The sequence below is a fragment of the Mercenaria mercenaria genome, chromosome 8 (genome assembly GCF_021730395.1).
Source record: "Mercenaria mercenaria strain notata chromosome 8, MADL_Memer_1, whole genome shotgun sequence".
In the NCBI taxonomy this organism is placed as follows: domain Eukaryota; kingdom Metazoa; phylum Mollusca; class Bivalvia; order Venerida; family Veneridae; genus Mercenaria; species Mercenaria mercenaria.
In genome coordinates this window covers 73,695,224-74,194,208 of record NC_069368.1, presented here as the reverse complement: position 1 = coordinate 74,194,208, position 498,985 = coordinate 73,695,224, and the positions used below count along the sequence as shown (strand labels likewise).

The window sequence follows — 498,985 nt, the reverse complement described above, 5'->3', positions numbered from 1 at the left end:
AAGAGGTCATTAAACGTGTTTATATTTTTAGCTAAATTGGTCCCTATCCCCATTTGTAACAAAATAGCAGGAGACCTTACGATATTATTACATATCGAGTTTGATAAAAATCCATTACATTTTAGTGGTTAATGCGAAGAAAGGCATATCTACTTTTAGCTATAGTGGTCCCTAATAGGGCCCAAGTTCCTATATAAATAAATTTGGAAGAGGATCTTAAGCTGTTCATGAGACGCTGTATAAAGGCATTTCTAGTTTTAGCTCTAGCAGCCCCTAAAAGGGGTCAAATGTCCCAGCTGAACAAAGTTGGCTGCGGGCCTAATAAAGATGCTACAAATCAAGTTTGATTAGAATACATGAGAAAAAATCAAAGGATTTTTTTATTTATTATTTTTATTCATTTCTAAAATAGGCCAACTGATCCGCTTTAACAAATGCATATTCGCTATTCATGAATCTTTGGACAATGACGTCACACCTATTAAAAAGTGAAGGTCAAGCAAAACATACAATAGTAATTATTTCAATATTTCTGTTTCACTAGCAAAGTTTGATCGTAGTCATATCACATAACTGTATGCAGCTTACCTTCATTTCAGTGTAATGAGATTCAGTCATTTTATAGCATATACATAATAAAACAGATTTCAACTGAGTTCAATATTTGCATACCATACTAAAGAAAAATATTCATATATAATAAATCAGTTAAATAATTTATAACAAATATATCAAAGCAAACAAGTACTCATTTTAATATGCAAACTGAATAAGTCACAAAAGCAAGAAACCTTTTCATATACAGACGACAATTGTAACAAGGAAAATCTTTTAAAAAGCACTTCTCTGCATAAAAGACCCTTATCACACCCTTATTCATGTGATACGCAGACCGTATTCAGCTCTTTCTTTAAATTGATATATGTTGGTATTTGAACAGGTTTTCATCATATTTATTAAACTTATCATTTTGAGATATATCAATATTCTTGCTAAATATACTGAGCCAAAGTTAGCTTTAAAACTGTGAACAGCGTCGTTTAGGATAAACGTTTTGTCTACATTTCACTCGGCGTAGCACAATCAACAAAAGTGAAAGAAATTGACACTCTCGTCCAATCAGGTAGAGTGTTGCATAAATCTTCCATTTTGATAAATTATCTATAATACGTTATCAAGTAGTTTGATTTGCAAACTGAAGTCACGTGGCATAGGTAACGAATTCGTTCTTAGACGGCGTTCGCCGAAAAATCGTCCTAATATATACAGTGAATTGAAAGACATGAATAAATCTTTTGTATTATGAACAAATTAATTCTTAGTGGCATAAACAGTATAATGAATAGAGATTAAGATAAGATAAAATTATGTACAAGCGGTGAAAGAATAAATGTTATTTGTAATCCGCGCACTAAAACCCTAAAAGCTCTTTTGTGAAGCGTTGGATTACAGTTAGGAAATAATATTGTTATTATGTCACATATGTAATAACAGATATAGACTAAAGTAAACATAATAACACATGATATAAAAATGCGAACATTGCAAGGCTGTTACACTTATTGATAAGACATGAAGGGAGATAAAAATGAATAAGAAAGGGAAAAAACGAAATCAAATAAGAAAGAAGAAAAATATTTTTTTTGACAAAATTGTCATATGAATTATACATAACTAATTAGATAAGAAGAGAATAAAAATGAAAGCAGTGCCACTAAGTAAAGTAAGTTAAAAACACATCAAGAGAAGATTTGTAGTGAATAATGACTATATATCTTTATAAATGTATATAAGAATGTTTTTCGTGTTACAATGTCTGAGAACAGTTTACCCCTATGAATGATATTGTGGATGATGGTGGTCAGAGAAATGGAATGCACAAATCAGGAAATAAGGATACGAACGACCATAACAGCACCATTCCCCTGAGGCTATCTTACCCCTATTGCCAATACTTATATAAGCATTAAAAATGCCACCAGAAGTCACATTTTCCTCAGATATTGACATCAGCACATCTTAAGACAAACGTAATAAGTTTAACAATGTTTATCATTTTAATGCCAAGCCATTGACGTATATAACATAAATATAGTTTTATGTAAATTGATGTTTGTTTTCATGCTCCCACGCAATTAATGATAAGTTACGTAGGAAGTTTGTTATTAAGCTCCGCAATTATGGAGGAGCGGTGTAATAATATGCGCCACCACCTGTAGCGTGGTTACCGTGGTAATTCTAAACGAACGTCATGGTGAGTGCATTGCTATGTTGCAATAAACTTGTTCTCGTGTATGCTGCTAGAATCTGATGTGCGCACATAATTATGAAGGAACGTGGTTACGTCAATATTAGGCATGTATTGTATTGTAGGGTAATTTCCGCCTCTTGGATAGGCGCACCCACTGGAGAGGTATTTTTCTTTATATGAACTGTGCTCACTAAGTGCTATTATTTACAAATGCACACTACGTGTATGTACACAAGTGTCTGACATGTGCAGACTAGAAGAAGAGACAGATATTCAGATACAAGGGAATCCGGGCACCAGATCCTAGCTCTTTGAATAGACCCCTTAGTTCTTTAACGTGCCCGGTGTATAGCACCGATACACGCAAGGATTGCCTGGGTTTCTGACCAGTACACCTCTTGTTGGGTGGGAAACACTGAAAAGCGTTTCTGAAATTTCCCTAGGCCTCTGGATTCGAAAGCCGGCGTGCAAACCACTTAGCTAGTCCGTCCACCCATGAACACGCTAAATAGCTGGTCTTTATTATATATAAAATTGACAAATATCCAATTGCTGCAACACACATCAGGACCCATTTTAAATGTCTATATTTTACATTTTCTTGAAGAATATTTGCAGTGCTAAAAAAAAAATCAAAAGAAAAGTGAGGGTCATGTTTGACGCAAGAAAAACATTTTCAGTCAAACACCTAAACTGCAAAATCAGCTAAAAATGAGACCCCAAATTGTAATGGTGGTGTATGACCTAAGATTCGATAGCTTTCAATTCGTCATGAAAATGCTTCTTAACTATCAACCATAGATCTGTCAGGTGATTTAAGCAAAACATTGCAAAGAGAATTAGCAAAAAAAAAAAACAACACACACACACACACACACACACACACACACACAACAGAACTATTTGAACGCGCCATTTTCCTGTTTAGTGTCTGTATTTCACAATATCTAATGGATATTTCACGAGACAGAATTGTGTACATTTTGTATAAATACAGTCACCTTCCTATGTGTTAGTAAAGTACCAAATGTAGGGTTGTAGGAAATAGGGTACCTGTTGGTACTGTGTACCTTGTGGTGCGAAGCATGAAAGAACGCAAGAGTTTATTCGAAATTTTGGAAATAAGTTAGTTTTATTTAACATTAGAGAACAAATTTTAAAGCTAGAAAATAGACTTTGTTTATTTATCAAAAGAATCTGAGTGAAGTACAATTAAATTGCGGACTAAGCAACATAACAGCAGTAATACAGCTTACTTAAAACTTTAAAAGAATTCACACAATCCAATAGAAATATAATAGATAATAAAAGGCATGCAGTATTAAAACACAAATAAGAGCAATACTATCAAACAACTAAAATCTGTACACAAACCTAATTCTAAAGAACTAACTAAAGCGTAAGACATTTTATGACAACAAAGCAAAAATCAGTAAGCGGTTGTAAGATGCAAACTAAAAAAAACATGAGAAAACTTCTATGACTACTTCTTGTAGTCTACTGACAGGTAAGGTAGGCATATTTACCCAGTAAAGAAGGGTCTCGTAGTCTGACCCAAAATTATTTAAAAAATATACTTAAGTTTTTCTAAAGTTTATTTGAGTTCTCTTTGCTACAAAAATGCCATTCTACAGGACAATAATTGAAGTTTGGTCTTATAAAACATTTGTAGATAAATAACTTGTTATTTGCTTAATCTGTATCAGAAAATTAACTTACTGCTTTAATACAAATGTTGGTTACATGCTGATTAAAATTTAACGGGTCTATATCTCAAGAAGTTTAACATGACCATCACATTTAATATCTATACCAGCTACTGAAAAATAATAAATATTTTCCAAAACTTGTCAGCGAACTGTTGCTATAAATAGAAACTACTAATCTTACGCCAACATTAAATCGCCCCTATTGGATTTGACCTTTTGTTGCAATGGCAACATGAAGGAAAGATTCTCCCTGGAACTGGTTGTAAGATTTCAGAGTAATTTCATCAAAATGATTATTGTCCTGCGACACAGTCAAAATGTCAAAAATGAGTTCACCGGAATGATCCTCTGATAAGTACTCTGAAAGAAATTTGTTCCTAAAAAAGACATAGAGCATGTTTCTACAAGACTTCATCAGAATATTAGAATTTATTTGGACCCTGCCTTTTGGCAGGAGCACTAAAGTAACAATCACTCTGTCCATATCTGGACACCATGTTTGGATTTTGACTTTAACAAATCTTCACAAAATGACAGAGGATAGTACAAGAAAGTGCAGTGTGTAAGAATAACCCTGCTTACTTTTCGAATTATTTCTCTTTATTAGTTTGAGATGAATTTGGTTCAGGGAGAGCTATTGGTATAAGAGGATTTATACATCGTCCTATGTATGTTTTCCTTTGTCAACATTTTTACTCGCCCTCTTCGTCTCTGAAACTACCGGGCAGAAGTATACCAAACTTTGTCTGTAGCTCCAAGGCATGGACCTCTGTCAAGTTGAATGATTTTGCTTGGCCTCAGCTAAAAACAGAAAACATTTAACAACTGTTTTTCATGGACGAGTTGGATATTCGCGAAAATTGGTCTATAACATCCCTGTTTTATCCATTCTCAACTTTATTCAAATGATTTGCATTGGCTCCTTTGAGCAAGTACTGGGACTAAAAATATAAAAAAGTATTTAAATGCCTTCTACTCATGAACCACTTAATTGATCTTCTCTGAACTAAGATTAAGGACCTGTCTCATTTTCATCCAAATGGTTATGATTGGTCAATTTTAAGAGCTACGATGAGAAAAATTTCAAGATGGAGATTCACCAAATTCAGCCTGTAGCACCCTTGCAAGAACGTCTCATATGTTGTGTAAGTGGTTCTACTTTGCCCCTTTTAAGAGCCACCAGAACTAATTGGATCTTCACCAATGGTCTGTTCACAGCATCACTGTATATGATCCTGTCTCAACTTTGTTCAAATGGTAATGCTTGATCTCTTAGGAACATAATCAGTCTGCTCACTGGGATCAAGGTCAAAGACGATGTTACTAAAAATAGAAAATTGTTTCTGTCAATAAAGGAAGCTTACATGATTTCAGTTGTATTCTGAATTGTTTTGGTCAAGGACAAGTCCATTGTTACTAAAACAGAAAAATGTTTCTCACAATTACTTCTTTTAAGTATGAGGAAAGTATACCAAACCTGGGAAAAAATTATCTTTTGAAGAGACCAATGTTTTTATGTCATTTTGGGTAGCTTGGGTCAGGGTCATTGCTACTAAACATAGACAAAAGGACTTTGATCAATGATCAATGATTTAGTTAGGACTAAATGTGGTGTTGGAGACAAAAATTAAGTTCCATTTTAAGTTACTTTGGTCAAGGTCTAGGACAACACTACTGAAAAATAGAACAAAATATTTTGGCTAGTTGCTTCATTTCCAAATGAGACATAAAACTTTTCACTTAACTTGTTAGTTAGGTTTCATGCACAGAGACCGAGGTTCATTTACTTTTTGGATTGGCATGGGTGAAGGTTATTGTTACACATGTTCATGAAATATTAAATGTGTTTTACTCAATACACTTTATTAGGAATGAGGTACATCTTGATAAAATATGTTTGTCATTTCAGCTAGGATTGAGACAGTAGACCACACTGACGCCATACATTTTGAAAATATAGATGTTATTATAGACAGAATCTACTTTTTCAGGGATTAAACGTATGATGAGGGATGACAGAAATAGAAAAACCAGCAAGCAACATCTTATAAACTGTTGGCTTAACTTTGGAATAATTTCACAGAAATGTCTTTGCTAGACCCTCTCAAACTTTCTTGATTTGTCAAAAACATTGCTGCGGAGGGCAGGTCTAGTTTTCCCTGTGTTGCTGTATGGAAATCTTTTAAACTATTCTCTGAATCTGCAAGAAGGCATTGTCTGTCCGTCCGTCGGCATTTTCCGTTTCCGGACTCTGGACTCTTAAGTCACGTAGTATAATAGATATGGCTTTTAAACTTTAAACAATGACTTAGTAACATTAGAGGCAGATCCTTTAGTTTTTTGGTCTGTACCTTAAAGGTTAAGGTCACAGGGACCTGTATTAATTTTTTTCGTTTCCGGGCTCTAATTTAGAAAATATAACAGGTACAGCTTTCAAACTTTACTTGGTAACTCAGCGCCACTTGAAAAGGGTCCCGTCTGTGTTTTTGGATCAATATGTAATGGTTTTCGGACTTAATTATACCCAATGATTGAATGAATAAATACAATCAGAGAAAGATCCCGATCGATTTTGGGGTCAATGTAAAAGGGTCTGATTAGATCTCTGGTACTTTTTTCTGTTTCTGGGCTCAAAGTCAGAAAGATTAAAAAGTTATGGCTTTAAGTACCACTGTTGATTTTGGGGTGAGTGGCTCATCGAAGTCAGGTCACGGATAATCCCGTCCCAATTGTTTTTACCTTCAGTTTAGTTTAGTACATCTTACCCACAGCCTGCATAAACCCATTGCAGAAAATCCTTCCTCCTCTCGTATACCCGACTTTCGATTACTTTTTATACACCCGTCAGAAAGACGGGACGTATTATGGGAACGCCCTTGGCGGGCGATTGGGTGGGTTGGCGGGCTGCTTCCTCCAACTTTGTCCGGAGCATTTCTTTTTCATGCATAAAGGGATTTTGATGTAACTTGGCACAAATGTCTACCATTATGAGACGGAGGGTAATGCGCAAAAACCATGTCCCTAGTCTAAGGTCAAGGTCACACTAAGAGGTCAAAGCTCAAATAAAAGAATGAAATTTTCTTATATGGCCTTTTAGTGGGTTGATGAATGTTTCTACCTAATACCTATCATACTATGAAGTTTGAGAATTGTAGGCTAAAGCGTTCAGTTCAATTCAATTCAATGACCCTATTGTTTAAGGTGTCAGTATATTAAAGGTCAAGGTCACAGTGTTCTCGAAACTGAATATAGCGAGGCCAAAGTTTAAGGTCACGGTAACCCGGGGATTGAAAATGGTTTCTGAACGCTCTAGCCTCAAATTCATAGTATGATTGCCTGTTTTAGTAGATGACAGTTTTCAAGGTCACAGTGACCTCAAGACTTATACTCTTCTCAAATGTATAAAGTATATAAGGTATTTTATTCTATCTTCGTGAACCATGCCCAGATTGTTAGCCCCTATGAAATCTCGGACGAGCTCGATACTCGGTCATCAGGGATTATTAATTAGGTCGCTTAATTGGCGAAGTCACTGAGGTCTAAATCGAAACTTGGGGTAATAAAATAGGTCAGTGCACCAACTCGTGATAAACCTTATATCAACATGAACACTAGTTAGATTGTGCGTCGTTAAGTTTAAAACTTGGTCATCTTTGTTAAAGAACACGATCACTTGTCCTCCGCCTCAGATTCAAATGTCAGTTACTTGTGGAGTACTGTTACAGGATTCAGGATTACTGATTATGATAACTGCCACTGTTACATAACTGGTAAAAAATGGTGAGAAACTCGGGCAATGAAGTAATTCAATTTAATTATTTCGTTGACAAAATATTTCGCGTTTTGAGCAAAATGTTATTTCGCAGATAGATCTACTTTAATTAGTCAATACAAAAGTCTGTTTATAACTATTGTCGACCGTGAAAACATCCAATCCTTGGCTGGTCTTCCTACAGGAAACAGATCCTGTAGAAATTTGCTTTCAATGACAACATAGAAAAGCATCAACCATTCATTGTTATCAGCTGAATTTCAAAATAATTTCACAGAAAGGATCGCAATGATTGAGCACTGAATACCATAAAAATATCGTCTGCTTTTGATGAATCGAGTTACATTTCTAACCTTTTTTAGTAAACGAACATCATCTTGACAAACAACTTATCTGTCCAGTTCTGTCCCGTAGAGTTGGATACTTAAAATACTCTAAAGAAGTTGTCCCCCTTCAAAAAAGAATGCCATAATGTAAACAATTGTCAAAAACGATGTTTTACATAGTTATGTTAAGTTTAAACACTGGTACGTTGTTGCACATGCATCAGAACGAAGACACGTAGCAGCTTTTTAAAAATGGTGAGTTTTTAAAGGCGCTGAACTGTCCAGAAGTGTGGCCCCTTCATGCAGTCCCTTTCCGGAATTCAATATAAATGTTTTATATGCTGTTAAATGTTCAAGTAAAACAATGCATTCTTTCTATGATTTGATGATGTTCGAACTTTTTTCTCCAAAACATGGACCTAACTCTTAATGATCAATTGACGTATAGAGAATATTACTGAGCTAGTTTAGCGGAGAACATCAGTCCTTTGAATTTTTAATATGTAGATCTACTACTGGAAAAGGGGAAAATCTAATCTTTGATAAAAATATAGACTCGACTATACAATAACTAACAATTTTATTGCAATAACCATACAATAAATTACAATAAATTATAGGTATGTACAAGCACAGGAATATTACATATATAGTTGGGTAATATATACAAATATGATTGAGCACTTTTACTGTATACATTTTACATTTATATTGCTTCAGAAAACCTAGAGATACTTGAAAAGCACACCTCAAGTAAGGCTATATTCTGTTGACATTCAATGCTGTGTAGGTGATTAATGATACTGACAGAAATAATAGAAATACATATATATATATACACGTAAATGAATCATTTAGAACATTTCACTACATTTTCTGTTACATACATGGCACAACATTCTGAATACAACATTGTTTCTTTTTTAAATGCAGTAGCAAAGGCAATTCGCAATCTGGCGCCTATTTTGTGTGCAGTAACCAAAAGCGATTTCAATTGGGGGTGCACTCGACTCCCCCATAAACACATTTTTATAGCCCAAATTTGGAAACACAAGTCATAGTATAAAACAAAACATGGCTAACTTCCCTCGTAAAACACTGAATCAGTAGTATTTATAATTGCTGAAGTGAAGGGAACGGACAAAAGTCAAATCAAAATCTTTTGGGGTTTTGCAAATATACAACTTTAAAGGAAGATTTTCAAATGTACGTCAGATTTCACCATTTGAGATATACATGCCATTTTTCCAATGGGTTATATTCCCGCACTCCTCTAGAAATTGCGACCCCACCAAAAATTCTAAATATTCCTTGTGGTACTGATTCCACAATGGGACGATAGAAGAAAATTTATAAGGATGATATGTAGATACAGCTGATTTAATATCGAAAGGTCAAACGTTATAAATCATGTTGATGGCCATTCCCGGAAGTCAAGCACCCGGGGCCTGTCTCACGAAGTCCACTTAGGACAAAGTTATAACTTAGGATCGAGTAAGGTGTTTCACGAACAGCGTTTTTTACTATTCGGTTATTTTTGGAATCTGGGTAGCACAAAATAAAATAGATTTGTCCTACAATTGAATAAATGACACCTTTTTCAATTTAATGACAAATCTATCTTATTTTTGTTCGGCTCAGATTCTAAGAATAGCCGAAAAGTAAAAATGAGACTGCATTCTGAAAAGTGACCAGACTTTGAACCAAGGGAAGATAAAAATATAAATTAAATTAAAAAAAATATATCATAGTACAGAATATTTAAACTTATTGTTGCAGTCGTATACAAATTTGTAGTTTTTGTACTACAAGGCATTTTACTTATTCATACACTAATGTACACAAATGTACATGTGCAGAATAAAAGGTCATTTATGTACACGTGTATATGAAACAAAACAATCTACTTCGTGCAAAGTGTTATGCATGTATGCAAACATATCATGGTACAAATATGTTCAGAACAATATCATCAAAACAACAAAAATCAGTGACAAGACGGCATGATATATGTTACGACACAGCACAGCCCCTTCGTCTAAACAAGGTTTGAGATCTACTTCAAACTCATCAATAAACATAGTATAAAAGCTACCAAATTTTGACACCTCACTAATCGATTTTCTGTTAAATCATGTTAATAATTTTCAAATGAAACATTTTTCTCATTAAAAGGTAAGAAAACAATTTAAACTCCGTCATATGGCACAATATCACAACATGCAACGACTACATATAAGTATTTTATTTGTAGTCCAGCACGAATTACCTCCCGTGACAGGCAGTTTTATATTTTAGACATAAGTTGTATCACTGCTTGAGTCTGCTTAGCTGATATTTGAAAGGCTTCTAATCGCAGACAAAACCGTTTGCCTCAAATTAGGATTTTTGATTTTTCTCCTTTTAAAACGTCTGAGTAAACAAAATTTAAAAGCATAGTACACAAGCCCTTCTAAATAATGGCAACCTCGGTTTCATTGAGTCTGATCACGAGAGGTAATGAAATGTGTTACACCCATGAATCATGCCCCCTAACATCGACTTTATTGGAATTATATTACATTTGACGAACATTGAATGAACTTCATGATTTCAACGGACAGGAAATTATACCATATAGTACGTAGCCGCCACATGGCACTGTATAATTACATACTGTTGTTCAGGTTAATTCAGTTTATACACAAAAGTAAGTCATCTCGAAACAGTGAAAGAATACTTCTCTGACAAACGACTGTGTATTTAAATGATAACATATCTTTTGCTTAGAAAGTGGAAGTCCTTACAATTTGAATTTCAATTTTAAGTAACATATTTTTATTTATTTTTATTTTCTACTCAATTTATTACTAACGAAAAGTCTTGCTGTGCTGAAAAGTTATCGCCACGCAAAACACATGTAAAACAAACACTTTTATGATATGTAAAGTACTTCAGTTACACAGAAAACTATATAATACATATGTATTTGAAAGCGTAGTGTTTTCATTATTGTTACATAAATACAAGAGTTGTTTCCCTTTTCATTTTACGCCATTTGCAATACGCAGACAACATTTTATCCGATACAGACTAAATCAGCGTGTAAGTACAAAATGACGAACAGAGACAACTCGCTTGAAATTTTGTTAAAATCTTATGTTTTTGAATAGAATATCAATTTTCTTCTGATACATAGTAAAAATATACTATTTTTATTTTCTTTGAATTGGAAAGCATGATACTGTGCAAACATAATTATAAATAATAATACATATTATAAAACATAAAAACTGAAGAAACCTTTCTAATCAGTAGGAGTACAGTGTTTTAAGGCTATAGATACTTCGCGAAGTAAAAGTCCCATATGTTACTCCAATTTGGAGTAGCAATATCCATTTATATTGTTGTAAATACGGATAATGTAATACATGTATTGATGAAACTAAAGATATACTACTACCATGTAGTACCAGAGATCAGTCAATTCACCTGGTATTTACCAATAGTATGCCACTAGTTAAAAAGAACAATGAACTAACTGTATGGTGAAGAACTTGGAAATAAATCAATTCATTTAATTTTCATTTTTAAAGGTAAATACTGAAGATTTTGGCTTTTATATATGCTGTGTTATATGGTGTGCTTAACATCTAAATTTCAGCTCAAGTCGTGGATCCGAATTTATTTCATTAGACTTAAAAAAATTCTAATGTCATACAATATCCTTGCATTTGACAACTTTTTCACGGTTAAATAAATACTTCTAACAAAAAAAAAACAACTTTAATTGGGGATAACATATTTGTCAATGGCTTGCTAGTTAGTACTATTTGCAAATGGAGCCACATGGAAAAATAAATATGAAATTTCAGAAAAGCATAAGCAACATGCTTAGAAACAATCAAATAATGACTTCAGTATTACACTCTGTCCTCAATAAATACCGTAAGTTTTTATTGAAAATTTTAAGTAATTTAACACTAATCATGAATGGCTGTTGTAGTACATAACGGGTAAGATAAGTAAAAGTGTACTGTTTCCGTTGCCTTTATGATGTTAACTCAATGTTCATATCGTCTTAAAATACCATTCGGGCTGTATAACAATAATGTACTCAATAATTTACAAAGCTATTACACAAAATATATGTTTCTACCGAAAACCAGTTAAAGACACTGAATGCTCAAGCGCTTTTCGGCGTAACGACGCTATACTTGTTCCACGCCACGCGTCACCTATATCCGGAATTCCACATGACGTCATCTGTGAATTCGGGATCGAGGTAGGCGGCGAAGGGGTTGCAGATGTCTGCGGGGAAAGTCCATAATTTGTGTTATACACTGAGGGCGAGCCATTTGTCATTGAAATATTGTTGGCTAAAGATGCGGCAGCATTCATGTGATCAAAACCTGACATCTGGCCCGGAAAAGCCTGAGATATTCCTGAAGACGAAGAAAAAGCATTCAATGTGTTATTTCAAGCTTATGATTGATTGACAGTTCGGGAAATATTCAAAGTATAAAGGTTTCTGTAGGCAGTTTTTAGAGTTACTGGATACTACTAACAAACACGATTTGTGTAAGATCACACTGTTTGTAAAAGAAGAACCTATTCTAAGAAATGCTGTTCAAAGTTTGTAATAACTCATGTTCGAGATTTTATTGTTTGATTTATATATCGTATGTTTATCACGTGTCACTCATCCTTATTATATTGTTGTTTACCTTATTTCGTACTTATATGATAATGTATTAAGTACATGTAGGAAATAAATATATGTTCTGTTCTGTTCTTACATAGTCAGAAATATGTTGGAAACTGATGATAATTATTTTTCAAATCATTGTCTGATTTTTAAACTTTCTCACCATATTACAAAAACTGCCTTGAAAATTTCAGAAAAATGTTAGAACGCTGAAACAGGAAAATACAAGAAAAGGATTAGTAAGATATAGTGAATAGATATAAAGGAAATGTGAACAAAGATAAAGGTAACGAAAATAAAATAGAGTAAAACAAAACAAATGAGATCAGTTAAATGAAATTTAAAAATATTATAGTATTACATACTGAAAAGCATCCATCCTATAAGTAAATCATAGACATAAAAAATGAGTTTCGAGTTTAAAAAGTGAGTTTCGAGTTGTGAAAATAAGTTTCTTTTGAAAAAGAATAAAGTTAGTTTCGAGTTATAAAATAGAGTTTCCAGCTGAATAAAGAAAATGCTAGTTTCGGATTTAAAGGTGAGTTTCAAGTTGAGAAAGTTTATTTCGAGTTTAAAAATAAAACCTTAGTTTCTTGTTAAAAAAAAACCTTTTGATTTGCGCATGTTTTTATTCTAATCACGTTTATGTTTTTGCTTCCCTTTTTTGTTTACTAGTCACAGATAGCACTGAATCTAATACGAGAATGGTACAGCGAGGAAGGTCGTTTATTTTCTATGTCTTACAGTATATCTTGCCTGTGCTGCCTATTGTCAGTATGTTCGTCTATTCGTCATAGTCTCGAAACCCACTTTTTTCCAGTCAAAACTCAATTTTATAACTCGAAACAATTTGACACTACATTAACTTTAAATTCACGTTTTCAAAACTCACTCTTCAACTCGAAACTTTCTGTGACAACTAGAAACGTACTTTTTATCTTCTTTTATTCATATTAAAGAAATTCATTTAGTTTCATTTAATTAAGACACCAAGCGAAAAAAATCTTACTATACTTTCTAATAATTATCCAGGGTAAAAGCATCATTGCATTTAACTTGGGACTACCGATGGTCATAACTATAATTATCGTTTCTATATATAGATGTATATGTTGCTTTATAGCAAGGCAGTCTTGTGCGAACATTTCATTGATTCTGGACCTGTACAAAGATTTTTTTTTGCCTTCTACTTGAAAAGATGCAGGGCCATGAGCTTGGAGGATTTTGTCTATACTTATTATCTTTCTTTTACGCGTTTTTCTTTTTTAGACATCGATTTCCAATTCTTGTTGGTTTTGTTTCGATAAATATTTCCTTACTATATCTACAGAAAATTACGTTACACCTTCACGAAAGGTCTAGCATGTAATTATCCGGTGTCAAAATGCAATGACATAATTGTGTTTATTTTTCATAAATAATGTCATCTGACAATAAACGAAATTATGAAAAGTACTCGACATCGTCTTACCGACAGAGATATATCTCTCACTTGCTCAACTCGAAATTTGCTTTTTTAACTCGAAACTCACTGATTACTAACAGTGAAGCTTAGGACCGGCAAATAAATTAAAAATATTTGTTCATTTTATTTATGAGAAAAACATGTTAGTATCAAAGTGAAGTTGGAAGGATTCTAGCTATCAAAAGCATACATAAAATATTCATTTTTCTGTGAGACTTACCTTGCCTCGGCAAAGTGGAGAAGGCGAGATGATTTGCGTTGATAGGTGGTCCCATCTGGGATGACCATCTTGTGTCGCTAGGATACAGGGAGCACAGAGGGTCATTCATAGCGCCGAAAGGTGAAAGCCCCGCCGTGGGCATCAGTGCCCCTGGGGTACGGAATACATTGGTGGTCTTCTTCCTTTTCTTCCATTTAGCTCGTCTGTTTTGAAACCACACCTGTTTTTTATAATTAATCGTTGATAAATTATAGTCTCAGATAAGTGCTCTCTTAATTCTAACATATTGTATCAAGCTGACCGGTATATTTCTGCATTGTGTTTCGTTATACTCAACCAAAACACGACATATTTATCATGAAGTAAACGTATATACAAAGATTGTAAATTGCTTTTAAATCTAAATGATCAAGACCTTTTTTTCCTCGGATAATTTTGATGAATGGCGTTATGCTTATTACTTATTCTGAAGTTAGGATTCCTTTTACGAGGCATTTACAATATTTCTTACATATTTTTCCCAAATTATAAACTTGGGATAGAGTATCATGTAGGGCTGGCCTTATACACGTCCATAATTAGGAAACGTATAATCTGCAACAGACCTAGACGGTGCATCTTCCCCCAAAAATATTTCGTGACTAGTTAGAACCAACTCTCGAGAGAACCGACCCGTTGATCTCTAATATTGGCAGAAATTGACAGCTAATTTCTTAAAGACGAAACTTGGTTCCCGGTGGAATTTGCGTATTTAGTAGCGTATTCGTGACAGAGACCATTATCCAGGAAACTAGAGGATAGTGAGGCAGCGGGACTTCATTCAGTAGACGTAGATTGATTTACTCGAGTTTTCTTTCTAAATATTACAAAAGTAACATACTCTTCATAAGGTTACACTATATATATGCAAGTTAGATTCAGCGAATTTTGGTTCAATTTGTCCCTTTTTGTCTATTTATATTTATTTTATCATTATCATCACCCACACCATCATCATCGTCATCATCATCATCGTGATAATCACACTCGTTATCATTATTATTATCAAGTTAGTGATAATAATACAAAAAAATAATTATCTTTTTTTTTTAATAATCATAATTATAATATTGTTTACTACCGTTTATATGAATCGGCTTATTTGATGATAAACATACCGTATTAAAACTTCAAAGTATTCGCTTGTACTCATTTTCAAGTCTAGATTATAATTTTCATTTTGAAAATCCTAAAACAATGAGAATACCGCGCCTTTAATACCATTTATTAAAGATGAAAACCCTGACAGAGTCGTATGAATTAATTTCTATCTTCTTTTTTTTTTTTTGTCAAAAAAATGTTAACTCATCATTTAATTTTAAACTGTCATAATTTATTTTTATAGTTCTTTGGTTACATTTAACTGTAAAAGGGAAGAAATGACGCCCCTAGGAAAATAAGGATGGTATTCAAATCAATAGTGCGAAATGTTTATTAAGCTATCAATAACAGTGTAAATATATACATACTGGCAAGGTTTGACTTAAAAATGAGAGTAAACAATTTAATGGGAATTTATTTAATCTATTTTATAAGACCACGCGTATTAGATAAACGAACTTGGATTAACAAGTTGCAGTGGATGCTGTTCGCTGCAACGTTACAATATCAGTTTGGCGCTTCCTAAATATTTGATCTTTATTAACCAATATTTGGAGAATTTCTGGAACAAATCCCGAGGGGATATTATTGTTAAATTACCGCCGATCAGCTTTCCTCCCGAAATGCACGACGTTTTAAGCACTCAAGTGAAGACGAATTGACGACTAGCACGTGCGACAGATACACCAGTACATCGTTAGAAAGGCCGTTTTGAATTACTTGAAGATTAGAAAAATACTTCCCTGTTCCCTCTTAAAAAAGCGTATATTGTTTTCGCGGTTTACTCGACCATTCAAAAGTACACAGTCTCGCATTCTATCATTTTATACAACTCGTTTTTCTCTCTATTTTTTTTTCATTTCTAAACCATAAACGTTGCCAACCTAACTGTCTGATTTTGGTTTAAACAATATTTGTTGACATGGTTGCAATTATTACTATTATTACAAATATCAACATAGAGGATCGAGTAGGAAGGTATTAAAGCTTTTTTAAAAAGAAACTCTCTTCTTATAGGCTTTAATCGGTAACATAATAAATAATTCTTCGTACATGTTCTGCTTGCAGTTTCTTCGTACAAATGTATATCCATATGGTATGAGACATAAAATTGCCACACTGTAGAAAAAGACTACATTTTTTGGCTGTAAACTTTTTCTAATCAGCGTCGCTTTTTATATGAACAAGGGCTCATTTTCTAAACTGAATTTTATTCTGTTTATGGTGCTATCACTTAGCCGTCCATTGCATTTATGTGCAGTCCTGGTTACTTATTTACGTGTATACATGCGTGTATGCTACACGTTTAATATAAGGAAAAGTTTAGAACTCCCCGAACTCACAGTTTTACACAGCAACAATTAACAAGTAGCAAAACAAACGTGAGCAAATGCCAAACAACGTGATGCGCAAAAACCGAGAAGCATGCGCGAGAACTAAGAAAGGTAGGCCGAGAAGATAGGAATAAGTCATACAGACTGTTCAAACAGGCTCATCGAAAATTTCCAAATGTTCAGAAGCCGGGAGCTTTTATAAACAAGGAAAATGAATATTTGAAAGAAGTAGACGATTTATGGTAATATGCAAAGACGACCCTAGCACAAAGAAAGTCAAAAGATAGAGACTATAAAGTCTGTTGACATCGAAAACGCATACACTTGTTAACCATCTGAAAAACTCTGATGGTTCGACAATGACTTTAAATGCAACAATTAGGTAGTGTTTTTTTTTTTTTTTTTTTTTTTTTTTTTTTTTTTTTAAACATTTAAACATTAAAAAAGATGCACATCTACGAACATAGTAACAAACTGGTGTCAAGCCGAGAAACGTCAAGCTTGATGAAGAAGTATCACATGGTCAAATAACAAAGGAACATTTAATATTAGCCAAAAATGTTTTCTGTGAACTTTTTTGAAATGCTGTTCTCTCTTATGTCATGTGTATTATATAAATGCTACATACCAAACAACTGTAAAAGGCGTCTAACTAATTATTCGCAACTAGATTTTTCGAGTGGTTGGGTAACCACCATATTTACGCGTACACATACAAACGCACACCTTTATTCTTGCAAGTATATTTTGAAATGTAAGTGAACGCAAGGTAGACATCCAACCTAAATAGTAAAGCAGGTGATAAAACCAAGAGTAAACGTGCCTTTTCTTTTTTTTTTTTTTTTATTTGGATAGGTTTTTTTTTAAAATGTGCATGTGCATTGAATGGGAGCGGTTGAAAGAGAACTAATGTACAAGCAAGTAGCTCGATTGCCGAACATGATAAAGTATATAAATGCATGTTCATTCTTTCATTTGGAGAGCAATGCCTACGAAGTATGAGAGTGGTGATATTTCACGGAAACAGAAAAAAAAGTAAATGCTAGTTTCTGTTCTATAGAATAAATAACACAAGAACGAGCCGCTGTGTTTATTGAACTGTAAGAAATGGTTTTCTTTACGAGATGGGTATAACTGCTCATACCAACGGCTTAATTATTCTCGGTTTATTGCGCTGTTATTTTTGTTCTATACCAATATTTTTCTATCAGATTATTTTTTATTCTTAACATTTGCGGTCAACATAGATTTGTACTTTTTTATTTTTTTATGTATGTGCATAATGGGCGTGTAAATACACACTTTTAATGGAAGATGGGAGTTAAAAGTGAAGTTTTTTTCCATTCATAATACCGTTTAATGAAATCTATAATGGCAGTTTTTTGTACTGACATGGGAAACGTTATGATATAGGTCTTCGTAGAGATCGTGAGGTAAGGGTCACTTTAAGTAAATGAGAAATAGTTCTGTGTAGTATCTGAATAAGGCAAATGTTTTTCTTGATAGTAACATCTGTAAAGGATGAGTTAGTAGACCAAACTTGGTACATATGTAGCTTGCATATATTATATCTTGAGTGTTTTAACAAGGTCAGGTGGTTGTCACTTTCCTTTTTTTCCGTACATACCCATCGGTACGATAGATTGCAACCAAATTTGGTATACAGGCAACATGTTTGTAGACGAGGTCATTTGCATTTGAGGGCTGTATGGGTCAAGATAACGTCACTTAAAATAGGATGATGGTATTAATGTACTGTTTGTTTCTGGAGTAAAACTGTACCAGACTTGGTATAGAAACCAAGGTTCGACTGTATCTTAGGCGAATTTGATCAATTAATGTCAGTTAGGCACTTTAACAATAGAAGGTAAATGTTTCAGTTAAATAACTACAGTTGGACTGTGAAGTACGTTACAGTACGTTGTCTCTCAGTGACTCTTTCGAATTAATATTTAAATTATGACTGGTTGCGGGTCTTGTATCATGTAAGGAAACTGTCATGGAAACTGGTGTTGTATTTTTTTTTTTTTTTTTTTTTGGTAATGTTGTTTATTGAAGATCATGTAAAACCATTTAAACAGTCATGTTAGATAATACTAGTTTCCTTGATTTTTGAAATGTATACTTTTTACAAGTTATATTACACTGCCATCTGAAAGCGAATATTTCATGTTTTAATTGTTTTAATTGTTCCTCTGTTTTATAATATTAAGTATCTCATATTTCTTTTAGAAATGTGTTCATAAATATTTTATGAATATGGATGTAAATTTGAAATGTTTTTGTGAATATTTTATGTATATGTATGTAAATATACTATGTCGTGAAAAAAAGAATAGTTAAATATAATATTGTATTGTATTGTACTGTAACATTCCAGCTTTTATTTCTTTTGCTAAATTGCATACACTGTTTTGTCGTACTGGTATATTCAAAGGCATGAATTAAACTTTTTCCGCATTTCATCAATGTTACTACACAATAGTTTAGTCAAGATATCTTAACTTTAAAAAGTGACATTTCTTCAAGTTTCACAAACTTTATTCTCAACAATGATTGTATATTTAATATTAAACTATATACAAACACCGAAGTGTAGGAAACTCACACAACCAGAGCAGGTTTAGTTTGACTTTTTTTTATTATTAAAGACCGACATTTCGGCTTCTACAGAGCCTTCTTCAGTATTAAAGTATATCCGGTATCTTTCACTGCTCCTTGATAATTAACTTTAAATTGTGCTTTGCCACTTGATATGTTTTTAGAAAGAAAAACACGAGATGAATATTATATACTAGAGCAGATATAAAACATATAATAGATTTTTCAGAAACACTAATCATCCGTTACAGCAAAAAAATATTTCCAATTTTTATAATCATTCGTTTATTTGCTCTTTCAATTTTTCAAATTAACCTTTCTGTCAATAATGTGGAAAATTAGCTATGTTTGTACTGAAATTAATTTTCTTTTACACCACTTATCCGGATTCGCTCTGACACGTGAACGTACCCATGAGATTCGCTCTCGACCCGCATCGTATGAAATCCGAAACTTCAGCAGGAAACACGCAACGGTGTTCAGCATTTACTACAAACAAATGTAGCCACGTTCAGCGAAAACGCGAGCCTAGATTCCCGGAGTGCTGAGATAATGGAAAAACGGTGGCAAAAGTTAATATTTTCATTATAAAGGCATGAAAACCAAATCGACCGCGCTTCGGAGTTGTATGGTAATAATCTGTATGTTAATTAATATTGTCTCCAGGGGTTGGTATACTCTCACCTTGTTCTTATAACTTCAACAATGTCTGGTGCCTTTAATGCGATTTTCATTTTCTTCATGGAACAATATTATGTACAGATTAAACGATAAATAGTTGCTTTTTAACATGTACGTTGCCTAAATCGTAGGTTACATAAAAAAATTCTCATCTCATGTTTAAATTGCTCGAGGAGTAAGAGAACAGATTGAAATTCTGCGAAAGTCTTCAGCCGCATTTAACATATACACTATACACATATGTAGGTAGTTGACCGATATAGCAGAACCGTGTTCGAGCAAAGAAGTAAAAAAATATAGCTCTTTGGTTCGGGCCACTTCTTGAAAGTTAAAATAAAAATTAACAAACGTTTGACATTTTAAATTTTTAAAAAGCGTAAAAAAACAAAGAGGTATACTAGCGAATTAATATAAGCATATTTACACGGCTTTATAAACGACTTAAATAACAGCGACTGATTTATTTTTAAAACGGTCATTTAGGCCAACTCAACCTGGGTGCATCTGAGTTTAGCTTGTATGTTGAAAGTTTCATATTTAAAGAAATATTTGAAAGGCTATATTTTATTTCCTTCATCAAGTATTGAAAGCGGCGAGATAAAAGGATTTAATGGCACAAAAGAAAATTGTGTAACTAAGCACATGTAAATAAACCTGACCTAGACGTCTTATTTAACAGTATTGACCGCTCCCTCCAAATCGAAACCCTTACCGGAACTTCATCAAACAACTTTAAAAGAGCCGTCAAAACAAAGGTCATCCGAGTTTCAACAATTCTTCTAGGGCATTTTGGTCCGTGATGACCATGGATATTTTGCGATACTATTAAATTAATATATTCCATGAGTTTTTCGTGTATTTTTTCTCTGTGTTGAAATACCCGCAAATAAAATTCATAAACTGTTCTTAGTGTAATTGAAAGTGGTGACTTGAGCTTTTTAATTCAGAATGTTGGATGACTAATTTTGTTATCACAGAATTCTTTTATGATAGCTGAAAACGATATACGCGTTCAATTGCAGAACATGTGATAATGTTTTATGGAAAGTCATCTTGCCGTAAACGAGTTTTACATCCCTATTGCTGAACCACACTGCTAGGCCACATACTTTCAAGTTTTTATGTACCATCCAGAGTTATTACACATATTTTATTACACAAATTTCAGTAGTCTTTCTGCGTAGTCCTTCCATCTTGGTCCGTTTAAATAGTCTTGATACAACACTAAAATTTGTTTCCATGGTACATCTTTAATCATACCATCTATCTTATGTGACAAGTTCTTGTTCCTATGGTATTCTTTTATTTGTAATACTTTTTGAAACCGCATACAATGAACTAGCACTGTATCTAATTATTTGCAACATCATAACTTGAATAAATATCTAGCTGTAGAAATGATTTCATTACTATAACTATAACTATTGCCGCCCAGACTGCGGCTTTCTGTAGAAGTGGGCATGAGATCAGTAAACTATTATCAGTGTTTAAAAGAAATAATATCTGGAAAAGACACAGTCTGATATGTGATTTATACGAATCAAATACTGTAAGAGACAACTGTCGGTCGGCATTAATATTCTGCCACATTGAACGTACACACGCACTGAACCCCTATCCATATACACTCAATGCGTGTGTACATCCAATAGGCGGACATTAATGTTTGCGGACAACTATCTTTTCAAATGATATAGATTAAACACATTTTTTTTAATGAAAAGTGAATTCAGTTTGATATTTTTTACTGTATTTTGTACTTCCTTTTAACTGTTAGCTAGAATATCTTTGCTCATCAAAGTCTCTCCGATCACGGATCTCATCTCATCATAACACCATTTTTTTTAAAGTGTGCAGTAGATCTAGTACCTTTCTTCATTTTCAGGTTTTTAAAAATTTCATTTTATGTAAGTTTTTATACGTAAGATTAGCAAGGATATATTCAGTTTTTTTATATTGTTATTATTGTTGTTTTAATAGAATTGCTCGTATATGTCTTTAAGTAGATGGGCAATGTACTTATATCTATCGATCTCTATTCGTGTAAATAGAATATGTAAAATGTGTACATTAATGAGACTTAGATAAAGATTATAATACATGACAACGAAAACTGTCGTTAAAAGGGTCTTAATATCGACAAAGGTTACTGTGGAAACTAGTCTGCTGAAGAAACAAAAGACAACCGGTTCTTTAAAAGTAGCTAATAAATATGTCAATATACGCACAAAATACGCCAAAACAACGGTTCTTTAAGAAAACTGTGAACGTGTTGTCAACCGTCTTCCCATCTTGTGAAATATTGACCGTTCGTCAATACCTTCAACACAATCATTGTACAAATTGCAATTTATAGACATTTTATTGTCAGTTTGTACATTGTATCACAGTTTTAGGTGCAGAAGAAATCTGACAGATACATAAACAAATATGTGCGGTCTAAAACACGTGATAAAATGCAGCTGTATTCAAATATAATTTGCTAAGACATTTAGAATACACATATATTTAAACTTTAAAAAAATAAGACTAAAATTGCATGAATATATCACTGAATGTAACGAAAATCGAGTGAAAACAGCCTCTATATGAAGAAATACGACTATATCATGCGTTATGAAAATGTATAATAAAAAAAGTTTGATTATCCAAAAAATACATCTGATTTTTCCCTGCCTAGAAACTAAATATGGGCGTGTCAGTATAATTCTATTACATTAATTCTCTGTATAAAGTTATGGAGAAAAATAAATAAATTCAGAACTGACTGGGAAGCGTTTTAATTTTCTAAATTGATAACATTTCTAAATCGTGAAAACTGGCTACTTTTCAGCAGCCGTGCTGAGATTGTCAAAGTAAATACAGCTGCTTTATGAAAAATGTGAAACTATACAAAGTTATCGGAAGTGTTCAATAATCAAAATTATATCATCATTTTAAGAACTTTGTACGAACATACATTTTAGGACATACACGTTAAACAATTTTTGGTTAAATTCAGTATGATTTTGTACCACACTTTCTGTTGAAAAAGCGGCATTGTGGTTGTTTTCATTTAGAAATAAATCTTAGGAATACGTTCCGTTCTGTTCCCTTCTCGTTAGTTATGCTTAATATTGAAAATGATATATAAAGTACCATTCAGTTTTATCAATTTTATTGTCTGTGTACATGAGAAGAGTACTCAGTTTAAAGCGACAATATGATACATGTACAAAAGCCGCTTTAATCATCTATTAATGGGCACAAATTGATCCGTGAAATTAGAAAATATACCAAATATATTTGAAATTAATAGGATATATATCATTACATGTTGAATGACTGTAGCTGTTTCATGCGAATATTTAATTATGTACACAGGGAGACACTGATAAAGAAAGAAATACCTTATTACAGAAAAATGAAATAAGTTATAACAGGAAAATTGTTACATATGATAGAGTGACTTCGTGTTAAGGTATCTACGATGGTCCGTTTATGTTAAATGTACATTCTCACGTTAGCAATATATATAAACCACCAATAAATAAACATGCATTATTTATTCTTAAAATTAAATTTTTAATACAGACTTTTGTGGAGCGGGCTGTTCACTGATGTGTTTGAATAACTCGCGGCCCAGTCCATTACTGCGAATGATTTTTGTAAATATTCTCATTGGAATCATATTTTTTGTTGTAGCATTCACAATGAAATAGTATCAAAGACACTCGACACTTATTTTGAACCCAACAATATAAAATACATAACCGTGATATTAGCCATGTACTAAAGTGCGCACATAAATCTTCTGCTTTTTATATAAACATTTAAATAAAGCAGAATTCTATATGTAACATTGAACATAAGAGGTTCTGGTTCCTAAATTTGTAAAACATAACTCATTCTTTTTATTGACAACTTCATATTTGACTAGGTAAATAAAAAAGAAGTTTCTCAAAAACAATTGTAGAATAACATGTAAATGGATTTAGTCCAGAACATTCGCAGATCCGCCATTTATCCGATACCACAGAAAGTCTTCTATAAGAATATAATTGTAAATGTTGATATGAATTTATGTACTTCTTCTAAAAAACACAAATTGTCAACCAAATATTTCTCTTTTTTTTTTTTCATTCAGATATTTCACTCGAACAGCTCAATTGGAGGAACGTTGTTTCCAATGGAAAGCTGCCGGAGGTTTGCCTTCAATGATCTATACTGAAAGCATTTGCTCCAAATGGTTTTGATAACCTATACCTTGAAAATAGTAACACCTGATTTATATTCAATGTTGAATTCATATAAAGATTACATCCTTAGTTTATACTAATTTATTTTAGCTTGGCTGTGATGAAAGCTTGCAGCTAATTTGAATCACTCTGAGTCTACTTCCTGGGAAAAAAACAACAGTATTTGTGTCATATGAGAGTGTATGGTCGTTACCCTGGTGGAGCATGAGCCCACGACTGGCCGGCACCTTAACCACTAGACCACCGCTCCCATTTTCGCCAATTTTTGCTGCTCATAACGACAATGAATTAACATTTCGGAAATTAAAACAACTGATTCCTCTCAATTATATACGCCGGCTATTAAATCTCTTCACAAACCCGGCGATAATGTCAAAAACATAATTTTTACTAGTGGTGAAATATAGAGTAACAATATTTGATGTTACCTAATTACATGTCTTAAAAATAAATACCTAAATTTTGCATTATTATTTTCATAATTGATACTAAATATAATATCGGTCCTAAAAATTTCATAAGGCGAGTTACCGTATATTAAAGAATCTTGCTTTGACAACTGAAACAACACAAATAGTCTAGTTTAATTAACTGGAATAATTTGAAAACTGTCAGAATGTGAATAAAGGAGAAATACGTGTCTATGTATATTGATTCTTTCATCAATCCATTTTTCATTTGCACGCTATAAAACTATTCTTTTCTTTCCATTATCACTGAGATTTTTTCAATGTTCTATAATTAAGTATCATAAAGTTAAAAGTAAATTTACAACAAAACCATCATTATTTAGATTCAGTCAAAAACTTGTGCTGTTGTTGTTTTTTTTTCTGGAGTGACTGATGAAAACAAATAAACATGAAAATAAAAAGAATATAAATAAAACCATATTAGGAGTGAAACATTTCATATGTACATATTTCATATGGATTTCACATTTCATTGTTTATTAACAATTATGTACTAGTTAAGTAAAATAGATCTTCATATTTGAGCTGTTTCATTAAATAATCTGTTCTAGAATACAAATAGTGTGTATAATATTTGCGCTGCGGTCCGTCGAGTGCCCAGTGTGAATCAAACAATTTAGTTCTTTAAAAATGGTCCTACCTGGACGCGAGATTCTGTAAGTCCGATCCTAAGAGCTAGCTCCTCTCGCATAAATATATCCGGATAGTGCGTCTTAGCAAAGCTCCTCTCCAACTCGTTCAATTGCGCCGGTGTAAACCGTGTTCGATGCCTTTTCTGTTTTGACGGTTTGTCGTCGCCGCCGGGATCTGAAGACACGTGATCATGATGGTACATATCGCCGTCGTCATTTGTTTCTGGGCTAAGATGTCCGCCTGAAATTTTTACAGAGTTAACCCGTTGCGCTGCGCAGTAACCGGAAGTGCAAAAATAAAATGGCTGACTGGCATGTATACAGTACTTATACTTTTTAATGCTGTAAAACTTAACACTGTCTTTATAACATGAAGATTACTATCATATTTAAAAAGCTGAAATAACATACGTTAAATATGATTCTTTGATTTCAAAGTTTAGATGGTAATGAAGGAAATATTCTAAAAATGAATATGTTTTGAATTTAAAAAGAAAAATTGTTTCAACAAAATTATAACATACACAAAACAAACACTTTTCTAACCAAAAAAAGTAGAATAATTTTCGAAACCACTAGGCACCTCAATATATCCGGATATCTATGTGTTCCCTTCTTCCGGTTTCGGAAAGATCGATAATTATTTTTTCTTTTTCTCTTTATTTTTTATTTTATTTTCATATTTTGTTGTATCTATACTTCGGCGAAATTACAGATTTCTTTCAACAAATATCAATTCTCATTCAGTATAATTTATGGTGTAATAAAACTAAGTTATTTTTTCAAACTAAACTATAAACAATTAAGTGGTTGTACACATCAACACGAGTATCAATATTTTGTATCTTTAAAAACTTTTTGTTGATTTTAAGGAAGAAATGTAGTTCATGGACTTAACATTAAAAGCTGTTATTATGCCGTGATAACTACGATAAGTAAAGTTAATACTGTCGAAACAAAAGCTCGACTTCTCATATAATTTTCAGAAGGAAACATTCTATCAAAAGTCTGTGATATTCCGGATATTTTTGCCAAATGTTGCATTGTGCGTGCCTTAATGATTGATACCAAAAATAAAAACATCTTATTTTCTTTTTATTTTCATATAAGGAGAAAGTGCATTATCGTATTTAAAAGGTTGCGTTTGGTGCAATTTAATTATATACACAATACATACGTATCTGTCACGCAAAACTTGCAACATAAAAGATACATAACTCCCAAAATGAAATACAATAGACTTTTAAGAAAATTCGAAACGCATATTAACCACGAAAAGGTCCGCCAAAATCACAGAATACTTTTTAAAATATACAAATTCTGCCGTTACTTTGTTAAAGGTTTTGAATAAATAGTTTGGAAAATGCGGGGTTTTTTTTCACTTCTTTTTTTTTTCAAGCTCTTTTTCCAAATGCCTTAATATCGCTATCAGTGAGAAAACCAAATGTAGAGTTTTATTCAAGTTCGTTATTCACTTCAATTATGCTAAATGTCACAAACGGTTCTCTTTGCCGAACTATGAAGTGGTTTTAAGTTTATGTTACTGGGTAAAAATGCCGAAGATAATAAATCCTGGATATGTTCTACTTTGATTATGAAGCAGCTGCCGACATAATAATTCATCATAGCATCTGTTTCTTTTTTTCTAGGAAAAAAGTACATTTATCTCAACTCAATAAGTTTACATATCCATTTCATTTAAAAATCAAATTATCGCAAGTAATAAATCCGCAAAATATTTGACATTTTCACAGACTCCGTAACACCATATCTCTGGCTCTATATAAATTGGCACCGGAGGTCTCAGCGAATAGCGATAAATAGGAATAATGTGTTTTTCTAGCGGCTCATTTACCGACTAATAAATGTGATTACTTATAGTAAATTTGTCATATTTCTGAAATGAAATTCATACCTGCAGAAGTAGTTCCGTGACTAAGTTGGTCCGGCATATCCAATGTATTAGAAACATGTGGCGCATCCATAATAAGCTGTCGTTTTTAACTAGATGAAATTTGTCTCTATAGAAATATCTCCACTCTTGTTCAATTTATATTAACAGAAATAATCCTTAAAAGGGAAGATTCAGGGAGACATTGATGCTGCGATTCTGGAGGCAGGGCGCGTGCGATACCGTTGTGTGATTGGCTGATCGATATTTGATGTCATGAATATTTATTGACTTATCGCTGAGCAGCGTAGTGATGGTTCGTTTATAGCGGCTATCGGTACGGCGATGCATTATTGACACGTCTGTTTGTCCATGGTAATTGATCCTTTGTTGCATTCGCCATTGCTTCCATATAACTTTCACAACTTTGGACCTTTAGATCTGTTCCCTCAATAAACATTTTCACTCTTTCCATCAAAAACTAAGACTACGTTGTGCAAATAGAGGAAACCGATCAATTGAAACCCAATGGAACAGTAGAAAAGCCTACCAAGTCGTTTGTTAGCATTTCTCATGATATATATGTAACATATTTTCAAAAGACCGAGAATTAAAATATTAGCATATTTGATTATGTTTCGTTGTGGTCGAATCGATACTAATTTACTTTATTTGCAAGTTTTGTGAAAGTTTTAAACAGTACATAGGATTTGTGTTCTTAATACAGATCATTTCGTGAAATTGATCAAATATTTGTGCAAAATTACAACGCCGCTTAATTGACTGATAATAGAACTTAACATATAGGAAATTAGAACTAAATATATTGATATTATATATACAAACAACGAAAACGTTATGTTTTGAAATGATACATTTCAAACATAATTCAAGAGGTTCTTTGTGGTATTTGTTATTTTCTGGCATAATTAAAGAAAATCTAAATGTATTCGATTAGTGTTTGTGAATAATAAAGTAACAAAACAGTATGACAGTAAAAAAACAGATTGCGTAATCCATTTTTTATTTAATGCCTGCTGCGGGACCCATCCATCGGAAAAAAACTAGCTCACAGCAAGACAGTTTTCGGTATCCAACGTTTAATACACTTATTTTAATAGTTAATTAACAATTAATCTAGGGTATTTTTTTATTTTATTTTATTTTTTTTTTTTTGTATTTTGTTATATATTCTTTAATTCCCAATAGGCACGGTACACTTACAAGAAACGCATAAATAACATGCGTTTCTTAACATTTTTTTTTTTGTATAATACATTCAGTTTGATGTTTGATTTATTTTCTATATTTACTATAAATGACCAGATGGCCGAAAAAGAGAAAGATAAGTGAGCAGAAGCAGAGAAGAGTGGAAAAGTGAAAAAGAATATTCTTTCATATAAATATGTCATTTTATCGTTTAAATACCAGAACTATTAGTCATTGAGAGCCATATTTTTCTGGGCAATGCTAACAGTATGCTAAACAGACGTTCTCAAAAACATATTCTAATGTTTTTAATTTTCATTTGACTAGCGTTGACTAGAGGGCGGTCAATTTTTTTTTATTTGGGCTTGTAAATAAAATCAGCATTGAAAAAATGATCAGCTTTAAGCTTTGAGTGCTGTTTTGGTATTTTGTCCTTGATTTTCATTTTCAACGACGATAATTCTACACCGTTTCAAAGACCTGTCACGACTGTCGTATATTATTGCCGTTCCAGTCGGGGTCATAGATTCATTTTTAACTAAACAGCAACTAAAGTTAATGAAACAAACGACTTTTTTTGTTCTTTGATGAAAGATCAAATCTCATTTCGAGGGCTTAGAGCGAAACTGGTCTATCTGCTTCTATTTCTATATACAGATAGACCAGTTTCGCTCTAAGCCCTCGATTTGTCGTGTCAGTATACATATCGGATTTCGATCTTCCTTCGAAACAACCTATCTCTCAAGTATGCCCAAATATCCGAATATACGCCAAAATGACTATATTTTCTCTACTGTACCAATGAATGTGGTAATCCGATATAATTATAATATTGCGTATTAATATCAGTCCTAAATGAATATTTATCGTAAACCTAAAAATCACAAAATACATGAAATAATGTTAAAAGAAAATTATTAGAAACTAATGTATATAGAAATTGTAATACATTGGCCAACATCTTATTAACTGTATCATTTGTACTAACTTGGCAAGATATGAAACAGTGTATGAAAGACGTTTTGCCACAAGCTTAAGGAGGCAGTAAACAGTTTTCTGAGCTTCCCGGCCTAGAGTCGCCTACCTAACTTTCAAAACCTCACACAAAAGTCTGTAACCACACACCTGAAATAAAGATATTGCAACATTAACATCACTGTATGTCTATCGTTACAAACCATCTGCAATACATCTCTAATATCTAGTTTTCTGTTTACAAGACCTGAATTTTGTGCTCTCCCGGTCGCGGAAACTGATGACGAAAAAAGCTAAATTTGCCAATTTTTCAATCGCTGCAGAAAATTGCCTGAAAATGATAGCCCCAATTGCTACACTGTTCCATACTCCAGTAACACTGTAAAATCTGAAAATAAGCTGAAATATATGGGCCATCCGTACCGTTTTTTCACTATTCCACTTTTTCTGAGGCCCCTGCTAAAATGACAACCCCACTTTAAGCCAGCTCAGAGGAAGCATGTATACGCTCCTGCAAGTCATTACGTCATACTATCAAGATCAAGGCTACTCAACTGATTTTCTTTAAATAAGTGAAACTCAATTCTAGCCGCTGAAACTTCAATTCTAGCAATTATTATTATTTACAAGTTCAAATATGCACTTCATTCCGTAAATTCCCTCTTATTTGTAAATTTCACCCCGGCCAATTCGACACTAACAGCTGAAAACTGTTTACTGCCTCCTTAACATAGACAGAAAATATGTTTTAAAGTCAAAGTATTTGTTGGTATATTTTGGCTGCCCTGCACAGACTAAAGTTTTGACTACAAAATTACAGATAAATGAAGATGTATAAAATATAGGTTTAGACACATAGGCATATTGTTATGACCATACCAGAGAGAAAACAACATAAATAGAGAAAAATACACGAGTGTCTTTTCATTTTGAAATTATTAAACAAGTTGAATAAGATAATAAAATACGGGTCTCTACAGGGCACTTTGTCATTTTCATTCAACGAGTTTACGAGAAGAATGAAGAATTTTGATCGATGTGGCGCAATTCTCTACAACCCTTTATACAACAACCCCTACAGATTTCATAAGTCTAAGCAAACCATGCATATTTGCCAATTTCATTTAATTGTGATGAATTAGGACCTGTACATAGTGCTAACTACAACATTCTGTAGTACATTACATGAAATTTCACAACTGCTATACATATCTTTTAAGAGTTAGGCCCATGTTTCGGAGAAAAAAGTTTGAACATCACCAAATCATAGAAAAAAAAGCATTGTTTTACATGAAAATTAAACAGCGTATACAACATGTATATCATCTACAAAACTACCTATCTTGAAGTATGGCTCGAAAATTTGGGGGTTTCACAAAGCTGCGGATATCGAGCCTGTACAAATGATGTTTTTAAAACAAGTATTGAATGTTAGACAGCAAACTGTAAATGCAACAGTTTATGGGGAATTAGGTAGATTTCCCCTTTATGTCTATAGGAAAATTAGAATTCTAAAATATTGGCAAAGATTAAAGAAAAATCCAGAGTCCATGATGTATAGAGTTTTTAATATGACTGATGCAAATGGTAATATTTTAAATAAATGGTCATTAGAAGTTAAACAATTATTATATAATCTTGGTTTTGCCTATATATGGAACGATGTAAATATTACAAATGTGCAGTTGCAACAGATAATACAAAGAGCTAAAGATCAGTATATTCTAATGTGGTACAATGATGTTTATAACATGATAAAATTAGATACGTATTGTATGTTTAAAGAAGAATTTTCTGAAAAGAAATATATTAATTGTATAAGCAATGTGAATTATCGTACAGCTTTAAGTAGATTAGATGTTCTGCACATAATTTGTTAATAGAAGAAGGCAGATATCGTAATATTGATAGAGAAATCCGAAAGTGTACACAGTGTCACATGAATGTCATCGAGAACGAATACCATTTCTTGCTTATATGTCCACTGTACAGGGACTTGAGACTTAAATATTTGCCAAGATATTATTGTGCTTGGCCAAATATTCAAAAATTTAAAAATATAATGAAAAATAGTCAAAAAAGTGTGCTTAACAAATTAGCTAAATTCATTTATTTGGCTAATTTAAAACGTGATAATGTAAGATTAAACGCCGATGACGAAACTCGGTAATAATACAAATAAACATGTTAATGTATATATAACAGTTAAGTAAAGATATAATTGTATTGTAGTTAGAATAGCAAGAGAATAAGATAAGATAAGATAAGAAATTTGTTAATTAACGTGACCTGTGTGAACATATAAACGTAATAACATACAATATTTAACAATTAAACACACCCGGCCCAATGGGCCTATAAGTCACCAATCAATGTAACACAAAGAACATGTGTAATGTCACATGAAATGAGCATTTTTCTGAAACTTTAAAGAGAGATAATCAATAATTTAAATATCACTCCTACTACAACATAGTAATAACAAGCACTTATCACCGTATCATGAATGTAAATGCAAATACACAGAAATACATATAAATATACTGAAAAGTAAGTAAATCTTCTACTCATAGTATTTGGTTTTCATTTATCTGGTGTTATATATTGCTTTTCTCCTCCTTAAGTAGCTTTTAACAATAACTTTTGCAATTTTACGAGGATAATTGTTTACGAGATGTACCAGTTTATCACTATCACTCGATACGGTAAAGTTATAACTGTTAAGTTGGTCACTGAACATATCAGTTCGTATATCCCTATAGAATGTATACAGTTAATAAGAAAATGACATTCGTCTTCAATGCAACGTGAATATATATATACAGATCAATGTGTAAATGAGATTTTGTAATATAATCTTGTATGTAGTTGATTGTATAATTGCTAACTCATACCTTCTCATACTTTTCTCATACTATTTGTTTAACTATACCGCCATACACAATATATATACGTAATGGCGAACATGTATATATGTTTATGCCTAATAAACTATTAACTATTATTGTCAATTTACTCATATATGTATTGAATTCTGGAAAGGGACTGCATGAATGGGGCCACACTTCTGCACAGTTCAGCGCCCTTAAAAGCTCACCATTTTTTAAAAAAAACTGTTACATGTCTTCGTTTTGATGCATTTGCAATAATGTACCAGTGTTTAAACTTAACATAAGTAGGTAAAACATCGTTTTTGACAATTGTTTACATTATTTCTTTACAAATGGCATTCTTTTTCAAAGGGTGACATGACAACTCCTTTAGATTATTCTAGGTATCCAATTCTATGGGACAGAACAGTAAAACATGTATTGGACAGATAAATTGTTTGTCAAGGTGTTGTTCGTTTACTAATAATTACTGTTGTTTTGTGATATACTGCTAAACCTTAAGTATTCAGTAAAATATTACAAGTTTCAAAAACAACAACACCACCAACAACAAAAAACAAAAACAAAAACAATGGCCTTTATCATTGTGTCCCATAATCACACTGCTACGTTACTTTTGATAAACAGTATATATAATTCTGAAATAAACTGCTAAACCGCTACTTTTTGATGTTGAATACCCCAACTGGTCAGTTTTATTGATTTACCGCGTATTTGATAAATCACTCAAGCGTATACATAACCAGATAGTGCAAAAATGGTATTTTGCACGTGGCGCACGGGCAAACCAATTTTTTGTCTAAAATTTGAGATGAAATTGTTCTGAATTAATTTTCTGAAAGAGAAAACAACTAATAATCTGCGTAAGGTATCTCCCACAGAGATACCTCCAAAAAAACAACATAAACTCCGATGAGAAGCCGTTGCCGAGCAGTAATTCGGACCAAAGAGCTACTTCTTTGTTCGGACATACCCACTACAAAGGTTTTGTTCACTTGTTTTTGACGGTTTTGTTTTGTGAAAACGAAAATCATATGTTACGTCATTTGTGATCAATCTTACACTGGTTTCTGTTAAGTTTATGAAAACGAAATTTAGATAACTGTTTCTGAGTGTTTAGTTGGTATTTATACCAAATTTCAAATAGATCCAATAGAAGATCTTTGAGAAATCGTTGAAAACGTCAGGTTGCGGTTTAGCAGTTTGGGTATGATAATGCATTATCAATAATTAAAAAAAAACACATCCGAGAACTGTAAAATGTGCATGAATGTTTAAGTTCTAATTAATGTTATGATAGGTGATTTCTCAAAAAAAAGAATATCTCTGAAACTCAAAGGTGGGAAATGAAATTAATCTGTGACATTTGGACAAGTTTTAAATTTAATATATACATTTTAGATAAATTAAGGTGTCAAATCGGGTCATTTAAACTTTGTGTTCTTTACTTAATACTAATTTTAAGATTTTTAAAACTAGAAATTTGTCATCGTGTTTTTGTGAAGTTAAGTTTTTTTCTAAAGGGTGGTAACGACATTCAACTGAAAGAAAATGAAAGTGTAAAAGCAAATATAGGAGGATGAAATAGATGTATCACTGTCTACATCCTGCGAAAAGCGCAATTCAGTAAGTCTAGAATTGGATATATAGTTATTGTATCCACCCTCATCTGCGCTGCTATTATATTTGGCCGATCGTATATGTACGAAATTACAGGCAGAGGGCGTATAAGGCAAATTTCTACCATCCTTTTAATAAGAAATTCTACAAAAACGGCATTTCCAGATTAAAATGTACAAAAGTGTTTACATTAATAACAAACGAGTTTTATTGCTAAAAGGAAATGTATGCGAGCACCTGTCTCTTTGACAGTTGAAATACCACCATCGAACATATTTATGGACTTTTTCTGCGACGAAATCCTACAACAGCGCGGCGTTGAAACCAGTGTGACAAATGCATAATCAACAATCAAAGCACTGAGAGTACTGATGGGTCGGGGCAATTCAGCTGTATTTATAACATAGTAGAATAATGTCCAGGGTTCATACAGAAATCTGGGAACTGAATTCAAGGACTTTCCAAGGACAAACTGGCATTTTCAAGGACCTGTACCGCGCTCCATTTTGAGACTGTTACAGTTTTTCTTTGGTGTTGTTACTTTGAAACACATTTATCAAACTATTTAAACCATGAATATTAGACCTTCCTGGTCATATTGAATTTAAAATTAATCAAATAGAGATCTAGATCTATATGTAGCAGAAAAAAAGTTTTGTGCATGTGTTTTGTGTCCAAAGCTAGGACATGAATTTAACACCCTATAAATCTTTATCACTAAATTTTATGGTCAAAAGAACAATCGATTTGTCATTCATTCACATATGTATAAGTATCGGGTGTCCTAAGTAGCTCAGGTGGTAGAGCGTTGGCGTTATACTTTACGAACCTTTTCTACTATAACTTTCGGTTTATCTCAACGGTTTGGTAATCCACGGCATTCAAGCCAGAGTTTCAGCTCAAAAACTGAATGCTCATTTATATCATTTGAGCGAAACTTCGCCCTTGGAATACGGTTTCCGTCAAGTTTTTATTGGGAATAGTTTCTCAGAAGCCATCGTGTTTGTTATGTATATCAAGCGGTATACATAACATAATATATTGATGACGTCACTGGCGACTGCATTCTAAAAATAGCCGTTAATATAAAAATAGCCGTAAATATTCCTGATGATATTCATGCGCTTTGTTATAGCTGCACTCATTTTTGTTATTTGCCGTTTTGCACTAAAAGTGTAGTGGATTTTCATTACCGTCTATAATTCCATTGAGTCGGAGCAAAGCCCCGACCCAAAAACTTGAAACGCGCCTTTGTATGCATAAAGATGAAACGCCTTATCGAACGCACACACACAAATAAGAACAGACTTTGATTTGTTCGATACCTTGCTCTTCCAACTAAAAATTACTAACATTTGAATAAGAGTAACGTGTAAGGATGTTTCATACCTGTAATGCTAAAGAACCGGACTGGATGTTGTACCTTGTAACATCCTCCAACTAAAATTACTAACAGTCTTCCGGTGGAGATGGTCATACGGGTTTTCGGTGGCGACTATACAATAAATCTAAATACAAACAAAATCATACGTACATACATCGCTTAACTTTTATGCTAACTTACGTATCTATTCTCCATGATACACCTTTTTAGATTTTTTTCGAAAGATGGATGAATCAGGATGTCATTATTTTATGCTGATTCGTCCGTCCGCCAGCTGTTAACATTTCAGTCTAGCAGAGACAACTTCCAATTTTTTATTTGTTTGTTTTGGGTTTAACGCCGTTTTTCAACGGTATTTCAGTTATGTAACAGCGGGCAGTTAACATAACCAGTTTTCCTGCATTCTGTACCAGTACAAACCTGTTCTCCGCAAGTAACTGCCAACTTTCCCACATGGATCACAGGTGGAGGACGAATGATTGCAGACACAGTCTTCTATCAACCATCACGGATAACATGCGCCTCGCGATCGAACCCCGCGATCCGTAGATCTGCGCTCTCCCTATTGAGCTAAGCGGGCGGGCTCCCAAATTTTTAACTGTTCGAAAATAACTGACTACTAATGATGCCCTTATGGTTGATATATAAAATCCGAACTGCTGTAAAACAAGAGATAAACTGCGATACTACAATTAAAAACAGAATGTTTGGAGCTTGTGTGCTCAAAACATAAACGAACAACACTTCTCCCACCGTGTCTAATTAGTGCTTTAATGGTAGTAACTCTGTACATTAAATCTAGTCCTTCATAAACATTATGGTAAGAAACTAATTACATTTTCTTCCTATTCACTACGGAATGGGGCAATTAAAATCGCAGAATGCAGGAAGGTCGTTCTGTGGCATCGTACTCTCATTATATAGAAATACATAGATTGATATCTGACCCAAATCTTATTACACCTTCAATAAATCATCACAAAAATCGTTTGAAAACTACCCTGAAGTTGTCAGTAAGTTAACACTGCATCCTACGACAAGTAACGCTTCTTTCCCGTTATATTAAGCGACTCCGGATCGGTGTACATCTCAGGAGTAAAAGACACATTGTAACTCGTGTGGCTGCATAATTTCGTGAAAAGTAACTTTTTACCAGGAATGAAAAAAACAACAACATATATGGTAAAATGCAATAAATTATCAAAAGACGTATGTAGCTTTAAAATAAATATTTCACCTATCAGGATCATTTCATGAACTTGCTGTTAATCAAAAAAGTGGATAAAATGTAAAGAAACTAAAGACATTCGTCATATTTTTTTTTATAAGTTGAACTGATTTCTCTTTTTATCCGACTTATTAAATTTATACCAGACACGCATCCATTAACGCTTAATTAACGAAATAACAACCTTGAGTGTCGTAGCTACATCATACAGTATTTTCATAATTGCAGAATCTTTGAAGCAGTAAGTGAAAAATAGGCCGAAAGATTGTATTTTATAAGGTCCTGGATACAGTTGGCGTTACATTAACTTGAACGTACCTGTATACTAGTAGTTGCTATAATACGAAATAAAGAGAGGAAAATGATGATAATATTTCAAGTGTTTTATTTGCATGAAATACGAATAAAAAAGGTATGGTTGATGCTTAAAGTAAAAGAATATCTTTGTTGTTAGGGGACAGAAGATAAACTTATGATGTGACATTTAAAAGTTTTAATAGGTATTTGTTTGACACATTATATCAGTTGGACTGCATGGTCTTGAATATGTCACTAAATTGGTTTGCTCCTCGTCACTGAATTTTTATAAGGTTTTCATTCTGTTCTTGGAAATAATTAAATGAATCTTGTTTAAACGGTCACAAAGACTTTGACAATGTTTGCATACTGATACTGATGATAAACCCGGACAGACGATAAAGTCGACCACCTTGGAATTATTTGATTGCAATCGTTTATCTATATAATAGAACACACCATCTAACAGCAACCACTTACAACACCAACTGGTGTAAACAAAAACAAAATCGATAAATATTCTGTATAAATAAATGACTTACATTTATCTGTTTAAAAATATTTATCCAAAATTACTGAGGAAGAGGGTGTTTTTTTACGCATGCTCACTGTCAACACATAAAGGCCTGACATTTGGTCACTTTTTATTATTTGATCTGGAATGACTGCTGCAGCATTTCTGGGAAAGTTTCAACATAATACTATAAAGAAAATTTTGTAAATAACAAAGTGATCGAATTTATCATCAGTCAACGTTCGTACAGTCCCCATTTTACATACCCCTTTCAGGGCCTCTCATGTGAGTTTGCTTACTAGATAAAAATTTGAATTATGTAAAGTTTTCAGCAAATGTTGAGCTTTATTTTGCTAACAAGAATTGATAACAATTTGCAGAAATAAAAAAAGATACAAATAAAAAAGACCTCATTTTCTGTCCGGGTTTATCATCAGTACTAGTATGTATAAAATTATTGAAAACCACTTGTATTCAACTTGAAGCGTTTCTATCTGACATGAGATGTTTGTTTAGTTTTGTTACATTTTACGTCACACAGACCCTGTAATAAGTCATAATATTATGGTGATTTTCCACGGACGAGGAAGACCTCAGGTCTAAACCCCAAGCGAGTGTTCAGTCCCTTAGCGGTGAAGGGCAAGTGAACTTAACCACTCGGCTGCGGAGGTATGACTTCACATTTGACCAACATAAGAGTTTCTTCCTTCACATCTTCCAAATGCACTCAAAGACTTACAATATTGGAGATTCTTCTTCCCGAAATTTACAGTCTTGACTCAACTCTGCGATGGTAGCCAAACGATTCATAGTCGTTTATCACCTCTTCTATTTTTTGACCACACGTAATTGTAAAATACGTGTTTGGAAAAAAAGAAATAAATTCTTATCTTTACATTTCTTTATGAACACACATATATTAAACAGTGTAAAATGTTACGAAAGACTCAGAATATGAACAAACCTTCCCCTCCCACCGCGGACAAAAATCTTGCTCAAAGAAATCTTTTTTTTTTTTTTCAAATACAAAATGTATATCCAATTTTGTCTTAACAGTTTAATTTTTGTTGATCTTTTTAAATTTTACAGTTTTTGTTTAATAAAATCAAAAGGGGATTCTCCTGCATTGTTCGAACTGTGCTGGAGTGATTTTGTCCAAAGTCTAGTTACGATTTGCATAATGAAAATATACGAGAAGTACAGCAAGATTCTTTTAGAATATTTATAGTAATGATTTAATTACTTATCAATTCTTGGTATGTGCATCGGTTAGTGTGCTATGGAAAAACTGGGAGAAATTTAAAGAAACAATTGCAGAAATAGAGGATTTGAAGTTGTTTTTTTCGAGCATATACAGACAATATAACTTGCTTTATGTTCGAATAGTGGCACGGTAAAGGTGGAATGGTGTAGCGTGGCATAATGGGAGAAAAGTGCTAAGCGGAAGGCAAAATATTGAGTCTGTCGTGTATTTTCGCAGTTACAGTCGTTACAGCGGTTTGTTTTGCCCATACGACATGCAGAACATTCAGACATGAAATTTTGAAGCTGAGGGTTGTGTCTTCAGTTATGAGAACTCCATGCAGGAAAAGATGTCTTTCAGAAACGGACATTCACGGTCCGGAAAGCCTTGTTAAAAGGAGAGGGCTTATCATGATGGGAAACTCGGAAAGGGGAGGGACAAGTCAATTCGATAAACGTCTCTAATACTTAAAACGACGCCAACGTCAACGTTATTTTTCACGAAAGACTTTAGTGTCAGCTATTTCAAAATTATGTAATGGCTTTATTTCGTCAAACATGTGATAAAACGATGTATTCCCCCACTTACTCAATAAATGCAAAATGTACCCCAAAGGGGAAGATGAAATGTTTTTATGCAATTAAAAGAATTTGTGATACATTTCAAAGTTGTGAAATGGGAGATAATAAATTCATTATAAAGAGACTCTCATGTGATTTTCTCTATATTCTCTTTATTTCTAGAGCATGAACGTTGCCATCCTAAAGCTCTGATTTTGGAAACTCTCTTCCTATACATAATGTGATTTCAAACGGTAACAAAATAAATAAATTCATCGTACATGTTCTGCTTGCAGTTTCTTCGTTTATCCATATGGTATGAGACATAAAATTGTCACACTGTAGAAAAAGACTAAAATTTTTTGGATGTAACTTTTTTTCTATCAGTATTGCTTTTTATTTGACCAAGGGCTCATTTTCTGAATTGACTTTTATTCTGTTTGTGGTGCGTCCATTGCATATGTCTGCAGTCCTGGAGATCTACATATCTTGTTACTTATTCACGAGTATACGTGCGGTTTTGCTATATGTTAAACATCAGGAAAGGCTTTGACCATTCGAACTCACAGTTTTGCACAGCAACAATTAACGAGTACATATTTAACAGCAAAACAAACGTGAGCACATGCCAAATGACGTGCTGCGCAAAAACTGAGAAGCACGTGCGAGAACTAAGGATAAGCTATGAGAAAGATAGGCCGAGAAGATAGGAATGTACAAACAGGCTCATCGAAAATGTCCAAATGTTCAGAAGGAAGCTTTTATAAACAAGGAAAATGAATATTTGAAAGAAGTAGACGATTTATGCAAAGACGATCCTGGCACCTTTTAGAACCGAATCAGTCGACAAAGAAAGTCAAAAGACAAAGACTATCTAGTTTGTTGACTTTAAACTTGTTTACCATCTGAAATCACAAAAACATTAAAATATTTTACGGTATTTACACTTTGATGGTTTCGACAATTGCTTTTAAATACAATTATGTAGATTTTTTTATAACATTAAAGAAGATGCATAAATGTTGACAAACACAGTAACACACTGATGTCAAGCAGCAACAATTTGACTACAGCCGAGAAACGTCAAGCTGGATAAAGAAGTTTCACATGGTAAAATAACAAAAAAAACATTAAATATAAGCCAAAATGTTTCCTATGAACTTTTTTTGCAATGCTGCTCTCTCTTATATAATGTATATTGTATAAATGCTACGTACAGCACAACTGTAAAAGGCTTGGCCGTAACTACCCAACTAATTAATCGCAGCATATGACAATATTAGTGTAAAAATCACCCAAATCTTTCGAATGGCTGGGTCACCAACATACGTACAAAAATATATACATACACCCATACGCAGTCCTTTATTCTTGCAGGTATATTTTGAAATGTAAGTGAACGCAAGGTAAACATCTGACCTAAATGGTAAACACAAATAAACGTGCCAAATAAAGAAAGTCTCAACAGTCGCTATGAACTGAAGATCTTTTAAGCCAATGGATACTTCTCGACCTTTTTTCTTTTTATTTTTTTGATGTTTCTTTTGTTTAAATGTGCATATGCATATGCATTGACGGGGAGAGATTGAAAGAGAACTAATGGGAAATAGAGCTATTACAAGCAAGTATCATGTCGAACATGATAATGTATATAAATGCATGTCATTCTTTCATTTGAAGAAATAATGAAATATACGAGAAGTACTACAAGTTTTTTTAGAATGTTTATAGCAATAATTTCATTACTTGCCAATTCTTCGTATGTGCACCGGTTTGTGCGCTTTGGAAAAACTAGGAGAAATTTAGAAACAATTGCAAAAATAGAGGTTTAAAGTTGCGTTTTTCGAGCATATACAGACAATATAACTTGCATTATGTTCGAAACCATCTTGAACTGAGAATAGTGGTACGGTAAATGTGGAACTGAGCGAATCTGCGGTGTAGCGTGGATTTGCTAAGCGGAAGGCAACATATTGAGTCTGTCGTGTATTTTCGCAATTAAAGTCGTTACAATGGTTTCTTTTGCTCATACGACATACAGAACGTTCAGACATTAAATTTTGAAGCTGAGGATAATATGTCGTCAGATATGAGAATTCCATGTAGGAAAATATGTCTTTCAGAAACGGACAATCATGGTCCGGAAAGCCTTATGAAAAAAGGAGAGAGCTGATCATGATGGAAAACTTTGAAAGAGGAGGAACAAGTGAGGCTACATCCTCTGTTGAATGTGATATAAATCTCAAAATGACAGTTCTCCTTTATCAGTAGATTGCAATTTTCAGAAATATTTATGTGTCTCCGCAAAATGAATCAAATATAAATAATTAAAACGCAGAAAATAGTGTAAGAAAAACAGGAACCAAGAAGCCGAGAACACTGTGACTAGAGCTGAGGTTCATTGTGATTCTAACTTAAAGAAAATGACTGAGGGCATACATCCTATTTTTGAAACTCCAGCTGAGGATGGACCGATAGAAGAAAAAAGGTGAATCAGGAAAGAGACTGTCGGATAATAACACATAGGAAGTTACTAAGATTATAGACAAACGTGTGAGTACAGAGTCCTGTTAGTTAATGAAGGAGATCGACGAGAAACTTTGTTTATTGAGAACAGATCTGACATTTACAACTCGATAAAATGAAGAAGCCGAATTAAGATGTGAAACTAAATATGTCCATATACTGTAAATGAAAATATTTTTAGATTAAAAGCTCTAAAACATGATCTCAAAGTATAAAACGTGACAATTGGATCGATTCAAAGATTGTCAGAAACCTGGTCTTGACATTGTGACTTGTAAATAAAAGGATGCTTATATTGCACAATGATCAATATCACGAAAATGGGCGAAATTCAGGATTCGACGATGAATGAGGAGAGAACAGACCACACCATATATCTGATAAAAATGGTGCATATAGAAATAGAAGTAATTGTCAATCTGACGTCCATGAACATTCACAGAAAAGTCAAGAAATAAGAACATGGCACATTTACATACTCAAGAAGAGACATGCGCCCGCTTAGCTCAGTAGGGAGAGATCACGGAATCGGGTGTTCGATACACAGGCGAGGCATATGTTCTCCGTGACGATTTGATAAAAGACATTGTGTTTGAAACCATTCGTCCTCTACCTCTCACTCATGTGGGGAAGTTGGCACTTAGTTTTGGGGGAAAGGTTTGTACCGATACAGAATCCAGGAACACTGGTTACGTTAATTGCCCGCCGTTACATGACTGAAATACTGTTGAAAAACAGCGTTAATGCAAAAACAAACAAGACAGGAAAACTATTTTATGACTAGAAGAAGTGTATAATTGACACTACAGGTTTTTGAAATGTTCGAGTCAAGTCAAGTAAAATTTATTTAAAGTCGGGTATCACAACAATATAACATATGCTCTGCAGAGCTTTTAAACCGACTAGTAAACAACATGCAAGACATGATAACAATAGCAAAGCATAGCACATTAAGCATATTAAGATATGTAATGCATGTTAAGATAAAAATAGTAATAATTTTCGTGAACATGTTATCGATCAATGAAATCGTGATATTAGTGCATTTCAGAAAGCCTACTAGAATAAACTATAGAATATTTGTTTATATTTTATGCAATTAGTTATAGATATAAACATGGTGTTATATTCAAGCAATGGTATCAAAATATCAATTGTAATGAATTGTGTACTTCGAATGTCATAACGTCTAAACAAAGTGTTGTTGATAAGGTAAAGAAAATTGCAATTGAAGAATTTGTTAAAGACTGGAAAACTAAAATAAACCCAGATGTTGGAAGTAAAAATGTAAAAGTAAACTGAAAACTTTTTTTGTTGAAATTGATATTAATGTTGAAGAATATTGTAACTAGAGGACAAACGTAAATTCCTTCCGTGGTTAAAAGCTAAAAATAAATACCTCATGGTAAAACAATGACAAATAAAACATGGGGAGATATATATATATATATATATATATATATATATATATATATATATATATATATATATATATATATATATATATATATATATATTGCACTACTTGTAAATAATATGCAACCTCACGAAAAGAACGTAAGGACAAACAAAAATAGTTCCTTTTACTTCCCAATACCATTATGTAGCTTCTCAAAACGCGACATGTTTCACATTCAAAGGGTATGTGATATAATTGGTACGTTACTTTTACGCCGCTGATATGAAGTCATTTCATTAACTTAAAATAGTTTATTATACATAATAATTCCATAATTACAAAAACATTTTAGAACGATCTTTCACAAGAAAAAAATTGAAACCTCCTGCGAAAATAAAAAAAAACTAACAAAACGAATGATTTTTAAAGTAGTACAAATAAATTAAGCAAACAACCGAACAATATAAAGCTCTTGTTTGTAAACAAGGATATATATCTCAAAGTCATGAACATTAATTAATTTTCTGAAAATAAAAACATCTTTATAATAGAAAAATTATTATAACAAAAATTGTAATATATTGATTCCTTTCACATGTAATGGAAAATGAGTTGCCTGTCTTAATTTATTGCCCTGTGTACACAAATATAAGAATGGAATTCTTCAACAAAGATGAAAGTCTTTGTCAGAGATTTTCTCTACTGGCAAATATAGCAAAGCTGAGATTTCTTTTCACAAATGAGAAACTTATAAAAACATTTGTCAAAACCTGCTATGATGTTTTACAATTTTATACAACAAGTAAGAATGTAAATATAGTAGTGTTTAGGCCTAATCATTTCACTCTTAAACTAAAGATATTATATATTTCATTTTGTCATAAAATCAATCTTGGTGTTTATATGTGGAAACGCGGCTTCTCAGAATTGGAGGAGCTATATTTTCAAAATACTATCATGCCTGAAACTCAATAATTTCACTGTTTGAAGGTAGCTTAAGTTGACCTTTTAATGTAGAATTGGCCGCGGCGGCAGCACTACCTTTGTTACCAGGCATGTTGAAAGACACAGCTTCAGGAATAGTTTCTATAGTATCAATATTTTTACAATCGGCAATTCAGACAATGACTCATCAAACAAAACAATATTTGTTTCATTTAAAATTTGACGTACAGATGCATGTTCATCAATGTCCGACTGAACCACTTGAAGAACCACTTGTTTTGAACACTTTACTGAGCGTAATATATTCATCCCCACTGCTACTTCCCTTTTTACGCTTTTTCACTTTTTTCTTTTTTGATGAACTCATTATTAACTACATAACATATTCCAATGAAAATTTTGTTCGTAAACAACATGTATTCCATAATATTCACAAAAAACATAGGAGCAATGAAAATGTGCGTCCACACCCAACCACGTGACCCATTAATTTAAAGTATTGCCATCTTTTTAGCAATGTGTATAGTATATTTTAAAACGAAGCTTATGATTTTATGTAAACTAACTGTAAATAGATGAGACTTAAACAAACAAATAAATTAATAAATACATTGCAAGCTAATATGGGAAAAATCCTGAAATAAAGAACTGTCTACGTTGTCTTATATTCCATTGTGCACGCTTGTCAGAAAAGATAGGACATACAGACACACTGATACATAGATAGGCCATATGAATCAACATACAAAATCCGCAAGATCAGGCCCATACCAATATTTCATCTATAAGTAATAGTTATTGTTCGAGGAATAGGTCTGCATTGTGTTTATAGACCTGTGAGGGATTTGTGAACCGAGCGAACGAGGTTTTCAAATCTCCTCACAGGTCTATAAACACAATGCAGACCTATTCCGAGAATGATAACTGACTTACCTACATGCTTCTTTCTTTTACATATGGTCCAGTTTGGTTTCGGATTTGAAGAACGTTTGTAACGTGTATGTATGATAAAAACAAATAGTTCGAAGAAAGAACAAGACAATATATGTCACAATTTATTTGATACTATTAATATAACAAAATGCCCAACTTGCTACGAACCTGTAAATATATTTGTCAGCAATTAGGACATGACATTTTGCATTGCATGAAAAATCCGTGCATATTTGGGAAATAGTCTCTCTCTCTCTCTCTGTGAGATAATCAATGCGTGTCTAATCAATAAGTCAGAATTCTATGACGCGAATGGTATTTTATGGGTTTTTTTCATTTTTTTTTTTCATTTTTTTTAAAGTTTATTTAACTCTTTAATTTGATTTTACTTTGCCGTATAAAAAGTATTGATATAGATTTATCATTACATTATCACATGAAATGCGTATCATAATATACCCTGATTTGGCACAATGCAATGTGCTAAAAACTGCGCGGACACCATCGAGAAGATATAAATGGCTAGTTCTGTGGATGGTACTGGTATTGATGTGGATCCCGCGGGTCAGCTAGTTGATGACACCCAAATTAATAGTGGTATTCCAGAGTTGGACAATCAAATCACTGTTGCAGAAACATATAAAGTTTTATTGGATGCCAAATCTGGGAAAGCACCAGGCTTTGACAACATACCAGTAGATGTTTTAAAAAATGATGCTGCTTTAATAGCGCTCACAAACTTATCTAACTACTGTTTTAATGCAGGCATTATGCCATCTGCTTGGTCTAAAGGGGTAATAACACCCATACCAAAATCATCAACTGCTGATCCCCGGGATCCTTTTCAGTACAGAGGTTCAACACTTGCTTCGTCTATGTATAAGCTATATTGTAGCATAATTAGCAATAGAATAAGTAATTTGTGTAAATAAAATGATATTCTTCATGATGAGCAAAATGGTTTTATTAAGGGTAGAAGTACTATTGACCATGTTCATAGCTTAACTAGCATAATAGAAACAAGAAAACTAAAGAAACTTAATACATTTGTATGCTTTGTAGATTTTCGTAAAGCTTATGACTCTGTCAACAGAACAACATTATTGGATAAAATAAAAGAATTTGGTATGGGTGGCAGGTTTTATAATGCAATATTATCTTTATATAGGAATGTGGAATGTTGTGTAAGGGTAAATGGGTTTGAATCACGTTGGTTCAAAGTTGGTACTGGTTTAAAACAACGATGCCCACTGTCACCAATTTTGTTTAATCTCTACATCAATGATCTGATAACTGCCATAAAGGACCTGGATATAGGTATTGAAATTGGTAATGAAAAAATTAGTATCTTGTTGTATGCTGATGATGTTGCTCTGCTGAATCTCCAGAAGACTTGCAAAATATGTTGGACACGGTGAATATTTGGTGTAATAATAATAATATGTTGGTTAACTGTGACAAATCAAATGTTGTACATTTTAGACCAAATAAGAAAGCTGTAACAAATTTTGTATTTAAAATGGGAACAGATAGTTTAAAGGTAGTTTCTAAGTATACATATCTAGGTGTATTGCTCAGTGAGTTTTTGGATTATGCAGAAATGGCCAAGACAGCAGCTTTATCTGCCAATGTTGCAGAACGCATATGTGGGTAAATAACATAGCAATGTCATTTAGCAGCATGCATGCCCTGGCGGAGATTCCCTTCCATAAAAGCTGTTAGTATCAGGCATCAGATGCAATTTCTTCAGACTGTGGAACTTCGTCAACCCTTAGTCTGTTACGATAATTGTTTTACTTTATGCCTATCATAAGATTTTAAACACCCTTAGTTAACCTACCTTAGACGAAGCTGAGTGCAAGTGTTTTATCATTTTACCATGACTCTTACTGTTACTTCTTTTGGAAGTTAAACAAACGATATCAAAAAGTTCCTTCTAACAATATTTCTAGAATATCATTTAATACTCTTTAGACAAAACAGCGGTGGTAGTTTATATATAGCTGACATTTATTTTAATTCCCAGGAACTGACGTAACGTCAGAACTTTTGTAATGACTTGTGAACAGTGACCAGCAGATTCTAAATACCACTAGGTCCACTTTTGCAACTTGTTTATATTGCAAAAATGGATATTTTGATAGATCATTTTTGCTCTTTCGAGAGCGGACTTTAAATGTGGGTTTGTCGTATGCAATGATTTTTCAGTTATATCGGCTAAATTTTGATTTAACGTGTAAACTCATCAATTTTTTCTCACGATTTTCAAGCGGTTATACATTTGACATTTGATGTAGTTCCAAAAATATGAGGTTAAACTCCATTGACCGGAAGATGTAAGCCTATGGTGCTAATCTGTACTATACCAGCGACCTCTCAACATTCTGGGATTCTAGAAAAGAAAACCTTGTTCTTGATAAACTCTTTCACAAAGACTATGTATGTTTTGTATTATGGAAATGATAGGAAGTGAAATGCATTTCTTGTCTCAGTGACTGTAATGAGTATCTAAACTTATACGAGGGTCGTTCACAAAGTATGAAGACTAATGTTATAACTTCAACACTAGCTAATAAAAGCGTCTTAAATTTGTATCACTTTGAAAAGTGATGTATCTGCTACAGATGTAACAAAGCTGAAAATGTTACCTTGCATAATATTTGTTTTGTTGTAATTTGTTTAAATAAGGCGTACGCATAGCGACGCCTTCATAACGTCAACTTTGTTTACGTTATTTTTTGTAATCAGTTCTATATCATTTCTGTCTTTAACGCTGAAATATTGTCCAATTGTCCATCGAAGTATGAATTCACAAGATGAAACATGTGTCGCGCCTCGGTTCTAATATAGTTATATATATATATATATTAATTGATTTCATTGTATTTGTTTTGCACTTTTTGAGTATTGAGTAAATTAAAAGCTAAGTGTATTGTTTTCAATATTTAAACACTTTCATGTTTATGTAAATATTATCACATCCGGTACAGTAATAATAATAATAATAATAATAATAATAATAAAAACATCTTTTTTTATAGAAGGTAGCACATGTAGATATAGACCAGTACAATGTACAAATGAGACATCTTAATTTTACTTGTGGCGTTCTGAAAAACAACATTCAAAATTATTCTTGTAGCTCTACCTTGAATTTAAGTTTGTATATTTGTATTTACCTACCGACTTCTTTGTTCCGATGAAGTCTATAAACTATGGAAGGGAATCTCCGCCAGGGCATGCATGCTGCTAAATGACATTGCTATGTTATTTACCCACATATGCGTTCTGCAACATTGCAGCTGCATTTTAGGGAATTTCCGCCAGGACATGCCTTGTGTTATTCGTTTTAAACTAAATGCAATATCCATGCGTCTTTGTGTTACCTTCCATCCGTTAGTGGCACATACCTTGCATCTTTCGTCACTTCATGTATGTAAAACGCATATTCTTGCGTGTAAATGGCAAATGCATCCGTTCTATGGCATATTAAAATGTTTATGTGAACAAGTTCTAAGTGTTTTGTACGTTTTACTTTCTGAAATTGATTAAATCGTTCCTCCATTATATAAAACTAACACATGCATGTTAACATTTAGTTGTTGCCCGTTTTTTTTTGTTTTTTGTTTTTTGATATATAGGTCCCTGTTGTAGACCTTTTCTATGTAGGTCCCTACTTTAAATTCATGGATTCTTAGAATTGCAATGACTGAAATTTATGCAAGGCGAAAACAGTGCTAAGCAAGCACTAAGCAGCACGAAGTTAATCAAATGCGACTTTAACATTTGTAATATGAAATTCGTAGAAAACTGGGAACCAGAATTTCCGGCAGTTTCCGTAAAATCAGTGAACCATGAACGGTGTTTTAGTAAAACAGTACTCATAATATCCAGCTGTCCAGGGACGTAATTTCCTCCGAAAACAACACAAGTATACACGGGTAAGTTTAGACTCTCTCACCGTTTAACCCAAGGAAACTACCGAACACGTGAATTTGCTGTCGAGAGTGGTCTCCCGTGTATACTAATTTGCGCTAAATTTTTTGCTTTTTTGTTGGTTCCCTGTAATGTAGTAATGCACTACCGTGCTTAAATTTTTGTTATACTGCAAGTTTAAATATTTATTAAAGCCATGTGTTTTAGTATATTATTTTTGCCGGAAAACTGTAATATAAACAAGAACCAAGTGGTTGCAAGCATCACTAATCTTAAATCCAAAAAGTAGTAACAATCAAGTTATGAAAATTTCGGAATATTCACAAGTCACAACGTTGTTAATAGCTCGTTATATTCAGTAGCAACAACGTCAAATACGCGTAAGAAAACATAGAAAACAGTTAGTAATAGCATGAGTGTACATTTCAATATTGCAGTAAGCAAACAAAAAGGTTGAACGCACTTGTCAATTACATGCAAGAATAATCGATATTCATGAAAGGACTGTTTTCTTAGCACTAAGAAGCATTAAAGATGAATTTCTTGTAAGGCAAATGTAAGAAACTAAAATGCAGTTGCAATGTTGCAGAACGCATATGTAAGTAAAGTCATTTAGCAGCATGCATGTCCTGGCGGAGATTCCCTTCCATATTAACGTACAATGACCTTTATTTGATGTGGTCATTTCTTTTAAAGTCTGAATGTCAGTGTCGTCACTAGACACGTGCATCTAGAAATGTCATTCATGCATTTTTTCATGAGACATACGAAATATATATGAAGATTCTGATCTTTGACATTAAAATGTTATTACTAGGCCTACAATGTGTTCAACAGTGTATATTTTTGAAACGAAAAAACTTTTTCCCGGAATATTTGTAGTTATATCTAGATCTACTCTTTTATTCTGATGGTAGCTGCATAAATTGTTTTTCATATTAATGATATTATTATTTTTCATAAAATTTTATTCATAGCTTTCATGGCTTCCTAATGGTACGAGGAAGACATTATCGAGAATAAAGCTCGCTTATGACACGAGGAAAGATATATCTGTTTATAACCATTTTCATGTCAGCAAGAAATTTATGAAAATTCCTCAGAAATTGCTTTCTGATATTTTCCCTACCCATACGAAAAGCTATAAATCATTGGAAACATAAAGGCCTATTGGAAATAATTCCTTAAATAATAGATGTAAATTAGAGCGCCTTCTGATTTCGCTCTCAGTAAGAACTCGGTACGAGAGCGCCTCAGTAGCGGATATTTCCTAAATAAATTCGCGATCATTGCCGAGCTTATATCAATATCGCATCCATAACAGTCATTTCAAAGGGAACTTTGCTACCGGAGCGGATATTAGAAGGGTCGCCAGAGCTTTACCCCATGCCTGCTATAGAAATAATGAGCAAAATTAAATATTGAAGAGGCTTTCATTCCGCGTATTAGAAAACGGCATGGTGTCCGTGAAATGAAATTGTCTCCACGAGCAAGGAGTTTTTGTTAAGATGTTTTACTAGAGGACATTTTTGTTGTAGCTCATCCTTACAAATTCTATAACATCTACCGGGAATCTATCGTGCAAAATTTAAGAAAACTGGAGTCGTTTTATTTTTGGAATGCACAAGAACTAGACAGATACTTAGTGATTTAATACAACGCATTGCAGAAAATTTCCGTTGTAAATTGAATAATTTGTCTTGTAAACCTGATACAAAATTTTTTCATTGGATGGATGACAGTTGTAAATTGTTGTGGAGTTTTCTGAATTAGTTTCACAATACGTAATTTCAAATGTGCACGACAAAATGCCGGTATATTAAACATAGAAAAAGATCATGATTAATGTACAAGTTGTTATAATACAAGAAGTTTCCACAGTAACGATAAAATAATGTGAAACATGAAAAATGAGCATAGTTTTCGAATAAATCAGTTCAAAAATCAGAGGCTCATAACACTTGTTTTTTTTTAATATGGTGCACGTAAGACATATATGTTATAGAAATAATGTGATTATCATTAACTCAATTAATTCTATGTGGTTAAAAGAGCGCAAATTTGGAATAAGTACGAATAAAAAGATTTTCACAAGTTTTATCAAAATTTGCGATAATTTATGTCAACTTCACTGTATTCTCTTTTATTTCGTAGCGAAATTTTAATTGATATTCTCATGTAAATACATTCATGGGACAGGGTGTGGGAAAAGAGGGTGACAAAGAACATACATTATATACAAAATTAATGAAATTACTTAATCTATAGGTACTTCAAATTTCTGCTTTGTCAAACGCTGCACTCATGCTCAGTATATAAAGTTTTAAGGTAACAAACGTATTTGACTTGATTCATAAGAAGATCAATAAGTGATTTATAACCTATTTATAGTTTAACAAGTAAAACTGCAGGTAAATAGTAACCACCCACATATTTGTCAAGTAAATGATCTACTTAATTAACGAGTGTTCAATATGCGCGCTTTTATGTTAAAACAGATAAAGAAGCTGACCAAGTATAAAATATGTATATTTTCATGGTTAGAAAAGCAACACATTCAACCTTGCTCATGAATTTATTTGTCAGTGTCATAAAGGCTGGTAATAAAAATTATGGATTCAGTAATACTTTTTTCTATGTAAATTAATTAATCAGATAAACTTAAACTAATATTTTGTAATCATCACAAAAAACGATATAACAGCCACATTATAACCAAAAGCATTATGACCCGCGTGTTCAATTTCTAATTATTTGAACACTATGGAATTTAAATCTTAATACAAGAATTTCAAAATGTGTACACTGTACACTGTACACTGTTTTTATTACAATATCTAATTTAGACAGTTGTACCCGCGGAAATAAGTGACAATGTGGGGTGCATAGTGTTTTGACTTTTGAAGGTTAACCGTTCATTTAAGAGTATTAAAATGTGGTAAATAAGCTCGGATATAACTTTACTTTTTTAAGCTGGTTACCAAATATTTTTCATAGAATATAGTTACTGTGTAATAGAAATAGTATCGTTGTTGTTGAGTTTGAATCAGGTCACATTCCAATAACGACATACAGCAACAGCAACTATAGGTACCCAATCCCTCGCTCGTATGGTATTAAAACTGAATCTGCCGACACAACGACATATACCAACAAAGCTATGAACTCTTACACCGCTTTCTTTTACTAAAAATTTTTCAAGCAAAAATTTGGAAAATTGCCAAGTTCATCAGCTAAACACTGCACGACAGAATAAACGAACGCACGTTTAGGAAATTGTGCAAATGAATTTGGAAAAAAAACTTTTCTATTTCTGATGAGGCTATGTTCTTCTTTGGTGGATCCTATCAACACACACGGGCGGTTGTGCTTCCATAGAACAAGGTGACAATGGTCACGAGTGTGACGCTTTTCGTGCTTAGGCTGGAGTCTTGTTTCACGGCGGAACTGCAATTTAAACTGTCCAAATTGAGCTAAAAGCTTCTACATTGTAAATAGGTAAAGTGTGGAACCTTTTGCTTGATCATTTTTTTAATATAGATTTGGCCTAGTATTCTATGTTCCGCCAAAATAAAAAAGCGTTTCTAGTCATACATCTAAGCAGATTATTTGCCTATCTTTAAAATAGAAAAATCCGTTTCACGCTTTAAAGTTTATGTAAGCAACCTATGGTATATGTAGAATCCTAAAATGACAAGTGCAGAAGCTCGCTATATTAGACCCTACAAGGGCTTAAAACTGATCTTTCGGACACACTGAAGTAACTGAACCAATTAACTACTACATCTGTAATACAACTTTGTTGTCTTGGAGTTCTTAATTTTATTTATTGTAACAGATCTTAAATAGCGCATCTGTTGCAAAGAAGCAGAGGTCATTTAACATATACGTATGTTTGTGATGTGTTCAAATATAAACTAAATGCCTGTTATACTTTGTAATGCAAAATAAACAGATAAACGAGATATTTAAACAAGTTATACAATGAGCACCGTCTATATTCATTTGAAAGCAAGTAAACATTAAAATTTTGGTCTAAAAATACAAGCGTACAAAACTGAGTAATAAACGCTAGTTGCTGCATTTGTCTGCTTTGGTTTGGCGATTATCAACTCAGTTTATCGTTATAAACTCCCTCTTTTTCTTACATCCTGGTACAGATTACATGAAAACGGTAAATGGTTCTCTCTGTCAAAGAAAATGCTGTTATATTTGTACTGATAATTTGACACACTATGTACTGATTGTTTTATTTAATTAAAACATAACAATGATAACAACCAAACGTAAATTCACTGAAACGTGAAAGTCACAATAATGCAGCAAGGTAACCCTAAAATAAAAAAATTACAAAATGAGTGCAACTTGTTGTTCTAAAATATTACACGGAAGGATTACAGCTATTGACAATAATTAAATTGTTGGTACTTTTTCCTTGGCCTATCCAAAGCCTTTGACCTGACGATGAGGCATTGCGTGACTTTAGAGGCACAATCTCAATCCACAAAAGAATAAATGTAAAACTAATGAGTATTTGATCTATATTCATTTTCACTTATAATTTGATAAACACTTTGTTCGCTTGCACGAGTAAAAGCAATTAAACAAAGTGTGTATCTATGCTAACTTTGATAATCAGCTGTTCTGTCTTTCATCTTTAGAGTTACAGCCTTTTGAATATACGAACCGTGCTTTCTCTATAACTCGAGTACTACTGTCTTTGACTTCTTCCATATACAGAAGATGTATTTAACCTGTCAAAAGAAAAGGAGGAGCTTAAAATTCTACAATGTTAGGGCGTGACAAACGTTGTTAAATTATACATCGATGTTATTATAATTTAATATAACGTGGACCGCTCGTATTCCGAATGCCAAGGACACTGGAAAAAAGTGTTTATCTAAGCCATTTTAATTTTAAAAAAGCAATAAGGTGCAGTTAGGGTTAGCAAGTAAAATGAATGAAATACCGCTGTCTGATCACAGATAAAGTTAAATGAATTTATATTTATAACGATTGATTTAAACATATTTTATTCCTTCCTTTTTATGACAACATATACAATGTACATATACAGAACATATACAAAACATTCTAAGAAAGGTAAAAGGGATGGAACACAAGTTCATCTAACATTAGTAATTCGGTCCGCCCCTGAAGTTAAATTTAAAGGTCCAATACTAAGGAAAGTGAACTTTTTAATTTCTTTTAAAAAGCACAGAAACTATTTCATTTTATTGGAAAATGAAAGTTGGTATGTAGAAATTCGAAATAAATCGCAGTATATGTACAATTATTTTTCTATGAAGTATGAAGAAAGTTAAAAAGACCTGGGGGTCATTCTGTCGATTCATTGAAATTTCAACATTATACACATACATTTCTTTGAGTTCCAAAGACCTTCTGTAAATTTTGACCTGCCAGTCTTCATTATTTAGTGTCTTGCAGAAGTCTATGCACTGGCTATGAAAAAAACTGCCAACTCACTTTCGCTCGGTAATGGACCTTTAAAGGAAAAAGTTATTTTATTGACTGCATTGTGTTTCTTATGAAAAAAATGACAAAATGTATTTGGAAGAGTACGAAGCTAAGCGAAATGAATAACAAAAATGTTGGAGAAGAAGTAGAAATGACTTAACTGTAGAAATTAAGAGAAAGCGAGATAGATGGAAATATAGGAAGAGGGAGAGTCGTAAGTCCTGGGTCATAACTAAGTGATGTACAATTGCGTTAAGCTAATAATTTGGCAGCAATCAGATATCTTAACGAAAACGAATGGTATGTTTGATATATGTTTGTACTTCTAAAAATATTATTTTCTTCTTCTCACCAAACAAAAGAGTACGCGTATTCGTGTGGCGATTAAAGAAACATAAATAAAGGGTTAGCTTTAATTGTAAGGCTGTACCAAACCTTCGCAAAATAAAGGGATGAAGTCCATTTACACATAAAAGTAATCATGTATTTCAAAAAGAAAATGTACAACAAAAACTGCACCAAAGTTCAACGGTATTTAATTCTGGTTTTTATCCGCGTCCCTGAACAAAATATGTGCTTTCGCTCTAGCTCATTTAATTAACTGGGTATTTTAACAACTCAATAACCCTGTTTATAGCAAGCAGCTATTTCCTTTCATTGAACTGTAATTCCAGTAATTTGATGGGGTTTAGACAGACAGCATGACTTGGAAAACAAAATACCAGGAAGAAAGAACAAGGTATCATTTAAACATGGCGGCTATCGCACGTGCGTACTTTATTAAAAGCAATGGATGGGGTATTACTACTTTCTATATAGGAGTTAATTGAAAGCGGGGTCGTATTAAACACGGAGAGTCGACGCCGCGAACTTCTTTTTCCGTTTCGTTATGACGTCTCACGAACGAGAAACAATTAATAAATTTTTATTGAACCGTTGTTTTCCGGTTAGAAGATTAGGATAATGCGGTCTAATGCACATTGTAGGAAACAACGAGTAGATTGTGACGGATGACGGAGAGGATTTTTCATTAGCCGTTAAATGTAGTCTTCATCAGGTTTTATTGATAGCATTTAGAGCAATTTACAGAATAATATTGTAACATTACCACCGGTTATTTCTCATTAGGTACAGAGCGACAGAGTCTATTTACTGCTTAGGTGACTTTGAAATCGCCGCTAATGGCTTAACAAATTGACATTCATCATTCGAATTTCACTACAAATGGACTAATAAGATGAAAGAAGATTTCTGTAATGAATTTGATCGTAGCTTATCTGATTTTTAAATCTAGTGCTATGATATCAAAGCTATTCGATAAATGTATATAAATAAGAATTATTTACACTGTTATCAATGTTTGCAGCTACAAGTACACTCGACAGTCAAGGATAATTTAATAGTTCACTCAACTGAAGATTCGAATCAAGCTGGGGACACAGTCTTATCGCCTCTTACCCTACCGCATGTGTTTTAGTGGTGTGATTTAAATAAGACTGAACTCAAAGCTTAGGACTTAGACTTAGGATTCTTTATGAAACGCAACCCTGAGCTTTAAGTTCAGTCTTAAAATTAAACCACGCCATTTGTCAAAACTGAGCTAAGAATCAGCCATTTCAGACTGGACTCCAATTTAACCTTTATAACCTCGGCCCCATTCCTCTAACCTTTATAACCTCTGTCCCGTTCCTCTAACGTTTATAACCTCCGTCCCGTTCCAGTCTGATGTTTATAACCTCGAGGGTCCCGTTCCTCTAACCTTTATAACTTCTATCCCGTTCATCTGATGTTTATAACCTCCGTCCCGTTCCTCTAACGTTTTATAACCTCCGTCCCGTTCCTCTAACGTTTATAACCTCCGTCCCGTTCCTCTAACGTTCATAACCTCCGTCCCGTTCCTCTAATGTTTATAACCTTCGGTCCCGTTCCTCTAACCTCGGTCCCGTTCCTCTAGCGTTTATAACCTCGAGGGTCCCGTTCCTCTAACGTTTATAACCTCGGTCCCGTTCCTCTATAAGCTATATAAACTCAGTCCTTATGCAGTAACTGTCAATTTAAAGAAAAAAAAAACAGCTTTTAGTAGTAGTTCACATTTATGATATGAAATGTGAGTTTTATTCTAAACCTAATGCATATGAATATGAATTTTTGGGTTTTGCATACCTTTCAGAAATAACAATGTAAACATCTGTCTTACTGGAATTATAAGGAATTTAGTTGTGTTTTTACCATACATTGATACATAATAATAATTTATAATATTTCATATTTTACTGACTCTAAACACTGCCCATCTGTTAAACGTATGTATTTATATTGTCCCGGCGTTTCAAAATGTCCCGATCAGTACTAACAAAGATATGTATTGGTGCTGATTGCATGAAAGGTCAGTCGAAGAGAAAATTGGTGATTTTATCATGTTCTTAAATATAGTTTTGGTTTAGAAAACGACACGCAAAGACGACATGAATCATTGTTTATCAAAATGTAGAGAACTGATAGAGAAGTGTGAGATACTACGAATATTTTAACATTTACAAGCTAGGCTTGAATTAAATATTTCTTAATGAAGCTCTCATTCATGTATAATGTAATAAAACATACATATATTTTTTGTTTACAGATATGCACACTAAGGTTACTACATGTGATGTAAATAAATGAATAAATTATTTCCTAACATTACAAAATTGTATAATCTACATCATTTCTTTCCTGTCAATAATCTTTCTCAAGCTTGAGGATGTTAGTCCTAGTTTAAAAATGTCAGTTCAAAAAAGTATGGACATGTTCCAAATAACAAAATTTGATTTTTTCGTCCTCTTCAAATTCAAGTCATATCAGTGTTGATAAATGTTGTAAAAGTTGTACAGGACTGTCGCAGACATTTAATGTTAGATTCAAGAATGTAGTACATAGCATTTCCATTTGCTGTACTATTTGACTTAAAGAAGTGTCGCATTGTCTGTCCGTCTTCAGCATATTCGATACAGAATAAGGGGAATACGAAATTTTGCATTCTTGTATCTGTCTGTGGTCCGTTATGGTTGTGTATCGAATGAATGGCAAATAGAGAAAATTGTCTAGTGTTTAGCTACCGTATTGCTCGGCAAACTTCTATTAGAGGGGAACGTCCTCGGTTTAAATGTATGTCCAGTTTATTCGAAATTAAGAAGCCCCTGGATACGTTAGGAATAAATAAAACTCACAAAGTAATTGAATTCTTATAGATTGTGAAATATGTAAAAGAGGATTATACCATAATGTACATACGTTACTAACGTTAAATTGGGTTTTAATTAAAATGAGTTGTAATAATGACATAGAACTTGAACCCACGTGTGTTACTTGTACTTGTCTCTATTTTTATTAACCAAGAACGTTGGCAAAAGTGAATTATTCAAAGATACATAGCTTGTGTATTATAAAAAGATTTTTTTTCAAGAATTCAAATATTCACGGTTTGTTTGTGAGCTGATTTAAATATCCTCCTTTTAACATGAGTTTGATGTAAAATGTATCACTGAAAAATGACCTAGGACGAGCAACCCTGCTTTAAATGTTTGAGAAACATGTAGAATTACTTAATATGTTCATTCAATAACGTCTTCGGCGCTTTTAGAATTACATGTATTACTCATTTCGAAATTTTCAACACATGTTGTAAAGACTTCATTTTTAACTCCGACGATGTGAATTGTTCGCTTCCAAGATTTCATATAATCAGCCATAAACAATTACGAATGAATATTCAGATTAACTATGTTAGGACTTAGAAGAGCAGAACCAGTAATAAAATATCCTAACGAAAATAGTTTTGCACTTTGTCAAAATAAAGGCTTCCGTGTTATTAAACAGATTCTGAGGGAAAGCTAGGAGGTGACAAATAGGCGAATTTCTGACAGAATAAAGGAATAAATCTCCCAACTAGCAGATATGTCAACTGTTTTCCAAAGTCGGCGTAAGCCGCTTGTGCGTAAACTGTATTTGATTGGAAGCGAACGTGTGTAATTGAGTATAATAAATCTAATCTCTGCAGATCTCCGTACAAATTGACTGTTTTGTCTGAAATTGTTTGTGAAGTGACACATTAAAACACATTCTTATAATACGAAGCATAACTCTTAACAAAGAACATCACATGTACTATAGACTTTGTAGTACAGAAATGGCGAAATATCGCTTTAAATACTTTAGTAATGTAAGAAAATGTTATATTTGTAAATATTTCATGCTCCCCTAAGGGTGAGCGTATAGTTGCCAGTCCATCCTCTGTCCGTTACTCCGTCTGTCCGTTACGTATTGTCCGGGATAAAGCTCCTTAAAGTACTGGAGCGATCTAAATGAAGCTTGAGAAATAGATAGATACCAAAGACAGGATGTGAAGACTTCAAGAACCGTAACTCTATCTTGAATAATTTTCAAATGATCTCCCTTTTTGTACTTGTGTTTTTCCTAAAAAAAATACTGAAAACTTGAAATGTAGATTAATACAAATGAAAGGGCGTGCAGAGTTAAAAAAAACCCAACTTTATCTTGATATTAGTCCGTGTAAAAACCCATGAACAAAAAGTGGGGTAAAATGAAAGTATTTTGTTTTTTATGCTCTATACTTCCCATTTAGCAGTATATATTTAAGCAATAATATATCTCATCCAGTGATTTGTCGTTGAATAAATCATTGTTTGGAGTTCAGATGCGAAGGAATTATATCACGAGGGCGCAGCCCTCGTAATATAATAATACGCATCTGAACGACAAACCATGATTTATTCAAGAGCAAATCACTAAATGAGATATATTATTTCGATTCTAACACGTTACCAAGGATTTTTAAGTACATCCTTGACGACATTCACTAAAAATTTGCCCGTTTTCAATCGGTTTCTTTTCCAGCGCGTAATAGTTGATTAAGACTAAAATATCGTAATATAAAATGTTCCAAATGTTTAAAGCTTTTGTTCGTCTTTCGCTCATAAAATAAGTTTATATATGCAATATGAAATACAATTTAGTAATAAAAAAACTTAGTGACACTGACCAACGAATATATACGATTCTAACACGATCCGATTCATTTTCCTATTAAACAAAGAAGGCAGAAAACAGTGAATTATTATACAACAATTCACTGTTCTGACGTCACAATTATTACGTCATGGCGTCAAACGGCATAGCGGCGCGCTGGAAAAGAAACCGATTGAAAACGGGCAAATTTTTAGTGAATGTCGTCAAGGATGTACTTAAAAATCTTTGGTAACGTGTTAGAATCGAAATAATATATCTCATTTAGTGATTTGCTCTTGAATAAATCATGGTTTGTCGTTCAGATGCGTATTATTATATTACGAGGGCTGCGCCCTCGTGATATAATTCCTTCGCATCTGAACTCCAAACAATGATTTATTCAACGACAAATCACTGGATGAGATATATTATTTCTTAATCAACTATTATGAAAATAGGAATATTAGTCCGTATACTTTGAAAGCTTTTTTTAAAGAATATGTGTTTGTGTATTCAAGTTACTATGTAATCAAGAAGGTATTTCTCAGATATATAATTCATATATTGTCTCATACTCAAATGTCAATGTATGTTATTATATTGTATTGTTGAAATGAAAAAATAAACGGGTTGTTCCACGTTTGTGAAACAATTCCAAAAAGAAAAGTTTTTACGGTAGAGACAAATTTGAGGATAATACCATTTTCTTCGGTACCAGGCTTCAGGAGAACCTTGATGCCTGGCATAGGGAGAACTTCCGTGTCAGGCTTAGGCAGAGAACTTCAATGACCTGACCTAGGAGGGAGAGCTTCATAAAATTCCTCTTTAACCATTATTTTTCTTTAGCGTGTCTTTAGGCCTACAACCTCTCAGCCAAAAATAATGTAGACTACAGATTTTCACAAATATTTGTAGGTATTACACAGTATTATGCCGTTTTGGAATATGAACGTGGCATGTGAACAATATAAGAAAGATAAATATTAATTCTATATACAATTACAATTTGACATTTTTCTTTATGCTCTGTTTTGGACGAATAGACCGCTGTGGGCTGTATTCCCATTTTTCATTTTTGTAAATATAAAATTGTATTCCATGTCTTCAGCCAATATGTAAGTTAATTAATATCAAAACAACTGAAACAACATACGTATATAGGCCTATTTTTTGTGTCGTGACGTCTAAGCCATGGCGATTTGTATGAACAGTCACACGTTAGTTAGCAGGCTAAATCAATACTTAAGACTCGATGACTTACCTGTTTTAAATATTGCAAAATGCAAAAATGGTTCTTATGAGTGATTTTCTTTTGTATTATTTTTGTCAATTTTGATATTCTTGTTTCTGTTATTAAAACACGCTTATGCTAAAATGACGTTTTGGGCGATGACGTCAATGTTTTTGTTGCGACCAAGAAAGAGCGCTAATAAATTTTATATTCTGTTGATTTAAACATATTTTATTCCTTCCTTTTTATGACAACATATACAATGTACATATACAGAACATATACAAAACATTCTAGGAAAGGTAAAAGGGTTGGACCACAAGTTCATCTAACATTAGTAATTCGGTCCGTCCCCGAATGTATAGATATATATTTATCATTCTGTTTCAGATGTAGGGCATATTACAATCGAAATAATGTACAGCAAAATCGTGCTTTACTTAAATTAATAGTCGCAAAATCGGTTAAACTTCGTCAGAATTCATTCGGGCTTACGCCATCGTGAAATTATTCCACGGATTTTCGAGTATTAATAACGTTAAAACACGATGTTGCTATAGCCTACATTATTTCTTACGTACAGAGATAGATCTATAATGACAAGTGCGATTGTTACTGTATATGAATCAGTAGTTTCTTTTTTTTGCGTTGGTATGAATGTGCAGTCACTTGAAATCTCTCGTAAAAACCGTGAAGCTAAATCTATTCCAGTTGTCCCAAGACAAGTATAACAGTTACTTCTAAGATGAAATATACTGAATGAAATTTTATCTCAATGGTACATAATTATAACGTCAATTTATTATACGAATATTTTAATATACAAACGACTTTAGTTTTGAGTTATTGATAAAGCTGCCACAAAATGATGGGTCTGGTCCTCAGTTTTGCAAATTACTTGTCATCATGCATATACAGAGTCACTCAGTTTTTCCACTGTATGTGTAATTAATACACGCGTAACACGGGATGGACTTTGCCTTTCCATTCAGTAACACAAATGCCACTTTTGAAAAGTTGTTTTCGTTGTTATAGCTACCAAGCGGCATTGAACGGCTTCTTTCATCTGATTGAATCAGAAGCATAATTTTGATATATAGAATATAACTCGTTCATAAAACTTTTAAAACAAGGGTAAGGAAGTAAAACACATGCTAGTTGCAATATTTACGGAACTGGTGTTTAATTACTAGTCTCCAGTTTTTCTCCAAAAACGAATAAACGACAGCGGTGTTTTCGTCCCGAGACAAAACGAAAAGCCATTAACGGCACCAAATTGACTGCGGCTCTCCGAAATTATTTCATAAATATTCCAAAATGACGCTACTAGTCAAAGCATAGCTTGTCCCATGGCGTGCAGAGTTCCCCTTTCCTACTCTCTTGTAGCAAACTGATCGAGGCATTTGTCATATCTTTAAGAGACTGGTGATTTTTTATCGTCCTTCCCCGCTTCTCCATCTATCATTAAGATGACAGCAACGCCGTATCGGAAAACGCTTGAAAACTTAAATGGCATGTAACATCGGATTGCCTCCCTTGAGGGCATTTGGCAGATGATTTGTGCCAAGAATAATAAAAACGTTACGTAAAGAAGCAATGAGGGTCAGCGTGTAAACTCCCCATGATATTGATAGAGTAATCGGAGAAGATAAGCTGGGCTAATTCATCAAATAAAAACAAGGAATTTTTTTTCAGACTTCCGATGTTTTAATTGATGTTTTCCGTAACAGGGTCGTTGAGATTAATTAGTGTGTCGTAGAAATACACGGGAATACTGTGGTGATGATTGAGGAAGATGATCAAAGTGCTGATTCCGATGATGAAGAAACACATACAATCATCATCATCGAAACCACCAACACCAACAGTTGGTTAAAACATCCGCCAATTTCATCCAATTTCTTTTTAATGAAAAGACATGGATCTATTTCTTTAGTACCTTAAACATGTTAAACGTTAATTGAAGTACATCTTTAAAATTAAGCACAAGATTAGACAATCATAGAGAATTTTCAAATTAATCGAAGCCATCATTATAGCACCATGTCTCATTTCTAAAAAAAGTCCCAAAAGTTATACGTATTTGTTTTAAATTTCGTAATGAAATTAGATTTCGTTTTTGAACAAAACGAAGTCATAAATCACATAACAACATTGTTCTGTCAAGCACACTTCTCTCCACATTTACCGTGAAAATCTTCACATACTGTACGCCATCGCTATTTTGCCAATATCTTACAAATTACTGAAAGTATGTTTTTTTTTCAAATCAACCATACAGTAAGATATATTGTTTATAACATATCCAAATTTCAAAAATCCAAATCACGCAAAAATATATCTGCATTTTTTTCCACATCCCATTAGAGGTACAGATTTGTTTTTGCGTATTTTTTTTTTTCGTTTTCTCCCCTCATATTTTTAATTTGTGAATTTCTAATTTTAGTGTTTTTATGACTTTACAAAAATGGGTGGAGGTAGTAAAATTAGTTTGTACGGTGGTGTAGATAATTTGTACGGTGGTGTAGTTAGTTTTTATTGAAATTTTTATATGTCATCAACGTGCTTGTCCGAGCTTCAATGATGAATTTCCACTAATGTTTTAAGATATTTGCAAAATATATGGCGAGTTAGTTTTTGTTCAGCATATATACTTACATAATCTGATGTAGAATGTATGTCTGACATTGGAAAATAGAAAAGTGAAATCCCACCAATACGCCAACGCTCAATCTATAAATTCTTTTAAAGTTTACAATAGTTTCTCGATTTTCCGAAAAAATATTTAGACCATCATGAAGTAGAATACATGTACCACAAAAACGAGCCTTTTGAGTAAATAAATGTCATTTGTTTGTTTTGCGACATTTAAAAAATTGCTCGAGGTATGAAATTAAACTTGCATAATTCGATTTTATTGTAATTGTGGCGTTATTAACATTTTTTTTTCTTCTAAACTATGTTTCAAATCGAGTGTTTTAATATAGGTTAAAAGAAGCGTTGCTAAGACTTGTCTCAATTAAGGTAACCACGAGAGTGGGAGAGTTTTACAGACTGCTGGATGAAGAGCTGTACAAAAATGTTTCTCTTGCAACATGAACTTGTCGAACTATCAAAAGCGAATAAACAAAACTTTATCTCTTACTGTACTGAAAATAAAGCCGCACCTAAATCAGGTCTACATATTGGTAGTTCTGATACACCCCAGTGACGTTAACTACTAGACTAGTTGTTGGGATGTGCTCAATTCAATTCTGTAAATATCATTAAGCATTTGTACAAAAATCGGCGGTGTGAACAGAAACCGAAATGCATTAGTTTTTCCCAGTTCCAAAATAGCAACAGCGGTTTTGCAAAGATCTTTAAAATTTGCAGCTGATGACGAAACGGACAATGCTTAAAGGAGTGAACAGAAGGTATTCAGAACACAAATAGTTTCATTAATGATCGAACGACTACAGTCACATTTTAATTGTTTCCCCGTGTTGTTTCTTTCAGGGTAAATAAAGGCTGTTATTTTACCAGTTTCGCAACAACCACGTCTACTGGATTGAATATTCAGCATCTTTCCAAGTCTCGACACACCAGATAAACACATCCTTTGTAATTTTAGCTTGAACTTTTGTGACAGATGGTCAAATGAATCAGGTTAATATTCTCCATACGTTTCATGAAAAAAATGTCTTGTACATTCCTGCTGTCTCAAGATCCACATCTTGTCATATTTTACCCATTTGGTGCCATAGCAACCACATATTTTGAAAGAGCAATGTGTTCAGATTTTCTGGCTGAAAAAAAAATCACTCTCTTCCAAATTTTAAAAGTAAACTCCTAACAGTTCTTCACAAAACAATGTGGTCAGAAAGTTCCTAAATTCTTTGCAAAAAAAATACAGAAAAATTAGTAACAAAGATCAAGAAACATTCAAGCCTTGTAAATAAACAGGTGTCTGCTTCATAATATTATGCTGTGGTTTTTAATGTTACATTTACTACTAGAAATACTGCAAAATTTTGACCAAAATGCCACTACTGCAAAGGGTATGGGTTGTCTTCCCAAAATACTGAGAAAAAACTGCTGGAGGAGACTGGTCTGGGTAGCTTCTCATTACCTTTTTTTTTCATTCTGAACAGATAAAGTTGTTCAACTGCAGCCAGTCCAAATGAAACAAGACACAGACAATATTGTTTTTTATATGCGAGGTTTTATTTTTTTTCAATGAAAAATGAACATGGTAATTTACTCAAGTATCAGATTCAACCTTTGACTACTTTCAATTTTCCAAACTAGTTTTTTTATACACATGCTCCAATTCATATTCTCAAGTGAGCCAAAAACATATGTGTTTAATATATTGTAAGAGATTATTAGTCAAAAAAAAAAAATCTGAAAAATGACCAGCGATGTGCAAGGCAGTTATCATGAAAACCCATACTAATCAAAGATATAACCGCATGGAACATTACTTTCATATACATCATTTGCATATTATATCTTTTTAGCAATTTGTTTAAAACAGTCATTAGGAACTTTAAAAAGGATTGGACACGGACTATAAGAATGTTGAAAATTGCACTTTTGTTTAGTACTAAGCACAAAGAAGAAAATTCTTTATTATACCAAAAACTGCATTGTTTAAATATTACAGATGGGAAAAAAGAACACATAAAAATTTGGACAGACAATTTACAAACAAGACGCCATGCACCAATCTGAAATATAGTAACAATTCATTTTAATGGACGAATTACAAAACAGACTTATATTGCATATCTATGACTGTACAGTACTTTGTTGAACTACCTACCAAACACAGACCTACTTGAAGGCTACTTCTTACATATTCATTTGAGCCGCGCCATGAGAAAACCAACATAGTGGCTTTGCGACCAGCATGGATCCAGACCAGCCTGCGCATCCGCGCAGTCTGGTCAGGCTCCTTGCTGTTCGCTAACAGTTTCTCCAATTCCAATAGGCTTTAAAAGCGAACAGCATGGATCCTGACCAGACTGCGCGGATGCGCAGGCTGTTCTGGATCCATGCTGGTCACATACCCACTATGTTGGTTTTCTCATGGCACTGCTTACATATTCATTGATCCAGCTACCTGTTTGTAAAAACTGAGGAAATTTTCTCACAGCTTTCTTACACTACTGATCTTGTACATGTACGATACATGGAAAATACTTGCATAACAGTTAAGTCTTACTTGCATGACACTCACAAATACTGCGCAATTATTTAGATTTCATGACTTTGTCAAAGCTGACAATTTCGCCTGGCTTTTACATGTTGCAGAAGGAGAAGCATTTTTTGTTTTTGTGCCTTGAGGACTGATAAAACCATGCAATCCTTCAGAGTAAGTCCACCACAAATAATAATGATATAGTATACACTTTGTCCTTATTTTTTGCTATTCACCAGTCTATAGTTCAAAATGTCAAAACTCCACGAAAATAAAGAGAAAAATTCAGACCTCAGGCAACAGTTTCGGCTGTTGTCCAGCAAGCCTGCAATAATTGTTTTATGACACCAGGAATAAATTTTCTTTCTGTTTTCTTCAAGTTTTGAATTTAGCCAAGTACAAACTATGGACTGGGGATTTATATAAGGTGTCATTTAACAGTACAGATTATTCCAGGTACTAGAAACTGAATGTTGACCAGCGGCGTTAATGTCTAAAATGGGAGAAGCTGCCGGAATGCCATCTTATTTGGAATCTTAAACATTACGACTTCTAGCTAATTGTACTGTTAACTAAAATCATGACACTGGCATGAACAGGGTTTCAAACATATATACATACGTTGTTTTTGACTTTTAAAAGCCTGTATGGCCCTATTATCGGCTCTTCCAAGCTGTTTGTCACAAGTTAAGTTACACAACTAGGACCTAGGCAAAGTTCCATTAATAGATGCAGATCCACATTGATCTTGTCCTTTTTGCACGGTGAGTCACAATATGTGTTCGAAATGTGCAAAATTCACTTTTTTTTTTCAGCATACATACTTCATACTCTTCTTTTTCTATCTATTAGATTTATTTTTGTAGACTCATTCAACTTAGTCCTTAAAGAAAACTGTGACTAATGCTTTTCAATCTAATTAAAAAGAATAATTATGAATTTATATACACAGTAATACAATAAACAAGAGGTTTTTATAGATAAAAATTTGTAGCAATTCAACAGGTTCAGTAATAGAACATGATTTATCTCCCCTTATTAATGTTTACATACAGTATTTAATCATAATTGAGCCGTGCCATGACAAAACCAACATAGTGGGTTTGCGACCAGCATGGATCCAGACCAGCCTGCGCATCCACGCAGTCTGGTCAGGATCCATGCTGTTCGCTAACAGTTTCTCCAATTCCAATAGGCTTTAAAAGCGAACAGCATGGAGCCTGACCAGACTGCGCGGATGCGCAGGCTGGTCTGGATCCATGCTGGTCGCACACCCACTATGTTGGTTTTCTCATGGCACGGCTCAATTATGTTACTCAGTGTTCTACTCTGTTTGTTACTCACCAAGGTGTATACTCTATGAAAGGATAGGTAACTGTTCAGAAGGACTTGACTGCTGTCGGCCAATTATGCCAGAAATATATAAATAATTTAAATAAACAGACACATTTAAATAACAGCATTTTTACAGGTTTTGAGGTATAATCCATTAACTCTACATAAGTTAGTTAGTCTAGCTGTCAGAGAAATTACCAAGTTAGTTAAATTCCTATTGCAGGTAAAAAAAAAATAATTCAGAAGTTATGCAGTCTGGTTTCTTGTCTCAATCAGCTACAATGAGCCACAATGAAAGTAACTGTTATTTTTATCACTTCTCCATTCTTGGATGTACATTGCATGTGAAAATCAATAATACAGTCCAACATACACAACAGTTATCAAGCATTTCTGCAACCTAGCCAGAAAATGTTTGTAACTGTAAAACAGTTGGCTAAGGTATGATATTCAAAACTGCACAACCAAACTTACTCCCTGTCCCCTTCTCACCTTCACAATACAATTACAATCTTATCTATTATCAAACCTTCTGTTATGATGTCAATAAGCGCTTGTGCCAAATTGCTTGTATTATGCCAATTGTTCATATGAGATAAATACGCTTGAAAAGCTCATACTTTCCAGATTTATATAATGTAATAATGTATACACAATGAAACAGTTTCCATAGAAACGGATGCTATATAAAGTCTTCATCGTAATACGCGTCATCATAGTCCCCGCGGCCAGCAGCAGCTATATCGTTGAAATCTGAATCCCGTTCCGTTTTCACAATGCCTTTTGATTTTTTCTTTTTCTTCTTTTCCTGTTCCTGTAATAATAAAATTTTGTTTTGTAGTAAACTCATCATAAATACAATGTTCTTAAAATAATCAAAGGGCAACAACTCTGCTACACCACTTAACTGAGTCAGCATAAAATTTTGTTGCTTGATGAAAACAGTTTTATCATGGAATTGGGAATTTGTGCATTTAAACAGTAACATAAAGGCTATTTTTTTGTTCCTTTCTATCTTATTTCGTGGACTGATGTAATCACAAAATCCATCAAAATGAATCGTGCAGAGGTTCGAATTATTCCTGATAACAGGAACTGTCCATATGACAGCAGTAACTTTCATTACAGTCAGGCTAGACTTACCAAACCAACTAATTCATTTTATTATAAATTATTACAAATTAAAATCAATCAAGAGTTATCTAACTTCATTATGTTAGTAGGTTTAATGATTTGAAAGCCTTGTGTTAAGTTTCAATTCAATACATGCTAAGGTTACTTTGGTATTACCTTGCATTTTAAACTTTACATGTGACACTGCTGCCATCGCAGGCAGAGTGATATAATAATACGCATCTGAGCAAAAACAAAGAATTTAATCAAGAGCAAATCACTAAATGAGATATATTATTTCAATTCTAACACGTTACCAAGGATTTAAAAGTACATCCTTGACGACATCTATTAAATATCTGCATGTTTTCTGTTAGTTTCTTTCCAAGCACGCCGCTATGCCATTTGACGCTATGATGTAATAATTGTGACGTCAGAAAAATGAAATGTTGTTTAATAACACACAGTTTTCAGCCTTCTTTGTTTAATAGGAAAATGGAACGGATAGTTAGAATTAATTACACAACATATCAATGAATTGTGCTTACCTTTTGTATTCTCTGTTTTTCATGGAAAAAAGAGCTTGTACTTGCACTGATCCTTTTCAAATCATCTATATTTACTGCAAAGAAAACAGTATGAAAGTTAGCTCTTTCTTTTCATGAGTACATGTTTTTCAGCATTATTATGACGATGGCTTTATCTTATGTTATCTGGATAAGTGATACTATGCAATGACTTCAGGTTTATTTTCTGTCAAGAACTACCTTTAGCAATCATCTATCTGTTACTGTCCCAATATAACTCGATTTTTTTCCTGCATGGAACAGTTTGTTTGTTTGTTTTGGGTTTAGCCCCATTTTTCAACATTATTTCAGTCATCTAACGGCACTGAGGCAGCTACCCTAACCCGAGTTCCTGGATTCTGTACCAGTACATACTTATTCTCCACAAGTAATTGCCAACTTCTCCATATAATTCAGAGGTGAAGGATAACAAGAGGGTCATGATGACCCTGAATCGCTCACTTGAGTAAAATGAGCCACGTTTCAAATGGCAAACTGATGCTAAAATATTAGAAAGTAGGTCAGTAGGTCACATTCATGGTCACTGAAGGTCAGTTTTAAGATCAGTATGCAAAACTGTACATGTCATCCAAATTTCAAGGCTGTATCTTAAAACAAGAGGACCATGATGGTCCTGAATCGCTCACCTCTTCCCACATGACCCAGTTTTGAGTATGAAGTTGTTTTTTCTATTATTTGACATAGTGACCTAGTTTTTGATCTCATGTGACCCAGTTTTGAACTTGACCTAGATATTATCAAGATAAAAATTCTGACCAATTTTCAAGAAGATCCATTGAAAAATATGGTCTCTAGAGAGGTCACAAGGTTTTTCTATTATTTGACCTATTGACCTAGTTTTCGAAAGGTACGTGACCCTGTTTTGAATTTTATCTAGATATCATCAAGGTGAACATTCTCACTAATTTTCATGAAGATCTCATGAAAAATATGGCCCCTAGAGAGGTCAAAAGATTTTTCTAATTTTAGACCTACTGACCTAGTTTTTGACAGCAGTTGACCCAGTTTCAAACTTGACCTAGATATCATCAAGATGAACATTCGGACCAACTTTCATACAGATCCCATGAAAAGTATGTCCTCTAGAGAGGTCACAAGGTTTTTTTATTATTTGACCTACTGACCTAGTTTTTTAAGGCACGTGACCCAGTTTCAAACTTGACCTAGATATCATCAAGGTGAACATTCTCACTAATTTTTATGGAGATCCATTCATAAGTATGGCCTCTAGAGAGGTCACAAGGTTTTTCTATTTTTAGACCTACTGACCTAGTTTTTGACCACATGTGACCCAGTTTCGAACTAGACCTAGGTATCATCAAGATGAACATTCTGACCAACTTTCATACAGATCCAATGAAAAATGTGGCCTTTAGAGAGGTCACAAGGTTTTTCTATTATTTGACCTACTGACCTAGTTTTTGATGGCACGTGACCCAGTTTCGAACTTGACCTAGATATCATCAAGATGAACGTTCTGACCAATTTTCATGAAGATCTTGTGAAATATATGGCCTCTAGAGAGGTCACAAGGTTTTTCTATTTTTAGACCTACTGACCTAGTTTTTGATGGCATGTGACCCAGTTTCGAACTTGACCTAGATGTCATCAAAGTGAACATTCTGACCAATTTTCATGAAGATCTTGTGAAATATATGGCCTCTAGAGAGGTCACAAGGTTTTTCTATTTTTAGACCTACTGACCTAGTTTTTGAAGGCACGTGACCCAGTTTCGAACTTGACCTAGATATCATCAAGATGAACATTCTGATCAACTTTTATAAAGATCCCATGAAAAATGTGACCTCTAGAGTGGTCACAAGCAAAAGTTTACGGACGGACGCACGCACGCACGCACGCACGCACGGACGGACGACGGACACCGCGCGATCACAAAAGCTCACCTTGTCACTTTGTGACAGGTGAGCTAAAAACAAGAAAGCAGGTCAGATGGTCAAGGTCACAGTAAGGTGACCCATAATCACTTGGGTACATCAGGTATATATAATTAAACAGTCTAGGCAGGGTTTCAGAAATCCCATGTCCGGAGCCCGGAGGCTACCAGAAAGTTCTGTTGGGCTACTAAATTTTTTCAGGGCGTGCCCGCCGGGCTACCTTGAAACTCCGTATGGAGTAGCCCGGAAATCAATAATTTAGTCTTCAAATATAATTTTGATAGTTGTCTATAATCCCATTGTTTATCAAGAGATACGCGCCCAAGGCTTTAATTATCTTACCACCTACTGTCACAATCAGCAAACTATAACCGTTTAATCGTACCCGCAGGCAAATTACAAAAACATGTGCACGAGTGATTTTAGACTGGTCCAATAACATTGAAGTCGGTGATCGGTTTTGTTTAAAACAATATGCAAACCAGTCTTATAATTACGTCATTTTAGCGCCACCTGCCAAAGTGTACTTTCGGTTTCGCCGACCTCAATATTTATCAAGCGATCAGAAAGAACAGATATTTGATTTTGAGGCAGTTTAGTGCTTACACTGACTGTTTATGCTTTTCAATTTAAATACTTGCCTAACATGCAAAAAAAAATCGACCATGATTTAGCAAAATATCAGAAAGTATACATTATTTTGGACAAACATAAATTCGAATAAGTGAATACACAGTGCCAAGAAACTGAGAGACGTTATATACGCGGTTCTAGTCCGTTTATTAAACTAACAGATGTATAGAATCGGACAGAATTATTAAGTCAACTTTAAATAATTTTGAGTTAAATACAATTCATACAGCTCTAAGGAATTTGCAGGTTTATAAAAATTGTTTTTGTATTGCCATGTTGCAATAACTATCTGGAGTACTCCTGATAATATTTCTCAGTTTAAATACATGTAGTTTTATTTTTTAAAATGAGATAAAGGAGTAATGATAATTGCTGTTTAAGACAACAAAATTGATAACAATGTGCGCATGGCTAAAATTATGAAACCTCTAATGATTTAATCATTCCATCGACTGTAGTATAGAAGCACATAGTAAATAAACCGAAATGGCCATCGCAAAAAAAAAACAAGGCAGTCTGAAAGACAGCTAAATCCCCCACCACTGCTATGGATAGTGAAAGGGTAAAACCTTTGATTTTAGCTGTGACCTTGACCTTGAACTGACACGGCTGACTCATGAATTTTGCACAACGTCTTGATGAGGTGATCATTTGACCAAAGTTTCATGAAAATCCTTCAAGGGGTTTAGGAGATACAGAGCTGAAACCTTTGACCTTCAGTTGTGACCTTGACCTTGAGTTGACATGGCTGTCTCATGAGTTCTTGATGAGGTGATCATTTGACCAAAGTTTGATGAAAATCCTCAAGGGGTTAAGGAGATACAGAGTGGACACCAAATGGAAGGCTCAAACCTTCGACCCTTAGTTGTGACCTTGACCTTGAGCTGGCATGGTTGACTCATAATTTCTGCACATCATCTTGATAAGGTAATCATTTGACCCAGGTTTTATAAAATTCCTTCAAGGGGTTTAGGAGATATAGAGTGGACACAAAATGGAAGGCTCAAACCTTTGACCTTCAGTTGTGACCTTGACCTTGAACTGACATGCATGACTCATAAGTTCTGCACATCGCCTTGATGAGGTGATCGTTTGACCCAAGTTTGATGAAAATCCTTCAAGGGGTTTAGGAGATATAGAGCGGACACAAAAATGGAAGGTTCAAACCTTTGACCCTAAGTTTTGACCTTGACCTTGAGCTGGCATGACTGACTCATGGGTTCTGCACATCGTCTTGATGAGGTGATCATTTGACCCAAGTTTTATAAAATTCCTTCAAGGGGTTTAAGAGATATAGAGCGGACAATAAATGGAAGGCTCAAACCTTTGACCTTGAGTTTTGACCTTGACCTTGAGCCGGCATGGCTGACTCATGGGTTCTGCACATCGTCTTGATGAGGTGATCATTTGACCCAAGTTTTATAAAATTCCTTCAAGGGGTTTAGGAGATATAGAGCGGACACAAAATTGCAGGCTCAAACCTTTGACCTCGAGTTGTGACCTTGACCTTGAACCGACAAGGCTGACTCATGGGTTCTGCACATTGTCTTGATGAGGTGATCATTTGACCCAAGTTTCATGAAAATCCTTCAAGGGGTTTAGGAGATATGGACTGGACACGAATTTGTTACGGACGGAAGGACGGACGTACGGAAGGACGGACGTACGGAAGGACGGACGGAATGACGGACGCAGACCATTCCTATAATCCCTCCGCCACGGCGGGGGATTAAATTAAATGTTCAGGCTACCAGATTAAAATTTTGGTAGCCCAATGGGCTACCAATAAATTTGCAGATTTCTGAAACTCTGGTCTAGGAAATATGATCTGATAATTTTCTAAGTATTTTTTCCCCAAGGTGGGGCCTCTTTTTACCCAAGGGGCATAATTTGAACAATCCTGTTAGAGGTCCACTAGGCAATGCTACATACCAAATATTAAAGACCTAGGCCTTGAACTTTCAGACAAGAAGATTTTTATTTTTTCCCTATAATATATATGTCTGTGTTAAACTTGGGACCCCCGGGCAGGGCCTCTTTTCACCCCAGGGTAATAATTTGAACAATTTTGGTAGGGGACCACAAGGCAATGCAGCACACCAAATATCAAAAGTCTAGGTCTTGCAGTTTCAGACAAGAAGATTTTTAAAGTTTTCTCCTATACAAGTCTATGTAAAACTTGGGACCCCCGGGGCGGGCCTCTTTTCACCCCCAGGGGCACAATTCGAATAATCTTCATAGAGGGCCACAAGGCAATGCTACATTCAAAATATCAAAAGCCTAGGTCTTGTAGTTTCAGACAAGAAGATTTTTAAAGTTTTTTTCCTATATAAGTCTATGTAAAACTTGAGGCCCCCCCCCCCCCCCAGGGCAGGGCCTCTTTTCAACCCAGCGTAATAATTTGAATAATTTTGGGACCACAAGGCAATGCTACATACCAAATATCAAAGGCTTAGGTCTTGTGGTTTGAGACAAGAAGATTTTTTAAGTTTTTTCCTGTATAAGTCTATGTAAAACTTGGGACCCCCGGGGTGGGGCCTCTTTTCATCCCAGGGGCACAATTTGAACAATCTCCATAGAGGACCATTAGATGATGTCACATGCCAAATATCAAGGCTCTATGCCTTGCAGTTTTGGACAAGAAGATTTTTTATGTTTTTCCTTTCGGTTGCCATGGCAAGCAGAGTTCTGCATGGAATGAAATTCATTGAACAACTTTGAAAGGGGACCACCCAAGGATCATTCCTGTGAAGTTTGGTGTATATTCTGCCAAGTGGTTTTCAAGAGGAAGATTTTTTTAGAAAATGTTCACAGACACACGACGGACATTGAGCAGTCACAAAACCTAACCTTAGCCTTTGGCTCAGGTGAGCTAAAAATGACTCCTGACACGATGTCTATTATCAAATCGTCACAGAGAACGTATGCTTCACCCGTGAATTGAACTCATGACCCCGCAATCTGTAAATTTATGCTCTCTCTATTGAGCTTAGTGAACAGAGTAAGAAATAACTATCTAAGGATGGATTACACCAAACCGGAAGTGACTACTCAGTGTTACATGTGAAGTAGTCCAAAATGTAGTTCCATGCTTTGGATGAAATCTGTTATAATGAGTGACATGAGGAGGTGACAGTTAAATATTTGTGGGGTTTTTTATTGCTTATTGTATTGAGAAAAGATCTAGACCATTTGCATAGTGAATTTCCTGGAATAAGTTTTATTCTTTGCAAAAAATGTCTACCTACGCATAATTGCTAAACGGCTGTTTTCATGGGGGCATTTTTAGAGGGTGATTTTTTTCAGAACAGATTATTTTTCTTATATACAACAAAACATGTCAACATTTTTCTATTTTTTATAAGAATACATGTCATACTAAATGACCATATATGGTTTTCATGTCATTGAAATGCTTTAAAGTGCTGAAAATGAGGTCTGAATATTTTATTGTTAAAATGAAATAAATAAGGAATTGAATTGATAGAGTGTAACCTACACAATTTTACACAGCAGGACTGCTGGACTGGTAACAAGCCAGAAACTTTTTAATTCTCTCTTTTTTGAAACCCACATTCAACATAAGAACTAGTCTTCAAGCAATTATAAACTGAATACCTCAAAATAACCTTAACAATCTTTGAACAAGCTGGCTGCTTTATATGTCTTATATATACATTGTATAGTGAATGCCTGTTTTGACTAAAACTTTCTCTATTACAAAGACTTTGTCAACAAATGTCTCTCCCTGGCAGTGAGAAGCCAATCCCTATTTATCACTTTCCCCAAGTTTTGGTAACCGAAGTGAATAGAATCTAGAACAAAAGTGGTAAATATAGACACCTGCTGCAGGAAGTTACTTTTGACTTTTAAAATATTCTACTTTTGAACAGACTAGTTGTTAATCTTCTCAATTTCAACTAATTCATGGCCATAACTCCATAGCAACAAAGACTTTTTCACCTGGTTACTAAGCTTGGCCAATAAACATTCTGACAAAGTTTGGTGAACATTGGATAAGAACTGCTTATGTTATCATGACACTGTCATTACAACAACTTTAAGGAATTCATGGTTTGTACCTCAATAGTGATTGGGAGTATCAAGCTGGTTATCAAACTTGTCTGAAATATTATGTCCATAAACATTGTGACCAAGGTTGGTGAAAATTGGATAAGAGCTACTCAAGTTCTAGAGGAAACCTTCAATTTTGCAATTTTTTTCATGTTTCCAGGGCCATTCCTCCAGAGATTCTCAGACAATCAAGCTGGTAATTGAATATGGCCAAGATACTAAGCACAAACATTATGACCAAGTTCTGCCAACAATGGATTAGAACTAACCAAGTGAGAGCAGACACTCAATTTTCACATTTTTCAGTAATTCAAGGGCCATTTCTTCAGGGCCTCTAGGACAATCCAGCTGGTTATCAAGCTTGGCCAATATATTATGTCCAAAAACATTGTAACCAAGTTTTGTGTACAGTGGATAAGAACTGCTCAAGTGGCAGAAAATTGGACTTCATGGACACTGATCATATAAAATATCCAATATATTTACTAAACATACTGCCAATATTCATGGTTTGCACAAACTTGCAAATTCAGTATATCTATGGTACTATTACCAAATGATAAACAAATACTTACTATCCATGATTAGGTCTTGCATTAACTTCTCTATAAATGTACCATAATGTTTTGAGCTCTGAAAAACAAATATTACATAAAATAACTGATCTTTTGTGCATACCCAGTGGGGAAAGAAAAAAAATCCCAGTAGTAGATGAACTTGTCCTTTTCCCTATGGAAAAGGACAAGCTACATGCCTGCATTGTTATGTCTAAATTTCGACATCTGCAACTGCATGTTTATATGCTATTTTATAACATCCAGTATTTTTTAAATTTTGTCGTGACAGGCAAGAATGATCTTACATGTCTGAATTTATCATGCAGATGACTTTCCTAACCCTCAGGACAGCACAGATAAAACCCCCTGGTATTGCAAGGTATTTTTTTCCCTGCTGTCACTCAGATTCCTATAACCTACACAGGCAGGCATGTAAGATTTTTACAATGCTACACAAAACTAGAAGATGCTTTTGTAGAAAAGCGTGTGTCTCCCCCAATGCATAGTCGTAATAGGCAAGAAGTCAATAGGGGACAGGAGCGAAAGTCAAAGGGACATTCAATTTGATGGTTGACTGCAATAGGGATCTTACTGTGGTGTAACAGGGTTAAGGTTCATGCTACTAAATATCAGCAGCAACAACAACTGTTCTCTATAATAACTACTATTTAATATTTACTATACGCTATGATAATATATTTAAATCATCAATGTCTATCTTTATAATTCATTAATATAGTCTCTAACATAAACTGTTATTTTGAATAATCTCTAATCTTTAACACATTGTTAATTGCCTCGGTCCTAACCTAACTTATTTTGTATTGACTATCGGCATACGTATCTACAACCGGACAATGCAAGATTGATGCTGAAGTTCTATCTCAAAATTAGCGGTATTTAAGGAAAACTGACCATCGGATGACTAAAATGTTTTCCTCGAAGAAAACGCGCAAAATGACCATTAGTAAATAAACATGTCAGGATTCCTATTTAGTCAGCTTGTCAAAACAATTAGTAACTGGACAAAACAACAATCTTTATGTGGCCAGAGGGTAGTTAACCTGGGTGAGATACATTGTATTATAACCTGTCAGTTTTTCATGTGACTACCATCTAAGCTATTTTCACTGACCGAAAAAATGGATGAATAATGCTTGACTATTTGGTATAATGAATTCTTAAAGTCATTATACCACATTATACTTGGCATGACCAATCATCCTACTAAGTTTCATCATTCTGGGCCTAGTGGTTCTCAAGTTATGAATTGGAAACAGATTTCCATGTTCAGGCCCCTGTGACCTTGATCTTTGATTGAGTGACCCCTAAATCAATAGGGGTCATCTACTCTCTGTGTCCAATCATCCTATGAAGTCTCAGCATCTTAGGTCAAGTGGTTTCAAGTTATTGATTGGAAATGGTTTTCCATGTTCAGGCCCCTGTGACCGTGACCTAAGCTCAAATGACCCAAAAAACGATAAAAGTAATCTATTCTGTAAGTCCTATCATCCTATGAAGTTTGAAGGTTCTGGGTCAAATGGTTTTCAAGTTATTGATCGGAAACTGTTTTCCATGTTCTGGTCCCTGTGCCCTTGACCTTTGATCTAGTAACCCCAAAAATGATAGGGGTCATCTACTTTGTAAGCCCTATCACCCTATGAAGTTTGAAGGTTCTAAATCAAATGGTTATCCAGTTATTGATCGAAATAAAGTGTGACAGACGGATGGCCACTGTGACCTTGCCCTTTGATGGAGTGGCCCAAAAAACAATAGGGGTCATCTACTCTGTAAGTTCTATCATCCTATGAAGTTTGAAGTTTCTTGGTCAAATAGTTCTCAAGTTAATGAACGGAAATGGATTTCCATATTCTGGAAACTGTGACCGTGACCTTTAATAGAGTGAGTCAAAAATTTATAGGGGTCATCTACTCTGCAAGTTCAATCATCCTATGAAGTTTCAACATTCTGGAAGTTATTGATTGGAAATAGTTTTTCATGTTCAGGCCCCTGTGACCTTGACCTTTGATAGATTAACCTCCAAAGCAATAGGAGTCGTCTACTCCATAAGCTCTGTTACCCTATGAAGTTTGAAGGTTCTAGGTCAAATGGTTCTCCAGTTATTGATTGGAAATGAAGTGTGACGGACAGACAGGGCAAAAACAATGGCTCCCCCAGAGTGGGGGAGGGTGGAGACAATATAAAATTCTTGTGGGAAAGGAACATATGCTTGTACAGTTAATATTTTTTCATGTTATTTATTAAAACTCTTTAAAATCTGAAATCTAAGAAAATAATATATCCCATACAGTGACTTGTCATTGAATAAAATCATTGTTTGGAGTTTAGATGCTAAGAAATTACATCATGAGGACACAGCCCTCGTGATATAATAATACGCATCTAAACTGCAAACAATGATTTTATTCAAGCGCAAATCACTGTTTATGATATATTATTTCAATTCTAACACGTTATCAAGGATTATTATGTGCGTCCTTGACGATATCAATAAAATATTTGCCTGTTTTCTGTTGATTTCCTTTCCAGCATGCAGCTATGCTGTCTAACGCTATTATGTAATAATTGTGATATCAGAAAAATGAATTGTTGAATATTCTAATATGCTTTTCTCTGTTAAAACACTCTAATGCTAGAATGACGTCACGTTAACATGCGGTGACGTCAATGTTTTTGTTGCGACCAAGAAAGAGCGCTACTATATTTTATCTACTGTTTTAGATTAAGGGCATATTAGAATCGAAATAATTTATACCAAAACCGTATTTTAACACTATTTATGCACTCGGGCAGTAATAAGTCGTACAAATAATTTCACTCAGGCTGCGCCCTCGTGAAATTATTACGCCCGACATATAACCGCCCATCATGCATAAATAAGTGTTAAAACACTCTTCTGCTATTAATTATTTCTTAAATAACACTGAGTTTTCAGCCTTCTTTGTTTAATAGGAAAACAAAATGGGTCATGATAGAATCCCTTTTTAAAGATGGTCGATCTATTTGAAACAGCATTTTTATATTCACTTCCTTTATATTCTCACACGGATTTATTTTAAGAACAACAAGGAATATCGTAGAGAGTAAGATCTGAATTTGTTTCTAATATTTAACAACTGACAAGTGATAAGTTTAAAGACTGATCTGTGCATATACAATTTCAATTCTACACTTTTGTTCTACACTTTCAGTTTTGCTATACTTACATTGAAACGGGAAATTTTTAATTTTAAGGCATCTCGAAATTTGTCAAATTCTTCTTCTGTGACAGGGAACATTGCATCTAAACCAGTGGCATCCACTCCTAGAATATAAATGTGCTAAATATTATAATGGTTATATAAGCTTGAGAACATTTTTCTCTTAAATATCTTGAAGACAATTGACATCATTTAATGTGTGTGTGTGTGTGTGTTCGCGTTTAACGTCTTTTTCAACAATTTTTCAGTCATATAAATGATGGTGTATACTTGTAGCAGAGAGCGCAATGCCCAACTTTATAGTGCCTCACTGGAATATCACACCATAGGCATGTGACATGATATCTCATCCTGTCACATTATACTAACACCGGGCTGACCAGTCCTAGCACTATCCTCTTAATTCTGAGCGCCAAGTGAGGAAACTAATACCATTTTTTTTACATTTTTGGTATGACGCGGCCAGGGATCGTACCCAAGATGAAGGGGCACTCTACCACTAGGCTACCAAGGCGGTTAACATAATTTATATAGAAAGAACAAAAAGTCCTAAAATTCTGACAAAGAGTTATTCTACATCGACTTTTAACAAGACAACAATCGGCATATCTTTTTCTTAAACATTGCTAGTTGAAAAGCTAAAATTTAACGGGTCTACTTCTTTTAGAAATTTGAATGAGTTTTTTAAAACACGTAATGTATTTGTTAAACAAGCTAGATTGTCAGCCTCAGAATGGTTAAAACTGCAACTTTGAAGGCAATTTAATTTTAGTGCATTTTATTCCTACAGCTAGACACAAGAAAAGCAATGTAGTAAATAATATCTGTATAAACATGTAGTAGGCTAGCAATGAAGGTAGCATTGTTGTTTTAGATGTAACTTTACCAGCAAATGTTCTAAGGAAAATGGCAAGATATTTCAAGAATATATATTATAAACGCCTTCATAATTCTGATCCAACATTAGAACTTATCATTTAAACTGTTCACCTTCAATATGGACAAGGGAATCTGTGTTCTGGGAGAGGGGTGGGGTGGAGGAAAGAGGGAGGGGGATGAATGAATGATACCAGAGGGACAGTATCAAGAAATTTGTTTTGTTTTTGTTGGGTTTAATGCCGTTTTTCAACAGTATAGCCACTGTGTGTCAAGTGGGTTGGGGAGAGGCAGAAAAGCAATATTACGGTAAAGACACAAAAACATAATATCACATAACTGAAAGCAAACAAACAAAAAAATGTGTCAATGTGGGTTATAATTTGGTAGAGGGTCACCCAAGGAACACTTGCGTGAAATTATTTCAAATTTGGGCAAGTAGTTTCTTTGGAGAAGATTCTTAAAAGTTTTTCTAATTGGATGGTATAGCAACCAGCTTTCAGCAATGATGACCTAGATTTTGAGGGATCTGAATGGGGACTATCTGTGAAGTATGGGTGAGTTTGGCTTGATGTTTAAGAACGAGATGTTCTTTAGAAAAATTAAGGCAGATGGGACTGGTGGATGACAGGCATCAAACCATCCTAAAAGCTCAAAATAAACATTTTGTGCTGAGGTGAGCTAAAAACCGTACCAAAAGCTTCCTTTGCTAGCTTTAGATCCGATTCTTCCTGGATTTTTTTCAGTCTCTCAGCCTCAGCTTGCTTTTCCTCTTTGGTCAATTCTCGGTTTTCTTCTTTCTGTGAAAACATAATTAAATCTATTGGAAACTGCAAATGAACGATGAGCAGTTACCTTGGCTTCTGACCACATGCTTTGTCCAGAAACAAAGTTAACTCTTATTGTGAACAATATTCTGGAGATGCTAAGGGATGAAATGCATTCACCCTGACTTATGACCTTTATTCAGAAAGGCTTAGTTATGAAAATACAAAGCTGCTGTCCCTAGTTACCATTTAAACAAACTGAAAAATGAGCAAAAATTCAGAAAATTTCATCAACTGAAATCTGTTCTGCTAAACCAAGTTATGAAACAAGTCTAAAACCTTCAGCATTTAATTGGTTGTTTTTGAGGAGAAACCTGAAATTGACCAACAGAAAGGCTTGAGTCTTAGACTAGTCCCCAAACTCAGTTTAATAGCCTTAGGCCCTTGTAGGCCATTGCCCAGTTATGCAGATTATTATTTTTAAGAAATCTTGAAGAATTTTACTGGAACTAAGAGCTTACACTTTAAAATACAAACAACAACATCTGGTAATGGTGAAACAAGCCAAAGATCTATGCTGCTACTCAACTTCATAGATAACTGCATAACACAAATTAGATGACCATTTTCATCTTTCTCTATTCTTAAAGCAGCAATTTACCTAAATTCCAATTTATAATAGGAGCCACACATTCTATAACCATGAAATTTGTTTATTTACTCACAACTATGTAGTGTTGCTGCAGTAGTAAAGACCCTATGTCAAAAGGTTAAAGAGATAATGCTAGCATTTAAAGTGCAATAATACATAGCTGTAGAAGTGACCAATAAGTTTCAAAAACTAGAATCTCAAAAATTCAAACAAGAGTGCCAGACTGTCCCAAAATACGCCCGTTGGATGAAAACTGTTTGACTTAGGGCGCAGACAAGGCTAAATCCGCAGTTTTTCGCGTAATTCAAGGGCCATAATCCAAGAGTGCCTGGGGCGATTTGAGTGGTTTTCGAACCTGGCCGAGATATTATGCCCACAAACACTGTCAGCAAGTTTGGTGAAGATTCGATGAAAACTGTTTGACTTAAAGAGCGGACATGCTTTGGACGCCGACCGCCCGCCCACCACGAGTGTTCACATAATACACCCCACTCTTCAGTGACGGCATATAAAAAGGATATATACAAGATTACTTATATAAAAATATGTTTCCTTTTTCTTTAAGACTTTCCTCCAGTTTCTCATTTTCTTATTTTAAGAATAACTTGATTAACAACTTACTTATCTTAGATTAGGCTAATCAGTAGTAATTCTAATATTTTTGTAATTATATCACTTGCCTTTAAAGATGTAATCTAATTTATCTAAAACTAGAGATTGTTTTTCAGAAAAAAAACGTATGTCTCCTAACACTCAACAAACATTTACCTGATAAAATGACACAAACTGAGGGTCACAACTCCAGCAATGATCAATTATATAAAGTTTGGTGTAATACTTGCTGATGGTGTTGAAGCAGTTGTGTCGACAAGGTAATCTACCACGAATCAAGGGTCGTAACTCCACTGAAAATCACTGAGCCTAAACATGCCAACAATATACACAATAAGGCATTGCACTGATTACTTCTGTAAGGTTTGACGAAAGTCTGCCCAATGATATAAGAGAAATGGGCCATAACTCGACAGAAAATCAAAGAATCAGATCATGTTGATAATATGCACTACAAGGCTTGGCAATGATAACTTTTGTAAGTGGTTTTAATACACCTGGTGGTGTTGGAAAAGTTATGTGAATAAACTTTGTGATATGCAGATTGACCCAGACGGACAGCACTATCTTAATGTGTCACCTCACAACATGAGGGAGACATAGATAAAATGACCATCAATCTAAAACTAGATTAGCAAAAATGGATGTTTCAGAGGCAATAACTAAGCCAAAAAGTAACTAGAGATGCATTTGAGAAAAGCGCATGTCTCCCACAACTGCCCCTCTGAAAAATGTTAGTTTCTCTAGATGTTTTAGACGAGTGGATCCAATTAGATGGTCTGGATGAGTGGATCCAATCAGTAATTCAAGGGCCATAAATCAAAAGTGCCTGGGCGGATTTGGCTAGTTATCGAACTTGGGTAAGGTCTTATGGCCAAACACATTTTGTTCAAGTTTGGTGAAGATTGGATGAGAAATGTTCGACTTAGAGAGCGGACAAGAGTAAACAGATGGATTTTTTCAGTAATTCAAGGGCCGTAACTCTAAAATGCCTGGACAGATTTGGCTAATTATCGAACTTGGCCGAGGTCTCATGGTCAAACATGCTTTGTTCAAGTTTGGTGAAGATCGGATGAGAAATGTTCGACTTAGAGTGCGGACAAGAGTAAAAAGTAAACCCGCAAATGACAACAATATGCAAAACTAGCTATGGCACTGAGCATCTAAACAAACTTTGGTTGAAATCTCAACAATAATTTTACAGGAGTATTTCGGCGTAACTTTTTTGACAGACAGAGACAGACGAACAAGACAAAATCAATGGACCTCCCTGCAAATGGCACTGATCTAATGATGGGCAGGATACTTTTCCTTTAGGCTGCCATAGCGTAAGTATCCAATATACAAGGATCCTCTTTGCTATTTCAGTAAAATTTCTAATTATTGCCATGCTGTTCAAAGTAACTGATGACTGGAGTATGTCATGGAGAAGGATGAAAGACACCTTTATCATTAATAATCCTGTGGGTAAGCTAAAATGTCATAATTAAAGTCTATACCAGTGTAACACTTTATGTCAAGTTGCTGTTCATCAAATTTTTTATATGTACTGTAAATAGTACCAACCTCAGCTTGCTCCTTAGCAATTCTAGCAGCTTCTTTCTCAGCTATTCTTTCTGCAAGGGGCTTCTTTTTCTTCCTTTGTACCGCTTTAACTCCAGTATCTTCTAAAAAATAATTACAGTTTTCTTTATTATTCAGACATCATAACCCATTCTCTTTTGTGTTCTTTACAAGTTCAGTTAAAACTGATGTTAAAATTCAGTAATCTTTTCATGTAATTACTATTTATTTAACAATGCTGTAATAAATTTAGACAAGTACCCATTCAAAAAACATATTATGAAAGTCCAATGTTTTCCAGATGGGCACATGTTCAAATATACTCGGAATATTACCGGTATTGTTAAAAAATCTTTGTATTCTATGCTTATTTTTCTCTGTAAAAGTGAAGAACAAAACAGATGTGCATAATTCAGTAAGTATTTAAGGTGATCAAAACAAATAATACTTGTGGTATACAGAAAGAACAGAATGTCAAGAATTTTCTGACATAGAAATTCATGAGGATATTTTTATAGGTCAAAGATTTTTATCTTTTGGATTACATTGGAATTAAAACAAGAGCTGTCCGTAAGACAGCGCGCTCCACTATTCGGGGATTTGACAGTAAAATGAATAGAGTGTGTGTGTGTGTGTGTGTGTGTTCGGGTTTAACGTCTTTTTCAACAATTTTTCAGTCATATAAACGACGGTGTCTACTTGTAGCAGTGAGCACAATGCCCAACTTTATAGTGCTGCCTCACTGGAATATCACGCCGTAGACACGTGGCATGATACCCCACCCAGTCACATTATACTGACACCGGGCTGACCAGTCCTAGCACTATCCCCTTAATGCTGAGCGCCAAGCGAGGAAGCTGCTAGTACCATTTTTTACGTCTTTGGTATGACGCGGCCGGGGATCGAACCCACGACCTCCCGCACTCAAAGCGGACGCTCTACCACTAGGCTACCGAGGCGGTTGTAAAATGAATAGAAGTCTCAATAAGAGACCTCTACTTTAAAAGGAAGATATACACCAAGGCGCATAATTCTGTCAAGAACACAAACTAGAGTTATAATGATTGTTAGTACACATGCAGATGTTTATGGTAAAGATATATTTTGAGTTTCAAGTCATTATCTTATATAGTACCAAAGTTATGTCCAGAAAACGAAGTTTGTTAAAAAATTTAAGTATGAAAGGGGCATAATTTTGTTAAAAAAAAAAATAAAAAAAAAAATAAGAGTTATGGGGATTGCTACCACACATGCAGACAGGGCCCTCTCTACATTTTGGGGGATTGGGGCCGGGGCCCTTGGAGGGGGGAATTTCGCGTCGTTTTCAAGGGAGGGGGGAATTCATTCTGGAGATATGAAATTAAGGTCAATTGAATATTACAGATATCAAACTAATGTGAATATATCTGAAGTATTGTACAGAACATAATCTATTAAAAACAGGCAACTTTTATTCTCTTTTATTAAATCAGTTATGTGATATCCAAGCGAGGTTCACATGTCGTCATTATCGGTAGCACTAGCAGTATCCACGGACATTGTCTCAGCAGCAGCCGGAGCAGGGCTTCCCTTCATCGTATCTACCTGATTGTGCATGTCTGGTCCTGATGAAACAGTGGTGTCTGTGACAGTAGTTTGTTTTTTTGAGAGCATGCTGCTTAAAAAGCAAATCTTTTTTGCGCATTTCGCCCCTGTTGCATCCGTGATCTTTTTACGGTATGATGTGCATTATGCGACATTTTATTTTCAAAGTTAAGTAACTTTGCATAAACGCATCCCGGGAACTGAAAAACGCGTGTATTATACGGATCAGTAAAACCAGGGGTTCCACTAGACCTGGAAACCCAAGAGTCCCAGGACCCCTGGGTCAAAATTTTGAAGGGTCCTTTTTCAAAATACAAGAGTCCTGCCCCAACACATCGATACAATTGACTATATTTTCTTATAAAGTAATACTAAGTAATTAATAGCTACTAAAACCAAGAACATGTTACATCATAATAACATAATAATAATTTCTGTTTCAGGTCATATAATCTGATATTGTAAATAAATTTTTATCAAAATTCATTTTAATTTGATGAGGTTTTTCTTCAATATTTTTGTTTGTTAGCAGAAAAGTGCTAAAACACTGTAAAAATGTATCCAAAAACGTACTATCCGGATACTGGTACACTTTTGGAATGTCCTCTGAAATGTTGTTTTTGCCAGTAAACTTGGTCCACTAAGGTAAACCAGAGATAGTTCCTCAAATAATGATGCTACTTTTCATTAAAAATTGCATTGTGTGTCAAGTTTTTTTAGTGAATTTTGGAAAAATTGCATATGTCATCGGGTGTAATTAGAATCGTAAACGGACATTCTAAACTTATTTTTACTTTCCAAATCCATTTAAATTTGTGGATTTTCTGGTTGATATAAAGGTACAATCATTAAACAATGACTTATTTAAAGTTTGCATGAAGAAATCTCGGTAATCAGCTGGTCGCTTAATTACGATAATTTAATAATTGGCGCTTTTTGACAGTATGCAGGCTCAATACGGGTACCGCTTTATCAATTAATGTTAACACTTCATTGATTCTCATTACCTATGTTCACTCGCCGTGACGTAACTTGCTGATAAAGAAAAATCAGCGTGGCATGTCCACATGATAAAGAGCGGGAATTTAGCAGAAGATCAAAGGCGGGAGGGCATGACCGCGTGTGTTTATTTTGAATACACGTGTTTATCGTGGATATAGTTTTACTGTAGAAAATGACTGATAAGAGAAGGAGTAAAACTTTATCAGGCTCATTAAGTTACGAGACGCTCCTAAGACTATCGGGTATCGATTTTTTGCTTGATTTTTTTTTCTTTCGAGGGGGAATTTTTCTATACTTCGGGGGAAAAAAGCATACTATTTCGAGGGGGGAACGGGGCCGAATTTCGGCCCCAAAAATCGGCAAACGAGGGCCCTGGCAGATGATGATGATAAAAATACAGTTTAAGTTTCAAGTATTTATCTTATATTGTGCTAAAGTTATATCCAGAAAGCGAAGATTGCAAAAAAAAACTTTAAGTAAAAAAGGGGCATAATCCTGTCAGAAGTACAATTAGAGTTATGGGGTTTGTAACCACACATGCAGATGATGATTTTAAAGAAATATTTTTAATTTCAAGTCTTTATCTTTTAAAGTACCAAAGATATATCTATAAACGAAGCTTTTGAAAAAATTTAACATTAAAATAATTCTAAGTATAACAACTTTGTGACCATGTCCTTGGGTATAATGGGCCCAGCCCCTGCACATACTTTGTTTGTATGCTGGACAATGTTTATGTGAACTTACAGTAAGATATAAGCAATAGTAACAAAGATATGACAGAAAAACAAAGGTTGCCGAAGAACTTTAACCTTAAAAATAACCTAAGTATAAGACTTTGGTGACCTTGACCTTGGGTATAATGGGCCCAGCCCCTGTACATATTTTGTTTGTATGCTGGACAATGTTTATGTAAGTTACAATAAGATATAAGCAATAGTAACAAAGATATGACAGAAAAACAAAGGTTGCCGAAAAACTTTAACCTTAAAAATAACCTAAGTATAACACCTTGGTGACCTTGACCTTGGGCATGATGGGCTCAGTCCCTACATATATTTTGCTTGTATACTGGACAATGTTTATGTGAAGTTACAGTAAGATATAAGCAATGGTAACAAAGATATGACAGAAAAACAAAGGTTGCTGAAAAACTTTAACCAAGAAAGGTCACGTCGATGCCAGGGCGAGTAGAATAGCCCCACTATTCTCCAAATAGTGGAGCTAAAAATAAAATGCAAATTAATCCAATATGGAATATACTGTATCTAATACGGAAATATATTGGATGGTCATACGGTACAAATGCAAATCACTGACAATATATCAAGACTCTCAAAGAAAAAAAAAATGGCAGACAGAAATAGTTTTGATTTATATTTCAACACTGGCCAAAACTTTTTGTACTTGTAAAATAGTGTTTTTTGTTTTTCTTGGGTTTTATATTGCAGGGCTTAAGCTAGGCTAAGATTTTAAGGAGGTCACTTCTCCTTCAGCTTAGATAAGGGAGAAGTGGAGAGATTTTAGGGAGAAGTGGAGAGATTTTAGGGAAACGTGGAAAGATTTTAGCGCCATGACACACAAGTCAACAAGAGGACCATGATGGTCCTGAATCGCTCACCTCTTCCCACATGATCCAGTTTTGAGTATGACGTCATTTTTTCTATTATTTAACATAGTGACCTAGTTTTTGAGCTCATGTGACCCAGTTTTGAACCTGACCTAGATATTATCAAGATAAAAATTCTGACCAATTTTCATGAAGATCCATTTAAAAATATGGGCTCTAGAGAGGTCACAAGGTTTTTCTATTATTTGACCTATTGACCTAGTTTTTTTAGGGAAGTGACCCAGTTTCAAACTTGACCTAGATATCGTCAAGGTGAACACTCTGACCAATTTTCATGAAGATCCATTCAAGGGTATGGCCTCTAGAGAGGTCACAAGGTTTTTCTATTTCAAGACCTACTGACCTAGTTTTTGATCGCAGTTGACCCAGTTTCAAACTTGACCTAGATATCATCAAGATAAACATTCAGACCACCTTTCATACAGATCCCATGAAAAATATGGCCTCTAGAGAGGTCACAACGTTTTTTCATTATTTGACCTACTGACCTACTTTCTGATGGCACGTGACCCACTTTCGAACTTGACAAGATGAACATTCTGACCAATTTTTATGGAGATCCATTCACAAGTATGGCCTCTAGAGAGGTCACAAGGTTTTTCTATTTTTAGACCTACTGACCTAGTTTTTGACCGCACATGACCCTGTTTCGAACTTGACCTAGATACAGGCCTCCTAGCAGGCCTGAACATAAATAAAGGTTTTTATAAAGGCTCCAATCTATGGAAATAAAGGCCTTTTAGTGTAAAATATTAAACAAGAGATCACAGAGTGATCTTGGCGCCCACCATTGAGCCATTTTTGATTGTTCCAAATTTCAAGACTAGCTCAAGGTCAAAATCAAGGTCAAATTTCATTTCAGTACACACCGCTGTGCATGTGGTCCATGCATGTGGTCCAAATTTGAAAGCTGTAGCTTGAGAAATGTGAAAGTAGGTCACAAGATCAATTTCAAGGTCAAAGTTCATTTCAGTAAACAAAACTATGCATGTGCTTCAGATTTGGAGGCTGCAGCTTGAGAAATGTGAAAGTAGGTACTAGATAAAAATCAACGTCAAATTTCAATTCAGAACACAAAAATATGTATGTGGTCCAAATTTGAAGGCTGTAGCTTGAGAAATGTGAAAGTAGGTCAATAGGTCAATCTCAAGATCAAAGTTCATTTCGGTACACAAAACTATGCATGTGGTCCAAATCTGAAGGCTGTAGATTGAGAAATGTGAAAGTAGGTCACTAGGTCAATGTCGAGGTCAAATTTCATTTCAGTACACAAAACTATGCATGTGGTCCAAATTTGATGGCTGTAGCTTGAGAAATGTGAAAGTAGGTCAACAGGTTAATGTCAAGGTCAAATTTCATTTCGGTACACAAAACTATGCATGTGGTCCAAATTTGAAGGCTGTAGCTTGAGAAATGTGAAAGTAGGTCACTAGGTCAATGTCAAGGTCCAAGATTTTTTCGGTACACAAAACTATACATGTGGTCCAAATTTGAAGGCTGTAGCTTGAAAAATGTGAAAGTAGGGTCAATAGGTCAATGTCGAGGTCAAATTTCATTTCGATACACAAAACTATGCATGTGGTCCAAATTTGAAGGCTGTAGCTTGAGAAATGTGAAAGTAGCTCACTAGGTCAAAATCAAGGTCAAATTTCATTTCAGTAAACAAAACTATGCATGTGCTTCAGATTTGGAGGCTGCAGCTTGAGAAATGTGAAAGTAGGTACTAGATAAAAATCAACGTCAAATTTCAATTCAGAACACAAAAATATGTATGTGGTCCAAATTTGAAGGCTGTAGCTTGAGAAATGTGAAAGTAGGTCAATAGGTCAATCTCAAGATCAAAGTTCATTTCGGTACACAAAACTATGCATGTGGTCCAAATCTGAAGGCTGTAGATTGAGAAATGTGAAAGTAGGTCACTAGGTCAATGTCGAGGTCAAATTTCATTTCAGTACACAAAACTATGCATGTGGTCCAAATTTGATGGCTGTAGCTTGAGAAATGTGAAAGTAGGTCAACAGGTTAATGTCAAGGTCAAATTTCATTTCGGTACACAAAACTATGCATGTGGTCCAAATTTGAAGGCTGTAGCTTGAGAAATGTGAAAGTAGGTCACTAGGTCAATGTCAAGGTCCAAGATTTTTTCGGTACACAAAACTATACATGTGGTCCAAATTTGAAGGCTGTAGCTTGAAAAATGTGAAAGTAGGGTCAATAGGTCAATGTCGAGGTCAAATTTCATTTCGATACACAAAACTATGCATGTGGTCCAAATTTGAAAGCTGTAGCTTGAGAAATGTGAAAGTAGGTCACAAGATCAATTTCAAGGTCAAAGTTCATTTCAGTAAACAAAACTATGCATGTGCTTCAGATTTGGAGGCTGCAGCTTGAGAAATGTGAAAGTAGGTACTAGATAAAAATCAACGTCAAATTTCAATTCAGAACACAAAAATATGTATGTGGTCCAAATTTGAAGGCTGTAGCTTGAGAAATGTGAAAGTAGGTCAATAGGTCAATCTCAAGATCAAAGTTCATTTCGGTACACAAAACTATGCATGTGGTCCAAATCTGAAGGCTGTAGATTGAGAAATGTGAAAGTAGGTCACTAGGTCAATGTCGAGGTCAAATTTCATTTCAGTACACAAAACTATGCATGTGGTCCAAATTTGATGGCTGTAGCTTGAGAAATGTGAAAGTAGGTCAACAGGTTAATGTCAAGGTCAAATTTCATTTCGGTACACAAAACTATGCATGTGGTCCAAATTTGAAAGCTGTAGCTTGAGAAATGTGAAAGTAGGTCACAAGATCAATTTCAAGGTCAAAGTTCATTTCAGTAAACAAAACTATGCATGTGCTTCAGATTTGGAGGCTGCAGCTTGAGAAATGTGAAAGTAGGTACTAGATAAAAATCAACGTCAAATTTCAATTCAGAACACAAAAATATGTATGTGGTCCAAATTTGAAGGCTGTAGCTTGAGAAATGTGAAAGTAGGTCAATAGGTCAATCTCAAGATCAAAGTTCATTTCGGTACACAAAACTATGCATGTGGTCCAAATCTGAAGGCTGTAGATTGAGAAATGTGAAAGTAGGTCACTAGGTCAATGTCGAGGTCAAATTTCATTTCAGTACACAAAACTATGCATGTGGTCCAAATTTGATGGCTGTAGCTTGAGAAATGTGAAAGTAGGTCAACAGGTTAATGTCAAGGTCAAATTTCATTTCGGTACACAAAACTATGCATGTGGTCCAAATTTGAAGGCTGTAGCTTGAGAAATGTGAAAGTAGGTCACTAGGTCAATGTCAAGGTCCAAGATTTTTTCGGTACACAAAACTATACATGTGGTCCAAATTTGAAGGCTGTAGCTTGAAAAATGTGAAAGTAGGGTCAATAGGTCAATGTCGAGGTCAAATTTCATTTCGATACACAAAACTATGCATGTGGTCCAAATTTGAAGGCTGTAGCTTGAGAAATGTGAAAATAGCTCACTAGGTCAAAATCAAGGTCAAATTTCATTTCAGAACACAAAACTACGCATGTGGTCCAAATTTGAAGCCTGTACCTTCAAAAATGTGGAAGTAGGTCACTAGGTCAATGTCAAGGTCAAAGTTTTTTCAGTACACAAAACTATGCATGTGGTCCAAATTTGAAGGCTGTAGCTTGAGAAACGTGAAAGTAGGTCACTAGGTCAATGTCAAGGTCAAAGTTTTTTTCGGTACACAAAACTATGCATGTGGTCCAAATTTGAAGGCTGTAGCTTGAGAAATGTGAAAGTAGGTCACTAGGTCAAGATCAAGGTCAAATTTCATTTCGGAACACAAAACTATGCATGTGGTCCAAATTTGAAGCCTGTACCTTCAAAAATGTGAAAGTAGGTCACTAGGTCAATGTCAAGGTTAAAGTTTTTTCCAATGCACAAAATTATGCATGTGGTCCAAATTTGAAGGCTGTAGCTACAGAAATGTGAAAGTAGGTCACTAGGTCAAGATCAAGGTCAACTCATGTCAATGTTCATCTCGCCACTCATTCAAAACTATACATGTGGTCCAAATTTGAATGCTGTAGGTTATTGACAAGATTTTAAAAGCTTTTCCCTATATATGTCTATATGAACCATATGACCCCCAGGGCGGGGCCATATTTGAACCTAGGGGGATGATTTGAACAAACTTGGTAGAGAACCAGGAGATGATGCTACATAACAAATATCAAAGCCCTAGGCTTTGCGGTTTGGACAAAAAGATTTTCAAAGTTTTTCCCTATATAAGTCTATGTAAACCATATGACCCCCAGGGCGGGGCCATATTTGACCCTAGGGGGATAATTTGAACAATCTAAGTAGAAGACCACTAGATGATGTCACATGCAAAATATTAAAGCCCTAGGCCCTGTGGTTTTGGACAAGAGGTTTTTCAAAGTTTTTCCCTATATAAGTATATATAAACCATGTGACCCCGGGGCGTGACCAAATTTGACCCAGGGATATAATTTGAATCATCTTGGTAGAGGACCACTAGATGATGCTTCATACCAAATATCAAAGCCCTAGGCTCTGTGGTTTTGGACAAGAAGATTTTCAAAATTTTTCCCAATATAAATCTATGTAAATTATAAACATAAACAAAGGGCCATAACCCACTCAAAAATTGTTAAACCAGTCTGATTTTCAGGGGGACACAACTAGGGTACCAATACAGCATTCTGACAAAGTTTGGTCAAAATCCCCCTGGTAGTTTCTGAGGAGATGCGATAACGAGAAATTGTTAACAGACGGACGGACGGACGGACCACGGATGCAGAGTGATTTTAATAGCCCACCATCTGATGATGGTGGGCTAAAAATAAAGAGTAAACTAGAAAATGCTTTTGTAAAAAAGCGCATGTCTCCCCCAATGCAAAGTCCTATAGGCAAGAAGTCAATAGGGGTCAGGAGTGAAAGTCAAAGAGACACTGATGGTTGGCTGCAATAGGGATCATCTACTTGGCATGTCCAGTCATCCCGCTAAATTTCAACACTCTTGGCCTAGTGGTTCTCAAGTCACTGTTCAGGCTCCTGTGACCTTGACCTTTGATCAAGTGACCTCAAAATATATAGGGGTCATCTACTCTGCATGTTCAATCACCCTATGAAGTTTCAACATTCTGGGTCAAGTGGTTCTCAAGTTACTGATCGGAAATGGTTATCAATGTTCAGGCCCCTGTGACCTTGACCTTTAACAGAGTGACCCCAAAAACAATAGGGGTCATTTACTCTGCATGACCAATCATCCTATGAAGTTTCAACATTCTGGGTCGAGAGGTTCTCAAGTTATTGATTGGAAATGGTTTTCCATGTTCAGGCCCCTGTGGCCTTGACCTTTAACAGAGTGACCCTAAAATTGTTAGTGGTCATCTACTCTGCATGACCAATCATCCTATGAAGTTTCATCATTCTGGGTCAAGTGGTTCTCAAGTTACTGACCGGAAATGGTTTTCAATGTTCGGGCCCCTGTGACCTTGACCTTTCACAGAGTGACCCCAAAATCGTTAGGGGTCATCTACTCTGCATGACCAATCATCCTTTTAAGTTTCAACATTCTGGGTCAAGTGGTTCTCAAGTTATTGACCGGAAATGGTTTTCAATGTTCAGGCCCCTGTGACCTTGACCTTTAATGGAGTGACCCCAAAATCGATAGGGGTCATCTACTTTGCATGTACAATCATCCTATGAAGTTTCAACATTCTGGGTCAAGTGGTTCTCTAGTTACTGATTGGAAATGGTTTTCCATGTTCAGGCCCCTGTGACCTTGACCTTTGATGGAGTGACCCCAAAATCAATAGGGGTCAATTACTCTTTATGACCAATCATCCTATGAAGTTTCAACATTCTGGATCAAGTGGTTCTCTAGTTATTGATTGGAAATGGTTTTCAATGTTCAGGCCCCTGTGACCTTGACCTTTGACGGAGTGACCCCAAAATCAATAGGGGTCATCTACTCTTCATGAACAATCATCCTATGAAGTTTCAACATTCGGGGTCAAGTGGTTCTCTAGCTATTGATTGGAAATGGTTTTCAATGTTCAGGCCCCTGTGACCTTGACCTTTGATGGAGTGACCCCAAAATCAATAGGGGTCATCTACTCTTCATGAACAATCATCCTATGAAGATTCAACATTCTGGGTCAAGTGGTTCTCTAGTTATTGATCCGAAATGGTTTTCAATGTTCAGGCCCCTGTGACCTTGACCTTTGACAGAGTGACCCCAAAAACAATAGGGGTCGTCTAGTCCAGCAGCCCTACAACCCTATGAAGTTTGAAGGTTCTAGGTCAAATGGTTCTCCAGTTATTGCTCGGAAATGAAGTGTGACGTACGGACGGACGGACAGACGGAAGGACGGACGGACAGGGCAAAAACAATATGTCTCCTGGGGGAGACATAATAAAGGCTATTTTGTCGGAATTCTCGTTGAAAACACATAATATATATAGGTATTTACTACATGTATGTGGTCTGGTGAACACAACAGCATTCTGAAAAACTCAAGATGAAAGATACACAAGCAGTATCCTAATAACAACACTTAACAAGAGCACCGCCTTGCGGGTGCTGACGCTCATCTGATTTTTTTGTGTAATAGAAATATTGTCCTACCCATGATTTTCTAAGTCTAAAAAGGGCCATCATTCTTGCAAAAAGCAGGATAGAGTTATGTTTCTTGATGTACAGTGTCCACTTATGATGGTGAAAAACTGTTGCAAGTTTTAAAGCAATAGCTTTGATAGTTTATGAGAAAAGTTGACTTAAACATAATACTCAACCAAGAAAATGATTTTCTAAGTCCAAAAGGGGCAATAATTATTGCAAAAAGCAGGATGGAGTTATGTTGCTTGCTGTACAGGGTCAGCTTATGATGGTGAACAAGTGTTGCAAGTTTCAAAGTAATAGCTTTGATAGTTTAAGAGAAAAAGTTGACCTAAACATAAAACTTAACCAAGAAATCTGATATTTTCTAAGTCCAAAAGGGGCCATAAATCTTGCAAAAAGCAGGACGGAGTTATGTTTCTTGCTATACAGGGTCAACTTATGATGGTGAACAAGTGTTGCAAGTTTTAAAGCAATAGCTTTGATAGTTTAGGATAAAAGCTGACCTAAACATAAAACTTAACCAAGAAAACTGATTTTCTAAGTCCAAAAGGGGCAATAAATCTTGCAAAAAGCAAGATGGAGTTATGTTTCTTGATGTACAGGGTCTGCTTATGATGGTGAACAAGTATTCCAAGTTTCAAAGCAATAGCTTTGATAGTTTAGGAGAAAAGTTGACCTAAACATAAAACTTAACAAGAAATCTGATATTTTCTAAGTACAAAAGGGGCCATAAATCTTGCAAAAAGCAAGATGGAGTTATGTTTCTTGCTATACAGGGTCAGCTTATGATGGTGAATAAGTATTACAAGTTTCAAAGCAATAGCTTTGATAGTTTAGGAGAAAAGCTGACCTAAACATAAAACTTAACCAGGCAACGCCGACGCAGACGCCGACGCCGACAACCGCTCAAGTGATGACAATAACTCATCATTTTTTTTCAAAAAATCAGATGAGCTAAAAAGGGGGGAAGAAATACAGTAGTATAACCATTACTTGCTTTAAACTGGCACGGCAAGCAGTCTGAACAAAAATATAGGTTTTGAGTGAAAATTACAGGCTATTTGGCCGTTTTAAAGTTTTTTTCAGAAGATTTAAAGGTTTTAAAGGTTTGCTCTGAAATTAAAGGTTTTGAAAGGTTTATAGATATCATCAAGATGAACAATCAGACCAACTTTCATGAAGATCCATTGAAAAATATGGCCTTTAGAGAGGTTACAAGGTTTTTCTATTATTTGACCTACTGGCCTAGTTTTTGATGGCGCATGGCCCACTTTCGAACTTGACCTAGATATCATCAAGATGAACATTCAGACCAACTTTCATACAGATCCCATGGAAAATATGGCCTCTAGAGAGGTCACAAGGTTTTTCTATTATTTGACCTACTGACCTAGTTTTTAAAGGCACGTGACCCACTTTCGAACTTGACTCAGATATCATCAAGGTGAACATTCTGACCAAATTTCATGAAGATTTCATGAAATATATGGCCTCTAGAGAGGTCACAAGGTTTTTCTATTTTTAGACTTAAACCTAGTTTTTGACCGCACGTGACCCAGTTTCGAACTTGACCTAGATATCATCAAGATGAACATTCAGACCAACTTTCATACAGATCCCATGAAAAATATGGCCTTTAGAGAGGTCACAAGGTTTTTCTATTATTTGACCTACTGACCTAGTTTTTGAAGGCACGTGACCCAGTTTCGAACTTGACTTAGATATCATCAAGGTGAACATTCTGACCACTTTTCATGAAGATCTTGTGAAACATATGGCCTCTAGAAAGGTCACAATGTTTTTCTATTTTTAGACCTACTGACCTAGTTTTTGACCGCACGTGACCCAGTTTCGAACTTGACCTAGATATCATCAAGGTGAACATTCTGACCAATTTTCATGAAAATCTTGTGTAATATATGGCCTCTAGAGAGGTCACAAGGTTTTTCTATTTTTAGACCTCCTGACCTAGTTTTTGACGGCACATGACCCAGTTTCGAACTTGACCTAGATATCATCAAGCTGAACATTCTGACCAATTTTCATAAAGATTTTGTGAAATATATGGCCTCTAGAGAGGTCACAAGGTTTTTCTATTTTTAGATCTACTGACCTAGTTTTTGACCACGTTTGACCCAGTTTCGAACTTGACCTAGATATCATCAAGGTGAACATTCTGACCAATTTTCAAGAAGATCCATTGAAAATTATGGCCTCTAGAGAGGTCACAAGGTTTTTCTATTTTTAGACCTACTGACCTAGTTTTTGACGGCACGTGACCCAGTTTCGAACTTGACCTAGACTTTACCAAGATGAACATTCTGACCCATTTTCATAAAGATCCCATGAAAAATGTGACCTCTAGAGATGTCACAAGGAAAAGTTTATGCATGCACGGACGCAGGACGACGGACACCGCGCGATCACAAAAGTCCACCTTGTCACTTTGTGACAGGTGAGCTAAAAAAGGACCTAAATATGCTTATAACTATTTTTTATTATTTCCTGTCTTTGTTTAAGTCTATTAATCTAAAGTAAATAACAAAATCACTGAAAATATCAGTGATTCTGTTTTCTTATCCTTGTAAATCTTTCTTATAGGTCATATGGCGACTTTCCAGCTATGAAGGTGGAGGAAGATTCTAGGTGCCCCTCCGTGCATTATTTCATCACAGGCGGGTGCCAGGGTAGAACCACCTGGATGGCTTCCTCACATGAAGAATTCAACTTCCCGAGTGAGGCCTGAACCTACATCGGTGAGGACAAGTGTTTCAAAGTCAGCAACATTAACCACTCAGCCATGGAGGCCCCAGTAAAATAGTAAGATTCTCTGTAATAATTTTTTTTTAATATATATTTTAACTGAAAATTTTCATTTACATTTGCAAATATGGCTTCATTGTTCACTGATTTTGAATGTTAAGATGTACAATTACACGAGTATTTTACCTGATTGTATCTTCCATACATCAGTACTTAGACTAATCAAAGCCTTGAAATGTCTGAAGGTTGCGGGTTTTTGGTTGATTTATTTTCTGTTTAAATGCCAGTCTATGAATATACATGAATGAGAAACAAATACAAATTTACTGTGCCTCATATCTAAGATGAACTCTGCCTGACCCAGCTTGTGATGTAACCATGGGCTGGAATACCTTATCATTGATTGATCTTATATAATCTAAGGGTCAGTGTGAGTGGATACAGGTTAAATAAGAACTGCTTGTTCATTGATAATTCATCCGCATTGTTCATGAATGGGACTATTTTGTGTAGCACATGAACATCCTTTGGATGTGATTCGGAATAAAATAAAGACGCTATGATTGTAAGAAATACACTTTAACTTTGGTAGAGGGATAAACCCGTAACCAAAAATAATGACAGCCCTATTAGAGACAGTCATGATTTACCTTCTGCCTTCTTCTCTTCATCATCTTCAGCATCCCAGCTGTCCTGCAAGACATAATATAATAGGGTTATATACCTCTCCATTTTACAATTAGAAGCTTACAATCTCCATTTTAAACTGCCCTCTACAAAACAATGACTAATCAAACATATAGCTTAAAATTACAGTCCCACTTCACAATCCAAACTAGACTCCTTGGAATTACAAGTGCTGTTTAATCTCTACTGACTTAGCACCTCATCATTCTAAGCCATTGCTACTGTATATAGTACAAGCTAGTCATACCCGAATTTGAGACATTTATAAATATACCAAACATGCATTTATTTGCATTTTTCACTATGTTTTATTCACTAAATAACAAGATTCAGTATCTTTGATACATCATTACTTACATAAATATACATTACTTTATCAAGGCACACTGCTGCTTATAGCGGTTATGTTATTAAGGAGGCTCTAATTTGGAAATAAAGTGGATTCAAAATCATTTGGATCCATTTGGGGTGGACACTAATCTGTCCAAAAAAATGTTACTTCAATATATTTTACCTAAGTTTAGATACATTTGTATCCCTTTAAATACTCAGCGAAAGATAAAACTTTAATGAATGGTCAAGAAGGAAAACAAGTTTATTCATTAAAATGCTTCAATTAGGTTGGACACTATATTTTATAACATTTTTAAAAAATTCTTTTAATTTCAGTAAAACACCCACCCATCAAATAAAATCAGAAATTCAACATTGTATTTTAGTGAAAAGCTATTCTTTCATATCGTGTAAATTTACCACTTTGAAACAAATTATCGCCTTTGTTTACAGCTTAACACCTTGAATTATTTCTTGTTTATATGTTTATCGACAGCGTGCATTAATATTGTATACTAACTGAAAATTCTGAAAATAAAGGAGGTGTTAATAGATGACACTCTTTCATATCTGTCCAAAAACCTGAAATATTTTTAATTTCCACGATAACCAGCAATAAGTCATGATTAACATGTTCTATAACCACCCTTTTAGTGCAAACATCTGTTTACATGTATTAATGGTATGTTAACTGTGACTCTGAATAAAAGTATTCAAAGAAAGTGCCTGGACAAGCTTAAAAATTACTTGTGGCCATGGCTGATAACTATGTGAAAAATTTGTGGTTTGACGCCAATGTCAAAAATCGAACTTGTCCTAATAGTTGGCAGAGTTATGTACTCCTGCCTACAGATAGACTAGCTACAGTTTATTTATATATTTGGGTTTTTACGGCGCTCCAACACAGTATAGGTTATATGGCGCCAAACAGGACTACAAATTTTGGTTCCACATCTCATTTACATCAAAATAAAAACATGAGGTATGGAATCAAAATTTGCATACCTGCTGGAATCACAGAGTTACTGCAAAACCAAGTGTTAAGACCCTATTAGTCGCCTCTTATGATCATGCAAGGGTAAGGCAGTGGTTCCAATTCTTTTCATACAGAGATCGTCCCAGAACAACATGGGGCAACTAGCTACAGGCAAGAGTACATAAATTATACTACTTGCCTACAGATAGACTATCTATAGGTCAGAGTACATAAATTATACTATTAGACTGTTTTAATAAACAACTGATAAAAGTTTCAAAGCCAAATGTCAAACAGTTTACACAAAATATGAACTGGTACAAAAAACTTAACCAAGATTTGTTAAGTGAAAAGGGGCCAGAATTCGACCAAAATCCTCGATGGAGTTATGTACTTTTGCCTAAAATTGGACAAGTTGATGGTACACAAGTGTTGAAAGTTTCAAAGCTTTATCTCAAAATGTTTTGTTAAAATGTGGACTGGTATGAAAAACTTAACCAAGGTGTGACGCCAAGGCCGCGGTGAGTAAGACAGCTCTACTTAGTCTTTGATTAGTCCAGCTAAAAAGAAAATACCTATTATCTTTGACCTCTAAGTGTGACCTTGACCTCGGAAACAAGGGCCTGGGTGTTGCATATGACACATCATCTCATTAAGGGGAATATTTTCACCAAGTGATTTTTAAATCCCTTGATAAATGGTAGAGTTATGGACTGGACATGAAACTGATGCTCTAAACCAGTGACCCCCAAGTGTGACCTTGATCTAGGAGCTATGGGTTTAGTTCTTGCACTTGCACATCAACTCATTATGGGGAACATTTATGCAAAGTAATTTCAAAGTCCCTTGATGAATGGCAGAATTATGGACCGGACAAGAAACAGATCATGTTAACATTTGACCTCTAAGGGTGACCTTGACCTTGGATCTAGGGGTCTGGGTCTGCACATATCATGTTGCCTCATGATGGGGAACATTAATGCCGACTAATACGTTGTATCAAAATTCCGTGATGAATAGCAGAGATATTGACCGGACAAGAAAGGTTTCTATTTTTAGCTCCAAGTGCCTCCATTAGAACAAATTTTGGAGAGGACCTTATAAGGATGCTATAAGTATGAGGAAGATCCACCAACCAGTTCATGAAAAGAATTGTTAGACGGTAGTTTCATGCTAAGCCCTTTCGGCCCCTTAATGTGGCCAAGTGCTCCCATCTAAACAAAACTGGGAGAGGACCATATAATTTTACAGACCAACTTTGATGAAGATCCATAGAGAGGTTCATGGAAGAAGTTGTTTAAATATATTTTCATGTTTAGCCCTTGTGGCCCTTAAAAGGGGCCAAGTGCCCCCATTTGAATAAAACTGGAAGAGGACATTATAACAATGCTACAGACCAAGCTTAATGAATATCCATCAAGCAGTTCATGTGAAGTTGTTTTAAGATTTTTTTTTCTATTTTTAGCTCTTGCGGCCCCTAAAAGAAAACCATTAGAAACTTGTCGGAGGTCTTTGCCAGATTGCTACAGCCCAAATTTGGTGCAATTCTGACCAGTAGTTTTAGAGAAGATGTTTAAGTAAAAAATGTTAATGCAGGACGAAGGACGACTGACAATGGATGATGGACACCACACCATCCACCTATACCAATAGATCAATCTGAACAAAGTTCAGGTGAGCTAAAAAAAAGTTATAAGAAATGCTTATCATCTCAAAACAAGAGTGCCAGAATGTCACAATATACGCCTGTCACAGCAAATTTCTTTACACTAGCACCTGTATTTGCAAATGGAATTTTAATTTCGTGGTAGTAATTATTGTAATTCTTTTGTTTTTCTAAATCCACATAAAAACTCCTTACCAGGTAGAGATACCTTAAAATACACCTAAAATTTGAAAGTAACATCTATGCTGTTCCAGAGAAAAGTGGTCTTGGTTTTTCCCTATTGTCAGTTATAAAAAAGTTACAATATAAGTTATTTATAGTAACAAATAAGGGATTTATTTTTTATTTTGTTGGGTTTAACGTCGCACCGACACAATTTTAGGTAAGTTAATCTTTAAAAAAAAAAAAAAAAAAAAAAAATCCCCCCCTCAAAAATTGTAAGTCCACACAAAAATCCTTACCAGGTAGAGATAGGTCAAAATACACCTCAGAATTGGATGTAACATGCATGTTGTACTACAGAAAAGTGGTCTCGGTTTTTCCCTATGACTAGTAATGAAAAAGTTACAATACAAGCTATTTATAGTAACAACAAAGGGAAGTGATTCTAAAGAAGGGACCTGCGCATGACACTTCGTCTCATGAATCATTTTTGATGGTGTACAATTGTGCCAAGTTACATCAAAATCCCTCCATGCATGAAGAAGAAATGCTTTGGACAAAGTCATTCTTGTATCTGACCTTTGGCCTCTAAGTGTGACCTTGACCTTAGACCTAGGGACCTGGTTCTTGTGCAAGACACTCCATCTCATGGTGGTGAACATTTGTGCCAAGTTATATCAAAATCCCTCCATGCATGAAGAAGAAATGCTACAGAAAAAGTTTTCATTCTTGTTTCCTTTGACCTCTGTGGCCTTGACCTTAGACCTAGGGACCTGGTTCTTGCGCAAGACACTCTGTCTCATGATGGTGAACAATTGTGCCAAGTTACATCAAAATCCCTCCATGCATGAAGAAGATATGCTCCAGACAAAGTCATTCTTGAATTTGACCTTTGATCTCTAAGTGTGACCTTGACCTTAGACCTAAGGACCTGGTTCATGCATATGACACTCCGTCTCATGATGATGAACAACTGTGCCAAATTTCATCAAAATCCCTCCATGCATGAAGAAGATATGCTCCGGACAAAGTCATTCTTGAATTTGACCTTTGATCTCTGTGACCTTGACCTTAGACCTAGGGACCTGGTTCTTGCGCATGACACTCTGTCTCATGATGGTGAACAATTGTGCAAAGTTTCATCAAAATCCCTCCATGCATGAAGAAGATATGCCCCAGACAGTCATTCTTGAATTTGACCTTTGACCTCAAAGTGTGACCTTGAACTTAGACCTAGGGACCTGGTTCTTGCGCACAAGACGGAGGTGAACAACTGTGCCAAGTTTCATCAAAATCCCTCCATGCATGAAGAAGATATGCTCCGGACAAAGTCTGTGGACGCCGCCTGCCCGCCCAAACGGAGTACCTGGAGAAATATGTTAGACACAAAATAATCATAAAAGGAATGACAAAATACTTTTGAAAAAGAAGCTTGATATCTTCTACAAAATAGAACATGAACAGACTCGAAGTACATGTGATATAGGACGAAATGTACTGTTTAATAAAATATAACCTGTCTTGAAAGTTTCTTCTACTTATCATGAATAGTTTGGTATATTGTATATGATAAACCAAGGTATATTTGGTGTAAAAAACTAAAACAAAAATTCACCTGAGGGGTGGTTTCAAAAGACTTGACATGAACCTTAAACCTATAGGCTGCAGGGATCAAATTTAACTTTTTTTTCCACTAGCAAATTTTTGCTAGTGCCATATTTTTCCATTAGCAAAATGATGGGTTCCGCTTGCAATTATTTAAAAGCTGTTTACGTGCTTAATTTATTAAGTTGTTTTGTTGTTGTTTGGTTTCATATAGAAGTTCACGGTCTGGACAGGCCGGAGACTTTCTAGTATTGAAAGTATGAAACGAACAAAAGTACTCAATGATTCATTGAACTTTTGGCTGGATGTTGAAGTTTTAAGTTTGGAAGTGGCTATTCTTACGGTCCCGTAGGAATAACCTCCCAGGTCACTGCCCCTAGTGTTGCTAGCATTATCGATCTCCGCGGGCTTTTTTGCACCAAGAAACATGTTATTTTCCTCTACGCAGAACTTTGCAAATTACAGACCAAATAAAAACAAATATTGCCTAGATGCTTACTTAGATATCCTATAATTACTTTTGTATAAAGCGACAAGCGTCTACAAGCAGTCACGAGATAATCGGAAAATAAACTGCCCCAAAGGAGTTTTTAAAGAGAAAAGGACAGTTTGAGCAAATTCCCCGATTTTCGAATGTGAAAATATTCGAGTGCCATGATTTTCTACTCTCATTTTTTTTCTTACTTGAATTTTGCAAGTTAGCGACCACTAAATTCGATCCCTGAGGCTGAGTATAGCATGTAAAGTGTCAGCAGCAATGAAAATTTCATTGGAAATTGCTTCCACTATTTTGGTCTTTCAAGTGTTTGATGCAAGTGGGGATATTGCCCATATATGAAACAAGAGCTGTCTGATGACAGCACGCTCGACTATTTGAAGAATTGATTTAAGAATGGGGTCAAAATATTTCCACGGATATTCAGACAAAAGAAATAAATAGATTAGACAAACAATGTTCCTGTATTACTAAGATTTCAATAAGTCTTGCACTAAATGGCAATATATGAGCCAATTTCAAAGTCCAAAAACGGCCATAATTCAGTCAAAATAGTTATGTACTCTTGCCTACAGATGGAAATCATAATGATAAACAAGTGTTCAAAGTTTAAAAGCCATATGTCAAATAGTTTTGACAAAACATGGATTTGCATGAAAACAGAACTAATTTCAAAGTCCAAAAAGGCCCATAATTCAGCCAAAATAGATGACAGAGTTATTTTCTCTTTCCTACAGATAGAGACTATTATACTAAACAAGTGATAAAAGTTTCAAAGCCATATGTCAAACACTTTACAAAAAATATAAACTGGTACGAAAAACTTAACCAAGATTTCTAAGTCAAAAGGGGCCATAATTCAGCCAAAATCCTTGATGGAGTTATGTACTCTTGCCTATAACTGGACATGGTGATGGTAAACAGGAGTTGAAAGTTTCAAAGCTTTATCTCAAAAGACTTTGTCAAAATATGAACTGGTACGAAATATTAACCAAGATTTCTAAGTCGAAAGGGGCGATAATTCAGCCAAAATCCTTGATGGAGTTATGTACTCTTGCCTATAACTGGCCATGATGATGGTAAACAAGTGTTGAAAGTTTAAAAGCTTTATCTCGAAAGACTTTGTCAAAATATGAACTGGTACGAAAAACTTCACCATGATTTCTAAGTCAAAAGGGGCCATAATTCAGCCAAAATGCTTGATGGAGTTATGTGCTCTTGCCTATAACTGGCCATGATGATGGTAAACAAGTGTTGAATCTTCAAAGCTTTATCTTAAAAGACTTTGTCAAAGTATGAACTGGTACGAAAAAGTTAACCATGATTTCTAAGTCAAAAGGGGACATAATTCAGCCAAAATCCTTGATGGAGTTACATGCTCTTGCCTATAACTGGCCATGATGATTGGTAAAGAAGTGTTGAAAGTTTCAAAGCTTTATCTCAAAATACTTTGTCAAAATGTGAACTGGTACGCAAAAACTTAACCAAGGTGTGACACCGACGCCGACACCGTTGTGAGTAGGATAGCTCTACTTATTCTTCGAATAGTCGAGCTAAAAAAGAAATCACTCAATATTCCCTAGGATTGCATCAGATTTGTTGGACTAGATCTAAAACATGTGCACATTTTAACATCTTCTATAAAACACACTTAGCCTCCATGTACCATCTCTCGACCCAGTTTTACACTATTTTGTGGTAATTATATAGGTTAAAAAATAATCAAATATAAGATATTGACATTGATTGGTAGACTGACCCTTTTCAAAGCTGTGTACTCTATTTTGGGATGTTCACTTCTACTACATGACGTAATACAGGTATGTACATGTAGGTAAGTTTGATCGTTAATCACATTCTACAAAGAACCAATTCTCGACCTTTCACAAGTCCAGTGATTTTTTTTGCCCTTTATGGAAAAGGTCCGGTACCAGATAAATTGGGAAAAATAGCAGGCTTTTTACTCAGATTGGGAATTTTCAGTTACTTAATAACATCATTTAGAATGCTTCTTCCTTTAATTCCATGTAAAAAGCATCAAACAAACTGTTTAAATGGTTAAATCATGGTGAAAGTCAATGTAACTAAGTTTTCCTTCTGCAATCATTAAATTTTTTTTATGATAATTGGGAAAAAAGATTGCATTTTTCAATTGGGAAAAGGTCCTTTTAGGGGTACTTTATAAAGAAGGGAAAAAATCGCTGCAAGTACTGCCTTTACGGTGTCATGACCCAAATCAGACAAATATTTCAGCAATAAAATTTTTTAAAATGCATTTATTTAAATAGTCCATAAGTTTATATATGTTGAGCGCAAATAACCAATCTGCGCTATTTACCAAACGCGCAGTGCATATAACAAATTTTTACGTTGGTTATATGCGCAACGATTTACCAATCGTTGCGCAGGATAAATTTAATCTGCGCGATTTACCAAATGCGCAGCGCAAATAACAAATGTAACTTTATATATCAGAAATTTGCATTTCGTGTTAGATAAATCATGCAGCTGGTCAATTTATTAATAAATATAGATGTCAAATGCTGAATATCTCGGTACTTAAATTATGTGTCATGAATTTGTTTCTTCATCAGTAAATTCACGGCAGTCGGTCACCAGGTTTCAATACCTCCAATCTTATACAAGATGCAATAAAACCCAAACATGCGTGAAGGTGTGATTTCCTCCAGCTTGCACACGTCGTCCCCTGGTATGTTTTAGGCTATTTTTAAAATTTTCTACTTCACCCGAGCACACACTTAGCAAAATCATGAAAATATCGTTTTTATTGTAATGAAATATCTTGAAATTTAACAATAATATTTTTTTTATCAACGGGAGCATATCTCTCAACATGTCTAAGATAAAAGATGAAACAAAAAAAGTCACAGAATTAAAAGAAAATTCTTACAGATCTTATCTATATTATTATTATTATTATTATTTTATAGTACAAAATCAATTGAATAAAGAGTAGGCCTAATTTTCATCAAAACGTAAACAAAATTTTATATTTTGTAGCTGCACAAGATATGCCTTCGGTGCCCTGCATTAAATGAAAATCTGGAAATTATTCTGATAACTTTAATATCTTTTATAAATCATATTTACTTTTACTTTGATTAATGATTACAGACTAAAACTATAGTTTTTTTACAAGTCTAAATGGATCTATAATGTTAAAACCTGTAACTTGCGTGGGAGGTCGGTCCTTCGCTAATAGCAAAGTTTGAAATTACACTGTATTTCAAATATATTTCATTCATAAAACATACTATTTATGTAACTTCCAAATGAATACTGTAAAAAATGAATAGAAAAAGAGTGATTTCTGTCATAACGAGAAGGAAATATTACATTTTTTATCTGCGCAAGATGTGTGTCTGCGCTAATAATAAATCTGGAAATTATTCTGATAACTTGAATATCTTTTATAAATCATATTAACTTTTACTTTGATTTACGGTTACAGACTAAAACTATAAGTGTTTTTTTACAAATCTAAATGGAGCTATAATGTTACACCTGTAACTTGCGTGGGAGGTCGGTCCTGCGCTAATAGCAAAGTTTGAAATTACACTGTATTTCAAATATATTTCAGTCATAAAACATACTATTTATGTAACTTTCAAATGAATACTGTAGAAAAATGAATAGAAAAAGAGTGATTTCTGTCATAACGAGAAGGCAATATTACATTTTTTATCTGCGCAAGATGTATGTCTGCGCTAATAATAAATCTGTAAATTACTCTGATAACTTGAATGTTTCTCATAAACTATGTTAACTTAAACTCTTATGATTACAGACTAAAACTGTAGCTTTTGCAAATCTGAATATAATGTTGGATGTCGGTCCTGCACTAGTTAATAGCAAATCCTGAATTGATACGGATATTTCAAAAAAAAAAAAAAAAAAAAAAAAACTTCATTTCTTAAACATACTCTTTATGTATCTCTAAAAATTAAAGATATGTTTAAAAGAAAATAAAAAGAAAAAAGTCATTTCTGTCGTAACGAGAACGAAAATTTTACATTTGTTATCTGCGCAGATGTTTGTCCTGCACTAATAGTTCATATGCAAATTACTCTGATTACTTGAAATCTCTGATAAACTATGCTAAACTTAAACTCTGTTGTATGCTTACAGACCAAAATTGTAACTTTTGCAAAGACGAATCTAATGTTAAATTTGCACCATGCGCGGGATGTCACTGCAAATCCTGAAATGACACCGATATTTCAAACATATTTCATTTTTAATACATACCATCTATGCAACGTTTCTACAAATAAAAAGTCTTAAGAGTGGGAATTAAATAAATACAAAACAATGATTTCTGTCATAACGAGAACGAAATATTACATTTGTTATCTGCGCATGATGCTTATCCTGCGCTATTACTTCGATCAAAGCAACAAAGGAAATGATAAAATTGGATATTTCTCAGACTGGTTTCTTTCTTAACTGAGTGATTAAATTAAATTGAGCCACGTCATGAAAAAAACCAACATAGCACGTTTGCAACCAGGATGGATCAGGACCAGCCTGTGCTTCCGCGCAGTCTGGTCAGATTCCATGTTGTTCGCTTTCAAAGCCTGATCAAACAGAATGGATCCTGACTAGACTGCGCGGATGTGCAGCCTGTTCTGGATCCATGCTGGTCGCAAACGCACTATGTTAGTTTTCTCATGACGTGGTTCAATTTAATTTAATCACTCAATTAAGAAAGAAACCAGTCTGAGAAATATCCAATTTTTAAAAGGAGAAGAATTCTATAAGACTTCTCTTTCATTCTTATCCTTTCCTGTTTTGTTTTATATATGACACTGATGTGCAGGCTGATCATGATCTACACCTGTAGCAAAGGCAGAATCAATCATGTCCAGTATGATAAGGATCAAACTAGCTATAAGCGCAGGACTGACATCCCGTGCAGGTTACAGATATATTATTATACGTTATATTCTGCTTTACAGAAACTATAATTTTAGTCTGGACTCGTAAAAGCAAAGTTAAAGCTATCGGAGTAATATCTGAATTTTCCATTAGTACAGGACACATATCTTGCGCAGATAAAAAAAGTAATATTTCGTACTATTCATGACAGAACTCACTCCTTTTTCTATTTATTTTCTACCATAAAAACAGTTTGTTTCTTCTCTTTTTTTTCTTAGAAAAAAATGACATGAATAGATTATAGAATGCTTTAGAAATGAAATTATATATTTGAAATTTCGGCATCATTTCAGGATTTGCTATTAGCGTAGGACCGATATCCCGCGCCTGTTACAGATGTAACAAGATATTCATTTTGGCAAAAGCTAGACTTTCAGCCCGTAAAACAATGGTAAAATTGACATGGTTAATGAAAGATATTCTAGTAAACAGAGTAATTTTCTAGGTTTTTTTTTATTAGAGCAGGACACACATTTTGCGCAGCTACCAAATATAAACTTTCGTTAACGTTCTGATCGAATTTACTCGTTATTTTATTTATTTTGCACTATAAAAGCATGAAAAAATAATATCAATTAGAATTGTAAGAAATGACATACATTTAGTATATTGTTGACATTTCAGGAATTGCAATTAGTGCAGGACCGTCATCCCGCGAGTTATGTAGAAGTAACTTTATATTCTAGCTACAATTTTAGTCTGTAATTGTAATAACAAAATTAAAGTTGACATAGCGTATGAAATTATCGGAGTAATATTAAAACTTTCTATTAGCGCAGGACATACGTCTTGCACAGATAAAACATGTAATTTTTTCATTCTCAGTATGAAGGAAATCACTTTTGTTTCTATCTATTTCTACTACATTTCTAAAAGGTACATAAATGATATGTTTTATAAATTAAATATATTTGAATTCAAGATTTGCTATTAGCGCAGACCCGACATCTCGCGCGGGTTACAGAATTAAAATTACATTTGTCTATAAAACAAAGTTAAATTAAGCATGGTTTATGAAAGATATTCAAGTAATCAGGATCATTTCCAGATTTTTTTTAGCGCAGGGCCAACATCCCGCGCAAGATACAGATGTAACAAAATATTCATTTGGCAAAAGCTACAATTTCAGCGTGTAATCACAACAAGAGCTGTCCGTAAGACAGCCAAGCTCGACTATTCGAAATATTGTCACAGAAGCAGGATATTATTACCCAAAATGTTAAATATCGAAAGAGTTTTAAGTTCCGAAACAGGACATAATTTGACCAAAATGCATATTAGAGATATGGGACTTGATGCTATCAACTAGTTTTATAACCCCGAAGAAACATGTTAAGTTTCAATTTAATATCTGCATTAGTTTTGGGGAAAGTAACTTGCATGTAAAACTTTAACCAGAATTTTCTAAGTCCAAAAGGGGTATAATTTGCTCAAAATACATGTTAAGAGTTATGGAACTTGACCTAGTGAGGTTGGTAATTGACCTAGAAAAAGAATAAATAAGTTTCAAATCTATATGCCTTTTAGTAATAGCTGTATGTACTTGCACGCAAAACTTTAACCAGAATTTTCTAAGTCTAAAAGGGGGCATAATTTGGCTAAAATACATGTCAGAGTTATGGGACTTGATTCTATCAACTAGTTTTATAACCCCGAAGACACATGTGAAGTTTCAATTTAATATCTGCATTAGTTTTGGAGATAGTAACTTGCATGTAAAACTTTAACCAGGATTTTCTAAGTCCAAAAGGGGGCATAATTTGGCTAAAATACATGTCAGAGTTATAGGACTTGACCCAGTGAGATAGGTAATTGATCTGAAAAAGAATAAATAAGTTTCAAATCTATATGCCTTTTAGTAATAGCTGTATGTACTTGCATGCAAAACTTGAACCAAAATTTTTTAAGTCCAAAAGGGGGCATAATTTGGCTAAAATGAAGGTCAGAGTTATGGGACTTGATTCTATCAACTAGATTTATAACCCCGAAGACACATGTGAAGTTTCAATTTGATATCTGCATTAGTTTTGGAGATAGTAACTTGCATGTTAAACTTTAACCAGGATTTTCTAAGTCTAAAAGGGGGCATAACTTGGCTAAAATACATGTCAGAGTTATAGGACTTGACCAGTGAGGTAGGTAATTGATCTAGAAAAAGAAAAAATAAGTTTCAAATCTATATGCCTTTTAGTAATAGCTGTATGTACTTGCCGCAAAACTTTATCCAAAATTTTCTAAGTCCAAAAGGGGGCATAATTTGGCTAAAATGAAGGTCAGAGTTATGGGACTTGGTGCTATCAACTAGTTTTATAACCCCGAAGACACGTGAAGTTTCAATTCAATATCTGTATTAGTTTTGGAGATAGTAACTTGCATGTAAAACTTTAACCAGAATTTTCGAAGTCCAAAAGGGGGCATAATTTGCTCAAAATACATGTTAGAGTTATGGAACTTGACCCAGTGAGGTTGGTAATTGACCTAGAAAAAGAATAAATAAGTTTCAAAGCTATATGCCTTTAAATGATAGCTGTATGTACTTGCATGCAAAAACTTAACCAAGGTGTGACGCCGACGCCAGGGTGAGTAGAATAGCTAGACTATTCTTTGAATAGTCGAGCTAAAAAAGGATAAAGTTAATATGGTTTATGAAAGATATCCAAGTTATCAGGATTATTTCCAGGTTTTTTATTAGCGCAGGGCAAACACATCTTGCGCAGATAACAAATGTAATATTTCGTTCTCGTTATGACGGAAATCACGCTTCTTTCTATTGTTTTTTCTACTCCGAAAACATTTTTTATGAAGTTACATAAATAGTATCTTTTAGAATTGAAATATGTTTGAAATATCGATATCAGTTCAGAATTTGCTATTAGCGCAGGAACAACATCCCGCGCAGGCTACGGATGAAACATTATATTCAGATTTTCAAAAGCTACAGTTTTTAGATTATAATCGAAAAACGAAGTAAAAGTTAAAATGGTTTATAAAAGATATTTAAGTTATTAGAGAAATTTTCAGGGTTCTATTAGCGCAGGACACACATCTTGCACACCTACAAAATGTAAAATTTTGTTCACATTTTGACGAAACTTATTAGTTACTCATTCTATCTATCTCACTATAAAACATTAAAAAATTATATAAGTATAAAAGATCTGTAAGAATCGTCTTTTAATTCTGCTTATTTTTGTTTTATTTTTAATATTGGCCAAGAGATATGCTCAATTTGGTAAAAAGAATAGCGCTTTTTCAATATGATGGGAAAAAAAAGCGATATGGTGAAATGTGGTAAGTGTGTGGCAATTCAGTCTTTTATGTAAGTCTCCTTTATGTTCTATATCCAGATAAAATGACTGCGTGTGATCGGATGAAGTAAAATACTTTAGTTATAAAAAGAAAGAGAGAACGATGTGGCTATCCGAAAGAAATAACACCTTCACGCATGTTTGAGTTTTATTGCATATTTTATCATACTGCAGATACTGAAACCAGGTGACCGACTCCCATGAATTTAATGATGTTGAAATAAATTTATGACACATTTTTAAAACCAAGATTTGCAATATCAGTCTGTAATTGTTAAACAATGTAAAAGTTAGCATGGTTTATGGCAGTTATGCATAATATCAGAGTAATTTCCAGATTTTCTATTAGCGCAGGACACATCTTGCGCAGCAACAAAAATTCGTTCACGTTCTGGCGAAAATTACTCTTTTGTACTACAAAACATTAAAAAATATCAATACGATCTGTAAGAAATAAGCAATGTATATTTGAAATATCGGTGTCATTTCAGGATTTGATATTAACGCTAGATCGACATCCCGCACCGGCTACGGAGTTTAAAAGTTAAAAAAAACATTAACAAAAAAAAAAATATTTGTGTTATTAAATATACTTTGGATATTTTGTATCATTTTAAACTTTTTTAACACCTATGCCAAATGACTCTTAATACCGTCGTCAACAGAAATTTATAGTCCATAAACTACCAGGGACGTGAGCATTTCATTGAAATTACCTCATAAATACCCACATATATTTAAAAAAAATGTTTTTCTTGTTCTTTACAAATTAAGCACAGGCAGTTCAAACCTTAACGGGTGCCTGATCACCGTCAGTTTTACAATTAAACAATTTTATGTAGGCCTACAAGTCTAACACTCTAATTTTATCGGGAGATATCATCCATATGTTAAAAGCGCAGACTCATTTACCAAATGTGCAAGAAAGTTACCCTGCGCATATAAGAAATATATAAGGTTGCCCGATTTACAAATCGTTGCGCAGATAACAAATTGGTTATTTTCACTGCGCGATTTACCAAATGCGTAACATATATAGTCTCATCAAAATGAGAAAATTTGTACACATGTATGTGTTAGATCTGACAGACGGGAAACATATCAAAACATAATTAGATTTTCTTGTAAATTTTATGAGGTCAGTGTACTTTGTCAGGTAGAAAAGGATATGAATAAAATATTCTATAAAACACTTACTAATACTTTGCTCAAAACTGGCAAAAAAACAATGAAAATGCCAAAAGATTAGTAAAGTACCTTTGCAAAGTGCGGTAATTCGATGACATATTGAAATCAATCGAGAGATGGTAGCGTTTGATAATTGGTACAAGGAGGCAAAGAGCTATAAAAATAAATAGATCGGCAACTTGAAAGGCATATAGAGCAAATCACGCCAACATCCCGTGACAACTGAATGAGATCTCGTTGTAAGCATCTGTTGATCACGATTGATCAAGTCGGCAAACGCTTTTAAATAAGGTTACTTTCGGATCGATTGTTTACAATGATAATGGTGCTTTTTTAATGTTATTAGTATTTTCTACACGGGGAAGGAATGAATTTATGATTGCAAGTCTAAGAAATCAACAGTTTTCGTTTGAAAAGAGGATTCGATTCGGTTTATTACGCGCCGGGCGTACCGCCAATTTTATACTTCAGTAAGCGTCTGTTGATTTGATCACGACTGATCAAGTCGGCAAACGCTTTGAAATAAGATAACGATCTTACACGAGATGACACGGGATTATCCCCAGTTGCCATTCTGTGTATTTTTAGTTCTTTGAAGGAGGCTACATTTTTACTTCTTGTGGATAATTTTAGTTTTTTTTTAATTTTTGGGTACATTCTGGTTTAGGTACAGTATCATGGTGCTATACCCTGTTTTCTTATATTCTCAGGGGCCTAAGGGGTTGTTTTATTCCCAGTAACAGATTAACCATTTCATAAACAGTATTTGGGTGTTGTTTTGTTGATTCGTCTTTCCCTGCTACCGTTCTTTTGTTCTTCTTTTGCTGATATTAATACCCTAGAATAAGACTTCAATGGCATACAATGTAAATCATTACAAAGAAAGAAAATAGTAATGGGATTCCATGTTCGTTTTTCTATAATTTGAGTCATACATCGTAATTAACAATGAAATCAGGTGGGTGGGGTACCTTCACATCGTCGCCTTCATCTTCTCCTTCCCATTTATCAGTCTTTCCAACAATTGGAGCAGCTGGCTCAAAGTCATCGGCATCTGAAAATATAATTAGAACATCAGTAACTAAGAGTAAAGAAAGAAACTTTCTCGATATAAACGAAAATATGTGAACCACATGACAGTACCCCATTCATCGGCAGACATTTTGGATTCAATTCTAGGTATTATACTGCTAAATGTTGTAAGAATTCGGCGACGGACCGCCGCCTTACTACGTCGCACTCAATCCCTATTATTAGTATTCATAATTTTAACATGTCCAAAACATTGTGGAATGATACTTACTTCACTTGGGTATTAATTATATTTTACTCGGACTTTATCATAGACTCCCTGTGTAAATCTCAAACTTTTAAAACTAAAAAAAGGTATACATTGAAACAATATTTCAATGAAACTTCAATTTTTGTTGTCTGTAGCATCATCTGGGACATGTGCAGTGAAAAATCTTAATTTGATTTCTAAAGTAGTGTGATATTTATTTCTAAAGTCACTATATGTTCATTGTAAATATACTTCGTTATACCCAAGTGGAAACTGGCAGGTACTCGAAAATGCTGCTCTCTGATTGGTCAATTAGAACCCCTAATATACTGTGATGTCATGATAAAGTTATGAATAACAAACAATCATGACACAGCTAGAGATTTTCGAAAGTAGAATGTTAGGATTGCAATCGCACATTCTTATCTCAAAGAAAATAATGTACCTGGCCAGAGATGCAACATTTGTTTATATTTACACTTTAATGCATAGTTACTGAGATGATTTGAATGTTGGAAATGTCTAGGGATACGGATCCTCATGCGTATTATGAGACTTTTTGCCAATATTTTCAGTATGAAAAAAAAAAAGAAAATGCTCATGAAATATTTGATGAAAAGAGGCTGTTAAAATATGAACATCTACATGATTAAGATATATGTACGCTAGTATCTTTGGACTTTGAAAAATGAGAGTCAAAAATCATAAATTAAAAAATAAAATGGGTTTATATATTTCACGCTACTTCATGTCTTGAATGAAGCTGCAGTACAAACTTTTCAAACAATTATTTTCAACGATGTTATTTGATGATATTTGTTAATGATCTTCTTTCTTCTTATCGTTCGCGACTACACTGTCAGACTAGCAGCCTCTATGAAATTTGTGGTTTGCCGCAGATCCCCAATGCCTCCATACAATTTCTGGTGAATTGAGGTATCTATCGGCCAAGTCGCAGCTCGCTCCTGCTCATGCCTTTTACATCTCTGAAGTATATGCTCCGCAGTCTGATCTTCTTCACCACATGGACAAGTTAGCGATGATGTCAGTCTGTATTTCTTGTACATGTGAGCATTGAGCTTGTTGTGCCCTGAGCGGAGCCTGACCATTATCACTTGTTCAGACCGATCAAGGAGATGAAAAGCATCTTCCTCCATCCTTGGTCTCGTTAGTGCCTTGATGATGGTGACTTTCTCCTTGTAACTCACAGGTTCTGTTGGTTGTTTTGACTGAGCTCCTAGCTTAGCCAGTTTGTCTGCCTCTTCATTGCCTGCAAGTTCACAATGGGATGGAATCCACTGAAGTGCTACTTTGCAGGTTATACTCAGGCTCTGCATTCTCCTGGCTAGCTGCGGAGCTTTATTGTTGATCAGAGCTTTCATGACAGACAGTGCATCTGTGAGAAAGACGACTGAGGAGCTTTCTTCTGCCGAGTCTTCAACCATTGAGACGGCATTCATGAGTGCTTCAGTCTCTGCCTTGTAATTGCTGCAGTGTTTTCCTGTGGCTGCATGTAGTGTTTCTCTCTTGCCAGATGGGTATTGAATGAAAACTCCTGCTCCTCCATCTTTGACGGCGCATGTGGCTGATCCGTCTGAATAGACATGAGTCCATGATTCCGGAGGATAGTCTTCATTGATCATAGCAAGTGTGAGGCTACTCCGAATGCCTTCATCCTCTTGCTTCCCGCGGTCAAGACGAGGAACAGCAAGTCTCACAGTCACTGAGGACAGATCATTCGCTAGTGGGTTTATAATGTCTTCACTACCTAGGGGAGTCGTTGGTATGCTCAGCTCAGTTTTGAACTCTCGGTTGAGTTTCTTTGCCTCATGTACGAAGTTAATGATATAAATTGATTGTATTTTGTAACAATCACGTACTGTTCTAAATTGACGGAAAATAACAAAAGATAAAGAAGGATTTGGATGAGTTAATTTTGAATATGTAAACTTTTTACAAAGTTTATTATCTTGGATGTTAGTTTATATACGCAGAAAAAAGTTTTATTTTTATTATGTATTCAAATTCGGAACATTTGTTGTGACAGGTTCTGGTTGTTCATTTCTTTATTGTTTGACACAGCTGTAACACCATTTAAGGTTATGTATCAAGAGTAAATTAACTGGATCAATAAAAACTATCATACAACTTCCTCACAAATTTCGGATAGAGAACAAATTATTTCATATTTACTCTCTATGGCCAAATTGTCACTGAGATCGAACTTGCAACATTTTCAACATGAATAAGATAAACTAACAGTGAAAGCAGTTTATTGCATGTTAATAATAGCATCAATACTATTAAAGCAAATGTTTCTGTAAATCCAGTCTGCCAAATTCTAGGACATGTTTGAAATGCAGTTACAGTTCTTAAACAGAACAAAAATATGTATAACATCATACAATCATCACACGTTCCACTGAGTTAAATAAACAACACATATCTCTCTCGATGTTTGTCCGAATTCTTTAACCATAAACGTGGCTGTTATTGGGTCATTCTGAAAATAGACACAGAGGCTGATTTGAGAATGTACTATTTCGACAGATAACGGCGATCAAGGTCGATAAAAAAATGTAATTTACATCCGACCATGTGCCAGAGTTCAGGAAAGTTTGAAAAAGAGTTATCTCCTTGCACAGGTAATGATATCAGAGGACATGCAAGATAGCAATATTACAATTACTTACAAAACGATGAAAATATTTATAACACTGTGTGTACTTTGATCTCGAGAGGAAAGAAATAAAACAAGAGGGCCAAGATGGCCCTAGGTCGCTCACCTAAGAAACACACCATAACAGTGTAAAACATGTTTGACCTAGTGATTTCATGGAAACAAATATTCTGACCAATTTTCATTAAGATTGGACCAAAAAATTGGTCTCTTGCGATAAAACAAGCATTTTCTTAGATATGACCTAGTTTTTGACCCTAGATGACCCATGTTCAACTTCGACCTAGATTTTATCAAGGCAATCATTCTGACCAAAATTCATGAAGATCAATTGAAAAATACAGCCTCTATCACATACACAAGTTTTTTCTTTGATTTGACCAAATGACCTTGTTTTTGACCTCAGAAGACCCATATTCAAATTCGACCTAGATTTCATTAAGGCAATCATCCTGACCAAATTTCATAAAAATCAATTGAAAAAAACAGTCTCTATCGCATACACAAGATTTTTCTTTAATTTGACCTAGTGACCTAGTTTTTGACCTCAGATAACCCATATTCAAACTCGACCTAGATTTCATCAAGGCAATCACTCTGACCAAATTTCATGAAGATCAATTGAAAACTACATCCTCTATTGCATACACAAGGTTTTTCTTCGATTTGACCTAGTGACCTAGTTTTTGATCCTAGATGACCCATTTTCGAACTCGAACTAGATTTTATCAAAGTAATCATTCTGACCAAAATTTCATGAAGATCAGTTGAAAAATACAGCCTCTATCGCATACACAAGGTTTTTCCTTGATTTGACCTAGTGTCCTAGTTTTTGACTCGAGATGACCCATTTTCAAAATCGGCCTAGATTTCATCAAGATAATCATTCTGACCAAAATTCATGAAGATCAATTGAAAAATACCGCCTCTACCGCATACACAAGGTTTTTCTTTGACTTGACCTAGTGACCTAGTTTTTGACCTGAGATGACCCATTTTCGAACTCGGCCTAGATTTCATCAAGGTAATCATTCTGACCAATATTCATGAAGATCAAATGAAAAATACAGCCTCTATCGCATACACAAGGTTTTTCTTTCATTTGACCTAGTGACCTAGTTTTTAACTGCAGATGACCCATTTTCGAACCCCGCCTAGATTTCATCAAGGCAATCATTCTGACTAATATTCATGAAGATCAATCGAAAAATACAGCCTCTATCGCATACACAAGGTTTTCTTTGATTTGACCTAGTGACCTAGTTTTTGACCTGAGATGACCCATTTTCGAACTCGGCCTAGATTTCATCAAGGTTATCATTCTGACCAATATTCATGAAGATCAATTGAAAAATACAGCCTCTATCGCATACACAAGGTTTTTCTTTGATTTGACCTAGTGACCTAGTTTTTGACCCGAGATGACCCATTTTCGAACTCGGCCTAGATTTCATCAAGGTTATCATTCTGACCAATATTCATGAAGATTAATTGAAAAATACAGCCTCTATCGCATACACAAGCTAAATGTTGACAGACGACAGACAGACAGACGACGGACGCCGGACATCGAGTGATCAGAAAAACTCACCTGAGCATTGCTCAGGTGAGCTAAAAACATACTGTTAAATAGAAGTTAATAAAATAGCAGTGACATCTCTATCTCTATTTTTCTTATATTCTTTTATTTTCTGAATTATACATGTTTTTACCGATCAAAACTACCTTCACTTCTGAAATTGCTAAATTACAATAATAATTAAACCGCAGAAGTGATATATTATTTAGATAAATATCATTCTTCTACTTTTTAAATTTCAGGTATATGCAATGAATATGAGAGGTTACATCGTGGTGTATGAGAAATGCCATATCTAGGAAAATGATTTTGAAATGATTGGTTGAATTGTTTTGAAATGAAATAAAGTGACATCTTGCAAAGTGTTTTTGAAAAGTATGGTGTATGGGAAATGCGATAACTAAAAAAAGTGAATTTGTTATCCATAAGCATAGTGCTTTCTACGGTGGCCAAGAGACTTTCAACCTAAAATAAATTACATTTTGGAAATACTGGAATAAGTGGAGTAATTATTTATATCTATCATATTGCACAGCACTGCACCAATCACAAGCTTATTTATTTTCTTTTTAGTGTGACGGTTCATGCGTAGTCAAGGTGTGGACGAACACGGGTTTTATATATATATATTTATTGTTTAAATTTTTAAATATTAGATGGTAGACCTTTAGAATAAAAAATCAATCAATAAGGGAAATAAAAAAACCAATAAACAAACAAAAATACAACGACAAAACACCACAAAAATCATCATAATCAACTACAACAAAACGAGGGCAAAAAACCCCAACAAAACAACAACAAACATTCTATCATAAAATTGCTGTTATTGTCCTTTTCGGGGCTGTTAACAGAGAGATTCTCGCGCTCACGTGCTGTTATAATACCTTTTTATATAATGCGCGTTCCTTGGCAAAGCGTAAACGTATTACGGCCCCAAAACGGATACTGGTACTGATGATAAACCCGGACAGATGATAAAGTCAAACACCTTGGAAATATTCGATTGCAATCGGTCATTTAAAAAATTGAACACACCATCTAATAGTTTCCACTTACAACACCAACTGGTGTAAACAAAAACAAAATTGGTAAATATTCTGTATAAATAAATGACTTACATAAATTTGTATAAAAAATATTTATCCAAAATTACTGGGGAAGAGGGTGTTTTTTGTGCATGCTCACTGTCGAAACATGAAGGCCTGTCATTTGTTAACTTTTCATTACTTGATCAGGAATGACTGTTGCAGCTTTTTGGGGCAAGTTTCAATATAATAATACCAAGAAAATTTTGTAAATGACAAAGGGTTCGAATTTATCATCAGTCAACGTTCATAAAGTCCCCTTTTTACATACCCCTTTCAGGCCCTCACTTCGTGTGAGTTTGCTTACTAAATATAAATTTGAATTATGTAAAGTTTTCAGCAAAGGTTAAGCTTTATTTTGATACCGACCATTGATTTCAATTTGCAGAAATAAAAAAGTTACAGGTAAAAAAACCTCATTTTCTGTTCGGGTTTATCATCAGTACCAGTAATTCAAAAGGAAATGACACTAACGTGTAAATACAGCGTAGCCTTAGACTAGACTTAACCGCACATTTCATGGAAAATTAATGACGTTGAGGGACAATGTATTCATTTAGGCAGTGGCTACGATTACGGTACCGTAATCCTAGCCTCCGGTTCTAGGATTACGGAAGTATTTAAGAGACATCAAAAATATGTTAGGACATGCATAAATGATGTTGTAAACTTCTTAGTTCACTTTATTAAAATAGCGATTTTTGATGCCTGCCTTATTATTCCGTGTTATCTATCCGCCATTTTGGGTTAGTATAATCTTAAACGCTATATTAATGGCGGCCCGCGGAAATATAAAAATATGAGGGTAAAAGTTAGGTTTAAAAAAAATATTCTATACTTTGATTTTTTTATTTTTAACCATATTGTATGTTATTAAAGACCATTTGTGTTGATTTGATGACAAAAATTGCAGGTATATATGAAACATAGATAATTCTATAATATTTTCGCGTGCCACCATTAAGATTATACTAACCCAAAACAGCGGATTGATAGCACGAAATAATAGTGAAATAAGTAATTTTACAACGTCATTTATGCATGTCCTAACATATATTTGATGCCTCTTAAATACTTCCGTAATCCTAGCCTATCCTCATAGGGTTGTCTAGGAATACGGAACTTCCGTAATACTAGAACCAGAGGCTAGGATAACGGTACCGTAATCGTAGCCACTGCCATTCATTTACCTGGTTTTTACGCGCTTTCTGCTAGAAATTATAGCGTTAGCGCATGTTCTTTTCGTGTTATAACATCCTCGGGTACCAACCAATCCCTCGGGATTCTGCAGATGTTATAACACGAAAAACATGTGTTATCCCTAAAAACAAACAAACAAACAAACCCCCCCCCCCCCCCCACACACAAAACATTTGGTGGATTACTACAATAGTATTACACATAGATTATTTATCTACTGATACGCCGTGTAATCTCGCGGGAACCAGCGGGATCTCGTAACAAATCCAAGATGGAAGACATCAAATGACATTTCCACAATTTTCTACCAGATAATCAATACTTCTGCTTTAACTAGAAATTTCTATTCTTGAATGATGAACAGGCATCAGGTTTTAACTGGTGCCTGTAATTATGGCGAGAAATGTCATGCAGTTGGCAGCGTAGAAGGCATTCATTTCACTGTAAGACATTTGACAGATATCTAAATAATAAACTTGGAATTCAGTAAAGTTACATCCTTGAGCATTTTCACAGGGGAATGTTATGTGATCTATGCTAACTTGATTTCAAATTAGTCCTTCTTCGGTTAGTATGCTTAGGTAGAAATACCTGTTTATATGGTACAGTAATTGTACTGGCAAGAACTTCAAATTACTGAAACATCTGAAAGTGAAACCACCCCTCAGTCTCAGAAATAGTCTGGCCAGGTTTGGTTTATTTTCACCCATTTTGTAACCAGAATACACACAAAAATTGTGACAAAGTTGATCATAATAGCTTTCCTCAGTGTACTATAGCAGACTCTGGAAAGTCGTCGGACAGAAGGACATGACCGGAAAATTTTGATGTGGCCAAATGTTTTTTAATCTAGATGCGGTCCGACTCATTTATCATACCCTGAGAACCGCAACATCATGGACAACACATCAAAATGGTGTCACTAACATATTATGCCGTGCAGAACCAGGGAAGAAATGTAAATTAATGCCCGACAATTGTAGTGAAAAGAAAAAGATGTACAAAAATAAGAGGGTTGACTGAAAAAGATGTACAAAAATAAGAGGGTTGACTGAACATTTAATGAGAAATGGACTAAAAATCGCACTTGGCTCATATATGATGGAGAAAAGCAACATATGCGGTGCACTGAAATTTTTTCGGTCCGACTTATTGCTTTTTGGTCTGGCAGATTTTTAGGCATTGATGGACCGAATGTCTGGCCATTTTTTCCAACTTTCCTGAAGTCTGCTAAAGTGAATTTATTTCATTAAATATCAGTAACTGTATATATGGCATACAGAAAGAATGAAAAGTTGTGGTCAATCACATTTAAACAACATTTAATGGCATTTTTAGCCCACCATCATCAGATGGTGGGCTATTAAAATCACTCTGCGTCCGTGGTCCGTCCGTCCGTCATTCCGTCCGTCCGATAACAATTTCTCGTTATCGCATCTCCTCAGAAACTACTGGGGGGATTTTGACCAAACTTTGTCAGAATGATGTATTGGTACCCTAGTTGTGTCCCCCTGAAAATCAGACTGGTTCAACAATTTATGATTGAGTTATGGCCCTTTGTTTATTTCTATAATTTATATAGATATATATAGGGAAAAACTTTGAAAACCTTCTTGTCCAAAACCACAGAGCCTAGGGCTTTGATATTTGGTGTGAAGCATCATCTAGTGGTCCTCTACCAAGATGATTCAAATTAAATCTCTAGGGTCAAATATGGCCCCGCCCTGGGGGTCACATGGTTTATATAGACTTATATAGGGAAAAACTTTGAATAACCTCTTGTCCAAAACCACAGGGCCTAGGGCTTTGATATTTTGTATGTGACATCATCTAGTGGTCTTCAACTAAGATTGTTCAAATTATACCCCTAGGGTCAAATATGGCCCCGCCCTGGGGGTCATATGGTTTACATAGACTTATATAAGGAAAATCTTCTTGTCCAAACCACAAAGCCTAGGGCTTTGATACTTGTAATGTAGCATCATCTAGTGGTTCTCTACCACGTTTGTTCAAATTATCCCCCTAGGGTCAAAAATGGCCCCGCCCCGGTGGTCACATGGTTCATATAGACTTAGATAGGGAAAAGCTTTTAAAATGTTCTTGTCAATAACTACAACATTCAAATTTGGACGACATGTATATTTTTGAGTGGCAAGATGAACCTTGACATGAGTTGACCTTGATTTTGACCTAGTGACCTACTTTCACATTTCTGTAGCTACAGCTTTCAAATTTGGACCACATGTATATTTTTGAGTGGCAAGATGAACCTTGACATGAGTTGACCTTGATTTTGACCTAGTGACCTACTTTCACATTTCTGTAGCTACAGCCTTCAAATTTGGACCACATGCACAGTTTTGTGCACTGGAAAAAACTTTGACCTTGATTTTGACCTAGTGACCGACTTTCACATTTTTGAAGGTACAGGCGTAAAATTTGAACCATATGCATAGTTCCGTGTTTCAAAATGAAATTTGACATTGATTTTGACCTAGTGACCTACTTTCACATTTCTCAAGCTACAGCCTTCAAATTTAGACCACATGCATAGTTTTATGTACCGAAAAAAACTTTGACCTTCACATTGACCTAGTGACCTACTTTCACATTTTTGATGGTACAGGCTTCAAATTTGGACCACATGCATAGTTTTGTATTCCAAAATAAAATTTGACCTTGATTTTGACCTAGTGACCTACTTTAACATTTCTCAAGCTACAGCCTTCAAATTTGGACCACATGCATAGTTTTGTGTACCGAAATGAACTTTGACCTTTACATTGACCTAGTGACCTACTCTCACATTTTTAAGGTACAGGGTTCAGATTTGAACCACATGCATAGTTTTGTATTCTGAAATAAAATTTGACCTTGATTTTGACCTAGTGACCTACTTTTACATTTCTCAAGCTATAGCCTTCAAATTTGGACCACATGCATAGTTTTGTGTATCGAAATGAACTTTGACCTTTACATTGACCTAGTGACCTATTTTCACATTTTTGAAGGTACAGGCTTCAAATTTGGACCACATGCATAGTTTTGTATTCCGTAATAGAATTTGATCTTGATTTTGACCTAGTCACCTACTTTTACATTTCTCAAGCTACAGCCTTCAGATTTGGACCACTTGCATAGTTTTGAGTACCGAAATGAACTTTGACCTTAAGATTGACCTGGTGACCTACTTTCACATTTCTGTAGCTACAGGCTTCAAATTTAGACCACATGCATAGGATTGTGTACCGAAACAAACTTTTACCTTGACATTGACCTAGTGACCTACTTTCACATTTCTCAAGCTACAGCTTTCGAATTTGGACCACATGCACAGTGTTGTGTATGGAAATGAAATTTGACCTTGAGCTAGTCAGTAAGTCTTGAAATTTGGAACACTCAAAAATGGCTAATTGGTGGGCGCCAAGATCACTCTGTGATCTCTTTTTTCAGGTGTATGCTGCTGGATGTAACATTGTTTGTTATTATTTCAGGTGTATGCTGCTGGGTGTGACATTGTTTGATTTTATGTCAGGTGTATGCTGCTGGGTGTGACATTGTTTGATATTACCTGAACTGAACTGAACAGATCTTTTATTTGATAAACACAGATTACAAAACATACATTTTGTAATAACATGTGAACAAATATACATATATATATACACATAGGTGGATACAGATCAACGTGGATGTGGGGATGGTGATCACACATTTTAAATCAACAGAAATGAATATCTATGTTAATTCAATTTAGAAGTCCTTTAGTAATACATAATTTTCTTAAGATATTAATGGGTCAGTGCACTTACTTTTCAGCTACTATTTATAATTTTTGTTACAGGTAGGCAAAAAGCGAACTTTCCTTGAAACAGATCAGATCAAAATAAATTTCAATTTGTTATTCCTCATCGTCATTAATCAACTAAAAAAAAAAACTTTTTGTTTCTTAAGACTATGTACAATATTTTAAATGAGATATGATCTTGGACTGAATAAGTAAATGAATAGTGAATGAAGTACTAGTGTTACATCATAACACTAGGCTACTACTAGAGGACAGCATAATATCTATAGCAAAAAGTAAATACAACAACAAAAAAAAAGAAATCAACAACAATAACAGCTGTGTTTCGTATTTCAAAATGTTAGTAACATACATTGTCAATTTACCGTATTTGCATAATATTGAGTAGCCCGCCTTTCTGATTGATTGACACATCACGTGACCAATTTCGCGGTTTCAGTTGACTGGCTACTCTGACCTAGAGTAACCCGTCAATGAATTTACAAACAAAATACGCGTGGCTCTGTTGGAATGAGGTTAATCCGGTTAATTGCAAGGTTAGTTAATACTTTTGCATAATAATATCTAATAATGAATGAGAGAATTTAATACTTCGAGAACAATAATTGTTAATTCACATTATATTTAGTCTATTTAACTGGGACTTCGCCGAATTATTGTAAATCATAATTATTATGTTTGATATGTCAAAATGGTGACGTATTTGTGTAAAGTATCTTGTACTTGCTAGAGTGGTCATTTACATTATATTTTATGTACAGTATTTTATACGTTTATGTAAAATGATTCATCTAAATGGATGTGACTCAAATGAAATACAATGTATTAATAATATTACATCCGCCACTTGTGTTTTTCATGGCCATATTTAACCAATTAAACATCATTATTTTACATATAAAGTAGAAGCTTACATGACAATAACAGTATAACGATTCTGTAAAAATATCAAGTCATAAATAAAATTTAGGTTCTTGAGAACCGGCGAATAATTTTTTTCACAAAAATACTCAATCTGGTCAGGAGCTGCGTGTCGGTAGTTGACAGTAGTTCTCTAAATTTAATAATATTTGGCCTACGGTAATATTTCAGTGGTATATATTTTTTTCTTTCTTCATTAAAGGACGGACATATCAGGAGATAATGCAGCTCATCACCCAGGTCATTCGAGGGGCAGAGCGGGCACCTTCTTTCGTTGTGTGGCACATGACTTTGCGACCATCTTCCAACCTCAATAGGGAACCTATGATTGCCAGTTCGGAAATGGAATAATGATAAGCGCTGGTTAGGTATTAGGATCTTGAGGTAGCTTTCCAGCATAATATTGTCCTTGAAGAGGCTATACATTTGACCTTTAGAGGAGGAGTCTAGATTTGACCTCCAGTTTTGTATGAACTGGTCAATGAGCGTCTGCCTTACAAGTTTATGAACGTTTACATTAAAATATGGCTGGTTTACCCATACATACGAATAACCGGTGGAATCCAGTATTGCTTTAATATGTTTTAACCATTTAAAATTTTGAGTTGACTGATACATGTTTTGATAGCAGAGAAAGGATATTTTTGATGCGTTTGGCGTAAGGGTTAGTTTACTCCAAAATTTGACCATACGTGACTTTATAATGATTTCTAAGGGGTAGCGACCAAGTTCGGCGTATAGCATATAACGTGGGGTACTTTTCCTAGATTTTGTTATTATCCTTAAAAAGTCACAGTGTACCTGTTCTATGATATCAAGATTTTCATAACCAAATACCTCGGAACCATATGTTAAGATGGGTAAGACAGTATTATCAAACAGCTTTAGCTGTAGGTCAATTGGGAGAGCTAGATTACTAATTTTTACCAGGAGCTGGTGCATTGCTTTTCTGGCTTGAGTAACTAAATGCTTTCTACATGAAAGGAAGCTACCTGAAGAAGAGAAATACACTCCAAGGTACTTGTAGGTTTTAACTGTTTCAATTAGTTGGCCGTGTATACTAAACGAATATTTATCTGGTCGATTTGTACCAAAAACTATAACCTTTGTTTTGGAGTAATTAATTTTCAACTTCCAAGTTTCACAGTAGGTATAAAAATCATCAAGGCAATTCTGAAAATTGACTTCACTATCTGAAAAAATAACCGTATCATCAGCATATAGTAACACTAACAATTTTAAATAGATTAAGGTATCTTGATTACTTATATTTAACTGAATACCATTATTGTTTGTCAAGAGGAACTGTTCTAAGTCATTTAAGTACATGGAAAATAAAATCGGTGACAAGTTTTCTCCTTGTCTAACACCCACACCCACTAGAAAAAAATGCAGAAGTTTCTCCATTGAGAGAAACACATGACTTTATGTCAGCATACATATTTTTAATAACAGTCAAAATTCTACCTTGTATTCCTAAATTAAAAATTTTGCTCCAGAGACCTGCCCGCCATATTGAGTCAAATGCTGCAGAAAAATCTATAAATGAGCAAAACACTTTCTTTTTTTCATTTCTTAATTTCTCAATCAAAAAATTTAAACTAAAAATATGATCAGTAGTGGAATAATTTGCCCTAAAACCGGCCTGATTCTCCTTAAGAAGGTTATTTTCACATAAAAATACATTTATCCGATCATTCAATATAGATGTAAATATTTTACCCAGACAACTTAATATGGTTATTGGTCTGTAATTAGCCGGATCTGTAAGGGAACCTTTGTTTTTGTAAATTGGTTTAATTGTACCTATTAACCAGGCTTCCGGTATCACCCCGTACTCGAGAATATAGTTAAAAAGTGACATATATAGCGGTGACATAACCTGTTTAGTACACTTAAGGTATTCATTTATAATATCATCCTGTTCTGAGGGCGCTTTTCCACTGTTCGAGTTGGAAATTGCCTTTTCAATTTCTTGCAGGGCGATTGGCCTATTTAGAGTATCGGTTGTATGTACATGGGGAACAGAATCATTATATTCTGGGTCAATGTTCTCATGGGATTCAGCATTAATATTTTTAAAGTATTCAAAAAAATCGGATAAAGTGGGGGTGACCTTGTTCTTTTTACTACCTAGGCTGTTTAGATAACGCCAATAATCTTTTGGCCTTTGCGAACTCATGGACCGTAACTTCCTCTCAGTATTGAATTTATGCTTATTTAACCAGGTGTTAATTGTTTGTTTATAGAAGCGACTTGCTCTATTTAACGCTAATCTATTTTGGTCAGTTTTGTGTAATTGATAATTTTTACGAGCGACATTATATAAGTTTCTTGCTTTTTTACATTGAGGCCCGAACCAGGGTTTAGAGTTAGTTTGACGTATATTATTAAAGTTTTTGATAGGTCTAGAGAAGGTAGTTTCGGCACAAGTAGAAAAGAGAAGGGCAATTTTGCTCGTTATGTCGTTAATATACAGGCTGTTGACTTGATCGGGTGGGTTATGAAGACAAGCTCTAATTTCATTAATCATTTGTGGGTCTAGGTTAGCTACGAATTCAGATTTTCTGTTATCTTTCCACCTAGGGGTACCTTTAGGTGCATTATTACCTGAAAGAATTTGTTCACTATCAGTATATGCAAAATTAATGGAAGCTGACAGCAGGCAGTGGCCATCTGAAAAAAGCGGATCCAACTCAATTACTTCAAAATTTTCAATTCGTCTTAAACAATTTACAGACGCCAGAGAATAGTCTATAACAGATAGGTTTCGAAATGTCAGTTTTCCTAAAAGCTTATCATCACCAAGTCTGCCATTAACAATAAATAGATTATTAAACTTACATAGCTCTAACAATTTTCGCCCATGGTTATTGACTTTAGTACATTGTGATTTTCTGACAACTGGTATGTTTAGGTGGGGTAACATATTAACAGAGTTAAGTGAACGTAAAGTATCATCATCCAGATTGAACTCTTTTGACAAAAAGTCATCAAATTCAGCGTAATCAGGTAAACTTGAGGTGTGCCCATTTGCATCACCTGTAATATACACATTTTCAAATTGGTTACATTTAACAGCTACATCATTTACAAATTGAAAATATTCATCTTCGTTGTAAAAACGAGACTGTTCAGGTGGGATGTACATCCCTCCGATAACAATAATTCTCTGATGACAGTCAACAATTTTTAGCCAATATATGTATTCACAATTTGATTCCAGTATAGAGTTGCTGTCAATTAGCGATTTATGGACAAAAAACCCAATGCCTCCTGACTTCCGCTTGAATTTATCACTTCTCGGTTTAGAGAAAAACGTATAGTCCGGTACATTAAGAACGTCGTATTTATCAACTTTGCTTTCAACCACACAAAATATAGAATACTGTTGAATTAGTGAAGTAAACTCTGGGATATTTAGTCGCGACTTAAGGCCACACACGTTTAAAGCTCCTACTGTTATTTGTTTATTATTACCATCATTTTTATGTAAATTTTTCATAATCGGTATAGATGGTGTTTCATTAACGTTTCTGTCCAAGCTACTTGTAGATAATTCAGATTCCGAACACACAGGTTGAGGAGAATGATCTTTACTGTTAGCATATGTAGGTTGTACGTTTATGACGTCATTTTTAATAGTTTTATTTATATTTTCAGGAACATGAATACAGCGAGTTGTTTTAGATGTACTAGGCAACAGGAAACATTTATCACACAGGAACACTATCCCCGGCTGCTCCTAGCACGAGGATACGTCTGGGGAGATTGGACAGCCAGTTGAGTGCGGGGTACCAGAATTACCTGCGGAGCCAGTGGTCTCAGGCCCCGTAGCGCTAGACATTTCCGGTTTCTGTGGCTCTGGGAGATGCTCCTGCAACGGGGCATGAACTGCCGTTAGATAACCGGGTGCGGAACTTGAAATGTCGGGATTCTTGATTTCCTCAGTTGCTTTTGGGGAGTTATGGTTGACAACGCGGGGCCGAGGTTGGAAGTCATTGTTCTCCTCTTCGTCGGATTGCTCGTCGATGATGATATCTTGTTCTTTTGGCAGATTCTTCATAACATGCCTCAATGTAGCATCAACGGTAAAGTCGTACCTCTCCTGGATACGCGCATGAACATTAGAGTTACGTGAGCCACGTAGGATTTCGTACCAGTTCGGGAACATGTCACGGACAACGTCACCGTTGACTTCCAAAGCGGCGGGAAATTTTATTCTAACATTTCTTGGACCATATTTGTCACGTGCTAACTTGTATTGGGGCCACAATTCCTTGCGAGCCTCACTGATTTCACGGGGATAGTCTCTGGAAATGCCATAGCTAGTGTTTTTTAGAAGTTTCGCATTTTCCATAATAATGTCAGTGTCACCGGCGTCACGGAAGGATACCAGAATCGATCTGTGACGGATTTTACCTCTGGCGCGCACCACATTACGTTTGCCAATGCGATACGCCTTTGTTATAAAGATATTTGCAGGATCCAAATTCAGTTGGTCTTTCAGAAAGTTTGTAATTATTGTATGACAATTATCAGCGTTAACAATCTCTGCATGACCACTAAATATCAAATTATTGTGGAGTAGTTTTGCTTCAGTGTCAATACTTTTGTATTCCAAAAGCCGAAGACGGGCCTCCGTAACATCACACCTAGCCGCTTGGAGATATGACGATTTATTAATGGCATCAAGTTTATAATTCATTGGACCAATATTCATCATCATGTCAAACATAATGTTCATTTTGTCATTCATGTTCATAGCAACAAAGTCTTGCTTAGACGGTACACCTGTTTGGTAAAGAGTACTACCTGTTGATGTTGTACTGCTCGATCTGCGAGATCTTTTTTTGGGGTTATCCATTGTTTCCTCCATAAGAGGTACAAATTTCCCTGTATATTTTGCCATGTTTATCCGTATTTCACTATAAACTATATTTCACTATATAATAAAGTCTTCATACGATCATAGGAAAGTCTTTTTAGTCACTAATTTACACAAAGGTTCACAAATTAGCGGGAGCGATAAAATCCACGTCCGCCATTGATCATATCCGGAAGTACCTCAGGTGTATGCTGCTGGATGTGACATTGTTGGCCGGCGGTCAAAACTGGTTAAAACCAGTCAATACTGGTCAACACCAGTCAATACTGGTCGATTCAATACTTTGGTCACTCTTGGGTGGTCAATACTAGTTAATTCAACACTTTTACATAATGCACATTAACAGATTAGAACAGACTGTAAGAGTAATGTAAAAATAATAAAGCAGTTTGAATAATATAGAATTTTGTTTAGTAAAAAGTATAGTGCGCAGGGTCAATGCTGGTCGATTCAGTTTTGGTCCTTGGCAGTGTGTCCTGGTCAGGCTCAGTTCTGGACAATATACTTAGACTGGTCAGTGGTCAATACTAGTTTATTCAATGCTATCTTCAATTTATCAATTATCTAATTCAATTTATCTTCTTATAGTAGCCTTTATTTTGAATTAATAAAAAAAAATATTACTATAAAATACACTCATGGAAATGGACAGTACTGGTCAATTCAAATTTAAGTCCTACACAGTATCCCTGATCCCTGATCAACACATATAGTGGTCAGTACTGGTCATTTGAATACTTTGATTGCATAACTCTTTTTTAGATAAAGCACCCTAATTAATACAGTGGGATTATTGATCATGACAGCTAATTAGTGACTAGATAGACAGGCCTGCAATATATAATCTTTTGTATATTGTAAGACAGGGTGTCAATTAGGCAGTGTGACAATTGCTATCAAAACACAATTAAACCACTTCCATAAAAGGGTTCAGTTGTTTACAGCAATTTTCATTGAATTATATTCCAGTAAAAATAATTAGATTTAACACTTGTGAATCAAACACTTAACTGCTACAATACTTTCTACAAATGAAATTCAGTTAAATTAGCAGTTTAATGACCAGTATCAACCAGTACTGACAAATGACCACTTTGACTAATTTGGGAGTATGGTTATGGTTGTTTTAACTAAATATAATGCATGCAAACACCTTCATCAAGTCCCAAATGCTCTTAATAGTCATTATTTAAATTGTTCATAAACTCTGCAAACTATCTTAACAGTCAGTATTGACTAAATAACCAGTATTGACCAATCAACCAGTATTGACCACTTCAGGGAGTATTGACTGGGGCGGTTTTAACCGCCCAACATTGTTGTTTGATAATATTTCAGGTATATGTTGCTGGATGTGACATTGTTTGATAATATTTCAGGTGCTGGATGTGACATTGTTTGATAATATTTCAGGTATATGTTCAGGGGTTCCATTTGACCCGGGACCCCGGGTCCGGACCCAGGAGATTTTCAAAAGGCACTCAAAGGACCCGGCATTATACTTGCCTGTGCGTCACTCGGGACTCGGTGCATTTTCCTTTGATAATCTTTTCTCTTATCATTTATTTCCTGCAATAAAACTGTGTCCACAATTAACTCGTGAATTCCAGATAAACACTCGTGCTCACTGAAACCACGCATACACTAATAATCATATGCGTGACATAAGCAGTAAGGTATGGAAGGCGGAGTTAAACTACCGTTGACAGGCGATAGCAAGGCGGGACTTGTGTAATAACAGCTTGTAAGCTATGTCAACACAGTGTTTGTGGATCAAAAGATGTGAAAAATCTATAATCTGTTTAATAAACAACATCCTTTAATGAAAGGAGGGGAGCAAATTTGCAACAATCTTATTTGATTAGGCAGTGAATTGGCGATAATTAGATTACTGAATAAAAAAAAATTGATAATTATAATCATTATTATATGTGCTTGATACGATTTTATGAGCGGATCGGTCGTAACCATATAGCAATTTTTTTATTGTTACCAAGTCTTAGTTTAGGGGGAAATGCTTTAATAAATAAGCAGAAATTGTAAGTTTTGAATGGCTTTGATGAAAGAAAATAATTTAAGAACAGGTATATTATCAATAATTTAAGTCTTAACTTACGTTTTCCATATTTGTCACCTGTATTCGTGACTGTGATTTTCGGATATATCTGTCTTTTCTAAAAGATTTTCTAGTTCAATCTTAATAATTAGTCATTGAAAAGTCTGCATTTAAGAAAATATGACAATTGTTAAAGCAGCAAATATTTTGAAGCATTTCTGATAATATAACTTGCAAATGCATCAAACCTCACCCACCATTCTTGTAATGGTTTATTACTTACAACTGAATAAGCCCTATGATTTTTATTATGAAATAAAATATTAATAACACAAAACCTTTAGGTTAAATTAGGTATTATTGTGTTACCAGCTGGGTATTAGTATATAATAACAGGGGTTCCACTAGACCTGAAAACCCAAGAGTCCCAGGACCTTTGGGTCCAAATTCTGAAGGGTCCTTTTCCAAGATAAGGAGTCCTGTCCCAACACGTCGATATAATTGACTATATTTTCTTATGTAGGCCTAATACGTAGATCTCTTAAGCTAATAAAGCAATAAAACTTAGATAATGTTACAACATATAAAATGTCTCTTTCAGGTTATATAATCTCATATTTTAAACCAATATTTATCAAAATTCATGTTGTCTTGATTAGGTTTTTCTTCAGTATTTCATTTAATAACAGAAAAGTGCTATAACACTCTGTAAAAATGCATCCAAAATGTACTATCCGGATACTGGTACACTTTTGGAATGTTGTCTGAAAGTGGTTTTTGCTTAGTTTACTTGGCCCACTAAGGTAAACCAGAGATAGTTCCTCAAATAATGATGGTACTTATCATTAAAAATTGAATTGAAATGCAGTTACATAATGTTGCTGGATGTGACATTGTTTGAAAATATTTCAGGTATAAGCTACTGAATGTGACATTGTTTGATAATATTTCAAGCGTATGCTGCTGGGTGTGACATTGTTTGATAATATTTCAGGTGTATGCTGCTGGATGTGATATTGTTTGATAATATTTCAAGCGTATGCTGCTGGGTGTGACATTGTTTGATATTGTCTCAGGTGTATGCTGCTGGATGTGACATTATTTGATATTATTGTCAAGCCCGCTTGCGGTTGTCCAAATGGCTGTTCGGTGTATGTGCGTGCCTGTATGCGTCTGTCCGGATTTGTTTCTCCGGACCATAACTTTGACATGCATGGAGCAATCTCGTTTATATTTGGCATGTATGTTAACCTCAGTGAGACAGAGTGTCATGTGCAAACTGCAGGTTCCTATCTCAAAGGTCAAGGTCACACTTGGAGGTCAAAGGTTAAATTCAATAATGACTGTCCAGTTCCTTTCTTCTTCATGCATGGAGGGATTTTGATGTAACTTGGCACAAATGTTCACAACCATGTGACGGAGTGTCATGCGCAAGAACCAGGACCCTAGGTCTAAGGTCAAGGTCACCTTTAGAGGTCAAAGGTCAGATACAAGAATGACTGTCCGGAGCATTTCTTTTTCATGCATGGAGGGATTTTGATGTAACTTGGCACAATTGTTCACCATCATGAGACGGTGTGTCATGTGCAAGAACCTCCAATTACTTCCCTTTGTTATTACTATAAATAGCTTATATTGTAACTTTTTTATTACTGATAGTAACCACTTTTCTGTAGTACAACATGCATGTTACATCCAATTTTGAGGTGTATTTTGACCTATCTCTACTGGTTAGGATTTTTGTGTGGACTTAGATTTTTTTTAAGATTTACTTCCCTTTCTTGTTACTATAAATAACTTATATTGTAACTTTTTGCAGTCATTTTTTATTTGGCATAAATGTTTGCCTCAATGAGACAGGGTGTCATGTGCAACTCCTAGTCCTTTTGACAGCTGGCGGGCTTGGCATGTTGCCCGTGGGCATCTAGTTTCAGGTGTATGCTGCCGGGTGTAATGATGTTTGCTAATATTTCAGGTGTATGCTACTGTGTGTGACATTGTTTGGTATTATTTCAGGTATATGCTACTGGGTGTGACATTGTTTGGTATTATTTCAGGTGTATGCTGCCGGGTGTAACATTGTTTGCTAATATTTCAGGTGTATGCTACTGGGTGTTACATTGTTTGGTATTATTTCAGGTGTATGCTACTAGGTGTGACATTGTTTGGTATTATTTCAGGTGTATGCTACTGGGTGTGACATTGTTTGGTATTATTTCAGATGTATGCTGCCGGGTGTAACATTGTTTGCTAATATTTCAGGTGTATGCTACTGGGTGTGACATTGTTTGGTATTATTTCAGGTGTATGCTGCTGGGTGTGACATTGTGATTTTAGCAAGTGACCTTCAGAGGGTACAGATAATTCCAGGGGTGACCCATGGTAATGTGAAGGTCAGTTGTATAGATGCTTCCACTGACTCTGGAAAGGTATGTACAAAACAACTATACAAATGTATATTATTAAAGGTGAAATTCTTTTCAGCCATACATACTGCATAACTGTTAACTGTTAGCCAGCTGGCAAAAAGTGATCTGCCTTTGGGACCAGTGCAGACCAACATCATCCTGCACCTCTGTGCACTGTCTGCTGTTCAATCAGTAAATTTTCAGTGAACACTTATTTGATGGACCAATCTATTTTAGAAATTTAGCAGGGTAAAGGTTAACCAGAAGGTGCTGGTGTGAGAAATAGAACTATTGTAGCTTGATTTTGTTGAAGGAGAAGCTTTAAATTTATTTGAATTATTCCTATAGTCGGTGGAGAAAGCTGTCTGTAGATACAGTGATTTCCTGTCTACCTTCAAAAATTCAAAACAAGTTCAAATTAACCTATCCGTCAAACGTTCTGGAAGTTTTGATACAGATGATGTTTTATAAGCAGTAACCAAACACAGGTAAGAAATGCTGTTCAGGAGCATACTGCTGCTGATTAAGAGATGGATAGAGAGTCAAAGAAGAGCTTGTTAAATAACAGTGGTCATGAATTACATTTCCCACTTGTGTCAATTCAGTTTAAAAAAATTTGGTATATCTCTCATCTAGCTTGTATAACCAATATGCTTTCAAACTACACAAAGGGAAGTGTGATGCTTTATTTTGCCCCAGAAGAAAACTTAAAAAAAAAAAATAAGTAGTAAGTATACAGTTTATTTTACATGGAAAGTTCTGACAGTTTATGTTTGCGCTGAAGTGGTGTTACATTGTGCAGCCTTTGATAGAGATGCATTACCTGTTCACCACTGTACTATCTTCTTGTAGATGTAGACTCTCATTCTTACATCTTTCAGATTGTAGCATCCTATTTACAGAAGGTGTATATATTTGAACCAGCGCCCCTTTTACACCATGATAGTACCCATGTAAGTAGATTTTTAAGTAGATTTATATGATTTGTTATTTCATTTTTTTCTCCATCTAATATGTTGAAGAAACAAGTCGGAGATAACCTTACTGGTAAAGACTCATAATGACTTTGTTTAGGATATGGTTGCTACATTAATTTCTTGTTTAATCGTAATTTCGATAGATGTGTAGTTGTTTATTCACATATTTGTCAAAGGTTTGAGTATGTGATTCAATCAGTAGAAAGTATGATTGAATCCATTATTTCTGATTGCCTCCCTTTATGTTCATATTAAATATTGACAGTAGTACTTTTCTATCCATGTACAGTTCACTTCATTTGCTTGAACTCGGATAATTCGAAAACGTCCCTTATCTTAAACTTATCATCAGGTCTGAGCAAAATCCCTACATAATTCATTTTGTGCAATGGCTTGAACTACCGATTACATGAACACATTTTGTTGGTTTGATTGAATTCAAGTCAAAGTTTGACTGTAGTTATATTTCCTCTATTGGACGGCTGATTTTTCAGTTTTTAAAATAAAATTAAAAGCCTTATGGAGCTTCTATATGTCATACAAGATAACATGTTCCTCTGCATTTGATAATTGATTATTTGCATCCTTAAGAAATGCTAAGTTTGAAAAAAAAAAAGAGAAACCCATGTTTGCACCTTTTACAGCCAGGCAGGCAGGCATAATAAAGTCATTATCTGCTTAGTTAATGTATTTTTCTGGTTACTACCGTAAACAAAGTTTATACGGAATATCTCTGTCTCTATTGACTTATTGATAGTTGCGTTAATGTACCTTGTATTCAAATTTGATCTTAAATGTACCACTATTACTATCTTGGTAAAGTTCAGTAATGAACTGCCGTGAAGTATCTGAAAGTTACAGCTGTAGACTTAGTCAAAATGTCAGGAAAATGAATGTCTGCTCACAATTTTACCAGGAATTATTAAATGTTGATCAGACATAACACAGAATGTGTTACACTGTTTTATGTGTGTGGTGTTGGGGGAAAGTGTGTTCAAGGCCAAAGTCATTATGACAACAAAGAAACATAAACTTCCATAATTTTCTTGAATCACTGACGTGACTTGTTCCTTTTGTAAAAATTGTTGTTAGATTTAATGCAACTTCTAAATGAAATTTTGAGTGACATTTTGAAATTATGTCTCCCACCACACAGTGGTGTGGGAGACATATTGATTTACTCCAGTCTGTCTGTGTGTGTGTCTGTCTGTCTGTCACAAAGCTTGATCTTCACCAAACTTCAACAAAAGGTGTCTGTCAATAAGTGCTCGGCCAAGTTCGATAACTAGCCAAATCGACCTAGGCACTTCGGAATTATGGCCCTTGAATTACCAAAAACACTCAGATTTCTTGCGCAGTATTGCCCCCAAACCGGAGCCTATACTACTAGTAGTATAGGCGTCCTTTTGGTGTCAAGAAAGCGCATGCACATGTGGATTAAGTAAACAGTATATAAAGACTGACTTACTATTTAGATGATTAGGCAGTTGTGGGAGACATGCGCTTTTCTCAAGAGCATCTCTAGTTCTTGTTTCATTTTAGAAATTGGATTATCACTGGTACCAGACTGCTGTGTTTGAGGCAGACTGTGTTGTACAGTGTCTCACATGGAATTTAGAAGGTAAGAGTTCTTTATTTTTCTCAGTTACTGAATGTTAGTCTAACATACTGCTTTTTTTGCCCCCAAAGGGATTCATATTAGTTTTCAACTGTCCGTCCGTTCATTAGTCACAACGTTAACTTTTTGCATGAAGGCACTTTACTCGCGAACCACTGCACCCAGGACCTTCAAACTTCACTTGCTGATAGTACTTATTGAGTACACGACGCCTACTGACTTTGGGGTCACCAGGTCAAAGGTCAAGGTCACATGGGCGAATGTTAACTTTTTGCATGAAGGCATTTTACTTGCGAATCACTGCACCCAGGACCTTCAAACTTCACATGTTAATAGTACTTATTGAGTACACGACCCCTATTGACTTTGTGATCACCAGGTCAAAGGTCAAGGCGCTGCGGGGGCATTTGTCACCATTAGTGACAGCTCTTGTTAAAATTGTGTTTTAGGTCATCATGGACCAATGTTTTTTCAATAGGACTACTTTAAAAGATATGGTCTTTGATGCTTTTCCAATAAAAGTTTTTATTCTATATCTCATATTTTCATTGGGATGTTAATGTGGCGTGAAACCAAACCTTTTAGTCCTGTTTGGGGTAGTATAACAAGTACTATGTTGGTGCAATGTTAGCCAAGTTTATATTAAATTAAGCTAAGCTGTTTCAATAGAACTATACTTGTGACAAATAAAAATGATAATATTTTCATACCTTTTGTATGACCGATAATCTCAAAAATGACCTTGAACCTGGTAAGGGGAAAATGTCACTATTCCTGTGTTGTACTGACTAAGGAATAGGCCAAAAACAGATATATAATAGTAAAAAAACTGTTAAACCTGTTTGAAGTTTATTAGATAGTAGAGCTTTAGATCTATATGGCTTTATGGAAAACTTTGAAAATCTTCTCTTCTTTAACTGCAGGCCAGTTTTCAAAGAATTTACCAGATATATTTCTTCTCGTACCTGTTTGAGCTGTGAAACTCTTGTGAGCGATGTATGTTCAGCATAGTCCTCTTGTTGATTTTACAGGAAGTAAACTGCTGACAGGTGGTGAAGTGATACAGCTGTGGTCTGTGTCACAAGATGTGCATGAGGACAGCCATCAAAAGAAGAGTGTCAAGTTTTCACTTGGACACGGTGAGCTAGGGCACGGACATGAAGAAACTGTTCAACCTGAACATGAAGTAGAAACTGTGTGGGAAAACATCTGGAAATGCAAGTAAGTCACATAAAAAGGAATAAAGAAAGAAATAATGTTAATACAAGATAAAGTTACAGTGACACTACTACCTAACTACAAAAATTTACAAAAAGAGACATATGTTTCAGTTTAGTTGTAAAAAAAAAGTTATTGTACATAAATTAAAGATAGCTGTAACATATTAATATTTTATACATTTCATCTTATTCATAACTGCTTTTTAACCCTAACCCTAACCTAAAGTTTCTATAATGAACTTGTCCATCTCTCAGTTTAACTGTTAAAAGGGGAGCTTACCAAAAAAGATACTGACTGAATGGCGAACAGTGCAGACCATGATCAGACTGCACAGATGTGCAGGCTGATCTTGGTCTGTACTGGCCGCAAAGGCAGAATCACCTGCTGCCAGCAGACTAAGGGTTAAGAGTACTACTTTGAAAGGTAAATTCTACACCTTAAAGTGCAGTCTTTAAATTGGTAAAAGTCAGTGTTCTATTTTTTGTAATAACTCATGATTATGCAGTCTTTTTGGTTATAAGGGATTTTCTGTGATAAATTGTCCAAACATGACTCCAAGTTTTTACTGATAATTTATTTGATTTTCAGACCAGCCACTCCAGTTCATCATTTACAGTTTTCACCAGATGGACTTTTGTTCGCCTCAGTAGGAACGGTAATGATGTACACGTGTCTAATTCATCTGTGAATGACCTCCTGTTTATGTTTAAAGCTGTGTTTACTTAAGCCCCCATCACACCAAACTAGTTCTCAAAACGTCCTAACCCATCCTAAAATATTATAAAATGAGCTGCGATCTGGCTAGGATGTTTGTACTTTGGCCGGAACATATCCATAGTGCGATCGTAGTTAGTTCATAAACAGTTCTCGATATGTCCATCACGTCTTTATACCGTCTAAAGTCCGTTTATAGTAAGTTCTGTTCGGAAAAAAATGCCCGTTCATCTCATGTGGATACCGTTTCTAGGCAGTCCAAGTCCGTCTGTAGTCAGATTATAGAAGTTCGTAACTAGTCCGACTTCGTTCCGAGTACGTCGAAATACGTCCTAACTAGTTGTTAACTCGACCAACTCGTTCACGGACGGTTTAACTGGTTCTGAGTACGCCCTTGTACGTTCAGAACGTAAATTGCAATCATGTTCTGGCACGACGGCTATTAAAAGCCATCACGTTTCGCCCAGTTCTCATTCTCGTTTGTCTCTTCAACCTCTCAAAACACAAAATTCCACAGCAATAGGCAAGTATCAAAGTGACTGTAAAGGAAAGTGAAGTTAAAACAGTAAAAGATCAATGTCTCACAGAAGCCGATACATAGTCTCCTCAGTCAGCCCCTGAACGTGAAAGTCGATAGGATTAGCGTCGGAATTTATTCCCTGCACCTTCTGACGACTCTGTCTCTAAGTCCGAAGATGAAGGTGGACAGTAAGAAACAAAAGAAAAAATCAGAGGCATAAACTTAGCTAAACCTTGTGCCTAAATCTTGAACCTGTACGGCAACGCCATGTATTTATACCCTAACTTCTATAATTGTACTGAGACGAGATCGACATTGTAGGAACTGTGAATAAACGCAATAAATGTTCTAAAAACGTGCAGAACGTACTGAGAACGTATTGCAAACTCTTAGAACTGTTAAGAAACGTATTGCAAACTTAGTATTTTATTTTGATCGTATTCAGACGGAATAACGACGCACTCAGGATGTAATGCGTTCGAGTTTAAACTTCCTGTGAACGGGTTAAATGAGCTACAAACGGATCCATCCGGTGTTCACACGTACTGAAATTGACAACCCGATCGCATTACGTCATACCACGTCTCTGGTACGATCGAAGAACGGCAGTTCAGTTCATCTCGTTTTAAGTACATTGTTAGTCCGTCTAATTGTAGGACGGAATGATCGAGAGAAATTTTTGAGTAGGCTCAAAGTTCTGGAGCACCGATCCCGTTCAACCCCATCCTGGCCAGTCCATAAATTCTTAGACAGACTGTAGAACGTCGCTACTACGTCTGTTCCGTTGCCACACAGTTTGAGCCCGTTCTGCTACATTTTTCAGAACGTACTGAAAACGAGCTTGGTGTGATGGGGGTGATGGTATATTACTAATATACCTCTGGAATATTTTGAAATAAATTTTACATCATTGCAATTTTCTAAGAGCAATAGCTTCACAAACAGAAAAGAAGTAAATGCTAAAAGATGGTTATTTCTATGAAAGTGATAAAATACAAAAGTACTTTTACCTTTTTGTAACAATAAACTGACTTTTCATAGGGCATTGTTGTCAGTCAAAATTTTTTAGTTTTGATTTAAAATATTCTATTGTGTATATGATCCAGTGACCAAATTCTCAGAAATAATGATATGTATATTTGGTGTGTTGGCTTGACACATGTTGTAAGCATGAATAATCTTAGGGTTACTGTTTGGACCACCTAGTCCGTTACAAGGCTTTTTGTGAATTGTGGCTTTATTTTGCAAGACTTAGATATAAGCGATACATCATTCTAAAATTCTCTGAGGTTGATTGTCAGAACTTTTTGAATTATGAATTTATTACTGACATCTTTGATTGAGAAAATTATCTTATATTCTAAAATGACCCATTTATTTTCTGATCAAACAAAGAAGACTGAAACTATCTTATTATGTGAACAAAATCACTGTTTGTATAACGCAGTTATTATGTCATAGTGTCAATTATAGCAGCATGCTGGAAAAGAAAACCAAAAAAACAGGCTAATATTTGGCGTATGTCATCAAGAATGTAGATAATAATCTTTATTTCATGTTAGAATTGAAATATCCCAGTGATATTGATTTTTGACGATGTGAGAAATAAACAGTTTACATAATGTAGCAATGGGAAAAACAAAACATCCTTCCTTTTAGATGACAAAGGAACACAAGATCATATACGTTTTTTTTCCGAGTCACATGTTAATATGTTCTGTTCAGATAAAAAGGGAACTCATACTAGAGCATGTTGTCATTCATATTCAATGTTTCCTGTTTAGGTGGTTTAAAGGGACTGACCCACACATTTTAGGCGTAAAATAATTTCTCTCAAAAATCAATAGTGGTACAAACTTATTATGTCTCCGCCATGGCTGAAATTTTTACAAAAATGAATATATAAAGTTTTTGACACTGGCCTTTTGCATATTTCTGACAGTCAGTATTGTTAAATATGATTTCCTACACATAATGACAGTAGTGTAACTTTCATATTGCATGAAAATAAACAGTAACAACCATGAACTGGAATTTCTTATTTTCTGTCATTTAGTTGTAAAGATCATTTACTATATAGCTTAAACAAAAACTTGTACTAAATTTTGATCCATAAATATTTTATGGTTGCATTGTACAAATGCAAATGATTGGGAGAGAGAAACAGGTAGAGAATAACACTGATTTTAATATTATGTTACCTTTAGTATGTTATCTGATTTATTTGAATTTCAGCATGACCGGTTAGTAAAGATCTGGTATGAAGACAGAAAAAGTAAGTCAAAGTTGAACGGTAATGTATAAGTTTTGAGAACCTTCCAACAACATTTTATGTAGTTTCTGCATTGCTGTTGATATAGAAAATTTCATTCTATTACTCGGTAGATAGGCAGGTAGTTGTAAAGTATTGCCCATTGCAAAAACAAATTAGCTGTAGACCTACAGTGGGATTATTTTAATAAAAGAATAATTTGATGAGAAACTTTTAAGCTGAGGTTGCATAACATAACATATATATTATGTACAAAGAATTTTTTGCTGTGTTGAAATGTCAAACAGATTATATCTTACTTGAACCCTTATTTTCAGTACAACTTCCTCTGTCTCATGCAGACAGTATTGTCAGTCCAAAATCAGAGAAGTTAAACTTCTCCTTCATTTACATCGCACATCCAAGAGCTGTTAATGGGTTGTCATGGAGAAAGACGAGCAAGTATATGCCAAGGTTAGTACCTTTTTGCAATATTTTACCTGTGTTTGATGGCTAGACACTCCGTAGAATGGAAGGGAACTATATAGCTGAGTGATGAAGGAAGCTGACTTCAAATCACTTGCCTCTCACATGTGCTTTTGTGTTAATGTGAGGAAGTCAAAGTAAATTAGCAACATTATGAACCCATGTGTTAATGTGAGGAAGTCTAGGTTGTGGTTCTATCCCCTTTCACTAATACTTAGAGGAGTAAATTAGCAACATTATGATCTGAACAGTCAGTGTGAATTAAGTGAGAACATAAAATCAAACCTCACTTCAAGATTACAAAACTTACATAGAGGTAAGTTACAGCTTAGATGTTTGTGAATTTCGCATACGGTTATAGAAACAATCAGGTATTGAAATTGAGACTTATCCCTAAACTTGGGCCTTCATGGCTAAATGGTTAAGGTTGCTTACTTCAAGGCCTATGCCTATCACCTCTTTGGGTTTAAAACCTTTCTTGAGGTGTAGAATTCTTTCATGTGAGGAAGCCATACAGTTGGCTTATGGAAGGTCAGTTGGTATGCCCAGTTGTCTGCCAGTGTATGTAATAGTGCTTAGAGGGAAACATAGGGTCTTAACCATTAAAAGTTTGACAGTGGCCATATGACGTACAATTTTGTAGATGTAATGTTAAACCCAACAGAAATAAATAACGAAACAAAAAATGATCCATTCAGTCAGCATTATGAATTTAAAGTCTTTTCTGATTACCAGGTACTATCTCTCCTGTCACTACATTGTTTTGTCAGTATAAAACTATAATATTTACTTTATTTGCAAACAGTAACAATAGTTTATGCTGTGGCAACACTTAGTAATAAGGAAATTTTAGTATTTTGTTTATTGATTGCACTGTTGTTGAGTGGAGATTTAGTGGATAAGATGTCAGTTTCTCAATTTGGGGGTCATAGGATTGAGCCTCCTTGTATGACATCAGCACTGGCTTGGGAAGTGAATACACTTTCAGTAAGCAACACTGAATTACAAAATTAGATTGAATTAGTGTGAACTAAAATAATGCTTTAAGTTTGTATGCAGTTTCTGGTATAGTCGCAGTTACAAACTGCTCATGACATAATATGTTAAGATATTTATGGTCTAAATATGTACTCAACATTTAAACTTTATACAATGGTCAGATTTCAGTTCAACACTAAAAGAAAGCTCATTCTTGAGGTCAGTCTAAATTGGTCACACTTGTTTACATACATCATGCCATCACACAAGATGCCTGCTTTTAACAGGACATTGCCAGTTTAAAGGATACATTGTGACACAGTGTTAGAATGTATTCTGTTTCAACAACAGTCATTACAGGATAGGTTTTTTTATAAAGATTTATAAGTGTATGCAACACTTGATCAGTTAAAACAATTCAAATGAACGAAAAACAAGTCTGTTAGAATAAGTCATAGAGCTGTGTTTGTTTGAGTATGAAATATCAAAGAAATGTAACATGTTTTCACTGATCATTTCAGAGGATCTGTTGCTAATATGTTGATAACATCGTGTAAAGATAATGTATGTCGTGTATGGTCAGAAACGATTCTTCCGGACGATGGGCTCGTTGACCTGGAACAGTTTGAGCCCAATTCTTCATTTGACCCCAAATTTCACATGCAGAGGCACAAAAAGAGGTTCATGCAGAGATTGAAAACTATCAGGTAGTTATACAAATGATAAATGTGAATTGATTGTAAACTGCACGAGTTAAAGATGAATAAGCGTATACAATTGTTTCATGTTGAAGCAACAAAATGTAATTTTAAAGATGTAAGCGTTTTTGATGGGCTTAAAGTGAAACTATTCTGTTAAGCTGTGAAAAGTGTTTGGTTTTCTGATAATGACTTGAGAGGAAAGTATTTCACTGACTGGATGATAATAAAATTTTTAACATTTTGATTTGATACTAGTATAAAGTATTGCGTACAAGCACTAGAGCAGTAAAAACCTCTTTCACTTTCTCACTGTAAGTTATAGTTTATGTGTTAACCTTTTATTAAAAATGGTTTAAACTAAGGTTTATACAGGATAAACATTGAAACCATTTAGTAGCTTATCAAGCATTTTTACGTGCAGTTCGCTTTATTCAAAAGAAAAATATGGGCAACAAATTTGTTAAAGTTCAGTGAAATTTATGTTTCATTTGAAAGAAAACCAAACAGTTTAGCATGGCCAATTTGATGGTGTAGTTTGATTAATTTATAATTTTGTAGAAAATGAAACAATACTTCAGCTTTCTGTGAATTGTAATAAAACTGCTAACACACATTCTAATTGCTGGAATGGACTTTTATAAGTCACTAGCCTGTATGTTTGTAATTGTTTTAATCATTTTTTGGGTCTTTTTTCGCTAAGGGCAAAAGGGGTCTAGGTCTGTGGAGTAGAATAGCACAGTATTTAGGCAAACAGGCATTAAAAGCTTGACAGAAAACTGCATGATTTTAAAGAAATTTTCTGAGGGTAAGAGGCTTGTAAACAGCTATTGCTAAAGAAGAATAACCCTGACATATGTTATCATTTCATTTTGCAATTTTTAAAATGCTTGTCTTGTATTAGAAAGAATAATTATTGGTTATTAGCTTTGTATCGGGAAACATGCATGAGTTTTTCAGTGGAAATAATGCGCGACTTTAGGAGCGCAATATTCTTCTGCTGAAGAACGAATGTTTTTGATGATTCGGTCATTTATGCTACTTTCACAGGAATGGCATTTGTGCTATACACAATATTCCGTACTTTGTAAACCATTTTGTAGGAGAAGGCTTTCAAGTTGATTCAATTTTTTTTCATATTTCTATGTTTTCAGTTCTATTAATACCCATTCTTGTTCATTTTATTTCACTAATTTGTTATGTGAGAATATAATCAGTGTTAACACAATGCTTTATTTTGTTACTGCACTCAGGATTCACATGCACCAATACGAGAGGTGAGACATTCATTCGTATGTCATGCACCATCTTATATACTGTTAACCTGACTGGGAAGAATTTACATATTTCACTAATAATATGTTAACATGGTAGATTTTGTTTGATATCATTCGGATTTGCAAGTTATCTAATGTAAAGGGGATTTTTCCACATTTCAAAACACAGTCTGAAAGAGATTTCTGAAACATAAACAGATTTTTAAAATTTTTTTTTGAAAGTTGAAATAATGTTTTAAGTGTGAAAACAGTGGTGGCCATTTTGTGCACTGTGATTTCATTGTTCTCCCTTTATATGGGCATTGCCAAATATGGTTAAAAACTGAATAAATGCAACATTAAATGGTATATTGATATACCATGGAAACCAAAGTCTACATGTTACAAACAAGTTTATCTGTAACGGAACAGGAATTTCCCATGCTCCGTTTGTCGTTCCCAGCCAGGTTGATAATTTTGAGCAGTCTGCTTTGTAAAATCAGACATGTACATAAAGTATTAAACAGAGAACAGCACTAAACTGCTGCTGCACATTTTATTTAATGCACACTCCAAATTTACTTTTTCCTATTTTACATTATCATGAAAAGTATGAATTGTGTATTAAAATTTTGTGAAGCAGTGGATACTGTCTGATTTTGCTGTTGAACAAAAACTGAATACTACAGTGTATTGTTTGCCCTTTCAGTATGTAGATTAGAGTTTATTCTGGCTGAACAATTCTTACTAGAATAGCTAGAATGCCAGTCTGTTTTTCAAGGCAATTTGCATGATTGTCATGAAATTTTGAATGAACTTCCCATCCACTGATATGTTTGACCTGACCTTGAACTTATAGTCTCAAGGTCTTTGCAATGTAGTCTGCCAGATCCATCCATTGTTTTCTGCCCTTGTCTTAAAAGTATTGTCATGGAGAACAAGAAATGTGAGGATTTTAGTTATGTTATTTCAATAATTTGCAAAAACAGAAATTCTATGCAGGAGATCTTGTTATTGTTTCATGCTGATGTGTTTACCATATAAAAATTACTAATTCTGGTCTCTCAGGACTGTACTCTTTATAAGGAATTAAGTTTAACTTTTGTATTGATTTTAGATTTAGCAAAGGCATAAGATAAGAACACTGAAAATTTGAAAAAAAATGTTCATTCATTATGTTTACTATAAAGACAGCAACTAAGATTCAAGACGTATTTAAACCTCTCAGCAAGTATTTCTAGCCAAGCACTGACAGTACTTTGATATAATAGCATGCCTCTGTTCAAACATGAATGTCTTCTTCTCTGATAATTACAGTTTCCAGTCTTTATATAATATTTTGTCTGTGTGTATATTTTGTTGTTGTACCTCCAGTGTAGAAGACCCATCCATTCATCAGTGACACTTCTTTATACTCCTGTCCTCCCACAGTTTCCATCCAGTTCAAGTAAATCTTGGTACACATCATCAACATAAAGTGAATATTTTGCTGACTATGTCCAGTTACTATTTTTTGAGTTATGCCCCATATTTTGCTCTTAACAGTATTACAAGTACATCTGTACTTTGTGTATCCAACTCCCATGATTCCATCCAGTTCAAATGAAACTTGGTATATGTTATTATCATGAACTGGACATGTGATTCTTTCAGAACTCTCATGTCTGATTATTATGCCCCCACTTTGCGTCCGGATTCATTCAGTCGTGTAGGAGTTATGGCCCCTGACTTAGTAAAAAATTGGTCATTTTAATGCTGTGTCGCGTGTAGCTTTTTAATGCTGTGTCGCGCGTAGCTCCAAAAGTATTTGACCTAGAGTCACCAAAGTTTACAGGAATGTTGGTCAGCATGTGCAGTTGTGCACCTGAGGTTTCACATCCGGATTCATTCAGTCATGTAGGAGTTATGGCCTCTGACTTAGTTAAAAATTGGTCATTTTAATGTTGTGTCACGCATAGCTCCAAAAGTATTTGACCTAGAGTCACAATGGACAGGTATCTAAAAATCTCAAGAAAGCATATATGTTACATGTACATTATATTTGGTTATTTTTTGCATTTTTTTAGCTCACTTGAGGTGAGCTTTTGTGATCGCCCTGTGTCTGTCGTCTGTCGTCATCAACAGTTTGACTGTTAACACTCTAGAGGTCACAATTTTGGCCCAATCTTAATGAAACTTGGTCAGAATATTACCCTCAATAAAATCTTGGACGAGTTCGATATTGGGTCATCTGGGATCAAAAACTAGGTCACCAGATCAAATCAAAGGAAAAGCTTGTTAACACTCTAGAGGTCACAATTTTGGCCCAATCTTCATGAAACTTGGTCAGAATGTGACCCTCAATAAAATCTTGGACGAGTTTGATATTGGGTCATCTGGGGTCAAAAACTAGGTCACCAGGTCAAATCAAAGGAAAAGCTTGTAAACACTGTAGAGGCCACATTTATGACTGTGTCTTCATGAAGTTTAGTCAGAATGTTAATCTTGATGATCTCAAGGTCCATTTTGAATCTGGGTCATGTAGGGTCAAAAACTAGGTCACCAGGTCAAATCAAAGGAAAAGCTTGTAAACATTGTAGAGGCCACATTTATGACTGTGTCTTCATGAAGTTTAGTCAGAATGTTAATCTTGATGATCTCAAGGTCCAGTTTGAATCTGGGTCATGTAGGGTCAAAAACTAGGTCACCAGGTCTAATCAAAGGAAAAGCTAGTTAACACTCTAGAGGCCACATTTTTGACCATACCTTAATGAAACTTGACCAGAATGGTAATCTTGATGATATATAGGTCAAGTTTAAATCTGGGTCAGATGGGATCAAAAACTAGGTCACTAGGTCAGATCAAAGGAAAAACTTGTTAACACTCTAGAGGCCACATTTATGATGTATCTTCATGAAACTTAGTCAGAATGTTAGTATTGATGATCTTTAGGTCAAGTTCGAATCTGGGTCTTATGGGGTCAGAAACAAGGTCACCGGGTCAAATCAAAGGAAAAGCTAGTTAACACTCTACAGGTCACAATTAGGGCCCAATCTTAATGAAACTTGGTCAGAATGTTACCCTCAATAAAATCTTGGACGAGTTCGATATTTGGTCATCTGGGATCAAAAACTAGGTCACCAGGTCAAATCAAAGGAAAAGCTTGCTAACACTGTAGATGCCACATTTATAACTGTGTCTTAATAAAACATGGTCAGAGTTTTAATCTTGATGATCTCAAAATCCAGTTTGAATCTAGGTCATGTAGGGTCAAAAACTAGGTCACCAGGTCAAATCAAAGAAAAAGCTAGTTAACACTCTAGAGGCCACATTTATGACCATATCTTAATGAAATTTGGTCAGATTTATGTTAATCTTGATGATTCCTAGGTCAGGTGAGCGATAAAAAAGCCTTCATGGCCCTCTTGTTTTAAATAGCAACATAATTGTTTTCCCAAAGTTGATCTGTGTCCTTTGTCATGTAGTGGGGGCATCTGTGTCCCATGGACACATTTCAAGTTTTTGTCAAATGTTGTGTCCCTTGTTTGAACTGAATGATATTGCAACTACATCTGTACCTTATGTATTACAACTGCATCTGTATTTTGTGTAGTTGGGGGAAGTGGGAGTTGGTAGTTTCATGTCAATTTTCTTTTCTTTTTCAAGAAGCATTTTCAGAGGACATGTGTCATACAATGTTGACATCATTCATGTCTGTATATAACATTATGTGATATATATGTAAAGAAATGTGGATTTCCTATTTCAGGTCTAGTTGGTTTTTCTTGAGTTATGTTAGTTAGTTTTGCCTTTGTTATGCATACAGAAAGCAATCAATTTGAAATTTTAGCAATGGAACAGCTGGGGCAACGGAACTGCCTCTTAAAGAGAGGTTAATGCAATGTCCTATGTACAGACAGATGTATATCAGGTATAGGAAAAATAGAACGCATGGTACAGAAATGAATTTTACAGTCTGTGAAATTGAGGTTTTTATCAATGCTTACCATTGAATTCTTTAACATAGTTATGTTCTTTGTAATGTCAAAGGATTGGTTAATTGTTTTTAGATATATGTTCAGTTGATTCAAAGTTATAGGGACTGTATTAATGTTTTGATAATTATTCAGTTTATTACAGTTTGTCATGATTGCTATTAAATTACAGTTCATCAAACAATTATGTCATTAAGTGATCGTACAAATGCAGATAGTATTAAGTTGCTGCGTTTGGGTAAATACATTATTCAATTTTAGTAAATTAGTTACTCAAATAGTTTTTACTAGTTGATTTGCAAGTATATGGTATTGAAAATATGAATATTTTGTTGCAAATTGAGCATGCCTAAAATCAAAGTAATGTAAATAATGCTAAATCATGTCATAGTTTTGTATCATTGCACTAAGTAGTTAACATTCAGTTTTAATGTGGTATAACCATGCTTAGAATGTACTTGATATATTCAATAAAGTAATTCGCTATTATAAATAAACAACAGATACTGTGTCTTAGATTCATAAATGAACTATTACTGCGTTTAGAAATTATATACTATAATGTATTTGTTAGGTCTTAAAAGTGTAAACAAATCATGTTATTTATATAACAAATACAAGTGAAAACCTTTTTGTTATTTAATTAAAAAAATTTGATATATATATCTTACACAATATACAATCTGTGCTTCATAATTAGTTTTATGTTAAAGGACATTGTATTTAATAAAATAAGTACCTGATTTTTAAAAAATTACCTTTACACACTTCAACTGTGGCTTTAATTAGGTAGTGGAAGTTATAAGCTTTGCCAAGATAGGATACTGTTATGTATGATTCATTTGAAAGTGTTTAACCAGGGACTGTTGAGCATTGTTAATTTCCCTATATATGGAACATTTTTTAGATTATTTTGATGTTTGATTCTTACAGCTGCAGCAGTATTATAAAACATTTTTTTCTTTGATCTTCAGCACTGATGAGAAGTACTGTAATGTAAAATCTGTAAGGTAATTTTGCAGAAATCCTCCCTCCCTCTGCTTTAATATCATACCTACCACTAGTACCAGTATAAGTTATCAGTATTTATTAAAGACATTACATATAAAAAGCAGAAGAAATAGTTTTGGTTTCCAGATAATAAATTGATGGTTTTGAAATAGAAGTGATCATCAGAACTTTTTAAAACTAAGGACAGTAAAGAAAAAGAAGTCTGTAAGGAATTTGAAGTCAGTTGAAACTCAAATGACAGAATGACCATTCAGTATAGTCACCCTGCACCTTCACTAGATGTCCACCAGGGATTTTGTGAAGTATCAGCGTTGAAGTTAAGTGTCACAGATGAAATTTTACTAGCATATTAATTAGTTGATTACTGAAGGTTTGTTTAGACCATCATTAATTTAGAGTGGAATAACAAGAAATTTTGTCTGTATTGCTTCTAACATACCCATAGTTTTCAGGTCTGCAAATTTAAGTGAGAGTTTCATAATGAAACTATTTAACATATTGCTGTAATATTCAACTGGCTTACAGAAGGTTGGTGGTTCTACCCAGGTGCCCGCTCGTGATGAAATGATGCACAGAGGGGCACCTGGGGTCTTCCTTACTCATCAAGCTGGAAAGTTACCATATGACCTATAATTGTGTTGGTGCGACGTTAAACCTAATAAAATAAATAAAAAAAAAAATGTATGCAGAATTCACAAGGGCTGCATTCTTTGTAGGTGTGTTAATGTAAAGATCATAATAAACATGTATAAAATGAGGTATATTTAGATATTATGCAGAATATTTTATCATGTAACACATAATTATGATAATATTATTTAATCACTTTAAGCCAGATTTGTATTAAAACTGCATGTTTGGAGTAATTATCCAGTAATATTACTGAAGATTATATATAAGTAAAGGTATGTAAGTCTGGACGTGGAAGAGAAAAGCAGCGATCATTATAATGCATTGAAATGTCTGTGAACCTTTGGCAGTGATTCAAACAGTTGTCTGCAGTGTAAACACCGGACTGTTTACAAGTGCACAGAAGTGAGAGTGAAATAATTATAGAGTGAAATAAATGTGGTTCATAGCCCATTTTACATGTGCAAATGTGTGAAAATTAATAAAGGTCTTTTTGTTAGAATCTTTAGATATTTTGTTATTTTTTTCATCTAGCACTTCTTCATAGATGTTTAAGTTTTTGTCTCTCCTGCCTGCTCATATAAAGAAAACACATTTTCTTCTCAAATCCATCTTCATGTATGTAAGGGATCATTTCTGAGTGGAACTACATTGCCAATTTATTAAAAAATGGTTATGAATTCTTACAGAAAAAAATAAAATCAGCTATCTGTCTTTGTTAACGTTTTGTTTTCATTTGCATCACCTCAGAAGTATCACTGGCTCTTTATTTCAATTGAACTCCAAAAAGGAGATGGAGCCAGAGTACACAGGTCCTGTAATGGTTACTTTGTATAGTAAGACTGTAAATAGATGTATTTTATTTTGTTTTAGACAGTTATTTTGTAAATTGTTTGTGCAAAAAGGTTAAACTATGTATACTAATTTTTTAGAAATATAGTGAACTTTATAAGCAATATTTTACTGATGAATTACAGACATGCCATTCATAAGAGGCGGAAACATACAAAATTAGGTCCAGAGATGGTAATGAGTATGCCAAGTTTGAGTAGCGTCAATAGTGCACATGACTTCCACAAGTTCCACATATACCAGAATGGAGTTGTTCCTGCTGTCCACTTCCATTTAGCAGCCAGTATTAACCCCGAGACAGGTAGGTTACAACTTCCACACATCCAAAATACTGTTACATAAAGTTGGAGTTATTTCTATAGTCAACTTCCATTTAGCAGCCAGTATTTACCCTGAGACAGGTAGGTTACAACTTCAACACATCCAAAATGCTGTTACATAAAGTTGGAGTTATTTCTATAGTCAACTTCCATTTAGCAGCCAGTATTAACCCAGAGACAGGTAGGTTACAACTTCCACACATCCAAATAATGTTACATAAAGTTGGAGGTATTTCTATAGTCAACTTCCATTTAGCAGCCAGTATTAACCCAGAGACAGGTAGGTTACAACTTCCACACATCCAAATAATGTTACATAAAGTTGGGGTTATTTCTATAGTCAACTTCCATTTAGCAGCCAGTATTAACCCAGAGACAGGTAGGTTACAACTTCCACACATCCAAAATAATGTTACATAAAGTTGGAGGTATTTCTATAGTTAACTTTCATTTAGCAGCCAGTATTAACCCAGAGACAGTTAGGTTACAACTTCCACACATCCAAAATAATGTTACATAAAGTTGGAGGTATTTCTATAGTTAACTTTCATTTAGCAGCCAGTATTAACCCAGAGACAGTTAGGTTACAACTTCCACACATCCAAAATAATGTTACATAAAGTTGGAGGTATTTCTATAGTCAACTTCCATTTAGCAGCCAGTATTAACCCAGAGACAGGTAGGTTACAACTTCCACACATCCAAAATAATGTTACATAAAGTTGGAGGTATTTCTATAGTTAACTTTCATTTAGCAGCCAGTATTAACCCAGAGACAGGTAGGTTACAACTTCCACACATCCAAAATAATGTTACATGAAGTTGGAGGTATTTCTATAGTTAACTTTCATTTAGCAGCCAGTATTAACCCAGAGACAGGTAGGTTACAACTTCCACACATCCAAAATAATGTTACATAAAGTTGGAGTTATTTCTATAGTCAACTTCCATTTAGCAGCCAGTATTAACCCAGAGACAGTTAGGTTACAACTTCCACACATCCAAAATAATGTTACATAAAGTTGGAGGTATTTCTATAGTAAACTTTCATTTAGCAGCCAGTATTAACCCTGAGACAGGTAGGTTACAACTTACACACATCCAAAATAATGTTACATAAAGTTGGAGTTATTTCTATAGTCAACTTCCATTTAGCAGCCAGTATTAACCCAGAGACAGTTAGGTTACAACTTCCACACATCCAAAATAATGTTACATAAAGTTGGAGTTATTTCTATAGTCAACTTCCATTTAGCAGCCAGTATTAACCCAGAGACAGGTAGGTTACAACTTCCACACATCCAAAATAATGTTACATAAAGTTCAAGTTATTTCTACACTTCCATTTATCAGCCAGTATTAATCTTGAGACAGGTATGGTACAACTTCCACACATGCAAAATAATGTGAACAGGTAATAAGAGGAGTTAAAACATCCATGCAAATAAGTTTTATTATGTTTATTCCCCAAAGTGCATCTAGCAATACAGCGTTCGACACAAACTTTTTTGCCAGGTATCCCAAAGGAATACCTGCTGGGAAATTTAGGAATCCCTGCTGAAAATTAGGAGTCCCTGATAACAAAATGTGGTTAGAACATGAAAAAACTAAAATCTAACAAGCACAACCGTTTACAGTACTACATGTATTTTATTTCCACTTTATTTCAACAACAATAGCTTGTATGACTTTTGCTGTAAAAGAATAATGTCATTTCTGTCCAAGTCCTCTTCCCCCTCATCTTCACTACCATCGCACTCCTCTGCGATTTGTTGTAGTTCGTCTAAATGTATGCCACCTAGTTCATTCCCCCTTATAACCCCCTTATTTGTAATCATTTTTTTGACATAAAAAAAAATTCCGAAAAGTCTCCCTTAAATAAAAAAAAAATTAAAAAAAAAAAAAAAATGTTCCGACCTACCTACCCTAATTTTTTGAGCATGTTACCAGATACAAAGATTTTTTAGGCCTTATTAATGCAACTCCAACAGACTTTATCTAAAACTAGTACATTGGTCATAACAGATTTTCTTAAACATTTCATATTTTAGTTGTTTTATTTTGCACATTGCCTAAAAGTGGGTGGGGTTTAGTGTTTGCATGCTTTTATTATCAGCAAATTCTTCTAAATAAGAGCTGCTTTGGCAACAGTGATCATATTTTTTTTCGTAAATGCAGACGTTTTATTGGCTTTTTATTTTAGTTTGTACTAGAAAAATCTTGTAAGAAATGATAAAAATGTTCGAAAATGTCGGTCTAGAAAACGAGTAACGAAAAACAAAAGTAACAGTTAAAGTTCTTGAAAAGATAACTGTTTTAACTTTTTTTTCTCATCATACCACGTATAATTTCTGCTTATTATGTCTCCCCCAGGAGACATATTGTTTTTGCCCTGTCCGTCCGTCCGTCCGTCCGTCCGTCCGTCCGTCCATCCGTCCGTCTGTCCGTCACACTTCATTTCCGAGCAATAACTGGAGAACCATTTGACCTAGAACCTTCAAACTTCATAGGGTTGTAGGGCTGCTGGAGTAGATGACCCCTAATGTTTTTGGGGTCACTCCATCAAAGGTCAAGGTCACAGGGGCCTGAACATTGAAAACCATTTCCAATCAATAACTAGAGAACCACTTGACCCAGAATGTTGAAACTTCATAGGATGATTGGTCACGAAGAGTAGATGACCCCTATTGATTTTGGGGTCACTCCGTCAAAGGTCAAGGTCACATGGGCCTGAACATTGAAAACCATTTCCGATCAATAACTAGAGAACCACTTGACCCAGAATGTTGAAACTTCATAGGATGATTGGTCATGAAGAGTAGATGACCCCTATTGATTTTGGGGTCACTCCGTCAAAGGTCAAGGTCACAGGGGCCTGGACATTGAAAGCCATTTCCAATCAATAACTAGAGAACCACCTGACCCAGAATGTTGAAACTTGATAGGATGATTGGTCATAAAGAGTAGATGACCCTTATTGATTATGGGATCACTCCGTCAAAGGTCAAGGTCACAGGGGCCTGAACATTGAAAACCATTTCTGATCAATAACTAGAGAACCACTTGACCCAGAATGTTGAAACTTCATAGGATGATTGTACATGCAAAGTAGATGACCCCTATCTATTTTGGGGTCACTCCATTAAAGGTCAAGGTCACAGTGGCCCGAACATTGAAAACCATTTCCGGTCAGTAACTTGAGAACCATTTGACCAAGAATGATGAAACTTCGTAGGATGATTTGTCATGCAGAGTAGATGAACCCTAACGATTTTAGGGTCACTCTGTGAAAGGTCAAGGCCACAGGGGCCTGAACATTGAAAACCATTTCCAATCAATAACTTGAGAACCTCGCGACCCAGAATGTTGAAACTTCATAGGATGATTGTTCATGCAGAGTAAATGACCCTTATTGTTTTTGGGGTCACTCCGTTAAAGGTCAAGGTCACAGGGGCCTGAACATTGATAACCAGTTCCGATCAATAACTTGAGAACCACTTGACCCATAATGTTGAAACTTCATAGGATGATTGAACATGCAGAGTAGATGACCCCTATTGATTTTGGGGTCAGTCTATTAAAGGTCAAGGTCACAGTGGCCTGTTCATGTAAAATCATTTTTTGGAAATAACTTGAGAACCACTTGACCTACAATGTTGAAACTTAACAGTATGATTGGGACATGCAGAGTACATGACCCCTATTTATTTTGAGGTCACTTGATCAAAGGTCAGGGTCACAGGAGCCTGAACAGTGACTTGAGAACCACTAGGCCACGAGTGTTGAAATTTAGCGGGATGACTGGACATGCCAAGTAGATGATCCCTATTGCAGCCAACATTCAGTGTCTCTTTGACTTTCGCTCCTGACCCCTATTGACTTCTTGCCTATAGGACTTTGCATTGGGGGAGACATGCGCTTTTTTACAAAAGCATTTTCTAGTTTAATTTGTTTTGCCCAAACAAAGCCTTGGCAATGATAATAAATTTATTATAGACCGTAACGGCCGACCGGCTCGTGTAATCGTATCGAGCACACAAAATAATGGTACAAACACGATAATCTAAGGCTTCATTGTTTATCAATTAACTTGTAAACATTGATCAATAAACACCTTCGATAATGACAAGGCATACTGTACTAAATACAAACCGCGAGATAAGCACGTGTCATTTGGCGCGTGGCGTGACTGACATCTGTCGATAGCTAATTAACATACGACGCTCCGCCTACTGCCATATTTCCGCTTGTGCCGGCGAACAGTATTGAAATTCACTGGGATTTTGATTGACAGGGGGCAGAACTATCGAACTTGGAACGCATCTAAGTAAATTTCCGCGAGTCAAGCCGACGCGCGTGCCGTAATTTATGCGGGTAAAATACGAGTTTTTCTCGATTTTCGCGGGTCAAAACCCGGGACCTCGGGTCAACTGAAGCAAAAGACCGATGTTTGAGCGAACAAGACTGGGGAATTTCATTTTTAGCTCATCTGATTTTTTGAAAAAAAATGATGAGTTATTGTCATCACTTGAGCGGTTGTCGGCGTCGGCGTCGGCGTCGGTGTCGGCGTCGGCGTCTGCGTCGGCGTTGCCTGGTTAAGTTTTATGTTTAGGTCAGCTTTTCTCCTAAACTATCAAAGCTATTGCTTTGAAACTTGGAATACTTGTTCACCATCATAAGCTGACCCTGTATAGCAAGAAACATAACTCCATCTTGCTTTTTGCAAGATTTATGGCCCCTTTTGTACTTAGAAAATATCAGATTTCTTGGTTAAGTTTTATGTTTAGGTCAACTTTTCTCCCAAACTGTCAAAGCTATTGCTTTGAAACTTGGAATACTTGTTCACCATCATAAGCTGACCCTGTACAGCAAGAAACATAACTCCATCTTGCTTTTTGCAAGATTTATTGCCCCTTTTGGACTTAGAAAATCAGTTTTCTTGGTTAAGTTTTATGTTTAGGTCAGCTTTTATCCTAAACTATCAAAGCTATTGCTTTAAAACTTGCAGCACTTGTTCACCATCATAAGTTGACCCTGTACAGCAAGAAACATAACTCCATCCTGCTTTTTGCAAGATTTATGGCCCCTTTTGGACTTAGAAAATATCAGATTTCTTGGTTAAGTTTTATGTTTAGGTCAACTTTTTCTCTTAAACTATCAAAGCTATTGCTTTGAAACTTGCAACACTTGTTCACCATCATAAGCTGACCCTGTACAGCAAGCAGCGTAACTCCATCCTGATTTTTGCAATAATTATTGCCCCTTTTGGACTTAGAAAATCATTTTCTTGGTTGAGTATTATGTTTAAGTCAACTTTTCTCATAAACTATCAAAGCTATTGCTTTAAAACTTTCAACAGTTTTTCACCATCATAAGTGGACACTGTACATCAAAAAACATAACTCTATCCTGCTTTTTGCAAGAATGATGGCCCTTTTTAGACTTAGAAAATCACGGGTAGGACAATATTTCTATCACACAAAAAAAATCAGATGAGCGTCAGCACCCGCAAGGCGGTGCTCTTGTTTTAGAATCATATTTTATCTGAAAATCAAGAGTCCCGATGGAACACCGAAATTGTGAACTTTAGGATCCCTTGCGGATTTTTGGTGTCCTCAGGATCCCGGGACACCGTTAGTGTCGAACGCTGCAATAATGTATTTAATATGGTAATTTATACCAGTGCTAGCCCTGGCTATTATAAATTAATAGCCACTTTTTTTTTCAGGGAAAAAATTAATAGACAAACATGGCATGCCCGTTATTCGCGTGTGCTTTCGCATTTCAATAAAAAACATAAAACAGAGTATTTATAACTATTTAATCCTTTTTTGTTCATGGACCGCTTAAGTCAAACACACTTTATTTTTCAATTATCATTATTCATGTTTATCATAGGCTTTGAATAATCAAACATTTATGAATCTTCAGTTCAGTCATAAAACAGTATGTATTTATTAAACAAACAGGAATAATGTTTTGTTGTTTTTGTTGTTTTTTTTCATTCGATCTTCTAGTGCAAATCTGAATATATACATTCATCATATCACTGAACATACCGTTGATACTCGTGTAAAATGCGCAGATTTATGACCCCCGGCACCAACCCTGAGTCGTGAATGCATAGTATTCACGGGTATAGACGATTTTCTAACTTCTAATTAAGTTCATTTGCGATTTTTGCCATTTCGGTAAAGGGAAACTACTCTCAGCGCTTACTGTCTACGCTGAAATCTAAGATTGCCGTTACATACCGTAAAAGAGCGAGTGTTTTTTTAGCTCACCTGTCACATAGTGACAAGGTGAGCTTTTGTGATCACCCTTCGTCCGTCGTCCGTCGTCAGTCTGTGCGTCCGTCCGTGCGTGCGTCAACAATTTCGTGTCTGCACAAGAGTGGTTTCATTTATGATTTTATTTTAACCAAACTTGCACACAACTTGTATCACCATAAGATCTCGGTTCCTTTCTTGAACTGGCCAGATCCCATTATGGGTTCCAGAGTTATGCCCCCTGAAAGGGCCAAAATTAGCTATTTTGACCTTGTCTGCACTATAGCAGCTTTATTTATAATTTGATTTTTACCAAACTGGAACACAACTTGTGTCACCATAAGATCTTGGTTCCTTTCTTGAATTGGCCAGATTCCAATATGGGTTCCAGAGTTATGGCCCCTGAAAGGGCCAGAATTAGCTATTTTGACCTTGTCTGCACAATAGCAGCTTCATTTATGATTTTATTTTAACCAGACTTGCACACAACTTGAATCACTATAAGATCTTGGTTCCTTTCTTGAACTGGCGAAATTCCATTATGGGTTCCAGAGTTATGGTCCCTGAAAGGGCCAGAATTAGCTATTTTGACCTTGTCTGCACAATACAATAGCAGCCTCATTTATCATTTTATTTTAACCAAACTTGCACACAACTTGTATCACTGTAAGATCTTGGTTCCTGTCTTGAACTGGCGAGATTCCATTTTGGGTTCCAGAGTGATGGCCCCTGAAAAGACCGGAATTAGCTATTTTGACCTTGTCTGCACAATAGCAGCTTCATTTATGATTTGAATTTAATCAAACTTGCACAAAACTTGTGTCACCATTAGGTCTTGGTTCTTTTGTCGAACCGGCCAGATCCCATAATGGGTTCGAGAGTTATGGCCCCTGAAAGGGCCAAAATTGGCTATTTTGACCTTGTCTGCACAATAGCAGCTTCATTTATGATTTGATTTTAACCAAACTTGCACACAACTTGTATCACCACAAGATCTTGCTTCCTTTCTTGAACTGGCCAGATTCAATCATGGGTTCCAGAATTATGGCCCCTTAAAGGTCCAAAATTGGCTATTTTGGTTTTTGTATCCATATAGAGACTTCATTTATGGTTTGATTTGATACAAACTTGCAAAATATCTTCAACAACAATAAATCATGAATTCCATGACAAATCAGATCCAATCGTAGGTTCCAGAGTTATTTTATATCTGATTACCTCCCCTGATTATAATCAAAATGGATTTATATCAGTAAGTACTTATAGGACTTATTTGAAATTTCATTATTGTCATTAGTTGGACAGAGCCAATCAGGGTAGATAACTATGGACTGATTTTATGTCAAATTACCTCCCTTTATTTCAAATTAAAATGGGTATATCTCCGTAACTAATGAAGATACTGATCGGAAATTTCATTTATGTCAACAGATTTATTTGGCAGATCCTTCTTTTGTTCACTTACAATAAATTTTTTTTTTGATTACTTCCCTTTTATGTTACTATAAATAGCTTATTTTTAGTAACTTTTTTATTATTGGCCGTAGGGAAAAATCGAGATCACTTTTCTGTGGTACAATATGGATGGTACCTCCAATTTTTAGGTGTATTTTGACGTATCTGTACTTTGTAAGAATTTTTTTTTCGGTTAAATTTCTTCCCTTTGTTGTTACTGTCCTTTGGACTTAGATATTTTTTCTGAGGACCTTCTTGTCCTCAAGTGCAATGATAACAGGTGAGCGATATAGGGCCATCATGGCCCTCTTGTTTAAATTTTAATTTCATATAACTTTAATATTATTTTGATGAAAGAGATATAAAAAATCATAGATATTATGATACTGATTAAAGATCGAGTGTTATCCCCAACCGAGATCAAACTGTGAACAACAAAACTAGCACAAGGTGTCAGGCTAATTGCCGTTAATTACTGGCCATTTAATAAACGGCAGACTGTGTTCAATTAAGTGTGTCAAAGTCACCGTTTAGAGGGGGTAATTATGCCTCTGGGCAAATACACTTCCTGCTACCGACCTCGCACATTTTTGTCCATAAAAACTATGTATGTTCCAGCTGTTTATTGACAGTTTTTTGCAATAACTTTTGTAGCATTTTTATTAATTAATCGCCATTTTCTATCGCCAAAAATTGCATTTTAATCGACTTTTGAATAAAATAATCGCCATTTGGCGATAATGTCGATTGGCGGTGCGAGCAGTTTATACGAAGTGTACTTCTTTAATATGGACTTTGACTTTCAAATGCCAAAACAAGCAACATAATTTTTACAATCTTGAGAAAGTAAGACCTTGGGAACATACTCATTATTTCAGATTCACTAAATTTCTACCCAGCTAAAATTATGTGCTTTACAGTCCAACAGTTTCGATCCAGTTGATATTAAACTTGGTACTTATCATCAACATAAAAAGGAAAAGGACATGAGCATATTGCGGGGATTTTCATGACTGATCATTTTTTGTCAACTTGCAACCCTGTTGTGGGCTTTATTTGTTGTTCTATCAAGCTTTTCAGGGGGCACGTGTCTTACAGTTTGGATGTTATTATTGTCTAAACCTGCTAATGAAACAAGATTTGACATTTTCCATCCTTGATAATATATCAAATATTTGATCTTCAGATATTCCATTACTACCTGTGGTGAGCCATAAAGGTGTGGAACACAATTTTCAACTACACTGGTTAAACAATAAGGAGCTACAGTTTACGATGGAGTCTGAGAAAATTTTGCAAGAGATGCACAAACACGGCATATACGAAGATCCGGAGAGTGATCCTCATACCCATATGGGAAGTCATACAGACTCAGACAGTGATGGTGATCATGAGGAACCAGATGAAAATGGTACTGTTCTAGAAAGTCTGGGTATTTTGTGGGAGGAGGGAGGTGGGGGAAGGGGAAGTGTTGTTTTTTTCAGTACTTTGAAGCTTAATATTCATAGATTAAATTAAATCCTAACTATCAAAATAAATTCCCAGGTATTTTGTCTTCTCTACTTTATTGCACCATGAAATAACCATTTTGAACAAAACTTTAAACTGTTATGTGAAGAAAATTTGATGATTTCACAGCTTTTTTGTTTTAAATTATCTCCGCCTATTTAGTTAATTCATTTGGAAGAAAATAATATTACTATTAAAGGAACATGTTCTTGGGAAGCCAGTCTGGTAAGTTGTGTAGGTGGAGCAAAAAAATTCCAGTCAGTAAGTAGTAGGTTTCAATACCAAGGCCTGTATTTATTAGTGTTTAAAGTCTAGCACTTTTGATAAAGTCTTAAGAATGGAAAGTATTCAAGTCAGGGCAGTGTATATGTTCTCCATGATAATTGACAGAAGAAAGTGACTATGTAACATAAGGTCATTTGTCCTTGTACATTGGTTTGGATTACGAGTGTTAGAGGTTTTTGCCGATAATGGTTGTTTATTTGGGTTTCGTGTTTGTTTATTTCATTAAGAAAAATATGATTTATCATTTAGTTCAAAAGCATGATAAGAAGAAATGAAGAGCAAAAGCAAAATTATTTCTGGTATCTCTTTTATATAATTTTTTCTGTCCTTCAGGTCTGCAGTTTTTAAGTTACTTCCATAACTACTAAAACATGCCACTGACAAAAAACCTTCTAAACTGAGCACCTCTCTAATTCAAACTTTTTCTTTGGTTGTATGACGGTTGATTTTAAGAAGTTCCACTGTTACAGTACTAGACATTTCAGTCATTATGTCTCCCACCACACAGTGGTGTGGGAGACATATTGATTTACTCCAGTCTGTGTGTGTGTGTGTGTGTGTGTGTGTGTCTGTGTGTCTCAAAGCTTGTCCACACTCTAAGTCGAACATTTCTCATCCGATTTTCACCAAACTTGAACAAAATGTGTTTGACCATAAGACCTCGGCCAGGTTCGATAACTAGCCAAATCGGTCGAGGCATCATGGAGTTATGGCCCTTGAATTACCAAAAATCGGTCTTTTTACTCTTGTCCGCACTCTAATTCGAATATTTCTCATCCAGTCTTCACCAAACTTAAACAAAATGTGTTTGACCATGAGACCTCGGCCAAGTTCGATAACTAGCCCAATGGGTCCAGGCATTTTGGAGTTACGGCCCTTGAATTATCGATAAAAATTGACCTTTTTACTCTTGTCCGCACTCTAAGTCGAACATTTCTCATCTGATCTTCACCAAACTTGAACAAAATGTGTTTGACCATGAGACCTCGGCCAAGTTCGATAACTAGCCAAATCGGTCCAGGCATTTTAGAGTTACGGCCCTTGAATTACCGAAAAATCCGTCTGTTTACTCTTGTCCGCTCTCTAAGTCGAACATTTCTCATCCGATCTTCACCAAACTTGAACAAAATGTGTTTGGCCATAAGACTTTACCCAAGTTCGATAACTAGCCAAATCCGCCCAGGCACTTTTGATTTATGGCCCTTGAATTACTGATTGGATCCACTCATCCAGACCATCTAATTGGATCCATTCGTCTAAAACATCTAGAGAAACTAACATTTTTCATAGGGGCAGTTGTGGGAGACATGCGCTTTTCTCAAAAGCATCTCTAGTTGTTTATCTGAAAATCACTTGGCTAGTTTTGAAGTTGTATTTGACTTGTGTTCCACTCTAATGCTTGAGGGTGATAATTTGTACTTGGATAATTTCAAAACTGTGCACAGATACATCCAGCAAGAGACCAATGTTACCTTTTTTGAGACTGGTCTCAGAATACAACATTGCCTTTTGTCAATTTTGACACTGCACTCAGAAATAACTAACCAAATCTCAAAATACAACATTGCCATTTGTCAATCTTGACACTGCACTCAGAAGTAACCAACCGCATCTCAAAATATAACATTGCCATTTGTCAATCTTGACACTGCACTCAGAAGTAACCAACCGCATCTCAAAATACAACATTGCCAGTTGTCAATCTTGACACTGCACTCAGAAGTAACCAACCACATCTCAAAATACAACATTGCCATTTGTCAATCTTGACACTGCACTCAGAAATAACCAACCACATCTCAAAATACAACATTGCCATTTGTCAATTTTGACACTGCACTCAGAAATAACTAACCACATCTCAAAATACAACATTGCCATTTGTCAATTTTGACACTGCACTCAGAAATAACCAACCACATCTCAAAATACAACATTGCCATTTGTCAATTTTGACACTGAACTCAGAAATAACCAGTCACATTCTGTAGTCTTGAGACTGGTCTCAGAATACAATGTTGCCATTTATGAATTTGACACTGAATCAGTTTCACTACCTTGGGCAGAGAAATGAAGGAATTTCTTCTTATAAAAAGTATGAAATAGAAATTATACCATTGCAAGTTTAAACTCAAGAACCAATCAAATAGTTTGTTACAAACAGAAGGTAGATTTAATGGTTTTGGTGTGTTCCAGGTGTTTGGCAGAAGAAGAGAAGAACTATGTTTAAAAACAGCAAAACTAAAGGATCCGGCAAAGATCTACATGGTTTAGGATACCATACAGGAACTAGCTCCAGTTTAGGATCAGATATGTCAGACCCCATGTCTAGCCCAGAGTCACATGTAAGTATAGAAGCTGTAACATTGATTTCTGTCTCTGTCTGTTTGCTACTAAAGCAGTGGATCCTGAAATAACTTTAAGAAACATAGGATACAATTTCATAATACTGGATACATAGATAAGACAATAGAGAGACTTTGCATATCTGTTACTATGTCACAAAATGTGGTTGATTAGCCAGAAGTAGTTAAATGTTAACCAAAATATGACAAAATGTGGGTCTGCAATAATGTTAAACATACACAAAGGTGGTATAGAGATAGAAGACGATAAGAAGAATATGCAGGTTCTATCATTTGGTTGCTGTGTTGCTATGGCAAAATATATTCTGTTTTATTACAAATGTGGTTCCTGTGGCAATGAATAATGACAGTAGTGGATCCTGCAAAAACTCGAGCACTTCCTTGATTCTAATAAAACATGATAGGTAAATAGATGAAAAGTATGCAGGTCTGTTTATTTTGTTTCCACATTGCTGTGGCAAAAAAAGAAAATACATATTTTATGAAAGATAGCCAAGGTTATACTGGGGAAGAAAGAATTTCTGTACATTTAATGTAGACTGATGACATTAGTCACTTTTACTTTCATGGTATTAACTACCGGTACTGTGAAATCATTAAGTTTTGCAGTGGACTAATTCTGTGGATTTTGTGGTTGCGTTACTCCACAAAACAAAATTCAGACAAATAGGCAATTCTCTTTTTATCTTATCTTAAAAATCTGAAATTCATGAATTCATGTCCCCCCAAAGTATATTTTTTTACAAAACCACAGAATTTAATGCCAATGAAATTTAGTGATTTTAGGCTGTAGATATTTTGGGATATGCTCCCATGATAAAGAGCTGATACCAAAAAATTCAAATTACGTCTGTTACATTTTGTTCTACTTTGTGATGAAAACTTGATAATGGAGTAACCTTAATTTTACAATGAATTGGCTTTCATGCTTCATTTTTCATGTGAAAAGACCCTTCCAGTTTTTGCTCTTTATCTGTTTGAATCATCAAGTATTTGTTAGCTCACCTGAGCACGAAGTGCTCAAAGGTGAGCTTTAGTGATCACCCTGTGTCCGTCGTCCGTCGTCCATCCGTCCGACGTCAACAATTTGACTGTTAACACTCTAGAGGTCACATTTTTGGCCCAATCTTAATGAAACTTGGTCAGAATGTTACCCTCAATAAAATCTTGGACGAGTTCGATATTGGGTCATCTGGGATTAAAAACTAGGTCACCAGGTCAAATCAAAGGAAAAGCTTGTTAACACTCTAGAAGTCACAATTTTGGCCCAATCTTTATGAAACTTGGTCAGAATGTTACCCTCAATAAAATCTTGGACGAGTTTGATATTGGGTCATCTGGGGTCAAAAACTAGGTCACTTGATCAAATCAAAGGAAAAGCTTGTTAACACTCTAGAGGTCACAATTTTGGCCCAATCTTAATGAAACTTGGTCAGAATGTTACTCTCAATAAAATCTTGGACGAGTTTGATATTGGGTCATCTAGGGTCAAAAACTAGGTCACCAGGTCAAATCAAAGGAAAAGCTTGTTAACACTCTAGAGGTCACATTTTTGGCCCGATCTTAATGAAACTTGGTCAGAATGTTTCCCTTAATAAAATCTTGGCTGTGTTAGATATTGGGTTATCTGGGGTCAAAAACTAGGTCACCAGGTCAAATCAAAGGAAAAGCTTGTTAACACTGTAGAGGCCGCATTTATGACTGTATCTTCATGAAACTTGGTCAGAATGTTAATATTGATGATCTTAAGGTCAAATTTGAATCTGGGTCATGTCGGGTCAAAAACTAGGTCACGGGGTCAAATCAAAGGAATAGCTAGTTAACACTTTAGAGGCCACATTTATGACCATATCTTAATGAAACTTGGTCAGAATGTTAATCTTGTTGATCTTTAGGTCAATAGGTCAGGTGAGCAATACAGGGCCTTCATGGCCCTCTTGTTCACAAGATGAAATTGAGATTTATAGCAAGTTGACTTCTAATGCTTTTGTAGCTTTTTTTGACAGGATATCTTTCAAATACTTTGTTTGAAAGATTAAAGATAAAGAAATGTATCAATATCTTTAAAACTTACTTATTTTGATCTCACATCACAAAGTGGGGAGACATATTGTTTTTGCCCTGTCAGTCAGGCCGTCTGTCACACTTCATTTCCAATCAATAACTTGAGAACGATTTGACAGAGAACCTTCAACGTCATAGGGTGGTAGGGCTTACGGAGTAGACGGCCCCTTTTGTTTTTTGGGTCACTCCATCAAAGGTCAAGGTCACAGGGGCCTGAACATGGAAAACCATTTCCGATCAATAATTTGAGAACCACTTGACCCAGCAGGGATCATACTACAAGGCGATTGGTGTCTCTTGGACTTTTGCTCCTGTCCCCTATTGACTTTATGCCTATTACTACTATACATTGGGGGAGACATGCGCTTTTCTACAAAAGCATCTTTTAGTTGACTACATTCTGTAACCCCATTTTAGCCCCAAGGAAACGCATATTTTTTTTTAGTCACTGTGGTGCAGTTAACATTCTCGGATGCAGTAGGAGCTTTTGTTTATGTTGAGTGAGTTTCATTTTTGGCAAATAATTTCTGAGAAAATGATAAAGGAAGAACGTGAAATTTTATCGAGCTACTGGTTCCAAGCCATTATAGTACAAACAGAGAACATATCTGGAACACCTTCCACTACCAGCAGGGGACATACATTGCTAGGCAATAGTCTTGCTTTGCATTGATTTTAGACACAGTTTTTACAAGTTTGCCTTTTTTTTTTTTTTACTATTTCATGGAATTCAGATAATTATTAAAGATAAAGGTTAAAAGAGGGAAGAACCTACTTGCAGATCAACTGAATGCAGATGTTACATTTACCACTCCCAAGCATTCAGACTTAGCTGATATATACTGGAAAGGGTGTCAGTTTATGTAATCACCCAGCACTAAACACTGACTGAGATATCAGTCCCATTCTTGAATTGAAATGAGTTTCCTAGCATTGTGATCCAACCTGCATACCTCTGTGCCACATACTTTACACTGATGCCCAAATGCGTGATTATGTGGGACAGAAGTTCAGTTCCAAATGCTGACAAATTGGTTAAGGTAGTTCTGTAAGAATTTTTCACATTATAGAATTTGATTAAACCCTGGTCTTTCAGAACTTCAGAATATACTTAGAAAAATAAGCAAATAAAACATGATTATTAGTGGGGGACTATTTTTTATGGATTTTAAGATTTCATTGATTCAAAAAATTACATTCCATCATATGTACAAAATACTAACTGATTTTGTCATCAGGATTTGAAAACCATGAATTCATTTCTCATGTCACAGCTGTTTTGACAGAAACTGCTTTATCTTAAGCCAAAGAAATGAAATTATTTCACAGCATTTCTTCTTGCCTAAAGTAGGATGTTACAGATTTTTAGCTCACCTATCACATAGTGACAAGGTGAGCTTTTGTGATCACCCTTCGTCCGTTGTCCGTCGTCAGTCCGTGCGTCAACAATTTCTTGTCTGCACGATAGTGGTTTCATTTATGATTTTATTTTAACCAAACTTGCACACAACTTGTATCACCATAAGAGCTTGGTTCCTTTCTTGAACTGGCCAGATCCCATTACAGGTTCCAGAGTTATGGCCCATGAAAGGGCCAAAATTAGCTATTTTGACCTTGTCTGCACAATAGCAGCTTTATTTATAATTTGATTTTTACCAAACTGGCACACAACTTGCATCACCATAAGATCTTGGTTTCTTTCTTGAACTGATCAGATTCCATTATGGGTTCCAGAGTTATGGCCTCTGAAAGGGCCAGAATTAGCTATTTTGACCTTGTCTGCACAATAGCAGTTTCATTTATGATTTTTTTTTAACCAAACTTGAACACAACTTGTATCACCATATGATCTTGGTTCCTTTCTTGAACTGGCCAGATTCCATTATGGGTTCCAGAGTGATGGCCCCTGAAAGGGCCAGAATTAGCTATTTTGACCTTGTCTGCACAATAGCAGCTTCATTTATGATTTGAATTTAATCAGACTTGCACAAAACTTGTGTCACCATAAGATCTCGGTTTCTTTCTTGAACCGGCCAGATCCCTTAATGGATTCCAGAGTTATGGCCCCTGAAAGGGCCAAAATTAGCTATTTGACCTTGTCTGCACAATAGCAGCTTCATCTATGATTTGATTTTAACCAAACTTGCACAAAACTTGTATCACTACAAGATCTTGGTTCCTTTCTTGAACTGGCCAGATTCCTTCATGGGTACCAGAGTTACGGCCCCTTAAAGGTCCAAAATTGGCTATTTTGGCTTTTGCAGCCATATAGAGACTTCATTTATGGTTTTATTTGATACAAACTTCCAAAATATCTTCAGCAACAATAAATCTTGGATTCTATGACAAATCGGATCCATTCGTAGGTTCCAGAGTTATTTTATATCTGATTACCTCCCCTGATTGTAATCAAAATGGATTTATATCAGTAAGTACTTATAGGACTTATTTGAAATTTCATTATTGTCATTAGTTGGACTGAGCCAATGAGGGTAGATAACTATGGACTGATTTATGTCAAATTACCTCCCTTTATTTCAAATTAAAATGGGTATATCTCCGTAACTAATGAAGATAATGATCTGAAATTTCATTTATGTCAACAGATTTATTTAGCAGATCCTTCTTTTGTTAACTTACAATCATTTTTTTTTTTTAATTAATTTCCTTTTACGTTACTATGAATAGCTTGTTTTCAGTAACTTTTTTATTATTGGCCGTAGGGAAAAACCGAGACCACTTTTCTGTGATACAACATGGATGGTACCTCCAATTTTTAGGTGTATTATGACATATCTGTACCATGTAAGAATCTTTTTTTCTTTTTGGTTTAATTTCTTCCTTTTGTTGTTCCTGTCCTTTGGACTTAGATATTTTTTCTGAGGACCTTCTTGTCCTCAAGTGCAGTGATAACAGGTGAGCGATATAGGGCCATCATGGCCCTCTTGTTTTGACTATCTTATGCAGTTCTCAAAATTTCCTTAGTAACCACAGTCTGTACTTCCTTGTTTTTACAGAGTTCCCTACTTGACAGTATAGACAGGAAAATAGAAGGTTTATTAAAGGACTGGCACACAAATGCAGATATGTTGTTTAGTATCCACCCTGTGGATGGTAGTTTTCTTGTGTGGTAAGTTCTAGACAGTTCTTCTGGTTAATTTGGCCATTGTTGTCAATTGTTGTACATCAGTTCCATGGTATAGTGAAAATTACATGTTCCAGAATTAGCTAAAGTATATAATATATTGCATCGGCCAAGGATGGACATTCATTACATGTTTGATGTCGCGGGTGTGAAATAAAGCCATTACATAATTTTGGTATTGCACTAGTGTAATAAAGCTTTGACGTTGACCTTGTTTTAAGTATAATAAGTATAAGAGACATTGGTCGAATTGGCTTGGTCCATAATACGTAAAGAAAGAAGTTATTTTAACATTTCATCAGGAAAAGCTAACAAGTGATAAAAAGATGATAAAAAGAATGCTACATTTGTGTCTTTCCGTAATGAATTTAGTAAACTCGAATAAAATCGATAAAATGCTCGGCAGAGCCTCGTGTTTTATTATTTTGTTCAACTTTTTCAATAAATTCAATATGAAAAGAGACCCTGACATGTAATATCCTCAAAAAATGTATAAAAAGAGCTCTTGTTTCTAAAAATTCACTGATGCAAGTTATGTTAATGTTGCGCTTGCATTGAATAATTGATTTAGTAGACTTATTTTATATCTTACAATAAGATGGTTAACTCATATGTTAAAATTAATGGTAATTACTATGTTGTCATTGGAACCTTTATGGGTACACTTTGTTTTTAATTGATATTGAGTGTAACTTTATGTTTCAGGCATATTGATTGGTTGGATGAGTATACACCATTCTCATTTCGGCAAGCCCAAATTAGCTTCTCGTCTCGGCTCCCACGAGCTTTCCCAATTCCTGACGCAAGATCAATGGAAAGTACTCCGCTTATGTACTGCAACTACAGCAAAATGGACATCAAGTCTGCCATGAAAATATCAGAGGGAGATAAAATTGACTTAAAATTTAAACAGTCGTCTGCTGCGACTGGGAAGTCATCTCCTGGTCAGAATGACAATATGTTGATTCCAAATGTGTTAATGATCTCAAAACATTCCAATGGCTCCCTAAACCAATGGCAAATCAGTTTTGCAGAAGAGTCGAAGTTTAAAACAGTAGTAAGTGTCGCACATGTATCGCGAGCATGTGGACACAGATTTAGGACAAATACCGCAACATGTCACCCAGCCCTTCCACTCTTAATTACAACCTCGCAACATAGCATTCCAAAATCAGCAGCTGATAACAGCAGTCTAGATATAGAGGATGACGACATTGATGAAAATGATGCAAGAAAAACGGGATTTGTTTACTGCAGTGAACTTATTCTCTGGAGAGTAGATCCTGTGGGACCGCTATCAAAGTCTGGTGGTATTGTAGAACTAGCAAAGATTAATTCAACAAAACGATCAGCTTTCTGCAATGTTGCTTGGGTTCCAACATTACTACCAAGGTTTGTCTTTCCTTCACTTTGATAAATGAAAATGTAATTTAGTTATGTAGAGCGGGGTCGGGCATTTCCGAACACTTAAGCGTGATTCTCCATAGTGATGAATGACAGAGGGTATTGCCGAACTAGGCAGTTATTTATAGCTCACCTTTATCTAACATACGGAAATATACTCCTTATTGTAACCGTTATATAACTATGAAAACATGTATTAAAGAAGGTGACCGCTCGTGTCTATTTCCGAACATGGAGTGTCAGCCGACCAGACTAACGGTCTATTTCCGAACATGAGTGTATTTTTTAAAAAAGGTGAAATTAGACAACAAAACGTTTTATTTTCAAAACATTGACAGCAATTAGCTAGATCTATTTTATTTTGACGTTTCATTTGATTATTTTTAGACTTAATTAGAACTAATGCGAACGATTTCATTCAATATTAAAGACCCCCAAACAGAAACAAAGCAGCGTCTTCCTCTTCCATTTAGTTAGCAGCAATTTGTGTTGTGCCAGTCAAGATTTCCTTTTCTGTTAAGAACGGTTTTAGGGCCTATTCTGTTAGTTCCTGGAGAAAGGTATTTTACTCAAATTATCAGTTTTAATATAATTGTTGTACATCTAGAGACATTAATTTATTTATTTTGCTTTAAATGAGTCAAGGTGCATATGCATGTGTGCGAGTCGGCGGGCTAATGCAGTAAAACAAGCAAGTGTGCAATACTTGCATTGATTGGTCACAAGTTACGTTTTTCCTATTTATGTTTGTACATAAAGCATGTTTTTCATCTTAACAGATCTTAACATACCTTGACCCTAGGCCGGATCAAGAAATATTTGATTGGGGTGGGGGGGGGGGGGGGGGGGGGGGGGAAGAGCAGAAGTTTAGAATGAAGGTGTCATTGGGGAGGTGCATAGCGCAAAGATGAAATAGGTCAGCCACTGTTGGGGAGGGGATGTCAAGGGGGTCTCCTAAGGATTATTATACGGATATGAAATGGAGGTCTCTTGTGCATTTTTGGTCTTAGGTTTGAGGTACTTGAGGGCATATTTCTGTCAGTTTAGGGGGTCAGGGGGTTCTCCCCTGCAAAGTTTTGAAATACAGGTGGCCTCTGGTGCATTTTCTGGTGTAAATTTTGAGGTTCTTGAGGGAGTAGGGTGGGGGAAGGGGTCAGGTATGAAATTGTTGCCTCTGGTGCGTGTTTGGGACTAAATTTTAAGGTACTGGAGGGTTATTCTTGTCATTTTAGGGGGCCAGGGGTTCACGCCCTTGAGGTTTTTTTTATAATACAGGTAATTGGAATGGCCGCCTCTGGTGCCTTTTTTATCTAAATTATGAGATACTGGAGAGGGTAACCACCTCATTATTGGGCATCAGGGAGCTCGAGATCTCTTTCCTAGAAATTCTGATGCAGGTGTGAAATGGTGGCCTCTGGTGCATTTTTTTGTTTAAAAATTAAAGGAGGGGATACCCCCTGGAGAGGGCTCTCCCCTGGAAAATTTAAAATGATGGCATCTGGTGCATTTTTGGGGGTCTAATTTTTGAGAAAATATTATTTCTTTGCCGAAATAAATGTGTGTAAGTTTGATGAGTATGGGTAACTTTTCAGCCAACTGGACATACATAGATCTATGTACTTTATAAGACAGTTAACATAACGTTCGGTCTAGTACTAAATACAATACAAACTGTGTTCGGAAAAAGGCGCTCTGTGAAAATTCATTAGTGTATTTCCGAACACACAAATTACGTCATTTAAAGTGGTCCATTGATCTCCAACAGCCGTGAAAACATAGTAAAATGTATACAAATGTGTTTATCTACTTATAAAAGCCACAAACAGAAATGCTTTAGACACAAAACCTTAACTCGTGATGTTCGCAACCTTATCGTTTTAAGTAATTTTTATTAACAGTGTCTGGTATACTTACTGGGTCGAAGTTTAAGCGTCACTGTAACGTGTGTGTAAAATCAATATGTAGAAACCGAGTGAGGCTTCCAATTTTAATTGTTTTGGCCGGTTTAGAACTTTGTGCAATGTCGCTGACAAAAGTTATGACATCATGTAAGAATGTTCGGCTCAGACACGCCAGTCGGAAATGCCTGACCCTGCTCTAACCATATTATACCAGTGTACATTGTTTCTGTTACTGCATCACAATAATTATAATTAAACGTAAAATAAATGATGCTGTCTTAGAAAGAAGCAGCATAATTTTACTTGAACCAATGTGATAAAGACCGGCATGTTCTAATCTCTGGCCTGGCCTGGCCCGGCCTGGCCTGGCCTGGCCTGGCCCGATGAGCCCAATTTTCGACTAAGCCGGGCCAGGCCAGGCCAGGCCATAGATTTCAATTTCGTAAAAGGTGAAAGTGATTTTTATAGCATCTTTAAAATCTGACTTTTGGAATAAGTTTGGATATTTCAGACATTATATAAATACATTTTGAACTCTCACTTTGTAAAATTATACACCTGGGAATAAGCCTGTAGCTAACATAACTATTCCGTCTAATTTAAAGGTGATGCCTGATTAATTGTTATGACTATTATCAGGGGATCTCCACCTCGATTGACTCTTGACTGGTGGCTTGGTTTTCCCCCAATATGAATAAGCTAACTAAGTTTATTATTTTGTCTATTGAGGATTATTTAGTATTGTCCGAAATTATTGAACTAGCACTCAAGAATATTCCATATGCTTCCATAAAAAAATCGGTGCCCAAACATAAATAAATATTTCTTTACTGCCAGGTTGTACATGCAGATAAAGTTGTGCTGACAAAATGTTCAGCTACCAATCTCGTGACTGTAAGTTCGAAACCGTGACCTGTTTGACCATTTTCATTATCATTTTTTTTTAATTTCCTCTGTAAACTAAATAGAATGCAGGAAAATTGTCACTTATCGTGATTTATTGTTCATTTATTGAAAGAAATACACAAGTATTTGACATTCTTCTACATACAAGTTATTACCATAAAATGTTGTAAGAATAAAACCAGTATCAATAAAATGACATTATATTGATTTAATGAAAACAATCTGAATTGAAATCGAACCCATGGTAACATGTGTGAAAGTCGCAGAACTTATCACTACGCCACTGTGTCATTGGTAAACTTTGCATGTTATTTTGGTCAATTTAGATATTTTCAGGTTACAAATATGGTGTAAAATAAAGAGTGGCACCTGTCAATACTAACGGACAACAACTTTCAATTTCTAAAATAATGCTACCTCCGTTCTAGAATCTGGGATAGTATGATGCGGGGAAGCGATATATAAATTTTGTAGTTTAGGTTATACATATACTGAATATTTTTGTAAGATTGTTTTTATATTGATCTAAGTATGTGGAAAAAAATCCTACAAAGTTTTGTGAAACAGGCTCAAAAGCATCTTTTAGCATTAAATATATCACTTAGAAATAACATAAACACAATGCACCATTATTTTTTTTGTGCAAGACAAATATCAATAATCTAAAATGCCAACACCCTGACAATGAGTTAGAGGTCCCACAATGAATATTATTTTTATTACTCTTCCATAAATTGAACATCAGCTTAACTAAACCAAACACATTAAAAGTTCAACTGAACAGTTAAAAGGTCAGCTAAGGATAGTAGGAACACAACCTGTAATTACAATTCCCAAAGAGATGCATGCAAATATTCAGTTATATTGCAGCAGGTAAACTTATCAATGAAATTAGCCCTTAGTTTTAAAACCAAGTGTTAAAGCTGACTTTAAATAATTTGATCACAGAAAAAAATGGGTGGTTATCATTTAGTTACACCATTTTCTTCAGTGCAAATCTGTATTTCAAATAAGATGAATGACGGCTAATTAATGATTCTCCAGGGGACTGTTTTCTCATTTTGTTTGACATGCAGCAAGTAAACAATGCAGGTTAATACTGCCTGCTATTGTAATTGTATATTTAGATTTCATGCCATTCATTTCTCTATGTACAATAAAATCTGGCCTGGCCTGGCCTGGCCTGGCCCGGCCCAGTCGAAAATTGGGCTCATCGGGCCAGGCCAGGCCAGGCCAGGCCGGGCCAGGCCAGGCCAGAGATTAGAACATGCCATAAAGACCTACATTGGAATATTAACTATGGTTTGGACATTAAGGTATGACCAGTATGTTAAGGTAATGCACCCATAATGAGACAGGCCTTTTTTTATGCTGATTTTAGGGCCGAAATTCGGCCCCATTCCCCAATCTAAAAAGTATACTTTTTTCCCCACCTTGGCCAAAAATTCCCCATGCAAAAAAAAGTGAAATTAGTTTTGATTTTCAGTCCTGATTTTAACAACTTTTCAGCAAATATATTCCTCCAAACAATGATTTCGCGACGTAAATTTCCCCTCCAAAAGGGACCTGGTACCCTTCCCCAAATTTACAAAAAAAAGGCTGTGAGAATCAGCAATTTTAATGGGATTTCATACTCTCTTATGTTATTTTGGCATTCTCTGGCTGAATGAAGCTCATAAGAGCAATGGTTTCTCTAACAACAAAAGAATATTGAAATAACGTAAGTTTATGGAAATTATGGAATGTCATTACTGTCCACTGCCTTAATCATTCACTTAATTTTGTAAAGTCATTGCACTTTTAATATTAATATGTTGTTAATATGGCCAGGACTAAGGTACATCAATACAGTTTCAGGATATGGATATTGGGGAAAAAAAATGAAATTATGAAGAATTCTGGTTTAAGAAAATGATAATGAAAAATGTGTCTGTTTGTATATTTTCCCATGTATAACTTGAAACTGTTTTACTGTGTATGATTTTCTCATAAGTCTTACATCTCTGAGATTTCCAGTGCAAAATAGGTTTTGTAAGCTTAGAGTTTTACTCTTAGTAAATATATCACTGTTTTATCTTCCAGTGTATATATTGATCAATATATTCTTCAATCATTGAAAGTTTTGACTATTTCCCAACAGCCCTATATTTTCTTAATTTCAGCACTATCCTTGGAGCATACAGCAACTCTCCGAGCACTTTGTTTGTAGCCTCAGACGGTGACTGTTTGAAACTGTACCAAGCAGTTATAGATGCTAGATCACTTCTTACTGAAGTTAACTCAAGAAAAGAGGTACATGTTTTACTGTCATATCAGTGAGGTAGGAAATTATTGTAAATATATATAGACGAAGCAGATACTGTTGATACATCTGTGTAAGATTCCATTTACACTTTGAAGGGTAGGTTTGAAACTTTATGCCCTTGACGGTGGGCATATTAAAATCGCACTGTCCGTGCATGCGTGAGTCAGTGCGTCCGTGCGTCTGGTAAATTCTTGTCCGGGCTGTAACTCTTCCATCCATAAAGGGATTTTGAAATAACTTGGCATAAATGTTCACCATAATGAGACGACGTGTCATGCGCAAGACCCAGACCCCTAGCTCCAAGGTCAAGGTCACACTTAGAGGTCAAAGGTTAACATGGTCTGTTTCTTGTCCGATCCATAACTCTGCTATTGATAAGGGATTTTGAAATTACTTGACATAAATGTTCCCTATAATGAGGTGAGGTGATGGCGTCCAAAAGCATGTCCACTCTCTAAGTCGAACAGTTTTCATCCGATCTTCACCAAACTGTGGGCATAATATCTCGGCCAAGTTCGATAACCACCCAAATCACCTCAGGCACTCTTGGATTATGGCCCTTGAATTACTCGAAAAACTGCCAGTTCAGCCTTGTCTGCTCTCTTAAGTCAAACAGTTTTCATCCAATCTTCACCAGACTTGTTGACAGGGTTTTTGGGCATAATATCTCGGCCAAGTTTGATAATCACCTAAATCACCACAGGCACTCTAAGCTTATGGCCCTTGAATTACTCGAAGAACTGCCAATTTAGCCTTGTCTGCCCTCTAAGTCGAACAGTTTTCATCCGATCTTCACCAAACTTGGTGACAATGTTTTTGGGAATAATGTCTCGGCCAAGTTAGATAACCACCCAAATCGCCTCAGGCACTCTTGGATTATCGCCCTTGAATTTACATAACTAAATATTTAGACAGGCATATTTTGTGACAGTCTGGCAGTCTTGTTGATCTTGTTTTACTAAGAAAAGTTGGATGAAGTTTTGCCAAGTTACGGCCTTTGTTTCACTTAGAAATTGTTGAATAACCAAGTCTGCTGTCTAAACGACCGCTCTTGTGTTAGTGGTAGTACAAATTTAAACTGTGTTTAGCTGTAAGCTTGTACTATTTACTGACAGTTAATACAAACAAACTTAATTTTGCGTTATTATACTGTATAACAAATGTTGATAACATTGCTCCAGTTCATTAAACAGTACTTTGCTATGCCACATGAATGTATCTTTCTGCTTAAACCTGGCTATTAACAGACTGCTCACAGAGCAAGATTTGTAAATTTCTTTCAACATATCAGTTTATGAAATTCTATAGCAGGATAAGTGATGCCTTTGTTTAAAGAAAAAGATTTTTTAATAAATTAGTGTATTCTGTTACAGTTTATGAGTTTCTGTAGCACAACAAGTTCAGGATACAGCTATGAGGTACAGGAACCCCCGTCAGAATTGTTCAATGTTGTCAGCGTCCAGTCCTCAGCACGTCCAGGCTGTATTATAGAACTTGATGCTTTCACTCATACTCAGCAGGTAGGTTTTAAAATGATAAACAGTACTATGAACTCGTTAATGAGTGGCAGACTTAATAGTTGAGTTAAAATCCTGAAATTATATTCCAGTAAACAAGTGATTTTCCTTTTTATTTTGTAGCCATGAATTTGTATCCAGGGAAATAGCCACTTACTAAGCTATAAATAAAATAAGTACAAACAACTTAGTTACAGTATTTTACTTATGTTATCACACTTTTTAGCTCACCTGTCACGAAGTGACAAGGTGAGCTTTTGTGATCGCCAAGCGTCTGTCGTCCATCCGTCTGTGTGCGTAAACTTTTCCTTGTGACCTCTCTAGAGGTCACAGTTTTCATGGGATGTTTATGAAAATGGGTCAGAATGTTCATCTTGGTAAATTCTAGGTCAAGTTCGAAACTGGGTCACGTGCTGTCGAAAACTAGGTCAGTAGGTCTAAAAATAGAAAAACCTTGTGACCTCTCTAGAGGCCATATTTTTCACGAGATCTTCATGAATATTGGTCAGAATGTTCACCTTGATGATATCTAGGTCAAGTTCGAAACTGGGTCACATGTGGTCAAAAACTAGGTCAGTAGGTCTAAAAATAGAAAAACCTTGTGACCTCTCTAGAGGCCATATTTCTCAATGGATCTTCATGACAATTGGTCAGCATGTTCACCTTGATGGTATCTAGGTCAAGTTCAAAACTGGGTCACGTGGGGTAAAGAACTAGGTCAGTAGATCTAAATATAGAAAAACCTTGTGACCTCTCTAGAGGCCTTTTCAATGGATCTTCATGAATATTGGTCAGAATGTTTACCTTGAAGGTATCTAGGTCAAGTTCGAAACTGGGCCACGTGGGGTTTAAAACTAGGTCAGTAGATCTAAAAATAGAAAAACCTTGGGACCTCTCTTGAGGCCATATTTTCCATGAGATCTTCATGAATATTGGTCAGAATGTTCACCTTGATGATATCTAGGTCAAGTTCGAAACTGGGTCACGTGGAGTCAAAAACTAGGTCAGTAGGTCTAAAAATAGAAAAACCTTGTGACCTCTCTAGAGGCCATATTTCTCAATGGATCTTCATGAAAGTTGGTCAGAATTTTTTATCTTGATGATATCTAGGTCACATGTGCTCAAAAACTAGTTCACTATGTCAAATAATAGAAATAACGACGTCATACTCAGTTCAACACTGGGTCATGTGGGGATAGGTGAGCGATTCAGGACCATCATGGTCCTCTTGTTATTCAATAGATGTGGCAATGTACACAACTACTGCACGTGTTTCAAGAGCCCCTTGTGACTGGAAAAAGCAGTATCAGGGGAGATAACAATATTGACCCAATAGTTGACTTGCGCAATACCGGCTCATTTGAGGAAAACTTCTTTCTTGTTGGGCTTGAGAAGTCGTTGGAAGGCTTGTCAACACTTCACATGTGGAAGATGACGATTTCTTCAGCGCAAGTCGGATCGGCTATATCTGACAGTAAGTCAGTTTTGACAGTGTTAAATAATTAACATCAGAATGTTCAAAAACTTTCTTCTCTATAACTTGATATCAAGTCTTTGTTCGTAATTCAGTTATGAGGTGTTAATTCAGCAGGACTGAGTATTGCCAGGAAAAACAACATTGTAATGTTATAATGCCTTATGGTCATATGTTAAGACAATATTTAGAAAATGCACAAAGAAATTTTTGGTTGTACAATCCCATGCAATATTTTAGTGTATACATATAGATGAGAGTATAATAAAGAGTAAAATCTTTCTCCATGTTTACCACCATTCATCAAATATCTTGTTACTTTATTGAAGTATTTCAAAAGTCAGGCCGCAATATTATTTTGCCTGGAAATGTACCACAAGAACCGGTATATCCCAGCATATACCCTAATCATTCAGTAAACTTTCAGCATAGTGGCAGAGTGGTAGGAATTGGAAGGTAATTGGTATGCACAATAAAGGTGTCTCATAAGCCAAATTGGCTGGCCCTTTCAATAGGGGTGACATTATAATAAACAATACCTTTACCGTTACAGAAAATCACAAGTTCTTATTGGCAACAGCAGAGACTCATGAGAAACAATATATTACAAAGATTGTCATTTTATAGTTCACTTAGCATTGTCTTCCATGCTCTTGTTTCAGATGACGAATTGGAACTGGTAAGAATAATCAACTTAGATAATGCTGATTTAGATGTTAAATTCAAAAGCTAACGAATAATTATTTTAAATTTTTCAAACAGATATTGGAGACAAGACATACATGATGGACTATACAATAGTCAGTGAGGACGGCTCAAATCCTCCTTCACGTAGCGGTACGCCGGAAATTCCAAACCCAAAACCTGCAACTGCTAAACTTCTTGTCTCCACTACAAAGGTATGCTGTATAGTATATTTGCAGTTAGCATAAGTCTTGATATTGTATAGTACAATACAAGGAATATCTGCATGGTTAGTGCTGTAGAGAGAGAACAAAACACTAATTTAGTTATAGTTAGTTTCTGCCTTGGTAAATGCTCTCTATAATGATTGGACAGAAGACAGTACACTTTCATGTTCCACTTCAATCTATTTGGGGATGTCAATTGTACTGAACAAGTTAGTTTACAGAATCTTGAATCCGGGTAGGCTAAGTTTGTACTAGGTTTAAGAGAGTTACAGATTTATAGCACTGTCAGTAGAACGAACAATTCAGGGCCAGTGCAGGTGATCAGCTTAAAGTTTCGTCTAGAGTTTAAGCCTCCGGTTTTAACTGCTTCCTTCATACTGGTAATTAGCGTTCAAATCAGTTTTCATATCCTTTTTTTGAAAGGTTTATATAGTAACAATGATTGCGCTGATTGGATAATTTGAAGATCATTATTATGGAGTTGATTTTGTGATGTTTTACAGGTAACATGTCAAAAATTACCTCTACCAGATGGGGTTGAGGTGAAATGTGCTAATGTATCGGCTGGTCATCTTAGCTCCGCCTCCATCTACCCAGCATGCCTTGCTCCATATCTTCTAGTCACAGCATGCTCTGATGGAAGCATCAAGTAAGTTACATGAATACTGGCCAGGAACCAGTAGTCAGACATGCTCTGATGGAAGCATCAAGTAACTTACATGAATACTGGCCGGGAACCAGTAGTCAGACATGCTCTGATGGAAGCATCAGGTAAGTTACATGTATACTGGCCGGGAACCAGTAGACAGCCATGCTCTGATGGAAGCATCAGGTAAGTTACATGAATACTGGCCGGGAACCAGTAGACAGACATGATCTGATGGAAGCATCAGGTAAGTTACATGAATACTGGCCGGGAACCAGTAGACAGACATGCTCTGATGGAAGCATCAAGTAAGTTACATGTATACTGGCCAGGAACCAGTAGTCAGACATGCTCTGATGGAAGCATCAAGTTAGTTACATGAATACTGGCTGGGAAACAGTAGACAGACAGATGCTCATGCGTTTACTTCATTATTTTCTGAGAAATTATTTGACATAGATGACCCTCATGCTGTGTAAACTTCAGCTTTTACTGCATCCAGATGTGTAATGGGGTAAAATAAAATATTGTTTTGCTTGAAGGCTTAAATGGGGAAATAAACAAGTATTTTTCCCCTCTTGATGACACAGTGACTGAACAAATACTTTGAAGACAGAATTGCTGTTATTTTGAGATCAAAACAAGTGACTAAAGTATTTCTGTGCATCTCTTTGTCTTAAATCTTTCCAACAATGTGTAATATAGATGACCTTATTATTAAAGGAAGCTTTGAAAGTAATGGAGGTCAAACCACTATAACCCAAATTACATTTTACATAAATGCTTGATAATTCAAATAGATAAAGAATGTTAACAGTGCAAAAATTGACAACCATTCATTTTATGAAATACTTTTAAATTTAAAGTAATCCTTGTCATCAGCAAAACTGGAATATACAGTTTAATTCTTTCTTCCCAACTTGGTACCTCAACAAGTTATATATTCTGTACTCCACAATGCTGTATCCACACCTCAATGAGACAAAATGTTGTTTTGTAAACACAGGTTAGGTATCATCATGAAACTTAAGTAAGACCAGTCTCATGAAAAATTGCTTTTTCATAAACACACACAAAAAACCTACAAATTTTCTTGATCAAACAGTTGTAGATTTTGGAAGAACAATACAGCTGTGTCTGTTTATAAATTTTGGTAGTACTATAGTATTACAGTATTACAGTGTAACTTCCGAAAACTGAACGACCTCCGGACCAGCCTAAAAGTTCAGTATTTGGACGTTTCCGGAATTCAGGAGTTTGGAAATTGGCAAAGCGGACAGGGTGCACTAGAGTTATCTTTTTAGCCCACCATCATCAGATGGTGGGCTATTAAAATCACTCTGCGTCCGTGGTCCGTCCGTCCGTCATTCCGTCCGTCCGTCCGTCCGTCCGTCCGTTAACAATTTCTCGTTATCGCATCTCCTCAGAAACTACTGGGGGAATTTTGACCAAACTTTGTCAGAATGATGTATTGGTACCCTAGTTGTGTCCCCCTGAAAATCAGACTGGTTCAACAATTTATGAGTGAGTTATGGTCCTTTGTTTATTTCTATAATTTAAATAGATTTATATAGGGAAAAACTTTGAAAACCTTCTTGTCCAAAACCACAGAGCCTAGGGCTTTGATATTTGGTATGAAGCATTATCTAGTGGTCCTCTACCAAGATGATTCATATTATTTCTCTGGGGTCAAATATGGCCCCGCCCTGGGGGTCACATGGTTTATATAGACTTATATAGGGAAAAACTTTGAAAAACCTCTTGTCCAAAACCACAGGGCCTAGGGCTTTGATATTTTGTATGTGACATCATCTAGTGGTCTTCAACTAAGATCGTTCAAATTATACCCCTAGGGTCAAATATGGCCCCACCCTGGGGGTCATATGCTTTACATAGACTTATATAGGGAAAAACTTTGAAAATCTTCTTGTCCAAACACAAAGCCTTGGGCTTTGATACTTGTAATGTAGCATCATCTAGTGGTTCTCTACCAAGTTTGTTCAAATTATCCCCCTAGGGTCAAATATGGCCCCGCCCCGTGGGTCACATGGTTCATATAGACTTATATAGGGAAAAGCTTTTAAAATCTTCTTGTCAATAACTACAACATTCAAATTTGGACCACATGTATATTTTTGAGTGGCAAGATGAACCTTGACCTGAGTTGACCTTGATTTTGACCTAGTGACCTACTTTCACATTTCTGTAGCTACAGCCTTCAAATTTGGACCACATGCATAGTTTTGTGCACTTGAAAAAACTTTGACCTTGATTTTGACCTAGTGACCTACTTTCACATTTTTGAAGGTACAGGTATCAAATTTGGACCATATGCATAGTTCCGTGTTTCAAAATGAAATTTGACATTGATTTTGACCTAGTGACCTACTTTCACATTTTTGAAGGTACAGTCTTCAAATTTGGACCACATGCATAGTTTTGTGTTCCGAAATTAAATTTGACCTTGATTTTGACCCAGTGACCTACTTTCTCATTTCTCAAGCTACAGCCTTCAAATTTGGACCACATGCATGGTTTTATGTACCGAAACAAACTTTGACCTTTACATTGACCTAGTGACCTACTTTCACATTTTTGAAGGTACAAGCTTCAGATTTGGACCACATGCATAGTTCTGTATTCTGAAATAAAACTTGACCTTGATTTTGACCTAGTGACCTACTTTCACATTTCTCAAGCTACAGCCTTCAAATTTGGACCACATGCATAGTTTTGTGTACCGAAATGAACTTTGACCTTAAGATTGACCTAGTGACCTACTTTCACATTTCTGTAGCTACAGGCCTCAAATTTAGACCACTTGCATAGGATTGTGTACCGAAACAAACTTTGACCTTGACATTGACCTAGTGACCTACTTTCACATTTTTGAAGGTACAGGCTTCAGATTTGGACCACATGCATAGATTTGTGTTCTCAAGTGAAGTTTGACCCTTGATTTTGACCTAGTGATCTACTTACACATTTCTCAAGCTAAGCCTTCAAATTCGGACCACTTGCGTAGTTTTGTGTACCGAATTAAACTTTGACCTTAAGATTGATCTAGTGACCTACTTTCACATTTCTCGAGCTACAGCTTTCGAATTTGGACCACATGCACAGTGTTGTGTACGGAAATGAAATTTGACCTTGAGCTAGTCAGTAAGTCTTGAAATTTGGAACACTCAAAAATGGCACTTGGTGGGCGCCAAGATCACTCTGTGATCTCTTGTCTTACACATAGGATGAAGAGATTATTATCCTTTATGATAACTGTACAAGTTTGTATAAAGTAATTAATTAATATATTAATGAATTTATTACAAACATTAAGGATAATTTAATATGTATAAAAAAAAATACATACATAAGAAATATCAAAACATACCTTTAATAATAGCATTTACTCAAATATTATCCACACAGTCCCGAGTTTGTCAATATTTAATTGATGTTTATAACGCATAGTTTACTCGATGTTACTAAATCAGATAAAACATCGATCTTTCTTTCATTAAAAAATATAGAAGGTTTTTTACACTTAAGCTATTTAATTCGTCAAGTTTTCATAAACTGAAAACAAATTAAAGTAATTGCCGATTACTTTACTTTTGCATCGAATGATCATTGTTATTATAATGCGTGTCAAAATAAACGCGTGCCGCTAATAAATACACAAAAGAACATGTTGACAACTTGCCATGGATGTTTTTGGATTTACAGGTGACAGTTTTAATCTGGCAAATATTTTGCTGTTCGGTTTTCGGAAGTCAATTAAAGTGCTAAAATATAAACGGTTCTACAAAAACCGTCCGGTTTTCAGAATTCAGAAGTTCCGGTTTTCAGAAGTTAAAAGTATATAGAAATAAGAACAAGAAAAACGAGACTTTAAGTTTTGTGTGGTTTTCAAAGGTTTCCGGTTTTCAGAAGGTCCGGTTTTCGGAAGTTACACTGTACTATTTTTGGGGAAAAAAAACAAACTATTTTTATTTTTAAAAGGACAATAAAATATTACTATGTCTGTTTATAGATTTTCCAAATTGCAGTACATTGTCATTATGTCTAATTATAGAATTTGAAGTGCAGCTAAGTACATTACCGAGGGCTCAGAGTGAAACTAGTCTATCTGCTTCTATTTCTGTATACACTTAGGCTAGTTTCGCTCTGAGCCCTCGAAAATTTTGTATTACTGTGTCTTATTTGGGAAATAGATTTTAGTTTTGCGTGCTTTGTTGGCAAATAAAACATGGTTTTGAGTTGAGATGCGTAGTAATCTTATCATGAAGACCTGAGTGATTAATTACAATGCATCTGAACGAAAAAACTAAAATCTATTTCTATTCTAATACGTTCAATTACTCCAGGAAGGGATACTAATCTGGAATCCTTTTTTAGGCTGAATAGCCAAAAGTAGGTAATTTTGCAAAACATGTTTTAATCGACAAGACAATACACGGTAAAATCCTTCTTTGTTTATATAAAAGAAAATCTTAAAAGTGTTAGAATATAAATTTTTGAAGTGCAGTACAATGTTACTGTTTTGGAAGTGCAGTACACTATGACTTTGTCTGTTTATAGATTTTGGAAGTGCAATACGAGTTCTGTGATAAGTGGTCTAGTCAGTATAGGTGGTGTTGGGTCAGCTAGTGTGTTATCCATGAAGAGTTTTGAGTTTGGTGTAGAGGAGGAGGATGGCGTCCGCAAACAGAGAAGAAAATCATGTGTGGTGAATGTTAACCAGGATATGACATACAACTGGGTTCCCTGGAGTCCAGTGTACAGGGAGGATAAGTCAAGTGATATACACATTCAAGGTAGTGTGTTTGTTTAATATCAGGTATAAGATAGAATATTGCTTTTGTTTTAAGTTGCTTAGACCATATATGCAGGTCTTATGAGGAGTGCATTTGGCAGTGTGTACTTTTAATATGCCTAGCGTAATCCATTTTGTGGATTGGAAAGTTCCATAAGGCGTTAAATTTTGTGTTAAAAAAGATGAAACAAATGTTCAAATAGATGTTTAGCATAATGAAATGGTTACAAAAGCACTACTTTCATTACTGCATATGAGCTTATTGAGTTAGAGCCATAAAGGGAGGTAACCAAAATCAGTGGGTTCAACTGAACTTTCTACTATGTTTATCTTTATTTAAACCTTTGACATTAAATAGAAAAAACAACTACCAAAAATAGGATTCAACAAGAAATTAATATGTTCTTGTCATGTACCATAGCATTATGAGCATTTAAGTTGAGAAGCTGAGCATAGAGTAACACTGTTGAATGGTCATTGTGTAGTGTTTGAGCCTTTTAAAGAAAATTATGCTGCTAACAGGATATACACTCAGAGATGTTGACAAAAGTTATGGGGTTATTATCAAATCTTATCTATGTAGATTTGGAAAGTAGAAAAATGAGATATTAGTAAACAAGTTGTTTTGCCTTGTATGTTTTCGAAGGACACTATGTATGTAGATTAAAACCCTAGGTTCATATCAGGGCTTCGGAAATTTGCCGGTTTGTCGGTTTTGGACCGATTTTTGACTTTTCAGACCGATTCCTGAAGTGAAAAAACGAAAAAAATCGGTCCCGTAAAAATGGAGAAAAGTATAAATTTCGGTCTGATATCTCAATACACGATCACCTGCCAAGTAGGAAATTGTTGGTCGCACCTTCAGATAATCAATAAACGTGTCAATCGGTCTGATTGTCACTTTGATAATCGGTCCATAATTAGCGCGTGACGCAATCAGTGCTCGCGCGGCACATCCTTTAATGTTTGCAGACAGCCGACTGCGGTGTATTAAACATTTTTGACTGGTTTCCTAACGTTTCTGACTGGATCCAAATCATTTCGACGGGGATGCACTTCTTTTATTTAGAATCCGACGGATGGTTTATTTCAAAAGGCTATGTTTGATCACGGTAACAAACAAATGGTCGCTGCATTTAATCAAAGAGCTATAATTGTACATTATAGGTCTTTTATTAATGAGACATCACACGGAAAACCGATAAAAATAATTTTTATAATTACTTGATTTGAAAAAATTACATGATTCATTTGTTGGGGCTCCAGCTGAAACAAATGCAGAAAATCGTCTTTGCAACCCGACTGTACAAAAAAGAAAAAAATGGACGGGCAACCACGAATGATAAAGAAAACCGGAGTGGCACTGTTTATCAAATCGGTCTTTTAAAAAACGTTTCAAAATGAAATTTTGTTTACATCAGAAGAGAACATATAACTTTATAAAATGTAGTTGCTTATCGAAGTACAACGTAAGTGAAATGAAATATCCGTGGCCAACCCGCGTGACGTTTTGGTACTATACATGCGGGAATTCGATCTCAGCGTTCAAATAACGTACACATTCGGTCCGCGGCAGAGTATTCTTTAAATACTGAGGCTGTTTAGCAGAGAACATGTGTCGTGTAACTCACTTTGACGCATTGTATTTTATAGAATTTCGTCAAAAAATGAGGAAACATCACAAAGTATCTGCCGTGTATACGGTATCGAAGTCACGTGCGTTGGCTTTTAGACTAGTTACGCACACGGTGTCAATGCCTCGTATTATCTCGGAAAAACATCGAAATTTAAACAAAGTAACGATCACACATAACACTGAATAACTGTCTTCATTGTATGGTAATGCGCGGTGACTGGTAACTCAGTTTTAATGCATGACATACTTATTTCTTTACCCTATCACGTTTTACAAAATATGTAATATTGGGAATGCGGTGGGTGGGGTAGCGCCGATGTCAGGATTTTCGTTTCGGACCGATTGAGTTTTCAAAATTTCCGGAGCCCTGGTTCATATACAGTTTGCACATGGTGTTAATTATAGCTGTTGTAAAAAATTGAAGATTTTATTTCAGGGAAGCCATTGACAGTGAGTTGTGCATACACAGGGAGAGTGGCAGTAGCTTACAGAAGTACTGGACATAAACACCATGGCACAGCACCTAACAGTCGCTTCTTCAACCTGTGTGTTGTGATATATGAGTGTGAATCAACTGGTATGTAATTTTTACAACCTATGTGAACTACCTAGCTGACTTGTTGAAGATTGTTTTATGCAGGAGTGATCCTTCAGTGTTAAAGCTGTTAAGGCACCATGTGACCTAAAATATATTTGTGTAGCGGTAAAACAAACTAAACAAAAATTCACCCTGTAAGTGCCACGCATAAGATTTAGCCTGCCAAGCATGAAATTAATACAGTGTACTGACTATAATATCACCAACACATACATCTTTCATTGTACACAGACAGTTCCTTTGATAAATAAGAAACATTTTGTTATCTGTTGGGTTTTTAAGGCAAGCATTACAAGTTAGATAAGGTGACACTCCACCTATCTTGCTCAAGGAAGGCCCCAGAGGCCCCTCAAAGGATTGATTATGGCATTGATAGGTACATAGCTAGAAGCCAATTGTTGAGCTGCCTTATATGAATGTATTTGATAGCAGAAAGACTCAAACCCACAGTGTTACAGTGATTCTGATGAAGAGGACACTGAAATAATGCCATATATCATTGAAGGTAGAGTCCCAATAAAAATGCTTAAGTATGCATTTTTAATTGAATTTTTCGATTAAGCAGTCAAAGTATAAGGTATAACACACAATTTATTGTCAGCTGTTGTTGATAGAGTGATTTGTGTTTATATCCCTAAGGTAGCCATCATTTAAGTACTATATTAAAGTCAGCATTCAATTGTAACATAAGGTAAGAACAACGTAGGTGTATATGACTAAGCTGAAATGTCAGTGGGTTCAATAGGGATTGATATATACTACTCTGAACTCCATGTAAATGTTACGGTTTAGCAAAAAAAATTTTAGGAGCGATTTAATATCACAAGTCAGTTATTGAATTGGTCATTTATAGAACTTGATAAGAGGAAGATATTTTGGTTAGCACAAAAGTGCACAGTAAATTTGATAGGGCATTGTAAGTCAGGCTTTAAGAACACTTGAACTGTGTGTATCCTTCATTTAACTACCCTTTATACTATACTCGCAAAATGTCATATTAAATGAAATTGAATTATAATTTTGGATATTTGAGAGGCATTGCTGTCTGCTCTAGAAGTTTGGAAAATATGACATACATCTTTGGACATGTACCCTTAGTACAGAGTGTATTGCTTACTCTTATTCATAATACCAGCCATGTATAATATAAAATATATAAAATATTGATGATGTCCAAAATGCCACTCATAAATCATACATGTTTTGCATCTTTTACAGTTACTGATCTGATAATTTTTGTTAATTTACAAATTTATGTATAAATACATAATTTTTAACTTTTGAACTGTTTGTTTAGGTGGTTCACAGTGGATAAAGGAAGACACAATAGAACTTCGTAACATTCGAATACCGGAGAGTCATGTCGAGGTTGACCTTGACCTTAGTCCAGATGCCAGTCTGTCACACAGTGACACAGAAAGTGTGAATCAGACACTTCCACTGGCCTCCAGCTTCATCAATATGTGTCGCACAAAGTCCGTGCCAAGCTTGAGTGCCCTGTATTGTGCCAGGAAAGAGCAGGACGACCATGAAGATAAGGTTAACCCTCTTATATCATCTGATAAATTTGCTATTTTGAAAAAATTGGAAATTTCTCTTTAATACCTAATTAGCTATGGTAGCATGATGAATTTGCTCGCTTGTAGCTCATCATGCAGAAAACCAAAAGAGCTATTGTTATACCCCTGGCTTCAGCATTGTATATGAACACCATTTTAACAATTCTATGCAAGCTCATATCTCAGTTAGTACTAACCACAGCTGAATGAATCGTTATTCATGTCTACTACATGATAATATCAAGTAAATGAATATCTTTCTGGATTTTATGTCTGTGAATGGTTAGAAAAAAAACATAACTTAGACTGTTCATTCTTTAAAAGAGAAGTAACATAAATTTATGCCTTTGCAGATTTTGAATATTTGATAGCTTCTCTTGTTCTTTAATTTTAGTTAGTATTTTTAACTGCTTAGCAACACAAATTCACATATTTGTGATATAATGTATTCTTTTCTTACAATAGTTTTTAGCTCACCTGTCACAAAGTGACAAGGTGAGCTTTTGTGATCGCGTGGCGTCCGTCGTCCGTGCGTGCGTAAACTTTTGCTTGTGACCACTCTAGAGGTCACATTTTTCATGGGATCTTTATGAAAGTTGGTCAGTATGTTTATCTTGATGATATCTAGGTCAAGTTCGAAACTGGGTCACGTGCGGTCAAAACTAGGTCAGTAGGTCTAAAAATAGAAAAACCTTGTGACCTCTCTAGAGGCCATATTTTCATGAGATCTTCATGAAAATTGATCAGAATGTTCACCTTGATGATATCTAGGTCAGCTTTGAAACTAGGTCACGTGCAGTCAAAAACTAGGTCAGTAGGTCTTAAAAGAGAAAAACCTTGTGACCTCTCTAGAGGCCATATTTTTCATGAGATCTTCCTGAAAATTGGTGAGAATGTTCACCTTGATGATATCTAGGTCAAGTTCAGAAGTGGGTCATGTGCCTTCAAAAACTAGGTCATTAGGTCAAATAATAGAAATACCTTGTGACCTCTCTAGAGGTCATATTTTTCAATGGATCTTCATGAAAATTGGTCAGAATTTTTTATCTTGATGATATCTAGGTCACATGTGCTCAAAAACTAGGTCACTGTGTCAAATAATAGAAATAACGACGTCATACTCAGTTCAACACTGGGTCATGTTGGGATAGGTGAGCGATTCAGAACCATCATGGTCCTCTTGTTTGTTTTGTTTTAGCTGGACATAATGAGACAGAAACATTTGGTGCAACTAGACTGGGTCTCTACAGAGGATGGTTCTCACATACTTACAGTCGGGGTCGGCTCTAAGATCATGATGTATGCTCAAGTCTCAAACGATATTGTACAGGAGTCTAAAAAGGACAACCTTGAAGATAAATCCAGTGTAGGTACAACTTCAATGAATGAACCAGGAGTAAAGATGAGCCTTTCAGATAGGAGTAGTGGACGGAGGGCAATGTTGCAGAAATCTAAATCAATGGTTGTGGATGATTACCAAGAGGTGTTGCAGTGGATGAAATTGCGTAGTATTGATTTAACAACTGCTGATGGATTACCTCCCTTGCCAATGCATATATCATGGGTTCGTGGTGGAATCTTAGTTGTTGGTATGGACAATGAAATGCATGTGTACTCCCAGTGGCGATGGTCGCAAGGAGCAGATGACACTGGCTTAGACACTGCAGATAGTTTTGATATTAGAAATTTCGAAGACAGAAACTTTTCAACAGTTGATCTACATAAAGAAGCAATGATACAGAGTAAGAAAAGTCTTCCATCTATAAGATCATCTCTCTCAGTGCCAAACTTTAAAAGATTTGCATCAAATGTGTTCAAGAAGGAGTCCATGAAAAGTAGTCCTAATATGCGCAAAAAGACCAGTAAAGGTAATTTAGAACGTAGTGAAAGTAGCATGAGTTTGACTGTCATTCACGAGTTTGGACTTTTTGAGGCAGCCCATCAGGCCAACCCTGTTCTGCCACAGTATCACCCTAAATCTTTGATGGAGTTGCTAAACTTCGGTAAAGTGAGACGTGTGAAAGCTATTCTAGCCCATCTGGTTCGCTGCATTGCTGGTCGTGAAGCCACAAATACGGCACAGGTCAATGAAATGAATGTAGATGATGCAAAGCTCTATAGACAAAGGACGGTGTCAATGTCGCAAAGCCCAGGTGAAACACCTGTATTAAATGGAGAAGTTACTCTGGACTATGTTGAGATTACGTCAATTCCACTACTACCTTTATATGCTCTCCTGGCTGCTGATAATGACTCCAGTCAGGCAACAGCAGACATTTCCACACATGCAGGTCATGTGAGTCCGAGTGACAAGTCAGATTACAAAGACCTCTTTCAGACAAATGTTTTTGATGAAGAAGAATTAGACACCAATGTTCTATCATCGTCTGTAGATGACAAGCCGCGTTTAATTCGATCATCTTCGTCAAGTGGGGTGACAGTCAATCCATACCATTTTAGCGCATCACAAGCTCAGTTGCTTGGAAAACACCTGACCCACATGCACCTGCCTGGACTGTCGGGCCAGGATCAGATGTACCTATTGGCACTGGCAGACACAGTGGCTCAAACTAAAACAGACTTTGCTGAGAGTTTTGAACCTTCAAGTAAGATTCTGATTTTTAACTGAACTATTTGAAAACTATGTAAAACTATTGCACTCACCCATACATCTGCAGCAGTGTCACTGTCTGGTTCAGTTTTGTATATAAGCTAGTATCTCAGTATACCTTAATGGAAATGGATGGACACTTGTACACTGTTACGATTTGACCTGCGATGCACAGGTTCCAGAATTCTGTGCATTTTTAGCTCACCTGAGCACAAAGTGCTTGGGGTGAACTATTGTTATCGCTCACCGTCCGGCGATTTTTGATGAAACTTAACATGGATGTTCCATGGATGGTCCTCTTTAAAAATTGTTCAAAGAATTGAATTCCATACTGAACTCTGGTTGCCATGGCAACCGAAAGGAAAAACTTTAAATATCTTCTTCTCAAAAACCAGGAGCCCTAGAGCTTAGATATTTGGTGTGAAGCATTACCTAGTGGACCTCTACCAAATTTGTTTAAATCATGACCCCGGGGTCAAAATTGACCCCGTCCCAGGGGTCACTTGATTTTACATAGAAAAATCTTAAAAAATCTTCTTCTCGAAAACGAGAAGCCCTAGACCTTAGATATTTGACATTTAGCATTGCCTAGTGGACCTCTACTAAAGTTGTTCAAATCATGACCCCGGGGTCAAAATTGACCCCGCCTTAGGGGTCACTTGATTTTACATATGAAAATCTTCAAAAAATTTCTAAAAATAAACCAGAAGGCCTAGAGCTTAGATATTTCACATGTAACATTGCCTAGTGGACCTCTACAAAATTTGTTCAAATCTTGCCCCCCGGGGTCAAAATTGACCCCGCCCCAGGGGTCACTTGATTTTACATAGGAAAATCTTCAAAAATCTTCTTCTCAAAAAGCAGAAGCCCTAAAGCTTAGATATTTGACATGTAGCATTGCCTAGTGGATTTCTACTAAAGTTGTTCAAATCATGACCCCGGAGTCAAAATTGACCCTGCACTGGGGGTCACTTGATTTTACATATGAACATCTTCAAAAATTTTCTTAAAATAAACCAGAAGGCCTAGAGCTTAGATATTTGACATGTAGCATTGCCTAGTGGACCTCTACAAAATTTATTCATATCATGACCCCTGGGGTCAAAATTGACCCAGCCCCAGGGGTAACTTTATTTTACATAGGAAAATCTTCAAAAATTTTTCTTAAAATAAACCAGAAGGCCTAGAGCTTAGATATTTCACATGTAGCATTGCCTAGTGGACCTCTACAAAATTTGTTCAAATCATGACCCCTGGGGTCAAAATTGACCCTGCCTTAGGGGTCACTTGATTTTACATAGAAAAATCTTCAAAAATTTTCTAAAAATAAACCAGAAGGCCTAGATCTTAGATATTTGATATGTGACATTGCCTAGTAGACTTCTACAAAATCTGTTCAAATCATGACCTCCAGGGTCAAATTGACCCTGCCCCATGGGGTTTGATTATACATAGAAAAATCTTCAAAATTTTCTAAAAAAAAAAAAGCAGAAGGTCTAGAGCTTAGATATTTGACACGTAGCATTGCCTAGTGGACCTCTACAAAAGTTGTTCATATCTTGACCACTAGGTCATTAGGTCAAATCAAAGAAAAACCTTTTGTATGCGATAGAGGCTATATTTTTCAATTGATCTTCATGAAATTCAGTCAGAATGATTGCCTTGATAAAATCTTAGTCAAGTTTGAATATGGGTCATCTTGGGTCAAAAATTTTGTCACTAGGTCAAATCAAAGAAAAACCTTGTGTATGCAATAGAGGCTGTATTTTTCAATTGATATAAAATTTGGTCAGAATGATTTCCTTGATGAAATCTAGGTCAAGTTTGAGTATGGGTCATCTGGGGTCAAAAACTAGGTCACTAGGTCAAATAAAAGAAATACTTGTGTTTGCTCCAATTTTAATGATACTTGGTCAGAATATTTTTTTCCATGCAATCACTAGGTCTATGTTTACACTGTTATGGTGTATTATGATGTTTTTCTCAGGTGAGTGACCTAGGGCCATCTTGGCCCTCTTGTTTGACATAGCAATTTTCTTCATGTAATCTGTTTTTCATTTAGCATCAGAAGAGAGGAAAAGTTCTATGGCTCAAAATTGCTGCCCTTATTGTACTTTTTTATGTCCATGTTTTTAGCTCACCTGAGCCAAAGGCTCATGGTGAGCTTTTGTGACTGCTCAATGTCCGTCTTGGGTCGTGCGTCGTGCGTCTGTCAACAATTTCTAAAAAAATTTTCTTCTTGAAAACCACTGAGCAGAATTACACCAAACTTTACAGGAGTGATCCTTGGATGGCCCCCTTTCAAAATTATTCAAAGAATTGAATTCCATGCAGAACTCTGGTTGCCATGGCAACCAAAAGGAAAATCTTTAAAAATCTTCTTGTCCTAAACAGCAAGGCGTAGAGCCTTGATATTTGGCGTGTGACATCATCTTATGGTCCTCTATGAAGATTGTTCAAATTATATCCCTGGGGTGAAAAGAGGCCCCTCCCCGGGGGTCACAAGTTTTACATAGCCTTATATAGGAAAAAACTTTAAAAATCTTCTTGTCTAAAACCACAAGACCTAGGCCTTTGATATTTGGTATGTAGCATAACCTTGTGGTCCTCTACCAAAATTGTTCAAATTATGTCCCTGGGGTGAAAAGAGGCCCAGCCCCAGGGGGTCACAAGTTTTACATAGACTTATATAGGAAAAACTTTAAAAATCTTTTTGCCTTAAACTGCAAGGCCTAGGCATTTGATATTTTGTATGTTGCATTGCCTTGTGATCCTCTACCAAAAGTGTTCAAATTATGCCCCTGGGGTGAAAAGAGGCCTTGCCCTGGGGGTCCCAAATGTAACATAGAATTATATAGGAGGAAAAAATCTTCTTGTCCGAAAGTTCAATGCCTAGGCCTTTGATATTTGGTATGTATGATTGTCTAGTGGATCTTGAACAAGATTGTTCAAATTATGTCCCTGGGGTGAAAAGAGGCCCTGCCCTGGGGGTCACTTTTTATATGAGTTATATAGGAATAAATACTTATCAGGTCATATTTCCTGACTGTTTAATTATAATTACCTGATGACCCCAAGCGATTAGGGGTCACTTGACCATGACCTTGACCTACTGACCTACTTTCTTTATTTTTAAGATACAGCCTTGAAATTTGGATGACATGTACAGTTTTGCACATCGATCTTAAAACTGACTTTCAGTGACCATGAATGTGACCTACTGACCTACTTTCTAATATTTTAGCATCAGTTTGCCATTTGAAATGTGGCTCATATTACTCAGGTGAGCGATTCAGGGTCATCATGACCCTCTTGTAATTATTTAGACTTTTTTTGTGACAAGGCTTTTGAGTAGTCTGGCGTTGCTGGCCTCCGGCTGCTCTTGTTTTTGTACCACCACTAAACCAGTGGTGGAACTTTTCTTTACGTATAAATTGTAAAACAAATGGGAATAATTTTCAATATCAGTATCATAAAGAGGATGATGGTGTTTGGTGTTAAAGTTTTCAAAATAATTTTTGTGTTTGTATAAGTTGTAGTTTTTAAAAATACAGTCTAACTTTGTTTGCTCAATCACCAGTCTAACTTTGTTTGCTCAATCACCAGTCTAACTTTGTTTGCTCAATCACTTGGACTGTGAAAATCTTTTGAGCCATCAGTGTTTTGTGCCAGCTGAATTTCGAGTAGTCTCAATCATTTAGCTAGGACTTACCATAGAAACAGCTATGGTTTTTAAGATGTGCTGTGTAATTTATTAAGGAAGATATGAAAACTATAAAATCTGATTCAAGATGAACAGGTTTATGCTTATTACAAACAATCACAAACACATTATTTATTCAAAATAAATATTTTTGTAAGATGTGTTGAAGTAGCACATACCAACCTGAAAATAATTCTGCCATGATTTATGCTTTTTTTAAATTGGAGGTAAACATTACATTAATACACAGTTGCATTTATCTGAATAAGTTGGTCATACATTTTTTAGAATTGTATACCATTTTATCTTTTGTCTGTGCTTTTAATAATCATATTTAGATAGTTTGTGTAACGGTTTTAAAAGATGTAACAATGTCAAGCATTATGATGTGCAAATATAAGTTTAGATTATAGCAAGTTGCCAATTGTCCAGTTGTAAGAAGTTTTCACCACTTTAACGTGCAAACTGTTTGTCAGTGATTGAGATTGAAGGAAATGGTGTCGTATACATGTACTTTATAATAATGCCGCACCATGAGAAAACCAACATAGTGCATTTGCGACCAGCATGGATCCAGACCAGCCTGCACATCCGTGCAGTCTGGTCAGGATCCATGCTGTTCGCTAACAGTTTCTCTAATTGTAATAGGCGTTGAAAGCAAACAGCATGGATCCTGACCAGACTTCGCGTATGCGCAGGCTGGTCTGGATGCATGCTGGTCGCAAATGCACTATGTTGGTTTTCTCATGGTGCGGCTCATATAGTTATCATGATCAGAGGTACAGTTCAAGGGTTCACCCTTTCAGTATTCAGGGATCTAATATGGTTGAAACAGATGTGTAGTGTAGAGATTTTACCCTGTCCCAACAGGAAGATCAAGCAAAGATGGGTTTTTAAGCAATCTTGAGTTTGTGCAAACAAAGTTGAACTGTAATCTTACCACGTTTAATTGAAAAAGTCGTATTGTTTTATTCAACTATCGGAAAGCATTGTTTTTTTGTTAAGAATAATTTTATATATCTTTTGTTTAAACCTTATAGTGACTGTTTGTTTTTAGGTTCCCTGCAACAGGATGGTACCCACACAGCAGACACTCTGGACGACTGTGGTCTGAGATTTTTGTTGGCAATGAGACACTACCATTATCTGATGAGGTCTTTACCTCCAGTACAGAGAGTGCAGCTACATAAACAAGGATTAAAGACTTTCAACTTAGTCTGGGCTTTCCATTCCGAGGCCACTGAGGTATGAAATACTTTCTCAAAGTCTCGTTAGTTTGAGGACTGGGACGATTACTCGGTTAATTTGATCCGATTCGATTACTAGGTGAAACCGGTTTCAATTTTGCAAAACCTCTAATGGCTCTCAAACAATAAACATCCTAAAATCCCAATAAAATGTATAGTACTACATCCTTGACAGCAACACGCCAGAATGTGTTTATCGATGGATAAACAGGTAGTATCATGGGGTGTATAGTGGCCCATTTTCGATCTTAATGACGTCACGAATCATACTTTATCTTTATACATTTCTTTGACCAGCACATAGACTCGCAGTATATTTTTGCTAAAACACATCAACATAATCAGTTGTCTCTGTTTTGCCTGTCGTGATATATTTAAAATAGAATACACCAAAATATGACTTATTAATTATCACACTGCTTGCAAACGATTAAGTCCGTAAGTTCCTAATGAAGTCAGCTCCCGAAAGTACCTTGATCGGTCGACAGGAAAGAAAACAACATTTTCAATATGGCGCCCAATTAACCGGTTAAATTTCATACAAACGATTAACTGGTATCAAAATTTTGAAATCATCCCAGCCCTAGTTAATAGCATGGAATTACCAGTGTTGATGGGGACAAGGATTTATCACTTGTGCATTTATCTAATTTTAGGTGCAGAAAACTGCTTACTTAGTATTAGGTGAATATTTCATCCTGTAAAAGGATATTTGGGAAAGGTTTTATATTTCTATCTCTCAGGTTTCAATGACATGCTCTAGGATAGTTATGTACAAAAGAGCTGATATAAATTGTTATACCCCCACCAAACTTGTTTGAGGGGGGTATATAGGAGGCAGTTTTGTCGCGTCCCATCCCGTCGCTTCCCGAAATCTATAATCTCAGTTATTACCAAATGGATTTGATTCAAACTTAAAATACATGTTCCACCTTATCACCCACATCATGTGACACAGGGTGCATAACTCTTGACACCAAGTTTTCATGAATTATGTCCCCTTTTACTTAGAATTTAAGGTTAATTTTGTTGTATTTTCACTATATCTCAGTTATTACTAAATGGATTTGATTCAGACTTAAAATAGATGTTCCACCTCATCACCCACATCATGTGCCCACATATTGTGACACAAGGTGCATAACTCTGACACCAAGTTTTCATGAATTATGTCCCCTTTTACTTAGAATTTAAGGTTAATTTTGTTGTATTTTCACTATATCTCAGTTATTATTAAATGGATTTGATTCAAACTTAAAATAGTTGTTCCACCTCATCACCCAGATGATGTGACATAAGGTGCTTAACTCTGACATAAATTTTTTATGAATTATGTCCCCTTTTACTTTAAATTTATCATTGATTTTGATGTATTTTCACTATATCTCAATTATTACAAAATGGATTTGATTCAAACTTAAAATAGATGTTCCACCTCATCAGCCACATCATGTGACACAAGGTTCATAACTCTGACACCAATTTTTCATGAATTATGCCCCTTTTTACTTAGAATTTATGGTTAATTTTGATGTATTTTCACTATATCTCAGTTATTACTGAATGGATTTGATCCAGACTTAAAATAGATGTTCCACCTCATCACCCACATCATGTGACACAAGGTGCATAACTCTGACACTAATTTTTCTTGAATTGTGTCCCCTTTTACCTAGAATTTAAGGCTAATTTTGATGTATTTTCACTATATCTCATTCTGATTGGCTTAGAGCCAAAGGGAAGTAACATTTTTTTAACTTTTGTACTGAGTTTCTTCCCCTTAAATTCCAGGAATTAGTCTATTTTTAGAAATCCTATTTTTAGATTTTCAGTATTTTAGGTATTTTTCTAACTTTTTTATTATAAGTCCTATGTAAAAAGTAAAAACATTTTTCTGTGGTAACATGGGTCGGTAAGACACTTTTTTGTATTCACTTTTAGTGTATCTCTAATATTAGAGATTTAATATATTTACTTGTATTACTATACTAGTATTATACTAGTATTACTTATATGTGGAAGCCCAGGATGAAGTACTCCAAAGTATTTTTAAGATTCCTTATGGTTGCCATTCTTCTGTGACAAGACCGTATGGTGGGGGTATGAGTCACTCCTGTGACAGTTCTAGTTGTTTTTAGAATCTTAGTTGATAATAACTTCAGCTAGGAGCGGTATACTATTTTACTTTCAGGATTGTTTAGTTCAGAGTAGAATGTGGAGGTTTTTAATTTATTTTTCAGTTTTTTAGTTGAGGAATGTCAGAATATCAATCCTTATTAATATAAATAGAAGTTGAATGTTCCATCCTAGAAAAAGGTTTGTGAGTGCATATGTCATATACTACAGGCTGTCAGTATTACTGTAGAATTATGGGGCGCCGTTTTACTATTTTATAGGCATTTTTTGTTCTTGATATCCAAAATTCGATTTCTTGATATCAGAAAATCATTTCTTGATATCAAAAAATCAGTCACATTTTCTGATATCAAGAAATCGATTTTCTGATATCAAAAATTCGATTTTTTGATATCAGGAATTCATTTTCTGATATCAAGAAATGCTGTCCATTTTCTGATATCAAAAAAATATAATTTTTTATATCAGGAAATGAATTTTTGATATCAAAAAAATCGTGTTATTTCTTGGTGTCAAGAAATCGAATTCTTGATATCAAAAAATGATTTTCTGATATCAAAAAATCAACTTCTTGATATCAAGAAATCAAGGCTATTTTTTTATATAAAAAATTCGGCACTTCCCGATCTAAATATAGATGGATTGAACAGGATCATATAGAATTGTATAATTTCCACTATGGAACGCCTAGACTGCCTTGACATGATGATTATTATTTCATCATGTGCATTTCCCAATATATTCAGTACAAATCATAATCTTTCTTGTAGATAAATCAGTTTGTTATGTACATTTACTAGTTTGTCCAGTACATTTCTTAGTTTGTGTTGTGCATTCACTAGTGTGTGCTGTACAATTGATAGTTCGTCATGTGCATTTTCCAGTATATTCGGTACAAATTATAATTTGTCTTGTAGATTAAACAATTTGTTATGTACATTTACTAGTTTGTCCGGTAAGTTTCTTAGTTTGTGTTGTGCATTCACTAGTTTGTGCTGTCCAACAGATAGTTCGTCATGTGCTTTTCTTAATATGTTCGGTATTAACCATAACTTGTTGTGTAGATAAAACAGTTTGTTATGTACATTAACTAGCTTGTCCGCTACATTTCTTAGTTTGTGTTGTACGTTTACTAGTTTGTGCTGTCCAATCAATAGTTCATTATGTGCTTTTCCCAATATTTTCGGTACAAATCATAACTTATCTTGTAGATAAAGCATTTTGTTATGTTTTAATAAACAGATGTGTATTAATTATCTTTTCAAAAGTTTCCGAAAATAGATAATTGTGGAAAAGAACTTATTTAACATAAGTAGTATATTTGTTGTATGTATGGGAATCCACTTGTAAAGACATAAATTGTAAGGGTACACGCTGAGTAATTTAACATGAAATCAGATATTTTTAAGCAATCAATTGGACAGCACAAACTTGCGAATGCACAACACAAATTAAGAAATGTACCGGACAAACTAGTAAATGTACATAACAAACTGTTTTATCTACATAACAAATTATGATTTGTACCAAACATATTGGGAAAAGCACATGACGAACTATTAATTGGACAGCACAAACTAATGTATGGACATCACAAACTAATAGATGTACCGGACAACCAGTAACTGTGCATAACAAACAGTTTTGTTTATCAAATATATTGGAAAATGCACACGACGAACTATTAATTGTACAGCACAAACTAGTGAATGCACAGCATAAACTAAGAAATGTACTGGACAAACTAGTAAATGTACATAACAAACTGCTTTATCTACAAGAAAGATTATGATTTGTACTGAAAATATTGGGAAATGCACATGATGAAATAATAATCATCATGTCAAGACAGTCTAGGCGTTCCATAGTGGGAATTATAAAATTCTATATGATCCTGTTCAATCCATCTATATTTAGATCGGGAACTAGTAAATGTACATAACAAACTGCTTTATCTACAATAAAGATTATGATTTGTACCGAATATATTGGAAAAAGCACATGACAAACTGATAATCATTATGTCAAGACAGTCTAGGCGTTCCATACCCCGGACTGAATTAATTAATTAGGGGTTATCCCTAATTGCATGTCTATTTTTAGCTCGACTATTCGAAGAATAAGTAGAGCTATCCTACTCACCACGGCGTCGGCGTCGGCGTTGGCGTCGGCGTCACACCCTGGTTAAGTTTTTCGTACCAGTCCACATTTTGACAAAGTCTTTTGAGATAAAGCTTTGAAACTTTCAACACTTGTTTACCATCACCATGTCCAGTTATAGGCAAGAGTATATAACTCTGTCAAGCATTTTGACTGAATTATGACCCCTTTTGACTTAGAAATCTTGGTTAAGTTTTTCGTACCAGTTCATATTTTGGCAAAGTCTTTTGAGATAAAGCTTTGAAACTTTCAACACTTGTTTACCATCACCAGGTCCAGTTGTAGGCAAGAGTACATAACTCCATCAAGCATTTTGGTTGAATTATTGCCCCTTTTTTACTTAGAAATCTTGGTTAAGTTTTTCGTACCAGTATACATTTTGACAAAGTCTTTTGAGATAAAGCTTTGAAACTTTCAACACTTGTTTACCATCACCAGGTCCAGTTGTAGGCAAGAGTACATAACTCCATCAAGCATTTTGGTTGAATTATTGCCCCTTTTTTACTTAGAAATCTTGGTTAAGTTTTTCGTACCAGTATACATTTTGACAAAGTCTTTTGAGATAAAGCTTTGAAACTTTCAACACTTGTTTACCATCACCATATCCAGTTGTAGGCAAGAGTACATAACTCCATCAATCATTTTGGCTGAATTATGGCCCCTTCTGACTTAGAAGTCTTGGTTTAGTTTTTCGTACCAGTTTATATTTTGTGTAAAGTGTTTGACATATGGCTTTGAAACTTTTATATCTTGTTCAGTATTATAGTCTCTATCAATAGGCAAGAGTACATAACTCTGTCATCTTTTTTGGCTGAATTATGGCCCTTTTTGAACTTGGAAATTGGTTTTTTTTTCGTACATGTTTTGTCAAGATTATTTGACATATGGCTTTTAAACTTTAAACACTTGTTTATCATTATGATTTCCATCTGCAGGCAAGAGTACATAACTCTTGACAACTATTTTGGCTGAATTATGGCCCTTTTTGGACTTTGACATTTTTGTCAAAATATTTGAACTGTGGCTTTGAAACTGTTAACACTAGTATATCAACATGATTTCCATCTGTAGGCAAGTGTACATAACTCTGTCAACTATTTTGACTGAATTATGACCCTTTTTGGACTTGGAAATTAGTTAAACTTTTCATACAAGTCTGTGTTTGCCTAACATATAACTTAATAACATATTTGCCATCATGGTCACACATTGCCACTTAGTGCAAGACTAATCGAAATCCACAAATACAGGGAAAAATTTTGTTTAATCCATTGTTTTCTTTTGTCTGAAAATCTATGGAAATATTTTGACCCCATTCTTCAATCAATTCTTCGAATAGTCGAGGGCGCTGTCATCCGACAGCTCTTGTTAGAATAGCGGGAAGTTTTGATGTCAAGAAATACTGGCCATTTTTTATATCAAGAAATCGATTTTTTGATATCCAGAAATCGAATTCTTGATATCAAAAAATAGTCCGTATTTCTAGATATCAATATTTCTTGAATTCGATTTCCTGATTCAAAAAATATAACTAGTTTTTTGATACCAAGAAATGATTTTCTGATATCAAGAAATCGAATTCCTGATATCAAGAAATTGATTTTTTGTTATCAAAAATTCATTTCCTGATATAAAAAATTCGATTTTTTTGATATCAAAAAATAGACAGCATATCAAGAAATTCATTTTTTGATATAAATAAATGATTTCTTGATATCAGAAATTCGATTTCTTGATATCAAGAATCATTTCTTGATATCAAAAAATGCCTAGAAAATAGTAAAACGGCGCCCCATATAGAATTCCGGTATATTAGGCTGATAATGTTAGTTACACTTATTTATATTAACAACTTCTACTGCCTCTGGAACTTTCGACACGTGGAACATATTGTGGTCCTGTTCTTTTAAGTTGGACACTCTCTAGCCTGTTTTAGCTCAAAAGGAAGCAGATATTTTGTAACAAATAACTCAACAAGGTTTAAAGCTCTACAGTCCTGTTTCAGTTGATAATCAAGAACTTTTGGGGTGTTTAATAGTTACATTGTTTGTTACGTAGTAGAAAATGTGTTAATAAGTTTTTAACAGTATGACCATTGAGGTGTCTATACATTGACGTCTTAGGTTGTACGATTCTGAATTCTGTTATATCTTTGACTTGGTCCTAGGTTATACAGTGCTATTTTATTATGCCCCCGAAGGGAGGCATATAGTTTTTGAACCGTCTGTCCGTCTGTCGGTCTGTCAGTCTGTCAGTCTGTCCGCAATTTTCGTGTCCGGTCCATATCTTTGTCATCGATGGATGGATTTTCAAATAACTTGGCATGAATGTGTACCACAGTAAGACGACGTGTCGCGCGCAAGACCCAGGCCCGTAGCTCAAAGGTCAAGGTTACACTTGGACATTAAAGGATAGTGCATTGATGGGCGTGTCCGGTCCATATCTTTGTCATCGATGGATGGATTTTCAAATAACTTGGCATGAATGTGTACCACAGTTAGACGACATGTCGCGCGCAAGACCCAGGTCGGTAGCTCAAAGGTCAAGGTCACACTTAGACATTAAAGGATAGTGCATTGATGGGCGTGTCCGGTCCATATCTTTGTCATCGATGGATAGATTTTCAAATAACTTGGCGTGAATTTGTACCACAGTAAGACGACGTGTCGTGCGCAAGACCCAGGTACGTAGCTCAAAGGTCAAGGTCACACTTAGACTTTAAAGGATAGTGCATTGATGGGCGTGTCCGGTCCATATCTTTGTCAACCATGGATGGATTTTCAAATAACTTGGCATGAATGTGTACCACAGTAAGACGACGTGTCGCGCGCAAGACCCAGCTCCGTAGGTCAAAGGTCCTAAACTCTAACATCGGCTATAACTACTCATTCAAAGTGCCATCGGGGGCATATGTCATCCTATGGAGACAGCTCTTGTTTTACCTGTGTTTTGGGACATGAAAAAGTAAATAATAATTTAACTGCTCCAAGACTTTAATTTCATACAAAAAGAAAAAATGTTTATTGGAGAAAAAATCCAAAATTTATGGACATTGATTTTACCTGATCTCGTCATTATATCCAATATATTGACTTTCCAACATCATTTAAAATGTGGGAAAATATCCAAATCCTACTGCACAGGGGCTATCAGTTTCATTTCAGTTCAGTCTAATATTACTCACCAGTCGGGTCTGCATTTGAAAACTTGTATAATCATTAGATATTGACTGCCCAAAATGAATTATAAGCTCCAGAAACATACAAACTTTATCTTCAGTTGGTTCATATTTATCATGTGAACTAAGTTAATTATTACTTGCATAAAATTTGTAGAAAAATGGCTGTTAGATATATGCAGATAGTGTTTAGCTCAGTGTATAGTTCTGCTTGATTTTCCCTATGCCATAAAAGAAAAGACAGTTGGGGAAAGAAAGGGAGATAGATCTTTCCAAAGATCTGCATTATATATGAATATGCAGACATACAGTCAAACATTGTTTGCTCAAAATAGAATAATTCGTACACCACCATTCGCTCAAACTCATTTTCAGGTCCTGGTTGAATATCTGTATAATGTATTTTTTTATGGCTTGAAGTACCGATAACTGGAACAAATTTTCCTTGTCCTATCAAGTTCGAGTGAACAAATTTGACATACTTTAAAACTTTCTTATTGTCTTGCAGGAGTTATTGTCCTTAATCCCAACTAGCCCTGGATCTGGATTGACCTGGGTTGATCTAAGAACATATGGTGCTGGTTGGTGGATCCAAAATATTAATGTCCTGAAAAGAACTACAGAAAAATTAGCAAAAGATGCTTTTCAAAAGAAAAAAGATCCGATGGATGCAGCTCTTTTTTACCTGGCAATGAAAAAGAAAAATGTCCTGTGGGGATTATTCAGGTATTGTTTATTGACAACATATTGCATTTGCGAACCAGCATGGATCCAGACCAGCCTGCGCATCCGGGCAGTCTAGTCAGGATCCATACTGTTTGCTTTCAAACCCTATTGCAATTATAGAAACTGTTAGTGAACAGTATGGATCCTGACCAGACTGCGCGGATGCACTGTGTCGGTTTTCTTATGTGCGCTCAATGTCTATGTTGGTTCAGTGATACTTGTATTCTTACAACATTAGGCAGTATACATTAAGTGTTACTGATACATTATTAGATGCAGGACTTTGATATTTTCCATAACCAATTCATTGGTGGAGAACAAATCATTTCTGATGTATCATCTATAGTGGTTGTGTTGTGAAGTATATTCATTATACAGGAACCATACATATGACTTGAACGTCTGATTAATACCAGTTCAAGGACTTAGGATTGGTACATTTGGTATTTTAAAAGTCTGCTTAAAGTGCTAAGTTGCTTTGTCATTACCTACAGTGCAGGTAACTAAAGTTGGTTGACATTTGACAGCCCTACTTCATGTGGCACGTTCATCACTTACTTGTGAAGAGACATTAGCTTGAGTACAACATTCAGAGATGCTGTGAATCAAAATGTTAACTTTTACATGATGAAGTTCATGTATACCTTTATTTGAAATATGATATAAGCAGGTAAAATGTATGCCAAGAAAAGCAACGTAGAAATGATAAGGATGTCAATATTTTTAGTCCCCTACCTTGGAAAACAGGAGGGAACTATAGGAATGCCCTCCATCTGTCAATCTGCAAATCTGCATCCTGCAATAACTCAAAAAGTATTCAAGCTATGTTCATAAAACTTGGTATGTGTATAGAGGGCAATATGTACATTATGCTTGTACATGACTTATGCTTGTAGGTCAAAGGTCAAGGTCACTATTGAAATGTCAAGTAAAAATTGTTCTGCTCCATAACTTCCATATGCATTGATGGATTATCTTGGTGCTACACACAAATTTTCCCCATGATGAGACAGTATGTCAACTCATGATCTATGCTTGTCGGTTAAAGGTCAGGGCCACTGTTCAAGGTCAAGTAAAAATTTGTTTCTGCTCCATCACTTTTTATTGCATTGAAGGTTTTTTTTTAGTACTACACAGAAATGTTCCCCATGATTAGTCTATGTGTCGGGCACATGATCAGTGGTTGTCGGTCAAAGGTCAAGGTCACTACTGAAGGTCAAGTAAAATTGATTTTTCACTGGTAGGGAACTTTTGTATTGTCACTGCAATACTCTGTCACTTGTTATCATAGCTAGGCATGAAAAACCTTCTATGGTAGAGTAGCATTGAGTTCAGATTCTCACCTCATCTCAACATCTCAGACTCATCTCACCATATGGGTTCAAAACTTAGCTTGGGATGGAATTGTTTTGTGTGAGGTGGCGGTCAAGCTGACCAGCATAATTTCAATTGACCGAAAGAAATATATAGTTGGAAATCTTTAATCTTCCTCTATCACTAAAACAAATATATAACCACCATTTTGTTGCTTTGACTTCAAACCAAACAAAAAGAAAGAACAAAAACAAAAATAAAACATATGAAATTCAAAGATCCAATGATCACAAATCTGTGTAGGTGCAAACAGATTTACTTTTTGTTTTACCTTCATTTGTTAAAGAAGGTTGGTGGTTCTACTTAGCTGCGTGCAATTACTGCTTGGAGTCATTCTTGAATGTTAAATCTGGAAAGCTATAATATGACCATAGTGGTCTGTGTGATACACATAGTTTATTACTTTTCAGATCAATTGACAATAAGAAGATGGCAGACTTCTTCAGGAATGATTTTAGTCAGGACCGATGGCGTAAGGCAGCATTAAAGAATGCGTTTGACTTGCTTGGGAAACAAAGGTTTGAACACGCAGCTGGATTTTTTCTGCTGGGAGGATCTCTAAGTGATGCCGTAGAGGTTCATATATTTGTTATATTATACATAAATGTAGTTTCAGATGATCAACTTGGTCCTATTTCTTTACTTTACCTTCATTTGATGCAGTTTCAATACTACCATTTTATGTCAAAATAGCCCTTCTAACCTAAAAAATAAAACTGATCAAATGAGTTTATTTTTTTCTTGTTAGCCTGAAATTTCATTTAATGTGTTATACCTTTTTATGCCCCCAAAGAGAGGCATATTAGTTTTCAACTGTCTGTCCGTCCGTTCGTTCGTTCGTTCGTCACAACATTAACTTTTTGCATGAAGGCACTTTACTCCAAACCACTGCACCCAGGACCTTCGAACTTCACGTGCTGATAGTACTTATTTAGTATACGACCCCTACTGACTTTGGGGTCACCCGGTTAAAGGTCAAGGTCACAGAGGCCAATGTTAACATTTTGCATGAAGGCACTTTACTGGCGAACCACTGCACCCAGGACCTTCAAACTTCACATTTTGATAGTACTTATCGACTACACGACCCCTTTTGACTTTGGGGTCACCAGATCAAAGGTCAAGGCGCTTCTGGGGTATTTGTCACCATTAGTGACAGCTCTTGTTAAACATGTATTGCCCTAGTACCAGTGCACAAATAGAATTTAAAACAGGGAAAAGATATTTCTAATATTTTGATAAAGTTTCAATAAATTCATAAATTAGTGTTAATAAAATATATTAGGTGCAATATATTCCTTTTTAGCATTTTTTTTTGCATTGAATTTCCTACTTATTTCTATACAAGGTCATACCTGGAAATTTCGCCCCTTTTTAGCTCACCTGTCACGAAGTGACAAGGTGAGCTTTTGTGATCGCACAGTGTCCGTCGTCCGTGCGTAAACTTTTCCTTGTGACATCTCTAGAGGTCACATTTTTCATGGGATCTTTATGAAAATGGATCAGAATGTTCATCTTGGTAAATTCTAAGTCAAGTTCGAAACTGGGTCACATGCCATCAAAACCAGGTCAGTAGGTCTAAAAATAGAAAAACCTTGTGACCTCTCTAGAGGCCATAATTTTCAATGGATCTTCATGAAAATTGGTCAGAATGTTCATCTTGATGATATCTAGGTCAAGTTCGAAACTGGGTCACGTGCCTTCAAAAACTAGGTCAGTAGGTCTAAAAATAGAAAAACCTTGTGACCTCTCTAGAGGCCATATATTTCACAAGATCTTCATGAAAGTTGGTCAGAACGTTCACCTTGATGATATCTAGGTCAAGTTCGAAACTGGTCACGTGCCATCAAAAACTAGGTCAGTAGGTCAGATAATAGAAAAACCTTGTGACCTCTCTAAAGGCCATATTTTTCATGGGATCTGTATGAAAGTTGGTCTGAATGTTCAATTTGATGATATCTAGGTCAAGTTCGAAACTGGGTCACGTGCGGTCAAAAACTAGGTCAGTAGGTCTAAAAATAGAAAAACCTTGTGACCTTTCTAAAGGCCATATATTTCACAAGATCTTCATGAAAATTGGTCAGAACATTCACCTTGATGATATCTAGATCAAGTTCGAAACTGGGTCACGTGCCATCAAAAACTAGGTCAGTAGGTCAAATAATAGAAAAACCTTGTGACCTCTCTAAAGGCCATATTTTTCATGGGATCTGTATGAAAGTTATTCTGAATGTTCATCTTGATGATATCTAAGTCAAGTTTGAAACTGGGTCATGTGCAGTCAAAAACTAGGTCAGTAGGTCTAAAAATAGAAAAACCTTGTGACCTCTCTAGAGGCCATATATTTCATGAAATCTTCATGAAAATTGGTCAGAATGTTCACCTTGATGATATCTAAGTCAAGTTCGAAAGTAGGTCACGTGCGGTCAAAAACTAGGTCAGTTGGTCAAATAATAGGAAAACCTTGTGACCTCTCTAGAGGCCATATTTTCCATGGGATCTGTATGAAAGTTGGTCTGAATGTTCATCTTGATGATATCTTGGTCACTTTTGAAAGTGGGTCACGTGCCATCAAAAACTAGGTCAGTAGGTCAAATAATAGAAAAACCTTGTGACCTCTCTGAAGACCATATTTTTCAATGGATCTTCATGAAAGTTGGTCTGAATGTTCATCTTGATGATATCTAGGTCAAGTTCGAAACAGGGTCATGTGCAGTCAAAAACTAGGTCAGTAGGTCTAAAAATAGAAAAACCTTGTGACCTCTCTAGAGGCCATACTTGTGAATGGATCTCCATAAAAATTGGTCAGAATGTTCATCTTGATGATATCTAGGTCAAGTTCGAAAGTGGGTCACGTGCCGTCAAAAAATATGTCAGTAGGTCAAATAATGAAAAGACGTTGTGACCACTCTAGAGGCCATATTTTTCATGGGATCTGTATGAAAGTTGGTCTGAATGTTTATCTTGATGATATCTAGGTCAAGTTTGAAACTGGGTCAACTGCAATCAAAAACTAGGTCAGTAGGTCTTGAAATAGAAAAACCTTGTGACCTCTATAGAGGCCATACCCTTGAATGGATCTTCATGAAAATTGGCCAGAATGTTCACCTTGATGATATCTAGGTCAGGTTTGAAACTGGGTCACATGCCTTAAAAAACTAGGTCAATAGGTCAAATAATAGAAAAACCTTGTGACCTCTCTAGAGACCATATTTTTCAATGGATCTTCATGAAAATTGGCCAGAATTTTTATCTTGATAATATCTAGGTCAAGTTCAAAACTGGGTCACATGAGCTCAAAAACTAGGTCACTATGTCAAATAATAGAAAGAACGACGTCATACTCAAAACTGGATCATGTGGGAAGAGGTGAGCGATTCAGGACCATCATGGTCCTCTTGTTTCTTGAGAGAGTAGGTAAGTCAGTGTAATATTTAGAACTTCTAGAAAATTGTTAAAATCCCACAATATTAGCCTGATTTGCTTCAAACTTTCACAGATGAACAAGCTTGATGTGCCGTTGACCGCAAAGGAAGTAACATGTGCTGTGACTATTTTTTACCTCAGTCATGTTGCTATATAGAATAAAGAGAAAATCTTGTGTGTCCAACTCTTCCCACACTATCAGTCTGATTTGCTTCAAACTTTCACAGATGAACAAGCTTTATGTGCAGATGGCTATAAAGGAAGGAACTAGTGCTGTGGCTATTTTTAACTTGAATATATGAAGTATGGAGAGCTATCCAACTCGACCCGGCATCGGCATTAGCGTCCTTCCGCGTCCGCACTTTGGTTAAAGCACTTCAGGCGTATATTGCTCTGCATGTTGATAATTTATTATCCCCCGCCGATGAAATCGGGAGGGGGGTATTGAAATGGCGTTGTCCGTCCGTCAGTCTGTCCGTCCGTCCGTCCGTCCGTCCGTCCGCAGCCATTTCTCAGTAACTACTTGGTAGAATTTCATGAAACTTGAAATAAACATGAACCAACATACTGCGATGATGCCCGTCAAGTTTTTTTTTTGATTGGTCAATTTCCCTCAGAGTTATTGCCCTTGATTTAATAAAAAATGTCCGTCTGCAGCTATTTCTCAGTAACTAACAGGTAGAATTTCATCAAATTTGAAGTAGACATGGACCAAGATACTGTGCTGATGCCCGTCAAGTTTTTTTTTTGATAGGTCAATTTCCGTCAGAGTTATTGCCCTTGATTTAATGAAAAATGTCCGTCTGCAGCCATTTCTCAGTAACTAGCAGGTAGAATTTCATCAAACTTGAAACAGACATGAACCAAGATACTGCGACGATGCCCTTCAAGGTTTTTTTCGATTGGTCAATTTTCCATATAGTTATTGCCCTTTAATTGTTTAAAAATCCACAGATCTGTACATAACAAACCAACCAATTGGAAGAATTTCATTAAACTTCTTTCATTCTTTTCCATGAACATTTATTATAAACATGTGATGTTGTGTACCTACACCTGGTCACCACCTTACCTTGGTCCCCCCCCCCCCCACCCTTTTTTTTTTTTTTTTTTTTTTTTTTTTTCATTTTTCATTTTCTATCAATATTTATAATCAACATGTAAACTGTTGTGTCCTCCCCCCCCCCCCCCCCCCCCCCAGCCCCACCCAAACAAACCATTCATTTTCTTTTAATTTGATTTTGACTAATGAAATTATTTGCTTCTTGGTAACATTCTTAACTTTTTGCTGGATATATTTTTTTGCCGTTCCTCAACTCTGACCCTTTCGGCGGGGGATTCCAATTCATCGAATTTGCTTGTTTTATTTGCTTTGCATTATCTTTATTTTACATATCAGGTGATTTTGGACAAGCTGCACGACATTCAGCTAGCACTTGTTGTATGTCGATTGTATGATGGAGAGGACATGATGAGTGACCCTGTCAAGAAGATTTTACAAACAAACATCCTGGGAAAGGAAGATGCCACACAAACAAACAATGTCAAGATGCACCCAGATCCTTTTCTAAGAAGCATGACTTACTGGCTGTTTAAAGACTACAGGTAAATCTCATAGCATTTTTGACCTATACTCAAAATAGAAAGAATGATTAAGTATGATTAATTTCAAACTTTTTGGGTAATCAATGTTACCAGATATTTTTACCCATTAAATAAAGAAGGGGGAATTTGGGTGATTAACTCACTTGAGCACAAAGGGTGAGCTTTCGGAATCATTCACCATCCATTGTCTAATGTCTGTCTGTCTGTCAGTTTGTCCACACTTTTCTTCAGATCACATCTCCTCTGTCACCAGTTGACAGAATTGCACAAAACATGGTCAGTAACATCCTGGCATGGTCCTCTGTCAGATTCATTCAGGTGTTCAGCTTTGCCCCTTTATGACCTAAAAATAGAAAAACCTTTGAATGACTTGATGGATCATCAAACTTGGTCTGTTGTATCATTGTAGGGTCCTCTCCTAAATTGTTCAAATGAGGGCACTTGGTCCCTTTTAGGGGCTGTAAGAGCTAAAAATAGAAATACGTTGAATGACGTCTTCACGTAAAGTGCTTGATGACTTGATCTATTGCATCATTATGAGGTCCTCACCTAATTTTATTCAAATAGTCATACATTGCCCCTTCTAGGGGCAGCTAGATACTTTTAAATGACCTCCTCATGAACCTGTTGATTAATACTCATCAAACTTGATCTATAGCATTGTAGCATTATTGTAAGGTCCGCTCCAACATTTTTCAACAGTGGACTTGCCAAAATCTGATAACCATGGCAACCAGCCAGTGTGATCACGTGAGTTGGTACAAACACTGCTATCTTGACCGCTCACTGAATTGCATTACATAGAGAAATATCAACACTGTGTATTGAAAATGGATCATAACTTTAATTCTTGGAAAGTAAAATATTTACAGGATTTTTTAAAAGACAGGGGAGTTATTACAGCAAATACCAGAAAACATGATTTGATCAAACTTCACACAGTAGACATACCCTTTGATTCATACTTTTGCCAGGTGAATGAACAAAAACTCAATACAGTGTTGAAAGAACAGGTTTCCAAGAACAAGTTGTAAATACATAACAGATAATGTAGGTCAGTGAATAAATAATCAGATAGCACTTGTGCGTTATCATCTTTGATTTGTTGCCATCTTATCAGTTGCACTAGACAGGTAAATAAACAATATCAATCCTTGACCAACCTGCCAAGCAGATTACAGAGTACAACTATTATTTTCAGTATCTGATTTAATAGTTATCGCAATTTCAATGGAATTATTCCATTTAGAATTTTAAAAATTTTAATATGTCTAATTGCCCGTTCAACACGAATTCTAACACTGGCTATCTTTCTTGATTTTTTTGTAGCATTTGCAGACAGGTTCTTACCATGCGAGAATGCTGGTATATTAAGAGTTGCCTTTTTAGGTAACAACATGTGCCTTATGTTAAATCCTCTGTCTGCCATTATATCATCGCAACCTTCTACTAAATCAACAAATTTACTTTTTTCAACAATGGACTGATCAGAAATAGAGCCACTGTATACTTCAGAAATGAATGTTATGGTACCAGTGGGCATAATACCAACAAGGAATTTGAAAGTATTTGAGTGCTTGTATGTTGACCATGTTATTCTTTGGGCTGTTGGACGGAAAGGTTTTTCTACAAATAGCTCAGTGCAGTCAATAATACATCGTGTATTTGAAAAATGCTTAAATGATCTTGGCAAATTTTCTTTCACCACTTGTTTTGAGGGCCATTTTATTAGTTGTCCTAAACACTTTGATAAGAAGTTACATGTTGTAAAGATCCTGCTAAATATGGCTTTCTGACACACCAAAAAGGTATGCCATATGAGTTTAACCAAAACCACGTTTGATTCGGACCAATGTTAATAAAAATTCCTCAAACAATGACAACAGTTTCCTTTTTCTCCCTTGTTTACGTAGTGGTGTCATCTTTCTTTTGCCACCCCATAACTTCATACTTTTTGCAGCAGGTTCAACCCACCAGAAAAGATCTAGTAGGCAAGATACTCTTGGTAATCCAACATTTGCTGTCAATTGTCATCACTTCATTTGTAAATGATTGTCTTTGTCCACTTTTAATGTTTTTAATGTTTTTATAGTTACACTTGCTCTACAGTTTTCGCACAAACGTTCTGCAGATCCATTTTGAGTATTTTGTGCTTCTACATATGTATTAGTAGAGTAACTTTCTTCCAAACATGTAGCCGTAAACATTGGTTCATTCACACTTGAAGATGATGGATATGAATCTTTACTTGTTTCCTCAGACAAGCATAATAATGTGTGTGCTGCTGACATTCTGCTGATCTTGGGATTAGGCAATACTTCTTCCCTTTTTGCTGGTCTTTTTCTAGGTTTTTTACTGTCATATGGGTCAGCTGTTAGCAGATCAGGAAACTGTTCTGTATGACCATGGCCTCCAACAAAGTGCTGAAAAATATATAGTCAAACTATTTCAGATATGACTGTTACTGACTAGCAGTAAAATATCAATAGAAATTCTACGTATTACTTCTTTGTCATATAGAGGATATTCCATGAGTGTCTTTTCATATTGAATTTATTAAACTCGTTGAATAAAATGATAAATGCGAGGCTCTGCCGAGCATTTTGTCAATTTTATTCAACAAGTTTAATAAAGTCAATATGGAAAGTCACAAATGTAATATTCTTTTTATCACATGTTACCCTTTTCTGTGGAAACATCAAAAATTCTACTTCCTTTTACTATATAAACAAGTCAGTTTGACCAATGTCTCCTATATTATAAACGATGTCGAAGTCAAAGCTTTATTACACTGGTGTATTATCATTTTTAGCTTGACTATTCATAGAATAGTAGAGCTATTGGACTCGCCCATGCGTCCGCGTCTACGTCGGCGTCCGCGTCCCGATTTGGTTAAGTTTTTGTATGTAAGCTGGTATCTCAGCAACCACTTGCGGGAATGGATTGAAACTTCACACACTTATTTACTGTGATAAACTGACTTACGTTGCACAAGTTCCATAACTCTATTTTGCTTTTTTATAAAATTATGCCCCTTTTTCGACTAGAATTTTTTGGTTAAGGTTTTGTATGTAAGCTGGTAAATTCTGGTTAAGATTTTGTATGTAAGCTGGTATCTCAGTACTCACTAATTGGAATGGCTTGAAACTTCACACACTTGTTCACTGTCATAATCTGACATGCACAAAGCAGGTCCCATAACTTTATTTTGCTTTTTTACAAAATTATGCCCCTTTTTCAAAATAGAAATTTTTGGTTAAGTTTTTGTTTGTAAGCTGGTATCTCAGTATCCACTAATGGGAAAGGATTGAAACTTCACACACTTGTTCACTGTCATGATATGACATGCTGTGCAAAGGGTCAATAACTCAACTTCGCATTTTACAAAATTATGCCCCTTTTTCAACTTGGGAGTTTTGGGTTGAATTCTAATATGAAAGCTGGTATCTCGGTACCCACTAATGGAATTGGATTGAAACTTCACACACTTGTCCACTGTCATGAGCTGATTAGCACTATGCAGGTTCCATAACCCTGTTTTGCTTTTTTACTAAATTATGCCCCTTTTTCGACTTTCGTATTCATTTAATCGACAAGGCTATTGAATAGTCAAGCGTTGCTGTCCTCCGACAGCTCTTGTTATTTAATGGCTTTATTACACTCCCGCGACGTCAGACATGTGATAAATATAACTATTCAACAAAATACAATGCCAAAGTATTTGATAACAAATTATACTACCTTTGAACATACATATTTGTTTTTGTCAATTTTCTCTATATTCAGTTGTTGGTGAGGCCGGCCACATTTTCTTATCCATTCCAAACACTTTGCCATTTCCTTGTTAGGCTTAGGAAAGGGTATGAAAAAAACATCTTTCTTGCGTTCATTGTGTTTATATCTAGTGTCAGAGTTACACTGCTCCCACTGACATCATTTTGTAACCATTTTCCTCAAAAATGTGCTTTTTATTATATTCATTCAATAATTAACCCACATGTGTTTACATTCACTCAACATAGTTTCTACAGGTAATAAATAATCCCACAGCAGTATTTGTACCAACCTCAGTCTGCTGGTCATGTCATTACCTCACTCTCAGAGATTTTAGCACAAGGCCTGTTGAGGGAGCTTGGCCACTTTTAAAGGCCACTAGAGGTAAAAATAGGAATATCTTTAAACAACTTCTTCTCATGAATATTTTGGCAGATGTTCATCAGACTTGAACCATATCATCCTTATAAGGTTCTTTCCAGAGTTTGTTCAAATAGGAGCACTTGGCTCTTTTCAGGGGCCACTGGGGCTAAATATAGAAATACCTTTTTAACAGCTTCTCTTGAACTGCTTGATGGAACTTCATCAGACTTGATCTGTAACATAATTGTAAGGTCCTCTCTTAAGTTTTTGCAAATGGGGTAGCGTGATCCCATTTAAGGGCCACTAGAGCCAAAAAAGATAATTCCTGTAAATAATTTCTCTACGTGAACTGTTTGATAGAACTTCATAGAATTTGATCTGTGGCGTCATTGTAGTTGGCTGCCTTATTTATTCAATTGGAGCATGTAGCCCCGTGTAGGAGACACTAAAGATAGAAATATTTTAAAAAACTTCTTCCCAAAAATGACTTGATGGATCTTCACCCAAGATCAGTAGCATTATCATAAGGGTCTCTCCAAAACATGTTCAAACTTTGGTACCAAACCCCCTTTTAGGGGAAACTAGAGCTATATATAGAGAAACCTTTAAACACCTTCTCATGAACCATTTGTAATGGTGTATTTTGAATTGTCTAAATGTGTGGAGGTGTTTTGTCCTATGCAAAACAAGAGAATAAGGTGAATATTTCATTCTATAAATGTATGTTAGGGAAAGGTTTCAGATTAATTTGTGCCATCCACGTTTGAATGACAGTCCCTAGGGTAGTTATATAAGAAGGAGCTGATATAAATAGTTGTTTCTCGGAATGGAGTCTTAGAATCATAGTTGAAAAAAACTTCAGCTAGAGAGTAATATTTAACTTTCAGGAGTGGATGGTTGAGAGGGGAATGTTTAGGTGCTTAACTTATTTGATATAAATAGAAGTTGAATGTTCCATCCTACAAAAAGGTTTTGGAGTGCATAATATGCTATATACTACAGGAATAGGTATTACTGTAGAATTCCAGAATATAAAACTGATAGATTAGTTCAGTAAAGCATCACTATAATGTTCTCTAATGGGGGCTCATGGCTCTTTTAGGGGCTGCTACATGTAAAAACAGTCACAGAGACCTTTCAAAACACCCTCAGCCTGTTGTCAGTGTGTGTTTTTTCCACTCATTTTAAAGTCCTAAGAAGCATATAGTGTTCGAAATGTTTTCATACTGAGTTATGTAATAAACTTCTACTGCCTCTGGAACCCGCCCGCTTAGCTCAGTAGGGAGAGTGTTGGTCTACAGATCGCGGGGTCCCAAGTTCACTTCCCGTGCAGGACATATGTTCTCCGTGGCGATTTGATAAAAGACATTGTGTCTAAAATCATTCGTCCTCCACGTCTGATAATTCATGTGGGGAAGTTGGTAGTTACTTGCCGAGAACAGGTTTGTACTGGTACAGGATCCAGGAACATTAGTTAGGTTAACTGCCTGCCATTACCTGACTGAAATACTGTTAAAAAACGGCATTAAACCCAAAACAAACAAACAAACTGCCTCTGGAACTTTGGACACCTTGAACATGTTGCGGTCCTCTTTTTAAGTTGGACACTGACTAGCCTGTTTTAGCTGTGTTCAGTATAGAGCCATCAATAGTTGAGTGTTGCTGTCTTCCAACTTTGATACTTGCACTTTGGCCTTCAGTATGAGGACTGAAGGTGACTCTTAAGTTATCCAGCGATTTCAGAAGATTACAAAACATTTTATGCACACTTAAACTTGTGGTACTGTTTTAGTTCTTTTTTTTTTGTGGTAATGGGGGGTGCATGATGACTGGATCATAATACTTACACCCTTGTCAAAATAAGGCTATTTTGTTTATATTTGTATATATTTTCTTACACAGATAACATATATTTTCTTTACTATTTATTTTCTTCTTTGAAATAAGTTATAAAGGAGAATGTTTCAAAATCAATTGAAAGAATTTACTTCATGGAAGGATTGCATGGATTTTTGTTTAACATTTCAGTCAAGAAATGCACCAGTTCATATCTCCAGGAAACCGCTGTTTGAAACTGAATGATTACATAGTATTTTAACTTCTTATTATTTTTCAGGAATGCTTTGCAGACCTTATTACAAAATGAGTCGGGAAAAGCTCTAAATGGCACTACAGACTCAGAAACATTTTCAATTTCCAATGTGTTCAATTTCTACAACTATCTCCGTACACATCCACTTCTTATCCGTCACAAAATCGCCACAGTAGCACCAGTTCTGAAGAATAAAAGTCTTATAAGTGGATTTACAAAGCAACAGAACATAGTTGGAAGTCCCGAAGATGAAGTTGCGACAGTTGTAGATAGAGTTACGCCAATGGAGAGAAGACTTTTCTTTGCAACAGCGCATTCTCATTACAAAAATGGAAATCCAATTTTAGCACTAGAAGTCCTGTCCAAACTGCCAGTTGTAACATTGTCAGAGGAAGAATATGACCTGGACACACTAGTATCGAAAAGCGGAAGTGATTTGTGTATAAATACAGGAAATCTGTCGGATGTTAGTGACTCTTCTCTCCAAAATGGTGGCGAGTCGGAAAAAATGAAAAATGGCAGTACAGCTGACTGGAGTAAACCACTGTCGACAACACAGAAGGCAGAAGAGTTTGATTGGAGTCAGCCAACATCAAGTAAAGTTAACACAACAGCTGATTCTCTAGATTGGAGTCAACCCCTCCCGCGATTTGAGGAGGAAGATGAACTGAAATTAGATTTTGGCTTGTCAGAAAGTGAAGAAAGCGATTCTGACGATACAAAAGATAAAACCTATGACAATAAACAAGATGCCGATGCTATTCCAAGCATTGTTGTAGGAGATGTTGACAGTGCAGAAACCCCAAGTACCCTTAAATGTCCAATTGAGCGAAAGAATCGGCAGCAAGAATTGGACATTTTTGCACAGCAGTACAAATTCATTGCATGCTTGAAAGTGATGATGGAGGAGATGCAGACATTAGCCACTGGATTTGAGGTGGACGGTGGTCAGTTGAGATACCAGGTAAATATAATTCAATAGTTATTACCTTTATTATTTAAATAAGAAGCTTACAGCCCTTTTGAGAAGAATTATTGCTCAGATCTTACTGTATTATATTCTGACAGAACTCCTTGACTTCTGGTGAAAGAGTGTTTCTTTTAATACTTAATAATGCAAACTGTTTGATCCACCAAATCTACAGTAGGACTTTTCGTGAATTGTAGCTTTATTTTGCCAGATCCAGTTATAAATTTTCTTTCATTCTTAAAGTCTCCAGGCCTTTAGCAGGATGTTTTTGAGCTTTCAAAATATATAATTAATTAATAATTTCATTTTATTTTCCAAAATTATATTTTTCCTTCAATAAAATGCTGGCCTTTTTAGCTCACCTGTCACATAGTGACAAGGTGAGCTTTTGTGATCACCCTTCGTCTGTCGTCCGTCGTCAGTACGTGCATGCGTCTGTCCGTGCGTCCATCCGTCAACAATTTCTTGTCTGCACGATAGTGGTTTCATTTATGATTTTATTTTAACCAAACTTGCATACAACTTGTATCACCATAAAATCACGGTTCCTTTCTTGAACTGGCCAGATCCCACTATGGGTCCCAGAGTTATGGCCCCTGAAATGGCCAAAATTAGCTATTTTGACCTTGTCTGCACAATAGCAGCTTTATTTATAATTTGATTTTTACCAAACTGGCACACAACTTGTATCACCATGAGATCTTGATTCCTTTCTTGAACTGGCCAGATTCCTTTATGGGTTCCAGAGTTATGGCCCCTGAAAGGGCCAGAATTAGCTATTTTGACCTTGTCTGCGCAATAGCAGCTTCATTTATGATTTTATTTTAACCAGACTTGCACACAACTTGTATCACCATAGATCTCGGTTCCTTTCTTGAACTGGCGAGATTCCTTTATGGGTTCCAGAGTGATGGCCCCTGAAAGGGCCAGAATTAGCTATTTTGACCTTGTCTGCACAATAGCAGCTTCATTTATGATTTGAATTTAATCAAACTTGCACAAAACTTGTGTCACCATAAGATCTCGGTTCCTTTCTTGAACCGGCCAGATCCCTTAATGGGTTCCAGAGTTATGGCCCCTGAAAGGGCCAAAATTAGCTATTTTGACCTTGTCTGCATAATAGCAGCTTCATTTATGATTTGATTTTAACCAAACTTGCACACAACTTGTATCACCACAAGATCTTGCTTCCTTTCTTCAACTGGCCAGATTCCATCATGGGTTTTAGAGTTATGGCCCCTTAAAGGTCCAAAATTGGCTATTTTGGCTTTTGCAGCCATATAGAGACTTCATTTATGGTTTGATTTGATACAAACTTCCAAAATATCTTCAACAACAATAAATTTTGGATTCCATGACAAATCAGATCCAATCATAGGTTCCAGAGTTATTTTATATCTGATTACCTCCCCTGATTGGAATCAAAATGGATTTATATCAGTAAGTACTTACAGGACTTATTTGAAATTTCATTATTGTTATTAGTTGGACTGAGGCAATCAGGGTAGATAACTATGGACTGATTTTATGTCAAATTACCTCCCTTTATTTCAAATTAAAATTGTTATATCTCCATAACTACTGAAGATACTGATCTGAAATTTCATTTATGTCAACAGATTTATTTGGCAGATCCTTCTTTTGTCCACTTACAATATTTTTAGCTCACCTGAGCAATGCTCAGGTGAGTTTTTCTGATCACTCAATGTCCGGTGTCTGTCTGTCGTCTGTCTGTCTGTCCGTCAACATTTTGCTTGTGTATGCGATAGAGGCTGTATTTTTCAACTGATCTTCATGAAGTTTGGTCAGAATGATTACCTTGATGAAATCTAGGCCGAGTTCAAAAATGGGTCATCTCGGGTCAAAAACTAGGTCACTAGGTCAAATCAAAGAAAAACCTTGTGTATGCGATAGAGGCTGTATTTTTCAATTGATCTTCATGAATATTGGTCAGAATGATTACCTTGATAAAATCTAAGCCGAGTTCGAAAATGGGTCATCTGGGCTCAAAAACTAGGTCACAAGGTCAAATCAAAGAAAAACCTTGTGTATGCGATAGAGGCTGTATTTTTCAATTATTCTTCATGAATATTGGTCAGAATGATAACCTTGATGAAATCTAGGCGGAGTTTGAAAATGGGTCATCTCGGGTCAAAAACTAGGTCACTAGATCAAATCAAAGAAAAACCTTGTGTATGCGCTAGAGGCTGTATTTTTATCCCCTGCCGATGAAATCGGGAGGGGGGTATTGAATTGGCGTTGTCCGTCCGTCCGCAGCCATTTCTCAGTAACTACTTGGTAGAATTTCATGAAACTTGAAATAAACATGAACCAACATACTGCGATGATGCCCGTCAAGTTATTTTTTTGATTGGTCAATTTCCCTCAGAGTTATTGCCCTTGATTTAATAAAAAAATGTCCGTCTGCAGCTATTTCTCAGTAACTAACAGGTAGAATTTCATCAAATTTGAAATAGACATGAACCAAGATACTGTGCTGATGCCAGTCAAGTTTTTTTTTTGATTGGTCAATTTCCGTCAGAGTTATTGCCCTTGATTTAATGAAAAATGTCCGTCTGCAGCCATTTCTCAGTAACTAGCAGGTAGAATTTCATCAAACTTGAAACAGACATGAACCAAGATACTGCGACAATGCCCTTCAAGGTTTTTTTCGATTGGTCAATTTTCCACATAGTTATTGCCCTTTAATTGTTTAAAAATCCACAGATCTGTACATAACAAACCAACCAATTGGAAGAATTTCATTAAACTTCTTTCATTCTTTTCCATGAACATTTATCATAAACATGTGATGTTGTGTACCTACACCTGGTCACCACTTACTTTGGTCCCCCCCCCCCACACACCATTTTTTTTTTTTTTTTTTTTTTTTTTTTTTTTTTTTTTTTTTTTTTCATTTTTCATTTTCTATCAATATTTATAATCAACATGTAAACTGTTGTATCCTCACCCCCCCCCCCCCCAGCCCCACCCAGACAAACCATTCATTTTCTTTTAATTTGATTTTGACTAATGAAATTATTTGCTTCTTGGTAACATTCTTAACTTCTTGCTGGATATATTTTTTTGCCGTTCCTCAACTCTGACCCTTTCGGCGGGGGATTCCAATTCATCGAATTTGCTTGTTCAATTGATCTTCATGAATATTGTTCAGAATAATTGGCTTGATGAAATCTAGGCCGAGTTCGAAAATGGGTCATCTCGGGTCAAAAACTAGGTCACTAAGCCAAATCAAAGAAAAACTTGTGTATGCGATAGAGGCGGTATTTTTTAGTTGATCTTCATGAATTTTGGTCAGAATGATTACCTTGATGAAATCTAAGCCGAGTTCGAAAATGGGTCATCTGGGGACAAAAACTAGGTCACTAGGTCAAATCAAAGAAAAACCTTGTGTATGCGATAGAGGCTGTATTTTTCAATTGATCTTCATGAATTTTGGTCAGAATGATTACCTTGATTAAATTTAATTCGAGTTCGAAAATGGGTCATCTGGGGTCAAAAACTAGGTCACTAGGTCAAATCAAAGAAAAACCTTGTGTATGCAATAGAGGCTGTATTTTTCAACTGATCTTCATGAAATTTAGCCAAAATGATTACCTTGATAAAATCTAGGCCGAGTTCAAAAATGGGTCATCTGGGGTCAGAAAACTAGGTCACTAGGTCAAATCGAAGAAAAACACTGTGTATGCAATAGAGGATGCATTTTTCAATTGATCTTCATGAAATTTGGTCAGAGTGATTGCCTTGATGAAATCTAGGTCGAGTTTGAATATGGGTTATCTAAGTCAAAAACTAGGTCACTAGGTCAAATTAAAGAAAAATCTTGTGTATGCGATAGAGACTGTTTTTTTCAATTGATTTTTATGAAATTTGGTCAGGATGATTGCCTTGATGAAATCTAGGTCGAGTTTGAATATGGGTCATCTGAGGTCAAAAACTAGGTCACTTGGTCAAATCAAAGAAAAAACTTGTGTATGTGATAGAGGCTGTATTTTTATCCCCTGCCGATGAAATCGGGAGGGGGGTATTGAAATGGCGTTGTCCGTCTGTCCGCAGCCATTTCTCAGTAACTACTTGGTAGAATTTCATGAAACTTGAAATAAACATGAACCAACATACTGCGATGATGCCCGTCAAGTTTTTTTTTGATTGGTCAATTTCCCTCAGAGTTATTGCCCTTGATTTAATAAAAAATGTCCGTCTGCTCATTTCTCAGTCAACTAACAGGTAAATTTCATCAAATTTGAAATAGACATGAACCAAGATACTGTGCTGATGCCAGTCAAGTTTTTTTTTTTGATAGGTTAATTTCCGTCAAGTTATTGCCCTTGATTAATGAAAAATGTCCGTCTGCAGCCATTTCTCAGTAACTAGCAGGTAGAATTTCATCAAACTTGAAAAGAATGAACCAAGATACTGCGACAATGCCTTCAAGGTTTTTTCGATTGGTCAATTTTCCACATAGTTATTGCCCTTTAATTGTTAAAATCCACAGATCTGTACTAACAAACCAACCAATTGGAAGATTTCATTAAACTTCTTTCATTCTTTTCCATGAACATTTATCATAAACCCATGTGATGTTGTGTACTACACTGGTCACCAAGTTACTTTGGTCCCCCCCCCCCCCCCCCCCCACACCATTTTATTTTTTTTTTTTTTTTTTCATTTTTCATTTCTATCAATATTTATAATCAACATTAAAACTGTTGTATCCTCACCCCCCCAGCCCCACCAGACAAACCATTCATTTTCTTTTAATTTGATTTTGACTAATGAAATTATTGCTTCTTGGTAACATTCTTAACTCTTGCTGATATATTTTTTTGCGTTCCTCTACTCTGACCCTTTCGGCGGGGATTCCAGTTCATCGAATTTGCTTGTTCAATTGATCTTCATGAATATTGTTCAGAATAATTGGCTTGATGAAATCTAGGCCGAGTTCGAAAATGGGTCATCTCGGGTCAAAAACTAGGTCACTAAGCCAAATCAAAGAAAAACCTTGTGTATGCGATATAGGCGGTATTTTTAGTTGATCTTCATGAATTTTGGTCAGAATGATTACCTTGATAGAAATCTAAGCCGAGTTCGAAAATGGGTCATCTGGGACAAAAACTAGGTCACTAGGTCAAATCAAAGAAAAACCTTGTGTATGCGATAGAGGCTGTATTTTTCAATTGATCTTCATGAATTTTGGTCAGAATGATTACCTTGATTAAATTTAATTCGAGTTCGAAAATGGGTCTATCTGGGGTCAAAAACTAGGTCACTAGGTCAAATCAAAGAAAAACCTTGTGTATGCAATAGAGGCTGTTTTTTTTCAATGATCTTCATGAAATTTAGCCAAAATGATTACCTGATAAAATCTAGGCCGAGTTCAAAATGGGTCATCTGGGTCAGAAAACTAGGTCACTAGGTCAAATCGAAGAAAAACATTGTGTATGCAATAGAGGATGCATTTTTCAATTGATCTTCATGAATTTGGTCAGAGTGATTGCCTTGATGAAATCTAGGTCGAGTTTGAATATGGGTTATCTGAGGTCAAAAACTAGGTCACTAGTCAATAAAGAAAAATCTTGTGTATGCGATAGAGACTGTTTTTTTCAATGATTTTATGAAATTTGGTCAGGATGATTGCCTGATGAAATCTAGGTCGAGTTTGAATATGGGTCATCTGAGGTCAAAAACTAGGTCACTTGGTCAAATCAAAGAAAAACTTGTGTAAGTGATAGAGCTGTATTTTCAATTGATCTTCATGAATTTTGGTCAGAATGATTGCCTTGATAAAATCTAGGTTGAGTTTGAACATGGGTCATCTAGGGTCAAAAACTAGGTCATATCTAAGAAAATGCTTGTTTTATCGCAAGAGACCAATTTTTTGGTCCAATCTTAATGAAAATTGGTCAGAATATTTTTTTCCATGAAATCACTAGGTCAAACATGTTTTACACTGTTATGGGGTGTTTCTTAGGTGAGCGACCTAGGGCCATCTTGGCCCTCTTGTTTTTTAATTACTTCCTTTTGACGTTACTATAAATAGCTTATTTTTAGTAACTTTTTTATTATTGGCCGTAGGGGAAACAAGAGACCAGTTTTCTGTGGTACAACATGGAATTTTTTTCTTTTTGGTTAAATTTCTTCCCATTGTTGTTCCTGTCTTTTGGACTTAGATATTTTTTCTGAGGACCTTCTTGTCCTCAAGTGCAAATATAACAGGTGAGCGATATAGGGCCATCATGGCCCTCTTGTTAGCTTTTCTGTTTTTTGAAAAAAATCTACGAGGTATTGTCATCACTTGATCGTTGGTGTCGGCATTGGTTAAAAATATTGTTTAGATCTACTTTTTCACAAAAACTGTAAGAGCTACAGCTTTGAAACTTAACACTCTTGTTTATCATCATTAGGTGACTGTAGGCCAAGAACCATAATTCTGATATACATTTTGTCTAAATTATGGCCCTTTTTGTAATTACAACCCTGGAGTTCTTCAGAATGATGCATGATATAAATGGTATCGGTTTTATGTAAAGAAAAATCAAGGAATAACAATAGTTCAAACAGTAAAAGTCACCGATTTGCATTATTTAAATGTACTATGTTAATTGAAAGAAAAATGGCCACTGCTTTAATATCAGCATATCTTCTCTTGCATTAACGACATGTGTTTTCATTTGACATAACTCCTGTTGTAGGTTTACATCTGGTTGGAGAGGGAAGTTGAAGCTTTACGGCTGCTCTGTAATTACGGTCATGAAGACGACCTCGCAGACGATGAACGGACTATTGTCAATGAAGGTTAGAGAGTTACATTTCTCCTTTAACCACAGATTGTAACAAAGGTGCCATGTTTTTGCATTGTGATAAAAACATTAAGATATGATCAGTGGGTAAATGTTAATGCCAGTTTTAAAAATTGCAATGCTATTTATATTGTGAAAGTACTGTTGCAACAATGTTAACCCTTATCCCGCTAAATGTCTATAATGAACTTGTCCATCTTTCAATTTGGACAGTACCACTAACTGTTAAAAGGGGTGCTTAGCAAAAAAGACACTGACTGAATGGCAAACAGTGCAGATCTTGATCAGACTGCACGGATATGTAAGCTGATCATGATCTACACTGGTCGCAAAGGCAGACTCTATCGTGTTCAGCATGATAAGGGTTAAGACATATTCAAATTCATTTACCTGGTAATTGTTGCAGTGAAAGTGCAACAGTTTTGAGCAAATTAATTAAAAAAATTGTAGGTAGTTAAATCTCAGATTGAGTCTGATGTCATTTAAAAGATCAGTTGTCTTGGAAATGGAACAAAACTAAGAAAAAAATTGAACTGATATATTTAACAGAAATTAAAAGTGTGTATAATAAACTTCAGCATATTTGCTTTTGTTGTTAAAAGTTCCTTGCTTTTGCTGTTATAAGATCCTAAGTTTAATTGTTATACAATCCTAGTTTTGCTGTTATATGATCCTAGATTTTGCTGTTTTGTTGTTGTACGATCCAAGGTTTTGCTGTTTTACAATATTAGGTTTTACTGTTATACAATCCTAGGTTTTGCTGTTATACAATCCAAGGTTTTGCTGTTTTACAATCCTAGGTTTTGCTGTTTTACAATCCTAGGTTTTGCTGTTATACAATTCTAGGTTTTGCTGTTATACAATCCTAGGTTTTGCTGTTATATAATCCAAGGTTTTGCTGTTTACAATCCTAGATTTTGCTGTTATACAATCCTAGGTTTTGATGTTATACAGTCCCAGGTTTTGCTGTTATACAATATTAGGTTTTGCTCTTATACAATCCTAGGTTTTGCTGTTATACAATCCAAGGTTTTGCTGTTTTACAATCCAAGGTTTTGCTGTTTTACAATCCTAGGTTTTGCTGTTATACAATCCTAGGTTTTGCTGTTTTACAATCCTAGGTTTTGCTGTTATACAATCCTAGGTTTTGCTGTTTTACAATTCTAGGTTTTGCTGTTACAGGATCATAGCTTTTGCTGTTCAAAATTCTTGGCTTTTGCTGTTATATATTCATAAATTTTGCTGTTATACAAGTCCTAGCTTTTACTTAACTAGGATCCTAGCTTTTTCTGTTATAGGATCCTAGCTTTTGCTATTTTAGGATCTTAGTTTTTGTTGTTACAAGATTCTAGTATTTGCTGTTACATAATTCTTGTATTTGGTGTTGTATGATCCTAGGTTTTGCTGTTATATAATTTTAGTTTTTGCTATTTTAAGATCCTAGTTATTGCTGTTATAAGATCGTAGTTTTTTGCTGTTATAGAATCATTGCTTTTTGCTGTTATAAGATCCTAGCTTTTGCAGTTGAAAATTATCATCTAGATGCTAATAATACTAATGGTTGAAGTTATATCATCACTAGAGTTCTTGTGTACACTTGTTTCCTTTAAATGTTTTGAAGTGAGCATGATTAAATGTATGATTATGTGTAACCTACACCCAAAGAAGAATTGAAAGTTTGTATTAAGCAAAAGTCGGTGAACCAAGTACATGTATAATATATATTTCTATATCACTAGGTGGCTATGAGAATGATGATCTAAGGAATGAGTCTCCGCAGCCGTTCGTCCGCAAAGGATCAGCACGATCAGACACTTCCCTGAACAAACCAACATTACACGAAGTCTTAATAGCAGAAAAGATGGACCTTGATGCCAAAATGGAAAGAATGGGTCAACGTAAGCAATGGTTGCGACAGAATTCACAGTTGTTACGCACTTTGGTAGCATACTGTGTACTTCAAGGTGCGGCTGGTGGCGGGATTGCATCAGTGCAGATGGAATTGTTACTGTTGTTGCAAGAACTTCAGCAGGAGAAACCACAGCAACAGCTGTTGTCACCGCTGCCATTCCCGACAACATTACCTTTGCTCTCGGCAGCTATAGCTAGTTCAAAAACTGTAACGGCAGATCCAATACAACATATACAATGTTTGTCTCAAGATCTGTTACATTCTGTGATAGAGTTCACGTCCCCTCCAGGTCTCGGCAGCCCGCTACACACTGTGTTAGTGATGAGGAATCTAAGTGTGGCCCTTGCCTCCTGTGTCTACCAGTGTCTGTGCGACAGTGATAGCTTTGTAGTGTCTCTCAGTGAAAACGTGGATGTAGGATTTGAGGGGTTTTATAATGGGTAACTATACATTAGCTGTTCTTGCAGGTTTTGATTTCATACAGCCGGCTGATGAGAACATCAGACTTTCTGTCCAGGTTTCAGGAATTTTATCCTGCTGGTTGGAATAGGGATTAAATGTTCCATATTGCAATATTTGATAACTGAATATGTTTTTAAAAAAAAACTTTCTTAAAGTGAAGTTTTCTTCATGAATCAAAAAAATTTTGTTCTTGTCTGACTGAAAATAAGAGATTCAGTTGAGTTAAATCACTGTTTTATATTACTTCAAATTAGTACCTAAAGTGGACAAGATAGGGAAACAGACGGCAGAAAAATTTGTCCGGGCTTGTTTCAAAAGTGGTGTAAATACGAAGCTGAATAACAGTTGATTAATCACAGTCACAAAGGGGATAAACATTTTTTTTTATGTTTTCAGTGCCAATTTTGTCTGTGATGCTAGTCATTTGATGTCTGGGGTAAGAAGGATGAGGTACAAGTCAATTACTTCAGCTGATGATATGGTCAATACCCAACCCTCTAAATGGCCAGGTAAATTACATAATAATGTAGGTGATAAATTTTGTTTGCTTTGGGTTTAGCGCTGTTTTTCAACAATATTTCAGCTATGCAACAACAGGAGATTTACCGAACAAGTTTTCTTGTCTGTACAAGAATTTACTTGTTCTCTACAAGTAACTGCCAACCTCTCCATTTGAATTAGAGGCAGAGAATGAAATGACATAAAAAAAAAGCTGATAAAATGTTCAAAATAACTTGCTATTTTATTTTGTACTTATTTTACAGTGAATAAAATTTGACTTGGATTGGCATGCTTGTACAGATGATGACTCTTGCAAGAATATTGTTTTCAGGTGTGACATCACTGCGTGTTCTGCTGGCTCGAGAGAAAGACGAGGATTCTCCCAAGTTGAATATTTTACTGACAGAGTGTCTGTTTGCCGTGTATGTCAGCCTTGTAATCAATGCACTCGCAACATACGACTGCTTCCTTCTGTATCGACTTACAGCACATCAGTTTGATACGAAGCTATGGTCTTCCTTGTTTGGGGGCGGAGTTAAGACAGTGATCAAACTAGGCAGCACATCTCCACGACTCGGAAGTAAGTTGACAGGATTTTTCTGTCCAGTTGAAACAAATTGTTGAGAAACAGATGTGTTCCTACAGACTTGTTCATGAAGAGCATTGCTGACCAGTGTGCATTGAAAAAGATATCTCAAACACACTTATCTCTAAATTTTGACTATCTCGAAGACATTTTCAAGTCCCGTCTCGGAAAAAAACAAACGCGCAAAATATCATTTTAAGTCGAATTAAAGCAAAATTCTTGATCCTTTGGAATATATACATATGAATGCAGGAAGATTTGCTATTGTATTGCTTCCTTTTGTAGAGTATGTTACATTTAACAAACAAATTTTATTTTCAATAGAAAAGTCAGATGACATGTACAACAAGAGATTACAGTTGAACAGGAAAATCATGGGGCAGCAGAGAACAGATAGCAGGAAAACTTTCAAGGAGAAATTTGTCCCTCCAGAGTTGAGCATGATCACATTTTTCATGACAAAACCTTTCGTGGATGCGAATTCGGACACAGAGTTTGGATATAACTCAGATGATTCCATGTCATCAGAGGAGGAACAGGATAGTGATGAAGATTATGAAGAGGAGTTGAACAGGCCAAGAACATTGTAATTCTCATTCATGTATTTTGTTTTCTTTTCACTTGTTAAAACTGTAAGTTAAAGTTGTATTTGAATTCTCTGTTTAAGAATCTGTCAAAGTAGCATTCTTTAATGGGCTGTTGATGTATGGTGGACAGAAAATTACATCAGATTGTCATAAAAATGTTATTTTTCACCATCTTTGTTGGCAGACATAGTTAAAACAATTTATTTCTTATATACATTAAATTGAATAGTATTTGTAGTGGTTTTATTTTCACTAAATAAATATTCATAATAATGCCACTCATGAATTTGAAATCTTCTTGAATAATGCCACTCATGAATTTGAAATCTTCTTGAATAATGCCACTCATGAATTAGAAATATTCATGAATAAGGTCACTCATGAATTTGAATATCCGAACTATTCATATATATACCACTCATGAATTTAAAATATTCATGAATATTAATTTGTGTAATGTCCTAAAACACATACGTCAAGTTCCACAAATTCTTAACACTGCAAATAAGACAGCTAACAATGAAATCCATGAATAAAGCCCAGGAGAAAATGACCCAGTCTACAGTAGATGATGGATTTAGCCAGCTGTTTACATTATTTTACCTTGACCTACATTTACCATGTTAGGATATAATTGTCTGGTACTTCCTATTGAATGAAATGACTTTTAATGATTTTTACCATCAAATAGATAGGATTCTTTCATTTTGATTGTCAGACTTTTGACAAGATGATTTTGTCATATATTATTTCCAGTTGTCTTTTTTTTTTTTTCAGAAATCTTCCAAATGTACAGCAGCATTCTGATCCCAGCTCCTACGCATGGTCTATAATTAGATACACAGCTGTGAAACTAATTTTGCACAATCTGTCTTCTTTCCTGCCACAAATTGGCATAGAACTTCAAGGTATATTGTAATTTAGATTTGTCTATGAAATTTCTGATCAGGTACCTTTTTTATCCCCCGCCGATGAAATCGGGAGGGGGGTATTGAAATGGCGTTGTCAGTCCGTCAGTCAATCCGTCCGTCCGTCCGTCCGCAGCCATTTCTCAGTAACTAACAGGTAGAATTTCATCAAATTTGAAATAGACATGAACCAAGATACTGCGCTGATGCCCGTCAAGTTTTTTTTTTGATAGGTCAATTTCCCTCAGAGTTATTGCCCTTGATTTAATGAAAAATGTCCGTCTGCAGCCATTTCTCAGTAACTAGCAGGTAGAATTTCATCAAACTTGAAATAGACATGAACCAAGATACTGCGACGATGCCCTTCAAGTTTTTTTTCGATTGGTCAATTTTCCATTTAGTTATTGCCCTTTAATTGTTTAAAAATCCACAGATCTGTACATAACAAACCAACCAATTGGAAGAATTTCATTAAACTTCTTCCATTCTTTTCCATGCACATTTATTATAAACATGTGATGTTTTGTACCTACACCTGGTCACCACCTTACATTGGTCACCCCCCTCCCCCTCAACCCCCCCATTTTTTTTTTTTTTTTTTTTTTTTCATTTTTCGTTTTCTACCAATATTTATAATCAACATGTTAACTGTTGTATCCTCACCCCCCCCCCCCCCACCCAAACAAACCATTCATTTTCTTTTAATTTGATTTGACTAATGAAATTATTTGCTTCTTGGTAACATTCTTAACTTTTTGCAGGATATATTTTTTTGCCGTTCCTCAACTCTGACCCTTTCGGCGGGGGATTCCAATTCATCGAATTTGCTTGTTTAAAGCTAATGTGAACTCATTTATATTCATGGGAGATTAATTATGTCTGCCACAACACAGTAGTGTGGGAGACATATTGATTTACTCCTGTCTGTGTGTGTGAGTCTGTCTGTCTGTCTGTCACAAATCTTGTCTGCACTCGAAGTCAAACATTTCTCATCCGATCTTCACAAAACTTGAACAAAATGTGTTTGCCAATAAGTCCTCGACCAAGTCTGATAAGTAGCCAAATTGGCACAGGCACGTCTGAATTATGGCCCTTGAATCACCGAAAATACTGATGCCAGTGATACAGGTCTTGGTGCATGGTTAACTCAGATACATAATGGAGAAGAAATGCCAATCTAGAAGATTAGGCAGTTGTGGGAGACACACACTTTTCTCAAAAGCAGCTCTAGTTTTTGTTGATTTCCTGGTTGTGTTCATATACAAAATTAAATCCCAAAGAACTAAGAAAATTATTGTTCATTCTGTCGTTAAAGTTTGAAATCCATGAAATTAGACCCCCACAAAATTGTCATATTGCCAAAACAAAATTTTATCCCAGCAAAAATGATTTTACAGAATTCACAATCTACAGTTAAAACAACTGAAAGAACTACATGTAATTACATGTAGTATAAATTTGCCTCTAATCTATCCTGCATTTTTATCTATGACAGAGTTACCTGTGTGTTCACCATTGCTTCATGCGTTATTGCGAACGTTAGAACAGTGGCAGGAAGTGTTGCTTGGGAAACTAGAATTGTTTGCCGCTGCCCCTGACAACTTCATTCCAGGTGTGGAAGTTGAGGTCATCCCTGGAGTTCCAAAAACAAAATACAGAGCACTGCTGAACAAAAGCAACAGCCCATTTATGTAAGTAGATACATAGAAGGTTGATTAAATAATAATTTCTGTATATTACTCAATATAACAAATGACTCATTTCTGGAAATTAGAAAAAAATAATTTAATCCTGTGAGTAAATTTGGTATTGAATCTAAACCACTTTTATCTCCTGTCAGCTAATTATGTGTTTATTTTTAGGATCATACTTGACATTATGTCTTGACATGTAACTTGATTTGTGCTACACCTTAACATGATTTTGGAGTAATAGCATAGTGTGCTACTTTATTATGCAATGCATCTTAACAAGTATTGTAACAAGTGTTTCTCGTGATACAGCTAGCATATAAGCTGATTTTCTATTACAGTGACAGTCCAGCCACTCTGCCAATAAAAAGGCTTTGGTTCCATTTGTTGCGTCAGGATAAGCTACGTGATATATTTGTACGCTATGTGTTCAAAAAACAGAAACTGCTAGATCAGAGTGAAAGAGAGGTTTGTAGTGCTATTTTATTTTTAGATCTTATTTAAAACAGGGACAGGTTTTTAAAAAAAAAATGTTGGAAGACAGAATGATAAAAACACTCAACTAAGAGAATACTAGTATTCATTTAAATAAGGGAAGTTCTGGGCTTGCAGTTGTTAACTGCTTAACCAGAAGACTGCAGGTTCAAGCCTGAGACAGTGGGCCCAAATCAAAGGGAAAGGGACCAAGAGCAAGAGCTGTAGAGACCACAGGTTTGAGTGGAGGAGATCATGTCTTTGAACATGGGTTTGAGTGAAAGATACTGGCTTTGAGTCAAATAGACAGCATATTTTTGTCCTGCTGAGGTGACCGCAGTATCCCCAGTGACACTAGTACTCCACCAAGTGAACCTCAGAGGGATTCAAGTAATCTTAAGGCTTTCTTCACAATTTACTTGCTAAAAGCTGGTGAAAAATCTCACCTTGATAACTTGACCAGTTCATAGATTGCAAGGTTGGTTCCTGGGTGTATTTTACTTGACAGTTGACCTAAGACATTACATTTAGTAATCTCTCTCTGCAGAATGTTGTTAGTGCCATTCTGAAATATCTTCGATATATATGTAATCAAAGTAGTTTCATTTGTGAATATCGACATAAAATTAATTTTAAAAGAAGTACTGCCATTGGAAAAACATCCCATATTTTTCAGCATTTGGAAACGTTTGAAATATACATCAAGATTTTTTCTGTAATCTAGTTTTGGAAATAAATTTTCTAAAATTTACAGGTACTTGATAGATCTTTTTCTTCTTCTTGTCGTTCGCGTCACATAGCGATATTGCATGGTGCTGTGGTTCGTTAAGAGAGTGCCAATGGCCCAGCACCTCTGTCTTCAACTCTCTAGGTTTCTTTCGGGGTTACCTCACCCTTAGTTCCGAGTTAAAACCCTATCCTGGGAACACAGGAGCTATTTGTCCCATAGCTGGGGGTCTGTTCATAGGCATCACGGCGTGTCCACACACCGGTGGGCCTGGCATGCCACATGTCTGGGGGCAGACCTCCTCTGAGTCCCCTGCAGTTCTGCCTTAGGCCGCAAGGTGCTCAATTACCGTGTGGCGCCAACTCGGAGGCACTGCAAAAGGGCTTGTCTGCAGAGAGGCTATGTACTGGCAGGGAAGACTTATGCACTTGGCTCCTTTTTCACCAGAAGGCTAGCCAGCGATGGAGGCTGAAAGCGGAAGGTGACAAGCACACAACACACAGCACACCACGCTTGACGCATCAGCAGACCAATTGCCACAGACTTGATAGTTCAAAATGGCTCTGATTTTTGCGGAAATGCATTCTGATTGCACCACAGACATTCTAGATAAATAAATATTTCCTTGGGGAGCATGCCTGTACCCCACTAGATTATTTGCATATACATTATAGAAGCCCATATATACCCCTAGTCTGTTTCATTTGAGGAGGTTGTTAACTTCTTGTGGAGAGGAAAAGTATGTTTGGTTCTAGTAAGAAATTTAGGAGCACTGCATTTTAGTTGATGCAGCTTCATAACTTCTTATAAATGGTGTTAAACCAAACTGAGTGAGACTTAACAAAGTCAAACTTGATCTGCATGTGGCATGCTTAGAGCAATCCATGCTAGTACAAAGTTATATCTTCCACAAGTTACAGAAAATTTAATTTATTTGAAAAATGATTTTTCTTTACAGGATTCCTCTATGGATGGACTTGACTCGCCAAAGGTTCCGGAGCCTTTCAAAATAATTCATAAAGAGCAAGATATCATAACAGCATTTGCTATTAACCAGGTAATTAATACTGTCAAACAGTCAAACATGTGCTACTGATCACCTCTATACACATACCACCTGTCTGTAAAGACCACTAGTCTCATTTCTGATTATAATATTTCTTCACTTTGGTATGAAACTATAGTAAGTCTGTATAAATTTTGGGGAGAGTTGGTGATTATCAGTTTTTATGCCCCAAAGGGAGGCATATAGTTTTTGAACCGTCTGTCTGTCTGTCGGTCTGTCCGCATTTTTCGTGTCCGGTCCATATCTTTGTCATCGATGGATGGATTTTCAAATAACTTGGCATGAATGTGTACCACAGTAAGACGATGTGTCGCGCGCAAGACCCAGGTCCGTAGCTCAAAGGTCAAGGTCACACTTAGGCATTAAGGGATAGTGCATTGATGGGCGTGTTCGGTCCATATCTTTGTCATCGATGGATGGATTTTCAAATAACTTGGCATGAATGTGTACCACAGTAAGACGACGTGTAGCGTGCAAGACTCAAGTCCGTACCTCAAAGGTCAAGGTCACACGTAGACATTAAGGGATAGTGCATTGATGGGCGTGTCCGGTCCATATCTTTGTCATCGATAGATGGATTTTCAAATAACTTGGCATGAATGTGTACCACAGTAAGACGACATGTTGCGCGCAAGACCCAGGTCCATAGCTCAAAGGTCAAGGTCACACTTAGACGTTAAAGGTCATTTTTCATGATAATGCATTGATGGGCGTGTCCGGTCCATATCTTTGTCATTCATGCATGGATTTTAAAATAACTACGCATGAATGTGTGGCACAGTAAGACGACGTGTCGCGCGCAAGACCCAGGTCCATAGGTCAAAGGTCCTAAACTCAAACATCGGCCATAACTATTCATTTAAAGTGCCATTGGAGGCATGTGTCATCCTATGGAGACAGCTCTTGTTTGATCTGTGAATAAAGACAGGCTCGAGATATTTTTGGGGTGGCAAAAAGCGTGGTCTTTATTGACAGGTTTCACTGTATAGTTGTTTGGCCGGTATAAATTATTTTCCCTGTTTTCATTACTTTTTTGGACTTTACTAGATTGGGGAGTTTAACATTTGAACAAGCTGGAAATTTCCTAAAATAAGTTTATCCATTTAGGGTGAAAAGTATGGAATCAAGTCAGAAAGAACTTTTGGCAGAAACTGGAATAGAGAATTAATTTATTCTGGCCTAACAGTGGTGTTACCAAATGATTCTTAACTGCTACTTCATGCTCATCAGTTTTCTTTAACTAGAAATATATATTGACATTCTCTACCTTGTCTAGGACGTTATTTTCAACTAACTTGAACCCAAATTGCTTTTGATACCTCTGTGTCTGATGTCAGCTGTTATGTATTGTTAACACTTTTACTGTTATTATGCTAAAGGTGACAATTTTTGGCCCAATCTTAATGAAACTTGGTCAGAATGTTTACCTCACTTAGGTCTTGGACAATTTCGAAAATGAGTCACATTTTCTTATCGATCTTAGTGATTCTTTGTAAGAATGGTGCCTTTCATAAAGCTAGGAATAAGGAATAGGTCAGGTGAGTGATTGCTTAAACAGGCTGGTGAATTTACAAAAAAATATCAGACAAGTACAGTTTTATAGTTTCCTGAGTGTGAAATGTAGACTTCAGTTTTCTTAACATGATATCACTGGAATTTCATTAACATCCTTAATCTCATTGAAATCGTTTTTCTTTAGATTGAAAATCTGCCTAACACACAGGTTTGTTTCTTTAGAATGAAAATCTGCTTAACACACAGGTTTGTTTTTTGTTGGAAAGAGATATGTAGCTATACAAAGTTTATGTACTCCAGATATGATGTATAATAATGTTGTATATAGAAACTGTTTACACACATGTATTCTTTGTAATCTGTTATTGGTAGTGGTCTGTGCTCATCTTTTTTAACATGTAAGTCTATAATGCACTCCATTGATCCATACTCTAGTAATAGGGGTTGCATATTATACAGACTTTCTGCGAGTTTGTCCCAATATTTTGGTGTGTTGAACACTTCATTCAGTATCAGAGTTTATATCATATGTAGATACACATTAAATTTTACGAAATTTGTTTTCTTTATAATAGGTTGAGTGACATTAGTACTAGACTTATCATTTTATAGAGAAAAAACATTAATGATTTAATTTGCCTTTAATTTCTTAGTGTGTGTTTGGGGTATGTTATTCAGTTTTTATAATAAGATAAATTTGGTGGATTTTTGAAATAAATAAATGATTTTCAAGCATGCCAGTGCAAAAGAAAGTGGTATCAGCTCACAATTTAAACAATATTTTCTTTGATATATGTGTTTCTATTCAACTGACAAGGTATATGTTTAAAGGGATGTTAATATATTTTGTAAAACTATTTGGTATGCCTATTTATTTATATATAACACATTAACTACATTTTCCTGCTATGAAATGCTATATCAACTAAATTGTGTAATAATTTTTAAAGGTGATAGTTTTTAATGAGGTGAGTTTTCTGTAACTAACATTTGGAAAACCATAACTGTTATATATTGGTATTCTGCATGGGGTTCTTCATACTATAGTTTCCTGTATCAGAATGACTTCTCTTTGGATCACTTAGAAGCTTTTATGTCAGCCCAGACTAGATTTGGGATTATGACCTTGAAGGTTTAATGTCAGCCTTGACTTAATTTTGAATTATCACCTTGAAGCTTTTATATTGCTGCAGACTAATTTTGGGCTTATCAGTTTGGAGGATGTCAGTCTGGACTAAATTTGGGATTGTTACCTTTAAACTTTTATGAAGGCCTGGATTAAATTTTGGATTATTACATTGAAGTTTTTATGTCAGACCGGACTAAATTGGGATAATTACATTGAAGCTTTTATGTCTGCCCAGACTAAATTGAGGATAATCACATTGAAGCTTTTTATGTCTGCCCAGACTAAATTGGGGATAATCACATTGAAGCTTTTTATGTCTGCCCAGACTAAATTGGGGATAATCACATTGAAGCTTTTATGTTGGCCAAGACTAAATTCAGATAATCACATTGAAGCTTTTATGTTGGCCCTGACTTAATTTTGAAATTATCACCTTGAATCTTTTATGTCAGACTGAAATTAGGAAAACCCTCATCCATGTACTGGCACATAAATATATAAACTGGGTAAAATGTTCTGAATTTGGGTCCAGCTTGTTCTTAGTAGAATTTTTATAAAACACTAAAATAAATTGTGTATTTGATGAACCAAATATTGATTTTGGTTGAAAATTTAATGACGGCTTTGGTAAAGTTTTACTTTTGATAAATTAGGGGTTTTTTTTATAGGGCTCCATAGCCTAATAATGAAGGTGTCTGATTTGAATCACTTTGGTGTATAGAAATCTTATGTGAAGAAGTTGTTCATCTGACAGTGTTTAAAAGATCTATGGTTCTGACATGTTGCCAGTCTGTGCCAGAAATAAATTCCAGATCACCTAGTGTTTTCTTCCATTATTGTAGCTGGAAAAAATGTGCCGGTGTGACTCAAAACCCAACAAAGAACCTCTGCATTATATTGATTTCATTATTTTTTGGCATCTACATTTAGAGACTAGTTTTGTTTACTTGGTCTCACTGCCTGCTGAAAATAATTATGAATTAAAGTCTATTCTTATAAGAGGAAAAGATAAATATATTGGTCTGGGTAGACACGAAATCTTTTATATCTGATCTTGCCTAACAATTTTGCTTGATTATGCAACTTCTTCCTTCTTTCCTTCTAATCCAATGTGACAATAATCTAAATGGTTTTCCATTTCTTTAATTTTATCTTGGTGGTATAAAGGGTTAATTCCAGTTTTGGACCAATAATTCCAATTCTGGACTTATTACTCAGACTGTCACCGAGATGATACATTAAATTGTTGTTTTTTTTATTGTAATGTAAATATATTGCTTAAGCTTTTTAATATTATGTCACAAAAGGGGATGAGTTTACATTGTTTTGTGGTTATTGTAAAGTAAATACATTTAACAACTTTTCTTACTTCACACCTGCTTTTTTGTTTTTATGTATGCCAGATTTTGACAGATTTGAAAGATAATTTTACATAATTCTTACAGATTTTTGTATTTTAATGAAACAAAACAATAACAGCCATCTGATGGGCTTACACAAAGTTATTAGGTATATGCATATATTATGGATGACGAACCCATGTGTTCCTCTATGTACAGTTTCAGACATGTGTTCCTCTATGCACAGTTTCAGACATGTGTTCCTCTATGTACAGTTTCAGATATGTGTTCCTTCATGCACAGTTTCAGACATGTGTTTCTCCATGCACAGTTTCAGACATGTGTTCCTCCATGCACAGTTTCAGACATGTGTTTCTCCATGCACAATTTCAGACATGTGTTTCTCCATGCACAGTTTCAGACATATGTTCCTCCATGCACAGTTTCAGACATGTGTTCCTCCATGCACAGTTTCAGACATATGTTCCTCCATGTACAGTTTCAGACATGTGTTCCTCCATGTACAGTTTCAGATATGTGTTCCTCCAAGCACAGTTTCAGACATGTGTTCCTCCATGTACAGTTTCAGACATATGTTCCTCCATGCACATTTTTAGACATGGTGTCTGAAACTGTGCATGGAGGAACACATGGGGTCGTCATCCATAATCAAAATCTGGTTGGTAGGTCAAAGGTTAAGGTCAAAAGTTGAGATCAGAAGGTCAGAACTGTCGACTGTAAACTTATATATGGTTAGTGGCTATGAATAGATGTGCAGAGCACAAGAATTTGCATGGCAGGTCAAATGTCAAGGTCACACCAAGGTAAAATCTATCCATCATATTTCATGCCCAGAGTATATCTAAATAATCATTCCAGGTACTAACTTTAAGCTAGAGATACAGGTAGGTGATAATGAGACATGTGAAGAGTGCATGAATCAGGATGGTAGAGATCACAGCAAGGTGAAGTCTGTCCATCATATTTTTTGTCTGTAACATACCTTAATAACCATTCAAATTATTGATTTCAAACTTGGCATACATGTAGGTGATGATGAAATGATATGCAAAGCATGTGAGCTGGGTCAAAGGTCAAGGTCACACATTTTAGTTCATTATGTCAACTCTATCCTTCATATTTCATGTCCAGAGCATAACTTAAAAGCCATTCAAGGTATTGACATCAGACTTAGCATAAAGGTATTGACATCAGACTTAACATAAAGGTATATGCCGATAAGACAGTGTGCATAGTAAATGAACTGGGTCAGTAGGTTAAACATTTTGGTTGAAAATTGATATCAAAGGTCAGATCTGTGTATTTTTGTGTCATGAGCACAACTTCCTTATGCTTTGAGGTATTGACCTGAAACTTGTAATATAAGTAGATGGAGATGAGACAATGTGCAAAGTGTAACAGTCCACATTACACATCCCCCACTTCCCTCCCCCGCCCCCGCCCCCACCCCCGCCCCCACCCCCACCATCACCATCACCAAAAGTCACTTCTAGTTACTTGTGATCATTAAATAGTTTGTTTTATTTTTATTGAAATATGTCAGTATCTGACAGAGATAACAAAAACAAAGTGTGGAGTTAAGAAAAGTTGTTGAGTATATGATATTTCTCAAAAGTGTTTTCAGTGGATTGAGACTTGACTGATGGTAAAATGAATAACTTCATTGTATGAATTTGACTACGGGGGCATTCTGGTTTTCATTTAAGATTGGGGAATGCTAAAATTGTTTGCTTGGCACTTGGAAACCACTTGAATTTAAGAAACTGTCTCTTGCAAACAGTAGTACTGACTATTGTTTCTGTTAATATTGCTCTGCAATTCTGTTGACTTCATATTTCATGTTTTCATATGAACCAGTATGCCTGAAATAAGAAAACCACAATGCTATCATTTTATTTTTACAACATCATTTTTATTACCTGAGTGTATTATATTTGAAGGAATAGTCTATAAACAGTTTATCAATAGTGATACACAGGTTAACGCATAACATTAACAGTTTTGTTTGTTTTTGTTTGTAATATCGCAGTGTGCTTTCCATGTTGTTATTTATATTTTTGTTGCATATATTCTGTCAGAAGTCCAAACATATTGGACCATAGGGTTAAAGATAGGGTCATGTCTTTACTATAAGCATGATTCCTTTATTTCATTTATATTCTGCTGTGAATGAGTCATGCTTCAATATTTGTTATAATATGTAGCCAACATGGAACTCAGAGAAAAAATATGGTGCTTTCAGAGAATACGTAAAGAGCTTATTTTTACTGGGGAAGTAGTTTACATCCCTTAGTTCATAGTAATAGGTAGTAGAAATATTTACATGGATTGTATATGAGATTTAAGATATGTGTTGGTAAAGGGTGTGTGAAATGCATGTCTCATTATAAGAATGATAAACGCCTTGGTAGCCTAGTGGTAGAGTGCCCGCATCAAATGTGTGAGGTATTGGGTTTGCTCCCTGGCTGTGTCATACCTAAGACGTAAAAAATGGTATCAGAAGCTTCCTTGCTTGGTGCTCAGCATTTAGAGCATAGTTCTAGGACTGGTCAGTCCAGTGTCAGTATAATGTGACTGGGTGGGGTACCGTGTCATGTGTCTCTACATTGTGATATTCCTGGGAGGTAGTACTATAAAGGTAGGCATTGTGCCCGCTTCTAAAAGCACACAGTCTTTTTAAAATGGCTAAAATGTTGTTGAAAAACTTGTTACACCTGAACAAATACACACTTTATAAGAATGGTTTACACAGTGACATTCTCAAGAAAATATCTTGTGTTTGTTTTGTTACTGTAACAGTAAAATTTGATATGAGACAGAAACCAGATTGTTGTCAGTAGGTCAAAGGGTGTTGAAATGGGAGTTACGTCAGTCAAAGTTGAAAGTTATGGTTATAAAACTGAGAACAGATTCTTGTCTGTAGGTCAAGGATATGATGGCTGTGGGATTGAAAACAGATTCTTGTCATAAGGTCAAAGGTCAAGGATATGATGGCTGTGGGATTGAAAACAGATTCTTGTCATAAGGTTAAAGGTCAAGGATATGATGGCTGTGTTCTTTTCATAAGGCCAAAGGTCAAGGATATGATGGCTGTGGGATTGAAAACATATTCTTGTTATAAGGTCAAAGGTCAAGGCTATGGTGACTGTGGGATTGCAAACAGATTCTTGTCCTAAGTTCAAAGGTCAAGGATATAATGGCTGTGGGATTGATAACAGATTCATGTCATAGGGTCAAAGGTCAATGATATGATGGTTGTTGGATATAAAACAGATTCTTGTAACAAGTTCAAAGGTCAACCACATGATAATTGTGAGACTGAAAACTGATTCTTGTCAGTAGCTCAAAGTTGAAAGATATGATGGATGTGAAACTGAAAACAGAATTTGTGTCAGTAGGTCAAAGAAAGGTTACATGATAATTAAGAGACTGAAAGTTGATTCTTGTTGACAGGTCTTGGGTCAGTGACATGAAAGCAACAAACAGATTCTTGTCAGTAGGTCAAGTCTATTTACATGATGGTTATGAGGCTGAAAACAGAATATCTGTTCTTTTCAGTAGATCAGAGTTTGAAGTCATGATGGTAATGGGACTGAAATTAGATTCTTTTCAAAGGTTAATGACTTACTGTAATGAAACTGAAAATAGAATGACAGTTAATGACTGAAAAGGATTTAGGTCAATAACTGGAGAACATTTGGGCCTACAGCTAGTAGAAAATTAAAAAGATTGGCAGTTATGTTCAGTTGTAAATATTTTGGATGATCTAGAGCTTAATTTCTATTGCAAGTATTTGCATGATGGACAGTAATCGACATTGTATTATTTTTTGCTTATAGTCAGGCATAAATATTTGGTGGTTTTAGTTTCTTTCTGTTGTTTCTGTGTTTTTTTAATACAAAGATATGAGAAAATTGTTAATATGATATAATTGTCAGACATACAAGATATTAATGTTGTTGTTGTTGTTTTTTCAAAGTAAGGGAATGTTGTTGTGTTGTTTGAGATATTGCATTAAACTCATAAACTGTTGCCATGATTACATGTAACATTTTGTTCACTAAATACTTTATTACTATGAGAAATGTCCTAGTTTCAGGGCAAAATGTGACTTGCTTGTATATAAGCCTGCAAAAAGGAAACATACTTCTACACTTCAAACCATTATTTCATTTACTTTGCTTGTTATTTTGTTTAAAGATTCAATGATGGAAAGGGAAAACCATTTTTGCATTTATTACAGGCCAATGCAAGTTGTTTAACGTTATCCACACAGAAGGAGTTGATAGAGCTTGACATACATAACCTGTTGAATCCACCGTCATGGCTCGATGATGAAAATGAGATGGACATAGAGTCATTTAACAAGTAAAATATTTCACTATTCTTTGCTTGACTTTCAGTCAATTGCAGCTTTGACTGTATGGTTTTTAGCTCGACTTTCCGAAGAAAAAGTAGAGCTATTGCACTTGCCCCGGCGTCACCGTTGCCATTGGTTAAAGTTTTTGATAAAGTCAAATATCTCTGTTACTATCAATACTTTTGACTTGAAACTTAAAATAATTATTAACTATCAAAGTCTTCACCAGGAGAAACAATCCCCATAACTCTGATTTGAATTTTGACAGAGTTATGCCCCTTTTTAACTTAGAATTTTTTGGTTAAAGTTTTATAAAGTTTTTACTGGCAAAACTCTAATTTAGACTCAAGCACTGAGAAAAGTCAAGTGTGCTGTCTTACAGACAGCTCTTGTTATTGTCTGTCTGTCCATCTGTTAAAATTTATTCTTTCATCTTTTAATCAAGACCAGTTTCAACAGTGACTTAATTGCAACTTGATTTTTCATTGTAGTGGGAGAGTAATAGATATATAAACCAGATGTCATGAGGTATGCTTCAGAGATAGGCATAATTATATGGACTGTTGACCATTATTCATCCTTAACATCTGATTTATATGGTCAGTTGGCAGTGACTTGTTGAGGAAACAGTTTGTACTGGCAGGAAATCAAGGAAAGTGTTAGACCTGCAGGCTGCTTTCCAATAAATGTTATTCAGTTGAAAAAAATACTGACACTTAAATATGGCAGTTGTAACTATCAATGTGCAATAGAAACAGTTAGTTAGAAAATAATTGAATTAAAAACTGACCTTAAATATTCCACTATTCTTATATAGATAAATATCCTTTTCTGTTTCACCTATAGACATCTGTCACTAAAATGTAATATTTCAGTCCATCCCCGGTTAACCCAACAGAAAATGTGGACTTCCTTGTGGTACAGACCCCAGCAGATACAACTTTACACGCTGGTAGTGGTTCAAACACCCCGCTGACCAACCATTCATCAGCAGCTTCAACTCCAAGTGTACACCTGGCTCCCGGCCAGATAGCTCTAGCACAGACTGGCAGAGGAACCACTGTGGTAAGTCTTTTAGGTATTTGTGGAAATGATAAAATATTGAATTTTGAAGCTTTTTTGTGATAAAGTATCTGATATATTCGTTTTTAACTCAACTTAGCCCCAAGTGCTCAATGTGAGCTAATGTGATCGCTATGTGTCTGATGTCATCAATAATTTGACTGTTAACACTCCAAAGGTCACACGTCTGGCCCAGTCCTTATGAAACTTGGTCAGAATATTGCCCTTAATAAAGTCTTATATGAAATCATTACTGGTTTATCTGAGATCCAAAGCAAGGTCACTAGAATAGCTTGTTAACACCGCGTCTTCGTAAAACATGGTCAAATTGTTTGTCTCTGTAAAATATAGGTCAAATTTGAAACTGATAGGTTACTTTGTCAAATCATAGAAAAACCTTGTTTACATTAGAGGCCATATTTTCTACTTAAATCTTTAGATACATAAATCTTTATCACAATGTATGTTTCTCCGAAGTCTAGGTCATTTTCAAAATTGGGTAACTGGATGTCAAAAATTAGTTCACTAGGTTAAAACTTTGTTAACAATGTAGAGGCCACATTTTCTTATTGATATTCATTAAACTTTGTCCGAATGTTTGTGTCTGTGAAATCTAGGTCAAGTTCAAAACTGGTTTACACAAGTCAGCTAGGTCAAATCATAGAAAAACCTTGTTTACACTCTAGAGGCCACATTTTCTGCTTGACCTTCATTAAACCTTGTCAGAATTTTTGTCTCTATGAAATCTAGGTTAAATTTAAGACTGGGTTACCTGTGGTCTTAAACTAGGTCACTAGGTCAAATAAAGAAAACGTCGTTAATAATCTAGAGGCCACGTCTTGTACTGAATCTGCATAAAACTGTCAGAATATTGTCTATGTGAAGTCTAGGTTAAGTTTGGAATTAGGTTATGAAGTCAAAAAATTGGTCACGTGTCAGATTTTAGAATACCTTGTCATCTCTTAAGAAAACACACTATTAAATTCTGTCAAGTTATTGAGATTTGTCTTAAAACATTGCTTCCAGGGGGCGGGCTAGTTTTCAGTGTACGGCTGTATGGAAAACTTCAAAACTCTTCTTAGAAACGGCTAGTTCAGTTTCAAAATAATTTCATAGCAATGTTCCTTCGGTGACCCTCTACCAAATTTGTTCAGTATAGTTGTGAATCTCGGGTGAGCAATCTAGGGCAATCGTGGCGTTCCTGTTTGTATTACAGTTGTCAATTAACCTAACATTGTTAACTGAATTTCTACATGTACTTGTTCTCAACAAGCATGACAAAATGAAGCATTTTCTCTGCAAATAAAATGCAGTCATAATGCTTGTCTTAATTCCTAACCAGAGCATGTGATGGTTAATTTGGGAAAGTGTGCTGGTTTGTCATACTTGTGGCAATGTGCAATCGTCTTGTTCTACTGTTGAAAATAAAAAAAAAAAGAGAACTGTGTGTGTAATTTTCTCTTTTAAATGCTAAATTAATGCACTGCTTCTTGTCACTTTTTCTGCTGCTTGGAATTGCTTGTAAATAGGGAAAAGGTTTTCATATTCATGGAGTTTCAAATCCGTTACACTCCTATCTGATAGTGGATAGGAGCCGACGCCTCGTGAAAACGGTAACCTGATCGAGAGATTGAGATTTTAATATTCATACATTTGTATGAACTCCTGTATCATAAATGTCTGTATGAAAATCAGTTCACAAACAAATGGCGTATGTATTTACTAATAGGAGTAAATATTCACAATCCTTAACTGCTCAAATAGATTTTACTAGTATATTTTTTTCTTCTGTAGAAAATGCAATCCTCCGAATTTTAAACTCAGTCACTCATTAAAATGTTTTATAAAATCTTGATCTCTCATTTGTTTGCATCTCTATCACATGTGTAGATATTGTGCACCTCCATAAGTCTAGTCTGTCTCTGTCATAAGTCTTTGCATTACTGTTGTAGATCTCCTTAGAGGACTGGCTTTTACAATACTATTGTTTAAACCTCTGGAACTATTTTCAGAACCATTTTCATACTTCCAGAGGGATGTATGTATTATGTGATGGCAATGGGTGATCTTTTTTTGTGTTGGATATCAATTTAAATACTGTTCAATATCTAAGACTTTGACCTATGACCCTAAAACATTACTCATTGGCAGTAAAAAAAAATGGTGTCCATTCAATAGTTTTTTGTATTAAAACTAAACTTAACTTATACAAAGTGTGTATCTTTATAAAATCTAGGCCAAGTTTGATAACCAGCCAGTTCGGACCAGTATCTCCAGAATTTTGGCCCATGAATCAGTCAAAATTGCTGAAACTGAAAGTGTTCGCTCAAGAACTAAAATAGTGTTTCTTAGATGTTAACCATACTTATATAGAAGATGTATTACTATAAAGTCTAGTCCAGGTTGATAACCAGCCAGTTCAGAGCAGTATCTCCAGAGTTACAGCCCTTGCATTGGTCAAAATTGCCAAAATTGACCGTGTTCGCTTGATAATTAGAGCTATTTTCTCAGAATTACACATTACTTATACAGAGTGTGAATCTCTATTAAATTTAGGTCAAGTTCGATAACCAGCCAGTTGGGATTAGTCCCTAGATTACTAAAAATTGCAAAAATTGACATGTCCAATTAATAACTTAAGCACTTATTATCCAGTGGTCCTCAAACTTAGACAGAATGTTTATGGTAATTATCTTGGCCAAGTTCGATAACCAGCTGCTTTGGAGTTATTGCCCTTGAATTAGTTTAAATTCAGAAGAAGAAAAATATTTTAAAAGTCAAAAGTAATTTGTTGCAAAGGGCTTATTTTGTGACAGTGGCACTCTGGTTTCATAACTGTGAATGCATTACATTATAAGACTTTTAATTTGTCACACATGCTTAGTTACTTTTAAACCCAATTATTTGCACGGAGTTTATTTATTTATTTTTTTTTTAAATATATAAAGATGTTTGTCGTTTGTCTTTAGTTAAGTGGATAATGATTAGAGTCTTCAAGTTTGATATTGTTGGATTCATGTGATTATGTGGTTAGTGTTGCCGACTTTGATTTGCTTGCCTGTCACTACTGTAAGGTTTGAAACTTGTCAGCCTGGGATGTATTTTTTGTGGGTAAGCTATCCAGCTTGCTTGTAGAAGGTCAGTAGTTCTACCACCATGTTTGCTAATACACGAAATAATGTCAGATGTAGACCCAGGTATCTTCCAGCAAAATTAAAGCCGGTAATGCACTTGTATGACGTTAATTGAATCAGAATGACTAAAAATTGTAAGCTGAGTTATTAATATACATGAACACCAACTAGATGGAGGGTGTTCTATCAGCTGTATTTAGTTTTAGTAAAATTAATATTGTCTGGAGGGAGTGTTGTTGTTATTGTTGTTGTTGTTGTTGTTATATGAGTGTCTAATTATGTTCAGTTCTTTAGACTGTTTATTGAATGTTACTTTATGTATACCAGTAATTGTTCAGTACGTGTTAGTGGAATTGTGTTCTGAATGATGCTTGTAATAAATATTTGTACAGCATGACTTTTGTAAATAACATCTCCACAACAATTCATAGTTAGTTTCTTCATTTACAGAAAATTGTTTAGTAAATTAGCATCTCCAGAGCAACAGTCTCTGTACGACAAGCATATTCTAAAGTTCCCGTAGGTGTTTGCTCCAGAAAGGTTACCCTCTGCTACTATTTTCCAGCTTAGTGTTTTGACTTGTGAATGTTATTGACATCATTATTATAAGATGTTGCTTGCAGTTTTAAATGTTCTTTGATTAACACATCCTGTTCAAACAGTACTGTTGGTAAATGATTTTGGATAGTAGATGATGAATAGAAACATCAAATGAAAAAGACATAGTTTTAGCTCACTTTAATACAAAGTGCTCAAGGTGAGCTATTGTGATCACCCTTTGTTCATAGTTGGTCATCCATCATTAAAAATTTTACTTTTAACAATATAGAGGTCACAATTGTGGACAAATTTCAATGAAACTTGGTCAGAATATCATAAGTCATCAATAAAATCTCAGACAAGTTTGATACTGGGTCATCTGGGTTATAAAACTAGGTCACTAGGTCAAATAATCAGGAAACCTTGTTGAAACTTTCAACGTGATTTTGATGAAACTCAATTAGAATGTGATTCTTTAAGCAGTCTAGGTCAAGTTGGAAACTGGGTTATCTGAGGTTATGGACTAGGTCACTCTGTCAAATACTTTGTTAACACTGTTGAGGCCATTTTTCTGGCCAGCTTACATTGACATGGTCAAAATATTTGTCTTTATAGAATCTGTGTTAATTAAGAAACTGGGTCATGTGTGAAAAAAAAGGTCACTAGGTTGTCATATAAAGTCCTTGCTAACACTGCAGAAGGCAAATTCTCCACATGATTCACATGAAACATGATGAAACAAAGATCTTACTGAAATCTAAGTCAAGTTGGATTCTGGGTAAGTTTATGTCATATCTGGGTCAAGTGAGCAATACAGGGCATTTATGGCCTGTTTTTTTTACTCTGAATTTAAGCTGAATAGATAACTTGAGAATCTGTATCCAGAGATCAATTTATATTCATTTTATCAAAATTCCTAAAAAGTTACATGATGATGAGTAGATCATTTAGGACTTCCTAACAGGTTGTGAACAAGTTACGTTAATGCTTTGAACAAAAAGATAGAAGTGATTTGGTTATGTGCCAATATTTTTTCCGCAAATTCAAGGCTCACAATATTTTTGTTGAACAAATGCTGCACAAAATGAAATAGGAAAACAATGTTATGAACATTACGCAATATTAATTTAATCATGATGTTAAGCCTTAAGCAGTATGTTGAATTTAAAACGTTGACTTTTAGATTAATACATTACAAACAATTATATATGAACTCTGGAATGATGATTTTTGACTACAGCTACAATGACCTGATCATAGTTTATTGTATGAAGTTTAACAATAAATGAATTGGTATTTTAGGTTTCAAGACGTCCCATATCTGGTGTACGCAGAATCAGCTCGCATCCTTCTTTACCCCATTGTAAGTATTAGATTTTATATTCTGATATGCTTGTCTCTGTTAAAACACGCTTACGCTAGAATGACGTCAAGTTAACGCGCGGTGACGTCAAAGTTTTTTTGCGACCAAAACAAGAGCGCTACTATACTTTATCTACTGTTTTAAATTAAAGGCATATTAGAATTGAAATAATTTATTGCAAAACCGTGTTTTAACACTATTTATGCACTTGGGTGGTAATATGTCTTACAAATAATCGCCCGATGTATTACCGCCCATTGTGCATAAATAGTGTTAAAGCACTCGTTTGCTATAAATTATTTCTTAATTTAACCCTTCCTTACCCCATTGTGCTGTATGGTGCTTTAAATCTGCAATACCAGTTGTTGGCGTTTTTTTAAGTGCTTTTAATTGATGGTGTCTTAATTTTGTGTAAAAATAGTTCTCCTTGCCCCATTGTAAGTAATAGTTCTTATACTGAACCATTCTTTACCTCATTGCAGGTAATTGTTCAAATATTGAATCTTGCCTTATCCCATTGTAAATAATAGTTTTTGTATTGAGTCTTTTCTTACCTATGCAAGGTTGGAGACAAGTATCAGAATGTGAATTTGCTATTAGCCAGTTTAAGACAGAGGTCAATAGCAGCCACTTAGATCCTTGAGATTGGTCTTCAAACCTTAGATTATCCCAGAAGTCTATGTTGTTTGGATAGAGGCTCTCTTAGAAATAATGCTTTCACTAACTGGAATGATAACATTTGGCTTCGAAGGGAATTAAAGGTTATTGATTTCTATCAGCATGATCTTGTCTTACTAAATAAAGGAGAACAGAAAAGAAATGAAATTTGCTTATATAGTAGAGTTTATGACTCATTTATCAGTACTCTATATTTTGTACCTTTCAAGAATGTAATGATTATAAAAGTGTGAACAATAATGCCAAACAGACAACGAAAGCTTATTAAGAAAAAAATCTAAAAGTAAGTATATTGTCAAAATAAAATTTCAGATTGTCATAATTTTTTCAGTATTCTCTATCTGCTTACATGCAGGCAATCCAATTTAATGCAATATTCTGTCTTAATTGTGTAATTTTTAAATCTTTACAGATTTGACAGGCAACTCAGATGGCTCTGTGAGGTTATGGGAATGGGGTCATTCCCAGCCCCTGGCTATGTTAAGAGCACCTGGGACATTTCCAAAAGTCACCAAAGTTCTCTTCAACTCTCATGGAAATAAGGTGAGTGTAACATTGTTATTCTATGGAAATCTGGTCATTCTTGACCCTTAGCCATATTTTCAATGTGAAATAAGTGTTACCCATTCCATTACTGTTGAATTGTTAATATTCATGAGAAACCAATTTTTTGGATTTCATGATTTCATAAATTCACAAAATCAAATGTTAATTTTTACAGTGTAGTGTGAGTGACAGTGAAGGTAACTTGTGTCTTTGGCAAGTAGGTCCTGGTATCAACTTCAACAAACCTATCATGGTAAGTGAACTTGACATTAATACAGTCCAACTTAATCAGCTTGAATTTGGATACAATTTTCATGGTTATATTTATTTGATGTGAAAACTAAATTTTGAATTGTATGCACTAATTAATAACATTAAGATTGACTTCTTTAGATATTTATAACATGTTTTGCTCTGGATTATGTTATTCAGATATATGCACAATGCCTGACATGGTTTTAAGCTGGTTTTGGTTCTTTAACATATTTTATGAAAGTACAGATCTTACATTAATTGTGTGTTTATGATTTTTAGATAAGCAGGTTTGTGTAATATAAAATGGAAATTGTTATTGCAGTTTTCATTTCTTTAATTTATATACCTAATATGATACAGTATATCTTCAGTGTTATATCTGTTTCTCTGGTAAGTTCAACCTTAGTATAAACACTTGGTTGGCTCAAACCCAAACTACTTATGACTCAAACAAATTACCTCTTGTCCTACAAGTTCCATTGAAAGAAGTTGGACTGTGCTATCTAAGATGATATTTTATAAGATTGATATGATCTACACCCAAATTCTCCGTTCTTTACATCCTACTTCTCACTGCAAGTATAATGCTTTAGAGACTATTTCTATAAATACTCAACAGCATTAGCGGGTTGAAGTTGTTATTAGCATGACTAAACCTATATTACATGTGGCCCCGACAGCCGATATAGACTTTGGAGTGCAAATGACCACGTGAGAAACATCACTGTTGTTTAATGAGAAATTATAATATACCTTAACACAATGAAGGTTACTCTGTTGCTCAAAACAGTTTATCATATAAAATATCGTTGTTAGCGTATTTTTCATTGAGGCAACACAGGGTAAAATGACATAAAAACTGATGTCACTCATCCATGGCCAGTCAATAAATGGTTATTGTGCCCATTTCCAGTTATAATGTCAGTTTCCGAATATTTGTCTTGGGTTACAGGATTTTGTATTATGCAGTTGTGTTACTATATATAGTAAGATATGTAATAACATGTTTTATGGACTATGTAAGTTCTTGTGAAATTATATACTAGAACTCTCCACTGCAACTCATTTTTCACTGGTTTACAGTAACTAATGAAAGTACTTCTAGATTTTGTAAAAAAATTATATTAATTTATAAATGTGCCATTTAAACGCAATAAAGCAAAAGTTTAATGTACATATTAATTTTGACTTTCAGAGTGTACAGTGTCACAATAAGACAACTAGCGACTTTGTGTTCGTTGGTTCATCAAGTTTAATTGCAACAGCGGGAAACTCGTCAGAAAGTAGGAATGTTTGTCTCTGGGATACTCTTCTACCTCCAAGGAGTGCATGTGTCCATGGTAACTAGAATGCTGGAAATCTATTTTTGTTCTTGTTTAACTTTTGTTACAAGATGTTCACTTAGTTAGAATGTAGAAGGTTGAGATTTCAGTATGTGGGAAGGTGCATGTAGAAATTGTCAACGCATAGTAATATGTTTCTTCTAAAAATTGTATGGAAGGCTGGTGTGCCATACATTTTGCTGCTTGCTAAATGACAAATAATGCAAAGTGCTATTTGCCAAATGCTTAATGTTAAAGATTGACTTTCAGACATAACTGTCAAATGATAAATGTTAATTTTCCAATAATTTACTCTTAGACTTGTCGTGTATTTGTATAAATTATCCGAACAAGAGAAAGGCGGGCTATGTATGTAGAGGGTATGTTGAAAATATTATTTCATTTGGTTCTTAGAGGCAATTTACCTACTACATCCAAACTCACAACCTGTGAAGGGACCAAACTTGGACCCTTCTAAATCTCTTTTTCTTCAATAATTTGTAGTGAAAGACATTTCTGAACTGGTAACTTACTCCTGTTTCATAGATTTAATATGCATTTATAAATCAAAAATATTCAAATGACAGAAATATGGAAATACCAGTAAATAAGGAACAGATATTGAAATGCTAACAGACATTCAAGCAGTATCACTTTGGCAGTTACATCAGTGCAAGAACTTGTATAACAAATATTGAAATATGAGCTGATTCCCCCCCCCCCCCTTTTTTTTGGCAGTTTTAATGTATCACCAACTTCTTTCTTTAAATAAAATATTGTTAGTTGTTGCATATTCCTCCTTAAATTCATAACAGTAGGGATTATGCCAATATTTATTGGATATGACTGTCAATTTTTTTTTATTATATCAGAAATCAGATATGTTTGTGAGGCTAGAGTTTACTATCTATAGATTGGAATGGTTGAGTGATGGAATGGCTAACTTGTGAGTCATGTAGCAAAAATTTATAACAATAATAACTCTGTCATGTGTATCTATCTTTAGAAGATGGACAGTCGGTGAATACAGTGGAACTCAGTTCACTTGAACTCAGATAATTCAGACGCTACCCTTTGCATGAACTCATTGTCATGTCCAGGCAAAACCCAAGTATAATGTATTATTTTCATTTGCTTGACCTACCAATGACTCGAACAAATTTTGTCGGTCCTGTTGATTTCAGTAGAATGAAGTTCAACTGTATTGTGAAAAAGAAATCACTCAAAAAAAATTTGATTTTATAGTCACAAAAGACTATCCTTTTTCAAGAGCAGGTTACAACAGTTTTCCATTCTACTCACAGTACTCGGCTAGAAAGGAGGAACCTACTTTGTACTTCTTGTTTGAGAAAAGAAATCATCCTAACAGATTTTCTGTATATTTTAGCATTTATGTGTCATGAACATGGAAGCCCAGCCTTGGTATATGCACCACATCATCAGTTGTTGATTAGTGGAGGTAGAAAAGGTGAAATCTGTATCCTTGTAACTATGTTAATGGACTTAATTCCAGTACATTTGTGAATGTCTTATAATATAAATGTATGGAAGATGGTAAGTAAAATTATACCTTTTGTGCTTTGGTATTTAGGAGTTTAAAGTGATCTTTCCTTATCAAAACATGGATAGAACTTTACACCTGTAAAATGATGGATTTTGAGAACTTACCGGTAACTTCCAAGTTATTTTTATACATATGATTGAATGTTAAATAGTTTATATTCAGAAAATACATAAAGGACTGAGACAAAAGATTTTAGCCTTAGAAATTCTAACTGTGAGTAATTGCCTTGTAAGAGGAGACTAAAAGATTTGTCAATATCATCAACTGTGGAAAACAAGTTTGAAGTTTTTATAAAAATTAAACAGTTTGCAATTTCCCTACCTTGTTTCCTTGACAACAGATTAGGTATATTTGATATTCGTCAACGTCAAATGAGACATACATTCCAAGCACATGAATCAATAATTCGTTGTCTAGCAATGGACCCTGAGGAGGAGTACTTTGTCACAGGATCAGCAGATGGAGATGTAAAGGTTAGCTTATAAAATAAAACTTCTGTTTATGGCACCTCTAACCTTTAGCCTGATGTCAGGAAGGGATTCTGCCTTTGTGACCAGTGCAGATTAAGATCAACCTGCACCTCTTGGTCTGCACTGTTGACTATTCAGTCAGTAAATTTTCAGTGAACACCCCCTTTGAATAATAAATGGTACTGCCCTAATTGAATGATAGACCAGTCGATTTTAAAAATTTAGCAGTGTAAATGTTAAAGAGCAAATAGTGTAATATCATTAAATGTCCCTGGTAAAAAATTTCAAGGTTTTTGCTAAAGTGGCTATACCATTAGCATATGAATTCTTGGATTTTAACTCTTGATGAAATGAATAGAAATTATACTGTCTTGTTTGTTACAATTCAACTATATGGATGGACTGAGCTGTAATATCCACAGAAATTGACCCCACATGAGTATTAATGATTTCACCATTACTTCCCCCAAAAAGGTGATACTTTTCCCCAAGTGTACCAGTTTCTATCACTTGCCTCTAAAGCAAGAATCTCGGTTCAACAAACAACTTGCAAATGTTGTACACAATTTGCACTGTATATCTTTAATTCAGCATGATTGAAACAAAAGTTGAAAGGCCTTCTGTCTCCCTGGATAAAGTATGTTCTAACACAAAATATAAACTTGTCTCGGAAGACCAGTCTCAAAGTTTCAGCATCAGGAAGTGTCTATGCACTGTTCTCAAATTTACCAGTTGTAAATGGGCATTCTGAAACTGGTCTCCAATCTCAATTTTGCAACCTTGGATCCTGTTGTCTCCAGATGAGGCAAAAAAATCATTTGTGATCCTTTTGGCAGTGGAATGATCAGCCTGTTGGATGAGTATTCACATTACCAGCAACACAGCTGCTCCCATCTTAAGATGAATCAGGAGGTGATATACTGTTCTCAGTCTGACTTGCCTGAAAATGTCTGCCTCTCAGAAATTTAATGAGAAAAATCTTGCAGATAATGAGGTAGTCAAGAGTATGGTTGATACATTGCCATTTTTCACCATAATGTTTGCCTTTTTCCAAATTTCTGGCTTTTCTACACACATTTTACATCAAACACAAATGTACTTAGCAAATCGTATGAAAAAAAATCTTGACTCAGGATCTTAGTCAGCATGTAAAGTCTAGAGGTTATTTCATTATCTAAAAGGAACAATCTATTAACAGGTTTGGGGACTTGACGTTCATCAATTGATTGTAGCATTCCAAGGTGAACATACGAGAAGTAATACGTTCTTCAGAAGTGTGGGATCGGCAACTGGCGTCACTCAAGTAGCTATAGGACCGAAACATCACTTGTTTTCCTGTGGTGTTGATGGATCGATGAAATTTCGAGCTCTGCCAGAAAGGGACACTATAGTTAGATACTGGAACAGTTAGAAATTCTTAGAAAAGGAAATTGAGGGCCAGATGTTAAACTGTTCTACCTGGGTAATACCTAGGTACTTGTGTTCACATAGAGTAGTTTTGCTTCAAATTTTTCAAATATAAATTGATATTGTACAGCAATAGCCACTGTGTGATATATGTGTTTTTATCAGATAAACTACTGATCTATTTATAGTGAAACTGTTTGTTAGACTACATGTATATGGTTATATCATGTTATTTTACATTTATTGAAAATATAAGATGGATATTAAAGATATAATACTGAGCTGTAGATATTGTACTTAGCAAAGATTAGTCATAGATAGTAGAACACATGTAACTAAACCTTCAAGCTTCCAGTAATGACAGATTGCTAAATTGTCTGGTGGTGCTGTTTAAACTTAATGTAGCACCACATGAGATTCCAGTCCGCAGCCTACATGCTAAGAAAGCCGTGTCCCTACATGGCTGTGGAGATATTTTAATAACATGTTGACTTGTAAGCTGTTATTTATCATGTTAAAAAAATTTGACCCAAGTCATCAAACCTGATAGGATTGTTATTCAGCATTTCAAGTTGTACACCTGGGGTTTTGTTTAGGATTTCTCTCAGTAAGACCAGAGATATGTTATTTGACTTAGTACAAAATATGCATGAAGGGCCTGAAAGTATTGCATATATTATATATTGGACTTTCATCATGGCCTGACAGTTTATTTTCACTAGATGTAAATTTAAGGGAAAATCTGTACTGGTACTGATGATAAACCCGGACAGAAATGAGTTTTTTTTACCTGTAACTTTTTTTATTTCTGCAACTTTTTATTAAAATAATGCTTAGCTCTTACTGAATAATTGACCTAATTATGTCTCCCCCAGGAGACATATTGTTTTTGCCTTGTCCGTCCGTCCGGACGTCCGTATGTCACACTTCATTTCCGAGCAATAACTGGAGAACCATTTGACCTAGAACCTTCAAACTTCATAGGGTTGTAGGGCTGCTGGAGTAGACGACCCCTATTGTTTTTGGGGTCACTCCGATCAATAACTAGAGAACCACTTGACCCAGAATGTTGAAACTTCATAGGATGATTGGTCATGAAGAGTAGATGACCCCTATTGATTTTAGGGTCACTCCGTCAAAGGTCAAGGTCACAGGGGCCTGAACATTGAAAACCATTTCCAATCAATAACTAGAGAACCACTTGACCCAGAACGTTGAAACTTCATAGGATGATTGATCATGAAGAGTAGATGACCCTTATTGATTTTGGGGTCACTCCTTCAAAGGTCAATGTCACAGGGGCCTGAACATTGAAAACCATTTCTGATCAATAACTAGAGAACCACTTGACCCAGAATGTTGAAACTTCATAGGATGATTGTACATGCAAAGTAGATGACCCCTGTCTATTTTGGGATCACTCCAATAAAGGTCAAGCTCACAGGAGCCTGAACATTGAAAACCATTTCCGGTCAGTAACTTGAGAACCACTTGACCCAGAATGTTGAAACTTAATAGGATGATTGGTCATAAAGAGTAGATGACCCCTAATGATTTTGGGGTCAATCTGTGAAAGGTCAAGGTCACAAGGGCCCGGACATTGAAAACCATTTCCGCTCAGTAACTTGAGAACCACTTTACCCAGAATGATGAAACTTCGTAGGATGATTGGTCATGCAGAGTAGATGAACCCTAACAATTTTAGGGTCACTCTGTTAAAGGTCAAGGCCACAGGGGCCTGAACATGGAAAACCATTTCCAATCAGTAACTTGAGAACCTCTCGACCCAGAATGTTGAAACTTCATAGGATGATTGTTCATGCAGAGTAAATGACCCTTATTGTTTTTGGGGTCACTCCATTAAAGGTCAAGGTCACAGGGGCCTGAACATTGATAACCAGTTCCGATCAATAACTTGAGAACCACTTGACCCAGAATGTTGAAACTTCATAGGATGATTGAACATGCAGAGTAGATGACCCCTATTGATTTTGGGGTCAGTCTATTAAAGGTCAAGGTCACAGTGGCCTGTTCATGTAAAATCATTTTTTGGAAATAACTTGAGAACCACTTGACCTACAATGTTGAAACGTAATAGGATGATTGGACATGCAGAGTAGATGACCCCTATTTATTTTGAGGTCACTTGATCAAAGGTCAAGGTCACAGGAGCCTGAACAGTGACTTGAGAACCACTAGGCCACGAGTGTTGAAATTTAGCGGGATGACTGGACATGCCAAGTAGATGATCCCTATCAGGGCTCCGGAAATTTGCCGGTTTGTCGGTTTTGGACCGATTTTTGACTTTTCAGACCGATTCCTGGAGTGAAAAAATCAAAAAAATCGGTCCCGTAAAAATGAATTTTTTTTATAAATTACGGTCTGAAATCTCAATACACGATGACCGGCCAAGCAGGAAACTGTTGGTCGCACCCTCAGATAATCAATAAACGTGTCAAACGGTCTGATTGTCACCTTGATAATCGGTCCGTAATTAGCGCGTGACGCAATCAGTGCTCGCGCGGCACATCCTTTAATGTTTGCAGACAGCCGACTGCAATGTATTAAACATTTTTGACTGGTTTCCAATTGTTTCTGACTGGATCCAAATGGTTTCGACTGGGATCCACTTCTTTTTAGAATCCGACGGATGTCTTTTTTCTCAAAAGGCTACATGTTTGATCACGGGTAAAAAACAAATGGTCACTGCATTTAATGAGACATCACACGGGAAACCGATATAAATAATTTTTATAATTACTTGATTTCTAAAAATTACATAATTCATTTGTTGGGACTCCAGTTGAAACAAGTACAGAAAATCGTCTTTGCAACCCGACTGTACATAAAAAAACAAGAGCACCGCCTTGCGGGTGCTGACGCTCATCTGATTTTTTTTTGTGTAATAGAAATATTGTCCTACCCATGATTTTCTAAGTCTAAAAAGGGGCATCATTCTTGCAAAAAGCAGGATAGAGTTATGTTTCTTGATGTTCAGTGTCCACATATGATGGTGAAAAACTGTTGCAAGTTTTAAAGCAATAGGTTTGATAGTTTATGAGAAAAGTGGACTTAAACATAATACTCAAGCAAGAAAATGATTTTCTAAGTCCAAAAGGGGCAATAATTATTGCAAAAAGCAGGATGGAGTTATGTTGCTTGCTGTACAGGGTCAGCTTATGATGGTGAACAAGTGTTGCAAGTTTCAAAGCAATAGCTTTGATAGTTTAAGACAAAAAGTTGACCTAAACATAAAACTTAACCAAGAAATCTGATATTTTCTAAGTCCAAAAGGGGCCAAAAATCTTGCAAAAAGCAGGATGGAGTTATGTTTCTTGCTGTACAGGGTCAACTTATGATGGTGAACAAGTGTTGCAAGTTTTAAAGCAATAGCTTTGACAGTTTAGGAGAAAAGCTGACCTAAACATAAAACTTAACCAAGAAATCTGATATTTTCTAAGTACAAAAGGGGCCATAAATCTTGCAAAAATCAAGATGGAGTTATGTTTCTTGCTATACAGGGTCAGCTTATGTCAGTTTAGGAGAAAAGCTGACCTAAACATAAAACTTAACCAGGCAACGCCGACGCAGACGCCGACGCAGACGCCGACGCCGACGCCGACAACCGCTCAAGTGATGACAATAACTCATCATTTTTTTTCAAAAAATCAGATGAGCTAATAAAAGAAAGAAAAAAAAAATGGACTGGCAAACACGAATGATAAAGAAAACGGGGTGGCGCTGTTTATCAAATCGGTCTTTTAAAAAATGTTTCAAAATGAAATTTTGTTTACATCAGAAGAGAATTTTATAGAATGTAGCTGCTTGTTGAAGTACAACGCCAGCGTAATGAAATATCTGTGGCCAACGCGCGTGACCTTATGGCACTATTCATAACTTTATCATGACATCACAGTACATTAGGGGTTCTAACTGACCAATCAGAGAGCTGCATTTTCAAGTACCTGCCAGTTTCCACTTGGGTATAACAAAGTATATTTACAATGAACATATAGTGACTTTAGAAACAAATATCACAGCATTTTAGAAATCAAATTAAGATTTTTCACTGCTCATGTCCCAGATGATGCTACAAACGACAAAACTTTGAAGTTTCATTGAAATATCATATCGATTTAATAGCTTTATTTTAGTTAAAAGTTTGAGATTTTACACAGGGAGTCTATGATAAAGTCCGAGTAAAATGTAATCAATACCCAAGTGAAATAAGTATCATTCCACAATGTTTTGGACATGTTAAAATTATGAATACATGCGGGAAGTTCGATCTCAGCCTTCGCATAACGTACCCATTCGGTCCGCGGCAGAGTATTCTTAAAATACTGAGTATGTTTGGCAGAGAATATGTGTCGAGTAAATCGCTCTGACGCATTGTATTTTATAAAATTCCGCCAAAGAATGAGGAAACATCATAAAGTGTCTGCCGTGTATACAGTACCGAACTCACGTGCGTTGGCTTTTAGACTAGTTAGGTACACGGTGTCAATGCCTCGGCAATTTTATCCTGCAAGTATTTTCTCGGAAAAACATCGAAATTTAAACAAAGTAACGTTCACACATAACACTGAATAACTGTCTTCATTGTATGGTAACTCGCGGTGACCGGTAAATCATTTTTAATGCATGACATGCTTATTTCTTTACTCTATCACATTTTACAAATATGTTATATATTGGTAACGCGGTGGGTGGGGTAGCGCCGACGTCATGATTTTCGTTTCGGACCGATTGAGTTCTCAAAATTTCCGGAGCCCTGATCCCTATTGCAGCCAACCATCAGTGTCTCTTTGACTTTCGCTCCTGACCCCTATTGACTTCTTGCCTATAGGACTTTGCATTGGGGGAGACATGCGCTATTTTACAAAAGCATTTTCTAGTTAAAAATCTAAATTTAGCAATGGCGTGCATGCGATATGAGGCCCTGAAAGGGGTATGCAAAATAGGCAGTTTTCCATGTTGACTAATGATAAATTCGACCACCTTGTTATTTGCAAAATATATGTTTATAGAAGCTTTCTCATATACAATATTGAACAGTTTAACTTTATATTAAAAGCAATGGATATTGATATTTATTTGATTGGTTATGTCAGTAGACAGTATACATGTATGCATGGTGTTGTCTGAGAAATCAACGTACAAAATGTGTCACTATTCTTTGTTATTATCCCCCCGCCAAAGGCGAAGGGGATATTAGAAATGCTCTCCGTCCGTCCGCAACAATCTTTGTCCGGAACATAACTCCAAAAGTACTGGAGGGATTTTCTTCAAACTTCATACACTGATAGAACACATTGGGAGGATGTACAGTGTGCAAGAACAATAACTCTACTTTGCTTATTTTTTGAGTTATTCCCCTTTATCTTATTTTCTTAAAAAAATTTGTCCGGAGCATAACTCCAAAAGTACTGGAGGGATTTTCTTCAAACTTCATACACTGATAGAACACATTGGGAGGAAGTGTAGTGTGCAAGAACAATAACTCTACCTTGCCTATTTTTTGAGTTATTCCCCTTTATCATATTTTCTTAAAAAATTTTGTCCGGAGCATATCTTCTTCGTGCTTGGAGGGATTTTGATATTATCTTGGCACAAATGTTCACCACCAACACCAGGCAGAGTGTCTTGCGCAAAAACCAGGTCCCTAGGTCTAAGGTCAAGGTCGCACTTAGAGGCCAAAGGTCAGATACAAGAATGACTTTGTCCGAAGCATTTCTTCTTCATGCATGGAGGGATTTTGATGTAACTTGGCACTATTATACACCATCATGAGACGAAGTGTCATGCGCAGTTCCCTTCTTTAGAATTACTTCCCTTTGTTGTTACTTCAAATAGCTTTTATTGTAACTTTTTCATTACTAGTCGTAGGGAAAAATCGAGACCACTTTTCTATAGTACAACATGCATGCTACATCCAATTTTGAGGTGTATTTTGACCAATCTCTACCTGGTAAAGGTTTTTGTGTGGACTTACAATTTTTTTTTTTTTCTTTTTTTTTTTTAAGATTAACTTCCCTTAGTTGTTACTATAAATAACTTATATTGTAACATTTTTATAATTGACCGTAGGGAAAAAACAAGACCACTTTTCTGTGGTACAACATAGATGTTACTTTCCAGTTTTAGGTGTATTTTAAAGTATCTACCTGGTAAGGAGTTTTTTTGTGGACTTAGAAAAACAAAAGACTTACAATGATTACTAAACAACCACAAAATTAAAATTCCATTTGCAAATACAGCTGCTAGAGTAAAGAAATTTGCTGTGACGGGCGTATATTGTGACATTCTGGCACTCTTGTTCCCTGTTAGCTTTCCATTCCTTCTTTTTACAGTAGCCATATAGAAAAACATCATAACTATACTGTTAATGAAAATTAATAAAATTTAGCAGTAAACCACCTCACCACTGACTTATTCTTTCTTCCACATCTTTAAAACCCCTGATGCGGACCACAACTAAAAGGTTCTTCAAAGCTTTCCCCAAAATTAATACTTTCAGACACTAACTTGCCAGGAACTTTAGCCTTCAATTATAATATGCCCGGCGGGGGGATTAGCCATGTCTAACATGGCTCTTGTTAAATTTACTTTCGGATTGAAATTTTAATTGAACGAGGGAGGTAACAACAATCAATTAAAAGTGACATATTGTGAATGATTTACCTCCCTTGGTTGAAGAAAAAATACCATACAACTTTTTCATACAGCCTTATTACATATTGGTTTATTAGCTATTTATGCTAAAATATTTTTGTTTGATATGTCACAGGGAAAACTCAAAAATATGTGGTAAAGGTTATAATTGTTTGTCTGCAAGTCCATCAGGAACATGTATGGAATGTGACACATGTGGGGCCTCCAGATGGTCACAGTGCGTATGCGCACTGTAACCATGCTTCTCCCCCGCCATTTTGGAAAAAACGTTTTGTAAACAGATTAATGTAAGCATGTTTTTGGTCCAAAGTATTTACCTGCATTGTTTCTGTTGACACTTGTTGGTGTTCTAAGCGGCTGCTATGCGACGGTGTATTTGATTTTATAAATCATCGATCGTAATAGAATAATTAGAGGATGGTCAAGTTTATCATCTGTTCGAATTTATCATCAGTACCAGTACTACTTGTATTCTTAGTTCTCTTACTGGTGTAAATAATTACACTTATATAAGATATGGAAATTTACTTTTCATACTTTGTTATGAAAGCTCAGCATAAAACTATTATAACACTACATGTTATTTAGGTTCAGTTATACTTAAGTGGTGACTTTGCTAATTCATTGGTATATTCTAGATAAATCTAGTGGTGACTTTTGCTACTGTAATTTAATTGGTACTTTGTAGCTATGATTTTCTACATTTATTTTAAATGCACAGTCCTTCAAGTTGTGTAGAAGCATGTTACAGCAGCCAACTATTTGACTAGTAATTGATTCATCACGAGTTTTTATTATGTGCTTACATTACCCATACAGAATTTATCAAGATACTTATATATGTACACAGATTTGAAATCCCGTCTTGTATTATGTGGATGAAATACCGAGTTAAAAGTGATGAATTATTTTTACTTTGATGTTGAGCATAAGCAATTATGTCTCCCCCCCCCCCCCCCCCCCCCCCTGGGGCAGACCTATTGTTTTTGCCCTGTATGTCACACTTCATTTCCGAGCAATAACTGGAGAACCATTTGACCTAGAACCTTCAAACTTCATAGGGTTGTAGGGCTGCTGGAGTAGACGACCCCTATTGTTTTTGGGGTCACTCCGTCAAAGGTCAAGGTCACAGGGGCCTGAACATTGAAATCCATTTCCAATCAATAACTAGAGAACCACTTGACCCAGAATGTTGAAACTTCATAGGATGATTGGTCATGAAGAGTAGATGACCCCTATTGATTTTGGGGTCACTCTGTCAAAGGTCAAGGTCACAGGGGCCTGAACATTGAAAACCATTTCCGATCAATAACTAGAGAACCACTTGACCAAGAATGTTGAAACTTCATAGGATGATTGGTCTTGAAGAGTAGATGACCCCTATTGATTTTGGGGTCACTCTGTCAAAGGTCAAGGTCACAGGGGCCTGAACATTGAAAACCATTTCCGATCAATAACTAGAGAACCACTTGACCCAGAATGTTGAAACTCCATAGGATGTTTGTACATGCAAAGTAGATGACCCCTATCGATTTTGGGGTCACTCCATTAAAGGTCAAGGTCACTGGGGCATGAACATTGAAAACCATTTCCGGTCAGTAACTTGAGAACCACTTGACCCAGAATGTTGAAACTCCATAGGATGACTGTACATGCAAAGTAGATGACCTCTATTGTTTTTGGGGTCACTCCGTCAAAGGTCAAGGTCACAGGGGCCTGAACATTGAAAACCATTTATGATCAATAACTAGAGAACCACTTGACCCAGAATGTTGAAACTTCATAGGATGATTGGTCATGAAGAGTAGATGACCCCTATTGATTTTGGGGTCACTCAATCAAAGGTCAAGGTCACAGGGGCTTGAACATTGATAACCATTTCCAATCAATAACTAGAGAACCACTTGACCCAGGACCCGTCAAAGGTCAAGGTCACAGGGGCCTGAACATTGAAAACCATTTATGATCAATAACTAGAGAACCACTTGACCCAGGATGTTGAAACTTCATAGGATGATTGGTCATGAAGAGTAGATGACCCCTATTGATTTTGGGGTCATTCTGTCAAAGGTCAAGGTCACAGGGGCCTGAACATTGAAAACCATTTCCGATCAATAACTAGAGAACCACTTGACCCAGAATGTTGAAACTCCATAGGATGATTGTACATGCAAAGTAGATGACCCCTATCGATTTTGGGGTCACTCCATTAAAGGTCAAGGTCACAGGGGCCTGAACATTGAAAACCATTTCCGGTCAGTAACTTGAGAACCACTTGACCTAGAATGTTGAAACTTAATAGGATGATTGATCATGCAGAGTAGATGACCCCTAACAATTTTGGGGTCACTCTGTTAAGGTCAACGTCACAGGGGCCCGAACATTGAAAACCATTTCCAGTCAGTAACTTGAGAACCACTTGACCCAGAATGATGAAACTTCATAGGATGATTGATCATGCAGAGTAGATGAACCCTAACGAATTTTAGGGTCACTCTGTTAAAGGTCAAGGTCACAGGGGCCCGAACATGGAAAACTATTTCCAATCAATAACTTAAAAACCTCTCAACCCAGAAGGTTGAAACTTCATAGGATGATTGTTCATGCAGAGTAAATGACCCCTACTGATTTTTGGGTCACTCTGTTAAAGGTCAAGGTCACAGGGGCCTGAACATTAATAACCAGTTCCGATAAATAACTTGAGAACCACTTGACCCAGAATGTTGAAACTTCATAGGATGATTGAACATGCAGAGTAGATGACCCCTATTGATTTTGGGGTCAGTCTATTAAAGGTCAAGGTCACAGTAGCCTGTTCATGTAAAATCATTTTTTGGAAATAACTTGAGATCCACTTGATCTACAGTGTTGAAACTTAATAGGATGATTGGACATGCAGAGTAGATGACCCCTATTTATTTTGAGGTCACTTGATCAAAGGTCAAGGTCACAGGAGCCTGAACAGTGACTTGAGAACCACTAGGCCAAAAGTGTTTAAATTTAGCAGGATGACTGGACATGCCAAGTAGATGATCCCTATTGCAGCCAGCCATCAGTGTCTCTTTGACTTCCGCTCCTGACCTCTATTGACTTCTTGCCTATAGGACTTTGCATTGGGGGAAACATGCGCTTTTTTTACAAAAGCATTTTCTAGTTTTCATTATTTTCTAACCTGGTCTGTGTATGTCAGGTTAGGAGAATACCCAGAAAAGTCTATAAAATGTCCTTTTTCAACTTTTCATTGATTTACACAGACATAGTAAGATATTTAGAGTAATAACTATAGCAGGATTTTATTCAGTAAAACAACTTCCTTCGTTTAATTGACTAAGTCATATTGATTGTGAATATACCGTGACTCTTTTTAACAACAAAATTTACCTGAGTATTCCCTTGGAATGCAAAAACAAAGAAAGTAGAAACCAGTTAGTAATTTATAGAGAATATTTCTTCAATAAGGAAAAAAAATAATTCTGCTTGACAATGTTAAGCTTTTCTTAGTATGTGCAGTACATCTAGAAATGCAATGTTTTTGCCATCAATTTTTTCATACTTTCCTTTATAATTTCCTTGTACATATATAATTGAATTATATGAAGGGTCAAAAATCACGTTTAAACAAGCACACAGTTAATAACATGTAAAACCACCATTTGCACTTACCAAGGCAAGGCATCGTTGGTTAAAAACATACTGACTGTAGACCCAGTGTTACGTTTCTAGATGTACTCAGTATATGTTATTGTAATTTGTAATGAGATTTTGACACTAAGATAAATGTGTTCATATTATCGCAGTCAAGAGGAATGAAGTTACCCTGAAAGTATGAATTTCGTACTTGTTTAAATGAATTATGTTCTGTGTAAAATGTATCTAAACATTCCATGGTAGTGCTATAAATCAAAGTTTCTTTATCATGATTATTTTATACCTGTACTGTGAAAAAAATGCCACTAAATCATTATTGTTTATATAAACTGAAAAATATCATTATGTATTTGGTAGAACAAAAACACCAAATCCTTGATAAAACATGTTTGTTTGAGAAAAAAAACCAGTTTTAATCTGTCTGATTTTTTGTTACTCGTTTATGTGCTATAGTGATTGTATATAATTATTATTGAAGATTTTGTCTACAAAACTGAGGATATTTATTGTTCATATTTTATCTATGAGCTACTGTAACTAGTTAATGATAGTCGTTTAAAACTGGATATTGGTAAAACTGTTGGCATAAACAGTAATGAGTGGTATATTTTGTAAGTTGGAAATTTCATTAAAACAGATATAAATGTTATATATATTTGTGTATTTAGAGCTAGTTATTTGCTTTTAAATGATATTGATATTAAATGCTTTTATTAAGTCATGTAACAGAAAATTGTATGTAAATTTTGTCAAAATATTGTATATTACTGTTAACCTATATTGTGATAATAAAAAATGTGGTTGTCATTTTATAAACTGATTATAAGGAGAAAGTTATTTATTGAACCATACTAGGTCTTGTAATCTGTTTTAGAAATAATCTTAAACTGTCATGTTTGTAAAATCCTGGGTCTACCATAGACAGATTAGGTGTGCTTAATACACTTATCGTATGTATCTATTTTAAAGTTTATTTATACCGGTTGTTGCCACTGGTTACTCCCTCAGATGAAAGCTAGTGAATCCAGTTCAAGAAGCTTGCTTGGTTCTGTCAAGCATTCCAGATGTGAAGTATCTATACATGACCTCCTGCCAATATTATTCAAATTGTTCCGACTGGTCAGGAAAAAAAAAAAAACATGACCATCATGGGGCATGATCGCATTCCTCTACATTTATATGTTGGAAACTTTAGAAACCTTGACAGGAATTTCTGGTCCAGTTTTAAAAGAAATCCATTCACAGATGTTTTTTGGGGTGATTCTAAGCAAAGACTGTTAAACTTATTCCTGTTCACTGAAAATGGGCTGCAAGAGGGCATTGTCACCTTTCCCTATATGTATATAATGGAAACTCTTAAAATCTTCTTGTCAGAAGTTGCTGGCCTAATTTTAAGATAATTTCTCATTGAATAATTTCTCATAAAAAATCCTTTTGTAACTCGACTCTTTTAACAAAATCTGAAAAGTATTCTGACTTGTCTGCAAAAGAGCAAGATATTTTCCCCTATATTTATATAGTTGAAACCATCAGAGCTGCATGCTCAATTTCAAGGTGATTACACAGGAATGTATTTGGGTGACCCTCTACCAGATTAGTTCAGATAATTTCAAAGTGCCAGAAACAGGTAGTTTCCCAATATGTATTTAGTGGGAAGTATTAAAAATCTTGTCAGAAATTGCTCGAATTATTTTGAAATAGTTTTACACAATTTTTTTTTTTTTTTTTTTTTTTTTTTGAGATTTGTCAAAAAAGGTGGCTGCTAGAGCTAAAAATAAAAAATCTCCCGAACGGCTAACTCTGCCAAGGGTGTTCGTAATATTCCAATTTGTCAAAAGATCTGGGCGACAAAGCTTAAAAATTTCACTGGAGTTAAAAAATTGAAAAAATTTCAGTTGCCTTCACCCGCTTTATCACTGGTCCGATTCTGAAATCATTTCATAGAAATGTTCTTTAGGTGATTTTATATGAAGATTATTGAATGCTATCTCGATTTGTCAAAAAAAAAAAATACGGCCGTTTGGGCCAGAATTTATTTTCGCTATATCAGTGCATGGAAAACTTTGACGATAATCTCTGAATCTGCAGACCAATTTTCAAAGTTCCCAGCTTAGATAAGCTTTCCTGAGACATATAGTCAGTGTAGCTATGTTTTTGCAATTATCTTATTTAACCAGACCTTGTACAGAAAGGACATTGTCATACTTTGTATTTTCAGAGGACACCTAATGTAATTATCCAGTTTGAATGTGTACTTATGTATACATCACTTGTTTCTGCAGTAAAACAAATGAGTTGAACTTGATAATTGAACAATGATGTATCAGTAGCAGAATTTTTTTGAAGCAATGCATTTTGATACAATGTTATCTTGCCTAGGCTTAAAACGAAAAATCTTAACAACCATATGAACACACGCAATTCCAATGGTCTACATCTAAGGTTCCCTACATTTAAGGTAGTTTGCACTTCGTCAAAATATTCTACAACAATTTGAAACTTTTGAGACATAAGTCAGTGTACTATTTTGCAATTACTATTTACAGACCTTGTACAAAGGACATTGTCATACTTTATTTCAGAGAACCTGTTATTCTGTATGTTTTGATACATCAACACCTGTCTTAAGGTACTCATGAATTGACCATCACATGCATTGAGACAGTACAAATAATGTATTTTGGATTCTGTATGTCTAATCGTACTAAAATGATATTATCTAGGTAGCGATGATTTTTCTGCACGTAAATGCAATTTATTGGATACTACTGTTATATTCTTGATGTTATTTAATGATATATATTCATGTTTTTGTATTGTTTTCGTTGTTGTTGCGCATTACACACATAAGTGTAAGTTTGACAGTAAATGTGTAATGTTAACACTGTTACACATAGTTTATGGTACCGACTAAATCATGGACAAGTAAGAATACAGCCTTGTAAATTTCAAAATTCTGAAAGGGGCATATGATGTAATACTGGTATGTAACTATAAATACAGATTATAGCTACTATAAGATTTGTCCTTGAAAAAATCAACAGTTTCTACTGAACATACATTGTCAAAGTGTTTTATCAGTTACTATCCTGGTTCTTTTTTTTTAGCAAATCTGATTTTTGAACAAAATCTATGAGGTAATCTGATTTTTGAACAAAATCTATGAGGTAATCTGATTTTTGAACAAAATCTGTGAGGTAATCTGATTTTTGAAAAAAAATCTTTGAGGTATTGTCATCATTTGATGGTTGGAATTGGTTATGATTTTGTTAATAGGTCCACTCTTTCTTGAATGTTATAAGAGCTATAGGTTTGAAACTTTGTACATTCATGTATCATCATTATATTAATAAGTAGGCCAAGAACCATAACTCTTACTTGCATTATGTCAGAATTACGGCTCTTTTTGTACTTAAAAAATTTGTATTTCTTGGTGAATGTTTTTGTTTAGGTCCGTTTTCTTGAATACTGTATTAAGAGCTATAGCTTTTAAATTGTACATCTATTTATTATCAGTGGGTTAGTATAAAAGCCAAGAACCATAACTCTTTTCTTGCATTTTGCTTAATGTCAATAAGCATGGAATGTTTGATGTTTATTATTCAATCAGTTTATTTGAGTACAGAATGTTTCTTTTAAAATGAACTGTCTACTGGAAGTAAACTAGAAAACAGCACATAAAAGAGTTCAAAAAACATATTAAGAATTTACACAAATTTGCAATTTTCTTGGCATGTTAATGCTCGTTGATACTAACAAAGTCTATTTACAAGATGCGTATCTCATTTTACCACACTTTTCTTGAGTTAATTTTTGTTTAATGTCCTTTGATCAAAATCTTGCATAGGCATTGACAAAGATGAATACTTCTCAATCGCAGTGGAAGAATGACAGCTGTGTATGGGAGATTGAACCTGGATATCCATGTCATGTGAACGTGGACTTGGTCCAAAATGAACAAAATATGAACCATTTCTACATTTGTATGTTGTACTGTGAAAAAATAACAGGATTGCTAAAAATGTAAAATTCAGTCATTTTTGTTGCTTAAGACTGTTTTGTTTGATCTTTTGTTTATTTCAACACTGCTTTGTTAAGTGGCACTGTTCTGTAACCCCCTCTCTTCCTTAGTTTCCAGACTTCCCCACTTTTTATGTAGGTCGCCAAAATTCTTTTAAACCCATATTCAGTTACTTGTGCAACCATAAGAAGTATATTGAGAGCTATGCTGTGATGGATCACTTTTTATATATCACGTTTATGAAGAATATGAACCTGTTATAATAGAATATTGCATTTTAGAAAAACTTTAACAAATTGTATTTAAAGACTGACAAAATTGTGTGAAAAAAAAAATTGTGGTTTGGTGCAAGAACTATTTCCGACACTAATATTTCTCACATTTGAAAATGTAAAAATAGGATGTTGTTGTTCACAGGGGTGTGAAGAATTTTTGAAAAGTTTGGTCCAACAGAGTTGTCGTCACCTTGGTGCAATATTTATAGGTTATTAGCTTTGTATTGGGAAATATGCACAAGTTCTGCAGCGGAAATATTGCGTAACTTTAGGAGCGTAATATTGTTCTGCTAAAGAATGAGTGCATATTTCCCTATGCAAAGATAATAACCTTTTTATTACAAACGTATCTACACGTATAAATGTATATAATGTTAATATAATGAATTTGTTAAAAAGCCTGAATAAAATTGATAATATTGAACTAAATAAAAGAATTAATGCAATGACACTAATTAAATACACCAGATATGAAATTCAGTCGTCACTGTATGGAAAAATATTGACGTTTCCGGTACCATTCAAACTTAACGGGAAATAGAAACAAGTATGTAATAAATGATAATATAAAGTTATTATGTAGGTTTTGATATAATTTTTACAGAATGTTACTATTTATGACAAACATTAGACGGATACCTCAATTATACCCCCCAAGTTTTGTCTGTTAATGCATATACATGTATATTTAACACAAGATAGACAAGTGTTAAGAATCAAGCGATTATGTTTGTACTGGTATTATATACCATCTTGCTTGAATGAAATTACAGTCAGCAACAGACTGATTACAAGTATTTAGATATTTAAAATATTTAAACAGCAATTATCAAGGGGAAATAATGAGTCTTATTAATTATGAAATTATCTGTTACATCATTCATTACCTGATCAGTCACAGACACAACTTAGTAATAAAAAAAATCAAAGCGCAAGTCCGAAAATTTTGCATAAACTTAACATAGTTTTGGTTTGGTTATATTTTTATCTTATGTGTGCGTATTTTATTTTGTTTTTTGCATTTCATGTTCAGCATTTTTGTAAAACTGGAACCTTATCTATTATAAAGTTGCTAGTTCACATATTGTTTGATTTTTTAATGATTTGCCATACGAGGTAATTTTGTATATTTAGGAATCCTGTGCATATATTGTTTTATTTATTCCATTAACAGATTGTTTAAATAATTATTATATTAAATGTGACACTTAATAAAAAAGACAAAAACTTTTATAGTGAACGTTGTTATCTTTTGTTACCATGCTTTTGTAAAATGGGAGGCATTTGAGAGAATTTATTCCTAATAGAGAAGCATCATATAAGCGTAATTAGGACCAGTATCATGTTTAAAAGGTTCTAGTCTATTGCTTAAAAGCAGTGCCAGGGTCAGGTATATAAAACCGAAGCTGGAGTTCTGTAAGCATGTTGGCACCCTATTAAATAAAATACTTCAGTGTATAAGTTCTCCCTTTGCCTGCTGCAGATGAAGTTAAATCATTGAAAAAAGGCAAAGGATTGCCAAAGACAATGGTATTCATCTGTTTAGACTCTCCTTGTGCGTAACTTGATAAATACTGTGCTTCATGTATCTAAATATGGTCATAAATACCTATGCCTCTAATAAGTCAGGCCAAAAAAGTAACAGTTGGAGATCCCTTGGCTATAAAGACTTGTTTATCAAAATGGCATAAATACTGTGAAATTAACATTCGTGGGGGACCGTTTTTAACCAGGTTTTGAGTTATTAGATTGGGGTATGTCATTGGTCGGGCAGGCAGGCGGATGGGCGGCAGCGTCAAACTGGTGTTTCCGGTCAATAACTTTTGTTTCGGTAAAGATATTTGAATAAAACTTGGTATGTATGTAGCTGATATCAAGACAAAGGCTGGGATTGATTTTGGGGTTTCTGGGGTCAAGGTCAAGGTCACTGTTACTTAAAATAGAAAAAGTGTTTCCGGTCAATAACTTAACTTAGGAATGAGCTATCATGATGAAACTTGGTGTATAGAAAACTTATATAAAAGTTGTAGCTTGGGATTGATTTTGGGGTTTCTGGGATCAAGGTCAAGGTCATTGTTACTAAAAATAGGGTTAGGTTAGGGTTAGGGTTGTGCTTTAAAGTGGTGCACTATGATTCAGTATACTTTTTTATTCTTATGAAGTGTTGAAAACCTGGTTTCGTGGCATTGCCGCGTTTCTTGTTTGTGGATTTCGTGGTTGAGTCAATCCACGAAATTTAACCCAAACAAAAGTAAAATTCCCATTCATTTTATGTTCAAAAGTTGAAATCCATGAATTCATATCCCCACGAAATTGCCATTTTGATCAAAACCACAAAATTTCATGATTTTACAGTATATAAATTTATCCAAAGCAAGAAAGTTTATTATCAAAAACCTATATACCTGTACTGACCTTGGCCTTTATAGATGGACACCAGACACCATACAACCTAAGTTTGTGATACCGAGAAATACTTCTCGGTAGTTAAAATGAAAAAAATTGTTACAAAACAGCAAGAAATGTAAACTGCCTTGCATGACTTACTTTGAATATATGTATGCAAGTCTGCACACATCAATATTTTGTGCGTTTAACTGGAGCTATTAATGAATGTTCAAATACATGTATAAGATTCATGTATCGCAGTTACATTATCAGTGAAAATACAAGAAACCCCGACTATGTTGCATCCACGTTTACCATTTTTTAGCCCACCATCATCAGATGGTGGGCTATTCAAATCACTCTGCGTCCGTGGTCCGTCGTCCTTCCGTCCGTCCTTCCGTTAACAATTTCTCGTTATCGCATCTCCTCAGAAACTACCAGGGGGATTTTGACCAAACTTTGTCAGAATGTATTGGTACCCTAGTTGTGTCCCCCTGAAAATCAGACTGGTTCAACAGTTGTTTAGTAAGTTATGGCCCTTTGTTTATTTCTATAATTTACATAGATTTATATAGGGAAAAACTTTGAAAATCTTCTTGTCCAAAACCACAGAGCCTAGGGCTTTGATATTTGGTATGAAGCATCATCTAGTGGTCCTCTACCAAGAAGATTCAAATTATTTCCCTGGGGTCTAATATGGCCCCACCCCAGGGGTCACATGGTTTATATAGACTTATATAGGGAAAAACTTTGAAAATCTTCTTGTCCAAACCACAAAGCCTAGGGCTTTGATATTTGTAATGTAGCATTGTCTAGTGGTTCTCTACCAAGCTTATTAAAATTATCCCCCTAGGGTCAAATATGGCCCAGCCCTGGGGGTCACATGTTTCATATAGACTTATATAGGGAAAAGCTTTTAAAAACTTGTCAATACCTACAACATTCAGATTTGGACCACATGTATGGTTTTGAGTGGCAAGATGAACCTTGGCATGAGTTGACCTTTATTTTGACCTAGTGACCTACTTTCACATTTGTGTAGCTACAGCCTTCAAATTTGGACCACATGCATAATTTTGTGCACTGAAATAAACTTTGACCTTGACATTGACCTAGTGACCTACTTTCACATTTTTGAAGGTATAGGCTTCAAATTTGGACCACATGCATAATTTCGTGTTCCGAAATGAAATTTGAGCTTGATTTTGACCCAGTGACCTACTTTCACATTTCTCAAGCTACAGCCTTCAAATCTGGACCACATGCATGGTTTTATGTACCAAAACAACTTTGACCTTTACATTGACCTAGTGACCTACTTTCACATTTTTGAAGGTACAGGCTTCAGATTTGTACCACATGCATAGTTTTGTATTCCTAAATAAGATTTGACCTTGATTTTGACCTAGTGACCTACTTTCACATTTCTCAAGCTATAGCCTTCAAATTTGGACCACTTGCATAGTTTTGTGTACCGAAATGAACTTTGACCTTAAGATTGACCTAGTGACCTACTTTCACATATCTGTAGCTACAGGCTTCAAATTTAGACCACATGAATAGGATTGTGTACCGAAACAAACTTTGACCTTGACATTGACCTGGTGACCTACTTTCACATTTTTGAAGGTACAGGCTTCAAATTTGGACCACATGCATAGATTTGTGTTCTGAAGTGAAAATTGACCTTGATTTTGACCTAGTGACCTACTTTCACATTTCTCAAGCTACAGCTTTAAAATTTGGACCGCTTGCATAGTTTTGTGTACCGAAATAAACTTTGACCTTAAGATTGACCTAGTGACCTACTTTCAAATTTCTCAAATTACAGTCTTCAAACTTGATGCACATGCATAGTTTTGTGTACAAAGAACTTTGTCCTTGAAATTGATCTAGTGACCTACTTTAGACCATTAGACATTTCTCAAACTACAGCTATCGAATTTAGACCACATGCACAGTGTTGTGTGCGGAAATGTGCTCGAATTTTTGCTAGACTGTTTTGAAAAAATTTAACCTTTAGGGAAGCAGTGGTCTAGTGGATAAGGTGTCGGCCTCTCAGTCCAGGGGTTGTGAGTTCAAGCCCCAATGGGGTCACGACCACTACTTCTCATATGACACCAGTACTGGTTTTTCCAGGAAGCAGACTAAGAGTGTTTCCAATAAGCTTGAAGCTTTCATCAAAATCCAGCTAGAACAAAATAGTATACTGTGTAATCATTAATATTCGTGGGGGATTAATTTTCATGGATTTCGTGGTTGAATCAATCCACAAAATTTAATCCCAACGAATAAGTAAAATTCCCATTCATTTCATATTCAAATTCACGAATTCGTATCCCCACGAAATTGACGTTTTGACAAAAACCACGAAATTAAATGATTCCACAGTAAACACCTCGCTCAAGTTTTCATAATGGGAGTTTATAGGAAAATCACAATTACGACAACATTTTTGCCAGTAGAATTTTTTCTTCAATGTAGATTTTGATGAAACTTCTGTCGTAATAAACATATGGCCTATAATATAGTGAAAAAAAAATGTATAGGTCCGTGTGCTTGTTTTTGAGATATTTGCCATATAAATGACGCAACACCATTACATCTGGTTTATCAAACATGCAGAAATACCTTAAACAACTTGTGAATTGTTTGACGTTATCCTTAATAATGGTGCTTTATGACCTATATTCAACTTAAAGATCAGGTGAGTGACTCGAGGGTCACTCTGACTCTTTTATTTTCAGAATTCATGGAGACAACTTTTTACATCAATCATTTCAACTTATTATAAAGGAAAACAAATGTCATTTTCATACTAGTTTTTAATATACAGTACAAATTATATTTAAACAGAAAGCAGACAATAATATAGTTATCCAGTTATTAAATCGTGAAAATAAATATAGATAAAGACATGCAAAAACAATGAGGAAACAAGAGCTGTCTCCATAGGATGACACATGCCCCCGATGGCACTTTGAATGAATAGTTATGGCCGATGTTAGAGTTTAGGATCTTTGACCTACGGAGCTGGGTCTTGCGCGCGACACGTCATCTTACTGTGCCACACATTCCTGCGTAGTTATTATAAAATCCATGCATGAATGACAAAGATATGGACTGGACATGCCCATCAATGCACTATCATGAAAAATGACCTTTAACGTCTAAGTGTGACCTTGACCTTTGAGCTATGGACCTGGGTCTTGCGTGCAACACGTCGTCTTACTGTGCTACACATTCAGCACAAGTTATTATGAAAATCCATCCATCTGAGACAAATAGTAATGTGACCGGACCACAGGCCCATCAATAGTGCACTATCCGTTTTAAATCTCCTTAAGTGGACCCCTTGCACCCTTTAGTAGGGCTGACGGACGACTTGGGTCTTGCGCATGACACGTCGTTATACTGTGGTACACATTCATGCCAAGTTATTTGAAAATCCATCCATTGATGACAAAGATATGGACCGGACACAAAAATGGCGGACAGACTGACAGACCGACAGACGGTTCAAAAACTATATGCCTCCCTTCGGGGGCATAAAAATATACGTCGTATTTTGTTATTTCATAATTCAAGATAAATAGTATTTTAAATCGTGATTATTGTTCTTCAAATTTTAAAATCAAAATATGTAAACCATTCAAAATGTAGCAAATTTCTCTTTCATCATGATCATTGCCATTTATACTTCAAACATATCACACATTTGTCTACTTACAGTGTAATACTATACAGTCTAACCCATTTCACTGAAAATAAGAAACCTGGATTTTTTTACAAAAATAAACGAGCTTAGCAAAACCTTACTTCAATAATTTCATTGAAAAAAAAAGCCCACATTCGGGTTTAAATAAGGTAAAAATTAACTCTGTCACAATGTCCTTTTTAACTTGCTTTCAAATAGTGATTACTAATATAATATGGAATCTTACTAGAATGTTCTACTAGGTCAATTTAGCAAGAACAAAATGACAATATAAGCTTAAAGTTTTAAAATGCAATGTACAGAAAAATACAGATATAAAGAATTATAAGATCCTTTTCAGGAAGAAACAGGAATATAGGAACCTTGCAAACTGGGTGACAGCTTACTATAATGTGAACACATCTTGCCAGTCACATAACAGATTTATGAAGACTCGCTCAGTTTTCTTTTAGAGTAACTTTAAAATCTTTTGTCAGATAATATGTAAACATAAGCAATATAGAAGATATTTTGTAGATGAAATGCTTTTTCAAAACTTAAAAACAATAATATATATTTCAAAAGTTGTGGTTTTTTACTAGTATTAGGTTTTAGAATAACAGTTGTATAGGTAAACATAGCATAAATATGTAATGCTCTCTTAAAACATAAATGGCTTTTTAGTGTTACTAGATATGACATTATGAATGCAGCCCTACATACCAGTCAGTTTATATATTTCCCGATCTTAAAGAGAATTCCTATAGTTTTTTTCCTTTCATAGAATTTTTTTTAATTCACATATATGATATGAAATTTTGTGCTGAAAACAATGAACAAATAAAAACAATAGGTCACCTGGCTCGTTTTTGTGAAAAATTGTTTTGAACACACCCACTGTTGCTGAAACTGCCAGTGATTTTTCAACATTTTCATAATTTTCTGCTTTTTTATAAATACCAACCAAAATATACATCAAGACAACACAATAAGGTTTTTTTCTTTTACAAATTTTATTATATACTTATTTAATATTATAGTCATATTTGTAATACTCTATCCTTACAATAATGGGTACAGATGAAAAAAAAATATTGTTTCATATTTACATTTGTGAACTTTTTTCAATGAAAAATACCCATAGTGAAGAATATTTTTTTAAATTTTGAAAAATCTCTTTCATAGAATTTTTTCCTGTTTTTCTTGTGTATAGATAATTGTATTGTGAACATAAAAATGGCTAAAAATGTATGGGTCACCAGGCTAAATTTTATGTTAAGACCGTTAGAATACAACACCTGTTAGGACGGAAAGTGGCGCGAACCTAGCCAAATTGATTACATGTATGTGTGCTAGAAGTTAAAAAAAGTCTTAAAAGTTCTTAATTCTTTCTATAATTGAATACTAAATAATCTGAAAGGTGATATTGTCTTATCAGTAGTAAGTCAATTATCTTACATTATATGAACAACACTGTCTTTGTACTAAAGTGCGATGTGAAAACACAACCACAAAAATAGCAAGATATCTGTCAGGCATGATACTTGTCAATACAACATAAACCAGTATTAACATTTGATTACTGATAAAATTTATCAAAAATGTTATTTCATTCAAGAAACCTCATATTTAAGATTGTCTGTAACATGTTTTAACAAATGTTGACTTAAGTTCAGTTTTCCATAGAAAGTGTCGGCTGCGCAGAAAGATGCGCATAAAAAACTATAGGAATTCCCTTTAAAGGGGAAATAATGCTTAACTGCAATTTGATTTCATATAAAAGCTATCATTAAGGCATTCAGAATGCTGAGAATCTTAAAAATCAGAAGATACTGGAAAAAAATTGCTGTAGTTTGAAATTTAAGAAAGTGTTTAACTATGGAAGAAGCCATTACAGTGTTCACAGTGCTGAGTTATTTACTTAGCCAGTACCCTCTAACTGGAAAAAATTCAATACTTTTTGGAGTTTAAAATCTTTCTAGAAAAGTAGATATATTATTTTACAAAGTCAAGGAAATACACCTAAAAAAATTAACATTTTGTTTTATGCTGTCATGGAAAACAAAACCACTTTGATCAAATATAGAATTAATAATTTTCTCAATTTCTAAGTTCACTATGAAAATTTGTTCCCTACCTTAAATGATTAAAGAAGACCCAGCAGGCAGAAGTTTACACTCAAATGTTGCCTTTCCCTTTAAATATTTTCTCCAAGTTTCAATACATTAAATTGTAGATTTATGTCAAATAAATATATGCTGTGTAATCATGCAAGGTGTAAGTTCTAACCTCCAGAAAAAGTAAACTGTAAGTTTCAGGCATTGAATAAGGAAGACGTTACTATATATCCATAAAAATTCTGACAACTGGTATTCTGAATAAGATCAATCAAGCACTATAATATCAACATCCATTGGTTGTTCTTTGACTTCAGATTCACTTTTTTCCTCAATTTTTCCTGCAGATTTAGGTTTCATCAATTCTGGTGAAGACAACATAGACTGAAGAACAGATTTTGTTCTCAATGCATTAGGTGTTTTTTTGCCCACACTTGTTTCAGGCGACACTTCTGACTGTTTCAGAGCATCGTCAAGCAATTTCATCCCCGATTTGTCAGATCCTTCCCCAGACGGCTTTGGGCTTCCACTAAGTTTAGTTGCAATGTTGTCAATACTCAACTTTGTACCAGGTGAAGGTTGGAAATTTGGGCTTGACAAGATTCCAATCAATTTTGGACTTCCACCATTTTTGTTCGATTTATTACCACCTGTTTTTCTAGCAGCTGGTGAAAACATATCCTTAATTCTTCTTTGATCAGCAGGTGCAGCCACTTTACCAGGGGTTAAAGTGCTGCTACCCTCTGGCTCTTTTTCTGTTACAGCTATAATTTCAGAGGTTTTACCGGTTTCTTTGATGACAGGCCCTAAAGCTTGAATCTGGGATGGGGACATTGGCTGTGCAAACTGCATGATGTTTGGGACTGCCCGACCAGTTGTTGATGCAGCACTAACGTCTTCAACCTTTGGAGTTGGAGCTTTATCTTGAGCCCAGGTTGGTTGTTTAATACACACATATTCCCAAGTGTTTGGTAACTTTATGTCTGTCATATCATACTGTTTCAGTATTTCATCTTTAACATACCAGCAAATTTTTTTATGATCAGATCTTTTCTCACGAACAGCAATTGAGGGTATCTTCATCTCTAACTGACGTTTAGAAATAGCAAACTCCTCCTGTCCCTCCATCTTACTTTCATTTAGTGATTTTGGTGTCTCTGTAACTTCAGGCTTCGGTGTTTCTGATTTTTCAGCCTTATCATCGACTTCCATACTAATGTCAAGTTTACTAGAATCTAATGTTGAGTTTGCTGGATCTTCTGTAGAAGCGGGGTTTGTCTTTTTCTTCCAGAACATTCTGAACTCCTTGATCAAGTTCTTTATTCCAACAGGGTTTCCATGGACAAGTCTGATAAGGTCCTGCATAGCTGGAAAAAATAAATAAAAACCTTTAAAGGTGTTTTCATCTCATTAGACATAAAGACTATAACATGTCCTACTTACTAGAAACACAGGTAAAAAGCAAGTAGCAAGCCTTTTCATGTCACAACAAATTCAAATTAAGTATGTCAAGAAACAATCTAGACCAGTCATTGGAAGTCAGAATTAGTCTACAAATTTATACTTCCTGTTATCACAACTGTAATAGTTTTGTATTTCCATCTTATCAAATGTCAACTCAAACTGCTAATCTTACCTTCTTCCGGGACAGATTTTCTCTGACTGTTCTTCCTTTCATCAGTTTTCTCAGACTTAGAGCTAGAACTGTCTACCTCACTGGACCGTGTTCCAGTAAAACTTGTTCCTATTGGTCCTTCACTTAGACAAACAGCCTACAATATAAATTTAATGAATGACCGCAATGAAATGCCTTTTCTTTTAAACTTCTGCATACAATATCCAGCTTTTTCCCCCCATAGAAACACTCCTCCCAAAACATAAACAAGGGAGCCATAGCAGCCTAAGTCGCTCACCTGAAACTGACTGTTTGACCATTAATGCAATTACGAGACACTGAATCACTTAATAAATACAACCTTGTTTAGTATACAAACACAACACAGGTCAAGTGCCAACATTAGGACAACTTTGAGCAAGGACCTTACCATGATGCTACAGACCAAATTTAATTAAGATCCGCTGAAAAAAGTCACTTAAGGATATTTCTATTTTTTGCTTTAGTGTGCCCTTAAAGGGGCCAGATGCCCCTCATTTGAGGAAATTTGAACAGAGACTTTATTTTCCATTTTAGATAAACAATTTTCAATCTTTATGAAGTCTTTGGAAAGTAAAAAGATATAATTGTTTTTCTTTTATATGATCTTTCATAAATACATTATATCATAGTAAATCATAAGAGTTAAATGCTAAAATTCTCTTTGAAGCAATGTCCTTCTTAAAATTGTGTATTTTAAAAGATATATCAGGATAGACAGATGTACAGACAATGATAAATATAACTATCTATGCAAAAAGCTTGAAGGGCATAATAAAACAAGAGCTGTCGGGAGGACAGCAACGCTGGCCTATTCAGCAGCCTTGTCAATTGAACAAGGCAGTCTGAAAGACAGCTAAATCCCCTGCCACTGCTATGGATAGTGAAAAGGTAAATCTTTGACCTTTATCTGTGACCTTGACCTTAAACTGACATGGCTGACTCATGAATTCTGCACAATGTCTTGATGAGGTGATCATTTGACCCAAGTTTCATGAAAATCCTTCAAGGGGTTTAGGAGATACAGAGCTGAAACCTTTGACCTTCAGTTGTGACCTTGACCTTGAGTTGACATGGCTGACTCATGAGTTCTTGATGAGGTGATCATTTGACCTAAGTTTGATGAAAATCCTTCAAGGGGTTAAGGAGATACAGAGTGGACACCAAAATGGAAGGCTCAAACCTTCGACTCTTAGTTGTGACCTTGACCTTGCATGGTTGACTCATAATTTCTGCACATCGTTCTGATGAGGTAATCATTTGACCCAAGTTTTATAAAATTCCTTCAAGGGGTTTAGGAGATATAGAGCGGACACGAAATGGAAGGCTCAAACCTTTGACCTTCAGTTGTGACCTTGACCTTGAGCTGACAAGGCTGACTTATAAGTTCTGCACATGCTTGATGAGGCGATCGTTTGACCCAAGTTTCATGAAAATCCTTCAAGGGTTTTGGAGAAGAGCGGTCACAAAATGGAAGGTTCAAACCTTTGGCCCTAAGTTGTGACCTTGACCTTGAGCCGGCATGCTGACTCATGAGTTCTGCACATCGTCTTGATGAGGTGATCATTTGACCCAAGTTTTATAAAATTCCTTCAAGGGTTTAAGAGATATAGAGCGGACACAAAATGGAAGGCTCAAACCTTTGACCTTGACCTTGAGCTGGCATGGCTGATTCATGGGTTCTGCACATTGTCTTGATGAGGTGATCATTTGACCCAAGTTTTATAAAATTCCTTCAAGGGGTTTAGGAGATATAGAGCGGACACAAATTGGAAGGCTCAAACCTTTGACCTTGAGTTTTGACTTTGACCTTGAGCCGACAAGCTGACTCATGGGTTCTGCACATCGTCTTGATGAGGTGATTATTTGACCCAAGTTTCATGAAAATCCTTCAAGGGGTTTAGGAGATATGGACCGGACACGATTTTGTTACGGACGGAAGGACGCAGACCATTCCTATAATCCCTCCGCCACTGCGGGGGATTAATAAACTTCAAAGGACGATCAAAAATGGAAACAACAAAAAACTAGAGTCGTTTTAGACAAAAGCGCATGTCTCCCCCACAACTGTCTAATCATCTGTATAGTAGTATATAAGTCAACCATGCACAAAGACCTCAACTGCCTAATCATCTGACATGATTAAATCTTGGGGACATAAAGGACCCATATACTATTATTCACATTAGTAGTATATGGATCCTATATGTGCCAAAGACCTGAGCGATTTTCAGTAATTCAAGGGCCATAATTCCAAAGTGCCTGGGCCAATTTGGCTAGTAACTGAACTTGGTCGAGGACTTACTGGCAAATAAATTTTGTTCAAGTTTGGTGAAGATCGGATGAGAAATGTTCGACTTAGAGTGCGGACAAGATTTGTGACAGAGGGACAGACAGACAGCAGTAAATCAATATGTCTCCCACCACACAGTGGTGTGGGAGACATAATTAACAAGAGGGTTAATACCAGTACCTTATATGTAAGTAATGTTTCCAATTGTTTAGCAGCAATAGTGGTGGTCTCGTCATTCTCCCAGGCACATCCAATAGCCAGCATCTTGAGAGGTTTTGCCTGACGCTTCAGTTCACTTTCCCATGCTGCCTGACGAACTTTCTGCAGATCTTGTTTACTTGCAGCATCAACCTACAGTATATGACAACACACTGAAATACCCTATCAACCCTATCTTAGCAATCTTAAAATATCTCCCATGTTTTTTTAAAATGTACGGTTTTGCAGCGAGTCTAATCAGTTCATACAGAGTTAACCGAACAAAATGACAGGACTTTTCGCCTTTTCTCAGGAAGTACTCAGGTGAGCTTTAAAAAATAGAACATTTCAATTACTGGATCACATCACTCTAAAACATTTTCTGTGATACAAACTCTTAAACATCTTACTTTATACCATGTTGATCATTGCAAAATCAGCACTTCCATTTTGAAGAAACTATTTTTTATCATCTTTCGTAACTGCATGGAGGTATTTCAAACTTAAAGGCTATTTCTAAGAATTTCCCAGACTTCCATGACAAAAGTGATACTTTTCAAATTCCATGATTTTTCTTTGTGAAAAACTTGTTTTCCATGCATTTTCCTGCTCTGCACGGCACATAGTCTGTACTTTTACTGAAGATACTTCACTAAAATGCATAAAAAAAATCTTCAACAACACTTTAGTACATTTCTGGGTTCATTTCTCATTCTTCAAAATAAGGCACTTTTACTCAATGCTGGAGGAGGTAATAAAATAAAGACCACCTAAAATGAATATTATGCTTTAGCTTCAAGTCCCAGACAACCACACTGCATAAAACAATACTTTACTAGGTCAAATATGATGACTTAGAGAAACATAAAAGTCAACATTAAGGTCACCTCAAAGCAATACTTAATACTTTCCACCCCATCAAAGAAATATCTGTGTTGTAACTGTTACCTGTTAGCATCAGTCCTTGCTGACCACACAACTATCCAACATCCGCTTAGACATTCATTACTTACACTCAACATCATTGTCCCCAACTCTCTCAATTCAAGAGATATCCAGTTGTTAATATCTAGATTCTCATCAACCCCTCTCCACTATCAATATTTTAAAGTTTACCTCATCATCTTCATCGACTCCCTCCCCATCAGAGAGATATCCGTGAGGTACCATCCAATCATCAGCATCTGCATCATCTTCCTCTACCTTTTCACCCTCTTCTTCTTCCTGTTTAATATTTGTATATAAACCATTCAGAACATGTTCACAGCTTGAAACATGAAAACTTACCCTTTGAAGATTTTACCTCACAGTTAATAATTCAACCCTACTTAACCCTTAGCTGGCTGGCGGCAAGTCATTTTTCCTTTCGACCAGTGCAGACCAAGATCAGCCTGCATGTCCATGCAGTCTGCTTATGGTCTGCACTGTTCGCTATTCAGTCAGTAAATTTTCAATGAACACCCCTTCAAATAATGATGGTATTGCCCAAATGAATGATGGACTAGCCCATTTTAGAAATTTAGCAGGGTAAAGGTTAAAGAGGTGTGTTAAAGGATTTTTTCTCAACAGATAAAATATATGACTGAAAAGATTCAGTATTTAAAGTTACCAAAAAAAAAATTCAGTTACTACAAAAATCAACACCCGGACATTAACAAAATTTTTACATTAATTACAGATGTTTCAGCCCTATGCCTTTTTCAAGCTATACATGTAAATCTGAGTTACAAAATATCAAAATGACAGAACATTAAATGGCCAGTTCATACATGTGATAAAAACGTATCATATTGTCAACAAATTTAAACAAAACTAGTAAAAAAAAACTCCAGCAAACCCTTTGAAGTTGTAATCAAAATGATGTCAACACTGTATGACATATAACCATAAACAAGAGCACCGCCTTGCGGGTGCAGACACTCATCTGATTTTTTTGTCTCTGTATAATAGAAATATTGACCTACCCATGATTTTCTATGTCCAAAAGAGGCCATGCAAAAAGCAATGCAGAGTTACAGTACGGTACTTGCTGTGCAGTGTCAGCTTTTAATGGTGAATAACTGCTCCAAGTTTAAAGTAATAGCTTTGACCGTAAAGGAGAAAAGTTGACCTTAACACAAAACTTTTACAGAAATCTGATATTTGTCAGCTTTCGATGGTGAAAAAGGTTGCAAGTTTTAAAGCAATAGCTTTGATAGTTTAGGAGAAAAGTTGACCTAAACATAAAACTTAACCAAGAAATCTGATTTTCTAAGTCCAAAAGGGGCCATAATTCTTGCAAAAAGCAGGATGGAGTAATGTTTCTTGCTGTACACAGTCAGCATTTAATGGTTAACAAGTGTTGCAAGTTTCAAAGCAATAGCTTTAATAGTTTAGGAGAAAAGCTGACCTAAACATAAAACTTAACCAGGCAACGCCGACGCCGATCAAGTAATGACAATAACTCATTTTTTTCTCAAAAAATCAGATGAGCTAAAAAATGTTTGTGACCTTGACCTTGAGACACCATGGCTGACTCATGGGTTCTGCACATCGTCTTGATGAGGTGATCACTTGATCCAAGTTTCATGATTATCCTTCAAGGGGTTTAGGAGATTCAGTGCAGACACAAAATGGAAGGCTCAAACCTTTGACCTAGAGTTGTGACCTTGACCTTGAGCCGACATGGCCGACTCATAGGTTCTGCACATTGTCTTGATGCGGTGATCATTTGGCCCAAGTTTCATGAAAATCCTTCAAGGGGTTTAGGAGATACAGAGCTGACACAAAATTTTATGGAAGGACAGAAGACGGAAGGACGGACTGAGACCATTCCTATAACCCCCTACCACTCATGGCGGGGGATTAAAAATGTACTCCCTTTTCTAGACAAAGGTTTGACTATAAAATATTGTTATAAAAGATAGTAACAGACCTCATCTGAGGAGACTGATTCCCCAGGTTCTTCTTCTTCCCATTCATCATCAGAGTCCACCTCGTAATCAAACAGATTCTGAAACACAAAGTGTACTGATACTCAAGAAAAATTTAACATATAAAATAAACAAGAGCTGTCTGTAAGACAGCCAGTGCTCGACTATTCGAATCGTTGTCCCAGAAGCAGGAATATTACTCTAAATGTTAAAATATCAATAGAGTTTCAATCCAGTATCTGCATTAGTTCTGGCGATAGTAACTTTCATGCAAAACTTTAACCAGAAGTTTTAAGTTCAAAAGGGTCATGATTTGGCCAAAATGCATGTCAGAGTTATGGGACTTGATGCAATCAACTGGTTTTATAACCCCGAAGATACATGTGAAGTTTCAATTTAATATCTGCATTTGTTTTGCAGATAGTAACTTGCACGCTAAACTTTAACCAGAATTTTCTAAGTCCAAAAGGAGGCATAGTATGCCCAAAATACATGTCAGAGTTATGGGACTTGACCCAGTGAGGTTGGTAATTGATCTAGAAAAAGAAAAAATAAGTTTCAAATCTATATGCCTTTAAGTAATAGCTATATTTACTTGCAAGCAAAACTTTAACCAGGATTTTCTAAGTCCAAAAGGGGGAATAATTTGGCCAAAATGCATGTCAGAGTTATGGGACTTGATGCTATAAACTAGTTTTATAACCCTTGGGTGGATTTGGCTAGTTATCGAACTTGGCTGTCTTATGGCCAAACGCATTCTGTTCAAGTTTAGTGAAGATCGGATGAGAAATGTTGGATTTAGAGAGCGGACAAGAGTAAAAAGGCGGATTTGTCGGTAATTCAAGGGCCGTAACTCCAAAATGCCTGGACCGATTTGGCTAGTTATCATCCCTGGCCAAGGTCTCATGGTCAAACACATTTTGTTCAAGTTTGCTGAAGATCGGATGAGAAATGTTCGACTTCGAGTGCGGCAAGAGTAAAACTGCCAATTTTTCGATAATTCAAGGGCCTTAACTCCAAAATGCCTGGACCGATTTGGCTAGTTATCAAACTTGGCCCAGGTCTCATGGTCAAACACATACTGTTCAAGTTTATTGATATTGGATGAGAAATGTTTGAATTAGAGTGCGGACAAGAGCAAAAAGGCCGATTTTTGGTAATTCAAGGGCCATAACTCCAAGACGCCTGGACCGATTTGGCTAGTTATCGAACTTGGCCGAGCACATTTTGTTCAAGTTTGGTGAGAAATGTTCGACTTAGAGTGCGGACAAGCTTTGTTACAGACACACACACAGACTGGAGTAAATCAATATGCCTCCCATACCACCGTGTGGTGGGAGACATAATTATAAGGAGAAATATGTGGTCTTTTCTTTTCTTTATTGTTCTATGTTATAACAAAATACTTTCAATTACCTCATCTTGTTTGAAGGGGTTTCTTCCTGTGAGGAGTTTGCTACGCTTCCTCCAAGTTCCATAGTATGGTGGTCTTGTGTTTTCATGGAAATACAGAAACTTCACATGGTGGGTAACTTTCTCAATTGTTTCTTTCTCATGAGACAGCAACTCCACATCATCATCTTCATCCAGTTCTCTGTAGTACATATATTTTCAAGCTATTACAATGTTGAATATCACTGGTAAAGTTTGATTACTTTGTGAAACCAATTAATTTCAACTTGGCAAGACTCAAAATTACTTCATTTGTTCCCGTAGTCCGTTTGTTTCGAACAGCTATGGTTAAGGCAAATTTCTAACAATACTGTCCAGTGTACATGTGTGAAATTGCTTACCTTGGCCAAGTTTTTGCAGAATGCCCAGGTGTAAAGGATGATGACTTTATTCTCTCCAAATACAAATGGTCACATTCCTGAAAAATATCATCTTTTCATTTTCATTTAGGAAATAAACAAGCAAATTTGATGAATTGGAATCCCCCGCCGAAAGGGTCAGAGTTGAGGAACAGCAAAAAAATATATCCAGCAAAAAGTTAAGAATGTTACCAAGAAGCAAATAATTTCATTAGTCAAAATCAAATTAAAAGAAAATGAATGGTTTGTTTGGGTGGGGCTGGGGGGGGGGGGGGGGGGGGGGGGGGGTGAGGATACAACAGTTTACATGTTGATTATACATATTGATAGAAAATGAAAAATGAAACAAAAAAAACAACAAAAAAATGGTGGGGGGGGGGGGGGGGGGGGACCAAGGTAAGGTGGTGACCAGGTGTAGGTACACAACATCACATGTTTATAATAAATGTTCATGGAAAAGAATGAAAGAAGTTTAATGAAATTCTTCCAATTGGTTGGTTTGTTATGTACAGATCTGTGGATTTTTAAACAATTAAAGGGCAATAACTATATGGAAAATTGACCAATCGAAAAAAACCTTGAAGGGCATCGTCGCAGTATCTTGGTTCATGTCTGTTTCAAGTTTGATGAAATTCTACCAGCTAGTTACTGAGAAATGGCTGCAGATGGACATTTTTCATTACATCAAGGGCAATAACTCTGACGGAAATTGACCTATCAAAAAAAAAAACTTGACGGGCATCAGCACAGTATCTTGGTTCATGTCTATTTCGAATTGATGAAATTCTACCTGTTAGTTACTGAGAAATAGCTGCAGACGGACATTTTTTATTAAATCAAGGGCAATAACTCTGAGGGAAATTGACCAATCAAAAAAAAAAACTTGACGGGCATCACCGCAGTATGTTGGTTCATGTTTATTTCAAGTTTCATGAAATTCTACCAAGTAGTTACTGAGAAATGGCTGCGGACGGACACAACGCCATTTCAATACCCCCCTCCCGATTTCATTGACGGGGGATAATAAATCTGACTTTTTATTATTACCTTTATGTTATTGTATCAAGTTTCCACTGTTCGAACTGCATCAATTTCTTGACATCTCATTTTCTTAAATGACCCAACGGCTCAAGCGTTTACTTTTTTTCCAGCCTTACAAAATATTCCTCATTTCATCATTCTTATTTTTGTAAATTACAGATACCAACGATAAAATCTTCAAGTTATTGGTATCTACATGCATGTTTTGTTGGTATGATTGTTATATTTCCATAGAATTTCAGTTGTATACAGTGGTCAGCCTTAATTTGGTATCTACATGTAACTTGAACTCTGCAAGTAACAACTTCTCCACACGAATCAATGACTTGGACATATTGTAAGACACTGATTGCCTGATGGCAGAATGCTGGACTATTAATATAATAAGCGTGGTTAGGGCCAACACAAATGAGCCATTGATGCTTCAGCAAGCTGTGTTTCAACGTGTATTATTATCTCTTGTCAATAAAATCTGCCATCATGTGAAAAACAATTGTAGCATCTAGATTAATGGTCATTTGTCTCCCAGAAGATTCAATCAAATGGATAGATGGCAAGTTCATTAAGGTGTGTTTAACAAACTGACAGTTACCTGTTTACCAAATTCTTCATCAAAACTGACTCTAGCTTCAGTAGACAGTGGGTTTCCTCTACGTTCTGGGGCCAACTTCATATTTAGTTTCAACTCAAAGGGCATGAACAATCCATTTTTCAACTCTTTTGGCTGCAATGAATGAACACTTTTTGTCTTACAATATATCTTAGACAGGTTTCTTTTCTTCAAGTAAATCCAGGCTACATTGAAATACCTTTTGTTCCAAGTTTACACTAATTTTCTCAATTATCTAAACATAACAAAACGCTGTGACATTTCTTTTGGTTACGTATATGTATGCAAACACACATGATTCTTGCAAAACATTCACAATGACACATATTTTTAAAGATATTTAATTTACATGTTTGATGTTAACTGTGCTCAATGACTTTTTTTCTGGAACTCCAACCAGTACCTGGTGGTAAATGACTGTAAAAAACAAGATCTAAACTTCCTTGCCAGCATACAATCCAGCAATATTCAGAGCTAGGAACCTACTCCGCTGGCAGCATTCTCATCATTCTAATTAACAACAAGAGCTGTCGGAGGACAGCAATGCTCGACTATTTAACAGCCTTGTCGCTTGAATGAATAAGAAAGTCGAAAAAGGGGCATAATTTAGTAAAAAAGTAAAATAGGGTTATGGAACCTGCATAGTGCTTATCAGCTCATGACAGTGGACAAGTGTATGAAGTTTCAATCCATTCCCATTAGTGGGTACTGAGATACCAGCTTACATATAAGAATTTAACCCAAAAACTCCTAAGTTGAAAAAGGGGCATAATTTTGTAAAATGCAAAGTTGAGTTATTGACCCTTTGCACTGCATGTCATATCATGACAGTGAACAAGTGTGTGAAGTTTCAATCCTTTCCCATTAGTGGATATTGAGATACCAGCTTACATACAAAAACTTAACCAAAAATTTCTATGTTGAAAAAGGGGCATAATTTTGTAAAAAAGCAAAATAAAGTTATGGGACCTGCTTTGTGCATGTCAGATCATGACAGTGAACAAGTGTGTGAAGTTTCAATCCATTCCCATTAGTGAGTACTGAGATACCAGCTTACATACAAAACCTTAACCAAAAATTTCTAAGTCAAAAAAGGGGCATAATTTTGTAAAAAAGCAAAACAGAGTTATGGAACCTGTGCAATGTAAGTCAGTTTATCACAGTGAATAAGTGTGTGTGAAGTTTCAATCCATTCCAACAAGTGGTTGCTGAGATACCAGCTTACATACAAAAACTTAACCAAATCGGGACGCGGACGCCGACGCATGGGCGAGTCCAATAGCTCTACTATTCTATGAATAGTCGAGCTAAAAATCAATTCCTGTTTACTTTACAAGTTTTTCGATGCCAGTAAGCCTTACACCTAAACACTACAATATATGTATTTAAAAATCAGTATTAAATAAACTTACTTTTGGAGGAGAAACAACTGGATCTTTCTTGATGAAAAAACCCTTGAACATTTCTTTCTTTTTTTCTTCCTTTCTTTGCTAAAATGGGAACAAAATGGCATAGGTCACACCTAGCATTGAAAATCAAGGTGATCGGTAACACCGAAACTACTGTAGCCACATGGAACTTTTCAGTCACAGAGGTTGTGTTAAGGAGAAATGTGGTCAGCAAGAGTTGTGATTCATTAACACTGCACTCCCTCTAACTGATCTCTATGAATATGTAAAGTATCAAATCAATTCCTTACATAGTATTCTTGTTATGCCCCATACAAGGATTTCAAAACAAGCGGGCCAAGATGGCCCTAGGTCGCTCACCTGAGAAACACATCATAACAGTGTAAACATGTTTGACCTAGTAATTTCATGGAAACAAATATTCTGGCCATTTTCATTAGGACTGGACCAAAAATGTGGTCTCTTGAGTTTAAACAAGTATTTTACTTGATATGACCTGGTGACCTAGTTTCTGATCCCAAATGACCCATATTCGGACTCTAACTAGATTTCACCAAGGCAATCATTCCGACCAAATTTCATGAAGATCAACTGAAAAGTACAGCCTCTATCTCATACACAAGGTTTTTCTTTTATTTGACCTAGTGACCTAGTTTTTGACCCCCAGATGACCCATATTCAAACTCAACCTAGATTTCATCATGGCAATCATTCTGACCAAATTTCATGAAGATCAATTGAAAAGTACAGCCTCTATCTCATACACAAGGATTTTCTTTGATCTGACCTAGTGACCTATTTTTTGATCCCAGATGACCCATATTCAAAACTGACCTAGATTTCACCAAGGCATTCATTCTGACTTAATTTCATGAAGATCAATTGAAAAATACAGCCTCTATCGCATACACAAGGTTTTTCTTTGATTTGACCTAGTGACCTAGTTTTTGACCCCAGATGACCCATATTTGAACTCAACCTAGATTTTATCAAGGCAATCCTTCTGACCAAATTTCATGAAGATCAATTGAAAAATACAGCCTCTATCTCATACACATTTTTTTCCTTTGATTTGACCTAGTGACCTAGTTTTTGACCCCCCAGATGACCCGTATTCAAATTTTGACCTACATTTCATCAAGGTTATCATTCTGACAAAATTTCATGAAGATCAATTGAAAAATACAGCCTCTATCGCATACACAAGGTTTTTCTTTGATTTGACCTAGTGACCTAGTTTTTGACCCCAGATGACCCATTTTCGAATTTCGCCTAGATTTTATCAAAGTAAACATTCTGACCAAACTTTATGAAGATTCGTTGAAAAATACAGCCTCTATCGCATACACAAGGTTTTTCTTTGATTTGAACTAGTGACCTAGTTTTTGACCCCAGATAACCCATTTTCAAACTTGGCCTAGATTTTATGAAGGTAATCATTCTGACTAAAATTTATGAAGATCACGTGAAAAATACGGTCTCTATCGCATACACAAGGTTTTTCTTTGATTTGATCTAGTGACCTAGTTTTTGATCCCAGATAACCCATTTTCGAACTATGCCTAGATTTCATCAAGGTGATCATTCTGACCAAATTTCATGAAGATCAGTTGAAAACTACAGCCTCTATCGCATACACAAGCTAAATGTTGACGGACGACAGACGCCGGACATCGAGCGATCACAATAACTCACCTGAGCAATGCTAAAAAGGGATGATTAAAAAATTGGACCACCTAAAGTTATGGTTCCTTGTCACTGCACTCCCTCTCTCTGACCTCTATCAATGTAAAATATCAAGTCAATACCTTACATAGTATTCAAGTTATGCTCTGGGCAAGGTTTTCAAAAATAGGGAAATATTTCAAAGATGGTATTTCCTAGAGTTATGATTCCTTGTCACTGCCCTTCCTCTCAATAAGCTCTGTCGTCGTATAAAGTAAGAACTTGGTACCTTCAGCAATTTAAATATAGATGTAAGAAAAACTGTCAGGGACCACATGAATTACTCAAGTGAACCCTGGTGCAAGAGCCAATAATGCTTAAGTAAGCAATGTTTCACTGTAAATACTATTATACATTAGTCTGTCAATACAGTTTTATATTGACTTTTACAAGAACTCCATATCTGGGACTGGTCTGTTATATAAATCAGTAAATATTTTTCGTTCAATGATGGCTTTCAAATACATAAAAAAGCAATCAATGATGAATACCTAGTAAAACTCCAGCTATTCATTTTCCTTTAGTCTTCAAAATATGAAAACAAATATATGAAACAAAGATAATGAGATATCAGGAAGACAAGCACTACAGATAGAGCGTGCTATTAAAATCTGTGCCAATAAAATAATCAAACTTTTAAAATTTCAATACCTTTTCTTCTTCTTCTTTTCGTTTTTCTTCTTCTTTTTGTTTCCTTTCTTCTTCCTTTTGTTTTCTCTCTTCTTCCTTTTTACGCTTCTCTTCCAATTTTGCCCTGAAAATTAGGTTATAATTTTACAGTCAGGATTAACCTAGCACCATCTTTTATACAAAATTAAATGTTTGCCTCCATCTCCTTTGAAGAGGTGCACTAAAATTTAAATGCCTATTCAAGGCAGGCTAAATTAATTATTTGAGTTGCCTAAGACCTGGACAACTGGAATTTTGGATTTTACTTGTCTATGGATAAGTGATAAATGAGCATCGTCTAATTTTTGACCGGAATTCTAACTAGAACTGTCACAGGAGTGACTCATACCCCCACCATACGGTCTTGTCACAGAAGAATGGCAACCATAAGGAATCTTAAAAATACTTTGGAGTACTTCATCCTGGGCTTCCACATATAAGTAATACTAGTATAATACTAGTATAGCAATACTAGTAAATATATTAAATCTCTAATATCAGAGATACACGAAAAGTGAATACAAAAAAGTGTCTTACCGACCCATGTTACCACAGAAAAATGTTTTTACTTTTTACATAGGACTTATAATAAAAAAAGTTAGAAAAATACCTAAAATATTAAAAATCTAAAAATAGGATTTCTAAAAATAGACTAATTCCTGGAATTTAAGGGGAAGAAACTAAGTACAAAAGTTAAAAAAAGGTTACTTCCCTTTGGCTCTAAGCCAATCAGAATGAGATATAGTGAAAATACATCAAAATTAACCTTAAATTCTAGGTAAAAGGGGACACAATTCATGAAAAATTGGTGTCAGAGTTATGCACCTTGTGTCACATGATGTGGGTGATGAGGTGGAACATCAATTTTAAGTTTGAATCAAATCCATTTTGTAATAATTGAGATATAGTGAAAATACAACAAAATTAACCTTAAATTCTAAGTAAAAGGGGACATAATTCATGAAAACTTGGTGTCAGAGTTATGCACCTTGTGTCACATGATGTGGGCACATGATGTGGGTGATGAGGTGGAACATCTATTTTAAGTTTGAATCAAATCCATTCAGTAGTAACTGTGATATAGTGAAAATACATCAAAATCAACCTTAAATTCTAAGTAAAAAGGGGCATAATTCATAAAAAAATGGTGTCAGAGTTATGAACCTTGTGTCACATGATGTGGGTGATGAGGTGGAACATCTATTTTAAGTTTGAATCAAATCCATTTAGTAATAACTGAGATATAGTGAAAATACAACAAAATTAACCTTAAATTCTAAGTAAAAGGGGACATAATTCATGAAAACTTGGTGTCAAGAGTTATGCACCTTGTGTCACATGATGTGGGTGATAAGGTAGAACATATATTTTAAGTTTGAATCAAATCCATTTGGTAATAACTGAGATAATAGATTTCGGGACGGGACGGACGGGACGTGACAAAACTGACTCCTATATACCCCCCTCAAACATGTTTGGTGGGGGTATAACAATTTTTTCCTGCACCCATAAACTGACTTTTATAATTTAGTCCTAATACAATATGTAGCACTAATACAATATGCAGCACTAAAACAATTTCCCTTATGTCGATTGTTTCAACCAGTTTTGTACACAATTTACACCCATCATATTGCCTGGTGACCCTCAGTGCATTTTTTCATCACAGATAGAACCAACAACCTTCCATAAGCCAGCTTGATGGCTTCCTCATAAGAAGAATTCAACACCCTGAGTGGGGCTCGAACCCACATCTGTGAGGGGCAAGTGGTTCAAAGTCAGCGGCCTTAACCACTCAGTCACAGAGGCCCTAAATCAATCCTTAAAATGTGACACAATTTTATATATATCAAACATTATATAAAACAAATCCTTACTCATTTTCTTTTTCCTTTTGTTTCTTTTCTTCTTCTTTCTGTTTCAGTTTCTCCAGCCGTTCCTTTTCTTTTTTCTCCTAATGAACAAATTTATCAATTTAGAAACTGTTTTTTTACGTTTTATAAATAAAAAAAACAAAAGGTCCACAAAGTGAGGCAATATACAATCAAAACAAGGGTAATGTGATGGTTGATGAGGGTTCATGATGTGGCAGTGACAGGATACGTAGGCACATGAAACTGGAAGTGCTTTTTTTGTAAGTGGGACAGTTATTGCACTCTGTACATGGTGTGATCAACACATATTTATATGCCAAGTTTCAACTTAGTATCTTGAATGGTTATTAAGTTATGCTCAGGACACAATTTGACAAAATACAACAGTTGGGCAGTCAGACAAACCTGCCATCACCTAATACACATGCGCCATCATGTCCGTTTTTCCCAAACGGGCATATCATCTTTTTGTTTTTCCTTCAAGATAATGCTTTAAAATGAAATCCAGTTTTTATGTGGCAAACCATAATGAGGGAATACAATAAAAGTGTAACATATTGATAACACATAATCTTATCAAATTTTGAAACATTAGAATATCTTCCACTTTCTCACAACATCTCACACAAATACCATAAATATTCTAACCTTTTCTTCTTGTTTTAATTTTTCTTTCTCTAATCTCTCTTTTTCTTTTAATTCTTCTTTCTGTCGCTTTTTCTCCTGCAGTTCTTTTTTCTTTTCCTCCCTCTCTTTCTCCTTCTGTAACTTCTGTTCCTCCTTCTGTCGTTCCTTTTTTTCCTTTATCTTCTGTCTCTGTAGTTCTCGTTCTTTTTTCGTACTCTCTGACAGCTGTAAGAGGGTTTCCATAAATATATATCTACAAAATCTATGAACTCTAAATTTTAGTTTCATTTTGTACGCTTTTTCTTTGGGATTTCAAGAACAAGACGGCCATGATGACTCTGGTTCGCTCACCTGAGTTATATGAGCTACATGTTTCAAATGTCAAACTGATGATAAAATATTAAGAAAGTCAGTAGGTCACATTCATGGTTAATGAAATTCAGTTTTACGGTTTGTGTGCAAAACTGTGTTTGTCATCAAAATTAAAGGCTGCATCTTAAAAAACAATAAAGTAGGTCAGCAGGTCAAGGCCACAGTCAAGTGACATCATATTACTTGGGGTAATCAGGTAATTATAATTTAACAGTCTTGGAAATAGGATCAGATGATTTTTTAAGTATTTTTTCCTATATAACACACATAATAACTAAGTGACCCCAGGGGGGGGGGCCTCTTTTAACCCCAGGGGCATAATATGAACAATTTTGGTAGAGGACTACTAGACAATGCATCATACCAAATATCAAAAGCCTAGGTCATATGGTTTCAGACAAGAAGATTTATAAAGCTTTTTCCTATACAAGTCTATATAAATCTTGGGACCCCCATGCTACATACCAAATATCAAAGCCCTAGGCCATGTGGTTTTGCACAAGAAGATTTTCAAAGTTTTCCCTATATAAACCATGTGACCCCCAGGGCGGGGCCATATTTGACCCTTGGGGGATAATTTGAACAATTTGGTAGAGGACCACTAGATGCTGCTACACACCAGATATCAAAGCCCTAGGCCCTGTGGTTTTGGACAAGGAAGATTTTTAAAGTTTTTCCTTTTGGTTGCCATGGCAACCAGAGTTCTGCATGGAATTCAATTCTTTGAATAATTTTGAAAGGGGGCCACCCAAGGATCATTCCTGTGAAGTTTGGTGTAATTCTGGCCAGTGGTTTTCAAGAAGATTTTTTATAGAAATTGTCGATGGACGACGCACATCAAGCGGTCACAATAGCTCACCTTGTCACTTCGTGACAGATGAGCTAAAAATATAGGTCTACATTTAGAACTATTACATCGCAAAATGGATTTTTTTACTGCCAAAGCCTTTCTTTCTTCACATTTACATACACAAATTCTTTGTATTTGGCATATGTGACATGTATAACAGCCTGAACCAGTTTCTAACTGATTTACTCAAAACATATAGTTTATTTGAGAAATACAATTATTGTGCAATGCCTCTGACAGATGAACAGAAGTTATTTGACCAAATCCTCAGCCCACTTTAAAGTGCTGAACAAGGTTAAGTTCTGACATGTATATATATTCAAACCAGATAAAAGCTTCAGCGTAAAGCAGCCAACTTCTTACCAACTGCAGCACTGCATCCCTGTCAAATATATGAACTCACCACAGACTTCCTCTTTTTGCCCGAGACTGGTGTATTGCTATCACTAGCTGAACCCTGTGACGGTGTACCAACTTGTGATGGGGTAGTTGCACTGCTTGCACTTGCACCGACAACAGGTGTCTGCACAAAAGAACATAAGAAAACTGTTGTTTTTTTTTTCAGTACCAGGGGAATGGTGGCAAGACCCTCAGAAGAGTAAAACTGTGTTATGATGACCAAAATAAGGGAAAACATAACAAGTCATGCATAGTTCTTTTCTTTTTTTAAATCTGTCATATCCAGGAGAACCACTGTCTTGTATGTTTAAGAGATGACTCAAAATCACAAAATTTTCTCTGAATGAAAAAGAATCCTAACCTAAATACTAAGACTCCCTTCTTTAAACATTATTTCATAATATTTACACTATCTTTCAAACATGAAACAACACCTTTTAAATGGCCTGCACTTGTTGCCTTAAGTAATGATTCTGGTCTAGTCATGTGATGGCAGGTATGTTTTTGAACACTTGTTTTTCATTTGGTGTGGTCATAGAGGTATAAATTACAGCCAGTTTTTGTTCAAATTTCATTGTTGGTGTTTGAGAATTATTAATCATTTTTAGCCACCAAACTGAATTTTTATAATCAGTTTGGTAAACTAACATAAAATTTAAGGAAATGCTTACTAGCTGGAATATCAATTTTTAATTGATTGAAGTATGCATATGATAACTAATTACTGCAAGGCTAGAATGGAAAAGCTGCATTGTCAGGATGCCCATTATTACTGTACACTTAGGTTCTTCCTTAACATGTATGGCTCATGCTCGGCAACTGCCTTATTTGGTGGAAATCCCTTATTGCAACCCTGATATTTTTTATATTGTCATTATTCATTTTTAATTTACCAGATTTTGGTACTTGGCAGAATCTTTATGATTCTGTATAATATAAATCAAAAATTTTAATTGGTTGACCTCACCTATCACAGACCAGTTTAAAGCCTGAACTATCAGAAACCAAATAAATTGCAGCTTGCCTGAACCAGGACTTGACAGATTGTTTGAAACCAGTCATCCTGCAGAATGAGCTACCAAACTTTTCTCTCGTCCTGCAGCAATTTGTAAATGTCCTGTAATTCACCTAGGAAAAATCATTCTTATCTGCAGCGTCTATTTTCAAGTCTGGTGAAAATGGTAAATACTGAAATCTTGTCACAGACTATTGGGCATTTAGCTAATGTGACCATAATGCAGTACCAAAATGGAACAGGAGGGATTTAGAGTTGCCAACCATAAATCAAGTTCCATGTTTGATTTGCTAACAGTGTCCGACAAATTTATAATCTTACTGGTAGCCCAGCATTTTTTTGTAGTTGCCGAAAAATTTAAACCCCGAAAAATATTAAATTTGCTCTATCCGAAACTGACTTACTGAGATGTGAGAATCAAAGGGGTCTGAAACAAGGTTTGGTTAAAAATTGAAAAACATCAAAATAAACCTGTGTGTTTGTTTCCAGTTCCGCAGACACATTCCTGTCATATTAGTCTGTTTTTTTGGAAAAGGGCCCCTGGTCAAATTTGGAATTTTTTCACATGGTGAATTGTCAAATTAATCACATTAGTTTAAAACTTTATTTTCAAGTTTTATGGTAAGCATTCAGATGCATTAAAAAATCTTGAGTATCCCGAGGTGAAATTTAGAGAATTTTTTTCCCCAAGTTGCTGGTTCTAGACAGACCTTGCAAAAAATAACTACTACTTTGTCATGTTCAAACTTTTGTTTACACTCAGTAAGTTTCCACGCCAATAACAACTTCATTTTCCGAACAGTAGAGCGACTGTGTGCATTGGAGAGGAAAAATCATTTAATTTTAAAGGTGTAAAAACTATCTGTCAACATGTTTTCGTTGCTTTATTCAATAAATGGTAATGTATTTATGTGTTTTGAGATGTTTTTACGTACAAAACATACATTTTTCTAGCAGAATCATGTATTTGATTTTTGTCGAGGTACAGACAGTCATGTCGCTAAAAATAGAAACGAGTTAGTTTTTCCAGTATTTTTTTGGATTTCATTAGCGAACAAAACAATCAAAATTGGATATATTAAAGTTGGGATTTATGGTCAGTTGTTGTTTATTGCAAGCTTTAATCGAGGAAATGACCAGATGTTGATTTTGTAAAATATACAATGACCGGGCTACTAAAGCTTTAAATTTATGGCTGCCCGGTGGGCTTACATCGAGATTTTTTTGGTAGCCCGACGAAAATTTCTGGTAGCCTGCGGGCTCCGGGCAATGGATTTGTCGGACACTGGCTAAGATGCTCCAGCTTTTTTGCAGCTCTGTTTTAATTGAATTCATTAGATTTCGGATAAAAATCATTCGAATAAAACTTCAAGTTTCACTTGCCTGAAGTGGATTTCTACTCATATTTATGAGAAGATGGGTTGATTTATTGAGCCCTGAGTAGGTTGAATGTCTTGGAAAAACTAACTTGTCCAGCTTTAAACCTGGTCTCTGTTGGCAACTGGGTTAGTATTATTTTATCTCTATGTATATATACTCAAAAAATCTCACCTTAAGTACTGACTCTGGTAGTTTTCCTCGAACAGGTGTTTTCAGAGCATCTTCACATACAGACGTATTGGCAATAAAAGAACAATCTGCATCATCAACCTCACTGCCAGACTTGTTCTCTTTGTCTTCATTTACTACATCTGCAGACTGGTCCATAATTTTAGCACCTACACCTTCTGTCTTATTTTCGTCAACTTCTTTATTTTCTTTTTCTGTTGACTCCAATTTACTATTTTGAAGTTGTTCCACTTTATCATTTGAATTTTCATCAGTCAGATCAATCCCTATACATTCATTTGTTGAACTTATTTCTTCCTGATCTTGTGTGTATGCTTTTGGTTTGAAGAATTTGTCAAGCGTGTTCAGTTTTCTATTCTGCAGGTGATCAGAGACAACATCTGCCTCAGAACTACTGCTGACTTCTGGTTCACCATCTGTAATCTGTGGTCTGACATTAGTGGGCGCACTCGACGTCTTCAGCTGTTTTGCACTGGGAGATTCGTTATCAGACAACTTCCGTTTCTTACTTCCTGGTGGGGTGTTTCCCTGTAATTTCTGTCCAGTATGTTCCAGTGGCTTGAATGGAAGACGACCTACAGAAAATGTTTAAGCAATAAGCATTAAGCTAAGTGATTACTTTTTTGTTTCTGTCATTCTTAGAAGTGTCTATGTCAAGCTCAGAAAGCCATTAACAACATAACACACTAAGAACTTCTAGCTGAACAAGGACTACAATTTTCATTATTGTGAGGCAAACAAAAGTTATATGTATGTACATATAATAAAATGACAAGCAGACACCAAGACAACCATTCCATAAATATGCCTGGTTACCAGGTATTTACATTCTTCCAAAATTTCCATCAAATCAAAGCATTTTGAAAAAGATCGTAAAATCTTTTTTCATCACTATTTTCAATCTGAAATTTTTTATACAAACCTTGTTTCATTTTCTTTGAAGGCGGACAGCTGTCTTCAGTTTCCATCATTTTCACTTCACCAACATCTGAAATATTTTAACACAAAGATGAGAAGTAATACTGATGTACTGGCAGATGACTGAAACTTACTCTTCTTGGAGCTGGGGTGGGGAGCTGGGGTTTAGCATCTTTTTCAAAAATAATTTCGGTGACATATAAACAACTGTGTCTACAAGTAGCAGTGAGCACAATGCCTACAATTATAGTGCTGCCACAACAGAATTAGAATATCACGCCGTAAACACAGGACATGATCTCCTAGTCAGTCACATTATATTACAGTCATCTAGATGGCCAATCTTAGTACTATCCTCTTAATGCTAAGCACCAAATGAGGAAGCTACTTGTACCATTTTACATCTCTTTGGTATTAATGTGACCCAGTAAGCAGAGCCAAAGTTGAGTGTGTTCTCTTTTAATTTAAAACTCAATCCAGGCCTTTATTTCATCATTTTGGGAATGCCACCATCACCAATGGAATTGGGAAAATGCTCTCGGAAAATTGTCATAATTGGGAAAATTTGCAAATTACCAAAATCTATGTAAAGATATTTTTTGTGTAAAATATTAATGGATTGCATTTCAGTACTTGTTCAACAGGATAACTGTTGTTTTAATAACCAAACAAGAAACGCGGCAATGCCACGAAACCAGGTTTTCAACACTTTTCATAAGAATAAACAAGAGTGCCAGAATGTCACAATATACGCCCGTCACAGCAAATTTCTTTACTCTAGCACCTGTATTTGCAGATGTAATTTTAATTTTGTGGTTGTTTAGTAATCACTGTAATTCTTTTGTTTTTCTAAGTCCACAAAAAAACTCCTTACCAGGTAGAGATACCTTAAAATTCACCTAAAATTAGAAAGTAACAACTATGTTGTACCACAGAAAAGTGGTCTTGGTTTTTCCCTACGGTCAATTATAAAAAAAGTTACAATATAAGTTATTTATAGTAACAACTAAGGGAAGTTAATCTTAAAAAAAAAAAAAAAAATACAAAAAAAATAATTTTAAGTCCACACAGAAATCCTTACCAGGTAGAGATTGGTCAAAATACACCTCAAAATTGGATGTAACATGCATGTTGTACTACAGAAAAGTGGTCTCGATTTTTCCCTACGTCTAGTAATGAAAAAGTTACAATATAAGCTATTTATAGTAACAACAAAGGGAAGTAATTCTAAAGAATGGAACTGCGCAAGACACTTCGTCTCATGATGGTGTATAATTGTGCCAAGTTACATCAAAATCCCTCTATGCATGAAGAAAATATGCTCCGGACAAACTTTTCATTCTTGTATCCTTTGACCTCTAAGTGTGACCTTGACCTTCGACCTAGGGACCTGGTTCTTGCGCATGACACTCCGTCTCATGATGGTGAACAATTGTGCCAACTTTCATCAAAATCCCTCCATGCATGTAGAAGATATGCTAACCCTAACCCTAACCTAACCCTAACCCTATTTTTAGTAACAATGACCTTGACCTTGATCCCAGAAACCCCAAAATCAATCCCAAGCTACAACTTTATATAAGTTTGCTATACACCAAGTTTCATCATGATAGCTCATTCCTAAGTTAAGTTATTGACCAGAAACCCTTTTTCTATTTTAAGTAACAGTGACCTTGACCTTGACCCCAGAAACCCCAAAATCAATCCCAGCCTTTGTCTTGATATAAGCTACATACATACCAAGTTTTATTCAAATATCTTTACTGAAACAAAAGTTATTGACCGGAAACCCTTTTTCTATTTTTAGTAACAGTGACCTTGACCTTGACCCCAGAAACCCCAAAATCAATCCCAGCCTTTGTCTTGATATAAGCTACATACATACCAAGTTTTATTCAAATATCTTTACCGAAACAAGTTATTGACCGGAAACCCTTTTTCTATTTTAAGTAACAGTGACCTTGACCTTGACCCCAGAAACCCCAAAATCAATCCCAGCCTTTGTCTTGATATAAGCTACATATGTACCAAGTTTTATTCAAATATCTTTACCGAAATAAAAGTTATTGACCGGAAACCCTTTTTCTATTTTAAGTAACAGTGACCTTGACCTTGACCCCAGAAACCCCAAAATCAATCCCAGCCTTTGTCTTGATATAAGCTACATACATACCAAGTTTTATTCAAATATCTTTACCGAAACAAAAGTTATTGACCGGAAACACCAGTTTGACGCCGCCGCCGCCGCCCGCCCGCCCGACCGACATCTACCCCAATCTAATAACTCAGGTTTTCGTTGAAAACCTGGTTAAATATAAATTCAACATAGCAAAACTATTTTAAAACAGCCAAAACCCTAAAAGGTAACACTCATTGGGGAATTTTAAATTCAGAATTTGGAAAAAAAACATACTTTTTTGCTTTGGGATTACCTCCTTTTACGGGAGGTTGATTTATAGGGGGAAAAAGCCCTGCAATTGCACAAGTAAAGACATTAGAAATAGACTGAATGTTCAGCATTTTTCTTCAGACCAGTTTGGGACCAAAGTTTGGCTCCAATCCCAATGGTAAATAGTATATTTTTTCCCCTAATATGAAAGGTGAAATTACCAAAGTTATACTTTTTTAACAAAGACCGTACCTATCACAGTGGTTGGGAAAGGAGGGCGTGATGCGCAATTTCGCATATTCAGTTTTAAAAACCCCAATGAAATTCCCATAAAATGCGCGAAAATCTCGGCAGAAGTTAAGAAGTCGCGAAAATTGGTAAAACATATACCACTAAATTGTGACCAAGTCAATGACGCATCATAGTGGTACTTTCCGGGGATACTTATGATATTTAAATTGCTTTCAGCTAAGATTCCATTTACAACTGGATGCAAGGATCCAATCAAAATGTTCATTAGAAAAATCTCTTTACGTCACAGTTAGCCACTGGTGGAGAATAATGTTACAACCATTTGGCTAATCAAACATCAAATATTGAGTATTTTTTTCCTCCAAAATAATCATTTTCGCCAAAATTCAACTAGCTTGCATCTGCAAAAAGATTACAAAAAGTGCATACCCTGATAGATTATCACAGAAATGTCATCGAATTCTAGTCCATATATCTATAATTTAAGACACTGACTAATTATTAATGACAATATGCCAGAAACGAGTTTTTAAACAAGAGCTGTCGGAGGACAGCAACGCTCGACTATTCAACAGCCTTGTCAATTGAATGAATACAAAAGTTGAAAAAGGGGCATAATTTTGTAAAATGCAAAGTAGAGGTATTGAACCTCTGTACTGCATGTCATATCATGACAGTGAACAAGTGTGTGAAGTTTCAATCCTTTCCAATTTGTGGATACTGAGATACCAGCTTACACACAAAAACTTAACAAAAAACTGCTAAGTCAAAGGGGCATAATTTTGTAAAAATGCCAAGTAGAGTTATGGGACCTTCACAGTGCATGTTAGATCATGACAGTGAACAGGTGTGTGAAGTTTCAAACCATTCCAATTAGTGGATACTGAGATATCAGATTACATACAAAAATTAAACCAAAAACTGCTAAGTCGAAAAAGGGGCATAATTTTGAAAAAAAAAAAGAGTAGAGTTATGGGACTTGCTTAGTGCATGTCAGATCATGACAGTGAACAAGTATGTGAAGTTTCAATCCATTCCCATTAGTAAGTACTGAAATACCAGCTTACATACAAAACATTAACCAAAAATTTCTAAGTCGAAAAAGGGGCATAATTCTATAAAAAAGCAAAATAGAGTTATGGAACCTGCGCAATGTAAGTCAGTTTGTCACAGTGAATAAGTGTGTGAAGTTTCAATCCATTCCCGCAAGTGGTTACTGAGATACCAGCTTACATACAAAACCTTAACCAAAATCGGGACGCGGACAAGTCCAATAGCTCACTATTCTATGAATAGTCGAGCTAAAAAACGAAAGTCTTAAGAGTTTTTTGACAACGGAAACTTCATGTTCTTGATTTCTCTTGATTTGCCGAGATGTCATGCAAAATGATTATGCATCGCACAGATGGGGAAGTACCTTTGAGACAGAAGGCTCTGCTTGAACAGAATGTCAATTTTCTTTGACCTTTTAGCATTTTTTTTTGTCTAAGACTTCGCGTTGTGTGACATTTTGAAGCCATCGACGAGATGCTCGAGACTATGAAAACAAAATGAATACGGAAAGCACCCACGTGATAGTACTCGGTACTGAAGAAAACGCGTCGCCGCACGGTATCAAATAAAACCCGGTGCCACACTGGACATCAATTTTCGCTTGACGTAATTTCCGGCGAGGGGGAAATTTTTTTTAAAAATGGAGGGAAAAAAACACTTCTCAGCTGGGGGGAATGGGGCCAAATTTCGCCGAATATGTTAGCCAAAAAAAAAAAAAAAAAAAAAAAAAAACCTTGGTAACAGAGATATTCGACTTTTCAAAAACTTTAACCAAAAAATTCTATGTTTGAAAGGGCATAACTCTGTCAAAATTCAAATCAGACCCAGTAAACACCTGACGTCGTACTGACATTGGTTAGACATTGGATTCTGGTCGCGACGTCGGCGACCTGAATCCAACGTCTAACCAACATCATATCCATGACGTCTAATACACGTCAGACTTAGACGTCTAGAGGATGTTGGAATTAGGTGTCCGTAAGACAGCCAAGCTCGACTATTCAAAATATTGTCCCAGAAGCAGGAAAATATTACCCAAAAAGGTTAAATATCAAAAGAGTTTTAAGTTCAAAAGGGGGAATAATTTGACCAAAATGCATATCAGTTATGGGACTTGCTGCTATCAACTAGATTTATAACCCCGAAGACACATGTTAAGTTTCAAATCAATATCTGCATTAGTTTTGGAGATAATAACTTGCATGTAAAACTTTAACCAAAATTTTCTAAGTCTAAAAGGGGGCATAGTTTGCTCAAAAAACATGTCAGAGTTATGGACTTGACCCAGTGAGGTCGGTAATTGATCTAGAAAAAGAAAAATAAGTTTCAAATCTATATGCCTTTTAGAAATAGCTGTATGTACTTTCACGTAAAACTTTAACCAGAATTTTCTAAGTCCAAAAGGGGACATAATTTGGCCAAAATGAAGGTCAGAGTTATGGGACTTGCTGCTGTCAACTAGTTTTATAACCCCGAAGACACATGTGAAGTTTCAAATCAATATCTGCATTAGTTTTGGAGATAATAACTTGCATGTAAAACTTTAACCAAAATTTTCTAAGTCTAAAAGGGGTCATAGTTTGCTCAAAAAACATGTCAGAGTTATGGGACTTGACCCAGTGAGGTCGGTAATTGATCTAGAAAAAGAAAAAATAAGTTTCAAATCTATATGCCTTTTAGAAATAGCTGTATGTACTTCCACGCAAAACTTTAACCAGAATTTTCTAAGTCCAAAAGGGGGCATAATTTGGCCAAAATGAAAGTCAGAGTTATGGGACTTGCTGCTGTCAACTAGTTTTATAACCCCGAAGACACGTGAAGTTTCAAATCAATATCTGCATTAGTTTTGGAGATAGTAACTTGCATGTAAAACTTTAACCAAAATTTTCTAAGTCCAAAAGGGGGCATAATTTGCTCAAAATACATGTCAGAGTTATGGGACTTGACCCAGAGAGGTTGGATATTGACCTAGAAAAAGAAAAAATAAGTTTCAAAGCTATATGCCTTTAACTGATGGCTGTATGTACTTGCATGCAAAAACTTAACCAAGGTGTGACGCCGATGCCGACGCCAGGGTGAGTAGAATAGCTAGACTATTCTTCGAATAGTCGAGCTAAAAAATGCATTCTATACACATGTATAAATTATTCTAAATTCACCTAAGGATTTTCTCTTCAACACAATCATGTTGTCTATTAGTTATACATTTGCGAGATAAGCCTGCATCGGTTTACAGTCTTCCTGTAATTTGATATCTGTTGGGATATTAAGATAGAGCACGTTTATAAATACTTTACACAAAGGGATCCGCAACGTGAGTAACAGATTTTGAATATTATACTTATTTTAATAGTTATACTCATAAATGTTCTGCATTTTTTCAAAGATTGATGCATTTTTGTTTGTTACTTTAAAACACAATTGCGTTTAACATCAAACTTTGTTACATTTTACGAAGTTATAGAAGATTTGTTATAGAATTTAAAATATAACATGTTTGTTTTGCTCATAGCAATTATGTTCTTTAGTAATAGCACCAGCATACTTGTAAGTTTTCGATTTTTATGAAATGATGAAACTGTCAAATTTTATACATTTCAGGTGGAAATTTCAGCGGAGTTGAAGAATCATGCAAAAATGATGAAACTTGAAAGTTTCAATTACTGGATTTTTTTTTGGACTTATTATATTAGACTTACGTCGCCATAATATGAAATAAAGATGATAAAACACATGTGTTGATTACTTGTTTGATTGCACATTACGTTGAAAATTTGGTCAAATTTTGGTTGAAAAGTGGTTAGATTTAGGTTGGAAAATGGTCGGATTGCGATGTCTAGCCAACGTCGGGATCCGACGTCTAAACGGTTTGCAAATCCAACCAAAAGACAATGTTAATCCGATGTCTATACGACATCAAATGTCTACTGGGGAGTTATGGGGTTTGTTTCTCCTGGCATATATGGCCCAAAAGCCATATCTATCTCCTCGTGTAGACTTTGATAGTTATATATTTACTAAATAACTATTTTAAGTTTCAAATCAAAAGCTTTGATTAATTTAATAACAGATATTTGACTATTACAGTGCTTTAGGGTATAGCAGATAGCTAACTAATTTTTCCCGCATTCCAATTCAAAGAAATGAAATTTAGTAGTTCTTTTCTACATATCAAACAGAAAACAGTCATTCTTTTCAAAACATTTAGCTTTTAATAGAAATTCATGTGTTTTTTCTCTCCATGCCATTGTTTACATATGTGCTGGTTTATGGTGTATAGGCTGGCTTTGGTCATTTTTTCCATTACTAGTTTAAAATCCACATCTAAACAAACTTCCCAAGATTTTTTTACTATAAATCAGAATAACAATGTATTAATAAATTCTCTTTTCAAAAACATTCAGCTTTTTAAATTTCTATCAAATACTTTTCATTCACTGATGTGTTTTACATACATACTGATCCTCTATACACTAAAGCACTGTATAAAAAACTTCAACCAACAGTGACACCAACGCCAGGGCGAGTGAAATAGCTCTTACTTTTTCTTTGAAAATTCGAGCTTAAATTAATTCAATATTTCCTAAGATAACATCAGAATAGTTTGTCTAAAGCAACTCAAAGAACTAAGAGCAATTTTTTTTAAGGCAGTGGCTACGATTACAGTACCGTAATCCTAGCCTCCGGTTCTAGGATTACGGAAGTTCCGTATTCCTAGACAACCCTATGAGGATAGGCTAGGATTACGGAAGTATTTAAGAGACATCAAAAATATGTTAGGGCATGCATCAATGATGTTGTAAACTTCTTATTTCACTTTATCAAAATAGTGATTTTTGATCCTGCCTTATTATAGGAGAGATCGCCGTGACGTCACGCGTTAACATCTGTTTATCTGGTGGTTGGCAAAACAAATGATTTTAACACCGTTTGCGTATTGAATCAGAATTTTTAATTTTTAATAACTTTTTTGCTCATTTATGGATTTTCAAAATTCAAAAAGATTTGAAATACTAACAATCTTCATATTTTTGTATCCAAATATCTTTTTTCAATGAATAACCTTTTTAAATGACATATAATTTTAAAAGCGGCGTAGTGATTTTCACAACCTTTAGAAAAACAGTGTAAGTTAAGCGTTCATAATTAATCCATTTTATTTCGAAATAACAATTAAAAGTAATCAATAAATTGCTTGTTTTATAACCTTTCCATTGATCAAAAAATTATTTATGTAATTTGTGTTTTAAGAAAGTTTAGACCGTTAGAAAAACATCACTGTTTACAAAAAACATGGACGGTCGGCTTCTGCCCACCCGATCACTGTCTTATCAGTTCTAAAAATAGAATTTGTATACAAACACGATCTCTCCTATTCCGTGTTATCTATCCACCATTTTGGGTTAGTATAATCTTAAACGCTATATTAATGGCGGCCCGCGGATATATTATAGAAATATGAGGGTAAAAGTTAGGTTTAAAAAATATTCTATACTTTGATTTTTTTTATTTATAACCATATTGTATGTTATTAAAGACCATTTGTGTTGATTTGATGACAAAAATTGCAGGTATATATGAAACATAGATAATTCTATAATATTTTCGCCTGTCACCATTAAGATTATATACTAACCCAAAACAGCGGATCGATAGCACGAAATAATAGTGAAATAAGTAATTTTACAACGTCATTTATGCATGTCCTAACATATATTTGCTGCCTCTTAAATACTTCCGTAATCCTAGCCTATCCTCATAGGGTTGTCTAGGAATAGGGAACTTCCGTAATCCTAGAACCAGAGGCTAGGATTACGGTACCGTAATCGTAGCCACTGCCTTTATTTAATCATTTCAGGACTGATTTTAACAGATAAATTATAGACTCCTTTAATAAAACACCATATTCGGTATACACATCCCTATAATGACTGTCTAGGGGTCCGGTAACCGTACCTCTAGACTCGGGTCACTCCAGCCTCTAGGTCTGTAGAGGTCCAGACACCGGACCCCTAGCCACTGCTAAAGCGACGGAATTTAAATGATTACTCATTCATTACTGTACATATTTAAGCACAAAAATACATTTTTCATTACAGTTTATGTACTACCTAATTTCATACTGGGAATACAGGCTGTGTTTGCCATAAATTACAACTTTCTTGATTAGGGAAGACAACAAAGGTTGAAACTGGCGCGCTGTGAGCTTTACTAATTTCCGTCTTCCCGTACGGACGGGAAACTTTGCTCGATTCATCGTACAAATCTTATTGATAGCTGAATCGGAAGCGTGTGATATAGACTCTTCCACGCGTTAGATACTACATATTAACTGTATTCGATAAGACAGATCAGTGAAACAGACTAGCGTGTGATACAGCTCATGAATTATCCCAGACAAAACATGAATGTCAAAAAGACGCCCACATACTTTTTTTCTCACTTTCTTAGTAAAACAATGTGTACTGTAAAGAGATCTTCTGGAAGCATAGCATGCAGCCAAGTAACAAAATAGCATGCAGTTTGTAGGTGGCGGTTTGATTAAGTCTGTTCATGAAAATGTAATGAAATGTGCAACACCACTCACGCCCCTAGGGAACTGGCTGAAGTAGAATTCTATTATAGTAAAATTAGTTGGACTCCGCGATCCATACAGAACCAGAAAATATAATACCACTGTGTCCAAAAAGGTACAAAGTTAAAGGTAAGCTTTATTTAATGTCGCATATAATCAACACACAACACTAGCTACAAAGCTAGTCAAACCTGACATAACCTTTGCTTAGTTTTGCCTCCTGGTAAAATCCTTTAAATAGGGAGTACCAAGCAAGGGAGCTACCAGTGCCATTTTCAGGTCTTGGTCTAACATGGACAGCGATCAAACTTCAGACACCCCATATTCAAAACGAACACTCTACAACTGTGTTACTGAGGTGTTACAAGATACAAGATACAAAATACAAGAAAATCTATTTAACGTCGGATAAAAACAACATACATATAACATTAGCTTAAAGCTATTTTCCGACAAACACAAGTAAATAATGCTCAACTTACGTAAAGCAGCTGTAAGAAGCCGCATTTATGTTAAAGCACAATTAAAGCAACATAAATAAAAACCTAGCTGACACTAAGAAAATAAGAATAAATCACAATTTACCACATACATATTAAATCACATTAAAACGCCTTAAAGCAACATAAAACATAGCTGGCACTAAGAAAAGAAGAAATCACATACATGTTAAAGCATCTTAAAACAACTTAAAACATAACTGACACTAAGAAAATACAAATACATTAGCATTACCAGCATACAACAGGCTATAACTTAGCTAAAAAGAGCACAAGGATTACACACACTGAAATAAAAATAAGTACGTTTAAAAGCACTGGTATTATTAAAAAAAAGCTTTTTTATGTTTATCAAAATTTAGGAATTTACTTAATCTTTGCAAGACATTTAGTTATTTTGCTGTCTTTTGGCATAAATTAGTAACCTGACTGTCACAATTTAAGAGGTAACTAAGATTAATTCCTAAAACTTTAACTTCATCTTCATATATAATCTCATTTTGGTCAATTATAAAAAAAAATATTATCTTATTTGTTTTGCTTCCTACACATATAGACTGAAAATTTTCTGTATTTGCTTGCATGTGGTTAATGTCAAACCAGTTTATGCACATTTCAGGCGGTTACACATAGTTGTATAGAGTAGATTGATGTACAAAATTAAAAGGGGCCTCCGTGGCCGAGTGGTTAAGGACCCTGACTTCGAATCACTTGCCCCTCACCGATGTAGATTCGAGCCTTACTCGGGGCGTTGAATTCTTCATGTGAGGAAGTCATTCAGCTGGCTTGCGGAAGGTCGGTGGTTCTACTCAGGTGCCTGCCCGTGATGAAATAATGCAAGGAGGGACACCTGGGGTCTTCCTCCACCATCAAAGCTGGAAAATCGCCATATGACATAAATTGTATTGGCGCGACGTTAAACCCTGTAAAAACAAAAACAAAAATGAAATAAAAATAAAAATGTCATTTATAAAAATATTAGAGATAAGGAGTCCTAAAATTGATCATTGGGACACACCTTTAATGATTTCTAACCAGTCACTTTTAACATTGTTAATCTTAACTCTTTGGCTTCTGTTTGTCAGGTAACTATCCACCAGTTTACATACCTTATCTGTAAGACCATAGGCTCTTAGCTTTAAACTGATTAGACTATGGGGCAGACAGTCAAAGGCCTTAGACAGATCCATTAGCACCGCACCCACATAACCCACATATTTATTCTCATCTGGAGCTTGTTTCCAGTCTTCAACCAGACAAAGAAGAGTAGTCTGACAGCCATAAGATGTTCGAAATGTTGCTAAGAAAGGTTCGAAAATGGAGCTGAAATGCTCATTTAGTTGATTACCTATTATTCTTTCATACAGTTTTGAAAGAGTGGGTAGGATGCTAGATTGGCTCCCGTCCCTATGTTTGTTCTGGCATATTTCTCATATATAAATTTTCTTCATTTACAGTGGAAGTAACTCCAGCAGGTTGTTTCTGTATTGACATTTTTATTGCCCCCCTGGCTCCAGACATGGTTTAGCCATCAGATAAAATGTGCTACGTAAAAGGCTTAAAATTTACTTATATAAGGTTTGCAGTATTTAAAAAAATAACAATGCAGCCAGGGAGCCAGGCTAGAAGGATGCTAACGGGTATGTAGTTTTTTTCAACAAAGGGGTAATCTTTTTTAAAAATAGGGGTCACTTGAGCTTGCTTTACTTTTGTTGGGAATTCTCCATCTAAATTGTGTTTGCATTAGTAGTAATGGGATAGGTAAGACTGGGACGTCCGGCCTTGATTATTATGTCTCCTCCACCACCCCCACTGGGGGAGACATATTGTTTTGGCCATGTCCGTCCGCCCGTCATACTTCATTTCCGATCAATAACTGAAGAACCATTTGACCTACAACCTTCAAACTTCATAGGGTGACAGAGCTCATGGAGTAGACGACCCCTATTGTTTTTGGGGTCACTACATCTAAGGTCAAAGAACATGGAAAACCATTTCAGACCAATAACTTGAGAACTTGACCCAGAATGTTGAAACTTCGTAGGATGACTGGACATGCAGAGTAGATTACCCCTATTGATTTTGGGGTCACTCTGTTAAAGGTCAAGGTCACAGAGGCCTGATCATGGAAAGCCATTTCCGATCAATAACTTGAGAATGATTGGACATGCTGAGTAGATGACCCCTATTGATTTTGGGGTCACTCTATATAAGGGCAAGGTCACAGGGGCCAGAACATGGAAATCAGTTTCTGATCAGTAACTTGAGAACCATTTGACCTAGAGAGTTCAAACTTCATTGGGCGATAGGACTTACATCGTAGATGCCCCCTATTGTTTTTGGGGTCATTCCATCAAGGTCAAGATCACAGGGACCATCCGTCCGTCACACTTTTCGAAAATAACTGCAGAACCATTTGACCTAGAACCTTCAAACTTCATTGGGTAATAGGGTTTTTCTTTGCTTCCAAAGGATCTTTTTACAGATTTTATTACAGAGTTGATGATCCCAATTATTTTTGGTTACTAAATCAAAGGTCAAGGTCACAGGGGCCTGAACATGGAAAACTGTTGCTGATCAATGACTTAAGAACCACTTGATCCAAAATGTTGAAACTTCATAGGATGATTGGACATGTAGAGTAGATGACCCGTTTTGATTTTTGGGTCACTTGATCAACAGTCAAGGGCACAGGGATCAGAATATGAGAAACGGTTTCCGATCAATAACTTGAGAACCGTTTGACCCAGAACCTTCAAACTTCATAGGATTATTGGAATTACAAAGTATATAACCCTTATCGTTTTTGGTGTCACTTGAGCAAAGGTCAAGGTCACAGGGACTTAAACATGGAAAACTCTTTCCCATCAACAACTTGACCCAGAATGCTGAAACTTCATTGGATGATTGGACATGCCGAGTAGATGATCCATATTGCAGCCAACCATCAGTGTCTCTTTGACTTTCGCTCCTGTCCCTTATTGACTTCTTGTCTATTACTACTATGCATTGGGGGAGACCACTGGCGCCAGACCAGAAAGAAAATGCCTCTGTACATGTTATACCCTACCCCTAGGTATTCTAAAAGAACCATGGTCATGAACGGGAAAATATACTAACCCGTTTCAATCCCGCATTTCATACCTAAAGCACGCAGTTCGGTAACTGTGTACTATGGATATCAAACAAGTGGTAATTAATCTTCAATTGTGTACCGGTCACATTTCTTCAATACTTCTTATCTTACAAAAACAACGCGTAGTTTATAGTTTTTTCAACGTTACACAAAAAACTTGCTTGACCTTCCCTGGTGAAGTTCCGTTCTAGATTACAAAACCAATCTGATTGGCTGTTGTGAAAATATATGTCAATCGTCATTTTACTACACGTGTTCGCTAATATGTCAAAATGCAGCATAAATGTGCAAAATGAATAAAATAAACAGAACAGATGTAGACCAATGTATGATTTCAAATTAAAAATCATATACAAGATGAATTTCTTTCATCATTTCGAGTTTTAGTGTAAAATTGTGATTTTTACTCTGTTTTTGTTTGTTTACGTTTCGCCTAACATGTGCACACTGCCGTGACCTCTAGACCGGATGTTCATTATGGAAGGTCACGCAAGTTTTTCTGTAACGTTGACGAAAGTATAAAATATGTTGATAATCTCAGCAATATGGAATATTGAGACAATGTGACTGGTGCACGTTGGAAGATAAATTATCACTTGTTCAATATACTTGGTACCCATTCACCGAACTGCGCGTTGAGAAATGTACGATTGAAACGGGTTAGTGTATTTTCCCGTTCATGACCATGGTTCTTATAGAATACATAGGGGTAAGGTATAACATGTATAGAGGCATTTTCTTTCTGTTCTGGTGCCAGTGGGGGAGACATGCGCTTTTCTAGAAAAGTATCTTCTAGCTTTTTGGATTTTTTTTTTTTGGGGGGGGGGGGGGGGGGGGGGGGGATACCATCAACTCTAGTGGCTTTTTTACAGTCTATTTTTTAATGCAGGTTGCAATGTCTTTCTCCGTAATCTTAGCAAAATTCAAATTATGTATATTTATGTTATCACTGATAGCTTTAATACTAGGATGATCCTTTTGTACAGAGGTACTGTTATTAATACCAATGTTTTTACAATGTTTACATAAAAGGAATTCATTTTGTCTGCAACTATGTTTTGATCAGATATAAGATTATTTTGTTCGTGATCTTTAAGAATAATTTGGCTATCGGATTTCATGACTGATGTTTTAGTAAAGGGAGATTATTTGATATTTGTCTTTGTTTTCTTTCTGATGTTGATAGAGTATATCAAGAGACTTTTTTACAGCCGCCACATGGCGCTCAAAGACTGCTGTTATGACAATTAATAGAATCTGCAAGAAGATAAATTCACCTTTTCTTTTGGAAGCAAGGAAACCAACCAAGCAAAATGATAGCAGACTCGGTTTGACTAAGTCTGTTCATGAGAGGGAATGAAATGTGCAACACCCCTCATGCCCCTAGCAACGGCTTTAAAAGCAGATATTATTATAGTTAAACTGAATAGATTCCATGACCCCATACAGGACCAGAAAATATAACACCGAGTCCAAGTACGGGGAGACACTTTTATAGCCACCACACGGAACTTAAAGACGGCTAGAGCGAATAAGTTCAAGTAGATATAAATATATTCATCTTTAATGTGTGCGTATATGTAATATGAAAGGTTTGTGGATTATCAACTAAAATTTAACCAACACGCGTTCATCTCAACAACGATAATCAACAACAAAGTATACTAATAAAATCTATAAAAAGATCCTTTGGAAGCATAGAATGCAACCAATCAAAATGATAGCAGACTCGGAAGCCTCCCCGTACATTCGGTCAAGGCTTTCATATTTCGATCTTCTCAGATCGTTCAGCACGACTTTTATGTTGTGTTATTGTACTGTTTAGTTTCACAGTTTGAACATTTCGGCCTGGGTGGTTCCAATCCACCCCCTGTATATGGTGCCTGCTTTTTAATTTTGTCTTTTGCCAGTTCCTGTGATATGCATGCTCCATAACCTGAGACCCCCTTTCTAAATTACAGTTTGTTTAGTTCTGCCCATTGTTTTCTCGTTTAGGGCACAAACCCATGTTTTTAACTAGTGAGTATACACCGCTAGTGTATCATTGAAAGTTCCATGTGCACCGCCGTATGAACACTTTTTCTATTTGATTGAGTCTGTTGATGAGAGGTAATGAAATGTGCAACACCTCTCATGCCCCCTAGCACCGGCTTAAGCGGAATTCTATTACATAGATACTGAATGGACTCCATGACTCCAAAGGACCAGAAAATATAACACTGAATCCAAGTACGAGAAGACCTTTTACAGCCGCCATATGTCACTTAAAAATTAGGGTAAATCAATAAGTATAATTACTGGAAATTTTGAGTACATAAATGTGAACAAGCTAGGTAACACATCGCAAACCAAGTCATTTGCTATCCCTTTGTTCAACATTCAAAAAATAGAAAAAATGGAAACTCTGCAGGTCGTCCAACACGATAAAAAAATTGCAGCCTCAGTTTGATTGAGCCTGTTCATAGATGGTAGTGGATATGCATCTACGCATCTACCGCCCACACATTCTAGCCCCGGGTTGAGAAGAACTCAACATTTGCACATGTTACGAGTACCAAAAACAATTTAGAGGCACAGACGTGTTCATACTGCGGTGTACATGGAATCTTCGATGATACACAGAGTGCAATTTCATGAAAATTGTTTTTACACGATAGTATCACTTCTAAAAGGGATGGTTGCATAGTTTTCATGAAACATGTAGGCTTTCTGATCAAATTTTCAAGGTCAATGAGGCCAATAATGTCAAGAAGTGGCTTCCCTTTAGTTTCACTAAGTAGGTCATAGTCCATGTGTTGTAGGGTATTGAATAGTCTGGCTACCGACTAGATATTCTTTTTTTTTTTTTAGAAAAAATAATTTTGTAATACAACAAAAGCAAACGTGGAAATACGCAGATTTCACAAAACAATATATACATCTCTCGTAGTTATTACTAAAAGAACAATTACAAATAAATAGCTTACCAGACACGTCTATGAATAGTTCACTTAAATATAAAGTAAGGTAACTTGTCCAAATGAACTTGTCACCGTTCATGTGCTTATATACATTCAGATTTTGGCATCTGCATTTCATGTTTCGGGCTTTCAGAGCAAAATCTTCACGCAATGAAAAATAGAGCTTTAAAAAACGAAGAAGACTTAGTTTATTTATTTGGGTTTTACGGCGCACCAACACAGTATAGGTTATATGGCGCCAAACAGGACTACAAATCTCATTTACATCGAAATAAATAAGAAGAGTTAAAACTAAAAGAAAAAATGTTGAAAGAAAAATCAAAAGATCACATCAGAATTACGTCACACTGCGAAAAACTTGAATCAAGAACCAAGGAACTTGAACTATCCTTGAAAACTTTAACTTCAAGAATTGAATTGCTTAAAAATAAGCCAACCAACAGCTCCAATTAAAATACAAGAACTCACCAACCAAGTGCGGCTGATAATCTTTCAATTTTAAATGCGGTCCATGAGAATGTAACAAATTTTATTCTTAAACAAGTAGATAAACAACTTGAAAACCTAGATGCTGATACAAATTCACCAAAAACAAATATAAGTGTAACTAAGGCTAATTACAGCAATATAGAGGCAGTGTCTCACACTACTAAAGAAAATGATGCATCAAAGACCAAAGATGTAAACTTTGTACAAATACCAAGAAACAAACTTTATGAATCGCTCTTGGGACAGAATCTCTATAGTGCCCTAGCCCAGACGTAGTAGGAGAACACTAAACATCAACAAGGTTCAACGCAAAGCGGTTGTGCAACAACAGATAAGCGTGTAAATCAACCAACAACTGTACATGTAAACCAGCATACAACAGTAAGATGTCCTAATCAACGTAGATCAGGAATGCAGTCACATCAAGCTACAGCTGGAAATGAAACCCGAAGTTAACAAATTCCGGTTACACACATAGTTCAATCTACAAATATGTCACGTAACACCAGGAGTGCTCCTCCTTCATTAAAGCACACACAAACTAGCGAAACGTCTTTTAATACCAAGTCTTTTTTAGGGATGTATTAGTCCCGTCACAACGGGACACTGTAACAGAAAAATCAGTAAAAAATGAAAAAAACAATAAATCTTGTCTCAATTAATTGTAAAAATATAGTTGCAAATTCGGTTGCCATAGTTGAACTTCTGAAATCTGCGGACATTATTTTTATACAGGAACATTGGCTGTTTCAATGTAAAATTCATAGGATTGGAGAAATGTTCAGTGGGGTAAATTTTGCTGCTACGGGTACAGACTTTTATCATCCCTTGCAACCATTACAACTTCCTCGGGTATATGGTGGTGTTGCTGCGATTTGGTAAAATGAACTTAACTCGCTTATAAAACCTCTTCCAGATGGTAACGAACGTATGCAATGTCTTGAAATAAATTTGTTAAATGGCGATAAACTTTTGTGCATATCTGTTTACTTACCTTCACGTGGAAAACTTGACTCTACGGAAGAGTTTTAGAGTGCATAGGCATTTTATCTGAAATATGTACAACATATAAGCAAAGGCATAGGATTATAATTGCAGGTGACTTAAATGAAAATATTTCACATAAAGTTACAGACAATTTATCCAAGAGATCACTATACTTGAAAAATTTTGTAGAGATTTTTGGATTTAAATATTCAAATAGTGGTAAAACTTTCATCTCCCCACTTGGGAACGATTGCACAGAAATAGACAATTTTCTTGTTCGTGCTAACGGTTTTGCATACACAGACAAAAAAGTACTGTCAAACTTTGCGCAAAATACTTCGGATCATCACCCAATTTTTATGTCGATTGAAGTACCAGTTTACGGTAAAGACAAGAGGAACTCAATGAAAACAAAAAAAGTTGCAAAACCAACCAGAATTCGATGGGATAAGATTGACACTAAAGTATATGAGAATGCTGTATCTGAATCTCTTCAAAATAAATGTGACCTGACAATTTCCGAAACCGCAAACTCTACTTGTGAAAAATTAATTGAAGTACTTAAATTTGCTGAGATAAAGTCACCCCAAAGCGTATAATTTGGAAATCACAACCAAAATTGAAGGTATGGAATGCAGAATTTTCAAGTAATAAGAGAAAAACAAGAGAATCTGTAAGAAAATGGGCAGCAGAAGGAAAACCTAATGACCCTTATCATCGGAAATATTGAAACTTCTAAGAAGTGCTATCAAAAGAGAACACGCACGAAGAGACTTGAATTACAGAATGAAGATCAAAAACACACTGTACTCTGATGAAAATATTGCACAAGGTTTCAAGCAACATTTTGAAAAATTAGCGCGGGAAAATGTCAACGACAAATTCGACTCCGCTTTTAATTCACAAGTGAAGTTTGAGGTAGATTGCATTCAGAACATTGTTAAAGACAATTAAACCTGCAACTCCAGTCACAAAAGAAGAATTGCCTGCAGCAATACGGAATATAAATAAAGGTAAATCCGCAGACATCAACGGATTAACAATAGAACATGTATTATATGCTGGATCAGATTTTAAATACAGTATACCAAGGTGCATAAACTGTATTTTTGATGAAGGAGAAATCCTAAGTTCATTGAGAATTGGATTATTGTCTCCAATATACAAAAATAAGGGCAGTGCAAACGGCTCTGCAAATTATCGTTGAATTACCATCCTGCCTGTTTTTGAAAAAAATTGTCGAATTTATCTTTAAAAAACGTATCATCTCAACAATTGATCATTCACAAAGTGTTTATCAGAGAGAATTCACCAAAAATACGTCTCCAGTGCATGCATCTTTGATTGTCGAAGAAGTAACCAGAGAGTGTAAAAATAAAAACATTCACTGTGACCTTGTAATTCTTGATGCTAAAGCGGCATTTGATGTCGTGAACCATGAACACTTATTACGTCGTCTTTTTCACATTGGTATTAACGACAGACATTGGTCATTAATCAAGTGTCTTCACACGGAATCAACTAGTGTTGTTAAATGGCAACATAAAAGGTCAGAACCTTTCCCCAGTATATCAAGGAGTGAAACAAGGAGGCGTAGCTAGCGCAGATTTTTATACGGTTTACGTGAACCCACTGTTAAAACGTTTAGAAGAAGCAGACATAGACGTGTTCATTGGTGACAGCAACTGTAGCTCTAGTGCGTGTGCAGATGACGTGACACATAACACTTACGATCACTCAGAGACACAAATGTTGATTAATATTGCTGAAGACTTTGCAAATTCAGAAAGGTACACTTTACATCCAAAAAAGACGGAAGTACTACAATTTTCGGGCAGAAGAACTACGAAGAATTCTGATACTCAACACCAGTTTGAACTATACAATAGTCTTATAACCAATGTACAAACAGCAACACATTTTGGAGCGAAAAGAAGCAATACGTTAACTCAAACCTCTGAAATCCAAATTGACCATAACGTTGAAAAGGCACGTAAAACAATATACAGTCTGATGGCCTCTGGATTACATGGAACAAATGATCTAGACCCAGAAACGTCACTTAATTTGTACAACAGTTATGTGTTTCCTATCTTAATTTATGGTCTAGAGATTGTTATTCCGAATAAAACAGTTATCCCGTTTAGAACGCTTTCAAAAAAAGCTGTTGAAACAAATATTGTCTTTGACAACAAATACTATAATAGTGATGCAGCAGTGTATATGCTGTCGGGTGTACTTCTAATTGAAGCCAACATTCACAAAAGAATTCTGACACCTTTTAATAATGTTTGTCTACAATCTGAACAATCGGTTGAAAAGAGACTCGCCAGGAGACAACTTTCGGTGAAATCCCTTGAAAGTAGCAGTTGGTTTATTCAAGCCAAGAAGATATTGATTAAATATTCACTACCAGAGGCGGATGAGATACTGGGGAGTATACAAAATCCAGGTGGAAATCAGCTAGTAAACATTAAAGTGAATCTTTACTGGGAATCTACAATTCTGGATGCAGCCGGTGTATGTAAAACATTAAAGTATCTGACCCACTGCTACCGACCAGGAAAACTCCTTCCATTGTTGCGTATTCCGGTGAAATCTAAAAGGTGTTTGAACAGAATTCCAATCAAATTGAAACTAGCGACATCGACTTACATTCTGCAATCAACACGTGTAGCATTCAACCAAAATGAAGTTGATCCGACATGTAAACTGTGTTTTGAAGATAGTGAAACAACAGAACGCTTTGTACTACAATGCTCCGTAATAAAATCACAGAGAGATGTATGCTTCCCTGAAATAAATCAAATATTAGAAAATACTTATAATATCAAGTTTGATAAATTATCAACAGACAGTAAGTTGCAAGTGCTAATAGACTGTACATTCCTCCTGGAGAATAAAGACCGATATTGTCATGATACTACATGTATTGAACAGTTTCAAGAATTAGAGTATTTGTGTAGAAGATATATCCACAACATTCAGTGTGTAAGATATAACTCATTGTTTGCCATTACCCAAAGAAAAGGCAGAAGGGTAATAATTAGATCATAAATACAAACTGTTGTGACGTTTACAGAAAAATTATAAAAACAAAGCGTACATAGTAATATTAATAATACGATTGTGTTGTACATAAATATTCACTGTGCGGTAGTGGATTATATATTAGTATTCACTGTGTGGTGGTGGATTCATTCGCACGATTCATTACGCCACTACGACGGTTCATCCAGACAGGAGGTATTGATCAGAAGATTACAGATTACATAGCTGACCAATCATAACGTAGTCTCTCGTACAAAATAAGTTTATATGCATGGGTGGACACATGGCTGGACACGATAAAACAAACACGAAACACAACACAATACAACGGATCACGGTGTACAGTTACGATACAACGTACTACAGAGTACTGATACGTTAACTGTAAGGGCATGTACATACGAATATGATAATTAAATCATTTTATGAATCAAAATGAACAGGTGAAACGTGACTTTGGTACATATATCTCCAATAAACCACGAAAGGTCTATTAAGTATTGTCGTTCCAGTAGGAGTATACATTTTTTTTTAAATTTTGTGAAACACTTATCAGATATACTTTCAAAACTTTCTGAAAATGGTGAGCCGGTGATGGGGACGTTCGGTGTTGCATTGTCCATTACCGTACACGAACAGACACAACTCAATCAAACCGAATCTGCTATTATTTTGCTTGGCTGCATTTTACCCTGTTTTCTCCTTCCTATTTTCGTGGATGGTTTGATTTATAATTGGATGGATGAATGGATGATAGATTAGATAGATCAGTTCTATCTATCTATCTATTTATACTGCCACCACCCACGTCCTCTTTCCGAGTATTACGTGCAGGTGCGCGTCTGTGCGAGAGATTAAAAGAAGAAATGTACAGGAGGGTAAAAGAAATACTAGTTAATGTATTTGCGAAGTGTTTTAAAAATCAAGACGACAGTGTTATTAAAAAGAGGAGTATAAACAGTTAAAAGAGATTAAAAACAGCATTCTTCACATTATATCGCGTGAGAACATTTGGTCACTCCATGTCTGAATTGTTCCAGGGTAGGGACCTGCACATCCTCGGCTGGAAGAGAGCTCCATAGAACTATAGTAGCTGGGAAGAAGGAGAATTTGTAATAATTACATGGTGTAATGATTTGCTTGTAAAACAAGGGGTGCATGTGTCTTGTGAAGCGGGTATGGGTATAACATAAGGGGGCATGGACACTGCAACCAGTCCAATTACAATGTTGTAGAACATTAATAGCTTGGCATCTGATCTTCTGTCTTCAAGCGAACGCCTACCCAGTTTATTTACCATTTGGGAGACACTGCTGTATGTGGGGTAATCGTTTGAAACCCATCGCGCGGCTCTGTGCTGAACCATTGTATTGTATTGTACAGGTAATTTCCGGGGAGGTATTTTTATATGAACTGTGCTCACTAAGTGCTATTATTTACAAGTGCACTCTACGTGCATATATACAGGTGTCTGACAGATGCAGACTAGTAGAAGAGACAGTTATTCAGATACAAGGGAATCCGGGTACCAGACCCTTGCTCTTTTTGAATAGACCCCTTGGTTCTTTAACGTGCCCAGTGTATGCACCGATACACGCAAGGATTGTCTGGGTTTCTGACCAGTACACCTCTAGTTGGGTGGGAAACACTGAAAAGCGTTTCAGAAAATTCCCGAGGCATCTGTCGGGGATCGAACCCCAGACCTCAGGATTGGAAAGCCAGTGTGCAAACCATTGAGCTAATCCGTCCACCCATTTCAATTTTATGGATGTTTTGTTTGATATATGGACTCCAAACAGAGCTGGAGTATTCAAGTTTGGGTCTGACTAGAGTTTTGTAAGCAAACTCTTTTACTTTTGGGTTTTTAGTGGGGGTGTTCCTTTTCAGGAAGTTACTAGTTTGACTTGATTTGGAGGTGACCTGATTAACATGTTTGTCCCAGTTAAGGTCTGAGGAGATATAGTGACTCCAAGATATTTTGCATCACTTCTTGTTTCAAGGATTTGGCCATGGAGTGAGTATTTGGACCTACATAGGTTTTTGACCTAGTGATATTAATCACTGTGCATTTTGATGGGTTAAACTCCATGTCCCATTTGCTCTCCCAGACCTGTAATCTGTTAAAGTCTTGTTGAAGGATACTTAATGATAAGAGTTTTTGATGTGATGTAAACAATAGTGTCGTCAGCAAATAACCGGACCTGTGAAGCTATATTTTCAGTCAGGTCATTTATATATAATAAGAAGAGAAGAGGGCCTAAAACAGAACCTTGCTAATGGGACTTCATTAGAAGTTTTCTCATCAACTAAGGCTGACTGGCGCCGGCCTATCAGGAAGGATTTGACCCATTACAAAGTGTTGCCCTAGACGCCATGTTGGTGAAGTTTAAAGAAAGGTTTCAGGTGGTTGACCTTATCGAACACTTTCGAGAAGTCTAACAGTACGTACTAAGTCTGTTTGGTGACCTTGGATTAGGTTTCTTGACAGATCTTCAACTAGTTCTATGAGCTGTGTTTCGCATGACCTTTTCCCCTAAAACCGTGCTGTAAGTCATAAAGAATATTGTTGACCTGTAAGTTCTGGACCTGGAAGTGCTTTATCCCCCTTTTTAAAAAGAGGAGTAAGGTTTGCTTTAGACCAGTCAGCTGGCATGGTACCAGTGTCAAGGGATTTTTAAATAACTTGGTAACTAGTGGGGCAATTTGGACACACAAATTTTAAGGACAATTGGTTTTAAACCACCAGAGCCACAAGCTTTGTCAGTTTTTAGGGTTGACAGTAATTTTTGGACACCTTTAACATCTTTTGACTTTTGACATTATTAGTTAGACAGATTACAGAGAGAGAGAGAGAGAGAGAGAGATTTATTACCAGTTACAGCTTTTAGCCAATTTTAGGTAATCAATGCTTTAAGATATAAAATTGCAATCAAGCACGTCATTTTAACTTCCGGCATATTGACAGTTGCACGATTTTGTGAAAATTGTTCTTGTATTGTTCGATGTCTGTGTCACAGAAAAAAATCTTGACTTATTGAAAAGCCAGCTGTGAGTATTCTTAGTTTTTTGAAATATATAGAGGTGATGGATAATTTGTTGGCCTTCTTTTCAAGCTAAGCTGAATTTACAGTAGCTGGGCTCGATTTTCGCTGACTCAGTGACTGCACTCGTTCATATCATTCTTTTACTGGCATGCAAACAGACATTCTGACATACATTTTAAATATTTGCTTGTTGTGTTATTTTTCATATGTCATCAAATGTAAAATAAAGCTATCCACTATAGACTAAATCCGGTCACACATTAAACCGGAATCCACCTAAAAACCGGAATACACCGGAATACACTTTGCATAACCGGAATACACCTGTATTTTTTAATTTAAAGGTATTTTTGAAGTGTTTTTGATATAATTCAATCATATTTATCATATATAATTAATATACGAAAGGAAAATAAAATACGTTCACGCAAAATAATTTTATACGAGATTGAAGTTCGGCGTCTGCGCCGGACATTTCCATAACCGAAATACACCCGTATTTCAATAATAAATGGTATTTTTGTAGGGGCTATTGCAGAAGACATTCGAGTATAATATAAAATAATTAGTTTACAAAAGGAAAATGAAATACTTTAACGCAAAACGATTTTATGCGAGATTGAAATCCGGCGAGCTTACGGAAATGTTGCACGCTTACGTCGCTCTGACTATAGATACCGGAATGTTGATTATGGAAATTAATAATAGTTTCTTCACATTTCATTTAAAAAATGAAAAAAAGAAATAACTTATGATAAAAAAATATCGAATTCAATTTATAAATGAATTAAAGACAAAATACGGTCATGACATAACCGCGCTGATCGGAAAGGGCTTACATGATCGGAAAGGGCTGTCATTGTTGATTATTTAAAATTATTAATTGTTCTTCATATTTCATTTAACAAATAAAAGAGAAAATAAATTAGGAATTATAAAATAGCAATTTTCGATTTAAATGAATATATACAAAATACGAGTGGCATAAACCGCGCTGATCGGAAAGGACATAACATGATCGGAAGGGGCATGTCACGTGTTTATTATTGGAAATTATTTAATTGTTTCTTCAGATTTCGTATAACAAATAAAAAAGAAAATAAATTCAGAAAACAGTATCAATATTCGATTTTTAAATGAATTATACACAAAACACATGTCAGCGCGTAAGCCGCGCTGATCGAAAGGACCGGCCATATGTTTATTATTGAACTAATTGAATTATTTCCTCAGAATTAATCTGATAATTTAACATGTTAAGAAGAAATATATTTTGAAAATCAGTTTTCAAAGAATTATATCAGTTTAATATATAAATACAAACGTTTACTGCGTTCATTGCCATAGCACAATTATAACATCCTTTAAATATATGCGGCGTAACAACCGTGTCACTGATTAGTCCGATAGAGTTTGATTGGATATCACACCTATTGATAATCAATTAATCAGTATATTTGAAAGCAACACAAGTGACATGTGACAAATAATGTCTAACGAGGGAAGTGCAATTAAATATGATAAACTTTTATTTAATTTCATTTAACTGTCGATATTATTGCAATTGAAAAATTGAAGAAAACAGGTACATTCAGTATAATTTTTAATTTTTGCACACGAAAAGCTTATACAGCCATATACATATACTTAAACGTATCAACACTTATTCAGTGTTTTACTAAAACAGCGATGAATGCAGATTTAATCATACATTGGCCTAATTTTTTTACGAGTTGACATTCCAGATATACCATAGAAGGCGCATTTATATATTAATGCATATTGCCCTCTGTATGATTTTCCAGGCGTGTAACGTAACTGTCACCAAATATTTTGTCTATGGTTAATATATCATATTATTGAATGAAGCATATTCCTCGACGACAGATTATTTTGACAACGAAAAGCCGTAAAAACATCTTTAACTTCTTTAAATATTTTGATTGATACTATAGCAATCAGTGTCCACTCAACATGCTCAACTTGTTGATTGACAGGTGACACTCGAATAACATGCCTGTTCGTATAAACAATTATATGGTACTTTTAACAGAATGATAACAATAAGATTAAAAGTATATTTCATATTGGTTATTATTAAAGTTCAGTAAATAAAGATGGAGGAATATCATATTAGCATAAAAGATATTTTGAAATAATTTGAACTAAAAAATTGAAACTTTAAAGAAATTTACCTACCTAAGTTGAAAGCTAACAAATTATGGCGATTGTGGTTCATCCAAGAGTGCGCAAATTTCCCGTGCGCTCAACAAATTTTCAACCTCGTATAAAACGTTTGCGCGTTTTAATTTGCTTTTATAAATTAATTATTCATTTAGATATGATTAATTCAGTCTAAACCCTAAAAATACGATTGATTTAAGAATACGGGTGTATATTACAGAATTTTAGGACATTGAAATTCATTCACGAATGCGCAATTTTCAGTGCGCACGCCGATTTCAATCGTGACAAGATGTAATGCGCAAAAGTATTTTATATCCTTTCGAAAATAATTACTATGATAAATATGTTTGAATTCAGTCATAAACCACTTCAAAATACCATTTGTTGAAGAAATACGGGTGTATTTCGGTTATGGTAATTCCAGAGCGGCGTCCAAATTTCAATCTCGTATAAATCGTTTTGTGTTAAGTATTTTATTTTCCTTTTGTAAACTTATTATTTATATTAAATACGAATGATTTCTGAAAAAAAAAAACACTACAAAATACCATTTACTAATAAAATACGGATGTATTTCGGTTATGGAAATTTCCAGCGCTGTCGCCGAATTTCAATCTCGTATAAAATCATTTTGCGTGAACGTATTTTATTTTCCTTTCGTATGTTAATTATATATGATAAATATGATTGAATTATATCAAAAACACTTCAAAAATACCTTTAAATTAAAAAATACAGGTGTATTCCGGTTATGCAAAGTGTATTCCGGTTTTTAGGTGGATTCCGGTTTAATGTGTGACCCACTAAATCAATGCATATGTAAATATCAGTGAATGAAAAGTATTTGATAGAAATTTAAAAAGCTGAATGTTTTTGAAAAGAGAATACATTATTATTCTGATATATAGTAAAGAAGTCTTGGAAAGTTTGTTAAGATGTGGATTTTAAACTAATAATGTAAAAAATGACCAAAGCTATCCTGTACACCCTAAATCAGCTCATATGTAAACAATGGCGTGGAGAGAAAAAACACATGAATTTCTATGAAAAGCTGACTGTTTTAAGAAGAATAGATGTTTTCTGTCTGATATACTAAAAAAAAAGGGGTCACACATTAAACCGGAATCCACCTAAAAACTGGAATACACCGGAATACACTTTCTATAACCGGAATACACCTGTATTTTTTTAATTAAAGGTATTTTTGAAGGTTTTTTGATATAATTCAATCATATATATCATAAATAATCAACATACCAAAGGAAAATACAATACGTTCACGCAAAACGATTTTATAAGAGATTGAAATTCGGCGACCGCGCGGGAAATTACCATAACCGAAATACACCCGTATTTCTTCAACAAATGCTATTTTTGAAGTGGTTTATGACGGAATTCAAAAATATGTATCATAAATAATTAATTTTCAAAATGAAATTAAAATACTTTTGCGCATTACGTTTTGTACATGATTGAAAATCGGCGACGGCACTGGAAATTTGCGTGTTCGTAAATGAATTTCCATGCCTTAAAATTCTCTAATGTACACCCGTATTTCTTAAATAAATCGTATTTTTAGGGTTTATGATAGAATTCAATCATATCTAAAATATATAATTAATTTACAAAAGGAAATTAAAATGCGCATTACGTTTTATACGAGGTTGCAAATTTGTTGAGCGCACGGGAAATTTGCGCACTCGTGGATGAACCACAATCGCCATAATTTTGTTAGATTTTAACTTAGGTTGGTAAATTTCTTTCAAGTTTCGATTTTTTTGGTTCAAATTATTTCAAAATAGTCTTTTTATGCTATAATATGATATTCCTTTATGAAATATAGTGTAACCATATGAGCTTCTTTAATTTGTTATTAAAAGCGAATGTGCATAAACAGACAGGTAAATGTGTCAAACGATAATAGCGGATATCCTACCTCTATGACCTATTTGCCCTCAAGGAATTTACATTATTGTTTAAGAAGAATATATTAAAAGTAAAGTGTGATGTCAAAAATATACATGTACAAAGATGCATTTAAAACCGCAACGACATCATATTGCTTTATTTAAAACCACATTTTTTATTTACGTTCACGAGGTCACGTAACCTATTATGCCACACTAACAGAAATCTGTTTGCCGAATATCGTTTTACTCCATTTATTTAAATTGCTGCCGCTTTTTCATTATTCAAGATTTTTTTATTCTGTTCTTTGTACTTTCTGGTCAAAAGTCTGAATTTTATGTCCATAGTATGTATCATTTATTTACTTTTAGAAAGAAATAAGTAATTAAGATCGCGCTGTTTGATGTTTTACAAATAATTATGTAAAAATTCGACCGTTTTTTATAGAATTTTCCCTACATTACTGTCGATATCTTATTAAAATCGTTAAAGAATTTAAATTGTATTACTTCTTAAGCGATGTTGACAACTTGAAGCGATAATATTAAAAAATGAATGCCCTACTCGCGTTTTTTTTTTTTGTACACGTGTGTTGATTAACAAAAGTAACGTCAAGCGATGTAAATTAGATATTACGATAGGTCGCACGTGCTCGTGGAATGGAAAATTACCGGCATGATGTTTTGTATCTTTACGATTTCCGGGTAAATTCCAGCCAATCCAAATAAAAAAAATATACTGAATGTACCTGTTTTTCTTCAATTTTTCAATTTGCAATTATAACGACAAGTATGAAATTAAATAAAAGCTTATCATATTTAACTGCACTTACCTTGTCAGACATTATTTGTCACATGTCGCATGTGTGTGCTTACAAATATACTGATTAATTGATATAATCAATAGGTGTGATAATCCAATCAAACTCAGGACTAATCAGAGGCACGTGTTTGTTACGCTGCATATATTCAAAGGTTATTAATTGTGCTTTGGAAATAAGCGCAGTAAACGTTTTTATATTTATATATTAAACATAATATAATTCTTTTGAAAACTGATTTTTCGTAATTTATTTTCTTCTTAGATTATCAAACTAAACATGAAGAAATAATTCAATTAGTTCCAAAAATAAACATACGGCCGGTTCTTTCCGATCAGCGCAGTTTATGCACTGACACGTGTTTTGTGTATAATTCATTTAAAAATTGAATATTGATATTTTTTCTTAATTAATTTTCTTTTTTATTTGTTAAACGAAATGCGAAATATGAAGAAATAATTAAATAATTTCCAATTATAAACATGTGACATGCCCTTTCTGATCATGTTATGTCCTTTCCGATCAGCGCGGTTTATGCCACTCGTATTTTGTCTATAATTCATTTAAAAATAAAAAATTGCTATTTTATCATTCATAGTTTATTTTCTTTTTTATTTGCTAAATGAAATATGAAGAAACAATTAAATAAGTTTCGATAATAAACATGTGACATGCCCTTTCCGATAATGTTAAGCCCTTTCCGATCCGCGCGGTTTATGTCGGGACCCGTGTTTTGTTTATGATTCATTTAAAATCGGATATTGATATTTTTTTATCCTAAATTATTTTCTTATTATTTGAAGAAACAATTAAGTAAATTTTAATAATCAACATTCCGATATCTAGTCGGATATAGCGACGTAAGCGTAAAACATTTCCGTAAGATCGTAAAGTTATAATCTCGTATACAGAATTAACTTTTAATAAACTTCTCTCAAATATTCATTCATATTTAATCTGATTGAACATGGTTCTACAACTTACAAAAAATGATAAAAAGTGTTTATTTAAGAGAATACTATTTATTTTTTTAAAAAGGACGAGTGCATTTATGTTACGGAAACTTCCCGTGCGCTCGCCAAATTCAAATCTCGTTTAAAATCGTTTTGCGTTAAAGTATTTTATTTTCCTTTTGTAAACTTATTATTTATATTATACACGAATGATTTCTGCAAAAAAACCTACAAAAATACCATTTATTAATAAAATACGGGTGTATTTCGGTTATGGAAATTTCCCGCGCGGTCGCCAAACTTCAATCTCGTATAAAATCATTTTGCGTAAACGTATTTTATTTTCCTTTCGTATGTTAATTATTTATGATATATATGATTGAATTATATCAAAAAACCTTCAAAAATACCTTTAACTTAAAAAATACAGGTGTATTCCGGTTATGGAAAGTGTATTCCGGTGTATTCCGGTTTTTAGGTGGATTCCGGTTTAATGTGTGACCGAAAAAAAAGTATTATTGTCATTTCTTCGAATTGGAATGCAGGAAAAATTAGTTAGCTATCCGCTATACCCTAAAGCACTGTATCAGCAACATTATTAGGACATTGAGTTATTGTTACTGTGTTATATAATAGGCATGTTTCATTGTCAAGTATTTCAGTATTGTAGTTGCACTTGTATCATGTAGATTAAAATGTATTAACCTTAAGAGTGTTATTCATATTGGGTCTCGAACCCTAACTTGGTTTATCCTGACAAGTAAATGACATAACAGCTAGGGGTCTGTTAACAAGACCCAGAGAATAGAGGTCTGGTAATTAGCAGGTCAGAGTCTGAGACTTCCTCTGGATTGAGAGACATTCTCTCGATCTAAACATTGTCTCTCGTTCAAAAGACAAAACTGTGTCTTTCGATCAAAAGACTCAAATTAGCTTAAGCAATGAAAATCAATGAAAGAGTAATTAAAACTCTCCTTTTAGAATGCGCAAATTTATTTCATATATAGAAAATTATCTTAATTTGTTTTATCAAATTGTCAAAATCAATATTATTTGGGAATTTTGTTTATAAGCATATGCCCTTTTCACGTTATTCCGAGCCCCTAAGCCGGTTTTTCAGTGCTGGTCAGTAGAAGATTTAAGTTTCAAAAGAGTTTTTGCTATAGTTTGGTACTCCAACATCTAAACTTATAAAATCCCCATGAAGAAAAATTCTAAGGATTTTTGTAAATGAATAATCTAGGCTTTCACATGATGACCCTAACCCTCTGAAACAGCCAAATTCTTTCTCGTTAAAACCGAGACTTGCAATCATTTGTACTAGCTCTGAAAAATTAAGGCTTTTTTGAAAAAGTTCTTTGTTAAAATTAAGAACAGATATATTATTGTGTTAGCGGACAAAAAAGTTTTAATTAAAATAAGTGCTTTCTGTTTTCTGTAAGAAAGTTATATATTACCCCAATGATTTTAGATAAGCAAATTTTGTGCCAAAATTTTCTGTTGTGTATATTTCTATTTTAATGCAAGTATTCTATTTTCTTTTTACTTTTGTTTATCTGTCATATGATTTTTTACAACATACATAAAATCTAGAAACAGGAAATAGCTGCAAGTGCAAATTTTCCAAAGGCTCAGATCAATGAGAAGGCTCGGAATTACGAGAAAGAGGCATAATAATGCTAAAGCAAACTTCTATGACAGTGTGTTTCTTGTAAAGTTTACTTGAAATAACAAGTTGTTTCAATGAATAAATAATGCGACTGTAATGGAATGATTGTTTTAATAATGATTTCATGTTTTTCAACACTTGAGCTAAATACAGTCTTTCGATAGAAAGACATTTTGTCTTTCAAACGAGAGACAGTGTTTAGATCTAGAGACTGTCTCACAATCCAGGGGAAGTCTCCGACCTGATTAATATATGCTTCTTACCTGGCAATTTGTTACGCTTGTTTTGAATAAGGCAGTGGCTAGGATTATGGCACCGTAATAAGAATGTGTCAAAACTGTTTTCACAGGTAATTACAGTCAACCCTGTGTTAAAGACCACCTCTGAACAGAGACCACCTGGCTCGAAAGACCACATGTGCTGTTTCCCATTTTAACATTTACAGTGTGTTTTAACCTGTGAATAAAGACCACCTCCCAATAAAAACCACATTTTGGCTCTCCGACGGATGGTCTTTATAGACAGGTTTGACTGTATCACCAATTCACAGTGCTACACTGAGATACAGTTACTATATAATATATAGGCGGTTCATTAGGTGTCAAAGTGGTACATACATAAAAGGTCGCATTGCCGTAATCCTAACCTCCGATTCTAGGATTACGAAAGTTCGGGACGCCGACGCACAGGCGAGTCCAATTGCCCTAGAATCGGAGTTTAGGATTACGGCAGTTCCGTAATCCTAGACAACCCTATTAGGATAGCTAGGATTACGGAAGTATTTAAGAGGCATCACATATATGTTAGGACATGCATGAAAAATTGCTAATTTAAGTGAAATAATTAAGTTTACAACATCATTTATGCATGTCCTAACATATATTTGATGCCTCTTAAATACTTCCTTAATCCTAGTCTATTCTCATAGGGTTGTCTAGGAATATGGACCTTTCGTAATCCTAGAATCGGAGCCTTTGAAAAAATCACGCATACAGAACAGATACGGGACATGTATACATGTATACCATTTGTGCATATAATAATAAAATACAATGCCTACAACTTTGTAAACTTCTAACATTTACATGTAACGTTTTTCAAAAACAATGCATACCTTCAACTTTAGGCTATGATGTCATGGAGATATAGGTGCACACCAAAATTTTTGCACTGTTGAATGTTAGTTTGGTTCATCCCAGTCCACTGTGATTGATATACGTTGCAGGATAACGAATGTGTCTAGTATTATAAAATGACTTATATACTGATGACTGATATATGAAAAAGAGTATGAACATGTGTAACTTTGGTCCCTCCACGTAAGTTGTTCTTTCTGATTACTTCTGGCTGCTGTAACTTAACTGACGTTGTTTTTTTATGCCCCTGGCATCTACTGATGCGGGAGGCATATGGTGATTGTCCTGTCCGTCCGTTCGTTCGTCCATCCATACAAGGTAAACCAAATCGGACCGTGTCGTCTAGCATCAATACCCCTTACTAGAATGACTTGATACTAATGCAGATGTAACCTGTGACCATTCCTCATCTTCAGACGTCACCTGACCTCAGTTTGACCTTGACCTTGAACTTGACCTCGTTTGGACTTAGGTTGCTTTGTATCGACAAGGATGCCACCGGGGGCATCAAGCATTTATTGAACGCAGCTCCTTGTTCCATTTTCTGATGGTTGTGTCCATTAATTTATGTCGTAACCCATTGGTTTACCTAACCAGTGTCAGACTGCAACATCCGAGCACTGACTCTTGTTAGAAACTGATGACGTCATGCAAAGTTTAAAGCCCATGATTATTTTTGAATATCAAGATCAACAAGGTTTCTCGGAAACGCCAAATTCGGCATCCCAGTATGCATAATTGATCCTAGTATGCGCGTGTTAAATGAAGCGTGGGTTCACCGGATGCAGTTTCTGCAGCTTGGACGCAAGTTATAACTCCATAATTAATTGTTTACAAACACCTGCAAATACACAAGGTTTGACATTTGATAAATCCAGAGAGCGATATTAGTTGTCGGAGTCACCAGCTTGTCATCGAAAGCCACATATTGTCAGTCAGCATTGCCTGTTTGCGCTACACCATGAGACAGGATGGCATGTTTATGATCTATGCAATTACATTTGATCATTTTTGTAGATGTTTTTTTAAAAAACAAGATTGAGTCATTTTAATTTTTTGGATCACATGCACTCTGCATGTGACCTGGACACCAACCCTCCCACAAGGCCCCTCTATTACCCTGGTACTAAAACTTTACAATCTCGTAAAATCTGTTGTTATACCATTATAGTTACACAAAATAATAAAGTTCTGTGAGAAAAGTATTATGGGATATGATTTTTCTTACAGAACATTCTTTTATATAACTATATAATGTAAACAATAGGTTTTACAAGATTTAGGAAAATGACATTATAATTTTGTTGTTCATAAATTGGTTGGATTAAACCCTTATGCTGTGAGTAACTTCAGTTCAAAATATTGATGAACTGAGAAAAGAACACACTCACTTTCTTTTCCATTTGATTCATGCAAAATTATTACACTATTTAGTTCTGTACCTTACAGATTCAGTCATGCCTAAAAAATTCAAGGGAGAGAATACAAAAGCTGCAGCTGCTAAGGAGAGACGGTCAGCTCAGCAGGCAGAGATTCAATCCAAGAAACAAAAGGAAATAGAAGATGCGTATTGGGAGGATAATGATAAACATGTTGCTAAGAAACAACAGCGCAAGGTTTGTCCATTCTTTGGCTGGTTTTGGTTATCTGTCGTGTGTGGGACATTATTATTTCGGGCATTGTTAACAGCCAGTCTTCTATAATCCAGAGTGCTTGCTAACACGGATCAGCGCTGCATGCGTAATTTTTATGCCCCAGCATCTACTGATGCGGGAGGCATATAGTGATTGTCCGTCCGTTCGAGGTTAACCAAATCGGACCGTGTCGTCTAGCATCAATACCCCTAACTAGAATGACTTGATACTAATGCAGATGTAACCTGTGACCATTCCTCATCTTCAGACGTCACCTGACCTCAGTTTGACCTTGACCTTGAACTTGACATCGTTTTGGACTTGGGTTGCTTTGTATCAACAAGGATGCCACCGGGGGCATCAAGCATTTATTGAACGCTGCTCCTTGTTTTTTGAGCAGTCTGCCTTAGTTCAGGCCCACCTTCTCATTGAAGTTTGCCTTGTACATGTAGTTGAGTAAATATGGTTAGAAGCAATGATTCAGTGCGCACGAACTGTCCTTCAACTTAAAGTTTAAGCAGAAACAATATTAGTAACTATATCAGCTGGCAGTGGTAAAAAGTACGGTTTCTTGTATATGTTTCACTAGATTTTTAGCTTGTCTGATTTAAAGGCAGATTTTTGAAAAAAATCTACGAGGTATTGTTGTCACTTGATTGTTGGTGTTGGTAAAAAATGTTGTTTAGGTCCACCTTTTCTCAAAAACCATAAGAGCTACAGCTTTGAAACTTTTCACACTTGTTTGTCATCATTAGGTGACTGTGTAGGCCCAAAACCATAACTCTGATATGCATTTTGTCAAAATTATGGCCCTTACATACTGACCAGGCCCCGTGTTCACAAAACATTTTCAGTCGCAGCTGAGTTTGATAATGAAACTTTATTTGTCATTTATATCTAAATAGCATGTTAAAAACTAAATTTTAAGTTAATAACTATTTTCAAGTGTCTATTAAGTATTGATGGTCAGTCTCAGTTGGAATTTAACCTTGAAATTTTAGAAAAATCGATATTAAAATTTCAAACTCAAGCTCAGCTGAGACTGAAAAATGTTTTGTGAACACAGGGCCAGGACTTGCAGATGAGCGATGGCACCCGTAGGCAGTGCTCTTGTTTACTTAAACACAACTTCCATTTTATTTCATGCATTAAAAAGGACTTCATACAAGTAGTAAAGTTATTGAGTAAAGTCATATCTTGTAGGAAGATAAAGAAAAGAAGAGACTGGAACTATTAGAACATAAAAAAGAGCTTGCAAAAATGGCAGAAGAAGAAATGGAAAGTATAAAGGCACCAAAACCTAAAGCAGCACAGAAATTATCACGTGCTCAAATTGCAGCACAGCAGGAGCAGTTGAGACAGGAAGCAGCAGCAGGTCAGTCAGTTCTTTCTCTTTTCATTTTACTTGATTATGCTAGAGGGGGTATATTGTTTTGCTCAATGTCAGTTTAGGTTTCTGAACAATGACCAGAGAGAATTCTTTTTCTCACAAAGGTCAAACTTCATAAGATGATTGCCATGGTCAGTAGATGACCTCTTTTGGTCAGTAAGTGAAATGTCAAGTTCACAGCAGCCTTGAACTTAAAAATGTAGTCCCATGAACCAAAAAATGCTTTGGCCAGTAGTCATCATACTTCATAGGATTATTGTCTGTGGTCAGATAACTGTCTGTGGTCAGTAGATGACACCTGTTATTTTTGGGTTTTGGTAGGTCGGAGGCCAAGGTCACAGAGATCTTGAGACTAAAAATGGTTTCTGCTTAATAACTAAAGAACGCTTTGGCCTATAATTGTCAGACTTCATAGTATGATACCCTGTGATTAGAAGATGGCCTCAGTTGTTTCTGGGGTCAGTAGGCCAAAAGTCAAGGTCACAATAACTTTGAGACTGAAAATGGTTCTGTTTAGTAAGTTTAATAACTTAAGAATGCTTTGTCCTTCAGTTATCATACTTCATAGGATCATTGACTGCAGTCAGTAGATGACATCACAGTGACCTCTTGATTGAAAACAGTTTCCACTCAATAACTTTACAATGCTTTGGCCTCGTTTGTCAAGTTTCATTAAATGATTGTCTGTGGTCTATAGATTTACCATTGTTGTTTTGGGATCAGTAGGTCAAAGGTCAAGGTCACAGTTACCTTGAGACTGAAAACAGTGTCTGCTCAGTAACTTAAGAATGCTTTGGCCTACATTTGTCAAGTTTCATTAAATGATTGTCTGTGGTTTATAGATTTACCATTGTTGTTTTGGGATCAGTAGGTCAAAGGTCAAGGTCACAGTTACCTTGAGACTGAAAATGGTTTCAGCTCAATAACTAAAGAAGGCTTCAGTCTACTGTAATCATACATCATAGGATGATTGCCTATTGACAGTAGATGACCCCTATTTTTTGGGGGTCAGTAGGTGAAAGGTCAAGCTCACAGTTACCTTGAGACTGAAAACAGTATCTGCTCAGTAACTAAAGAATGCTTTGGCTGCCTATAGCTGTCAAACTTCACTTGATAATTGCATATGGTCAGTAGATTACTCCTACTGTTTTAGGGTCAGTAGTTGAAAGGTCAGTGTCATAGTGACCTTGAGACTGAATAATATTTAAAGACAGCTTTGGCCTTCAGTCATCAAACTTTATAAGATGATTGTCTGTAGTCAGTAGATGACTGCTAATCCTTTGGAGGTCAGTATGTCAAAGGTCAAGGTCATAGTGACATCAACATTGAAAATGGTTTCAGCTCTTTAATCAAAGAACTTTTTGGCTGTCAATCTTTCTACCATGGTTGACTGTAAGCAGTAGATGATGCCTGATGTTTTTGAAGTTATTTGGTCAGCACACAAAATTACATGCACACCTACCTCTGACAGGGCATCAAGGAGGGCATATGTGTTTAACAAAGTACAAACAAGTACATTTTATGACTGGTATGAATTTCAGTAGGTTGCCACTGGCCAGTCTGTTGGAATTCTGAACTTAAAACTGAAGTTTTAGTTTTCACTGGAGTAGGAATATTTCACTGGCGTAATTCAAATACGAACATAGATATTATGAATATGTTTGTAGTTTAGTTCTTGTTTACTGTCTATAAGTTTTCAAAGCTGATGATGGTGGTTTAGTAATCATTGGTGATTAAACAGAACTTGAAGCATGTTCTGTCTTCCCATTTATTATAGCTGATGAAAAAGAAGCATCACAGTTACATCATGAGGTACCTCTAGAAGAAAATGTAAACAGACTAGAAGCTGAAGGACATGAAGCAAGATCTGTAGAAGATGCCATTGCTGTGTTAAGGTATACATGGTTTTAAGTAATTGTTTTGCAGCCCGCCCATGCTTGTTAAGCTGAAAGAATTTGGAAAATACAAAGTTTTATCCATTGGCAAGAAAATGTGTTGAGTCATTGGTATTTACATGTGGGGAATAATAAGTTGTTACTGACATGAACTGGTAAGTTTTAGTATAAATGTTGTTGAGAAGTAATAAGATAGCTCGTTGATCAGGCCAGGGATTTGAGTCTGAGTTTATCCTGCTTTTGGACTTGTGCCACAATTTTCCTGCATAGTTGGACCTACCTTAGCAGTCGCCTTTATTAGCTTACCTGAACTGAACCTTCAGAGTGAGCTGTTAGTATAGGTGGATGGTCTGGCATCCATCAGACTCATTAGCAATTTACATGAACATCTCAGGAACAACTGGCCAGAATTACACCAAACATGGCCTGTTTGACAAACATTTAACATCCTTACAAAGTCCTCCTTAAAATTTGAACAAATGAAGGCACTAGAGATAGAAAACCCTTTAAATGACTTCTTCCCTTGAACTGCTGGATCGATCTTCATCAAGCTTGGTCTGTAGCATCACTGTAAAGTCTCCTTCTAAGTCTATTCACATGGGGGTGCTTGGTCTGTTTTAGTGTCTACTAGGACTAAAAAAGAAAAACCATTAAAGAACTTCTCATGAACAGCTTGATGGATCTTCATCAGACTTTAATTGTAGCATAATAAGTTGTTCTCTGATATGTTCAAATGATGGCGCTTGGCTGTTAAACAGAAAACCTTTAAACAAATTCTTCCCTTGAACCTCTTGATAGATCTACATGAAATTTGGTCTGTACCATCATTGTAAGGTCATCTCTTAATATTTTTTGTTCAATGAATGCACCCAGCTCCTTTTTGTGGCTTCTAGAGCTAAAAATAGAAAAACAACAACATTTGAACGACTTCTTCGCATGAACCCCCCCCCCCCCCCCCCCCCCCCCATGGATCTTCATCAAACTTGGTACATAGCAACATAAGATGTTCTCTCAGATTTGTTCAAATGGGGTCACTTTGCCCCTTTTAGAGGCCTTTAGAGCTAAAAATAGAAAGAAACTTTAAACAACTTCATCTGATGAACTGCTTGATGAATCTTCATCAGACTTGGTCAGTAGCTTTTGGATAAAGTCCTCTGGTATATTTCTTCAAATATAGCATATGTCGTCTTTAAGGAGACACTTTAGTTAAAGATAGAAATATCTTAAAATGATTTTTATGCCCGCAAATGGGGAGGCATATAGTAGTCAGACTGCCCCTTTCTTGTTTGACCATTTCTGATTGATAAGTGAAGAATGCTAAGGCTTAACTTTATACTAATTAGAGGAACCCTGTTGTTTATGGGGTCAGGTGGTCAAAGCTCAAGGTCGCAGTGACCTTGAAGCTGAAAACGGTTTCCAATCAATAACTGAAGAATGCTTTAACTTACTGGCTTTGAACTTCATAGGATTGCGTGTGGTCAGTAGATGACCCCTAATGTTTTTGGGGTTAATAGATCAGAGGTCAAGGTCGCAGTGACCTTGAGACTGAAAGCAGTTTCCGATCAATAACTGAAGAACGCTTTGACCTACAGGCGTGAAACTTCATAAGATGATTAAATGTGGTCAGTAGATAATCCCTATTGTTTTTGGGGTCAGTTGGTCAAAGGAAAAGGATGATAGTGATCAGGAAAGGCCGTCGTGGGGAGGATCGATCTTCATTAAATTTTTTCCTTAACATCCTTGTCAGGACCTCACAGATTTGTTCAAATGGGGGCACTTGACCTGTTTCATGTTTTTCACTTATGAGAGTTGCACTTTGTGTTGGCATATCTCAAAAATTATTTGACCTAGTCATCAAACCCCACAGGATTGTTATTCAGCAGGAGATATTGTGCACCTGATGTTTTAATTGGGATTTCACTCAGCCACACAAGAGTTATGGCTCTTGACTTAGTCAAAATATGCATAGAAAGGGTCTAAAAGTTTGTGTCTCGTGTATCTCAAAAAGTATTTGACCTAGGATTATGAAACATAATAGGAATATTATTCAGCATGTGAAGTTGTGCATCTTTTTTTTTTTGTTAAGAGATTTCACTCAGCCAAACCATGGCCCATGACTTAGTAAAAAATATGCATAAAATGGGTATTAAGATTGTATCGCACATATCTTTTAACATTTAATCTAGGGTCATGAAATGTAATAAGAATATTATTCAGCATGTGAAGTTGTGCACCTTTGGTTTTGTTTGGGATTTTATTGGTCAGACCAAAGTTATGGCCCTTGTTTCTCAAAAAATATGTGGAAAATGCATACAAGTTTCTGTTGCATGTACCTCAAGAAGTTATTGATAAAGAGCCATAAAACATTAGAGGATTGTTAAATAGCATGTGAAGTTGTGAATCTGGTGTTCTGTTTGGGATTTCACTAAGCCAGACCAGAGTTATGGTCCTTGACTTAGTGAAAAATACACATTAAGTGCTTAAAAGTTGTGTTGCATATATCTTAAAAATAATATTTCATCAAGAGTCACGAAACAGTGTACATTGACTGGAAGTGGGTGCACCAGTGTCCTATGTCTAGTTGATACTAAATAGAGTTGTTACCATTCATGATTCAGGCATACGTTCAAGGTCTAATTGTTAATTTCATGTGAGTGACTGAGTGCCACAATGGCCCTCTAGTTAAGCGACATAGTGCCACAATGGCCATTTTGTTAAACAGCCTCTTGCCAGTGAGATAACTTCCCAAATTTACTTTTTGTTGTGTTTTCATCTTGCCTTAAGCAATCACCTGCCTTAAGCAGCCAGATTGTGTTGCTCTCTTTGCTGGCTACTACATTGTCCATGAATACAGGCTAAATTTGATACATTGTTACACATGAATTGAAATACTATTGAGAGACACTGAGCTTTATATGCGTAGTATAATTAAGAAATAATATGTTTTTAATATATTTGAACGCAACAAAGAGGTTAAATGCGGGATGAAATAATTCACACTAGTTACACTTTTGTGAAATTATCTTGCAGACAATGCCTGGCATATATCCTTTGCTGTGTAAACATATATTGAAGTAGGAAAGCACTATTTCTTGATGTATGTATGGTGCCAAATAGTAGGTCGACATATTTTTTAAGTAAGATTATAGCATAGTGAAGCAGTTACACATCTTGTGGAATAGTTAAGTAGTGTGTAGTCTAATGAATAATTTTGCACCCTAAACTAAACTTCTGATTCGAAGTGTGCCAATTAAATGTAATACTGTTCTTTTATATGGTTTTGATTGTGAAATGCCTTTAATATGAAATAGTTCTGGTAGATCAAATATGGTAGTATTTATGGCCCCTGTAATGCGCCAGAATGTGACGTGATGTCAGAAATGTCGTGTTTTAACGAAAAACATGTTGTTGTTTTTTTTTTATAGTAAAATGTTTCTTAATAACTAGTACATTATATTCATCTGGGACTAACTATCACGAATTTCTTGACAGTTGTGCTATTTGGATGGAAGCTTCATCTCTCAATGTATAGCTATCCAGGAAAACAATATCTCATTTTCCTAACAAATTGTTGTAAACAAGGTTTTAAAATAAAGACAAAAATATCCAAAGAATTTGCTTTGAAAAATTAAAAAGGAAAGGGGTAAAGAAAACTACCATATCCATTTGTTGCCAATGCAACTACATGTACTAGATTTTTGCCAAAATGGTTAAATATCATTCTGTACAGAGTAAATTAATTGTCAATTGTAATTTATTTTTCAGTGTTAAAGAAGCTGAACTGGAACGTCATCCTGAGAAAAGAATGAAAGCAGCTTATCAAAAATATGAAGAGGATAATCTGCCGCAATTAAAACAGGAAAATCCAAATATGAGACTATCACAATTAAAACAAATGTTGAAAAAAGACTGGATGAAATCTCCTGAAAATCCTATGAATCAAAGAATAGCTGAATATAATGAAAAACGATAGCATAGGTTCTGTGTCAATTTCTTACTTTGAAATATTAGCAGATACTGGGAGAAGATTGTAGAAACTAATTTCATATCAATTTCATGGACTGGTTCACTGATTTGAGATGTTTGTTCCCAACAGATAATTTCTTGAACAGTGTAGCGCATGCTTGAAATTATTTCATGTAAAGTGCAAGTGACTTTATTATGAAAGCTAAAATTGTTGACTAGAAACTGATATTCCTTTACAGGAAATTTAAAAGAATGATTTTAGGGAGAATGATACATGCAGCATGCACTGAATGGCTGAGATATACTTTGATAGTGTTAATCCTCCGTTTGTGTAAGACAATACAGCAGTGTAGTTATTAACACAAAGTTTGTTGCATTTTATTTTAACTTATTAAAGTCTTACAGAAATGTACAGTGTGTTGCATTTTATGCTTACTAACTGTAAAATGAAAAGGACAGCAAGTTGAGTCAAAATTACTAAATGGTGTAAAGAAAGTTCATTCTGGTCCAAGCAAACAGCTGTATTATTTTACTGAGAAGTAAAAGACATTAAGAAAGGCCCGTACTGTTTAATGACAAGAGGGCCATGAAGGCCCTGTATCGCTCACCTGACCTATTGACCTAAAGATCATCAAGATTAACATTCTGACCAAGTTTCATTAAGATATGGTCATAAATGTGGCCTCTAAAGTGTGAACTAGCTATTCCTTTGATTTGACCCCCTGACCTAGTTTTTGACCTGACATGACCCAGATTCGAACTTGACCTAAAGATCATCAAGTTTAACATTCTGACTAAGTTTCATGAAGATATAGTCATAAATGTGGCCTCTACAGTGTTAACAAGCTTTTCCTTTGATATGACCTAGTGACCTAGTTTTTGACCCCACCTGACCCAGATTTTAACTTGACCTAAAGATCATCAAGATTAACATTCTGACCAAGTTTCATTAAGATATGGTCATAAATGTGGCCTCTAAAATGTTAACTAGCTTTTCCTTTGATTTGACCTGGTGACCTAGTTCTTGACCCGACATGACCCAGATCTGAACTTGACCTAAAGATCATCAAGTTTAACATTCTGACTAAGTTTCATGAAGATACAGTCACAAATATGGCCTCTAGAGTGTTAACAAGCTTTTCCTTTGATTTGACCTGGTGACCTAGTTTTTGACCCCACTTAACCCAGATTTGAACTTGAGCTATAGATCATCAAGATTAACATTTTGACCAAGTTTCATTAAGATATGGTCATAAATGTGGCCTCTGCAGTGTAAACTAATTTTTCCTTTGATTTGACCTGGTGACCTAGTTTTTGATCCTACATGACCCAGATTCAAACTGAACCTTAAAGCCCCAACATCCGATCAGACTATCGGATGTAAATGAGCTATAAAGTAGGCAGTGCTTATCAGCTGAATCAGTGGAGGTTATCTATTTATAACTAAGATGTAAACACAAGCATGTTTTACCTTGAATTGTAGAGCCCAGTTTGAAATAGGGGTTTATATTGATGTTTAGGTTGTTTATGAAACAGCAAAATTTAACAATATAATTATTTTTAATGTTATCATTTTAACAGATTTTATTATCATTATTTCTTAAATCTTATGCACCATTCAAGCTCCCTGTAAACTAATTTGACCAGTTTATGAACCATTGCATAATATGGTTTTAATCTTTGACTTAGCAGCACCAATTAGTAATAAATAGCAAGTAAACATCTGGTATTACAGTACAGTATGGATAGATCTAGATAAGATCTGAGGCAGAAGCTGCAGTGTAACAGTAAATTTACAGTTTGTTTCTCAGTGTATATGTGTTCATAAATGGTAATCAGATGTTCTACAAAAGAAATGCAAAATATTGATAGTTTATAATATTTTTACTGGAAGTGATGCTAAATTATATACCATGTTATTGTTATTTTCTGATATAATGAATGTAGACTTCCACTACTAGTTATTGTTATTATCAAATAAAGAGGAAACAAGTTTATTTGGCCTAAATGGATAGCCCTTCCTTATCCTTGACCAAGTGAACCAGTTTTCTAAGGTTGAGTTTATTTCTTCAGAAGGGGCAATCAAACTAAAGAATAAAATGAACACACTAAAATTGCAGATTCATGTTTAGATTTCTGACAGAGAAACTTAATAAAACTTTAGTAGAATAATGTATAATGCACAAATTGCACTTCAGACCCTGTTTAATGTACAAAAAAATCTGTCTACGACAGGTAACATCCCCCTAACTTGGAATCCTTGAAGTATGTCCAGAAAAAAGGTGGCGGGTTGGCATTCTTTAGGCTTTCATTGTGAAATTAAAATGGAAAACCAGAAAAAAAATGTATATCAGTTTTGGTAACTGAGGAACAAAAATTAACAACTGAAGCACTATTTAATCATAATAACTTGGAATTTATTGAAAGACACCAATCAAGAGAGTTAGGTGAAAACAGTGGTGAATTAGCTCAAGGTCATCAAAAAAAATAGAGCAGACAACAGTGCACAAGGAATGTCCAGTTCTCAGGAAAATGATATGATGAATCGGATGATGATACCGATGATGAAGGAATGTGTAAGGAGTGTTTTTATCTGCCCTGTGTGACAACAAATGAACAAGCATGGCTGGGGAAGGGAAAAGCACCTCATGAAAAAAAATAGGGATTGCAAGAAAAATCCGCTCTAAATTTTTTTTGTCAAACCTGGATCGTCGTAATGCTTGGCGCAGTAAAAATAATTATTAAGCAAGGCAAAGGTTATGAAAAAAGACAATCTAAGTGTTGACATTGTAAGGGTACAACGTGAAATAATGCCAGACTGTGTTCTTGAACTTGTACGCTCACGATATCCAAACCCTGTAGGAGTACCATATACTGGACATTCCTGTACTAATACATGTATATGTAATAGTGTAAATAACTATAATATATTTTCATATTATTCACATCTGTACACATATATACTGCAAAATGAAAAGGATTATGTTCTTACTATAATATATCCTATAAAGAATAAATGCCTTGCAAAAATAATGTTACATCATAATGTACGTAATACAATATACTGGAATAATGTGAAGTGTATAAATGGAATTTTATGTCTTTTGACTAATCAGATGGATTTACAAAATTTGCTGTCTCTTAAAACTGGTAAGTTTTGCATGATTTGTGCTTGTGTTTACATTTTGCTCTATACCATGTGCTACTGTTTACAAACACAGATCACATGATCATTAATTATTCTAACTGTCAGTGCAATATTTTTTTACTCAAAGGCACCTTTTTTCCAATAAAATGTCATTTTATAACTCACAAAGGAATAAGAATAGGCTAAAGTATATGTGCAAATTTTAAAAAAATTTTTTTATTTCTGATTAAAGTTAAAATTCATAAAAAACCATCACTGAACTGAAAAATGTTCAAAATGTAAGGGAAACAACCCATCCGCCATTGCCTCCCTTTTATATTCCTGTTGGGGGTTTAAGATCATCAATATTAACATTCTGACCAAGTTTCATGAAGATACAGTCATAAATGCGGCCTCTACAGTGTTAACAAGCTTTTCCTTTGATTTGACCTGGTGACCTAGTTTTTGACCCCAGATGACCCAATATCGAACTTGTCCAATACTTTATTGAGGATAATACTCTGATCAAGTTTTATTAAGAGTGGGCCAAAATTGTGACCTCTAGAGTGTTAACAAGCTTTTCCTTTGATTTGACCTGGAGACCTAATTTTTGACCCCAGATTACCCAATATCGAACTCGTCCTAGATTTTATTAAGGGTAACATTCTGACCAAGTTTCATTAAGATTGGGCCAAAAATGTGACCTCTAGAATGTTAACAAGTTTTTCCTTTGATTTGACCTGGTGACCTAGTTTTTGACCCCAGATGACCCAATATCAAACTCGTCCAAGATTTTATTGAGGGTAACATTCTGACCATGTTTCATTAAGAATGGGCCAAAATTGTGACCTCTAGAGTGTTAACAAGCTTTTCCTTTGATTTGACCTGGTGTCCTAGTTTTTGATCCCAGATGACCCAATATCGAACTCGTCCAAGATTTTATTGAGGGTAACATTCTGACCAAGTTTCATTAAGATTGGGCCAAAAATGTGACCTCTAGAGTGTTAACAGTCAAATTATTGATGACAGATGGACGACGACGGACACAGGGCAATCACTAAAGCTCACCTTTGAACACTTCGTGCTCAGGTGAGCTAAAAAATGACCTATGATAATGTTTAGGGTTCTACTGCTTTGTAAATTAACATGAATGTATGGCATTCAGTGCAAAATTGCCCTTATTCAAATATTTCTTGAGGAAATGATATTTTTCTAAAAAATTCTATAGGTGTAGGCAACAAGCACCTATGTTGTGATATTTTTAGAACTTACTTGTTTCATTTTACATAATAGTAGTTGAAGCAGTATTGTATACTGTGAAATCATTTTTATTCGCGTAGGACGAATTTTCGCGTATTTCGCGCTAGAACCGATGCGCAAATATAAGACCGCGCTATTATTTTTAGCTCACCTGTCACAAAGTGACAAGGTGAGCTTTTGTGATCGCGCGGTGTCCGTCGTCCATCCGTGTGTCCGTAAACTTTTGCTTGTGACCACTCTAGAGGTCACATTTTTCATGGGATCTTTATGAAAGTTGGTCAGAATGTTCATCTTGATGATATCTAGGTCAAGTTCGAAACTGGGTCACGTGCCTTCAAAAACTAGGTCAGTAGGTCTAAAAATAGAAAAACCTTGTGACCTCTCTAGAGGCCATATATATCACAAGATCTTCATGAAAATTGGTCAGAATGTTCACCTTGATGATATCTAGGTCAAGTTCGAAACTGGGTCACGTGGGGTCAAAAACTAGGTCATTAGGTCTAAAAATAGTAAAACCTTGTGACCTCTCTAGAGGCCATATTTCTCAATGGATCTTCATGAAAGTTGTTCAGAATGTTCACCTCGATGATATCTAGGTCAAGTTCGAAACTGGGTCACGTGGGGTTAAAAACTAGGTCAGTAGATCTAAAAATAGAAAAACCTTGTGACCTCTCTAGAGGCCATATTTTTCATGAAATCTTCATATATATTGGTCAGAATGTTCACCTTGATGATATCTAGGTCAAGTTCGAAACTGGGTCACGTGGGGTCAAAAACTAGGTCAGTAGGTCTAAAAATAGAAAAACCTTGTGACCTCTCTAGAGGCCATATTTTTCATGAGATCTTCATGAATATTGGTCAGAATGTTCATCTTGATGATATCTAGGTCAAGTTTGAAACTGGGTCATGTGGGATTAAAAACTAGGTCAGTAGGTCTAAAAATAGAAAAACCTTGTGACCTCTCTAGAGGCCATATTTCTCTATGGATCTACATGAAAATTGGTCAGAATGTTCACCTTGATGATATCTAGGTCAAGTTCGAAACTGGGTCACGTGCGGTCAAAAACTAGGTCAGTAGGTCTAAAAATAGAAAAACCTTGTGACCTCTCTAGAGATCATATTTTTCAATGGATCTTCATGAAAATTGGTCAGAATGTATACCTTGATGATATCTAGGTTAATTTCGAAACTGGGTCACATGGGGTTAAAAACTAGGTCAGTAGATCTAAAAATAGAAAAACCTTGTGACCTCTCTAGAGGCCATATTTTTCATGAGATCTTCATGGATGTTGGTCAGAATGTTCACCTTGATGATATCTAGGTCAGGTTCGAAACTGGGTCACGTGGGGTCAAAAACTAGGTCAGTAGATCTAAAAATAGAAAAACCTTGTGACCTTACTAGAGGCCATATTTTTCATGAGATCTTCATGAATATTGGTCAGAATGTTCACCTTGATGATATCTAGGTCAGGTTCGAAACTGGGTCATGTGGGGTCAAATACTAGGTCAGTAGGTCAAAAAATAGAAAAACCTTGTGACCTCTCTAGAGGCCATATTTCTCAATGGATCTTCATGAAAATTGTTGAGAATGTTCAGTTTGATGATATCTAGGTCAGGTTCATAACTGGGTCATGTGCGGTCAAAAACTAGGTCAGTAGATCGAAAAATAGAAAAACCTTGTGACCTCTCTAGAGGCCATATTTTTTACAAGATCTTCATGAAAATTTGTGAGAATGTGCATCTTGATGATATCTAGGTCAAGTTTAAAAGTGGGTCACATGCCTTCAAAAACTAGGTCATTAGGTCAAATAATAGAAAAACCTTGTGACCTCTCTAGAGGCCATATTTTTCAATGGATTTTCATGAAAATTGGTCAGAATTTTTTATCTTGATGATATCTAGGTCACGTGCTCAAAAACTAGGTCACTATGTCAAATAATAGAAATAACGACGTCATACTCAGTTCAACACTGAGTCATGTGGGGATAGGTGAGCGATTCAGGACCATCATGGTCCTCTTGTTTAATTTATTTTTTCATATATAAATTGAAAATGCGCGAATTAAAGCCCGCGCGAAACAGTCTTTTTTCACGTTTGCGTGAAATTTCATGCCAGCGAATTTCAATGATTTCACAGTAAATAATAATGCAAGGTTGGACATAAAATGTTGGTGTTGGGACCTTTTAAAGTAGATATTTCAGGGTGCAAAAGAAACATCTCTCTGGCCTGAAAAGTAATCTGAACAAAGTTCAATAATGCAATTTCTTGTTACACACACATATATATATATATATATATATATATATATATATATATATATATATATTTTCTTCTTCATGGAGTGATAATCAATACAGAAAGTTGGCAATTGATGCTTCACTGAAACTTGAAACTTTGATGCACTGTGCCACTGGCACCAGACCAGAAATAAAATGCCATTGTATATACACGATACACCTACTCCTATGTAGTATGATAGCCATAGTTCTAACTGGGAAAAAATACTAGCCGATTTCAGTTGCGCATATCTAACCTAAAATGTGCAGTTCGATAAATGGGTACTATGCGCACTTAAGGAATGATAACTGATCTTCAATCATGCACCAATACTTTTTAGCTCAACTTTTCGAAGAAAAAGTAGAGCTATTGCACTCACTCCTGCATCAGTGTCGTCGTTGGTTAAAGTTTTTGATAAAGTCAAATATCTCTACACTAGGAGAAACAATCCCCATAACTCTGATTTTAATTTTGACAGAGTTATGCCCCGTTTTAACATAGATTTTTAGCTCGCCTGAGCCAAAGGCTCATGGTGAGCTTTAATGACTGCTCAATGTCCATCGTGCGACCTGCGTCGTGTGTCGTGTGTCCGTCAACATTTTCTAAAAAATCTTCTTGAAAACCAGTGGGCAGAATTATACCAAACTTCACTGGAATGATCCTTGGGTGGCCCCCTTTCAAAAATGTTCAACGAATTGAATTCCATGCAGAACTCTGGTTGCCATGGCAACCGAAAGGAAAAACTTAAAAAATCTTCTTATCCAAAACCACAGGGCCTAGGGCTTTGATATATGGTGTGTACTGTAGCATTATCTAGTGGTCAAATACGGCCCCGCCCCGGGGGTCACATGGTTTATATAGACTTATATAGGAAAAAAAGTTTAAAAATCTTCTTGTACAAAACCACATGGCCTAGGGCTTTGATATTTGGTATGTAGCATCATCTAGTGGTCCTCTACCAAGATTGTTCAAATTATTCCCCTAGAGTCAAATATGGCCCCTCCCCGGGGGTCCCAAGTTTTACATAGACATATAGGAAAAAAAGTTTAAAAATCTTCTTGTCTGAAACCACAACACTTAGACCTTAGATATTTTGTTAGTAGCATTGTTTTATGGTCCTCAACCAAAATTGTATAAATTGTACCCCTGGGGTGAAAAGAGGCCCTGCCCTGGGGGTCCAAAGTTTTATATAGACTTATATTGGAAAAAACTTTAAAAATCTTCTTGTCTGAAACCATACGACCTAGGCTTTTGATATTTGGTATGATGCATTGTCTAGTAGTCCTCTACCAAAATTGTTCAAATTATGCCCCTTGGGTTAAAAGAGGCCTCGCCCTGGGGTCACTTAGTTAATATGTGAGTTATATAGGAAAAATCATTTGATCCTATTTCCAAAACTGTTTAATTATAATTACCTGATGACCCTAAATAATATGATGTCACTTGACTTTGACCTTGCCCTACTGAACTACTTTCTTGTTTTTTAAGACACAGCCCTGAAATTTTGATGACATACACAGTTTTGCACACCAATCGTTAAACTGAATTTCATTGACCATGAATTTGACCTACTGACTTTCTTAATATTTTATCATCAGTTTGACATTTGAAACATGTAGCTCATATTACTCAGGTGAGCTCATTATGACCCTCTTGTTTTTGGTTAAAGTTTTATAAAGATTTTACTGGCAAAGCTCTAATTCAAGCACTGAGTAAAGTCAAGCATGCTGTGTTGCGGACTTTTTCTTCATGTACCTTACCACTGCAGTGACAGTCTGGGTGTATTTAAAGTTTTCAATAATGTTACAAATTTTTCTTGCAAAAATTTACCCCAGTAAACTTCCATTTTCAGTGACACAGTCATGAGCTCAATATTTTAGGTATATGATGCACTTATTGGTGTATTCAGGGTTGGTGTATCAGCATTTTAAGGAGAAAGTTTGTGGTAAATATCTTTTTATTCAAAAATCACTGCATTTGGCACTTGCAAATGTTAATTAATGTGTACCATGAAATGAGGTGGAAGGCTTGAAATGTGCGTCAAGCTAGAATTCTATTTTTTTACTTTTCGGAAATCTCCCTACTTCCAACATAAATATTTCTAGAACATAGTCATATTCTTTTGGTCCAAAGTTACTTAAAATATCAAGGGGCTAAGCTTAGAAATTTACAAATTGATAGATCCTCCATTTTTGTCGAGCCCGCTTGCCAAGGGTAGTCTCACAAGAAGTAAGTCTGAAAATGCCGAGAAAAATTCTTGTTTTTTTACATAGAAAATAGTTGCAGAGGCATTTAGTACTTTCTAATCTATTAAGTACTTTCTAATCTGAAAGACAGTTATATTGCTGCCACTGTTATGGATAGTGAAAGGGTTGATGGTATTGGGTGAAAAGCATCGACATTGTTAAATATATTTTATAGTCCATGTATGCCAACATAAATACCTAAGTTGTGACCTCGACCTTGAGCTGGCATTGGTGAATTTTGAGCTCTGCACATCCTCTTGATAAGGGGAACATTTCAGCAGTCATTAAAATCCTTCAAGGGGTTTAGGAGATACAGAGCGGACACAAAATCCAAGGATCAAACCTTTCACCTCAAGTTGAAACCTTGACCTTGAGCCAACATGGCTGACTCATGAGTTCTGCACATTATCTTGATGAGGTGATCATTTGACCAAAGTTTCATGAAAATCCTTCAAGGGGTTTTGGAAATACAGAGCGGGCATAAACCTTTGACCTAGAGATGACATGGCTGACTCATGAATTCTGCCCATCACCTTGATGAGGTGATCATTTGACCAAAACTTCATGAAAATCCTTCAAGGGGTTAAGGAGATTGAGAGCAGACACAAAATGGAAAGCTCAAACTTTTGACCTTGAGCCAAAATGGCTGACTCATAAGTTCTGTACATCATCTTGATGAGGTGATCATTTGACCAAAGTTTCATGAAAATCCTTCAAGGGGTTAAGTTATATGGAGCAGACACAATTGTTACGGATGAACAGAGGGACGGAGACCATTGCTATAACCCCACACCACTCATGGCGGGGGATTAAAAACCTGTGGACTGACATCAGCATTCTGCGAGGTCCCACTTTTTCAATAAGAGGGTCATGATGACCCTGGATCGCTCACCTGAGTAATATGAGCTACATGTTTCAGATGTCAAACTGATACTAAAGTATTTAGAAAGTAGGTCACATTTATGGTCACTGAAAGTCAGTTTTAAGATTGGTGTGCAAAATGTACATGTCATCAAAATTTCAAGACCGTATCTTAAAAAGCAAGGAAGTAGGTCAAATTCATGATCACTGAAATTCAGTTTTAAGATCAGTCTGCAAAACTGTACATGTCATCCAAATTTCAAGGCTGTATGTTAAAAAACTAGAAAGTAGGTCACATTCGTGGTCAATGAAAGTCAAGTTTTAAGATCGGTGTGCAAAACTGTACATGTCAACCAAATTTCAAGGCTGTATCTTAAAAAACAAAAAAGTAGGTTAGGAGGTCACATTCCACATGACCCAGATTCAAACTTGACCTAAAGATCATCAACATTCTGACCAAGTTTCATGAAGATAGTCATAAATGTTGCCTCTAGTGTTAACAAGCTTTTCCTTTGATTTGACCTGGTGACCTAGTTTTTGACCCTACCTGACCCAGATATGAACTTGACCTAAAGATCACCAAGATTAACATTCTAACCAAGTTTCATTAAAATATGGTCATAAATGTGGCCTAAAGAGTGTTAACTAGCTTTTCCTTTGATTTGACCTGGTGACCTAGTTTTTGAACCCACCTGACCAAGAATTGAAATTTACCTAATGATCATCAAGATTAACATTCTGACCAAGTTTCATTACGATATGGTCATAAATGTGGCCTCTAGAGTGTTAACAAGCTTTTCATTTGATTTGACCTGGTGACCTAGTTTCTGACCCTACATGACCCAGATTCAAACTTGACCTAAATATCATCAAGGTTAACATTCTGGAAGATATAGTCATAAATGTGGCCTCTAGAGTGTTAACAAGCTTTTCCTTTGATCTGACCTGTTGACCTAGTTTTTGACCCCAGATGACCCAATATCAAACTCTTCCAAGACTTTATGGAGGTTAACATTCCGACCAAGTTTCATTAAGATTGGGCCAAAATTGTGACCTCTAGAGTGTTAACAGTCAAATTGTTGACGACGTACACAGGGCGATCACAAAGCTCACCTTGTGCACTTCGTGCTCAGGTGAGCTAAAAACAGGCGTATAAAGATGTTATGGATACAGACCCTTTCAACAGTATTTCAGTTATGTAACAGCGGGCAGTTAACCTAACCAATGTTGCTGGCTTCTCTACCAGTGAAAACCTGTTTTTGTCCGCAAGTAACTGCCAACTTCCCCACATGAATCAGAGGTAGAGGACGAATGATTTCAGACACAATGTCTTTTATCAGATCGTCACGGAGAACATACAGGCTGCCCGAGGATCGAACTCACAACCCCGTGATCCGTAGATTGGCGCTCTCCCTACTGAGCTAAGCGGACGGGTCTCATTTCTATATGAATTATTTGAATAATGAGAGTATTAGGAGCGAAAATTTGTTCACTTCACTATGGAATGACTTCATTTCATCGGCATTTCAAGGACAAATGCCATCCTCCATAACTTAGTTGTGATGGATTAAGTTTCACTATGATAATTAAGCATTTTTGTTTATAAAAAAAGCCCTTGCAAAAAGTCGGACTGAACTTCCATTGGAAAAATTTATAACTTCTGTAAACATATTCCATAAAGATAAAACTTGAATAATTTCTAGGTTTTCCCTTAAATATTGATCATGCGACAGCTTATGATATACCAGTAGTTACAGTACCATAGTGCTGTGCAAATAAAACACAAACAAAACAGCTCTGAGGGATAGTTTTACTACATAAATCAACACGTGTATAATTTAAATAAATCTGAAGAGGCTTAACCTAGTACAATATCAAACCTGGAAATAATTCGAAAGAGAAAACAAAATATTTATGATTTTCTAACTGTGAATCGATTTCATTTTGTATTTAACCAATCTTGGTACTACCCTATAATTTGGAAAACTGTTCCAACAGGTAAAAGAAATGTTTCAGACATAAGGTCAAATATATGTCATTTACACCCTTATCTTGGGTGTGTAAATTTAATGAAATTCGTAGATTTCAGAGACACTTATTTCAGATATTTTGTTCCACTAGAAAAGGTACTTTCAAAATCAATTAGTCTCGCATATCTTGTACAACTGTTATCCATTCACAGTTAGGCTGATGTAGAAAATTATGCCAGAAAATACCCTTATACCATGAACTGTTATATTATAATATTTTAGTGAGGATACATGTTTTACAGAATTAGTAAAGAAAATGTTCTAGGGAGAAACAACACAGACTTAACACCCAATTGAGTGACTTAAGTTAACAACACTATTCCAGTTATTAATCTTTGGATAAATGAACACTCCTATTTAAATTAAACACTTGGTAAATAATTTATCATCAAACTACGAGTACGTGAGTGTGAAACTTGAGATAAAACTTGTACAAACTTGGTCCCTAGTTTCTGAGATACTCACATTTAGGTTAAAATACAGAAATTTGTGTCCAACCATTCTGATAAATAATTTCTTTCAAGGGTGAAAATGTTTATTAAGTTTGTTCATATAGGCTTATAAACAATTCCTTTAAACTCATAATCCACTGAAAAATTGTTAAATTCTGTGTGTTGCTGAAATTTATGAGAAATCTTAATGTGGGACAACTATGACAACACTGAAAATAAGACAGGTGAAAAACACCTTAAAATCCATTTGATGAACAAAGTGCATTTGACAGACTGATATTGTGACAAAAAGAAATGAACACAACTTGTTGAGTAATATCTCTGAGGAAAATTAAAAAGGTAATTGTCAAGACTTAGAAAACCTGGAATGGTAAAAGATACAGAAAATTTTGGCAAAATGACAGATACAGACAAGTTTTGACAAAATGACAGACACTTTTTATACCAAAACTAAGTTTTGTTTTTGCTAATATATAGTTTCTTAACACGATCATACACAACTCTGGTCAATTTAACTATGCATTTTTCTGGCAGGTTATTTTCTGCATGAATGCTGTACACCGAGGACAAATGACCTTCAAATCATCATAACAAGAGTTCCCTAGGATGGTGAAAGGTTCAAACTCACATCTTCCTGCAGTGGAGTTCTGGAAATCCATCTGTTATTTAAATATGCATAATCTGTGACAGTTCTTTTTTTATCAATTCTTAACAAAGGAAATAAAAAATGTCTGCCAATTTGTCTAAAAACTGAAATACACAGGACAAGGCACATATAATTATCACTGACTAATGTTTCTATAGTAACAGTTTAACATTCCTACAAAGTGCATGTTATGTAGTGTGGCTTCCTACACTGACTGGAAATGATTTCCAACAATATTCAGGATCCCAAGGTATCTACAAAAGCATAAGCAACGTGTAAGAGGTGTTCCTTCAACTGTTTTTCTTTGTTACTGTGTAGTGTACATTTTCATTTTCCTTCTGATGCTCTCTTTTGACAAATGTCATAAAAAAATCATTTTTTTCTGAGCAAGAACCTCAATAGCTACAGTGATATGTACGCTTACCTATTAATGCCCTTTTACTATTTATAATGTCAAGTACTTACACTTTCAGTCAATATGAATGGCGTAAATAAAAGAAGACCTTTTGAAAGCACAGAACGTAACCAAGCAAAATGAATAGCAGAATGCGTTTTATTGAGTCTGTTCATGATGGTAATTGAATCAAGCCATCATTCAGATAACGTACACAAACATGCTTCTTATAGAATAACTGCCTCAAATCTCTATAAACACACATACTAGTATTGCTTAAATCCCATTGCCAACATAAGACAGGTACTTACTATTAAGACTTGTGTTAAAGCTACTTTGGGGTAAAAAAGACCTCCAAATATGTTTTTGTAACAGTTATGTTTACTTCTCCTTTTATTTTCAGTTTTAGTTCATACAACACTAGACAGTTACAGCTGCCAGCTACCATTAAAAAAAAACGGTACGCCTACTCCCCATAATATATTACTTACAAAAAAGTATCTAAAAATCTTCTTTTTTTTTTTTTCAAAAACAGAAAGAAAGAAAATGCCCTTAGTACAAAAATCTTCCTACATTGCACTAAATGAACGATACTGAAAAAGTTCATAATAAAACATGCAGGGATAACATTGTATCCAAAAGGGTAAGACTAAGAACACTGTACATACGGACAATTTGGAGATCAGTTGAAACCAATCACGCATATACATGTATTCACAAACCCACTTTTTACAATCAAATTTAACACGTCACTGATTTAAAATGTCTTATACAGGCAAAAACACTAAATAGACTGAAAGTATTATACTTAACAAACTATTTCAATTAATCTTATTTAGTGAAATGTTTTTAAATAGAATAAATAAGCTAACTTTTAAACTATTGCCATAATGTATACATCGTAAAACTTTAGAAATGAGAATGTGGTTTCGAACAATTTCTATAGACTTCTTACTTAAGAATATGCATAGACATAAGAAATTTCACTCATACAAACACACAAAACTTTGAAAAGATATTAATAGACATAAATATTTGTTTATGGTAAAACTCATATATATATTCTAATAAATACAGGTGAATAAATACCGAACAAGCATGCATACATATTTTTACATCATGTGATGACAAAAATGACCCATGTCAAGCAAAATTTTTCATTTAGTAATAACACTATGAGCTCAGTCACCCAACAGTCGGCCATTTAAATTTAACGGGTGTAAACAATCTTCTATATCAAAACATTAATTAAGAAATGAAAATATTTTTTCAGACTACATGTGAAATGAATAGCAAAATATGATTTGCAAATCCATGAATTGCGCTACATGCTTAATTTATCAATTATATTCTGTCGCTCATTTCGCAACAACTCCGACAAAATAATTTCTTTTTCTTATTTTTACATTATATTTCTTTTCCATTTGCTAGTAAGAAGTTTTTTCCCCCCCCAATAAAATTGCACATATTTTGTTGCATTTAATGTTAGAACCTGCTTCCTGGTCATTCTGTTCACCAGAAGGAACAATTGCCCCTGGACAGTTCTCCCTGACTACATGCAAGTGTCATCAAAACAGTGACATGTTATCACCACATGGTGTTACCATTTTAACTTGACAAGAAAGTCCTTACCTACAGATGAACAGAAAACTGTCCCAAGTCACTTTAAATTTATTCACTGAATTTCAAAACTAAGTCAAGACAATTTTCCACCCAGCCAAGTTATGTGAATGAGACAATTTAAGTGGATAAGATAACTAAAGCGGAACAATGTCAGCCTAACTATCAGTGTGTCTTATTTTTTTTCAGTAAAAAATGCTTTCTCTGAGGACTCTTGGGTTCTTGTTTAAATTAGAAGATTTTTGTTAGTTAGGTTGTAAATAAGCATTCTTTAATTTACTAATGCCTGTTTAGTTTACATAAACTACCTTAAAAAGAAAATCTGGTAGTCTTCATGAACTTTACTTGATTAACAAAATGGGATAAGTCAAGTAGGAAAACATAGGACTGTAAAATATTGAGACATGAGAATCCATTCTAACTTCTGCCATATACTGCCTTCACTTTAAACATCAACTGACAAAATGAAATGTATCTACAGTAGCAATGCAGTGGCATTGACTTCAAAGCCACAAGTCAAAAACGCCCGAGAATTGTATGATCCCAATTTTTCTTTTCTAATATATTAGTGGACCCTTTTATGTTAAATAGAAGACCTCAAGAATTTGCAAGCAAAGCACTAAATCAAAACTTTCAAAAAGGGGAAAACATTTGAAACAATCATAATTTTTTCCAAATTAAAAAACTGGTAACATTCCAATCTTCTTTTTGTTAGTTTTCCAGTAGTAAGTTGATCCTAGTGAATCACCCTATTAAGCATCTTCAGGTGAAAATATTAAATGGAGTAGTATGAACAATTTTGAGCAATTAAAATTAACAGAAAGAAATGGAAGATAGATCTTTTACAATATGTTTATAACTTGGACATTACCAACAATAATAATCTCATAACTACTGATCAGTTAACTTAAATTGGCACAAAAAATCCATTATGTACAAGTTATACCAGAATATTGCCAGATGGACCTCTTAATAAATGCACCCATTTTACGGAGAATAACTCCTCCAATTTTTTACTATACCCACAACAAAACAAGAACACAACTTCTGTGTCATTTTAACAAAAATGATCAGTACATTGATCTCTCCTATACTCTAACAAATCTAAATAGGATGTTTCAAAGAAATTTCTAAAATCCCAAGGTCTTGCATTGAATACACTGATCTATCCCATACTCTAACAAAACTAAATAAGATGTTTCAAGAAATTTCTAATATCCCAAGGTCTTGCATTGAATACATTGATCTCTCCTATACTCTAAACAAAACTAAATAAGATTTAAAATCCCAAGGTCTTGCATTGAAAACTGCAAGACAAATTCTTTCCCTATATTTGCAAGAAAACCCTTATATCCATGTTATTTGAACTCAAGAAACGATCCCAAGATGATATTATCTATGATGATATTAAGAACTGAAACACTTGGAAGGAGGCACATACAACATCCACCTACAACAATTATAAAAGTTTATACTTCCTTCCAATAGTTTATTGGTATTAAATGTCAAAATAAATCAGATATTAAATATTGCTTTGAACAGAAATGTAGCATCTTCAGAACTAATCTTCCTTCGTGCTTCCAATGATACGCTGCCTGGCAACGTCTGCTGCAATCTCACCGGCCTCACTTGACATCACATCTGACACTGAAAAATAGTAAAATTTGAGACACTTCAAAAAAGCTGTAGATTTTAGTTATCAAAAGGAAACCCAATCACTACTGTATGATATGTAACGAGGAAATGAACACTTTGAATAAACACTGTCTCTTTAATTTGCAGGTTTAACTGTTAAAAGTCTTTGCCAAACTTATTCTGTGAACACTGCAAAATAGTAATGTTAAAAAATTCTTTTTAAAGACTTCATATAACAATATATTTTTGTAGTCTTTAAAAAACACTGTACCAATGTATGCAATCTACATTTTCAATGCAAATATTATTAAAGTATGCTTTATATTTTGCATTCTGTTTACATTCCTACATGCAGTGTTACATCTTTATGCAAGATTTTTCTACCTGTTAAAACTTAAATAGTTTGTGGAATAGCAAAAGCATTATCAGTGTGTTTAAGCATCACCTTGTGTCAAATTACTTGATCTTTAACTTTAACAGATTAAGAAATAAATGCCAAAATTATAATAAGAGGGCCAAGATGGCCCTAGGTCGCTCACCTAAGAAACACTCCATAACAGTGTAAAACATGTTTGACCTAGTCATTTCATGGAAACAAATATTCTGACCAATTTTCATTAAGACTGGACCAAAAAATTGGTCTCTTGCGATAAAACAAGCATTTTCTTAGATATGACCTAGTTTTTGACCCTAGATGACCCATGTTCAAACTCGACCTAGATTTTATCAAGGCAATCATTCTGACCAAAATTCATGAAGATCAACTGAAAAATACAGCCTCTATCACATACAGAAGTTTTTTCTTTGATTTGACCAAGTGACCTAGTTTTTGACCTCAGATGACCCATATTCAAATTCGACCTAGATTTCATTAAGGCAATCAACCTGACCAAATTTCATAAAAATCAATTGAAAAAAACAGTCTCTATCGCATACACAAGATTTTTCTTTAATTTGACCTAGTGACCTAGTTTTTGACCTCAGATAACCCATATTCAAAATCGACCTAGATTTCATCAAGGCAATCACTCTGACCAAATTTCATGAAGATCAATTGAAAAATACATCCTCTATTGCATACACAATGTTTTTCTTCGATTTGACCTTGTGACCTAGTTTTTGACCCCAGATGACCCATTTTCGAACTCGGCCTAGATTTTATCAAGGTAATCATTCTGGCTAAATTTCATGAAGATCAGTTGAAAAATACAGCCTCTACTGCATACACAAGGTTTTTCTTTGATTTGACCTAGTGACCTAGTTTTTGACCCCAGATGACCCATTTTCGAACTTGGTCTAAATTTCATCAAGGTAATCATTCTGACCAAAATTCATGAAGATCAATTGAAAAATACAGCCTCTATCGCATACACAAGGTTTTTACGTGATATGACCTAGTGACCTAGTTTTTGATCCCAGATGACCCATTTTCGAACTCAGCCTAGATTTTATCAAGGTTATCATTCTGACCAAAATTCATGAAGATCAATTGAAAAATACCGCCTCTATTGCATACACAAGGTTTTTCTTTGATTTGACCTAGTGACCTAGTTTTTGACCCGAGATGACCCATTTTCGAACTCTGCCTAAATTTCATCAAGGCAATCATTCTGACCAAAATTCATGAAGATCAATTGAACAAGAGGGCCAAGATGGCCCTAGGTCGCTCACCTAAGAAACACTCCATAACAGTGTAAAACATGTTTGACCTAGTCATTTCATGGAAACAAATATTCTGACCAATTTTCATTAAGATTGGACCAAAAAATTGGTCTCTTGCGATAAAACAAGCATTTTCTTAGATATGACGTAGTTTTTGACCCTAGATGACCCATGTTCAAACTCGACCTAGATTTTATCAAGGCAATCATTCTGACCAAAATTCATGAAGATCAACTGAAAAATACAGCCTCTATCACATACAGAAGTTTTTTCTTTGATTTGACCAAGTGACCTAGTTTTTGACCTCAGATGACCCATATTCAAATTCGACCTAGATTTCATTAAGGCAATCAACCTGACCGAATTTCATAAAAATCAATTGAAAAAAACAGTCTCTATCGCATACACAAGATTTTTCTTTAATTTGACCTAGTGACCTAGTTTTTGACCTCAGATAACCCATATTCAAAACAGACCTAGATTTTATCAACGCAATCACACTGACCAAATTTCATGAAGATCAATTGAAAAATACATCCTCTATTGCATACACAATGTTTTTCTTCGATTTGACCTAGTGACCTAGTTTTTGACCCAGAGACCCATTTTCGAACTCGGCCTAGATTTTATCAAGGTAATCATTCTGGCTAAATTTCATGAAGATCTTGAAAAAATAACGCCTTATTTGGATACACAAGTTATTTTCTTTGATTTGACTAGTAAAATCTTTTTTGACCCCAATAAGCCATTTTCGTTGGCTTAAAATTTTCATTTCAAGTGATCATTTGCCCCACAATTCATGATAATCAATTGAAAAATACAGCTCTATGCATACACAAGGTGTTACTTTTAACTGAAAAAGTCCTAGTGACCTAGTTTGAACAGAAGAACCCAGTTTCGAACTTATCGCTAGATTTCATCAAGGTAAATCATTTGCAAAAATTCATGAAGATCAATTTGAAAAAACTACGCCTCTACGCTAACAAAAGGTTTTTTTTTGTTTGCTCAGTGACCTATGCTTTTGACCTAGAGGACCGCTTTTTATAAAATCTGGCTTAGTTGTAATAAGCATTCTTATTACCAAAATTCATGAAGATCATATTAAAAAACGAGTCTTCATGACTTTAACTGGTTTTCAATTGGATTTGAACATAGGACTGTAGTTTTTGACCGAGATGGAACCCATTTTCGACCTATCGGCCTTAATTTCATCAAGTAATGATTCTGACCAATATGGCATGATAGAAGAAATGTAAAAACGCCTTCTATGCATACCAATTTCTTTCTTTTTGACCTTTTGAAATAGAGACCTCAGATTTTGAACGCCAATGACCATTTCGGAACTTGCATAAATTTTTCCAAAGTTAACTTACATTCCACCATTTCATGAGTTTATATTGTAAAATTACCGCTCTAATCCATACACAGTTTTCTGATATGGACCTAGATGAACTATTTTTGACCAGATGAAAATTTTCGAAATGGACTAGATTTATCAAAGTTATATTCTGGACCAATATTCATGAAGATTAAATAAAAATTAGCAGCTCAATCGCATACATAAGGTTTTCCTTTGATTGACCTATTGACCTCTTTTTTGACGCGAGAATGACCCCATTTTGACTCGCTACCACATCAATACAAGACAAATTCTAAGTGTCATTTAAAAAAACTACATGCCTCCTATCTCATACACAAGTCTAAATAGTTGTTCACAGACGAAACTTCGAAAGACCCAGGTCTGCGATCAGAATAAACCTCAACCTGAGCAATCTAGGTGATCTAAAAAAGCTTCTAATCCTCAAGGTTTTTCTTTGATTTGAATACACTGACCTATTTACCCGAACTGAACCCAATGTTTCGAACTCCCTAGTTTCATCAAGGCTCTCCTATTCTGAACAAACATGAATAAGAATTGAAAAATCAGTCTATCGAAACGCAAGTCTTTCTTTGATTTGTCAAAGGACCTATTTTTTGAACCAGAATGACCCAATTTTGAACTCACTGTAGATATAGAACAACACGTTAAGACACATATATCATAACAATTATAAAATATACCCCATCTATATAAAGCAAATAAATCAGATTTTTATTGATTTGAACCATGTACCTCAGTTTTTTCGGCTTCAATGAACGCTGTCCTGAACGTCGCCTGATATCATCAACGGCTCATTCTGACCAATCTATCATGAAAAATCAGTAAAAATAACACTCAAACGCTTAGATTAAGTTTCTTGATTGGAAAACCAATCACTAGTGTTGATGTAACCGAGAATGAACCATTTGAATCCGCCTAATTTGCAGGTTAATTTTCTGTTCCAATATTCATGAACATGATTAAATGAAAAAATCTTAAAGACTCATATACACAAGTTTTTTTGTATTTTGACACTAGTGACCAATTTTGCACTACATTATGCACCATTTTAAGTATGGCTAATTTCATTAGTTATCATTCTGACAATGTTATCATGCAAGATTATTTCTACAAAATAATGTTTATGAATACACAAGCTTAAATGTTTAAACATCACCCGTGTCATTACTTGAGCTTCAATTAACAATTTAGCATTGCTCAAATGAGTAAAAACAGTTTGTTGCATAGAATCTGAAGAATTTTAACTGAAATTTCATTTTTCTAACAATTCTACAATGTCAGCACATCAGACAAAAATTCTGTTTATCTAATAGTATATTCCATCAAAATAACTGGCGTAAGTGTTTGATTAATATTTAATTTGAATATTCAATGTTATCAAACATACCCTAAAAGTACTGTAGATACCCATGTACAATGAGCAGTTTTTTTACCCCTATCATTTTAGTAGTGCATTTCTGAATACTTCATTAATGAGCCGTGCCATGGGAAAACCAACATAGTGGGTTTGCGACCAGCATGGATCCAGACCAGCCTGCGCATCCGCGCAGTCTGGTCAGGCTCCATGCTGTTCGCTTTTAAAGCCTATTGGAATTGGAGAAACTGTTAGCGAACAGCATGGATCCTGACCAGACTGCGCGGATGCGCAGGCTGGTCTGGATCCATGCTGGTCGCACACCCACTATGTTGGTTTTCCCATGGCACAGCTCATTTGTGCAATGTTATCTATGGGCCAACAGGTGCAGTAATATAGTCACATAATTATGCAATACCACAACATGTGCATATTCATGATTCATGACAAGAACACCATTTGAAAACATGAGTAAGTCTGTGGGATATCAAAAATATATCAAGAAAGCAAGTCACCTTGACCTTGCACACAACATACCTTCTCATCATGCTCAACTTTTATACAGGTAATGGACTGCTTGCCCGTCAATAGCCAAAACTTTCTGCTTACGACTGGAGCGTTTTATTAAATGACATCAGAAACAAATTTCAATGTTTTCTCTCTCATTTTTTTAAATTTATTTTAGCCCTGAAAACCTGTGTTGAACCACTGACCAGTCAATAGCACACACAATTGACTTTTTACTTTATAGAAATGATCAGACAGCATTCAAAAATCTAAATTTTTTGTGGGGACCAGGTGTGGTGCGGCAGCACTCTGCCCCTGCCAGAAAAAATTTGTCATATACATATACAACTATGCTTCATGGTGATTTCATGTTTGAAGTTAAACTGAAATTGAAGAGTAGCACTAGTTCACTCCAGAAACATTTAATATGACTCTTGTCTATCCCACTAAAATTCTGGACCAAACAATATTTCTAACTTTTGAGTCTTTACCTGTATCACTGCACATAAAAAAGTAAATTGTATCATTCACATTTAATAGCAAGCCATCATTTACTCTGTCAATCACCCAAGATTTTGCTACAAACAACAAATTGTAAAAAACTTTCACAGTACTGATCATTGTTCAATAGTGACACTGGTATTGACATAATGTATTAATTTTTTGGTTCAATGTAATTTCTGGTTCAATTACTTAATCCATTTTAGTTTTATGACTGGAAGGAAATTGTTGTCAAACTGTAAAAACACATACTTTAAAGCACTTCACATTGCAGGTAAACTATTATAATACAATATTCTGAACTTTTCACCTCACCAACAAATTTCCAATTGTGTTTTGTCAGATGGAAATAGTGTATTCTATAATATTCACCATATGAACTAACCAGACCAGGTGAATTATTATTACAAAAGTGAAATATTGTCTATTGAACAGAAACAGTATTATCTGACAATATTTACCTACTTTATAGTTCATCTTCATATATTGCTAAAAAAAGTTAAATAATTCATACCAAAAATAATAAATGACAAAACAATAGAAACCATGACTAGGGTAATAAACACAATTACTGATAAACGTAAAATTTATTTTTGTTAATTTAAAAAGTTATTTGTGTTCCATCATTTTTCAATTCCACAAAATGTGCCAATCAAGTAAAAAACTAAATTTAGTTATAACCAACCCACACGTCTTTTTCCATACATGTGGATAAATTAAATTAAATTTAAAAATGTATGTTAGATCATTAACAAATACTCTCAAAAACGTATCCACACAATTGTGACAAATCATTTATTGACAATTCAAGACTTGAATAAAACTAAAATATGTAATACTATCCATTGAAAAATTTTGGGCTTTCTCTTTAAGATAAAATGATTGCTTAGATTTCTGAACTTGTCCACATTTTTAAGAGATATTATGAGCCTATTTGCCTTGATTCAATGGTCCATACTGAACTAAGAACTGAGCCATTAGTGTCTTTATACCAGCAAAGATGACTACGTTTCTAGTATAACAACAGAAAGCAGACGGTAAAGCTCAGAAATAGTTTCTCCAGTTTTAAATATAAACTCCAAATCTCACTATAAGGACAAGCCAATTAGAATCCATTAAATTCCCAACTCATTTTACCAAATATATTGACTGAGAATTCATGAACAAAACTCAATTGTGGGAAATGTAAACAGAGGTAAAGTTAACTTAAATCAAATTTCTATAGACTTTCTAAATGTAGAAATCTCATGTAACGCATCAATTGCAGATTTATATACTTTGACCTCATCATTTTTTTGAATTAAAAAAAACTGTCTTCATTTAGGCCTATCCCAAGTACCCAAAATAGAATCAGTAAAGACTTCATCAGCGAGTTTAAATTTTTAACGTTCAGTGAAAAAATAAATGTAAATTTTGAGCAAAATGACAGTTTCTACGAAGATGCCAGTAAAAAGTTAACTGTACAGAATTGTAAAGAGTAACCATCTGCCAAACAAATACCTTTGTCCATCCAAAATTGGAGAAAATCACAATCATTTGTCTCAGTAAAAATAAAAATCAAACAAAACAATAATATAAACTTTACACCACGGTGCTGCCATACAGGTAAATAGTGCACCTTTCTTTGAAAGTATTATTAGAAACAACACAGATACAACATTTACTAAAAATCTTCCATTTTAATCTAAACTCTATAAAATGTCACTATTTGACCTTGACTGCAAGGGTGGAACTAGAACTATAAGTTAATCTGAGTCAAAAGTGAAATGTCCTTTGTTGAAACATGGACTCACTTCCAAAAACAGATGCTTCACCATGTTTCCATTAGTATAATATACATTATACACAAAGGCACACTTAACATCTTAATCGAATATAAGTCCCAACCGCAGTTAGTTTTCATTTAATAAACTCTGGACATCTTTTAACTTGAATATACTTTCCAATAAATAGTGTTTATATTTTTAAATTTATTTCGTATTGTTGGGTTAACGTTGCATGACCAATTAAGTCAAATGGCATTCAGCTTGCTGGGAAGACAGGTAGCCCATCGCGTGCATTATTTCATCAGATCATGTTCTGAGTAGACACCTGACTCTAAAGTATTTCCTCACATGAAGATTCAAGCTGAGTGGGTTTGAATCAGATGATAAAAAGTGAATAAGTACAATTAAATTGCAGACCCAAAATTATTTAAACCTTTCAATCCAATTTGTGACAGAATTAAAAATAAAATACGTATTTACCTTTAAACCAGATCTATTTATAAGTATATTCATCAATTAAGAAAGTTTGCACAAGCTGATTTACAAGATTATCTTGTACATTTCATGAACAACTAAAACTGTAAAATTAACTTAACAGTTCCTTCGACCAGAACCTGCCAGGTTCAAAAAGTTATACTGTAACTAGGAATTGAAAGGAAAGATAATTTTCATTTTGTACTATTGAGTACCAAACTTGAAGGAAAAAAAACAATTTTGTCCATATAATAAAAATCAACAAGTACCATCTTTGAAAATTTCACACCACGGTGCTCATCATTCCCTAGGTAGCAAACGTGGATAACCCTTTAAAGATATTAGTTAGGGAAACATACCCTCAGAATACTACTGAAACATTATGAAACACAATTTTGAAAACTCCTTATTTTAAAATTTACAAACTTCTTAAGTCAATCGCTCGAACTGACTTATTTTTGATGTAATAGAATGCAAGTTAAAGGGAAAATAATTTGAGAGTTTAATCAGAGTTAAATTGTGTCACTGGTACTTTATGTATGTTTGGTTAATGGACATCCACACCAAAAACAGATGTACAAAATATTGACTGTAAAATAATTTATACACAAAAATCTAAAGTTAAAAGGTCATAATTTTGTAAAATTAAAACCAGAGTAGATTGTTTTCCATTGTAAGATGATGGTAATAGTCTTTAAGTTTCAGAAACTTTTACATAACGTATGGTTACAAAATTTAACAAAAATTCTAAGTATGGGTTAAATTCTGACACAATTATAGGTATGTGGGTATTGTTCCAAACTTGATTGTGGAATAAGTATTTTAGTTGCAAGTCAATATTTCATACAGAGATATTGCTTTGATAAACAACTTAACCATTCCGTAAACAGCATATGCTTCCTCCCAAAATTCAATCTGAGTTGGGGTGTTTCTGGACAGACTTCGATAGGAAATAGTGTATTTGTCAAGTCAATACGTTATAACCAATTCTGACTAATCAAAATTCTTTAACCAAGGCAACCCAATTAGTGAAGAAAGTTTAAAAATAAATACGAAGTATTCTGTTCCATTAACCTCAAGAAAATTCATTTAAGTCCACCTAATCAAATTTAAAATAAAACATGTCACACAAGCGATTTTACACATATTATAACTGTGTTTTACAGAAATATCTGAGAAATTAATCCGATTCGTTCTGACCAGAACATAATTTTCAATAGTTAGTTTAGCATTTAATATCTGTAAGATAATTCTCATTCCATACAACTATATATAGTACTGCCAAATGTAAGGTTATAAAAAATCAAGTTGATCTCTACAAAATACCAGTATACTTCCATTTATGAAGTTTGTCTGAGCCTATCGATTGCTATCATAATCTGCCCAAACAGACTGTGAACAACGTTGAAACACAAATTTGAGTATATCAGGCTCGTGGTAAAACAATACCAGCACAGTTATACCTAGAAACATTATGAAACCAGATAAAAAAAATCCCAGTGAAGAATTTAACATGAGAAACTGTAAACAGCCCGCATCCCACTGATGACTCTGTTGGTTGTCCAGTAAATAAAATTTCCAAGTTAAAAAGACATTTCAGTTCAAAATACAAATCTAAAATTACAAGTGTTATGTGATAGAACTTTGAAAAATATAAACTTTTTACAATTTCAAGGTCAAAAGCTTAATAGGTAACCGAGACTATTTCTATTCAAAATTTTAACAAAATTTTAATTTAAAATAAGGGCAATATCTGCAAAATTAAAATGCAAGTTACTAGGGATCGTCTATTATGCAAGACTGATGGATAATAATATTTTAAGTTTCAAGTCAAAAGGGTTGACAGTAAACTAGATTTGGACTTTATCAAAAATTTTAACAAAAAATTCTAAGTTAAAAAGGGGCACAATTCTGTCAAAATTCAATCAGAGTTGTGGGTATTGTTTCATAGGTGTAGATTTCGATGGTGAATAAGTATTTTAAGTTTCAAGTCAATAGCTTTGACAGTAACAGAGATATTTGACTTTATCAAAAACTTTAACCAAAAATTCTAAGTTAAAAAGGGCATAATTCTGTCAAAATTCAAATCAGAGTTATGGGGATTGTTTCTCCTGGTGCAGACTTTGATAGTAAATATCTATTTTAAGTTTCAAGTCAATAGCTTTGATAGTAACAGAGATACTGACTTTATCAAAAACTTTAACCAACGGCAACGCCGACGTCGGGGCGAGTGCAATAGCTCTACATTTTCTTCGAAAAGTCGAGCTAAAAAATAATATAGAGAAAATGTTTCTGTTTCATTGTAAGATCGAAATGTCTTTCCCAAGTCCACACCTGAAGCAATATTTTAACAAAACAGGTGTTCACCAGACATTTCCATACTTATAACAGGGTGTACAGAATCATCATGCAGTACAAAAATTAATACATTTGCGTTTCTGGACCAATTAACATAATTTTCAATAGGTTTAGAGTTAAATACAGGCATTTAATTATCCTGTAAGACATTCCTGGATTCCATACCAACTGAAGTAATATATAACTTCCCTAAATGAATCACAGGTGGATGACAAAAACTTCAGAGGTACTATCTTCTACAAAATAGCCCAAGTCTACATTCATGTTGCATGGGAAGTTAATTACATGACCTCTTCACTTGGGCTATCATAAGTCTGACCACAGAATACAGACTGTACAACTTGAAACAAAAAATTGAGTATGCAGTCAGGGTCTCCTTTTAAAACAGAATACAGCACAGTTCACTCACCTTTAGAAGCCAGTAGAATGGGATCCAGAACAAAAAGATATCAGTGAAGAATTCTAACAGTGAGAAGAAACTGTAAACAGCCCAGTACATCAACCACTGAGTGTCATCTTCTTTGTTTGTTGTCTCAATCGCCTTCACACTATATGGAAATACAAGGTTAACATGCACATTTTCAGAACTTCAAAATACAATCTAAAATTACAAGGTAAATATGATGGAATGAGAAATTTAAATAACATGGTATAGTACACATTTATTACTAAATGGCTTGCTGGTCAATAGCATAAACAAGGTTAGACCACTGACCTGCATGTCATTCAATAATTTTTAAAGCTCTATAAGTTTTTAAAATTTAAATATTAATAGCAACTACTGACTGCAACCATTATATAATTGCAACAGTACTACAGACCGGTCTATATCATAGCAAAGACTGGAATATGGAGTAATACATCTATACATTTGTAACTGTATACAATTACAGAATGGCTTGCAAGTCAATAATCAAAACTATTGCTTGAGGTCTGAAAGATCAAGGGCTTTTAATTTTGACTACTAACTGGCAACCCATTCAGTAGGTCACTGGTGTTTTATTACATGACATGATCATAAGAAATTAATTTTCATTTTATTTTTACTTATTAGCCCTGTACATGTGTTGAATATATATTGGTCACATACCACAAACTTTGGACCAGCAATTTATGTAAAGAGTAGTCAATAATATATTAAACTCAGGGTTCGAATTTAAGCTCGCATACTCGCGAAATGCGAGTGCAAATTTCAAACTGCGAGGTGAGATTTCAGACACCAGCATTTTTTTGCGAGTGAAAATTTTTGGCTGAATAATGTGCATTTCTAACGGTCGTCTCGATCTTACACTGTTCTTTATTTAACAACTTGCGGTCATTGCAGCGCATTGTCATTTGCAGGACGAATTTCGGAGCACTCTTTCATCTTTAGTCGTAAACGGAAGTTTACACTCGATACATGTCCCGTGCGCATGTCTTTTCAACTGCTGACAAGTACCTGCGCTAATTTTGATGATGTTTACCGCATCCGGTGGGTTTTTTGGTAATCTATAATAAGTTACTATTTACATAGCGCAGATACGATTGGCTTGACTCGTCACGTGGATGTTTGTGTTAATGTTGTAATAAAGTGACAAGTCGCGGAAAATGCAAGTTGTTTTTTCATTTAGCAAGTTAAAAAAAATACCACTTGCGAAAAAATGCAAGTAGAAGATCTGGCTAAATTCGAACCCTGAAACTTCCACTACAGAATCTGCAAGTCTGTTAAATATATCTGTGTTAAATATATCTGTCCCTCATAAGCAACTCTAATTGACCGGATAATGCTTACAATCTGTCAAAAGTTCATGATCAAATCACCAAATTTTTGACAACTATAATAAACACCAGAGCTGTCCATAAGACAGCATGCTCGACTTTTCTCAGTGCTTGAATGAGAATAAGAGCTTTGTCAGTAAAAACTTTATAAAACTTTAACCATAAAATTCTAAGTTAAAAAGGGGCATAACTCTTAACCAACGGCGATGCCAACGCCGAGGCGAGTGCAATAGCTCTACTTTTTCTTCGAAAAGTCGAGCTAAAATGATTTGAAAAACTTTATCATTAAAGTACTTACGAGGCATATGCTGGATACAAAAATCCTATGAAATTGCACAGAAACTGGGCTCCATATCCTATCATCAAATATAATGCACATATGGCTGCCAGACCTGGAAATTAGAAATCAATTGCAGCTGAAGCTTTATGGTTCTTTCTGGGATTTTGTAAAAGCTACTCTTGTCAAAAAAAAACCAAAACAAACCAGCCCTACTATTTTTATATTTTCTGATATAGCTTAACTTATTTGTTTTATACCTAACCAGTGTCAAACCACAAAATCTGTGCACTACACTGATGACATCGCCCAAAGTTCTAGGCACATGATGATGTTTTTTTAAATGCCAGGTACTTTTTATTAATTTAAAGGCATACGCTAGAATTCTGGGCAAATTTTTTCCCAATAGAATTTCTTCAAACTTTGGATAGTGAAGTGACAATCATCTAAGAAACAAAAATATGCAATTAAAAAATCATAGGTCACCGGTATTGAAAAAGAGTTACCTGCCCTTGAAAACGTCATTTTCCCCAAAAATAAGATAAAACAGACTTCCGGAAAGTCATCAGTCTGACAGACATGACTGGAAATTTTTTTATGTGGTCCGCTGTTTTTTAATCTTAATCTGGATGCAGTCCGACTGACCGGCATTTATCGTACCCCTAGAACCACAACATCTCGGACAACACATCAAAATGGTGCCACTAACATATCATGCTTGGACAGAACCGGGAAAAAAACGTAAATTAACGCCCGACAATTGTAGTGAAAAGAAAAACTTTAAGAAAATAAGAGGGGTTGACCGAACATTTAATGAGAAATGGACTAAAAATCGCACATGGCTCGTATAAGATGGAGAAAAGCAACTGCTGTGCACTGCATTTTTTAGGTCCTGCTTATTGTTTTTCGGTTTGGCAGATTTTTAGGCATTGCTGGACCGAATGTCCGGTCATTTTTTCCAACCTTCCTGAAGTCTAAATAAACTAAGTCATCCCGATATGCCAAATGAGTAACTGGCTACCACTTTGTTAAACTAATTGTACGCAAGTCGCGTTATCGTGATAATTTCTGCACAGGTCAGTATCTCTCCTCCACGTACAACACAGGAAGGACCTGTTCTGTGGTGAACCTTCTGCGATGATTCTGAGCGGCGATTTTAAATCACATGTGAACTATTAAAAAAAAAAAAAAAATATTGGGATCTGGAAAGAATATCTATTTTTTCCTTCCATTTAATTGATGTTTATGTGAATAAACAGCAAAACACGAGTTTGTCACTGTTTTAAGCAACGCATCCTAAAGTTAACATACATTTACATGGCTCCGCTTCATGTCAGGTGATTGATAATGATCAGCAGCACTGTCAGCTGTACTGAGTGTAATGGGCCTTATGGCGGACATGTAAATACAGCGAGGTAGCCAAATGAAACATAACAGTGTTAACGCTAAAAGTACTAATGTGTTTTACTGTTATGTTAATAACATAAAATGATTCAGTTATTTTGTTTTAAAATTTCATCGTTTTCACCTAAATCTATTTTCACCACAGAAAAGGTGTCTTTACTGGTTTTGACTTAAAGAACGGGATTCTGCCCTATCACAAAAATATCACAATCAGTTCTGACGTCAAATTATGCACCTGTCAATATTTTGCCCGCCCAGGGGAGCGGCGGGCATACACGGGACTTTAGACAGAAGACCATTCCCGACAGGCGGGAATTTGACAAACATTTGATGTACCAGCCAGGCTCTAGGATGGGATTTAGACAAAAAATGTTGTCCCTAGGGTGGGGATTTAGACAACAAAATTTTTTAAATGTCAAATTCCCCTGGGTCGGCCCGCCGCCCCCCTGGGCGGGCAAAATATTGACAGGTGCATTATTTGGACTAGCTACCACTTGGCTACCGAGGCGGTGAATAGTACAGATTTATGGCATGATTCCTTGTTAGGTTTCAATATGGGGTTTGTTTCAGTACAGAGATACATGCCAAAATATAAAACTGTCTGTCACTGCATCATCTGTCCTTGACTGGCTTGAGTGGTCATGCATTACGGCCATGATCAAGCTGATCAATGAACTGTGCAAAATGTACTTTTAAACAAATAGTGCAACAAAGCATCTAATTCATTAACAAATTAGATATCAATACAATCCACTGTAAGATCTAGCTTATTCGATCACCAAAATTCTGGTTTTAAAAAATAATCCTGATTTTTAACCGTGGTTGAAACTTCCGGTTCAAAAAATTAGCATATTTTACATTACAATAACATACCGAGAGCAATATAAAGTCTACGGACACCAGTTTTTGTTTCAATCTTTTCCAGGATATCTGTAATGGCATTTTTCTCGTGCAATTTGGCGTCAATCTTTTCTTTCCATCCTTGGACATTTTCTTTCACTGCGTTCGCCATCTTGACTTTCGAAAGTTTACTGGTACCTAGTCGATAAAGTTGAAAATCGCCAAAGCGTGAGAAAGAATATCACTTGGAAACCAGCTTAACCGGAAACACTACCGATATGCAATACACAGCTATAAATAGATTCTATTTTTGGCATCCAATTAAGTTTGAAAAGGTATATTTACATAGCGTAAATTAGTCATTCTGTACTTGGCTACATACCTCATTATGCGGTGTAGAAGTTGTAAAGACAAAATGGACTCTGCAACATAATTTACAATGTGATTAAGACGATGAGCACCACACCAAAAGTATCAACAAGTTCTTCTTCCAGTGGAAAAACAAGAGTGTATAAAATTGTTATTCTTGGAGAAGGAGGGGTTGGTAAAAGTGGTATGAGCTTTTGTATGTTTTATATCCGCATATTTCACATATTTGAAATATTAATTATAGTCTGTCATTTGATTGACATTATCTGTTGATATTAAATGCAAAATGATTGACAGCTAGTGCTAGATAATAATGATAACAATTAATTAAACCTTATAATTTATTCATGCAATCATTTTTTTTTTACAAATGCATACCAAGATACCTCATAGTCATAGTTTCAGTATGGAAATCAATTTACAGATTGCAAGAGGACATTTAATTCAGGAATAAATGTATTACGATCTATTTATGTTCCTGTTTAATTGAAATATATATCCCATTGGCAGTGGCTACGATTACGGTACCGTAATCCTAGCCTCCGGTTCTAGGATTACGGGAGTTCCGTATTCCTAGACTGCCCTATGAGAATAGGCTAGGATTACGGAAGTATTTAAGAGGCATCAAATTTATGTTAGGACATGCATAAATGACATTGTAAACTTACTCATTTCACTTAATTTCACTAAATATTTCGTGCTATCGATCGGCCGTTTTGGGTTAGTATATAGAATTATCTATGTTTCGTATATACCTGCATTTTTTTCATCAAGTCACCACAAATGGTCTTTAATAACATACAATATGGTTATAAATCATAAAATTCAAAGTATAGATTTTTTTTTAATCTAACTTTGACACTCATATTTCTAATATATTTCCGCGCGCCGCCATTAAGATTATACTAACCCAAAACGGCGGATAGAAAACACGAAATGATAAGGCAGGCATGAAAAGTTAAGTGAAATAAGTTAGTTTACAACATCATTTATGCGTGTCCTAACATATACTTTATGCCTCTTAAAATACTCCCGTAATCCTAGCCTATCCTCATAGGGTTGTCTAGGAATACGGAACTTCCGTAATCCTAGAACCGGAGGCTAGGATTACGGTACCGTAATCGTAGCCACTGCCTATCCCATTTGCAGTACCTATAATCAGGTCCCAGAAAAGTCACAAATTAGCTATATAGCTAAATCTAGCTATATATAGCTAGAAATAGCTATAAAACCAATAACAATTGTTCAAATTATGTGAATATCAAATATAAAATAGTTATTATCCCATTCAAGTGGTTTATGAGACAAAAGACAATCACAAAGAATGGAGATCTATGCAGTTTCAGTTTCAATACATGTTGCGAATTTCTGCGATTAGTCATTTATAAATTTGTCATATACACGATGATTATCACAAGTGAAAAATTCAGTGATGATTTATCGCAAAATACTGACGCAGTTATTGAAAATGTGACTACAAAGATCTTGGTTTTGTGTCATTGTCTTTCATCTTACAAACCTTTTGGACATGATTATGACCACTTTGCATCTTATTTTGACAAATTTTGCCTTATTGGTATTGGTTTTATAGCTACTTAATTCTAGCTATATATAGCTAGATTTAGCTATATAGCTAATTTGTGACTTTTCTGGGACCTGTTGATATAATATATAGTTGCCATCCCTGTAATGAGGAGGACAGCACCTGGATTATAACATGTCATAAACATATCCTATTAGTTGGACTTCTAATATATGCTTAATGGAGTAAATCAGAAGAATAATTGGCCCAGAAAGTATAATGTAAGCGTGTTAATTTTTTTTTGTATCACTTTTGATTGTAACCTATCTATTTCAGCATTGGTAATACAGTTTGTTAGTCATAGATTTACAGACTACCATGACCCAACAATAGGTAAGTTGTGCATTATGGCATCTGCATCACATAATTAATGTCTGATTGCTGTATATAATTATACAAGTTTTCATCATCAGAAAATGACCTCCCAGAGCAGGTCTCAGAACTGTCATGATTTACATTTTAATATTACAAAATAATGCCACTTTCAACAAAAATTTGTGAAAGTGTGTCAACAGAAACCAGCACCTGAATAAGGTAAGTCTACAGCAATGGAGATCTGACTTTCTTTTTGACAAAATTATAGTAATTATAATTATATACAGTATTGTACAAGGGATGGCCCTGAATTATGTTAACTATCATTAAAGACTCATAATGCCTTTGTTTCTTTTTAAATCCTATTTTCAATAATTGTTTTCAAAAATATTTGCCAAAGGTTTGAATATCAATTATTGTGGTAGAAAATATTATTTAATCTATTGTTTATGGCTGTGACTGTGTAAGTTCATGTGCAACATTGAATGTAATGCTTTTTTAACCATGTATATATGCATAACATCTAAATGGACAGCTGGTTTATGCATTTTAAACATAAAATTAAAAGCCTTATGTAATAGTTATAGTATGTATGAGAGTGTGTTACCAGGGTATATCAGAGCTAGGGGTACATCGAGGGTATTTTTCTCTGCACATATCGTCGAGGCCGGTAGGCCGAGACAGATATGTGCAGAGAAAAATACCGAGATGTACCCCTAGCTCTGATATATCCTGGTAACACACGAGCACTACATATTATAACTGTTTTATCGCATAGTTTATCATAAAAATTTATATATTATTTTCATTTAAATTTGTTTATTATTATTTTTACTATTTTGATTCCCTTTCTGCGCCTCGCTGACTGAAACACTAAAACTTCTGTTTTAGAAAATGTGTTCCCCAGATAAAAGTACCCAACAAATTTCTGCATTGGTTTTAAATCTTTGCATTTCATTGGCCAGACATATTGTAAAACTTGTTGTTTTGTTTGTAAAAAAAATCAAAGAAAAAGAAACATTTGAGAAATCTCAGAATTTCATATATTTCATGTATTTCTGAATTTGGCAGTAACTATCAAGTTTTTGAAATATTCTAGTTTATTTATTCTTTTACTTTATAAATGTAGACTGTGTTTGTGACAATTCTTTCTCTGTGAACTGTAAATTGGAGCTAAAATCATCTTTTCTTTGAAAGGAAAAGATTATACTCCCTTGATAGGACCTCAATAGAGAAAAAGTGTTCCGATATATATCGGAACAGTTTTACTGTGCTGATATATATCGGAACACTTTTTTTCTTATGAAACTCCATAGAGATTTCCGTGTTGATATATATCGCAACAGTTTTGTAAGATATCAGCACAGTTTTGTAGTAATAATGTGTGTTACTATGTATAACATGCTGCAAAGATCAAAGGAAAATTGCCGCACTATGCGATAAGGAACCTTCAAGGATATATCTTGAAAACAGGAAAAGATACAATTTGTATGATAATAATGCAATGTTTGATGGGAAAATCAGTATTTGAAGTATTTCCATATAGCGCAAAGCTGCATGAAAACAAAACTGAACAAAATCCTAGAAAGATGTTGGGAAGCTTTTCAGAAGAGAAAGAAAAGAAACTGACAATGTATAGTTTTAACTGTTCTGAAATTCAGATGACTAGAGCATTGTTACAATACAATACCAGTAAAAAGTGTAGTTGGACAGCAATGGTATATGTTTTGTTGGCAAGGAGCCAATAAATAACATGAAAGTATATTCTGTACAATTTTCAGTATGGCATATTGCTAAAAAAAAGATTTTTTAGATTTTGGCTGTCAAATTATTTAATATAAACTTCCATAGGGCTCTAAATTTTATTTAAAAGCAAACAACAGATGTCCAAATACTGTAAAATCATTTAATTTCATGGGCATGAAATTTCATGGTTTTGGTCAAAACGGCAATTTCGTGGGGCTATGAATTTGTGGATTTCAACTTTTGAACATAAAATGAATGGGAATTTTACTTGTTTTTTTGGATTAAATTTCGTAGATTGACTAAACCACGAAATCCACGAAAATTAGTCCCCCAAGAATATCAGTGATTTCACAGTAGATGTTATGCATAATTTCATGGTATGAACAGCACAACTTTTATTACTGAGCATGATGTTATAAAGTTAGAGCCATAAAGGGAGTTAATAAAATACATTCAGGATTAAATAAAACTTTTTATTTCCAAACATCTTGCAAATGATAAAGAAACAGTTATCTAAAATGGGATTTTTCAAGAAATTAATGTATTTTATGTTCATAACAAAGATTTGGCAGCCATGTAACAAGCAAAGGCATTATGAGTCTTGAGCTTTTGTATAACTTTCAAGTTCAGTGTGATTATTTCACAAGTTAAATGTACAACTGAAAGTGGTTGCCTTTTAGATAGGGTACAAAGGATAATTGCTAGTCTTAACAGGCATGTGTCTAGAAGACAAATTTCTAGATCTCTAGGAGAGCCACATGATTTATATCAGGAATTCAGACTGTGATTGTGTATTACAGAAGATGCATATCAGCAGCAAGCTCGTATTGATGGAGAACCAGCCCAGCTTGATATTCTGGACACGGCAGGACAGGTCAGTCTTATAAGTTTAAAGGATATTCTAATGGTTGATGAACCCCTTTGATGCCCCTCTGGGTATTATTGTAGGTAAGGTGAAGACATTTTTCTGAGTAGAACCACTGGTTTTGATTTAACTCATGAAAGTTCACTTTTGGCCAGGCTCAAACTCATAAAGATGAGTGGCAAATGAATCCAAGGCAGCAACTGTAACCTTTTACATGCAAATGCAGTGGCCCCTTGCTGAAGCCAATGGATGAAGACCTATACTATTTCTTAGAAAGTAATTAAGTTTATCACATGTTTGACGTCGCGGTAGTGAAATAAAGCCATAATTTATTACATAAAAATGATAATACTCTAGTGTAGTAAACCTATAACATCGACGTTGTTCAAATTGACTTGTTTATAATAGTTAAAGAAAGTAGAATATTGATGTTTCGACAGGAAAACCTGTACATTTGATCAAAAGAATATTACATTTTGTGACTTCCCACATTGAATTTTTAAAACTCGTTGAATAAAATTGATAATATGCTCGGCAGAGCCTCGCATTATAATACTTTATTCAGCTCGTTTAATAAATTCAATATGAAAAGACACTCATGTAATATCCTCTATGTATATTCTTATTCTGTAGATGATTGTATTGTGCTTTCTTTAACTGTATATATGAAATGATCTTTGCATACTTTTTGTGTCACAGCTGGAGTTCACCACAATGCGAGAGCAGTACATGAGGCATGGAGAGGGGTTTGTTGTCTGTTATTCAATAACAGACAGACGTAGCTTTGATGAGGTGCTAAATCATAAAAACCTGATAGATCGTGTCAGGTGCAAGGAAAATATTCCAATCATCATTACTGGCAATAAGTGTGACCTCGAACAGAAACGAAAGGTTAGTCTTATCATTAAATTTATGTCAGAAAACAAAGTTATAGAATCTGAGTACCACCTTTGGTTGAAGGAGTATATATAGGTCATAATAGGTCTATTTCCAAATCTCCATTTCTATGTAAATTGATATCTTTTCAACCACCTGCTTAATGGTGCCCATTTTACTTTTAATGCAGGCCTTGAATCCTAGTAATTAGTCATTATAATCAGCTGTAATCGATTACATTTGTTCAAGACTAAGTAATCACATGTAATCAGTTATTAAACATTTTTTGATTAATCAAAAATGTAATGGCTTACATTAGAAAGTCATGTGTAATCAGGACTACTTTCAGATTCTGATTGTGTTTTAATTACATTTCAGATATGTTGAACATTTTAATAGGCTGTCAATTTTGTGAAAACATATCGAAATGTAGTTTCTTGCCACAGAGGTCTTATTGAAAGGTGTCAGTAATTTGTTCATCAAGCTCCTTGTTCCTAACAGGGACTGGACTGTAATTGAATTTATACTCGAGTGTTAATCAATTTTGATAATTTGTTATATATTTTTTTTGTACCGAATACAGGTGAGCACAGAGGAAGGTGCTAGGTTAGCGGAACAGCTAGGTGCTCCTTTCTTCGAGACATCAGCAGTTTTACGCCAGTGCGTAGATGACACATTTCACGGTATTGTACGAGAAATAAGGAGAAAAGAGCATGAGGAGCTTTTGTCACTAGAAAAACTCGCCAAAAAAAGACTCCGAAAGAAAAGAATGCATGCATTCTTCAGCCGCTTTAATTTTTTCCGGCGAAGGTCAAACACTTCATAACAAACTGGAATAAGTTTCTCTGTCACAATATGAATGATTGGGTTATCACCTTGTTGTGAAACTGTTGTAACTGTATAAACAAAGTACTAGAGTACAATAATATAGTGTGGAGGCATCAGTACGTAAAATTATCTTTGATACACTGGTAGCAGCAGGCCCCAGGTTATACTAGAATGTATTATTTAGGATTGCAATGAAACAGGTGGTCCTTAGAGCAATGAAATGAAAGTAAACATAAGGTAAAAGTCTTTCAGGTCTTTTGATGCTAGCTTGCTTTGTTGCATTTCAAAGCTCATACAGAAAACTGTTTAAGTTCTGTAACATGTTATGTTTTCTTACACATATCAATTCATAGCCATGTTCTCTTCAGAATTTAATAACATGTTACGGCTTTAAAGTTAGTGATAGCTGTATGTTTTCGCAAGTTTATCAACAAGTTGGTTTGGAAAGCTATTTATAAAGTGGCTTATTCATCAAATGTACCAATATATTTTATAGAGGCACACTTAGACCTTCATATTTCTTAAGTGTGCTATGTAGATTGTCAAGACCCACTGTCATTAAAATTCTTACTTTGACTTTCAAATGCTTGAATTTTCTATTGAATCTTAACACAAAATGATAATTAAATGTTATATATATCAATATATTTTGCAAAATGGCAAAAATATCAAAAACAAATAACTGGCAAATTGTGTATTTTGCTCTTTTAATTATGTCAGATTTTTAGACCAATATTATTGATGTATGCATGCCCAAATTCCCAGTATAACATATGATACATAAGCATATTTTTTAGTTAAAAAAGCATCTTTCAATATTGTTGGAATCAAATATTTATACAGAATGTTTTATTTTCATGTTTATTTACAGAGCAATATGTAGAGATTTCTTAAATTGGTTGTTATATCCAGAGTGTATACAAGTGTTTTTCCTGGTGCAACTTTTTCTTTAATGTATTTCTTGAGAAATGGCCTCCAGTATTGGTTCTCTTGATTTACATAAAGAAATGAAAAAGTTTTTTTTAGATTGATTTACAGGTTGTTTAAGTATTCATGGACAGGTTGTTAGTTTAAATACCCACTGATGTTCTCCATTTAATTTTTTGTTAAGTTAAAATTACACTGTTGGAAGTAGATCCAACTTATGGAATTACAGAAATCCTCAAAATCAACAAACAGTACTGTTTAAACCAAAGTTCATAATTATGGAGTTGATAATGTTTGATGAACATTTGCTTTAGAAAAGTGCTCCTTTTTCAGTACTAGAAATCTGTTCTTGTAAAATTAATTTGATATTTATATATTATTTTGTACATAAACTTCTTAGACAAAATGTATTTTTATGTGATATTAAAGACCAGTATGAATTTTAGTCACTTAACAGCTCAGCTAAGCCTGAAGTTTAGGCAGAGCTTTCAGTATTGCCAGGTTCTCTGGTAATCAACGTATGTCAAATACTCATTTTTGTCGAGCCCGCTTGCGAAAGCGAAGACATTGTTGTCCAAATGGCTCTTCGTTTTATGTGCATGCACATGTCCATCCGGATTTGTTTGTCCGGACCATAACTTTGACATGCATGGAGCAATCTTGTTTATATTGGGCAAGAATGTTAACATCAGTGAGACGGAGTGTTCCTATCTCAAAGGTCAAGGTCACAGTTGGAGGTCAAAGGTCATGTCAGATCTTGTCCGGCCCCATGTGGTTCTGGGACGATCTGTGTATGAAAAGAATTGGAACCACTGCCTTACCCTTGCATGATCGTAAGAAGCGACTAATAGGGTCTTTACACTTAGTTTTGCAGAAACTCTTGTGATTCCAGCAGGTATGCAAATTTTGATTCCATACCTCATGTTTTTATTTCGATGTAAATGAGATGTGGAACCCAAATTTGTAGTCCTGTTTGGCGCCATATAACCTATACTGTGTTGGTGCGCCATAAAACCCAAATAAATAAGATCTTGTCCGGCCCATAACTTTAACATGCATAGAGGAATCTTGTTATTATATTTGGCATGAATATTTAACTCAGTGAGAGTCATGTGCAAACCCCAGGTTCTTATCTCAAAGGTCAAGTCCACAGTTATGGGTCAAAGGACGGGCTCGAAATGTTGCCCATGGGCATCTAGTTTATACAACTTACCTGCCACTGCTTGGTGGATTTTTACTGAACTTGGACAGTATCTTAACCTTTACCCTGTTAAATTTCTAAAATGGACTGGTCTATCATTCAACTTGGGCAGTATCATTTATTATTTGAAGGGATGTTCACTAAAAATGTACAGACAGAATAGCAATCAGTGCAAACCCTGATCAGCCTGCATGGACATGCAGGCTGATCTTGGTCTTCAATGGTCTCAAAGGCAAAATCGCTTGCCACCAGCAGGCTAAAGGTTAATTATGTTATGTCTTGAGTTAGTATAGGAATCACTGGAGCTGTCTTAGCTTTCTTGATATTTTTACTATAGGTTTTGTTTCTTCTGTTTGAAATGGGCCAGTTTATAATATAATTTACTTATTTATTTTACTGTTGTGTAATAATAAATATATATGTATTGAAAATTGGTGAATTGAAATCGATTGAAAAGGACATTTACACCCTTTTTATGTTAAAATGCTTAGATATTACCTTTCGTTAAACAAACATTAATAAAACTGGTAGTAATGTCTCACAATGAAAGGGTGTAGGAAAGATTTGGCCATTCTGGCCTTGTGTCGCCCTCCTGTGATCGATTTAATTTGTACTGGATATGGGAGATGGGGCTCTCTTGTGTACTTTGTCGAGATAATTTCCCATAAAAGTAAGTCTCTATGAGAAGCTGTTAAGTCAATTTTCATAAATAGAAATTTGATTGAGACATCAAAGGTTGCAAATGGCCGCCAATGCTTTAAAAAAATATTTTGCATTTCATTTTTAGCTCACCTGTCACATAGTGACAAGGTGAGCTTTTGTGATCACCCGTCGTCAGTCCGTCCGTCCGTGCCTCCGTCAACAATTTCTTGTCTGCACAATAGTGGTTTCATTTATGATTTTATTTTAACCAAACTTGCACACAACTTGTATCACCATAAGATCTCGGTTCCTTTCTTGAACTGGCCAGATCCCATTATGGGTTCCAGAGTTATGGCCCCTGAAATGGCAAAATTAGCTATTTTGACCTTGTCTGCACAATAGCAGCTTTATTTATGATTTGATTTTTACCAAACTGGCACACAACTTGTATCACCATAAGATCTTGGTTCCTTTCTTGAACTGGCCAGATTCCATTATGGGTTCCAGAGTTATGGCCCTTGAAAGGGCCAGAATTAGCTATTTTGACCTTGTCTGCACAATAGCAGCTTCATTTATGATTTGATTTTAACCAAACTTGCACACAACTTGTATCACAATAAGATCTTGGTTCCTAACTTGAACTGGCGAGATTCCTTTATGGGTTCCGGAGTTATGGCCCCTGAAAGGACCAAAATTAGCTATTTTGACCTTGTCTGCACAATAGCAGCTTCATTTATGATTTGAATTTAATCAAACTTACACAAAACTTGTGTCACCACAAGATCTTGATTTCTTAATGGAACCGGCCAGATTCCGTAATGGGTTCCAGAGTTATGGTCCCTGAAAGGGCCAAAATTAGCTATTTTGACCTTGTCTGCACAATAGCAGCTTCATTTATGACTCGATTTTAACCAAACTTGCACACAACTTGTATCACCACAAGATCTTGGTTCCGTTCTTGAACTGGCTAGATTTCATCATGGGTTCCAGAGTTATGGCCCCTTAAAGGTCCAAAATTGGCTATTTTGGCTTTTGCAGCCATATAGAGACTTCATTTATGGTTTTATTTGATACAAACTTCCAAAATAATTTCAACAACAATAATTCTTGGATTACATGACAAATCAGATCCAAGCGTAGGTTTAGAGTTATTTTATATCTGATTACCTCCCCTGATTGTAATCAAAATGGATTTATACCAGTAAGTACTTATAGGACTTATTTGAAATTTCATTATTGTCATTAGTTGGACTGAGCCAATCAGGGTAGATAACTATGGACTGATTTTATGTCAAATTACCTCCCTTTATTTCAAATTAAAATGGGTATATCTCCGTAACTAATGAAGATACTGATCTGAAATTTCATTTATGTCAACAGATTTATTTGGCAGATCCTTCTTTTATTCACTTACAATAATTTTTTTTTTAATTACTTTCCTTTTAAGTTACTATAAATAGCTTATATTTAGTAACTTTTTTATTATTGGCCTGAGGGAAAAACCGAGACCACTTTTCTGTGGTACAACATGGATGGCACCTCCAATTTTTAGGTGTATTTTGACATATCTGTACCTTGTAAGAATTTTTTTTTCTTTTTGGTTAAATTTCTTCCCTTTGTTGTTACTGTCCTTTGGACTTAAGATATTTTTTCTGAGGACCTTCTTGTCCTCAAGTGCAATGATAACAGGTGAGCGATATAGGGCCATCATGGCCCTCTTGTCTGTTTAAGTTGCTAGTAATCAATTACAAGTTACAATTAATAGTAAATATTCCAAGAACATACCTAGCTATGCCAGTACCCAGCCATGATATAAATTTAATTGTTGGACTTGACTAATCATTGAATTTCGATAAGTCTGTTAATATAATGTACAGCATTAATGCAGTTAATAGAACATACTTGTTTTAAGTTTCAACTGATTTTTACTACATAAACAAATCAGTATCAGTTAAAACGAAAAGACTTTCAAGGCAGCCTTCCATATGCTTTCTCACTTACTGTTGATGTGATGTGTTGATTTCTACAGTTTATTAATGCTTCAACATTGCACACAAATTGATTCTACCAGCATAATATGTTCATTGCCACTCTTTCGTATAGGGAAACCCGTAGAACTAGTATAATACTATCACTGTTTTCAGTAATTAAAACATATCACACTTGTCAAAAAGTATTAAAAGCTCCATTCAAAAAGAAAAAGGATATTAAATTTATAACTGATCAAATAAAACATAGGTATCAATTAACACTCCCTAAGTTGAATATATTCAATATTGTCTGCATAAAATTTGGCATTTGTCTTTCAAAGTTTGAACCGTAAATCAGCGGCCTTATTTATTGCAACTGGCTGAAATACCATGGTCACGGCTCAAGCTGCTATGCCACTGCAATATACACTGGCGTCTGCAATAACATGTTCACTTTACTTTTTACAGTAGATGTATATGGAACAATACCATTTATAAGGTTGTAGATAAACAGTTATATTATATATGAATCATTTTTGTGTGCTTTAAATGGTTGTCAATATTTTGATGTATTATTTATTAAATGTGCATTATTTATTTTCAGAATGAAGTTATTTTCATTTTATAAGTAGAATTATTTTAGTACTTTTTTAGATAGTTCCTTGATGAAATTTGCATGCTATGTTAAAATATTTTAATTTCAAGTCCAATACTGAAAAGGACCATGTTGAAGAAGATTTTTTTTTCAATTATGAGATTTTGTGTTATGGTACTGAATGTTGTTTGATGTTTCCACTATAAAAAACAGTAAATAAATACACAATACATTCCAGCTAAGATATACATAGCATATTTATCAAAACTGAGATCATGAATTTGAGAAACTTGGGTAAATTCTTCCTGATGGTCCTTTTTTATGTGTGGGCTCACAAGTTTTGTGCACCAAAAAACCTCTGGGGTTGATCTGTAACTACTCCATGTCTTGGTAAAGTTTTAGATTTCAAAATAAACTTTGTGCTTTTCATTACTGTACAGAACACAAGTACATGTATATATAATTGAACTGTCTTTTAGTATTTCATTCATCTTTGATTAACCTTTACCTAGAGATGGTACCGAAAATTTCAGATTGCATCTGATACTATTTTCTGTTGAAAACTAAACACCGGAGTACCTCAATTATATAATGGTTTAACTTTCATACTTCATTATTAATGCTGAAAGGCAATATTTAATCTGAAAAATTTGGTCCTACTTGGAAAAGTGAAGCCAGTGACAGATAACTCTTCTAGGACTATTTAGTTATGTGAACAAAGTACGCATAGATTCGGATGTGTTTCCCAAAAATATAGTTTACTTCAAGATCTATGAATAATCTTTTAAACGAAAAAGTTGAGCATTATCTTTCATTTTCGAACAAAATAACTCAAAGACAATTATTTTATTCAGTACTGCCGATAATTTACAGGTACTGTATGATCATAGGAAAGACATTATTCGTGAGAAAAAATATAAATAAAAAATATAAAGACTATAAGAATTTTACGACATCGAATCCTTCAACATTTTATAAAATTTGTTTGCCAAGAATAATCAAGGCCTCAAAATGTATGAGTTAAAACAGAGCGATATAAAAATGTATAATTTATCTGATGGTCACACCAAAACCATACCAAAAAATTGTACCAAAAGAAGTTATTTGACTTATTATGACACGCACCTTGTTTACAAATGTACCTAATTTTCATACTGACCGAGGCGTGCGGAATTGCATTTACCTTGCGGAATCTGCCGTTACAGAAACTTCTGTTAATATAATGTAGACGTTCTTTAGTATAAATAAAATGGTTGCGTTAGTTAAAAAGAAATGACAGTCACCTTTCTTTAGCTAACCCATCAAAATAACGAAGCCAGTTTCGCTGTCAAAAGTTCCCGTATTTACTGTACGGTGCTATGTTAAAATATTATTAGCATGAGATAAGCGATATGCGCTTCAGTTTTGCACCTGATTTGTTGTTGTCGTTGAATAAGTAGCCTTAGGTACCATCTCTACTTTACCCTGCTAAATTTCTAAAATGGACTGGTTCATGATTCAGTTTGGGCAGTACCACTTATTATTCAAAGGGATGTTCATTGAAACTTTACGGACTGAATAGCAAACAGTGCAGACCATGATCAACCGGCTGATCTTGATCTGCACTGGTCGCAAAGGCAAAACAACTTGCCGCCAGCAGGCTAAAGGTTAAATCATCTTGAAGAAAACTAATGAAGAAATAACCAAAATACAATAGATCAGTAGCATAATTTAGTGGGATTGTTGCCATAGCAAAATTCAGATGAGCTTTCTTCTGTTCACTTTTGTAACCTGAAAGTTCACTGGAAAATTTTCAGGTAAATTCTGTATATTTCAATAGAAGCTTTTTTTGCAGTTCTTATAATTTTCTAGTCTTTTTTTTTTTACTTTTTGATAATGTATTGATTTGTTAAGACATAATTATTTATATGTTTAGTGTACTGTTATTGTTACTTAGATAGAATAAAGCTCTTATAAAAATTGTTCGTGTTCTTTCCAAACATTTGTTTATATTTTTTATGGGGTTTCTTGTCACCCAGCTCGTAGAACATGAAATGCCCCCCTTGATGCATTCAGTAACTGCACAAGGAACAGAAATTTTTAGGTCATTATGACCTTGACCTTAGACCTACTGACCTCAAAATCAATAGGGGCCATCTGCTGGTCATGATCAACCTCCCTATTATGTTTAGTGATCCTAGGCCCAAGCATTCTCAACTTATTGTCTAGAAACGGTTTAACTGTTCTGGGTCACTGTGACCTTGACCTTTGACCTACTGATCTCAAAATCAGTAGGGGTCATCTGCTGGTCATGATCAACCTCCCTATTAAGTTTCGTGATCCTAGGCCCAAGCGTTTTAAGTTATCGTCTGGAAACCGTTTAACTGTTCCGTGTCATTATGCCCTTGACTTTGACCTACTGACCTCAAAATTAATAGGGGTCATCTGCCGGTCATGACCAACCTCCCTGTCAATTTTCATGATCCTCGAGCGTTCTTGAGTTATCAACCGGAAACTGATTGGTCTACATACGGACCGACTGACATCTGCAAAACAATATACCCCTCCTTTGAAGCGGGGGCGGAGATAAAAATCAAATTACACACTAGATATTTATTCAGACATGCTAGGTATCTGGGCGGAATCATCAGCCTTTCACAACCCAGCTAGATACGTTTACCTTTTGAAATAAGCTCCACTGCACAGCATTTACATGTGATTTGCTATCTGCTATCTCAACTTTTATCTACAGTCCAGTTTTCAGTTTTGTACTGTTGCAAAATTTTCAGGATGAGCTTTTAGGATCATTGAATGTTTGTCATTCATTTGTCGTATACAATTTCTTTAAAAAAAACATCTCCTAAACCGCAGAGCCAGTTTCAACCAAACTTAATAGGAATGTTGTTTTAATTGCTCCCTTTTACATTCCTTCAAAGTAACTTTGGTCATCTATACAGGCTACCATTGCAACCAAATTAAACTTTAAAACAAGAGGGCAGCCATGATGGCCATATACAATGCTCACCAGAGTTGATTTGGCCTACTGACCTAGTTTTTGACCCCACATGACCAAGGGTTGAACTTGGCCTAAAGATCATCAAGACAAACATTCTGACTAAATTTCATAAAGATTTGGTTTCAGCTGTGGCCTCTAGAGTTTTCACAAGCTTTTCCTTTGATTTGACCGGTGATCTAGTTTTTGACCCCACATGACCCAGATTCGAACTTGACCTAAGATTATCAAAACAAACATTCTGACTAATTCTCATGAGTTTCAAACTTAAATTGTGGTCTCTAGAGTCTTGAAAAGATTTTCCTTTGATTTGGCCTAGTGACCTAGTTTTTGACCCCAGATGACCCAGATTCAAACTTGACCTAGAAATGATTAAGAAATCATCAAAGCCAAACTTTCTGACTAAGTTTCATAAATATTGGGTCATATCTGTGGCCTCTAGAGTGTTCACAAGTGTTTCCTTTGATTTGACCAGGTGACCTAATTTTTAATCCAACATGACCCAGTTTCAAACTTGACTTAGAGATCATCAAGACTAACATTCTGACCAAGTTTCATAAAGATTGGGTCACAAATGTGGTCTCTAGAGTGTTCACAAGCTTTTCCATTGATCTGACCTACTGACCTAGTTTTTGACCCAACTTGACCCAGATTCAAACTTGACCTAGAGATCATCAAGACAAACGTTCTGACCAAGCTTCATAAAGATTGTCACAAATGTGGTCCCTAGAGTGTTCACTAGCTTTTCCTTTGATCTGATCTACTGACCTAGTTTTTGACCCCACATGACCCAGTTTCGAACTTGACCTAGAGATCATCAAGACTAACATTCCTACAAAGTTTTATAAAGATTGGGTCACAAATGTGGCCTCTAGAGTGTTCACAAGCTTTTCCTTTGATCTGACCTACTGACCTAGTTTTTGACCCCACAGGACCCAGTTTCGAACTTGACCTAGAGATCATCAAGACTAACAATCTGACCAAGTTTCATAAAGATTGGGTCACAAATGTCGCCTCTAGAGTGTTCACAAGGCAAATGTTGACTGACGACGGAAGCCGAAGGACGCCGGACAATGACTGGTCAAAATAGCTCACCTTGAGCACTTTGTGCTCTGGTGAGCTAAAAGTCTCAGAAACTGCTGGCGTAAAACTTGAATATTTATTTCAAAGAAATAATTGGGCGAACAAATTCATACAGATCATTCCATATTGTTAAACAAGAGGGCCAAGATGGCCCTAGGTCGCTCACCTGAGAAACACATCATAACAGTGTAAACATGTTTGACCTAGTGATTTCACGGAAACAAATATTCTGACCAATTTTCATTAAAGTTGGAGCAAAAATCTTGAGTGTAAACAAGTATTTTCTTTGATTTGAACTAGTGACCTAGTTTTTGACCCCAGATGACCCACATTTGAACCTGACCTAGATTTCATCAAGGCTATCATTCTGACCAAATTTTGTGAAGATCAATTTAAAAGTACAGCCGCTATCGCATACACAAGGTTTTTCTTTGATTTGACCTAGTGACCTAGTTTTTGACCCCAGATTACCCATATTCGAACTTGACCTAGATTTTATCAAGGCAACCATTCTGACTAAATTTTATGAAAATCCAGTGTAAAATGCAGCCCCTACTGCATACACAAGGTTTTTCCTTGATTTGGCCTAGTGGCCTAGTTTTTTACCCTAGATGACCCATTTTCAAACTTAACCTAGATTTCATCAAGGCTATCATTCTGACAAAAAAATTCATGAAGATCAGTTGAAAAATACAGCCTCTATTGCATACACAAGGTTTTTCTTTGATTTGAACTAGTGACCTAGTTTTTGACCCCAGATGACCCATATTTGACCTTGACCTAGATTTCATCAAGGCTATCATTCTGACCAAATTTTATGAATATCCAGTGTAAAATGCAGCCCCTATTGTGTACACAAGGTATTTCTTTAATTTGACCGGGTGACCTAGTTTTTGAACCAGATGACCCATATTCAAACTTGACCTAGATTTTATCCAGAAAAACATTCTGATCAAATTTCATGAAGATTCGGTGTAAAATGCAGTCCCTATTGCATACACAAGCTTTTTCTTTGACATGACCTAGTTTTTGACCCAAGATGATCCACATTCAAACTTGACCTAGATTTCATCCAGACAAACATTCTGATCAAATTTCATGAAGATTCGGTGTAAAATGCAGTCCCTATTGCATACACAAGCTTTTTCTTTGACATGACCTAGTTTTTGACCCAAGATGACCCATATTCAAATTTGACCTAGATTTTATCAAGGCAATCATTCTGACCAAAATTCATGAAAATCAATTGAAAAATACAGCTTTTATCGCATACACAAGGGTTTTCTTTGATTTGACCTAGTGACCTAGTTTTTGACCGCAGATGACCCATTTTCGAACTTTGTCTAGATTTCATCAAGGCAATCATTCTGACAAAATTTCATGAAGATCAGTTGAAAAATACAGCCTCCATTGCATACACAAAGTTTTTCTTTGATTTGACCTAGTGACCTAGTTTTTGACCCCAGATGACCCATTTTCGAACTTGGCTAAGATTTCATCAAGATAATCATTCAGACCAAAATTCATGACAATCAATTGAAAAATACAGCCTCTATCGCATACACAAGGTTTTTCTTTGATTTGACCTAGTGACCTAGTTTTTGACCCCAGATGACCCACTTTCGAACTTGACCTAAGTTTTATCACTGTAATTATTCTGACCAAAATTCATGACGATCAACTGAAAAATACGGCCTCTATGCCATACACAAGATTTTTCTTTGATTTGACCTAGTGACCTAGTTCTTGAACCCAGATGACCCATTTTTGAACTTGGTCTAGATTTCATAAAGGCAATCATTCTGACAAAATTTCATGAAGATCAGTTGAAAAATACAGCCTCTATTGCATACACAAGGTTTTTCTTTGATTTGACCTAGTGACCTAGTTTTTGATCCCAGATGACCCATTTTCGAACTTGGCTAAGATTTCATCGAGGTAATCATTCTGACCAAAATTCATGACAATCATTAGAACAAGAGGGCCAAGATGGCCCTAGGTCGCTCACCTAAGAAACACTCCATAACAGTGTAAAACATGTTTGACCTAGTGATTTCATGGAAACAAATATTCTGACCAATTTTCATTAAGATTGGACCAAAAAATTGGTCTCTTGCAATAAAACAAGCATTTTCTTAGATATGACCTAGTTTTTGACCCTAGATGACCCATGTTCAAACTCGACCTAGATTTATCAAGGCAATCATTCTGACCAAAATTCATGAAGATCAACTGAAAAATACAGCCTCTATCACATACAGAAGTTTTTTCTTTGATTTGACCAAGTGACCTAGTTTTTGACCTCAGATGACCCATATTCAAATTCGACCTAGATTTCATTAAGGCAATCAACCTGATCAAATTTCATAAATATCAACTGAAAAAAACAGTCTCTATCGCATACACAAGATTTTTCTTTAATTTGACCTAGTGACCTAGTTTTTGACCTCAGATAACCCATATTCAAAACCGACCTAGTTTTCATCAAGGCAATCACTCTGACCAAATTTCATGAATATCAATTGAAAAATACATCCTCTATTGCATACACAATGTTTTTCTTCGATTTGACCTAGTGACCTAGTTTTTGACCCCAGATGACCCATTTTCGAAATCAGCCTAGATTTTATCAAGGTAATCATTCTGGCTAAATTTCATGAAGATCAGTTGAAAAATACAGCCTCTATTGCATACACAAGGTTTTTCTTTGATTTGACCTAGTGACCTAGTTTTTGACCCCAGATGACCCATTTTCGAACTTGGTCTAAATTTCATCAAGGTAATCATTCTGACCAAAATTCATGAAGATCAATTGAAAAATACAGCCTCTATCGCATACACAAGGTTTTTACCTGATATGACCTAGTGACCTAGTTTTTGACCCCAGATGACCCATTTTCGAACTGGGCCTAGATTTCATCAAGGTAATCATTCTGACCAAAATTCATGAAGATCAATTGAAAAATACCTCCTCTATCGCATACACAAGGTTTTTCTTTGATTTGACCTAGTGACCTAGTTTTTGACCCGAGATGACCCATTTTCAAACTCGGCCTAGATTTCATCAAGGCAATCATTCTGACCAAAATTCATGAAGATCAATTGAAAAATACAGCCTCTATCGCATACACAAGGTTTTTCTTTGATTTGACCTAGTGACCTAGTTTTTGACCCGAGATGACCCATTTTCGAACTCGGCCTAGATTTCATCAAGGTTATCATTCTGACAAATATTCATGAAGAAGAATTGAAAAAAAAAGCCTCTATCGCATACACAAGTTTTTTCTTTGATTTGACCTAGTGACCTAGTTTTTGACCCGAGATGACCCATTTTCAAACTCGGCTTAGATTTCATCAAGGTTATCATTCTGACCAACATTCATGAAGATTAATTGAAAAATACCACCTCTATCGCATACACAAGGTTTTTCTTTGATTTGACCTAGTGACCTAGTTTTTGACCCGAGATGACCCATTTTCGAACTCGGCCTAGATTTCATCAAAGTTATCATTTTGAATAATATTCATGAAGATTAAATGAAAAATACAGCCTCTATCGCATACACAAGGTTTTTCTTTGATTTGACCTAGTGACCTAGTTTTTGACCTGAGATGACCCATTTTCGAACTCGGCCTAGATTTCATCAAGGTTATCATTCTGACCAATATTCATGAAGATTAATTGAAAAATACAGCCTCTATCGCATACACAAGCTAAATGTTGACAGACGACGGACGACAGACGACAGACGCCAGACGACAGACGACGGACGACGGATGCCGGACATCGAGCGATCAGAAAAACTCACCTGCATACAGATTTCATCAAGGTTATCATTCTGACAAATATTCATGAAGAAGAATTGAAAAAAAAAGCCTCTATCGCATACACAATGTTTTTCTTCGATTTGACCTAGTGACCTAGTTTTTGACCCCAGATGACCCATTTTCGAAATCAGCCTAGATTTTATCAAGGTAATCATTCTGGCTAAATTTCATGAAGATCAGTTGAAAAATACAGCCTCTATCGCATACACAAGGTTTTTCCTTGATTTGACCTAGTGACCTAGTTTTTGACCCCAGATGACCCACTTTCAAACTTGACCTAAATTTCATCAAGGTAATCATTCTGACCAAAATCCATGATGATCAATTGAAAAATACAGCCTCTATCCCATACACAAGGTTTTTCTTTGATTTGACCTAGTGACCTAGTTTTTGACCCCAGAAGACCCATTTTTCAACTTGGCCTAGATTTCATCAAGGCAATCATTCTGACAAAATTTCATGAAGATCAGTTGAAAAAAGTTTTTCCTTTTGGTTGCCATGGCAACCAGAGTTCTGTATGGAATTCAATTCTTTGAACACTTTTTAAAGAGGACCATTCAAGGAACATCCATGTGAAGTTTCGTCAAAATTGGCTTGTTGGTTTAGGAGGAGATGTTGTTTAAAGGAAAGTGTGGACGGAAGCCGGATGGTGAGTGATCACAATAGCTCACCCTGAGCCTTTGGCTCAGGTGAGCTAAAAAGGCAGCAAGAAGGCCCCGTTTCCACTATATGCTATATGGAAAACTGCTGGCCCCATTTCGATATAATTTCTCAGCAATGTTCCTTGGTTGACCCTCTACAAAGTTCCTTCAAATAATAATGGCCTCCAGCAGGTGGGGCTAGTTTCTCTATGTGATTATATGGAAAACTTTGAAAATCTCTAGTCATGTATGCTATACATTGACAGACTGTATGACCAGTCAACTGCTACTATTTATAGCGTATTTTTTGCTCTTGACAAGGCTTAGATCAACAATAACAAGAGGGTCATGATGACCCTGGATCGCTCACCTGAGTAACATGAGCTACATGTTTCAAATGTCAAACCGATGCTAAACTATTAACAAGAGGGCCATGATGGTCCTAAATCGCTCACCTGTTATCATTGCACTTGAGGACAAGAAGGTCCTCAGAAAAAATATCTAAGTCCAAAGGACAGGAACAACAAAGGTACAGATATGTCAAAATACACCTAAAAATTTGGAGGTACCATCCATGTTGTACCACAAATAAAAAATTGGTCTCGGTTTTTCCCTACGGCCAATAATAAAACAGTTACTAACTAGAGCTATCACTAAGGTGATGAATGTACCCCCCGCATGCACTGACACAGTACATTGCAATTTGACGCACACAAGATTGCATAATTATGTGGACTGTATGTATATAGACTGTATGTATACAGTATAGTAACAAAAAACAAAGTCCCATAACTATGCAGAATATTTATCTAAAAGAATGTAACATGCACCATGCACAACTAGGGTTGTTACTGATCACTTGTGTGAAGTTTCATTAAATTGTGTGCAAGGGTTTGGTAGATTAGGCACGCACAAGATTGCATATGCAGACTGTATGTACATAGTATGTTAACAAGAAACAAAGTCCCATAACTCTGCAATTTTTGTCGCTGAAAGAACCTAACATGCCCCATGCACAACTACTGTTGTTACTGATCACTTGTAGTTTCATTAAATTGTGTCAAGGGGATGAGGAGAGATGGTGCGCACAAGATTGTGTCTATGTATATAGTATAGTAACAAAAAAACAAAGTCCCATAACTCTGCAAATTTTTTTTCTGAAAGAACCTAACATGCCCCTTGCACAACTACTGTTGTTACTGATCACTTGTGTGAAGTTTCATTAAATTGTGTCAAGGGGATGAGGAGAGATGGTGCGCACAAGATTGTGTCTATGTATATACTATAGTAACAAAAAAACAAAGTCCCATAACTCTGCAAAATTTTTTTCTAAAAGAACTCACATGCCCCATGCACAACTACTGTTGGTACTGATCACTTGTGTGAAGTTTCATTAAATTCTGTCAAGGGGATAAGGAGAGATGGTGCGCACAAGATTGCGTCTACGGACAGACAGACAGACAGACAGACAACCTGAAACCAGTATACCCCCCCTTACAACTTTGTTGTCGGGGGGTACAAAAATAAGCTATTTATATCAACGTAAAAGGGAAGTATTAAATTAAAAAGAAAATTATTGTAAGTGATCAAAAGAAGGATCTGCCAAATAAATCTGTTGACATAAATGAAATTTCAGATCAGTATCTTCATGAGTTAAGGAGATATACCCATTTTAATTTGAAATAAAGGGAGGAAATTTGACATAAAATCAGTCCATAGTTATCTACCCTGATTGGCTCAGTCCAACTAATGACAATAATGAAATTTCAAATAAGTCCTATAAGTACTTACTAATATAAATCCATTTTGACTACAATGAGGGGAGGTAATCAGATATAAAATAACTCTGGAACGTAAGATTGGATCTAATTTGTCATGGAATCCAAGATTTATTGTTGTTGAAGATATTTTAGAAGTTTGTATCAAATAAAACCATAAATGAAGTCTCTATATGGCTGCAAAAGCCAAAATAGCCAATTTTGGACCTTTAAGGGGCCATTACTCTGTAACCAATAATGGAATCTGGCCAGTTCAAGAAAGGAATCAAGATCTTGTGGTGATACAAGTTTGGTTAAAATCAAATCATAAATGAAGTTGCTATTGTGCAGACAAGGTCAAAATAGCTAATTTTGGCCCTTTCAGGGGCCATAACTCTGGAACCCATTATGAGATCTGGCTGCTTCAACAAAGGAACTGAGATCTTACGGCAGCACAAGTTTTGTGCAAGTTTGATTGAATTCAAATCATAAATGAAGCTGCTATTGTGCAGACAAGGTCGAAATAGCTAATTCTGGCCCGTTCGGGGCCATAACTCTGGAATCCATAATGGAATCTAGCCATTTCAGGAAAGGAACCAAGATCTTATAGTGATACAAGTTGTGTGCAAGTTTGGTTAAAATCAAATCATAAATGAAGCTGCTATTGCGCAGACAATGTCAAAATAGCTAATTCTGGCCCTTTCAGGGGCCATAACTCTGGAACCCATAAAGGGATCTTGCCAGTTCAAGAAAGGAACCAAGATCTTATGGTGATACAAGTTGTGTGCAAGTTTGATTAAATTCAAATCATAAATGAAGCTGCTATTGTGCAGACAAGGTCAAAATAGCTAATTTTGGCCATTTCAGGGGCCATAACTCTGGAACCTATAACGGAATCTGGCCAGTTCAAGAAAGGAACCAAGATCTTATAGTGATACAAGTTGTGTGCAAGTTTGGTAAAAATCAAATCATAAATAAAGTTGCTATTGTGCAGACAAGGTCAAAATAGCTAATTTTGGCCCTTTCAGGGGCCATAACTCTGGAACCCATGATGGGATCTGGCCAGTTCAAGAAAGGAACCACGATCTTATGGTGATACAAGTTGTGTGCAAGTTTGGTTAAAATAAAATCATAAATGAAACCACTATCGTGCAGACAAGAAATTGTGGACAGACGACGGACGAAGGGCGATCACAAAAACTCACCCTGTCACTACCTGACAGGTGAGCTAAAAATCGAGCAAAAATCCAAAGTTTTGCGCAAATTGTTTTGTTTATGAACACCCTGTGAAAACTTTAATCATCTGGTTTTAAATTAACAGATGTGTCCTTTCGGAACACCTGTGTGAAGTTTCCGGGTTCTACGTTATTCCTGAAAAAGTATATTAGCCGTTAAATAGGCATGGTTGAGAAAAAAAGACTGTCGAAAACAGCTGCTGTATTTGAAATAGGCAGTCGTTGAAGTCAGCTGTCGGCTATCGAGAATACAGCTGTATAAAAGTAAAACAAAACTGTCTTGTAGACATGTTATATGCCCCATCTTCTTTATAGTATATTTTGTATCTGTTTAGTCTATCTGTGTTTTTGCGATTTCTTTCGTCTTTCATTTGTGTAAAATGTGTATACTTGCAGTCAGTAAACAGTTTGTATATACTTATGTATGTATTGTCCTTATTGCCATATCGAGTTATTCTGGTTGATTTTATTATCATTGTCCTTTTGGTTTAGGGTCTAAAAGTTGCTCTGTTCCTTTCGTCCATCCGTTCGCCAGCAGTGTCTTTTCTGGGCTCTGATTTTACATGCATGGACTGAGTTTTAAGCATTGATTTTTAAACTTGTGTTACCAGTGATACAAGTATTAGTGAGGCCCATTCATTAATGACCACCTCCAATGTCATTATAACAAAAAAATCTTTAACACAGAGCCATATATAAGTATTTTGTGTCAGACTGGCAATTTCTACATGCATAGGCAAAATTTCAAATATATTGTGTCGTATAGTAGAACTTTTATTTTCATGCGGTTTTATTTGATAGCTGACTGTGTATTGCAGGGTAATTTCACTTGTTTCAATATGCCATTTTCATTACTTTTTTCAATAAAAAATATTCTGGATGAAGTAGCTGGTTTACAGTTGCTAGGCAATGATATAATGGGTTTATTTCTTTTTTTCGCATAATACATGATTTATAATTTCAAAATCAATTCAATGTTATATTGGTTATGAATCATGCATGTACTAATGTACAATACCTAGCGTTGTACAAATTAACAGTGTAGGACAGAAAGAGCAATGTGTAAACTGCACAGAAGGGGGATAACTCTTGTGACATAAATTCTGGGATCCGGGATCGTAAACAAGCATAGAATAGTTCCGATCTACCTTGTTATATGTTGATTAAAGCTACATGTGGCTGCAATGTTAAGGAATAACTGATTAACAGTCATGTGAGATTTTGCAAAGTTCTGCTTATTTAGATTTGAAACAATCGTTTTCAATCGTTTGCCCCGAAACATCAACAACTTGCAAAGATTTAAACAGACTGTTTTAATCTAAATGACAAATAAAGTTTCATAATTAAACTCAGCTGAGACTGAAAACGTTTTGTAAATACAGGGCCAGATCATGATTTCAGGGTTCAACAATTACCAGACTATCTCTTCTTGTTAAATATCTTACTTCTATGGAATACCAGCCAATGAACTGATAAAATTTGTTCTTAAAACTAGGTAAAATATTTATTTATTTATTTATACTATGGATTGTTTGCATTGTTTGTATCTGGAATATTTCCAGCTAGGGCACATTTTATAATCATTATCTAGTAAATCACTACAAAATAACTGACAAAATCTGTTCTTCAAACAAGGTGATACAACAAGTTAATGGCTAGCGTTACTGTAACTTTATAGTTACATTGTCAAGAGTGTAACACATTTGTGATCTTCCAGCTTACAAGATTATTTGAATTACATTCAGTTGGTTCATATGTGACTGCCAAAGTCTAATACAAAAGACAAATCAAGTTTTATTTTTTAGTCTTGTTACAATGTATATAAACAGTCTTAAATGTTCACCAATCACAGCTATTTAAAATGTTCTCTTTCACTGTTTTGTAAACCACTTGAAATTCATCATTTACATAATAGTGTTGGTTTACATTTTCTCAAATAAGGCTTTGTTGTGACTTTTCATATGCAAATAAATTAATCTTAGGAGGTCAGTATTAAAGAATAAAAATTGTTTTCTGTTCTTGATAAGTGCTCTCTTTAATCTTTACCCTGCTGGCGCAAATGATTTTCCCTTTGCGACCAAGATCATGGTCTGCACTGTTTGCTATTCTCTCAGTAAATTTTCAATGAATACTCCTTTGAATAATAAGTGGTACTGCCCAGTCTGTATGATGGACCAGTCCATCTTAGAAATATAGCAGGGTAAATGTTAAAGGTAGGTAACAACTGGCTATCAAAACCAGATTTAATGTTTGAGTTATCCTCCTGTTCAAACAGGAAGGAAAACCCGTAACTAGGCATTACAAACATCCGTTCTGAAGAGGTTTATAAAAATCAATTTGCTTACTTCAAACCAAACAAAGGTATGTAATTTCACACATTTACAGATCATGATTTCAGGGTTCAACAATTACCAGACTATCTCTTCTTGTTAAATATCTTACTTCTATGGAATACCAGCCAATGAACTGATAAAATTTGTTCTTAAAACTAGGTAAAATATTTATTTATTTATTTATACTATGGATTGTTTGCATTGTTTGTATCTGGAATATTTCCAGCTAGGGCACATTTTATAATCATTATCTAGTAAATCACTACAAAATAACTGACAAAATCTGTTCTTCAAACAAGGTGATACAACAAGTTAATGGCTAGCGTTACTGTAACTTTATAGTTACATTGTCAAGAGTGTAACACATTTCGAGGGCTTAGAGCGAAACTGGTCTATCTGCTTCTATTTCTATATACAGATAGACCAGTTTCGCTCTAAGCCCTCGATTTGTGATCTTCCAGCTTACAAGATTATTTGAATTACATTCAGTTGGTTCATATGTGACTGCCAAAGTCTAATACAAAAGACAAATCAAGTTTTATTTTTTAGTCTTGTTACAATGTATATAAACAGTCTTAAATGTTCACCAATCACAGCTATTTAAAATGTTCTCTTTCACTGTTTTGTAAACCACTTGAAATTCATCATTTACATAATAGTGTTGGTTTACATTTTCTCAAATAAGGCTTTGTTGTGACTTTTCATATGCAAATAAATTAATCTTAGGAGGTCAGTATTAAAGAATAAAAACTGTTTTCTGTTCTTGATAAGTGCTCTCTTTAATCTTTACCCTGCTGGCGCAAATGATTTTCCCTTTGCGACCAAGATCATGGTCTGCACTGTTTGCTATTCTCTCAGTAAATTTTCAATGAATACTCCTTTGAATAATAAGTGGTACTGCCCAGTCTGTATGATGGACCAGTCCATCTTAGAAATATAGCAGGGTAAATGTTAAAGGTAGGTAACAACTGGCTATCAAAACCAGATTTAATGTTTGAGTTATCCTCCTGTTCAAACAGGAAGGAAAACCCGTAACTAGGCATTACAAACATCCGTTCTGAAGAGGTTTATAAAAATCAATTTGCTTACTTCAAACCAAAGAAAGGTATGTAATTTCACACATTTAAAGTTATATTCACCGTAAATTAGTTTACAATTTTATGGTTTCATTTAAAACAGTTACTTCACGGTGACTTGGACATGTATGAAGATTTCAAATACATTTTGTAAATGGAAATTTTATTTAGCAAAGTTTTTGAATAGGTACAACCACACACTATGCCAAGGTTAATTCCCAATCAATATCAAAGATTTCACCAAAGTTTTAAATACTGGTTATATTAAGGTGATGTCACTTTTTGAATTTCCGGTGAATAACAAAAAACCAAAGAATATTCAGTTCTTTCCAAAAACCGTTATATCATGATTCAACCAAATACTTTCCTTTATCTACCAGAAAGGAACAATTTTTATATCTTAATATTGAGATTTGGTACCTTTATAACAGACAATAAACTAAAACAATAGACATTCATATGTGACGTCGGTGAGCTCAACAAAGCAATTTCAAGCATAAATATTAAAGTGGAATGTAAAGTAAGTTACACATTACAATATCCGTCTAAGATACTTTCAAAAACAATGCATTTGCAGAATAAAGAGATAAAAATAATTTTGACAGCTCGTGAAAACTAATGACAAATTTTGACAGGTATATGATGACTCATGACCTAATTATTTTTTTTCTGTTATTTCTAACTTCCAGTTTGATTTTCATAAAATGGGTATTCTTTATTGTAGCTTACAACTCGTACCTTAAAACAATAAAAGAATATATTGTTACCTCACTGTTGTTTTGTCTATCCATCTCTCGTACGAATTCCTATTGTTTCAGTCATTTGTCAGTAATTAGAGCAACTCACAGTGTTGCAATCATACAAAACACATCCCTTATTTTCACATAGATATTGAGGATTTATCTAATGAGCACATGTATTGGAAACACAATTTCAATACCGACTGTGTATTGCAATAATGCTAAACTATCTCAGTCGTGACGTCTCCTTAAATGTGAACTGCTTGAAATTTTTATTATATGATCAATACTAAAATTTGGACAGATTTTGGTCAAAATGGCAATTTTATGGGAATGTAAATTCGTGGATTCAAACATTTGAACATAAAATGAAGCGGAATTTTACTTGTTTGTTGGGATTAAATTTCGTCGATTGAATCAACCACGAAATCCACGAAAATTAGTCCCCCACGAACATTAATAATTTCATAGTAATGGAAAGTGCAACACCTCTCATGTACCCGAGCAAGGGCTTAAGCAGAACTCTTCTACCCAAGACTTAGTATTGAATGGACTCCATGATTCCAAAGGAACAGAAAATATAACTGAATCAATAGGAAGAACAATACAACATATAAAGATCACATTTATCTACAAGACCAAAATGTTTATTTTTAGTCCACCTGAGCACCAAATTTTGTGCCCATCATCTGTCTCTTGTCCACATTTTTCATCTAAGAACATCTCCACACAAATGTTGGCAAACCACTATGAAACCTTTTCAAATTACTCTGGTTCATATACTAATGGCCCTTTCAAATAACACATGATAAAGTGATAAGAATCTGAGAGAGTGAAGTGCTGATTTTCCACATGAAGCCTTAACCCTTATCATACTGGACACGACTATTCACCATTCAGTTTCCTATCTTTTAGGTAAGTACTACTTAAAACAGTTAATGGTACTATCTGATTTGAAAGATGGACAAGTTCATTTACCCAGTAAGGGTTAAATCTACTTCAGATTCCAGATACAGCAGTAAGAGCCACTTTACCTGCATCTGCATACTTCTATGAATATTTTTTTTCTGTATTTCTTGGTCAATTACTGCTTTACTTTTTTCAGAATGTTTCAAGCACCAGTGTACATGGAGTCAGTGTCAGTAAAACTGTCAGAGGTTCTTTCTGATATAGGTGTAGATGAAAAGACTGTACTTAAGAGAAGAAGAGCAGCTTTACTGATTGAATCTATGGAAAAAATAATATCTGAACAACTGGATGACCAAGTTGTCTTATATAATGTTGGCAGTCAGTCAGAGGGCACGACAACAGTGGGTCTTAAATCAGACGGTGACCAAATAGCCTGTACCGATTTCTATAATGTGATACAAGATAGAAATGACAAGAAACAAGGTGTACACAATTTTCTGATGATCCAGGATGATACTGTATCACCTGGCTATTGTCTTCTTCTGAGAAATGATACTCTACTTCCTGCTGAGGCACGTAATAAATATTTTTTCAACAAATTTTTGTTAAAGAATGAATTCTTGTCTAAAGCTGGAGCTACTGTCTTACAGAGAGGAATAAGACACGGTCCAGCAAATACAATACAAGGAAAACCTGGGATGTGCGATAAGGACCATGTTTTTGCTTTTCACTCTAAATCATGGCCTCTACAAGCAAGACAGTGGTTAAACTGTCAAGGTGTAGGTCAGTGGCCTTCAGCTGAAATGAGAAGATACTGTGGCAGTACAGGGTTTTTCCTTGTTGGTGTTGGCAGCAAGGGCAGTAAACATGAGGAATTTGAATGGAGAATATCAACATCCCTAGCAGAAAGACACTTGATGTTCAGTCTCAATATAACACAGATTCAATGTTACGTCTTGATGAAGATAATACTGAAAACATTTATCAAGCCATACTTTGAAGACACCATTTCAAGTTACATGTGTAAAACAGTTATGTTTCACTGTATTGCAAATACACATTCTAACATCTGGAGAGAAAACAACATACTTGGGTGCCTATCATTGTGTTTATTTGTCCTACACAACTATATTCTGAATGAAAACTGTCCACACTTTTTCATACCTGAAAACAATTTGATGAAAGGGAAAATATCACACACGGATAAACCTTACATTCTACAAAAACTATGTCATGTTGTAACTGATAGATGTACAGCATTACTAGAGATTGAGTGTGATGATCTTGGTTCAAGGCTTCAGGCTAAAATGAATAATTCAAGCTCATTCAAACCAAGTGATTCTCTTTCAGGACATCTATTATTAGCACTTGCAAGAAACATTGATGGTAGGAAATATTTTCTCTCTACAATCAGGAACAATAATAAAGAAGCTGTACAAACACTGTGGACGTTTATTTTAAACTTAGCGGATATTTCTAATCAATGTGAAGAAGTTGACAAAACAGCCTGCCGTCTTTTTGCACAAATGCTTTGTACATTCCTTGGAACTGCCCTAGCATCCCGCAACATTCATTTGTACAGTAAAATATCAGCAGAAGCTGTTGCCTGGATCCGCCTTGGTTTGGACACAGATGTTTCATCTGGTAAACTGAAGCTAGCATCAATCTACTACTGTACAGGGGATACTTGGAAAACAGAAATGACACTTAAGAATATTGAAAGAAGCTATGACCTAAACACTGTTGAGCCTGTTTGTGGTTGCCATTATTACCAAACACTAGTTCCAAGAAAAGGATTTCTTGCAATATCTAATGATCATAATGAAGAAGCTATACAGCATATTACAGCATTCTGTGTTAAATTTCTGCCATATGAAACAGAATGTGTTCCACATGAACTACAGTATGAAATGTTTAAATCTATGACAGAGGATCTTGCCTTCAAACCCCCAGACGACTACACGATAAAATGGGCTGTGGTTGATTCTCTCCCATATCTCTACTTTCTACAATACAAGACCTACAAAAGTCTTGGGAGACAAGATGAAAAGAAAAAAGCACTGTCTAACCTTTTCAAGACTATTGACCAAGAACCAAATCTTGGACACAGGGAAACAGCCTTAAATTTACTAGGACAATGCATGGAACAAGAGAACCAGGCTACAGAAGCTTTGCGCTGTTATATAAGATCTTTAAACCTAAGGGAGAGAAACAATGTTGCAAAGATCCATATTTGTAGACTTTTATCAAGTTTTCTAAGTAACAAGTAAACAGCAAAGAGAAGCAGACTGGTTGCCAAATGATAGACACTAATTTGTATATTTTGGCAGTATTCTACTCGTCACAGTTCTGAACATCAGAACAAATTTCACCTTATACTTAGAAACAAGGCTTGTTTTTTAAAGGGGCTTAGAAAAAGGATACCTGATATTTGTCTTTTTGCATCATGACAGTAGATGAAATCAGCAACTGATTTTTTCATCATAAAAGTCGAGTGAAATCGGAAACAAGACCTCAAGTGCACAACTTCACATGCTGAGTAATATCTCTATAATGGCTTCATTATTCAAGGTCAAATACATTTTTTGAGATACCTGCTACACAAACTGTCTGCATTCTTTTTCCTGAGACATAGGCGATAACTCTGGTCTGACTTTAAGTGAAAAGCCAAACAAAACCCCATGTGCAATCTTTACATGCTGAAAAATGGTCCTATGATGGCCGAAAGTTTTTTTGAGATATGCCCAACACAAATCTAAACAGACTGACAGACAAATGGATAGATGTATGGACAGAAATACAGACCAAGGTTAATCTTTTTTTTTTTTCTTTTTTTGGATTTAACATGACACATGATAGGTCATATGGCAACTTTCCAGCTTTAATGGTGGAGAAAGAAAGACCCCAGGTGTCCCCCCATGCATTATTTCATCATAAGCGGACACCTGGGTAGAATTACATACCTTCCGTAAGCCAGCTGGAAGACTTCCTCACATGAAGAATTAGATATGACCATCCCTGCCTCCCAAAAATTTAAGTGGGACCAAAATATGATATTACCTCATATACCATGGTACCAGTGTAATCATACAGCTATTCATATAGTGGTTTCATGCAAATCTGAACTATTTTAATCAATCTACTGACTTGTAAAGTCAGTGCAACTGTGCTCAGTGGGAAACTAAGTGAATTGCTAATTCTTAAAATATGCCTGTGCTGGTTTCTTAACACTCATACTTGAATAGCTGCTTGTGGACTTGGAACTGTATTTATTTTTGAAATCTATTGGGTCCCTCAGAGCACAGTTGATTTTGCGTAATTATACACTGGAAACAGAATTCCACAGAAATTTGCATTATAAAAACTTAGCAATTATTATGACAAAATCTTCAGTAGTTTAAACATTTCTATTGGCTATGATCAACTTGATTATTTTCTGTTAAACTGCTTTAATAAAAGAGTGCTGATTTTATCTATGTGCTGAAGTTGCCAACCTGTAACTATTCTGCTATCTACTGGACAACATAAAAGCATTTCAATATGAAGGTGATCTTCTCTGGCCTTCCTTGGCTTTTTTTATATTTGTAGCTTAGACTTAAGCCAACTACAAAGGGTTGTGAAGTTTTGTACATTGTAAGATGTAATTTTGTTGTTAGTTCTACAGTGTAACTTGCTCTCATGCACGTTAAGTTTAATACAAATTTCACAAATAATTAGAAACAATTTTGAATTTCTTCATTAAAATGCTTGTAACCATTTTTCAAGGATATTTTCAACTATTTACATACAAAGGATTTCTGTCTTGACATTTGTTATAAAATTGTTCTTTTTATGTCCATTATTCTAAAAATCAGCGTAGCAGATGGATCAGTATGGGAATTTACACAGAATCTCATTTTTCATGACAAGGCCTAAGATTTTCTTTGCAAACTGAAATGTCAATTGCTATCTGATCTTTCCAAAAAAGAAAAAAAATGTTTGCAAAGACACTCATTCCATTTTAGCAGAAAAAAATGCATGTCTGTTTCATAATGTAAGATACACTGATGTCTAAATTTTAGCAGATGTTATTTTAGTTATGTCATAATTCTGTTTATTTATCAAAAAGGTGACCGGTGTCCTTACGGTAAACAAATGTAAACAAGAGGACCATGATGGTCCTGAATCACTCACCTCTTTCCACATGACCCAGTTTTGAGTATGACGTCGTTTTTTCTATTATTTGACATAGTGACCTAGTTTTTGAGCTCATGTGACCCAGTTTTGAACTTGACCTAGATATTATCAAAATAAAAATTCTGACCAATTTTCATGAAGATCCATTGAAAAATATGGTCTCTAGAGAGGTCACAAGGTTTTTCTATTATTTGACCTATTGACCTAGTTTTCGAAGGTATGTGACCCTGTTTTGAACTTTACCTAGATATCATCAAGGTGAACATTCTCACTAATTTTCATGAAGATCTCGTGAAAAATATGGCCTCTAGAGAGGTCACAAGGTTTTTCTATTTTTATACCTACTGGCCTAGTTTTTGACCGCATGTGACCCACTTTCGACACTGACCTAGATATCATCAAGGTGAACATTCTGATCAATTTTCATGAAGATCCATTGAAAAATATGGCCTCTAGAGAGGTCAAAAGATTTTTCTAATTTTAGACCTACTGACCTAGTTTTTGACCGCAGTTGACCCAGTTTCAAACTTGACCTAGATATCATCAAGATGAACATTCAGACCAACTTTCATACAGATCCCATGAAAAGTATGGCCTCTAGAGAGGTCACAAGGTTTTTTTATTATTTGACCTACTGACCTAGTTTTTTATGGCACGTGACCCAGTTTCAAACTTGACCTAGATATCATCAAGGTGAACATTCTGACCAATTTTCATGAAGATCCATTCAAGGGTATGGCCTCTAGAGAGGTCACAAGGTTTTTCCATTTCAAGACCTACTGACCTAGTTTTTGATCGCAATTGACCCAGTTTCAAACTTGACCTAGATATCATCAAGATAAACATTCAGACCAACTTTCATACAGATCCCATGAAAAATATGGCCTCTAGAGAGGTCACAATGTTTTTTCATTATTTGACCTACTGACCTACTTTTTGACGGCACATGACCCACTTTTGAACTTGACCTAGATATCATCAAGATGAACATTCTGACCAATTTTAATGCAGATCCATTCACAAGTATGGCCTCTAGAGAGGTCACAAGGTTTTTCTATTTTTAGTCCTACTGACCTAGTTTTTGACCGCACATGACCCTGTTTCAAACTTGACCTAGATATCATCAAGATGAACATTCAGACCAACTTTCATACAGATCCCATGAAAAATATGGCCTTTAGAGAGGTCACAAGGTTTTTCTATTATTTGACCTACTGACCTAGTTTTTGATGGAACGTGACCCACTTTCGAATTTGACCTTGATATTATCAAGATGAACATTCAGACCAACTTTCATACAGATCCCATGAAAAATATGGCCTCTAGAGAGGACACAAGGTTTTTCTATTATTTGACCTACTGACCTAGTTTTTGAGGGCACATGACCCACTTTCGAACTTGACCTAGATATCATCAAGATGAACATTCTGACCAATTTTCATGAAGATTTCTTGAAATATATGGCCTCTAGAGAGGTCACAAGGTTTTTCTATTTTTAGACCTACTGACCTAGTTTTTGAAGGCACGTGACCCAGTTTCGAACTTGACCTTGATATCATCAAGATGAACATTCTGACCAATTTTCATGAAGATCTTGTGAAATATATGGCCTCTAGAGAGGTCACAAGGTTTTTCTATTTTTAGACCTACTGACCTAGTTTTTGAGGGCACGTGACCCAGTTTCGAACTTGACCTAGATATCATCAAGATGAACATTCTTACCAATTTTCATAAAGATCCCACAGGCAAAAGTTTACGGATGCACGCGTTGACGACAGATGCAGCGAGATCACAAAAGCTCACCTTGTCACTTTGTGACAGGTGAGCTAAAAATGTAGGTCAGTAGGTCACATTCACGGTCACTGAACGTTAGTTCTAAGATTGGCGTGCAAAACTGTATATGTCATCCAAATTTCAGGCTGTATCTTAAACAAGAGGACCATGATGGTCCTGAATCGCTCACCTGTTCCCACATGACCCAGTTTTGAGTATGACGTCGTTTCTTCTATTATTTGACATAGTAACCTAGTTTTTGAGCTCATGTGACCCAGTTTTGAACTTGACCTAGATATCATCAAGATAAAAATTCTGACAATTTTCATGAAGATCCATTGAAAAATATGGCTTCTAGAGGTCACAAGGTTTTTCTATTATTTGACCTATTGACCTAGTTTTCGAAGGTACGTGACTCTGTTTTGAACTTGACCTAGATATCATCAAGGTGAACATTCTCACTAATTTTCATGCAGATCTCATGAAAAATATGGCCTCTAGAGAGGTCACAAGGTTTTTCTATTTTTATACCTACTGGCCTAGTTTTTGCGCATGTGACCCACTTTCGACACTGACCTAGATATCATCAAGGTGAACATTCTGATCAATTTACATGAACATCCACTGAAAAATATGGCCTCTAGAGAGGTCGAAAGATTTTTCTGATTTTAGACCTACTGACCTAGTTTTTGACTGCAGTTGACCCAGTTTCAAACTTGACCTAGTTATCATCAAGATGAACATTCAGACCAACTTTCATACAGATCCCATGAAAAGTATGGCTTCTAGAGAGGTCACAAGGTTTTTTTTATTATTTGACCTACTGACCTAGTTTTTGATGGCATGTGACCCAGTTTCAAACTTGACCTAGATATCCTCAAGGTGAACATTCTGACCAATTTTCATGAAGATCCATTCAAGGGTATGGCCTCATCCACTGAACAATATGGCCTCTAGAGGTCACAAGGTTTTTCTATTTTAAGACCTACTGACCTAGTTTTTGACCACAGTTGACCCAGTTTCAAACTTTACCTAGATAATATCAAGATGAACATTCAGACCAACTTTCATACAGATCCCATAAAAAATATGGCCTCTAGAGAGGTCACAACGTTTTTCTATTATTTGACCTACTTTTTGAAGGCACGTGACCCACTTTCGAACTTGACCTAGATATCATCAAGATGAACATTCTGATTTATTTTTAATGGAGATCCATTCACAAGTATGGCCTCTAGAGAGGTCACAAGGTTTTTCTATTTTTAGACCTACTGACCTAGTTTTTGACCGCACATGACCCAGTTTCGAACTTGACCTAGATATCATCAAGGTGAACATTCTGACCAATTTTCATAAAGACCCCATGAAAAATGTGACCTCTAGAGCGGTCACAAGCAAAAGTTTACGCACGGACGGACGCATGGACGACGGACGCTGCACGATCACAAAAGCTCACCTTGTCACTTTGTGACAGGTGAGCTAAAAACAAGAAAGTAGGTCAGTAGATCAAGGTCACAGTCAAACGACCCCTACTTTGGGTCATCAGGTAATTTTAAGTTAACAGTCTAGGAAATATGATCAGATAATTTTTTAATTATTTTTTCCTATATAACTCATATAATGAGTAACCCCACCAGGGGCATAATTTGAACAATCTTGGTAAAGGACCACTAGGCAATGCTACATACCAAATATCAAAGGCCTAGACCTTATACTTTCAGGCAAGAAGGTTTTTTAAAAAAATTCTATGTAGGACTATGTAAAACTTGGGACCCCCGGGGCAGGGCCTCTTTTCACCCAAGGGGCATATTTTGAACAATTTTGGTAGAGGACCACAAGGCAATGCTACTTACCAAATATCAAAGGCTTAGATATTGTGGTTTAAGACAAGAAGTTTAAATGTTTTTCCTATATAAGTCTATGTAAAATTTAGGACCCCCGGGGCGGGGCCTCTTTTCACCCCAGGGGCATAATTTGAACAATCTATATAGAGGACCATTAGATGATGTCATATGCTAAATATCAAGGCTCTATGCCTTGTGGTTTTGGACAAGATTTTCAAAATTTTCCCAATATAAGTCTATGTAAACCATGTGACCCCCAGGGCGGGGCCATATTTGACCCTAGGGGGATAATTTGAAGAGTCTTGGTAGAGGACCACTAGATGATGCTGCATACCAAATATCAAAGCCGTATGACCTGCAGTTTTGGACAAGAAGATTTTTTAAGTTTTTCCTTTCGGTTGCCATGGCAACCAGAGTTCTGGATGCAATTCAATTCTTTGAACAATTTTGAAAGGGGACCACCCAAGGATCATTCCTGTGAAGTTTGGTGTAATTCTGCCCAGTGGTTTTTAAGAAGAAGATTTTTTTAGAAATTGTTGACGGACGACGGACATCAAGCGGTCACAATAGCTCACATTGTCACTTCGTGACAGGTGAGCTAAAAATGGTTTAATAAAGAAGAAATCCTAGGTATCCAATTGTAACGGCTTACTGGTCTTTTTATTTTATTTAGAACTGAACTCTTTCGTTCACCTATTTTGGTGACCCTGATTTTCAGATCCCAGAATGAAGATCATGTGGTGACATCAGATGGTGGAGAAACTTGCAGGCACATGGGTAGAATCACTGAATTCCTTAAGCCAATTGGACAGCTTCCTCATATGGAAGAATTCCAATTCTATTGCTTGGTTTCAAGCCTACAGCAGTGGTGGGCAAGTGATTTACAGCCAGCTCCTTAAAGAGAGCCCACTTCATTATGTACAAAGAAAGAAAGGAAACGATACTGATAAAGTATATTCAAGTTATATTTTGCAAAAAAAATACAAAATTATATTACATTCATGATGAGACACTTGAAAATGAAATAAATATTTTGATGCCTTTTTCTTGAGTTTCTAGACAAAAATCTGAACACACATGTAATTAAGTCCAAGCTGTTCTGTAAAACAAAGAGAGTTTTAAGTCCATTGCCATGCTTTTAGCATACAAATACTTTTTTGGAAGAAAAAAGTTTCCATGTTTTTTGGTGTTTATTTTTTACTGTCATCAACTAATCCTTGTATTTCGCAAATAAAAAAAATTAAGCACATTTGTTCACTCTGAAATTTAAATAAGCACATCTATAATTTTGTTAGAAAGAAGAACACTATTGTATAAGTTATCTAACAGAGTTCTTTGATCAATCCTCTGGACCCATTGGCTGTGCTGGGGGTGCTGCTGCACCACCTCCCGCCGGGGCATTCAATGCTTCCATTTGCTTCTTGGTTCCAGATACAATATCATCAATACGTAACAGTAAAATTGCAGTCTGAAAAACAAAATACATTAAATATGAATGTTTCTTCCTTTTTTATTTTTATTCTACTATATATATAGTCTATACTACACTGCATAGCTGTGGCTTTTAAGTATCTTTTAGGAATTAATTTCTTAAGTAATTTATGTGCTTACCTCTATCACTACAATGTAATATATGTCTTTCAATTAAATTTTTAGGTTTGATACTCGGGTTTTAATCTGAAGAACTTAATTTTACTATGTCTTAATGATGCTTTTATTTACAGTTTGTTTGTTTGTATGTTATAGGATAATATGTTTATGTCGGATACAAGCTTCAAGCTTATGTTGTAACTTTTATATATAACCGACGTTAAATAAATATTATCTTATCTTATCTTATCTTTATCTTTGTCACTTTTAAATTGTAGATAAAATTGAAGTTTTGACCTCTAATAAATCATGGGTCACTCAACTACAGTAAGATGAAAATGGGAAATAACACTGACTTAACTTCAAGAATTTAACTTTGTATAAAGTGACATTTCAAGTCTGGCTAATAGTAAAAGTACAAAATTTACACACGTAATAGTCATATATCACAGCCAACATGGAAAAAAATCTATGAAACGCTGAAATAATGTTACTATTGCCTTGAATAAATACTACAGTGTAAAAAGTTTCTCAGTTAAACAATGACTTTGAGTGTAACATGCTATAGAACTCTTACCTCTATTGCAGTTTTATATGTCTGAGCTTTCACAGAGTATGGTTCCCATACACCATAATCCTTCATGTCCACAATGTTACCATTCTCTCCATTTACTCCCCAAGATACATTCTCTGGTTGAGCATGTTTAGCCTGAAAAATATACCAGTTTCTTCTGAATACTGCTTCTGATAGCGCTGGAGTTTTCTTGGACAAAAATCTGATGACCATATGGCCAGAGAACTGAGGTTTCTATGGATATAACATATTTTTACAAATCGCTCACCTGAGTAATATGAGCCACGTTTCAAATGGCAAACTGACGCTAAAATATTAGAAAGTAGGTCAGTAGGTCAGATCCATAGTCACTGAAAGACAGTTTTAAGATTGGGGCGCAAAACTGTACATGTCATCCAAATTTCAAGGCTGTATCTTGAAAAACAAGAAAATAGGTCAGTAGGTCAAGGTCACAGTCAAGTGATCCCTAATCGCTTGGGTCATCAGGTAATTATAATTAAACAGTCTAGGATATATGACCTGATAATTTTTGAAGTCATTTTCCTATATAACTCATAATTATAACAAGTGACCCCCAGGGCAGGGCCTCTTTTCACCCCTGGGGCATAATTTGAACAAACTTGTTAGAGATCAACCAGGCAATGTTACACACCAAATATCAAATGCCTAGGCCTTGAACTTTCAGATGAGAAGATCTTCAATTTTTTCCCTATATAAGTCTATGTTAAACTTTGTACCCCCAGGGCAGGGCCTCTTTTCACCCTAGAGACATAATTTGAACAAATTTGGTAGAGAAACACTAGGAAAGGTAACATACTTAATATCAAAAGCCTAGGCCTTGCAGTTTCAGGCAAGAAGATTTTTAAAGTTTTTTTCCTATATAAGTCTATGTAAAACAGGGCCTCTTTTCAACCCAGGGGCATAATTTGAAAAGTTTTGGTAGAGGACCACAAGACAATGCTACATACAAAATATCAAAGGTCTAGGTCATGTGGTTTTAGACAAGAAGATTTTTAAAGTTTTTTACTATATAAGTCTATGTAAAACTTGTGACCCCCAGGGCGGGGCCTCTTTTCACCCCAGGGGCACAATTTGAACAATTTTGATAGAGGACCATAAGATGATGTCACATGCCAAATATCAAGGCTCTACACCTTGCGGTTTTGGACAAGAAGATTTTTAAAGTTTTTCCTTTCGGTTGCAATGGCAACCAGAGTTCTCCATGGAACTGAATTCTTTGAACAATTTTGAAAGGGACCACCCAAGGATCCTTCCTGTGAAGTTTGGTGTAATTCTGCCTAGTGGTTTTCAAGAAGAAGATTTTTTTAGAAAATGTTGACGGATGGACGACGGACATTGAGCAGTCACAAAAGCTCAACATGAGCCTTTGGCTCAGGTGAGCTAACAAGAGCTGTCTGATGACAGCGCGCTCGACTATTCGAAGAATTGATTGAAGAATGGGGTCAAAATATTTCCACGGATATTCAGACAAAAGAAATAAATAGATTAGACAAACAATGTTCCTGTATTACTTTGATTTCGATAAGTCTTGCACTAAATGGCAATATATGAGCCAATTTCAAAGTCCAAAAAGGGCCATAATTCAGCCAAAATAGTTATGTACTCTTGCCTACAGATGGAAATCATAATGATAAACAAGTGTTCAAAGTTTAAAAGCCATATGTCAAATAGTTTTGACAAAACATGGACTTGTATGAAAACAGAACCAATTTCAAAGTTCAAAAAGGGCCATAATTCAGCCAAAATAGATTACAGAGTTATGTTCTCTTTCCTACAGATAGAGACTATTATACTAAACAAGTGATAAAAGTTTAAAAGCCATATGTCAAACACTTTACAAAAAATATGAACTGGTACGAAAAACTTAACCAAGATTTCTAAGTCAAAAGAGGCCATAATTCAGCCAAAATCTTTGATGGAGTTATGTACTCTTGCCTATAACTGAACATGGTGATGGTAAACAGGTGTTGAAAGTTTCAAAGCTTTATCTCAAAAGACTTTGTCAAAATATGAACTGGTACGAAATATTAACCCAGATTTCTAAGTCAAAAGGGGCCATAATTCAGCCAAAATCCTTGATGGAGTTATGTGCTCTTGCGTATAACTGGACATGGTGATGGTAAACAAGTGTTGAAAGTTTCAAAGCTTTATCTCAAAAGACTTTGTCTAAATATGAACTGGTACGAAAAACTTAACCAAGATTTCTAAGTCGAAAGGGGCCATAATTCAGCCAAAATCCCTGATGGAGTTACGTACTCTTGCCTATAACTGGCCATGGTGATGGTAAACAAGAGTTGAAAGTTTCAAAGCTTTATCTTAAAAGACTTTGTCTAAATATGAACTGGTACGAAAAACTTAACCAAGATTTCTAAGTCGAAAGGGGCCATAATTCAGCCAAAATCCCTGATGGAGTTATGTACTCTTGCCTATAACTGGCCATGGTGATGGCAAACAAGTGTTGAAAGTTTCAAAGCTTTATCTTAAAAGACTTTGTCAAAATATGAACTGGTACGAAAAACTTAACCATGATTTCTAAGTCAAAAGGGGCCATAATTCAGCCAAAATCCTTGATGGAGTTATATGCTCTTGCCTATAACTGGCCATGATGATGGTAAACAAGTGTTGAAAGTTTCAAAGCTTTATCTCAAAAGACTTTGTCAAAATGTGGACTGGTACGAAAAACTTAACCAAGGTGTGACGCCGACACCGACGCCGTGGTGAGTAGGATAGCTCTACTTATTCTTCGAATAGTCGAGCTAAAAATAGATGAAAATTTAATTGGTGAATCTGCACACACTGACAAACCAAGAAATTCATCTAAAATCCAAGCAAGTACAAAAGTATTACCAGCAAGACAATGAATAAATGATACCTGATATACCATAGTTGGGTAATTTTCCAGTCAGTTTTGTTTCACATCTTGACAGACAACCAACATATTCACATTAACAGGTTTGGTGCTTAGTAGATTTATGGACATGATATTGCTTTGTGAATATCTGACAAAAAAAAGAACTCACAATACCTTGAGAGCTTTCATGAAAAACGTATGACAGTTCACAGCTGATGTAAAACTAAACTGAACAAAACTGTTGTTTTCTTAAGTTTGCAAATTATCTGAACGAGTCAATGTCACTCACACTAACTGTACAAGTCAATGTCACCCTAGCTGTATATGTCATTGCCACTCACTGTAACTGTACCAGTCAATGTCACTCACTCAGGGATTAACTGTATGCGTCAATGTAACTCACCCTAACAATACAAGTCTATGTCACCCTAACTGTACCAATCAATGTCACTTACTCTAAGAGCCGTTAGTGTTCTAATGGTACTAGCTCCACAGTTCTGTATCAAGGTTCTTGGTATCACTTCCAGCGCACGAGCAACTGCACGGTACGGCCACTGGTGTACTCCAGTTATACTCTTTGCCTTTTCATTCAATTCCTGTAAATTTTGTTCTATGTGTAAGTTACAAGTTACAATAATGATATTACGAAATAAAAACAAAGACAGATAAACCCTAATCATTATTAGTAGGGTACAGATATTCCACATTTGTGAAGATTTCAAGTTGTGATTTTTTTTCCTTAGTATCTTGATACTTAAGTTCATTCTTTGCTACTTTTTTCCAACTTGATGTGAAATCAGTTAAATTGTATCTGAATAACTTTAAAGATCAGCTTCCAGGTCTTACAACTTTAAGCCATAACAAATCGAAGAGCATAGCTTTTCATGACTAAAAATCCCAACTGCCTGTCACAGCCTGTGGCAGGATTCAAACCCATGTCGCTCAGGTGCTAGTCTCATTCTCTAACCACTGAGCCAAGGAGTAGACTTCCTGACGCAGTAGTCAGAGACTGGCTTTAAACGTACAGGCTATGTGTAAGCAACTGTAACACAGGAAACAAGCACTAGTGTCATACAACCTGGAGAAAGTTGGATTTTAAGTTATGCTAACACAATTTATGTCTTATGACAACTTTTCCCAGCCTTTAATGGTGGAGGAAGACCCCAGGTGCAACTCCTGGCCTTGTTTCAGGCATGGACAGGAAGCTTGGAAGAACCACCAGCCTTACAACTGGGTGACATATAATCAAGACACCTGTTCTTTTAATTGTTCCGATTAACTGCCTCCTGTTTACTAGTAATATGATAACAAGATGGGCTGCTGATTTACATACTCCAGAATGATGTTTCATATATAGTTTACATTTCTTTACTGATTAACATATGAAATGAATAAATACTAGGCATAACCATCATTCTCATCCCATCCCTACATCTCTCTGAAACAACATTAAGGGAAAAACATATGAAACCATGTTCCAACCTGAGCAAGTGCCATCTCGGCTGCCCCGCCCCCAGGTACAAGGTAAGGGTCCTGCATGACATTCCTGGTTACGTTCATAGCATCTTGGAGATTCCTTTCCACTTCATTCAGAATGTCTTTACTAGCACCACGTAACAGTATGGTACAGGCTTTTGGATTTTTGCACTCTGTTAAGAATGTGAAGTACCTGGAAAAGTTGGTTTTTACTTCATCATTAGTAAAGTGCCAATTAAAAATACGTTTTCACATACTTTTTCAGGAACTGACAATATTTTTAAGGAGACCTTATTATCAAATGGGATATTTTATGTTTTTAAGGCACAAAATGCCTTTATTTCAAATGTGCTGAACATATCAGATATTTAGATCAAGAAATATAAACTACCACATTGAAAATTTGGGGTCTGATCTGAATTAGTCAGTTGTATATACTGTTATTTTTTTTGTTGCTTATTTTTCTATTAATTGGCCTTAATTTGCATAGTCCTTCTAAATTTGTGAGGAATACATCTGAAGACTGAAGGTGGTATAGAATACTTTAAGAAATTGTATCTTTTGTAGACATAAGCTCTTTTAATCAGTTTTGTTAAATATTGTTAAGGGATTGAGAATACCTTTCCAAAAACGTATTGCTGTATGTAACTTTTGTATTGCTTAATATACTCACTAAATATAACAAGAACTGTCGAAGGACAACACAAATGATTATTTGAAGCACTTCCCCCTAATAGTAGCTTATATAAAAAAGTTTAAGCAAAATTTCTACAGTGAAAAAAGATTAAAATTTTGTAAACTATGTAAGTCAGAGATATGTAACATGGCCAGAATGGTCTGTTCATGATGCCAAAGACTTACGAATAATTTTAAAGCAATCAAAACAATTGGTCATGAGATCCTGCTTATATGCAAACACTCTCTCCAAAATTTCTACGTGGAAAAGGGTAAAATTATGAAAAAAAAACAAGGCAGTCTGAAAGACAGCTAAATCCCCCACCACTGGTATGGATAGTGAAAGGGTAAACCTTTGACCTTGAGCTGTGACCTTAACCTTGAACTGACATGGCTGACCCATGAATTCTGCACAACGTCTAGATGAGGTGATCATTTGACCCAAGTTTCATGAAAATCCTAAAAGGGGTTTAGGAGATACAGAGTTCAAACCTTTGACCTTGAGTTGTGACCTTGACCTTGAGTTGACATGGCTGACTCATGAGTTCTTGATGAGGTGATCATTTGACCCAAGTTTAATGCAAATCCTTCAAGGGGTTTAGGAGATACAGAATGAACACAAAATGGAAGGCTCAAACCTTTGACTCTAAGTTGTGACCTTGAACTTGAGCTGACATGGCTGACTCATGAGTTCTGCACATTGTCTTGATGAGGTGATAATTTAATTCAAGTTTCATTATTATCCTTCAAGAGGTTTAAGAGATACTGAGCGGACACAAAATGGTAGCATCAAATTTTTGACCTTGAGTTGTGACCTTGACCTTGAAACGACATGGCTGACTCATGGGTTCTGCATATTGTCTTGATGAGGTGATCATTTGATTCAAGTTTCATGATTATCCTTCAAGGGGTTTGATAGATATAGAGCGGACACGAAATGGAAGGCTCAAACCTTTGACCTTGAGTTGTGACCTTGACCTTGAACCGACATGGCTTCTCATGGATTCTGCACATCGTCTTGATGAGGTGATCATTTGACCCAAGTTTCATGAAAACCCTTCGGACACAAAATGTTTAGGAAGGACAGAAAGGATGGACGGAGACCATTCCTATAACCCCCACCACTTGAGGCAGGGGATTAAAAAATGCAAGCAAGAGTTGCTAAACCTGCAATGTGATGTCATTTCATGATACTACAGATGAGAGTACAATTTGGTCAGTACTTAAAATATTTAAATCTAGTATAGGAAATATAAAATAATAATCAAAGGCCTGAAGGGCCTGAGTCGGCTAATGATTGATGTACTGACAGTATAGTCTACCAGTTTCAGTTTGTTTTTAGTTTTTTTCTTAAAATTTCATAACACAGCACAAAATTTACGCAAAATATTATATCCGGATACGATTACACTTTTCTCCAGTTTCAACAATATATTTTACAATTTGTGATGATACGAAGACATTTAGCAGCAATTGGCAGTATCTGACATTGAAGTTTACGGTTAAATTACCTCTTATTTAAATCTTTTCATAAAAAAGTTGTTTCGTTTCGTGAAAGCAGCCAAACATAGACGATCTACTTTCGATTTCAAAAACTACAAGAAAATACAATTTAATGTTTCGTCGATTTGTTTATTTCTCGAAAAATAAGAATTAAAATCATTTTTAATATCAGTAGTAACTAAACAAACCGGTAAGAGCTTCTTCTTCCGATAATTTATCCGTTTACTGACTGCAAAATTCAACCCACGCAAAGTTTATAGAAATCATACGATGCGTGTTTACGTTCAATGTGGGAGAATTAAGGCTGATCGGCTATGTTACCTAACGCATCCAGACGATTCAGATTTTGTTTTTAAAAAAAGCATTGTGTGCGTTTCTGTAATTTTATATACGTTTTTATACGCTTAGAAATTATTAGACATGCGTATTTGCATTATTTCTATACGTAATTTACGCTAATATGCATCTTATCTGGAGCCCTGTGGAACTATTTTTTGTCTCTCGCTGGATGTTACCCAAGCTTTGTAAGCCTGCGCAATTCTTAAAATGCACATTTATGCTTAATGAGTTACATTCGAGTATTGCACAATTACAAGTCATAAATATGACAGATTACATCGTATATTGGACATAGCAAAGGGAATTGACACAACTTAACTTCATTCATGCAGTGAACTGTTTGAAGTTTGAGAAATCTAATGGAACTACATCCCTTCACGTGTTATTCGGTCCATTTAGAGAATCGCTGAACAGCAAGGACTCGTCAAAAGGCTTTCAGCCTTTAGCCGACTCAAAAAATGAAACGAGAAAGCAGAAGTTGTACACTTACTCGTCTCCAATCTTCTTCACTTCAAACAGTCCACACTCAGTTCCTATATCCTCTTCCCTCAATTCATCTGTACGGTTTACGACTGTTGCCCCACACGCTCTGTATATATACAGTACAAAATGTTCACAGGTAGGCAGAAACAAGAGGGTCATCATCTCTCATGAGATGGTATAATAATGTAGATTTTTTTCTTGTTTTCAGTACGTTTTTATATAAAACTGGCATATCCAGCTTATGTTAGTCATATTTTCTGATGGCTAATTTTAGCTGTTCTTGTTGAGGATTGCTTTGGAATGATTTCTGTTAATTTATTCTGACCACTTTTGTTCCCAAAAAACTTTTTATTTTATTTCTGTAAAAGTCTCTAAGTATTGTATTTTATGAATGGGAAGGCAAAATGCTTTTACCGAGGAACATTTTCTCAAATTTGTTTTTTCTTTTTAAAATCCCCCAAAACTCTGACTTGGAACTAAGAACGTCCAGACTTCTCTAGTAGACTTTAAATTCTTAAAATAGCAAGCTTTGAAGGGTAAAAGGCAGAAATTTACATGTTCTATAATTGGAATTACCTTGCGATTCTGTTATTATCTGATTTCCTCACTCTTCGGATACATGTGATTCCAGCCCTAATGAGGTAATGCTGAGCAAGATCTGAAATTCCCTTCTCAGTGATAACAAGGTCTGGTTTTACTGCAATTACTTCACTACACATCTTCTCAATAAATTCTTCTTCCATCTTCAAAATCTTCCTGAAAATGTTAGCATTTAGGTTTTCAAGTTACACCAAGAGCAAGAACTTTACAAGATTTGATGGGGACGGTTTAAGATACATTTCTGTGTAGTATTACAGACATATGTATATCAAAGAACCTTCCACAAGCCAGCAGGAGGGCGTCTTCCTGCGACTTTTTTACTAACAAAATGTTGAGGAAAAAGTGACTCTTAATAAACAACTTGCCACATGTTGGCATAAAGATAATGAGAAATTATTACTCAAAACTGAATTCAATAACTATACAAAGTAAATTTTATTATCAATATACTAGTACTGTAATGTTGACACAAATTTTTTTAATTTAAATGTTTTTATTTAAAAGAGATGAGAATACTGCAAAGATAGTTAAATGTACTTGCTGCATGATGTACAAGTGCTAGACATAAAATATGACAATATAAGGTATACTCACGCAAAATCCTCTTCTTTTGAAATTTCTATATTTGTCTGTAAAAGAATATCGAATTTGCATCAAAAAACAGTAAGATTCAGCAAATACAAAAGTAATATATCAAAATTTTACACATGCATTTCATTCATTGGAAAGATAATAGAAACATGTAAAAACATTTGACAACTTGAAATGTGCTTAAAAAACAACATTAAATTTATTGGCATTATATGCACAACTTAAAAATATAAATATTGATTTATCTTGTGTATTTTCTCAGTACTTGCTGACATTTCTCCCCAACACATCATTAAGAGGTGCAAGACTATGAGCAGGATTATTGTTCCCTGTAAAATCCTTACAGAAAACATTAGCTCACACTAAAGACATCTTAGTCAAGTTAGTATAGATGCCTTTGAAAATATATTTAATCTTCTGCTATGCAGATGCACTAATTTATCTTTCTTCAAAACCAGCAAATGGCAGAGAGATGCTTACAAAAGATACCATTATTAATTCTCAAACAATGTTTATCCTTCTTCAATATCTACCCATACCATATACTAACCTGACTTTCTCCCTTTTTGTATTCTAGATTGCAGTCAAGAAGTAATATTCTAGGATTCTCTAAACGTCTGAAATATTGAAATACATCATTTCAATATTTACGATTATAAGAATGAAATCTGTACATTATTCGTGTATGTCTCAGATGTTAAAAAGCAACATAAACAACTTAAACCAACAATTTTTTCACCAAAGATTTTGTTTAAGGTTTTGGTAAGTGATGTTACTCTCATAGCTGCTCAAATATCAAATGTGTATTGCTTCTAACATACTGACATAAAATTATGTTTGGATCACAAAAAACAGATCTATTTGGGTATCGCTTTTTACAGTTAATGGCCCTTTTTACAGATAATGGCCCTAAATTGAAGATCGATCTCAAAGATCATGTCCATTGACAGAAGTTAGATGTGTGCTGCTTTTTACAAATTATTACCTTAAATAGAGAATGGACCTCAAAAATCAAATCCTTTTATAAAAGTTATAGATGTGTGCTGCTTTTAAAGATAATGGCCTGAACTGAGTACAGATCCCAAAGATTAAATCCATTTATAGAAGTTAAAGCGGTACTGCTTTTCAAAGATAATAGCCCTAAATGATATATCTCAAAGATAATATATTTACAGAAGTTAGATGTGTACTGCTTTTAACAGAAAATGACCTCAAATTGGGTATGGATCTCAAAAGTCAAATCCATTTATAAAGGTAAGATGTATATTGCTTTTTACAGATTACAGTCCCAAATTATAATCTCAAAGATCAAATTCATTTTAGAGATGCATACTGCTTCTAATAACCAATTCCCTCAAAGTATGGATCTGAAAGATTAAATCCATTTACTGAATCTGCTTTTAACAGATAATGACCTCAACTGAGTCTTAAAGACTGAAAAAGACTTACAAAACAAAACACCTACATTTATCAGTAAATCCTTATGAATACTTTAAATTTAAAGTTAGCTTGAAGAATCAAATCTGATAATTTCAAATTTTCTTTCTGAAAATGTTGAAAGGTGTTAGAAACAATCATTAGCAATAAACAATGTTTTGAATAAACAAAGCATGAATTACCAAAGCTCTTAAGCTAACTTAGAATATATAAGATAAAGTTGCAAGAAGCATGCTTTCTGTTAAAAATACCTTTTCATTTTAGGATGTACAACATCTTTGTTGATCATAACTCCTTTCAAAACCTCGGAATCATCTATAGTTCCTCCTGGGATCTGTAACAGCAATAGAATACATGTGTAATTTGTCTGGTGATGGAAGCTAACTTGTGATGAGCTGAACACTTTTTCCAGCAGTATGTCAGTTATGCAATTATAATCAGTTCACAGCAGTACGATTCTCTGTGATTTTGACATCTGCTGTATATGGTTGAATGGATTGAATTCATTTACTGCTTTAAATCTTTTACACAGTCATGTAAGTCTGAAAGTCAGGTTCTTGACAGACATTTCATAGCTGCAAAACATGTCTTTATTCCATACAAGAAAGCTTTGTTACAAGGGTATTATTTAGTTTGTCAAAAAGCCTGAAAATTTTAGTAAAATTTGGTCACTTAGGAATTAAATACTATACTTTACTTCTCCCTCTTTAAGTCGAAAACTGGACAAAACTGTGGCAAAAATCTTGTGGATAATACCAAAATCATCCTTTACCTGTATCTCAAGATCTTAGAATGAACTAATCCACCAATCCTTTCAGGAGTTATCACAGGTGCACAGACAGATACATGTACTAGCATGGTGACTAGGTCTAGCAACTGACTGGCTGATTATGACAACAATTTTTTTAAAACTGACAATTAACAAGACTGCATATTTTTATAGTTTTTTAACAAAAGACAAATATTTCCATGCATTTTAACCTTTTTTCAATATTTTCACGGAACTTGTGAATGTCACAAATACATGAATTTCTACATGCAACTTCACCTAAAATTTTGAACTTGAGATGCAAATACAAACACATCTAGTATTTATCTGCTCCACTAGTGTTTACCTTTTCAACTTTTGCATATCTCTTAATATCAATTTCCTTTCTTCCATTTTCTTCTAGGGCTACAGTTGTAGTGGCTTCCAGTGCAATCTTGCATGCCAAATCAGACCTGAAACAATATAGTTTAAATCTAATTCAATCATATCTCACCAATCATGCCAACACCAAACTCAGAATCCCCAAAACAATATGTCACTACCAAGTCAGGTGGCCTTTTAAACAGCATGGTGTTTTTACAGCCAAACATGTAATGTGGCTTGTAACTCTCACCCAACTACCCTTGTCATGAACTTTGCCATTGGAGGTACTTGTAATAAAACCTTAAACCTGAATGCAATTATGATGCTAACAGCAATTCCTTGGAAAGCTATCATTTGAATGGTCAAGATTAAAACTTAATAATAATCAGTTTCTGATGATTTACAGAAATACAGCAGATTGGAGGAAATATAAAGATTAAAAATATGTACCATTTATTGATGAATTTAGTCCCGACTGAGCTTTTTATTATTTTCATCATCTCATCTCTGCTACTGGTATCAACATGTGTGCTGAAAATTGACAATAGTTCCAATTATGTTCACTTTTAAAAATTCTTGAAACTAAATTATCTGCAATGTATGATGATAATCAGTTGGTGGGTAAAAGAAAACACAGATCTTGGTATATCAGAATACTGCACTTAGATATTCACTTCCAAATGAAAAAAAAAGATCTATCTACAGTACATTTTTCCTCAGCAATGTTTTAGAAGTTCAAACCTTTATAATAGAAGGTTCCCGATTAAAGATGTATGCGAGAGTTGCCATTGTGCATCTTTCAATACATTCACTTTCATGTGACTATGATGTGCTATGTTATAATGTATGATTTACTCAGTAAGTGGAAAGGTTTTATCAAACGAAATGGTGAACATATGTGACGCATCATGACATTTTGGGTCCAAATTCGGCGTTACGTCATTTGAGAAAACATCGATTAAAGTTACGTCACAAAAAATGGTGGACGTTACCACGTGTTCGCGGCAATTAATGCATAATTGTTTTCAATAATACTCTACCTTGCCACAAGAAATAAATGAAGTGACATAAACATTTCCGTGTTTGCAATTCCATTTCTTTAAAAAAATTAAATGATTGATAATTTATCGCCCTTTGAATCGACACGCCATTTGTAAACATCGAAGGTCGCTGAGAAAATGAAACTACCAGAAACAGTTATTTGATGATTTATTTCGATTGTATAAAGAATGACAGTTAACGAATCTCAAGGTAAGTAAGTATTTAAGCGGTATGTAGGGTTTAAAATATTATTTGAGTTCATATCGACTGTTTTGTCCGATATCTTTTCGAAAAATAGCCCGGATTTGACACTAATGACAGTTTGGAGGTAGCGCAATTCACATTTTATTTACAAGTGTCACTGTATTGTAGACTATATATTATTTACTAAATCTGCCATGAATTAAACTTTTTTTAATTGGTTTTGACTCTTATTCAGTAGAATCAGTATGCAAGACAATTAGATTCTATGCAAGAAGACTTTGTGACTCTGGTGCCAGACAAAAACACAACAGTCAGTCATAGTGTTTAGTTACATAATTAAAGCCCTGATCATTTTATATAGCCATGCCATGAAAGTGACTGATCAGGAACAGTTGAAACACATCTATTGTCAGCTTCAATTACTTATTTCTTACTTGTAATGTCAAATCAGTCCATACATAAAACTTCTACAAGGCATAAATATTGTTTTTACTTGGAATGAGACAGTTTTTTCCAAAGCTTTTCAATTTTTTGTTAAATTTGCATACTGTTCACTTGGCCATTATTTCTGGATTCCTCACCATTTTGTACTGTTCTTGGCATGTCACTGACAACCACTTTGTAAAATGAATTAGCTTTAGATACATTTTGTTTTGAAAGTCTTGCCAGGGATTCAAACCTATTACTCTTCTTATAGAAGTCTTTGTGCTCTATGTACTGAGCTAACTGCCCAGGGCATTTTTATCTTACATTTCAGCTTTTTTCAGCATTTTGTTTCATTTTACAGATCAACCACTGAAGATTGTTTGGCTTGATGCAATGACCTGAAACAGTTAAAGGATTTTCCAGGAAGGTCTATACCCCACAAGCTGGATTATTTGGGGGTTTGTAAATTTCTTCATACATTTTTACAGTTACTATACTGCTATTCTAAGAAAGATAGAGACATTAAAGTAACATAAACATAAATGATCTATTTTACTCATAACATTTTAAGAGAAAAGATTTTAATTATAGACCCATTCAACAAATATGTGTTAGTATAATAAGAAGTGAATAAGTAATGATATATAATAATTAAATATATCATGTATGTATGTTTACATTAAGTATGATTGCATGAATTGTATGTCTAGTCTGTCAGAATCTTAGCTAGCTTATGTATTCTTGAAAAGCTACTTTTTCTGCTTGAATACTGTAAGATTCTTGGATGAGTTTATACTTATCAATTCCCCTTAAGCTTAAAAAGATGCTTTACAGTCTTATATTCTGTAACCTTATAATAATCTTAAAATGAAGTTCTAATGTTGTTGACTTTTGTTTTGCAGTGATGAAAGAACTATGAATATGTGAATAGGAATGAAACAGAAGGAATTAATATGTTCTACTGATCATCCAGCTGAAATCATGCCTATGGAATAGAGTGCATGTCACAAATACTGATATGAGCAAATAACTCCATATTGCACAAATAAGGTCATGTTTCCTGCCCTCATGACCTGAAAAAGTTAAACATTCTAATTCAAATTACAAATGTGTTTCAAGAAAAAGTAAAACTTAGTCAACTGTGAGAAATATTGGGTAAAAGTATTTTATAAGTGTTTTGTTGCCATGACAGCTGTGAAGTGGTTTGAAAAGCACTATCTTAATTGTTCTAACAATACAGAATTTAACTTATGAATTTTCCAAAACTACATGCATGAAATACTAAGACATGTCTGTTGTATGAATCCTAATTGTTTCAAAACTACAACATGTGTGACATTTAAAGCACAACCTTTGGATGAAACATTTTTACAATCAAAACTGCCTTGCCATTGTGAGTATAGGAAAGATTTTCCCAGAAATGGCCATGACAGAAAACTTCCAATATAGCAGAAAATATTTGTTACTGGCTAAATATAATATATTTTATTTCAAGAATTAATCATGTAAATCCATGGTTATAATTGTGTTAAAAGATATTTTTACATGAACTTTGCAGAAATAGCTAATTTTTGTTGCAAAACATTGTGAGTTGCCATGGTAACACAAATTTGACTTAAATTTAGATTTGTTTGATTATGTAGACAGCATGTTTCTTGTTTATATTCTGCTAATCAGACTATGTTCTGCAAGAAAATATCTTTATGTGTAATCATTGCATCAACAAAACATGTCATAACACAAATCTGCCATAAAATGGCAGAGTTGTAATGCAGGTAGGCATATCAGGAAAATATGTAGTTCTCAATGTCAAGTTATATTACATGAAATATGTTTTTTTTTATAAATGATCATAATTGACCATTAGTGTTGTAAAACAAATGTATACTGAACAGATGCTAAATGAATGCTTTGATTCTTTCTGGAAAATTTGCAAAAATACTACTATTTTAAGAAAACAGTGCATTGTTGCCATGGTAACATTAATTTGACTTTTAAATTATTTTGGATATTATCATATGTAAACAACATCTTTCTTGTTTATATGTTATATTTGTTAAGCTGTATTATGTTAGTGAATATATTTTCATATGTAATGATTGCATCAGCAAAGCACTATGTTATCACACAAGTCTGCCTTAAAATGGCAAGAGTTGTAACTGAGAGAGTGTATCTGTAAAGTATGTATTTCTCAAACAATATTACATTTATTTGCATGGAATGATGTCTCTTACTTTTAAATAAGAAAACAGACAGCTTTTGGTGTAAATATATGGAAAAACACTTCAAATATTCAAATTATTACAAAGAAATTAACAAAAATGTTAGTATTTTTGTAAGAAAATACCACATTGTTGCCATGGTAATGTTAGCATTTTTGTAAGAATATACCACATCGTTGCCATGGTAATGATTCACTGATCAGTATATCTAAGTCTTCAGAAATTTTAGCAAACTCACAGTTGATAATAACAGTCTAATAATTATATCTTCTTGCCTGATTTTCTTTCTTACTGTTTAATAGATAAGGTGTCTATAACAATAAGTTTAATGTCCTACTTTTTGGGATGTTGTCTAAATTGATATCAAATAAAGTCTGTATTTTGTTCAAAAGAATGTCATAAAACAGTTGTCTGTAAACTGTTTGCACACTAGAAAAAGTTACTTGTGTATTTATTTCACATTCTATGTAATTTGTTGCTAGATTCATCAAGAGACTGTTAAAAAAGAGGCTAAACAACAGTGTTGCTATAGAAACGATTTTAGAGTATAAATATTTTTATACTACATGAAAGAAAGAGACAAAAAGAGATACATTCCATTAATTGCATGTTGCTTTTGTTATTTTATCATGTATTTTATCTTGATATTATTTAAATATGGAGTCATTATTAAGATATACTGCCTCAATTTTGATACAGTTAGACAAAAACATGGTGTCCGAAAAGTGGTAATATCTCCATGACAACGGCTGATTTTTGTTGTCAAATTGAAGATTTTTACTCAAGAATTGGTCAATCTGTCAGATTAGCCCAAAACCCCATTTTTGACCAAAATTGCATTTGGACCCAAAATCACATGCTCTGTCACATATAGCAAGTAGTAACCTGTAACCAGCATTTGAAATTGTTCAATACTGGAAATGACACTCTGAGAAGACAGAGGAAGTTTTCAATTATCTTCATTAAGTGTAAAAAAAACTCACACTGACAGAATATGTGATGAAATTTTTTCAGATGAAGGGAGGTTATTAAAATGTTACATGTGTCAGAAACAAGTGGTATGTATATTGATGTATATTTACGCATTTACCTTATCTTTTTCTTCAGTATTTCCAGAAGATCCTCAAGTGCCAGTCTAAATGCACTGATAATAACTGTTGGGTGCATCTGCTGTTCTAAGAATGGTTCAGCTACAGACAACATCTCCCCACCTGAAATTTATTTTCAAATACAATGCATCTTTCTAAACACGCCAAAGAAATTCAGTGGTACTGAGGTGCAGTGTTAAACTCCTAACCCCAAGACTATTGGTTCAAATCAAGCTCAACAACAAATAATTGTAAAATGTCTTAAGAGTAGAAATTACTAGAAATAAAGTTAGAAGAGTTGTTTGTTCACTTATGCCCCCATGATGGGTTCTCCCATACTCAGTCACATGATCACTATAACCTTGACCTTTGACTTACAAATCCCCAAAACAATAAGGGTCATCAACTTCATATGCCCAATCATGAATTAAAGTTTGAAGGTTCTGGGCTAAGTGGGTCTCAAGTTAGTGGACGGAAGCTGTTCGCCCTACCACAAGACGGACTGACCTACTGATTCAATTGACAGGTACGAAGAATTTTACCCCCGTTTCTTCAAGTGGGGGGGGGGCATAATTACCACCAACTTTCAGTCAGCCAGATGGACGGCTTCATCAAATATAAGAATTCTACTTCTCATTCAGGTTTCAAACCTACATCAGTGACCATACAGAAGCCCCTATTATGACTTAATAGTCTTTTATCTTACACATAGAGATATGCATTCTAAATTCTTACATATCAATGACTGCTTACTGAAGTGTAATCTTACCTAAGATAATGACAGATGTTGTTCCATCTCCCACTTCTTCATCCTGTGTTCGAGCTACCTCAATGAAAGACTTGGCCGCTGGATGCTGCACATTTATCTATGTTTAAAATATATACACACTATTAGCTTTTCTAAAATGAAGGGTAAAACTTTCATTCAATATCATGTCTAAATTAACTGATGTTCCACAAAAACTTTTTCTCATTGACACATGCCTTTATATAACGAAACAAAGTTCCTGAAATTTGTATTTCATACCTACATGTAGAAAGTAAAAGTTCAATTATATACTTAACTATACATTCTAATGGGTCAATTCATCAGACTGTACATCATCCAGTTCACATAATTATGCAATATTCTTAAGCACTATTTAAAACAAAATTTGTATTTAAAAAAAGTACACATTTCATGATTTGTATGTGTGTATGAGGCCAGTCACTCAATTAAGTAGATTTTTGCAAACTGACACAGCTATGGACCTAATGGAATTCAGTCTTTCTTAGTATCAAGATCTTGTCCAGTTATTGTGTTCTCATGTATAAACAATAACACACCTCTCTCAAAATTGCATTTCCATCGTTCGTCATGACAATTCCTCCCATAGGGTCCATTAACATCTTGAGCATGGACCTTGGGCCAAGACATGTTCGGATAACATCAGCTATAGCCTAAAAAGCAAAAATGCCTGATTTAATATTTATATATCCGAAATATATGTGATCAGTGTATGAAATTCAGATCTGAATCCACTAGCCTGTTCGGGCTACCAGATAGGGAATTTTCCAAGCCCGACACCAATTTCACTAGCCCGAACTTTAACACCTTAAAATACTTAAGTTTTGCACCATATGACATTTTGTTTTACAGACATCTCTATGCATGTTTGAAGGAATAAAAAAGATATACATGTTTGCTATGTTTTTGAAAAAAATTTAACTCTAAATACTCCAGTCCAGATCAGCATCGCCAGAGTCCAAAAGCACCAGACATGACACTCCTTGGCAATTCGGAAGATGTCAAAATGATTGCTGAATACACACACAAACGCTGCTAGCATAATTTAAGCTCCGCCTACTTCAGGTACTTGTGAGATTTTCGCAAAAAGTGTGAAAGCTAATCAAATTATCTGTTACACTAGAGGTAATTGTATTCAGCCAATTAGGGTCTTTGATACTTTGCGTTTGATTGTCAACACATGAGAGTGCAAAAAAGAACAATAATTCAATAAGCGTTCCTCAGTCTAGAGGATGCGTGATGCCTTCTTAGCTTTTATAAATGGAGATCATATGAAATCCTGATGCTATACTCATTTAATTAGCAAGAATTTTAATCAAATTACGAAAATTTGGTAGCCTGGTCGGGCGTGTATCTGCGAAAAATCGGTAGCCCGAGCTGAAATTTGGTAGGCTCGGGCTATCGGACTACCGCGAATTTCGAACACTGTGTGAGCCAAGTACCGTCTAAATTTTTGTGAAGATATTACTAAAAAAAATATTTAATGAATGATTTTACAGACTGAGGTACTGTTATGTGCAACAGTAGTGCTTTGCCTTGTGTGTGAGAAAGCCATTTAAGCCTTGCAAACATTATTCCTGTTAAAACCTACCAATAATTCTGTGTTTCGTGTTTTAGTTGAATCTGCAGCGGATTTATTGAAAAAACATTTACACTAAAGTAATCTAATCAATTTTTTATGCTTTCTACCTTGTCTGACACTGTGTAGTGACTTATCCAAATTTGTGTTGTCCGAAATACCCTGCAGGTTCGGGTAAGAATTTTCCTGATTTTCGCAAAAAGCAGTAACTGTTGCAATTTTTGCAAGTATTTTTTATTAAAATAGCCTAGCTACTACCTGCTGGATATTGCAAATACAATTTATTAATTGTCGGTATGTTCTATCAGCATCTGTTTTTTTTGGTTGCAACTTGATCTTGATCAACTGAATAGATTCGTTTATTTCTGCAATCAGTTTCAGTTTAAATTATGCCAAAATTCATGCAATATCAAATTTTTCATAGAAATTGTTGGCGATTATAGTGATCCGAGAAATAATAATTACAGTGTGAAAAATCAATGCTCCAGGTTGGACACCTGGTAGATTGGATTATCAATCAATAGCGATGACACAGTCAATTTATGAGGTAATGAACATGTTTTTGTTGTGTAATGTCAATAATTGCCTAGAGGCATGCGCTTCCTGCCTTGGATCTCGCATGTCTTTGTCAATAAACAAACATGTTCTTTATGATAGGTAAAGGAAAATTTTTGATATTTTTTTTTGCAGCTTCAGTATAAAATAATCGCCAATTTCTCTCGACATTTTTTTTATTTTTTCGACATTTTCGTAAAATAATCGCCATTTGACAACAATGTCGACTGGCAGCGCGAGCACTGTTTACTGCCAAATTAAATATTATGTTGTTGTTTTTTTTTAAATTAAGCAAGAAAACAATCAATTCAATGCTAGCTAAAATAAAGAAACCTTAAGTTAATTTGTAATATACATGCACTAAGTACACACTGCCAAATAAACCAAAACTGTAAAGCTTACAGACAAGAATATTTTTTTTTTACAAATTTCTGAAGGCAGTGGCTGGGGGTCCGGTACAGTCCTATATAGACCTTGGTTCAATTATTTTCAAAAGTATTTAATTAATTACAATTAAAATAGAAATGTTTCAATTAAATTACAATTATAATTACTTGCTTTTTACAGAAGTAATTAATTAATTACAATTATTTTAAGGAAAATAATTAATTTTTTAATTATTTGGCAATATTTCACATACAGAATCATTATGTTACTATCAAAGACTCCTATATGGGTTGTCTAGAGGTCTGGTTTTCAATATAAATACTGAGAATGGTATTTACAGGGAGGAGACTATAATTTATCAAAAACAGGAGATGAGTTCAAAAGTTTGCATTCCTTTTTTCGTTGTTTAAAATTCACTGCAAATGGCAGGAAACAGAATTATTTATAAATCTTTAATCCAGAGAAAAACACGATAGCCAGTTTAATAGTTTATAGTAATAAGCACTTTGTCAGCGGTATAGATATTGCACAATAGTAATTAGCACACTTTGTTCATCTTAATGAAAGCTTTTATGAAATTTTAAGATTCTTCTCAGGGATAAAAAAATTAAAAAAAACTTTATGCTTTCTTTAGTATTTTCGACATGGATTGTGCTTATAAATTGTGTAAATAACTGTGAATAATGGAACTGTTCAGTTAAAACTTCATAGTCAATGTGCCTCCAACCAAAGTGAAAGCTATTTATAAATATAATTTACAAAAAGAACACATAACGGCAAACGTAACAACTTATCAATGCTTTTCCCAGAAATTACCTTATACACAAGTAATACAATACACGAAAGTGCATGTATATCGATTACCAGACCTCCTGACTCCAGGTCTAGGGTGTTTATTACCGGACATCCAGGTCATGAGATCCTGTTACCAAACTAGCCTCTTCCATTTCTGAAACCCTTCGATAATGCATTATGTTTGCAAAAACACTATCGTTTTCAAACTCTGGGACTTCTTCGGGCTGTTCGATTCCTGGCAGGGATCTTGATATTTTCTCCAAGGTCTAGTGGTCTGATACCAGACCCCAGCAACTGCCAAAAAACACTCCATACACTGTATACTCGACATCACTAATCTCGCGTCATCACTAATTTCGCGGTATTTGAGTTGCGCCACCTACGTGGTGTTTACATGTCAAGTTCGTGACCTATTTTACGCATGCTAGCGAAAAATGTTCTTACCTGCAGTTACATTGCTAAATATCTGTCAATATTTATTAAAATCGTGTTTTTCACAAATCTATTGCAAAAATCCAAAAAAATCCATGAATTAAGCAAATGTTTGCAATGTTTACATGTTCGTCTACCAGCTGATCAGCATTTGTCCTCATTAATAATGCAAATTAAGCCCCGCCTATAGGTTAGAGGACACCAAATTTTATGTTACAGCCCCAAACTACACAAAAATGAATGAAATATCAGTATTAGGCGAAACATTAAAACGTCTTAACTCGCCAGATTTTAAGAGGGAGGGGATGGGGGCCCCGCTACCTTCTGCTCAAAATACACCCATGATACCGAGCAGTGAACTGAAACATGTTTGATAGCTATCAGATAGAAAATATCCAGTAACAGTACAATTCTTAGGCTCTGCAACATTATGACCACACCAGCGACCTTGTGATTTACTTGCAAAATATCTGGTGTGCCCACTGCCCAGAGGAGAATATTTTCGATAGTACCAACGTAAACAGTTAATATAAAACGTTTAAATGGGCATTTATTGACTTCCGAGTGTTCCAGTTAGTTTGACTTAGATAGCTTTTCACTGTTTGATTAATATTTAGTGTTTTTTAACCTATGATAGTTTGATTGCCACAATTTTTTACCTATACCGCGACATTAGTGATGTGACGTCACACGATGACATTCGCTGACTATTGTTGTTCGTAGTACACATGGATATTTCTTGAATGGTATCTTATTCATTTTCACACAGTTATTGATGCATATGACATGAAATATTGTAGTAAAGACAAGAAATACACTGTTGTGTTGTTCCTTGTTTAATGTCGTTACGTCGACCGCGACAATACAGATGAACGGTATATAGTCCAAATAATTGGTACTCAAGCTACACTGTACAGAACACAAAATTGTTATCTGTTTTAAGGAATAAATGAATTTTCAACAATAAATTTGTCTTTCATGAAACGCTGGGTCTGTGATAAGCGGATATGTTTGACAGTTAAAAATGACATATTCAGAATTTTCTAGAAAAATGGCGACGGCCATGTGAAAACATGTTTACCTTGCCAGCGTTTATGTTTCCAAACTGGACTTTTCTACCACTTTCACGTTTCGTATTCTGGTCTGAAATAAAGAATAAATCATATTGAAGCAAGTTTTAACAGTAAATATCATATAACTGAAGAATTTGGACACAAAACGTGAACTTACTCAAAACGATTATCGGTTGGCCGTACATGCTTGTTGTTCCGGTGCACTGTGAATAAAGCACGTTATCACATTTGTGTTTGGTGTGGCGGCTAGGTACCACTAAAATTCTGATTGGAAGACCCTTAACTTTAGCAACTCAAAATTTCAATAAAGTAATGTGAAAATTTCGTAGTTATAGCTGTTAAGAAGGCGAAAACTGCATTTGAAACATGTTTGTATTTTTAACTGGTTTTATAACATCAGCCTAGCGCACCCAAGGCACTGTAGGCACTGCAAACCTAGACCTATGCTACATTTTCCCAGGAAAAAAAATGTAAAAGAAAGAAATCATAAACGGGTACCGGGGTGGGAGAGTTTTATAACCGTAGGAGCAGGCAGAGGGGCCAGGAGTATTTTTTCTCTAGATTAAAAATTTATAAATACTTCTGTTTCCTGACACTTGCAGTATGAATTTTAAATGACGAAAACAGGAAAGCAAACATTTGAAATCATCTCCTGTTTTTTATAGATAAATTCGAGTCTCCTCTCAGTATTAATATTGATTACCAGACCTCTAGACAGCCCTTTACGGGTTGTCTAGAGGTTCAGTAACCTCTGTTGCTTGAACGTGCTCTTCTGGTAGATTCTTAAAACCGCTGCTAGTTGCCCGAATGTGCTCCTCTAGAAGAATGCCAGTTACCCAAATGTGTTCCTCTGGAAGAATGTTAAAATCGATGGCAGTTGCCCGCATGTGCTCCTCTGGAAGAATGTTAAAATCGCCGCCAGTTGCACGAATGTGCTTCTCTGGAAGAATGTTAAAATCGCTGCCTGTCGCAAAATGGATGTTAAAATCGCCGCCAGTTGCATGGATGTGCTCCTCTAGAAAAATGTTAAAATCGCTGTCAGGTGCCCGAATGTGCTCCTCCGAAAGAATGAAAATAATTTCTGCAAGTTGCCAGGTTGATTATGGAAAGAATGTGAAATTAGGATACAGCCGTCTTTAAAGCCGAATTCATGCATTTAGGAAGCAGACCTAGACGCGGTCTCCGTATCTTATTGCATGGCTAACTAAAAAGCCGAATACATAAAAAAAAAACTGAAAGCTATATACATGCCATTTCCTTTCTGACATATGCACGTAAGTATAATGGTTGTGTACCCAAGAACACAAACATTTTTAATCCGTCGAAGTTTTATGTTCAACACAAACCAGTTGTATGGGTATTGCTCCAATATCTCCAAATTTTGAGTAACACGAGGATTGATCCAGGGTTAATATTAATGTTACCGCGTCCATTGAGTATTTATTCATTGATGTTTTATCACACAAAAAAAAACACATTCACACATTCAATTCTGATTATAAATAGAAATATTTTCTCGGGTCGCCCGGGTATACCACCGCCGCACTTTTAAATGAAAGAAGGCAACCACAAATTAACACAAAAATAACGACAGTATAATGACATCTCGTCGGCCGTTAAAACTGTTAGGTGCCATGTTTTCAATATATGTTGATGTCCCATATTTTGACGATATCTTTGGGAAGTAATGTAAATAGATCCAGATACTTGCGTAAAAATATTATTACACGACCAAAATTCAGTTCCTTACGGGGACAACTGATAACCTACTGCAAAAAGGAGTTGCTCACACAGGCTTCTATTTTAAGTAAGAGATTCTGTAAAAGCTCACCCCAGAGGATTTTTGAACTAAAATGTTGATGACCACAGTGCAACGGTTTGTTGAAACATCGCCACAATGACTAAAACATTTCAGCCAATTAAAGATAAAAGCCCCATGCGAGTCAAAATTGAACTGAGAACCTTCCAGATCTGTCACGACCTTTGGCCCATTAATGTGATCTTGACCTTTGAGACAAGAACTTTTGTCCTGTGGCAATACTCTGTTTCATTGAATTTGATAAAAACTGATACAGTTGCTCACTGTATGTCAATGTTATGGCGGAGAAAAGCTCTATATTATCTGACCTTTGACCCCAAGTGTGAGCTTGACCTTTGATATTAAAACCTGTGGTTTGCTCTTAATGTTCTATACCTCATTGAGTATCTCTTTTGTAAATAGAAAAATGATTGCTCCATGCATGTCAAAGTTACAGGCTTGTCAAGTTTTAAATTGACCTTTGACCAAGAAGTATGACCTTGACCTTCAAGATAGGGGCCTGGGGTATGCATATGATACCCTGCCTCCTTGAGGCAAATATTTCTCAGAAAAATGATTGCTCCATGCATGTCAAAGTTACAGGCTTGTCAAGTTTTAAATTGACCTTTGACCCAGACGTATGACCTTGACCTTCAAGATAGGGGCCTGGGGTATGCATATGATACCCTGCCTCCTTGAGGCAAATATTTCTGGAAAAAAAAGGCTGCATACCTATCAAAGTCATTGCCCCTACAAGCTCTTAAATGATCTTTGACCCCTAAGAGTTGCCCTGAACTCTGAGATAAAGGCCTTTGGTTTGGAACACCACACTCCATCTAACTGAGACAAACAATAATGCCAAATAAAAATAAGATTGATCCATGCCTGTCAGTTATAGTTTGGACAGTGTGAAAATGACCATTCAGACAGGGACCCTGAGGTTTGCATTAAGGTAAACAGTTATACAATGTTAAACAAGAATGACAAACTGTCACGATACACTTCCATCACAGCAAATTACTTCTGACTTGTAAAATACTCCAGTTGTCAATTTATAAATTTGGACTATTTCAAGGGTCATAACTCCAGGGCAACAAACACTATCCACCAGATTATCAAACTTGGCCAAGATAATACACCCATTAACATTCTGACTAAGTTTGGTGAACATTGAGTAAGAACGCCTTAAGCTGTTAAGTGGACTCTGTCAATTTTCGCAATTTTAAACAATTCAGGGACCATAATTCAAGACTGGGAGTATCTGACTGGTTATCAAACTTCTTTGTTAGACATTATGCCCATAAACATTGTAACCAAGAACGGTGAACATTGGATAAGAAATACACAAGTTTAAGAGTAGACACTGTTAGTTTTGGCAGATTTTTGTAATTCAAGGGCCATAACTAAAGTACCTATGGGATAATCCAGCTGACTATTGAACTTTGGCGAGATATTATGTCCATAAACATTGTGACCCAGTTTGGTCAACACTGGATTCAAACTGGTCAAATAAGAGAGCAGATACTGTCATTTTTTTGCAATTTTTAGAAATTCAAGGGCAGTAATTTCAGAGCCTCAGGGACAAACTGGCTGGCTAACAAATTTGGACGAGATATTTTGCCCATAAACATTGTGACCAAGTTTGGTTAACACTGGATCAAAACTGCTCAAGTAGCAGACACCACCTGTTGCATGCCTGCCCTCTGAAGGTGATCACATAATACATTCCATTTCACAGGCGTATAAAAACAAGAGCTGTCCGTAAGACAGCCAAGCTCGACTATTCGAAATATTGACCCAGAAGCAGGAAAATATTACCCAAAAAAGTTAAATATCGAAAGAGTTTTAAGTTCAAAAGTGGGAATAATTTGACCAAAATGCATATCAGTTATTGGACTTGCTGCTATCAACTAGTTTTATAACCCCGAAGGCACATGAGAAGTTTCCATTCAATATCTGCATTAGTTTTGGAGATAGAAACTTGCATGTAAAACTTTAACCAGAATTTTCAAAGTCCAAAAGGGGGCATAATTTGCCCAAAATACATGCCAGAGTTATGGGACTTGATCCAGTGAGGTAGTAATTGATCTAGAAAAAGAAAAAAAAGTTTCAAATCTATATGCATTTTAGTAATAGCTGTATGTACTTGCACGCAAAACTTTAACCAGAATTTGCTAAGTCCAAAAGGGGGCATAATTTGGCAAAAATGAAGGTCAGAGTTATGGGACTTGATCCTATCAACTAGTTTTATAACCCCGAAGACACATGTGAAGTTTCAAATCAATATCTGTATTAGTTTTGGAGATAATAACTTGCATGTAAAACTTTAACCAAAATTTTCTAAGTCTAAAAGAGGGCATAATTTGCTCAAAAAACATGTCAGAGTTATGGGACTTGACCCAGTGAGGTTGGTAATTGATCTAGAAAAGAAAAAAGAATTTTAAACCTATATGCCTTTTAGAAATAGTTGTATGTACTTGCACGCAAAACTTTAACCAGAATTTTCTAAGTCCAAAAGGGGGCATAATTTGGCCAAAATGAAAGTCAGAGTTATGGACTTGCTGCTATCAACTAGTTTTATAACCCCAAAGACACATGTGAAGTTTCAAATCAATATCTGCATTAGTTTTGGAGATAGTAACTTGCATGTAAAACTTTAACCAGAATTTTCGAAGTCCAAAAGGGGGCATAATTTGCTCAAAATACATGTCAGAGTTATGGGTCTTGACCCAGTGAGGTTGGTAATTGATGTAGAAAAAGAAAAAATAAGTTTCAAATCTATATGCCTTTTAGAAATAGTTGTATGTACTTGCACGCAAAACTTTAACCAGAATTTTCTAAGTCCAAAAGGGGGCATAATTTGGCCAAAATGAAAGTCAGAGTTATGGGGCATTGCTGCTATCAACTAGTTTTTAATAACCCCGAAGACACATGTGAAGTTTCAAATCAATATCTGCATTAGTTTTGGAGATAGTAACTTGCATGTAAAACTTTAACCAAAATTTTCTAAGTCCAAAAGGGGGCATTATTTGCTCAAAATACATGTCAGAGTTATGGGACTTGACCCAGAGAGGTTGGTAATTGACCTAGAAAAAAGAAGAAATAAGTTTCAAAGCTATATGCCTTTCATTGATGACTGTATGTACTTGCATGCAAAAACTTAACCAAGGTGTGACGCCGACGCCGACGCCAGGGTGAGTAGTATAGCTAGACTATTCTTTGAATAGTCGAGCTAAAAACTGCTCTGCATATCAAAGTTATGGTCCGGACAAAATCAGATCAACACACTAACAAATGAAAACACTAATGTACAAACACAAAAGCCAAAGTTCATTATTGGGACAGCCACATTTGCAACCATCCTCCTTGTGGCACCGGATGTTAAACTCCTTCCTACAAAAAACAACATCATTCTGCAACACAATACTTAGAACTGATATTGCTCAACAAGACCCAAAATCAAGTTAATACTTCTGCAAAATACAAGATTTCATGTAAGGGTTTATTTTTAACATCTGATCAGGGAACATTTAGGGCTTTTTACATTGGCCAAAACTAGGGCAACAAAACCTTTATCTCAGAGAGACAATCAGAATATGTTTATAAACTGGGACCAAGGTTACAGAACTGTTTGGAGACCAGTCTCTGATTGCAGCTTTGCCTGGTCAGTATAAAGACTGAGCTCAGAGTCAACCAATCCTAATTATGCTCGAGATACGAGAATGTCTTGAAAGATGGGACAATTGTTAAGGCAGTGGGTAAAGGTATCAGCTTCTCAAAGTTTTAAAAAAAATGTTGCAACCCAGTAAGGGCCTCAACTCTCCAGTGAATAGCTTAAACTTAACATTTCGATCATATTAGAAAAGATTAACTCCTTTTGCTTACCAGCTGAACCTAGACACTGTAAGGTGAAACATTCTGACAAAATCTTCCTAGATCATGTAGAAAATATCGCCTCTACAGTGTAAACAATGTTTGTCTGTGACTTGACTTTGTGACTGTTTTTTCCCAAATGACAGTTTCAAAGCACACGATTGAAAGTACATAGTGTAACCAGTCGTAATGTTGATAAGGTAAAAACATGGCCTCCAAGTATTAACAAGCTTTTCTATGATTTGACCTACAATGTAGTGACTTAGTCCTTCTTACCTAAGATGACCCAATTTCAAACTTTACATAGATTTTACAAACATTCTAACAGCATTTCACATAGATTTAAATGTGGACTCAAAGTTAAACAATGTTTTTCTACGATTTGACCTTTTGACCTAGTTTTTTTTACCCTAGATGATGCAAACTCATCCTGAATTTTATTACAGACCAAGGGAACAAGCCTGTGACATCTAAAGCATTATCAGTAAATGATGGATGATGGACATCAGATTATCCACCTATACCAACTGCTCACTTTGAACATTTATTTCATATGAGCTTAAAGTTAAGACAAAAAGACTTGTTTTCACAATACATACTTTTACTAAGTTTTTTTTTTTATTACAATTGCATATAAAACAAATAAAGAAAAGCACATTTTTTATTTTTTTGTCTCAACAATTGAAAACAACACAATGAGCGATATGTTTGGTTTTTGTTGGCAAACATCAATTTTGTTTTGTTAATTTTAAAAATGAGAAGATCAGTGCATGTATGGACATTAATTAAAACATATCTATAAGGAAAATATCATCATGTCAGTAATATATTAGGAACATAAACTACCATCATTCTCATGTCAGTACATCTATGATAAAATAGCAGTACTATGAAATATAATTATATGATATTGCTGTTAAAAATATGTTGACATTATCATGTGGTGAACTTTCTCAATATGAAAATGTCAGATCATGCACACACATGAGGAATATTTCTACATTATCTTTAGTACCTTTAAAGAAAATATCAACACTATAACGTTAGAACTTCTTAAAACATGTCAACATTATACTGCCTGACAATATATCAGGAACATGGTAACATTATGTCAGTGCACATATGAAGAACATGTTAACATTATGTCAGTGAATTTGTAAAGAACATGTCAACATTATGTCAGTGCATTTGTAAAAAACTATCAACATTATGTCAATGCACATATGAAGAACATGTCAACATTATGTAGGTGCACATGTGAAGAACATGTCAACATTATGTCAGTGCATTTGTAAAGAACACGTCAACATTATGTCAGTGCACATATGAAGAACATATTAACATTATGTCAGTACATATACATGTATGAAGAAGTGTTAACCTTATTTCAGTGCACACATGAATAATATGTCAACATTATGTAGGACATGTTAACATAATATGACAGTTCAAATATGGAGAACATGTCAACATTATGTCAGTGCACATATGAAGAGCATGTTAAAATCATATCAGTGCACATGTGAAGAACATGTCAACATTATGTCAGTACACATATGAAAAGCATGTTAAAAATCATATCAGTGCACATGTGAAGAACATGTCAACATTATGTTTGTGACATAATGGGACCATATCTAATCATTGAAGGACATTTGTTCTTTAAAAGAACAAATATTTATGTTCACTGAATGCTGTTATAAAACAGAAGCACTGGTGAAAACTAGTGGTAACTCAATGTAACTTCCTCACATCAATTAAAGTCTTTAAATGAGAAATCATCACAAAAACACAGACTTAAACCATAAAACAAGTTAGACAGAACATGGCAAGAAAATAAAAAGCATTTTTACTAAAATTTTACATTAAAAAATCCAGCAAAAAGATATTAATGCAAGTTTAAAAACCTGTATCATTTTTCAATGGAAAATTGAACAAACTATAACTTCTTTCAATAAATATCTTAAGGAAGTGAGCATGGAAGTTAGAAATGATTTTTAAATTCATGTTTACATATTCACATTTCAAAATAGAACATTATGCAAGAACAACAAATGTTAATACCCTAGGCTAGTAAATTAAAATAGTACTCTTCTCATTTCTTTTCAATACATAACAATATTTTGAACTTATCAAAGTACAATAAATATTCAAGTTTTAACATAACTAAGCTTAAAACCATCATTTCCTATGTGACTAAAACAGCTTTTTATGATATTACTTCTATTTTCTACCATTTTAAGTTGTGATACAAATTTTATAATTTAACTGATCATTCCTCACACTAATATTCCCGACGATAAACACCCCAGGAGCATGATGTGGGTATAAGCAAAGTCAGTTTCCCTTTCTTAATACTGAATGCCAAGAAAGGGAGCTTCTGGTACTATTTTTTCCCATCATCTGATTATTTAAATTACTGACCGTCACAGCGCAAAATCATAAATCTAGATACATGTATTTCATTAGATCTACCACTGGAGAATAAGGAGTGCTACTGCACATGCCCTGGCATTGGTTCCACCTTTGCATTCAGTACCCGAGATTGATGTTTTATTATAGCAAGCTTCTCATTTTCACTATATCTTGTTAAATACTGTCCTTATTATAAACAAACTTTACATAAAGGTTGGTCTTAGGCAGATATCTGACAGTTTAGGGTCAGGTATCCTAAAGGTCAAATATTTCAATAGTGCTGGTTAAAATTATATGGCATGCTTCTCAATGTCTTTTTAACTTCTGCCCCTATAATCAGACCAGGTATCTCAAAGGTAAAGGTGAAAGTTGGTTTAAGTTTTATGGCCAGCTTCTCATTTTCACTTATAACTTACAGTATTTCTTTGCACTGGTATCCCTCTTACTCCACTTCTAAACCCTACCCAAACTTCTACTCCTCACTTCTGACCCCTTCATCTGACCCCCACTCTTCAAATTTTTTTCTAAATTCTTCACACATTTATCTCTCATATTGTATCTAACATCCCCACTTCCTTCGAACTGTTCATCCCCTCCCCACCCCTCAAAATACATTTCTTACAATGACACAAACATAATACAATAAAACAAACAGACGTGCAGTTCACACCTCAGAAATTATCCTGTGTTAACAAGATAGAGATATGTTATTGTACTTATAATTGAATTACTAGGTACAATGTAATAACCAATAAAGCAGCTTCATTAGCAAACTAGTGATATAGTAATTTATTATACAATGTATAATTCTCTATGGTATGCAAATACATCTACAAGACTTCTTGATGAAAAGTACGAAGCATAAAAGCACTAAACCCGTTTCATTTAAACTTTTGAAATTACTGTAAAATTAAAATATTGAGAAACCAAACATTATATATGTCAGTCAGTTATATTTCACAGTAAAGTCAATCAAAGCTTTTATACCTTAAATGATTACTATGCCTTCACGTGTTGTCTGCCATTGTGTGCCTTTCCCCGCACCCCCACACAAAGAAAAATATTAACCGATGCTGACGATCAAGTGATGACAATACCTTATAGATTTTTTTTTTTAATCAAGACGAGCTAAAAATGTATACAGATATGAAGCCTGCAATTTCTGCCTTGTGTTTACCAACATTCTGATTTTTATGGCTGAAGTATGACAAAATGACAATAAAATATTACAACCAGTAACACTAGGTGACATACACCAGCAACAGTAACTGCTACCAGCAGCTATTGATTATGTTATCATCTTTCTGACAATAGAACATCACCACATGCTTGCAGTCAATAAACTTCACAGAATCCTATAGTGCTTAATAATTCAGTGCTGTCAAACCATTTTTAAGTTATTTATTAAGTGTACACACTACTGTAAGGAGTGTGAAAGAAACAGACCATGTGCTCAACTTTGAAAAGGAGCCATATAACTTACATTATAGACAGGCAGTTGTATATCAGAGTCATTTGTTACAATTCAATACAAATTAAAATGTTAGACAATGATAACAACTTCAACCAAATTTTCTAAGTAAAGTAAAGGCCACAGTATGAATTAATTTCTCTAAAGACTTCTCTGACTTGTTTATGTAAGTATGCTTAATATGAGGATACCATTTAAAGCTTCAGTCCGATAACTGAGATTCAGCCTGACAGTAGATACATGCAAGTGAAACAAGCCAGTAACTTGGTTACGTGAGACAACTGTAGATACAGCCTGACAGTAGATACATGCAAGTGAAACAAGCCAGTAACTTGGTTATGTGAGACAACTGTAGATACAGCCTGACAGTAGATACATGCAAGTGAAACAAGCCAGTAACTTGGTTATGTGAGACAACTGTAGATACAGCCTGACAGTAGATACATGCAAGTGAAATAAGCCAGTAACTTGGTAATGTGAGACAACTGTAGATTAGATAGTAGCTAACTTTGTGAATGTATGAAATGCAGATGTTGAAAAAGATATAGGCCAGTAACTTAAAACGGTTATAGGATGACACATGCCCGTGATTAAACGATGTTATGCCGATTTCGAGAACCCCGTGTCAGCCGACACGCTACGGGTCACACATATGCGTAGTATTTAATCATGCAGATCAAGTGAACACCTCAAGCTCATGAAAAGACTTAACACTATGTGCGTTTAGTGGATGGGCTTGCATGACAGCGTTATGTGACATTTCATGCCAAATATTGAAAATCCATCACGATGACAAAGTAGACGACCTAAGACACTATGCAAGGTTGAATACTTAGATACTCTGCCCACGTTTACTTGTACAATATGAGTTATTGAAAATTATGATCAGACAAAGATATGACACGTCAATGCACTACCCTTAATGTTCATGTGACCTTGACTTGACTCAGACCTGTCTGCGCGACACGTCGTCTATGTGACCTTTCATGCAAGTTATTGAAAATCATTCGTGATAAGATGTACGGATACAGCTCATAATGGCAATAACTTATAAAAAAAGTTCCAACTTGAGTAGTTATCCTAATCCTTCTTTCTCAGTATTATTTTCATGACTGAGAATGCTACATTGCTGTAAAGTCCTCGGGCAATTTGATAACATTAGTTTATTGTGAAGTTTCAATAAAAACAAACAGCTGTTCGTAAGACAGCCAATGCTCGACTATTTGAATTGTTGCCCAAGAAGCAGGAATATTACCCTAAATGTTAAAATATCTATAGAGTTTCAATTCAGTATCTGCATTAGTTTTGGAGATAGTAATTTACATGCAAAACTTTAACCAGAAGTTTTGAAGTTCAAAAGGGGACATAATCTTACAAAATACATGTCAAGAGTTGGTTGAAGTTTTGCATGCAAGTACATACAGTTATCATACTTGTTTGACTTGATGCTATGACCTAGTTTTATAAGCCCAAAAAACGTGAAGTTTCAATTCAATATTTGCATTAGTATTTGAGATAGTAACTTGCACGTAAAACTTTAACCAGGATTTCTAAGTTCAAAAGGGGGCATAATTTGGCCAAATTTGCATGTCAGAGTTATGGGACTTGATGCTATCACCTAGTTTTATAACTCCAAAGACATGTGAAGTTTCAATTAAATATCTGCATTAGTTTTGGAGATAGAAACAGGCAAAAACTATAACCAGAATTGCGAGGTTGGTAATTGACCTAAAAAAAAATAAGTTTTAAAGTTATATGCCTTTAAATGATAGCTGTATGTACTTGCATGCAAAACTTTAACCAAGGTGTGATGCTGATGCCACAGTGAGTAGAACAGCTTGGACTATTCTTCGAATAGTCGAGCTAAAAACATGCAATTGTTACAGAGATATAACCTTGCATGCAAACTAACCAAAGTGTAACCCATGCCCTGGCAAGTAAAACAGTGCTCACTGCTTTTCAATGTAGAGCTTAAAGTAAGGAAATTGGGTGAAAGGTTGAGAGCACAGTTTACCTGATTACAGGAGCTGTGTGAATTGTTTATGTGGAGGGTAATTTACCAAACAGAGCTAAAGAAATAGGTTAGCACAATGCACTGAGTGATTTTTACCATTTTTCAATGTTCTTGTTGAAAAAGCTGCAACTTTATGGGACATGTCTGAGCAAAATCTAATGCAATTTTCAAAGCTCTATTATGCGCATGATGAACACATTTTATTCCTTTTGGATTGTAAACATACATTATCCAGGTTATTCTCTTAATGTGTTTATTCAGATCTATTTTAAATGGTCCAAACTTAAGGATTTTTTATATTAATTCAAAACAATAATATTCAATTTTACCAACATGAAAAACCAGGTACTTATAGCACTTTTAGCAAAAAACATAAAGACATTTTTTTACTGAGATTCTTTAATTAAAAACGAAATGAATATGGAGGTATTTATGGACAACACTTTTCCCCACCCCTATGATGGCCTATCCTGGGTATGCATGTTTCAATCTTTAGTAGGCTGTGACCTTGACCTTTCACCCTGAAATCAGACCACTGTAGGTCAAAGTGACAGGAAAAGATTTTTACTGTCAAGGTTACTTTGATCTTGACCATCAACATGATGACTGGTATTAATATAAGTCATCAGCTGACCACAGGTAATTATAACAAGAGGACCATGATGGTCCTGAATCGCTCACCTGTCCCCACATGACCCAGTTCTGAACTAAGTATGACGTTGTTTTTTCTATTATTTGACATAGTGACCTAGTTTTTGAGCTCATGTGACCCAGTTTTGAACTTGACCTAGATATCATCAAGATAAAAATTCTGACCAATTTTCATGAAGATCCATTAAAAAATATGGCCTCTAAGAGAGGTCACAAGGTTTTTCTATTATTTGACCTAATCACCTAGTTTTTAAAGGCACGTGACCCAGTTTTGAACTTGACCTAGATATCATCAAGGTGAAACTCACCAATTTTCATGAAGATCTCATGAAAAATATGGCCTCTAGACAGGTCACAAGGTTTTTCTATTTTTAGACCTACTGACCTAGTTTTTGAACGCACGTGACCCAGTTTCGAACTTTAACTAGATATCATCAAGGAGAACATTCTGACCAATTTTCATGAAGATCCATTCAAAAGTATGGCCTCTAGAGAGGTCACAAGGTTTTCCTATTTTTAGATCTACTAACGTAGTTTTTGACCGCAGTTGACCCAGTTTCGAACTTGACCTAGATATCATCAAGATTAACATTCAGACAAACTTTCATACAGATCCCATGAAAAATATGGCCTGTAGAAGTGACAAAAAGTTTTTTATTATTTATTTGACCATACTGACTAGTTTTTAAGCATGTGACCACAGTTATCTAAAACTTGATCTATGCAGTATTATTCATGCAAGAATGAACATTCTTGAACTAACTTCAATGAAGTAATCCATGACAAAAGTGTGGGCTTAGGGGAGGTACAAAAGGTTATTTTGATATATTTTAACACAGACTTTAACCGCAAAATTTGTTACACACATTCATACATCTTACCTAGATATCAATAAAATAACATATACTCAAATACACTTCTAAAGCATCACATAAAAATGAAAAGTTAATAGTAAGCAAAAGTTTAGGACGGTAAACACTGCGGAACCTAATGAAAGCGCATTTCACAACTGCCTAACAAAAAATTTGTATTCTAATGTTCAAACATTATCCTAGTTCTGGCAGGAACGAACAGTATCCTGCATAATCGTAAGCCTGCGAATTAGTTATCAACAGCACTATTAACCACATCTTTTCAAGTTTGGTGGACTGGATGAGATGTTAGAAATTGATCAAAATAAAAAGGCATTTTTCTTATAAGGCAATAACTTATCTGAAACAGACAACTTACCAATAAAAAATTTTCGATTTGAAGATCATATAATTTACATCTTACAAGATAAAATTGCAATTTTTAACAAGGACAAACTCAATATGCTACATCATATTACAACTTGTATTAGCACATTTTGTACAAGTAAATCAAGAGAAAGTTAACTTAGTGCAGCATGAGTTTTGAGAAGGAAACAATGTAAAATATTACCATGTGTATCATAATACATTATGTAAATGTAGGTATGCAATCATTCAAAACATTTGCCAAGATTTATTACTGTCATACCTGTATACAAAAACCGCAACAAAAGCCAAAAGAAGTCTTATCATGCACATTACTCCAAGTTTAAAACAAACTGCAAATGCTTTGAACAGAAGTGAGACTTGCTAAGACTTGTAAACAATTTGATTATATCTCTTCAAACCTGCAGGTCCGCTTCAGCACAGGTTCAACTGTACATATAATAAAGCAACATTAAATGTTTTATTTACATTTCAAGGTAACGGCTGACAACCATTCTTCTCCATTGAAACTAACAATCAGTAATAAATGAATAGACTTAATTAGCTGAACCATAACTAATTAATATGAAACCTGTGGTTTTCCTGTTTACTGCTGTTTTTTAAGTCACACAGAGATAAATTATCTCTGTCTGACAGCTTTATGGTCTCTGTTGGTACATGCCAGTATGTGATCATTTACTTTTTTGCTTATATATACAGTACCATCAATATACAAAAATCACTTTTTCATAGGATAAAACATAACGGTAGATTTCTCGGAAGCATAGAGCACCACAAATGCAGCCTTGGAGCCACACATTTGCAAAGTACGCACACAATAAACAGAAGCTGTAATGGAAAAATATTATGGACTGGTTGCTTTAAAAATCCAACAAGTACATTTTAATTTTATACAAAATATAGAAAAAGGGTGAGGAAGGGGTAGGTGGTAGAAGGGGGAAACACTTAACAAACACTGCATTGATTATAAATGCACTGAGCTGTTAGTTATTGGCAATGGGGTGGGGGGGGGGGGGGCAATTTTGGCTATTGCAATACTGCTGATACCAACTAAAGTACAAATACAATACTATTCAACAGGACTGAGCAAACTCTTTTAGTATCATTCCTATAATTAAGTATTTTTTAGAGCCTTGTCATACTGAAAATACAAAATGTACAGAAAATTCCCATTATTTAGCCCTATCATGCTGGGCACGACTTGGTCTTCCTTTGTGACCAGTGTAGATCATGATCAGCATGCACATCCGTGAAGTCTGATCATGTTCTGCATTGTTCGCCATTCAGTCAGTATCTTTTTGGTAAGCACCACTTTTGACAGTTAATGGTACTGTCCAAATTGAAAGATGGACAAGTTCATTATAGAAATTTAGCTCGATAAGGGTAAATCTCTGGTAGGATCTATCCACCACTGTAAAGGCTGGTTTTTAAATATAACTGTATTACTTTTGGCCATAAATGAATAAGACAACCAATCTCATACAAACAAAATTTTCCAGTCATAACTTTTATGTATCTGCCAGTTTAATTACAAAGTTATAATACAATCAACAAGTGGCAATTTGTCTGACAAATTAAACAACCCTATAAAACAATAGCATAAAATTTAACATATAGGCCTAGTTGTTACACAAGACACCTGTAGCATTGTAATGTCATGATATACTGCAATGAAAACATATGAGCCGCGCCATGAGAAAACAAACATAGTGGGTTTGCGACCAGCATGGATCCAGACCAGCCTGCGCATCCGCGCAGTCTGGTCAGGATCCACGCTGTTCGCTAACAGTTTCTCTAATTCTATTAGGCTTTGAAAGCGAACAGCATGGATCCTGACCAGACTGCGCAGATGCGCAGGCTGGTCTGGATCCATGCTGGTCGCAAACCCACTTTGTTGGTTTTGTCATGGCACGGCTCATATTATGTTTGCAAGAGGTTCAAACTGTAACTGTTGGAAACATTTTACAACAAAATTCTAGCACTTCAGTATGTAATGCACATTGTATTCTGGTCATACACAAATCCTACCACAGTGTATATAGTTGAAAGGAATTTGTTCATGATTTCAATCTATTGCAACTTTCTCCATTCTACTACTTCAGTATTCAAACTAAGTTCAATGCCTTACTTCAATTATAGTTTACTAAACCTAAAAGCAAGGAAAAATGAAATTGTTCTTTTTAAACAATTCAGCTTGAAAAAAGGTTGTCCTTTGAATGGACCATTTACTTTTTTCAATCAAAGTTAGGCCAAATGAAATTTCTCAAGCTGATCTGCCCAGATGGTCTCATTTCTGAAACTAGAATAAACAAGAACACCGCAATGCGAAGCAATATACGCCCGAAGGTATGACCTTTGACCCCTAAGTGTGATTGAAGCGAGCCATCCAGAACATGCGCTCTGCATGTCGTCTAGATGTGGTGAACATTTGTGCCAAATTTCTTTAAAATCCTTCAAGCAGTTAAAGAGTTACAGAGCAGACACGAAACAAAGTCGTATGTCCTTTGACCCCTAATTGTGATCTTGACCTTGAAGCGAGCCATGGGCTCTGCAAGTCGTCTAGATGTTGTGAACATTTATGTAAAGTTTTTTCAAAATCCTTCAAGAGTTACAGAGCAGACACAAAATTGCTAGCAGACTTATGGACACTGGTGTCATAACAATACGTCCCTTCGGGCGTATAAAAAGCAACTTTGATATTGGCCAATTTCAAAATCAAGCACAATGTCAACCAATCAGAATTCAGAACAAGAGCTGTCACTAATGGTGACAAATGCCCCCGCAGCGCCTTGACCTTTGACCTGGTGACCTTGACCCCAAGTCAATAAGGGTCGTGTACTCAATAAGTACTATCAGCATGTGAAGTTTGAAGGTCCTGGTCGCAGTGGTTCACGAATAAAGTGCCTTCATGCAAAAAGTTAACACTGGCCCCTGTGACCTTGACCTCTGACCCCAAAGTCAGTAGGGGTTGTGTACTCAATAAGTACTATTAGCAAGTGAAGTCTGAAGGTCCTGCGTACAGTGGTTCGCGAGTAAAGTGCATTCATGCAAAAAGTTAACATTGGCCCATGTGACCTTGACCTTTGACCTGGTGACACCAAAGTCAGTAGGGGTCGTGTACTCAATAAGTACTATCAGCAAGTGAAGTTTGAAATCCTGGGTGCAGTGGTTCGCGAGTAAAGTGCCTTCATGCAAAATGTAAACATTGTGACGAAAGAATGTTGTGACGAACGAACTAACGAACGAGTTCACATTGGCCCCTGTGACCTTGACCTATGACCCCAAAGTCAGTAGGGGTCATGTACTCAGTAAATACTATCAGCATATGAAGTTTAAAAGTCCTGGGTGCAGTGGTTCGCGAGTAAAGTGCCTTCATGCAAAAAGTTAACGTTGTGACGAACGAACGGATGGACAGTTGAAAACTAATATGCCTCCCTTCGGGAGCATAAAAACATTCACCTAGAAGTAGTAATGGTAAGCATTCACTCATAGCAACAGACGTAACTTCTAGCTACTTCAGAACAATAAAATTACCCATCAAAATGCTGATCTACATCAACAATGTAATGTCTTTACATATTGGAATGTTAACAACAACAAAACAAATTGAGCAGTACCTTATATACAGAAAATTCAACAAAAAATTTAGCAGATTTGACACAACTCCTAACTTGGTTGATACATTGCTTAGATTTACCTTGGTATGGCTATACAAAAACAGTTAATCAAATTAAATTAACATACTCTGAAATCACTAATATTTGTGGAGGACTAATTTTCATGGATTTCGTGGTTGAGTCAATCCACGAAATGTAATCCCAATGAAGAAGTAACATTCCCATTCATTTTATGTTCAAAAGTTGAAATCCAAGAATTCATATCCCCACAAAATTGCCGTTTTGACCAAAGCCACGAAATTCCATGCCCAAGAAATTAAATGATTTTACAGTATTCAATTAAATGCAGCATATTCTCACATTCTATCAAAATTTGAATCTTATCTTAAATCTCACTAAAACAAGTAAGAGTTACTGTCCTTGTGCTTTACACTTCCTCGCATTTCAATCTACCATTGTATCAAGTTATATCAAATTTCTTTCAGTGTAGTTGAAGTTACTGAAACAGACTGATGGACGGACAGGACAAAGTTTTTTCCCCAATGTAGCCACCAAAAATTTAATGGGGTTTTAAAAACAGTAATTTTTCTCAATTTTCATACCTAGGAAATCTCCTTAACAAGCTAACCAGCCCTGATCAGAAAATGTGCCAAGTCTGACTATTATGAAGCAAAAGACACTCAAAATTTGATACATATACTTCAGAGTGACTGTACATGTATATATTTATACATAACAGACATTATTCTAAACAATATTTAGGAAGAAAATCTTCCTTATAAATATTGTGACACAACATACTCTACATAATATTATATCTGTTAAAAAAGGACTGAATTCAAATTTAATATAATATTACGCTAACAGTTTACAGGTCTATTCTCCTGTGAGTGGTCATGATATTTAGATTGTAGATGAACCCATCCAGCTGACCAGACTAACATACAGAAACTTAAAATGAATATTTTGGTAAATAAACAAACAGAATTCAATTCAGCAAAAAATTCAAGTTAAAAAGATATATACAAGGTCCTTAACATCTACAAAAAAAAAACACTTCTGATATATTAATTTAACCAACATAAAATTAAAATGTGACATTTTTACATACATTTTTAAATGCAAAATGAAAAGTTTAAACTGCAACAAACATCTTTCTAAATAATACAATTAGAAAATAGAGATATGTGTACCAGACAATGACGTTCCCACGTCTGACAATATACATGTTATACATATAGTTTGTATATTATTTATTACCTTGATTTATTAGAGGAATGAGTCCTCAGTGGCTTGAATTGTAGGAGGTAATGGATATTACAAAACTTCTAAAAGAAACCAAGATTCTTTTTAGTGGGGCTGTGGGGTGCAATTTTTTAAAATCTTTAATGCCTATAATTCTTAACTAAGTAAACGGCTATAACTCTGGTCATGCAGAGTGAAATTTCAAACAAAACATGGGTGTACAACTTCACATGCTTAAACGGTGCCATGACTAGGTTATATATATTTTTCAGAAACATATAATTATGTGACACAAACTTTGAAAACCCGTTTTACCATGTCAATGGCCATTACTCTGATTTGGCTGAGTGAAATCCCAAACAAAACCCTTTGATGTGTTGAAGTGACGAGATGCACAACTTTATATGCCTGTTTCATGACTCTAGGTCAAATACTTTTAGAGATACATGAATTACAAACTTGAAAGCCCCTTTATGCAAATTTTCACTGCCAAGTGCCATAACTCTGGTCTGGCTGAGTGAAATCAAGTGCACAATTTCACATGATGAATAGCAATCCTATAAGGTTCCAATTCTCTAAGCCAGATACTTTTTAAGATCATATGCATGACACAAATTCGGACATTAGGACAAGGGAAAATTTAAGTGCTCGCCCCAACCAACTGTTGGGGTAGGGGTGGGGCACAAAAAAACGACAACATATTAAAAGAAGAGCTTGACAAGACAATCTAGCTTGAAGCCAGAGAACTCTGTCACTCACACTGCTAAAAGAATTGAAAAGTATTTTTCAGTTGTAGCATCAAAACAATACAATTAAGTTCTGTGAAAATAAAGTTTAAAGGCTCCTAAGTTCAAAACAAACAAAGTAATCTCTTCAGAATTCAGACTATCGAATCAAATGCTCATCAAGCTAATGTTGTAATTTCACAATGTGTTTTAATTTTCATAGGCCAACATGAAAATTCAACATGTCTACATTTGTTTAACTGCAGATTTCAAATTAAAAGAAATGTTACATCAATTATACCTTATAAACAACATAACATTTCATACACACACATTTAAAACACATGTAATCAAAACTAAATAAAGCTGCAAATATAATTGTGTGTATGGACTAAAACAGCATCCTGATAACGTACTTCTGACTAGTACCAGTATATCTCAGAGGTTTTTTTCACATTCTCTCACAGCTCAAAATGAGTCACATTAAAGACATATTTTCAACAATATTCAGACTATCATCATATAAAATTCAACCATAAATGTATATTTAATTGCTATTTTAAAACAACATTATTCATGATTTTCTGTATTACTAAGAAGTTTTAATGTCTTTTTTGTATAATAGTTTTAAGAAATCAAAGAAAACTTCCCAGTAACTTGATTTCATGTCCCTTCCACAATATCTAAATAGTATATTTTGTATTAATATATAATTTTCAACATACCTATATAAAATGATGAATGCTTACACATGATACATCATAAATTATATCAAAATAATTTTAATAAATGTCTGGCCCTAATAAATGGACAGAAAGCAGAGCTACCCTTGACAACTGAAATGTTCTTTAAGTACTAGTAGAAGTTATTTTCTCACTTTCAAGAATTTAAAACAAATTATATCTCATATTAAAATGGCAACAATTGAGAAATAAATAAACACATTTGGTAAAGCAAAGTTCAACATTAAAACAGCAATACAGGCTCCGCATGAGATAAAATGGGGGAAGATATACAGTGTTATGCTCCAGCTGTAACAATTTTGCTCACTTTATCCTTAAAGCAGGCCACCATATATCTTCCCCCTGGATAACATTAACAACATTTACACATATCAAACCTTTTATATACATATATTTTGTCAACAAACCATTCTGGCAACAGACTGCAAAAATTAATAATAACAAGGCAGTCTGAAAGTCAACTAAATCCCCCGCCACTGCTATGGATAGTGAAAGGGTAAACCTTTGATTTTAGCTGTGACCTTGACCTTGAACTGACATGGCTGATTCATGAATTCTGCACAACGTCTTGATGAGGTGATCATTTGACCCAAGTTTCATGAAAATCCTTCAAGGGGTTTAGGAGATACAGAGCTGAAACCTTTGACCTTCAGTTGTGACCTTGACCTTGAGTTGACATGGCTGACTCATGAGTTCTTGATGAGGTGATCATTTGACCCAAGTTTGATGAAAATCCTTCAAGGGGTTTAGGAGATACAGAGTGGACACCAAATGGAAGGCTCAAACCTTCGACCCTTAGTTGTGACCTTGACCTTGAGCTGGCATGGTTGACTCATAATTTCTGCACATCGTTCTGATGAGGTAATCATTTGACCCAAGTTTTATAAAATTCCTTCAACGGGTTTAGGAGATATAGAGCGGACACGAAATGGAAGGCTCAAACCTTTGACCTTCAGTTGTGACCTTGACCTTGAGCCAACATGGCTGACTCATAAGTTCTGCACATCGCCTTGATAAGGTGATCGTTTGACCCAAGTTTGATGAAAATCCTTCAAGTGGTTTAGGAGATATAGAGCGGACACAAAATGGAAGGCTCAAACCTTTGACCCTAAGTTGTGACATTGACCTTGAGCCGGCATGACTGACTCGTGGGTTCTGCACATCGTCTTGATGAGGTGATCATTTGACCCAAGTTTTATAAAATTCCTTCAAGGGGTTTAAGAGATATAGAGCGGACACAAAATGGAAGGCTCAAACCTTTGACCCCGAGTTGTGACCTTGATATTGAGCTGGCACGGCTGACTCATGGGTTCTGCATATTGTCTTGATGAGGTGATCATTTGACCCAAGTTTTATAAAATTCCTTCAAGGGGTTTAGGAGATATAGAGCTGACACAAAATGGCAGGCTCAAACCTTTGACCTTGAGTTGTGACCTTGACCTTGAACCGACAAGGCTGACTCATGGGTTCCGCACATCGTCTTGATGAGGTGATCATTTGACCCAAGTTTGATGAAAATCCTTCAAGGGGTTTAGGAGATATGGAGCGGACACGAAAGTGTTACGGACGGAAGGACGGATGAAGACCATTCCTATAATCCCTCCAGCGGGGGATTAATAAACAGATATACAAAAGTACTTCTTTCTTATCAAGTTCATTTGCTGCAGACAAAGTTATATTCACAAGATGTGCAGTGTACAAGAATTCTATCAATTCTCTTTTTGTACTACTAATAAAAATTATTTTGAAGCTACCAAAGAATAAGCAATTCTTCTTATATTTCAAACAGGGCTTTCCCTCCACTTCAGGAGAAACAGGACAAGAACCCTCTAACTTACGTCTGAAAGAGGAAACTTCAAAGCATTTTCACGAAAAAGAAATCTCGTCTTTCCTTTAATCTTTAAGAATTCTGTAAATGTCTTCTGGAGGATAACTGAGATGAAAGCCTTTGATAAATGAATAATAACTCACAATAGTAACTGTTTCTTGCAAAATATACAACTTGTACAGCAAATAATTTATCATTGTTTTCAAATTGGTAATCCATCCCAAATATTTTGAAATAATGATACTCAAGCATTTAAATGGTTTAAGAGAAAGTACTAGCTCTCGGTTTACCTCTTCCAAGATGGAAACCACGTGTACCATCTGGGCCTTTTGGTTGCCTAGTAATACCACCTAAATCTGCTAATTTTCTAGGTCCATCAGTACTTTTTCTTCCCAACATCGGACTACCTACTGGACTGTTTCCAACTAATGGACTTTTACTCAATTCCTGGGCAGCTTTCAACCGTCTTTGAACCCAAGGACTTGATGGTGTGCTATCACCACCTGAAGAATAGTCATACCGTTTTCTGCCAGATTCTGGACTACTTCTTGGACTTGGTTTTGGACTACTTCCTGGGCTATGCTCAGCCAAAGGTGATTTTCCATGTGGACCTAATCTTCTGCGCTGACTTCTTGGACTGGTCATAGGACTTGACCTTGGACTAGATCTAGGGCTAGTTGTAGGACTCAATTTGTTTCCATCCATCTGATTTTGATTCGGACTTAAAGAAGCATTATGCCGACTTGGAGGATCATGTTCTGAACCACTACTGTAACAAGCAGAGTCATCATGATGTGCCGAATCAAAATGTCTGTTTTTGTTTCTTCTACCACCACGCTTCTTTTTCTTTTTGTCATCATCTCCACTACCTTCATGAATGTCAGTATTTCCACTTTTCTCACTGTGATTTTTGTCATTACTTTTATCAGACTTCTTCTTGTTTTCAGACAACAAAACAACCCGCATGCCCCTTTTCCAGTCATCTTTATCACACATTGTGTCAACAGCTTTTTGTGCATGATCATGCTTTTCAAATTCAATAACTGCACAGATTGTTGTACCTATTTCTGGATGTTTATTTGAATGCTTTTTGATATCCTGAGGAATAGATTTATTTGGTTTCAGAATGCGAATGAGTGCAACTTCACCACATTTTGAAAACATTTCCGCAATATTTTCTATTGAAGGATTTTCCATTGGCAAGTTGATAGCTAGCACAGATCGTGAAGGTGTTGTTTCATCAAACTCTGGAAGAGGATTTTTTCTGCGAACCTTTTTACCTTCTTCATTCACTTCTAAATTATCAGACTGTCTCAAACTATAGGCTACAGCACGATAATCTTTAGTCAAACTTTTCATCTTCTTGAAGGATGTAATCAACTTTATACTCACATAACCAAGTTTATTACGTCTTACATGTTTCAACAAGAAAGCATCCTTTAAGATATTGGCATCAGAGAAATAAAACTCCACCTGTTTAATTATTTTGTCTCGTAATTCATCTGTGGGTGGAACAAAATCTTCCTCTTGAACATCTTTCCTTTCTGGATCATCTGACGCTTGAGGACTATGGTCCTCTTCACCACTAGTGTAAGAAAAACTGTTGTTAAGTTCATCTTTGAGTTCTTCAACTCGAAGCACTGGTAATGATTTTGACATACACGTAGTTGTTTCTGGCAGTGGTGCTTCCCTCATGCTGTTCGTGTTCTCGTCAGCTGGCAGACTGTCTGCGATTTCCTGGACGTTGATAGATACTTCTGATTCTGCCATTTTGAAGATTCATAAATAAGGAGATAAATATTATAAGATTATCCGATGACTAGACGTAGACTTGGTAAAATTGTAGGAAAATCCCACAAAACTGCCAGTCTGGTGGTACCGTGGAACATCAAGCCTCGCTTCCGGACGATGATCGGTGGCCGTTAAAATTTTTGTGTATGATAAAAGTAAATGTCCTTGTGCCCTAAGGTTAGAGACCACCAATTGTTTTCACACATACCTTTTTAGGCTGTACAGTGGTGAATAATTTTGCTATATGCTCTACATAAAATTAACAATCTTCTGAGAGCTGTAACACATAACCACGTCCATTTTAAAAAAGAACTACTTGCCTTATGTTCTTAAATGACCTATAAACCACAAACAAACACCAAGAAAAGTAGGGGTCATGTATCTTATAAGAGAGATTCACACTGTAAATACAGCATTCACACTGTAAATCGTTAAGTATAACTGCAATGTCTTTCAGACTTTACATAATAAATAAGTATCACTAGAAAAAGATCCTTACTAATTTTGGGGCCAGTGACTCAAAGGTCAAGGCCACAGAGATCCTTTTCTTCCGGTTTCTATTAAGTTTTTCTGATATTTTATCTTAGTATCCCTCATCCACGTCCTGCACTTTCTCCTCTATTCCCCACAACATTCTTCAAAAATAAAAAGTTGTTTCCAATGCTGAATTTTAGCTCACCTGATGGTGAGCTATTGTGATCATTTATCAGCCGTCCGTCGTCCGCCAGACATAGCAATACTTTTCTGAAACACCGGGACTTTTGAACCTAAAAAGGTATGTGTGAAAACATTTAGCAAAATTATTGTGAAAACAATTGGTGGTCTCTAACCTTACGGCACATCATTCCGATTATTGACTACGGTGCGATAATTTGGTGTAATGCTTCCAAAACTTTCTTTTCAAAAGTCTCGGTGTTTCAGAAAAGTATTGCTAGATGGATATTAGCAAAACCTTTGTTAACTTCTTCTGTTGCTATGTTTAAAGACTGTCGAAAACAGACATAAATTACATATAGCTATAATGACGTATACTGTAAGGCTCTACATGTTTCAACCCCGGAGTATATTACTCAGTTGATTACTGTTTCCGACAACAAGTCATACAACCTAACATCTAATTCTTGCTTAAGTCATTGCATAATGAATTAAACTTCGTAAAATAAAGAAATTATTATTATTATTATTATTATAGACTTCCGTTGGCCGACTTTCCGCCTAGCCACACTTTCCTTCAAACATATCTCCTCTGAAACTGGTTGGTGGAAGCTGATGAAACTTGGCCTGGATGTTTGTTAAGCGTTCGTCTTCAAAATTTATCTATCAAACGGGTCTGCTTGATTGCACAAAGGGGCCGCCAGAGCTGAAAATAGAAAAATCTTGAAACAACATCTCCTAAGTCCCTAGTTCGTTTTTAAAATTAATATCACACAAATGGTCCTTGTGTTACCTTCTACCAAGATTGTTCAAATTATCGATTAGTCAAAAACATGGCCGCCAGGGTCGTGGACATTTTCCCCTAATTGTATGTAGTGGAAAGTATGGAAATCTTCTCATATGAAATTGATGGTCTGATTTTAAAATAGTTTGACACAAGAGACCCTCTGCCAAATTTGTTTAAATTATTCCGATTCATCAAAAATCATGGCAGCCAGAGGGCGTGTTCACGTTTCACTATATGTATACAATGGAAACTTCAATAATCTTCATGCATGAAACTACTTACCCGATTTTGAAATTATTACACACAAATGGGCATTGTGTGACCCTCTACCAAGATTGTTCAAATTATTCCGATTCATCAAAAATCATGGCAGCCAGGGATTGTGGTCATTTATCCCTGTATGTATATAGTTTAAACTTAAAATATCTTCTTGTCTGAAACAGCAGGTCCGATTTTAAAATAATTTTACACAAAAGTTCTTTTAATAATGACAATTTATGAAGATTGTTCAAATTATTCTGATTAATCAAAATCATGGCCACCAGGGGGCGTGGTCACCTATTCCTTTATGTGTACAGTGGAAACTTAAAAAATCCCATTTCAGAAACTGCTGGCCCGATTTTAAAATAATTGTTCACAAATGTATATGATTGTACAAATTATTCCATTTCGACAAAAGCATGAACACCATGGGGTATGGCCACTTTCTCCTATATATATTGTGAAAACTTTAAAATCTTCTTGTTTGATATTGTCGCTCAGTATCCTGTATCAACATTAATCCAACCTCTTACGCCACTTCCTCCACCCCCTCCTCACCCCCAGCACACACACATTACCTGTCTGTATTTGACAGTCAATAGTTATTTTCTTTCATTCCCAAAAATGAAGACATTAAGCAATGGAGATAAATGTAGTAAAAAAATCATCCGCCTAGTACGTGTAGCATATTATGTTGTTTTGGTGGTCATTAATTATTTTATAAATAGTAAAATCTGCCATGCTGACCCTGGATATGATTTGATGGGAACCTACGTACCTACAGACATCAGGATATTCTTTTTCAAAGAGTATTTCAAAACTTATCTCAATTTAGTAGAAGTGACAGAATTTCACCTACTGAATTATAAACATTTAAACAAATTTAATGATGAATGTCCAGATGCCCACTTTTTTCACATATGTTACTTATATACTAGACATATTTCTTTTTTGATAGTTGGTAAAACAGTTAAACTTTATAAATTCCTTTATCTATATATTATGTAAATACATGGAGAAAAGATATCTGTAACCTAAATATACTAAGAAAATAATGACACTTTTTATTTCAGCACTTCTCCTTGGTAACCTGTGTATTGGTAACTTCCGTTACTTGTTTTTTGTAGTTCGAAAACTCTGCGGTTGAGTATTTTTGTATTTTTCATATCCTCACATACTTTAAATCAAATGAAAGACAAATGGGAATAAAAGCTGCAAGTATATATTTACAAAATACCGGTTCAAAGTAGGCCTACTTACTTTGCCAATAACTAAAAAGACTGAAGTCCGATGTAATTTTGATCAGCAGAGTTAAGGTATCCGATCCACAAATAGGTAATATTTCGATGCCTGGTGACCCCATGTTTATTTGGTATCATTAGAAAGAACTGTGTCTGCTGAATAAGAATTAGTAAATAAGATGACCATAAATAATATGTAAGAGTCATTACAGTCATGTTTTTGACTGTGATATGATAATTCTTACCCAGTAATAACTGGAGTTCTGTCGAAGTATCATTGAACACTAGAAAGTAAAAAAAAATAAAAATCCTACAACATATTTTGTCATTTAATTTATATTTTCTATTTTAGAAGACCATACCCTTTCAAATGATACCAAAATTATATGAGCTTACCAGGCATCAGTATTTGATATATTTTGATAGGACTGTTGTATAGAACTTGCTTATTTGTGGATCGGATACCTTAAATGGATTGATGCCACTGAAAACCGGCGTGAAGTTAGCAGTAGAGCAGTAAGAGCGGTATTACTGCTACAAAAGTAGCAGTAGTAGCTGTAATTCTGTATCTCAGAAAGACTCTAAGGATGTCTGAAGGCGGCCAAATCTTGGCTCGAGTCCATCATTTTGGTGCAGAATACATATGTACCTAAGCACAAAAACATGTTCCAATTTGTAACGAGGCTTTATTTAGACGTATGCCGTCGACGTCCTGAAAATCCGTTAGCAATGTTGTATGTGCTCTTTTTGGACATATATAACAGCAATATATCCAAATGGTTCAATGCATCCTCAAGCCCACCTGAACGCTGTGAATTACAGCAGTAACAACGATTCAAGCCCATTTTCGGACATCTGAAAAATGACAAAACTTACGATTTTAAACATACTTTACCGTTCTTAGTCGGCACATAATACTTAAATTGCTAAAAGTTATTTCATAGCAAACCCTGGCTTGAGTGCAAAATACACAAGAAGCTGAGCACCAAAATGTTCAATTTTCGTAATAAAAGTGTTATTTGGACGTACGGCTCGGTGATGTAATATTATTATTTTGGACAAATCTGAAATATTTCAATGTATCATCAAGCCTTCTTGAACGTTGTGAATCACAACGGGAATGATATGAGCATATTTCCTGTCACATGAAATATGATGAAAATTGCAAATTTAAGCGTTTTTGAAAGTTTGTCGTCACCTCTCATACATAATATAATGCATTATTTTATACGGTGACCGACGGTGTATTCAGTGGACCAAATGTTCGCTTGAGACTCTGGGTTCATCGTTTCGGTGCGGAATGCACCAGTATTTAAACTGATCGTTGTAATGAGACCTTCTTTGAACGTATGCCGCCTGCATCGTGAACATCGCTGGCAATGTAACATCTACTGTTTTTTAACAATAATAATACCAGCAATATACCAGCAATATACCGGCATGGTTCAATGCCTCCCCAAGCCGTTGAGAATTACAACAGTATATGTCTCCTGGCGCATTGACGCATGAAAAATGACGGAGTAAGGCATTACTTGCCAGATCTTATTTCATTATTATCTTGTAAAATCTCCGAATGTTGTTATTACTGCTATAACTTCCTAACAGTAAAACAGTAAAATGATTAATAGTGCTGTTACTGCTATACCTGCCAACAGTAATAACAGCAGTCGTAAAATTGCTAATGCTTAAACCTTTTTTTCAACGGTAACAGCAATAATAGTGTTGTTACTGCTGCGTCGCTCAATAACATGCTGAGCTGTTTTATTTATTTTTTTTTGATACAATCACAAACTCGTAATGAAGTTTTTATTTTTTTTATTAAAAGCAATAACATTCGCAATATTGCGTAAATAAATAATTATAAAACACCTTAATGCCGCCAAATATATTGTGAAATGAAACGAAACAATAAATACGATATTGCATATAGAGTACGTCGTAGTGTATGCTAAAATATGTCGTACAGGTGTGTTTCATCAATTATGTATTAAAAAGTCATTGCCACACTTTAGAATATACCAAGAATAAAGTAAATAGATACATAAAAACATGACAGAGATCACAACGTTTTAGAGACAAGATTAAAGATATAAAATCTAAATTCAAATTTAACTGATTTATCATTACTATTCAATAGTCCTTTAAACTTTAAAACGTCACAAAATGAATCCATCTCCTTTCCCAGAAAGGTAAGGTATCCTCTGAAAATGTCTTAAAGAAACAGGTTATAGTTACGTAATGAAAACAAAAAAAAAAAATGAAAAAAGAAATTCAATAAGGTTATATAGATATGTTATGCCGAATATGTTGATTTTTAAAATATTTAATCCAATGTTGAAACAATCGATAGTAGACAGAAATTATCCACCAAGAATGCTATGATAGGTAAAAGAATGGTCATGCATTCCATAATTCTTTTAAATAATATTTACTTGTTTTTCTTGTTTTCATTTTTGTAGCAGACCATTTTGATATTATATTCGTCTTAATCAATGAGAAGGTAGCAGAGACTTGCGATACATGTTTGTGTACACAAAAGGTAGTGGACCCGAAATAGTAACGTTTTAAAAATTGCAATTTTTTTTTTAAATTTTGTATAATTTATGATATTTCCTCAAGCTCAAATAGAGACAAATTTCAAAGTGATAACCACTGTACAAAACGATTGCAGAGAATTCATTATACCAAAAATTTTGATAAAAGAAGCCTCAAAGTATTAGTTAACAATTCTTAAATACAAAATAAAACTGTCGATAACATTTTTCCTGAGGAGCCTCAAGTAAAAGGATTTAATCGGACAGAAATTCAGCTCGAACACAAATTATGGCCGAGACCTGTGAGACTGTTTTAAATTTTGCTCTCTACATTCAAAAATAAGCCCGCCCGCTTAGCTCAGTAGGTAAGAGCGTCTACGGATCGCGGGGTCGTGAGTTCGATCCTCGGGCGGGGCGTATGTTCTCCGTGACTATTTGATAAACATTGTGTCTGAAATCATTAGTCTTCCACCTCTGATTCATGTGGGGAAGTTGGCAGTTACTTGCGGAGAACAGGTTTGTACTGGACCAGGTATAGAATCCAGGAACACTGGTTAAGTTAACTGCCCGCCATTACATGACAGACAGACAGACAGACGGACTGAAATACTGTTGAAAAACGGCGTTAAACCCAAAACAAACACACATTAAAAAAAACACGGGGCAGAAGTAAAACCTACCTACATTTCTTCCACAATGTGTAATCTAAAGAGTAGGCCTAATTAAAGGCAAAATAAAGAATTTTTACCACATGTAACTCAGTACAAAGATGTCTAACCCTGAACCCTTCTGTACCAGTGGTAAAATTTACTTTAAACAGCATGAAATGGCTTATCAAATGAAAAAGTGCTTCTGTACAATAAATCAATAATAAGTCTTGAAAAAAAAACAGTTGAACTTACTAGAAAAAAGAAATATAAAGAAAAAAAAAGTTTGGTCCTTGTGGGCTTGAACCTACACCCTCCTGAAAAATTAGTCAAAGTAATTGAATACTCTTCAAAAAAGGAGGTGCACTATTACGGGTCCATTGCCGAAATATTAAATAAATAATATATCCAAATATATTTTAATCAAATAGTCCCAAGGAATTGCACAGAACAAAAAGGAAATGAACTATACGGCAAAATCAACCGTACAGGTGTTTATAGTGCCCAAATCATTATGGAATTCAAGTAAAACTATCACCCGTAATATTTTTCACCACTCTGGAATGACTATTCACGTTGTATAATCCTAAAGATTCCTTACAACTTGAAAAGTTACAAGAGTTTATAACATATAACGTCTGCATTCAACAAAATATTCTGCGAACCTATTGTCCCCTTTTGGATTATCACATAACTGTTCAACACTCGTAATTTCTTATCTAGACTCCCGTCTGTACAATTCTAAAATATCAAAAATCATTTTCATACCGACGACACCGACGACAAGATAATATACGTTTGACTTTCAACATAAATATCTAGATCGAATACCTCTCCAAAATGTACTTATTCACAGCTTAATTCAATACCTTTATTCGGCAAATTGTTCACCGACAATACAGTACCAAACGGCATACATGTCTCTTGTTAGCATTTCCGGTCAAGGAAGGTTTCACATTATACAATGACCCGTGCTTTTTATGTGCGCGGATTTATATTACAGTCGAATTTAGTTCGCTCGAACTCGGATAACTCGTGCTACGCCCTTTGTTCGAACTCATCGTCGAGTCCCGGCAAAGTCCCTGTATAACGTATATTGTTTGATTGTTAGAACTACTGATTACTCGAACATTTTTTCCAGTCCCGTCGAGTTCGAGCGAACGAACTTTGACTGTATTTCAAGAGGTGTATGTTTCTATTCGAAATATATTTCTTTGCGAAATTCAACGTGAACTTCACATAGTCTTCAGTTATTACTCTGGAAAATACTGAAATGACCTCTTCTTTTCCGACAACCTGAGACGCAAATGATGATATAGAGCCCTGCCAGAGTAAGCACAATGTTCATCACAGGTAAATACTGAAGAGGAAAAAATAACAACATTTTATAGCCACCAGGACTCAAGCCTAAAAAATGAAAGCGGTGGAAATACTGATTACATGTATTTTTCTTCAAGAAAAAAAAGAAGAACGAGAGACCTTGATATTTTGTATCTAAAATGCACACACCAAATTAGAATTGGAATCAATTTTTAAGCAGTTAAACATGCTCTTTCTTTGATATGCTTTTGACACAAAAGCCTGAAAATGCAAAATGTATAGATATATTGTGCTTCGTTAGAATATAAATTAAACTGCAATTTACAGACAATAATTAAAAGGCTATACAACCTGCCCTTCTAACAAAATTTGATTAACTTTTGTATAGGCATTTAAGCAACTTACATGGTGATACTGTGAAAGAACAAATATAGATATATTATTTTCGTCTTTGGAATTTTTTACAGCAAACTGCGCTTCCGGTTCTGCAGCGGCATTAAACTGATCTTTTTCATTCCAGTTAAACGAACCATCTTTGGGTCTCAAACAATAGTCAGGACCTGATATGTGACCAGTTGGAAGTCCACGGCTAAAATTGTGAGAAAAAAATCATTTTGACAATACGAATACCCTGGTAGTTTCATACATTAGCGCACAAAAACGAATGAATTCTGCAAACCTACGCTGATGCCTGAAACACTATCTACAATATGGAAAATATGTTATTTTATGTAATATGTATATATATACATAGACAGGCTAGATTTTTGTCCGTAAACTGAAACGGAAAAAGAATATGAAAAAACACTAAAAAGGTCCTTATATATAATAGCAAAACACGATAAATGATGAATAGAACTCTAGTTGAATACGTGCAGACGATCCGGAAAAACAAGAATAATTGAATACCCCTAAATAAATTAAAGAATATTTTGTACAATGGTTCACCCCAGTAATCCTTCACAAACGATTTTATGAAGCTTTTGACCTGCAGTTAATTAAACAATTTTTCATTTAAGACTTACAAGATCATTCGACATCTCTGTTCTTGAAGGCGCATCGCGGCATTGGCTATATTCGTAGTAGACCGTGAACTCCACAGGCGCTCGGCAGGGGCAGAGGCACGGGGCCTGAAAACACGTGAGACAGTAAGAAACTGGGAAAGAAACAGTATTAATAGTGTATACAGCAATGTTTTTCACTGAAAAATCGTAATCTTAGTAAAACCTAGTAGTTCACTTCAGGATTTCTTACTACTAACAAAATTATTTACAAGCAGTCTGTGTTCTCATTTAAAACCTGTTTTGTTTTTTTCTTTAAATGATAGGTTGCATAGAATGCACTTCCTGTCAAACAATTCATTAATACTTACCACATAAAAGACATGAGCGTATCAGTTGTTATATACTCTGCCCACAAGCAAGCCTCGCCTCCTAAAATTTTTCCCTTCTCTTCAGCTTCTGAAATGACAGGACGTTTCAAAGTTTCCAGATAATGTTTGACTGAATGACTGAATAAACGTCCCTACTCAAAGCATGATCCATAACTAGAAAATAGCGGTCCATGAAGACCTGGTTTCAATTAACCTTTCTACACAAATATGATTCCTAACTAGAAACTGTCGATCCTTGTAGACCTAGTTGCTCAGAATTACCAGACGTCAGTTAGCCAGATTACAAACCCTTTAAAAAAGTACCACAGGTTGCAGTTTGAATTGCCATTTTCAGAGAGACATCAAATACTTGTTTATCTGTTCATATACATGGATTCATGTCAAGGATCCTGTAGGAGATTCGGACACCTTTTAAGACATAAAATGGGACATCAACTCCCAGTTTGAACACATTTTCATTCCGTTAAATAACATGGGTGGTGATTGCCCCAGTACTTTCACATATTTGTCCGAATGACACTTTTTCAGCCAGCCTTAAAAACAACATATATACATGTAGCTGAAACGGAAATTGTAATAAGACAACAAACCTGAATTGTAAGGTGACGGGTCACAGTTGTAGTAATCTGGCCACATAGGCATTGTCTTGTAATGGTCTAGGTACCAACAAGATGAGTACAATGCACGATATCCACGTTCATTCAGTGATAAAACATTACTGGGTCTTCCCATCCACACTTGTAAAATAGAATCGAGTGGAACCTGCGTTAATGATAAACAATCTTTTGTTACTACTTCCAAATCAAACAATTTAAACAGTACCAAACATAGCACAAACAGTGTAAAGACGTGGAGCTAGCAGTCATAGCAGCACAAAACCGTAATACAGTCGTTGTACATTCATGCCTTCCCGACATGCGCAAGTTCACTTCATAGTGACTGTTAGAACTAGCAACGCCAACTGTCACAACTAGCAACGCCGACTGTTAGAAGTAGCAACGTCAATTGTTAGAAGTAGCAACGTCATGTCCAAAAACAAGAAATGTCCCGTGTTAGAATCAGCAGCGTATAGTGTCAGAACTAGCAATTCTAGAAAAAATGTCCCATGCACAAGAATAAGCAAAGTGCTAATATAACAATGTTATGAGCTAGAACAAGCAATGTCAAATGCTTGTATAAGCAATGTCAAGATATAAAGCAAGCGATGTATAGTGTTAGAACTAGCAACATGAAATATCAAAATAAAGATTACAACTTAGTTTTTACATACTTTGTCAGTATTTTTGAGAACGTCCTCCCACATGATGAAAGACTTTTTCTGTTGTTTCTCTCTTGCAGCTGTCTCGAGCGTTTCTATCAGCCTATTTAAAAAACAAAAACAAAACAAAACTTTAAAGTTTGACTGAAGCTTGTGAAAACATCTTAAGATCTAAATGTTATTTGTTTAAATTTGGACTGTCTGCTTGGAAGAAATATGGTTCTTGGGTAGTATTTTCAATCATATTTAAACAGTTTACCTTTGCTGAATGAATGGAATTAGCAAGTATTTCCGCAGAGTGACTAGTAACAGGACATAAACAGGAGCTATTTTATCTTCTAAAGTTTCAAAACTTTACCTTTTGAAGTAATAACCTACAGCCTTATCCACGTAGCGCCCAGCGTTAGTTCTCGCCTCGTAAGCAGGGATATTACCATGCTCCTGAAGATACGCCCTTATTGCCGGATTTGTCGCCCTGTAAATATTTAAATACCACGTTATTTCTTGTTAAAGCATCCAAATTAAATATACCCACAAATAAATATCCAAACCTAGCTTGGCATTTGTGGGCGGAATTTTAGAGTTACAGACCAAGAAGTTTTATGGCAGTTTTTACTTCACTACTCAATAAACGGATCGACCTTACTTGACACAGATCACATACAAACATTCGAAAAAAAGATTAACCTTGATGAAGAACTGATTCTACGAAAGGTGCATTATTAGGATTAAAAATCTACCCAGTGTAATTCATACCCTGCTGAAATACATAACCACCATTCTTTCTTAACATTTCAACAGGCACATTATACCTACCAGCACGTGCTATGTAATTCGTCACCGCCAAGGTGCACAAAACTGTCGGGGAACACATTGTAAATTTCGCTAAAAAGCTTCGACATAAACATATAGGTTTTGTCTTGGGCAGGATTGATCGGTCCCATTGGTCCTTTCAGGGGCGTGTCACCAGTATAACACGTGCTTTTGATTTCAGGGTACCCAAGCCAAGAAAATGTATGCCCTAAAATTGAAAAAAAAACATGTTAAAACCTTCGAAGTGATTATTTTTCTTGCTACAGTTGAACTTCGTACGCTTGAACAGGACTGGGCCAGGAAAATTTGTTCGAGTTATCGACAGTTCGAGCCATCGAAAATAATACATTAGACAGGGATATTGCCGTGACTAGGGAAAGGTTGTGTACGAATTATCCGAGTTCGAGCGGACAAAGTTTGACTGTACTTACAACTAGTTTGTTTTGAAGTCTCGGCAACACACTTAAGGCCATATGGCAAATTTCCAGCTTTTGGTGGTAGAGGAAGATTCAAGTTGGTCTTACAGGACTTATTTTCGACAGGCACGAGCGGCACCTGGTAAGAACCAACAATCTTTCGCAAGCCAGCTGGATATCTTCCTCACATGAACAGTTGCTACTTCGTGATGCGGAAAAACTGAATAAATCGCGGGCTGAAGGACAGAACATAAGTTTAAAAACCGCAAAAGTGAAAAAGCCTCATGTTTTCATCCACAATCACCCCCCCCCCCCCCCCCAAAAAAAAAAAAGAAAATAAATATATCCAACATAATCGAAACTGCGATGATAACAGAAGAAACTACGATGACGAAGGCCGAAACAACGATGGAGTAAACGCGAGGGTGTATTGGCCCTAGGATTGAAATAGAAATATATGCAAAAATATATCTCCTAAATGGATATGAAATATACTGGCTTGTTTGAATTGTGTTGAGGCTAAAACTATTGCTACATAGTATAATAATCATATATCATAATTAAATTTTATAGAAAGAAACTCGGCACTCGTACACGAAATCACGGAACAGTAATTCATAGATGCGCTTAATGATTAACTTTGTGATACAAAGGTGAAAACAAAAGAGCAATTGTTAAGTTATGACGAAACATCTGCTGAAACAAGAAAATATCTAAAGTTTTAGACACAGCTTGTTAGATAATCATACCACAGGCGCTTGAAGCTCTATCAATATACATGTATTTATTATCGGCGGGTATACACCTTTAAAGGTGTTTTTCATTGTTCAGCGATTTTCCTTTTGATTGGTGTGTACTTTGTAAACAGTTTTGGCGGGTATTTTGCACGGAATTATGATTTGACAATCATTCGAGTGTCGCGTATTACAGCCGTCGAGTTGCTAACTTTCCGAAAATATAATAGAATTATATTTTCGTTTTCCTAAACATCCGTAAATAGTATTCCTTTTTATTTATATTGGTTTAAACGTGCTCATAGTTTCGAAGATTACATTTGATTCATGATTCAGTCACGTTCGTTACCATTTCATATTCTAGACATTATCCATTTTATGCATAAACGTCATGTACTTATGTATTATATTTTCAGAAAATTCCTTAGAAGAACTTACAAGCTAATTTCGGAATACTTATTATAAAATTACCAGGATTATGAACTTTCTATATCGAAGGCATGCTGGATTAGTTATTCTTAATTTGTGCATTATTTTACAGATTATTTAATCTTATCGTTCTTTAATGCTTATTTTACTGTTTGCTTTCTAATTTTGAGAACGTATTGAACACTATTTTATAACTAAATTTGGATTCAAAATTAGGGAATTGTCGGACAGGCGCACTTACTTGCTGCAGTTCCAAAGCACGGGAGTAAGGAATCCTCTTAAAGGATATGGCATTTTTCTGATGTCGCACGTTCCCCTCCGAAGACGGAGTAGGGTTGCGTGCCCAGCTTTCTGCAGTCCGACTTTGGTTTCTAAAACATCTTTCGGTTCAAATAATAACGACAGTTTAAGAATGAAATCAAAAATTGATAAATAATTAGATTCAGTCAGAGTTTGGCTGCATTTAAGATTAAAAAGATTTGATTCAGGTGTTTTTGGTATATGAATATTCATATTAATGTAATGATATTATTGTATGTTCAGAATCTGAGATTGTTAGGGCTGGGTTAACAAATAAAGACGGCTCCCGGGCGACCTCAGGCCTAAATATATACAGCTGTTTGTTGTTTATATATAAAAGGTGTATGCTTGGAGGTTATAAATAATATATGCTCGTTTGAGTGAAGCGAATTAGAGCATAAATAGATATATATGCATTATCACATCTCACCCACTTAATACTATAAGAGATCTAACCTGCACATATATTTCATTGATAGAGCTTCAAACACCTGTACATGTGATCAGACAGTCTCACTGGTACATTTTACAATATAAATCTGCCGTTTTTGCAAAATCAGAATGTCCATACATACTAAAAATACAATATTGTTGTATTTGCAAAACAGATCGGTCTTTTTTCTTTTAATATTTTCACAACACTTGATAATATAGAATAAAAGGATGGGAGAGATATCAACACATAGGCATAGCTGACTGTAAAAAGTAAATTAAATAGATCTACCTGGCGTATCAAATTCTGGAACAACTCTTATTCCCCTGTATCTAGCATATTCCACGAGTTCTTTGATGTCATCAATGGTATATACAAGATCTGGATGGAAGGCACCCTGTAATAGCAGACGATAACTAAATACATTCTCTTACACGCAACTTTACGAGACTCAAAATGAATACCATTATGTTATATAATGTTGCATACTTTCTTCCTAAATGTATTTCTCTTTGTTTTATTAAATTTACTGGAATATAGATACGGTTCCTTTTTGGTTCTGTGAAAAAATATGTATACTCAAACGCAAAAGGAAGTGTGCACTCAGGTTTTCGTCAACTGAAGTAGATTATGTTGTCCGAAGTAGATCATTTTGTCTAAAAGTATGTCATGTTTGGTACCAAAATTTAGTGCAGTTTATGGCCAATTTGATGTGTTTCGATTATTTTCAAAATTTTGACATTTATGGGGATTCTTGGCTATTCAAAGCCAACAGGGGTCAAAAATGGAAGTTGTAAATCTCCTTCTTGTCAGATGATAAAAAAGCTGCCTGTTCCTCAAACATTATTTTGTATAAATATCGTGTGTGACCGCTTCTACTATTTATTCAAGCACTAATATGGCAACGCTTAGGCCTAACGTAACAGTAGAATGTATGGCCAATTTGATGTGTTTCGATTATTTTCAAAATTTTGACATTTATGGGGATTCTTGGCTATTCAAAGCCAACAGGGGTCAAAAATGGAAGTTGTAAATCTCCTTCTTGTCAGATGATAAAAAAGCTGCCTGTTCCTCAAACATTATTTTGTATAAATATCGTGTGTGACCGCTTCTACTATTTATTCAAGCACTGATATGGCAACGCTTAGGCCTAACGTAACAGTAGAATGACGTCACGAAGAATTTTCTTCCATTCTTGAGTAGCGGTTGTCATCCGAGGTCTGCTGGATCTATGGCGTACAGCAACTCGACCAGTTTGCTGATATTGCTGGTGCAAAAGAATTTTGACATTACTTTGGCACCAAATGTTCTGCTGACGCAAATAACGTTGTCGCCCCGTTGAAGCATTGTTAATGCTTCATTTCACTGAGTTTCACCAAGTCATGGCATTTTATAATAGCACAGATCTGAAATCTAATGTGTTTTTCCTTTCACCAAAGGTATAAGAAAACTGACAAAACACGTTTTTGTAGACATGTACATTTCCTATGGGCAGCACGTGCAAATCGTGCAAAAGTCCACTATCGATAGTTATCTTGACTCCACCCAGTTTTTATCGTAAAACTGAAGGAAGATCAATAGTACATGCTTCGAGGAAAGTATGTTGCAAATTGTAGAACTGAGAATATTCAAATTTAGAAAGTGCACACTTTCTTTTGCGTTTGAGTATACGTGTTGTACTGGATGTATCCTAATGACACAGCACGTGCAATACGGACACATTGAATTATGGTTAACTGTATGCCTATACTATTCTCTTCGTAGCAAATCGTACTTTTTCCATGTGTTATCGTTTACCTTTTCACTGAGCTTTGGGAATACTTCACTTTGATATGGGAACGAGTTGTCGTCGACAATATGCCAGTGAAGAACGTTCATCTTATTGTACGCCATCCCGTCCTGCGGAAGTCAATATATACGGCATATAGATATCTAGAGACGGGCACTATTTCTGGTCAAAGCAAGAGGACCATGATGGTCCTGAATCGCTCACCTGTCTCCACATGACCCAGTTTTCATGAAGATCCATTGAAAAATATGGCTTCTAGAGAGGTCACAAGGTTTTTCTATTATTTGACCTAATGACCTAGTTTTTGAAGGCACATGACCCAGTTTTGAACTTGACCTAGATATTATCAAGGTGAACATTCTCACCAATTTTCATGAAGATCTCATGAAGAGTATGGCCTCTAGAGAGGTCACAAGGTATTTCTATTTTTATACCTACTGACCTAGTTTTGACCACACGTGACCCAATTTCAAACTTTATCTAGATATCATCAAGGTAAACATTCTGACAAATTTTCATGAAGATCCATTGAAAAATATGGCCTCTAGAGTGGTCAAAAGTTTTTTTATTTTTAGACCTACTGACCTAGTTTTGACCGCAGTTGACCCAGTTTCGAACTTGACCTAGATATCATCAAGATGAATATTCAGACCAACAACAGATCCCATGAAAAGTATGGCCTCTAGAGAGGTCACAAGGTTTCTTTTATTATTTGACCTCCTGACCTAGTTTTTGATGGCACGTGATCCAGTTTCAAATTTGACCTAGATATCATCAAGGTGAACATTCTGACCAATTTTCATGAAGATCCATTGAAAAGTATTGCCTCTAGAGAGGTCACAAGGTTTTTCTATTTTTAGACCTACTGACCTAGTTTTTGACCGCAGTTGACCCAGTTTCGAACTTGACCTAGATATCATCAAGATGAACATTCATACTAACTTTCATACAGATCCCATGAAAAATATGGTCTCTAGAGAGGTCACAAGGTTTTTCTATTATTTGACCTACTGACCTAGTTTTTGACGGCACGTGACCCAGTTTCGAATCTGACCTAGATATCATCAAGGTAAATATTCTGACTAATTTCATGAAGATCCATTGAAAAGTACGGCCTCTAGAGAGGTCACAAGGTTTTTCTATTTTTAGACCTACTGACCTAGTTTTTGAACGCAGCTGACCCAGTTTCGAACTTGAACTAGACATCATTAAGATAAACATTCAAACCAACTTTCATATAGATCCCATGAAAAATATGGCCTCTAGAGAGGTCACAAGGTTTTTCTATTATTTGACCTACTGACCTAGTTTTTGATGGCATGTAACCCAGTTTCAAATTTGACCTAAATATCATCAAGGTAAACATTCTGACCAATTTTCATGAAGATCCATTAAAAAGTATGGCTTCTAGAGAGGCCACAAGGTTTTTCTATTTTTAGACCTACTGACCTAGTTTCTGACCGCACGTGACCCAGTTTCAAACTTGAACTAGATATCATCAGGATAAATATTCTGACCAACTTTCATAAAGATCCCATGAAAAATGTGACCTCTAGAGTGGTCACAAGCAAAAGTTTACGGACGGACGCACGCACGGACGGACGGACGACGGACGCCACGCGATCACAAAAGCTCACCTTGTCACTTTGTGACAGGTGAGCTAAATCAATGAAGCACGCCTTGCGGTGCAGCAGAAGCTCATCTGATTTTTTTGTTTCTAAAAAGATATTGTCCTATCCATGATTTTCTAAGTCCAAAAAGGGCATTCATTCTGGCAAAAGCAGGATTCAGTTTATTTTCTGATGTACAGTGTCCACTTATGATGGTGATAAAAACTGTTGCAATTTTAAAGCAATAGCTTTGATATATATGCTGAGAAAAATGACTTAAACATAATACTCAACCAAAGAAAATGATTTTCAATAAGTCCAAAGGGCTAATTATTATTGCAAAAGAGGAATGGAGTTATTTTTGCTGTACAAGGTGTCAGATTAACGATTGGTGTGAACAAAGTTGCAAGTTTTCAAAGCAAAGCTTTGATAGTTTAAGAGAAAAAGTTAACCCAAACCATAAAACTAGCCACAAGAAAATCTGATATTTTCTAAGTCCCAAAAGAGCCTAAATCTTGCAAAAAGCAAGACGGAGTTATGTTTCTTGCCTATAAACAGTGTCAACTTATGATGTGAAACAAGTTGTGCAGTTTTAAAAGCATTAGCTTTGATAGTTTAGATAAAAGCTGACCTAAAAATAAAACTTACCAGAAAAATGTTTCTAAGTCAAAGGGCAAATAAATCTTGCAAAAGCGAGATGAAGTTATGTTTCTTCGACGACAAGGGTCTGCTTATGATTGGTGAACAAGTATTCCAATTTCAAAGCAATAGCTTTGATAGTTAGGAGAAAGTTGACTAAACATAAAATTCAACAGATCTGTATATTTTCTAAGTTACAAAAGGCATAAATCTGCAAAAGCAATGGAGTTATGTTTACTTGCTATACGGGTCAGTAAGATTGGTGAACAAGTAATTCCAAGTTTCAAGCAATAGCTTTGATAGTTTAGGAGAAAGCTGACCTAAACATAAAACTTAACCAGGCAACGCCGACGCAGACGCCGACGCCGACGCCGACGCCGACAACCGCTCAAGTGATGACAATAACTCATCATTTTTTTTCAAAAAATCAGATGAGCTAAAAACGGTACAATGTAAAATAAATATTTTACATACGATGTAGACTTATGTTACGAATATGCCAGCAGAAGTACTTGGTAAGCAATAATATTACACCTATTTTCTAAAACAAAAAGCATATGCCTATATCAAAATTAAATCGTATTATAGAGAAAAGTGCTGAAGAAACAGAAAACGTAATATTATACTGGCCCCTGAAAACAGTCTTCCACCTGATTTTTCCCTAAATCTACTGAAGTAATCTACTATTAAAAATGATATAAAGAAATGATAATAATATACATTTACCAGCACATTTTTAATGGTGTTCTTGTGTATATAATGTCTGGATGTATCCATCAAAATGCCACGATGTGGAAAACGAGGCCCGTCCTCAATTTCGGTAACTTTGGCGTACACCTAAAATGATATAAAAAAATAAACAAAGCATTTCAAACGCGTCAATATCGAAAGTCCTCGAAATTCTATGTTAAACCGCATGAGTGAGATTTGAATTGTGAAAACAGGCTGACAACACTTAATTTTGACAAAGCCAAGACTGATGCGAGATTCAAATCCCTCTAAAGTCAATATAGTGTGTCGTCTTAAAACAAAAGTACATGATTTTCAAAGCAAAAAAGGTCTTTTGAGTAACTTGACAATTTACAAGTTTTTATTACACAGCTCAAGTAAAACAGTAATAAACTAAACTCTATTACGCAACATACCTCATCCGTGCGCCATCAAGTAAAACTATATTTGCGCAAAATACCTCATCCGTGCGCTTTCAAGCAAGACAGTATTAAACTTAACATTAATAACTAAACTCTGTTATGCAACATACTTCATCCGTGCGCCTTGGAGTAAAGCAGTACATTTGACTAAATTCCATTTCGCAAAATACATGTTCGGTGCGCTTTCAAGCAAAACAGTGTTAAACTTAATATTAATAACTAAACTCTGTTTTGCAACATACCTCATCCGTGCGCCATTTCCTGAACAATAGTTGACTGAATGTTTCTAGGCCACGAACTGCACCCCATACTTGGTCAGCAGTAAGTCTTGTAATATCTGGTCGAACGACAAGTGTATCTATCATGAAAATACATAAAGTTAGTTATAATGTTTGATTTAAAATGTTGTTTTTTAATCCTACATATCAAGACCGCTATAAAATAAATGTAATTTGTGAAAATGTGATATGTATGAAAGAAAATATCAGACGTAGGTTTTGTAGGCTATTTCCCATCAAGTGTATGTTCTTTTAAATAAAAACGAATACCCAATTTATTTCTATGAACTTCTTAACTTGTGTGTGTAAGATTCTGGTATATTCCCATGTCTCTTAATTCCGAGCCTCTTAGCTTGAATTTCAGTTCTTACAATGAAAAGATGTTAGCAGCAGAAGTTTTTCTGACAACGATGGAACATTTTTTTTAGATTAAACAATCAAAGCTTTTACATCACACCCCTCACACTAAATTCTCGTGGAACCGAGATCAGTTGCATGTACTAGTTCTACGATTAAAATACTCTCTACAGGTAAACAGTTGATGAGCAACAGTGGTTGCTCTCTCCCGTGGTGAAGTAGTATATTCAAAATAAGCAAACGAAGTGCTAAAACTTTCCATTATGTATATTTCATTTTTGATGTATACCTTTTAAATACATCTTTACCTTTTAAATACATCTTTACCTTTTTAATTCCTCTTTACTTGTTACATCGTTTGCAAAAATATGCAAAAAATGGCAACAGCTGCAAGTGCGAGGTCTCCAAAGGCTAGGAGTATGTCATTAGGCAAAAAGGGACCACATGTACACATTTTCTCTTAATTTTGACTTTTATGTAAATATATACACTATATTAAGAGTGCCTCGCAAGTTACCATTTTTGAAATGAAACAAGTTTAAAGCCATTTATCAATAACATTATGTAAAATTGAGTGTCCATTAATTAGAAAATGTTTAGAACAATAGAACAGAAAGGAAAATTTACCTACTTATTTGTACAACTAATCATTTTTTCTTTAAGAACCATATGAGAGGGTTCGTGTATTCTTTTTATCTAAAATAATATCTACAGAACAGAACATTTTCATAACAAAGTTTTCTTTTTACATGCCGGCCGAAGTAATTCTAACTAACTATCATAAACTATGACATTATTTAAACCTTGCACTTTGCATCTCTATTGTTATTTTTTATTTTTATAACTAGCAGTATTTAAATAATGTATGACTATTTTTTATTTCAGTCATGAAGATTAAAATCTAAAATGACTCCATTAAACAGAAATAATATGAAACTCACACGATTCTTTCATATCAATGTGTGGATATCCACAATCCTCTTCAGCAACGTCAATCTCAAGATTGGGCATGTTTTCTACTTCGTTGTACTTTCTTTCCTCCTGTCTTTTGCGGTCAGTAAATGTCTTTTCATCAAAATTGTAAACAAATTCATAATGTTCTTCTATAATATGATTCTGTATAATTTTAGTATATCTTTTTATTGCTTCCATTAAAATATCACAGGATTTATTGAGCACTTCAATTTTAAACTGTTCTTTGTCTAGTTTGAGCACTTTCTCATTCTCGGACTGGTATTTTTTCGGCAAAGGCCAAGGTTCTCCGGTCGAAGAAAATGGCGCTGTTTTGATAGGCGGATTAAAATTGTACCGGCTGTCAATGTTGAGTTCAAAGCTTGTTTCACGTCCTGACTTCAGTCTAACTATGGGTTTGCTGTGTTCGCGGAGAAATTGATCCAAGTAGGAGTTGGGCGGAATGGGATCGTCTTTTTCGTGCAGTCTCTTACGTGAAGCCTTGTTCCGTGACCGAGTGCGATCTACAGGATGTACAAATATTGTTATTATAAATCTTCAGACCTGTATTTTTTAGTTCTTTGTTACTTCTGGGCATAACAAAACAATACTACATTTATCACGTCTTATGGAAATAGACAAATAATGTATGTGGTTTGCTGGGCGCTCTAATATCTAAAACGTTGTAGCGTTTAACAAAAACATTGAAGTCATTTTCCGTAACAAAGGCCTATTTCGACTTACCAACAGCAGATTTTCCTTGAGTTATCATGTGAGATCCCGAGAAGAGAATAAAAACCAGAACACATACTCGCCAGACATTCATAGTTCTGAAAACAAATGAAGTCAAATCATGATTAGAATTACAGGCGTATCGATCCAGTACGTTATACTGAAAATTAGCTTAGTTCCAATTCTTCATAAAAGTTGAAAAATCTAGACAGACCGGACAAAAGTACCAAACTTTGCACAGAGATAGTTTGGACCAATACAAGACTTTTGGCTGTAAGGGCCAAGGTCACAGCTGTTTGGAATTCTATTTTTAGAACATTCAAAATGGCCGCCATTGAAACAAATAGCTATTTTAGTAAAAGTTAGGTTTTATCTTATTCTTGGTACATATTTATGTGTAAACTGGTTCATACCTACTCTTAGAGTTAAGTGATACATTTGCAGGAAGTGAACTCAATTTTCACGTCCGTCTGTCTGTACGTCAAAAAATGCCGTTATTAAACAGTATCATTGTGGTTATAACTATAAGATGAGCCCCGTTATGTGCAGCTTAACTTTAATTATGTATTGGTGCAGCTGAAAAAAAAAAAATGTTTGACCAACTTTTGGGTGAAGCATGTTATTATTTGTTCCGTCTGTCTGTCCGTCCGTCCGTCGCAAAATTCATATATCTCAGAACAGCTGTTTTGGCTAAATCTGAGTTTTTTTTAAGATTTTGACATTATTTATTCTATAATTTGTTAAATGCCTATTGCTTTTTGTAATATTCAAGTGACTGTTCCTGAAATACCCTGTTAAAAATGCAGAAAAATGTATAAAAACGATTTGTTTTAACTGCTTAAAGGGCCATAATGGTTTTGTTTATTATGTGACTGCCGCATTTGCTGTTATGAACATAAAATATAGTAATAACTTGTTAAAACTTACTTTTGATACTTTGATAGCATATTTTCAAAAGTATTTAAAGTATGATTCACAAAGTATAAAGTATTACTGAGTCCATTCTTTTTTATTACCTCCCTTTTATGTAAAAGGATAAATACATGTGCAGTACTGAAAGAAGTGCTTTTCCAACCATGTAATTATGCATATTCTCTCTTTTGAGAGTTGCCGTATCGGGTTTTAACATTATGGAATTTTAATACAGTGCAGTTCACCTAAACAAACGTGACAAAATATCTTATTGAAAAGTACTTTAGGCATGTTGAACAACTGTTAAAGATGGTTGAGGGGAACATTTTCTTAATCTCTAGTCAAAATCATGTTTGATACATGTACCTATTTCTTAATGTCTTGTATAGAGGGCACCATTTGCTACATGTACCTATATTATCTAAAACAAATGTGTTATCTTATGGCAAAGATTTTAATGGTCAGATTGCGTTATATTTTATCTATGTGTCAATGGGGCTGTTGCATTCTAGGGGTTATTTCAAGGTTAGAGAGTTAGGTGTAAGGTCATTTCATAGCATTATTAACTGCAAATTGCTTTATTCATCAAGGTAATGATAATAATTGTATAACAGCTTATGCATTTTACATGTGTGGAAAGAATGCTATAAATGAATTATGCACATATCAATCATTAAGTTAAGTATATCTGAAATAAATTAACTAATTGCCCGAACAATGCCATTTTGAGTCAGTGTGATGAAAACATACTAAACTAACATTGAAGATAAAGGGAAAATAGTGTCTTCAATTTCTTTCATTGCTGGACAGGTGTAAATAGTGTATGCTGTTTTCAATCTATTAAGACATGTTGTCGTCGTTTAAGAAGGAATTGAGGTCATTGATCTAAGTGGGATATTTCTAAGTATTTAAAAGGCAATACATGTATGCTGCAATCAAGACTTTGACTGTTTCATTATGCTTTAAAATTTTGTTGCATAGTATTTCCATTTATTCATAGGGAATATATCATAAAGGTGCATATACTTCTGATGATATAATTTGTAGTGAAATAGCATAATCATCTGGGAGCTTTTAGTTATAAATGTCAGCATGCTATATCTATCTATATCCCCTTTTGGCTTTTAATCACCATACAGAAGAGAATATCTATATAAAAGAAAAGGCTTTTTAAAAATAAAAATGAACCATTATGTTCACAAAATTCATGTGCATACATCTATTCCATCTCTTGTCTATATGAATAACTATAGCTTTTTAGTTTATACTAATTTATTTTTAAGCTCAATTGCGATGAAAGCTAGAAGCTTATCTGAACCACACTCGAATCCTTTTCCTGGAAAATCGAGTACTGGTGTCATTTGAGAAAGCTTGGTTATGATCCAAGTCGGTATCAAACTCTGGGCTGAGCGGCCGACACCTTAAAGACTCTAGACAACCGCTTCCCTTACCTATAGTTTCTTGACGAGTGACTTATTCCAACAAAAATGTTCTAGTACCAGAAGGCTCTGGCATGATATGTGACCGGGATTAACATGAAAAGTGTCACACCAGAAGACATCAGTTTGATAATTTGAACAGAAAAAATGTCCTGTGTGATCAAAGCTTTCAGCTGCAAGTGATGTTGAATTTGTTTGAGGTAACTATTTGTTCATGCAAAAGACGAAGTAAGGGTGCATATAAATCATGTAAACACTTCTAAATGATAAATTATAACAATAAACCAGTAAATAAAGACATAATCATCAAATAAACGTTTTAACTTTCCATTACAATAAAGCTTTTCAAGATACATGCAAATAAATATGACCATATTGATACTTAACTATATCAAAATAAAACTATTTGAATACAGAGATTTTATATAAATATATGTAACATGTGTTCTATTAGGGAAATTACAAAGCTTATCACAAAGCTTATTTAGTCGCCGTATGACCTAGAGTTGTGTTAATGCGATGCTAAAACTACTAAAAAAACAAAAGAACAAAGCTTATTATTTGATACATGTATATCATGCAAAAGAACCATAAATGAACATGAACCATGTCTCCCAATATAGCTTTATTTCAATAGAAGGATGAATGAAACTGGCATCTGCTTGTCATCTGAGGCCCTAGCGGACATGAAATGCTGTCTTTATATCGTTTGATCTACAATGTACAACAGTAATATAAAACTAATGTTACGTTCCACATGTGGTCTCATTATGATTACAAATACAGAGCGGGCACGATTTTGCGATAGACAGACAGACAGACAGACAGACAGACGAACGAAACAAAGTGGAACATATCTTCTACAAATTTGGTCGTTACACATATTTATCACCTCTAGATCAATCGAGATCAAGCAGCGCATCACAGGGCTTATGGTGCATGCACGTAAAAGCTTATGGTTTTAAAAAGAAGACATTTTAACGTACGTACGGACGAATATACAGACGGACCGTTATGTAGCATGACCTAACTTTATGCAAATATATCACTTGACCCTAACAGTAAATGTGAATTAGTTTACACATAAATATGTATCAAGAATAAGATAAAAATTAACTTTTACTAAAATAGCTATTTGTTTTAATGGCGGCCATTTTGAATGTTAAAAATAGAATTCCAAAGAGCTGTGACCTTGGCCCTTACAGCCAAAAGTCTTATGGGGTCCCAAGCTACTGTTGTGACCTTGGCCCTTACAGCCAAAAGTCTTATATTGTCCCAAGCTACCGTGGTCTCGGTATGACTAAAAATACAGAGCGGAAACGATTTTGCGACAGACAGACATACAGACAGACGGACGAACGAAACAAAATGGAAAATATCTTCTACAAAAAAATTAGTCTTTACACATATTTATCACCTCTAGATTAATCGAGATCAAGCAGCACATTACAGGGCTTATGATGTATGTACGTAAAAGCTTATGGTTTTAAAAAAGAATTAAGACATTTTTAACATACGTACGGACGAATGTACGGACAGACTGTTATGTGGCATGACCTAACTTTATGCAAATGCATCACTTGACCCTAAGAGTAAGTATGAATCAGTTTACACATAAATATGTATCAAGAATAAGATAAAAACTCACTTTTACTAAAATAGCTATTTGTTTTAATGGCGGCCATTTTGAATGTTCTAAAAATAGAATTCCAAAGAGCTATGACCTTGGCCCTTACAGCCAAAAGTCTTATATTGTCCCAAGCTATCGTTTTACAAAAGTTGGTACTTTTGTCCAGCATGTCTAGATCTTTCGAAATTGGCACTCTACTAAATATCTGAGCACCTTGGTTGCACGCTTAAAACAAGGGGAAATTATTTTAATAAGTATAAAAGTGCAGTTAAGTTAAATTGCACAAAATAAACAAGCCAGCAAATAGAGTGTTGACGCTATGCATCAAAGTCACCGAAAACAGGTTGGTTTAGAATAAAAGAATTTCTCTTTTTAAAATCCTTATTTCAAAATAAAAAAGCGTCGGCTTGGCGTCAATGGAAGCTGGATAAAAATAAGAGCCGACTGATAATCTTACATGATGGATACCAACAACACTAAATTGTTTCTATGAGAACAACAAATACAGGCTACAAATATTCTTACATTATATTCTTGTACAACAAAAATAAGGCGAACATTGCATTCTTCGTAAAGCACAGGCATTCTAATTCGTGGTATTCTTTTAGCTAAATAAGCATTTTGAAAAACAGGTGTATCATACTGTCTGGCTCATCGAAGTACTGAAAATCATGTCAGAGTCTGTATATGTTATCAGTTACATGAAATTACGAAGAAAATTCATTTGTATAATATAATCTGAATAATACTTATTTCTTTTGCAAATACATGTACTTTTAAGAAGTCACACATTTCAAGCATCCCCTACACAAAGAAGGTAAGAGTAGATTACCCAGAAGCACAGAGCACCACAAACACAGCCATAGAGTCATGCATTGCAAAGTAAGCCCGCAACAAAGAGAAACTGTGACGGAAATATATAGCAGACGGCATGGACGGGTTGCTTCAAAAATCCAACAACAAGCACATTTTAATTATATGCAAAATACAAAATGGGTAAGATGTAGATAAAAAGGTGGGGGTGTTGGGGAAAATGGAAAAAAGTTAGTCTTTTAATAGATCTCGTAGCCACGAGAAAAAAAATCACTTGTACCCGCCATGCTTCCGTATTTTTCCTTTCTGCAATATAGAATTAAGCCTTTTCCTATAATACTACCTTGTACGCTTGTAATATTTACATTTCTTTTGTTTTAACAATTCATCGTTTTCGCATTATTTCTTCTGGATGCATTAAAGAATATCTGTGGATATAGGATCAATCAAATAACTCTGTGTCATGTCTTTAAGATGCACTCTAACATTGCTCAATAATGGACAATTCTTATTCAGATAGTAAACGTTTTGCTATTCCAAAAGTGAAAGGTTTCGGTAAAAAATCTTTTGCATATGTCGAACAACTTGCAATCAACTATTAGGGATGCAACAGAAATTTCAACATTTAATTAAGTCAAAGGTCAAAGAAAACCTGATTAGTATTATCTGAAATTTTAACTGTTTTAATCGTTTTTTTAAGGTTCCAGTACGATTTTACTTTGATAGATTTATTCTCTGCAAGTCATTTTTTGTCAGATGTTCCATGGCATGATTTTACCATAGTAAGTTTCATATCTCGCATTCATGATTTAACTTCAAGTATTACATAAGGTGCAGTACTGCGCGCTTGGACTGCCCAGGCAGCGTACTTGTAACCTTATTTTACCAGATAATTTAGCAATTTCAGAATATAGAATAATAGTCTAGATGATATATAATACTTATGTTTTTTTCCATCTTTTGTGATAATGTAATTATTTTATATCACCTAAGTCTTTCGTTTATTTCTGTGATATGTCTTCCCATGTCATACCATATTATACTACACAGGTCACAGGACCACAATTTTTTGTGTCATCCTTTGTGTTATAATGTATATGACATGGCTTTATTTAACATGCATACTTGTTCATTGTTATCTGTATATATTGCCATGAATATGTACATTGTACGCAGAAATAAATCTATCTCTCTAAAAAAGGATTAATTGTAAACTAGTCGACATCTGCTTGAATAAATCAAAGATGTAAATCCTTATATCCTTGATATTGAAATATACTGTTGACTTGTTGCGTGAATGAAAAAGGATGTATGTGTTATTACATAACGGAACATGATTACTTTGAAAATACATTTGAGCCGCACCATGAGAAAAACAACGTAGTGCATTTGCGACCGGCATGGATCCAGACCAGCCTGCGCGAATGCGCAGTCTGGTCAGGATCCATGCTGTTCGCTAACGGTTTCTCTAATTGCAATAGGCTTTGAAAGCGAACACCATGGATCCTGACCAGACTGTGCGGATGCGCAGGTTGGTCTGGATCCATGCTGGTCGCAAATGCACTATGTTGGTTTTCTCATGATGCGGCTCATTTTAAATTCCTTTCGTTGCATATTTGATACCATCATTACAGTTTTTATTTAAAACTTTGCCTCGCCTATTCCAGTAGCAGCGCAAATATTCAGTATCATTCCTTATGCTGTAAATCATTCAATATTCATATAATATACATTCTTTTGTAATAGAAGGTATTAATAAAGTATAAACGTCTCAAAACTCTATTCAGGTAAAACAAACTTTGTCAAATCAAGATACAAGGATTAATTGAAACAGTAGCATGTGTTCTACTGGTCATGCGAACTTGGGAAACTGTTTCTTCTCAAATGTTTTAAAAGAGTAAAAATAATGTAACAATGGCTCAAACATAGATATACTCAGCTCTTTATATGCAACTTTTAATTATTTGAAAACAGATGTTCTAGCTGCCTGATTTGAAGAAATATCATTTTTCTAGAAACACGAGGCCGAAACTGCTCACTCAAAAAAGTGCTTCAACAGAGGTTAAATTATGTACAGGTCAATGACTCTTTATGAAACTTGCATTTATCCAATAAATATTAATTTACTTATAAACTTATAAAATAAGCACTAAGCATTTCTCTATACATAATAAGCATTTCTTAGTGACAATTACCGTCTGACAGTCAATATTGACATGAACCATTTAGCAAGTAACATTTGGCATTATCTATTTGACATTTAGCAGTTGGAAATTAGCATTAGAATAAATGATGATGATGATGATGATGAAGTGGATGAAATCCGTTTCCACTCGTGATTAAAGACTTAATCTTAGTCGAAAAAGCCAAACAGGGGCATAACTTTGTTAAGAGCATATCAAAGTTATGGAGGAACATGTTCATTGCATGTTTGATCATCACAATGAACAAGAGTGTGGAGTTTCTACCCATTCCTTCTCATCACAGTTAATTGATGAGTAAAGTGACAGGACATCTTTACCAGTTTTGCCCATGACGACAAAATGAGGCGAATGCAATTGGTCTATATATTCTCCAATAGACTCCAAAATGTTTAGCGAAAAAAACAAACTGTTCGTTTCATATAATTTTGAAAGGTCGGATATTCAGTCAATGAAACATTGGTGTTTTCTGAAGCTACATGTAAGTGAAAGCGGTTATAATCAAAACAAGATTGGTCAACCATATCAAAATGTTTTGACGATTACACATAAGTCCGATAACATTTTTTTTTTGAAGAAAAGTACAATATCATAGTGGTATTTCATAGTGCCTATCTCGGATCCAAACGTTATAAGGAGTGCCAGTGCATATTTTGCCCACAACTCTTTAATTATGTAGTCATCCCCTGTCTCTAATTTCGTGCTCTTACACCTATGAATTATTAACAAAAGACCTGTATAATTCTTACGACGTTTTGACCAGTGTTATCTAGTTTTCAGTTGCTGATATATTTCAAATTTCCCTAGAATTCCTATTTATGTGAACTTACGGACGAACGAAAGGCAATAATAGTGAATACTTCAGCAGTAGTCACCCAATTCTTCTTAAAGTTCAGTTGGTTGTATCTAAAGCTGTTACCAAAAGAATCATGGCACCTATTCGTGTTCTTTTTTACTTATTCAGGGCTTTTGTTTTTGTATTGTCGAGTTTCAATGGATCCTAGATCAGCAGCTGTCCCTAATCACACGGTGTTAATATTTCGTATAAAAAAATTGCTGTATTGATTTAAGGTATAGGTAACATTTCGATGCCTGGTGATCCCATGTTTTTTCTGGTATCATCTGAAAAGAGTTGCGTCTGCTGAACAAGAATAAGTAAGTAAGATGACAACAAATAATATACAAGAATCCTTACAGTCATGTTTTTGACTACGAAATGATAAATCTACTCTGTAATAACTGGATTTCTGTTGGTGTATCACTGAATACTATAAAGTAAAAAAAAAAAAAACTTCTGTAACATATTTTTCATATATAATTTAAATTTTCTTTTTTAGTAGATATTTCACTTTCAAATGATACCAAAATTATTATTAGGTTATTTAACATTGTTCTGTACAGTACGGAGATATATTTGGACGAGTACATAGCTGAGAAAACCATATTGGACGAGCCGCTAGGCGAGTCCAATATGGTTTTCTCAGCTGGGTACGAGTCCAAATATATCTCGTATTGTACAGTACAATGTTAAATAACCTTTTTATTCTATGTCTATTTTATCTTACTATAATAATAGTTTAAATTAAAAATGTTTCACTGAATACTGTATTCCTGCCTTTTCTAGTTTTTCCCAGCTTGGTATGAGTGCAAATATATATTATACAGAACAATGTTAGACCTTAAATAACCTTTTTATTCTATATTTATTTCACTTCATACATAATATACGTGATTCATTGAATGTTGTTTTTTCTTCGTATCATCATTAAAAAAAGTATATGGTGCAAACTCCCTACAACAGCCATTTGGCGATTTGGGTCATAATAATACTTGGCTGAGATATTATGCCCACAAACATTGTCAGCAAGTTTGGTGAAGATCGAATGAAAACTGTTCGACTTAAAAGAGCGGACAAGGCTAAATCCCCCGTTTTTTGAGTAATTCAAGGACTATAATCAAAGAGTGCCTGGTACAATTTGGCTGGTTATCGAAATTGGCCGAGATGTAATGCCCACAAACATTGTCAGCAAGTTTGGTGATGATCCGACGAAAACTGAATTATAGAGCAGACATGTTTTGGATGCTGACCGCCCGTCCGCTGCCATTCATAATCTTCTCCATTTCTTAACCGTTAAATGAAAACTGCTGATACCAATTTCTAGGTTTCGTCCGGAACGGCTTCTTTTAGCGACTTTTAAAATATTCCAACATCTGATGATCCTTTTTACAGTATTTTTAAGTTTTTGATTACTTACGAACGTTTTAATATCTAAATCAGATAGCATTGTTATCCCTTGAATCGTTTTGTGTGTTGTAAAAAAAAAAAAACCCCAAAAAAACTCAAATTAAATCCAGATTTCAAGACGCATATTCAAACTCTGTACATAGAGCGCCTACTTCATCCGATTTACATTCGGAACATTTTCACGCGTTTCGGGCTTTTTATCGTATGTTTAACATGGGACTGTTGAACCGTCCAAATACAGAAAATACAGGATTTTTGTACGCACGTGCATCCAGATACCGTAATATATTGTACGGTCACGTGTTGCAAATGAACGTTCACGATTGGATAGATAAAATAGGTATAGAATAACATAGGTTATTCGGAAGCACAACTCTAGCGATCTGTACCGTCCCAACATAGGGAAAGAATAAGAAATATTAAATGGAATGATGACTAGATATTAATTGCACTATAGTCTTGAGGGCCACTAAAAACACAGCGTTGCACACCCAAACCGATATAATATTGAAACATCTCTACAGTCTTACATGTGAAAAAGATTAAAAATCACGTGACTTAACATTTACAAACAAATGTGAAATAAAAAAAAAGGAACACACAGTTGAAATTTAGAAACTATTGAAATTTAGATAGTACAATTTTACAGAATTTTGCTAACTTGAATAATGTACCAACATTTTCAGAATTAAACAGTGCTTTCATTTTAGTAGTATTATGATTTTCAATAATATCAATAGGAATATATTCTTTCTTTCTTTTCTTATAAGATAATGACTTTCAAAAATATAGTGATACTCATTCCCAAATTTGTTAATACTACACAACTCGCAAATGCGATCATCTCTTGTGATGCCAAGAAAACGACCTTCAGATAATGTTCACTTATAATTCTTTTCCAAAGATTAACCTTCTGGCTTTGATAAGAATTTCAGCTGTGTATCTACCCAACTCACTTTAAAGTATACAGGTTGGTGCACATCCTATAACGTGATAACGCGACACCACAAGACAACACGACACCGGATCGGACATCATGACACTTTTCCGAAATTGTTTTCGTTTTGCAGTAAGTATTTTCAGTTTTGTCTATACACAGTGTGAATCAATGAACACCAGATTACCAGGTTTCGATGAGAGAAAGAGGCATCCAAAGGAATATTTTTCTGAATTAAAAAGACCACCACATAATCACACAGATGGCTAACCCACGGCCAGATTTTCATTGTTTTGGATATTGGACCGAGGATTCCTTCTCTTTTCTGAGGCAACAAGCTCTATAAAAAGCCCAACATTCTATGTCTTTGTCTGCCAAATATCCAGGCGAAATCTCCATTACTTCCGAAAATACGAGGTGTTCAAGTCGGATGGGTAGACCACAAATGTTCTGTCTGACACCATTTGATTGGCAGGGAAGGTTCTTACTGACACCAAATTTTGATTATAAAGCCCTCTACAGACGGTAGGTTTTTGTTGTACAACACCAATTAAATTCAAGATGTACAGCCAAATATTATCGTGTGTATGATGCTATTCCTTGATTTCGTATTACTTAAGTCTTGACTTACAAATTAGGACATGTTCTATTTCGTAAGTTTTGCCTTACGTACCACCCACGTTGACAAGCAACAAATTGGTAAATAATTAATTGATAAAGGGGCAAGTGAATGAAATTCCAGAAACAAATGCCCAAAAAATAAACACAAATCTGAATATAAAATGGCTTCTAATGTATAATGGAAAAAGGATGACACTGAAAAGTTAAATGATTTGAGCTGCGCCATGAGAAAACCAACATAGTGCGTTTCCGACCAGCATCCGCACAGTCTGGTCCATGCTGTTCGCTAACGGTTTCTTTAATTGCAATAGACTTTGAAAGCAAACATTCTGACCAGACTGCGCGGATGCACAGGCTGGTTTGCATCCATGCTGGTCGCAAAGCCACTATGTTGGTTTTCTCATGGCGTGGCTCATTTGTGTCATGCGTAATCAAATTCATGGGACATAAAAAGGTGAATATTATTTTTTTATTATTAATGGTTACATTCTTTTCAGTACCTGATGCACTATGTTTACTAGGTAAATCTCTGTGATTTATATGGGAATTGAATACTGTCTGTATGTGAAAAATGTACAATTTCAAAATTGTACATCTTTGAGATAATTAGTGTTGTACAACAAAAACCTACCGTCTGTAGAGGGCTTAAGATGTTCTGTCTGACACTCACACTATACATGGTGCTGTTTTCTTAAAATGGAGTAAATATTTATATAACTGAATGAACAGAGACTCTGCAATATCATACTTTTTAAATCCATAAACTTCAGAACCATACAATAAGTTATTGGAGCAACCATACTATCAAATAACTGAAGTTGTATATCTAAAGGTAGTGCCAACTTCCTGGCTTTTTTTTTGCAGAACACCAAACCTTGTTCTATTATTATCAAATTTACCACTACTAGTAAAAGTCATACCTAAGTACACAAAATCATCAACTACTAATTAGAGGGCAATTCTGTTGGCATTTATTTGGTGAAGACAACTGATTTATCCGCTGGAAAAAAACAACATTTTACATAATCGAAAATAATGTTAAATAAAGTAAACTGTAACAAGATTACCAGTAAGGCAGAGTCAGATAGTCATATCAGGTTCATCATCATAACATTCTCGTGGAATCAGTTTTGAAAAACCAAATAGCAAATACAAAACCAGTGTCACTAACAAACAGACAAAAAAAATGACACTAGGTGGAACACGTACAGTTAGAGGAACATGTGTTATTGTAAAAAAATGACAATATTTTCAGGAAAAATGGCTATTTTTTAATGAAATCAGAAGCATTAACTCTAGTCTAACTAGCACGCTTTTTCAGGGCTGCGGATGGACGGACATACGGGTAGACACAGACAACGCCAAAACTCTTCGAGTGGGATAAAATAATGAAATCTATGAATAGGTTCGGTACTGAATTTTATGTAGCTACTTTTGATCTCGTTTTTATATGCTTAAAAGCAACTCCATTGAATATTTATAAAGGATTTATCATTACCTTCAAACTATTGAAAATCCAATAAACACGTCCTATTGTTTCACGTAAACGCAGTATTCAGTTCAAGCGTTAACTTTTATTTATTTGTTTATCGTTACTTCCTTGAATAAATTTAAAAGTAGTCAAATGTTTTAAAATCATCCGGCCCTACAGCATACGGCTAGCTTGCAACTAGTGCCCATGGCAATTGCGCATGACAACTCGACTAAAATAAGTAGTAACATTAAAGGACGCAACACATATAAATGATGAAATAATAATGCGATTAAGCTCCTGCGGCACGGCAACATATTGCCGTATAACACTCTAACATATATATAACTCTGCTCAATAAATGGCTATGTTATAACAATGTTTATCTTTTGAATTCTCATGCACAAACAAATATTTGTGCCAAGATAATTCAAAATGTGACAATGCGCGGCAACTTTATCTATCGGTCTGAACACACACGTACAAGCATACCGAAGGACGGACGGATGCACTCACGCACACGGGCAACACTATAGGCCCCACTCCTCCTGTTTTAATGGCGGGGTCATAAAAGTATCAAATACACGAATGTCTTGGTGGAAAGATTATACTGCTCGAGCTTAAGTTAGAAAAAAAATGAAAAAGATAATCACATACATGAAGTAAAATATGGGACGAGAAGATAGAGAGCAAACGGATTAATTCTGTCCCTTAAAGCATGGGCAGCCACCAATATATCCTGAAGGATTCTAAGCAGAACTGATGCTGACAGATAAACTCGAACCTAAAGGATTCTGACAGATAAATCCGAACCTAAAGGATTTTGACAGACAAACCCGAACCTAAAGGATTCTGAAAGACAAACCCTAACCTAAAGGATTCTGACAGATAAACCCAAACCTAAAGGATTCTGACAGACAAACCCGAACCTAAAAGATTCTGACAGACAAACCCGAACCTAAAAGATTTTGACAGACAAACCCGAACCTAAAGGATTCTGAACCTGAAGGATACTGACAGATAAACCCGAACCTGAAGGATTCTGACAAATAAACCCGAGCCTGAAGGATACTGACAGATAAACCCTAACCTGGAGGACACTGACAGATAAACCCGAACCTGAAGGATTCTGACAAATAAACTCGAGCCTGAAGGATACTGACAGATGAACCCGAACCTGAAGGATACTGACAGATAAACCCGAACCTGAAGGATACTGACAGATTAACCTATCGATGTTGAATAATAAAGATAATAAAGATTCTGGCAGATAAATGGTTATGTTATAACAATGTTTATCTTTTGAATTCTCATGCACAAACAAATATTTCAGTTTCAATGTATCAAAGTAATATACCTGATTTTTTTTCATGTAGACCCAATATTTTCGTAAATCCTTTCCCTTGACTGGAGATCATCAAAGTTCAAAAGAAACTGACTTTTGTTGTCTTTTTGATCGAACAAAATCCTGCTGTAAAAACTGTTGTCTAACAAAATGTGATGTCGTGAAATTACAGAACATTTAACAATTATTCCAATAAATGTTTCACCACTTTAAATGATAGCGTTTTATTACATTTTACATCTATTTTACAATAATAAAACGACGCACGCACATCATACAGGTTTGAAGTAATACTCGTGTCTTAAATACTCTTATTTATGACATGTTTAAATGAATTATTGAATGGTATCTGTTAATTTCACATGGATATATATCAATAACAGTGAATTACTTCTGTAAATTCAACAGTTAGCCAGAAAGGTAGTTATCCATGTTTCAATAAAAATTTTGACAAACCGCTTTTTTTTTTTTTTTTAATGCGCAATGAAAGGCAGTAAGTGCTCATTGGAAAAAGCATGAAAAACATCATTTTAAGCGTCTTCTTCCGTTGAGGATTGTGTCATGTTCCTTTTATATATACTGCACACGTTGTGCTTATATTACTTTACAATGTATACGTGTATTCAACGAACATATCTTCGAAATAAGAAGGTGGCATTTTGTGCAGTATTATAGTCACGTGCCTTAAATTCGCGCTTCGCGTTTAACTTACTAGGAGCGCGCGCTGGTCCTAAAGGAACACTGTAGTCAACCGTAAATAATTTTCTTTCAGAAAAAGAAGATACAGTTCGGGTGGATTTGTACACCCATTGTTAAACTGGACAATGAATGTAAAGATACATTTTTTTTTGTAGACTGCCTGAATGATCACATCCAATGTAGTGTTTTAACACAAAATATTTCATAACAACAACATAACAAGGGAATGTTAAACAAACTATTTCATTCCCTGTAATTAAAATAGTTCATTAATATTAATAGAAAAACAATTCCAGTCAATTTTTAATCACCTTTGTGGAACAGCTGCAGATTACTCTAAAATAGTACATATATATAAACATTTTATCATATCAAAAACGAAATCAAAATCATTTGAATAGCCTAGATAATCTCTGAGTTATCACGATTCAGAGTTCAGATGCGTAGGAATTGAATCTACAGGGCGTTAGCCCGAGTGGTTAGATATCTAAGCATCTGAACGATAAACCACAAGAACGCCTTGATTGTTTTTATTTTTACATGTTCGTTTTTTCCCCCATTAAAATCACGCTATGTTTTATTTATTTGAATAGTAATGATCTGGACGTCAAGCGGCAATCGGACTTCATAGCTGACGTCATAATGCTCTCATACCGGTCCGCGCGTCGACCGTTGTTTGTTGCAGAATATACAGAGCTTGACTTTCTTCGTTGTTTAAGTGGCAATCAAACCGAGCCATGTTAGATTTTTTTATACTTTTGATGGAGCTTAAGCGTCATAAGTTAAAATTTTCAATGTAAAAGATAGATAAAGCAACTATACAAACTGAGAATAGATGTATATGTAGCTACAATTATATTAATAATATTATTATTATTACTTTTATTATTATGATTTATTGTTTTATACCAGATATATAGAGCGCCCTTTTCGTGATAAACATGTTCAAAGGCGCTTTACATAGCGCTAAGGCAGCCACTCAGGGCGCCAAATTCATCCTCTACTAGCACAGACACAGAGCAATCTGACCAGAGGGACAGAGTGAGACAAAGCCCCCATGACACAGAGAGAAATCCGTTTTAGATATACAGGCCTGTTCGGCTAACTTAGCCTAGCTCTTTGCAAATAGACAGTTTAACGTGCCAGTTGTATAGCACCAATACTCGCGAAGCCGTCTTTCCTGGGAAGAACCAGTACTGGCCTCTTAGTTAGGTGGGAGACACTCAAGAGCATCTCAGAAATTTCCAGTACATGGACCTGTATTCGAATCCCGGACCTTTGGATTGACAGTCAAGCGTGTTACCACTTGACCACCGAGCCACCCATTTATCTATATTACACACGAATTCAGTCAGTGTAGAGTCAACAAGAGCTGTCTCCATAGGATGACACATGCCCCCGATGGCACTTTGAATGAATAGTTATGGCCGATGTTAGAGTTTAGGACCTTTGACCTACGGACCTGGGTCTTGCGCGCGACACGTCGTCTTACTGTGCCACACATTCATGCTAGTTATTTTAAAACCCATGCATAAATGACAAAGATATAGACCGGACACGCCCATCATTGCACTATCATGAAATATGACCTTTAACGTCTAAGTGTGACCTTGACTTTTGAGCTACGGACCTGGGTCTTGCGCGCGACACGTCGTCTTACTGTGGTACACATTCTTGCCCAATAATTTTAAAATCCATGCATGAATGACAAAGATATGGACCGGACACGCCCATCAATGCACTATCATGAAAAATGACCTTTAACGTCTAACTGTGACCTTGACCTTTGAGCTACGGACCTGGGTCTTGCGCGCGACACGTTGTCTTACTGTGGTACACATTCATGCCAAGTTATTTGAAAATCCATCCATGGATGACAAAGATATGTACCGGACACGAAAATTGCGGACAGACCGACAGACCGACAGACGGACAGACGGTTCAAAAACTATATGCCTCCCTTCGATATGAGATGTAAATACTGAAAATAGGAAACAAAATTGTCTATAATACTTCATGTTCATAACAAAAATGACCCATTAATCTTCCAGAAAATCGTGCAGCTGACTGTTTGCTGATGCTGGAATAACACGTGGCTCAATCCGTATGTATTGTACTAAGCCTTATATACGGATCATAAGCGCTTAGAACATAAGACAAAGAAGTAGGTCTATGAGTCCACTTTGACAATAGAATATTTAGAAAAAAAACACTAGCAACGGACACGTCTTTTTTGTTATAGCGACTGTTTATGCAAAGTAACTTTAATATCGACTATTCAACAAGAAAGTTAACAACATATAATTATAAAAGTCGAAAAAAGGGGCTTATTTTTTTTTAAAAAAAGCAAAAACAGAGTTATGAGACCAGTAAAATGCATGTCAGCTCACCACAATGGACAAGTTGTGAAGTTTCAGTCCATTCCAATGAGTGTATACCGAGATACCTGCTTACAAAAAAACTTTTGCCAAAAAATGCTAAGTCGAAAACGGGAAATAATTTGTAAAAATGCAAAGTAGAGTTATGGAACCTGTGCACCGCAAGTCAGATCATCCAGTGAACAAGTGAGTATATGAAGTTTCAAATCATTCCTACAAGTGGTTATTGAAATGCCAGCTTACATACAAAAACTTAACCAAATCGGGATGCCGACGCCGAATAGTCGAGCTAATGATTTTAAAACGAGATCTCTGACTGGGATCATGACATTTAAACTAAGAGCATAAAACCTTGCCTTACCAAAGTAAATGGGTTACAAAGTGACTTGAATATCCATTCATGTATACTCAAGTCATGGACCAGAAATAAATAGGGAATTAAATGTTTTACATACGGGTCAAGATTTGTACGTTACACATACAGTGCTTTAGGGTATAGCGGATAGCTAACTAATTTTTCCTGCATTCCAATTCAAAGAAATGACAATAATAGTTTTTTTTTAGTATATCAGACAGAAAACATCTATTCTTCTTAAAACAGTCAGCTTTTCATAGAAATTCATGTGTTTTTTCTCTCCACGCCATTGTTTACATATGAGCTGATTTAGGGTGTACAGGATAGCTTTGGTCATTTTTTACATTATTAGTTTAAAATCCACATCTTAACAAACTTTCCAAGACTTCTTTACTATAAATCAGAATAATAATGTATTCTCTTTTCAAAAACATTCAGCTTTTTAAAGTTCTATCAAATACTTTTCATTCACTGACGTTTTTTACATATGCACTGATTTAGTCTATAGGGGATAGCTTTATTTTACATTTGATGACATATGAAAAATAACACAACGAGAAAATATTTAAAATGTATGTCAATATGTCTGTTTGCATGCCAGTAAAAGAATGATATGAAAATTTATACAATAATTCAAGTCTAAATATAAAATTAATCAACCTATCCTCTATACCCTAAAATCCGCTATACCCTAAAGCACTGTATTTGAATATTCTTCAGTGCATATAAAAGTAACAGACCTGACAAGGAAAATCATAATGACATCTATTACCTCTAAAGGCGACCTAGACCGTTCAGCATGGGTCTTGCACTTGTTACGGTTAACATTCATCTACGTATAAACGCAAGAAAAATGTGTGACCTTGACCTTTAAGTTAGATGTCTATACGTCTTTCAGGCGACACATCGTTTAATGATAATGAATGTTTGAACAAAGTTGATTAAATTACCATCAAAAATGACGTAAACTCCTTGATCTCTAAATGTAATTTTCACCATTGAAATAGGGGCATGGACGCGACACACCGTCTCGTTTTGGTTGTCAATAAAAGTCTTGTGCCAAGTTAATTCAAAATGTGACAATGCACAGCAACTTTATCTATCGGTCTGAACACACACGTACAAGCATACCGAAGGACGGACGGATGCACTCACGCACACGGGCAACACTATAGGCCCCACTCCTCCTGTTTTAATGGCGGGGTCATAAAAGTATCAAATACAAGAATGTCTTGGTGGAAAGATTATAATGCTCGAGCTTAGGTTAGAAAAAAAAGAAAAATATAATCACATACATGAAATAAATATGGGACGAGAAGATACAGAGCAAACGGATTAATTCTGTCCCTTAAAGCATGGGTAGCCACCAATATATCATGAAGGATTCTAAGCAGAACTGATTCTATCAGATAAACTCGAACCTAAAGGATTCTGACAGATAAATCCGAACCTAAAGGATTTTGACAGACAAACCCGAACCTAAAGGATTCTGAAAGACAAACCCGAACCTAAAGGATTCTGACAGACAAACCCGAACCTAAAGGATTCTGAAAGACAAACCCGAACCTAAAAGATTCTGACAGACAAACCCGAACCTAAAAGATTCTGACAGACAAACCCGAACCTAAAGGATTCTGAACCTGAAGGATACTGACAGATAAACCCGAACCTGAAGGATTCTGACAAATAAACCCGAGCCTGAAGGATACTGACAGATAAACCCGAACCTGAAGGATACTGACAGATAAACCCGAACCTGAAGGATACTGACAGATTAACCTATCGATGTTGAATAATAAAGATAATAAAGATTCTGGCAGATAAACCTGAAGGATGCTGACAGATAAAACTGCAGGATAATGAGTGACATACCTGACGGATGTTGACAGAAAATCCTTAACGATGCTGACAGATAGATCAATTAAAATATTCTGACAGATAAACTTGAAGGATACTGACATATAAACCTTAATGATGCTGAATTATAAAGATTCTGACAGATAAACTTGAAGGGTGCTGACAGACAAACCTTAGCGATGCTGAATTACAAAAATTTTGACAGATAAACCTAACCTGAAGGATGTTGACAGACAAACCTTAACGTTGCTGAATTACAAAGATTCTGACAGATAAACTTGAAGGTTGTTGACAGACAAACCTTAGCGATGCTGAATTACAAAGATTCTGACAGATAAACTTGAAGGATGCTGACAGACAAACCTTAGCGATGCTGAATTACAAAGATTCTGACAGATATACCTGAAGGATGCTGACAGACAAACCTTAGCGATGCTGAATTACAAAGATTCTGACAGATATACCTGAAGGATGCTGACAGACAAACCTTAGCGATGCTGAATTACAAAGATTCTGACAGATAAACCTGAAGGATGCTGACAGACAAACCTTAACGATGCTGAATTTCAAAGATTCTGACAGATAAACCTGAAGGATGCTGACAGACAAACCTTAACGATGCTGAATTACAAAAATTCTGTCAGATAAACCTGACGGATGTTGACAGACAAACTTTAACGTTGCTGAATTACAAAAAAATCTGACAGATAAACCTGAAGGATGCTGACAGACAAACCTTAACGATGCTGAATTACAAAGATTCTGACAGATATACTTGAAGGATGCTGACAGACAAACCTTAACGATGCTGAATTACAAAGATTCTGACAGATAACCTGAAGGATGCTGACCAACCAAACCTTAGCGATGCTGAATTACAAATATTGTGACAGATAAACCTGAAGGATATTGACAGACAGACCTAAACGATGATGAATTATAAAAATTTTGAAATATATAAACCTGAAGGGTGCTGACAACGAACCTTAACGATGCTGAAGTACAAATATTCTGACAGATAAACCTGAAGGATGCTGACAGACAAACCTTAACGATGCTGAATTACAAAGATTCTGACAGATAAACCTGAAGGGTGCTGACAAACAAACCTTAACGATGCTAAATTACAAAGATTTTGACAGATAAACCTGAAGGATGCTGACAACCAAACTTTAACGATGTTGAATTACAAAATGTCTGACAGATAAACCTGAAGGTTGTTGACAGACAAACCTTAACGATGTCTGACAGATAAACCTAAAGGTTGCTGACAGATAAACCTGCAGGATAATGACAGATTAACATGAAGGATGCATTTTTATTTTACGTGATATAAACATTGTTTTCAAAATACATTGACTGGTTTTATATTTTTCCATTGTAAAATCAACGATTTTGGACACGGCATCTTGTTTAAATTTCTGTTCTATATTGTGTATTTTGTTAGTCTCAATAAACTTTCTAGATATTTTAGTTATAGCAAAAATGAAACTGGATTTTGGGTAAAATTTGAAAAAAAGATTCAATTCCAATGAGAAATTAAAATCTAAACGATTAAAGATATCTTCAAAATTAGAAAAAAATCTCAACTACCACCAAAGTATGTTTACCTTAGCCTCCTGAAAAATAATGATGACATTTTCGAAACACCCATTTACTGAAATGGTGAATCAGAGACGATCTCTCGGGGCGATGGAAAGTAATACAGCAGCCCGCAAACTGTGTGAAGGAATTTTTGCATTTTAATTGCACACAGCATAAAATTCCTATTTCATGTTGTCATGAAATTGTTTTAATTTTTTCACATCACACTGAAATCATTTAATCCACATAGTCAGTCGGTTTTATCTATATCACATTTCAGATTAAGTCCCATTTTAATGATATTTTTTCCACTAGCTTTTAAGGTATGTATTCGTTAAACAGTTTTAGATTTTATTCAGATAACCTTTATCAATTTAACAGATGGTGTTCAAAGGACATAATAGAATTTACAAGAAAATCGAAACTGTTTAGCAATATCAGAGTACAAATACATTTACATCATTTTTCTTGTATAAATGTGACAGGTTTTAAACTACATTATTTTTGTTTGTTATAAGCGCCACTTTTATATGTATAAGAAGTATGACGCATTATAAAAGTAACCCAAGGGATGTGTACGCTTTTCGCAGACACTTGGGGGTCATGACCTCCCTGTACCTCTCCAGCGTCCCTGCCAACTGTTAGTCAGTTTCTTTTAGCATTTTAAAATGGACTGAGCATAGGTTGAAATTATAGACCTTTTTTTTTTATTTACAATTATAGTATGTTTAAACCATTTCGTTCGTTCGTTCATTTATATTTAATGACAGCCATCCGCCCTTTCAGGCAAGTATAAGTTTTTGCTATGTAAAATACGAACCGCCGATATGTCACCGGAGTTTTTTTACAAAAAAAAGGTGAAGATAATTTACCTCTATGTAATTTCTGTAAAGTATAAGCTAGAAAGTCTAATAATTTTGAAGAAAAATGGGTCACTTTTACGGCCAATAGGACTTCAACGACAGTGACCCGAGAGACGTGGTTGCTTACAATAAAGGAGAAGCAATGTCGTCCTGAAAAGGGTGCTTATTGCCGCAAGTACCTCTGGTGTTGCTGAATCCCACAATGATGCTGGAACCCCTCCTCTACCGCACCCTACAGTTAGCGTAGAGATTGGAAGGCTCGACGGGGGTGGTGGTGGGAGTTCTCTGCAGTCCGTCTCGACATCACCCCTCAGCGAGGTTTCGAACACACAGTGGCAAGGCAACACATTAAAACGAGCAAGTACAATTGTTATCATAACTGTAATCTACCGTTATATTAACAATATTGGAACCAAACGTCAGAGGGAGAGCCAAACCATGAGCTGCCCACAACTCTTCAAGTTGGAAGTCCGCCTCTGCTATCAACAAAAACGTTGGTCCTACTTTCAAAACATTAAGTGAAAGTCCATAATTTTCTTATGATTCTCATTGGAACTGTTGACGATCCATTTGACGGAAGCATTGCTCACCTGAAACCCGTTGTACAGTCATACTGACACTGTAGTTTGGTTTTGGCGTCCGAGTGTTCGACTCGTCTTTTCGATTAGGGAATTCAACAGGACTGTATACTCACACGGCTAGGGTTTTACATAGGGGCCATTAAGGCAATAAATAATTGTTATTCCGTTTAAGGTGTATTGAATTCTTAAATAACAGACCGTTCCGTTAGTCAAATTACAACGGCAGCTGTCCCAAATGGTGTTTTTCTGTAATGTTTTCTGTAATGTTGTATAATGGTTGCAATATTGATTTCAGGCAAAATGTTTTTACATGAAAGCATTTTACATGAACTAACGTAATGAAAACTATGTAAATTGGCATAATAATGATTTTGTATTTACGGCGCTCTAGCACAGTACAGGATATATGGCGCCAAACAGGAATAAAAAAGCTCGGTTTCACATCTCATTTACATCGAAGTAAAAATATCAGGTATGGAATCAAAACGTGCGAGAATCACAGAGATACAGCAAAACCAAGTTTCCAGACCCTATTAGTCGCCTCGTCTTACGATCATGCAAGGGTTAGAAAGTTTTTTCAGATTCCTTTCATACATAAGTCGTCCCAGAAACATATGTACGGGACGTAATATGGATTATAGCTGTCGAATACATGTAAGAGGCTTACATGTAGAAAATATTATATTATAAACATGATGGGTAAGTTCTAAAATAAATACATAAATTAAATCTAATATGAACAAGTTCATTAATGATTTCAGTAACTTCAGCAAAATTGTATGTAAAGCGCCTTATCTGGTAGAATCGTTACTTAAATTGCATTTTATGCGCGTAAAAACAGTTTAATGAACACTTTTAAATGAGTTATTACCTTAAAACTGTTAAATATCCAAAAATGCGTTCTATTGTTTTCACGTATATTAAAATACATAAATTTCAATTTATACGAAAACTTGTGTTTATCGTTACTTCCTTGAATACACTTAAGAGAAGTTAAATGTTTTAACATCATCCGGCCCTACAGCATTCAACTATCTTGCAAGTACTGCCCGTGGCAATCGTGCATGACAAGTCATCCAAAAAATATTGTTTCATTAAACGACATCACACATAAAATGATAAAAAAAAACTATTAAGCTCCTCCGGCGTGGCAACGCGTGATCATATAACTTATTACAGATTGGGAAAGTTGCTCAATTTGGTTAAAACAATAGTTTATTTCACAAAAAAGTATTATTTCAGTTTGATACGAGTTCACTGGCATTTCAGGTTGATCCGTGTTATATTTTTTGTAGACTGAAGTTAATCAAATGTTCAAAAAGAATCAGAA

At 35.2% G+C, this 498,985-nt stretch overlaps 11 protein-coding genes and 1 long non-coding RNA gene across 21 annotated transcripts; 5 read left to right on the top strand and 7 right to left on the bottom strand.

Moving 5' to 3' along the window:
- Positions 1-8,699: 8,699 nt before the first annotated feature.
- LOC123566066 (homeobox protein orthopedia-like) lies at positions 8,700-27,759 on the bottom strand. Its single transcript, XM_045359899.2, has 4 exons — positions 27,442-27,759; positions 25,535-25,767; positions 14,431-14,650; positions 8,700-12,482 (listed from the first exon to the last, which is right to left on the bottom strand). The coding sequence occupies exons 1-4, from the start codon at positions 27,509-27,511 to the stop codon at positions 12,193-12,195; spliced, it is 813 nt and encodes a 270-aa protein (XP_045215834.1). The 5' UTR covers positions 27,512-27,759; the 3' UTR covers positions 8,700-12,192.
- Positions 27,760-64,977: 37,218 nt separating this feature from the next.
- LOC123566067 (eukaryotic translation initiation factor 3 subunit J-B-like) lies at positions 64,978-114,050 on the bottom strand. The gene is made up of 9 exons (XM_045359900.2): positions 113,991-114,050; positions 113,819-113,901; positions 98,118-98,160; positions 83,867-83,967; positions 80,964-81,069; positions 79,400-79,497; positions 76,191-76,248; positions 68,975-69,048; positions 64,978-68,127 (listed from the first exon to the last, which is right to left on the bottom strand). The coding sequence occupies exons 1-9, from the start codon at positions 114,007-114,009 to the stop codon at positions 67,996-67,998; spliced, it is 714 nt and encodes a 237-aa protein (XP_045215835.2). The 5' UTR covers positions 114,010-114,050; the 3' UTR covers positions 64,978-67,995.
- Positions 114,051-120,931: 6,881 nt separating this feature from the next.
- LOC123566068 (dmX-like protein 2) lies at positions 120,932-257,846 on the top strand. 7 transcript variants are annotated; one of them, XM_053550195.1, is made up of 48 exons: positions 120,932-121,119; positions 134,653-134,778; positions 135,639-135,710; positions 137,277-137,355; positions 138,384-138,573; positions 139,162-139,228; positions 142,043-142,082; positions 142,397-142,532; positions 144,044-144,229; positions 145,474-145,497; positions 152,070-152,245; positions 161,175-161,399; positions 163,979-164,127; positions 169,230-169,342; positions 170,063-170,749; positions 175,731-175,860; positions 177,247-177,393; positions 178,633-178,864; positions 179,627-179,763; positions 180,279-180,424; positions 185,000-185,235; positions 187,307-187,447; positions 188,766-189,007; positions 190,226-191,633; positions 196,399-196,586; positions 204,571-204,788; positions 206,573-206,738; positions 210,988-211,193; positions 217,447-218,386; positions 225,106-225,208; positions 226,953-227,565; positions 227,984-228,096; positions 228,420-228,668; positions 228,999-229,260; positions 230,039-230,169; positions 231,665-231,860; positions 232,202-232,328; positions 234,020-234,118; positions 236,593-236,610; positions 242,376-242,500; positions 243,368-243,557; positions 248,531-248,591; positions 249,682-249,812; positions 249,991-250,068; positions 251,266-251,410; positions 252,780-252,869; positions 253,302-253,429; positions 254,625-257,846. In XM_053550195.1, exons 1-48 carry the CDS (start codon positions 121,030-121,032, stop codon positions 254,835-254,837), a joined length of 9,969 nt encoding a protein of 3,322 aa, XP_053406170.1. In that variant the 5' UTR covers positions 120,932-121,029; the 3' UTR covers positions 254,838-257,846. The 7 variants fall into 7 exon arrangements, 6 of the variants coding, with proteins under 6 accessions (XP_053406170.1, XP_053406169.1, XP_045215836.2 ...); XM_053550194.1 differs by lacking the exon at positions 236,593-236,610 and adding an exon at positions 235,865-235,888; XM_045359901.2 differs by lacking the exon at positions 236,593-236,610 and adding an exon at positions 235,827-235,850.
- Positions 257,847-267,868: 10,022 nt separating this feature from the next.
- On the top strand, positions 267,869-270,683 carry LOC123566069 (uncharacterized). Its single transcript, XR_008372172.1, has 2 exons — positions 267,869-268,293; positions 268,324-270,683. It is a non-coding gene; the product is annotated as an uncharacterized LOC123566069 (long non-coding RNA).
- A 4,545-nt stretch (positions 270,684-275,228) lies between these two features.
- Positions 275,229-308,541, bottom strand: LOC123566070 (chromatin assembly factor 1 subunit A-A-like). The gene is made up of 16 exons (XM_045359902.2): positions 308,406-308,541; positions 299,605-299,670; positions 298,665-299,257; positions 296,103-296,222; positions 294,499-294,702; positions 293,854-293,930; positions 291,959-292,061; positions 289,586-289,663; positions 288,156-288,287; positions 286,505-286,581; positions 286,128-286,305; positions 284,714-284,791; positions 282,916-283,023; positions 281,782-281,952; positions 279,291-279,426; positions 275,229-279,021 (listed from the first exon to the last, which is right to left on the bottom strand). Exons 1-16 carry the CDS (start codon positions 308,440-308,442, stop codon positions 277,922-277,924), a joined length of 3,258 nt encoding a protein of 1,085 aa, XP_045215837.2. The 5' UTR covers positions 308,443-308,541; the 3' UTR covers positions 275,229-277,921.
- A 14,384-nt stretch (positions 308,542-322,925) lies between these two features.
- On the top strand, positions 322,926-341,006 carry LOC123566072 (coiled-coil domain-containing protein 124-like). The gene is made up of 5 exons (XM_045359903.2): positions 322,926-323,040; positions 333,159-333,325; positions 334,547-334,718; positions 336,511-336,628; positions 340,394-341,006. Exons 2-5 carry the CDS (start codon positions 333,167-333,169, stop codon positions 340,599-340,601), a joined length of 657 nt encoding a protein of 218 aa, XP_045215838.1. The 5' UTR covers positions 322,926-323,040; positions 333,159-333,166; the 3' UTR covers positions 340,602-341,006.
- Positions 341,007-363,469: 22,463 nt separating this feature from the next.
- On the bottom strand, positions 363,470-371,621 carry LOC123565258 (receptor expression-enhancing protein 5-like). Its single transcript, XM_053549191.1, has 4 exons — positions 371,458-371,621; positions 369,202-369,295; positions 367,555-367,693; positions 363,470-363,559 (listed from the first exon to the last, which is right to left on the bottom strand). The coding sequence occupies exons 1-4, from the start codon at positions 371,594-371,596 to the stop codon at positions 363,470-363,472; spliced, it is 462 nt and encodes a 153-aa protein (XP_053405166.1). The 5' UTR covers positions 371,597-371,621.
- Positions 371,622-371,743: 122 nt separating this feature from the next.
- On the top strand, positions 371,744-385,301 carry LOC123566073 (GTP-binding protein Rit2-like). The gene is made up of 5 exons (XM_045359904.2): positions 371,744-371,977; positions 373,652-373,708; positions 376,237-376,310; positions 377,001-377,192; positions 377,761-385,301. The coding sequence occupies exons 1-5, from the start codon at positions 371,878-371,880 to the stop codon at positions 378,001-378,003; spliced, it is 666 nt and encodes a 221-aa protein (XP_045215839.1). The 5' UTR covers positions 371,744-371,877; the 3' UTR covers positions 378,004-385,301.
- An 11,840-nt stretch (positions 385,302-397,141) lies between these two features.
- Positions 397,142-409,180, top strand: LOC123566074 (uncharacterized). 3 transcript variants are annotated; one of them, XR_008372171.1, is made up of 3 exons: positions 397,142-397,237; positions 400,131-402,743; positions 408,446-409,180. XR_008372171.1 is itself a non-coding variant. In XM_045359907.2 (2 exons), exon 2 carries the CDS (start codon positions 400,132-400,134, stop codon positions 402,202-402,204), a length of 2,073 nt encoding a protein of 690 aa, XP_045215842.2. In that variant the 5' UTR covers positions 397,142-397,237; position 400,131; the 3' UTR covers positions 402,205-403,740. The 3 variants fall into 3 exon arrangements, 2 of the variants coding, with proteins under 2 accessions (XP_045215842.2, XP_045215841.2); XM_045359907.2 differs by lacking the exon at positions 408,446-409,180 and having other exon boundaries at positions 400,131-403,740; XM_045359906.2 differs by lacking the exons at positions 397,142-397,237; positions 408,446-409,180 and adding an exon at positions 397,251-397,368 and having other exon boundaries at positions 400,131-403,740.
- Positions 408,675-431,825, bottom strand: LOC123566076 (T-complex protein 1 subunit gamma-like). The gene is made up of 16 exons (XM_045359908.2): positions 431,746-431,825; positions 431,597-431,658; positions 427,307-427,420; positions 426,750-426,846; positions 425,983-426,103; positions 421,450-421,530; positions 420,983-421,088; positions 420,119-420,201; positions 418,981-419,047; positions 418,434-418,468; positions 417,816-417,995; positions 417,247-417,345; positions 414,246-414,432; positions 413,219-413,359; positions 409,895-410,026; positions 408,675-409,195 (listed from the first exon to the last, which is right to left on the bottom strand). Exons 1-16 carry the CDS (start codon positions 431,771-431,773, stop codon positions 409,067-409,069), a joined length of 1,662 nt encoding a protein of 553 aa, XP_045215843.1. The 5' UTR covers positions 431,774-431,825; the 3' UTR covers positions 408,675-409,066.
- Positions 431,826-445,770: 13,945 nt separating this feature from the next.
- Positions 445,771-455,122, bottom strand: LOC123566077 (la-related protein 6-like). Its single transcript, XM_045359909.2, has one exon. It carries the CDS (start codon positions 454,974-454,976, stop codon positions 453,468-453,470), a length of 1,509 nt encoding a protein of 502 aa, XP_045215844.2. The 5' UTR covers positions 454,977-455,122; the 3' UTR covers positions 445,771-453,467.
- Positions 455,123-460,929: 5,807 nt separating this feature from the next.
- LOC123566078 (beta-hexosaminidase subunit alpha-like) lies at positions 460,930-496,539 on the bottom strand. 2 transcript variants are annotated; one of them, XM_045359910.2, is made up of 15 exons: positions 496,238-496,539; positions 475,737-475,822; positions 474,983-475,516; positions 473,649-473,764; positions 472,982-473,092; positions 470,015-470,116; positions 468,509-468,614; positions 465,909-466,113; positions 465,451-465,567; positions 465,105-465,195; positions 464,425-464,596; positions 463,814-463,901; positions 463,467-463,571; positions 462,847-463,030; positions 460,930-462,481 (listed from the first exon to the last, which is right to left on the bottom strand). In XM_045359910.2, exons 1-15 carry the CDS (start codon positions 496,279-496,281, stop codon positions 462,368-462,370), a joined length of 2,175 nt encoding a protein of 724 aa, XP_045215845.2. In that variant the 5' UTR covers positions 496,282-496,539; the 3' UTR covers positions 460,930-462,367. The 2 variants fall into 2 exon arrangements, with proteins under 2 accessions (XP_045215845.2, XP_045215847.2); XM_045359912.2 differs by lacking the exon at positions 496,238-496,539 and adding an exon at positions 488,021-488,534.
- Between the last annotated feature and the right edge of the window lie 2,446 nt (positions 496,540-498,985).

Bases quoted from the DNA above. Each gene is read 5' to 3' on its own strand.
- LOC123566066 (XM_045359899.2), bottom strand. From the start codon at position 27,511: ATGGATGCGCCACATGTTTCTAATACATTGGATATGCCGGACCAACTT. The intron at 14,651-25,534 runs GTAGGACCATTT...TATAAAAAACAG, and splicing joins TTACAGAATCTCGCGTCCAG to GTGTGGTTTCAAAACAGACG. The intron at 12,483-14,430 runs GTAAGTCTCACA...CTTCGTCTTCAG, and splicing joins CTCCACTTTGCCGAGGCAAG to GAATATCTCAGGCTTTTCCG.
- LOC123566067 (XM_045359900.2), bottom strand. The intron at 98,161-113,818 runs GTACCCCACCCA...TATGTCTTGCAG, and splicing joins ATGAAGGCGACGATGTGAAG to GACAGCTGGGATGCTGAAGA. The intron at 69,049-76,190 runs GTAAGTATTTGT...TTTTCTTTGCAG, and splicing joins GCAAGACCTAATCATGGATA to TAAATATAGATGATTTGAAA.
- LOC123566068 (XM_053550194.1), top strand. From the start codon at position 121,030: ATGATGAACAGGCATCAGGTTTTAACTGGTGCCTGTAATTATGGCGAG. The intron at 121,120-134,652 runs GTAAGACATTTG...GTATTATTTCAG, and splicing joins TAGAAGGCATTCATTTCACT to GTGTATGCTGCTGGGTGTGA. The intron at 142,083-142,396 runs GTAAGTCAAAGT...CCTTATTTTCAG, and splicing joins CTGGTATGAAGACAGAAAAA to TACAACTTCCTCTGTCTCAT.
- LOC123566070 (XM_045359902.2), bottom strand. From the start codon at position 308,442: ATGGCAAACACAGCCTGTATTCCCAGTATGAAATTAG. The intron at 299,671-308,405 runs GTAGTACATAAA...AAAATATTTCAG, and splicing joins TATTCCCAGTATGAAATTAG to ATGTTGGTGAAGTGAAAATG. The intron at 294,703-296,102 runs GTGAGTTCATAT...ACCCTCTTACAG, and splicing joins GCAAAAAGAGGAAGTCTGTG to CTGTCAGAGAGTACGAAAAA.
- LOC123566072 (XM_045359903.2), top strand. From the start codon at position 333,167: ATGCCTAAAAAATTCAAGGGAGAGAATACAAAAGCTGCAGCTGCTAAG. The intron at 333,326-334,546 runs GTTTGTCCATTC...CATATCTTGTAG, and splicing joins CTAAGAAACAACAGCGCAAG to GAAGATAAAGAAAAGAAGAG. The intron at 336,629-340,393 runs GTATACATGGTT...TTTATTTTTCAG, and splicing joins GATGCCATTGCTGTGTTAAG to TGTTAAAGAAGCTGAACTGG.
- LOC123565258 (XM_053549191.1), bottom strand. From the start codon at position 371,596: ATGGCGAACGCAGTGAAAGAAAATGTCCAAGGATGGAAAGAAAAGATT. The intron at 369,296-371,457 runs GTATGTTATTGT...TCTAATTTCCAG, and splicing joins TAGACTTTATATTGCTCTCG to GTCTGGCAGCCATATGTGCA. The intron at 367,694-369,201 runs GTAAGTACTTTA...ATTTCCATATAG, and splicing joins TTGTATCCAGCATATGCCTC to TGTGAAGGCGATTGAGACAA.
- LOC123566073 (XM_045359904.2), top strand. From the start codon at position 371,878: ATGAGCACCACACCAAAAGTATCAACAAGTTCTTCTTCCAGTGGAAAA. The intron at 373,709-376,236 runs GTAAGTTGTGCA...TGTGTATTACAG, and splicing joins CTACCATGACCCAACAATAG to AAGATGCATATCAGCAGCAA. The intron at 377,193-377,760 runs GTTAGTCTTATC...TACCGAATACAG, and splicing joins ACCTCGAACAGAAACGAAAG to GTGAGCACAGAGGAAGGTGC.
- LOC123566074 (XM_045359907.2), top strand. From the start codon at position 400,132: ATGTTTCAAGCACCAGTGTACATGGAGTCAGTGTCAGTAAAACTGTCA.
- LOC123566076 (XM_045359908.2), bottom strand. From the start codon at position 431,773: ATGTACGGCCAACCGATAATCGTTTTGA. The intron at 426,847-427,306 runs GTGTGTTATTGT...TTTTAAACATAG, and splicing joins GAAATGCAATTTTGAGAGAG to ATAAATGTGCAGCATCCAGC. The intron at 419,048-420,118 runs GTATTTTTAACA...TCAATATTTCAG, and splicing joins GTACATCCTAAAATGAAAAG to ACGTTTAGAGAATCCTAGAA.
- LOC123566077 (XM_045359909.2), bottom strand. From the start codon at position 454,976: ATGGCAGAATCAGAAGTATCTATCAACGTCCAGGAAATCGCAGACAGT.
- LOC123566078 (XM_045359910.2), bottom strand. From the start codon at position 496,281: ATGGGTGTTTCGAAAATGTCATCATTATTTTTCAGGAGGCTAAG. The intron at 475,517-475,736 runs GTAAGTCGAAAT...TACATCCTGTAG, and splicing joins TCAAGGAAAATCTGCTGTTG to ATCGCACTCGGTCACGGAAC. The intron at 473,093-473,648 runs GTATGTTGCAAA...ATATCATTTTAG, and splicing joins GGAAATGGCGCACGGATGAG to GTGTACGCCAAAGTTACCGA.